The sequence below is a fragment of the Natator depressus genome, chromosome 18 (genome assembly GCF_965152275.1).
Source record: "Natator depressus isolate rNatDep1 chromosome 18, rNatDep2.hap1, whole genome shotgun sequence".
Classification (NCBI taxonomy): domain Eukaryota; kingdom Metazoa; phylum Chordata; order Testudines; family Cheloniidae; genus Natator; species Natator depressus.
The window spans coordinates 7,501-465,000 of record NC_134251.1 but is presented as its reverse complement, the minus strand read 5'-3'; the positions used below and the strand labels follow the sequence as shown (position 1 = coordinate 465,000).

The 457,500-nt window shown below is 46.6% G+C and overlaps 2 protein-coding genes across 34 annotated transcripts; both read left to right on the top strand.

Moving 5' to 3' along the window:
* The first annotated feature begins 51,807 nt into the window (after positions 1-51,807).
* LOC142000734 (eukaryotic translation initiation factor 4 gamma 3-like) lies at positions 51,808-287,358 on the top strand. Of its 21 annotated transcripts, none has more exons than XM_074975227.1 (35): positions 51,808-51,852; positions 53,181-53,294; positions 57,140-57,172; positions 65,329-65,349; positions 66,228-66,407; positions 67,032-67,146; positions 83,675-83,781; positions 96,536-96,658; positions 115,358-115,517; positions 135,538-136,353; positions 154,906-154,994; positions 160,707-160,956; positions 166,225-166,358; positions 168,446-168,565; positions 176,804-176,914; positions 186,177-186,347; positions 187,857-188,054; positions 189,950-190,096; positions 190,572-190,808; positions 198,038-198,142; positions 201,557-201,689; positions 205,086-205,180; positions 207,672-207,765; positions 222,056-222,173; positions 224,107-224,330; positions 230,401-230,451; positions 240,171-240,286; positions 242,612-242,784; positions 247,621-247,746; positions 248,837-248,918; positions 250,772-250,870; positions 257,260-257,406; positions 273,036-273,117; positions 281,013-281,159; positions 285,424-287,358. In XM_074975227.1, exons 1-35 carry the CDS (start codon positions 51,823-51,825, stop codon positions 285,603-285,605), a joined length of 5,130 nt encoding a protein of 1,709 aa, XP_074831328.1. In that variant the 5' UTR covers positions 51,808-51,822; the 3' UTR covers positions 285,606-287,358. The 21 variants fall into 21 exon arrangements, with proteins under 21 accessions (XP_074831328.1, XP_074831327.1, XP_074831325.1 ...); XM_074975226.1 differs by having other exon boundaries at positions 176,801-176,914; XM_074975224.1 differs by having other exon boundaries at positions 166,225-166,382.
* Positions 287,359-330,443: 43,085 nt separating this feature from the next.
* Positions 330,444-407,658, top strand: HP1BP3 (heterochromatin protein 1 binding protein 3). 13 transcript variants are annotated; one of them, XM_074975064.1, is made up of 14 exons: positions 330,500-330,577; positions 339,629-339,708; positions 348,369-348,567; positions 349,059-349,140; positions 369,713-369,860; positions 372,877-373,036; positions 376,451-376,594; positions 377,638-377,718; positions 391,493-391,647; positions 392,337-392,427; positions 393,236-393,395; positions 401,720-401,831; positions 404,290-404,424; positions 406,460-407,658. In XM_074975064.1, exons 3-14 carry the CDS (start codon positions 348,472-348,474, stop codon positions 406,743-406,745), a joined length of 1,650 nt encoding a protein of 549 aa, XP_074831165.1. In that variant the 5' UTR covers positions 330,500-330,577; positions 339,629-339,708; positions 348,369-348,471; the 3' UTR covers positions 406,746-407,658. The 13 variants fall into 13 exon arrangements, with proteins under 13 accessions (XP_074831172.1, XP_074831175.1, XP_074831171.1 ...); XM_074975063.1 differs by having other exon boundaries at positions 330,502-330,577; positions 349,056-349,140; positions 406,460-407,657; XM_074975062.1 differs by having other exon boundaries at positions 330,506-330,577; positions 349,059-349,158; positions 406,460-407,657.
* The last annotated feature ends 49,842 nt before the right edge of the window (positions 407,659-457,500 follow it).

The following is a 457,500-nucleotide window of genomic DNA, read 5'->3' as shown; positions in this document are numbered from 1 at the left end:
GATTTTATTATTCACATTTAATTCGTTTAAAAGGACTAGTTCTTCGAGTGCTTGCTCATGTCCATTCCATATTAGGGTGTGTGTGCTTGCCACATGCACTGGTGCCGGAAGTTTTTCCCTCAGCAGTACCCGTAGGGGACCGGCTCCCCCCACCCTCAGTTTCTGTACGGGACTCAGCCAGGGGACAGGGCATGCCTCGGCCCCCAGGCTTTAAGCCCTGCAATCGCTGCAAATGGCCTGTGCCTGTCAGCGATCCACATACCAGCTGCCTAAGGTGCTTAGCTAAGGGGCATGTAAGTGACAAGTGCCATATCTGTAAGTCCTTTAAACCTAGGACGAAGAAGGAGCACAATATCCATGCTCCTAATGGAGTCAGCACTCACTCTGGCACCAGAGCAGTGGTCTGACTCCTCACCGAGCACCGCGGCCTCCATGAGCAGTGCTCTGCTGGTGTCGTCTACAAGCTGGCACCGGTCCCCCTCCACGGCTCCGGTCAAGAAGCCTAAAAACACTGTGAGGGGAAGATCTCCTACCTCCCATAAGGGAAAGGAGAGGGCTGGGGGTAAGCTATGACCTGTGCCGGGCAGCTCAATGCCCCCCTCGGAAAGTCGGGCCGCAGCTCAAGTCGAGCAGTGCAGCCCATCCTGCACTTCGCCTCCGTCTCTGGATCGTGGCACAGGCCCTGGCCAGCTTCCGGTGCCGTCGATGACCTTCAAGCAGCTCAGGAGATCCTGACGCTCCCGGTGCCGCCCTCACCGGCTCCAGCGGTACCCCGGTCTCGGGAAAAACCCACACTGGGACCTATGCGTGTGTTCCCACCTCAGTGGCACTGTTCCCCATCGAGAGGGACATCCTGCCATTGCTCACCCACCCGAAGCCTTCACGCCTCAGGACTAGAGAAGCAGGCTCAGTGGAGCCCTCTTCGGTCACCGCACAGAGGGCACCAATCGAGGGACTTGAGGCGTACCTCGCCAGTAGATTAGCGCAGACCCTCTGAGTCACGTGCCACCCAGCAAGAACTTCTGGGCTGGCCACTACTGTCTCCAAGGGCCCGGTATCAAGAACGGAACCAATAGAAGATCAGAGACTGCAGATCGCTGGGTCGTCATCGCCCATCTCCTAGCAGTGGGTCCCCTACTTGGGAAGATCCTCCTGGCAACCGGCCCGTATTAGCTCCCGGTCCTGTTCGACGTCCCAGTACTGGTCGAGTAGCATGAGGTGTAGATCGCTGGGTCTCCAACGCAGATCTGCCGAGTGCTATTGGTCCCTGAGATCCCGACCAAGACAGCTGTCTCGCTCGGACAGGTTGGCTTCGGGAAGCAGTGACCGGCACCGGTTGGACAAGAGCCACCGCTCCACCCGATAGCGGTCGCCTGGTACCGACCGCTCTTTTTATACCTCCAGCACAGAGTGAGGCTCCCTGACTGCAGGACAAGCCTCAGTATCTGCAGTGGCACCTACATCATCAGCACCGAAACCTGTCCCATGGCTCTAGGTACAGTGGCCGGTGCCATGGTACCCATGGAACCCTTGGGGGTTCACCCAACCCTCCCAGGCTGCCAGGTCGGCATTGGGAGCCTCAGAGAGGCCAGCGGCCTCGGTATCCCGTCCCCCCCCAGTGCTCAAGGCTTCAGGGGGTAAGACCCCACAGGTCCAGGAGGACCCAGGGGAGCAAGCTGCTGGACCGCCAATTGAAGTAGAGGTCCCTGTGGCTCCGGCATCGTCCTTGTCATTGCCAGACAAGGCTATCATAGGGCTCCCTCACCCAGTTCCTCAAGATGACGCCAAAGCACACCAGGAACTTTTGAAGAGGGTCGTGTCCAACCTGGGGCTTCAGACAGAGGAACTGGAAGAGCCCTCGGACTCCCTGTTTGATGTCCTCTGCTCCTCAGGTCCTGCCAGGGGGGCCTACCCCTTCAAGAAGGGGTTTCCAAAATCACTAATGCCCTGTGGCAGACCCCCTCTTCCCTAGCCCCTATCTGTAAGGAGGCTGAACACAAGTACTTTGTGCCAACCAAGGGGCATGAGTACTTATACTCCGACCCTGCCCCCAATTCCTTCGTGGTAGAAATGGTTAACCACAATGAGAGGCAAGGACAACCTGGAGCCACTCCCAAAAATAAAGACTTGAGGAGGCTGGATCTCTTTGGGCGTAAGATTTATTTATCTTCCAGTCTTCAGCTGAGAGTAGCAAACCACCAAGCCCTCCTTGGCTGATATGACTTTAATACGTGGCGAGCCATGGCCAAGTTCGAAGGGTTGCTCCCCGAGGCTTCCAAGAAGGAGTTCAGCGTGATCCTCAATGAGGGCACTATCACAGCCAAGAGCGGCCCTCCAGGCAGCATCAGATGCTGCTGATGCTGCTGCCTGCACCATGGCTTCCGCTATCTCCATGCAACAAGCCTCTGTGGGTTGTCCTCTGAGGCTCAGCAGTCCACGACCAAGTCCTATTTGTGGAGCAAACGGACAGCAAGTTGCATGGCTTCAAGGACCACCCTGAAAACCCAGGGTCTTTATGTCCCAGCCCCAGTGCGTAAGTGGTTCAAACCTCAGCAGTTGCAGGGCCAGAAGAGCCAGCCTCCACAGGACCAGCCCCAGAAACGAGCCAAGGGCTACAAGTGCTGCCTGAGTGACCTGCCTTCACCCTCTGCCCAGTCAGGCTCGACCTGTGCAAAGCAAGGGATCAAACGGTCATTTTGAGACCTACCAGTCTCTTCCCAGGATCCATCTGTCCTAGTGTTCTCCAACTGCCTTTTCCTTTTCTCCCTGTTTGGACTGCTGTAACCTCAGACCGATGGTTCCTCAGCACAGTGAAGCAGGGTTATGCCCTAAAGTTCCTTTCTACGCCCTCTTCCCACCCGCCTTCCCCATCCCTCTTCAGGGACCCCTCTCGTGAGAGTCTCCTTGAGCGGGAGGTAAAGGCGCTACTACAGCTGGGTGCGGTGGAGGAAGTTCCTCTTGAGTACAGGAACAAGGAGTTCTGTTCCTGGTACTTTTTAATCCCAAAGGCCAACAGCAGTCTACGGCCCATCCTGGACCAGCGATACCTCAACAAGTACCTAAAGAAGTTGTAGTTCTGCATGATTTCCCTGGTTTCTATTATCCTCTGCCTGGATCCGGGAGACTGGTATGCTGCTCTCGAGCTGAAGGACACATACTTTCACATAGTGATCTTTCAAGGACACAGACGCTTCCTCCAGTTTACGGTGGGGCCCCACCACTACCAGTTTTTGGTCCTCCCATTACGCCTGGCGACAGAACCGAGAGTGTTTACCAAGTGCATGTCGATGGTGGCGGATTATTGCAGGCGCTGGGGTATCCAGATCTACCCATACCTCGAAGATTGGCTCGTCAAGGGCAGCTCCAGGTCTCAAGTCCAAAGGGATATTGTGGTGCTTCAAGCCATGTGCCAGTCTCTGGACCTACTGGTGAATGACAAAAAGTTGACATTAGTGCCGGTGCAGAGGATAGAGCTCATTGGAGCGGTCCTTGACTCGACATGTGCCAGGGTGTTCCTGCCACTGGAAAGGTTCCACGCATTGACGAACCTCATTGTGGAAATCTCTGAATTCCCCTTGACCACAGCCAGGGTCTGTCTGCGCCTGCTGGGTCACATGGCAGCGTGCACTTGCTTGGTCCGCTATTGTCAAGGTTCCTCCCCCACTCTGAATTCTAGGGTACAGATGTGGGGACCTGCATGAAAACCTCCTAAGCTTACTTTTACCAGCTTAGGTTAAAACTTCCCTAAGGTACAAATTAATTTTATCCTTTGTCCTTGGAATAACCACTGCCACCACCAAACTCTAACTGGGTTTACTGGGAAACGTAGTTTGGACACGTCTTTCCCCCCAATATCCTCCCAACCCTTGCACCCTACTTCCTGGGAAAGGTTTGGTAAAAATCCTCCCCAATTTGCATAGGTGACCACAGACCCAAACCCTTGGATCTGAGAACAATGAAAAAGCATTCAGTTTTCTTACAAGAAAACTTTTAATAGAAATAGAAGTAAAGGAATCACCCCTGTAAAATCAGGATGGTAGATACCTTACAGGGTAATTAGATTCAAAACATAGAGAATCCCTCTAGGCAAAACCTTAAGTTACAAAAAAGACACACAGACAGAAATAGTCATTCTATTCAGCACAATTCTTTTCTCAGCCATTTAAAGAAATCATAATCCCACACATACTTAGCTAGATTACTTACTAAAAGTTCTAAGACTCCATTCCTGGTCTATCCCCGGCAAAAGCAGCATATAGACAGACACAGACCCTTTGTTTCTCTCCCTCCTCCCAGCTTTTGAAAGTCTCTTGTCTCCTCATTGGTCATTTTGGTCAGGTGCCAGCGAGGTTACCTTTAGCTTCTTAACCCTTTACAGGTGAGAGGATTTTTCCTCTGGCCAGGAGGGATTTTAAAGGGGTTTACCCTTCCCTTTATATTTATAACAGCTATGCCAGGCTCCGGATGCGGCCCCTGCAACAATGGCTGGGAACAGTCTATTCCCAGTCCCAGGACCCCCTGGAAAAGATCGTTACCATTCCCCAGGGAATACTTACCTTGCTACAGTGGTGGACTGACCGTGGGACAGTCCTGGAGGGGGTACTGTTCGACAGTCCCGCTCAGTCCATCCAGTTGGTGTCAGATGCCTCGGACCTCGGCTGGGGTGCGTACCTCAGCGATCTCCAGACACAGGGGATGTGGTCTCCGGAGGAGGAGAAGTCGCACATAAATGTCAAAGAATTCCAAGCAGTCTGGCTGGCGTGCGGAGTGTTCCTGCCCCACTCGTTGGGCAAGGTGGTATGAGTCCTGACGGACAACACAGCCTGGATGTTCTACATCAACAGGCAAGGGGGAGCACGCTCGTCGGCTCTGTCAAGAGACACTCCTTCTATGGGACTTCTGCATCAGCCATGAAATCCACCTGGATGCTTGTCACCTTCCCGGTGTCAAGAATACACTGGCGGACCAGCTTAGCAGGGAGTTCTTCTCTCACCACGAGTGGTTGCTCCATCCAGAGCTAGCCGGCGTGATCTTCCAAAGGTGAGGAAGTGCCCAAGTGGACCTGTTCGCTACCAGACAGAACAGGAAATGCCACCCGTTTTGATCTCAGGAAGGTCTGATCAAGGACTCCCTCTATGATGCCTTCCTCCTGTCGTGGTCAGGGATCCTGATGTACGCGTTCCCTCTGATTCCACTCATCAACAGGGTCCTGGCAAAGATCAAGAAAGACAAGCGCAAATTGTTGTGATAGCCTCGGCGTGGCCTTACCAACATTGGTTTGGCATGCTCATGAGCTTGTCAGCGGCCCCTCCCTGGCCCCTTCCCAACCTCCTGGACCTGCTGTCACAGGACCACGGTCGGCTCCTACACCCCAAGCTTGAGTCCCTCCACCTCTCAGCATGGATGCTGCGTGGCTGAACCTGGAGGAACGGACCTATTCAGAAGGAGTCCAACAGTTCCTCCTGGGAGTAGGCAGCCCTCAATCAGACTGACTTACCTGGCCAAGCAGACGAGGTTTTCCTGCTGGGCATCTGAATGTGGCATCTCTCCCTTGTGTTCTTCCATACAGGCCGTCCTGTACTACCTGCTCCATTTGAGGAGCCAGGGCCTGGCACACTCTTCCATTAGAGTGCATCTAGCGGCCATCTCCGCTTTTCACCCGCCGATCCGAGGACAGATGGTGTTTTCCCATGAAATGACAATCAGATTCTTGAGAGGGCTCGAGAGACTCTTCCCGCAGATACAGACTCCTGTCCCGTAGTGGGATCATAAATTGGTCCTCTCTAGGCTCACAGGCCCACCCTTTGGGCTACTAGGTTCATGCTCCTTTTCCCACCTGTCATGGAAGGTCGTTTTCCTGGTGGTGTTGACGTTGGCGAGACGGGTCTCTGAAATTAAAGCCTTGACCTCAGAACCGCCATACACAGTCTTCTACAAAGACAAGGTTCAGCTGCAGCCCCATCCGGCCTTCTTGCCAAAGGTGGTATCCACCTTCCATATGAGCCAGGACATCTTCCTCCGGTGTTCTGTCCCAAACCTCAGAAGACCAGTGAAGAGAGGCATCTTTACGCGCTGGATGTTCAAAGGGCTTTGGCTTTTTCTTTAGAACTTACCAAGTCTTTCCGTAAATCAACTCAGCTCTTCATCGCCAGAGCACATAGATGAAGGACCTTCCGGTGTCCCCACAGAGGATTTCCAATACGATCACCTCATGCATAAGGACCTGTTAAGACCTGGTGGGGGTTCCACCAATTGTCAGAGTCCACTTGACGAGAGCACAGGCATCTTTGCCGGCCTTCCTGGTGCACATCCCTATCCAGGACATCTGTAGAGTCGCAACGTGTTCCTCTGTCCATACGTTCACGGCTCATTATGCCATCACTCGGCAGGCCAGAGATGATGCTGGATTTGGCAGAGCTGTGTTGCAATCGAGACGTCCGTGAACTCCTACACACCTCCAGCTGTACTGCTTTGGAGTTGCCTAATATGGAATGCATGTGAGCAAGCACTCACAGAAGAAAAGACAGTTACCTTTTCCATAACTGCTGTTCTTCGAGATATGCTTCTCATGTCCATTCCACAACCCGCCCTCCTTCCCCACTGTAGGAGTTTCCGGCATGAAGGAACTGAGGGTGCAATGTCTAGCGGCGCCCCTTATACCGCTCCATGTGGGCGCCACTCCAGGGGCCACCAGAACCAGTCCCCTACGGATAGTGCTGAGGAAAAAACTTCCGGCACCAGTGCATGTGGTGAGCACACACACACCTAATATGGAATGGACATGAGCAACACATCTTGAAGAACACCAGTTAGGGAAGGTATCTGTCTTGTAAGCCAAGCTGGTCGCCTGCCATAGTTGCTATTCTTTCTGCACATCAGGATGGTTTGTTCCTGTGCCCCCAATAAGGCTTCTTTAAAATACTCCTTTCCCCCTCATATTAGCCTCCCAGGGGATCCTGCCCATCAGTTCCCTGAGGGAGTCTGTCTGCTTTTCTGAAGTCCAGGGTCCATATTCTGCTGTTCTCCTTTCTTCCTTTTGTCAGGATCCTGAATTCAACCATCTCATGGTCGCTGCTGCCCAGGTTGCCACCCACTACTTCTTCCCTACCAATTTTTCCCTGCTTGTGAGCAGCAGGTCAAGAGGCGCATGGCCCCTAATTGGTTCCTCCAGCACTTGCACCAGGAAGTTGTCCCCAATACTCTCCAAAAACTTCGTGGATTGTCTGTGCACTGCTGTATTGCTCTCCCAGCAGATGTCAGTGTGATTGAAGTCCCCCATTAGAACCAGGGCCTGCGATCTGAAAACTTCTGTTGTCCGAAGAAAGCCTCGTCCACCTCATTCTCGTGGTCTGGAGGTCTATAGCAGATACCTACCATGACATCACCCTTGTTGCTCTCTCCTCTAAACTTAACCCAAAGACTCTCAGCAGGCTTTTCTCCAGTTTCATACTGGAACTTTGAGCAATCATACTGCTCTCTTACATACAGTGTAACTCCTCCATCTTTTCTCCCCCACTTGTCCTTCCTGAACAGTTTATACCCATCCATGACAGTGCTCCAGTCATGTGAGTTACCCCGCCAAGTCTCTGTTATTCCAGTTACATCATAGTTCCTTGACTGTGCCAGGACTTCCAGTTCTTCCTGCTTGTTTCCCAGGCTTGTTGTGTTTGTGTACAGGCACCTAAGATAACTAGCCACTTGCCCTAGTTTCTCAGTATGAATCAGGAGCCTCCCCGTTGCACTCTCCTCCTTGTTTCCTCCCAGTATTCCACTGCCCCACTTACTTCAGGGCTTAGTTCTCCATCTCTCAACGAACCTAGCATAAAGCGCTCCTCACTAGGTTAGCTAGCCTGCCTGCGAAGATGCTCTTCTCTGTCTTCGTTAGGTGGATCTCATCTCTTCCTAGCAATCCTTCATCCTGGAACCACGTCCCGTGGTCAAAGAATCCAAAGCCTTCTCTTCAACACCACCTGCGTGACCATGCGTTTACTTTACAGTTCGATGGTCCCTACCTGGGCCTTTTCCTTCAACAGGAAGGATGGACGAGAACACAACTTGTGCCTCAAACTCCTTTATCCTTCTTCTCAGAGCCTCATAGTCTGCAGTGACCCATTCCAGGTCATTCTTGGCAGTATCTTTGGTGCCTACGTGGAGAAATAGGAAGGGGTAGTGGTCCGAGGGCTTGATCAGTCTCGGCAGACATTCTGTCACATCCTGAATTCTAGCTCCAGGCAAGCAGCACACTTCTTGAGTTTCCTGATCTGGACGACAGATGGATGACTCCGTCCCCCTTTGGAGGGAGTCCCCCAAAACCACCACCCTTCTCCTCCTCTTGGAAGTGGTGGTCATGGAACCCCCATCCTTAGGACAATGCATCCCATGCCAATTGGGTCTCCTGATCCTTTCCCTCAGATGACTTCCAAACCATTCTTCATCGTAATAACTATGTAGAGAGCCTGAAAACAGTTTCTTACCTCTATCTTCAGTGGGGGTACATGGATTCTCCTCTTTCATGGTGTTAGGGCAGGTGGCCCGAGCCCAGGATGCAGTGACAGCTGTCAGTCAGCACCTCGGTTTGGGACCCCTTCCCCAGGTCTGAGAGCTGAGACCAGGGTGAATGGAATCCGGCAGTTGTGGCTTCCAGGGGAATGGACCAATCATCTGCAGATGCAGGGCCAGGACCAATTGGGAAGCAAGGTGTTGACTTATAAGCTGGAGGGTAGGTATATGATAGAATTATAGAATCTAAGGGTTGGAAGGGACTTCAGGAGGTCATCTAGTCCAACCCCCTGCTCAAAGCAGGACCAATCCCCAGCTAAATCATCCCAGCCAGGGTTTTGTCAAGCCTGACCTTGAAAACCTCAAAGGAGGGAGATTCCACCACCTCCCTTGGTAACCCATTCCAGTACTTCACTACCCTCCTAGTGAAAAAGTTTTTCCAATATCCAGCCTAAACCTCCCTCACTGCAACAAGGGCACACTGTTGACTCATATCCAGTTTCTCGTCCGCTGTAACCCCAGAACTGCAGAAAAGGACCTAGATACAGAGGGACCTAGACGAATTAGAGGATTGGGTGAAAAGAAATCTGATGAGGTTCAAGAAGGACAAGGGCAGAGTCCTGCAGTTAGGACGGAAGAATCCCATGCACCGCTACAGGCTAGGGACCGAATGGCTTGGCAGCAGTTCTGCAGAAAAGGACCTGGGGGTTACAGTGGACGAGAAGCTGGATTTGTGTCAACAGTTTACCCTTATTGCCAAGAAGACTAACGGCATTTTGGGCTGTATAAGTAGGAGCATTGCCAGCAGATCGAGGGTCGTGATCATTCCCCTCTATTCGGCATTGGTGAGGCCTCATCTGGAGTACTGTATCCAGTTTTGGACCCCACACTACAAGAAGGGTGTGGAAAAATAGGCAAGAGTCCAGCGGAGGGCAACAAAAATGATTAGGGGGCTGGAGCACATGACTTATGAGGAGAGGCTGAGGGAACTGGGATTGTTTAGTTTGCAGAAGAGAAGAATGAGGGGGGATTTGATAGCTGCTTTCAACTATCTGAAAGGGGGTTCCAAAGAGGATGGATCTAGACTATGCTCAGTGGTAGCAGATGACAGAACAAGGAGTAATGGTCTCAAGTTGCAGTGGGGAGGTTTAGGTTGGATACTGGGAAAAAAAATTTCACTAGGAGGGTGGTAAAGCACTGGAATGCGTTACCTAGGGAGGCGGTGGAATCTCCTTCTTAGAGGTTTTTAAGGTCAGGCTTGAGAAAGCCCTGGCTGGGATGATTTAGTTGGGGCTTGGTCCTACTTTGAGCAGGGGGTTGGACTAGATGACCTCCTGAGGTCCCTTCCAACCCTGAGATTCTATGATTCCGGCACCGATGCATATGACGCACACACGCCCCCTAATATGGAATGGACCATGAGCAACACATCTTGAAGAAAGTCAGTTATGGAAAAGGTAACTGTCTTTTCTTCTTCAAGTGTTGGCTCATGTCGATTCCATGTTAGATGTGTGTGCACTCACGTGCATAGCTGCCCGAGATTTTTCCCTTTTTGGTGGTATCCATAAGGCCAGCTCTGGCATGCTCTGGAGTCCCATGCTTGTGCACCGGTATATGGGGCGCCGCTGGCCCCGCGCCCTCTCAGTTCCTTCTTACCGCCAGTGACATTTGCTGGAACACTCCTTGCTCTTGAAAATTCCCTTTGGTCTCTATTCTGGACTTCAGAGTTGTTTCTGTAAAAAGATGTAGTTATTTGGTTAGTTTAGTGTTAAAGTCCCCTCAGGGACTTAGTCCCAGGGATGGGGCATGCCCCGATCTCCGGAGTTTAAACTGTGCACTGCCTGCCACAAACCCATGCCAGTTAGTGACCTGCACACGGGCTGTCAAGTGCCTGCGAGAGGCGCATGTTAAGGAGAGGTGCCGGATCTGTAAGAGTTTCAGACCGCACGCTCTCAAGGACAGAGACATACGATTAAAAGTCCTACTCATGGAGGCTGCCCTGCGCTGTGCATTGGAGATGTCTTCTGACTCAGCACGTTGGCCTCAGTGCTCAGTGCTCTGCCGGCACCAGGCCCCTTCACTAGTGCCCAAAAAGAGGCACAAGAAATCGCAGCCAGCAAAGAGTAGCTCCCTTCTGCAATCACGGGAGCCTGTGAATGAGTCGCGACCCGTGACAAGCTGCTCGTCTTCTCTGAGGCCACCATTGCAGGCAGGGACACCCAGAGCATCCAGCCCTGCAACAGATCTGCCACCAACTCCTCGGAGCGGGACCCTCTCCATTTATGGTGCCTTTGATGGTGGAGGCCTTCCAAGCTGCGTATGACTTGATGTCTGTGGCCTTGCTGCCCACGCTCCAATACTGGGCCAGGCTACAACAGAAGCCTCAAGAGCATTCCCATCCAAATGGAAACCCACACTGAGGCTACCCTCCTGAGCAGAGTGTGACCTTGGTCACCGTGACTCCTATCGCCATCTGGGCAGAGTTGATCACCGTTTCAGCATTGTTCGCCATCCTGACACAGGACAACGCTGGTTGACGTTGCAGCACTGATTGAGATCTCCAGTGTACTTCCAATCAGCTTGATGCTCTCCATCCCCGAAGGCACCGTGGCACCGCTCACCAACAACGAGAAGCCACTCTCCATGCCACAGCTGCCGGTAGGTGGCATCCACGGCATTGCCATGGTCTCCCAGGGAAGAATCCTCGGGATCAGAGAGCGACCCAGGCTCTTACCAGGAGCATTGTCAGCACTGCTCCTATGGACCAGACTTCATGGTGGGCCTGGCATTGGCCACCTGCTCAGTGGCCACCACAATGGTAGTTTTGGAACCCTTGGCTACCAGCTGCTTTATTCTCAGCAGGCACCCTCGCTGGCATCGGAAGGACAGGACAGGGCTGTTACCCTGCTCGTACCAGTGGCCAAGTCAGTCGCAGACCAGGGCATCGAAACCTCCGGCGTAGAAGACCCAGCAGTACCGCCTGTGGCTGCTTCCTCTTCCTCCTCTCCTGATGAGGCAGTGACTGGACCAGCTAACATGCTGCCACCTGATGACTTTTGGGCTCATCAGGAGCTCCTCAAATGGGTAGCCGCCAATCTGGGGCTAAACATGGAGGAGTTAAAGGAGCAAACTGACAGTCTTTTTGACATCCTGGCTGCAGCTGCTCTCTCTAAGGTGGCCCTGCTGTTGCATGACTGGAACTTCCAGCTAGTTACAGTACTGTGCCAGACACCTTCTCTGGTCCCAACATCTTAAACAGGCAGAGAAAAAGTACTTTGTCCTGGTCCAAGAGATCGAATATATGTATACTCCCTCTCCCCCTGGGTCGTTGATGGTTTCTGCTGCTAACAAACGGGAGAGGCAGGGGCAATTTAGCACCACCCCCCAAGAACAAAGATGCTAAAAAGCTGGACCTTTTCGGGAGAAAAGTATATTCTACCACAAAAAGAAAAGGAGTACTTGTGGCACCTTAGAGACTAACCAATTTATTTGAGCATGAGCTTTCGTGAGCTACAGCTCACTTCATCGGTTTGCAGTTGCACATCACTAATCAGCAAGTGCTGTTAGGATGGTATGATTTCAATACTTGTCACTCTTTGATCAAAGTCATGGACTCCCTCCCCCAGGACTCAAGACAAGAGTTCGTTGCCATTGGTGAGGAAGGCAAGGCAGCGATAGATGTGGTGGACTTGGCAGCACGGTCCATGGTATCGGCAGTCTCCATGAGATGCAGTTCCTGGCTCCAGTCCTCAGGGTTCTTCTTAGAGTGATTGCTCATGTCGTTTCCAAGTAGGTGTGTGCGTGCCGCATGCCCAGTCATTGGAAGGTTTTTCCCTTAGCGGTACCTGTCCAGTTGGCTGTGGAGTCCCCTGGAGTGGCGTCTTCATGGCGGTGTATATAGGTCCCTGCAGACCCACCGCCTCTTCAGTTCCTTCTTACGGCCAGTGACGGTCGTTGAGTAGCTTCTCTCTCTTGCGTTCAGCAAGTGATCCCCTAGTGGACTGTTTTCCATTGTTTTTCTGTAAATAATTAAAGTTTTTGTAGTTAGTATTAGTAGTTAATTAAGTTTTAGTTAAGGGTTATCCTACCCTGCACCCCCCACTACGATTTCATTCCCATCCCAGTGGCCTGGGCATGCCTCGGTCTCAGTGTTTGAAGCCACGCTGGTCCTGCCTGAAGCCTATGCCAAAGGGAGACCCACACAAATTCTGCTGAAGTGCCTGGGAGAGGCACACCAGTCAGATAAGTGTAAAATCTGCAGAGGCTTCAAGCCCAGAACCAAAAAGGAAGGAGACTTTCAGCTAAAACTCCTCCTGATGGAGTCAGTCCTTCATCTGCAGCTTGACCAGGCGGCATCTGACCCCAAGCCTGGCATTTTGGTGCACAGCATGCCAGCGTCAGTACAGAAGACATAGGTGCGGAGAAAAGACTCGGCTAAGGACTCTCAGTACTGCCATTACCCAGCGCCGAAGACCGCCTCTAGTGCAAGCGCCAGGCACCGTTCCCATTTTCTGGTGCCGCACAAGAAAAAGAGAGTGGACAGGGGGCAAGCCTATGATGATGTGGCACCAATCACCATCACCATGGCACCATTCTCCGATACCGTCTCTGTCCGCACCGCCCTGGGCACTGGGATTGGACTACTCTTCGGAGTCTGAGGCGGACTCCTATGCCTCGAGGCGGAGCCAGTACAGCTCCTGCAGGGCCGGATTATGACATTGTGAGGCCCTAAACTATGTCAAGTGTAAGAGGCCCCATACCATAAAAAATGAATTTATTATTTTCACAGAAAGGACATTGAATTTATAAACACAAAAGCTTTATATGTGCATATATACAAAGGCGAAGTTGTAAAACTAGAAGAATAATCTTCATTTTCAGCATCCCTTTCTGTAACGATGACATCATGACAGAAATAAATTTTAGACAAATTCTTTGAACTAATTGCGTATTTAAGTAAAGTAGAAGTAAACAATACAATATAAAAGATGCAAAATAAAAAAAATACAGTAAATAATACAATTTACTAGAAGAGTTCCCAGGACATTTTTCTTCTCTGTTGGGGCTTCTAAACTGTGGAATTCCTTGTCTGATATATATGTATATCTTCCTTCGCTTCTCTCAAAACCCTCTATTTATCCTTTCGTCAGCACTCTCTGATATTTACTGTGAAGGTTCCCGAATCTGACGGAGGGAAGCCAACACAAATTTATCCTCCTTAAGATCCACTCGACCCAAGTCCATAAGACGATTATCTGCAAACTTAATCATGGGAAGCATGGATAGCGCGTGAAGCAGAAAGTGGCATGTGCACTAAAATACACAATTGTACGTATGTACAGATCAAAAGAAGAACGAACACACTAACATAGGAGTATGAGCTTGGCAGGATTGCTTCATGACACTGCTGTCTCTGACCTCACGTTTTCCCTGATTTTATCGGAAGTGAAATTTGTTTATTTAAATAAGTTATGAAGGTACGGTCAGAATTTTACCAGTAGCATCTGGCTAACAAAACGCTGCCTTAGGAGACTGATAGCAGACTTACTCATAGAAATACTAATTTTACAAGTGCAATTATTGTTTTTTTCTCAGCCCTGGCCTCCCACCCAATAATGAACAATTAATGAAGGGTAAGGGTAGGGTAAGGGTATTTGTATAGCCAGATATGTATATTTTTGTCATATTTGAACCAAAAAAATTATTTAGAGATTTAGAATATTTAGAGAGCATCTTCTTTTTCCCATATCTCCTTTATTTATCAACCGATTTTGATACAATTTGAAATGGAGTCAGTTTTTTCTTTTTTACAAGCCCCTCACGTTGTGAGGCCCTAAACTGTAGCTTAGTTAGTTTATGCCTTAATCTAGCACTGCGCTCCCGGCACTGTTCCTGGCACTGCTCGATGCAGGATGAAGGGCAGCCGTTGCCCTTGATGTCCTGGTGTCCAGAGTGGTAGGAGCTAGCCCAATGGTCCTTTTGCACACTGTGGGCCTACCACTAGGCCCAGGGCCCAGGCTCCAGATCCCTGTCGGTGTCTTCAGAGTTGCGGATCCCTCCCGCTGCCATCTCAGTGACCTGGGAGCCTCCGTGTGGACAAGAAATGGGTGTCCAGGTTGGCGCCCGCACCAATACTAAGACTGGCACGTAACTAGGAACCAGCATTGTCCCCAGCATGGCTCAAGGGGCTGCCACTCAGGGGGATCCCCATGAGCTGGAGGGTCAAGAAGACCCAGTGCCCCTGAAGGCATTGTCCTCATCCTTTCTGGATGAGGCGGTGGCAGGTACCTCCACCACACTGCCTGCCATGGACACCAGGACACATCAGGACCTGCTCAAGAGGGTGGCCCAGAACCTGAATACACAGACGGAATGCTGGTGTCTGTTCTGACAGATTTTCATTGGTGGAGACCGATCCCATGGTGTACATTTTGGCCTCTGAAGAACCTTTGAGGGTGGCTCTGCCCCTCATTAAGACAATCCAGAACACCATTAAGGTGTTGTGGCACACACCTGTCTTTATTCCCCCCATGGCTAAAGGGGTGGAGCGCAAATACTTTGTGCAATCTAAAGGGTAAGAACACCTGTTCACCCTCCCGCAGCCGGGTACTCTAGTGGTGGAGGTGGCTAACCTTAAGGAACAGCTAGGACAGCCGGAGCCAACCCCCAAGTCCAAGGAAGCAAAAAAGATGGATCTCTTCGGTCGGCAGATGTACTCCATGGGGGGGACTCCAGCTTCGCATATCTAACCAGCAGGCAGTCCTCAGCCATCATTGTTAAAAATCCTGGAACAACTTGTCCAAGCTCCAGGAATTGCTTCCAGTAGATTCCCACTCCGAGTTTGGGGTAGTCCTGGAGGTGAGAGCAAGGTGGTCATGAAGACCGCAGGCTGCCTTCGACTCGGCAGATTCAGCTACCATAGCCATGAGACGCAGCACGTGGCTTCAGGTCTTGGGGCTCCTGCATGAGGTCCAGAATACTACCCAGGACCTACCCTTTAACTGTTCGGGACTCTTTTCAGAGCAGACAGTCTCTAGGCTCCCTAGCCTGAAGGACTCGCGGACAACCCTTAAATTCCCGGGGCTACACACATCAGCCCCCAAAAGGAAGCTGTTCAAACCTCAGCCCGCCTCACGCTTCTACTCTGCTCCTCCCAGGCAGGACTATAATAGGAAGTGGGGCAGAAGTAATGGGAGGTGCCCATCTCAGTCTTCCTCAGGCCAGGGCCATGAGGCAGTGAAATAGCCCTCGGCCTCAAAACTGAACTTTTGAAGGTGCGCCTGAGGATGGCGCACCTGTTCGTTACCTGGATCCTTCCCCTCCTTTTGTGAATAGTCTATCCCATTTCTATCATGCCTTTCTACTCCCATGGACGGAAGAGCTCCTATATGCGTTTCCACCAATACTCGTGGTGGACAAGGTCCCCTTAAAGATAAAAAGAGATAAGGCAAAGGTCATCATGATAGCTCAGCATTGATTCAGCATGCTCTTATACCTTTCAGTAGCAACCCCGCTAGTCCTTCTGCTTCAGCTGGACCTGCTCATATGGAACCAGGGCAAGCCTGTTGCACCTGAACCTAGCACCCCTTCATCTGACAGCATGGCTTCTGCACGGCTGAATGCTGTAGAGCGAGCCTGCTCGGCCCAACTCCATGGGGGCTTAAAAGAATTGAGAGGCATGGTCCTGTACAGAGTGTGACCCATGCTAGTGATTGCTCTGTCTGTGGGGGGGAAAAACAACCCAAAACAGAATTATTTTTGTTGTGTTATATAACACAAGTTTTAGGCTTCAGATGTGCTGGTAATTTTAGATTAGTAAATAATTGTATATTAAGTATAAATCATGTGGGTGAATGGGATAACTTTTGCTTCTCTTTGTGGGTGCAAGACTTGTTTAAATAATTTTTGTGGTCTAAAATATGTACTGATCCAACTGCATATGTGTGTTTACAAAGCTCGGCACAAATAAAGCTTAGTGCAGATTGTAAGGGGAAACTCATTCGTTCTTTACTTTTTTAAATTGAAACTATCAGGTAATTAAAATGTTTAAAGTGTGGTAGGTGCAGTATCTTCCCAATATTTTCTTTTCAGTCTTGTCTGTTTTTCTGTGTGCACTGATTAATGTACCTTAGTGACACAGTTTTCAAGACATTTTTAGTACAAATTTTCAGTGACGATGTCAGCAGTATAAGCCCAAGAGAATGCTATTTCATTGATTACCCACAGTTCTCCAAGGATTCATATTTAATTAATGGCATAGCTTTAACTCCAACAGAACAAAAAATATCACATGCCTACATATGTGAAATGAATTTTGGAGAAACAAGATGTCTGATGTCCTCCGATGGGTGAAGATCAAGTATCCATGCTCATCCTTTTAGATATGTCATCTGAATTTGATATTGTTGACTACAAGATTTTGTTTGTATGTCTTTGGTCCTTAGCAGGGATGAATAGATATGCTTTTGAATGGTGCTGTGTATTCCATTCTGAGACGTCCCAGAGAGTAGTTCTGGGAAATTACTTTTCTATCCCAAGGGACCTCCTGCGTGTATATGAGGCCATTACAAGGGTTAGTGAGAATACATGGGGTGCTTTGTATTTAATATGCTAATAACATACAGATCTATCTCTAGCTCTTTCCATTTAGGGGTCACCAAATGAAATTAATAGGCAAGTGATTTAAAACAAACAAAAGGAAGTATTTCTTCACACAATGCACAGTTAACCTGTAGATCTCTCTGCCAGAGAATATTGTGAAGGCCAAGACACTAACAGAGTTCAAAAAAGAACTAGCTAAATTCATGGAGGATAGGTGCATCAATGGCTATTAGCCAGGATGGGCAGGGATAGAGTCTGTTTGCCAGAAACTGGGAATGGATGACATGGGAATGGAAGAATCCCATGCACCGCTACAGACTAGGTACTGAATGGCTCGGCAGCAGTTCTGCAGAAAAGGACCTAGGGGTTACAGTGGACGAGAAGCTGGATATGAGTCAACAGTGTGCCCTTGTTGCCAAGAAGGCATTACGGCATTTTGGGCTGTATAAGTAGGGGCATTGCCAGCAGGTCGAGGGACATGATCGTTCCCCTCTATTCGACACTGGTGAGGCCTCATCTGGAGTACTGTGTCCAGTTTTGGGCCCCACACTACAAGAAGGATGTGGAAAAATTGGAAAGAGTCTAGTGGAGGGCAACAAAAATGATTAGGGGACTGGAACACATGACTTATGAGGAGAGGCTGAGGGAACTGGGATTGTTTAGTCTGCAGAAGAGAAGAATGAGGGGGGATTTGATAGCTGCTTTCAACTACCTGAAAGGTGGTTCCAAAGAGGATGGATCTAGACTGTTCTCAGTGGTAGCGGATGACAGAACAAGGAGTAATGGTCTCAAGTTGCAGTGTGGGAGGTTTAGGTTGGATATTAGGAAAAACTTTTTCACTAGGAGGGTGGTGAAACACTGGAATGTGTTACCTAGGGAGGTGGTGGAATCTCCTTCCTTAGAAGTTTTTAAGGTCAGGCTTGAGAAAGCCCTGGCTGGGATGATTTAGTTGGGGCTTGGTCCTACTTTGAGCAGGGGATTGGACTAGATGACCTCCTGAGGTCCCTTCCAACCCTGATATTCTATGATTCTGTAATTCTATGACGGGATGGATCACTTGATGATTACCTGTTCTGTTCATTCCCTCTGAAGCACCTGGCATTGGACACTATCGGAAGACAGGCTGCTGGGCTAGATGGACCTTTGGTCTGACCCAGTATGGCCGTTCTTATGTTCTTATGGGTGGTGCAGGGGAGTGGAGTACATGAAATAGGTAGCAGGATGTGGGTCAATTGGAGGAGGGTCAACATGGAGAAGACTGAGACACTATTGGTAGATAGGAGTGGAGAAGGGAGGACAAAGAGCAGAATTGGCAAGTATGTCTTCTCAGTTGAGGGAGCGTGAGCCATGTGCAAAGTAGTTTGGAAGGTACGTGCAAATTAGATACTGGGTTACTATTAGAGTAAATGACTACACTTCACTAAAAGACCTGCGGCTGGCCCAGATCAGCTATTGGGTTTGTGGGGCTCAGGCTGCAGGGCTATAAAATTGCTGTACAAGTGTTCGGGCTCGGACTGGAGCTTGGGCTCTGAGACCATGTGCGGGAGGTGGGTCTCAGAGCCCCAGCTCCAGGCTGAATTCGAACGTCTTCAGTCCTATTTTTAGCCCCGTAGCCCAAGGCCCGTGAGCCCAAGTTAGCTGAACCAGGTTCTGAGACTTGGTGCTGCAATTTTTTTATTTCAGTGTAGACATACCCTTAGACCAGGGGTTCTCTCAACAAATTTTTTCGTGGCCTCAGAGTGCAGCCTTAATTTTAGGCATAACAAATAAATATGGGAAGAAACATAACAAATAACAAATTTTAGGCATAACAAATATAAGGGAAGAAAGGTAAGCAGCAGGATACGGACCCTGGACTTCAGGAAAGCAGACTTCGACTCCCTCAGGGAACAGATGGCCAGGATCCCCTGGGGGACTAACATGAAGGGGAAGGGAGTCCAGGAGAGCTGGCTGTATTTCAAGGAATCCCTGTTGAGGTTACAGGGACAAACCATCCCGATGAGTCGAAAGAATAGTAAACATGGCAAGCGACCAGCTTGGCTTAATGGTGAAATCCTAGCGGATCTTAAACATAAAAAAGAAGCTTACAAGAAGTGGAAGGTTGGACATATGACCAGGGAAGAGTATAAAAATATTGCTCGGGCATGTAGGAAAGATATCAGGAGGGCCAAATCGCACCTGGAGCTGCAGCTAGCAAGAGATGTCAAGAGTAACAAGAAGGGTTTCTTCAGGTATGTTGGCAACAAGAAGAAAGCCAAGGAAAGTGTGGGCCCCTTACTGAATGAGGGAGGCAACCTAGTGACAGAGGATGTGGAAAAAGCTAATGTACTCAATGCTTTTTTTGCCTCTGTTTTCACTAACAAGGTCAGCTCCCAGACTGCTGCGCTGGGCATCACAGAATGGGGAAGAGATGGCCAGCCCTCTGTGGAGATAGAGGTGGTTCGGGACTATTTAGAAAAGCTGGACGTGCACAAGTCCATGGGGCCGGACGAGTTACATCCGAGAGTGCTGAAGGAATTGGCGGCTGTGATTGCAGAGCCCTTGGCCATTATCTTTGAAAACTCGTGGCGAACGGGGGAAGTCCCAGATGACTGGAAAAAGGCTAATGTAGTGCCAATCTTTAAAAAAGGGAAGAAGGAGGATCCTGGGAACTACAGGCCAGTCAGCCTCACCTCAGTACCTGGAAAAATCATGGAGCAGGTCCTCAAAGAATCAATCCTGAAGCACTTACATGAGAGGAAAGTGATCAGGAACAGTCAGCATGGATTCACCAAGGGAAGGTCATGCCTGACTAATCTAATCGCCTTTTATGATGAGATTACTGGTTCTGTGGATGAAGGGAAAGCAGTGGATGTATTGTTTCTTGACTTTAGCAAAGCTTTTGACACGGTCTCCCACAGTATTCTTGTCAGCAAGTTAAGGAAATATGGGCTAGATGAATGCACTATAAGGTGGGTAGAAAGCTGGCTAGATTGTCGGGCTCAACGGGTAGTGATCAATGGCTCCATGTCTAGTTGGCAGCCGGTGTCAAGTGGAGTGCCCCAGGGGTCGGTCCTGGGGCCGGTTTTGTTCAATATCTTCATAAATGATCTGGAGGATGGTGTGGATTGCACTCTCAGCAAATTTGCAGATGATACTAAACTGGGAGGAGTGGTAGATACGCTGGAGGGGAGGGATAGGATACAGAAGGACCTAGACAAATTGGAGGATTGGGCCAAAAGAAATCTGATGAGGTTCAATAAGGATAAGTGCAGGGTCCTGCACTTAGGATGGAAGAATCCAATGCACCGCTACAGACTAGGGACCGAATGGCTAGGCAGCAGTTCTGCGGAAAAGGACCTAGGGGTGACAGTGGACGAGAAGCTGGATATGAGTCAACAGTGTGCCCTTGTTGCCAAGAAGGCCAATGGCATTTTGGGATGTATAGGTAGGGGCATAGCGAGCAGATCGAGGGATGTGATCGTTCCCCTCTATTCGACACTGGTGAGGCCTCATCTGGAGTACTGTGTCCAGTTTTGGGCCCCACACTACAGGAGGGATGTGGATAAATTGGAGAGAGTCCAGCGAAGGGCAACAAAAATGATTAGGGGTCTAGAGCACATGACTTATGAAGAGAGGCTGAGGGAGCTGGGATTGTTTAGTCTGCAGAAGAGAAGAATGAGGGGGGATTTGATAGCTGCTTTCAACTACCTGAAAGGTGGTTCCAAAGAGGATGGCTCTAGACTGTTCTCAATGGTAGCAGATGACAGAACGAGGAGTAATGGTCTCAAGTTGCAATGGGGAAGGTTTAGATTGGATATTAGGAAAAACTTTTTCACTAGGAGGGTGGTGAAACACTGGAATGCGTTACCTAGGGAGGTGGTAGAATCTCCTTCCTTAGAGGTTTTTAAGGTCAGGCTTGACAAAGCCCTGGCTGGGATGATTTAACTGGGAATTGGTCCTGCTTCGAGCAGGGGGTTGGACTAGATGACCTTCTGGGGTCCCTTCCAACCCTGATATTCTATGATTCTATGCATATATACATGTCCGAATCATTGTAATTTTTTTTTTTGCAGACTGGATAATAAAAATAATATTGGGTTGTATTTTGGTGCCCTTGGCTCCCGCTGCCTCCCCCAGGACCCCACTGCGTTCCCCCCCCCACATTGCCCCAAGCTCCCTTCCACGGTCTCGCACCCCAGGCTTACCCCGCTCCTTGCTTCTTGACCACGGTGCCCGATAAGGCCAGCCCTGCTGCACCCCTGCTGGCTTGGGCTGAAGCTCAGAGCCAAAGCCCCACAGCTGGAGCCAGAGGAGGGGAGGGAGGAATGAGAACTGGAGCCCCGCCACCCTGGGGGACTGAAGCCCAGAGCCTGGAGCCCCCCAGCTTCAGCTGCGGGGTGTGGGGGAAATGAAATATGGATCCCGCTGCCAGAGCCCCAAGGCTGAAGGGGCAGGGATGAAACCCACCGCTGGAGCCTCTGGCTGAAGCCCACCACTGGAGCCTCCAGCTGAAGGTGGGGGCGGGGAAGGTGAAGCCCACCCCTGGAGTCCCATGCTAGGGAGGGGCCACTGCTTTGCCACCTACTCCATCTCTGTCCAGAAGGCTGTTGTGGTCGCAGGAAAAACTGCTGCTGTCCGCCTGTGGCCACAATGGCTACATGTAAGAAATGCTACCTTAGAGTCTTGGGCACAAGTGGTGGCCATCTCTCCTTGGCAATAAGAGTACCTTTCTGTAACTTTCAATTTTTTGTCACCTTCACGTTAGGTTAGTGAAGTTGCTTGCTTCATGTTGAGGCCATTCTGAAACTGAAGCTAGTATAGAATGTGGATGCCTGCTGACTACTGGTGGGGCCTCAGAGAGAGAACACTACACTCAGTGCTCTGGTATCTCCCCTAACTGTCAGTTAGTTTACTCGGTAGAATTGAAGGTGTTGGTTTTAAACTGTAAATCCCTAAGAATTTGTTAGCTGGTTACCTGAGAGATTGGCTCTCTCCCGATGGGCACTGCCAAGTTGCAGTCAGCAGAGATCTTCAAGTTGGAAACCCCTTGGTATAGAGGACATGGGCTTCTGGCAGAACCAGGACATTGTCTGTAAGCCTTCCTCAACTTTGGAGTTCGCTCCCCTACATAGTCTCTCTTAGTCTGGTTTTGTTCATGTTTGAGGCATACTGCAAAGCACAGTATTTTTCTTGAGTATTTTAGGATGGGACAGGTTGATCACTGAATTATGTTGTGCTTGTATGAATTATTATTGGTAACAGACTGGCTTTCTTGCTGTTTTTGTAGACTCTCTATTAAGCAAAATACAGGTCTCTTAACTCTTGCATGAAATGCTTATTTATTATTGCTGAGTGCTCACAACTTGGAAAGATGCTAGAAAGTTGAAATGAATACAACAAATAAATGAAGTTTTGGAATATAAAAGCTTTGTTGTTATTGGAGTTTTAACCTTAAAAAATAAAAAGTGGTGAAATGAGTGGAATGCTGGGAGCTGAAGCTGTTTCTCCATCTGCAGCCTATCCAGACCCTTCCAACCCAGAGCAGCAGCTCAGGGGACAGTTTTGTGCGAGTTCTCCTTGCTACAGACTGCCTGGTTCTCATACTGGGTTGGGACCCCAAAGTGGGTCTTGACCCCATTTTAATGGGGTTGCCAGGGCCAGCATTAGATTTGCTGGTACCTGGGGCTGAAGCTGAAGCCTGAGCTCTACTCCCACCTGAGGTGGCGGGACGAGGGCTGCAGCCCTCTCTCCGCCCACCCAGGCTGGCGGGGCTCTGGCTCCGGCTCCACCCTCCCACGGGGTCATGTAGTAACTTGGTTGTCAGAAGGGGGTTGCGGTGCAATGAAGTTTGAGATCCCCTGGCCTAGACTGGGGGGAGCATCAGGCTGCTGCACCAACACATCGTTTCGTGTGTCCCCCCCCCCCCACTTCTGAGACTGAGACTATTCCTCTGCTAATAGTACTGTAGTAGCAGGGGAGGCTGGGTCTGGGGGCATGGTTGCATGTATGCAGCGTACCCATCTCCAGACATGACAGACTTTGAGGAAATGAGAATCCCCTTAAAGCTCCTTCTCCCCTCAGTAGTAGGTATTAGATGGAGGCTGTTTGGCAGGGTTTGCTGCTAGTTTTTAGTTGCTTATTTGTTTTTCTAACATTTCAAAGGCCCCTACAGTTTCACATGGTTTCCTTTATTTAGATTCATTTTAAAAAAATGGAATGATTTCTCAAACAAGATTGTTGTGTAGTATTGTTATGTTCTGTTACAGCTGTGCACTTACACTGCAGAGGTGTCTGTCTTTCCGTGGAAGACAGAATGATCCCTCTGTAGAATGTCCACAAGTACTCCTTTTCTTTTTGCGAATACAGAGTAACACGGCTGCTACTCTGAAACCATCATCCATATGTGTCTCTACCTGTCCTGATATAAGTGTGTGTAGGTACATATGCATGTTTTATTTTGGAGGTTTTTTGGGGGGGAAAGGGGTGTAAGTTGTAACAGTCTTCACTCAGAATTTCCCATTTTTTTTAGTTTTATGTCTCTGCTTTAACATTTTTAATAATTGTTTCCAGTGTTAGGTAAGATATTAGTTCCCTTTAATTTGTAGGCTTTTAGATTGATACTTTGTATTTCGATCAGCATGGTTATTTCAATGTTCAAATGGTATATCATACAACTTGTTAAGGCACCAGTTTTAGTATTTAAAAAACCAAATTCTATCTTCAATTTTACCCATGCAGCAAACTGTCATAAGGGTTGCTCAGGTGTAACTGAGAGCTGAATTTGCTCCAGAGTATTTAATATTTATATATCCTTCTGTCCTACTGAAGCAGGTTCCAGCCAAGGATTTTGAAGCACTTTACAAATATTCAGTTAAAATCTCACATCTCTCCAGTTCAGTTGCTTTCTCTAGATGGTGGGTAAATGAGGGCACAAAGGGTTACTCACCCATGACCGCACAGTGAATTAATGGCGGTGATGGGAATAGAACCTGTCCCCGACTCATAGTCATGTGGTTAAACTACAAGAGCATTTCTTCTCCCTGTATGTAACTTTAGTAAATATAGAATCTTAGAAACATATTATTTCCCTTTGTCAACATAGGAATCAAGGAACAGTGTGATAAAGGCTTCCTCCTGAACTAAGTGTTCAAAGAGCAGCACGTTTCTGCCAGGTTATTTAATGACTGTGCTCTGACAGAAATTTCCACTGGGTTGCCATGAGCAAGTGGTGAAAGATCTGGGGGTGACTCAGCTTTTTTCTGAACCTGTCTGACATGATCAAGTATGTACTTTACCTGTTTATTCCCAGCACAGTCAGTACTGGGAGAGACACATAACACAGCAGGCATAGTGTTTATTAACCAGCTCAGTAACTGATCTAAAAATAACTTATATTTTAGTTCTTGTTTGCTTACTAAAGTCAGCAGCATGGGGTGGAAAATCTGCACAGAAAATAGTCACTTGGGGTTTTCCCTAGCAAGTGACTTTGAATACATAAACATTCAGATATTATTTCTTTACTCCACTGGTAATCAAATTGCAAATGTAAAATCACAAAGAAGAAAGCTTTGAGGAAGGCAAATTGCTCTGATTAGAAAATGGAATGCGTCAGCAGCAATCCATCCTACTGCAGCTATGGGTGCTGAACTTCAGTAGTTTCCAGTCCATCATTTTGGTGCGTGTGAACCAAAACCTTTATACACAGCAGCATTTTCTTCCTCTCTCCTTCCCCCACAATATTGTATCCAAAGGGTTTTTGAAGTGGTTTCCTTGCTGGTTTCTTTATTTGTCCATCTCATTCCCAGGTTTCAGTCACAGTGCACAAAAGTTGCGTATATTCCAGTGTGACTGAAGGGGATTACAATTACCTTGCCTACCTATTTATGCACTTGGTGCAGAAGAAGAACCCTCTGAAGGTTGAATACACAACCATTTTAAAAAGAAAAGGAGTACTTGTGGCACCTTAGAGACTAATGAATTTATTTGAGCATGAGCTTTCGTGAGCTACAGCTCACTTCATCGGATGCATTCAGTGGAAAACCATTTTAATCGGTTTACTGGTACGAAAAGCAGTGGATCATTATGATTTATTTAGTTCGGCATTTTTAAAATTCTTCGAGAGATGGTCCCTATTGTATTCCACTGAGGGTTTATGCATGCGCGGCCTGCGTCTGGAGCTGGAAAATTTGAAAGTAGTCATGTCCATTGGTCCGCTCGTGCACCCTTGCCTTGCATCATGGTTTCGTCCAAGGCGATAAAGGGCAGGGCAGACCGACTGCATCTAGTTCCTTCTTACTGCTGCATGATCCAAGTAGGAGCTAATTGTGTCCTCTCAGCTCTGATGCACTTTTAAAAGAAGAAGTTGTAGAAATTGTCTACAGTTTGTTTTTATTCTACTGTTTCTTATGTAGTTTAGTTTTTAGCAGGTTTTCTAGGATTTGGACTTTGGGGGAGTTTGTTTTTCCAGTCCCACCCGCACCACTGTACCCACATGGGGATACTGGATTATACTGAAGATGCCAGGATTCAAGATCCTGCCCATGTTCATTCTCAAACAGCAATGGGCACCATTGCTCCATCTACTGCTTGGAAGAAGCCCACATTTCATCAAGGTGCAGTATCTGCCAGTCCTTCCCAAGCTGCATAGGAGAAGGCCAGGCTCTCTGCTGCAAGAAGTACCTCATGGGGCCACCCTCAATGGCCACAGGCACTGTCATAAGAAGGGAATCATAGCTTCACTCATTCAGTTTTCCCAGAGAGGTGAAGAATACCATTGAGGACCTTCCATTCGACGAGTCACACCTGTTCAATCAGAAAACCGACGAATCCCTCCACTCCCTCAAGGATTCCAGAGCTGCACTTCAATTGCTCGGTATCTGTATAGCTGCACCCAAGCAAAAATTGTACTGCCCATCGCCTACACAGTGTTTCGGGTCTCCCCAGTACTTCCGCCAGAGGCCATACAAACCTCCTGTGAGCACCAGAATCCGCAATGATCCCACTTTCTGGACCTGCCTTCTCAGTCTTCATTATCTCACATGCAGTCCACTCAGAAGACATATTTCTGAGTGCCAATAGAGAGCTGTCAACTGTTGTGTCCACTGCCATGCGACCAAGCGCCCCCTTCAGGTTGTCTATCACTCTTCTTACCAGCTTGGAGTGCAAGAACAATGGACAAGCAGGTCCTGGATGTCATCCACTATGGCTATACAATCGAGTTCACCATGCTGAGAGGCTCATGGAACTGGGATTGTTTAATCTGCGGAAGAGAAGAATGAGGGGGGGATTTGAAAGCTGCTTTCAATTACCTGAAAGGGAGTTCCAAAGAGGATGGAGCTAGACTGTTCTCAGTGGTAGCAGATGACAGAACAAAGAGTAATGGTCTCAAGTTGCAGTGGGGGAGGTTAAGGTTGGATATTAGGAAAAACTTTTTCATTAGGAGGGTGGTGAAACACTGGAATGCGTTACCTAGGGAGGTGGTGGAATCTCCTTCCTTAGAAGTTTTTAAGGTCAGGCTTGACAAAGCCCTGGCTGGGATGACTTAGTTGGGGATTGGTCCTGCTTTGAGCAGGGGGTTGGACTAGATGACCTCATGAGGTCCCTTCCAACCCTGATATTCCATGATCCTATGATTCTGTGCTACCTCATGCACATCCCCCGTCCTGTTCCTTTTTCAGGGCCCACTCTCATGACAGCATCCTTGCCTTAGAAGTATACTCTTTACTGTAAAGAGTGATAGAGCACATTCCTCCAAACTATCAGGCACGGGGTTGTATTTGACTTGCTTCCTGATACTGAAAGAGACCAATTCTGGACCTCCATTGATTCAATCTCTTCATCCACAAGCCCAAGTTTCATATGGTTACCTTAGCAGCCATCATGCTGTCACTAGAAAAAGAGGTGGTTTATTGCTCTCAATATTCAGGATGCCTATTTTCACATGGATATCCATCCAACCCACAGGAGATTTCTGAGGTTCACGGTTGGCCCTCAACATTTTTAGTACAGAGTCTTACCGCTGTTTCCTGGGTCTTCACCAAGGTTTTCTTTGTTGTAGCGGCCCACCTCATGCATTCTGGAGTCCTTATTTTCCCCTATCTCGACAACTGGCTTCTCACAGTGCGATCCAGAGAAGAAGCTCATCTCTTGACCTCCGTGTTGCTCAGACTCCTTTCATCCCTTAGGGGGGTGTCAACAACAACAACTCCTTTGATTCCCATGCAGTCCCTAGAATTCATAGGGGATTCCATCAACTCGGTCCCAGCCCACACTTATCTACTAAGGGATAGTGTGACAGGGTCGGGCCAGATGGCTACAGGAGAGTGATAGAAGGCAGATATATTAGCACCAGGTTAAGTAGGTCCCCTTTCCCTGGGTAAGGTAACAGGGAAGGTTCCAGAACAATCAGGAACTTTCTGGAAACAATTAAGGTAGACAGGCTGATTAGAACACCTGCAGCCAATCAGAAAGCTGCTAGAATCAATTAAGGCAGGCTAATCAGGGCACCTGGGTTTAAAAAGGAGCTCACTTCAGTTTGTGGTGCGCGTGTGAGGAGCTGGGAGCAAGAGGCGCAAGAAGCTGAGAGTGAAAAGGTGTACTACTGGAAGACTGAGAAGTACAAGCATTATCAGACATCAGGAGGAAGGTCCTGTGGTGAGGATAAAGAAGGTGTTGGGAGGAGGCCATGAGGAAGTAGCCCAGGGAGTTGTAGCTGTCACGCAGCTGTTACAGGAGCCACTGCAGACGGCAGCAATCCACACGGCCCTGGACTGGAACCCAGAGTAGAGGGCAGGCCCGGGTTCCCCCCCATCCCTCCAACTCCCTACTCGATACCGGAGGAGTTGAACTGGACTGTGCGTTCCACCAGAGGGAAAGGTCTCTGGCCTGTTCCCCGATCCACTAGGTGGATCAGCAGAGACTGTGGGGATTGTTCTTCTTCCTTTCCCCATGCTAGCCAGTGATGAGGCTAACTGAGTGAGTGGCAGATTTGAGTCACAAAAGTGGCCAAACTGAGGGCTGTCATGAACCTCTGAGGTGAGAAAATCCGCCAATAAGTGCAGGACTCACCAAGACAGAGGAGGAACTTTGTCACAATAGGTTCCGGACTCTGCAGGAACGTTAGTTAACAGTCCATCTGTCCCAGTCAGGACTTGCTTATCCCTCCTTGACCATATGGCAACCTGCACATACGTCACCGCTTTCACTCACCTCCACCTCCGCTATCTACAGATGTGGCTCCAGGGAGTGTATTCACCCACGCAACGTGTCCTGGATCTTCTGCTGACAGTTCCTCCCACGGTGCTGTTTTCCCTCCATTGGTGGATGGACCTGTAGCAGGTCTGAACAGGGATCACCTTTCTTCCATACTGTGGCAGAACGATTATCACAGACACATCCCTCGCAGGATGGGGAGCACACATGGGTGACAACATGGTGTAGGCAATATGGACCCCCTGGGAATCCAACATGCACCTCAACATTCTGGAATTCCGAGCAGTATGATGTGCCTGTCAAGCATTTCTACCTTCCGTTCGCTCCCATCTTGTTCTTATCATGTCAGACAACCTCCACAATCTATTACATTAACAAACAAAGGAGCAAGAGGTGGCGGGCAATCTATGGGATTGGTTCATTGCCTACAAGATCCTTTTGTCGGCAGCCTGTCTTCCAGGGACTCGGAACGTGATTGCAGACTTTCTCAATAGAATATTTGTCGCTGATCAGGAATGGGAGCTTCATGACTCTGTAATAAACCACATCTTCAGTTTCTGGGGGACTCCGACCAGAGATCTTTTTGCCTCCCACGACAACAGCAAATGCAGCACGTCCTGCTCAAGAGGGGGTGTTGGTATCCACACTCAAGGTGATGTCCTCATCATCCGCTGGTCAGACCAGATCAACTATGCCTTCCCCCCTCTCCTACTGCTCCTGCGAGTCCTCTACAACAGGGATTCTCAACCTTTTTCTTTCTGAGCCCCCACCATGCTATAAAAATTCCACTGCCCACCAGTGCCACAACAGCTGTTTCTTCTTTGAGTATTATCCCTATGGGTGCTCCACTGTAGGTATGCTTGCATCTCTGCGCTGCTGATTGGAGAACTTTGGTAGCAGTGTCTGTTAGACCAACACATGCGCTGTCTCTCCTCGTGCCCTTCCATGAGACTAACCAGCACGTGTAGGCTAACCCCCTAAGTTCCTTGTCAACCACCCCTGACTAGAGACGGAGTCATTAGCAGTCCATCTGTGATAAGTTAGCTTCTTTAGCATTTTTATATGTTAGTCTCCTCAATCTTAGTTATAGTTTTATCTCTTTATTTCTCTTAAAAATAAACAAAAAAACTAAACACAAAATCTTCATTTCCCCTGCTTTTTTTGTCAGGGACCCCTTCCCCAAGGGGGCTATGCCCAAGCTTCAAGAAGTGCCTTTCCTGCAAAGAGGCCACCCCTGTGGCAGACAAGCACTTTCGCTGCATATGCTGCCTTGGGGAAGGTCACATTCCACAGAAGTGTCGACTCTGCCAACAATTCAGATTCAGATCTCCAAAGGACAGGGAGTTGAGACAGAAGATCATCTTCATGGAGACAGCTCTCCAGCGTTCCTCAGATCTCCGCCAGGAGTCACCCAGAAGACGCAAGTCCTTCCCTGCAGCCCTCAACAATCTAAGAATTATGGGTCGAAGAAATCAGCCATGGACCCGTATTGTAAGACATCAAAAAAGAGAGTGGTGGGTCATAGAATCATAGAATATCAGGGTTGGAAGGGACCCCAGAAGGTCATCTAGTCCAACCCCCTGCTCGAAGCAGGACCAATTCCCAGTTAAATCATCCCAGCCAGGGCTTTGTCAAGCCTGACCTTAAAAACCTCTAAGGAAGGAGATTCTACCACCTCCCTAGGTAACGCATTCCAGTGTTTCACCACCCTGTTAGTGAAAAAGTTTTTCCTAATATCCAATCTAAACCTCCCCCATTGCAACTTGAGACCATTACTCCTCGTTCTGTCATCTGCTACCATTGAGAACAGTCTAGAGCCATCCTCTTTGGAACCCCCTTTCAGGTAGTTGAAAGCAGCTATCAAATCCCCCCTCATTCTTCTCTTCTGCAGATTAAACAATCCCAGCTCCCTCAGCCTCTCCTCATAAGTCATGTGCTCTAGACCCCTAATCATTTTTGTTGCCCTTCGCTGGACTCTCTCCAATTTATCCACATCCTTCTTGTAGTGTGGGGCCCAAAACTGGACACAGTACTGCAGATGAGGCCTCACCAATGTCGAATAGAGGGGAACGATCACGTCCCTCGATCTGTTGGCAGTGTCCCTACTTATACATCCCAAAATGCCATTGGCCTTCTTGGCAACAAGGGCACACTGTTGACTCATATCCAGCTTCTCGTCCACTGTCACCCCTAGGTCTTTTTCCGCAGAACTGCTGCCTAGCCATTCGGTCCCTAGTCTGTAGCGGTGCATTGGATTCTTCTGTCCTAAGTGTAGGACCCTGCACTTATCCTTATTGAACCTCATCAGATTTCTTTTGGCCCAATCCTCCAATCTGTCTAGGTCCTTCTGTATCCTATCCCTCCCCTCCAGCGTATCTACCACTCCTCCCAGTTTAGTATCATCCGCAAATTTGCTGAGAGTGCAATCCACACCATTCTCCAGATCATTTATGAAGATATTGAACAAAACCGGCCCCAGGACCGACCCCTGGGGCACTCCACTTGACACCGGCTGCCAACTAGACATGGAGCCATTGATCACTACCCGTTGAGCCCGACAATCTAGCCAGCTTTCTACCCACCTTATAGTGCATTCATCCAGCCCATACTTCCCCAGAGTGAGTCCCGAGCTAGCTGCAAAAGATCATCAGCACACTTGGTTTCATCAGCACCAAAACAATCCAAGCTTGTTACCCATGGCTCACAAAGATCTGGAGTGACAGGTACCGGTGATGCACCTAAGGACCTGATGGGCACAGGTACTGAGCCAATGGTACCGAAGGACAAAGAGAGGAGCAAGCAACACTCCAGTAAGAAGATGCTGCCGATATGCACTGTACCTTTAGCACGATCATTGGTGCCCCATCCAGCACTGGAGCAGTTGGTGCAGGCAAGATTCTCAACTCCCTCAGTACCATCAACGGCACCGGGTCGGTCGGACAGCCAGAATTCCGGCACTCAAGAGAACTCAGGGTATCTCTGATATACCAGCGTCTCCTCTTCTCGGCACTCAGACTTCAATACTGAATTTTCTCCAAGTACGGGAGCCTTCTCTGGTGCCCTGCCATGCATCTTCACTTTCTAGGGCAAATCAGAGGTCGTTTCCCACCAATCCTCCCATGCTCCCTATTGTGCTCGCCATCAAGAGGCTCCTCAGGTATATCCTCAGTCTGTAGTGCCACCACCATGGTATGGCCAGCCATGAGCACCACCACTGGGCTTTGTTCCATTGCCCCAGTGAACATACTGGGATCCCTGGGTGGCATATTGCCCTCACACTTCTCAGGCTTCCAGCCTCGCCCGTGAGCCCTCAAGATGTTCTTGGCTACAGTATGCAGAACCTTGAAACCTCCAGAGTAGATCTTGGAGGAACAGGAGGGTGGACTTGAGTATGAGGTTACTCCAAGGACCAACATAACTTCCTCCTCTCCAAATGAGGCAGTCATGCCCCCCGCCCCCATCCTTAGTCAGTGATTTCCGGCTCTTCTAGGACTTGGCAAAAAGGGTTGCAGACACACTGCAGATACACTTGGAGGAAATCAAGGACACTCACCACAAACTCCTTAACATCTTACACTCTTCCTCATCCTCCAGAATAGCCATCCCCATCAATGAGGCTCTCCTGGACTCCGCAAAAACTATGTGACAAACCTCAGCATCGGAAATGGCTACTTGTAAATGGGCTGATAAAAAATATTACGTCTCAGCTAGGGAGATGGGATTTCTTTTCTCCTACCCTCCCCGTAACTCCATCGTTGTGGACATGGTAAACTCCCAGGGCCATCAGCACCAAATGAGATCCACCCCCATGATAGGGATTGGAAGCCCTTAGACCTCTTCGGGAGGAAAATCTACTCCTCTGCCACATTGCAATTTCAAATGGCAAATTTTCAAGCCTTAACAGCAAAGTATGACTACGTTAACTATTCAAAACTCAACAGATTTAGTGATCAGCTCCCAGAGTCAGAGCATGACCAGTTCCGAGCTATTATCCAGGAAGGGCATCTAATAGCCAGAACAATGTTTCAGCCAGCCCATGGTGCTGCAGCTGATACAGTAGCCCGGTTCATCTTCAGAGTGGTGGTTAAGCAACATGCATCGTCGTTACACCTTTTGGGCTTCCCTAAAGAGGTGCAGATGACTGTTGAGAACCTTCCCTTTGAAGGCACCAAGCTGTTTGCGGAGAAGATAGACGCATCCCTCCATACCCATAAAGATTCCAGGGCTACTCTCTGCTCATTAGGGATCTATACGCCTAGACAAAAAAGAAAATATAGTCTGCGCCCCAAAAATGAATCATGTACCGCTCAGTACCCAACTCACCACTTTTATGAACCTCAACAAAAGAAATGTAGGTTCTCCAGACACAAACAATCAGGTCCACAGCCTCCCACATCACAAACCTCAACCTTCAGACCTCAATTTTGACATGTTTGTTAAGGTGATGACAGACCACTGCTCTCAACGACTACAGCTGACCAGCCTATCCTACCCATTTAGCTACCGTCTTGCCATGTTCCACAGCACTGGGAACGCATAATGTTGGACTGATGGGGCTTGGAAATCATTCGCAAGGGTATTCCATCCACTTTACCTCCCTCCCACCTCATAACACTCTTCCCTGTCTCTCTTTAGGGACCCTTCTCACAAGAGTTTACTACGAAAAGAAATAGATTGCCTCCTCCAGTCAGGAGCCATAGAACCAGTACCTCAACATCTATGAGGCAAAGCTTTTTACTCTTGCTGTTTCCTACTACCCAAGAGGAAGGGTGGTTGGAGACCCATACTAGACCTCAGAGCACTCAACAAGTTTGTCAAAACTCAGAAATTCAAGATGATCACTCTTGCAGTGATTATTCCAGCATTGGAACAGGGAGAATGGTTTTCAGCCCTCAAAATTCAGGATGCCTATTTCCATATCTCAATCCTACCCTCCCACAGATGGTTCCTCAGATTTACTCTAGGACAAGACCACTACCAGTACAGAGTACTCCCCTTCAGACTCTCATCAGCTCCGAGGATATTTTCCAAGGTTCTTTCACAAGTGACAGGTTTCAGAGTAACAGCCATGTTAGTCTGTATTCGCAAAAAGAAAAGGAGTACTAGTGGCACCTTAGAGACTAACCAATTTATTTGAGCATAAGCTTTCGTGAGCTACAGCTCACTCAATCTGATGCAACTAGTCACTAGTGAACGCTCATCTTTGTTCCTAGGGGATCATTCTCTACCCTTACCTGGACAACTGCCTCTTCAGAGCCCACTTCTTCAGTGAGGCTTGCCGGTTACCAAAACCGCAATAGACTTGTTCACAGAACTGTGCCTACAGATCAACGCCCAGAAATCAACCCTCACCCCGGTACAGCTCCTGGAACTCATAGGGGCCCACATCGACTTGTTACAGGCCAAAGCATTTCTACCTCAACACAGGTTCCTGTCCTTGGTCATGCTCATAGAGACAGAACAAAAAATCCCCCAAATATCAGCCAGACTGCCTCCAACTCTTATGGCATATGGCAGCCAGCACAGCAGTGGTACCTCATGCCAGGCTTCACGTGCAGCGTCTCCAGATGTGGTTAGGCTTGGTCTACAGACTAGACAAACCTTTGTCACTGTCCACCAAGATCAAGAACTCCCTAGACTGGTGGAAAAACCCAGGAGATGTTTGCAAAGGGCTTCCCTTTTCACAAAGTTCCCTGTTGTTACTTCTTACCACCAATGCATCCCTGGTAGGATGGGGCTTGCAACACAAAGCGAGTGGTTGTCCGTGGAGACATCTCTCCACATTTACCTCCGGGCAGTCAGGAATACCTGCACCCATTATCTCCCACTGAAAAAGGAAATACATAGCATGTTTGCATTATATAAATTGACAGGAAGGAGCAAGGTCACCCTCCCTCTGCACAGAAGCACTAAAGTTATGAAACTGATGAAACATTACACTATCAGCGGCCTACCTGCTGGTCACAAAAAACTTGATAGAGGACAGTCACTGGGTCCCCCTCCAGATCCGTCATGTTGGCCCTATTGAGGACCCTGGCTCCAATACCAACCCATCATCCTCACCGGTTGCCGCAGTGGCTTCAGTGTCCCTCTTGCACCCTGATGACTTTCGTCAATTTCAGGATCGCCTGTGTAGAGTTTCACATTCCTCTGCTGGAGATCGAAGACACCAGCATAAGCTCCTGGACATTCTTCACTCATGGGCACTGGGTACAGTTGCTCTGCCAATCAATGATGCCATCCTCGAGGCAGCTAGAATAGTTTGGCATACACTGGCCACATGTACACCTACCCCCAAGGGGGCAGAAAAACACTACTATGTACCTGCTAAGTGATCTGAGTTTCTTTTCTCGTACACTCCCCTCCCCAATTCACTTGTGGTCCAGGTGGCGACGAAACACCGTTCCAGACAGCAGCACCCAGGCTCCACTCCATCCAATAAGGAGGGCAAATGGTTGGACCTTTTGGGCCACAAGGTCTTCTCCTCAGCCAGCCTTCAATTCAGGATTTTGAGTTATCACCATTACTTGCCAAATACAATTTCCTGAAACTGAAAAAAAACTGAAGGAATTTGCTGACAAACTGCTGCAGCAAGATTGGGCCTGCTTCCAGGCAATCTTAGAGGACATTACTTCAGTCAGCTGTAGATGCAGCAGATAATTCATCGCGCTCTATGGCTATTGGCATACTCATGTGGAGGGAATCGTGGTTCCATTCCTCTGCTTTCCCCAGGGAAGCACAAAATACATCAAAGACCTTCCTTTCAGTGAATCCCATCTTTTTAACCAGTAAGTGGACAATTCCTTTCACACTCTCAAAGATTCAAGAGCCACACTTTGTTCCTTGGTTGTTAACACACCTGCACCGGAGCGTAAATTCTGCTGCCCGCCGCCCATGCAACATTACAAATCTCCTAGTTTTTTCATCAGAGATCTTACAAACCACCACAGAAGCATCAAAAGGCTCAAAGATCTCGTCCTCTGGGTCCTCCTTCACAGACTTCCTCCTCATAGATTCAATCTCCAGAGAAAAGATATTTTTGAGAAACTCTAGAGAGCCATCAACCATCTTGCCTACTGCTAGCACTCTTTCTAACAGCTTGGAGTGCAACGTCAATGGATAAATGGGTGCTAAATGTCATCCGCCATGGCTATATGATCGAGTTTGTCATGCTACCTCATCTACAGCCCTCGTACCCCCTGCCCTGATCCCTACTTAGAGACCACTCTCATGACAGCATCTTCACCTAAGAAGTGAACTCCTTACTACAGAGAGGAGCAATAGAGGGGGTTCCTCTGGAATGTCAAGGGTTAGGGTTTTATTCAACTTACTTCCTGATACCCAGAAAGAAAGGTAGGTGGAGGCCAGTTCTGGATCTCTGCCTTTTCAGTCACTTCATCTGCAAGCCCAAGTTTTTTATGATTACTCTAGCAGTGATGATCCCCTCCTGCCTTATCCAACCCACTCCCCCCCGCATGCCGCTGAGAGCGGCAGGATAGGCTTATTGGAAAGCCTGGGAGGTGGACAGATGCAAGCCACGCTGCCTGTGTGGCAGTGGTGCTGGGGGGGGAGGGGGACAACGGAGGAGGGGCCGGGGGTTAGCCTCCCAGCTGGGAGCTCAGGAGCCAGGCAGGATGGTCCCGTGGGCCGTAGTTTGCCCACCTCTGCCATAAACCCTACAGGATCATTAACAGATGTATGCCCGTTACAACAGTGGACTTTCCATTCCCCCCCAGGACAGAAAAAGACACCCCCCTGTGACCCCTCTTTTATACACCGATACAAAGAAGTTACATATTATACCTCTAACATGGTTAGTTACCACCCTTTATTTTGTATCTGTTGGTCGATCAAAACATCTCTATCCATCATCCTGCCATCCTGACCTTATCTTTAAGAGAAGTCCACGTGTCCTTGTATCATCTTCGGGGAGTGTGTTTCCACTATAACCTTGTATCGGCATGTTCTGGTACTACCCTTCTGGAATGTGTTTACTTAGTGCCCAGGAGTGCTTGTGTTTTTGCATGCCAGACCTGTTCTTGCCAAGTTCACGTATTGGATAGTGAACCTGCAAGCAAGCATCTGCTTTGTAACAGGGCCTGACTTTTGCTCATATCTTGACTCTTGCTATAACTTTGCTTTATCTCAGCGGGGCCTACTTTAGTTCAGGTCTTAGGCTCATACCAGGCCCCTTTTACCAGGCCTCATGTCTCACTCTCTCTCTTTCTACTACTGTGCCATGTGGTTTACGGCTATCGATATGCAAGAGGCCTACTTTCACATTCATCCAGCCCACAGACAGTTCTTGAGATTCAAGTTTGGCTCGAAGCACTTTCAGTTTCAGGGTTCTTCCCTTTGGACTCACCACTGCTCCCAGAGCCTTCATCAAGGTGTTTTCCATTGTGGCCTACATCAGGCATTATGGGGTCCTTGTATTCCCATATCCTGGCAACTGATCCTGGTGACATAATCCAGACATAAAGCCCAAGTTTCAACCTCCATGTTGCTCAGCCTCCTTTCCTACCTTGGAGTCAGCATCAACAGAGAAAAATCAACCTTGGACCTCACACAATCCCTAGACTTTATAGGGGCATCCATCAACTCAGTCGCAAGGTGAGCGTACTTACCGTGCAAGAACTCAGAACCTGCGTCATCAACAATCCTTCTGTCCCAGCCAGGACTTGCCTATCTCTCCTTGGCCACATGGCTTCCTGCACATATGTCACCACCTTCACTCAGTTCTACCTTCGCTGCCTTCAGATGTAGCTCCAGAGGGTTTACTCATTGTGACACATGGCCAGAAAGGGTTAAGCATCCAAATTCAATCTTTAGGGACATATTGGTAGATAATGTTTGTGGTTTTGTGTGTTTGCATATATATTGTTAGAGGTTAACAATGTAATCAAACAGTTCCTGTCTATGCTGTAGTCTGTTAATTCAGAGATCAAAAGGAGATCTTAACATTTAAATGAACTGTAAATATAGTAATATCACTGTATTATCTCTCTTTGAAGTATATAGCAAATCACCTGTGAATGGTGAAAAATAGGCAATTTCCTTATGTTAATCTGTGTAGCTAATTACCGGTGATGTTTAGGAAATAGGTCTAGTTCAAAGTCTTGATGATTGCCTATTGTTCACCTAAGGACTCCATGCTGTCAAGAGAAGGCCTGGAACTGTATAAAGGTGTCTTGGGTCCTGATCTTTTTTATCTCAGATCTGCTTGATGCTTTATGCAGGGGAAGCTTGAGTCGTCAGACTGAGATCTCCAGTTCCACCTGGATCACCCTGGATATGAACATTGGACTATAACCTATGGACTAATTCTGAAAGAACTCTTTGCATCTATAAAGTTCATTATCTCTACTATAAAAAGAAAAGGAGTACTTGTGGCACCTTAGAGACTAACCAATTTATTTGAGCATGAGCTTTCATGAGCTACAGCTCACTTCATCGGATGAATACTGTGGAAACTGCAGAAGACATTATATACACAGAGACCATGAAACAATACCTCCTCCCACCCCACTCTCCTGCTGGTAATAGCTTATCTAAAGTGATCATCAAGTTGGGCCATTTCCAGCACAAATCCAGGTTTTCTCACCCTCCGCCCCCCCCCCCCACAAACTCACTCTCCTGCTGGTAATAGCCCATCCAAAGTGACCACTCTCTTCACAATGTGTATGATAATCAAGGTGGGCCATTTCCAGCACAAATCCAGGTTTTCTCACCCCCCCACCCCCATACACACACACAAACTCACTCTCCTGCTGGTAATAGCCTATCCAAAGTGACCACTCTCCTTACAACGTGCATGATAATCAAGGTGGGCCATTTCCAGCACAAATCCAGGTTTTGGATTTGTGCTGGAAATGGCCCACCTTGATTATCATGCACGTTGTAAGGAGAGTGGTCACTTTGGATAGGCTATTACCAGCAGGAGAGTGAGTTTGTGTGTGTATGGGGGTGGGGGGGTGAGAAAACCTGGATTTGTGCTGGAAATGGCCCAACTTGATGATCACTTTAGATAAGCTATTACCAGCAGGAGAGTGGGGTGGGAGGAGGTATTGTTTCATGGTCTCTGTGTATATAATGTCTTCTGCAGTTTCCACAGTATGCATCCGATGAAGTGAGCTGTAGCTCACGAAAGCTCATGCTCAGATAAATTGGTTAGTCTCTAAGGTGCCACAAGTACTCCTTTTCTTTTTGCGAATACAGACTAACACGGCTGTTACTCTGAAACCTATCTCTACTATGAAACTGATCTCAGAAGCGTACTAATGTTTGTGTGTATACTGATCTTTCAACCAATACTCACTCACTCTCTCTCTTTTTTTTTTTTTTAAATAAATTTCAGTTAGTAAGAATATTCATTAGCTTGGGAGGTAATGTATCTGATCCTTTGGGATTGGTAGAACTTTCTTATATGATTAATAAGATTTTCAGTAATCCTCATCATATTTGAGTTGGGTGTCTGGGTGGAAGCCCAAGGCTCGGCTGCTATAAGGGAACTGTATTTTGGCTTCTGGGTAACAATAAGGTATTACAGAAGTTGTTTTGTGCTCGCTGGGTAAATCTAAGTATTGGAACATCCACCAGTTTTGGGGATTATCGGCCCCATTCTTTGCAGTATGCCTAATTGAGTAACCTCAGTGTGGCTCCCCTGGGACCCCGTCACACTTGCCCACACGTCAAGCCATGGACCTCTTGTTGACAGTCCCTCCTGGGGCATTCCCTTCCCTCTCCTGGTGGAAGGACACACATCTGGTCTGTGTAGGGGTTCATTTTCTCCCCTCATCACCAGACAAGATGATCATCACTGACACATCCCTCGTAGGCTGGGGAGTGCATATAAGTGATCACATAACACAGGGAAACTGGACTCCTCAGGAATCCAGGAGGAGAATCCACATCAACATTCTGGAACTCTGGGCTGTAAGTAAGGCTATGCCAAGCATTTCTCCCATTCATCTGCTCCCATCATGTTCTTATCATGTTAGACAAAACCACCATTGTTTGCTACATCAACAAACGGGGTAAGAAGTTGACCACTCTATGTGCAGAAAGCAGTCAACCTCTGCAGTTGGTGCATTGCCCACCAGATCCTCTTATGTGCAGCCTGTCTCCCAGGGACACAGAACATGATTTCAGACTTGTTCAGCAGGCAGTTTGTGATCATCCATGAGTGGCAACTCCATGACACCAGGGTATGACATCTTCGACCAACGTGGGACTCTGGCCAGAGACCTCTTCACCTCCCTTGCCAACAACAAATGCAGCACATACTGCACCAGAGGGGTCTTGGTCACCACTCTCAGGCTGATGCTCTTGTATTCCTCTGGTCAGACCAGATCAACTATGCCTTCCTTCTTCTCCCGCTCCTACCATGAGTACTCCACAAGATCAGATGAGACAGTCATTCTGATTACCCTTTGCTGGTCCAGAAAGTTCTGGTTTCCCAGCCTCCTTTGTATGTCTGCCTGTCATAGAATCATAGAATCATAGAATATCAGGGTTGGAAGGGACCCCAGAAGTGGACCCCAGAAGGTCATCTAGTCCAACCCCCTGCTCGAAGCAGGACCAATTCCCAGTTAAATCATCCCAGCCAGGGCTTTGTCAAGCCTGACCTTAAAAACCACTAAGGAAGGAGATTCTACCACCTCCCTAGGTAACGCATTCCAGTGTTTCACCACCCTCTTAGTGAAAAAGTTTTTCCTAATATCCAACCTAAACCTCCCCCACTGCAACTTGAGACCATTACTCCTCGTTCTGTCATCTGCTACCATTGAGAACAGTCTAGAGCCATCCTCTTTGGAACCCCCTTTCAGGTAGTTGAAAGCAGCTATCAAATCCCCCCTCATTCTTCTCTTCCGCAGACTAAACAATCCCAGTTCCCTCAGCCTCTCCTCATAAGTCATGTGTTCCAGTCCCCTAATCCTTTTTGTTGCCCTCCGCTGGACGTTTTCCAGTTTTTCCACATCCTTTTTGGAGTGTGGGGCCCAAAACTGGACACAGTACTGCAGATGAGGCCTCACCAATGTCAAATAGAGGGGAACGATCACGTCCCTCGATCTGCTCGCTATGCCCCTACTTATACATCCCAAAATGCCATTGGCCTTCTTGGCAACAAGGGCACACTGTTGACTCATATCCAGCTTCTCGTCCACTGTAACCCCTAGGCCCTTTCCTGCAGAACTGCTGCCTAGCCATTTGGTCCCTAGTCTGTAGCGGTGCATGGGATTCTTCCGTCCTAAGTGCAGGACTCTGCACTTGTCCTTGTTGAACCTCATCAGATTTCTTTTGGCCCAATCTTCTAATTTGTCTAGGTCCCTCTGTATCCTGTCCCTACCCTCCAGTGTATCTACCTCTCCTCCCAGTTTAGTGTCATCTGCAAACTTGCTGAGGGTGCAATCCACGCCATCCTCCAGATCATTAAAGAAGATATTGAACAAAACCGGCCCCAGGACCGACCCTTGGGGCACTCTACTTGATACTGGCTGCCGACTAGACATGGAGCCATTGATCACTACCCGTTGAGCCCGTCAATCTAGCCAACTTTCTATCCACCTTATAGTCCATTCATCCAGTCCATACTTCTTTAACTTGCTGGCAAGAATACTGTGGGAGACTGTGTCAAAAGCTTTGCTAAAGTCAAGGAACAACACATCCACTGCTTTCCCCTCATCCACATCTCGTCATAGAAGGCAATTAGATTAGTCAGGCATGACTTGCCCTTGGTGAATCCATGCTGACTGTTCCTGATCACTTTCCTCTCCTCTAAGTGCTTCAGAATTGATTCTTTGTGGACCTGCTCCATGATTTTTCCAGGGATTGAGGTGAGGCTGACTGGCCTGTAGTTCCCAGGATCCTCCTCCTTCCCTTTTTTAAAGATGGGCACTACATTAGCCGTTTTCCAGTCATCTGGGACTTCCCCCGTTCGCCACGAGTTTTCAAAGATAGTGGCCAATGGCTCTGCAATCACATCCGCCAATTCCTTTAGCACTCTCGGATGCAACTCGTCCGGCCCCATGGACTTGTGCACGTCCAGCTTTTCTAAATAGTCCCGAACCACCTCTTTCTCCACAGAGGGCTGGCCATCTACTCCCCATGTTGCGATGCCCAGCGCAGCAGTCTGGGAGCTGTCCTTGTTAGTGAAGACAGAGGCAAAAAAAGCATTGAGCACATTAGCTTTTTCCACATCCTCTGTCACTAGGTTGCCTCCCTCATTCAGTAAGGGGCCCACACTTTCCTTGGCTTTCTTCTTGTTGCCAACATACCTGAAGAAACCCTTCTTGTTACTCTTGACATCTCTTGCTAGCTGCAGTTCCAGGTGCGATTTGGCCCTCCTGATTTCATTCCTACATGCCCGAGCAATATTTTTATACTCTTCCTTGGTCATATGTCCAACCTTCCACTTTTTGTAAGCTTCTTTTTTATGTTTAAGATCCGCTAGGATTTCACCGTTAAGCCAAGCTGGTCGCCTGCCATATTTACTATTCTTTCGACTCATCGGGATAGTTTGTCCCTGTAACCTCAACAGGGATTCCTTGAAATACAGCCAGCTCTCCTGGACTCCTTTCCCCTTCATGTTAGTCCCCCAGGGGATCCTACCCATCTGCTCCCTGAGGGAGTCGAAGTCTGCTTTCCTGAAGTCCAGGGTCCGTATCCTGCTGCTTACCTTTATTCCCTGCGTCAGGATTCTGAACTCAACCAACTCATGGTCACTGCCTCCCAGATTCCCATCCACTTTTGCTTCCCCCACTAATTCTTCCCTGTTTGTGAGCAGCAGGTCAAGAAAAGCTCCCCCCCAGTTGGCTCGTCTAGCACTTGCACCAGGAAATTGTCCCCTACGCTTTCCAAAAACTTCCTGGATTGTCTATGCACCGCTGTATTGCTCTCCCAGCAAATATCAGAAAAATTAAAGTCACCCATGAGAACCAGGGCGTGCGATCTAGTGCGGTTGTGTCCCAGAGAAGTTACTTATGTGGCTACTAATGTATGTATGTTCAGCTATCTGATTCTACAGAAGAAACCCTGCCAAAGGGTTGGAAATGCTGTGGGGGAATCAGCAAACCCACCTGCATGGTGGGTGGGAGTACCTTCAGATTCAGGAATTTTGGAACCAGCTATTAAGTATATGGTAGAAACTCATTGATACGTGGACAGAAAACATCAGGCTTCCACCACACTGAGGTCTCGCATTACTAAGACTTATTTCTACAAGATGTATGTAGTACATTTACTGGTTTACTGTGAAGTATTATCATAACTATTTCAAACTAAATCATAGGTGCCACATAGAAGAAAAAGAACATTTTATGACACCCTGTCCTAACCTAAATAACAAAATTTATTAATTCACATTAGGTCTCCCAGTCATCAATATGGATTAAAGTGATTCTGCTTTTGGTATGAAAATATGTAGGAGTCATTGGCATTCAACCTAAACTTCCTGCTGTCAGGGTGGTGACACAAGGAAAGCCTTTTTAAATAGAACAAAGGATTGAGTGGCCAAATGATGCACACAGCAAGGCATGAGACAACATTAGATCAGCTGTTTCTGAAAGAAGGTGCCCAAAGACTGGCCAGCAGATGCATTGCTTAGAGGACGTTGGCCATCTAGTTTTCTAGAACAGCAACTTCAAGGGCAAATGAAAGAAATAAGATGAATGCTGCACAATTTTGGGGCACTCTAGAGCATCAGAAAGGAACTCCTCCTTCCTAATGGTGGAATAGAAGGGCCTGCAAGGTCTATTGTTATTGCTTTATTTCCCCTTGGTTGTAGAGGGCCAGTGTATTTTTATTAATTATTATACTGGTACTCTGTGTTTCCATTGAATATTGTTACCTGGGTACCACGTTGATGGGGCATATTAGAAATTCTTAATCAGGTAGAATAGATAGTTTGGAAAATTGCCAGCACTACTATGATGGGTCCCACGCTTTCTCTTCTTGTGGGTGGGTTCAGGGTGCCGTTTCTCGCCCCTGATCTGGGGTATTAACTGTCCCACTAGTATCCTAGATAAGGGGAGTGGAGAGGGAGGGACCCGGGCCCGCCTTCTACTCCGGGTCCCAGCCCAGGGGCCCTAGGGATAGCAGCAAACCACTTGAACTAGCGATTCCTTCCCCTAGGCTACTTCCCTCTCTGGCCCTTCAGCTTGTGGGGCTTCTTGCCCCCTCTCTGCTTGGGCCAGGTTTCTCCCAACCCCTTGTGTCTGTGAAGTCCCTCTGCTCTGCACAAGCCGGGTTTCTCTTTACCTATGGTCTTGGTCTTCTGGCCCGCCACAGCACTTCTCCAAACTCTTCTCTGCTTCCCTCCAAACTGGTCTCCTTCAAACTACTCTCTGCTCCAACACCAGACCACTCTGCTTCAACTCCTCCAACTGTCTGATTGAAGCAGGGGTTTTTTATCAGGTGACTGGCTTCAGGTGCTCTAATTAATCTATAGCAACCTCTCTGCCCTCTACCGGGAATAAGGATCTCATCATCCTGGGGCTTACATATCTCCCCTCTATCACCCTCCTGCTGCCCTCTGGCCATGCTGTATCACAATAGAAATCTAGCCTTTTAAATTAAAAACAATTAAATACACCTGGTAGAGTTTGGCAAAATTGGGGCTATTTGGAGGAGATGGGGAAATTGGTATAATTTTGTCATTTGTGTTTTGTTCTTTGTTTTGCAAAAGCAGGAGTGGTTTGGTTGCATGTGACTCCTCAAAGCTTGAGGGGGCTTGAACAAATGGCTCTTGGTTTGGCCTATCTTAGTTTCCACTTCCAATCTTTGTTTTTCTAGGTACCTGAGCCTCTATGCTGCTGATGTTGTGGGGATCAGTGGATATGTGATTTATAAAATATGTGTTCGGCTTGCAGCCTGGATCTCCCTCTCCCTGCCCCTGCTGATCAACTGCCAGGTCCTAGTCTTTACCCCACCCGTCTTTTTTAGAAAAATAGCAGAGAATCTGAAATTGGTACCTCAGTCAGGGACTGAAACTCCATTATATGATGTTTCTACTGGCCTTTGATATTGAAGTAGCTCTTCCATTGTCTCTGTGAAGTTAAACTGCCACTTTTTAAAATTACATAATGGTGCTGCTCTGCTGCAAATAACCAAAAGAGGTTTTAATCAAGCCAAGTCTATTATCTACATTGCTGCCTTTGCAGAGATGAATCAATTGCAGTGTGGGACCTTGCAGCAGTGTGGAACCTTGGCAGCAGCAGAAAGTTATTAGTGTTGCTGTCACAAGCCAGGATGCAGCCAGTGCTTTGGGAATTAGGGTGTTTCCCCAAAAGGTACATGAGGTAAGGAGAGACGTTATCAAGGATGCCAAAGAGGAAAATAGGGGATTGAGGGGAGGGGGGGTGTGAGAAAAGGGGAAGAGTAGCCTACAAGATCTGCCAAAGACATTCCCCACTTTTATATGGGATATCAGTGTGGCATTACACCCCAAGTTCTTCATAGTAATATTATTATGATAATGGCATAACAATGATGTATTTTATGCAAGATAGGTCATGTACGATATCATTGAAAAGGTTATGATTCACTGAATATGATTATCCTATTTGTATGCATGTATTGTATTGGTATCTGAAGTTAGGAATATTGTCTATGCATCTGTTAGCAATGTGTTTACACCTGGGCAACGCCCCTAGGCAGAATGCAATCAGTCTAGATTGTTGGATGGGAAGGGCCATTAGGGAGAACAATAGGTCTGAAGATGCTAATCTTCCACTGGGGAGCCTTCTTGAGGATACTACAAACAACCTCTGAGTCATGGCTGCTGTGTCCCTACAGGGGCATGTGACCAAGTCACCTGGTACTGGACTCCATCTTGGAATACCAGTGTTTTTCCACTGACTGGGCATGGGAACCAAGAGGGGAGACAAAGGGTTCCCGCCATATGGAAAAGCTATTTAAGGCAGGGGAGCGACATCATCATGGTTCTTCATTGACTCCCCACCCAAGAAGATTGCTGGAAAGACCTGAGGAACAAGGACTGAACCGGGGGAGAAGGGCTGAATGCAGGCTAGCCTGTCAAAGGAATACCTGGGCTTTTAAGCAGCAGGCAAGTGCAGCTTGCCCTCAAGAATCTCTGCAAACTTCCTAAATCAACAATGAGGGTGAGAATTTCCTACTCATATCCAATCTCTTTAGTATATTAAGCGTAGATCGTGTTTTTGTTTGTTTGCTAGGTAATCTGCTTTGATCTGTTTGCTATCCCTTAGAATCACTTAAAATCTATCTTTTGTAGTTAATCAACTTGTTTTGTTTTGTCTAAAACCAGTGTGTGGAAAGCATAACTTAGGGCAGAAAGCTGTGTATATTCCTCTCCGCATTGTGTGTGTGTGGTGGGGGGCATGAATTCCATGAGCTTACACTGTACGGTTCTCTGTGCAGTGCAAGACAGTATCATTTTGAGTTTACTCTCCAGAGAGGGGTTGCACGCTTTAGGAACTGGGAGGTGCCTTAGCTTAGCCTTCCCATGTAGAGCTGATCTCAGCATCTGTGTGTAGCTGCAGCTGGGTGTGTCCATACCTGTATGTGTGCTGGATGTGGCTTGAGCCCTGTCACAGCAGTGCAGTGTAAAGGGAGCCCAGGCTGGTGGGTCAGGCAGGCTCAGTAGTACCCCAGTTCCCGGTGACACCCTGGGGGGAACCCATCACAATCAGCATAAGTAGCTGTGGTCCCAAGGAAAAGGAGGTGTATGTATCAGAAGGGCGATACACATTTCAAAATGATCATACAATTATTATTTTATAAAAATGTTTAAAGTGTATATTTTGTGGGCTGTCATAATGATCAGTTGCGGAGAGGCATCATAGTCCCAATGTGGGAATTTAGGAAGATACTTTGGGTTTAGAAGCCTCTTTATCTAATTAGAATACAACTTTTATCAAAGCCAATATACAGTGTTAAATGTTCCTTACTCTGCACGCAGGCTTATAAGACTTCCTGTACCCTGAATATGGAAATACACCGGACCCTTGCTAATACGCGGGGGTTCGGGATCCATGCGGGGTTCGGGATACATGCGTGGGACCACGTTAATGCGGGGACCATGTTACCATGGATCCCAATTTAAATATTTAAATTTGGGATCCATTGCTGCGACCGCGCTATATGCGAATCCGCGCTATAGCGATGTGCACTCTAGTGAGGGTCCGCTGTAGGTCTTATTTGCTTTTGGAGCCCTGTCAGCATCCTAGTACTGCTGAATGCAGCTCATGAGTTTCTAAATTGCTGGGAAGACCCAATGATAAACTCAGATGCATTCCCTTCTGAATCATCAGCTGTTTTCCGAAAGGTGAAATTTTAACATATCTTGGTGACTCTAGAGTAACATGAAAACCAGTTGTTGATGATAGATGATCCTGTTTGTTTAATTGTGTAATAGGAGCATTGCGTTTACAAGTTATTTGTCTTAGAATGTCACTCAGGCTGCCACCCACTGGGAGATCAGAGTTCATGTCTGAAGCTTGATCCCTGGGACAGCACAATCTGGAAGTGTTGTAGAGGCAGGTATCTCTAGCTATGTTTGAGTTAGGAATACTTTCATTTACTCTCAAGACACCCCCATTGCCTTATGAGTCAGAATCTTTATGTAAAATATTTTTGCATATTTTTAGTTAATTTTTTACCAGCAGGAACATTAAGGAGGAATTTTACACTGGGGTGAAAAAAGAAATGGTGACGCCCTAGGTGAGGCCGGAATTTGGGAGGTGTAAATTTAGCATAAAATTATACCCGGCATGTTTCCTACATTCAGCATAGGAAAGGAGCAACTGAGAAACATAAAGTTTCATGTTTAACTTGCAGTGTCCCCTCTAGTTAGGCCTTTCTCTGTCATAGTCCCAGCTTCTTCTCCTGAAAGACGCTACAGAAAGGTAATGATTCTGTAGTCGTATTATTGTTATGGATTTATTGGTATGCAGAGATGTATTAGGCACTGTGTCAAAGTAAGACGTGTTCCTTGCCTCAGAGAGCATAGAGTCTAAATTTGAGTGACACAAGTGAGGTAGGGGAGATTAAAGACAAGGGTGACAGTAAAATCCCATGATTATGCAGAAAGGCACAGACACACCTGCGTGGTTTTGTTTTGTTTATACTAACTTTCCATTTCTTCATGTCTCATATGTGAGAAAACAGAAATTGTTTCTGCGGAGGGATTTGAATGAGATGAGGACAGTGGCATGTTGGGGGAAGGCTTTCCAATAGGGCTGTCGATTTAATCGCAGTTAACTCACGCGATTAACTCAAAAAAGTTAATCGCGATTAAAAAAATTAATTGTGATCAATCAGGGTGGATTTGATTTAAATTGATTTAAATCATGATTTAAATCACTAGTCAGGAAGACTCGATTTAATCATGGATTAAAACCTATCCTGAAGGATACCCATCACTCTCACAGATCTTGGGAGACAGGCCAGTCCTTGCTTACAGACAGCCCCCCAACCTGAAGCAAATAAAAGTGACAATTCTTCAACAAAAAAACTTCAAAAACAGACTCCAACGAGAGACTGCTGAATTGGAATTAATTTGCAAACTGGATACAATTAACTTAGGCTTGAATAGAGACTGGGAGTGGATGGGTCATTACACAAAGTAAAACTATTTCCCCATGTTTATTCACCCCCCCCCCCCACTGTTCCTCAGACGTTCTTGTCAACTGCTGGAAATGGCCCACCTTGATTATCACTGCAAAAGGTCCCCCCCCCAACCCCCCCCACCCCCCGGCCTTCCTGCTGGTGTTAGCTCATCTTAAGTGATCATTCTCCTAACAGTGTGTATGGTAACACCCTAGTTACCCCCCATGTTCTCTGTGTATATAAATCTCCCCACTGTATTTTCCACTGAATGCATCCAGTGAAGTGAGCTGTAGCTCACGAAAGCTTATGCTCAAATAAATTTGTTAGTCTCTAAGGTGCCACAAGTACTCCTTTTGTTTTTAACTAAAATAGTTAAATGAAATATTAAAAAAAAATTAAATTGACTATGTCTGCCAGGTCAACAAGAGAAACTTAAAATATTGGCTTCTGCAGCTAACTCAGTCATCTTCACCTTCATTTTCCAATTTGTTAATAATCTGGAAAAGAAAAACAAGCTTTCCTGCTTTTTCATGTCCCAAATGATTTCTCATCTCTGAATCTAAGTGCTTAAGTGACTTCCACCAGTTCACTGGTGTGACTTCCTTTAAAACATCATCAGTAAACATATATTTCTTGAATGGTTCACCCTTAGCTCTGAAGTTTCTTATAGTTGGCATTATGGAGGGATGGTTGCTGGATGTCCATGTCATAGCCAACTCCTCTTCTGCAGCAGTTAAGGTTTGACCCTGGCACCGAGTATTGAGAATATTTGCAAGAAAATGAACTGGAGATAGTGCTTGTCCCATTCGTTTTTTTAATGCTGGTAATTTAACTGTCATTGCATATTTATCTTTTTAAGATCTCGGCTCAGTTCTTTCCAAATTTCAACAGCATCAGCAATAAAACAGCTATTTCTCTGCATTTTGTTCAAGGCTACAGAAACCGGCTTCAGGATACTCAGCATGTGTTCAACATTTCTCTTAAGCCCAATATTGAGAACTTTGGCTGTGACAGTGCCATCTGTTTTTTCACTATTTTGTTCACAAACTGTCATCAGATTAGGCCAGTTCTTCATATTGTGCTCAAAACAGTCCACTACTGAATTCTATCACACTTCTTGTGGGAGAGTTAGCTTGGTTCATCCCACTTTTTTTGCTGCAGAGTGGTTGTTACGGAAGTATTTTGCAATTTCAACATTAGCCTTTATTTCTGGAACACTGAAGTCTTCGGCTGGGAGGTGCATCAAATAAACACTGCGACCGTATGTTGTTAGCTTGGGACTCTCTTCACTCTCTTCTAAATAATTTCTTCTTATCTTGGATACATTTGTAGAATTGTCTGTGACCAAGCTGCGTACTAGACATTCAAATTTTTTTTCACAGTTTGTTATAGCTTTTACTGCTGCTTCTTGTAAGTATTCTGCTGTGTGTGCATTTCCTGATCTATCAATTGTTTCTGTAAGGAAGACATTCCCTTCTTCTATTGTCACAGAAGCACATACAGCAGGATCATTGTGGACATTGCTCCACCCATCAAGACTCAGGTTAACAATTTCGCCCTCTAGACCTTTTTGCATACTGCTCAATTTCTCTTTCATACACTTTATCCAGCAATTTGCCTGCAACATCTGCTCTGTTAGGTTGACTGTATCCTGGTCTTTATGACTGAACCATGTTAATGAAGTGTGGGTTCTCAGTCATACGGAAAGGAGAGTTTGTTGCATAAACAAACGGGGCAATTTTTTCATCAGTTATCTCTTTTTGTAATCTTCTGGTTCTTATCACAAACTTATCTATGGTTGTTTCTGGATGGTGGAGATTATTTTTTCTTTCTGCTACAGGCGATATGCTGTGGCTCTGTAAATACATGATGTAACTAAAACACTATCATTGACAGATAACTCTGAAACTATAGAAAATGATGATGCTCTTGAAGGTGTATAGTCTTCAGAATCCTGTATGTTGAGGATGAATTCTCCTAAACAAAATAAGTCAATGCAGTTATTTAATTATTATCACCATACTGTTCATTTAGTATTACTCATTCTATTCACTGACAGTCAGTACTACTTTAAAGGTGAATTTGAAAAAGGAAGATCTGCCTGTTTCAGCTGTTTTTTTTTATCACAGCTGCATCTAAAATGATAGCACCATAGACTAACAACTATATTTTTTGCTCAAACATGAGAATTCAAGAATAGTCAGGAAGGAAGACAAGCAGTCCTTAAGAAAGAAGTATGCATTCCATTGACACATCCGATGAGGTGGGCTGTAGCCCACGAAAGCTTATGCTCAAATAAATTTGTTAGTCTCTAAGGTGCCACAAGTACCCTTTTCTTTTTGCAAATACAGACTAACACGGCTGCTACTCTGAAACGTCTCTAAGAGTTTCTGTGATTCAAGAGGACTTAGGTCATATGTGCTGTTAATTCAGTGATTTCATCAGCATTATAATGAACACAGGTTTTTGTTTTTTAATTAACAGATTTGCACCACAGTTTAAGGAATTTAAAACTGAGAAAAAAGAAAAACTGCTTTGATAATAGAAAGGCAGTGCTGCAGTTGGGCAGTGTCATCATTAAATGGCTTAAAATTATTTAGGCAAATACATCTATTAAGGAATGAGGCATGGAGAGTAAATTACATGATAAAATAATGTAAAATTTTTTAATTTAGGTTTTTAAATAGAATGTTCTGAAATTTCTAGTGTAAAAAACCTACAATTGTCAAAACTGTACTACTCCAAGTTACTGTTACTTTTGGAATAAGTACCATTGGGCAGATTCTCTGCTAGTGTAACTTTATATCAGCAGAGGGTCTGCCCCCATATTCCTATGACAGTTATAGGCCATTTTGCTATGCTCTGAACACTTTATAAGGACAGCAACTTGTACTAGTTGCATGCTACTTACTTTTTTGTCATCTGTCTCATTTTGGAGCATTTGTCAGCAGCACCTCGTTATTCTAAGTTTTCTCAGAAATTTATAGAGAATGCTATTAAAATCAGCACGTGGACCAGAGGATTCAAACAATGCAGAGCTTTTTAACTGATAAGCACTATTCATCATGATTAAGGCTACAGTTTTGTCACGGAGATTGTGAAAGTCACGGAATCCGTGACTTCCAAAGACCTCTGTGACTTCAGCTCCCCGGCTGCAACGGCTGGGTAGGGAGACCTGCGCAGCTCCCCAGCCGCGGCAGTGGCAGGGAGATCCCTGCAGCTCCCCAGCTGTGGCAGGGGGATCCCCACAGCTCTCTGCCCGCTGAGGTGAGGCAGAGGGATCCCCACAGCCCCAGCCACCACGGGGAGTGTGTGGGGGAGGGCAGGGGGACCCCCGCAGTTCTCCACTGCAGCGGTGGCAGAGGGGATCCCTGGAGCTCCCTGCCGTGGGGAGGGAGCTGGGGGACTCTGCAGCTTCCCACCACCATGGAGGGCAGAGGGACTCTGGAGCTCTGAGCGCCCACAGGTGGTGGGGGCCCTGGAGCTCCCAACCACCCCCCAGCTGCCCAGCCCCTTCGCATTTTATCATGGATATTTTTAGTAAAAGTCACGGACAGGTCATGGGCAATAAAGAAAAATTCACTGAAACCTATGAGCGATCTCTGACTTTTACTAAAAATATCCATGACACAATCTTAGCCCTAATCATGATCTCCTCTGCTGAGGTTTTTTAAGAAAACGAATGTAGTGTTGTGTGCACCATATAAATAAATTGGTAGACATTTCATCTCAACAGAAGAGCAATCTGTCTATTTTAAGTACCTTATCTCAACAGTAATCACCAGTTCATCTGACGGTGTGTTTTGGTGCCTTTAATTTACTTCTCTCTGAATAAATTATTTGGTGTATTAACATTTTTTCTCTGTTCTCTGCCAGGCCCCTTACCCCTCAGGGCAGAATGCAGCTCCAGCCACATTGGTGTACCCCCAAACTCCTCAAACAATGAACACACAGCCTCAGACCCGCTCTCCGGTAAGGGAGCACTTGTTTGCTCTAGTTTCTGTTCTTTCTCTCTCATTTGTGTGTCTTTCTATGTGTACAGTAGCATTTCTCTGGAAAGTGCTTTATTGACTTCTGAAAGCAATTTCCAAATAGCAAATCTTTATTGCATTTTTAAACGCTTTCATGTTAGGAGAAGCTTTTTTCAAGGTAGCTTATGTGAAAGGAAAGTGATGGAGGGATTCTCATCTACTTACCAATGGCATGATTTATTTTCAGTGTATTCTCAGTCAGGTTCACCTCATTTTAGAACTTTAGATTCATTATCAATGTCTTTCTCTTTGCTTCATTTTTTTCTTTGTAGAAACATTTGATTAAGTGTTAGAACAAAGATCAGTAAATTAAATTAAATCTCTAAAGTAGCACTCTGTCTTCAGTGGCTCAGGGAACATGACTTCTGAATCATTGCCACTGGATCAGTTCAAACTCTTCAATATATCACTGTGTCCATGCAACTTTATATAGTTTCTGAATCTCAGAATCTTTTTGTGGTAAGGCCTTTTCATCAAACTTTGGACTCTAACATCCTCCTTTTATGCATATTTTAATACTGTTCTCCTATTTTAGGCCTCTGACTCCCTGAAACCACTCTCATGTTGGGAAATCTGTGCTTGTAGTGCAATTCCATCTGATGCTAGGAGGTCCTCCTGCAGCATCAATGCTTATCCCTACTTTTGGAGGCAGAGTAGATCACCTCCGCGGTACCTGAAGCCTCAGCTAGCCCAGGGAGCAGCAGTACCTCTGTCCCTTCGAACACCACATCTCCTGTGTCATAACATTTTCGGTTACCACTAAAGTTGCTGCACCATCTCCAGCACTCTTCTTTTTTTTAGAGTGGAATGCTGCTGAAGGGTGGCAACTGAAAGTCTTCAAGACAGCAGTCTTCTGTTTATCAGGTATAATACAGGGCAAGCTCCCCCACTTTCCACCCCCAGCCCCACCAATGTGCCTTAACCCACTTCGGAACTTTCACCTCTAGGGAATTCAGAGAAGGGTTCGTCTCTGTGGCCTATTGAGTCCTTGATCTCTGTGCTGAGAGCGCCTATTAATTCCAGGTTTGATGGTGTTTTTATGACATGGACAGCTGCACATTTGTAACTGGGAAGAGATCCCCAACTCATTTCATTTAGTACCCAGTTCTAATCAGTAATCTGGGATACTTATGATGGTAAATCTTTTCTCTGTAAGTATGATCATCATCTTTATCTCTAATTGTTGAAAAGCAAGAGTAAATTTACATGGTTAGAACTGGAGCAAAACCTGACTGAAGAGCTGCATCTCTAAACCAGTTTTTTTGACAGCCCAGCAGAACAGTGCCAATACATTGCACAGACAACTGGAAGAGGAGGAAGGTTTTGGAACAGAATCCGGTTTACAGGTCCCTGGCTGGAGGAGGCTGGATAAAATACTGCATTGTAAGCAATATAACAAACTGTACTCCTTCTTGCAGGCAATTGTGCCAATGGCACTGTTTAATTTTTTGTTGTTGTTTTTTTTACCACATGATTTTGTTGACTGATCTACAGAAATGCACTGATTGCTTCTTTACTAAAAACATGAGATACCATGGCAGTTTCTGCCAGGTTAAATGGGGAAAGAATGGTTTGGGAGGGTCTGATCTTTCAGGATTTAGACAGGAAGAATTTGGGCTTACACTTAAAGGGGTGACACTTTCAGAAAATTGGGCTGAAAATTCACAAAATTGTAGGGATTTTGCCACATAATTAGAGAAAATAATGAAGAAGAGTTTGTCTGCAGTTGTCAGCTATTTTTCTGTGGTCATGAACTATTTTATTTTAAACTATCCTGTATGCAGTTTTTGCCATCTGCTCTGCTAGTGATCATTACCACTCCATTACTAAAAAAACGCACATATAACATTCCATTACAACCCCTATCCCCAAAACAAATGCATGACTAGCTGGTCCTGAACTACTCTTGCGTTTTGTTCTGGGTTTGATTTATTTTAGTTTTATCTTCTTTTCTGGTGGCTATGGGAGGGCGAAGAGGGGATGAGAAAGATGGCGTGATAATTCCTTTGCCATCCTGGGATTCTCTAGTGTAGTCCAATCGATCACACAGCTGACCAGCTGGTGAGGATAGGTAAGCTGTTGCACTGATGAAGTGACCCTAATACTGCATTCTAGAGCAGCCAAAGCTTACTCCATTCTATTTCTGCATTAAAGGGCCATTGGCAATTGCACAGTCTAGGCTTTTCTGTTCTTCCCTGGACAGCTGCCTTTGCAATTCAAGTGGCTTCAAATATTTTCCCATTTAGTTTTTCTAGTGTCATTTGTATTTGATACCGAAAATTTCAAAGTTCAGTTCCAGTTGGGGAAAAAGTTTTAAATACTGGTCAGCCCAAGTATAATTACTGCTTTACTTCCATTTCCTGTTGTCAATCCCAACCCTAAACACTAGTTTATTTTAAAGCAATCTGTCTAATGTAGAGAAACTGCTGAAAAACATAATCTGGGAGAAGGGAATGTAGTGGCTATTGTAATAACCTATAAAAAGTGGTTATATTCATGCAGTGTGCAAAATCTACATCAGCATATGTAGAAGTTGCCAGCAGTGCGCAAAAGGGTTTGTGAGTGAGACCAATAAGGACGTGAGTGGCAGAAATGTTGGATCCGGGTTTCACAGAAGGCTGTTTTCCTCTGTATCTACTACCTTCACCATCTAAATAAAAAACAAAGTTATTTTTACTCTGAGCCAGCAGTGACTACAGTTTGTTCTGTTGCTTACAGCTACCAATACGAGTAAAGAATATTGTCAAGAAGAATTATGAAAATCAATAGCCAATGGTGACCAGTGCAAAATAGACTAGGGTACTTTTCCACTAACTTTGAGGTTTTATTTTATTTTTTTCTTATAACATGTATTACTTTTTATTAATGGAATATATTTTGGCTTAAGTATTCTTAAGATATAACTTTCCAACTCTTATTTCAGAGCCAATTAAAAGTTAGAATTTTCCATGGAACAGTGATAAAACAGGTACTTCTGCTCTCAGATTAATCAACACTGGTTTTTGCACCCCACAACTCTCTTTGTAGGGTTTTTGAAGCAAATTGATTTTTCTGCTTTCATTGGCGGATAAAATAGAGCCTGTAGTCCATCAGGAAATATTTATGTTGGTGCCTTGTCCTTGTCAGGGGAAGTGCTATCCTGTTTCCTCAGCTGTGAGACAGAAGAAACGAAACCCATACTCTGCTTTTGGGATTCCTCCTGTGAAAAACCTGATTTGAATTGTAATCTGTGCATCATCTCCTTAGAATCATCATAGTCTCCGCTTAGTACTGCAAGTGAAGGGTCAATAAAGCCACCACCCTCCAATATACCTAAAGGTTTTGGAGAGGGGTTAGAAGCTGTGTGTACCAAGTGTCTCTTTAGTATATCACATGACAAATTGCCAAAACTATTAAAGCTGAAATTTTAATTTTTTAGTCTAATAAATTGACATTTTCTTGTGTTTTAAAATCTGAGGTTTAGTGGAAATGTCACACGGGACAGTTTAGGGTGGAAAAGAAATAAAGTTGTATATGATTTGTGAATTGGTACTGTAGATTATACTTTATACACTCTTATGGTAGAAATAGACTGTGTGCATTTCTTCTTCCTGAAGATTTTGATTATTCTGCATCAAACTGTAATGAATAGATGAAGGTAGGAGGAATATATAAACACTGTAGAATAAACTATAGTATTTATAGGCTGCTGCTTGGAAGTATTAAATATAGGCAATTTTTAAAAATGTTTCTAAAGGGGAAAGGAAAATCAGTTCTATCAGTGGTGAATGCTTGTTTTGCTTCTGTCATGTTTGGTGATGTTAGGAACATTAAGAAGCAGTGAAATGGGGCTGTAATCCAGCCTTACCCCATTTACTTATTTTTATTTATTTGTTTATTTGTTTATCTATTTGTTACTTTCTATTTGGGTGAAATAAAAACTCAGTAACTTGAAACCAGCCTTTGTCACCTACTTAGAATAGTTTAACTATCCCAGTAGTTTGTATATGAAATGTACAAACTTCACTGATAGGTGTACTTTTCTGCCCTTATTGTTCTTTATTAAATTCCCATTTTAGAACATATGGTAGCACATGAGAAGAAAGTAATATGTATTAAATCAGTCTCTGCACAAGTACCATGAATTAGCAGAGCTGTACTGCTTTGCTTGCCTCCCTGTGTGTCTTACATTACTGGCAGGCACAGCTAGCAGGAGGGAGGAGTGCGCACACAGTGTTTTGCTGCTGTGCATAAAAACTCAATGTGGGATCTAATTTAATGTACTCTGTTTAATTATCTGAGCTGTTATTAATAGATTACCAGATATCATTCCAGGAAAGACTGGAGTTCAGTTAACAAACTGAGAATTAAGGGCTTAAATGCTTAACTTGAATTCTTCTAAGAGATACCCTTTCATTTTTATTTATATTTTCCATGCCTTGCATTCATTTTTATTTCCATTTTAACACTTAGCGAATTACCAGAGAATGTTCTAAATGTTCATTGTGTGTGTTAAATGCTGAATCCTTTCCCCCATTATAATGTGAGGGGGTGGGAAGTGATTTAATGATATGAGCCCAGAACTGGGAAACAGGAACTCCTAAGTTCTGTCCAGGCTCTGCCATTGGCAAACTCTGTTTTCCTGGACAAACCATGGGTTAACCTATTTGCTTCAGTTCCCTCATTTGTAAAATTGGGATAACGATACTTACCACCACATGTCTGTAAATACTTTGTAGATGAAATGCACTATATATGTGCAAATTATTGTTTTAGTCTTGTTTGCCTTGCAGAGATTTTCATGCATTCCCTGTAGTGTGCAGGACACTAGAAGTGCTTACCTGGCGGTTAATTCCAGTGTTGTAAGCAGAGGTGTACCCTCCAATCTCCAAAAACTTGAGTCAGTCAAACCACTTTAAGGATATCCACTTGTCTTAAACACTTAATATTTAACCTTTTTCTCTGGACTGTATTAAGAATTTCTGTATTCATATAGTAGAATGCCTTTAAGATGACTAGCAGCTTTGGTTGTGGCTCTTCCAGCTCTTGGGCAGCCCACTATCACTGGAGTGGTGTTAACCTGTTATATTGTAGTACCTGTCTGTCACTGTCCTTCAGCAAAGCTTTGACTTTTTGTGGTTTTTCTTGTGGGTTTATTTTGCATGTAGTAGGACATTTCGTTTTTTGTTGTGGTCTTTCTGACTCTTTGTGCCTTTCCTTTTGTGTTTGTTTCTCCCGCCTTTCCTCAGTTTGCAGCGGGGCCTCGACCTGCCCATCACCAGGTACAGTACCCTTGCCCCTTCGTTATCATCCTAAACTAATCTGTTGGGAGAAGGGGGAGGTTGGAGTTTATCCACCTACTAACTTTAAAAATGCAAGCTTGCTTTGTGAGCCAGATCGTTTCCAAACATTAGCACGTGCTATAACCTCAGCTAACAAGCAACCATAATATCCCATGATGCTTTGCCTCCTAATTAATTTCACTGTACTTACTATTAACAATCCCATTAAAAACATTTGCTTAGCTTAAAAAAAAAAAAAAAGGTAGCAAGACTATTGCCAGGTATCTTTCAGATTTTCTTGCATTTGGGGGAATTTCTGAAACTTACTCGAAACTTCAGATGGCTTCAAAGGGGAGTAGGATATCCAATACACACAGATTCCTTTGAAAATATCGGCCTTTAAATTCTAATGGCTTTTAACAAGTCATATTAGTTGCCAATTTGTTTGTGGGTACTATTATAGATACTTTTGTTGTTCCCAGTATATACAGTCACATGAGGAACACATGCTTTCTAGAACAGGGCAGAAAACAAGAGTTTAAAGAATAATAACACTTAATGCATCTGCTCATTCACTCACACACAGAAACCACATGTGAGGAAGAAATTATCATTTGTTACTATTTATGCATAGTTTTAAGCTCACTTGTTGCTATGGGTTGTATGGATAGGCTTATGGTGAGGGAAGAACCATTAAAGGTGAGTGTATTTGCACCTGCCCTTTACTGTGTACTAATAAGCACCATGACAGAATTTGTAACTTGCTGGGAGACCTACCATTTCCTTTTCTTGACCTTCTCTGAAGTTCTGTGGTTATAAAAGAAGTTATGGGAAAACTAGTAACAGTTCAAAGATGAGAAATATTCATGAGTTCTTTTCTAGATCATTTACCAAAAGACAAAATTTGTGTTTAGTGTGTCTTGCTAAAATTCTCTCCTAAACTCAATGAGAACCAGGTGTACCCGCTATATGAAGAATTTGGATCTAGAGATTTGCAGATCTTTAACAGTTAGCGGTGTATAATACCAGTACAGTGTAAAAAGTGTTTGGTTGCTTTACAATTATAATCGAGTTAGGAATCCTATTACAATATGATTAAAACGGTTTTATCCATTGGACCCAGCTGTGACCCTATAACTGGGTTTGAACCTGGGAATGTCCAAGGCTTTAGTATGCTTACAAAAACAATACATATCTTAACTTTGTTGCACACAAGTTCTTGACTTAGTTGTTGTATAAACAGAATTCTCTCTCAGAAACAAGAATTTATTAGAAGCACACTAAGACCTAGATTCTTACCTGTTCCCAGTATCCTCTGGACACAGTTCTGTGCGTGTGTGAGGGGGAAGAATGGGACTGGTGTATCGACAGGCTAATCCTGAGACTGATTCTATGCCTAGGTAGTCCCCGGCGTAGTTTATATAAGGGGTTCTCAACCTTTTTCTTTCTGAGGCCTCCCCCCCTCACCCCCCCACATGCTATAAAAATTCCATGGCCCACATGTGCCGCAACAGCTGGTTTTCTGCGCATCCAGTAGATTAAAAGCCAGGGCTGGCATTAGGGGTTAGCCAGCAGGGCAGTTGCCTAGTGCCCCATGCCACAGGGGGCCCCGTGAAGCTAAGCTGCTTGGGCTTTGGCTTCAGCCTTTGGGTGGTGGGGCCCGGGCTTCAGCTTCCTGCCTTGGGCCCCATCCAGTTGAACACTGGCCCCTCTCTGTTCTATTTTGGTGGCCTCCTGAAAGGCCCCCCAGAGGGCCCCGGACCCCTGTTGGAGAACCTCTGGTTTATATTATGCCAGTGCCAAAGGGTGATGATGGAGCGAATCTGACACTAAACCTGAAAACTGACACTGAGAATGTTGTGCCATCATGTTAGGAATCTTGGGGCTAACTTAAATTATTATTCCCATGTGAACTGAAAAAAGTTACAAATCACTACGTTGCACAATCTTTACTCTCATGAGTTAATTAAAATGTTATGCAGTCGTTACTTTGAGAACCCAGAATGAGAATTTTTTTATGCAAAACATTTACCAAATACTGAAATTTACTATATTGGGTACCAACTTTTGCTATAATTGATATTTGGAAAAAAGAATTTTTGTCTTCTAACACAGTATCAGGAAGAGCAGGTTTTTATCCTAAATTTAAATTTTCTGTGTAATATGCACATTATATCATGGTTAAGTCACATCTCTTGTGCATTGATTCCATATCACTGTGAATGAACATATATAATACAGAGTATTCTTTAGTGCTATTTCCTGTAATTATTGTATCATTAATATGCTCTGATGAGCATGACTTACGTTCTCGAAGTGACTGGCAACTTTATAAAGAATTTATTTAAAGTATATTATGAACATATCAGTTATAATTATTTGAAGCCTGTTGATGCTATAAAAAACAAAATTGAAGCTCTTGTGATTTCATAACCTCTGAAAGCCCAGTTTTAATGTTTTTCAAGTAAACAACAACCAAAGTCAAATGAAAATAGCTGCCATGGTTTTGTTGAAAAGCTAAGCAATTGCTCCTCTCTCTCTTGTCAGCAAATGTATTTCCTGGGGTGGAGGATGTGTATGAATGTGGGGAACGTCCTTTCCTAGCTCCATACATGGAGCTAGGAAGGGAAGCAGGAGGTGGAGGGAGGTGTTCTTCACTCCCCACCTCTCTGTATGGAGCCATGGAGGAGTGTTCTCTTTTCCCACCCCATCCTTGAAGACAGAGATAGTATGGGAGTGTGATCTCCACACACATGGAGCAAGGTTCCATGGAGATGGGGAACCAAAGCGCATGCTGATGGTTCCACTGTGGGAGCAGTTGTTAGCTCTTTTTCCATTAGTGGATATTTGAAAGGACAGAGAGGCTGTGAAGGAACGTGGCTGGTACACCCATGGTGCTAGTGCTTAAACTAGTGCCATGATGTAGTAGAATCTGTTTATAGGTTTTTATTATTTCTTTTAATTTATAAAAGCATCCATCATACAGATTCTGGCTAATGAAAGATAAAAAATAAAGTACAGAATTTGATGAGCACTGCTAATACTGGAAGACTTTCGTCCACTAATAAACTACATACCATCACCTTCAGGCAAAAGCTTGGAAAAAGAAATGAGCCTTACATCATTCCCGTTAGGTCAGCACTCAGGCTTTTGCAGGCCAGTTGGGGAAGTAAATTCCAGAGCCAAGGGCCCTCCACTGCAAAATCACTGTCTCTGGTACCCAGATCTTTAAATTCAGAGAGAGTTTTAACTCAAGCTCCCCAGCTCATCTCGGTGAGATGGTGAAGGTGCAGTTATCTCAGCCAAGACCCAAGCCAGATTAAAGATCAGAGACAACACTCTGACTTGTACCTGATGGTAAGTGCACGTCTCACATCCACTAAGAAAACAGCATTCTTCGAAAGTGTTTCCATCTTTCCTGTGCAGATACTCCCTCTCCCTCTCCCTCTCTTAGGGTCAGGGAAAAGTTATCCTGCCAGTCAATTCTTCTTTCTCTTCTACCTCAAAATTAATAACAAAGGAGTTGTCTAAGGCTGTGGAGAGGCATAATTAAAAGAAGAAAACAGCCTTAATGTACCAGTCTGATTTGATTGTAATCTTGACAATTTGTTGCTTTGTCCTTGTGTTTCCATTGTTACTTTTTTCAGCCTTTTGCAAAGCCATGTCTGCTTATGGATCTGTAACAATTACTAGTCTTTAATTGACCTGGACATATGTAGACAAATGGCTAATGTTTATTATGTTTAAAATAAATGTAGCTTGTTTGCAGAACTCCTGCTAGAGAGACTGCCTTTATTTTTCAGTCATGTGGGGTGCGCTTCACAGGCTTTTCAGTGACAATGATGGTTTCATTTAGAAGCATGTCTTTTGCATATGGCAAAGCAAGCTCTTTCCCTCTCCTTTCAGAGTTCTTGATGATTTAGATCACATGGAGTTTATCTCATGCATTGCAATACGCCAGCACATAGACAAGGGAGTGTTCAGCTAGACCAGTGTGCTAAAGAGCATAATGTAGAAAATCCACTGAAAACCATATGGGACTAGAAATAGTCTGTAGAGAACAATCCTGCATCAGTTGGGGATGGACTAGATGAGACCTTGTAACGGGGTCAGCACCCATCTCTCATGAGTGCCCCCTTTTCTCTGGCCAATATACCTGAAGTTAGTCTTTTCAGCGAGGCAGCACCCGCTTCACATGGGTAGCCCCCTTTGGTTGGTTGAGTGTGAGCCTGCTTTTAGTTTTAGTTCTTATGTCGGGGTGGCACCTGCCTCTCGTGAGCATCCCCCGGCTGATGGTTCTCTTGGTGGGTCTTCAGCGACTCAGCCCGAGATGCAGACACTGTCCCCCTTTCCGGGGTATACAGTCCTGAGTTCTTATCACGGCCTTGGTATGGGGCTATAGCTCTTAGGCTTCTTCCCAGAGGCTCTGCCTTCTTCAACCACCAAGCCATGGCCCACCTCAGTACCCGCAGCTGGTGGTGTTTCAGCAGGCCTCCCTAGGCTCAGTCTTCAATCAGGCCAGTGGGACCCATCTCATTACCCTTGCTAGCCAGGCCAGGTTCTGTGCTCAGTCCCCCTGGGCTTCAGCCTGCCCGCACTGACCTTCCGCTGGTCCTCCTGCTCTTCCCGCCAGCCAGGCACCTAGTCTTCAGCAGCCTGGGCTTCATGTCATGTTAGGCAGCAATTTTCTAGTTTTGTGTAAGATACATTGTGGCATTCATTTCACAGTGATTAGAACTTTGTTAGGTCTTGCAGTACTTAGGCCAGGTTTACACTACAAACTTGTATCGGTATAACTACGTTGCTCAGGGGTCTGAAAAATCCACATCCCTGAGTGATGTAGTTATACCGACCTAACCCCACTGTAGATAGTGCTATGTCAATGGGAGAGTTTCTCTTGTCCATGTAGCTACCACCTCTTGGAGAGGTGGGTTAACTACACTGAGAGGAGAAGCTCTTCTCTGGGTGCAGCAGCATCTTCATTAAAGCACTCAAGTGGTGGAGCGCTGCTGCTGCAGTGCTGTACGTGAAGACAAACCCTAGTCTTAAAGAGAGGGCGGGATTTGTGGGAGAGGTTGTCAGGAATAGGTTGCTGGTGTTGAGGATTTCTAACAATAACCACATCATGGACCTCCTTACCCTAAATGCTGGTCCTGACTCTGTAATGTATGTGCTCCAAGGTAACACTTGCATACAGGGGAATGAACTGTGGACAGTTTCAACCTCAATTCTGAATTTCCTTGCTCTTGTCAAGGAAGGCATTGTTAGTATTACGTCAGCCTTGTGTGTTTGCATATAAACTTGTGACATTAAATTGTTAGCAAAACAGAGTTGCAAAATGCCACCCTCCAGGAATAGGTTTAGATATTGGCAGCTTCACTTTGGAGGGGAAGGAGAGAGGATAGGGCATAAAGCGTTTTGCCAGCTAGGGCTTGTTTTGAATGGCTGAACCTATATACAGATTAGGTGTTCTCTCATGCTTCGCTGGGTTTCTGCTTTTTTCCAGAATTAAGGCCTTAGTTTTTTTCATTTGGAAGGGTTTGCTGTATCTAAAAATAATGAAGTAAATTCTGCTAGAGACTTCTCACGTTGGATTGACCTTTTTTTTTTAACGTAGTTCTCCCCTACCCCCTTGTACAATAACAAGAAGGATATTCTCCCTGCTCCCTCTTAAAGACTCACTTTCTTTGGGAGCTCCACTAACACTGACCCACATGTTAGTATGGCATTGCAACCCAAGACTCGGGTTTGCAAATCCTCTCACTCAAATTTGACCCCTCCCCCCCACCCCCCCAAAAAGAAAAAGTTTTGGTTCTCCTGTACCACCCGGTTGACAACCTATTCTCTAAACAATGGGTGGTATTCTCCTCTCACATTAGTTGACAGAATTGTAACTCATTGATTTCCCAGTGTCTGTCTTTTTAGAAGTAATGAAATCATTGTGTCTTTGCTCCCCTTCTCCCAAGAATCATAACTGGCTGTCAGCAACTTTTGCTATGACATATGCAGTATTATTTCTTAAAACCCAGCAATCTCCTCACCATGGGTTCACTTTGAACCCAGAACTGCAAGGATGGATAGTTATGTAACAGTTTAGTGTAAGGCCTCGAGCTTGCTAAGCATGCTATGTGTTTTGGAAGGCACTATGTTTTGGTTCTAAGTGCACTTTCATTCTACTTGTGACAGCAGAAAGAGGAGCCAGTTTGTTTCTCAAGAAGCAGAATTGTTTTAGAATTGAATTCCTGTGACTTTACAGACCGCTTCAGATGTTCTTTTAGACACACTGATTGATGGTAAAAAGCCATACACAAATCAGTAATTTCCATTTCCATACATTTCTTCACTATTTTGGTGGCCTATATTGCATATTTCCTAGCATGTTTGTTTGTTTGCTCCTAAGAATGGAGTGATCTTGTTGGAGGAGAAAGGCAGGTTTCACATACTTCAGTTCCAATGTTGAAGGACCACACTCTTTATTTTTTGAATTTGAAAATAATATTGATTTTTTTTCTACGGTAGCTGTGAACACGTGATATTGACTGTAGATACTGGCCTGGCAAGCTGTCACACTAATTTGGATAGTGGAGAAACTCTTGACTAGTCGACATAATGAGAGACCAGACCAAAGTTGAGTCTCCATCCAATCTGTTTCCACCTTGAATACATAAAGAAACAGAGGGACACTGATTCTGTATGAGGAGCTCCATTGTGGTTCACTGGTGGGCTAGAAGTAACTACATCTCAGCAAGCCAGCCAAGAGGTAGTCAAAACTAACACCAGAGGAAGAACTACAGAGAAACAACCTTCATCCTTGAATCCTACATACAAGCCTGTTCTTGCTCATCTTTGCCAGCTCAAGAGAATGCATAGGTTAAAAGGCAAAAACACAAAGATGGAAGAAAAATGAGATTTAGAATTGCAGTCCTGGCAAGATCCTTTTCAAGCCTATATCTGTGATGCTGTGTCAGTAAGAATGTCAAATTTCTGAATTGTTTCCACGCTCTTTCTGGTGTCTCTGGATACTGGAAATCATAGAAATCATAGCCACTATCAGCATGAACTTACCACATCTCCTATATCAGATAGTGATCACTTGGTCCTCCAGGGCTAGACAACCATCTAGTTTCCACTAACCCAGAAGTTTGGGAGTTTGTGTTTTTTGCCCCAACAATTGAGCTTTCTTCTGATTCAAAACACATTGTAAAATGTGACTGATGATACAATTCTTCATCCAGGTGAACTGGCTTAGTAATACATTTTTTGCTTTCATCTTCATATTCATTTTATCTGGTCCTCAGAGAAAGGGAGTATGTGCTGACATTTGTGGAGAGAAATCATTCAATACAGGGACTATCATGGTATCTCTCAATCTTCAAGAATGACCAAAGTGCCTGTTTTGTTATCACTGTCACTGTTTCCAAGTACACGTGCATCATAGGATCCTTCTGCCTTGCTCTCTTCTCCAGTGAACTTAAGAGTGAAACATATATGTTGGCCCATCCTTTCCCAGTGCCAGGCTAGCCTCCCTTAGCCCAGACTTCCATTCCCTAATAATTATCTGCCTCTCTTCTTCCCTGTACTCATGGTATGGTTTGCCATGGGCTGACTGCTTGCTTTAATGCACCTGATCAATCAGCAGTGGTCGCTGTAGAGTGATGTATGACTACCTTACTTTCTGCTTAGCAGTTTGAAGCACATCTCTCTTATTCTTCTAGTCTTGGTATAGAGTTGGAGACCAAATCTAGGATTTCAGCATAGGTTTATTTCTATTTTGTGCATAGTGCTATTTCTGGACTACCAATATAACTAAGAGAGGAAGAGAAAAATGTTTGAAGTTAAGAACAAACTGCACATAAAGTCTTTCTCCAGTATTCTGTTTGCTGCAAATTTTATTTTTTTTAACTTATATTTTATTCTTCAGTGTAAAACTTTCTAGAAAACTTCTGCTTGAAACATGCTTGGGATTCTGACAGGAAAAGATTTCTTGATACTAGCTCAGTATCTTTCCTGCCCTGTTATATAGGAAACAGGATAGAAAGACTATTGAAACTATAATATTAAGGTTAATGTTATATCCTCTCCCTTCATATTGATCTGTAAGTTGTTCCATTGGCTTTCTTTCTGTTTCCTGTTGCTTTCTTGCTTCATTATTGAAGGGAGGATTCAGACCCATCCAGGTAATTTTAACTACTGGTTCTGCATGGCATAAGTGTTCCTTTATCACATATTTCATTATTAAATTAATGAATGTATTAATGTATAATGCATATCTTACCTGTTTAGTTTCAAGATTATTAAGACTGTAGTGCCCTGAATGCTTCCACATCCTGGATGCTGATGCTTGTCTTAAAGAGAGTTGAGACCTGAGCCACATATCACCAGATTGCTGGGGCTGTCTGTGTGAGCTACACTTGTGTGGTGGGTTACTTTATGCAAGTGTGCTGGAAAAGCTTGGTGCAACTTAGAAAGGGGTTGCCACCTTTTTGAAAAAGGAATGCAGGACATATAGGCCCTTCAAACTTTCAGTAGGGTAAAGAGGATAAGTATGGGGGGACCTACAACCCCCGTAAAAGTCTGAATTTTAGCTTTTCTGGAATTTTTTCAATGCGGTTTCCTTGATCTTTTACTGCCTTATCAAATCACATATAAAGTTGGTATTTTTTTCAGTGTACCCTACCCTATAAAGTACATTTTGCATAGAATCCTTTCCTCTGACCTTTAGTCTGAAAGCTGGTGCATATAGTTCACTAGACACACATTAACAGTTATACCATTACAGTTTAAAACTTAACTGTTTGCTCCTAGTCTGTCTGTTCTACTTTGTGCCTTGTAAAACTGAGGATTGTGTGTAAAGGGCCATTGTTAAAAAACGAATGGAAACTATCCTGCAGTTTTCTGAATGGGTGGCAACCCTCTGAAAGTAAGTTTGGTGGGTTTTTTTTAAAGTATAGGATGGTTTTCTCTACTATTATTTGATATTGCAAATTCGTTTTCTTTTCAGGAAAAAAAAACGTTTGACTTCTTTTTGTTTTTGTTTTTTGCTTCCCTCCTCTAGTTTTTTCAGAGGCCTCAAATACAGCCTTCTAGAGCTGCCATCCAGAACAGCAGCCCTTCTATCCGTCCTGGTGCGCAAACACCAACTGCAGTGTATCAAACCAACCAACACATCATGATGGTTAACCATCTGCCAATGCCGTACCCAATGCCCCAGGGCCCCCAGTACTGTATACCACAGGTAATATATTGCCTAAGCACATGTGAACTTGGAAGAGCTACAGTTATTTTTCCTGGATTAAAAGAAGGTGATCTTTTGGGACTGCAGGAAAGGTGGAGGAAAAGGCTGATATAATTAGCAGCATAATCCCTGTCCTTTTTGTTCTTTAAATGTATACATTTACCTATTGAGGCAGAGGATGGAGAGTGGATAATCATAAACTGTATTCTTTTCATTTTTAAGATGAAAAAATTCTACAATAATTTTCTTCCTTTGAAAGAGATGATGGAAAACTAAATTCTTCAAAAACATCTAGTACTGTAACAGCTCTTAAATTGATTTAAGAGCTATGCTTTTACTATTAAACATTGGCCTTTGAGTCCTGCATTACAGAAATGAGGGGAATGAAATCAAGTTGACTATGGTCTGCCTCAGCACTGATTTTGTGCATATCTTTACCTCAAATGACACAGCATGCATTTCATTATGTCTTTTTTTGGCAGGCAACATTCTAATCTGTGTTTAAAAGGGTTTCATAATCTCATTTTTAGGATTTTTTTTAAACCAGGTTAATTACAGCTTCTGTATGTAATGCCATATCACATGACAATTATTTGTAAATTCCTTGTAATTTTTCTCTTCCAGTATCGTCATAGTGGCCCTCCTTATGTTGGGCCTCCACAGCAGTATCCTGTTCAGCCACCAGGGCCAGGCCCATTTTACCCCGGCCCGGGTCCTGGAGAATTCCCCAATGCCTACGGTAAGCAGGGAGGAGGATTGTGCATGGTTTGGGGAAGGAGGGTGTTGCTGGATATTTGGGGTGGGGGAATGTTTCTTGATTTGTTATTTTTTTACAGCTGGTTTAATATTGTAAAGCCAAAATAATTCTTTTGAATTCAAAACCATTGCTAAATTTTAAAAAGAAAAAGAGTACTTGTGGCACCTTAGAGACTAACCAATTTATTTGAGCATAAGCTTCCGTGAGCTACAGCTCACTTCATCGGATGCATACTGTGGAGTATGCATGTATGGAGCAAAAAAGAGTATTCATGTGTGAACAAGAGTATTGGCTGTTTGTCATAAACTGTCTAATCATCATCATTATTATTATAATTATTTATTATTAGGGCTGTTGATTAATTGCCGTTAACTCACACAATTAACTCAAAAAAATTAACTGTAATTAAAAAAATTAATCGTGATTAATCGCACTGTTAAACAATAGAATACCAATTGAAATTTATTAAATATTTTGGGGTGTTTTTCTGCATTTTCAAATACATTGATTTCAATTACAACACAGAATACAAAGTGTACAGTGCTCACTTTATATTATTTTTTATTAAAAATATGCACTGTAAAAATGATAAAAGAAATAGTATTTTTCAGTTCACATCAGACAAGTACTGTAGTGCAATCTCTTTATCATGAAAGTGAAGTTTACAAATATAGATTTTTTTTTTGTTACATAACTGCACTCAAAAACAAAACAATGTAAAACTTTAGAGCCTACAAGTCTCCTCAGTCCTAATTCTTGTTCAGCCAATCACTAAGAGAAACAAGTTTGTTTACATTTATAGGAGATAATGCTGCCCACTTCTTATTTACAATGTCACCTGAAAGTGAGAACAGGCGTTTACATGGCATTGTTGTAGTTGGCATTGCAAGATATTTACGGGCCAGATGCACTAAGGATTCATATGAACTCTTCATGCTTTGGCCATCATTCCAGAGGACATGCTTCCATGCTGATGACACTGGTTAAAAAAATAATGCATTAATTAAATTTGTGGCTGAACTCTTTGGGGGAGAATTATATATCTCTTGTTTTGTTTTACCTGCATTCTGCCATATATTTCATGTTCTAGCCGTATCGGATGATGACCCAGCACATGTTTGTTTTAAGAACACTTTCACTGCAAATTTGACAAAATGCAAAGAAGATACCAATGTGAAATTTCTAAAGATAGCTACAGCACTTGACCCAAGATTTAAGAATGTGAAGTGCCTTCCAAAATCTGAGAGGGATGAGGTGTGGAGCGTGCTTTCAGATGTCTCAAAAGAGCAGTACTCTGATGCGGAAACTACAGCACCCAAACCACCAAAAAAGAAAATCAACCTTCTATTGGTAGCATCTGACTCAGATGATGAAAATGAACATGCACTGCTTTGGATCGTTATCTAACAGAACCTGTCATCAGCATGGACGCATGTCCTCTGGAATGGTTCTTGAAGCATCAAGCGACATATGAATCTTTAGCACATCTGGCATGTAAACATCTTTCAACACCAGCTACAACAGTGCCATGCAAATGCCTGTTCTCACTTTCAGGTGACATTGTAAACAAGAAGCAGGCAGCATTATCTTCTGCAAATGTAAACAAACTTGTTTGTCTGAGCAATTGGCTGAACAAGAAGTAGGACTAATTGGACTTGTAGGCTCTAAAGTTTTACATTGTTTCATTTTTGAATTCAGGGTTTTTTGGTACATAATTCTATATTTGTAAGTTCAACTTTTATGATAAAAAGATTGCACTACAGTACTTGTATTAGGTGAATTGAAAAATACTATTTCTTTTGTTTTTTACAGTGCAAATATTTGTAATAAAAAGTAAATATAAAGTGAGCACTGTACACTTTGTATTCTGTATTGTAATTGAAATCAATTTATTTGAAAATGTAGAAGACATCCACAAATGTTTAAATAAATGGTATTCTATTATTGTTTTACAGCGCGATTAATCATCTGATTAACCATGATTAATTTTTAATCACATGATTAATCACAATTATTTTTTTAATCACTTGACAGCCCTAATTATTATTTATTAATATTAAGGTCTAAGCTCCATTGGGTTGTGCACTGAATACATCCATAGCCATCCAGTTAACATTTTTTATTCATTTTTCTCCTATTTCAAAAAATTTTGCATGTAGTCAGGGAGCAGAGAAAAAGATCATGTGACTTGAATGGCCAGTCCCGCACCATGAGGAGCAAATAGTCAAACCAGTTTGTGAACAGCCCAAAGACTGAAATTACATAACAACACATGGTTTGTGTATGATTCACTACGAGTGAAGGCTAAAATTATTCCATAACTTATTTGCAACGAATTATTTGGCCAGCAAGGGGGCTTCTCTGTTTCATGGAGAGAGTGAGTGTGGTTTTTGTGGCAGTGAGTTTGGATGATAGAGGAGTTTTGTGGGAAATGCTCCAAATATGACAGACCTGTAATAACAGATTAAATGTTGACAGTTATTGTAATTTATATGAGCAAAGATGTGGCATTAAGGGGACACCATATTAAATTAATCTAAATTTTGTAACAAGGATAGTTTTGTGAAACCAAAACAAAAATGAACTTTAATGAACTTTTTTAAATGACAGTGAAATACATTCCAGAGAGGAAGCAAACTCTATCCTCACCGCACCCTCTGCAAGATGCACTTCCAGACTTTTCATGCCCCCAGTTTTTTCTGCATAGTGGGTAGAATTTGGTCTTTATTATAACAAACTAATTTGAAATATTAGCGAGGTATTTTTTGTTGTTGTTACTATGCTGACAGTGTCCCTTTAAAAAAGTAGTATATGTTCACTAACATGAGTCCATTTTCCCAACTTCTTCCTTGTTGAATTTGGGTGAATTGTAGGATTAGGTAGCCTGTAACAACAATGCATATTACTGTGACATGTGCCTGTTACTTACTTTGTAGGACCATATTTAGCAATAGGAGCTAGGTAGGTGGACCCCTGTGCCCACATAGGTCCCTTTGGAAGCCATTGGGGCTTTTCATGTAGGTGCAGGGGTCCATCTATATGGATCTACATCTGAATGCACAAAGCCTTGGAAACAAGCAGGGAGAACTGGAGGTCCTGGTGATGTCAGGGAATTATGACGTGATTGGAATAACAGAGACTTGGTGGGATAACTCACATGACTGGAGTACTGTCATGGATGGTTATAAACTGTTCAGGAAGGACAGGCAGGGCAGAAAAGGTGGGGGAGTAGCACTGTATGTAAGGGAGCAGTATGACTGCTCAGAGCTCCGGTACGAAACTGCAGAAAAACCTGAGTGTCTCTGGATTAAGTTTAGAAGTGTGAGTAATAAGAGTGATGTAGTGGTGGGAGTCTGCTATAGACCACCGGACCAGGGGGATGAGGTGGATGAGGCTTTCTTCCGGCAACTCGCAGAAGCTACTAGATCGCACGCCCTGGTTCTCATGGGTGACTTTAATTTTCCTGATATTTGCTGGGAGAGCAATACAGCGGTGCATAGACAATCCAGGAAGTTTTTGGAAAGCGTAGGGGACAATTTCCTGGTGCAAGTGCTAGACGAGCCAACTAGGGGGGGAGCTTTTCTTGACCTCCTGCTCACAAACAGAGAAGAATTAGTGGGGGAAGCAAAAGTGGATGGGAATCTGGGAGGCAGTGACCATGAGATGGTCGAGTTCAGGATCCTGACACAGGGAAGAAAGGTAAGCAGCAGGATACGGACCCTGGACTTCAGGAAAGCAGACTTTGACTCCCTCAGGGAGCAGATGGGTAGGATCCCCTGGGGGACTAACATGAAGGGGAAAGGAGTCCAGGAGAGCTGGCTGTATTTCAAGGAATCCCTGTTGAGGTTACAGGGACAAACCATCCCGATGAGTCGAAAGAATGGTAAATATGGCAGGCGACCAGCTTGGCTTAATGGTGAAATCCTAGCGGATCTTAAACATAAAAAAGAAGCTTACAAGAAGTGGAAGGTTGGACATATGACCAAGGAAGAGTATAAAAATATTGCTCGGGCATGTAGGAATGAAATCAGGAGGGCCAAATCGCACCTGGAGCTGCAGCTAGCAAGAGATGTCAAGAGTAACAAGAAGGGTTTCTTCAGGTATGTTGGCAACAAGAAGAAAGCCAAGGAAAGTGTGGGCCCCTTACTGAATGAGGGAGGCAACCTAGTGACAGAGGATGTGGAAAAAGCTAATGTGCTCAATGCTTTTTTTGCCTCTGTCTTCACTAACAAGGACAGCTCCCAGACTGCTGTGCTGGGCATCGCAACATGGGGAGTAGATGGCCAGCCCTCTGTGGAGAAAGAGGTGGTTCGGGACTATTTAGAAAAGCTGGACGTGCACAAGTCCATGGGGCCGGACGAGTTGCATCCGAGAGTGCTAAAGGAATTGGCGGATGTGATTGCAGAGCCATTGGCCATTATCTTTGAAAACTCGTGGCGAACGGGGGAAGTCCCAGATGGCTGGAAAAAGGCTAATGTAGTGCCAATCTTTAAAAAAGGGAAGAAGGAGGATCCTGGGAACTACAGGCCGGTCAGCCTCACCTCAGTCCCCGGAAAAATCATGGAGCAGGTCCTCAAGGAATCAATCCTGAAGTACTTACACGAGAGGAAAGTGATCAGGAACAGTCAGCATGGATTCACCAAGGGCAAGTCATGCCTGACTAATCTAATCGCCTTCTATGATGAGATTACTGATTCTGTGGATGAAGGGAAAGCAGTGGATGTATTGTTTCTTGACTTTAGCAAAGCTTTTGACACGGTCTCCCACAGTATTCTTGTCAGCAAGTTAAAGAAGTATGGGCTGCATGAATGTACTATAAGGTGGGTAGAAAGTTGGCTAGATTGTCGGGCTCAACGGGTAGTGATCAATGGCTCCATGTCTAGTTGGCAGCCGGTGTCAAGTGGAGTGCCCCAGGGGTCGGTCCTGGGGCCGGTTTTGTTCAATATCTTCATAAATGATCTGGAGGATGGTGTGGATTGCACTCTTAGCAAATTTGCGGATGATACTAAACTGGGAGGAGTGGTAGACACATTGGAGGGCAGAGATAGGATACAGAGGGACCTAGACAAATTGGAGGATTGGGCCAAAAGAAACCTGATGAGGTTCAATAAGGATAAGTGCAGGGTCCTGCACTTAGGACGGAAGAACCCGATGCACAGCTACAGACTAGGGACCGAATGGCTAAGCAGCAGTTCTGCGGAAAAGGACTTAGGGGTTACAGTGGACGAGAAGCTGGATATGAGTCAACAGTGTGCCCTTGTTGCCAAGAAGGCCAATGGCATTTTGGGATGTATAAGTAGGGGCATAGCGAGCAGATCGAGGGACGTGATCGTTCCCCTCTATTTGACATTGGTGAGGCCTCATCTGGAGTACTGTGTCCAGTTTTGGGCCCCACACTACAAGAAGGATGTGGATAAATTGGAGAGAGTCCAGCGAAGGGCAACAAAAATGATTAGGGGTCTGGAACACATGACTTATGAGGAGAGGCTGAGGGAACTGGGATTGTTTAGTCTGCAGAAGAGAAGAATGAGGGGGGATTTGATAGCTGCTTTCAACTACCTGAGAGGTGGTTCCAAAGAGGATGGTTCGAGACTATTCTCAGTGGTAGAAGATGACAGGACAAGGAGTAATGGTCTCAAGTTGCAGTGGGGGAGGTTTAGGTTGGATATTAGGAAAAACTTTTTCACTAGGAGGGTGGTGAAACACTGGAATGCGTTACCTAGGGAGGTGGTAGAATCTCCTTCCTTAGAAGTTTTTAAGGTCAGGCTTGACAAAGCCCTGGCTGGGATGATTTAATTGGGGATTGGTCCTGCTTTGAGCAGGGGGTTGGACTAGCTGACCTCCTGAGGTCCCTTCCAACCCTGATATTCTATGATTCTATGATTCTATGATCTCATTGCAGGCTTCGTGCTCTGGTCAGTAATTTAATGTAGGCCAAGAAATGTCACTTCTGGGTATTTTAATTACATTTGGAAAAACTATGATGGGTGGTGGTGTTTGCCTTGTTTTGTTTTATTTGCTATTTGGTGCACTTGGGGTATTTTTTGAAGGAATGTGAAATTGTGTTTTAGACCTTTATTCTAGTGCAACTTTCATCAAATTTCATCAGATTTTTTTTTTAATTCACTATGGTGATTTATGGGAGTATTTTGAAAAATTCTCAAGAATGTGTGCAATAATAATACTTAGTTCTCATCTCCACATTTTGCTATTTTATTAATTTTTCATTTTTGCCTTATGTAATCTCACTGTTGAAAAGTGATTTATTTCACTACCACTACCTTGGCACAACATTCTGAAATCTGCTGGATTTGCTCTATCAACTTTTCATGCACTTCTAGCTTTTAATATTTTCATTTAGTATTTCTGAACTTCAGAAGTGGACTGAAAAGTTTGGTGGTTAAACTAATTATTAAAATTGCTTAGGATCCCAAAATAGTGTAGTTTTCACAAATGCTGACTCAATTTAAAGGAAATAAACTGTAAATGAAAATAAGTTCTCACTTCGGTTATTATTTACTTGTCATGAACCAAGGTCTGGACCTTTTTTTTGTTTATTCAGCAACAGTTAATCATAGAATCATAGGACTGGAAGGGACCTTGAGAGGTTATCTAGTCCAGTCCCCTGCACTCATGGCAGGACTAAGTATTACCTAGACCATTTCTGATGGGTGTTTGTCTAACCTGCTCTTAAAAATCTCCAATGATGGAAATTCCACAACATCCCTAGGCAATTTATTCCAGTGCTTAACAACTCTGACATTTAGGAATATTTTCCTAATGTCCAATCTATACCTCCCTTGCTGCAATTTAAGCCCACTGCTTCTTGTCCTATACTCAGAGGTTAAGAAAAACAATTTTTCTCCCTACTTGTAACAACCTTTTCCATACTTGACATTGTTATCATGTCCCCCCTCAGTCTTCTCTTTTCCAGACTAAACAAACCCAGTTTTTTCAGTCTTCCCTCACAGCTCATGTTTTCTAGACCATTAATCATTTTTGTTGCTCTTCTCTGGACTCTCTCCAATTTGTCCACGTCCTTCCTGAAATGTGGCGCCCATAACTAGACACAGTACTCCAGTTGAGGCCTAATCAGTGCAGAGTGGAACTTGTTCTTTCCCTATTTTAGCCTCTTCTGATCCGACCTCATTTTCATTAGTGTTCACTATGTTAGGTGTCAAATCGCTACCAACCCTCTTAGTGAAAACCGAAACAAAAACATCATTAAGAACCTCTGCCATAGCCACATTTTTTGTTATTGTTTTTCCCCCCTCATTGAGTAACGGGTCTACCCCGTCCTTCGTCTTCCTCTTGCTTTTAATGTATTCGTAGAATGTTTTCTTGTTACCCTTTATGCCTGTAGCTAGTTTGATCTCGTGATGTTGTGATAGTGACTTACATTTATAATAGCACACTTATCCCAAAACCTTATAGTGATGTCACCAACCCTACATTGTGTTATCTCTGAATTAATTGGGCAGTAGGAAAGGGAACATAAGGGAGACAATTTCAGTTTATATTTCTGAAATCATCACTGCAGGAGAAATAAAGAAAATAAATGTGGCAATGACTGTCTAATTCTGATACAGTAACTTGGAGAATACATGGCGTAACTTTAATTTTTTGTTTTTCTGCTGATTCTCTTGTCTGGCTTTTGAATCCCTTCCCACTCTCCTGACAGAATTTTCCTTTCTTTATTTTGTATTTTGAAAAAGTTGTTGTCCTGATTTCTTTTGTGCTCTTTGAACTGCTGTGATTTCTTGCCACATAGGCTGTAATCTTTCAGTCCCAGTCTAGTCTAAGGCTGCCTTGTCCGCTGAGCTTTAGTATGCTGAGCTAGTAGGCCAGAGATGATAATCTGCAGTGCAGCCTTCTATAACACAGTTAATGCTTTTAATTCCAGGCAGGCAGAGAAGTTCTAGCCAAAGAGGAGGATGCCAGCACATACAATAGGTGAATTGAGATTTGTCTGTATCATGCATCTGTCTCCTGCTGTTGTTTCCTGTATGTGTAGGTAGGCCTGGGATACTATTTATCTCTTCGCTGAAAGAGTAAGCATGGTGCCAGGCACTGATCAGCTTCTTTGACTCCAAATAGTCTGAACTTGAACTTGTTTAATTTGTGGCCATTAATAACAATCAGATAGCATGTAGTTTAAATTTGAAAGCCTTCTTTATCACAAGAAAACAGGATACACAGCTGCTTTTACGCAACTGTGCTGTTACCTTTTTGTCCAGCTGTGTGACACATGTAACTGCTACTGGCCTGAGAACCTTGTATCATGTGTAGCTGCTAACCAGCCAAAATCCAAATATCAGACAAGCCCCAAATAAGGATACGTAAGATATTTCCAAAGATGAAATTTATAAAGATTGGAAGGGATTTTTGGTTGACTGGTTGGTTGGTTTTTTTACCAACTTAGCTTTGTGATTTATCGTTTACTTTGTGTCAGTGCATTCCAGTGAGATGTTGGGAGAAAACTGAAATGTGGAATCATAGAATCATAGAATATCAGGGTTGGAAGGGACCTCAGGAGGTCATCTAGTCCAACCCCCTGCTCAAAGCAGGACCGATCCCCAATTAAACCATCCCCTCCAGGGCTTTGTCAAGCCTGACCTTAAAAACTTCTAAGGAAGGAGATTCTACCACCTCCCTAGGTAACGCATTCCAGTGTTTCACCACCCTCCTAGTGAAAAAGTTTTTCCTAATATCCAACCTAAATCTCCCCCACTGCAACTTGAGACCATTACTCCTTGTCCTGTCATCCGCTACCACTGAGAATAGTCTAGACCCATCCTCTTTGGAACCACCTTTCAGGTAGTTGAAAGCAGCTATCAAATCCTCCCTCATTCTTCTCTTCTGCAGACTAAACAATCCCAGTTCCCTCAGCCTCTCCTCATAACTCATGGGTTCCAGCCCCTTAAGCATTTTTGTTGCCCTCTCCTGGACTCTTTCCAATTTTTCCACATCCTTCTTGTAGTGTGGGGCCCAAAACTGGACACAGTACTCCAGATGAGGCCTCACCAACAGCAAATAGAGGGGAACGATCACGTCCCTCGATCTGCTGGCAATGCCCCTACATATACATCCCAAAATGCCATTGGCCTTCTTGGCAACAAGGGCACACTGTTGACTCATATCCAGCTTCTCGTCCACTGTAACCCCTAGGTCCTTTTCTGCAGAACTGCTGCCGAGCCATTCGGTCCCTAGTCTGTAGCGGTCCATCGGATTCTTCCGTCTTAAGTGCAGGACTCTGCACTTGTCCTTGTTGAACCTCCTCAGATTTCTTTTGGCCCAATCCTCCAATTTGTCTAGGTCCCTCTGTATCGTATCCCTACCCTCCAGCGTATCTACCACTCCTCCCAGTTTAGTGTTGTCTGCAAACTTGCTGAGGGTGCAATCTACGCCATCCTCCAGATCATTGATGAAGATATTGAACAAAACTGGCCCCAGGACCGACCCTTGGGGCACTCGGCTTGATACTGGCTGCCAACTAGACATGGAGCCATTGATCACTACCCGTTGAGCCCGACAGTCTAGCCAAATGGAAATGGAAGTAAGTGAGGGCAAAACTGGTGTATGGGTGGCATTGAACTAAAAGGAATGAAAATAAAGGGAGTAGAGAAGGTTGGTTTACTACAGAATCCCGAGATGAAACCTTACATTTTCCTAGTTGGTAACTTATTTCTTTCCAAAGGTTGCTCTTGCTTTTCAGGATTTGCTTTTTTTTTAATTGTTTTTTGTTTTGTTTTGTTTTTTTGAAAGAAGAGGTCCCTGTTAAATTCCACAATGGGCCTCGCATAATAAGATCATCCATAATGTAATCCATGAATATCTGGTTTCTAGAGAACCAGAAAGCTATGTAATCAACACACTGTATGCCTTTCAGGTGTATAGTTATTGCTCCTATCTCCCAATATTAATCAAACTCCTCCTCTCAAATGGCATTACTGGCCAGAAACCTGAAGTATCTAGGAATTCACATAATCAGATGGGAGTAATCCAGGTACTTGTTGAGTTTATGGTTTTTTAACAGGACAAATGGAATAATTACATAAAAGCCTAGAATAAAATATCCAGGGGACAAAAAATAGTCTGATGATGCACAACAATAAACACAGGAGAGGAAGAGTGGGGCAGGGAGCTGCGGTTATGGCACCAGACTCAAGTCAGGAGATCTGACAAAGGCTTCTTGTGTGCCTTGGGCAGATCACTTGGGCTACACACCTTTTAATGACACAGCTGTGTCGCTACAGCCATGCCTCTAAAATGTGCACAGTGTAGCTGCTCTTTGTTGGCAGGAGAGAGCTTTCCCGCTGACAAAAAAATTCCACCCCCAACAAGAGGCGGTAGCTTTGTTGGCAGGAGAGCCCTCCCACTGACAAAGTGCTGTTCACACCAGCACTTTTAGTCGGTAAAACTTTTGTCATTCTGGGGTGTGTTTTTTGTCACACCGTGAACAACAAAAGTTTTACCGACGAAAGTTCAGTGGAGACAAACTGTTAGTGTCTCTGTGCCTCATTTCCCCATCTGTAAAATGGGGATAATAGCACTGCCCTTCTTAACAGGGAGGTTTTGAGGATAAACTTATTGTTTGTAAGGCAATCAGATACTACGATGATGGTGGCCATGTAAGCAGCTAGAAAGAAAGAAATGGTCAGAACATTTCTGTCACTTGTCTTCAAGAAATGAAGTCATATATCCAAAATTGTTGGTCAGAATTCTCTTTGCAGTTTCCCCAGTGGCCTTGTCTTTCAACAGCTTGAAAATGCTTCCTTCTGTGCAGCCACCTGCCTAGTATGTTGGCAGGTCAGGAGCTGTTGTGTACAGTGCTGTTCTGAGCATGCAATCTGGAAGAAGAAAATCTCTTCAGGTCTTTGCAGTCTAGTTTTCCACTCCAGAAACACAGCCCTTGTAAGTCACAAATCAAATCTCATTAGGCTGAGGTTTATTTTGCTTGATTGGATTTTACCACTCACTTCTGTGAATGAAAGGTTCCCCGGCTCCCCTTTTGGTATAGTGTGCAAGGAAATGCCACATATTAATTTTATTTTCATCACAGTTTAGCCCTGTTGTAGAATAAATCAGATTACTTTAGATGTCAGTGCAGGGCACAGACCTAGCTGATGCCCTCAGTTAGAAGAATGCAGGACTGTCTTTTGAGTTCACCTGAATTCCAGTACACAAATATCAGACAGCTCTGGTATGCTGCTTTGTTTACCTTTGGCTGCATCCCAGGATTCTTTAAAACTGACTGCTCAGCCATATGAGCCATCTTGTTTCCAGTAAGGAAAAGATACCTAAATATTGTTGGATATTGGTGTTGTCAATTTAATCCACAATACAACATGTATTTTGCAGTACTAAGCATGGTTTGTACTTTTTATGTTCTGCAGCATGAGAATAGAGCTACTGTTGTAATTAATTTCTCCAGCTCAGTTTCAAAATAGGTTGCAGTTGCGATTGCAGCGTCCAGGTAATAGTTTGGTTATGGCTTTCTCGACGCTGGATAAGAGTCCAGTCTTGTTTCTTTAATTCTATGTAGACTTTTTTTCAGTGCTTGAAATAGTCCTCACAGATCTTGCAGCTCAATAAAATGCAAGGAAAGGCAGATTTTCATTTCCGTTAGTGTTGGCTGATTTCAGTAGTGCTGTATATACTCGATCATAAACCAGTTCATTTATAAGCCGACTCCCGCCAAGATGGATAAGTAAAAATGGAAAATTTTTAAGACCCATTCATAATCCGACAATATAATTCAGGGGTCAACAAATTTTGGCTCCTGGGCCATCAGGATAAGCCACTGGCGGGTCGAGATGGTTTGTTTACCTTGAGCATCCGCAGGCATGGAGGTAAACCTACGTAAACAAAAAGAAAATGAGTACTTGTTGCACCTTAGAGACTAAGCGAGCTGTAGCTCACGAAAGCTTATGCTAAAATAAATTTGTTAGTCTCTAAGGTGCCACAAGTACTCCTTTTCTTTTTGCAGGTACAGACTAACACGGCTGCTGCCCTCAAACCTAAGTAAACAGAGGTTTCAGAGTAACAGCCGTGTTAGTCTGTATTCGCAAAAAGAAAAGGAGTACTTGTGGCACCTTAGAGACTAACCAATTTATTTGAGCATAAGCTTTCGTGAGCTACAGCTCACTTCATCGGATGCATACTGTGGAAAATACAGAAGATGTTCTTAGACATACAAACCATGAAAAAATGGGTGTTTACCACTACAAAAGGTTTTCTCTCCCCCCACCCCACTCTCCTGCTGGTAATAGCTTATCTAAAGTGATCACTCTCCTTACAATGTGTATGATAATGAAGTTGGGCCATTTCCTGCACAAATCCAGGTTTTCTCCCCACCCTCCACCCCCCAGAAACCCACTCTCCTGTTGGTAATAGCTTATCTAAAGTGATCACTCTCCTTACAACGTGTATGATAATCAAGGTGGGCCATTTCCAGCACAAATCCAGGGTTTAACAAGAAGTCTGAGGAATGGGGGGGGGGGGGGTAGGAAAAAACAAGGGGAAATAGGTTACCTTGCATAATGACTTAGCCACTCCCAGTCTCTATTCAAGCCTAAGTTAATTGTATCCAATTTGCAAATGAATTCCAATTCAACAGTCTCTCGCTGGAGTCTGGTTTTGAAGTTTATCTGTTGTAATATCGCAACTTTCATGTCTGTAATCGCGTGACCAGAGAGATTGAAGTGTTCTCCGACTGGTTTATGAATGTTATAATTCTTGACATCTGATTTGTGTCCATTTATTCTTTTACGTAGAGATTGTCCAGTTTGACCAATGTACATGGCAGAGGGGCATTGCTGGCACATGATGGCATATATCACATTGGTAGATGTGCAGGTGAACAAGCCTCTGATAGTGTGGCTGATGTGATTAGGCCCTGTGATGGTGTCCCCTGAATAGATATGTGGGCACAGTTGGCAAAGGGCTTTGTTGCAAGGATAGGTTCCTGGGTTAGTGGTTCTGTTGTGTGGTATGTGGTTGCTGGTGAGTATTCGCTTCAGGTTGGGGGGCTGTCTGTAGGCAAGGACTGGCCTGTCTCCCAAGATCTGTGAGAGTGATGCCTTATCCTTCAGGATAGGTTGTAGATCCTTGATGATGAGCTGGAGAGGTTTTAATTGGGGGCTGAAGGTGATGGCTAGTGGCGTTCTGTTATTTTCTTTGTTAGGCCTGTCCTGTAGTAGGTACTTCTGGGAACTCTTCTGGCTCTATCAATCTGTTTCTTCACTTCCGCAGGTGGGTATTGTATTTGTAAGAATGCTTGATAGAGATCTTGTAGGTGTTTGTCTCTGTCTGAGGGGTTGGAGCAAATGCGGTTGTATCTTAGAGCTAGGCTGTAGACAATGGATCGTGTGGTGTGGTCAGGGCGAAAGCTGGAGGCATGTAGGTAGGAGTAGCGGTCAGTAGGTTTCCGGTATAGGGTGGTGTTTATGTGACCATCGTTTATTAGCTCTGTAGTGTCCAGGAAGTGGATCTCTTGTGTGGACTGGTCCAGGCTGAGGTTGATGGTGGGATGGAAATTGTTGAAATCATGGTGGAATTCCTGAAGGGGTTCTTTTCCATGGGTCCAGATGATGAAGATGTCATCAATAGAGCGCAAGTAGAGTAGGGGCATTAGGGAAAGAGAGCTGAGGAAGCGTTGTTCTAAGTCAGCCATAAAAATGTTGGCATACTGTGGGACCATCCGGGTACCCATAGCAGTGCCACTGATTTGAAGGTATACATTGTCCCCAAATGTAAAATAGTTATGGGTAAGGACAAAGTCACAAAGTTCAGCCACCAGGTTAGCCGTGACATTTTCGGGGATAGTGTTCTTGACGGCTTGTAGTCCATCTTTGTGTGGAATGTTGGTGTAGAGGGCTTCTACATCCATAGTGGCTAGGATGGTGTTATCAGGAAGATCACCGATGGATTGTAGTTTCCTCAGGAAGTCAGTGGTGTCTCGAAGGTAGCTGGGAGTGCTGGTAGCGTAGGGCCTGAGGAGGGAGTCTACATAGCCAGACAATCCTGCTGTCAGGGTGCCAATGCCTGATATGATGGGGTGCCCAGGATTTCCAGGTTTATGGATCTTGGGTAGTAGATAGAATATCCCAGGTCGAGGTTCCAGGGGTGTGTCTGTGCAGATTTGATCTTGTGCTTTTTTAGGGAGTTTCTTGAGCAAATGCTGTAGTTTCTTTTGGTAACTCTCAGTGGGATCAGAGGGTAATGGCTTGTAGAAAGTGGTGTTGGAGAGCTGCCTAGCAGCCTCTTGTTCATATTCCGACCTATTCATGATGACGACAGCACCTCCTTTGTCAGCCTTTTTGATTATGATGTCAGAGTTGTTTCTGAGGCTGTGGATGGCATTGTGTTCTGCACGGCTGAGGTTGTGGGGCAAGTGATGCTGCTTTTCCACAATTTCAGCCTGTGTACGTTGGCGGAAGCACTCTATGTAGAAGTCCAGTCTGCTGTCTCGACCTTCAGGAGGAGTCCACCTAGAATCTTTCTTTTTGTAGTGTTGGTAGGGAGGTCTCTGTGGATTAGTATGTTGTTCAGAGGTATGTTGGAAATATTCCTTGAGTCGGAGACGTCGAAAATAGGATTCTAGGTCACCACAGAACTGTATCATGTTTGTGGGGGTGGAGGGGCAGAAGGAGAGGCCCCGAGATAGGACAGCTGCTTGTGCTGGGCTAAGAGTATAGTTGGATAGGTTAACAATATTGCTGGGTGGGTTGAGGGAACCATTGCTGTGGCCCCTTGTGGCATGTAGTAGTTTAGAAAGTTTTTAGTGTCCTTTTTCTTTTGTAGAGAAGCAAAGTGTGTGTTCTAAATGGCTTGTCTAGTTTTAGTAAAGTCCAGCCACGAGGAAGTTTGTGTGGAAGGCTGTATTTTTATGAGAGTATCCATTTTTGAGAGCTCATTCTTAATCTTTCCCTGTTTGCTGTAGAGGATGTTGATCAGGTGGTTCCGCAGTTTCTTTGAGAGCGTGTGGCACAAGCTGTCAGCATAGTCTGTGTGGTATGTAGATTGTAATGGATTTTTTACCTTCAGTCCTTTTGGTACGATGTCCATCTGTTTGCATTTGGAAAGGAAGATGATGTCTGTCTGTATCTGTACGAGTTTTTTCATGCAGTTGATAGATTTCCACTCCATACGGCTAAATGCAGTGCCTTGCATAATGACAGGTTTCAGAGTAACAGCCATGTTAGTCTGTAGTCGCAAAAAGAAAAGGAGTACTTGTGGCACCTCTCCTGTTGGTAATAGCTTATCTAAAGTGATCACTCTCCTTACAATGTGTATGAAACAGGAGAGTGGGTTTGTGTGTGTGGAAGGGGGGAGGGAGAAAACCTGGATTTGTGCTGGAAATGGCCAACCTTGATTATCATACACATTGTAAGGAGAGTGGTCACTTTAGATAAGCTATTACCAGCAGGAGAGTGGGGTGCGGGGAGAGAAAACCTTTTGTAGTGGTAAACACCCATTTTTTCATGGTTTGTATGTCTAAGAACATCTTCTGTATTTTCCACAGTATGCATCCGATGAAGTGAGCTGTAGCTCACGAAAGCTTATGCTCAAATAAATTGGTCAGTCTCTAAGGTGCCACAAGTCCTCCTTTTCTTTTTAAGTAAACAAAGTGTCCCGGCACACCAGCTGCTTACCCTGACGGTCCAGGACAGCAACTGATGGGGAAACTTTTTTGGGGGGAGAAGCTGGGGGTTAGGGGAGTAACCCCTGTGACCACCCCCACAGGACCCCACCCCTAACCCGGGACCCCCACGCTCTCCCCATCCCATCCCTTCCCACCTTATCTGGGAGGGGCAGGTGAGGATGTCTCTGGCCTGGCTAGAGCTGCTCCAGCAGGCCGGGCCGTGCGGCCGCAGCCTGCTCCGACGGGCCAGGCTGGGCAGTGCAGCCGCAGCCTGCTCCGGCGGGCCGGGCTGCGCGGCCACAGCTTGCTCTTGAGGGCAGGGCCAAGCGGCACGGCTGCAGCCTGCCAGCCCCGGAGCTAAGGCTGCTTCGGAGGCTGGGGGGAAGAGCAGCGTGGCCAGAAGCGGAGAGACTCTGGCCCCGCCTCTTCCCTTCTAGCTCTGCTGGCTGTGGTGCCTCTCCTTGCTCCCTCTGTTGGGGGGAGGGGCTGTGTCCCATCTCTCCCTCTCTGTACCCGTTGATAAGCCGACCCCCTTCTCTGGTGCTTCCCTTTTTTACTAAAAATATTCAGCTTATGAATGAGTATATACGGTATTTTCAGTGCCTCTAGAAAGTTGATGCATGTGGCCCCAGTCACATGAAAAAAGTGGACTAGTGACTCTCTCCATCACTTGTCATGTTTTGATGTCATATGCTGATTTGATAGAAGTGCAGAAGAAACTGCACACAGGCTACTAAGAAAATGGAGATTCAAACTGGGATTTCAGAAAGGAATAGAGAGAGGATCAGAGGGCTGTCACTCACTTGCTGCTCTTCATTTACAAATGAACTGAATATGTGTTTATATCTTGTTGTGATTTCCTAGGAACACCGTTCTACCCAAGTCAGCCAGTGTATCAGTCAGCACCCATCATAGTGCCTACACAGCAGCAGCAACAACAGCCTCCACCAGCTAAGAGAGAGAAAAAAACAGTAAGAGCCTACTCTTCTGGTACTTTCTTTATGGATCTCCTAAGTCTGATATAGCAAGACTGGGACATTGAAGGGGGCACACTGATATAAAATTCAATATTAAACTCAGATTGTTACTCCCTCACCCTTCTGTAGGTTTTTTCCCCTCCCTTGTAGTTCCTTGTTAGTCTAGTACTTCTGATGATGGGCAGGGCATCCAATAACATAGTTGTATGTAAAGCTGGCTAGCTTATCTTATTTTTCAGTCTTCACAGTGTTGAATTTACTGGGTGGTGGTTTCTTATTCTAACTATAGTAAACATGAAAGCTGCTTATTGATACTTCAACTGAGAAATTAATGCTTAGTGATTACCAAACATGGTATGAATTTATCTAGCTCAACATGTCTAAAATTGAAGAAATGGTAGGGAACAAGTGATTGAATGGACTGAAATAATGAAGAAAGAATTCTCTTAAAGGAAAATACAAACATTGTCGAGAGTTGTTAGCAAGATAGGAAGGATTTCCTACATCTCAAAGTACAGGATATCTGTTTCTTTTGATTTGTTAAGATCAACTGTGACATTGAATGAAATTTTGTCTATTGAAATGGAAAAGCAGAACATTTAACTGGGTGGTAAGGCAAGCAAGACATTTTTTGTACCCCTGTCATCAACACATAGCTGTGGTAATAAGTCCCTTTATCAGGCCTTTCAGCAGCTCTTCAACATCAGCTTCGTTTATGAGCAGTCTCTTCATTTGTAACATCCAAAAAATATCACACATAAATCAGTAGTTATGCCATAAAAAACAACTCAAATGCAAAGACTTAAACTTGATAAGAAAGTTAGTCTTGTATGCTAATAAAATTATATTCAATGTACAGTAGAACCTCAGAGTCACGAGCATCAGAGTTATGAACTGACCGGTCAACCCCACACCTCACTTGCAACCAGAAGTAAGCACGCGCGCGCACACACAAGCAAATACTGTACAGCACAGTACTGTGTTAAGTGTAAACTGCTAAAAAAAATTAAGGAATATTTTTTTAAAAAAGACAAGATAAGGAAACTGTTTCTGTGCTTGTTTCATTTGCACTAAGATGGTTAAAAGTAGCATTTTTTTCTGCATAGCAAAATTTCAAAGCTGCATTAAGTCAATGTTCAGTTATAAACTTTTGAAAGAACAACCATAACGTTTTGTTCAGGGTTGCAAACATTTCAGAGTTACGAACAAACTCCATTCCTGAGGTGTTCGTAACTCTGAGATTCTAAAGTAGCAGAAAATGAAAAATTTTTAAAAATGACTAAAGCCCTTCTCCCTGGATATACTCTTCTAGACAGAATTAAACTCACAGGCCTACACTACTAAATGCTGCAATTGAAGATACAAAGGAAAAATTATAGGAAGAACTAAGAGAATCAACAATGATATAAATGCAAGATGGCTGGTTGAACATGAGATGTGACCCAGTAATTCTACAAGCATATATACAAGGAAAATGTATTTTTTCTGCAACTGATTCGTTGTCTGGAAAAAAAAATTGCAGACTATCACCTCCTGCTTCCTGTAGAGTCAATAAAAGAATGCAGAGAAAAGTATGACAAGGGAAGTGTTTTCCATTTTCTCAGACTATAAAAATAAAAAGATTAGAAAACTTATCTGTTATGGTGATCCTGACAAGCATATATGTATTCAGTATATTGTTTAAACCTGAGACTGAAGTAAAATCTAACACAATACTAAAGCTCATAGTGCAAAGTCAAAAAGTTCTTCTGGACACCATTAGCCTATTACATTCTATATAGGTTCTCATAACGCTCATCAAAGTATCTGAGCACCTTCTGAGAGTGCATTAAACCATGTGACTTCACCACTTGTTTGCTTTCTCATCCTCTCCTAGGGGGATACAGTGAGGGAACATGTAGAAGAATTATAGTATCATAGAAGATTAGGGTTGGAGGAAACCTCAGGAGGTCATCTAGTCCAACCTCCTGCTCAAAGCAGGACCAACCCCAACTAAATCATCCCAGCCAGGGCTTTATGAAGCCGGGTCTTAAAAACCTCTAAGGATGGCGATTCCACCACCTCCCTAGATAACCCATTCCAGTGCTTCACCACAATCCTAGTGAAATAGTTTTTTCCTAATATCTAATCTAGACCTCCCCCACTGCAGTTTGAGACCATTGCTCCTTGTTCTGTCATCTGCCACCACTGAGAACAGTCTAGATCCATCCTCTTTGGAACCCCCTTTCAGGTAGCTGAAGGCTGCTATCAAATCCCCGCTCACTCTTCTCTTCTGCAGACTAAATAATCCCAGTTTCCTCAGCCTTTCCTCATGGGTCATGTGCCCCAGCCCCCTAATCATTTTCGTTGCCCTCCGCTGGACTCTCTCCAATTTGTCCACATCCTTTCTATGGTGGGGGGCCCAAAACTGGATGCAGTACTCCAGATGTGGCGTCACCAGTGCCGAATAGAGGGGAATAATCACTTCCCTCAGTCTGCTGGCAGCGCTGCTATTAATGCAGCCCAATATGCCGTTAGCCTTCTTGGCAACAAAGGCACACTGTTGATTCATATCCACTTCTCATCCACTGTAATCCCCAGGTCCTTTTCTGCAGAACTGCCGCTTAGCCAGTTGGTCCCCAGCCTGTTGCAGTGCATGGGATTCTTCTTTCCTAAATGCAGGACCCTGCACTTGTCCTTGTTGAACCTCATCAGATTTCTTTTGGCCCAATCCTCCAATTTGTCTACGTCACTCTGGAACCTATCCGTACCCTCCAGCATATCTACCTCTCCTCCCATTTTAGTATCATCCACAAACTTGGTGAGGGTGCAATCCATCCCATCATCCAGATCATTAATGAAGATGTTGAACAAAACTGGCCCCAGGACCGACACCCCGGGGCACTCCGCTTGATACCGGCTGCCAACTAGACATCAAGCCATTGATCACTACCCGTTGAGCCCGAGGATCTAGCCAGCTTTCTATCCACCTTATAGTCCATTCATCCAAGCCATACTTCTTTAACTTGCTGGCAAGAATACTGTGGGAGACCTTATCAAAAGCTTCACTAAAGTCAAGGTATATGTGCAGTGAAGTATCTTGTTTTGGTAGGATTTTAGGGATTTGCTTTGGTTTGGTTTTAAATCTACATACTGCTAGATATTTATATTAGAGAAGGCAAGTTCAGAGAAATGCGCCTTGCACTTGGAGTGAAAGATGATGAGATTTGTGGTTATCCCAACCTCCCAGAGAAGCTCATTCCACAGTCTCGAACCAGTCTCTAAGAAAGTTCTGTCTCCCACAAGTATGAGCTGAATCTATATTGGAAAGAGTTCCATTGTGCCAGAGGAGCATAGCTTAAGACCATGGTTGACAACCCAAAGCTTTAGGTCGTCTTTGAGGGTTTGTCAACGCTGCAATAAAAGACCCGTGGCACGGCTGCAGATCACCCAGGTCAGCTGATTTAGGCTGCAGGAGTATAAAATTGTAGCATAGACATTCAGGCTCGGTCTGGAGCCCAGGCTCTGAGACCCCTCAATGAGAGTGTGTCTCGGGGGGGAGGGATAACTCAGTGGTTTGAGCATTGGCCTGCTAAACCCAGGGTTGTGAGTTCAATCCTTGAGGGGGCGATTTAGGGATCTGGGGCAAAAATTGAGGACTGGTCCTACTTTGAGCAGGGGGTTGGACAAGATGATCTCCTGAGGTCCCTTCCAACTCTGATATTCTATGATTCATTATTAAAGCCTGGGCTTCAGCCCGAGCCAGAAAGTCTATACTGCTATTTTTAGCCTGCAGCCTGAGCCCTGCAAGCCCAGGTCAACTGACATGGGCACTGAGACTCAGGCTACAAAGTTAAGACGACTTCATGTAAGTCTACATCGAGCCTCCAATTTAAGCAAGTCAGTCTTGTGTGTCAACACTATGCTCATTGTGTCAGCGGAGTGCATGCTCACTAGCAGGGCTTGCATGGACGCACGGAGCACTGCACTGTGGGTAGAATCATAGAATCATAGAATATCAGGGTTGGAAGGGACCTCAGGAGGTCATCTAGTCCAACCCCCTGCTCAAAGCAGGACCAATCCCCAATTAAATCATCCCAGCCAGGGCTTTGTCAAGCCTGACCTTAAAAACTTCTAAGGAAGGAGATTCTACCACCTCCCTAGGTAACGCATTCCAGTGTTTCACCACCCTCCTAGTGAAAAAGCTATCCCACAGTGGACATAGGCGAGTGGAATTTTGGGTTGGGCTTGCAATGCCTTATGGGACCAAAACATTGGTGCGGGTAGTTACGGGAACATGGCGTTAGCCTCCCATGATGCACTTCCCTCTCTCCCTCCCTGAAATCAACGGTAAACATACCAAGCCTTTTTCGTGCCTTTTTTCATAAGCCTGGGTTACCCGCGTGGATGCCGTAGCACAAAAAGCTTGGCCCCGCTCAGCTGTACACTGTTGTTGTGAGCATTACAAACATCTCACGCCTTATGCTGCAGTATCTACACAGCCAATACAGGAGCTGCCACATGGAACAACATGATGCCATGCAGGCAGCCCTGCTGGAAGACAGAGTGGAGCAATTTGCAGTTGCTGTCAACAGTCATACATCACCTTGACTGTGTTGAGCGCCATCTCTGGGTCCGGGAAACAAGCACTGACTGTTGGGACCACATCATTATGCAACTATGAGATAACGAGCAGTGGCTGCAGAACTTTTGAATGCATGAGGCCACTTTCCAGGAACTGTGGGAAGAGCTTTCCCCAGTCCTGAAGCGCAGCAATACTAAAATGAGAGCTGCTCTGACAGTGGAGAAGCGAATGGCGATAGATCTGTGGAAGCTTACAACACCAGACTGCTACCGGTCAGTGAGGCATCAATTTGGAGTGGGTAAGTTTACCGTGGGATCCGTTGTGATCCAAGTTTGCAGGGCCATCAACAGACTTCTGCTAAGAAGGGTAGTGACTCTGGGCAACATGCAGGACATAGTAGATGGTTTTGCTGTGGTGTGGCGATAGACGGAACGCATATCCGTATCTTGGCACCAGACCACCTTGCCGAAGAATACATAAACCAAAATGGGTACTTCTCAATGGTGTTGCTAGCACTGGTGGATCACAGGGGCCATTTCACGGACATCAATGTGGGATGATCAGGAAAGGTGCATGATGCACACATCTTTAGGAATACAGGTCTGTTCAGAAAGCTGCAAGCAGGGACTTTCTTTCCAGACTGCAGAATAACCATAGGTGATGTTGAAATGCCAATCATGATGCTGGGAGACCCAGCCTACCCCTTGCTCCAATGCCTCATGAAGCTGTACGTAGGCAGCCTGGACAGCAGGAAGGACTGGTTCATCCAAAGGCTGAGCAAGTGCAGAATGGTGGTGGAATGTGCCTTTGGATGTTTAAAAGGTCACTGGCGTTGTTTGCTTACTAGGTTAGACCTTAGTGAAAGCAATATTCCCATTGTTACTGCTGCCTGCTGTGTGCTCCATAATATCTGTAAAACAAAAGGAGGAAAGTTTCTGCCAGGGTGGGGGGGTTGAGGCAGATTGCTTGGCAGCCAATTTTGAGCAGCCAGACATCAGGACAATAAAAAGAGCACATCGCGGGGCACTGCATCTCGGTGAGGCTTTGAAAACTAGTTTCTACAATAAGCCAGAGTAATGTGGCACTTACCTGTGTTGTTCTTTACCAAACTGTCCCCTCCATTGCATTTGCTCTCTGTAAACTCCACCCCCACCAGCAACCATGTGTTGAAGGAATAAGGAGCCTTTTCTCCTCAATCCGTTAAGTTTTATTATGCACACAAACACAGCAAAGAAAAGTAAGATGACCTGGGGCAAAAGGGCTGATAACTCTGTGGTTGGAGAAACAAGACAGCTTGCTTACAGATGCACTGCAATAACAGTCAAAGATGTGGGAATGGGCGTCTTCTGGTCCTTGACCCTCCCCTGGTGGTAAGTGCAAGGGGTACCGAACTCCCTTCTCCCCCGGCCTCTTAAGACATTTTGGGGGAGGAGGATGTAGAACTGGGCAATGATGGCAGCAGGTTAAGCATAGGGTGCACATGGACTCTAGCATCCAGCTATCTTTCTTGAACCTCAACCAGACGCCTCAACATGTCTGATTGCTCCTTCATAATCCGCAGCATCTCTTCCTGCATGGCACGCTCTTGTTCCCTGCATGTTCTTCTGTTCTCCCTGTCCATGTCCAGGTTCTTGGATAGTGTAATCCTCCATGCTCGGAGCTGCATCTTGACACTCTTGGAGGCACACATTAATTCATTGAACATGTCCTCCTGAGTCTTCTTTTTTCCACCTTCTAATTTGGGAAAGTCTCTGTCCCAGTGGAGGATGTGCCGACGAACAAGGTTTCAGCTGCAACGAATGCAAAGCACAAGTGTGGCATTGACAGTGCATACATTGTTTCTGGTGCAAGGTTAATTTTTTTAATAAAAAAATCACCCCTCAGTACATTTCACTGCAAGCCACAACGTAATCACAACCGTTGGCTATTGCAAGAGTCGGTTTGCTGCTCCAGCCAAGGTGAGTAAGGCCACGAGGCATGGGTGAGAGGTCTGATGCTGCTGCTTTTGTGAAGATTACAGGTTGGAACTTAAGAAAAGCTCCCTTTCCCCTAGCAACCTGGATGGTGCTTGAGGACAGGCACTAGTGTAAAGCCCCCCAAATAGTTTGTTTTTTACAAAAACAGCACTGCTGGTTGGGGGAGAGACAAATAGGAAGCCACCCTCCCTTTTTTTTTTTTCCAGTGCTGCTTGCAATACATGGTGATCCTTTCCCTTCCCTTCCAACCACAACCACGGCATGTTTGGGAAAACATGGTTGCGTGACCCAGATTTCACCAAACGGGGTGAATTACTTGTTGAATTGTTTGCGGTTTAAGGGCTAGCATTGAAAACTTCCCCCATTTCCCCTAGGTGACCCTATGCAATATCACTCTCCTGAGGGTAACAGAGGCGGCAAGGGAGCAGATGCTGCAAGTGTCTGGGTACAGACCTGATCCTTATGCTGCAATGCTGTGTGCAGCAAAGATGCCAAAGAGTTAATACTGGAGTGGCGCAGGAAAGTGTCCGACCGTGGTGGACGAAATAACGCAGCCCTTCCCAGAAACCTTCTGCAAAGGATTGCAGAGTTACCTCCATGAAAGCTTCCTAGAGATCTCCAGGGAGGGTTCCCGGGCCATCCTCGTGCACATAAATAATCTTTTTCGGAGAGCTCTCTCTGCGTAGCTGGAGTGGCCACCAATACCCACTACACCTACTTTTTTGTTCCGATTAAACATAAAAACATAAAAAATAATAACATGTAACCACTACAGTTTGATTGGAAATGTGTACTCACCAGAAGTGCCTTCCCCAGCATCCCGCTCCACCGCCAACTGGTCCTGTGAAGGGATGGGCTCCAGGGTTAAAAATAAAAGGAGTACTTGTGGCACCTTAGAGACTAACAAATTTATTTGAGCATAAACTTTCGTGATGCATTCCGATGAAGTGAGCTGTAGCTCACGAAAGCTTATGCTCAAATAAATTTGTTAGTCTCTAAGGTGCCACAAGTACTCCTCGTTTTTTTTGCAAATACAGACTAACACCGCTGCTACTCTGAAACCAGGGTTAAAAATAGTTCTTGGCTGTCGGAGAGAATGGATCCTCCACTTGCCTCCCTCACATTCTCCTCCATATTCTCCTTCTCCTTGTCAACAATGTCCTCCTCGTTGTTTCTCAAAGTCTCAGGTGTTTTGAGATAGTGGTGGAGTTGCCGCCAAGAATCACATGCAGCTCCTCACAAAAGCAGCATGTCTGTGGGGCAGAGCCAGAACAATTGTTTGCCTCCCTTGTCTTCTGGTACGCTTGCCGAAGCACCTTTATTTTCATGCGGCACTGCTGCATGTCCCTGGTGGAGCCCTTCTCACTCATGCCCTGTGCAATCTTGGCATAGATGTCAGCATGTCAGCTCTGCCTGCACAGACTCTTCTCTCCACATAGCAATAAGATCCACCACCTCCTGTGTACTCCATGCTGGAATGTGTTTGTGGCCTTGAGTCTCCATGATCAGCTGTGCTGGCGAGCTCTCCACGCTGATCAAACAGGAAATGAAAATTCAAAAGTTCCCAGGGCTCTAATTGGGGAACAGCTGTGATGTGCAGTGTTGTTGAAAGCGCTTTCCAGAGCAGTAACAGCGGAGCACTGTGGGACGCTTCCTGGAGGCCTATTCTTTTGAATTACACAGTGCAGTGTCTACACTATCCTCGTGTTCACCCATGCATGTCAAATCAAGCGCTACACCTCTCGCGGAGGTGTAGTACAGAAGTTGATTTTACAGGCCACTTAGGTTGGCTGAAGGGACTCAGTAGCATAGACACATACATTATTAGATCGACTTAACGCGGCTTATGTCAACCTACGTTTGTAGTGTAGACCAGGCCTTGGTGTCCTGTATTTTTTACTGCATTGTAGATATATCCTTAGGCTAAGCTCCCTCTAAGCTGTGTGGCTGGAGAGGAGAGAGATAGGGGGTGGGCAGGGAGCAAGTTGGGGTGTGCAGGGCTTCAGTGAGGAGAGGCGCCTCTCCCCCGGCCCCAGCTCCGGGGCTGCTGCAGCAGGGAGAGGGCTCTCCCCCAGCCCCAGGCTGCTGTAGTGAGAGAGGGCTGGGGAGAATCCTCTCTCCCCGCCACAGCCCTGGAGTAACCTAAGCCCCTCATTCCTGGCCCCGAGCCGCAGCTCTCACCCCGCCCTGCACCTCAACCCTCTGTCCCAGCCATGATTCCCCTCCCGCATCCTGAATGCCTCATCCCTGGCCCCACTCCAGAGCCCTCAGCCCCCCAGCCCAGAGCTCCCTCCCACACTCTGAACCCCTTGGCCCCACCCGTGCCACACATCACCTCCATATTGGTACACATAAAATTCATTCTGCACATGGATGTCAAAAATTAAAGGGAACATTGCTCTTAGATATCCTGGATGGGAGTGCCTTGAAGGACTGAGACCTAGAACTTTATCTGATATTCTATGGGAAGCCAGTACAGAGAGCAGAGGACAGGTTTGATGTGCTCACAATAGCCTGTGTTGCTGAAGAGATGCACTGCAGCATTCTGTACTAACTGGAGTTTCTGAAGTGCTGAAGGCTTCATGCCCAGGTATTTTGTGTTACTGTAATCCAGCTGAGACGTGACAGAAAGTCTCATGCTTGGTTAACTGAAAAGAGAGTCTTGATGTCCCAGCTGCCCAAGATGGTGGAGCTTAGGAAGATTGTCTCTCTAAATTTGCACCCAACTACTGTTGAAATTCACACTGTGTGTGACAGGTTTCCGAGGGGTAGCCATGTTAGTCTGTATCAGTAAAACAATGAGGAGTCCTTGTGGCATTTTAGAGACTAACAAATTTATTTGGGCATAAGTTTCCTGGGATATAACCCACTTCATCAGATGCATGGAGTGGAAAATACAGTAAGCAGGTATAAATATACAGCACATGAAAAGATGGGAGTTGCCGCACAACTGCTGGGAATGGGCCACATCCAGTTTGACTGAATTGGCCTCGTTAGCACTACAAAAAGTAATTTTTCCTCTGTTGATATTCACCCCTTCCTGTCAATTGTTGGGAATGGGCTACATCCACCTTAAATGAATTGGCCTCATTAGCACTGACTCCGCCACTTGATAAGGCATATGTATATTTATACCTGCTTACTATATTTTCCACTCCATGCATCTGATGAAGTGGGCTATATCCCACGAAAGCTTATACCCGAATAAATTTGTTAGTCTCTAGGATGCCACAAGGACTCCTCGTTGTTTTTACTGAGTGTGGGAGAGACTTTGATTGACGCTTAACATATGTTCTATACAATAAACTGTACAGAGAGGCACTAAATTTACAAAATCATTTTCAGAAGATTTTGAAGGGGCTTGAGGGATTGTTGACACTGCTGTCTCAGTTTTAGTGAAAATCTGAAATGGTCTAATTTATAACAAGAACTGAAAAGCTTTGAAAATTTCCTATTACTTAGCCAACACAACTGATTCCAAGAACAGGAAGAGGAAGCTTGAATGTCATCTTTAAAAAAAGGAAGGAGGAGGATCTGGGGAACTACAGGCCAGTCAGCCTCACCTCAGTCCCTGGAAAAATCATGGAACAGGTCCTCAAGGAATCAATTTTGAAGCACTTAGAGGAGAGGAAAGTGATCAGGAACAGTCAGCATGGATTCACCAAGGGCAAGTCATGCCTGACTAATCTAATTGCCTTTTCTGACGAGATAACTGGCTCTGTGGATGAAGGGAAAGCAGTGGACGTGTTATTCCTTGACTTTAGCAAAGCTTTTGACGCGGTCTCCCACAGTATTCTTCCCATCAAGTTAAAGAAGTATGGGCTGGATGAATGGACTATAAGGTGGATAGAAAGCTGGCTTGATTGTCGGGCTCAACGGGTAGTGATCAATGGCTTCATGTCTAGTTGGCAGCCAGTGTCAAGCCGAGTGCCCCAAGGGTTGGTCCTGGGGCCGGTTTTGTTCAATATCTTCATTAATGATCTGGAGGATGGCGTGGATTGCACCTTCAGCAAGTTTGCAGATGACACTAAACTGGGAGGAGAGGTAGATACACCGGAGGATAGGGATAGGATACAGAGAGACCAAGACAAATTAGAGGATTGGGCCAAAAGAAATCTGATGAGGTTCATCAAGGACAAGTGCAGAGTTCTGCACTTAGGACGGAAGAATCCCATGCACTGCTATAGACTAGGGACCGAGTGGCTAGGCAGCAGTTCTGCAGAAAAGGACCTAGGAGTGACAGTGGACGAGAAGCTGGATATGAGTCAACAGTGTGCCCTTGTTGCCAAGAAGACTAATGGAATTTTGGGCTGTATAAGTAGGAGCATTGCCAGCAGGTCAAGGGACATGATCATTCCCCTCTATTCGACATTGGTGAGGCCTCATCTGGAGTAGTGTGTCCAGTTTTGGGCCCCACACTACAAGAAGGATGTGGAAAAATTGGAGAGTGTCCAGCGGAGGGCAACAAAAATGATTAGGGGGCTGGAATACATGATTTATGAGGAGAGGCTGAGGAAACTGGGATTATTTAGTCTGCAGAAGAGAAGAATGAGGGGGGATTTAATAGCTGCTTTCAACTACCTGAAAGGGGGTTCCAAAGAGGATGGATCTAGACTTTTCTCAGTGGTACCAGATGACAGAACAAGGAGTAATGGTCTCAAGTTGCAGTGGGGGAGGTTTAGGTTGGATATTAGGAAAATCTTTTTCACTAGGAGGGTGGTCAAACACTGGACTGCATTATCTAGGGAGGTGGTGGAATCTCCCTCCTTTTAGGTTTTCAAGGTCAGGCTTGACAAAGCCCTGGCTGGGATGATTTAGTTGGGGATTGGTCCTGCTTTGAGCAGGGGGTTGCACTAGATGACCTCCTGAGGTCCCTTCCAACCCTGAGATTCTATGATTCATCCTCAATCCTATTTTTTTGTCATCTTGCATTTAAATTGAAGATCTACATTTCTACCCCAAATGTGAGTTGCAGTTACGGTAGCAGTGTTATGGAAGTAAAATCGTTCAAAGCAAGACAGTAGGATTTTGTCAACTTTTGAAAGTACTGCATTCTCGTCCAGCCAACTAAGTATCGATTGAGTGTACGTTCAATACATATGGATTAGTTTATTCAAGACTTCTATATAACAAGGTTGGTGCTGAAAAGGCAAATAAGTTGGTTAAAGTGTATCAGTATCTCAGGGCAGATACAAAAGAGTAGTAGGTGTAAATTGTTAGTAGGTTGAGGGCTTGATTGGTGTGTTCTTGTCTTACTTGCAGGATTGTTAATGTTTTCTTTGGGACAATATATGTTCTTTTATATATTTGAGGAATAAGTATGATTACAAAATGAATCATGTAGTATGTGCATTGTGTTCCATTTTATTAAAACCTTCATGCTGTGTTTTCTTTGCTGTTGCTTGTTTCACAATGTCCCTGATCCTCCCCATTCTCCACAGCTGGGGTTGGGAGGAGAGGAAGGATTGATAGGGTACTAACCTAGGACTCAGGAGACTCGGTGTTAATTCCCAGTCCTGCCACAAATTTTGTGTGTGGCCTTGGGCAACTCACTTAGCCTCTCTGTGCCTCAGTTGACCATCTGTAAAATAAGAATAATACAGTTCCCTCCTTCACAGAGGTGTTGTGAGGATAAATCCATTTAAGGTTATGAGGTGTTCAGATACTGTAGTGATAGGGACCTTAGGGGGTACTAGGTTTCTTATCAGAGTGTTGCTCATGGACCTTCGCCTTTGTCTTTTGTATCTACCTCTGACTGGCAGTTTAATTCTCTGGCTAGTAAGCGTCTGGTACATTTAATCCAGAGTAGGAATAGGTACACCCTTAGTTAAAGGGTCATGCATCATCATGGGCTGATTTCTTTTCTTAATTGTTCCGCTATTCCTCTGGATTTGGGAAAGATTTGGAAGAGATGCTCACATTTAGACCTGATCGTGATGATTGATGAGTGCCTTATCATCTTGTTGACAGTTATTCAAATAAGCTTCATTTCTTTGTGCCCACAGAATGCCATCTTAAATCAGAGCCATGTCAGTTTGCAATTATAGATCTGATTTGTGTGGCATAGGCTGACAGAGAATACACTGTATTTAATACTTAGTGTAATGGGAAATATATGACTTGTGCATGCTTTCCTTCTCTTTATACTCCCTAGCATGGTGTCTAATGGGAATACCCATTTGAAGTATTTCTCTGTTCAATTCTGTAGATCCGAATCCGGGATCCAAACCAGGGCGGCAAAGATATAACGGAAGAAATAATGTCTGGAGGAGGCAGCAGGAACCCTACACCTCCCATTGTGAGACCCACCCCCACACCTACCCCTCCTCAGGTAATAAGATGGTGAGCTCTAGTAATGTCAGCTTTTGTCATTAATGTCTGCTGAACTTCGCTGTTTGCTATTGCCAGTTTCTGTATTTTCCGTTCGCACTAGGTGCGTTATCACCTCAGATATCTAAATGATCCTTTCATAAATAGGCCATTTAAGGGTTATTGTTAGCTAGTTTTTGGTAATTTTTTGCAAGCCCATATTCAGAGAAGAGTTGCTGTTACAGACTTCCTATCCAGCTTTGGCATGACATTGTCAGGAGTTGTTTTTAAGCATTGTTACAGTAACTGCTTTGTTTCTAAAAGAAAGATCAAGAACAGTGGGGGTCCACTGCTCAGTGGAGAAGGTGAGCTGATAATGGAAGATGATAGGAAGGCAGACCCGCTCAGTGCCAACTTTGCATCAGTCTTATCACAAAGAATAACGTGTGACTGAACAACTAGTGAATTTACCATAGATATATAGGGGAAGGGATGCAGATCGGGATAAGTAAAGGACACGTCAGAGATCTTCTGACCAATTTGAATGAATTCAGATCAGTGGGGCCTAATGCTGTTCACCCAATGGTACTGAAGGAATTAGCTGAAGAAATCTCGGTGCCACTAATAACAATATTTTCAAACTCGTGGATGACAGGGGAGGTCCCGGAAGACTGGAGAAGGGCTAGCATGGTGCCCATCTTTAAAAAGGGGGGAAAGGAGGAGCTGGCGAACTACAGACTAGTCAGCCTGACTTCGATATCTGGAAAGCTTACAGAAGGATGTATAGAACATTCAGTTTGCGAGTACCTGGAGGATTAAGGGGTAATCTAGCAGCCATTATGGATTTACCAAGAACAAATCATGCCAAACCAGGTTGATTTCCTTCTTTGACAGAGTAACTGGTTTGGTGGATGGGGGAATGCGGTGGATATAATATCCCTGGACTTCAGCAAGGCTTTTGACACAGTCCCACATGACATTCTGATAAATAAACTGGAGAAATGCAGGCTTGGCAGAACTACCATTAAGTGGATACATAATTGGTTAAACAACCACAAACAAAGAGTAACTGTTCATGAAATGATGTCAGATTGGAGGGAGGTTCCACAAGGATCTGTTCTGGATTTGGTATTGTTTAACATCTTTATTAATGACCTGGATGTAGGAATAGAGAGCATACTGATCAAATTTGCAGATGCACAAAGCTGGGGAGGGAGCGGGGGGTTGGAGAATTGGGTTATAGATTGAACCCTGCCAAATTCACGGCCATGAAAAATGCATTACAGACCATGAAATCTGGTCTCGTCTATGAAATCTGGTCTTTTTTATGCTTTTACCCTGTACTATACAGATTTTACGGGGGAGACCAGTGTTTCTCAAATTGGGAGTCCTGACCTAAAAGGGAGTTGTTGGGGGGGAGGGTCGGAAGGTTACTGTAGGGGGGTCATGGTATTGCCACCTTACTTCTGGAGTGTCTTCATCACTGGGTGGCCAGAGAGTGGCGGCTGTTAGCCAGGTGCTGGCTCTAAAGGTATCACCCCACCAGCAGCACAGAAGTAAGGCCATAGCACACCAGGCCATTCTTACTTCTGCGCTGCTGCTGGCAGTGGCTCTGCCTTCAGAGCTGAGCTCCTGGCCAGCAGCCGCCGCTCTCCGGCAGCCCAGCTCTGAAGGCAGCGCCACCCCCCAGTAGCAGCGCAGAAGTAAGGGTGACAACACCACGCCTCCCCACTCCCACTCAATAACAATGTACCCCCCCACCCACAATCCCCTTTTGGGTTAGGACATCTACAGTTTCAACACCGTGAAATATCATATTTAAATATCTGAAATCATGACATTTGCAATTTTAAAAATCTTATGACCATGAAATTGACCAAAATGGACTGTGAATTTTGTAGGCCCCTAGTTATAGACAACAAAATAAAATTCAACAAAGACAAACGTAAGGTACTACACTTAGAGAAGAAAAACCAAATGCATAAATACAGAATGGGGGATAATTTGCTTGTCAGCAGCACTGCCGAGAAGGATCTGGGAGTTGTGGTGGATCACAACCTCAGCATGAGTCCTCAATGGCGTGCTGTTGCAAAAAAAGCAAATGCAATTTTAGGGTGCTACGATGGGCTCTAGAGGTGCCACCTGGGACTGTGGGACCGCTGTGCCTCCTTTTCTCACTGTTCTGGGTAGTCTGTCTCAATGCCTTACTGCTGGCAAGCAGCAAACCCCTCTAGGTGCTGTTACTACTCAGTGCAACCGCATGTGGAGTCCCACACCCACCTAGATAGCATGAATGATTCCCAAGCCACTCACGAATTACACAGAGAAAGGCACCAGCCAGATCTCCCCAGCTCCCAGCCTTGTACTTTAGGAATATACCGTCTTGCACTGCTCAAAACCCTTTCTTGAGCAATGCAAGTTTATTAATTAGTTCAACACTTCATCAATAGAAAGTGGACATACACCAGCCTTTGTAACCTGAGCAGATTTACCAAGCACTTCAGTCAAACTCACTGGTAAGGATAAATGTTAAAATACGTTTATTGATTACAAAAAGATAGATTTAAGTGATTATAAGGCATAGGCAAAAAGTCAAAGTTAGTTATCAAAGAAAATAAAATAAACACACAATCTAAATCTTAAATCTGTAAGACACTCGGCAGTATGTCAATCAGGCGGTTTTCGTAGCTGTTTCCAGATGTTACAGTTCATAATGCACAGGTTTCACCCTTGAAACCTAGGCCAGTCTCCTCTGTTGGCGTCTTCTGAGTGTTCTTGCTGTTTGCAGCAAAGGTGGGGGCGGAGAAAAGGCAAAGCATGGGGCCACTGTGTTCTGTTTTATGCCCTTATTCCTTGTGCTTGGAGAACATAAAACCAGGCATGTCTGAGCACCTGGCAAGCCTGAGCAATTCCCCTGGTGTGGCCTTGTGCAAGTGAGTCATTGAATTGTAACTCCCTTGCTGGAAAATGGCTGTGGAATGGTTGTTCGACACCTGCCCATTGGTTAGCTCCCTCATTCTTGTCTCTGGGGATTTAATATCTGGGCAGTTCCCCAGCTCACAGCATATTTTAGTGACAGCCATACAACACAATCTCATAACTTCATATGCAACAATGATATACATATTTAGATAGAACAATGGCATTTAGCAGATCATAACCTTTCCCACGATACCTCAAATGGCATGCTTTATTTGAAATATCACAATTATATATAAATGATGAATATGGGGTTTACAGGGCACTCCCCTGAGATATAGAGTGTCACAGGTGCATTAACAGAAGCATTGCATGCAAGCCATGGGAGGTGATAATACTGCTCTACTCGGTGCTGGTTAGGCCTCAGCTGGAGTAGTGTGTCCAGTTTTGGTCACCAGTGCATAGAAAGGATGTGCAGAAACTGGAAAGGATCCAGAAGCGAGCGACAAAGATGATCAAAGGGATGGAATGTAAGCCATATGAACAAAGGCTGAAGGAACTGGGTTTGTTTAATTTGGAAAAGAAGAGACTGAGGGGGGACATGATAGTGGTCTTCAAATACTTGAAAAACTTCCATAAAAAATATGGAGAAAAGTTGTTCTGTCTTGCCACAGAGGGCAGGACAAAAGGCAATGGGTGCTAACTACAGCATAACAGATTTAGATTAAACTTCCTAACTGTAAGAACAGTAGGAGATTGGAACAGACTGCCTAGGGCAAAGGTGGGCAAACTACAGTCCGCAGGACCATCCTGCCTGGCCCTTGAGCTCCCGGCCGGGGAGGCTAGCCCCCGGCTCCTCCCCTGCTGACTCCCCTCCCCCACAGCCTCAGCTTGCCGTGCTGCCAGTGCTCTGGGTGGCAGGGCTGCAAGCTCCTGCCGGGCAGCGCAGCTGCCAGTCCTGGTGCTCTGAGCGGCATGGTAAGGGGCGGGGAGAGGGGGGGTTGGATAGGGGATGGGGTCTGGGGGGGTGGGCAGTTAGGGGCATGGGATCCCAGGAGGGGGCAGTCAGGGGACAAGGAGCAGGGCGGGTTGGATGGGTTAGTGGTACTGAGGGGGGCAGTCAGGGGGTGGGAAGTGGGAGGGGGCAGATAGAGGGCGGGGGCCAAGCTGTTTGGCCACAGCCTTCCCTACTCGGCCCTCCATAGAGTTTCAGAACCCCGATGTGGCCCTCAGGCCAAAAAGTTTGGCCACCCCTGGCCTAGGGCAATTTTGGAAGCTCCTTCACTGGAGGCTTTCAAAAGGAGGCTGGAGCCGTCTGTCTTGGATGGCTTAGACAAAACAAATCCTGTATCTTGGCAGGGGGTTAGACTAGATGACCCTTGCAGTCCTTTCTAACCTTATGGTTCTATGATTCTACCCTATAAAGAAGAATCTTGTATTTTTAATATAAAAATGTGACTATTCCACTGAAGCACTGTAAAGGAGAGAAAAGTCCATATGACACATTTATACTGAATTAATTTGTGCTGTCAACTATGTGCTTTAATATATTCTTGCAGTGTGACCAAGTTAACTTTCCTGTGGGAATCTTTATGGAAGAATTTCCCGACTCCTATGTGCATATATTCTCAACCTTAAAATTACACTTTGGTGTTAACCAAGGAAAAAGAATAAATATCCTAAACGGACCCTTCTCACGGCTCTTCTCTCTTGATTTCCCCAGTAAAAAGTCAGCTGTCCAGCTTCCAATTGCTCTACCCTCTTGAGTCTCCTTACCTCGATTTCATGTGAATAACCCACTAACAGGGAGCGAAAATGACATTGATTTGATGTCCAGGGCTTGCTACATTCAGCCCTGAATCAGGGCCAGAAGAGAACTGTTAAGACCAAAAAATCCTGGTAGCCCTGACATGTATTTGAAGTGCATATTGTAATGAACTGCCATGGCTAGAGGTGTATTCTTTATACTGTTGAAAAATGCAATTTGGAGCAGTATTGTTGAAATAAAATATGATCATGGCCCCAGATTCTGTCTTCTGGTGGTACAAAAGGGAAGGAGAACTGCCCTAAGAGAGCAATTGACAATTCTCCTGATTTAAGAAAATCCCCATGTGGCATAAAGCCATGTTGCTGGGTCTATACTACCCTCATTTTCCCCCCACTCCTCACCAAGTGTAGGAGATGTTCCGGAGTAGAAGGGGAAAAGGGGCAGAGCATTCTGTGCTCCCACCAGCTGAGCATTTCCTAGGGGACTATTCTAACTAACACAATTCAGAGCAGCCAAGAGCAACTCTAAGTTAAACTGGGGGCCAGTTCACTCCCCAGTCAGCCTCAGGATTAGAGGAGCAGGAAGGTGGCTTAAAGGTTTTGCTGGACCTGGGGTTTTGGTCATCAGAAGATTCTGCATGTAGGCTCTTATCCTCTAGCTCATAGCTTTTCAGGAATACCGTAGACACCAGCTAAATAGCTTTGGAACTAATGGAGAGGAGTGAGGTGGGGAGGGAGGGACACAATATGCACACCAAGTATGTTTTGTAATGGTATTCCCATAGAACAAACAAAGAGATGCTGATACTGTTAGTGATTATTTCACTTCTTGTTGTCTAAGAGATGCTGATGCTGCTTTGTTGATTATGTTGCTTCACCAGGAAGTGTGACCCAACTAATTGGTTGCATGGCCCATGGATTCTGGAAAGAGGCATTGTAGGACTTAGGATATTATCTTGTACTGTCAGGTCACTTTGCTGCATTGAATCAGCTCCTGCTAGACACAGGGAATCAGTTTTACTAATTGCATGTTATCTAAAAATAGGTCTTCCCCTAAATAGATTTATTGGAAAGCATGGTATAAGGAGTTGTCCAGACCAGGGTTTCTCAACCCATGGGTTGGGACCCAAAATTGGGTCGCCAGAATGTTTCAAAGGGTTGTGTGGCAGCAGACCTGTAACTGGGATAGGGTGAGCAGGGCAGCTGCCCAAGGCACAAAGTTGAGGAGGGGCGGTAGGGAGGTGTGGAAAAATGACAAGGAAAACGATAGGGGGCAGAGCCCTGCAGAAGGCATGGTATTGCCACCCCTCTGCCCTGCTGCTGGCAGCAGTGCTGCCTTCAGTGCTTTCCAGCCCTTTCTCTTCTCTGGCCACCCAGCTCTGAAGGCAGTGCCGTTGCCAACAGAAGCACAGAAGTAAGGGTGGCAATACCAGGCATAATACAGTATGGTGGCTGCTCCAGGCACTGCAACCTCTGGGGTTCCAGCACCACTCAGATTTGGCCCAGCCATCAGGATGGGTCAGGTAGGCCAAATTTGAGTGAGTGGCATTGCAACCATATGAACCAGGTCATACCTCCACTCTCACAAATTTGGTCTTTTAGAGGGGCAGGACCAAACCTGAGCAGTGCCTCAACTCTGGAGGTTGCAATGCCCAGAGCGGAGAGCCGAGCCGAGCCAAGCCAAGCCAGCTCCACAACACAGGACCTGAAGGAGCTGCCACTGTGGTGTGAGTGCCAGGCAGGACATAATCCCCTGGGGGACAGGACCCAACCAAAACCACTCCAGGGCCTCCACCCCCTGTCTATTTACTGGGTCGCAACAGGCCATGAACACTTACAAATGAGTCCTGAACCCAAAACGGTTGAGAACCACTGGCAAGTTTTTTAAATTTTAAAAAGAAGCCATTTTTGATGATCAGAAAAAGCTTCTGAAAAATTTCATGAAGTGAAAGGCCATATTTACCAAATTCTCAAAACCACCTTTGGGCTGATAACAAACATGAGAAATTTCAACCCAAAGGGTAATTTTTTCACACCAAGTTAAGTGGCTGAAGACATAGATTCACAAGAGATGTAGCTCTCATCCAAAAGACAGGTATAACTGCCCTGATGCTATTGCTCTGTATGCTTTTGCACCTTCCCTGCTTTTATATCTCCTGTCCTCAAGGCATCTTCTCATCTCAGTCAACATCTCTGACTAAAGAAGATTTAGAAGGGAATGCTCTTCAATGAACATGATATGTTGGGGAAGGGTCAACATGGTTTTTGTAAAAGGAAATCATTTCTCATCTACTAGAATTCTTTGAGGGGGTCAACAAGCATGTGGCAAGGGTGATCTGGTGGACATAGTATACTTAGATTTTCAGAGAGCCTTTGACAAGGTCCCTTACTAAAGGCTCTTAGGCATAGTAAACTGTCATGGGATAAGAGGGAAGGTCCTCTCATGGATCAGTAACTGGTTAAAAGATAGAAAACAAAGGGTAGGAATAAATGGTCAATTTTCAGAATGGACAGAGGTAAATAGTGATGTCTCCTCAGGGTTCTGTACTGTGACCAGTACTGTTCAACATATTCATAAATGATCTGGAAAAAGGGTTAAATAATGAAGTGGCAAAATTTGCAGATGATACTAAACTACTCAAGGTAGTTAAGTCCAAAGCAAACTGTGAAAAGTTACAAAGGGATCTCACAAAACTGGGTGACTAGGCAACAAAATGGCAGATGAAATTCTGTGTTGATAAATGCAAAGTAATGCACATTCGAAAAAATAATCCCAACTATGTATATAAAATGATGGGGTCTAAATTAGCTGTTACCACTCAAGAAGGAGATCTTGGAGTCATTATGGATAGTTCTTTGAAAACATCCACTCAGTGTACAGTGGCAGTCAAAAAAGCTAACCAAATGTTGGGAATCATTAGGAAAGGGATAGATAATATTATATTACTTTTATATAAATCCATGGTACGCCCACATCTTGAATACTGCATGCAGGGACTGTTGTCATGGAAGTATGCAGGGCCATTAATCATCTCCTGCTATGCATGACTGTGACTTCCAGCATGTGCAGGACATAATGAATGGATTTCAGCAATGGGCTTCCCAAACTGAGCAATACAGGAAACGCATATCCCTATTTTCGCACCTGACCACCCTGCCACAGAGTACATCAACAGAAAGGGCTACTTTTCTTTGGTTATGCAAGCGCTGGTGGATCACTAGGGAGGCTTCACCAACATCAGTGTGGGCTGGTCAAGGAAGGTGAATGACACGTGCATCTTTAAGAACACAGGATTGTTTCGAAAGCTACAAGCAGGGACTTTCTTTCCTGACGAGTGGATTACCATTGATGATATTAAAATGCAAGTTGTGATCCTACCTCTTACTCCCCTGTCTCATATAGCTGTATATCAGCCACCAAGGAAAGATTTAACCACTGGTTCAACAGGTGCCGAATGACAGGTGAATGTGCTTTTGGTAGGTGGAAGAGGGTCTGTTGTTGTTTACTCAGAAGATTGAATCTCAGTCAGAAATGTGTATCAATGGTTATAATCACCTGCTGTGTACTGCATAATATCTATGAGGCAAAGGGGGAAAAGTTGCCACCAGGGCGGAGGTTGAACAGCTCTTTGCTGTGTTTGGTCAGCCAGATACAAGGGCTATCTGAAGAGCTCAATCTGGAGCTATATGGCTCAGGGAGATTTTGAAAGAGCACTTTAACAACAAACCACAGTAATGCGTTGTGGCATACTGTGCTATACCTGGTCCTGCAGTTTGGGGGCCCGTTAGGAATTGCACGGTGCTTGATGCAGATCTGTGAATATTAACTGACAATGCACCTATTAATTTTGTGGTGCTTGCTATACATTTATGATTATGACACTGTTTGTCACTGATCCTATGAGTTGTGTCACAGTGTACAATAACAAGTAAGTGGGTGCTTTCATTGCCGCCAGACTTTCTGCAGCTTATGTTGGAAACGAATAAAGATGAATTATTTTCCAAACAATAGAGTTTTATTGAGTCAAAAATTCTGTGCAAGTTAAAAGGAAATACATTAAAAATTAAATAAATTTATGGAACAGAGCTTAAAAATGGTGAAGGAACATTTATATCCATTTTAGCTACCCATACACCAACTGTGGCTCTCTCAGGTCAGTGTATGTGAAACTGTGGTTGTCCTTATTGTTCCCCAGTGTGGAGTGACAGGGGTAGGGATGTGGCACCTGATGCTATATGCTTGACAGAACAAGGAGTAATGGTCTCAAATTGCAGTGGGGGAGGTCTAGGTTTGATATTGGGAAACACTATTTCACTAGGAGGGTGGTGAAGCACTGGAATGGGTTACCTAGGGAGGTGGAATCTCCATCCTTAGAGGTTTTTAAGGCCCGGCTTGACAAAGCCCTGGCTGGGATGATTTAGTTGGGGTTGGTCCTGCTTTGAGCAGGGGGTTGGACTAGATGACCTCCTGAGGTCTCTTCCAACTCTAATCTTCTGTGATGCTATGTGGAATGTAGGGAGGTGCTATACGGGAGTTCTCCATGGACTGTAAAGGGAGGCGATCCCAGGATTGTTGACCCTGTAAGTCTGGAAAAGTTTGCAGCATCTGTTTGCTGCTGGTGCATTTCTCTATCCTTTTCCTACTGGGACTCTTGGGTCTTTCTCTTAGTCGCTCTTTCCTTCTTCACACAGTCTGCAATATTCATCCTCCAGGCCTTCTGCTGGAGGATGTAGCATTGGCTTGCAGGATATAGCTGAACATGTCATCTTAAGTCCCCTTCTTTTTCCTCCTTAACTGGCTCAGGCGTTCCATGGGTGTGAAAGGGAACCCCTCCAGGCCGCACCAGCAGCAGCTATAGATAAAACACCCAGAGGTACCGTTGTCGGTATAGTCAGAACAGAAAGCAAAAGTTAAGAGATTCAGAACTCCCTTCTCTTGCTTGCCTAAAGTTTTAAACAAGACATAGAATCATAGAATCATAGAATATCAGGGTTGGAAGGGACCCCAGAAGGTCATCTAGTCCAACCCCCTGCTCGAAGCAGGACCAATTCCCAGTTAAATCATCCCAGCCAGGGCTTTGTCAAGCCTGACCTTAAAAACCTCTAAGGAAGGAGATTCTACCACCTCCCTAGGTAACGCATTCCAGTGTTTCACCACCCTCTTAGTGAAAAAGTTTTTCCTAATATCCAATCTAAACCTCCCCCATTGCAACTTGAGACCATTACTCCTCGTTCTGTCATCTGCTACCATTGAGAACAGTCTAGAGCCATCCTCTTTGGAACCCCCTTTCAGGTAGTTGAAAGCAGCTATCAAATCCCCCCTCATTCTTCTCTTCTGCAGACTAAACAATCCCAGCTCCCTCAGCCTCTCCTCATAAGTCATGTGCTCTAGACCCCTAATCATTTTTGTTGCCCTTCGCTGGACTCTCTCCAATTTATCCACATCCTTCTTGTAGTGTGGGGCCCAAAACTGGACACAGTACTCCAGATGAGGCCTCACCAGTGTCGAATAGAGGGGAACGATCACGTCCCTCGATCTGCTCGCTATGCCCCTACTTATACATCCCAAAATGCCATTGGCCTTCTTGGCAACAAGGGCACACTGTTGACTCATATCCAGCTTCTCGTCCACTGTCACCCCTAGGTCCTTTTCTGCAGAACTGCTGCCTAGCCATTCGGTCCCTAGTCTGTAGCGGTGCATTGGATTCTTCCATCCTAAGTGCAGGACCCTGCACTTATCCTTATTGAACCTCATCAGATTTCTTTTGGCCCAATCCTCCAATTTGTCTAGGTCCTTCTGTATCCTATCCCTCCCCTCCAGCGTATCTACCACTCCTCCCAGTTTAGTATCATCCGCAAATTTGCTGAGAGTGCAATCCACACCATCCTCCAGATCATTTATGAAGATATTGAACAAAACCGGCCCCAGGACCGACCCCTGGGGCACTCCACTTGACACCGGCTGCCAACTAGACATGGAGCCATTGATCACTACCCGTTGAGCCCGACAATCTAGCCAGCTTTCTACCCACCTTATAGTGCATTCATCCAGCCCATACTTCCTTAACTTGCTGACAAGAATACATGCTGATGGAGTCTTTTGCTTTGGAGTGCTTGTGCACAGTACCATGCACAGCACCAGCCATGGTGAGTATGGCCCTCCAGGGGTGAGAGAAATGAGGAGGGAATTGTTCAATTGCATGAAAGTGTGTATAGGGCAATGGCACTGAATGCTGGTACCATTTTCCACAGGGGGTGGGGATTTTAGCTGATATCTCGTTCCTGAGGGACAGAAAGCATAACTGCTGCTGGTGTCCCAAATCTGCCCGGGCCTGCATGCACTAGCCTGTTGACTGCCATGATGCCTGCTGAAGTTATCTCCAACTGGTGTGGGAAAGTGTCTTACTGTGGAGGGAAAAATAAGTCTGCCATTCCTAGAAACCTTCAGGAGAGGATTGCAGAGGACCTCCATGAAAGTTTCATCGAGATATCTCAGAAGAGCTCAAGGGACGACATCCCTGTGTACGTAAACAAACTGGTCTGCATGCCCTCCCTCCCACAACTTTACAGGGAAACGAAAATCAGATAACTCTACTTCTCTTGTTGTACCGCTATCTCTTGTAGTATGAGTAAATTAATGATAAGGTAGTAGCTGTGTCCTGCTAAGCTGGGGCACCATCACTGTAATGGGAAGTACATTTACCCAGGGTTCCTTCCCCTGTATCAGGCTCGCCTGTGCTCAGCTGCCGGGATTGACTTGACTGCAGTGGAGTCTCAAACAGGTCTTGGCTCACAGCATAGCTGGACCCCCTGGTCGAATGTCCCCATCCTGCTCCTCCACCTCCTCATCCTTGCTGTTCACACCAGGGACATGTGACTCGGGCTCCTTGGTGGTAACCACGGTGGTGTGCAGGGTGATGGTGGGGTCTCTGCCAAATATGACATGCAGCTCTTCGTAAAACCGGCAGCACTGGATCGACTGTTGGTCTCCCTGGCCTTCGGATATCTTGCCATGGTTCCTTCGCTTTCACGACATACTGCTGCTGATCCCTTTCCTACCCATTCTGCATCCCCTGTGCAGTCCACTCAAAGATGTCCATGTTTCTACAGCTGCTCTATAGCTGTGTTTGCACAGCCTCTTCTACCCACAGGCCTAGGAGATCCAGTGTCTCCTGTCTACTCTAGGCTGAAGTGTGTCTTGAACATGGAGCCAGCATGATCAGCTGAGCAGTTGCATGTAACAATGTAGAGCTGCTAGATGTGCTCACCAAGCTGGACAATCAGGAAAAGACATTTCAAAAATTCACAGAGTTTTAAAAGCAGGGCTTCTAGTCTCCCTGTCCCCAGGGCAATGGAGTTCACAATTGCGACCAGAGCAGTCAATGTTGGGCATTGTGGGACAGCTGCCCAGAAGACTGTTATGGTTGACATAGGTAGTGCAGTGTCTACATTCATGCTGTGTTGTCCTCAGTACATTGACCATCGCTCAACGCCACTTAAGGAGTTAGTGTTACTGTATTGACATAAGGGATAGCTTATGTTAGTGGGAGACGTATTTAAGTGTAGACACGGGCACAATTAGGTCAATGCAAGGTGCCTTATGTAGACCTAACTTCGTAGTATACACCAGGCCTAAGTGGATCCACACAGCGGGAAATTAATTTGGTCCTGTATATGTAGGAATCACATAACTGAAATTCAGCAGTCTAAGACAGAGCACTGCAACTGTTTACCCTTTGTTACGATACTAGATCAGGGGAGGGCTCCAGCTGGGGGTGTGGACTCTGGGGTGGGGCTGGGGATGAAGAGTTTGGGGTGTAGGATGATGCTCCGGGCTGGGACTGAGGGATTTGGAGGGTGGGAGGGGGATCAGGAGTGGGAAAGGTGGGTTGAGGTATGGGTGGGGAAGGTGGCTCAGGGGTGCAGCCTCAGGGCAGTGCTTACCTCAAATGGCTCCTGGAAGCAGCTGCATGTCCACCCTCCTGCTCCTATGCGGAGGCGCGGTCAGGTGGCTCTGCTGCGCGCTACCCCATCCGCAGGTGCTGCTCCTTCAGCTCCTTTGGCTGCGGTTCCCAGCTAATGGGAGCTGTGGGGGCAGCACTTGGGGGTGTGGAGCGGAGCCCCCTGGCTTAGAAGCCGGAGGGGTACACACTGCTGCTTCCGGGAGCCGCACAGAGCTGCCCCCGACCCTGTTCTCCAGCTGGAGCGCTGGAGCAGGGCAAGCCCCAGACCTTGCTCCCCAGTGGGAGCTCGAAGGCCGGATTAAAATGGCTGGGAGGCCAGATGCAGCCCCAGGGCCGTAGTTTGCCCACCCCTGTACTAGATGGTGATTTAGGACAGGAAGCACAGAATATTGTATTCCAGTTGAAACTGCAAGGAGAAGGGATGTAGAGTGAATGTAATTCCCAAATTCCAACTAATGTAATGTGGTTTAGTTAGTGTGTAGAACAGGGATCCGGGTGTGAGGATAGAAACTCTTCCCAGAGTGCAATCTTGATGTGTGACTTGATGTGCAATCTTGGCCAAGTCGCTTCCCCTCTCCATACCTCCATTTCCTCATCTGTGATATGGGGATAGTACAATGGGTGCATCTTGTGTCTTGTGAGGTTTAGTTAGTTTGTCTAATTCTCTTAAAACACTTTAAGGTTTTTGGATAAAAGGTGCTATTCAAGAGCAAGTACTATTATTATAATATATCTGACAGCATGCACTTTCTGACAGGTAATTAAGACTTTTCATTTACCAGCCAAAAACCCCACACTTCCAATAGTGAAATACAAACTAACACAGCCTGAGGCATAGGTTCAATACAGACTTATTAGCAGGGATCCTAGCTTTCTGTAATTAAAAAAACCAAAATTCTCCAATAAAAAAAATAAAAATCCATGATTTTCCGCAATTAAAATGAAATGCTAAACTTTAATTTCCCTAACGACAGTATATATATATATATATATAGGTATCAGTTGAACGTAATGTTTTATTGATCTATTTACAATTTTTAAGCAAGTTTGATGCTTACCAGTGACCCATCCTACAGAAATTAAATCAATTTGTTAGACTCTACGGTGCCACAAGTACTCCTCGTTGTTTTTGCAAAAACTAATTTCCCCTTGCTAAATACTCACACCTTGTCAACTGTTTGAAATGGGCCACCTTGTTTACATTGGCCTTATTAACACTACAAAAGTGATTTCGACTCCTCCTTGTCAACCATTGAGAATTGCCTACTTCCAACTTAAACTGAATTGGCTCGTTAGTTCTGACCCCTCACTTGTTAAGGCAACTTCCATCTTTTCATATTTTGTGTATTTATACCTCCCTAATGTATGTTCCACTCCATGCATCTGATAAAGTGGGTTTTAGCCCATGAAAGCTTATGCCCAAATAAATTTGTTAGTCTCTAAAGTGCCACAAGGACTCCTCGTTGTTTTTGCTGATACAGACTAACACGGCTACCCCTCTGAAACCTGTCACAGAGCATTGTTTCTTTACTGTTGATAGCCCTGCTGTTTCAGCCTCTTGTTTTTGTTTCTTTTCATTCAGTTTATGTTTAGCGCTTTCCATGTGTTCTACAACTGCTGCCTTTGAATGTAATCCACAGCCTTGCTGCGTACAGAACAGCACACTACTATCAATGTGAAATTTGTACTTTCCAAACTCTGTGACATGGTCTTTAGGGGGTGATTTTTAAAATTTTTGACATCTCTTCATAACTTTAATTACTCATGTCTGCAGGCTGAAGTGAAATTTGAGATGCATTAAAACATGAACCCCTATACATCACTGAGTAACCTCTATATGCCGGAAGCAAAAATCAGTTACAAGTGTGGGAGGTCATGTGCATTGAATACATGACACTGAGACTGTTAGTAAAATTTAGTTAATATATGTTTTTATTTTTTCACAAAATGTAAAAACTCAAGATTCTCTGTAAAAACACAAATTCTGCATTTTTCCACGGCAAATGGATTTCTAGGATCCCTGCTTATAAGGAAGAGCACTCTTTACTGAACCAAAAACACCCTGGGTTTTCCTAGAGAGTCTCTCATCCAAATGATGACCAAACCTTCTTGCCTTGTATGTTTGCTAGGACAACAACCCAAGGTGGAAGGTAATTGCATTGAAAAGTTCTTTTAACATCGTAAGTCATAACAGTGATACTTGAATAGTTTACTACTAGATCCTCCTTCTAAATATTGAATTTTTAAGCTGTTCACCTTTTGAGGATGCTTTATTTTAATATCATTATTTTTATGTATATATTTACATTGTTTTAATTCCCACAATGTGCTTTCCAACCCTCTAAAAAAATATGGTTCCTTCCTAACCCAAATTGTTCACAGATTTTAAAAACGTCTTGTCCTTCTCCAGTCTCATTTGGCTCCTGTTGCTTTTGGTCCCATTCTCCATAATATTTTTCTATGTAGATTTTTTTTTTTTAATGAAGCTGATAATCCAGGCAGACAGTGAGGAAAGCATTACTGAAATCAGTTAATCTGTAAAATGTCTTTTATTTGGCTTCATTCAGGCCTGGCTGCAGTATAAAAAAAAGTTCTTCACCCAGGGCCTAGCCAGCTTTGTCAATTTCATTTTTGGAAAACTTAACTGTTCCCAAGAAACTACTAGCTCCCCTTCGCATTATGTCTGTTTACCAGTCTGCCTTTTTTAACAGTAATATCTTATTGCTTGTTACTGCTTTTGAGTGTGAATGATAAGCATATATAATGTAATATTTAGAAGGGCATTAGTTTCTTCTTCAATAATGGTCAGACATGGCAGCCAAAAATAGATATTTGCTGAATTTTTTTAAGTATACACCTCAAATGTTGTCTCTTCAGTATATCAATAATGCAGAAACAGCAGCAGCAGCTTCACAAAGGCTTGATCTTTTTTAGTCCCACTGGAAGAAGGAAAGAGATGCTGACATAATGGCCAGGAGGTACAGAAGGGAGGAGCAAGTGGCTCACCATCATGCTCACCAAACCACATTTTCCCCACACCTGTCCTGTAGCCTGCAGAGGCTCCTTCACAATTCCACAGGATTTGGTAGGGTACTTGCGCTATATTGATGACATCTTCATCATCTGGACCCATGGAAAAGAAGCCCTTCAGGAATTCCACCATGATTTCAACAATTTCCATCCCACCATCAACCTCAGCCTGGACCAGTCCACATAAGAGATCCACTTCCTGGACACTACAGTGCTAATAAGCGATGGTCACATAAACACCACCCTATACTGGAAACCTACTAACCGCTATTCCTACCTAAATGCCTCCAGCTTTCACCCAGACCACACCACACGATCCATCGTCTACAGCCAAGCTCTACGATACAACCGCATTTGCTCCAACCCCTCAGACAGAGACAAACACCTACAAGATCTCTATCAAGCATTCTTACAACTACAATACCCACCTGTTGAAGTGAAGAAACAAACTGACAGAGCCAGAAGAGGATCCAGAAGTCACCTACTACAGGACAGGCCCAACAAAGAAAATAACGGAATGCCACTAGCCATCACCTTCAGCCCCCAACTAAAACCTCTCCAACGCATCATCAAGGATCTACAACCTATCCTGAAGGACGACCCATTACTCTCACAGATCTTGGGAGACAGGACAGTCCTTGCCTACAGACAGCCCCTCAACCTGAAGCAAATACTCACCAGCAACCACACACCACACAACAGAACCACTAACCCAGGAACATATCCTTGCAACAAAGCCCATTGCCAGCTGTGCCCACATATCTATTCAGGGGACACCATCACAGGGCCTAATCACATCAGCCACACTATCAGAGGCTCGTTCACCTGCGCATCTACCAATGTGATATATGCCATCATGTGCCAGCAATGCCCCTCTGCCATGTACATTGGTCAAACTGGACAGTCTCTACGTAAAAGCATAAATGGACACAAATCAGATGTCAAGAATTATAACATTCATAAACCAGTTGGAGAACACTTCAATCTCCCTGGTCACTCGATTACAGACCTAAAAGTCGCCATATTACAACAAAAAGACTTCAAAAACAGACTCCAACGAGAGACTGCTGAATTGGAATTAATTTGCAAACTGGATACAATTAACTTAGGCTTGAATAGAGACTGGGAGTGGATGGGTCATTACACAAAGTAAAACTATTTCCCCATGTTTATTCCCCCCCCTCCACCCACCACTGTTCCTTAGACGTTCTTGTTAACTGCTGGCAATGGCCCACCTTGATTATCGCTACAAAAGGTCCCCCCCCCCCTCCCCCGGCGCTCCTGCTGGTAATAGCTCATCTTAAGTGATCACTCTCCTTACAGTGTGTATGATAACACCCATTTTTTCATGTTCTGTGTGTATATAAATCTCACTGTATTTTCCATGCATCCGATGAAGTGAGCTGTAGCTCACGAAAGCTTATGCTCAAATAAATTGGTTAGTCTCTAAGGTGCCACAAGTACTCCTTTTCTTTTTTCAGAAGTTAATGTTGCTGAAAGCATCTGGGTTTCACCCTCATTTCCATAAGGAGTATGGCCTTTAGTTTAGTAGGGAAAACTCGTATGATGAAGTTTTCAATACTACTGAAGATTTTATTAATCTGTACCCAAGACCTCTCTTTCCAATGAAGACTCCGGCACTGTAGTGTGCACATCACAACCTCCTTTCAATGTTAGAACCTGTGTTTGATTGTGTGGGTTTGTGTATGCATCTATCCATTATTTTTTGTTGTTGGACACTGCGTCGCAGCTGTACCCAGATGTACACTCAGAATCTGAAAACAATATAAAAATGAATCTCTCCCAGACTTCTTTTATTTTTCTAGGTGCCGGAATGGTTTCTACCTTAAGGAATTTGGAGAGAGAATTTTTCTTTAGACTTCTACAATTTTCAAAGAGCCTGAGGGAGTTAGGTACTCAAATGATATTTAATTTCAAAGGAAGTTGGGCACTTAGCTCCCTCCAACTCCTTTGAAAATCCCAGCTTTTTAGTATACCCCATCTGAGATGTCACTGAAGGTAGATGTGTAGATGGGAACTTCACACTGAAGCTACTGGATCAGAAATTAATATACATTGCAAAGCAAAAGTGTGGGCTTTTAAAAATGATAAATGTTAAATTTGTTGGATTTTTTTCTCCCCATGTGGTTTCTGGTTTGTGCCTTAAGGAGGATTTACTGATAGGAACATTTTCCCCATCCATCTACAAAGTAACTTGCAAAAGAGCCCTGCTCTAAAAAATTGGAGTGGGTTTGAAGTGGGTTTGATATAGTCATTTATAGTTTCATAAAAAGTTTCTATTAGATTTCTGAGGGGAGATGCTGGCTTTTGTGGCTTTGTTATCTCCGCAAATACAACCCAAATCCAGAAGAGCATCTGATTTCAATGTTTTGCCAGAGTGAACATTTATTTGTCCTGTCAGATAGATGGTAGTAGTGATGGTGAAGATATTTGTTCTGAGATAAGCTGTACCTGGAATTTCCTCAGTCCTGGTCAAGTGGCTTTCTGTCGACTTCTAAATTTTTAATCTGGCCATTTAAAAATATGTAACTTTTGTCAGGCCTGCTGTAAATCTGTCAAAATTTTGACTTTTGATATTCACACTTGTCTTTGCAAATTCTAATGTTTTCTAATGGTTTGATCAAAAAATATCAAAGATTTTTGAAATTGCTTATCATTTGCAAATGGAGTTAGCCAGTTCTTTTTACACAGCTTTTTTTTCTTGTTGGGGGAGGGGAGGATCTGATTGTACCCCAGTTTTTGAAAATTATTACCAGGAGCATGTCTGCTGTACTTGGAAGAAACATAGATGAATGAACTGTATTAATGACTGTGCAGTGCTGTCTTTTCTTGCTGTTGTTAATAGTAATTGTCTTTTTCCCCCCTTTTCCTGCTGCCTTTTTCCTTCCTCCCCTTCCCATGTACTTTTTGAATTTATTCAATTGGTCTGTGTATATTTTTTTTCCTGCCTTTTGCTTTTCTTTTATCTCCCACCCTGCTCTTGTCTCCCCCTCTTGCTTGCCTGTGTTCCATGTTGCTAGCTTTTATGTTCGCATGCTCATTATCACCCTTTTTTGTACTTCAAATCCCAGCAGCTGTCCAGCCAGATCCCAGAGCACAGCCCTGTGGTTTACGGGACTGTGGAGAACACTCATCTCGCCGCCAGCACTCCTGTCACTGCAACTAGCGACCCGAAGCAAGGTTTGTTAATGGATATTTTTTCCCTGGTATTTTTAGTCATTTGTCTCCTCTCTCATAAGTCTGACTTTTTATACACCTGTAAGCAAGCAGGGTGGCCAGTACCAGAAATAGAAGCTTCTCTTTTGAACCTTTGACAAAGCTGGTGTATTATTTATAGATTCATTGCAATTTGGCAAACAGAATTGAGTAAAAACTGTTTCATTAAAATTCATTCTTCCAAAACATTGTTCCAGAGCAGCTGGTAGTGTGAACCTCCTTTTTCCTTCTCCAAACGATCCTTTCTTCAAAACCAGCAAAATTATTGCCAATAGAATGGTCACTTGGACAGAGGAACTTCTTAAGTAAATCATTTAAACATACATTTAGCCACAGAGATATCACTTACCCACCACATCGTAATGGTTCCTGTAGAGCTGTTTGTTCGTCATGTCTTGCCAGCATCCTCAGTACATCTGTAGAAGATATTAATTAGAAAATTGTTATTGCTATTGTGCAAATTGTGCAGTAAAGGCTTGCCAAATTTCACTTTCTACTTAGAGCTATTTTCAAATTGTGCAGGTGAAAATGATTAAATTTAATTCTTCTCATATCTAAAAAAATATGAATGGAGTTTTTAAAATTTGTATTTAAAATAGAAATTATCCTCGGACTTGAGACACTGCATGCAAGTTTCTTCCCACAATGAAATTTTACATCCAGTTAGAAACCCTTAAAAACTTGGGTTTATAATGTAAGTGCTATGCTCTGCAGTGTTAAGTGTAATTTGTAATATATAACCTGAGCATTCCAGTTCTCCACATTCATTCATAGCATTTAGGGTTCTGCCTACAGCCGTGGGTACTTGAAAATTGAGAAGCACTATCTTTTTCTTTGTGCACTTCCCAAAAGCTTTGTGCCTAAGTAGATTTTAAAAAGGCTACAAGAAGAAACACTAACCACAAAAGAGTTAGAATTGTAGCCAGGGAGGAAAAAGAAGCTGGCTTGTAATTTTTCAGAGATACCATACATCCCGGTTCTAGCATGACCAGTGGTTGACAGAAGGGGAAGTAAAATGTCCCTGAAAATGTTGTGATTGGCAGGCACAATTTAGATGCTTGTTTTTTCATCAGTTTAAGTATATTCTGTAAATGTAAGTGTAGAGTATTACAATTCTATGTGTAAAAATTCCATATCCTTCCTTTATGAAAAAGTTGTGGATAAATTTAACATGCATGAAACTGATACTTGATTGCATTGGCCAAACATAGCATAAGTACTCCTTACTGCACCTTATTCCTGACCCCCAACATGGCTCCTGCTCCAGATCTGGACCCACTTCCCATCTCTGCAAAAGCACCATAATCCTGATCATCATGCTTGCGACCTCAGTCTTGGACTTTCTATGAAAGTAGTGGTTGGCGATCCCTCAGAGTTCGAGGATGATTGTCTTCCATGACATGATAGCCAGCTATTGCTGGTGGATCTGCACATAACTCATAAGACCAGTCCGGGATCCACATATTTTGTCATAATTGGGGCAGACTTTTCCTGGTGAAAGGGGTAGATCTGGATTGTTGAGTTGTGCTGTGATGCATTCTTTCCCGTTTCTCCATTGAGTCTCATAATGCTGGAATCCTTGCCACAAGGTCCTTCTCCATTTTAGTCCATCGATCGGCTTGGGTTTCCCATGACTTAGTGGATGTTGCACTTCTTCATGTTGGCTTTGAGGGTGTCTTTGAAGTGCCTTCCTCCCCCCCCCCCCCATTTGTTGGCCTTGGCCAAGTTATGAGAAAATGACCTGCTACAGGAATCGATTATCTGGCATTCGAAGAATGTCACCAGCCCAATTAAGTTGGTAATGGATAATCATAGCTTCAATGCAGGAATTTTTGGCTTGGGACAAAATGCTGATGTTGGCGCATTGATCATCCCTTGATTTGGAAGGTCTTGTGGAGACAATATTAATGGCATCATTCAAGAGCCTTAAGGTGTCTATTATACGTGACCCAGGTCTCGGCACTGTGCAGGAGAACAGGAATAATGATAGCCTGCTACATGAGAAGCTTGGTTTGGTTCTTGAAGTCATGATTCTCCAAAGACACATTTTCTCAAGTGCCCTAGCATATTGGAGGCGGTATTGAATCTCCTTTTTCAAAGTCGTCTTTCTGCGACAGATGGCTACCGAGGTAATGGAAGTGCTTGACATTATCCAGGTCTCATTCTTGATCTTTGATTGAGGGAGCAGAATTGTGGTGGTTCGGAGTCCATTGGTGGAGCTCTTTAGTTTTCTTGGTGTTGAGTGTTAGGCCTAGTTGATTGTAGGCCTCAGAGAAGATGTCAGATGTTTTCTGAATATCTTCTTCCAAGTGGGTGCACAGGGCACAGTCATTCAGTGAGTGATTTAGTGATAGTCTTTGTCGTGAATGGGAGGCAATTGAAGTTGAAGGGCTTGCTATCCATTCTGTATTGAATATCAAGTGCAGAGGTCAGCTTGTCAACGATGAAAAAGAGGGTAACAGCAAGGAAGATGAAGAAGAGGGTTGGAGCGATGACACAGCCTTGCTTGACTCCTGTCTTTAGTACAAAGTCCGTTTTTGATCAATTGGTGATATCCATCATGGACATGTTGTAACGGAGGAGTTGGAGAATGGCAAATTTTGGCAGGCATCCAAACTTGAGGAGAATTCTCCACAGAGCCTCACAACTGATGGAATCAAATGCTTTCATGAGTTTGATGAAGCCTATATAGGGAGGTTGATTATGTTCTCTGCACTTTACCGTTCGCCAACTTCAGGAAAAGATCATATCCTTGGTACCTTGAGATGGTCTGAATCTGCATTGTGATTCTGGGAGGATTTCCTTGGCAAGAGGGAGCAGCCAGTTAAGAATGCTGGTGAGGATCTTTCTGGAGGTGAACAACAAGGCAATTCATTGATCGTTTCCACAATCCGATTTTTCTACTTTCTTGAAGATGGTCGTGGTCATGATAATGGAATCCCTATGGTCAGCTAGGTTTTCTTCTGAATGCCAGATCTTGAGGATTAGGGTGTGAAGCTGGCAAGCCAGTTCTTCTCCTCCTCCTTTGAAGATTTTAGCAGGGATACTGTCAGGTCCAGATGCCTTATTGTTCTTCATCTGTTTGATGGCTTTCTTTACCTCAACAAGCGTTGGTGATGTTCTGAGGTCATCCTTAATAGGATGTTGAGGGATGGAGTCAAAAATGCTTTCTTCAATATTGGAGTCACTATTTAGAAGGTCTTGAAAGTTTTCCTTCCATTGTGCATTGACCAATTTGTTGTAAAATAGTATATCAAAGTGTGTGGTAGCTTTGTGATGTGAACAAATGGTGAATGTGATAGTCAATCTCATTTCCACTTGTGAGTCATCCAGGATTTGAAAACAACTTTCTTGTCATGAAACTACAGTACACTAGCCATTATTGAGAACTGTCCCCCCTCACATTTTTTAATGCCTGTATTTCATTTTTAAATCAACAATTTAAAGAATAGTTGCAGTAACTAGGAAGTGATTAAAACCAATTAATGATATCTCAGGCCTTGTCTAAACAGGAAAGTTTTACCAATTAGACCAATCTAGTTATACCAGTATAATCCTCTGTTTGGACAGTTTTATCGGGTCCAATGTAAGAGTGGCTTTTTCAGTTGAATTTAGGAAGGAGATTTAAGCAACATGAACTAAACTGGGGGGGAAAAGCACTGGAATATGAGTCTCCACATGAGGGGCTATGCTGGTATAACTATCGGTTTAAATTCAAATCTAAGCTTATACTGCCATAACTTTCCTGTGTAGATAAGCCCTCAGATTATATACAAAAAAGAAAGACCAACGTTAGAACAGATTAGAACATAATTATATTACAAATATAATTATAACTGATTAGGTACAAAAATGAAAATCCAGGACTTTGAGATATACTGATGAAAAGTGATATATAAGAGCAGTTAGGTATTTATTTATTTATTTTATCTCTTACTGAAAAAGTACTAAAGAGCTAATTTATTAAAGTACAAGAGAGCAGTAGGTAAAGAGAGAGAGAAAATATCCATTAAAAATCAAAGCCTAAAGCATCATGAAATAAAACTGAGTTGAAATAATGACACTGGATGAAAAAGTGATAGTACAATGTTATGGTTACATATCTAAACTAAAAAAACCGAGGAGTACTTGTGGTACCTTAGAGACTAACAAATTTATGTGCCCAAATAAATTTGTTAGTCTCTAAGGTGCCACAAGTACTCCTCGTTTATTTTGCTGATACAGACTAATACGGCCACCACTCTGAAACATATCTAAACTAGTTCTCAGTAAATTTAAGGGGTGGTCTACAAACAAACCTGTACCAAAGTAACGAAATAGGCTTTAATTCAGAACTCTTGTTATTTGAGAAGTGTCCTATTTAAGTCACTTTTATTCCAAAATAAGTGTGACCACACACAGACTTGCATTGAAATAACAAAAGGTCTGTGTTAAAAGTTAACCAGTGTAGTTCCATGGCAAGTTTGTGAAGGCCAGACTTAAGTCACTTCCATTGTGCATACTGTATAGACCCGAGCCTCTCGCACTTTGCACCTTCTGTATTCCTTTACATCAGTTCACAGTTAGTAAGGTTGTATGCCTTAAAGCAATGGAGAATTTTACCATATGTTTAATGACCTAATTAGGAATCAGAAATACTATGTGTGTGTGACAGGGCGCGCTTACCTCTCATGAGTGCCTCCTGTCAGTTGGATGCGAACCTGCACTCTTTTTCTGCTGGTGGTACTCCCTGTCTTTTGCCCTCATCAGGCGGGTCTTCAGTGGCTCAGCCTTCTGGCTAAGTCACACAATGTCTAAAATGAATGAAGCCCTTCTGGGGTAACAGATATCCAAAAAGGACGGTCACCGTGCCCTTGTTGGTATCTGCAGCCCTGCCTCTGGATTCAGTTCTCAGCCCTTTCTGGGCTAGCTTTATGTCTGTTCCTCCCCTCCAGGACTTTTGCCTTGGCAACTCTTCAGCTTTAACAGTTCTCTGGTGCCCCTTTAAGTCATGCCCTTCACTTGGGCCCCTAAACAAGCCTTATCCCCTCCTCGGGGCTTAGGCCACTTCCTCGGTGGCTGTTGGGCAGGACCCAGGATCATCCACTATTGTGTCCCAACTCAGGGTCCCTATAAACAGCAGTCATGTGCTGCTTCCCTTTAATAATTGCTGCTGCCTTCCCTGAGCTGCTTTCTACTTAGTCCCATCATCTGCTTGGGTTCTCTGTTCCGTGCTTGAGCAGGGTCTCTCCCAGGCCTCCTTGCCTGGAGAATTCTTCTGTCTTCCGGTCCTTCCTTCCCCTTCTGGTCCTGGCCAGCAACTGACCTGTTCAGGCCCTGCAGTTGTTTTTAACTGAATCTGCTGGGCTCTGATTGGCTTCTTCACTGCAGCCTTTTTAGGCAGGCCTGGAGGGCCCACCCTTTACTGCTCCTTTTGTGGGGCGGGGGGTAGTAGGACCATGAGGCCTCCAGCCGGGGGTCTCAAAGGGTCCAGTACACCCCGTCACAATGTGTAATGAAGGTGAGTTGATGTCTCTTCTGACAATCTTATTTATTGTATTCCCTGACATTTTTTGTGTTTAAAAATCTGACTTTAACATTGGGGTTGGGAGTGATTTGCATTTAATGTTCTTGGTTTTTTTCCCTTTATTTAAAAAAAAGTAGAGAAATAAACTATTAAAATAATCTCAGTCAGACTTTAAAGCTCACAGCAGACATTAAAATATCAGACATTAAAATAATCTCAATCAGACTTTAAGGCTCACATTTCATTGCGGGAAAATAAGCCTTTGTATGGCTGAACTAATTTTTTGGAAGGGTGCATTCTTAGGGCACAAGCAAATCACAACTTTCATTGTTTGCCCTAGGAATTCATATTAGTCCATATACACCGGGTCTGGCTACTGATGCCTAAAAGTGGGACGAACTCACTAGTGTAAACAGGGGTTACATCCCAACATAACCTTAAGAAAGCCAGTACCCAATGAACTCAGGAATTTCATGACTGTGGACTTGGATAACTGTTGCCTTACAGATGAGCTCCAGAATCCAAGCTTTTACTATCTTTTATAAGTAAGTTTCTTGGCTTCCTGATTGTGAAGTAAACCTTCTAAACATGAACTGAGGGAAAGAGGGGTGGCTTGTCCACACTATGGAGGCTCCAACGGCATATGTATGGTGCTGTGGCTACACTGCTGTAACCCTGTATTTTAGGTGCTACACCAACAGAAGGTGTTTTTCTGTTGCTGTATCAACACCACCTCCCAAGCACTGGTAGCTAGGTTGATGGAAGAAGTACTCCCGGGGGAATTCTGTGCCGCTACACGTGCACATAATTCATGTGCCGCGCATATTTTTATTTTTTTCCTCAGAAAATAACTTGTCAGAAAGTTGCTGCAGTTCCACCCTTTGCCCACCAGAGGGTGCTGTGGCGCTAGAACAGAGCAGCTGCTCCCAGCCAGCTCCAGCTAGCATAGGGAAGAGAAAAAATCATAGAATCATAGAATAGCAGGGTCGGAAGGGACCACAGGAGGTCATCTAGTCCAACCCCCTGCTCAAAGCAGGACCCAGTTTTTGCCCCAGATCCCTAAATAGCCCCCTCAAGGATTGAACTCACAACCCTGGGTTTAGCAGGCCAATGCTCAAACCACTGAGCTATCCCTCCTCCCAAAAGAGCCTACAGTGCCTTCTTCACAGCACCTGTCGGGCCAGTTCAGGAGACACACAGCGTGGGGCTGCTGGGGAGTCACAGACAGGGCTTCATAAGGGCAAATGCAGGAAGACACACTGGAGCAGGGGCTGAATGGGAGTGGAGGCACAGGGCCACATGGGGGAAGGGGAATGGCTGAGTGAGGGCACAGGGATACATGGGGATGAGTGGAGGGGGATGGCTGAAGGGATTCAGGGACACAGGGGGAGGGAGTGCAGGGCTACATGGGGGAAGGTGGATGTCTGAGTGGGGGCACAGAGAAACATGTGGGGAGGGGGTGCAGGGACACATGGGGATGAGGGGAGGGGCTGGCTGGGGGTGTGGAGGGACACATGGGGAAAGAGGGGAGTGGGTGTCTGAATTGGGGTGGAGGGACACATGGGGATAAGGGCAGATATGCCTGACTGAATGGGAGAGCCTGGGGGTCAGCCAGTGTCTGCATGGGGGAAGTTCCCTAACAATCCCACCCTGCCCCGCCAAAAAACCTGTTCCATACTTTTCACACCTATACCCATCAACCCTCCAAGTTCACACCCAGGCTCCTCCTCAGCAATTACTTCCCTCTCCCTCAGCTCCTCCGATACCCCTGACTCCCCCAAGCCTTTGTTTTGCTTCTGAGGGGTGCAGGAAATACAATTCTGTATTGTCGTTTAAATGAATTATTACTCAGAGTTCTGTATTAATATGCCTAGTAAGGAATCTATTTGTTAAAAAACATTTCCTGAATCTATTTTGTTGTCTATATTGTTTAAGACATACTTGCTGACAAGTATTTTGAAATAAATTACCAAAATAATTGAAACTGGTGCGATTATATTGTGTTGTTTTGACAAATAAAATATGCAGAATTGTGCAGAATTTTTAAATGTGCTTAGAATTTTTAATTTTTGGCGCAGAATTCCCCTAGGAATGAAGAATGCTTCTGTTGACCCAACAATGTCTACACCAGGGACTGGGTCGGCATAGATGTATCACTCAGCTGTTCCCCTGAATGTCTGAGTATCTGTGTCAGTCTACTTTTTAAGTGTAGTCTAGGCCGCAGTGTAAACTGATGCAGTGATGTCTGCCTGAGTAGGAGGCAGCCTTCAGCAATAACTCTGAAAGATGTGAATTTCTCCATTCATCTCAATATCATAATTATTAACATTGTAAACAAAGTCACTGGTGAACATGTTCACATCCAGCTACTGTGCTTATCCCACAAAGTATCTCCTCAGGAGCCATAAGATCTAAAAAAGAAAAGGAGTACTAGTGGCACCTTAGAGACTAACCAGTTTATTTGAGCATAAGCTTTCGTGAGCTACAGCTCACGGCTGCTACTCTGAAACAAGGTCTAAAGTGCCTGCTGTCCAATTTCACAAATCTTCTTCCCTTTGACAACATCGGTCATACAATTATGATGTTCAGTACAAAATTCTGCAGCATATGGAAACATTAGGATCAGTGTAAAATAAATTAAATGTTATATTAAATTAAGTAACAGAAGGGATAATGTAGTGCTTGAATTATTTATTTTTATTTTAATTCTGTAAGAACCTCAATTTTTTAACTTTCTCAAAAGCTGCTGTGGAATCTTCAGTCTGCTGCACTGGAATGCTGCATAATACAGGCGGGATATTGCTGCAGAATTTAGGTCAAGTTTGTCACAGAGTACACAGGGCTGTGGCTATGACTCTGTTGCAAAAGCTATAATTGGGAATGGAATCAGAACTGCCAAATTTCAGCCAAAGGTTGGTGAGATTCTGCATGTTCAGAGCGGGTTTGGAGTGGGTTTATTTAAAGCTCTGCTTAAGATTTTTCAAAATCTTCACCATGTTCATTTTTTAAACATGTAGTTGGTTTTAGGAAAATGGATTAATATTGGAGAACAAAAGCAGAAAACAGCCACCCTATATTGTATACTCGTAATATGTGCAAAATCAGCATCAGCGCTGCACTGGAAATGTTCATATCAGAACAAATGATGGGAAAATGTCAGTGCTGTCTGTAGACTAGATTCAGATAAACATTCTGAGGTACAGATGAATATCTGAACCCACTGAGATCTCATTCATCCAGCCCACCCTGTAGATATCATCACCACAACCACTCTTGTCCCCAACAACCCAGCTCGCTCCTATTGTTGTTTTCTTGGTGGGACATTGGTGAATTATTCCCCCTTTCTAACGTCTTAATGGAGAAGCAAGCAGGCCTCTGCTCTGCTGAAGTCTTCAGAGTACTTTAATCTCCTCTGTCCCCCTGTTTTCCTCTATCTGAATTTCAGACCTTCCCCCATTGCCTCCACTCCATCCCCAGAGTTCCCCTTCCTTTCCCTCCAGTTTTCCCAATCTCTGTTTCGGAAAATGTATCAGTAAGAGTACTTCTGTGACTGATGGTACCTACTGTATTCCACTTAGGGTTATACGCACGCACCATGCGTTTAGAGTCGGAGCTTTTGAAAGTAGTAGTGTCTGTTGGTCTGTGCATGTGTCCTTGTTCCATGCCCTCAGTTCCTTCTCACTGCCGCATGGTCCAAGTCAGAACCTCTTCTGTTCTCTCGTCCCTTGTGACGCACTTTTTACAATATAGGGAAAAAAGACTGTTTATTCTTGTCTGTAATTAGTATTTTGTTGGTTTTTGTAGTGGTTTTAGTGTTAGTAGTAGTTTTAGAATTTTAAGGACTTTGGGATGCTGTTTTGCCGTTTTCCCATTTCCCACTCCCCCCAGCACCCGCACTTGGGTACTGGATTATGCCAAAGACACCGTGATTCAAGATCTGTGCTTCCTGCCCTCGCTCGTTTTCGGTGAGCGACAAGCACCAGCACTGCCTTTACTGCTTGTGGGAAGTCCACATCGCATCCAGATGCAGTATCTGCCTCTCCTTCCCAGCCGGTAACAAGAAAGGCCGGGCTGTCTGCCTCAAGAATCACCTCCTGGAAGTCGTCGTGATGATGCAGTCGGATCCAGGCTGTGGAACCCCTCCTGTACATGAGCCTGAGGAGTCAAGGAGTGCGCCTCATACCGTGGAGCTCCAGTCTGGTTCCACTGATATCAGCGCTACGAGCCCCATGCTGGGGCCTAGCCATGAGGCAAGGACGCATGTGCATAAGCATGGCAGTAAGTCTTCCTCAAGTCCCAAGAAGGACGCTTCATCCTCTGTGAGTTCCAGCCATGGGGAAGCGGCACAATCCAAGGGTCACAAGCACAAGAAGAAGTCGCATAGAACACTGGACCTGCTGGTTCTGGTTACTGAGCCGCATACCCCTTCTGAATTGGTACCACTGAAGTCACAGAAATCATCGGTTCTGAAGCAATCTGCTGTTCCAGGCCGGATTCCAACTCTGGAACACATGCCGCTGACACCAGGAAGCTTCGAGTCTGCACCTAGATCTCATGAACTGTTTGAGGTGAGGGCTCAACATCTCCTGGTGCATTTGCTTCCTAAGGGAGCCCGCTCCCCTGCTTTTGGTCGTGTTCCAGAGTGCTCCCCGGTGATGTGCTCGGTTCTGCTGGCTCCCCTGTTGGAACAAGGATCTGTCTTCTAGGTATCAGAGGACTCCAACGGAACACAGGGTCCGCCTCTCCTGTACCGTTGGCACAAATATCCAAAGGTTCCGGCGGCTCGGTGGTAATATCCTCCCTTTCCTCAACACAGGAGCTATTGCTACCTTGCCCACCACAGCAACCACCTGGTTGGCCATACTGGGGGTCTTGGCCCCTGTATCTGCTTTTGGAATCTTCCTGATTGGCCTGAGAGGAGTCCCGCATCTTGCCACTCCAACCTTCATCAAGTAGACAATCGGAACCGGGGTTGGAGGATGCACTGGTTAGCCTGACTTCAGTGGTACCACCAGATCTGGATGTGGTTCCCCTTGTTGTCTCCAGATGTCATCGATTCCTTCCTCCTCACCAGACAACTACCGCCAGTTCCACAAACTGTTCCGGAGCGTAGCTGATGCCCTCCACCTTCCACTGGAGGAGATGCAGGACAGCCAACATCAGTTACTTGATATTCTGCATGCATCAGTACCTGCCAGAGTGATGCTACCAATCAACGATGCCATTGTCCAGCCAGCCTACACTGTCTGGCATACTCCAGATACTTGCACACCCACCCTCAAGGGGGCAGAAAAAAGATGCTATGTACCTACAAAGGAGTCTGAGTTTCTGTTTTCTCACCCCACACCCAATTTCCTAGTTACTCAGGTTGCTATTGAACGGGCCAGGCAGAAGTATCTGTGTTCCAGGCCAACAGAGAAGGATGGTAAGAGATTGGACCTTCTAGGTCATAAAGTCTTTTCTTCAGCCAGCCTTCAGTTTCAGATATCTAGTTACCTGGCATAACTAGCAAAATATGACTTTCTAAATTATGGCCAATTAGCAAACTTTGTGGAGAAGTTTCTTCAGCAGGATTATGACCACTCCAGGAAGGCAAACTGGTTGCCAGGATGATGTGCCAGGCCTCAGTAGATTCAGCAGACCTATCTTTGTGCCCAGTTGCATTCATCTTGTTTCCCCAGGGGGATACAGGACATAATTGAGGACCTCCCTTTCAGTGAATGTCACCTCTTCAACCAGAAGATCTATGATTCCCTGCACTCATTCAAGGACTCTAGAGCCATTCTGCAAATGTTGGGTATTTCTACACCAGCATCCAAGCACAAATTCTACTGCCCACCTCCTGCACGACAGTACAGCGCTCCTCAGTTCTTCCATCAGCAACCCTATGAACCTCCTCATAAGCATCAGAAGACCCAACAGTCCCATTTGCCTGGGTCATCAGCACAGTCCCCAAGAAAAAAGGGAAGATGAGGACTTGTCCTAGATCCGTCATCTCAACTGCTTCATATGCAAGCCAATCATATTTTTGCTAGAAAACGGCATGTGATTTACAGCTCTTGTTATGCAAGACGCTTCCTTGTACATAGATATCTGCCTGACCCACAGACGGTTCTTGAGATTTACAGTGGGCCCTTGTCACTTCCAGTACAGAGTTCTACCATTTGGTTTCACCACTGCTCCTTGGATTTTCACCGAGGTTTTCTCTGTAGTGGTGGCTCAGACTTAACATTTTAATCTCTCTTCACTTACTCTGAAGAATTACTAGGAGTGTCCCTCTGGCAGCACAATCCAGACGAGAGGCTTGAGTATCGACCTCCCTGCTGCTTCTACTCCTCTACTCCATAGGGATGACTGTAAATGTCAAAAAATTGACATTGGACTCCACATAGTCAGTGGAGTACAAAGTAATCTCCATTGGTAACAAAGGCCTCTTCAAGTTCACGTCTACTTGCAGTGTCCCTTGTAAAGTGCCATTTGTGCCATCGGCCCCAGTATGTCTATAGAACCAGTATTCAGCCAGGCAGCCCTAAAGAAGGGTCTTTCTGCTGGATGCACATTCAGATAGGCTCTCTGTCTACAACTCTTTCTCTTCTGCTTGGCCATTGAACCAACCCAAAAAGGAAAGCAAGAAAAACAAATACAAATGCTTACAAGACCATTGGATTTCCAGAAAAGATAGGCAGAGCTTTTTAAGTTGTATAGGGGAACGCTCGCAGATTAAGTGTCCAATCATATATCTGTTAAGTTCACATCTTGTATTACTCTCCATCCTTCCTTTTAGATTGATTAGGTCTGTCTTAGCCTCTATATTTTTACAGGGTCTCATTAAATTCAGTTTTGCAGGTTATATTCCAGGGTCTCAGAGACATTAGAGCTACTACTGTTGTTATAAGTTCTCAAAATTACAAGGGCCCTTGTGTAAAAAAACAACAAAAAAACAAAAAAAAAAACCCAACAACAACAACATATACAAATGTCAAAATGGAAGTTTATTCTGAATCATAATCACTCCCCAGATCTGAGACGTTGCAGGTATTCCCCTCTTCCTGCAATTACCAGAGGCAGTTCTGCCTTTACACCAGATCCTTTGCTTTCACAAGTGCAGAGCAGCACGTCAGCTCTCCCACCTCATCCATTAGCAATCCTAGAACTTATTTAGAATTTATTTTGGAATTAAACTAAACAAAATCTCCCTCCATCTTTAGGAGGTCAAGGTTTCTGGAGTTCTGTCCTCTGAATGGAGCCACCTGGCAAGTTTCTTCTCTCCATTTATTTCCCACTCCTCTAAAAATGCACACTCTGTCTGCAGACCTGCACTCTGCTCAGCATCTGGACATCATGCTCAGGCCTCCATATCCTTCCCCACACCAACGGTAATACCTCCAGATGCACCTCCATATGGTCAAATCACTCCTCCTTGGCACTTGTCCAGTTTCATATTAAGGGATGAGGAGCACCACAGTGAAACCTAAGAGTCCTTCCTACCAGAGAAGGGACTCAGTTTACCTGGGGGCAAAATATGAGTTTGAACCGCTAGGGGGAAGCTCACACCCAACAGTGGAGCCAATTGTTCCGGTCCAAATCATCAGTATGATGCCTCTGGGTCGACTTCAAATTCAGAAAAATGCCTAGGGGGCAGGGTATTCCACATATCAAAGACTTAGATCTAATGACTTTTGACAGGTGAGTATAGGAAATATTGCAACACAGATGCTTCCTCAAGCTCAAGGTGCCTCAAAATCCCTTTTTGTCCCCTCTTGAAGCTTGAGAGATGTCATAATACATCAAACCATTCTGCATACAGACTCACGTCTCCCTGAGCTGAGTCCCTTAAGATAAAAAGTGCTCAGGGTTCTACTCCAGATTCTTTGAAGTACAAAAACGATGAGGAATTTGAACCATATGAGATTTCAAAAGAGAGTGAACAAGTCAATGAAGGTGATGAAATTCAGGATGGAAATGCTCTCTTCTGATAATACTGAAATCACTTGAGGAGACCAGTAGAGGTTGCTGGACTTTACAGAAGCTCTATATGTGTTTTACAGTTAGGCCCTGTGATTGGAAAATTCTCTGGTTTGCCAACAGAAATCATCACTGCTGATACAACGTGATCTTTCTGCCTTTCATGGTTTTCGTGAAGTTATTGGGAGGTGATAATAACCAGATTGGCGAGTTTAGGATCTGAGCAACAGTCATCAGAACTGATCCCAAGAGACCTTGCAGCAAGTAATTCTGGCAGTGCTCTTCAGGCACTGGGGTTTGTGACAAACTTGAAAGAAAATCTCTGGACTCTCTGAGGATTGTCTATGTAGACGTCAACATTGACGCAAGGAGGGCTCTAGTCCTCTCAAGGTAGAGGATGTTTTTGACAAGGTTCAAGTACTTATCCATGAGATATCACAGAACCAAGTGACATACATCTGTTTTATGCAGCTCCCTGATCTTCTATTCTCATGCATAGAGATTACTCCATGGGCAAGACTGCCCATGAAAGAACTTCAGAGATTCCTCTTATGGGCTTGGAATGATTCCCAAGCAAGGTAATGAAAAGGAAAGATGCTGTCCAGTGTGATCAAGTCTCCCAGGTGATGGAAGCAGGAAATCCCTGTAATAGTAGAATTTTTCTTTCACCATCTGAACCTCAAAATCCTAACCACTGACACCAGCATTTTAGGGTTGCAAGGACGTATAGGACATCACAATACACAGAGAAGTGAGGTCAAACTCAGAGATGATTTTTAGAGCATCAGTTTTGTAGCAGAAAAAGAATCCAGGTGGGCTGTTCAGCACTTCTCTGATCACCTGAGAAAGATGCATGTCTTGATTTAGTCACAAAAACATGATGTACAAAAAAAAACATGGTGTACAAAAACATAAAATATTGAGATTATGTCTAAATCTGGAAGCAATGCAGATCCTTTCCTGGATGGAATGTCACTTAGCCTCCCTTAAGATGAGCCACATAAAAGGGACTTGTAACACAAATGCAAGCTGGCTACACTGTCAGCAGGTAAACAACTCAGAGTAGTCCCTGAATCAAGGTGGACCTGTTCACATTCAGTCAAAATGTGAAAATAAGAGTTTTCTTCATCAGAAAAGCAGACCAGAAATCACTGGGAAAATATGCTTTGACTCAAGGAAGGTTGAATCTGTTTCTCTTGCAAAAAGAAAAGGAGTACTTGTGGCACCTTAGAGACTAACAAATTTATTTGACCATAAGCTTTCGTGAGCTACAGCTAAGATTGGAGAAACAACAGTTTCTTCCCTCCTCTCGCCTCCCCAGAGATATGTCCCCGCACCCACTGACGGTCTCTTCATCCATTTAAACCCCAATCTGCAGCCTTCGGGAAGCCCAAGGAGAGGCTCATGGCAGGATGGGCTCCGTGTCTGCCCTGCTCCGGCTGCTGCTACTCCAGTGTCACATGTGCAGTGCCTGGGCAGTGTCCACTGTGGAGTGTGACCCTGGCTGGCACAAGCTGCTCTGCCAGGGCCGCAGCTCACCCCGCCTCACACCTTCGCCTCTAACATGGCGTCCATCAGCCGGGTGCTGCTTGCGATGGCTGTCGTCAGGAGTATAAACTTGTATCCTTTCTCCTTCCCCAGGAATCGGAGAGCAGAGAACTCAGAAAAGGTGCAGCCTCCCAGGAAGACTGCTAGGATGACACGCTGCACCTCCCAGGCAGGATTCTCCTCCATGAACGGCTCTGTAGGAGCAAACTCATTGCCATTCAGCAGGCGCACCACCTCCTCCAGGCTCAGCCAGCCCTTGCACTCCAGCATCCGATGAAGTGAGCTGTAGCTCACGAAAGCTTATGGTCAAATAAATTGGTTAGTCTCTAAGGTGCCACAAGTACTCCTTTTCTTTTTGCGAATACAGACTAACACGGCTGCTCCTCTGAAACCTGTTTCTATATGCTTTCCCTCCTGTTCTGCTACTAGGAAAAGTAATTCCAAAGATCAAGAAAGAGGAAGCTATGGCCATTCTCATTATCCCAGACAAAATCTCCTCTTTTATCTATTATTTGAACCTGACAGCGTGGCTTATGAATGGCATCTCCTAAACAAGATGAAATACTTCTCTAAAGGAATAAATTATTCTCCTAGCCTGCCATAGGCTTTTTTGCCTACATGAAGGTAAGGCTGAGCCCTGGAACCTCTGGACAAGTCTGAACTGTATATTTTAGGAAAAGAAGTCTAGCTTGAGTGTCTCCGATTGCAGGAGAGATCAGTCCCCAGAAAGGAAATTGTTGGGTAACAAATTTTCCATTATCCTTGGTCATATCTAATTCTATATTTATTCTGAGGGAACATAATGCAATTTCAGAACTGTAGCACTGCAAAGCACAGTGAAGGCACTATGGGTAGGAGCGCTGAAACATTTTACTTCTGGCTATTCCAGCATTTGGAGATCCCATTTATTTCTTAATGATTCATAATGAATAAATTTAGTATTTCAAAATATCCACTTTTTAATAGTTTTGTAAAAATGATTTCTCCTGGTGGTAGACTGGTTTTGGTCTTGTTCCATGTGTTAATGAATAGAGGTGCTAGACTAGTCCCTGAGTGTAGTTCCCAAACTGTTATACGCTGTCATGTAGTTGCCCAAAAACAGCTCTTTACACTATCCAAGTCCATCCCAAGATTTCGAATGGAAAACAAACAGATCATGTTCAGAAGAGATCCAATCCATCCTTAATAAAAATAGGGAATCCTCTACAAGGAAGTATTATACTGCCAAATGGAAGCGGTTCTCCCTCTGCTGTCAGCAATGTCACTTACCTGTAGAGGAACCTGGGGCCCTCTATGGACTATCTTCTTTCCATAAAGGCATCGTGTCTTTCCATTAGTTCACTGTGCATACATTTAACGGCTACTAATGCCTTCCATCCCCTGGTGGAGAACTGCTCTGTTTTCACCTATCCTACAACTCTGGGGTTCGTAAAAGGTATCATCAGAACCTTTCCCCTGGTATTAAAACCTATATCTGCCTGGCATCTGAACTTGATACTCTCAGTGCTTATGAACCTGCCATTCAAGCCTTTGGTCACTTCTTCTGTTTTACACCTTTCTATGAAAACAGCCTTCCTACCAGCAATCACTTCTGCCAGGAGAATGGGTGAGCTCAGGGCCCTCATGGCGGACTCTCCGTACTTAATCTTTCATAGGGATAAAGTGTCCTTAAGATTTCATCCCTAAGGTTCCCTCTGATTTTCACTTGAATCGAACTGTCCACTTCCTCTTTTTCTACCCAGTATCTCACATCAACAAGGATACAGAAGATTGAATTCACTGGGTGTCCACAGAGCTTTGGTCTGCTGTTTGGAAAGGACAGAGCCCTTTGGGAAGTCTTAGACACTTTGTTTCCATTACCGAGCAAATGAAGGGGAAACCCGTCTCTTTGTAAAGACCCTTTAAATAGATTTTGTGCTACATCCTCCTTTGCTATGAGCTCATAGAGTCCCTTCCCTACAGGTGTCAGGGCTGCTCAACCAGAGCACAGGCCACCTTGGTGGCTTCCCTGCAAGGAATTCCCCTCTTAGAAATCTGTAGAGTAGTAAATGGGGCTTAATACACACTCTTACTAGACATTATGTCCTTGTTCAAGCTTCATCCATGGATTCCTCCTTTGGTTCAACGATCTTTCTATCTGTGGTGTAACATACTTCCTCACACCCTCCTCCTCAATGAGTACTGTTTGGGAGTCGCCCACAGTAAACACCCTTAGGGACAAGCACTCAAAAACAAAAAAAACTTATAGTAACTGGAGTTGGAGCCGTGCGGTCCCTGTGGGTATTCACGACCTGCCCTCCATCCCCTCTGTTTGAATCTTCACTTTATTCACTGTAGTGTAGGAACTGGGGAGGTGGTTGGTGCCTTTTATGCCCTTGGTTCAGGCCACAGGGAGGTATAGGGCACAGGTATGGACCAACTGCTACTGAAAAATCTTCTGGTCACAGGCACATAGGGTGCGTGTGCAACCACAGTAAATACCCATAGGGACCACACATCTCAAATAATGCATTATGATATGGTAATTCACCTTACTTTTTCCAACCCAGCCTGATCTCTTTCACTAGCATACCTCAAAATGAAATAGAATCTCTCTTCAGTGCAAACCATACATAAATCCCCTTCATTTTCAGTTTTACGTGGGATAAATTTTAATTTTCACTGCTAGAATTTAAAACAAAAGTGTAAGGGTAGAGTGTAATAAGTCTTTTCTGATATCCTGAAGGTCTGAGGAATTTAGAAACTTAGTTTGTTTTATTATTGTTGGACTATAAGGTGGATAGGAAGTTGGCTAGATTGTCGGGCTCAGTGGATAATGATCAATGGCTCCATGTCTAGTTCGCAGCCGGTATCAAGCGGAGTGCCCCAAGGGTCGGTCCTCGGGCCGGTTTTGTTCAATATCTTCATCAATGATCTGGAGGATGGTGTGGATTGCACCCTCAGCAAGTCTGAAGAGACACTAAACTGGGAGGAGAGGTAGATACGCTGGAGGGTAGGGATAGTATACAGAGAGACCTAGACAAATTAGAGGATTGGGCCAAAAGAAATCTGATGAGGTTCAACAAGGACAAGTGCAGAGTCCTGCACTTAGGACGGAAGAATCCCATGCACCGCTACAGACTAGGGACCAAATGGCTAGGCAGCAGTTCTGCAGAAAAGGACCTAGGGGTTACAGTGGACGAGAAGCTGGATATGAGTCAACAGTGTGCCCTTGTTGCCAAGAAGGCCAATGGCATTTTGGGATGTATAAGTAGGGGCATAGCAAGCAGATCGAGGGATGTGATCGTTCCCCTCTGTTCGACATTGGTGAGGCCTCATCTGGAGTACTGTGTCCAGTTTTGGGCCCCACACTACAAGAAGGATGTGGAAAAATTGGAAAACATCCAGCGGAGGGCAACAAAAAGGATTAGGGGAGTGGAACACATGACTTATGAGGCGAGGCTGAGGGAACTGGGATTGTTTAGTCTGTGGAAGAGAAGAATGAGGGGGGATTTGATAGCTGCTTTCAACTACCTGAAAGGGGGTTCCGAAGAGGATGGATCTAGACTGTTCTCAGTGGTACCAGACGGCAGAACAAGGAGTAATCGTCTCAAGTTGCAGTGGGGGAGGTTTAAGTTCGATATTAGGAAAAACTTTTTCAGTAGGAGAGTGGTGTAACACTGGAATGCGTTACTTAGGGAGGTGGTGCAATCTTCTTCCTTAGAAGTTTTTAAGATCAGGCTTGAGAAAGCCTTGGCTGGGATGATTTAGTTGGGGATTGGTCCTGCTTTGAGCAGGGGGTTGGACTAGATGACCTCCTGAGGTCCCTTCCAACCCTGAGATTCTATGATTCTATGATTACTTGTCAAATTATCTCACTTCTTAATAATAGCATGGTGTTTTGCATCCTTAAAGCAATAAACAAATTACTAATCATCACAACAGTCTACTCAGGTTGGCAAATAGTAGTATTCCCATTTTACAAATAGAGAAAGTTAGAGTTGTGACTTGCTCAAGGTCACAGAGGGATTCATTTTTAGAATGAATTTCAGAATGTTGTAGTTCCTGGGTCTCAGTGTTACACGCCGTCCACTAAGCCATTCTGTCCTCTTCCTTAGAATTTAACTTACATTTATTTTTGTTTTGTGTTCATTGTCATTTTTAGGAAGAAGGGTCCTGTTTTGAGCAACAAAATCTCTGTAGGTTTCCAGAATTAACAAACCTATCTTCCGTAGTTAAGGTTTCTAAGTATGCTTTGCTCAAGAAAAGGGTGATTTCTTGAAAAGACTTTTGTTCTTAAAACTTCAACTGTCCATTAAATATTAAAGTTCCCCGAGAGTCTTGGTTCTCACTTTAGATTTAAAGGTTAGCTGCTGCTTCTGCAGTTCTTCCAAGGAGCTCCTGGAATAATGGACAGAACACAGAGTGGAGCAGTGAAAAGGACCCTAAGCATGGCTAGTTAAAACTAAATTGGTAAACTAATTTGTCCTTTTGTCCAATTTTGCAACAGAAAAGCTTCAAAAACAGACTGCAAGGAGAAACTGCTGAGCTTGAATTAATATGCAAACTAGATACCATTAACTTGGGTTTGAATAGAGACTGGGAGTGGCTGGGTCATTACGCATATTGAATCTATTTCCCTAAGTTAAGTATCCTCACACCTTCTTGTCAACTGTCTAAATGGGCCATCTTGATTATCACTACAAAAGGTTTTTTCTCCTGCTGATAATAGCTCATCTTACTAATTAACCTCTTACAGTTTGTATGGAAACTTCCAGCTTATCTGTATGTATATATATATCTTCTTACTATATGTTTCATTCTAGGCATCCGATGAAGTGGGCTGTAGCTCACGAAAGCTTATGCTCTAATAAATTGGTTAGTCTCTAAGGTGCCACAAGTCCTCCTGTTCTTTTTGCACATACAGACTAACACAGCTGCTACTCTGTAATCTGTCCTTGTAATGTTGTTTTTTTTCTTCCCTAGAAGAGAAGCCAAAACCAGATTCAGTATTAAAATCTCCTTCCCCAGTCCTCAGACCAGAGCCTAGTGGGGAGAAAAAAGATCAAGCTGACCAGACTTCTGAGGCTGCCTCAGTGGAACCACCACCAGAACTTCCTCTTGCTGCATCACCAGTCCCTCTTGTTCCTATTGCTGCTGCTGCTTCTAGTAAATCTACATTCACAGCTGACTCAGAGGAGAGCTGTGAACTAACTTCCCCGAAAGAGGAAACAATGCCTATATCCAGTGCCACACCCTGCACAGAAGAATCAGACCCTTCACCAGTAGAAGAGGCTGATGCTGATACGTGCAAGGAGCCTAGTACTGTAGCAACTAGTGATATTCCAGTGACTCCTAGTCCTAATCTAATTAATGAAATTAATGGAGTTAATGAAAAAGTAACTGCTACAGATGGCATAGCAGAAATAGTTCAACAGGAAGTTGCACCATTGACTCTTGAATTTGAGATTTTGGAAGGCCTTCCTGCAGAAGTGGAAAGTGTACCATCTTCCATTGCTCTTTCCACCTTTCCCTCTCCTCCTCTAACTCCTCCTATTCCTGTTTCTGCTGCTGTTACCACTACAACACCTCCTTCCCCTCCTCTTCCTCCTCCTCCTCTTCTTCCATCTCCAGTTTCCCTCCCTGCTGTTCAGGGAGATTTAGATGGAGAGGAGAGCAGAAGAACTACCCTTAATGAAGTTGTAAGAGATACTCAAAAGAAAGAAGAGGTGGAAGCAGATGGGCAACCGGAGGAGAATGCAGAGTCTCAGAATTTAAACTCCAGGAAGAACCCTGTACCAGGTAAGTTCTTGACATTATGGTCCAGCATGCATTAAACTTGAGGACAGAGAGAAAGGGGGGTTATTTGGGTACCATTTTTATTCAGTGTAGTTCCTTCACCTTCCCTCTGTCCCCACCCCTGGATCTAGCTTGTACCAAATCACCACTGGTTTAATCAGAGAATGTTAATCCTTAATTAATAAGCACATCCAGTAAAACTAATGAGGTTATTACTGTTTGATATACTATGTAACTCTGATCTTCATATAAGGGATAGGTTATTAGATGTTCCATAAGAATGTGTTATTTATTAAATATATCTTAGGATTTGTTCACTTTATGTCAGCTTCTGGTTTATTTTGTTTCAATGGGGGCAGGGGACAGAACTGCACCCCATGTGTGTCCAGCCAGGAAACCTGAAAGACATCACTCTCCTTCTCTCTAACACCAGCTGGCTGGCTGAACAACCAGCTTCTTTTGATTTCTCATCCTGCACCAAAAACAGCTGTAATATTCATCAATCCTTGAATGTGAACCTTCTGAGCAAGCTATTTCATAGCCTTGCATTTTGGACAACAGTGTCAAAAAATGATATTTCTGAAAGTGATAAATGAGTTGGACACTTACGTGCTTTAGATGGCTGAAATGCCAAGTGTAACACACTAGATCTACCCAACCTAACTTAATTTTAACAGTGCATCCATTTTCCACTACGAAAGCAATGTTACAATATACCCCATCACATAAGTAAAATGGTCTTCCCTGCTCAAGAGACTTTATTGTTATACCATATTTCAATATTTCTGGTTTTAAAAAAACAAAAACAAAACTATACATAGTAGTCCAGGAAGGTTGAAAATTGTTTATGAATGATTTGGAACCCAGAAATTAGATGCAAAACCTCTGTAATTACTTCTAAAGCCTGCATTTTTGTCCCAGAATTGTTAACTACATTTGGTTTAAACTCTCCTATAAGAACTTTGTGATTCTAACTTTAAATGGATTAGTTCACCCAATTTTTTTTTATTTGCTGCATTTGCTTCATTTTACATGGAAGGTTGTTGTTTCTGAAAACATAAAGGGTGGAAAATTTGTGAATCAGTGCATGATTTGCATTTAGCTATTCTAAAGGAATGTTGGGTATAATATTATGAATAGGTTTATTTAATAATTAACAGGACCAAATGTTGCTAAAGCACCACAGCCTCAGGAACAACTCTGACATCATAATCAAAAAGGCTGACAAAGGAGGTGCAGTCGTCATCATGAATAGGTAGGAATATGAACAAGAGTCTGCTAGGCTGCTCTCTGACACCACATTCTACAGGCCATTACCCTCTGATCCCACTGAGGGTTACCAAAAGAAGCTACACCATCTGCTCAAGAAACTCCCTGAAAAAGCACAGGAACAAATCTGCACAGGCACACCCCTAGAACCCCGAGCAGGGGTCTTCTATCTGCTACCCAAGATCCATAAACCTGGAAATCCTGGACGCCCCATCATCTCAGGCATTGGCACCCTGACAGCAGGATTGTCTGGCTATGTAGACTCCCTCCTCAGGCCCTACGCTACCAGCACTCCTAGCTATCTTCGGGACACCACTGACTTCCTGAGGAAACTACAGTCCATCGGTGATCTTCCAGAAAACACCATCCTGGTTACTATGGATGTAGAAGCCCTCTACACCAACATTCCACACAAAGATGGACTACAAGCCGTCAGGAACAGTATCCCCGATAATGTCACGGCAAACCTGGAGGCTGAACTTTGTGACTTTGTCCTCGCCCACAACTGTTTCACATTTGGGGACAATGTATACCTTCAAGTCAGCAGCATTACTATGGGTACCCGCATGGCCCTACAGTATGCCAACATTTTTATGGCTGACTTAGAACAACACTTCCTCAGCTCTCGTCCCCCAACGCCTTTACTCTACTTGCACTACATTGATGACATCTTCATCATCTGGACCCATGGAAAAGAAGCCCTTGAGGAATTCCACCATGATTTCAACAATTTCCATCCCACCATCAACCTCAGCCTGGACCAGTCCACACAAGAGATCCACTTCCTGGACACTACGGTGCTAATAAGCTATGGTCACATAAACACCACCCTATACCGGAAACCTACTGACCACTATACTTACTTACATGCCTCCAGCTTTCATCCAGACCACATCACACGATACATTGTCTGCAGCCTAGCTCTAAGATACAACCACATTTGCTCCAGTCCCTCAGACAGAGACAAACACCTACAAGATCTCTATCAAGCATTCTTACAACTACAATACCCACCTGCTGAAGTGAAGAAACAGATTGACAAAGCCAGAAGAATACCCAGAAGTCATCTACTCCAGGACAGACCCAACAAAGAAAGTAACAGAACGCCACTAGCCGTCACCTTCAGCCCCCAACTAAAACCTCTCTATCAAGGATCTACAACCTATCCTGAAGGATAAGGCATCACTCTCACAGATCTTGGGAGACAGGCCAGGCCTTGCTTACAGACAGCCCCCCAACCTGAAGCAAATACTCACCAGCAACCACATACCACACAACAAAAACACTAACCCACGAACCTATCCTTGCGACAAAGCCCGTTGCCAACTGTGTCCTCATATCTATTCAGGGGACACCATCACAGGGCCTAATCACATCAGCCACACTATCAGAGGCTCGTTCACCTGCACATCTACCAATGTGATATATGCCATCATGTGCCAGCAATGTCCCTCTGCCATGTACATTGGCCAGACCGGACAGTCTCTACGTAAAAGAATAAATGGACACAAATCAAATGTCAAGAATAATAACATTCAAAAACGAGTCGGAGAACACTTCAACCTCCCTGGTCACTCAATTACAGACCTAAAAGTCGCAGTACTCCAACAAAAAAACTTCAAAAACAGATGAGAGACTGCAGAATTGGAATTAATTTGCAAACTGGACACCATTAAATTAAGCTTGAAAAAAGATTGGGAGTGGATCGGTCATTACACAAAATTAAAACTATTTCCCCATGCTAATTTTCCCCCTACTGTTACTCACACCTTCTTGTCAACTGTTGGAAATGGGCCACCCTGATTATCACTACAAAAGTTTTTTTTCTCCTGCTGATGATAGCCCACCTTAATTGATTAGTCTCATTATAGTTGGTATGGCAACACCCATTTGTTCATGTTCTCTGTGTATATATATCTTCCTACTGTATTTTCCACTGCATGCATCTGAAAGTGGGTTTTAGCCCACGAAAGCTTATGCCCAAATAAATCTGTTAGTCTCTAAGGTGCCACAAGTACTCCTCGTTCTTTTTGCTGATACAGACTAACACAGCTACCACTCTGAAACCTGTCACCTAAGTGTGTTATTTCCATTAATCAACAGTGCGTACTGCAAGATTTGTGTCTGTGTTGGGGGGTTAATTTTGTAAAATACTCTTTACATGAAACTGAAAGTTTACTCATTTTTTGTTATTGAAGGACAAGAGAAAATGAGAAAAATTAAAGATTTTTCTGATATTACACATAATTTTTCCCATATCATAATTATTTTAAAGGCTGCAAGCCTGAAACCTATAGGACCAGATTCTGCCCTTGGATGATCAAATATGGTTCCCATTAGACTACAGTGAAGTATCCGTGGGCAAAATTTTACCTGTAATTTCATTACGCTTAGAGTATTTACCTTTCACTTCTAGACCTTTCCTTCTGCATTGGTCTTACTGCTACTTTCAGAAGAGTTTCAGTCACAGATAGACCACTTCAGCTTTCAAGTGTTAGGCATCAGAACAGGGGTAGTCAATAGGCGGACCGTGGGGCAAATTCGGACTGCCAGAGACTTTAGAACAGACCCTGAAATCTTTTATTTACTTATTATTTTTGGGTTTTTTGTATTATTTTCTCTGGAGTCAGCACCTTGACTGTACCTTGACCAAGAAATGTGGACCATGACACAAAATAATTGACTACCCCTGCATAAGAAGTTCCTAAGGGATTTTAAAACCTGTTATATACAGAGACAAAGTGAACTTGAACAGGAAAAAATCATTATGATTTTCTGTCAATTTATATTTTACCCTTTCACAAATGCATTTATAAATGTGTAATGGCATTAATTAATTACATCTACTGTATTATTTTCTGATATTACATTACTTCTGTGAAAAGCTGTGAGATGGCTGAAAATTATGCCATATTCCTGTAAATAATTTGCATGCTGGATCTAAACAGGCTTTTCACCATCTGTATAACATCAGATATTTTTCAGTTAATAATTTTCTTCTGCCTTCTCCTGTTTTAAATTTGTCATTGCTCTTGCAATAACAGTCTTCTCTCAGTCTCAGCCGTTTCATAACACACATTTAATTTCTTCATTGGTTCAATAGTGGAATAGGACTACTTGTGTAAGTAACAATTTATATGATCAGCTCCTAAAATTATAGGATTGTAGTTTGCTTTTAGATGTACCATAGTTTAAACTCAAAATTATTATATACAATGTTTTGGTTTTTTTATTATGAAGATTTTAATTTTAATGCTTTAATTTCATTATTAGTAAATAGCCCAACACACAGTCTCTGAAAAAATGTTTTTAGGAATATGGAAAAAAATATTCCTCAGGTTTTGTGTAATCTTTCTTGAAGTTCTGATTCTTCTTCAAGTGCTGGTCCTTATATGAATTACAAATGCTGGTGTGCATGCGCACCATGTGCCAGAGCTGGAACTGTTCATAGTAGTGTCCGTTGACCCCCACCCCCACCCCCCATGCGTGTCTTGCGTCGGCAAGTGGCGCATCCAAGGCTTTAAGATGCTACGCGAGTCAACGCCGCTCCAGTTCCCTTTTACCACCGCATGGCCACAGTTGGAACCCTTTGTTCCTACGTCCTCTTAGTCACCTAAGGGTATTGTGTTCGACCCTTTTTAACTGTATATAGTTCCCATTTTCCTCTTTAGTTCTATAGTTTTACATTCTTAGTATATAGTTAGGTTATTTTATTGGACTTTCCCCTTTGGGGACTTCTCCACCCTTCCCGGCCCAATCCCATCAAGCCACCTTCAAAAACTGCACCTTGTGCCCTCGCTCCTTCTCAGTGAGTGACGAGCTCACCTTTTGTCTCTACTGCCTGGGTGAAGCCCATATAGTTTCCTGCTGCTCCATTTGCCACTCATTTCCATCACGGACCTGAGAAGCTCATGCACTTCATCTCCATAACTTTTTAATAGAGGAGGCAATGTGCCCACATGCGCAACAAGACTTGGCTCCTACGGAACCACCAGAGTGACACCCGCCACTGGCGGTAAGTGCCTCACTTGGCTCCTCATATGCAGCACTGCCGCACCCACTGAAGCCCCACCGCGTGCACAAGAAGCACAGGCACAAGGGCGGCTCCCTGACCGCGACCACCTCAGAACAACGCATTTCCTCCATGAGCTGCGATTGGTCGGGTGAGAAGTCGTGTGCTGCAACAGAAGTTCTGGCTTTGACTTCAGCCCCTAAGAGAGTGCGCATGCAACACCGTTCCTAATGCCACCACTTACCATCAGCCCCATCTAGTCCAGCAGTGGGACCTTCTACCTCGCTCTTGGCACTCTCAACTCCATTGGGACCCTTAGGTTTGATGCATCCGGTCCCAGGCACTCCAGGCTGTCTATCGCCTCTCACGCTGTCAGCGGAACTTCCGCTACCCTTTGCAGGTACTCCGCTGCGCTCTGTACTCCCTTCTCTAGTAGATGAACCCCTTGTCCTCCATCATTCTCCACTGGCTCCAGGACAGACGAGCCCCTCTTGCTCTTCAACCGTCCTCCTCCGCCATGTCTGGCACCATTGGTTCCACCAGTGCCGACAGCTCCTCCCTTTCCAGAACCCTTGGAGTCTGACTGGTCTACCGAACCGGACACGGCCTTTTCCCTGGCCTGCTCTTACAGTCCTGATCCTTGGCACCCTCTGGACTACAGTCCTGCATCTGACTCCTAGTCCAGAAACCCACAGGCAACATCGATGTATGGCAACCCCTACTCCTGACCTAACTGGCCCTCATGGGACCCCTAGCATCATCGTGGTATACATCGCCCACACCGTGAATCTCCTTCCCATACTGCCACTATCCAGGATGAACCCTTGGATGGTCCTGCTCCATCAGCACTGCCGGTCCTGATGACACCTCCAGAACCACCCATCCCTACAAGCACTTTGTCACTAGAAAATGCCTTTATTCCACGTTCCGTCTCACACCTGGTGACCACACCCAATATCAATCCCTGCTCCATCGCATGGCTACTGCCCTCAATCTTCCAGTGAAAGATGTTCAAGACCCTCAGTACCAATTCCTGGACATCCTTCAACTTTCTGGTCCCTCTCATACAGCCTTACCCATCCCCGCCACCATACTGCATGGCAGTGCCATACATGTTAGGCAGTGTGGCATACGCTAGCCTCCTGCACCCCTACACCAAAGTGGGCAGAACATCAATACTTGGTTCCCTCTAAGGGCACAGACTTCCTGTGCTAATTGGCTGTAAAATGCTAGCAAATTGGAATGGTAACTTTTTACATCTACTTTGTAAGATATAAATTACTTCAAAAGGTTCAAGGCAATGGAGAATGAGGTCCATGCTCCACATTGCAGTTTAACTCTACTTTCTGTTGCAATGGAACATCTCAGTTCATCCAGTATAATTATGTAGTTACTTATTTGTATTCTGACATTTCTCTTTATGAATGAGGAGTGGAAGAACACGAGATACTCTGTCATAAGAAATCAGCCATCATATATTTGTTTTCTCCAGTGGTTTTCTGGACCCTAAATGATAGTTGTGGAACAGAGAGCCTTTGTGCATGGGGTATTTAAATAACTGTTAAACCAGATGTGCAATATCATCACAAAAATTTACCAGCCCAGATACAAACATTACTCCCATGATAATGAAAAAGTAATGCTACTTTACTCATTTAAAAAACAAACAAAAATACCATATCCCTCTCCAGGCAAATGGGTGAGTAATTTATAGTTAATGTCATTAATGTAACAATAACTATAATAGATTGCATACTGCAACTTTTGTAGTATGCCAGTGAGCAATATACACTGTGCTAAAAGGTGTGTGTATGTATTTGAATGTATAATGTATATACAAAGATGCAATCACATGTACCACTTGCCTGTTGTGGAGATATCCATGAAATTAATTCAATTCACCTTGGGCTTTTGGCCACCTCATCTTCATTCTACCTAATAATCAAATTCCACAAGGACTGTTTCTAACATTTCAGATCTCTGAGGAGCTTCACAAATAAATTGTTTTAAAAAAATGGCATGTTTTCTTCTGTCCCTCTTCCCCAACATGTGAAGTTTCTTCTTTCTATAGTAAAGAACAGAATTATCAGACACATAGATGAACATGATTTGTTGGGACATAGTCAACATGGTTTTTGTAAAGGGAAATCATGTCTCACCAATCTTCTAGAAGTCTTTGAGGGGGTCAACAAGCATGTGGACAAGCGTGATCCAGTGGATATAGTGTACTTAGATTTTCAGAAAGCCTTTGACAAGGTCCCTCACTAAAGGTTCTTAGGCACAGTAAGCTGTCATGGGATAAGAGGGAAGGTCCTCTCATGGATCAGTAACTAGTTAAAAGATAGGAAGCAAAGGTTAGGAATAAATTGTTAGTTTTCAGAATGGACAGAGGTAAATAGTGATGTCTCCTCAGGGTTCTGTACTGTGACCAGTACTGTTCAACATATTCATAAATGATCTGGAAAAAGGGTGGTTCTTTGAGTGCTTGCCCATGTCTATTCCATTCTGTGTGTGCATGTGCGCAGTCGTTGTAGATTTTTGCCTTAGCGGTATCTGTAGGGCCAGGTGTGGTGCCCCCTTTAGAGGCACTGTGGAAGCTAGGTGCGCTTTCCAGGTGGCATGGGATGTGGCAGACTCGGTGGCTAGGGTGGTTGCGGCAGCGGTTTTCATGAGGTGCAGCTCCTGGCTTCACACCACTGGTCTGTCCCAAGAGATGCAGACCTCTATCCAGGACCTCCCATTCGATGGGAACGGTCTCTTTCTGGAGCAGACTGATGAGAGGCTGCATGGGTTAAAGGACACTCGGGCCACCCTGCACTCTCTGGGCATGCATATGCCGCAGTCTGCATGGAAAGAGTTCCACTCCCCCTGCCGCCAAGACTGGCAGCCTCGTCAAGGATCTGCAAGGAGAAGGGATAGAGAAATGAGCTTTAGTCGTTGCCGCCCTTCCTCCTCCACTCACCCTCACAGCCCAGCCAAACATCCCAGGGACCAGAAGTGCTCATTTTGAAGGTTCACTCGAGAGCAATGCCCCAGTCAGTTCCCCAGATCCACCTTGTTCTTTCCTCGTCCATCTTTGTCCCTACTGTTCGGCCTGGTCGTGGGTCACCTCGGACCAGTGGGTGGTGGACATAGTATCTTGGGGCTATCCCCTGCAATTTTCGGCCACCCCTCCCTCCCACCTCCCCTCTTCTGGGACCGTTCTCACAAGTAACTACTTGTCTAAGAGGCTGCGAACCTCCTGTACCTAGGGGCGGTGGAGGAGGTCCCTCGGGACATGAAGGGAAAAGGGTTCTATTCCCACTACTTCCTAATCCCGAAAGCAAAACGGGACCTCAGACCCATTCTGGACCTGCATCACCTCAACAAGTCTCTCAGAAAGTTGCAGTTTCGCATGGTCTTCCTGGCCTCCATCATCCCCTCCCTGGATTCAGGAGACTCGTACATGCCACCCTTGACTTGAAGGATGCTTATTTCCATATTTCCATATTCCAAGGTCACAGACATTTCCTCCATTTCATAGTGGGCAGATGCCATTTTCAAGTCATGGCGCTACTCTTTGGCCTCTCATTGGCCCTGAGGGTGTTCACAAAATGTATGGCACCAGTGGCTGCTTACCTGAGATGTCAAGGGGTCCAGGTCTTCCCATATCTCGATGACTGGCTCATCAAAGACAGGTCTTGGGAGCAAGTGCAGAGGAGCCTCAATCTGGTGTGTTCCACCTGCCATGACCTGGGCCTGTTAATAAATGAGAAAAAATCCATCTTAATGCCTGTCTAGCAAATAGAGTTCATTGGGGCAGTTCTCAACTCCACACAAGCAAGAGCCTTACTTCCGGAAGCTCATTTTCAGGCCATATCGGCCGTGATCTCACATGTAAAGAACAACCAGCTCACCATGGCTCACACCTGCCTGCGGCTGTTGGGCCACATGGCGGTGTGTACGTATGTGGTCAGCCATGCTCGGCTCCATCTCCGGCCTCTGCAAGCATGGGTGGCGTCTGTCTACATCCCCAACAGGCATGACCTAGACCAGCTAGTCAGGGTGCCGGACCACATCAGGTCGTCCCTGGATTGGTGGTTAGACCCCGGATTGGTGTTGGAGGGAGTCCCCTTTGTAATCCAATCCCCATCATTGACCCTGGCCTCTGATGCTTTGGACCTGGGCTGGGGAGGCAACTTGGGCGAGCTCAGCACCCAGGGCCACTGGTTGAAGGACGATCTGACCCTCCACATCAATGTCAGGGAGCTAAGAGCAGTTCATCTGGCCTGCCAGGCTTCCTTACCCCACCTGAAGGGCAGATGTGGTGCAGGTCCTGATGGACAATATCGCTGTGATATATTACATCAACAGGCAGGGTGGTGCCAGGTCTTCGGCCCTTTGTCAAGAAGCTCTCCGTCATTGTGTGCGGCATGCCATCCATCTGATAGCCACACACCTGTGTGGAACCAGGAACATCTTGGCAGATCACCTCAGCAGGACTTTCTCGTCTCGCCACAAGTGGTCGCTCCATCTTCCAGGGGTGGGTGACTCCCCAGGTGGACCTGCTTGCATCCAGGCAGAACAGAAAGTGCCGTATGTTTTGTTCGATGCGGGGGATGGACAGGGGCTCCCTGTCGGACGCCTTTCTTATTCCTTGGTCGGGAGTGCCAATGTATGCCTTCCCGCTAGTGCTGTTGATTCACAGAGTTCTTGTGAAGATCAAGCAATACAGGGCAAGAATTATCCTAATAGCCCCCGTGTGACCTTGCCAGCACTGGTTTGGCACATTGCTGCGTTCGGTAGCCTCCCCACTGCAGCTGCCCCTTTGGCTGGATCTGCTATCCCAGAACTACGGCAGCCTTTTGCAGCCAAACCTGGTGGCGCTGCACTTGGTGGCTTGGCTACTGCATGGCTAAGTGCGGACAAATGGGCATGCTCAGCCCATGTTCAGCAGGTCTTGCTGGGTAGCAGGAAACCCTTCACCAGAGCAACTTACCTGGCCAAATGGAAAAGGTTCGTGTGCTGGGCCTCAGAACAGCGTATTCAGGCCAAACAGTGCTGCAAGCTGCAAGACTGTGAACTCTGAGTCCACCTCCATTGATACTGCTTGTGAGCTAAGTTCCCTCTAAGCTATGTGGCCGCACAGCTACCTATCCCCAAGCCCCAGACCTGCCGCATCGCCCCTCTCCTCACCCTAACCCAGCCCAGTGCCAAATCTGATGCGACCGGGGGACAGGCGCCCCGCCGGAGCCCAGCACCAAACCTGACAGGCGACAGGCGCACCCTCCCCCGGCCTGAACCTAGGCTGGCCTGGATCTGCCACCGCCTGGAGAGGCGCCTCTCCCCCAACCCAGCCCAGGTGCTGCTGCGGGGAGAGAGCGTGGGGGCAGGGGAGTCCTCTCTCCCCACCATAGCCCTGGGGAGCCCCACTACACCCTCACCCCCCACACCTCAACTGTCTGTCCCAACCCTGACCCCCGCATCTCCGGCTGCACCCCAACCCTCTGCCCCAGCCCTGAGCCCCCTCCCACACTCTGAACCCCTTGGCCCCACTCTGCCACATGAATTTTGTTATGTGCGCCAATATGGAGGTGATGTGTTACACATCACCTCCATATTTGTGGACATAACAAAATTCATTCTGCACATGGGTGGGAAAAATTAGAGGGAACACTGCTTGTGAGTCACCTAGAATAGAATTGACATGAGCAAACACTCGAAGAAGAAAAAACGGTTACCTACCTTTCATAACTGTTGTTCTTCGAGATGTGTTGCTCATGTCCATTCCAATACCCGCCCTCTTGCCCCTTTGTCGGAGTTGCCGGCAAGAAGGAACTGAGAGGGTGTAGGTCCGGCAGCACCTGATATACCAACGCATCAGCGCGGCGCTCAAGAAGGCTCCAAAGCTGGCCCTTCGGATACTGTAAAGGCAAAAATCTCTGACAACCGCGCACGTGGGTGTGCGCACACCTAGAATGGAATGGAAATGAGCGACATATTTTGAAGAGCAACAGTTATGAAAGGTCGGTAACTGTTTTTTAAATAATGAGGTGGCAAAATTTGCAGATGATGATACTAAACTACTCAAGATAGTTAAGTCTAAAGCAGACTGCAAAGATTTACAAAGGGATCTCACAAAACTGGAGGACTGGGCAACAAAATGGCAGATGAATTTCAGTATTGACAAATGCAAAGTAATGCACATTGGAAAACATAATCCCAAGTATATATATAAAATGATGGGGTCTAAATTGGCTGTTATCGCTCAAGAAAGAGATCTTGGACTCATTGTGGATAGTTCTCTGGAAACAGCCACTCAGTGTGCAGAAACGGTCAAAAAAGCTAACTAAATGTTGGGGATCATTAGGAAAGGGATAGATAATAAGACAGAAAGTATAATATTGCTTCTGTATAAGTGCATGGTATGCCATGGACTTGTATAGAAGCAATATTATATTTTAGAAGCATAGAATCATAGAATCTCAGGGTTGGAAGGGACAGGAGGTTCTAGTCCAACCCCCTGCTCAAAGCAGGACCAATCCCCAACTAAATCATCCCAGCCAGGGCTTTGTCAAGCCTGACCTTGAAAACCTCTAAGGAAAGAGATTCCACCACCTCCCTAGGTAACCCATTCCAGTGCTTCACCACCCTCTTAGTGAAAAAGTTTTTCCTAACATCCAACTTAAACCTCCCCCACTGCAACTTGAGACCATTACTCCTTGTTCTGTCATCAGCTACCACTGAGAACAATCTAGATCCATCCTCTTTGGAACCCCCTTTCAGGTAGTTGAAAACAGCTATCAAATCCCCCCTCATTCTTCTCTTCTGCAGAATAAACAATGCCAGTTCCCTCAGCCTCTCCTCATAAGTCATGTGCTCCAGCCCCCTAATCCTTTTTGTTGCCCTCCGCTGGACTCTTTCCAATTTTTCCACATCCTTTTTGTAGTGTGGGACCCAAAACTAGACACAGTACTCCAGATGAGGCCTCACCAATGCCAAATAGAGGGGAATGATCACAACCCTCGATATGCTGGCAGTGCCCCTACTTATACATCCCAAAATGCCATTAGCCTTCTTGGCAACAAGGGGACACTGCTTACTCATATCCAGCTTCTTGTCCACTGTAACACCTAGGTCCTTTTCTGCAGAACTGGTGCCTAGCCATTCAGTCCGTCTCAGTGTATGGGATTCTTCCGTCCTAAGTGCAGGACTCTGCACTTGTCCTTGTTGAACCTCATCAGATTTCTTTTGGCCCAATCCTCCAATTTGTCTAGGTCCCTCTGTATCCTATCCCTACCCTCCAGCGTATCTACCTCCCAGTTTAGTGTCATCTGCAAACTTGCTGAGGGGGCAGTCCACACTATCCTCCAGATCATTAATGAAGATATTGAACAAAACCGGCCCCAGGACCGACCCTTGGGGCACTCCACTTGATACCGGCTGCCAACTAGACATGGAGTATTTTCTTGAATATTGCGTGCAGATGTGGCCGCACCATCTCAAAAAATATATATTTTAATTGGAAAAGGTACAGAAAAGGGCAAGAAAAACATTAGGGGTATAGAACAGCTTCTGTGTGAGGAGAGATTAATAAGACTGGGACTTTTCAGCTTGGAAAAGAGATGACTAAGGGGGAATATGATTGAGGTCTATAAAATCATGACTGCTGTGGAGAAAGTAAACAAGGAAGTGTTATTTTCTCCTTCTCATAACAGTAGAACTAGGAGTCACCAAATGAAATTAATAGGCAACAGGTTTCAAACAAACAAAAGCAAGTATTTCTTCACACGATGCACAGTCAGTCTGTGGAACTCTTTGCCAGAGGATGTTGTGAGGCCAAGACTATACCAGGGTAAGAATTAGATAAGTTCCTGGAGGATGGATCCATCAGTGGCTATTAGCCAGGATGGACAGGGATGCAAACCATGCTCTGTAGTGTCCCTAGCCTCTGTTTGCCAGGAGCTGGGAATGGGCGACAGGGCTTGGATCACTTGATGATTACCTGTTCTGTTTATTCCCTCTGAAGCACCTGGCATTGGCCACTATTGGAAGAGAGAATACTGGGCTTGATGGACCATTGGTCTGATGCAATATGGCCGTTCTTATGTACTCTCTCTACTGTCCAAAATTTCACTGCTCTGTGAGGTGAAGGATTCAGTGCTGCGCCAGTGGCAAGTTTAAGGAGAAATTCCCAGGTTTCCCTTAGGACCCATGCAGCATACACTTCTAGTCAAGGAAGGTCACATGATATCAGACCTTAAAATTGTAAAGTTGTCATGTGTATGTAAAATAAATAAAAGTAATGTTGTAATGCTCTGTAAGTTGTTTGTTACCATTGTCTTCTCCCTCCGTGTTGTGACCAGTTGGACTCAGGCTGGATTTGTCAAAGGATCTTAAAGGATTTAGGTGCAGCTCCCTTTGCATTCCAGTGGGATTTGATTTTACAGGCAGAAATGAAATATTGTAACAATGCGTCTCATTGTAAGGCTCTGAAGTATTTTTAAATAGTTTCTCTATAAACCGTGCAGCAAATATGAAACATGTAGTAGAGTGATTGTAAAGATTTTATTGGCACTTCTTGGGATGACCTGCATAATTCATTAGTGGCCTCACCACCATCTTCATGCCAATAAAACCTTGATAAAACACCACACAATCATTTGTCCTCTCTCAATTCATATATTTAAAATGATAATGACATTTGTAGGATTGCAATACAAGGCTGATGCATCAAGCTTTAAATAAATATGTTGTACCACTTTGTGCATTGTCAGACATTTACTTCTGTTTCATGGAGCAATGTCGTAACAGTAAGCCATTCCAGAGCAATTATCAACAAGCTATGTGTGTGTAAAATACTTATGGAGATGTGTTTTCTAAAATACACAATATTACAGTTAATCTGTTTCCTGCCATCCTTCTGATGTTAGTTGTAGATACCTTCTAAATGTGCTAATGTATTACAATGGTCCTTGCAGTTGAATGGGACGAAAATGGATGTACGAAATTTAAAAAAACCCATAGAGAGAGGTTCAGTGATAGATTAGGAGTGACTTATGTCTCAGTTCTGGCAGGTGTTGAGCACTTGCGAAAAGTGTTGAGTACCCACAGTTCACAATGAGGTCAATGCTCAGCACTTTGCAGGACTGAGTCCTTTTTGTATTACTTGTATTCCTTGAGTCCAAGATGTGAAAAAATATATTCTTGAAGATGAAATTATGTTGGCGATGACTGTTTAGCACGCTCCATGTGTAATGGAGAAAAGGTGATGGAAAGAAAATAAGTACCTCAAACACATCAAGTTGATTATATTTCCTTGGGTTTTAATTGGTCTTCATTGTTGCCTGTATGGATGTTTTGAGTGTCACGAAGGGGTGGCCTGAGCTGGCAGGGGGAGGAAGGAGCCCAAGAAGCCGTAGTGATTCCTTTTAAGAAAATGTATCCTTTTCATCTGAAAAGACAAAGTTTTCAGTGACAGCTTCTCTTCATGGCAGTATTTCTCATCTGCAAATGGCCAGCAGTTTTAGGGGGATATTATTAAATACCTTTTGTATAGCTGCACCACTTTGAAAGCCTGAAAATGTTTGTCTTGATTTCTGCTCATTACTGCTTCTGCAGAGACACAAGGTGGAAGCACTCTTGTGCAGCTTTACTTTGTTGATTTCCATGGAATTCTTTAAAAAAAAAAATTAATTGACTTCTAAACCCCAGAGGACATTCTTTGCTAAACTATAGCACAATAGGTGGTGAAATGTAGGGCTCAAACTATTTGCATTCTGTCACTGACAGTGGATTCTCACTTATATCCACACTTTGCTAAACCACAGACCCTATAATCTGCACAGAAATCTGACAGTTTCTTCCCACGTTAGCAAACTTTTAATAGAGACAGCACTCCTATCACTATGAGTTTATGACCTGAAGAAGAGCTCTGTGTCTCTCTCACCAACAGAAGGTGGTCCAAAAAAAGACCAACCCACCCATCTTGTCTTTCCAATATTCAATCATTTATAATGAGTCTTCCCAGCTATTACTGATAATTAGCAAGGTTCTTCAGTACATTTAAATTTAAATTTTCTTAACAAGCATGGTCCAGTGGATATGGCACTGGATTGGGAGTCAAAAGATTGGTTATTTGTCCAGCTCTTCCATAGACCTGCTGGATGGCCTTAGACAGGTCACTTTCATCATAGAGCTTCAGGATATGATGTATGTCCCAGCGTGTGGCTAGTCCATTGGGAATGACCCCGTTAGTATGCTGGACTCCAAGGACTCACATAGTTCCACAGGGACAGACCTGTGGCCTCTTGAGATTCCAAGACTGGGCCTTCAGGTCCCAGCAATCTCTGTCTCTCTCCATAGCTCTCTGCAGTGAATTCAGCTGAGACAGACCCTGTGGGAGGCTTGTACTGTTCTGCTTTAGGGTGCAATTCTTTCAGTGAATATTTGCAGCAAGAGCAGGCAGCCTTTTCAAAGCAAGGTAACAATTTATTATGACCTGGCTACAAAACCTGCAAGTCCTTAGGTTAGCATAGATAGGCATTCCATTTCTGTCTCTGTCTCTCTCCCTTGTCCTTAGTCCCAAGTGAGAGCCTGTTTCTCCCCAAAGGGCAGCCTTTACTCCAGCCACCTGATGCCTTTCTCCTTTGTTTTCCAGCTGAGTTCATGTATCCCTCCTGCCGAGGTTTCCTGCTGTTAGGTGTCAGTTCTCATTGTCTTTCCGGATTCTTTGTTGGCATGGATCAGGTTCAATCATTTTTTTAATGATCCTTCATTCCACCCCAGACAGTGATACACAGACTTCATGTCTCCTGTGCTGCTCCAGGAGCAGCTTTGGCCCTTTCACACCCACGAGGTAGCGATGCAAAGGGAAACGGCACATATAGGAGTCATAAAAATATTATAGGAAATTCCCACAAAAATTGTCACAAATTTTTCTTTCTGTACTTCAGTTTCTTCATCTGTAAAGTAGATATTTGCCCTTCTTTTAATGCGTTTTTAGATCTACAGATGAAAAGTACTGTATTAAGTTCAGTAGTTGTATAAAGTTGTTGTTCAGAAGTTTGGGCTAGTTACAGCTGATGTGCACAGTAATGTTTTTCAACCAAGTTATGACTGGTATTTAAGATGAAATTGCTGTCAGTATTGTCATGTATTATATAAAAGAACCAGACGAAGTTGGGATATTTTGTTTATCAAGAGCTTACTTTTGTGTTCATATTATTAATTCCACTTTAATTAGCCTAGTATATATTGTTAGGCCATCTTTGTTATCTTCCATAGAGAGAGAGACTGTGTCAGTATTCGTAGCAGTATATTTTGTCACACACCATGTTCCAACTGGCATGTTTGCTGTAATGATTTCTGCTGATTCCAGTTATATCTCCGAAAATCCACAGTCAAACTAACCTCTGTTAACAAGCCACGGAACCACCAAGGCATCTTTTTGGGCACTGGAAACTTAATGAACCCAATTTCCTTTTTGCCCTGAGGAGCAAATTTCAACAACTTAGGATCTAGTTACGGTTCCATACTTAATGTGTATCAGTGCATTGTCTTTAGTCACTCTCCCTTCAGTCATCTGTGTGTAAAGCCTCTTAATTCCATTTTATTGTTTTATATTGAAGTATGTACATGCCATGTTGTTCTACAGATGTTATAGAGAAAAGTTAGTAATTGAGGCCCTGATCCTGCAAACGCTTTTGTACATGCTTAATTTTAAGCATGTGAGCAGTCCCATTCATTTCACTGGGTTTCTTTTCATGCTTCTAGTTAAGCATGTGTGTGTTTCCCAGGCCTGGTAGAGCTGATACTACAGATCACAGAGATTTTGGATGAATATAGTTTGTCTGTCTTGAGTATTAATATTCCTTGTGGTCTTTCACTTTTGAGGAAAAAAAAATAGTGATCAGATAGATCATTGATGGCTGTAAATATTTTATGTTATACATTCAACCAGCTGGTGGTGATAAACAGTAGAATTATTAATTGGCTTTTGAAATTCATTAAAAACACAATTAAAGATAAGCAGGTTGCCAGTGACGTGTTGCACATCTAGAGTGCCATCCTTTTGGATGACACATTAAAACATGATTCCTTCTGTTTTGTTTCTGGTTGCTGTTGAAGTAGAAATTAAAAATTTTAGGACACTCTTGAAAAAACTATCGAGCATAACCCAGTATCCTGGTCAATAGTAGTGCTCTTTCAAACAATTATAAGGTATGAAGTATTGCTGTGTATTTTCCTACATTATTATTGTATTGCCAGTTGTTAACTCCTTGCTCTGTAAAGTAATTTTTGGCCCAAGGGCCATATCTGGGTATGGAAATTGTATGGCGGGGCCATGAATGCTCACAAAATTGGGGTTGGGGTGTAGGAGGGGGTGTGGGCTCTGGCTGGGGGTGCGGGCTCTGGGCTGGGGCTGGGGATGAGGGGTTTGAGGTGTAAGAGGGTGCTCCAGGCTGGGCCAAGGGGTTCAGAGGGCGGGAGGGGGACCAGGGCAGGGGAATGGGGGGGGTGAGGGCTCTGGCTGGGGGTGCAGGCTCTGGGGTGGGGCTGGGGATGAGGGGTTTGGGGGTGCAGGAGGGTGCTCTGGGCTGGGACGGAGGGTGTGAGGGGGATCAGGGCTGGGGCAGGAGGTTGGGACACGGGAGGGGATCAGGGATGCAGGTTCCGGGCGACACTTTAGAAGCAGCAGCATGTCCCCCCTCCGGCTCCTATGCGGAGGCACAGCCAGGCAGCGCCACCCCGCAGCTCCCATTGGCCAGGAACTGCAGCCAAAGGGAGCTGTGGAGGTGACACCTGCGGACGAGGCAGTGCTTGGAGCCCTCTGGCTGCCCCTAAATGTAGGAGCCGGAGGGGGACATGCCACTGTTTCCAGAAGCCATGGCGCACGCGGAGCAGCCCCCAACCCCGCTCCCCAGATGGAACATGGGAGTGGGGCAAGCCCCCAGACCCTGCTCCCAGTGGGAGCTCGAGGGCTGAATTAAATTGGCTGGCTGGCCGAATGTGGCCCGTGGGCTATAGTTTGCCCACCCCGTCTTAGAGTATGAAAAAATAGCTTGTAAAACAAATTCTGTCTTCTTCTAACATTGCTCTGGCCATTTAGCTGTCACTGCTTTTTGGTAAAAACTGATCATTTGGATCTTAGTTCTAGAGAATGGTTTGGCTATTTTTATTTTTCTATGTGGTTGAAAACAAAGCTCAAGTGAGAGTGAAGATAGTACCCAGGACCAGACCAGTCTAACCATGATTTGGTGTTGGCAAGTAATGGGCGTAAACTTGTATTGCAGCCCAAACAGCTGTAGCTGCACCAAAGATGTGGAAGAAACCAAAAGATCGGACCCAAGCCACTGAGGAGGTGTTAGAGGCGGAAACAGAGGTAAGGGGCAGTGTAATCTTCCTATATCTTACTTTCAAGATAATGTGTAACCCTCTTGTAAGGCTAGCTTGGGTCACACACTACCACTCATTTAGCTTAGAAGGTGTAAATGGACTTGATTGTGGGGGCAAACTGTCAGATACACTCCATTATACTTTAAACAGATATCTGTAGTCTGCAGATCTTTTGGATACCTAAATATGCATTCATTTTGTCTAATTTATATCCTCCCCACGCTCAGGGTCACTCGTCGTAACTACTGTAGTTCAAGTGAAGGATTGGACAGGTCTCGCTTTGGAGCCCATTAGAGCTGCTCAATAAATAGCCTCAGATGTTGGTGTTGAGTGGCATAGCATGCCTTTCCCCTTCACAATGCTGTATTTGTGATGTCATGAACAAAGAACTATGTCTTCATGGCAGAATCAAGCTGGAGGAGAAGCCGAGAAGTGAAAGAGTTGAAGTTTTCATGCAAACCTGCATATCAACAATAGCTACATGAATAGAGAAAATTTTCAGCAAATCAGAGATTCCCTCTACCTGTTCTCTCAAGTTTGCACTGGTGTGAGGTCCTTCTTTCTGGTAGTCTGATGTGGGCCACCATCTGTATTAAGGGACAGAAGATAACCCTTGGATGAACTTGCACAGTTCCTGTTGACTTCAATGGGATTATTGCAGTACATCTTCAAGGACAGAATTTTGGCAGTGGGTCTCACAGGGTCAGAACACTGGGACTCTTAATGGGGTTACTTCTGTAATGTGTAGCAGACTAAAGGGAATTGCAGCTATTGCCACTAGAAAGTCTCATTTTGGAGTCCTCTTCCCATGTAGGCCATGTTTAAATGTGCAGAAACTGTTGGAAGTCTGAGAGAGTTCTACTCTTTGTACAGAGACAAACAAAAAACTAATATGAGTGCATTAATTTCATTCGGTTTGTCTTGGTGGGTTTTCTCTCCTCACATTGCTGGTTAAACTAGTTTCTGCAATTCATTACGTGCTTCTCTATGTGCTATCAGCTCTGTGCTGTCACTCCTTTAGCAGTAACTACATTTTTACATGTTGTGGTACTAAGTTGAGGAGAAGGGTGGGGAGAAGTTCATACATAGATATTGAAGATAGAAAACCTTCTCAGTTTTCACTACTTTTTCAGCCAGTGATATCTTATTTTCTTCCCCAGTTGTCCTAACCGAGCTTTTAACTACCCCAAAGGTCCATATCTTGGTTACTACCCTTCTTATCAATCAAACTTTCCAGCCTGGGTGATGGACTCTGCAGAGTGGCAAGAGCGCTACTGCAGCATTCCCAGCACTTGCTTTTCCAGGGAATGAGAGACAAGTGGCAGGGGTCTGTTCTAATGTCAGTATAGTTACATTTTATTTATCCTCTTCCCACACATAAGTATTGCATTCATAACTATATTTATCAACAGTAATCCACATATCTCATTCATAGTTTTAAAAATATATTTTGAAAATTTGTTTCAGTTCTTCTACATATGCACTGACCCACTATAGTTATAGTTTGTCAAATGCTATGGTAAATAATTCTAAACGTTCTGAGTGGTGGAATTGTTCATGGTCTGGTACACTATGAAGAATGCAAAGGTAACTTGAAAGTTAAACTAAAACTTTTGCTCATAAGGCATGTTTGTAAATGGCTTGATTTGGACTGTTCTGCACATACAACCCTGGTGTCCAGCATGAATGACAGCCCTGGCATGACTTTTTTGAGAAAGCTACCTGGGAGCCCAGCGGTATTATGTTTACATTCTTATGGGGTTACTGTCAAAATGTATTTTAAATTATCTGGGGAAATCTAGAATTAGAAGAGTCATGAAAAGGGGGGAATTAGCAATAGACTCTATAATCAGATTGATTAAAACTGTCCTTTATCAGCACAACTAGAAAAACTGCCTGCCCTTAGCCAAACTGGGTAAATGGAAGCATTATTCATTGTCTCTTCTGAGAGCACCCTGCATGTGGGCAGGCTGTACGTTCCACAGCTTTCTCTGATCACTCAGATCAGTTTACTGCAGCTCTGTCATCCTTCCACTGTAGAAGTATGTTGCACCAATTTGCTTGTATCTGCAGAATTAATCATGAGTCTTTGCTCCTAGTACATCCTGTCAATGAGGATTGACAGGTGGATGTACTAGGAGCCTCATCCTTGGTGTCAGCAGGTGCCTGTTTTTACTATGCAGTAATGGCATACAGTCTAATTATGTGAATATCCAGTTCTTAGTGGACAGGCGCCCACATCACACATTCACATTAAATATCCTATCATCACAGTGTGCCCCCTAGTTGGCAAATTCAACAGAAAGGCTAATTATTAAATGGACCGTTGAAATTGAAGTCATAGAATCTATAATACCAGGGTTGGAAGAGACCTCAGGAGGTCATATAGTCCAATCCCCTGCTCAGAGCAGGACCAACTCCAACTAAATCATCCCAGTCAAAGCTTTGTCAAGCGGGCCTTAAAAACCTCTAAGGATGGAGATTCCACCACCTCCCTAGGTAACCCATTCCAGTGCTTCACCACCCTCCTAGTGAAATAGCGTTTCCTAATATCCAACCTAGACTTTCCCCATTGGAACTTGAGACCATTGCTTCTTGTTCTGTCATCTGCCACCACTGAGAACAGCTGAGCTCCATCCTCTTTGGAACCCCCCCTTCAGGTAATTGAAGGCTGCTATCAAATCCCCCCTCATTCTTCTCTTCTGCAGACTAAATAGCCCCAGTTCCCTCATCCTCTCCTCGTAAGTCATGTGCCCTAGCCCCCTAATCGTTTTCGTTTCCCTCCACTGGACTCTATCCAATTTGTCCACATGCCTTCTGTAGTGGGGGGGGGGGGGCAAAACTGGACTCAATACTCCAGGTGTGGCCTCACCAGTGCCGAATAGAGGGGAATAATCACTTCCCTCGATCTGCTGGCAATGCTCCTACTAATACAACCCAATATGCCATTGGCCTTCTTGGCAACAAGGGCACACTGCTGACTCATATCCAGCTTCTCGTCCACTGTAACCCCTAGGTCCTTTTCTGCAGAACTGCTGCCTAGCCATTCGGTCCCTAGTCTGTAGCTGTGCATTGGGTTCTTCCGTCCTAAGTGCAGGACCCTGCATTTATCCTTATTGAACCTCATCAGGTTTCTTTTGGCCCAATCCTCCAATTTGTCTAGGTCACTCTGGACCCTATTCCTACCCTCCAGCGTATCTACCTCTCCCCCTAGCTTAGTGTCATCTGTGGACTTGCTGAGGGTGCAGTTAATCCCATCATCCAGATCACTGATAAAGATGTTGAACAAAACTGGCCCCAGGACTGACCCTGTGGCACTCCGCTTGATACCAGCTGCCAACTAGACACCCAGCAGACCCGTTGTTTACCCATTGAGCCCGACAATCTAGCCAGCTTTCTATTCACCTTATATTCCATTCATCCAATCCATACTTTTTTAACTTGCTGGCAAGAATACTGTGGGAGATGGTATCAAAAGCTTTGCTAAAGTCAAGATATATCACATCCACCTCATATCCACAGAGCCAGTTATCTATCGTAGAAGGCAATCAGGTAGGTCAGGAATGACTTGCCCTTGGTGAATCCATGTTGACTGTTCCTGATCACTTTCCTCTCCTCCAAGTGCTTCAAAATGGATTCCTTGAGGACCTGCTCCATGATTTTGCCGGGGACTGAAGTAAGGCTGTAGTTCCCCGGGTTCTCTTTTTTCCCTTTTTTAAATATGGGCACTATATTTGTCTTTTTCCAATCGTCCAGGACCTCCCCCGATCGCCACAAATTTTCAAAGATAATGGCCAATGGCTCTGCAATCACATTGGCCAACTCCCTCAGCACCCTTGGATGCATTAGTTCTGGACCCATGGACTTGTGCATGTCCAGCTTTTCTAAATAGTCCTTAAGAATATAAGAATGGCCATACTGGGTCAGACCGAAGGTCCATCCAGCCCAGTATCCTGTCTACTGACAGTGGTCAATGCCAGGAGCCCCAGAGGGAGTGAACCTAACAGGTAATGATCTAGTGATCTCTCTTCTGCCATCCATCTCCACCCTCTGACAAACAGAGGCTAGGGACACCATTCCTTACCCATCCTGGCTAATAGCCATTAATGGACTTAACCTCCATGAATTTATCCAGTTCTCTTTTAAATCCTGTCCTTAGCCTGTTCTTTCACCACTGAGGGCTGCTCACTTCCTCCCCATACTGTGTTGCCCAGTGCAGCAGTCTGGGAGCTCCCTTGTCTGTGAAGACCGAGGCAAAAAAAGCACTGAATACTTCAGCTTTTTCCACATCATCTGTCACTATGTTGCCTCCCCCACACTTTCCCTGGCCACCTTCTTGTTAACATACCTTCCTAAGTGCAGAACCACCTTCTTGTTACCCTTCACATCCCTTGCTAGCTGCACCTCCAATTGTGCCTTGGCCTTCCTGATTACACCCCTGCATGCTCTAGCAATATTTTTATACTCCTCCCTAATCATCTGTCCAAATTTCCACTTCTTGTCAGCTTCCTTTTTGAGTTTAAGCTCACCGAAGATTTCACTGTTAAACCAAGCTGGTCGCCTGCCATATTTGCTATTCTTTCTGCACTTCGGGATGGTTTGTTCCTGCGCCCTCAATAAGGCTTCTTTAAAATACAGCCAGCTCTTCTGGACTCTTTGCCCCCTCATATTAGCTTCCCAAAATATAAGGGGGTAAGCCACGTAGTGTGCATCATCATGCCCTTTTCCAAGCCAGGGTGTGAAGTACACTGGCAGGGGGCAACGCCAGGAAAGCTTGCAGTTGCTGTGTGTTTTTTCATCATTCAGTTGAGGACTCAGTCTCCAAGGCCATTATGCCAAATTTAGTTAAAGAAAAATGAAGTAAATTTACAAATTCTTTACTTAGAACAGTGCAGAAAGCATTTTTGAATGCTATGTTTTAGATAGCAAAGTGATCAAATTCTTCTTTTGAGCATCATAAATAAATTACACCATTCTTTTAATGGATGAATGTGGTTTGAATCTGGACTTCTCCCAGGAAAATTGTGTTCCTAGCACTTCACTGAATGTCATCAGAATAAGGCTGTCCCCTTGGAGCATTTTAAAATTTAATAGTCAGGGATAACATACAAAATATGCAAATACAGACTAACACGGCTGCTACTCTGAAACCATACAAAATATGGGGTTTCCTGAAAAATAGCAGCCAGATGAAATTGCATTTGTGTGTTACATTAGCATTATTTATTGGAAACTGCTCCAATTTGCAGCGGGTATTTTTCATTTAGAGAAACAACCCCTATGAACAGGGTTCTGCACTGCTTTTAGTGGAGCTGCTGTTTTCCCATCAGATGAGGGAGTGAGAGATTGCATGGGTTTGGATTGCTATCTGTTACTCCTGATCATCGTATTACAGGGCTTAACTGTTCCTTCCATTCTAACTCAACAGTACATGTAGACTTTATAGGTAATATTAAGCCATTCCAGTTACACTGTTAATTGACAGTGGGTTACTTCAGAAAATGAGATACTGTGTTTTGAGTAAATGATCTTATTTACTCTGTTTCATTATAGTTGTACATGTCACAGTTTAAGATACATATACATTATAGTGTTGTGCAAATGTGCTGTAGTGAAGAGTATGTAGCCGCTTCACATACGGAGTGTCTTGGAAAGGGTGTTGTTTTTAATCAGAATCTCTCTCTTGCTTCTGCTTCAGCGTAAAGTAGAAGAGGAACTTTCGGGTGACAAAGTACCTGAATCTGAACAGGATAAAATGAGACATGTGTTCCACCTGGAAAGAGATACCTCTGAACTTAAAAAAGCAAAAGTTGTGGAAGAAAATGGAGAGCAGGAAGCAGAGCCTATACGTAACGGAGCTGAGTGTGTTTCAGAGAGTGAAGGAGCTGATGCTAATTCAGGCTCCACAGAGAGCTCTGGTGAAGGGCTAGTATACCAGTATAAACCAGGTAAATCCGGCCTTCCAGCCTGCCTGAATGCATGCATGCTTTGCTTTTCTCTCTTTCCCCCTTCCTTCAGGATGAGTAAGGAATGCTGCATAGGCCCTAAGAAAAGAAGGGTGCTTATGGACTGAAAGCAGTGTACTCACACTGGGGAGATGTTGTGTTTTACAGTATTTAGCAGTGTTGGGATTTTGCTAATCTACAAGCCTAGAGAGCCCTTCTAGGAGGAGACAGTATTGAAAGTGTCATTTTTCCTTTCTGGTGTTGAAAGAGAAGAGAGGACTGGAGAGGAAGCGGGTGAGAGGAGAAGAAAATTCCTGGCTGCGTCAATTTATATGTCTGTGTGTAGATGACTTCAGCACAAGTGCAAGTGGCTGTGTGAGGTAGCTGCCGCACGCCTGGCTTTTGAAATTGATCAGAGAAGTCCTCTTAGTTTTAGAAACTTTAATTAGAGGAGACACGAGAATATTTGACACACAAAACAGAACCATGAGATCTTTTAATTAGAATAGTAGCTCTGCTGTAATATAAAACAACAGATATTAATTTAAAATGGGTTTAAAAGATTACACTGTCAGATTTAACTACTGAATACCAAACCCAGTTGTATAATTTTAAAAAAAATACCCAGTTATACAATTGCATAGATTTTAATGCCAGAGGGTTGCATATGATCTAATCTAACCTACTGGCCTCTGATTTACATCTAGACATTCAAAACCTTCCATTTCTAAATTGGTCCCAGTTGGAGAAGGTGATCCTTTACAAGTCTATGCTGAATAAAAAAATAAATAATGTATGTTAATAATCTGACCAATCCTAGTTATCTAGCCCTAATCAAGATCTGGAATGTTATTCTGTTGTCAAATGGTTAGAGTGTGGGTTCCAAGAAGACAATACTTTTCCTGGTATGTAGTGTTATAGATGCTGTACCTGTTTTCTTTTATTAATGATAGTATTTATTTTGTATAGCCTGAACTGCTGTATAGTCTCCCTGTTTAGCAAAGACTCTGAAGCTATGTTCTTTACTCGGTGTTAGTACTAACTTTCAAGTATTTTATTTTCCAGATGCGGTTTCCTCTGAATAAATGAAACAATTTCCTTAAGAGCTTAATAAATATAAAGTGTTAAGTAAAATAGGTAGGGAACACAGACACAAAGCTGGGGAGTGAAATATAGGCGAGGAGGAACTATTGCAGTCCAGTTACACTGCTGCTGCTTCTGCAGCATTCCATTCTGTTGAAGATCAGAGTAGCTTTTCTTATATTAACTTGCAGAAAGAATCACATCTGTTGATAGCATGATAATTCATAGCATGGCTACCAAAAAAAAAATAAAAAGCCTCTGGTAGTCTACTATCTATTTATGAAAAAAGAAAAGGAGTACTTGTGGCACCAGCTGTAGCTCACGAAAGTTTATGCTCAAATAAATTTGTTAGTCTCTAAGGTGCCACAAGTCCTCCTTTTCTTTTTGCGAATACAGACTAACAGCTGCTACTCTGAAACCTATCTATTTATGGTAGACCACCTACTTATCAGGTAAACAGATTTTAAAGTAAACCTGCAATTTCTAAGATGTCTTTTAATAGAAACATGTCAAGCAGAGTCAATGGTCCTACAAATTTCAGACCTTTTGGTGGTTCATAGACTAATTTTGGCCATGCTTTAACTTGTTCCTAAAAGGAATGAATCAAGTGAATCCCTTTTGAAAGCAAAGAGCCCTTCATTTTTATTCTGCAAGGTGATCTTGACTAGTTTGCACAATAATCCTCAGTTGTTAGATCTTTTCAAAGCTATACAGCTTTTCCTTCTAGTAGATTTTAGGAAGAATTCTCCATTTGGCCTTGGTTTGCTCTATATGTAAGAAGGCTGTCTCTGACATTTACTAGCTGCTTATTTTTCACACTATAATTTCTTTTTAGCAAACTTCCAAGAGAAAAAGTTGTGTGTATGTAATTATTATTTTTGTTATTTTCAATATTTATCCACATACAAGTGGGGAAGCAGTGTGGTCCAGTGGATAGGCTGCTGGATTTGGATTTCTCGTCCGCTGAACTGGCACTGGCCCTGTTTTTCCCATATGTAAAATGGGCATAGTGATAAAAACACTTTAAGATCTGTGGGTGAAAAACACTGTAAAAGGTCTAGGTATTATAATCCTTTGTATGTGGTATATTTTCTTTCTCAACGAAAAGCTTGTTGTTTGGAACAAGTTTCTCTTTGTGGTCATAGGGGTGCAGATGATGTTATAATGTAGAGAATCTGAACTCAAGGTTCAAAGGAATTAAATGAGGAAAGAGCAGAAAGACATAGGAAGAAAAGTTTAATAGAATAGACTGATGGATTAGGTAGGAAACAGAGCAATGCAGTTCAGTCTCAGTAAAACACACAAAAAAGAATCTCATATGTTTTTCTTCAGATAAAAATGTGTTTCCCCATTTATGAGCCTGATTAATCAACCTGGCTGTTGAGCTAGTAGATGTTTTCTTCAAGTGCTTGCTCATGTCAATTCCAAGTAGGTGTGTGCATGCTGCATGCACAGTCGCCGGAAGGTTTTTCCCTTAGCGGTACCTGTCGGGATGGTTCAGGTGCCCCTGGAGTTGCTCCTTCATGGCGCTGCATGTACAGTCCTGCCGACCCGCCACCTGTTCAGTTCCTTCTTACCTCCAGTGACAGTCGTTGGAGCGTTCTCTTCTCTTGTTCGTGGCTTGAGTGATCCCCTAGTGGTCTCTTAATCTGTGAATAGTTAAGATAGTTGTTAGCAGTTCTGCTCCTTTCTGAATTACAGCCCGGGCTCGTTTGCAGACGCATTCCTCCTTCCTTGGAAGGACCACCTGTTCTACGAATTTCCGCCTATTCTACTTGCCCACAAGGTCCTGCTCAAGGGCAGAAAGGAAGGAGCCTTGGTGATATTGATAGCGTCAACCTGACCCTGTCAGCACTGGTATACCACTCTCCTGGAACTGTCAGTGGACACCCCGATCATCCTGCCCCTAGTTCCGGGCCTGATCATCCAGGACCACAGCCGTCTCCGGCGTCCCAGTCTCAAATCTATCCACCTCACGGCATGGAGGCTTCATGGTTAAATCCACTAGAGCTGACATATTTTGGGCCCTTGGCAGTAGGAAACCATCCACAAGGGCCACCTACTTGGCCAAGTGAAAGAGATTCTCAATTTGGTCCTTATGGAATCATATTTCTACGATGAAGTCATCAGTACCCTTCATCTTGGACTGTCTGCTACACTTAAAGTAGCAAGGACTGTCGGTGTCGTCAATAAAGGTTCACCTGGCTGCCATTTCGGTGTTTCACCCAGGGGTTGCCAGCCAAACAGTCTTCGCTAACCCAATGGCCGGCTGTTTTCTTAAAGGACTTGACAGGTTATACCTGCAAGTACAACAACTGATTCCTACATGGGAACTCAACCTGGTGCTTTCTAAACTAATGGGGCCCCCTACGAACCCCTAGCAACATGCTCACTACTCTACCTGTCAAGGAAGGTGGGATTTCTGGTGGCAATAACCTCATCTAGGAGGGTATCCAAGCTTAAGGCCCTAACATCCAAACCTCCTTACACTATCTTATATAAGAACAAGGTACTGTTTCGGCTTCATTCAGCCTTTCTTCCAAAGATCATCTCAGTTTCATGCCAATCAGGACATTTTTCTCCCAGTTTTTTACCCTAAGCCACACACTAATAGCCGGGAACAAAAAGTCCATTCCCTGGATGTTCGGTGGGCTTTTATATTGAATGGACAAAGCCATTTTGAAAATCGAACCAGCTTTTTGTCGCAGTAGCAGATAGGATGAAGGGCCTCCTGGTGTCTTCCCAAAGAATTTCATCGTGGGTCACTGTCCTGTATCTGGGCATGTTATGATTTGACAAAGATACTTGCCCCCTCACTGACGGCACATTCCTCGGCGGCAGTCCTTGCACAGGTCTCGATCCAGGAGATCTGCAGGGCCACGACATGGTCATCAGTCCACACCTTTATGTCTCACTATGCCATTACGCAGCATTCCAGGGACAATGCAGCATTTGGCAGAGCGGAGCTTCAGTCGGTGAGTCAGTGAATTCCGACCCCACTTCAAAGGTACTGCTTGGTAGTCACCTAATTGGAATCGACATGAACAAGCACTTGAAGAAAAACCAGTTACCTACCTCTCATAACCGTTAAAAGAAAAGGAGTACTTGTGACACCTTAGAGACTAACAAATTTATTTGAACATAAGCTTTCGTGAGCTACAGCTCACTTCATCGGATGCATTCAGTGCATTTTTTCCACTGAATGCATCCGATGAAGTGAGCTGTAGCTCACGAAAGCTTATGCTCACATACATTTGTTAGTCTCTAAGGTGCCACAAGTCCTCCTTATCTTTTTGTGAATACAGACTAACACGGCTGCTACTCTGAAACCTCTCATAACTGTTGTTCTTTGAGATGTGTTGCTCATGTCCATTTCTAGACCCCCCCCAGCCTATCCCTCTGTTGGAGTGAACCGGCAAGAAGGAATTGAAGAGGTGGCGGGTTGGCAGGGCCCCATATGCAGTGCCATGAAGGTATGACTCCAGGGGGTGCCTAAACCGATCCGACGGGTAGCGCTGGGGAAAACCTTCCAGCAACTGTGCACACGGTGCGCACATACCTACTTGGAATGGACATGAACAACACATCTTGAAGAACAACAGTTATGAGAGGTAGATAACGAGGGTTTTTTTTCTTTTCTAATTTTAAACACTGCTGCCAGCAGAGAAAATCATGGCTCCAGATCCTCAGATGCTAATTTTCTGTAGACTGCGCAGCTGCAGTTGTGCTTGTCCCTCAAGGTTCTGCCATTTGTCTTACCTTGAACATTGACATTGTAAAGCAAAAAACTTTCACATTTTCAAGCTGCACTTGAACTCTGTTCTACTCCCAGCATAGAGTGCTCAGAAGTCAAAGCATTTTGTTGCCCTGTTTTCAAAAACTCTCTGATTTTGCTCCTCCGTTCCTGAATCTATTTACTTTAGAGCTCTATCCTGGATTTTTATTGTCTCTAGCATCTAGTCATGGGTGAAAGTTGGTGACATTAGTACTTTATGTGACTCCTCCTGGACTGTGCTGTATGTTCCCCATTGCTTATGCTCTGACAATTGAACTTGTTTATTTCTAAGTGAAAATTAAAAAAACAATTTTAGCCAAAGATACCTTCTTCCAGGTTTATCTAAAGTGTACTCTCCAGGAGCAAAGCTCTTTGTGTTGCCTATGAACCTTAGCCATCTTCTATCATTACAGAACAGTGGAAGCCCATGGATCCTGAAGGGAAGAAGCAGTACGATAGGGAGTTCCTGCTGGATTTCCAGTTCATGCCTGCCTGTATACAGAAACCGGAAGGGCTGCCTCCCATTAGTGATGTGGTCCTCGACAAGGTGAGAGGAGACCCAATAAAACAGGTGTGTGCAAATTCTGTAATAAAGAGGTGAAGACACTAAGAATCATTTGACTGAAAGGGAATGGGATGAGAAAGAGGGGGTTTAACTTTTAAATGCCAAGAATCAGAATTTCTCAATGCTAACAGCTCATCCAGGTTCCTGGTTCTGTTGCATATTCAGTAAGCATCAGGATTCTATTCATATTAATGACTATGGATTCTAATGCAAACTAGAGTATTTGGTGAGCTTTTTGGCATATGTTTTGTCAGCAAGGGAATGGGACGGTATTTGGTTAAAGCCACATATTATAAAATAACACAAGCTTGGGCTGTGATTTTCAAACTTTTTTTCTGGCAACCCAGTTGAAAAAAATTGTTGATGCCCGCAACCCAACAGAGCTGGCGATGAGGGGTTTGGGGTGCGGAACGGGGCTCAGGGCTGGGGTAGGGGGTTGGGTTCAGGAGGGTGTCAGAGCTCTGGGCTGGGGGTGCAGGCTCTAGGGTGGGGTCAGGGATGAGGGGTTGGGTGGAAAGGGGCTCTGGGTTTGGGCCAAGCTCAGGGCTGGGGCAGGGGGTTGGAGTGCGGGAGGGGGTCAGGGCTCTGGGCTGGGGGTGTAGGCTCTGGGGTAGGGCCAGGGATGAGGGGTTTGGGGTGCAGGAAGGGGCTCCAGGTTTTGGGGGGCTCAGGGCTGCAGCTGGGGATTGGGGCATGGGTTGGGGTTAGGGTTGGGGTTGGCTTACCTCAGGCGGCTCCCGGTCAGTGGCGAAGTGGGGGTGCTAAGGCAGGCTTCCTGCCTCTCCTGGCACTGTGACCGCTCTGCATCCCAGAAGTAGCCATAAGCAGGTGTGGCTCCTAGGGGGAGGCGTGCAAGGGACTCCACATGGGTCTCACACACAGGCACCGCCTCCCCCCAGGAACCAGCCAATGGGAGTGCGGAGCCGGTCCTTGGGGCGGGGGCAGTATGCGGAGTCCCATGGCCTGCTGCTGGCTGCTTCCAGGGCACAGCGTGGTGTAAGAACAGTTAGGGACTGGCCTTCCTTAGCCATGCAGCACTGCCGATGGGACTTTTAACAGCCCGGTCGGCAGTGCTGACCAGAGCCGCCACGACCCAGTGCCTTCCATTCTGCGACCCAGTACTGGGTTGCTACCCACAGTTTGAAAACCACTGGGTTTGGGTGTGATCAATTAATGAACATGAACTGACCATCAGTGCGGACTCGATTTTTTAAAAATGTGCTTCACTGTGAGATTATATTGATTGGTTGATGCTAGCACATAAAAATGGTGACATGGAGTTGGCCAAATGTCATTACATAATGAGTCTTCTCACTATCTCTTTGTATCTCTTGAAGGAAAGTTATTCATTATTATTTTAAAAGAGCTAGTCATAGGGAGTCTCACCTCAGTTACGGCCATGTAAATCTGTTGACTCCTGCAGATTTACACATACTTGACAGAACAGATTTGGGCCCCTAAGATTCAAGCACAAATCAGAGTATTTGTGATTTCCTATTAGGTGAACATTTCCACTTTAAACTTCCAGGACTGGCAATGCTGTAAAACCCAGCTATGCCATCAGGAAAGGCTTTATCCTACTGCCCTTTCAGTTTTCTGTGACCTCACCTGGTCATCATCTTTCAGGGTTGCTTTGCTTGGTCAGCCATTTGCCTTGTTAAAACTAAGGATATTTGTTTCATATCAGATGACAGTTTAGTGATCCTTAACCATGACCATCAAATGTATTTCTCAAATAGTAGCCCTACTTAGCCATTTTTTTATTCTCTATAAGTCATGTCAAACCCTGACAAATTTTCCAGAGTTCTCATTGTCCTTGTTGTGTATTTATATAACAGCCATTGGTGTAAGGCATGACACAAATGAAATACAATTTTTTGTGTAACTCTGGAAATTAATAGAAAACATTAAACTTACCGTTTGCTAAAATAACAAATGTATGTTGTAACCCTGCTTATAACTAATTGAACATTGGCAGAGGACTGTCTACAGATTACACTTGTTTGTAATAACCACATCACAAAAGTTTAACAGACTCTTCTTCTTGTTGTTGTTGTTCCACCATGCAGATTAATCAGCCAAAATTGCCAATTCGAACTCTGGACCCTCGGATATTGCCTCGAGGACCAGACTTCACACCAGCCTTTGCCGATTTTGGGAGGCAAACTTCCGGGGGAAGGGGTGTAGCTGTAAGTATGAACTATCTTCAGGCTTACTAAGTTAAAAACTGGCCTTGATATCCATGAAATCTAGCCTCAAGGAAAGAGAGTGCCTTTTAGGGATCTTAGATATTTTGGTTTCTATTCAATCTGCCTAAAGCAGAGAAGTTATTTTCCTTGAGCGCTAATATAGAAGCAAATAAAATCATTGTGAGTGCTTCTAACTTGATAGAAATTAAGGTAAATGAGTTTGGTAATAATTTTTCCCCTTTCTTGCTCAAAAGAGATCTGCTTCAAAATCATCCTTGCAGCAGTGGGGCACAGCCTCTGTGGTACCAATGGCCACTTTGGTAACATGCCAGGAGCTTGAAGGACACAGTTAATATAAATACATATTTTTCATACAGTTGCATGAGTTTTGTGTCTGTGTGTGTTCTCACAGAAATCCATTTATATTAAACGCAAATAAATAAACTATATTTTCCTAACTGAAGAGCTTGCTTTCTCTTTGTTCTATTTCTTTATTTTATTTTATTTCTTTCCATTTGCCACTTTGCTTCATTCACACTATTTTTTCTTTCCTTACTTTTTGTTCTCCCCTTTTTGTATTATTATTTCTTTCCTCCTCCTCTGTTTTCCTGTCTCTGCCCTGCCTCCTCCTCTTCCTCAATTCTTAAAAATCTTCCCCCTCAATTCTTACTTCTTCCCTTCCTCTTGTATTCCGTGTTCCTGGCTCATGATTGGCTGAAGTGTGCTGCCTCGCTAAAAGGGCCAAGCCAGCTGCAGCCTGAAGACAGAGGCTGCTGTGGTTGGATGAAAATAAGGCTCAGTTTTGCTCTGCTCTGCTATGCCACCAGCTGATGCTGTATTCAATTGTGTGTCTCAGCTGTGTAGCAAGGAGTGGATTTCACTTCTGCTTCTCACTGATCTGCAGCTGTTTGAAGCAGGAAACAGGAGAGGAGCAGCAAGCAACTGAAAAGGGAAATGGCTTCTAGAGGAGGGATAAGCAGGGAATGGGAAGAGATTTCATCCTTTAAAACTAATAGTTTCCAGTAAGAAATCTCTTCAAATATCATTCACTTGATAACTCTTTTGAATGCTAATATCAGCAACTTTCCAGGATATTAGCATTCAAAAGAGCAAATTTGTTTAGGGCTTTGTATAGATATAATGTATCCATTTTGGAAGGTAATACTGTGAACTTAGTGTGTGCGCCTGTCTTTGATAGCTTTAAATCTTGCTTTTAGTCTCAAAAAATGAAGTTACTCAGCCTTGAAGCTTTGGTGCAGTTAAAGATGGCAACATCTTTTTTATTCAGAAACTCTTCAATGGGTTGCAGGTTGCACGCCAGTGCCATACAGCATTAGTTCTTCTTTGAGTGATGGTCCCTATTGTATTCCACTGAAGAATTATGCCTGCGCACCATGGGTCCAGAGTTGGAGAATTTGAAAGTAGTGTCTGTTGGTCCACACATGCATCATGGCTCACCTTGTGCTTCCGTTTGAGGTGATGAAGGGCAGACCAGACCAACCAGTTCCTTTTCAGTGATGCATGGTCTGGATCAGAACTTCCAGGGTCCTCGTCTCTGACACACTTCTGAAAAGATAGTTGTAAATAGCTTTAATTAGTTTTTTAGTAGTTTTACCAGGCTTATTTTCTCTTAGTTTTAATAGTTAATACTTTTAGCACTCGTTTTTAGATAGGCTTTGAGGTTTTCACCCCCACATATGGGTACCGGACTATGCCCAGGACTCCAGGCTTTAAACTTTGTGCCTTCTGCCTGCAATCCTTTTTGGTCAGAAACAACCACCAACGCTGCCTCTACTGCCTGGGAGAAGCTCAAATCATGACCAGGTACAGTATTTGCCAGTCCTTCCCCAGCTGTACCCGAGAAGTCTGGGCACTTTGCCTCTAGAAGCATCTTGTGGAGCTCGCCATGAGACCACACTTGGACCCAGGCCAGGGAACACCCCCCATACATTGGCCTGGTTCAGCAAGGAGCATGCCTCCTGCTACTACATCTGACTCTGGTGCCAGCAGAACTGCCCCTGTGATGGGGCTTGGTTAGGAGGTAAGGAAGCCCTCCTGTAAGCATGGGACTAAGTATTTCTCTAAATCAAAGAAGATTGACACTCCTTTCCCCAGCTCAGCCCAAGGGGACTGAGTATGTTCTAAGTTTCACAGGCACAGGAAAAAGACCCATAAACAATAGGACTCAGCAGTTTTAGGTGCCAATCCGTTGGTACTGCCATCTCCGGCACCCCTCAAGACGCGGGACCGTCCTGTACCAGGAGTGATCCCAGTGCCAGGACCAATGCCTCTCACTCCAGGGATATCTGGAGCCATGGCTGCGTCTCGGGACATCTTTTCCTTGCCAGACCTGGAGTTACCCCCTCCATCGAGTCCCTCTACTGCTAGAGAGATTCTGTCCCATGCAAGGAATGTGTCTCTGATACAAGGTCCCTCACCCTCTGCACTGATGCTCTACACTCTTCCACTGGCTCCGACAGTACCACCATTAAAGCCAGAGTGCGCTGTCTCCTTTTCAGATGAGTCGGAACTGAGAGAAGAACCACCTTTATCATACCACCCTTATGCACCATCGCAGAGACCACCACATCTCCAGCAACAACTACCACCTCAGCTACCACAGAGCCACTGGTACCACGCCTTGGGACCCCCACAATCTCTTTTGGATCTGACCTATTGGGCATATTGGAGACCCTGTGCACAATGCGGCCCCTCAAAACCCGCCTGATCTGCGAAGGAACTGTCAACTGCCTTCCCCTTGAGGTATCCTTCCAGCAGGCATATGGATCCAGTGGTGGAGAAAGAACCTTTTAGCCTGGTCCCAGCAGTTCCACTGGAACCGGCAAGATTCCCTTCCTCCTCCCCAGACAAAGTGGTTGCTACATCATCCACTTCCCCACTGGATGACTTCAGGCAATTCCAGGAGCTGTTATAGAGAGTCATGGTGAAACTCCAGATTCCTTTAGAAGAAATCCAAGACTTCCAGCACAAGCTTCTGGATGTCCTTCACACCTTGGGGCTGGCAAGAATAGCATTACCAATTAACTAAGCTAGACTGGAGCCTTCCAGAATAGTGTAGTACACCCCTGCCACATGCATGGCTATTATGTTCTGGCCGAAGGATCTGAATTTCTTTTGTCCCATCCACCTCCAAATTCCCTAGTAGCCCAGGCTGCTGCAGAAAGGGCCAAACAGCAACATCTTCGATCCACACCTGCTGATAAGGAAGGGAAGTGTATAGATCTTCTAGAACATAAACTTTTTCATCTTCTAGCCTACAATTCAGAATCACAAATTATTAGCCAAATAGGACTTCCTAAATTACAGTAAATTCGAGGAATTTTCTGATAGCCTTCCACAACGAGATCGTGCTCATTTTCAGGCACTTGTTGATGGAGGGAAGCTCATGGCCAGAACTGCTCTCCAATGTACAGTAGATGCAGCATATTCCTCCTCCAGGGCCATGGCTACAGCAATAGTCATGCATAGATAGTCTTGTCTCCATTCTTCTGGTTTTCCTAGGGAGTTCCAGAATACCATTGAGAACCTCCCTTTTGACAAATCCCATCTTTTTAACCAGAAGACAGATGAATAACTACATACACTAAAGGACTCCAAGGCTACTCTTCACTCGTTGGGCATCTATACTCCTGCCCTGAAATGAAAATTCCACTGTCCATCATCCACCCAGTGCTTCAGGTCTCCTCAGTTCTACCCACAGAGAGCTAATGAGCCCCAGGGAAATGTCAAAAGACACAGAGAGGTCTTGCCTTCCATGGCATCCCTATCAGGCTTCAACATCCCAGACTCAATCTCCAGCCAAGGGGTATTTTTGATGTGAGCCCAGGAGCCGCTGACCACTGTGTCTACTGCCTCATGACCTTCCTACTCCCTTTGGGGGTCATTTTTCTATGCTTAGAGTGTGATAACAGACAGATGGGTATTGACATCATTCACTGTGGCTAGATGATAGAGTTTGTCACATTCCCTCCTCCAAAACTCCCCTCCCCATCACCCTTGGGGACTGCTCTCACGACAGTATTCTTGTCCAAGATTTTAACTCCTTGTTACAAAGGGGAGCAATATAATACATTCCTCCAAAATATCAGAGAATGGGATTCTACTCAACTTACTTTCTGATACCCAAAAAGAAAGGTGGGTGGAGCCCAGTCCTTGATCTTTGGCACCTCAGTCATTTCATCTACAAATTCAAGGTTCATATGGCAGTGACGAATTTTCATTACAAGGTGCTCCCCTTCAGGATAGCTACTGCTCCCAGAGACTTGATCAAAGTATTTTCCATTGTAGCGGACCACGTCAGGCATTATGGACTCCTTGTGTTTCCGTATCTCAACGATTGGCTCCTAGCCACCAGCTCCAGGCAAGAAACCCACACATCAGCCTCTGTTACTTAGAATCATAGAATATCAGGGTTGGAAGGGACCTCAGGAGGTCATCTAGTCCAACACCCTGCTCAAAGCAGAACCAATCCCCAACTAAATCATCCCAGCCAGGGCTTTGTCAAGCCTGACCTTAAAAACTTCTAAGGAAGGAGATTCCACCACCTCCCTAGGTAACACATTCCAGTGCTTCACCACCCTCCTAGTGAAAATTTTTTTCCTAATATCCAACCTATACCTCCCCCACTGCAACTTGAGACCATTACTCCTTGTTCTGTCATCTGCTACCACTGAGAACAGTCTAGATCCATCCTCTTTGGAACCCCCTTTCAGGTAGTTGAAAGCAACTATCAAATCCCCCCTCATTCTTCTCTTCCGCAGACTAAACAATCCCAGTTTCCTCAGCCTCTCCTCATAAATCATGTGTTCCAATCCCCAAATCGTTTTTGTTGCCCTCCGCTGGACGTTTTCCAATTTTTCCACATCCTTCTTGTAGTGTGGGGCCCAAAACTGGACACAGTACTCCAGATGAGGCCTCACCAATGTCGAACAGAGGGGAATGATCATGTGCCTTGACCTGCTGGCAATGCTCCTACTTATACAGCCCAAAATTCCGTTAGCCTTCTTGGCAACAAGGGCACACTGTTGACTCATATCCAGCTTCTCGTCCACTGTAACCCCTAGGTCCTTTTCTGCAGAACTGCTGCCGAGCCATTCGGTCCCTAGTCTGTAGCGGTGCATTGGATTCTTCCGTCCTAAGTGCAGGACTCTGCACTTGTCTTTGTTGAACCTCATCAGATTTCTTTTGGCCCAATCCTCTAATTTGTCTAGGTCCCTCTGTATCCTATCCCTACCCTCCAGCGTATCTACCTCTCTTCCCAGTTTAGTGTCATCTGCAAACTTGCTGAGGGTGCAGTCCATGCCATCCTCCAGATCATTAATGAAGATTTTGAACAAAACCGGCCCGAGGACCAACCCTTGGGGCACTCCACTTGATACCGGCTGCCAACTAGATACGGAGCCATTGATCACTACCCTTTGAGCCCGACAATCAAGCCAGCTTTCTATCCACCTTCTAGTCCATTCATCCAGCCCATGCTTCTTTAACTTGCTGTCAAGAATACTGTGGGAGACTGTGTCAAAAGCTTTGCTAAAGTCAAGGAACAACATGTCCACTGCTTTCCCTTCATCCACAGAGCCAGTTATCTCGTTAGCCTCCTTTCTTCCCTGGGAATCAGTGTCAACTTCAAGAAATCGATCGTTGATCCCATGCAGTCTCTGCACTTCATCTGTGCTACCATAAATCCAGTGATAGCACAACTTTACTTGCCCAGGTACAGGTTTCAGACAATGAATGACATCGTAACTCACATCATGAGCAATCCTTATGTACCGGCCAGGACTTGGCTGTCCCTCCCTCCTTTCGTCACATGGCTTTATGTGCCTACATGACCCCCTTCAGGTGACTTCACCTCTGCTACCTTCAGATATGGGCCCATTTACTCACCAAACCCGTCACTCCATGGACTTCATGCTGACAGTCCCTGACAAGGTAAATTCATCCATCCAATGATGGTCAGACCCACATCATGTATCCATGTGGATTTCCTTTCTTCCCTCCTCCCCAGACAAGATGATAATCATGATACTTCCCTGGTGGGCTGAGGAGCCCACATGGATGATCACATGACACACGGAATATGGACTCCCAGAGAATCCAGGATGCACATAAATATTTCAGGACTCCGAGCTGTAAGAAAGGCATGCAAATCTTTCCTTCCATTCATTCACTCCCATCATGTTCTCATCATGTCAGACAACGCCACTGTTTTCTATATCAAGAAACAGGGGAATGAGGCAGTCAATCTCTGGAACAGGTGCATCAATCACCAGATCCTCTTGTCCACAGCCTATCTTCTGGGGACACAGAATGTACTCACAGACTCACTCAGCAGACATTTTGCAATCGACCACGAGTGGGGCTTCACGACTTAGTAGTACACAATATCTTTGCCAATTGGGGTCCCCAACTGGAGACCTATGGGAGAACAGCCAGTGCACCACATACCGCGCCAGGGGAGCCCTCAACCACCACTTCTAGGGCAACACTCTCCTGCTCTCCTGTTCAGACCAACTCAGCTATGTCCTCCCTCCATTACCGCTCCTGCCTTGAGTGCTTCACATAATCCGACAAGACAGAGTGACAATCATTCTGATCATCATGCAGGCCCAGACAATTCTAGTTTCCCAATCTCCTCCACGTGTCTTCCTGCCCACCAATTCCCATCTTCAACTTCCCCGATCTGCTGACCCAGTTCAATGGCGAGTTCAGGCATCCCAGTCCACATGCGCTCCACCACAGATCATGGTATTTGGATGGGCATCTGCTTTAGAATGGATGTGCTCTTCAACTGTGCAAAACATTCTCTCCAGCAGCGGGAAGGACTCCACTCAGTAATGTTACCAAGCCAAGTGGAGATGTTTCTCATCTTGGTTTAACAAAAAGGAGTTTTACCAGAATTGGCAGAGATTGTCCTCATCCTAGACATTCATTAAAGTGATCAGGTCTCATCTTCAGCTCTTTGACAGTTGACCAGGCGCTAATTAGTGCATTCCAACCTCCAGCGGAAGGGTACTCCGTCTTTACATATCCACTAATCACTAGATTTTGGAAAGGGCTCATCGGAACCTTCCCACCCATTCAAGCGATCGCAACGCAATGGGACCTGAATCTAATTCTCTCTGTGCTAACAAAGCTTCCCTTTGAGCCCCATTAGCATCGTGCTCCATGTCTTTTCTTTCCTTGTTGCTATCACTTCCACAAGAAAGGACAGCGAACTCGGAGCTATGAGGGCAGACCCACCTTTCAAAGTTTTCCACAATGATAAAGTCTTTCTATGTCTACACCCAAAATTTTTACCAAAGGTGGTCTCCAGGTTACACATTAATCAATCCATTCACTTACCTATTTTCTTCCCGGAACCACACACATCTGCAGAAGAACGTTGACTCCACTCCCGCAACGTCCAACAAGCTCTGACCTTCTACCTGCAAAGCACTAAATCAATCAGGAAGTCCCCTAGACTGTTTGTTGCAGTGCCAGCGAGACTCAGCAGACATGTCATCTCCACCCAAAGAATCTCCAAATGGATTTTGGATTGCATTAAACTCTGCTACCAGCTGACAGGCCAGCCTCCCCACCACAGGGGTGCGGGCCACGATAGCTCAGGTTTGAACCACAGCCTCCCTTCAGGATGTGCCGCTCATAGACATACGTAGAGCCACATGGAGTTCTGTACAGGACTCAGCGTCAGATGCCTCCTTTGGCATGGCAGTTCTCCACATGACCATTCCATCCTCATCGTCGCTCCCTCCTCCATCTTAGGTACTGCTTGTTAATCACCCTCGGCAATACAAGAGGGACCATCACTCAAAGAAGAGGAGGTTACTTACCTGTAACTGGAGGTTTTTTGAGATGCATGGTCCCTATCTGTATTCCAGTCCCACCCTCCTTCCCTTCTGCTGCGTATTTGTCAAATTTGCGGTAGAGAAGGAACTGGAGATGTGGTTGGTCCACCCCGCCCTTTATTGCCTCTGACAGAAGTACAAGGCAAGTCAAGGTGCATGCGCAGGCCAACAGACGCTACTTTCAAATTCTCTGAATCCAAAGGCACTGTGTGCATGCATAATCCCCAGTGGAATCCAGATAGGGACCATACATCTCAAAGAACCTCCAGTTACAGTAAGTAATGGCCTTTTTATGTGCTGAATGTCTCAAACAGTAAAGTAGACACTCAGCGTTTTAGTAATTTAAACATGGCTCTTTCTCTTTCAGCAGGCCTGCAAAGTGCAGAACAACCCCGGATTGCCTTCTGTGGCTCGGTGTGGCACCCCAGCATGCCCTCTGTTGGTCTCATCTCACCCACCACTGAGGAACCTGCCGATAGGGGTAAGACAAATCCCTCCTTCTCCCCATCCCCACCCCAAATTTTGCACCTTTCTGTAAAGTTTTCTTTTTCATAATTGTATTGTTTACAGAGAATAAAATTAACAGAAAACTTTACAAAAAAGTGCAATACTGTAAAAAACAAAAAAAAACGAAACAAGACTTGCATTGTACCCCTCTAGGCAGTCTCTTCAGTGGTGGGTGGGACATCACCAGTAGAGGGCATGCTGGGACGTTGGCCTGAGCGGGATCTGCGAGGGGTGTGCACTTTGCAGACCTGTGGAAAGGGGGAGACAAGGTAAGTCCTGCTTACCCCGTTCATTTGGAGCATTCAGCGCATAACATACATTTTACATTTGTGCCTGTAAAGAGTAGTTTCTTACTGTGCATTTTTAGGGTAGGTTTTAAAGGTAACAGTATTTAACAAACCTGCTATCCTATAATATTATTCATTATAGGATAAGAGGGATTTCAGCCTAGAAAAATCAAATGTTATCCTCTTGTAAAATGCACCAACATCTGTATTGGCATTGTATGTCCACTCTCGTCATTTCACTTTTACGCATGCCATGCCCATAAACCACTGAAGCCCACCACCTAATCCCTGCTCTCAAAATGATGTCAAGCAGCTCAGAGTTAATAAGCTGTCAACACATGACAACTTTCTTTCTTTGCTTCTTTTGGCTTTCTGTCTGTCATTTCAGAAATAGCAAATTTCAAACAAAACAACATGGGGGGATAATTCAGAGTTACTCAAAATAGAACCAAGAGTGATATTTATGGTACAGATGAAAACTGAAAAATATAGAAACAAATAAGGCCTACTTGTGTACGAAGAGAAAAATGTACCCAGATGAGCATAAAGAGGAGCAGTTAGCCTTCTTTGGTTTCCTGGATGTTTCTGAGGGATTTGGATTAGTTTAATGATATTCTAAGAAGGGAATCTAAACCAGAAAGAAAACACTAGGGACCCATTTTACTATTCATGAGTTCCCTGCTGTGCTTCTGACTCACCTGACAAGTCCTTTAGAGTTTTCCCCATCTGTAAGGAGGGTGCGTGGTGAGTTCGTTAGACACTTTTGAGATCCTTGGATGGAAGGTGTTATAGAAGTGTAAAGTGATAGCATTATTATTGAAGGTGCTATATAATTAATGATTACTGATAGTAGTAGTAATTTAGTAGTAGTAATAGTGGTAGCAACGAGGAGCCCCAGGCAGGGGCCAGGCCCCCATTGTGTTAGGCACCACAAACACAGACCAAAATTCAGTTCCTGCTGCAAAAAGCTTATAATATAGTATTTTTAATATAAATCATTCCAGACAGACTGCTGTTCACTGATAGGTATTTTAAAAGCCAACCACAAATATTCAGCCAATTTGAAATCAGTTTATTCATAAATATAGATATTATTCTTTTAAAAAACTACTTTTCTAGATTAGCTGCTTTGATGTATTGAAGGTCTGTAAACCAAACCGTTTCAAAAAGACTGCACTGGTCTAGTCAACATTTGCCACTGTGGCACCAATGCCCATCAGGCGAAATAATGAATTCTACCTCAGTCATTTAATATAACAGAAATAAATCACTGCCCTAGGATTAATGTCACCTGCTTTAATAACAAATGCATTCACTTGACATGTTCTTATATTTCAGTACAGTAACCCCTCACTTAACGTCGTTGCGGTTAACATTGTTTCATTGTTACGTTGCTGATCTATTAGAGAACATGCTCATTTAAAGTTGCACAATGCTCCCTTATAATGTTTGGCAGCCGCCTGCTTTGTCTGCTGCTTGCAGAAAGAGCAGCCCGTCGGAGCTGGTGCAAGCTTGAACCAGGGTGGACCAGTAGCCCCACTATCAGCTACCCTAAGTTCCCTGTGCGGCAGCCGCCCATCAGGCTATCAATTGCCAGGCAGTTCGGCTGTCCCTCCCCCCACTGCCCTCTGCTGCTCCTGCCCTCTGCCTTGGAGCTGCTCCCGGGAGCCTCCTGCTTGCTGTGCAGAAGGGGGGGAAGAGAAGTGCTAATGTCAGGGTGTCCCTCTCCCCCAGCTCCTGTCCCGCACTCCTGTACCCCTTCTCCACAGAGCAGGCGGGAACACGCCAGAGCTCAGGATGGAGGGAGCTTGCTGGCAGCAGCTGCTGTCTCAACTTGCTGATATACTTAAAAAGGCAGTTTACTTAGCGTGGGGTCAGCGTACTTAAAGGGGCAATGTGCATCTATCTCTCACACACATGGTGTGTGTGTGTGTCTCACATACTCACACACACACACACGGTCTGTGTCTGTCTCTCTCTTTCTCACACACATACATGGTGTATGTCTCTGTCTCTCTCTGCCACGCGGTCTCCCCTCCCTCCATTCATGCTGCCTTGTAGAGTGTGAGGCTACATCAATAAGAATGTGTTAACCCTTGAGGGCTCAGCTGAGTGCTAGTTCATCATTTAGCAGTAAGGCATCCCCTGGGAAATATCCCACTCTCTGACTCCACCACCTCAACCAAGCTTCACAATCATCATTGCTGTGTACAGTATTAAATTGTTTGTTTAAAACTTATACTCTGTGTGTGTGTGTGTGTGTGTGTGTATATATAGTCTTTTGTCTGGCAAAAAAAAAATTCCCTGGAACCTAACCCCTCCTATTTACATTAATTCTTATGGGGAAATTGGATTTGCTTAACATTGTTTTGCTTAATGTAGCATTTTTCAGGAACATAACTACATTAAGCGAGGAGTTACTGTAGGTGTCTATAAACCCTAAATGTTTTGGTACTTGCCTATTTGATACCTCTCTCCCCATGCTTTACTGGCACAGCTGCAGTTAATGAAGGGTCCCTCAAGCTGGAACCCAGTTGGTGTAAAAGAGAGGGGGCTTCTGGCAAGCTGTTTTCCATGAAGGGCCCTCAGTTTAGGAAGAGGCCCAAATCTGTTTACTTTCAGGGCACTCTGCAAACTGTTTTCTTTACTTAAGGCTTTTCTACATTTACAGTGCTGCAGCAGAGCCACTGTAGTGCTTACTGAAGATGCTACCTACGCCAACAGGGAAGGTACTCCACCTCCCTGAGAGGCAGTAGCTGTGTCGACAGGAGAAGTCCTCTCATCAACATAGCGCTGTCTACTCCAGGGGCCAGGGATTTAGAACTCCGTCGCTCAAGGGTATGGATTTTCTACACTCCTGAGTGACGAAGTTGTACTGACATAAAATCCACACCCCTGAGCAGCGTAGTTATACCGCGTGTAGACCAAGCCTTAGTTTTTTCAAAAGAATGAGGCATGATATGGGCTGGTGTTTATGGCTGAAGCAGATAGTGTTTGGGTTTGATTTTGTGTGTGGGTGGCTGTTTTCTGGTTTTAGTATGAAGGAAAGTTTCTGTCTTATGTGGTTGTACATTTGCAAAGGCACTTAGAGCCTGGAATAGGTACTTTGTAATATTGGTTATAAACTGATTGGGCTCCAAGCAGATTTTGTTATATCACACCAGCATCAAACCAGAGCGAGCATGTTTTGAATGAAAATGGTGAGTAGTCATGGAACTGAAGTGACTGATGGCATGGATTTCAACAAGGCATAGTGCAAGCAAGTGCTGTATAAATTTCCACACAGTTGTCTGCCAATACACTGTAGTACGGATCTGCTAATCTTGTCAGTGATATGGATTTACTTGTGCAATTATGTGGCTTTTATGGTGTGCACAAATGGGAACTAGGATGAGACTGTTAGATTTGTTTATACGTGTCCTGCAATTAGATTTGAAAGCGTCTTCATACGTGAAAGGCTAGTAGGTTGGTACACAAACCCTCTTTACCACATAACTCTTTTCAGTGTTTTGTCATGGCTTATGAAGCATGTAAGTGCTTGAGATCATTATCCTGTGACAACATTTCATTCCATTGGCATTATCACTTAATGAAAGCCAAACTAAACTCCAGTAGTGACCATTAGTATATTGTGATGTTCTTTTATCAGCAGCAAGCATTTATGCTGTCAAAGTGAAATGTTTAACATTCCTATTATAAGCACCTATACTCAGGGGTTGTCTAACTCTGGCAAAAATGTGTTTTAGGCTGAAACTTGGCATGCAGGGCATCAGCCCACAAGCATTTTTTTCATGTAATCAGTTTAGCCGTTTGAATATCTCAGATGATTTTGCTTCAACAATGTGGATTAATCGCTTAGTCAAACAGAGACTGGCTTTTGAAGTGTCCAAAATTGTGTGTAAAAGTTGTGTACAGCACAAAAAAGATGTCAAATATGTTTTGTTAACAAGCGTTAAAGGACTGTTTGTTGACAAACATGTAACTTAATATTGAGTAATCAGGCGTTGCTATCAAGTACACTCAGAGATATACGAGTTAGTGCACTATTCAGTACATTTAGTATTTAAACCAGAGACCAAAGATTACTCTGGTGCGGCGTGTGTGTTATACCCTTTTGCCAATACAAATGATCTTTCTCTACTGTACCATCAGCATTGTTCATGTGTGGTTTTGAATGGGCTAAACTGTCCCACTCTGTGTACTTTGTGGGAGGTGGTAAGTGCCATCATTCAAAAGAAAAATTTACATTCCTCCAGCAGTGAAGTTTAGAGAAAATTTGAATCATACCAGTTTTGAATTACTCAGCCTCAGGGGAATTGACCCTCCTTTCTATGTGCAACTCAAAAATAGCTTTGTTGTTTAAAACCAAATTCAGTTGAAAAGTCAGTAATAGGCTAGCAGTTTTACCAAAAACATAATTTACTAGCCTGAGCTTACATGTTTAAAATAGGAAGATTCTGCTTAGTCCTAAAACATGCTTTTACTGTGACCTCCTATCTTAATAGTCTCTATTTTTCAAAACTTCCCGTTGGACACTGGGGGTATGTCTACACTACGAAATTAGGTGGAATTTATAGAAGTCGATTTTTTAGAAAGCGATTTTATACGGTCGATTGTGTGTGTCCCCACTAAGCACATTAAGTCGGTGGAGTGCGTCCACAGTACCGAGGCTAGTGTCGACTTTCAGAGCGTTGCACTGTGGGTAGCTATCCCACAGTTCCCGCAGTCTCCGCCGCCCATTGGAATTCTGGGTTGAGCTCCCAATACCTGATGGGGCAAAAACATTGTCGAGGGTGGTTTTGGGTACATGTCATCAGTCGCCCCTCCCTCTGTGAAAGCAACGGCAGACAATCATTTTGCACCTTTTTTTCCGTGCTGGTGCCATACTGCTTTCAGCAGATGGTGCAGTAGGGCTGCAAACCATCATCATCGAACGACCACTTCCGCTGCCACTCTGCTCTCCTTGTGCTATGAATCCACCTCACAGGTCCTCCATATGACCGTCATCATCCACCGCTTCCGCTGCAACTCTGCTCGGCTGCTCTTGTCTCGCCATACCACGCCAAGCGTGCAGCCCACTCAGCTGTTGTGTCCTGGCAGCAGACAGTGCGGTAGGTCTTCAAAACTGGTCATCCAACCACCGCTTCCCCTGCAACTCGGCTCTCCTGCAGACGCCATACCACGGCAAGCATGGAGCCCGCTCAAATCACCGCAGCAGTTATGAACATTGTAAACACCTCGCGCATTATCATGCAGTATATGCAGAACCAGAACCTGCAAAAGCAGGCGAGGGAGGTGATGGCAACGTGGTGACAAGAGTGATGAGGACATGGACACAGACTTCTCTCAAAGCACGGGCCCCGGCAATTTGGCCATCCTAGTGACAATGGGGCAGGCTCATGCCATGGAACGCTGATTCTGGGCCCGGGAAACAAGCACAGACTGGTGGGACTGCATTGCGTTGCAGGTCTGGGATGATTCCCAGTGGCTGCGAAACTTTCACGTGCGTAAGGGAACTTTCATGGAACTTTGTGACTTGCTTTCCCCTGCCCTGAAGTGCAAGAATACCAAGATGAGAGCAGCCCTCACAGTTCACAAGCAAGTGGCGATAGCCCTCTGGAAGCTTGCAACACCAAACAGCTACCGGTCAGTCGGGAATCAATTTGGAGGGAAAAAAGGGAGAGTAAAATTGAAAAAGACACATTGGCCATTTAAAAGGAGGGGCTGATGTTTTCAGGTTAACGTGCAGCACAAACCCAACTATACCCCCCCCCGTACCCAATTCTCTGGGATGATAGCTTCACCCCTTGCCCCACTGCATGGCTAACAGCGGGGATGATTTCTTTTCAGCCACAGGCAAACAGCCCAGCAGGAACGGCCATCTCTGAATGTCCCCTTAATAAAATTCCCCTATTTCAACCAGGTGACCATGAATAATATCAGTCTCCTGAGGATAACACAGAGAGATAAAGAATGGATGTTGCTTGAATGCCAGCAAACACCGGGACCGCATGGTGCCATGCTTTCTTATGCAGTGATTCCAGACTATGTGCTACTGGCCTGGCGTGGTAAAGTGTCCTACCATGGAGGACACAATAAGGCTGCCCTCCCCAGAAACCTTTTGCAAAGGCTTTGGGAGTACCTCCAGGAGAGCTTCATTGAGATGTCCTTGGAGGATTTCCGCTCCATCCCCAGACATGTTAACAGACTTTTCCAGTAGCTGTATTGGCTGCGAATGAATCCCAAGTCTTCAGGGCAAATTAATCATTAAACACGCTTGCTTTTAAACCATGTATTATATTTACAAAGGTACACTCACCAGAGGTGCCTTCTCCGCCTTCAAGGTCTGGGAGCCTGGGTTGGGAGGGTATTGGCTCCAGGGTGATAAACAGTTTCTGGCTGTCTGGGAGAACGGCTCCTCCACTTGCCTGGTATGTGCTATCTTCAGCCTCCCCCTCCTCATCATCTTCCTCGTCCCCAGAATCCTCATCCTTATTGCGTGAGACTCCCTTGCAGGGGAGTCCATGTACAGGTGTGGGGTAGTTGTAGGGGCACCCCCTAGAATTGCATGCAGCTCATCATAGAAGCGGCATGTCTGGGGCTCTGACCCCGTGTGGGCGTTTGCCTCTTTGTTTTTTTGTTAGGCTTGCCTGAGCTCCCTAAGTTTCACGCGGCACTGCTGCGGGTCCCTGTTATAGCCTCTGTCCTTCATGCCCTTGGAGATTTTTGCAAATATTTTGGCATTTCGTCTTTTGGAACGGAGTTCTGATAGCACGGATTCGTCTCTCCATACAGCTCTGGAAAAAGGCTAATGTAGTGCCAATCTTTAAAAAAGGGAAGAAGGAGGATCCTGGGAACTACAGGCCGGTCAGCCTCACCTCAGTCCCCGGAAAAATCATGGAGCAGGTCCTCAAGGAATCAATCCTGAAGCACTTAGACGAGAGTAAAGTGATCAGGAACAGTCAGCATGGATTCACCAAGGGAAGGTCATGCCTGACTAATCTAATCGCCTTCTATGATGAGATTACTGATTCTGTGGATGAAGGGAACGCAGTGGATGTATTGTTTCTTGACTTCAGCAAAGCTTTTGACTGTCTCCCACAGTATTCTTGTCAGCAAGTTAAAGAAGTATGGGCTGCATGAATGTACTATAAGGTGGGTAGAAAGTTGGCTAGATTGTCGGGCTCAACGGGTAGTGATCAATGGCTCCATGTCTAGTTGGCAGCCAGTATCAAGCCGAGTGCCCCAGGGGTCGGTCCTGGGGCCGGTTTTGTTCAATATCTTCATTAATGATCTGGAGGATGGCATGGACTGCACCCTCAGCAAGTTTGCAGATGACACTAAACTGGGAAGAGAGGTAGATACGCTGGAGGGTAGGGATAGGATACAGAGGGACCTAGACAAATTGGAGGATTGGGCCAAAAGAAACCTGATGAGGTTCAATAAGGATAAATGCAGGGTCCTGCACTTAGGACGGAAGAACCCAATGCACAGCTACAGACTAGGGACCGAATGGCTAGGCAGCAGTTCTGCGGAAAAGGACCTAGGGGTTACAGTGGACGAGAAGCTGGATATGAGTCAGCAGTGTGCCCTTGTTGCCAAGAAGGCCAATGGCATTTTGGGATGTATAAGTAGGGGCATAGCGAGCAGATCGAGGGACGTGATCGTTCCCCTCTATTCGACATTGGTGAGGCCTCATCTGGAGTACTGTGTCCAGTTTTGGGCCCCACACTACAAGAAGGATGTGGAGAAATTGGAGAGAGTCCAGCGAAGGGCAACAAAAATGATTAGGGGTCTGGAACACATGACTTATGAGGAGAGGCTGAGGGAACTGGGATTGTTTAGTCTGCAGAAGAGAAGAATGAGGGGGGATTTGATAGCTGCTTTCAACTACCTGAGAGGTGGTTCCAAAGAGGATGGTTCTAGACTATTCTCAGTGGTAGAAGATGACAGGACAAGGAGTAATGGTCTCAAGTTGCAGTGGGGGAGGTTTAGGTTGGATATTAGGAAAAACTTTTTCACTAGGAGGGTGGTGAAACACTGGAATGCGTTACCTAGGGAGGTGGTAGAATCTCCTTCCTTAGAAGTTTTTAAGGTCAGGCTTGACAAAGCCCTGGCTGGGATGATTTAATTGGGGATTGGTCCTGCTTTGAGCAGGGGGTTGGACTAGATGACCTCCTGAGGTCCCTTCCAACCCTGATATTCTATGATTCTATGATTCTTTTGCGATTCTGTGACTCCATGGTCACCTCTGCTGATGATATCTGCACAGTCACTTGTGCTGATCAGCTTGCCACGGTGGCCAAACAGGAAATGAAATTCAAAAGTTTGCTGGGCTTTTCCTGTCTACCTGGCCAGTGCATCCGAGTTGAGAGTGCTGTCCAGAGTGGTCACAATGGAGCACTCTGGGATAGCTCCCATAGGCCAATAACCGTCTAATTGCATCCCCACTACCCCAAATTCGACCTGGCTATGTCGATTTCAGCATAATCCCCTCGACGGGGAGGAGTACAGAAATCAATTTTAAGAGCCCATTAAGTAGACAAAAATGGCTTTGTTGTGTGGGTGGGTGCAGGGTTAAATCGATCTAACGCTGCTAAATTCGACCTAAACTCGTAGTGTAGACCAGGGCTGGGAATCAGTTCCACAGAGCTTAAGCAGTGTGGTGGGATTGAAGAGGTTCTGATTGATAGGTAGCAGCCATCCTATTTCAGTTGTGATGATGGCTGACAGAGGGAAGAGTGTCTTCTATTTGTCCCTTTAATCTGCATTGTGCAGATACCAAGCTGGAAGCTAGACCAGTTTATTGTCTGAGAGGAATTCATAACAGTAGCAGGGTGAACTGCTGATTGATTGTTTTGTCACCCACAGCTATTACTTGAGTACTGGAGCATGTATTGTGAGCCGTGAGTATTAAAGGGGATATAATAAGGAATTTTTTTGTCCTAGTTGTTGAATGTTGGACCAAGAAGATCACAGCAAAGCCAGAGGAGGGAGCCCAGGAAGATCATCACTGTATGTGTGAAAGAAGATGTCCACCTGAAAAAAGCAGAAAATGCCTGGAAGCCAAGCCTGAAAAGAGACAGCCAGGCTGAGGACCCAGAAAATATAAAAACCCAGGTGAGAACAGTCTCAACACACTTTGTGAATGCCAGTGAACTTCTGGAGTGGTCTTACACACAGTTAATTGAATCCTCAATAGACACTAACATTTCATTCTATTAACACTGGAAAGATGGTAGTTTCTTCTTGCTGCTGTGATAGTCTTGTCTGGACAATAACCCTAGCAGCACTGCTGTCCAGTTTGAGTCACAGTTCTGATCTGACTTTATTTTTTTGTTTTTACTCTTATTCAGAGTTAAAATTGGGTCACTTCATATATAAAGAGAGTGAAGACAGGGAATACCAGACAACCTACTACCTCTCTACCAAGATTATTTTTATGCAACTATTTTACTTGAATATTTCTGCCTTCCCTTTAAAAACAAACAACCTCCAACTTTCAGTGCAGCACAGAACTTCCTTTTCATCCCATTGTAGAATGTATTTCTGTACTGAGCCTGAGCGGCACTAAGATTCTTCTGTAGATTTCCCTTTTGCAAAGACCCACCCATGCCCACACTGCTGTATCTCAGACTTTCTCTGTAGGTTTCTCTCCCTCCGCTCTTTCATGCTCTTTCATGGGATAACCACAGCGGAATATTTTTGGAGTACAGTGGAATTTTGTTCCAGTTGCCAAATACAAGCTTGACCAAATGAATATAAAATTATCTGTCTTAGAGTAAATATAGTAAAAGCTTGTTACCTCTATTGATGAAAAAAACAAAGCTTCTTCAAGTTAAACTTAACTATAGAACATAAATGACTGCTTCTGAAGTTATTCCAGATAAAAAAATTTCAAGTGCCCAAGTCCTATTTTCAAAAGTGACTTAGGCATTTAGGAGCCTGTGTCACTAAAAGTCAATGAGACTTTGGTTCCTAACTGCCTATGTTACTTCTGAATCACATAGATACTTTAGAAAGGGTTGCCCCTCTTCTTCTATTGCTGTTAATCCATAGATGAGTTAATATTAAAAGTGAACTGAAAAGCTTTTTACCTTAGAAAACTGAGAGAGGTGCATGTTCCTGTACTTCCTGGTCCTTTAGATATAGGTGAAGTTATCAACTGTTACAGGAGAGATCCACAAAATCCATCTTGTGGGTAAGTGGCGGCAGCACTGATTTTCAAGTGTTTTGTTATAAAATGTACAGTGGAGCCTGCCTCCACTGGAAGGGGGATATAGTGAAATTCTATTAATTGTCAAGTACAGTGAAAATCACTCATAGTTTCAAAGCACTGCAGATTGCAATTCCAATAATAGGAAACCTCTGTTTGTGAGTAATAATTAATACAATTTTGATGCGGAGTAGATAGGACTGTGTTTAAGGACTTGTCTGGGGGTTTCACTGTATGTATGTCTGATCAGTTCTGGACATACATTCTGTTAGTGACTTGGCATCTTAAAAACTCCTTTTAAAAGTCTTTCTGTTCACCTTTAAAATGCATACCAGTTCATTATTCAGATCACCTTCTATAATCTTGCTGTGTTTGTGCTCTGCACTTATTGTTGTTTTTACTGACATGTTTAGGAGCTGTTCCGCAAGGTACGAAGTATCTTAAACAAATTGACACCACAGATGTTCAATCAGCTAATGAAGCAAGTAACAGACCTGACTGTAGACACAGAAGAGAGGCTAAAAGGAGTCATTGACCTGGTCTTTGAGAAAGCCATCGATGAGCCCAGCTTCTCTGTGGCTTATGCAAATATGTGTAGATGTCTCGTAACGGTAAGAGTGGCAAAAGTCAAACAGGAGTTTCCTGTGGGTAAGTTCTCCCCTTGCTGGACATCATTCCCATGGACTAAAATGGGAATTATGTAAACACATCCAGGGCAGAATTATACCCTTTAGTATTTGTTATTGAACTTCTTAGTGTAGCTGAGAAAATCTTATATTACAAAATTGTGTTTACATGTATATATTGGCCACACATGCACCCAGAAAACCCAGAGTGAAATTGACTAGGAGTGATGTTAAACTGAGGTCCAGATTTGTAGCTATTGGGTGCTGAGCACCTTTGAAAATTTGGTGATTAAATTGCAGTTCAGTCCTAAAAGTAGCTCCATAAAAACAGGATTCCAGATTCAAGTTGTGTCACTGATTTCCAGAGCAAATTTGTTCAGTTTGCGAGTAGAAAGCTGAGGCAATTTCTACATTCCAGCCCCACAAACTGACCCTGGGCTCTGACAATCAATCCACTTTTTTTATCTTGAGCCTCATGGTTTTGTAATCCCAACTGTGTTCTCAATTACACTTATAGTGGCTTTTTGCAGTGTTTATGATGTATTATGTAAAAGCATATTTACACAAACTTTTTAAAGCTATTTATTTATTTGATAGAGAGAAGGCTTTGATGTGTATCGTGTAAATCTGTATCGAGGCACATTTTAAACTAAAAAGTAGGTATCCTGACTCATTACTGCAGTGACTCTCATGAAAACAGGTACACAGTTCATCAATGTGATACTTCATAACCACTCCAGTAGTGATTCAGTAACAGAATGGTGCAAATGCCATCTTGAAATGGACATGCAGATTAAAGAACTATTACTGATTTATGATAGAATTTAATGCCTTTTTGGAATTGACCTCATCAGATCCAGAGTTCATTTCAGGCCACAGGATTGTGCCCTGGCCACACAATTCCAATTCTACATAGAACTTGAGTGATTTTTATCCTAATGGTGCACCATGACAAACAATACAGTCGAGGATTGCTGGCCATGCTATTGGCAGTAAAAGTGAGATTTTCCTTATGTTAGACATCAGTCACCCTACTAGTGTCAGTCATTAGACCTGTTACAGTATCTAACACAATAGGTACTTTAAAAATGCAGAAAGGAAAAATGGAGATTGAGGGTGGAGAAAAGAGGGGTAGAAGTAGAGAAGAGGAGGGAAAACAGAGAAGGAGAGGTAGTGATGGAGAAAACTAATCCTACCAGAAATAGCACCTCTTGTCACTCACAGACAAGAAGCACTGCCTCCAGAAAAGCCATTTCAGGCATCAGAAAGTTTCAGGCGAGATAGGGGAGGGCCGAATCACCAATCTTAAGGTAAGAAACATTTACCTGTAAAATTTGGGGAATGACCCTTATTTTTCCAAGTGTTGATCCCTGTTTTTGTCATTGGTAGAGCACTGCCCCAGAGTGGCACATTTCTGAAATGAACCCTGCAAATCATGGACCTGATAAGATTTAGCTACGGTGTACGTACTGTTACATAGGCGATACATACAGAGTGCTCTGTGAATGTTTATTAACAATAATATATATTGTTGTGGCATAGCTCTGGAATCTGAAACGCATAATACAAATCTGTATTTTAAAATGTTCTTATTTTAAAAAATCATGAATCATAAATAGGATTCTTTGTAGGGAAACCATAATCTACTTCTAGGCTAAGATGTTGTCAGACAAGGTTTAGTATGGAGAAAATTTTCATATCTGAATTTTGTTGTCTAATGAAAACACTGGCAAGATGCTTAACTGTAGTAGCCTTGCAAGCTCTGCTATTACTGTTTATAAAATATGTAATAAAATGTAACTGAGAGTGCATAGATCAGATCCTTTGTATGGCAAGGTTTAATTGTGCTTTTCCCTGTGTTTTTCTTCCACTGGATACAGCTGAAAGTACCTATGGCAGACAAGCCTGGGAGCACAGTAAATTTCCGCAAGTTGCTACTGAATCGTTGCCAGAAGGAATTTGAAAAAGACAAAGCCGATGATGATGTCTTTGAGAAGAAACAAAAAGAGCTCGAAGCTTCTACCACTGTGAGTTTCTTCATAAAATCTCAGTGATCTTTGATAGTCCAATCATAGAAGACTGAAAGAGACCTCAGGAGGTCATCTAGTCCAACCCCCTGCTCAAAGCAGGACCAACCCCAACTAAATCATCCCAGCCAGGGCAATCTTGAAGGACTGAATCATAGAATCATAGACTATCAGGGTTGGAAGGGACCTCAGGAGGTCATCTAGTCCAACCCCCTGCTCAAAGCAGGACCAATCCCCAACTAAATCATACGACTGCTGTGGATGTTTTGGAAAATTTTGATTTCCTATGTTGCTGTGGTTGGGTTTAATAAAAAAGCTATTTGCATTAACTGAAGCCCTCATGATTATATGTTTCATAGTTTGGGGAGTAAGAGGTTGGGAATGTGAACAGCAGTAACTCTAGCTTTTCAGAAGCATGTGCTACTGTGTGGTTTCCATTTGCATGCTTTCTAGAATTCCCCTTTCTGTTCTACAGCAAGAGGAGAAGACACGACTCCATGAGGAGCTGGAGGAGGCCAAGGACAAGGCTCGACGGAGATCCATCGGAAACATCAAATTCATTGGTGAACTCTTCAAACTTAAAATGCTGACAGAGGCCATCATGCATGACTGTGTGGTGAAGCTGCTTAAGAACCATGATGAAGAATCCCTGGAGTGCCTTTGCCGCCTGCTCACCACCATCGGCAAGGACTTGGACTTTGAGAAAGCAAAGGTAAAGAAAGGACTGAGTGACAGTGGCTGAACGGGGATACAAAAGTGGGGGCTCAGTGCTTTCCGTTGCCGTTGTTTTCTCTAGGAATTTCTGTCATGTTCTATTAAATCAGATGCTGAGAATGTTTCATCCCCACCCTGTCACATTGCCTTCCCACCCCTTTCCAATATATTATGTACTGTTGGCTACATTAAGCACTAGCTGAAATATTTTAATTCCTTTTGCTGTTTAGCTGTTTCCAAGTAATTCACCCAGCTACACAACCTAAAAAGTATTTGACATACATAATATCTTCCTTTTACACATGGAATCTTAATCTGTCAACCGCAGTCCCCAAAGCCTTAAAATGTATTCCAGTTTCTTTGCTCCTTGGGGATTCTGTTACATATGGAAATACATCTTCAAATGAATTGTTCATGGTAACATCTGCAAGGCACATTGACTGACCTAAACTTCCTCATTATCAAAGCAATCACAGGCTTAGACAAAAAGAAAAGGAGCATTTGTGGCACCTTAGAGACTAACAAATTTATTTGAGCATAAGCTTTCGTGAGCTACAGCGCACTTCATCGGCTGTAGCTCACGAAAGCTTATGCTCAGATAAATTTGTTAGTCTCTAAGGTGCCACAAGTATTCCTTTTCTTCCTGCGAATACAGACTAACATGGCTGTTACTCTGAAACCAAGCTTAGACAAGTCTTCTGATTGTATTGTCTTCTCTGAAAATTCACCTTGTGTTATGTTGTGTTGTGATCACAACCTGTAGTGTGATCATAGAATATCAGGGTTGGAAGGGACCTCTGGAGGTCATCTAGTCCAACCCCCTGCTCGAAGCAGGACCAATCCCCGATTTTAGCCCCTGATCCCTAAATGGCCCCCTCAAGGATTGAACTCACAACCCTGGGTTTATCAGGCCAATGCTCAAACCACTGAGCTATCCCTCCCCCCTGAGGCAGATGTTTCACACTGCACTGCTACATTGTCCTTCCCCTATTTTTCCAGTAGATGTAAGTGTAGTTTACTGCATTAAACGTTAGATTAACTCAATCCCATTGGCATTAACCATCTGCTTATTTCACACAAGCCAGGCAAGGGATGAAGACGTATTCAGATTTGCCTGCCAGATCTCAATCAGACACAACTCTGGAAACTGAGCTAATTGTTTTCAGCTGCTCTTAGAAGGGAGTTTCCTTGCAGCTTGGTGGATTGCAGGGATCACAATGGAAACCAATCCTGATCCTTACAATGATCCCTCGATGGATTGTTTGGGGGACCGTGGGCTGAGCCTAGTGGCCTGCTAGGCAAGGCTGAGAGCTTCTTAACGAGGCTTTGATCTCTAAGCCCTTTAGCACCCATCAAGCCTTAACCAGGGCCAGGGCTGCTCAGGGAGACCCAGGCTTTAAAAAGCCTGCTCCTAAGCTACCAGAGGAGCTAGCGAACAGGAGTGGCTAACGGGAGTTTTGAGAGGGAGGAGTGTGAGGGGGGCTAGATACACTTAACATTCTTTAAAGTTAAAGCCAAAAATACCTGGGTAAAAAACCAAAGAACAACAAAGGAACGAGCTTCAGGAGTTAAAAGAGAAGTCCAGCAACAGAGTGGGGGCTATCCAATTTATTGCACTCAATGCAGCATGTATGATTACCTGCCCTATGGGTGCATTTGGTGCAAGGAGCTCCTGGCCCTCAGAGACCATGTACGGGCTTTGGTGACCAGAGTGACTGAACTGGAGGAGCTAAGGAAGACAGAGACTTTCCAGAACACAATAAAACAGTCCCACCTCTGGTCTGACAGCCTCTGTGCTCTTGAGGAGGATGGAAATCTCATGGAAGGAGAACATCCAACTGGGGCAGAGGGAAACGATCCCATAGTTGAGACCCTTCTTCCAGATCATGTTGTGGTATCCTCTCACACTGAGGATACCTCTCCCAGGGAGGGAAGTCCAGTTATTAGGAAGAGACAGGTATTAGTAATGGCGATTCGATCATTAGAAACATAGAGAGCTGGGTTTGCGATGACCGGGAGAACCGCATGGTGACTTGCCTGCCTGGTGTGAAGGTTGCGGATGTCTCAAGACATCTAGATACACTTATGTGTAGTGCTGTGGGGGAGCCGGTGGTCATGGTACATGTTGATACCAGAGATATAGGAAAGGATAGGAGAGAGGTCCTGAAGACCTAATTTAGGCTGCTAGATAAGAGATTGAAGTTCAGGACCTCCATGGTAATAGTCTCTGAAATTCTTCCAGTTCCACACGCAGGCCCAGTTAGACAGGCAGAACTGCAAGGTCTCAGTGCGTGGATAAGATGATGGTGTAGTGAGGAGGGGTTTAGATTTATTAGGAACTGGGGAGACTTTTGGGAAAGGGGGAGCTGATTCAGGAGGGATGGGAAGTGCTTATATACCAATGCTAGGAGTCTAAATAATAAGATGGGTGAACTAGAGTGCCTCATATTAAATGAGGATATTGAAACGTGGCGGAATGAGGATAATCAATGGGACACAGTAATACCAGGGTACAAAATATATCGGAAGAACAGAATAGGTCATGCTGGTGCGGGAGTGGCACTATATGTGAAAGAAATGAATCAAATGAAGTAAAAATCTTAAATCAATCAAACTGTACCATAGAATCTCTGTGGATAGTAATTCCATGCTCTAATAATAAGAATATAGCAGTAGGGATATATTACCGACCACCTGACCAGGATGGTTATAGTGACTGTGAAATGCTCGGGGAGATTAGAGAGGCTATTCGGATTAAAAATTCTATAATAATAATGGGGATTTCAGCTATCTCCATATTGACTGAATACATGTCATCTTGGGATGGGATGCAGAGATAAAGTTTCTTGACACCTTAAATGACTGCTTCTTGGAGCAGCTAGTCCTGGAACCCACAAGAGGAGAGGCAATTCTTGATTTAGGCCTAAGTGGAGCACAGGATCTGGTCCAAGAGGTGAATATAGCTGGACCCCTTGGTAATAGTGACCATAATATAATTAAATTTAATATCCCTGTGGTGGAGAAAACACCACAGCAGCCCAACACTGTAGCATTTAATTTCAGAAAGGGAGACTAAACAAAAATAAGGAGATTAGTGAAACAGAAATTAAAGGGTACGGCGCCAAAAGTGAAATCCCTGAAAGCTGCGTGGAAACTTTTTAAAGACACCATAATAGAGGCTCAACTTAAATGTATATCCCAAATTAAAAAACATAGTAAGTGAACCAAAAAAGTGCCACCGTGGCTGAAAAACAAAGTAAAAGAAGCAGTGAGAGGCAAAAAGGCGTCCTTTTAAAAAATGAGGAAAATAGAAAGGAGCATAAACTCTGGCAGATGAGGTGTAAAAATATCATTAGGACGGCCAAAAATGAATTTGAAGAACAACGATCCAAAGACTTCAGAAGTAACAGCAAATCTTTTTTTGTTAAGTAGATCGGAAGCAGGAAGCTGCTAAACAACCAGTGGGGCCACTGGACGATCGAGATGCTAAAGGAGCACTCAGAGGAGATAAGGCCATTGCGGAGAAACTAAATTAATTCTTTGCATCGGTCTTCATGGCTGAGGATGTGAGGGAGATTCCCAAACCTGAGCCATTCTTTTTAGGTGACAAATCTGAGGAACTGCCCCAGATTGAGGTGTCATTAGAGGAGGTTTTGGAACAAATTGATAAACTAAACACTGATTTGTCACCAGAACAAATAGATAAACTAAACAGTGATTAGTCACCAGGACTGCAATGGCCCTATCTCCTTTGAGTGCTCCTTTAGCGTCTCCATCGTCCAGGGACCCCACTGGTTGTTTAGCAGCTTCCTGCTTCTGATGTACTTAACAAAAAATTTGCTGTTACTTTTGGAGTCTTTGGCTCGTTGTTCTTCAAATTCATTTTTGGCAGTCCTAATGATATTTTTACGCCTCATCTGCCAGAGTTTATGCTCCTTTCTATTTTCCTCACTTTTTAAAAGGATGCCTTTTTGCCTCTCACTGCTTCTTTTACTTTGTTGTTCAGCCACGGTGGCACTTTTTTGGTTCACTTACTATGTTTTTTAATTTGGGGTTTACATTTAAGTTGAGCCTCTATTATGGTGTCTTTAAAGAGTTTCCATGCAGCTTTCAGGGATTTCACTTTTGGCGCCGTACCCTTTAATTTCTGTTTCACTAACCTCCTTATTTTTGTTTAGTCCCCCTTTCTGAAATTAAATGCTACAGTGTTGGGCGGCTGTGGTGTTTTCCCCGCCACAGGGATATTAAATTTAATTATATTATGGTCACTATTACCAAGGGGTCCAGCTATATTCACCTCTTGGACCAGATCCTGTGCTCCACTTAGGCCTAAATCAAGAATTGCCTCTCCTCTTGTGGGTTCCAGGACTAGTTGCTCCAAGAAGCAGTCATTTAAGGTGTCAAGAAACTTTATCTCTGCATCCCATCCCAAGATGACATGTATTCAGTCAATATGGGGATAGTTGAAATCCCCCATTATTATTATTGAGTTTTTAATTTGAATAGCCTCTCTAATCTCCCCGAGATTAGATTCACAGTCACTATAACCATCCTGGTCAGGTGGTCGGTAATATATCCCTACTGCTATATTCTTATTAGAAGAAGAAAGTACAATTACTTACCAAACAGTAACTGTGGCTCTTTGAGATGTTGTAGTCAGTGTGAATCCCATGACTCACCCTTCATCCCCGCTTTTCAGAGTCCTCAGCTAAATGGGCTTTGAATTGCAAAGGAACTGAGGGAGGGCCATGACCCCTCTATGGGAGTACAAGGAGGCACAGGATATATGTGCGGCCCTGGCAGACACAGCTATTAAAAGAAATCTGGTCTCATGCACATGGAATCCACATTGACTACAACATCTTGAACAACCTCAATTACTATAGGGTAAGTAACTGTACTTTCCCTCAATTCCTCCCCTTCTCAGTATCTACACACTAGCTGCATCACTCAAGGCTTCACTCCTGCACCATTGACGTCGGTAAGAGTTCTGTCACTAAGGGTATGACTACACCGCAACTGGAGGCGTGATTGTAGCACATGTAAACATACCCGAGCTAGCTTTAACCTTGCTGGCTTGGGTTTGGGTACCATTAGCAGTGAAGCTGCAGCAGTCTGGGCTAGCCACCCAAGTACAAGTCCACCAGTGATCCTTGTAATGTGCTCAGGTGACCATCCTGTTCTACTCTGGCTTCACTGCTATTGGTGCCCAAGCCAGCTAGAGTAAAGCTAGCTTATGTCTGTCTACATGTGCTGCAATCACACCTCTGATCGTAGTGTAGACAGACCCTCGCTTCCTAGGAGCAGGAGCGGGCTCGTAGGCTGTACTTAGTGTTAGGATATAGATATTCAGGCCTGTCTGTAAAGGCCTATACTCTAAGAATTTAGGTGTATTCTTATCACTTGGCTAGTTATAGAGGTATAAAAGAAAGTATCAAAATCACTGTCTGCTGGTGTAAGAGTCTTCTCCTACTGTGACAGTCTGAGGCCCTGTTCTTAGGCTAAGGCCTTTGGCTAAGCAGCAGAGGCAGCCATAAGCTGGGAAGCGAACGGTCACATCCTCACACTGCAACCTAGTCACATTGAAAGAAGGTGCTATTGGGCTGTTAGGAATACAGTCCTGTCCTGATAATGCCTATCACCTCCAGAGAAAGGAAAGTGCCTAGAAGATGTAAAAGGAAACTTCGTTTGATAGCATCCTGTCTGGCAAGAACTCACTTATCAATAGCTGGGATGTGAAATCCTCATTTCTGTGTTTGTTCTATCACTGTAGTCCCCATTTCCCTATTGTTTGCCTGCATGATCTCTGTCTGGTTCTGTGATTGTTTCTGTCTGCTGTATAGTTAATTTTGCTGGGTGTAAACTAATTGAGGTGGTGGGATATAATTGGTTAAATAATCATGTTGGGATTGGTTGGTTTAATTTTAGTGGAATGATTGGTTAAGCTATAGCTAAGCAGAACTCAAGTTTTACTATATAGTCTGCAGGCAATCAGGAAGTGTGTGTGTGGGGGGGGGGGAAATGGGAACAGGGAATGGGGGTGGGGAAATTGGAATCATGTTTAGCTAAGGGCAGGAATGGGAACAGGGCCACAGGTAAGGTTCTGTGGTGTCAGAGCTGGGAAGAGGGACACTAAGGAAGGAAACTGGAATCATGCTTGCTGGAAGTTCACCCCAATAAACATCAAATTGTTTGCGCCTTTGGACTTCGGGTATTGTTGCTCTCTGTTCATGCGAGAAGGACCAGGGAAGTAAGTGGGTGAAGGAATAAGCCCCCTAACACTTAGTGTATTGCTTTTTCTATTCTTATTGCTTATTTATGTTAATACTCTTTCTGCCAAATTCATTAACTTCATTAGAATTACAACACCAGGGTTGAATTTGACCCCTTGTATTTACTTTCTAATAATAGCGGGAACATTTTATTAAGCATTTTCATTGTAGCTGAAATGCTAGCAATAGTTACAATTAAAGTTGCTGGAGAATTTCCTGTTTAAGTATCTGTTTTCCATCACTCATTGCTTTCTGAAACTTTCATCTTTAAGGATGACATTTTCCAGGATTGGCCCATGCCCAAGAGTTAATTTTTTAAAAAAAAGTTGGAAGGAAAAGGGTTCCACTGTTTTTGAATGAGAGGAGTGAAAAAAATTAAACTTTTTGGTTATTAACAAAAAATCTTGCAACTTCTTTTTTTATAACAGTTCTAGCTCCAAAATGGGTGGTGGTTGAAATTTGAGAGTTTGGCAAGCCCTTGATAAATAGAAGTGCCCTTCAGTGTCCTAGTGAAAATTGATTTTAGTGTGGCCAAACGTATGAGCTTTTGGGAAAAAAACACACTTCTTGTCAGTAAATGATAGCACTATTTTTAATGAGAACGTAACTGACTGAAAGGATGTTGTGTATATAGATGTGGTAACTTATCTATGTAGTCAAAATATATTGAAAGTTTGCAGTGAATTAGGCAGGGATCTGTAGAATCCCATTGTCATTCCCCTACCATCATGTAAGCATGCTTTGGGCCATACACACATAAGTCCAGTACATGCATGAAAGTGTGCATGACCTGATGCACATTTTCACACAGAGCAAATCTAGATCCCTGAATCAATCATACAGTGCCTTGCAGCAATGATCAGGAGACTACTCTGGGACAAAATTGATTGCCCAGGTAAAGTTGCATTCCGTTGTTCTTCTGAGAGTTGATGGCATTTGTGTCTTTTTTTTATAGCCCCGTATGGACCAGTATTTTAATCAAATGGAGAAGATTGTGAAAGAGAGAAAAACGTCCTCCAGGATTCGGTTCATGCTTCAGGATGTAATAGACCTAAGGCTGGTATGTACCCACTGAAGTAAGTAAAAGAGCACGGTCATTGGCACTACTGTAATGGAATATCCCTCAAATGAGAGTAATAATTATTGATTACAGTAGTAGGAATGGTGAAAGGAAAATATGTACCCTTTTTGCTCATCCCAGATGTCTGGTCATTTGAAAGGTAAGAAGTACTCTCTCCCCCACCCTCACACCCCCACTTTATTGAGGGCTAAGAGATTAGTGTTTGGTGGACAGATTAATTGCTTCACATGTTTAGGACACTTAGGACCTGTCTACACTGCAAATACAGGCATGTTTTTGTAACGAGTTTTTGAAACACTTATCCAACCCGATTACAACAAACACAGCTCAGCTTTTGTCCAAAGTAGGTTTGGGGTTTTTTTATAAACAATATAAACTTGTATCATTTGTTGCGTGTCTATTCTTAGTGCTCTGCTTAACCATATATGTGTAAATGCATTCTGGGTAGCTGTCTCAAAGTGCTGGAACTGAAGACAGAGTGCCCAGAGAACATGAGCACATTGCCACACCAGCAGCACTCTGGGGTGCTCTTAACATACAGAGGTTTGAGATGACTAGCCAGTCTGGTTACACAAGGGTGTTCAGAAGCCCTCTATACATCAAGGAAAAAAGGTTGCTCAGTTTGTTACAGGAAGTTACGTGTGTCAGCCTGTACTGCAAGCAAGAATGATAATATGGTTAGCTACTGTGATTACTAGTTGATTACAGTACACCCTCGCTATAACGAACCTGTTGGGATCCAAGCCTTTTGTTCATTGTAGCCAGGGGTTCGTTATAGCGAAAGGACAATTAAAAAAAAAAATGGGCAGAGGGGCTGAGACCTGGGCTGTGAGTCCCAGGCAGCTGGGGCTTCGGGCGTCTGCCCTGCATGGCTGGCGCTGGGGCTTTGGGCGTCTGCCCTGCATGGCTGGCGCTGGGGCTTCGGGCGTCTGCCCTGCACGGCTGGGGCTGGGGCTGGGGCTTCGGGCATCTGCACAGCTGGGGCTCCGGCCCGTCTGCCCTGCACGGCTGGGGCTGGGGCTCCGGCCCGTCTGCCCTGCACGGCTGGGGCTGGGGCTCCGGCCCGTCTGCCCTGCACGGCTGGGGCTGGGGCTCCGGCCCGTCTGCCCTGCACGGCTGGGGCTGGGGCTCCGGCCCGTCTGCCCTGCATGGGCAGCCACACATGGCTGGGGTTGGGGCTCCGAGCTGTCAGCCACGCACGGCAGTGGGGTTGGGGCTTTGGGCCGTCTGTCCTGCATGGCTGGGGTTGGGGCTTCGAGCTGTCTGCCCTGCATGGCTGGGGCTCCGCGCTGTCAGCCACGCACAGCAGTGGGGTTGGGGCTCCGGGCTGTCAGCCCTGTGTGGCGGGTTTGGGGCTCCGGGCTGTCAGCCCTGCGCACTGGGGCTCCGGCTTCAGCCCTTGGCAGGGGGAGGTGGGATAGGGGCCTACTCCTTAGTTTCTGCCCTTGGGCTCAACGTATGACGCTGGATAAAAATTGTTGGTTATTTTACAATAGAGTACTTACTGTAGTTGGGATCCAGGGACCGGGTTCGTTATACTCAAAGGTTCATAATAAGGAAGGGCCTTATAGTGAGGATGTACTTATTAACCATATTGTGTGTGGACACAAATTAGCTTTAGAGCCAGCCATATCAATAACTGGTTCCAAACTTGTCTGAAAGTTAGTGAAGATGAGTCCAATCTAAACTAAAAATGTAAACAAATCTAAAAATGTAGCCAGACTAAAGCTTAATACATAACCTGGGCTTTAACGCCGTTACATAGTATAATTGAGGTCATCTACACTGAAAATTGTAAAAGCAGTTGTAGCCAGGTCAAGAAACAACCATGGTATATTTGGATCCTTTGTGTTTTTGGGTACATGAATCTGTACAGTATGGGGTCTAGTGACAGCATCAGTCACCTAAGTTTTTCTTGTGCATAAAGGTTCCACTTCTTTTCCCAAAGAGTTCTTATTTGGCCCATATTAGATTCTTTTATTGTGTGGGGTAGTGTTTCTCAAAGCAAGTTATTCCAGCCCCTGTTGATTCGGGACCAAGTAAACTGTCTCACATTAGTATATATTGAGTCTTGGATTAACTGGCAAATCACAATTTTCCGCAAAAATACAGCCTATTACTGCTCTTTTGGATCAGTTGTTGTTTTCATTGTCTTTCCAGAGGTGGAAGAAACATGCTGGCAAACATTGAAATTATGTAACCAATTTGGAGTAACAGCAACTTCCCCTCAAAGACATCGCTTTCCTATTAAGTTGGTATTCAGTTATGCTGCATAGGATAGAAAAGATAATGATCTGAAGACTTTTATAGCACAAGTGGTTAAAGCAGCCTTGCATGTTATGTCAGTCATGTTCTTTTATGAAGGTGGATCCTTGTTACAGAAGCTAAATTCAATGATATATATTTGCATTATATATACATTCTACTATTGTAAGTCTGAGGCTAGAAATGGGGTATGGGTTAGGTGACCCAGCTCCACAGCATCCTTGTCACTGGTGGTCCTTCTAATTTAAAGATACATGTACTCTAAAGATACTAACAGTGACGCATAGAGTACAGACACTGCACGCCCAGCTAGCACAGAAATAAATAGCAGTGTAGACAGTGAGGCACAGCTTAGGTGTGCAGAGAAGAAGAGAGTGCCCTGCATGACTGAAGCCCCAGGATATATACCACACATGGGCTAGCCACATGCCCAAGCAGTGCCTCCCACATCTACAGTGTTATTCTTAGCAGTGCAGCGTCCTGCTGCCTCCCTGCTGCCACAGCCTTTTCCCACAAAGTGAAAGGCTGAGGCACGGGAGAAAGACTCTGGTATCAGGAAAAGGATCTGGCAGCTCTCAGCTGACTTCCCCCTGCCAGAGCCTTTCCTCATTGCAGTAAAAGGCTCTGGCAGTGGAGAGCTTTTTGAGCCTTTCACTGCAGCATGTAGCTACACATTTTGCTTGTATTCCACATGCTGCTGTAAATGTAGACATAATCCTTAAGGGTATGTCTACTCTGCAATTAAAAACCCATGGCTGGCCTGTGCCAGCTGATTTGGGCTCACAGGGCTGTTTAATTGCAGTGTAGATGTTTGGGCTCGGGCTGGAGCCCAGGCACTAGGGGGACCCTGCGAGGTGATAGGGTCCCAGAGTTTGGGTTTCATCCTGAGTCAGATTGTCTTCATCGCAATTAAACAGCCATGCAGCCTAAGCCACGGGCCAGCGTTTGGTATCTGATTGCAGTGTAAACATATCCTAAGGGTGAGAGGATTACTGAGAAGCTAGCTATTGAACTGTGTATGCCACTTTTACAACCTTACTCTCACCATGTCCATGATATCACATTTACTAGGCTTCTCTGTAAATACCATAGAACTCATTTTAGGTTCTTATGTACCTCCTTATACAGTGCAACTGGGTATCCCGGAGAGCAGATCAAGGCCCCAAGACTATTGAGCAGATTCATAAAGAAGCAAAAATTGAAGAGCAAGAAGAGCAGAGAAAGGTCCAGCAACTCATGACCAAAGAGAAGAGAAGACCAGGTAAAGAACCACACAAATTAGCTCTCATTTCACTGTGGTCACCCACTGCCCACTGTTCAGAATCTCATAAAAAAGGCACAAATCTGTTAAGGAATTTCTGTCATGGACATGAATGAGATTGGAAGAGGAGGAAAAATCTGAGGATACTTTCTCCAACATCCCTCTGCAGTATGAAGTACCATCCACCCTCCCAGAGAAGCTGGTTTCTCCTGCTAAAGTGATCACTGATGAGATAGCTAACATTGTTGACAAAAAGAAAAGGAGTACTAGTGGCACCTTAGAGACTAACCAATTTATTTGAGCATAAGCTTTTGTGAGCTATAGCTCACGACATCGGATGCATTCAGTGGAAAATACAGTGAACAAAAGGTTTTCTTCCCCCCGCCTCCCTCTGCTCTCCTGCTAGTAATAGCTCATCTTAAGTGATCACTCTCCTTACAGTGTGTATGATAACACCCATTTTTTCATGTTCTGTGTGTATATAAATCTCCTCACTGTATTTTCCACTGAATGCATCCGTTGAAGTGAGCTCACGAAAGCTTATGCTCAAATAAATTGGTTAGTCTCTGAGGTGCCACAAGTACTCCTTTTCTTTTTGCGAATACAGACTAACACGGCTGCTACTCTGAAACCTGATTGTTGACAAAGAGGGTCTCGTGGAAATCTGGTTCTGTTGCGTGCTCTGCATTGACTTCTTACGGGTGTTCTTTTTGGGAAAATCACTTAAGTTCTCAAATGCCTCAGTTTCCTTATTTGTAAAATTTTAATTACACCATATGGGTGGTTGATGCTTAAATGTTACATTTATGTGAAGCCCTGCACTTCTCTGGGGCTTCACAGGGATCTCAGAGTATTATAATTACTATTTAGGAGTCACATTCTGCCTGTCTTACTCACATTGAGTATCATAGAATCATAGAATATTAGGGTTGGAAGGGACCTCAGGAGGTCGTCTAGTCCAATCCCCTGCTGAAAGCAGGACCAACACCAACTAAATCATCTTACTTCATGAATACTGTGATTTCAACAAATGGGAGTACTCCCATAGTAAGGTGCAATTCAGTGTGTGAAAGGGTGTGATAGCCTGACCTTCAGTTGTTGTTAGGCATCAAAATTAAACACCCATTAAGATGAATAGAGGCTGTCCATATCTTTCTGAGCTATTGTACCAAAATCAGCCATGCTAAAAGCTGGTCTGGATGCTTTTGATTTCAGTAGCATCACACTTGGTTATCCTAGCACTGAGTTGTCTCATTGTTTTGGCCAGTCTCAGCAGTTTCAGTTAGACAGCAGTGCACTGATCCATGGTCAGAATTTTTTCTCCATAACCATAATGGCTAGAATCTTTTTTTCTAAATGTAATTTTCTAAATTATTCTGAACTGATGGGGCCACTAGAGATGTGATACAATCTATACCAAGTACCAGCTCAGTCCAAGGCCTGGATCCAGAAAAAAATAAAACAAAAAGTAACTTTAAACAAATTTTCAGTATAAAATGGCTTATGAGAATACAAGTATGGAGAGCAGTTTTACATATAAGAACCAGTAGGTAAAGAAATGTGATAAAACAAGAAAGTAAGATAAAACAGTTGGCAAGAAACGAATCAATTGTGAAGGAAGATTGCTTGGCAGACCTAATGCAAAATAATCTTCTATGGGATATTAAAGATTACAAAACAAGAGGTACAATAAAAAAAGGAAGAAGACAAAGTGCATATTGGCTTCTATTTTTAATGCTGCTACAATTTATAGAATTATAGAATCATAGAATATCAGCGTTGGAAGGGACCTCAGGAGGTCATCTAGTTCAACCCCCTGCTCAAAGCAGGACCAATCCCCAACTAAATCATCCCAGCCAGGGCTTTGTCAAGCCTGACCTTAAAAACCTCAAAGGAAGGAGATTCGACTACCTCCCTCGGTAACACATTCCAGTGCTTCACCACCCTCCTAGTGAAAAAGTTTTTCCTAATATCCAACCTAAACCTCCCGCACTGCAACTTGAGACCATTAGTCCTTGTTCTGTCATCTGCTACCAGTGAGAACAGTCTAGCTCCATCCTCTTTGGAACCCCCTTTCAGGTAGCTGAAAGCAGCTATCAAATCCCCCCCTCATTCTTCTCTTCTGCAGACTAATAATGGTGGGAAAGAAATTCTACCTGAACCTCTTGAAGTGATTCCTCATTCAGGCTGAAATGTGTGTGTGCTGAATCTATGCAGTGAGTGCCACTGTTTCAGGTAGCAGGAAGCCATTTCTTCTGCCTCTTTTTGGAGCTTTTTATTTTGCACAATACATGCAAATGACTACAACAGAACACCAAGAACACAGGCTGAGAAAACAATGCTGTAGTCAGAGGAAAATATCACAAAAGTTTGCCCTTCAAAATTGTGGTTCTTTCTCAGGCCTGCTTATAATACAACAATTAATAACCTACATATGCCACAGTTCCTGAGGTAACTGCACCTCTAACCCATTCAGGTGGCCTCCTTAAGAGCACTCCACTTAGGTCTCATGCTTCTAACTATCACCTTGCTCAGGGCGGAGGTCTGTGACTCCCCCTCTAGACCAGAAATTTGGGCTGCAATTCCTCATGCAATTCACTGTTGTTATCCCAGCTGGTCTAAGTTTAGTTCAGCATCTGCAGCTCTGCTTTCTTTCAGTTCGATGACAGGCACTAACCAGTGGCCAGTCAGCCTTCATAAAGAAAATATTATTCAGAACAAAAGCATTACAGAGAAAACCTATCTTAAAAACAGTAAACAACTCACATGCAGGTCTCAGTTTACCAGGCAAATCCATCTTCAACATGAAAACCCTGATAGGAACAAAGTACTTCAAACCCTTCCTGCAGGTCTGCCCCTCTTGGTCGCAGTGTCATGCTAATTCTTGGATTGAGTGAGAGTGACTCCCTCCCATGTTAGGGTGACCACTTTATACAGCTCTCAGTTCTTTGTTTGGTAACCATCTTTAACCAGATCAAACTAGCATATGCCATTTCTCCCAAAAGGTGAGCCCTCTCTAGTCTTGCCACCTGCCTAGGAATTTTCATTAATTACCCCCAAATGATGTTAGTTCCTGCAGTAAACCCCTGTAACTCCCCCATGGAGCCAGAATATAATCTGTAGCTCAGAAAGATATACATAACGTTTATAAAGTTGATACAATAGTCTTTGAATATCCCATGCCTCTATAATATCTAAACTAGAATAAACCTCTAAAATTCATGCTTAACATTCGCACTGTAGAGTTGTGTTGGGCTCACAGTAGGGCTGCAGCCCCTTCTTTGACTTTCTCAGATCAAGTTTTTGAGGCAAGGACTGTACACATTGCACTTGGATACGTTTGGACCATGAGCAACAGTTTTAAGGAAGTTTTGATTGACTTTGTTGTTTTTGTAGGTGTCCAGAGGGTAGATGAAGGTGGATGGAACACTGTTCAGGGGGCAAAGAATAGTCGTGTGCTTGACCCCACCAAATTCCTTAAAATCACCAAGGTAAGTATCAATGGACTGAGTCACTTAATGTTGACAAAGCTACTTGGATATTAGTTTGGGAAATTTTTGTTTGTTTAGATCTATGGAGGAGATGGTTTGGTGCTTATAGGTACAAAGAGGCCTTACTCTTTTTTCTAGGGTGTTTTAATTCGTAAAATCTTTGCGGAGGGAGGTCTGAGCTGAATGTAAACAAAACATTGAGCAAATGTTATTGGTTCTGAATGTCCAAAGATTATTTGAACTGAGGAAAGACAACATATGTACACATTTTTTAAGATTCATAATTATCCTTTTTTGATCCAAAATTTCTTCAGTTGAAAAGAGAATGTGAATTCAGGTACTGTCTTTGACATGGAATAATACATCAAGCAGCTATCCCACAAGGCCTCTCAAGTGCCTTGGAAGGCCTGCCTGTGGTTACTGGGGGGAAGGATAGCTCAGTGGTTTGAGCATTGGCCTGCTAAAGCCAGGATTGTGCGTTCAATCCTTGAGGCGGCCCTTTAGGGATCTGGGGCAAAAATTGGGGATTGGTCCTGCTTTGAGCAGCGGGTTGGACTAGATGACCTCCTGAGGTCCCTTCGAACCCTGAGATTCTATGAGTTATCATGGAGGCAGCACTCAGGAAGATTCTTGGAGTTTAGTTTCTAGTCTCTGTAGGCAGAGGTGCCCCACCATACTCTCAGTACATAGAGTCCACAGTATTCTCTCAGTTTTGCCTCAGGCCTGATAGCAGGCTCCTTCTAGTCTACAACTTTCTGAGAATTGGCTCTTGTATCTATTGGTCTCTTTCTAATACTCACCTAGGATCTTCCAGAGAGAGGCCCAGGATTTCACCTTGGGATGATTCTTCTGTACTTTCATGATTCTCATTCTGTTTTTTGGGCTCCCCTCCCACAAATACACAGGAAAAAAGGTCAGAGGGAAGAAGAGGGAAGGGGCACCCTCTTCCTCAGAGGATGGCAGGTTTTCCACGTCATCTTCTCTTAGTTGGCAATGCTTTAAAGAGCTGCCTGGGCAGGGAAGATTTAAGCACCAAGAGTTCTGGTGCAGGCAGAGTGGGAGCGGTCGGAGCCCTGGTATCTGGTTTCCATTGCCAAGGAAACTGGCCATATCTCCCCCTACTGCCACTGCTTCTCCAGTGTTCCACTACCTCCCCTCTTCTCAGCTGACCTACTCTTTGTGGAGAGGAGGGTTGCTTTCCCTCTACTTGCTGCCTATCATAGGTGGCAGCACCAAGAGCTTCGAGGATCTGTGGTTTGAAATGAGCAATGAACGCTCACTTTGTATTTGTAGATTTCTGGGTGCAATCAGGAGACTCATACCGGCCTTTCACCTTCCTATAAACTGTTATAAATTTTTATCTGATCCTGCAAATCTTGCCGCAACCATCATCTGAGCCTCTGATGAACTGCTTTTTGTTATTCTTACCAGCAAAGTGGGATTTTTTGTGACAGTAGTCTCAGACTCAGGTTAAGTGTATTGTCCTTCCCTAGAGCCCTGTCCTTTGCTAGAGTTCTTTCCAGACAAAATTGTCCTGAGAACAGCTTTGGAATTTCTATCCAAAGAAAGAGAACTTGGTCCTTTACATTATTAGGATGATTTCTTTATTTCTTTTTGCCCTAATCAGTGCCACCCTATTGAATTTTCCTTCAGTGCCTGGATGTTAAGAGGCCTATAAAGTAGGACCGGGACAGAATAAAATCTTTCTGCAGATCAAGTGCCATTTGTTCTTTATGGAGATCATACAGCAGGCCTCCAAAGCCCTGTCTAGTCAGGTGGATTTATTCTGCTAATAATCAAGCTTACAACTCAGATGAGAGAAGCTCTTCTACTGTGCTTAGTGTACATACCACTATCTCCATTACAGCTTCATGGGCAGAAAGAAACAAAGGCTGTTCCAAGGAGATCTGCAGTGTCGCAACCTGATAATCAATAAATTTGTTTGCTGATCATTACAAAACGGATTTCCAGTTCTTGTAAGACACTGCTTTTGCCCTCCAGATCCTGCAAACCTTTTCTTTACATGGCTTTCTCTGTTCTGATCCTTGCTGCTTGCAAATTCCCAGCAGTGCCAGGATTGGCAGATTTCATAGTGAGTGGAAATCATTAATTCATTACACACAAAATGGTCATCCCTCACACACTCAGTGCATCAATCCTGTATTCCCTCCTTAAAACTACTGTTAAGATCTTTCGATCTTATTGATAGAAAGTTCACAGATGCTTTATACTTACTCTTTGTGAGGGTTGCTTTCCCTCAGATGTTTTACGTTTACGCTTTGGAAGCATCTATTTGGGGTGTGCTTAGACACCCCCTGCCTTTTAGAGGCTGAGGAATGATCTCCAAGAATCTACTAGAAATGTGCCTCTGTGCTAATAAGGGGTCTTACCAGCTGTACCAGAATTAGTAAGTGGAGTTATATGAAAAGATCCATTTACAAAATTTTCCTATTTGTAAGTGCTTGATCATCTGTGTTGATTTGTATTGCAGTCCACAATAGATGAGAAGATTCAGCTTGTGCCTAAAGCCCAGTTGGGCAGCTGGGGGAAGGGCAGCAGTGGTGGAGCAAAGGCCAGTGAGATTGGTAAGTTTTACCTCAGTTTATATGCTGTCCTCGATGTTGATCCTTGTAATCGTAGTTTAGCTCCTTGTTGATCCATCACTGTGGTAATTTTGAACAAATCACTTAATGTGAAGTAAGAGGTATATATGCTGTGACCATCTAAAATTAATGAATTCAGAGCTCAGGCCTAGATAATGTCCATTCCTGTAAAGTTTGTGTAATGAATGATCAAGAATACATCCCTTACAGCAGAATGTGACATCACAGTAGCGTAATGGTAACACATAGTAAGGGCATCAGCTATTTGCAGGCTGGTTTTCCCACCCAACTTCTTTTTCATGCAAGGAGCCCCTTAATACATAAGTAAAGCAAAATATAATGTGAGCATGGGCCATGTGGTTCCTGGCACTGGTACCTGGACTCGTTAAGACTCTTCCTTTTCTGTTTGGAGACTTTCATTTGAATTGTTTTCAAGACTTGAAGAGAAAATCTTGTGGCTTTGCCTTTTTGTGGGAGCCATCAGCCTAAGAACTAATTAAAGTCTTCAGCAAGTTCAAAAACCTTAACAAATGAACAAATTCTTCAGGCCAGTTACTAATTAGAAAAGAGTCTGTTTTATTATTAGTGATTGATTGTTTTCCGCTGCACTGACCATATGTGCCAAAGTGTTTTATATAGTCATAAAACAAATAATAAAGAAATACAGTTATACAACAGATTAGGAACAAATTCAATTCCCAAAATAGATCTCTCTAATAGAGTTTTAAAACTTCCTGAAAAGTTTGGAGCACAAGTGATCTGGAGTAAAAGTTTTCACTAAATTATAACATGTGCAGCAAGACTAGGACTCTGTTGCAGGTAATCTGTTGTCACAGAAGCTGGGTGGCTCAAAGTGACATGCTGTGGTCACTAAACCTGAGCTATAGCAATATACTGTCAGTCTGAATCCTGGCCATGGCAGTTTTCAAAGAATGTGTATTGTGTATGTTGCTTGCATTCTGCAGGGGCTCCTTTTGGAAGTTTTGCTCTGAGATAAAAATTTCTGGTTTAAAACCAATATTTTAAATTGCTTTAAAATACACAAGAGGACTTTGATTTTACTTTGTAGGTGTTATCAAGGTAATTACCATTAATTAAATAGGGGGAAGATGAAAGATAAGCAGTTGGGATAATGTGATAATGCTCCTCAACTATTTCCTGAGCAGAGGGACTGAGTACGCTCAAAGGACAGCAAGTTAAGCAGTCAGAGTCATTTGTGGTATGTCTACACTGCAATGTAAGCCCAGGACTAGTAGAATTCAAGTTGCAGACTGTGGGTTTGTTAGTGTAGGCTCTGAAACCCTAGGTTCTTTTGTAAACCCAAATTAGGAATTTTTGAACCCTGGGTCTCAACTTGGGACTCCAGCGTCTACACTGTATTGTGTGGGCCCCAGTCCAACAACTCATATTTCAAACTTCCCAAAATGTGGCCACTCTACTGTTTTGTTCATGGTGCAGTGTGGGAAAACTTGAGTGTCCACCAAACTTGACTGTCCAGAGGTCAAAGAAAGTTGGCCTAAGGAATTGTGAGATAATTTTGATGGACTTCCAGAGCATGAGTCCACTGGTGCTATGTCTACACTGCAGACCAATAGGGCTTGAACCCTGGGTCCTGGCTTGACTCAGGCTTGCACCCTCAACCTCTGGGATCCTGGGTCTGAGCCCTGGATTAGCGCAATTTATGTGTTGATGGAAAGGGGGTTAGGCTTAAGCCTGAATTCAAACCCTGAGCTTACATTGCAGTATAGCTGTACTGTTGGTCAAATTACACAGCTCCCTTAAAATGAGCTGCTCATAGTATTTTCAGATTCTTCCAACTTTTTTAATGCAGAGCTCGGGAATATGAAGGATCGGAGCAGTAAGGGGAAATGTGCAGGATGTTGGAGCAGTGCAGAAGGAGAGGGGTTGGGAGGATGTAGGAAGGAGGCTATGCACCTTTGCCAACCTTTTCCCCTTGGGATTGTGTTCTGGCACAGCTATCAAGAGGCCAACACACTCCTATACAGCAACTTATTAGAGTAAGGGATCATTCAAATGCTGTGTTTTTGAAAACACAGTTGGATGACTAGGACTTGGACATTCACTGAATGCATCAGACGAAGTGAGCTGTAGCTCACGAAAGCTTATGCTCAAATACATTTGTTCGTCTCTAAGGTGCCACAAGTACTCCTTTTCTTTTTGTAGAACTCTACTCCATCCCCGTGCTGCCTGCAGCAGTGAGGATGGGAATACCAGGCTCACCCCTACCGTGATGCTGATGCTTGTAGGAAAATAGGGGACCTTGGAACAGTGCAGGAGAGTGTGAGGAGGAAAAAAGAGGATCAGAGCTGTGCAGTAGGAGCTTCAGCTCTGTCCCCCAAACCTCACCACATCCATACCCCCTATTCCTGTCCCCCTTCAAAAAAAGCCCCCTCAGTGCTGAGACCAGATTGGGAGCTAGGAATTAATATGTGCAGTGCATGGCACAGGTACACAGTGCTGAGATGAAGTGAGCTGTAGCTCACGAAAGCTTATGCTCAAATAAATTTGTTAGTCTCTAAGGTGCCACAAGTCCTCCTTTTTGCGAGTGCTGAGATGGGGTAGGGAACTGAGAAAGGGCTTCCTTGGAGTATGGCACAGGCTCACAGGCTGAGAACATCTCTTCAGTCCACTTCACACCTTTCCGAACCTCCTTTCCTGCAAATGGATCTGTAGAACCCCATCCCATATACCCATACTTGGGGTAGGACTTTGTATCTACACTCTCCTTCACCTTCTGACCTCCAGCTGGTACAGGTAGTCCTCAAAGCCCCATCACCTCTCCATGACCCCTCCAAACTTACAGGTAGAGAGGCAAAGAGGGTGGAGAGTGTGTGGTGTGTGAGAGAGGGTATGTTGGAAGAGTTAGAGTAGGAGTATAAGAGTCTGAGTAGGTGGGGGAAGTATGAGCAGTGAGGGAGAATGTGTAGGGTTTTGGAGCAGTGCAGGGAAGAGCAGGCTAGAGAGGAGAGCATCAGAGCTGTGCTGTGGGAGATATTGGGGCGTTTTAGCTCTGTTCCCTAAAAAATTCCCCATATCCATGCTCCCTCATGTCTGTCCCATACCAATGTCCTTCTCTCCATATGGAGGTGAGCTGAGGTGGGGAAACTAGGCTATGCTGGGGGGCAGAGATGGGAGATGAGATGATGCAGGGGCAGTGAAGGGACTAACATACAGCCAGTGCATCCTATGGCTGGGATAATCCTTGCCAAGTAACCTTGAGCAGTAGAGTGGGAGGGCTGGGCTGTGAAAAATGGGGATGCAGAAAAATTCAGTGCCCAGAAACTGAGTGAACACAGAGTTAAGGTTGCTCAGTGATGCCTCTTGCCGTTCAAAAATGTAGAGATTGGCTGAACTTAAACTTCTGAAAACCAGGAAATACAGGATTATGGTCTGTGCCACTCCTGCAACACAGCCTTAACTCTCCTCTCTTTGGTCGATGCCCGAACACACATACTAGCATAATAAGACACGTACTAACACTTTACCCTTGCAGATGCTACAAAACATTCTGGGGATGCTGCAGATGAGCATTGTAGGACAAAGTTTAACACCTTCCTTTGCTGAGGTACAACTCAGGGTTAGGTTAGGCATAGCAAATAGGAGCTACGTACACCTAGTCTATACTCAAACACTGAGCTTTATGAGACATTGCTTTCATTTACCTCTCACTAAGCCTTGAGACCAAAGTCATGTATGCCACCAACTCCCCATTAAAAGATCCCTGTGAAGTGCTACTGAGACAAACTACAGAAGTCAGCACTGAAATGGGGCATGGCTGATCCTTCATGGTAACAATGCACCTCTCCTGCTAACTTGCTGTAACTAATCCCTCCACCATTCAGCACAGCTGCACCTAACACAGTGAATACAGCTGGAGTGCATGCAGGTAAATGCTGTAATTCAAATCTGTGGTACACAACACAATAATTGGCATGTTTTCTTAGTCCTTCTTCGTGGCTATTACATATGCCACCAGCATTACTGAGCTATCCTCAGTGACTGTTGACAGCTCCAGGTTGCTCTGTGGGGTAGCATGAACCTTATCTTTGTAGTTCTTGGTTTTCAGAGGTTTAAGTTTAGCCACTCTCCACATTCTTGAGGGAACAAGGTACTACTGGGAAACCTTAACTCTGCGGTAACAAAAATTTTGGACTAAATGTCCAAATAGATACTGCAGAATCTGAGCAAAAATTCCGGCTGTGTAAAATGTAAATGCAAGAGAAAAGAGCAGCATGGATAAGTCTAAAAGAGAATGCAAAGTATGAATTGGAGTATACATTTGTACTTAATTTTGCCAACAGTTTGGAGTGGACATTCTTAAAATTGTATGGATTCACTACAACTGTTAAACAAGATTGTCAGTTTCTTCTCTGAGTGATGGTCCCTGTTGTATTCCATTGAGGGTTATACACATGCACCATGCATCCAGAGCCGGATAATTTGAAAGTAGTAGTGTCTGTTGGTCCACACATGTGCCCTTGCTCTATCTCATGGTTTACTCCAAGGCAATAAAGAGTGAAGTGAACTGACTGCGCCCTCAGTTCCTTCTCACCGCTGCATGGTCTCGGTCAGAGCTTCTACTCTCCTCTCATCTCTCTGTGACACACTTTAAAAAACAATTTTTTTAGTACTGTACATAGCTCATCTTTTGTAGTTTTAATAGTAGTAGTAGTTTAACATTTTAAGGACTTTGGGATGCCATTTTTGCCAATTCCCCCCACCACCATCACCTACACCCACATCTGGCTACTGGATTATGGTGAAGATGTTCTTTCTTGGACAGCAAGGAGGACCAACGCTGCATTTACTGTTTGGGAGAAGCCCACATTTCATCCAGGTGCAGTATCTGCCTCTTCTTCCCAAGCCATACCCAGAAAGGCCGAGCTCTCTGGCTCCAGAAGCACCTCATGGAGGTCACCATGAGGCCGCAGTCGAACCCAGGCGGGGGAATCTCCCCTGTATGTCAGCCTGAGAAATCCAGGAGCTGACCTCCTACCACGGAGATCCAAGCCGGTATTGCTAGTACCAGTACTATGTACCCTGTGCCAGAGCTTGGTCGTGAGGCACGGAGGCATGCACATAAGCATGGCAGTAAGTCTTCCTCCAGGCCCAAGAAAGACAGTGCACCTTCCACAAGTTCCAGCCATGGAGAAACGGTACGTTCCAAGGCTCACAAACAAAAGAAGTCGCACAGACTGCTGAATCCGCCAGTTCTTCCTCGAGTGGTAGCTCATGTTAATTCCATGCTAGGTGTATGCGCGTGCACGGCTGCCAGAGATTTTTGCCTCAGAGGTATCCGTAGGGCCAGCTCTGGTGCTCCCTGGAGCTCCGCTCTCATGCACAGGTATATTAGGCTCCATCGGCCCTGCACCTGCTCAATTCCTTCTTACCACCTGTGACGGTTTCTGGAATGCCTGTTCTTTGCATCTCGCAAAGTGCTTCTAAAGTTTTTGCTGTTTTCTGTTTACATAGTTGTTATATAGTGTTTTAAGTAGTTAGTACATTAGTTTAGTTTAGTTTAGACTTGTCCCTGGGACGAGGCATGCCCCAGTCCTATGGTTTCAAGCCGTGCACAGTTTGCCACAAACACATGCCAATCAGCGATCCGCACACTAGCGGCAAACAGCGTGAACATGGCTGATCTCCATCCAAGAAGAAGTCCAGGGAAGTTGCGATGGGCACAGGACCCGTGCTGAGCCACCCGTCTGCACCGGGACTGCAAGGTGCAGCCTCTCTGGCCAGGGCTCCAAGCCCAATACGAGAGCCTCCTCCTACTCCCGGGAGCAGTTGGGGCCCCAGACACCTCACGGTGCCATTGATGCCAGGGGCCTTTCAAACGGCCAAAGACTTAATGGCCCTCCGCGTGCCACCCTCACCACAGGAGACAGACGCACGAAAGGCCCCTTCCCCTAAGGGCAAGCCACAGATGGGCCCTCCCCAGTGGCTAGTTCGGGGTCGTCGCTCGCCAGAACCTCACCAATCTTCGAGCCCGGTCTCCAGTTCCACACCCACAGTCATCAGTGCAGAGTTCATGGTCTCCGGTAGCACATTCCCGGTCTCCGGCTCCAAGGCATAGATGCAGTACCCCAAAGCCAGTCATGGTCACCACGGTATCATAGAATCATAGAATATCAGGGTTGGAAGGGACCTCAGGAGGTCATCTAGTCAAACCCCCTGCTCAAAGCAGGACCAATCCCCAACTAAATCATCCCAGCCAGGGCTTTGTCAAGCCTGACCTTAAAAATATCTAAGGAAGGAGATTCCACCACCTCCCTAGGTAGGTACCAAGGGACCTCTTCATGACACTGGTTGGCATCATGGCACCAATCCCCAGCAGCCTGCTCCCAATCCCCAACACCTTTGCCCCCATCCCGGCACACATCACTGCTGACTAGACTCCGGTCACTGTGACAGCAACAAGACTCGACTCCTTGGCACCAATCTCACTCCCCTCGATGCAATAGCTGGGAGCAGGAGGCACTGGCGCACGGTTGGTCCCAGAGGGAGTACTCCTAGGGCTCTTAAGGAGATTTCAAGGTCCAGCCCGGGGACGCTGTTCGGCCCTGGTGTCGGGCTGTCATACCGGCCTGGTAGCGGGCGTCTGGCTGCAGGGTTTATGGCCTGTGAATTGGCCTTATTGGAACCTTTGGGGATAAAGACTCTCCAGACCTTTTAGGAACCCGACTGTCATGGGAGAAGACTGATCTAACTTGAACAGGAGAGTGGAAGGCTGAGATGGCTGCCAATTGGACTTTAATTAATGAGAGGGCCAGACAGTATCCTCGCCCTAGAGATGGACTCTCTTCTTCAAATGGTAGCAGTAGAACCCATTCCTATGAATGACGAGGGCATAGGATTCTATTTCACATATTTCCTTGTATGCAAGAAGAAAGGCGGATGGAGACCAGTCTTGAACCAGTGTCGTCTCAGTTGGTTCATTCGCAAGCCCAAGTTTTGTATGGTCACCTTTAGCAGCCATAATACCCTCACTGGAAAAAGGCATGTGTTTTAAGGCTCTCAATATGCAGGCTGCCTATTTTCATATAAAAAGAAAAGGAGTACTTGTGGCACTTTAGAGACTAACAAATTTATTTGAGCATAAGCTTTTGTGAGCTACAGCTCACTTCATTGGATGCATTCAGTGGAATAGACACCTATTCAACCCAAAGAAGGTTCCTAGCTACAGACTAGGGACTGAATGGCTAGGCAGCAGTTCTGAAGGAAAGGACCTAGGGGTTACAGTGGACGAGAAGCTGGATATGAGTCAACAGTGTGCCCTTGTTGCCAAGAAGGCATTACGGCATTTTGGGCTGTATAAGTAGGGGCATTGCCAGCAGGTCGAGGGACATGATCGTTCCCCTCTATTCAACACTGGTGAGGCCTCATCTGGAGTACTGTGTCCAGTTTTGGGCCCCACACTACAAGAAGGATGTGGAAAAATTGGAAAGCGTCCAGCGGAGGGCAACAAAAATGATTAGGGGACTGGAACACATGACTTATGAGGAGAGGCTGAGGGAACTGGGATTGTTTAGTCTGCAGAAGAGAAGACTGAGGGGGGATTTGATAGCTGCTTTCAACTACCTGAAAGGGGGTTCCAAAGAGGATGGACCTAGACTGTTCTACTGAGCAGATGACAGAACAAGGAGTAGTGGTCTCAAGTTGCAGTTGGGGAGGTTTAGGTTGGATATTAGGAAAAACTTTTTCACTAGGAGGGTGGTGAAGCACTGGAATGCGTTACCTAGGGAGGCGGTAGAATCTCCTTCCTTTGAGGTTTTTAAGGTCGGGCTTGACAAAGCCATGGCTGGGATGATTTAGTTGGGGATTGGTCCTGCTTTGAGCAGGGGGTTGGACTAGATGACCTCCTGAGGTCCCTTCCAACCCTGATATTCTGTGATTCAGCACAAGAGGGAAAAGATGTCTGCTCATAAATCCATGAAACAGAGAGCAGCTGCATTCCCTTCCCTGAGGTTCAAGTGAGACTTCATGCCCTTAACATGGATCTGGTTCATCTGGAGCTTACTGTGAGATCGAGCAGGCACCAGAAGTAGTAAGGAGTGCGCACCCTCTACACCAGCAATACCACACCATGTACCTAAGCCTGTGCTGCTTGTCCCAACACCAAAGACACCAGCTTGCCCTCCTCTGGCGAAACCGAGATACATCCTTATGCAGGATCTGGCTATCTACTTGGATTGGGGTTCCCAATCCTGATGGAACTGGTGTTAATGCAGGACATCGAAATACCATCCATCTACTAGAAACCGATCCTTCGCTCCAGCAACAAAGCTATGATGTCAGGATGCTCTGTTCCTAACCCACCTCTAGCTGTGCCACCCTCATGCAGGTGACATCAACAGCCCCACTTCTTGAGTCAGAGGAACCTCACAGGAGGAACAAGAGATGGTACCTATTGCAGGTTCCGTCAAGGACCTCCCCACAACAGCCTAGCCCTGATAGGACTTCCAGGGTTTCATGGAGACCTTCCCATATCCAGGATCCATATTTACCATCGAGGGAGCACTGGTACTCACCATATAGTCCATCTCTCTACCCTTACAACCCTACATGGTTAAACTGGGGTGCATGGTACCATTACCATCAGATCCCAAAGTATTATACATGCCAACCTTACCCTCCATTGTTTAGAGAGGAAGCACTGGTGGGATATCAAGAGACACAGCCAGTACTGCTGGAACCACCAACACTTATGTCCTCATCCCCAGATGAGACAGTACTGCCAATCTCTCCCTCTCTGTTGGATGATTACAGGTAGTACCAGGAGCTGCCCAGGAGGATAGCCGACATCCTCCAAATTCCATTGGAGGAAGTGCAGGATCCGGCACACAAGTTGGTGGATATCCTCCACTCAGTGGCTCCTGCCAAAGTGGCTTTACGCATGAATGAAACTATCTTAGACCCAGCTAAGGACATTTGGCAGAACCCAGCCGCCTGTGCTCCTACCTCAAAGAGATCTGGAAAGAGATAGGTTGTCCCCCCTAAAGGTACAGAATATTTATTTTTCCACCCCAACTCTAACTCATTGGTAGTCCAGGCAGCCACCAAACACAGTAGACTCTACCATCCAAAAGCCACCCCCTCAGATAAAGAGGCTAAGAGGCTAGACCCTGTTGGGATGAAACTCCTTTTCCGGATCATGAACTACCAAACCAGCATGTTGAAGTATGACTTCCTCATTTACAACAGGCTGGTAGAGTTCTCTGACAAACTGCCCCCAGAAAGTAAGCCTCATTTCCAGGCTATACTCAATCAGGGGAAGCTAGTTGCCTGGTCACTATTACAGGAGTCACTTAATGCAGCAGACGCAGTGTCCCGCTCGCTAGCAAACTTGGTGGTCATGAGACGAGCATCCTCATTGCAGACATCTGGGTTCCCAAGGGAGATACAAGCAACAGCAAAGGACATCCACTTTGAAGGGAACATCCTGTTCAGTGAGAAGACTGGTGAGGAACCCCACTCACTGAAAGATTCTCTTGCCACCCTCGTTTGTTGGGTATTTATACCCCACTATTACGGACAAAATTCTCAAGACCACAATAACAGAGATACCAGCCACTGCCACGGTTGTTTTACCACCAACAGTCCTATGGTCCACGAAGAAAGCCCAGAAGACTGCAACAGGGCAGGTGCTCAGCTCCATCACCATCTTCCCCAGACTCATCAGCCCTCTAAAAAGGCATTTTGATGAATTGCTCGAGAGCTGTCAACCAGTTATTTTTGTACCACCTTCACCCCCGTTTGGCGGTCACCTAGCCCATTTCCTTCCATGATGGCAGACTTAACAGATTGGTTCTGGACATTATTTCTACTGGCTTATACCATCAAGTTCCAGTTGACCCCACCTCTCAAACTCCCTTCCCTTTTCAAGGACCCCTCATGAGAGCATTCTCAAAACAGGGAGAGAACTCCTTGATCCATCTAGGAGCCATAGAGCCTATACCTCTCAAATATAGTGGAAAGAATTTTTTCTCCAGGTACTTCCTGTTTCTAAAGAAGATGGGGTTGGAGGCCAATCCTGGACTTCAGACTGTTGAACGTCTTCATCCATCATACAAGATACAGGAAGGTTCTGTTGGCTGCCATAATCTCATTGCTGAATGAACACAACTGGTTTACTGCTCACAGTCTAATATTTCCACTCCAATATTCACCCAACCCTCAGTATATTTCTACACTTTATGATGGGCATGTACCACTTACAGTTCAAAGTACTTCCCTTTGGGCTATCAGATACACCAAGGATATTAACGAAATCCATAGGAGTGGTAGGAACCCACTTATCTATTACATATTTCCCTATCTAGTTGACTGGCTTCTCAAGGATCGGTCCTACCAAGAAGTACAGATGGCAGTGACCTGAACTTGTGCCAGTCCTTGGAGTTTCAATTAAATGCAGGAAAGTCCACTTTAACACCTACATGGACTATAGAATGTATTGGAGCAGCCCTGGATTTAATCATGACCAAAGTATACTGATCACTGGACAGGTTTGTACCTTTGAGGGCAAGTGGCAATGTGCATTATGTGACCCTGTTCACCAGATGGCACCTGCCAAGTCTTCAGACTTGGTTAAAATCAGCCTATATTTCGAATAAGGACTCCTTCAAAAGAAGGTCTCCTACCCACCTTCAGTTCAAGCCTGTCTCACCTAGTGGGAAAAGAGGAACATGTGTAGGGATCCCTTTTACTCACTCTCCTCCCACAATGACACTCATTCCTGATGCATCTCTCCTGACTTGGGGAGTACACCTGGATGACCACATAGCCCAAGGTTCATAGACCCCACAGGAGTCCACACTTGACATTAACCTGCTATAGCTACATTTGTCTGCGAGGCATGCAGACACTTCCTATCCATCATCTGCTCTACTCGAGTTCAGATCAGGTCAGACAGCATGTCCGCTGTTTATTATATAAACAAGCAAGGTTCACACCACTATCCACGGAAGTGGTACAGCTATGAAACTGATGCACCCAGCTCAGCATCACTCTCTCCACAGTACATCTTCGAGGAGTTACGAATTCTCTGGCAGATAGGTTCAGCAGACATTCAGCTAGGATCATGAATGGGAACTCCACTCTTCAGTGGTTCAACAAAGTTCACAACAATGGGGGTATCTATCCTGGAGCCTCTTTGACACCCTAGAAAACAAGAAATGCCAAGTTTATTGCTTTTGCAACAGCCACAGTCTGGACTCAAGACAGGTTGCCGTCCTATTCCCAAGGTCAGAACCATTAATGTATGCCTTCTCTCCCATTCCCCTCAGGCCATGTGTTCTCCACAAAATACAGAGTGACAGTAATTCTAATAGCACCATGGTAGCTGGTGGCCCCATCTGTTTTGGTTTACTGCAGTGACCCTGCAAATGACCACCTGCAGATGCATTCACCAGCAATCATTTCCCACACTACTCTCTCAAAATTGGGGGCAGCACGAGCCATCCCATCTCAACTTCCTTACAGCTTACAGCCTGAGTTTTGGTACGGCAACAGGCTCAGAGTGAACTTGCTCAAAAGAGGTGCAATCCGTCTTGCTTAATAGTAGAAAATCTTCTACATGTAAGCGTTACACTGCTAAGTGGAAGCATTTTTCCCTGTGATGCCAGAAACACCACCTTTCACCAGCAAAGTCAGAACGTCTCTGTATCCTTGACTACCTCCTCTACCTAAAGCCATCCAGATTTCCAGGCAGTGCACTGAGAGTATCTGGCACGTATTCGTGCATTTAACCATCCTGTAGAGAGCGACTCAGTTTTTGTTCATCCCATGACAAGTCTGATTACTTAAGGGTATTGTTAGAACTTTCCTTCCTGTATCTCGACCTATACCTCCCTGGGATCTAAATTTAGTACTAGCAGCACTTATGTGGCCTCTGAGCTCTTGGCTTCATGCTCCTTCCTGTATTTATTAGTGAAAGTGGCTTTTTTAATAGCTATTACTTCCGCTAAGAATGTAGGTAAGCTTGGTGCCCTCATGGCAGACATGCCTTAAACAGTCTGTCATAGAGACAAGGCGTCCTTCTGACTACATCCTGAGTTTGTTCCTAAGGTCTTGTCAAACTTCCATCCGAATGAAACAATTCATTAACCTATATTTTACCTGAAACCTCACAACACTAGAAACGATGGGAGATAATACGCTCTACATGTTTGAAGAGCCCTGGCTTTCTGCTTTGTTGGCAAAAAGAAAAGGAGTACTTGTGGCACCTTAGAGACTAACCAATTTATTTGAGCATAAGCTTTCGTGAGCTCTGTTGGATAAAGCCATTTTGAAGATCTCCCCGACTGTTAGTTTCCTTCACCAACAGAATGAAGGGCAAGGCCATAGTTCTGAAAGACTCCCAAGGCACATCTCTGGCTGCCATCCTCCTTTGCTACCAGGGTGCAGAAGCTCCTCCTCTGTGATATATCAAAACTCACTCAACTGGGGCATATGCTGCCTCAGTAGCATCACTGCAAGGTGTCCAACTTTCTGAAATCTGCAGAGCTGCTACTTGGAGCTCAATCCATACATTTACTAGGCACTATGCTCTGACTCAGGCCTTGGCAGATGGTGCATCATTTGGTTCTCCAGTCCTTCAGACTGTGATGCCAAATATCTCCTTACACCCTACCCCTAAAAAAGCACTGCTTGGGAATCACCCACAGTAAATAGCCATAGGGCCTAGCACTCGCAGAAGTATTGGACTTCTTTGAGATGTGTGGTCGCCATGGGTGGGTGGGTGTTCATGACCCACACTCCTTCCCCTCTGCTTTGGATCTTCACGTGATTTGTGGTAGAGTAGGAACTGAAAGGGCGGGTGGTCTATGTCTCCACTTATACCTTTGGCTCACAGCATGAGGAACCGTAGTGCACAGGTGCAGACCAATGGACACTGCTATTAAAGAATTTCCAGTCTCAGGTGCATGGAATGCATGCGCACCCATAGTGAATACCCAAGGAGTGGTGGGCAGCCTGCGGGCCACATGCGGTCCACTGGGGTAATCCGCTGGCGAGCCGCAAGACAGTGTGTTTACATTGACCATCCGCAGGCACAACACCCACAGCTCCCAGTGGCTGCAGTTCGCTGTTCCTGGCCAATGGGAGCTGTGGGAAGCGGCGGCCAGCACGTCCCTGCAGCCCGCGCCACTTCCCACAGCTCCCATTGGCCGGGAACAGTGAACTGCAGCCATTGACCTGCAGACGGTCAATGTAAACAAACTTTCGCAGCCGGCCAGTGGATTACCCTGATGGGCCTTGTGGCCCATGGGCCGCAGGTTGTCCACCACTGACCCAAAGGTTCTACACATCTTGAAGAACTCCAGTTACTATAATGTAAGTAATCTTCCTTGTCTTGCTGCCTTCTTCCTATGCAACTGCAAAGCAGTAAACACAGAAAGAATACTAAGTACAATATACAGAAGGCTACAGGGTAGCACCAAAATTTCTTCTGAATGCCCTGCTCTGGCTTCTGGTCATATATAAAAGGGTGTTACCCTGAGAGGGGAGAGCAGGTAGGAGACGTTGCTGAGAGCAACTAGGAGATGATGCTGACCAGAAGCCCCAGAACAGGGCATTCGGAAGAAATTTTGGTGCTACCCTATATCCTTTTGTAGATTGTACTTAGTATTCTTTCTGTGTTTACTGCTTTGCAGTTACATGAGCAGAAGGCAGCAGGACAAGAAAGATTACTTACATTATAGTAACTGGAGTTCTTTGAGCTGTGTAGTCCCTTTGGGTATTCACTGTGGGTGAATATATATATATTCTGTCTGAATTAGGCTCAGGTGCATTTAATTAGCACCCAGCTGATAGTGCCTCCTTGATCTGCCTCTGAACCGTGGCTGAGAATTAACCCCCAAAACTCTTAGCAGTTCCCTGGTTTTCCAGAGTTTCCATCCAGGAATGCTAATGGAGTGGAATACAAGATACACCCTAGGGATCCCAATAGATCTCTGTACCCCAGTTTATCCAGTAAATAAAGCATTGTGATAATCCAGCCAAGAAAGAGAATCAGGCATGCATTCAGTGTTAGGAATCAGAAAAAATCATAAAAGTTATGAATGAGCCCTGCATGCCATGATGGTAATGAGAAGCAAGAATAAAATGGAGTCAAGCCAGCCCTTTTCCACAGGTTTTCCATGCTATCAACTCTGGAATAATGGAAGATTGTTTAAATTATTTTGTGGCACTGTGTCCTTGATAATCCAATGTTATCACTGTTCCCTACATCTTCTTTTGCAATCTCTTGCAGAGTCCTTACGACCAAGTGCCACTAGTTTGAACAGATTTTCTGCACTGCAGCCCCCAGTGTCGTCTGTATCTTCTTCTTCTGTATCCTCAGAGTTAGACTCTCGCAGGGCCTTAACTAGGTAAGATTCAGTCAGCCAACAGAATTTGCCATTCCAGTATTTATGCATCCTAACATTTATTTGCTACTTTTATTGCCACCGCACATAGGGAAGAGGTGGCCATTGAGCTGTCTCTCAGTGATGCCCAGGTCTTTTTTCCTGAGTGGTTAAAATTAATTTAGAACCTATCTATATGTATCATTTGTTCCAAAGGTCACACTTTATGTTAAGGGTGCATTTATAAATACAGGAAAAGCTGTGTTCTCCAGCACTTTACAAACCAGAAAGCTCTATGAACCAGCATTTCGGGAGAGGTTGCAGGGTGTGGGCTCTGGGAGGGAGTTTGAGTATGGGAGAGGGCTTGGGGTTGGGGCGCAGGAGGGGTTTCGGGGTGCCGGATCCGTGCGGTGCTCACCTTGGGTGGCTCCCCGCAAGCAGCGACATGTCCAGAGAGGCACGGCCAGGTAGCTCTGTGTGCTGCCTCCACCCACAGGCACCGCCCCCACAGCTCCCGTTGGCAGCTCCCCGCAGCTCCCGTCTGTGCTCCTAGGCAGAGGAATGGCTCTGTGTGCTGTCCCTGCCCTGAGCACTGGCTCCACAGCTCCCACTGGCTGGGGACCGCAGCCAATGGGAGCTGCAGGGGCGGTGCCCGCGGGCAGAGGCAGCGTGCAGAGCCACTTGGCCACACGTCCACCTAGGAGCATTGATCTCGGCCAGTCGGAACTGCAGGGGTGGCACCTGCAGGTGGAGGCAGCATGCAGAGCTGCTTGGCCATGCCTCTCCAGACATGTCGCCACTTGTGGGGAGCCACCCGAGGTGAGCGCCGCCCGGATCCGGCACCCCGAAACCCCTCCCGCGTCCCAACCCCCATCCCTGAGCCCCCTCCCACACTCAAACTTCCTCCCTCTTAGTTAACCAGAATTTTTGACTTACCGGCACCCCTCATCCCCCAATATGCCGGATAACAAAGCTTTTACTATCGTTTATGAAGGGTTAATAAATTATTAAGATAGGTGTATTAAATGATTAATTTTTGTAGAAGGTTATCGGGTCCAACACGTCTGTCAGTTGCTTACGTATAACACTTTCTACCATTATGTTTATAACTAGCTATAAAACATACTACTCATATCTGTAACGTGCTTATAGTATTTATTAATTATTTATTAAATTATTATAAACTGTTTACTTTAATGTACCCTTAATGTAAAGTTGACCAATTATTCATTCCAATGTGCATAACTTTGCATTTGTCAACAATGAATTTCATCTGCCATCAGGCTGTCCATTCACCTAAGTCCCTCTGAAGTTCCCCACAGTCTTCTCTAATCTTGACTGTCGTAAATAATTTTGTCTCATCTGGGATTTTTCCACATCAGTATAATCTTCCTTTTTCCAAATAATTAATTAAAATGTTAACATAATTCCTAGGGTTTATCCGTCAGAAATCCCAGTGTTTAGCATTTTGCTATTTTGAAATTATACTTCAATATATGCATAGGTAAAGAATATACCAGTCAGGCCACTTCACAGTGAAATGGTGCCATTACTTTAACATAAAATTCACTGTGTTTTGAACCTACAGAAGTGTAGTATATCCTCAGGGTGTTTTGTTTCAGATGTGCACTATGACACATATGCTCTCCCTCCCCCTCCCCTGTGTGCATGTGTATATGCATTCGTCAGTTGGATCAAGCATCTGAGGGCCACACCACAGGTTTAAAGGTGAGGGGATCCACAGGCTGCATATTGACCACAGTCTGTACAGTTGAACTGTATTAAAAATAACTTTCATTGACTATTAAATTACTTTCTCATTTTTTCTGTAACAAATAGACTGTATAAGAGACAGCTACCCAGCTGCTTTTAGAATGTTATGGGAAATGTGTCCAGTGTTAATTTTTAGCAGTAAGAGGATAAGAGCCTTCCATATGAGTGTGTTTTCACTTTCTAGTCGTGGGAGCACAGGCAGAGAGAAGAATGACAAACCACTCCCATCTTCAGTCACCCGTCCAAATACCTTCCTGCGCGGGAGCAGCAATAAAGAGCTGCTGCTAGGCAACCAGGCACAAGAAGAACAACGGCGAGAGATGCTAGAGACAGTGAAGCAGCTAACAGGTGGCATGGATATGGAGAGAAACATCACCGAGACAGACAGGAACAAAGCCAAGGAAATTGGTGAGAGACTCCTCCATGAGTGCTAGGTGAGCACTCCTGGAGCTCATTAATACAGGGGAATCCTTCTGAATGTGCAGAAATGTTTACAGGAGAATTAATCAATATAAGTGACAGTTCTCTGTGTTTCAGAGTAGCAGCCGTGTTAGTCTGTATTCGCAAAAAGGAGTACGTGTGGCACCTTAGATAGATTTGTTAGTCTCTAAGGTGCCACAAGTACTCCAGTTCTCTGTGTGTCATTGTGGATTTTTTCCCCACAGTGACTCACAGTAGAGCTTTTGTAGCTGAACCCTGTTTCCAAAGTTTTATAACTCAGCTGATTTACACATTTCTCCTCTTATTGTCATCTTTGCTCACCAACAGCCTTTTGGTTTCACATAAGTAAAAATACAGTTTCTTCTTCAAGTGCTTGCTCATGTCCATTCCATGTAAGTGTCTGCCTGCACCGTTGCCAAAGATTTTTCCCTTAGTGGTATCCATTAGGCCGACTCTGGCGCCCTGTGGAGCCACATGCTTATGCGCCAGTATAAGGGGCACTGCCGTCCCCACACTCTTTCAGTTCGTTCTTACTGCTCATAACGTTTCTTGGAACGACCCTTCTTGTTGCAGCAAGGCTTCTTTCCAGTGGTTTTTGAACTCCTCCTTGGTTCGTAGTTATCTTAGTTATATAGTTTTGTGTATATAGTTTCTACAAGTAGTGGTAGTGTATATAGTTAGTGTAAATAGATAGTTCCTATCGTTGAAAGACATCTTCGCCCCAGGGCCAGGCATGCTTCAAGCCTTGTGCCTCCTGCGGTAAACCTATGTCCTTAAGTGACTCTTACTCCAGCTGCTTTAAGTGCTTGGGGAAAACCTATGTGAGGAACTAGTGCCAGATCTGTTGGGACTTCAGACCTCGCACTGAAAAGGACAGAGACATCAGGCTGAAGACTCTCCTCTTGGAAGCTGTCCTCAGACCAGTCTCAGAACCAAGACACTCTGATTCAGCGCTGCATACTTGGGTGTCGGTGCGAAGCGCTCCCCTGGCAGTGAGCTCTTTGCAGCACCGTTCACCAATTCTCTGGTGCCAAGGAAGAAGCACAAGAAGCAGCACACCAACAGAGGGTGCTCACCGGTGCAGAAGAGAGATAAGCGGGGGGAAGAAAGCATAGTGAGACCTGTGCTGGGCCACTCTTCTGCTTCGGGGCTCATGCTGGCACTGTCAACTCCGCCTAGGGCATTGAGTCCTGTGCAGAACCCTCAGCCGACACCAGGAAGCCACCATGGTACCAGCGGTCTGATGGTGTCATTGACTCCAGAGGCTTTCCAGTTGGCTACGGACCTACTTTCTCTGCCCGTCCTGCCAACCCCAATGGGGTGCCTGTCAGCTCCAGCATCTGTAAGCAGGAGGGAACAAGGAGCATAAGGTGGCTTCCTGGCTCCAAGCCTCTCAGCTCCTTCTTGGGCAAACCTTCCCTGATCCCAGTGTCCCGATCTCTTGTGTCACTGGTCCCCGGAACCCTAGCACCATATATGGAGGTAGAAGCAGGTACTGCTCCACCATGGTTGCCAGGAGAAAACTCCTCTTTGGAGTTCAAAGGGGACCCTTATGTGCCACCGAAAGCCCACCACCGGTACCAAGCATATGCGCCACCAGCAGGCCTTTTGAAGGTGCACCCGAGGGTCCTGTATCAGTCACCATTTCAGATTCACCTCCCCTTTTATTTTTGGACCATCTGTCACCCTTCAGCCCGGCATGGTCATTCATAATATCAGACCACTGAGTCCTGAGCAATTCCCTTCCACCCCCTATCCCCATCACTCCTCAGGGACCCTTCTCACAAGCAAATCCTCATCTAGGAGGTGCAGTCCCTCCTACGTATGTGGGCCATGGAGGGAGTTCCTCAAGACTTGAGTGGGAAGGGGTTTTACTCCCGGTATTTCCTAATCCCAAAGGACAAAGAGGGCCCCGCCCAGCTTGGACCTGCATGGCCTCAACAGATATCTCAGTAAACAAAGGTTCCCCATGGTCTCCCTGGCCTCCATCATTCCCTTCCTGGGTCCAGGAGTCTGATACGCCGCCCAGGTCTTAAAGGACACATACTTTCACATTTCTATCTTCCGTGGCCACACAAGATTTCTCAGGTTTGTAGTGGGTCAACACCACTACCAATTGACTGCCCTCCCCTTCGGCCTATCGGCAGCCCCACGGATTTTCACAGTGTATGGTGGTTGTAGCAGCCTTCCTCAGGCAGCGAGGCGTACAAGTCTACCCATACCTTGACGACTGGCTGATCAAAGGTCGGTTGCAGGCTCTAGTACAGAACAGCATCAGCATAGTCCGAGCCACCTTCAGAGCGCTGGACCTGCTGATAAATGAGCAGAAGTCAACTCCTGTCCTAGTTCAGAGAACAGAATTTACTGGGGAATTTACCCAATTCCAGACCATGTCAGACCTGATATCCAAGGTCATGGCCCACCCAGTCATGACAGCTCGGGTGTGCCTCAAGCTTCTGGATCATATGGTGGCTTGTACTTATGCGGTTCGGCATGCAAGGCTGTGCATCAGGCTCCTCCAGATGTGGCTAGCATCAGTTTACTCCCTGAGCAGACACCACTTGGACTTAGTGCTCATGGTCGCTCCCTAAGCTGATGGAAAGACCCAAGATTAGTAATGATGGGGGTGCCCTTTGTTACCCCTCAACCATCAATAACCTTAATCTCAAACATGTCTGACCTAGGGTGGGGTGCCCATCTTAACAACGTCAGGAGTCAGGGCCTCTGGTCCCAAGAAGAATTCTCCCTGCACATAAACAACAGGTTGCTCAGGGAGGTATGCTTAACATGCCAAGTGTTCCTCCCCCAGATCTCAGGTGAGGTGGTGCAAGTCCTTACAGACAATATTGCAGCCATGTTTTATATCAACAAGCAGGGAGGGGCTTGATCTTTGGCCTTGGGTCAGGAGGCCATCTGTCTGTGGGACGTCTGCACGAAGCACTCCATCTCGAGGCGTCACGTCTCCTGGGAGCCAGGAATGTATTGGTGGAGCACCTCAGCAGATCCTTCTCCCACCACGAGTGGTCCCTTCACCCACAGATTACCAGATTCATCTTCCAAGGTGGAGCTGTTCACCGCCAGGCAGAACAGGAAATGCCATCAGTTTTGTTTACTGTGCAGACACAACCCAGGCTCCCTTTCCAACACCTTGCTATTCTTGTGGATAGGCCACCACCTGTAAACCTTTCCCCCAATCCTCTTGGTTCACAAGGTCTTCCTAAAAATCAAACAGGACAAGGCATGAGTTATTCTGATAGCACCGTCATGGCCACGCCAGCATTGGTTCGTCATGCTCCTGGATTTCTCGGTGGCAGCTCCACTCTCACTCCCACTCTGTCTGGACCTGGTTTCAGAAGCCCACAGCTGGTTACTTCATCCAGACCTCACCTCACTGCATGGATGCTGCATGGCTGAACCCTGAAGAACAGGCCTGCTTGGAACAGGTTCGGCAGATCTTGCTAGGCAGTAGAAAGCCTTCCACCAGGGCTGCCTACTTGGCCAAGTCATAGAATCATAGAATATTAGGGTTGGAAGAGACTTCAGGAGGTCATCTAGTCCAATCCTCTGCTCAAAGCAGGACCAACACCAACTAAATCATCCCAGCCAAGGCTTTGTCAAGCCGGGCCTTAAAAACCTCTAAGGATCGAGATTCCAGTGCTTCACCACCCTCCTAGTGAAATAGTGTTTTCAAATATCCAACCTAGACTTCTCCCATTGCAACTTGAGATCATTCCTTCTTGTTCTGTCATCTGCCACCACTGAGAACAGCCTAGCTCCATCCTCTTTGGAACCCCCTTTCAGATAGTTGAAGGCTGCTATCAAATCCCCCCTCACTCTTCTCTTCTGCAGACTAAATAACCCCAGTTGCCTCAGCCTCTCCTCATAAGTCATGTGCCCCAGCCCCCTAACATTTTCGTTGCCCTCCGCTGGACTCTCTCCAATTTGTCCACATCCCTTCTATAGTGGGGGGACCAAACCTAGACGCAATACTCCAGGTGTGGCCTTACCAGTGCCGAATAGTGAAAGTATTTCTTCTGTTGCTTCTGAATGTGCTCTCTCTCCATCTCAATCTTCCCTTCGGTCTACCTTGGACTACTTGCTGTACCTAAAACAGCGGGCCTGGCCCTCTCATCTATTAAAGTGCATTTGGCAGCCATATCAGCCTTCCACACTCCAGCGAACAGCAGGTCAGTGTTCTCCCACAAGGTGACGGTCTGGTTTCTAAAGGGGCTGGGAAGACTCTGCCCTCAGATACGCAAGCCAGCCTCCCCAATGAGACTTAAACCTGGTTCTGTCGAAGCTCATGGATCCCCCCTTCATGCCGTTAGCATCATGCTCCCTGATATTTCTCTCCTGGAAGGTCACCTTCCTGGTGGCAATCACCTCAGCCAGAAGGGTCTCTGAGATCAAGGCCTTTATTTCAGTCCCACAGTACACCGTGTTCTCCTTCAAGGACAAGGTCCAACTGCGCCCCCATCAGGACTTCCTACCAAAGGTGATGTCTCAATTCCATAACAACCAGGTCATTTTCCTAACAGTCTTCTTCCTGAAACCTCACAAAAACTCTGAGGAATGACAGCTTCACTTGTTAGATATTAGCCTGGCCTTCGCCTTTTATATTGAGAGGACTAAACCCACAAATTCACTCAACTGTTCATGCACACAGAAAGAATGAGAGGGCTATCTGTGTCAACCCAAAGGATCTCATCCTGGATAACGGCCTGTATTCGAGCTTTCTATGAGCAGGCGAATATCCCATCTCTGGCCATCTTAACTGCTAATTCCACAAGAGCCCAGGCTTCGTCAGCAGCATTCCTTGCACAAGTCCCAATCCAGAACATCTGCGGAGCCGGTCATGGTCATCGGTGCATACCTTTGCATCCCACTACACCATCGCCCAACAGGCCTGAGATTATGCCAGTTTCGGAAGAGCAGTGTTGTAATCAGTATGTCCTTTAACTCCAAGCCCACCTCCTTGGGTATTGCTTGTGAGTCACCTAATATGGAATGGACTTGAGCAAGCACTCAAAGAAAAAATGGTTACTAACCTTTTGTAACTGTAGTTCTTCAAGTTGTGTTGCTCATGTCCATTCCATAACCCACCCTCCCACCCCTTTGTCAGAGTTAACCAACAAGGAACTGAGAGAGGATGCGGAGTCAGCGGCACCCCTTATATCACCGCATAAGACATGGCTCCAGAGAGTGCTAGATCCGGCCCAATGGACCTCACTGAGGGAAAAATCTCCAGCAACAATACACGTGGCATGCACACACCTAACATGGAATGGACATGAGCAACACATCTCAAAGAACAACTGTTACGAAAGGTTAGTAACCATTTTATTTGTCTGCAAAAGTAACTGAGACCCAATTTTCTGTATAATTGCCTTTTCCACTCACGTCTTGTTGCTCTTGCTGTCAGTTCCTGGGATAGTTCTCCCTAGGAGCAGTGGAAGATATAGTCTCAGTTCTGATCTCATGTATCTGGAGCCTGTTGCCTGGGGTGGTTGGTCAGATCCCAAGCCTGGTGAGGTTCGGGCACAGTGTAAGAGTCATCTGTTTGGCTAGACCTTTAATTGATTGTTGGAACCTTCTAGCAGCAGGATGTGGTCATTTTAGAAATAACTATTTTTGTTGGATATTGTGTTTGTGTTAATTTTTGTAAGGTGCCAAGGTAATGGACACAACTAAGGAATAAAAACGGGGCTGAGTCCTGGTTGCCCAGTCACCACCTTGCTGTCTTTGCACCTTCTCAACAGTTGAGACTAGCCAAGATGCTTCTGTTAATGGTCCCAGGATGGAATGCTGAGGCATAGCATTTTCAGTGGAAGGCCTTTAACTCTCAAACTTTATCTGCCTGGGCCAGAACCTATGAACTATGTGAAGGGTAACAAGAAGGGTTTCTACAGGTATGTTAGCAACAAGAAGAAGGTCAGGGAAAGTGTGGGACTCTTACTGAATGGGGGAGGCAACCTAGTGATACATGATGTGGAAAAAGCTGAAGTACTCAATGCTTTTTTTGCCTTGGTCTTCACAGACAAGGGAAGCTCCCAGACTGCTGCACTGGGCAACACAGTATGGAGAGGAGGTGAGCAGCTCTCAGTGGTGAAAGAACAAGTTAAGAACTATTTAGAAAAGCTGGACATGCACAAGTCCATGGGTCCAGATCTAACGCATCCAAGGATGCTGAGGGAGTTGGCTGATGTGATTGCAGAGCCATTGGCCATTACCTCTGAAAATTCATGGCAATTGGGGGAGGTCCCAGACAATTGGAAAAAGGCAAATATAGTGCCCATATTTTAAAAAGGGAAGAAAGAGAACCCGGGGAACTACAGCCTTACTTCAGTCCCCGGCAATATCATGGAGCAGGTCCTCAAGGAATCCATTTTGAAGCACTTGGAGGAGAGAAAGGTGATCAAGAACAGTCCACATGGATTCACCAAGGGCAAGTCATGCCTGACAACCTGATTGCCTTCTATGATAAGATAACTGGCTCTGTGGATATGGGGAAAGCGGTGGATGTGATATATCTTGACTTTAGCAAAGCTTTTGATACAGTCTCCCACAGTATTCTTGCCAGCAAGTTAAAAAAGGATGGATTGGATGAATGAACGATAAGGTGGATAGAAAGCTGGCTAGATTGTCGGGCTCAATGGGTAGTGATCAACGGCTCGATGTTTAGTTGGCAGCCAGTATCAAGCGGAGTGCCCCAGGGGTCGTTCCTGGGGCCGGTTTTGTTCATCATCTTTATCAGTTATCTGAATGATGGGATTAATTGCACCCTCAGCAAATTCGCAGATGATACTAAGCTGGGTGGAGAGATAGATACGCTGGAGGGTAGGGATAGGGTCCAGAGTAACCTATACAAATTGGAGGATTGGGCCAAAAGAAATCTGATGAGGTTCAACAAGGACAAGTGCAGAGTCCTGCACTTAGGAAGGAAGAATCCCATGGACCACTATAGGCTGGGGACCGACTGCCTAAGCAGCAGTTCTTCGAGTGCTTGCTCGTATCGATTCCAATTAGGAGTGTGTGCACCGCGTGCATGATCATCAGCAGATTTTTACCCCAGCAATACTCGGTGGGTCGGCTGATGCACCCCCTGGAGTGGCACCTTCATGGCGCCGGATATATGCCCCAGCCGACGCAGCACCCCCTCAGTTCCTTCTTATCGCCCGTGACGATTTTTGGAACTGTGGAGCGCAGCATAGCTGATCTCCACTTTCCCTAGCTTTCTCTCTTAGTACCTGTTAATAGTTGTAATTAGTTCTTAATAGTTGTTAATAGTTGTTTATACTTGTTAGTAGTTAATTAGTGTAGTTAGATTAGTGTACTTAGTATGGTGGAGCGGAGTCTTCTCCCCCTCCCCCGTCTCGGTACCGGGGCCCATGCCTGGGTCTCTGGTCTTCAAACCCTGCTCAGCTTGCCTGAAGCCGATGCCAACGAGAGACCCCCATGACTCTTGCCTAAGGTGTCTGGGGGAATCCCACCAAGCGGACAAGTGCCGCATTTGCAAAGCCTTCAAGCTGAGGACCAAAAAGGAGCGGGACTTTAGACTCAAGCAGCTCCTTATGGAGGCGGCACTTGGCCCGGTCCCTTCCTCTGCACACCGGGACTCGGCGTCGTCTTCAGTGCGGAGTGCCCCTGCAGCACCGACTGGTCCGGCACCGCGTTCGGACTCTGATAAAGACTTGCGGCGCGGGAAGGCCCCCCCAGAACCTCCACCACCGCGGCACCAGTCCCTGTCTCCAGGCCAGAAGAAGAAGCAGCCCAAGCAGATGCTGACTGCTTCTTCTTTGTCGGTTCGACAGCCACTGACACTTCCCGCACCGCAGTCGGAGCCGCGTCCACTGTTGGAGCTCACAGGACAAGTAACGGCTCCTGCACCATTGACTCCGGTGCCGCAAGGGCCGTCGAGTCCGGTGCATATAAGCTCCCCAGTGCACACCACGATCGAGCTAAGGCTGCCCTCCATGCCGGAGACCTTCTCACAGAGCCGACTCCCCTGCAGCCGGCGGCACCTCTGGTGCGGGCAGTGCCGTCGAAGGGAAAACCGTCCCTGATACGACTGCCGTCGCCGAATGAAGCAGGGCGGCACCAATCCCGGTCCCGATCTTGGTCCCAGCACCTTTCACAGCGTCGCTTGCAGTCCCGGCACTGATCTCGTTCTCGGTGCCGGTCGTACTCACGCCGCCACTCCGGCTTGCAAAGATCTGAATCGCGGTACGGCCAGTACCGATTGGACACTCTGCTCTGCACCGCTCCCGGTACCGGTCAGAGCAGCGCTCAACCTGGAGCCGATCCTGGCGCCGATCTCATCGAAGGTCACTGTCGAGATCCAGATCAGGCTTCCAGTACCGATACGACTGCAGGCACCGATAGACGTCTCGGTACCATTCTACATCACACCACCGGTCCCCGGCACCGTACAGCACTGGGGGACTCTGCACCGACAAGTTGGGCACCGCCTTGGCTGTCTCGCTCTGCCTCCACGTTGTCACACTCACAAGGTGGCCACCACGCCCAGGACCAGGGCGAGGACGGTGCAGGCCAGAGGCTGGACGAAGGCCAGGACCTGGGCCAAGGACTTCCGCAGTGGTCTTTTTGGACCCCCGGGCATACAATCAGGCCCAAGGGGTTCCTTCGGGGGCTTCCCATTCCGCCCCTTCGGAGCCCCGAGTACCGGAGGCCACTGTGTCTTGCCCCCCCTCCCCCCGGGAGTTCTGAGGGGACTGCTCCAGCGCCAACACAGGCCCACGTCCCTAGCGTGGTGGACCTTGGGCAACAAGTTCCTCCACATGAGGACCCCACACAGGATCCCTTAATCCTGCTTAATCCTGGGAGTATCTTCCTCGTCCTCACCTGATGAGGCAGTGGCAGGGACTACGGTTTCGGGCCGTCCTCCTATGGACATCCGCTCACACCAGGAGCTGCTCCGCAGGGTGGCGCACAATATGAACCTCCAGGTAGAGGAGGTAGTGGAGGTAGAGGACCTAGTTGTTGACATTCTGTCCAGGGAGGCACGGTCCAGGGTGGCCCTCCCATCATACGGACTATACAAGCCAATGCCAAGACAATCTGGCAATCTCCAGGCTCTATTCCACCTATGGCCAAGGGGGTGGAAAGGAAGTACTTTGTCCTCTCAAAGGAGTACGAGTACCTCTACACGCACCGCCAACCGTGTTCCCTTGTCGTGGCTTTAGTCAACGAGAAGGAACGGCATGGTCAGCAGGCCCTGGCGCCTAAATCGAAGGACGCTAGATGCCTAGACTTGTTTGGGCACAAGGTGTACTCTGCGGAGGCTTGCAGCTCAGGGTGACCAACCAGCAGGTACTCCTGAGCAGATACGATTATAATTTGTGGCACTCTATGGAGAAATTCAAAGAGTTGGTTCCACAGGAGTCCAGAGAGGAATTTGGGGCTCTAGTGGAGGATGGCAAGAAGGTGGCCAGAACCTCCCTGCAAGCTTCTCTGGACTCAGCGGACTCGGTGGCTAGGACCCTGGCCTCGGGCATAGCCATGCACCGCATCTCGTGGCTGCAGATCTCTGGCTTACCACCAGAGTTGCAGCAGACCCTCCAGGACCTACCTTTTGATGGCCAGGGCCTATTCTCAGACAAAACAGACTCAAAGCTGCAAAGTCTGAAAGACTCGAGAACTATTATGCGCTCTCTGGGAATGCATACCCCAGTAACACAGAGAAGGCCCTTCAAACCGCAGCCTCAGAGGTCCTACCCTCCCCCTCGGCCAAAACAGGACTTCTTTAGAAGACGCTGCCGAGGTGGTAGAAGACTACAAACTGGCCACCATGCCAGCCAAGGCCAGGGCCCTCCCAAGCCATCGGCTGGGCCTAAGCAGAACTTTCGAAGATGCGCCCGAGGACGGAGCACCAGTCTCCATTCAGGATCCTTCCCGTCTTTCCAAGATTGTCTCTCCCATTTCCTCCGTGCGGGATCTCACATAACATCAGACCGTTGGGTCCTTCGCACGGTGGAAAGGGGTTACTCTCTACAATTTGCTTTCCCCCTCCCCCTCCTCCCACCCTCCTACCCCGTCTCTCTTCAGGGACCCTTCTCATGAGCACCTTCTTCTACAGGAGGTCCAATCACTCCTAGCTGTGGGGGCTATAGAGGAGGTTCCAAGAGAGTCATGGGGCAGGGGTTTTTACTCCCGCTACTTCCTAATCCTCAAGGCCAAGGTTGGGCTTCGGCCCATCCTGGACTCTACGCGGACTCAACAAATTCATGGTAAAGTTGAAGTTCCACATAGTCTCTCTCGGGACCATTATTCCTTCCTTAGATCCTGGAGACTGGTACGCCGCCCTCGACATGAAGGACGCGTACTTCCACATTGCGATCTACCCAGCGCACAGACGCTTCCTTCGCTGTGTGGTCAATCAACTGCACTTTCAATTCACTGTCCTTCCTTTTGGCCTATCAGTGGCCCCCAGGGTGTTTACCAAGTGCATGGTTGTTGTGGCTGCCTCCCTTCGTCGACAACGGATCCAAGTGTTCCCCATACCTTGATGACTGGCTTATTCGTGGCCACTCCAGGAATCAGGTGCAGTCTCTTGTCCAGCTCACCATGAACATGTTCAATCGACTGGGCCTCCTGCTCAATGTTGCAAAATCTACTCTGGTACCAACCCAGAGGATAGAATTCATAGGAGCAGTCTTAGACTCAGGCCTAGCCCGAGCACTTCTGCCGGAAGCACTCTTCCAATCCCTGGTGAGCATCGTCCACAGCCTGCAAAACTTCCCAACCTTGACCGTGAAAACATGCCTATGCTTCCTGGGACATATGGCCTCTTGCACGTATGTGACCATGCACGCCAGGCTGCGACTACGTCCACTCCAAGCCTGGCTATCAACAGTATACCACCCAGGTCAGGACAGCTTGAAGACGGTGGTTACCATCCCGCCAGGGATATTAGCCTCTCTAGGCTGGTGGCTGGACCCCAAATCAGTGTGCGAAGGGGTGCCATTTCACGCCCCGCAGCCCTCCGTGTCCCTAGTCACGGATGCGTCATCCCTGGGATGGGGAGCCCACCTCGGGGTCCTCCATACACAGGGGCTATGGTTGGCAGGAGAGATATCCCTGTACTTCAACGTACGGGAACTCAGAGCTGTGCGCCTGGTGTGTCAGGCATTCTGAGAGCGCATTCAAGGCCGTTGTGTTGCAGTCCTCACATGCAACACAACGGCCATGTTTTACATCAACAAGCAAGGGGGAGCCCGGTCGTCCCCCCTCTATCAGAAGACCACTCGTCTGTGGGAATTCTGTATAGCCCACTCAATCCATCTGGTGGCGTCGTTTCTCCCAGGAGTCCAGAACACCTTAGCAGACCACCTCAGCAGATCATTCCAGACTCACGAGTGGTCGGTTCGCCTGGACATCATCCACTCTGTCTTCCTGAAGTGGGGCTTTCCCCTGATAGACCTATTTGCCTCTCGCGAGAATCGGAAATGCCAAGTGTTCTGCTGTCTACAAGGACACTCTCCGGGTTCCCTGTCGGACGCCTTCCTAATACAGTGGAAGGATCACCTGTGCTACGCCTTCCCTCCATTCCCACTAGTCCAGCGGGTCCTGCTCAAGCTGCACAGGGACAGAGCCCGTCTGATTTTGGTCGCCCCAGCATGGCCCAGACAGCACTGGTATACCACTCTCCTAGAGCTGTCGATGGACACTCCAATTTCACTTCCGCTGTGGCCAGACCTGATCACTCAGGACCACGGACGGCTGTCATCCTGACCTGCAATCTTTTCACCTCACAGCATGGATGCTGCATGGCTAACTCAATCTGAGCTGTGCTGCTCTCGCTTGGTACAGCAGGTCCTTTTGGGAAGCAGGAAGCCCTCTACCAGGTCCAAGTACTTAGCCAAGTGGAAGCGTTTTTCCTGCTGGTGTGCTCAGAGTCATATAGCCCCGCTACAGGCGTCAGTACCTATCATCTTGGACTACCTCCTGTCCTTAAAACAGCAGGGCTTGGCAATATTATCCATCAGAGTGCACCTGGCAGCTATTTTGGCTTTCCACCCGGCCGAAAACGGGCGTTCTCCAATTGGGTCTTCTCCAATCCCATGGTCAACAGATTTCTCAAGGGGTTGGAGCGCCTGTTCCCACGAATTCAACAACCAGTCCCTACGTGGGATCTTAACCTGGTCCTCTCCAAACTCATGGCTGCACCGTTCGAGCCAATGGCCGCCTGCTCGCTCCTGTATCTTTCGTGGAAGACAGCCTTCCTCGTAGCTATCACTTCAGCAAGGCGTGTCTGAGCTCAGGGCATTTACTTCGGAACCACCGTATACAATGTTCCATAAGGACAAGGTACAGCTGCGACCCCACCCTGCCTTCCTCCCTAAGGTAGTGTCTGCCTTCCATCTCAACCAGGACATCTTCCTCCCCTTCTTCTACCCGAAGCTGCACACCTCTCGACGGGAACAACAGCTGTACTCCCTGGACGTTTGCAGGGCCCTCGCCTTCTATATTGAGGGAACGAAACCTTTCAGGAAAACATCGCAGCTGTTCATTGCTGTGGCAGACCGAATGAAGGGCCTTCCGATCTCCTCCCAGCGCATCTTGTCCTGGATCACATCATGCATCTGTGCGTGCTATGACTTGGCTGGTGTCCCAACTACGCACCTTACCGCCCACTCCATGCGGGCTCAGGCTTCATCTTCTGCTTTCCTGGCACATGTACCCATACAGGAGATATGTAGGGCAGTGACTTGGTCTTCGGTGCATACCTTTGCCACCCACTATGCGATAATTCAGCAGTCCAGGGGTGATGCTGCATTTGATTCAGCGGTCCTTCGCTCCACGACATCTCACTCTGACTCCACCGCCTCAGTAAGGCTTGGGAGTCACCTAATTGGAATCGATATGAGCAAGCACTCCAAGAAGAAAAGACGGTTACTCACCTTTGTGACTGTTGTTCTTCGAGATGTGTTGCTCATATCCATCCAAACCTGCCCTCCTTTCCCTCGGTTGGAGTAGCCGGCAAGAAGGAACTGAGAGGGCGCTGGGGCATATATCCGGCACCATGAAAGCACCCAGTCCAGGGGGCGCCTCAGCCAACCCACCAAGTGTTGCGGGGTTAAAAATCTTCCGACAATCGTGCACGCGGCGCATGCACACCTAATTGGAATGGATATGAGCAACACATCTCGAAGAACAACAGTTACAAAGGTGAGTGACCGTCTTTTCTGCAGAAAAGGACCTGGGGATTACAGTGGACGAGAAGTTGGATATGAGTCAGCAGTGTGCCCTCGTTGCCAAGAAGGCCAATGGCATATTGGGCTGTATTAGTAGGAGCATTGCCAGCAGATCAAGGAAGTGATTATTCCCCTCTATTCAGCACTGGTGAGGCCACACCTGGAGGACAATAACTCCTCACTTAAAGTCGTCCCAGTTAGCGTTGTTTCGTTGTTACCCTGCTGATCAGTTAGGCAACATGCTTGTTTAAAGTTGTGCAATGCTCCCTTATAACGTTGTTTGGCAGCCGCCTTCTTTGTCCACCTGTTGCAGGAAGAGCAGCTGTTGGAGCTGCTGGTGGGGACTTGGAACCAGGGTGGACCGGCAGGCCCCCTATCAGCTCCCCACTCCCCTAAGTTCCCTGTGCGACAGCCGCCCAGCACGCTATCAATTGTCTGGCAGTTCAGCTGTCCCTCCCCCCACTGCCTCCTGACCTCTGCCTTTGAGCTGCTCCCCGGAGCCTCCTGCTTGCTGTGCAAGGGGCAGGAGGGGTGCTAATGTCAGGGTGTCCCCCTCCCCCCCTCCCATCCACGAGCAGGAGTGGGGACACCACAGGACTCAGGACAGTGGGAGCTTGCTGGCAGCAGCTGCTGTCTCAGCTTGCTGATCTACTTAAAAAGGCAGTGTACTTAGAGTGGGGTCAGCTTACATAAAGGGGCAATGCACGTCTCTCTCTCACACACAAGGTGTGTGTCTCTGTCTCTGTCTGCCATGCTGTCTCCCCTCCTTCCATTCATGCTGCCTTGTAGAGTGTGAGGCTACATTAACAACATGTTAACCCTTGAGGGCTCAGCCGAGTGCTAGTTCATCATTTAGCAGTAAGGCATTCCCTGGGAAATATCCCACCCTCTGACTCCACTAGCTTAAAGTAGCATTTTTCAGGAGCATAACTACAAAGTTAAGTGAGGAGTTACTGTATTGTGTCCAGTTTTGCTCTCCCCACTACAGAAGGGATGTGGACAAGTTGGAGAGAATCCAGCAGAGGGCAACGAAAATTATTAGGGGGCTGGGGCACATGACTTATGAGGAGAGGTAACTGGGGTTATTTAGTCTGCAGAAGAGAAGAGTGAGGGGGGATTTGATAGCAGCCTTCAACTATCTGAAAGGGGGTTCCAAAGAGGATGGAGCTCGGCTGTTCTCAGTGGTGGCAGATGACAGAACAAGAAACAATGGTCTCAAGTTGCAGTGGGGGAGGTCTAGGTTGGATATTCGGAAACACTATTTCACTAGGAAGGTGGTGAAGCACTGGAATGGGTTGCCTAGGGAGGTGGTGGAATCGCCATCCTCAGAGGTTTTTAAGGCCTGGCTTGACAAAGCCTTGGCTGGGATGATTTAGTTGGTGTTGGTCCTGCTTTGAGCAGGGAATTGGACTAGATGACCTCTTGAGGTCTCTTCCAACCCTAATATTCTATAATTCTAAGAACTTCTGCTTCTTGAGAGGTGCTATGCACCTCATGTCCCACTGACTTCAGTTGTGGGTGTGTACTGTCAGGATCTGGTACAACTGAATCCCTGGTTAGTCGTGTTCTGACTATTTTAGATGCTTTCTAGGTTCTTACCACCATGGTGTCTAAGCACCAGTCTTGGTTGTCTCTTTAGGCTGTGTCTATACTTTAACATTTCCGAGTGGTGGGAAATGGAGTGTAGACAAAGCGCAACGACTTTACCACTGTGCCACCTAACCTTGCTCAGAGCAAGTCATGATGCCACAACAGTAGAAACATTGGTGGCTGTTGACACCTTGTCTGTGCTCAAGGCCTGCTGTTGCTCTCTCCATTGGAGCTGAGCCAGTATTGGGAGAATACTGGGGAAATTTAAGAAAAGGTTCCATGTGTAAAAGCTTTGGATTGTGAGCCTTTTAGGGTAGGGACAGTGCCTTACAATTTGCTTGGACAGTGCCTAGCATGTCATGAATGCTACTGCAATACAAATACTAAATAAAGGTCATAACTTGCAGAGCACAGTGCGCGAGCCCTTCTGTGTATTCAGGCTTTTCTCTGAAGTGAGTTTGAGGGGAGGCAAGTCCAGACCCGGAAGATTGGCTGGGGAGGTTTGCTTTCTACTGTGGATTTTGGAATTAGGGAGATTGTCTTTGGTTTTTGACATTCACAGGCAACGTGCTGTAAATTTGCAGTATTCAGTGAGAACTGCTGTCACAGCTCAAAAATTAATTATTTCATGTTTGTAAAGTGCTTTGAAAGTATAAAATCCTACGTCACTGCCAAGCATTATGCTAACTGAGAAAGGTGATTTGCAGACATGGAGTTGAAAGATAAGCTAAATAAGAAATGATTTATGCCTGATGATCAGATCATGAGAAACTGCAGAAAACAGAATCTAAACTGTTTATTTTACCCACACCTGTCATACTTCCAAATCAGCCTTCTTTCAGTCATCACAGCAGAGAGTGCCTATCAAGAGTTCTGTTCAACCAGCAGGAATGGCTGAGAGAGGAGACGTGAGGGATTTTTTAAATACTTTTTTAAAAATACTTTTTTTGGAACTGAAGATGACCTGTTTATCCAGTGTCTGTTTTCTCTACCTTATTACCAGCCAAGCCAGAAACTCCCTCAGCTCCAGTAAAAGACAAATCATCACTGTCAGAAGAGGAAATGGAGAGAAAGTGCAAATCCATCATTGATGAGTTCTTGCACATTAACGATTATAAGGTAAACAGAATGAAAACCTCACCTTCCAGAAAGCCATGGAACAGTGGGATCTTTAGCATTTTTTCCTTTCCAGGAACAGTGTCTTTTTAAGCACCCTGTTCTTAGTTCTTTAACATAAACATGGGACCTGCTGGAATTTGGATAGAAGAGATCAGTGCACAACTTTAGCACAGTTCTCCGACTGTTCTGGTTCTTCCATTGCTTACGATAGAGGAAAAATAGTCCCCTTTGGGTATTGTATGTAGAAAGTTTTAGATACGTCTGTCATGACCACTGAGCAACACTGTTATAATAGTATGTCAATGCTGGATGTAGAAAGCTAGGGAAACTAGACAAAGTTTAATTCACTTATAAGGAACCCGTTGTTCTGATCTCAAGGAAAATGAAATAATACATATTGAACAAAGTTCTCCAGAGACAGTAAATGTTGAGAATTATTGAGCAACTGTCATCACTCCATAGTTAGGGTTGCAAATGAGTTTCCATTGAAGCTGGATTTTGGCCTCTCCTGTAAAATCCAGAAGCATATTGTCCTCAGAATTGATAGACTAGGTCTGTCGCACATTTTTCGGCAAAGTTTCAAGTGACTAGGATGAGGGATTCCTGAACTGACATCCTGCAAATAGAGTCATTAAACACAGTTCCCAAATTCTTCTAAAATTTTGTAGCCAAAAAACCAGGCAGGAGAGGTAAATCCTATTGTACAGGACTCAACTTATCCAAAAGCTAGCTCCCAGGACAAATATTTGGCTTATTAAAGTCTGATTTCATGAGTTAATAAAATTTGATTTAGTGTTGTCACCAGGGAATATTTACTGAGTATCTTAGTATAGGCCATCTGAGGACTGCTTACTTTAAAAAAAAAAAAAAAAAAACTCCAGTCCTTTACTTTTTTTTTTTTTGAGATATACCTCCAAGTTTACCCATTATAAGGCATTTTAGTTTCTATGGTCACTAATACAATGAAATGGTTTGTTGTGGCTGGATATAGGAGTATGCTTTTTCTGATTTTCTCAGGATATTTCTACGGAGGCAGAGTTAAAGTAGTTTGGGTTCTTATTTGAGAAGTGCGGCCATAACTGCATTTCCTAAGGGTTAAACATTTGAGGTTGGTTATTATAGGGTTTTGTTTTATGCTTTTTAGCTCCAACATTCTTGAAATGTAATAGGCACTCCAACCACTGGTATGTGCCTACAACCTTAACTTCACCTTAACAGAGTTTTGATGTGGCACATATCAGTAGAAACACCCTGGTTCTTCATGTGTTTAACCACAGTATTTACTTTGTAATCAAATTAAAACTCAGATTTAGCTTTTTGGCATCCTCTAGTGACAGCTGGGATGTACAGCCATGGACCCAGCAGTCCATTGTAAAAACCCTTAGTCACATTATCCTTGTTTTTGTCAGGCACTAACATACACCTGATTTAAAACTATGGCCTCAACATGGAGTCTGGGACTACCTTAGACTCTGTGACCTGCGGAAAATAGCCACCTAGAAAGTCCAGACATTCATCTGGGGCTACAACAGAGGGTATGATCCCAGAGAAAGGGCATTTAAATGTATTGAGTCATAAAGAGTCCACTGAAGTCTACTGTGTTTGACTTTACATTCAGTTGAAGAGCTTCTTCTCTGATGATAGTGCAGATATTAGAAGTATGGTGTTACTGTATTTCTGTCTGACTATTCTTCAGAGTATTATACTTGTGTATTTTATAAAGTGTGGGTACCAGAATGTAGGGGCTGTATATAGAGGAAATGTTGCATTTGCCAAATATGATTCATATATTTTCTGCTTCATTACATAGCATGTTTTCATAACATAGGAATTGCCACACCAGATTGGACCAGAATTCCATCTAGTCGAGTATCCTCTCACTGAGGTGGAACAATGTTTTAGAGGAAGAGGCGAGAACCTTTCTAGAGGACAATAATAGAATACCCTGTCCATTGAAGAATTTTCTTCCTAGCACCTGTCAGTTAGCAACTAGTGTATTCCCTGAAGCATGAGTATTTAAAAATTCTATTAACTGTAACTATGGTCACTCTGATCTGTATAAATATCTAATACTTTTTTTTTTTTTTTTTTTTTTTTTTACCCCTACTGAGTTCTCTGCCTCAGGGATGTCTTGAGGCTTTGTTAATTATGCACCCTCACCTTTCAGTTTCCCTGAATGACAAAAGTGTATCAAAATAACGTATTGACTTCAGCCAAAAGAATTAAGTGTTGTGGACTTCGTTTTAGTGAAGAATATTCTCCTGCCTTGCATGTCTTGATGATTCCCAGAATTCAGATAAATGATTCTCTGTGTTGTTTGAACAGGAAGCAATGCAGTGTGTGGAGGAGTTGAATGCACAGAGTCTGCTGCCCATTTTTGTGCGAGTCGGAGTGGAGTCTACTCTCGAGAGGAGTCAGATCACCAGGGATCACATGGGCCAGTTACTACATCAGTTGGTGCAGTCGGAAAAGCTAAGCAAACACGACTTCTTCAAGGGGTTGGTATTCTGCCATATGAACACTTCAGTTAGATCGCGAATTTCTTTTTGTGTTAATTTCAAAAACATACTCCTTGTATTGGGGGATAGCTCCTTCCCAGCTTCCTGTGAGAGCAACAGTGTCCTACAAGTTTCAGAGAAGCAGCCGTTAGTCTGTATTCGCAAAAAGAAAAGGAGTATTTGTGGCACCTTAGAGACTAACCAATTTATTTGAGCATAAGCTTTCGTGAGCTACAGCTCACTTCATCCGATGAAGTGAGCTATAGCTCACGAAAGCTTATGCTCAAATAAATTGGTTAGTCTCTAAAGTGCCACAAGTAGCCTACAAGTATCCTTGGTGAAAGAGGATTTATATTTGCCCATTGAGGAGTCTCGTATAACTGGGGCAAGGGGTGTGTTAAATCAATATTTGAGTGAAATTAATGCTTGCGAAAGGTGCCATATTGGCAGCTCTTTAAACTAAAGTCCTCCATCTATCCACAGAATAGGGATAGTTCTTGCAATGACAAGACAGGCTTCACTCATGCAGGACCCGCTGCCAGTGACTCAGCTCTGATTTATAGGGACCAACTCTGGAGATAAGGGTAGTATGGTGCCAAATGCAGTTACGTTGCTTGTGATGTGGACACCTGTCCTCTAGGAACTGAAGATAGACCACCTCATTGGTCACTGAACAGGTGTTAAGATTGTCATATGGTAACTGCATCCAGATCACACTGACTTAGCCTAGATTTGAACCTGTTGCACAAAAGTAAAACGAACCATGTATCCCAATAAGAGTACCCTAAGCCAGCCAGTACCCCCCAGGGATCATAACGTAATGATTAAACCAGGAATAACTAAGAAAGTAGTGCTCAGAAATGACAGAATAAATTAATGTTTTTACATATTAAATGTTAGTGTCTGTAGCCACTTCCTGGTGCTTTTATTTGAAAGGTTGCCATATCACACTGCTATTGACTGCTTAGTGATGACGGTGTCAGCAAGTCTATCACTAACAGTGAGTTTTGACATCAAAAAAATCTAAAAGCTGATGCAGCTGGATTACATAACCTTGATTTATCAATAGACTTGGAAGGCCCTTTTGCTTCTATGACTAGTGGAGGCCAGATAGCTCATAGAGTAGAAACATTTGGTCTCCAAGTATAATGTGTGGTAAGTACACCTTCCCAGTAAATGGCTTGCTGCTGGACAAGATGAACATTCACTTTGGAAACACATACTGTCACCAAAACACAAAACTAACATAATAGGCTTTATAATACCTAGTTAAAATCTGTTGTTCCATGTGAGCTAGGGTAAAAAATACATACACAAGGGTTTAAATTGTGTGTGTGTGTGTGCGCACACATGCAGTGACTTACAGATTCAGGATTATTCACATTGAGTCTGGTCTTCAGACCAGAAGAAGAGCTGTGTATCTTGAAAGCTTGTCTCTTTCACCAACAGATGTTGGTTCAGTAAAAGGTATTACCTCACCCACCATGTCTCTCTAATATCCTGGGACCCACACAACTACCACAACACTGTAAACTATAGTTTATCACACTTCATTTGATATTGATAACGAATCATAGAATATCAGGGTTGGAAGGGACCTCAGGAGGTCATCTCGCCCAACCCGCTGCTCAAAGCAGGACCAGTCCCCCACTAAATCATCCCAGCCAGGGCTTTGTCAAGCCTGACCTTGAAAACCTCTAAGGAAGGAGATTCCACCACCTCCCTAAGTAACGCATTCCAGTGCTTCACCACCCTCCTAGTGAAAAAGTTTTTCCTAACATCCAACCTAAACCTCCCCCACTGCAACTTGAGACCATTACTCCTTGTTCTGTCATCAGCTACCACTGAGAACAGTCTAGATCCATCCTCTTTGGAACCCCCTTTCAGGTAGTTGAAAGCAGCTATCAAATCCCCCCTCATTCTTCTCTTCCGCAGACTAAACAATCCCAGTTCCCTCAGCTTCACCTCATAAGTCATGTGCTCCAGCCCCCTAATCATTTTTGTAGCCCTCTGCTGGACTCTTTCCAATTTTTCCACATCCTTCTTGTAGTGTGAGGCCCAAAACTGGGCACAGTACTCCAGATGAGGCCTCACCAATGTCGAATAGAGGGGAATGATCATGTGCCTTGGTCTGCTAGCAATGCCACTACTTATACAACCCAAAATGCTGTAATGCCTTCTTGGCAACAAGGGCACACTGTTGACTCATATCCAGCTTCTCGTCCACTGTAACCCCTAGGTCCTTTTCTGCAGAACTGCTGCCTAGCCATTCGGTCCCTAGTCTGTAGCAGTGAATGGAAGTCTTCCGTCCTAAGTGCAAGACTCTGCATTTGTCCTTGTTGAACCTCATCAGATTTCTTTTGGCCCAATCCTCTAATTTGTCTAGGTCCCTCTGTATCCTATCCCTACCCTCCAGCGTATCTACCTCTCCTCCCAGTTTAGTGTTATCTGAAAACTTGCTGAGAGTGCAATCCACGCCATCCTCCAGACCATTAATGAAGATATTGAACAAAACCGGCCCCAGGACCGACCCTTGGGGCACTCCGCTTGATACTGGCTGCCAACTAGACATGGAGCCATTGATCACTACCCATTGAGCCCAACGATCTAGCCAGCTTTCTATCCACCTGATAGTCCATTCATCCAGCCCATACTTCTTTAACTTGCTGGCAAGAATACTATGGGAGACCGTATCAAAAGCTTTGCTAAAGTCAAGGAATAACACATCCATTGCTTTCCCCTCATCCGCAGAGTCAGTTATCTCGTCATAGAAGGCAATTAGGTTAGTCAGGCATGACTTGCCCTTGGTGAAACCATGCTGACTGTTCCTGATCACTGTCCTCTCCTCTAAGTGCTTCAGAATTGATTCCTTGAGGACCTACTCCATGATTTTTCCAGGGACTGAGGTGACTGACTGGCCTGTAGTTCCCCGGATCCTCCTCATTCCCTTTTTTTAAAGATGGGCACTACATTAGCCTTTTTCCAGTCGCCCAGGACCTCTCCCGATGGCCATGAGTTTTCAAAGATAATGGCCAATGGCTCTGCAATCACATCCACCAACTCCTTTAGCACCCTTGGATGCAGTTCATCCAGTCCCATGGGCTTGTGCTCGTCCAGCTTTTCTAAATAGTCCCGAACCACTTCTTTCTCCACAGAGGGCTGGTCACCTCCTCCCCATGCTGTGCTGCCCAGTGCAGCAGTCTGGGAGCTGACCTTGTTCGTGAAGACAGAGGCAAAAAAAGCATTGAGTACATTAGCTTTTTCCAATCCTCTGTCACTAGGTTGCCTCCCTCATTCAGTAAGGGACCCACGCTTTCCTTGGCTTTCTTTTTGTTGCTAACATACCTGAAGAAACCCTTCTTGTTACTCTTAACATCTCTTGCTAGCTGCAACTCCAAGTGTGATTTGGCCTTCCTGATTTCACTCCTGCGTGCCTGAGCAGTATTGTTATACTCCTCCCTGGTCATTTGTCCAATCTTCCACTTCTTGTGAGCTTTTTGTGTTTAAGATCAGCCAGGATTTCACTATTAAGTCAAGCTGGTCACCTGCCATATTTACTATTCTTACTATTACATAACTCTGAGTTATGGTGCCCAAAGAAGTGGACTGTGGGTGAAGTATTAGGATGTGTGGTATTCCTGTGGGGGAGGGGAGGGCGAGAAACCAAACGAATGCACTAGAGATAACTGAATGAGGGTGGAGAGCCATGACATTCAGTGGACATGCAGCAAAATTGCTAAAGACTTGCTGTACTGTTCACCAAGACATGTTACCCTGAGATTCAGGGCCATAGTGTGAGAAAAGATCATAGCACAAAATCTAAACTAAGCTCAACTCTAGCGAGAAACTCTCTGCATGACAGGAAACAAACAGCCAAATTACTGGCAGAAGAGCTCAGTCAAACCCAGGATGAACCAGTACCAGAAGCCTTAATAAAGAAACAGGCATATGAGACAACCACTCCTTTAAAACCATCCCTGAAACCAGTGAACAAGAAAAAGAGAATTCACCAGAATCCATTTAAAATGGATACCAGAAGACTGTTGAAGGCTCCTGGGAACCGGTGAATCAGTGTGAATTTTCTGACAGAGGCACATTTATAATCCACCAGGTAAAAGTGAGTGCCTGGTACTACTGATGAAACATGAAGCCAGTTCATAGATAATTTGTCATTGTGCTTTTGGAAGAGGTGTTGAAAATTCTGAAATCTGGATCTGCAGTTTGAGAAAAGACCTCATAAATCAGCCATAGAGCCTAGTGTTTTGGAGTGCCAGGTCCTCCTGCTAACCCAGCCAAGTGTACAGGTGATTTTCCTAAAAGAGAAAGATTGAACTTCTCAGGCCACATTCCGGTTTATTGACTATTTTCTTGTGTTATGTTTTAGGCACTTGATGGATCACACCAGACTTAATCAAACATTGTTCAGTTGAAAATCTTATACTGTATTTTCTATGTCCTCCCACATGTAAAATTCTGATTGTTAGAGGCTTTGTATTTAAAAAAGAAAATGCTTTTTGCCCTTACAGATGTCAGGACTGTTAATGAGCTCATTATTGGGTAATGGGAGTTTTAAAAATTGTTTTCCTGTATGTTTTGACTACCACCCTCCATGGCGCTCCATGGAGGGAATTTCCTCTTGCACATTCTTCCAGTGCTTCAGCATTTCCAAGAGGTAATTATGCTACACAAATACCTGGAGAGGATTGGATGGCATACCATTGGGCTTTTTTAATATAAATCAAAAGTATATAATGCAGGGTGGATTTACTTGGCAGAAAAAAATTCACTGAGGTGGGAATTGGATTTAATATTTGGAGTTTCTCTTTTCTTCCAAAGGTTTTCAGACACCTTGGAGCTGGCAGATGATATGGCCATTGATATACCACATATTTGGTTGTATCTAGCTGAATTGGTGACCCCCATGTTAAAAGAAGGAGGAATCTCTATGAGAGAACTTATAACGTAAGTAATGCTATTTTTGTTTAGTGACCGTCATGCCTAAACTAGCCTGATTATGCTATAATATCTAAGCAGCATGACTTCTGTCAGTTGACTAGACAGGAATAATAAGAGACTCAGCGTGTGAGAGTCAATGTGAGACCTTGTGAGAGGTGTTCCAGAAATCAGATTTGCATTAATGTGGAAGCTCTGATGGTGCAAGAGCTGCTGTTGTGCAGTCTTTCTTTCTTTCTTTTTTTTTAAACGATATCTACCAATCCTCTTCAGTCCCAGTTTTTTTCTAGCTGAATTAAAAACCACCTAAAGTTGTAGGACCAGATTGACTCTCAGAAATATTAAGACCCTGATCTTTTAAAGGGATGTGAATTCTGCCTTCATTTTCTGAAGATAAAGTTTTTCACGTATGATAATTGTGCCTAGAATTAATTACCACTTAGACATCTGTCTGATTACTATTAACCAGGAGCACAAAGCTACACCTGTAAAAATGGAAAACCATTTTCAAAAATCAGAGCATTACTGTATTTTTATCATTATCACCTTCAATCACATTTATATTGCAGCAGCACAGATAGGCCAACCAGGCTTGGGCCCTGTTATTGTAGCACTATACTAATATCTAGAAAGCAACAGTTCCGTGCTCCGAGGAGCTTAAGGACAGGTTTTTAAAGGTACTTGGGCACCTAAATCCCATTGAAATCAAGGACCTGCATATGTTTAAAATCTAGGCCTTACAGTCTACAAGATTCTACAGACCAAATCCTCATCCCATCAAAATAAGTAGATTTGGCCCTATGTAAAAATAAGGTATAGGTGTGTTTTATTTGTTCCTGTTGTGCAGTTTTTCTAAGTTTTAGTCTAATATGGGCCCAATTCTGCATCAGTGACGTTGATCGGAGCTTTAACATTAACTTCAATGGGAGCAAGATGAGATCCCATATACAGAGCAGAAGTTAAAGCTGTGCAGTTTTCTGCATCAGCTTGATCCCCACCTCTCTCCTGCCCCGAATCAAGAGCTGCTTTTCACAGCAGTGTAACTTGTCTGAGACAATAAAATATTATAATAAAAGTATTTATTTCTGTTCCATTCCAGAGAATTTAGCAAACTGTTACTTCCTGTGGGAAGAGCTGGGGTCTTGCTTTCTGAAATATTGCACCTTCTATGCAAACAAATGGTAAGTATGCAGGGATACAACTTATAAATTGTGTTGGGTGCAGAAAGTAAATGGTCATGCATAAAGACAATGTGCTCGTATTCCCAACATTTAGGTATAGGTGAACCTGTGCAAATAACATTAAAAACCTGCCTTTCCTTCCCCAAATTTCAAACCAAGCCTCATAAGATTTCAAAAAGTTGGGTTACCATTTTCTTATCAAGTTTCCCTTTTGTAGGTACCTCTGCACCTGGCTTCTTCAAGAAGCTGAAGTGCTGAAGTATTGCAAGAGAACCATTTTCAAAGTATTTCTGGGCTGATCAGAAACAAGTACTGGCAATCTCACATAAGGGCCTGTTGTTGCAGACCTGAGAGGTTCTGGGAGTTCGGATAAGCTTCAGATGGTCATTCAGACTTCTGGGTGTTTATCCAAACTAAACCTGCAAACTCTTGAGATTCACCTGTCTCTAGGGATAGAGATACCTATTCACCATGTAACTTCTAAAGCTGTCTTACACATTTTCACAGTTGTCTGTCCAGACACCTTGGTAGTTTCCCTATAAGTGTATCATATATTTAAATTTTTATTTCTAAGGTCAGGATAAATAATTCACTTTGTGTAGTCTTGTACGTTAAACATTCATCACCTCCTTTTTAAAGCATGGGTTCAAATTAGGTCAGTTTTCCATGCAACAGCTCCTTAATGTAGCTAGAAGCTTATATTTTATTTTTTAAAATAAGTAATATGCTGCTTGTTTGGATTGTGTATTGCCATTTTCTCTATATCATGTGGGAGAAGAACAGGGAGAGGAGCCATGCTCTTGTGGTTAAAGCACAGCCTAAAGTCAGAAGATCTGGGTTCTATTTCTAGCTCTGTCAGACTTCTGGCATAACCTTAGGTAAATCACGTAAGCCAACATTTTCAGTGTTGGGTGCCTAAAGTCAGGCATCCAACACCATATTTAGTCACCTAAATCTGAGGCTTGAGTCACAGAAATACTGAGCACAAGCGGCTCCCACTGACATCTATAATCTACCTCTGAAAATCAGGCCACATTTATAAAGTCTGACTTTAGACACCCAATAACTCATGTGTTGTGAGGCTTAATTCATTAATGTTTGCAAAGTATTTTGAGATTCTTGGGTGGAAGGCACTAAAGAAGAGCTTATTACTATCACTATCTTCAGTATTGTTTATTATATATATAAACATTTGGGGGATTTCTAAAAAGTCAGGCATGAAGTCTGCTGGACTGTCAGATGCAAAAGGTTGTACACATACGGTTGTAAAGGTAATTTTCCGTAGATTTACAATGAATTGTAGGATTTAAACTGTGACCTTGTTGTCACACACATGACCTTGAGGATTGATCTCCATACAAAAGATATCCATGTAATCATGATTTTTCTAAAGTAGACATGCTCTAACTTTATTCATGTAGAGGGATGGAAAGATAAGTAATTTCTTACTAGGGCACAGCAAGTCAGTGGCAGAGCTAGGAGTAGAACCCAACGCATTTGAGTCCCCATTCTGTATCACGTCCACTGGACCACACTTTTAATATGGTCACTTTATTGTAGATGATCTTTGGTCATGTTGTTGCAAACTCCATATATCACATCAAGCCAGCCATATTTATTACACATCATTGTGGCATCTGAGCATCTTACAAGGTACAACATTTACCTGTAAAAGGCAGGATATTATATATAACTTCTCCAGCACAGGCTTTCTGGAAGTTTTCACATCTTGGCTAGGCATATTTTTGGATGGCTAAATGATTATTTATTTCTCTTTATGCAGCACCATTCCAGCCTGTTTAAGCTCCTGTACTTTTCAGATTTAAAAATGAACGAATTGCTTTGTGTTTTAGAGCCATAAGAAAGTAGGAGCCTTATGGAGGGAGGCTGGCCTCAGTTGGAAGGACTACTTACCTGAAGGGGAGGATATACATACCTTTCTCATGGAGCATGTGAGTTGAAAGCAAGTTTCTTCTAGAGAAGAGCCCTGTGAGATATATTTGTAGGATACATTTGGCCCATTGGTTTGTATTTTATTTTTACTTTGAGTCCTAGTTGTTCATTTCAATTCCATCCCTAAATATTGTCAAAACGGAACATGAAGATGAACTACTCCAGTCATTCAGATTAGGTTTAGGCAGTACATTTGGTGGAAGACACCAAAGGAACACTTGAAAGTGATGTGGGTGATTAAAATAATGGCACTCTTCCCTTGAGTCAGTACTGAACCAGTGGCCCAGCATGATTTTAGGGAGCACTGTGCTACTGGAAATGCAACGTAAAACCAAGATCTGAGAACTAATGATCATTATAGATTCTATGTCACATTTTGCAAAAATAGTGTATTAGCCTTAGCTTCCTGATCGGGCTGTCAATTAATCACAGTTAACTCACACAATTAACTCAAAAAAATTAATCACGATTTAAAAAATTAATCACAGTTTTAATCACACTGTTAAACAATAGAATACCAATTGAAATTTATTACATATTTGTGGATGTTTTTCTACATTTTTAAATATATTGATTTTAATTACAACACAGAATATGAAGTATACAGTGATCACTTTATATTATCATTTTTATTACAAATATTGGCACTATAAAAATGATAAATAAAAAATAGTATTTTTCAAATCAGCTCATACAAATACTGTAGTGCAATCTCTATCATGAAAGTTCAACTTACAAATGTAGATTTTTGTTGTTGTTACATAACTGCATTCAAAAACAATGTAAAACTTTAGAGCCTGCAAGTCCACTCAGTCCTACTTCTTGTTCAGCCAATTGCTAAGGCATGGTCTACAGTACGCAGTTATTTCGGAATTAGCCGAGTTACTTCGAAATAAAACTGATTCCTTCCACACGACCAAACCAGTTTTTTCGATTTAAAGGGCTCTTTAATCCGATTTCTGTACTCCACCTCGGCAAGTGGAGTAGCGCTAAAATAGAGATCGCAGTTCTGGGTTACAGGTACTGTGGACGCAATTCGACGTTATTGGCCTCGGGGAGCTATCCCAGAATGCTCCCTTGTGACCGCTCTGGACAACACTTTCAACTCCGATGCACTAGCCAGGTAGGCAGTAAAAGCCCCAGGAACTTTTGAATTTCCTGTTTGGTCACCATCAGCACCATCATCACCATCATCATTGGTGACCATCACAAGAGACCATGCAGTCCCGGATTCACAGACAAGCTCCAGCATGGTCCGAATGGGAGGTACTGGATCTCATTGCATGTTGGGGAGACGAATCTGGTATGGCAGAACTACGTTCCAAAAAAAGAAACGCAAATACGTACGCTGAAGTCTCCAGGGCCATGACGGAAAGAGGCTACTCCAGGGACACAGAGCAGTGTCGTACAAAAATCAAGGCGCTCAAGCAAGCGTACCAAAAAGCCAGGGAGGCGAACAGTGCTCTGGGTCACAGCCCCATACATTCTGCTTCTACCATGAGCTGCATGCAGGTATGTGGGGTGATGTCAGCACTACCCCACCACTGTCCATGGAAGCTGCAAGGGGGGAGTAGCACGGAGCGAGGAGGATGAGTTTTTGGAGGACGAGGAGGACAGTGCACGGGCGGCAAGTATGGAATCCGTTTTCCCCCCTAGCCAAGAACTGTTCTTAACACTGGAGCCAATAGCCTCCCCCAACTCCCAAGGCATGCTCCCGGACCATGACCCTGGAGAAGGCACTTCTGGTGAGTCAGAGCTTGATCAGAGCCACACTGTGGGGGGTGGGGGGAAACCCAGCCGCACTGGGCTGTTCGTGTTTAGTTTAAAGGGCTCATAGCCTCATCGGAGTCACGCAGTGGGGGGTGGGGAGGATGTTGTGTGAAGCGATCATCCTAGAGAGCCTCCTTTTATATGGCAAACCCACAAGGCATAGCTTGCTATGGGAAAGGGGTCCCGGCAGTTTGAAAGCATTGAAATGAATATGGAAGAAGCAGAACCCCGCGTGCCTCTAGGGCGTACCATGGCTGCCTGCAAGCTGAATTCTGTTGCCTGGCCTCATGTGATGGCTTACTCACACCAAAGTGGTAGGCACTTCAGTATAAGAGGCAAAATGTGACCTTGTACAAAAAGAACATGTACTATGAATTGCCTGTTTCACTGAGAAAGCGTGTCGCCTTTGTTGTCTAAAATGTATCTTTTAAAATACTACCCTCCCTTTTTCTCCTTCCGCAGCAGGTGCAAATGTTTCAACGCGGCCTCTATCTACTCCATCCCAGAGGCTGGTCCAGATTAGAAGGCAGAAAAAACAAACTCGGAACGACATGTTTGCCGAGCTCATGCAGTCGTCTCGCACTGATAGGGCCCAGCTCAATGCGTGGAGGCAAACAATTGCGGAGACGCGTAAAGCGTTACATGAATACGAAGAGAGGAGGGACGTGCGCAATGAGAGCAGGCAGGATGCAATAGTCAAGCTCATGGGGGAGCAAACTGACATGCTCCTCTGTATGGTGGATCTATGCAGGAAAGGCAGCAAGACCACAGACTGCCGCTGCAGCCCCTGTATAACCACCCTCCCTCCTCCCCAAGTTCCATAGCCTCCTCACCCAGACGCCCAAGAACGTGGTGGGGAGGGGGAGGAGGCTACGGGGACCCACACAGTCAGCCCCAGAGGATTGCACAAGCAGCAGAAAGCTGGCATATCCTAAATTTTGATTTGGTTTCTGAACTTGTCCTTCCCTCCTCCTCCACCCCCCTAACCCAATACCCCCCTCCCCCGTCTAGCTTCTGATTTCTCTCAATGTTTTTTGCAACAAATAATAAAGAACGGTTTTTAAACAATTGTGACTTTATTTCCTTTCATATATATAGAGGGCGGGTAACTTTAAGAGAAACAAACACTACTGTCACACCGTACCCTGGCCAGTCATGAAACTGGCTTTCAAAGCTTCTCTGATGTGCAGCGCACCCTGCTGCTCTCTTCTAATCACCCTGTTGTCCGGCTGTGCAAAACTGGCCACCAGGCGAGTTACCGCAACCTCCCACCCTGCCAAAAATGTCTCCCCCTTTCTCTCACATATATTGTGAAGCACACAACAAGCAGCAATTACAATTGGAATTGGAATTGGAATTGGTTGTGCTGAGATCTAACCAAGTCAGTAAACTGCGCCAGCGCACTTTCAAACGTCCAAAAGCACATTCTAACACCATTCTGCACTTGCTCAGCCTATAGTTGAACTGCTCCTTACTACTGTCCAGGGTGCCTGTGTACCACTTCATAAGCCATGGCATTAAGAGGTAGGCTGGGTCCCTGAGGATAACTATAGGGATTTCAACATCCCCAACTGTAATTTTCTGGTCTGGGAAGTAAGTTCCTTCCTGCAGCTGTTCAAACAGACCAGAGTTCCTGAAGATGCAAGCGTCATGCACCTTTCCCGGCCATCCCACGTTGATGTCAGTGAAATGTCCCTTGTGATCCACCAGTGCTTGCAGAACCATGGAAAAGTACCCCTTGCGGTTTATGTACTGGCCGCCCTGGTGTTCCGGGGCCAAGATAGGGATATGCGTTCCATCTATGGCCCCACTGCAGTTAGGGAACCCCAGCGCATTAAAGCCATCCACAATAGTCTACACATTTCCCAGAGTCACTACCCTTGATAGCAGGTGGTCAATGATTGCGTTGGCTACTTGCAGCACAGCAGCCCCCACTCCAAACTGATTCCCGACTGACTCGGGCTTTGCAAGCTTCCACAGGGCTATTGCCACTCGCTTCTCAGCTGTGAGGGCTGCTCTCATTTTGGTGTCTTTGTGCTTCAGGGCAGGGGAAAGCAAGTCACTAAGTTCTATGAAAGTGGCCCTACCCATACGAAAGTTTCTCAGCCACTGGGAATCATCGCATACCTGCAACACTGTGCGGTCCCACCAGTCTGCACTTGTTTCCCAGGCCCAGAATCGGCGTTCCATGGCATGAACCTGGCCCAACACCACCATGATCTCCCAATCGCCACATGCCATGCTTCTAGGAACGTCTGTGTCCATGTCCTCATCACTATCGTAATCGCACTGTCATCGCTTCCTCAGCTGGTTTTGCAGGTACTGCACATACTGTTGGATAATGCGTGAGGTATTTACAATGGTCAAAACTGCAGCAGAGATCTGAGCGGGCTCCATGGCTATGGCACCTGCACAGGTAATCCTGGAAAAAGGGCGCGAAATGTAGGAGAGCAGAGTTGCAGTGGAAGAGGTGCTGTTCGGTTCACGATAGCCCAAAAAAGGCGGGAAATGGTTGTCTTCTGTAGCTTTCATGGAGGCCGGAGCCCAGGACAGACAACATGGAGAAGCTCGGAAGCACGGCAATAGCAGGAGAGCAGAGTTGGCAGCGGAAGCTGTGCTGCTTGGTTCATGATGGCTGAGCAGAGTTGGCAGAGGAAGAGAGAGTAGATAGTAGAGATTACATAGGAAGATGAGAGGAAATGAGTAGTGGATTCATAGTAGCAGGAGAGCAGCGGTGCACCGTCTGCTGAAAGCAGTATGGTGTCTGCATGCCAAAAAGGCGCAAAACGATTGTTTGCCGTAGCTTTCACGAAGGGAGGTGCGACTGACGACACACACCCAGAAACACCCACGAGAATGTTTTTGCCCCATCGTGCTCTGGGAGCTTAACCCAGCATTCCAATGGGCGGCAGGAACTGCGGGAACTGTGGGATAGCTACCCACAGTGCACCGCTCTGACATTCAATGCTAGCCTTGGTACTGTGGACGCTCTCCGCCGAATTCACGCGCTTTAGTGGGGACACAGAAGACTGAATGTATAAAATCGCTTCTGAAAATTCGAATAGAATAATTTTGAAATAATTTCGTACTGTAGATGTACTCTAAGACAAACAAGTTTGTTTACATTTACGGGCGATAATGCTGCCCGCTTCTTATTTACAGTGTCACCTGACAGTGAGAACAGGGGGTCACATAGCACTTTTGTAGCTGGCACTGCAAGATATTTACTGTCGGATATGCTAAACATTCATATGCCCCTTCATGCTTTAGACACCATTCCAGAGGACATGCTTCTACGCTGACGATGCTCGTTACAAAAATTATGCATTAATTAAATTTGTGACCTAACTCCTTGAGGGGAGAATTGTATGTCTCCTGTTCTGTTTTACCCACATTCTGCCATATACTTCAGTCTCGGATGATGATCGTTTTAAGATTTGACAAAACGCAAAGAAGGTACCAATGTGAGATTTCTAAAGATAGCTACAGCGCTTGACCCAAGGTTTAAAAACCTGAAGTGCCTTCCAAAATCTGAGAGGGACAAGGTGTGATGCATGCTTTCAGAAGTCTTAAAAGAGCAACACTCAGACGGAGAAACTACAGAACCCGAACCACCAAAAAAGAAAATCAACCTTCTGCTGGTGGCACCTGCCTCAGATAATGAAAATGAACATGCGTCAGTCCGCACTGCTTTGGATCGTTATCGAGCAGAACCCGTCACATGGAATGGTGGTCGAAGTATGAAGGGACATATGAATCTTTACCGCATCTGGCACGTAAATATCTTGCAACACCGGCTACAACAGTGCCGTGCAAACGCCTGTTCTCACTTTCAGGTGACATAAACAAGAAGTGGGCAACATTATCTCCTGCAAATGTAAACAAACTTGTTTGAGCAGTTGGCTGAACAAGAAGTAGGATTGAGTGGACTTGTAGGCTCTGAAGTTTTGCATTGTTTTATTTTTGAAAGCAGTTATTTTTTGTACATAATTCTACATTTGTAAGTTCAACTTTCATGATAAAGGGATTGCACTACAGTACGTGTATCAGATGAATTGAAAAATACTATTTCTTTTGGTTTTTACAGTGCAAATATTTGTAATCAAAAATAAATATAAAGTGAGCACTTACACTTTGTGTTCTGTGTTGTAATTGAAATCAATATATTTGAAAATGTAGAAAACATCCAAAATATTTAAATAAATGGTATTCTGTTATTGTTTAACAGTGCGATTAATCGCTGTTAATTTTTTTAATCACTTGACAGCCCTACTTCATGACCAAATTCCAGATCTGGTATTTGCATTCTGGTTCCCTGTAGTTTCAATTAGACAAGGTATATGTTTTCATTTCATGGGTTAAAGTGTAGTGGAGCGTTGCACTGTGCCACTTTTTTCCTCAAAGGTGGCTGCATTTCCTTGCTGGATGAAGTGATCCCTCAGTATAGATTGTACGTCAGTGTGTTGTTTGTAAATTGCTCTGATTCTTTGAAATGAAAGGTAGGACATACGTCATTACAATGATAAAACAGAATAAAGTGTTGCTTGTTCTTTTTCCTTAGTATGATTCAGTGTAGAAAAGCATATTTAATCGTTTCTCATAACTTCTAATGTTGCAGAAGTTGGACTTCACGGTGTCTGACTGTTCCAGTTCCTCAGAAGCACTTTCAGAGGAAGAACTCTCTGCTGACGAACTGAACAAACAGCTAGAAAAACTCATTATTGAGGACAAGGCGAACGATGAACAAATCTTTGATTGGGTAGAGGTATAAAGACTGTTTTCACTGTACCTGTGCATTAACCATCTTTATAAACATTTTCCCAGCCAACAGGATCACCTCTATCTTTTGCCACCTCTTTGTTTTGCCCCCCTGCACTGCTCACCCCAGTCTGATATTGGCTCTCCAGGAATAATATAGCTAAGTGCTAGCCACTAGATCTAGTCACTGTCACAGAATAACTCCTCTGTTGCTGCATGGCTTCCAGTTGTGGTTAGATGTTGATAGATGTTAAGGGTTAATATAATGAAGGGGTAAAATAATTAATTTACTGTATTTATTTAAAGTTTTTACCTTGTTTCCTGTTTGTTGTTTTGTTCGGTTTTTAATTGCTTTATTTTTTGGAGGTTTTTGTAAAAACTCTAACTTTTAAAACAGAGAGAGAAAGCAGAAGTGAGGAGAGGCAGGGGAAGGAAGGTGAAGAGCAACCTAGGAAGGTAGGGAGACCTGAGCCAAGAGAGATTTGCTAGCAACCCAGCATGTGCATACCTTATTAAACTCTCTGGGGCTTAACAGTGAGGGGTTAAGGGAGTTTCCTAGCTTGTGGCTATCTGTCATGTTAGGTTGTGATTTATACAAAGGACACCTTGCTTACCTACCAGATTAATGGTCGGGGTCATCAGTGTAGTCAGGTGGTAATAGATGTTTGGCTGTGTGTGTGTGTGTTCCCTCTGTGTGACGCCCCAGCCCTGTGCAAACAGCTGACTCTGCAGACCTCAAGCAAACTGGCCAATGACCACAAAATCCATTAAGGAACGAAGACATCCAGCCAGGTTTATTGTTGACGAAGCACAGTACTAGTATCCTGCAGACTCTACTGGACCACTAATACATGTATGTCCGTAACAGTGCACCAGCTCAGTAAATGGTGGGACTTTCTGTTCCTCCCTAGGTCAAACAAAAATACTCCCTCAGAGATACATCTTTATACCCTGATACAAACAAGTTAGTACTGTCCCTCTGACATAGTTACTGCCCCTAACTTGGCTAGTTATCATCCATCACCTTATATATGTTGGTTTGATCAAAACATTTCTGTTACGTACTGTCATCCTGACCTTATCTTTTAGGAGGGGTCAGTGTGTTCCTGTTATCCTTGGGGAATGTTTTTGTTCCATCCTCGATATCGGAATGTTCTGGTACTACTTGATATCGAGATGTGTTTGTGTGAGTACTCTGTGACTAGCAATTCTTTGGAATGTGTATTTTTGCAATATCAGTCCTGTTCTTGCCAGATTTTGTCAGCGGGTCCTGCCTCATACCAGGCCTCTGTTTCAAGGGCTTATGTCTCAGGCTCTCTTCCTACTACACCAGTCTCCAGGGAACCAAGCAGAAGTGTTCATAACCACCACCAATTCATCTCTGGATAAGGCGTATAGTATTTGTACAGTTGACCACTTTGCATTCTTCAGTTCACAAAGATTATTAAATTTCCATAAAGCATCCACCCTATGGCCTGACATCTTAAGGACTTTCCCAATATACGCTTTGGAACAGTAAGATTCAGTGCAGTTACAGCAGAAAATGGCCATTTCAATTTTATCTCCATTCTAAGCACAGGAGAGCAAGATATAAATATTGTTGTAAAATCAGCATTTGCCTAGAGATAAAGAATATAATTTGCAGGAAGAAAAGGTTAACTTCTTTAAAGTTCTCTTATTTTTTTGTCTGGATCCTTATTCTGAAGGCTAACCCATTATCTGATAATGGCCTGTTCAAATGTATAATTTTGTGAAAACGTTTTCAATTATCAATGACATTTTAAACCTGGTATGCTATAACAGTTTATTTTCCAAGTATGGGGTGAAATTGGTTGGTTTTCTTCCTGACATTATCTGTGCCCCATTATGAGATTATGTGGCTTCCCATGCAACAGTGGAATTCTTTGCAAACAGTTACCCACTGGTGATGCATGTGTGTGCTCCGCTCTGTTCCAGTATTTTAGAACCAAGAGTATAAAAGCCTGCACCCACCCACTGTCTCTTCTCTAACTCTGGGCACATCCTTTAAACCAGATTTTAACCTCTATGTCTGAAATGATGCTAAACCAGATTTGTCCTATTGGTATAATAGGCATCATGGAAACTTGGTGGAATGACGATAATCAGTGAGACACAGTGATAGCAGGGAACAAAATATAGAGAAATGACAGAGTAGGTCATGCTGGTGCAGGAGTGGCACTATATGTGAAAGAAAGCAAGAGTCAAATATAGTAAAAAAATGAATCAAACTGTCCCATAGAATCTTTATGGCTAGAAATACCATGTTTGTATAATAAGAGTATACCAGTAGGAATATACTACCGACCACCTGACCAGGATGGTGATGGTGAACTGCTCAAGGAGATTAGAGATGCTGCAAAGGCAGAAAATGCAATAATAATGGGGGATTTCAGCTATCCTCATATTGACTGGATATATGTCACCTCAGGACGGAATGCAGAAATAAAATTTCTAGACACCATAAATGACTACCTCTTGCAGCAGCTTGCCCTGGAACCCAGAAGGGGAGAGGCAATTCTTGATTTGGTCCAAAATGAAGCACAAGATCTGGTCCAAGAGGTAAAGATAGCTGAATCGCTCAGTAAAAGCAATCACAATATAGATTTAACATCCTTGTAGGGGGAAATATGCCAAAGAAAACCACAACAGTAGTGTTTAATTTCAAATAGGGGAACTACACAGAAATGAGGAAACTAGTTAAATGGAAATTAAAAGGAACAGTCAGAAGAGTGTAATGCCTGCAAATTGCAAGGAGAGACTATTGAAAAAACACCATCACAGAGGCTCAAACTAAAGGTATACTCCCCTCCCCTGAATTCTACCATGGCTAAACAGCCAAGTAAAAGAGGTGGCTAGAGGCAAAAAGGCATCCTTTAAAAACTGGAAGTCAAATCCTAGTGAGGAAAATCGAAAGGAGCATGAACTCTGGCAGTCAAGTGTAAAAAGTATGATAAGACAGGTGGAGAAAGAACTTGAAGAGCAACTAACTTAGGATACATAAATGAACAGCAAAAAAATTAGTAAATCAGAAGCAGGAAACCTGCCAAACAGTCAGTGGGCGGCCACTGGATGATCAAGGTGCTAAAGGAGCACTCAAGACAAAACCATTGCGGAGAAGCTAAATGAATTCTTAGCATTGGTCTTCACTGCAGAGGATGTGAGGGAGATCTCTACAGGTGAGCCATTCTTTTTAGGTGACAGATCTGAGGAGCTGTCCCTGATTTGAGGTGTCAGTAGAGGAGGTTTTGAAACAAAATGATACATTAAAATTAAAATCGATACATCATTGATATAAGTCACCAGGACCAGATAGTATTCACCTAAGAGTTCTGAAGGAATTCAAATGTGAAATTGCAGAACTACTAATTATGGTATGTAACCTATTGCTTAAATCAGCCTCTGTTCCAGATGACTAGAGGGTAGCTAACGTAACACGTGTTCTTTAAAAAGGTTCCAGAGCCAATGTTGGCAATTACAGGCCGGTAAGTTCACTTCAGTACCAGGCAAATAGGTTGAAACTAAAAACAAAATTATCAGACACAGAGATGAACATAATATGTTGGGGAAGAGTCAGCACAGCTTTTGTAAAGGGAAATCATGTCTCACCAATCTCCTGGAATTCTTTGAGCATGTAGGCAAGGATGATCCAGTTAATAAGGTGTAATTAGACTTTCAGAAAGCCTTTGACAAAGTGAGCAGTCTTGGGATAAGAGGGAAGGTCTACTCATAGATCAGTAACTGGTTAAAAGAAAGAAAACAAAGAGTAGGAATAAATGGTCAGTTTTCACAATGGAAAGAGGTAAATAACGGGATTCCCCAAAGATCTGTACTTGAACCTGTGCTTTTCAACATATTCATAAATGATCTGGAAAAAGGAGTAAACAGTGAGGTGGAAAAATACTTAGATGACATAAAATTACTCAAGATAGTTATGCCTAAGGCTGACTGCGAAGAATTGCAAAGGGATCTCACCAAACTGGGTGACAAATGAAATTCAAAATAATGCACACTGGAAAATATAATCCCAATTACATATACAAAGTGATGGGGTCTAAAGCAGCTTTTACCACTCAAGAAAGAGATCTCGGAGTCGTCATAGGTAGTTCTCTGAAAACACCTGCTCATTGTATAAAGACAGTTAAAAAAACTAATAGAATGTTAGGAACCATTGGGAAAGGGATAAATAATAAAGCAGAAAATATCATAATGCCATTATATAAATCCATGGTATGCCCACACCTTGAATACTGGGTGCAGTTCTGGTCACCCCATCTCAAAAAAGATATATTAGAATTGGAAAAGGTGCAGAGAAGGGCAAGAAAAATTATCAGGGGTATGAAACAGCTTCCATATGAGGAGAAATTAAAAGGTTTGGGATGATTCAGCTAAGGGGTATATGATAGAGATGTATAAAATCGTGAATGGCGTGGAGAAAGTGAATGGGGAAGTGATATTTACCCCTTCACATAACACAAGAACTAGGGGTTCTTCTTTGATTGCTTGCTCGTGTCCATTCCAACGTAGGTGTGTGTTCACCCCAAGCACTGCCGCTGGAAAGTTTTCCCCTCAGTGGTATCTGTCTGGTTGGCTCTGGGTCCTCCTGACGTCGCGCCTTCATAGCACCAGTATATAGGGCCCTGTTGACCCACCATCCCCTCAGTTAGAATCATAGAATCATAGAATATCAGGGTTGGAAGGGACCTCAGGAGGTCATCTAGTCCAACCCCCTGCTCAAAGCAGGACCAATCCCCAATTAAATCATCCCAGCCAGGGCTTTGTCAAGCCTGACCTTAAAAACTTCTAAGGAAGGAGATTCTACCACCTCCCTAGGTAACGCATTCCAGTGTTTCACCACCCTCCTAGTGAAAAAGTTTTTCCTAATATCCAACCGAAATCTCCCCAACTGCAACTTGAGACCATTACTCCTTGTCCTGTCATCTTCTACCACTGAGAATAGTCTAGAACCATCCTCTTTGGAACCACCTCTCAGGTAGTTGAAAGCAGCTATCAAATCCCCCCTCATTCTTCTCTTCCGCAGACTAAACAATCCCAGTTCCCTCAGCCTCTCCTCATAAGTCATGTGTTCCAGACCCCTAATCATTTTTGTTGCCCTTCGCTGGACTCTCTCCAATTTATCCACATCCTTCTTGTAGTGTGGGGCCCAAAACTGGACACAGTACTCCAGATGAGGCCTCACCAATGTCGAATAGAGGGGAACGATCACGTCCCTCGATCTGCTTGCTATGCCCCTACTTATACATCCCAAAATGCCATTGGCCTTCTTGGCAACAAGGGCACACTGCTGACTCATATCCAGCTTCTCGTCCACTGTAACCCCTAGGTCCTTTTCTGCAGAACTGCTGCCTAGCCATTCGGTCCCTAGTCTGTAGCTGTGCATTGGGTTCTTCCGTCCTAAGTGCAGGACCCTGCATTTATCCTTATTGAACCTCATCAGGTTTCTTTTGGCCCAATCCTCCAATTTGTCCAGGTCCCTCTGTATCCTATCTCTGCCCTCCAACGTATCTACCACTCCTCCCAGTTTAGTATCATCCACAAATTTGCTAAGAGTGCAATCCACACCATCCTCCAGATCATTTATGAAGATATTGAACAAAACCGGCCCCAGGACCGACCCCTGGGGCACTCCACTTGACACCGGCTGCCAACTAGACATGGAGCCATTGATCACTACCCGTTGAGCCCGACAATCTAGCCAACTTTCTACCCACCTTATAGTACATTCATCCAGCCCATACTTCTTTAACTTGCTGACAAGAATACCGTGGGAGACCGTGTCAAAAGCTTTGCTAAAGTCAAGAAACAATACATCCACTGCTTTCCCTTCATCCACAGAATCAGTAATCTCATCATAGAAGGCGATTAGATTAGTCAGGCATGACCTTCCCTTGGTGAATCCATGCTGACTGTTCCTGATCACTTTACTCTCGTCTAAGTGCTTCAGGATTGATTCCTTGAGGACCTGCTCCATGATTTTTCCGGAGTAAGTTCCTTCTTACCATCTGTGATGGTCACTGAAATGTCAACTTGTCCTTGTGTTCTTTGCAAGTATGCCTCTCAATGGACTTTTTCAATTTCTTGTATATAGTTATTCACTAGTGGTTAAGTTTCGGTTCTAATTTTTAGCATTTCGGTTAGAGAACTTCGCTTAGTGAGGTTAACCCCTCCCCAGCATCAGGGCATGCCTCAGTCCCTGGGGTTTAAGCAGTAAGCGCCAGGCCACAAGCCGATGCCTTGCAGTGATCCCCATTATAGCTGCCTTAAGTGTTTGGGGGAGTCCCACATGCAAGAGCACTGTAGAATTTTTAAAGGGTTCAGGCCCCGCACCCAGAAAGACAGGGATAAGAGACTGAAATTCTTCCTCATGGAGGCAGCACTCCATCCCCCCTCAGAGCCAAGCTACATCGACTGAGCTCTGAGCTCTTCTGCCTTGGAGAGAAATGCTCTGGCTTCTCCGATGAAAAGGCAGCGTAGTTTGGCCTCTCCGGCACCAAGAAAGGACTCCTCTTCAGTCCTGGGACTCTCGGAACTGTCAGTCACCTCTGGTGCAGAGGAAGTCTGCTCCTCCATGGGACTCTTGGCACCGCTCTCCATCAAGGGTGCCAAGAAAGAAGCAAAAGAAGACGGACTGGAGGCACTCCCCAACCCCAAGGTCCAGTTGCAGAGAGCCAGGTAGAATGAGACACCATGCCACGCCACTCAGAAGTCAGCTGCCTGCATGGCACCATTGACTCTGGCCCCAGATCTGTTGAGTCTGGCACTGTTGGACTCTCCACCAAGAGGGAGCCACCGGAGTACAGCCCTGGCACTACCATCCACGCCAGAGGCGTTTGAGACAGTGAGGGAGTTGCTATCACTCCCAGTACCGCCATCTCCCACTGTTCGGGAACTGTCATTGCTGGCACCAGAGGCAAGGGCAACCATGGCACCGAAACCCCAAGTGCCATCAAAAGGGAAGCCTGCCATGATGGCACAGCACTGGTCTCCCCATTCCAGGTACCACTCTCCAGCCCCGGTTGGTTCCGTTCTGCCTTGGTCACCAAGAAGCAACTTCCTGAGTCAGACTTGAAGGCAGAGTCTTACACCTCCTGCAGGAGCTGACATCTCTCCAACCGGCTCTACCCAGCTACTGACAAGAGCCAGGGTATCCTGCCAATGGCCTGGCCACCAGTACAGTGGCAAATGTCTATGCAATGGCCTTTTTGAACTCCCAGGGCATTTCCACTAGTCCAAGGATCGCAGTCCAGGAGAGCATACTCCATTGTATTGGAGTGTAGAGCACCCCCAACACCTCCTGTGGTGCAGGAATCATCTACTGGTATGAAGTACAGTACTGAGCCCTCAGTAACAGCACTGTGAGATCCTTCTGGTGCAGAAGGAGAAGAACAGTGCTCCATGCCTGTGCAGACTTCTTTTTCTTCCCAGCCTGATGAGGCAGTGGCAGGAACATCTATAGCAAACATGCTAAACTTGCGAAAAAAACACAGAAATTGGGCTCGTTTTTGGCTTAATTGGCTTGTGAGTTGCTTGTTGGCTAGGTTTTTGCTTGTAGCTTGTTGCTTGTTTGGCTTGAAGCTTGTTGCTTTTTGTAGCTTGTTGCTTCATTTTTTTGATCGGCTTCCGGCAAGGGAGGGCAAGCAGGGGCAAGGGGGGGAGAGAGTCAGGGGTGCACAGCAGGCCCACCACAGTCCCAGACTGCACACCAGTGCCTTGTTTGGCCACTACTTCAGATGCACATAGTCACATAGAATGTTGGGGTTCTTAGGAATTGGCTTGTTTTGGCCTTATTTTGAAATGAGATTAGCTTAATTTTTGACTTATTCTGAAAGTCAGGCTGCTTATTTACTGCGTGAAAGTTGGCAACTGTGATCTATCGCCCCCGCTCAGGATGACTACAGAGCATACCAGAAGCTTCTCAGGACAGTAACTCAGAACCTGGCGATTCAGGCAGAGGATATTTCAGAGTCCTCCCATGCCCTGGTGGATATCCTGGCACCATCTGGTCCATCGCAAGTGGCTTTGCTCCTTAACGATGCCATTTTGGACCTGCTGGCAGAATCTAGCATCTCTGCAACCTACAGCGAAGAAGATGGAGAAGAAGTACTTTGTCCCTTCCAAGGGATTTGAATTCTTATATACCCAGCCTCCTCCGGGTTCACTAGTGGTTACAGCGGTGAACGAACAGGAGTACACAGGTAGCAAGGACCAACTCCAGAGGCCAAGGATGCCAAAAAAGTTAGCTTTTTTTGGCAGGAGGGTCTACACTTTATGACTTTAATTATTGGGGTTCGATGTCTAAGTTCAGGCAGCTGTTGCCACAGGAATCCAGAGCCGAATTCTTGGTGTTGGTTGAAGAAGAAAGAGCGGTGGCAAAAGCGTCACTTCAGGTGGCTTTGGACGCAGTGGACTCCATAGCATGAACCATGGTTTTGGCTGTGATTATGAGGAAGAGCTCATGGCAGCAGTCCTCAGGCCTTCCCTGAGAGGTGCAGCAAACAGTGCAGGACCTCCCCTTTGAGGGCCTCGTCACTCTTTTCGGAGCAGACAGACTTTAAATTACATAGCCTGAAAGGTTCTAGGGCCATCCTAAAATCCCTAGGTCTACACACACTTGTTCCATCTAGGAAGCATTTTTAGCCCCAACCGTTGCCATGTTTCTACCCACCTTAGTCTAGGCAGCACTAAAGTAAGAGCTGGGATAGAAGCTATAAGAGGAAGCCTCCTCCCCAGTCCTCATCTGCCCATGGTTTTTTAAGGTCAGGCTGGGATGATTTAGTTGGGGATTGGTCCTGCTTCGAGCAGGGTGTTGGACTAGATGGCCTCCTGAGGTCCCTTCCAACCCTGATATTCTATGATTCTATGTGCCTGGCCCCACCAAACAATTATCAGGGTCTAAGCAGGCCTTTTGAGGTCACGCTTAAGGATGGTGTACCAGGACACTGTCTGGATCCATCTTCCCCAACTTTTGAGGACAGGTTATCCCACTTCTATTGGCCAAGGGCCCACATTACCTTAGATCGCTGGGTCCTACACACTATAGGACTGAAATACACGATTCAGTTCAGTTGTTCCCGTCCTTCCCACCCTCCCTCCCCGTCCCTCTTCAGGGACCTTTCTCACAAGCAACTTCTAGCCCAAGAAGTGTGGATGCTCCTGGAGGTGGGAGAAGTAGAGGAGTTTCCTCCAGAGCTAAGGGGCAGGGGGTTCTACTCTTGCTATTTCCTAATCCCAAAGGCCAACGGTAGTCTCAGACCCATCCTAGACCTGTGAAACATCAATAGATTTATGAAGAAGCTGAAGTTCCGCAAGGTCTCCTTGGCCTCCCCATTATCCCTTCTCTGGATCCAGGGGACTGGTATGCCGCCCTCAACTTAAAGGACACTTATTTTCACAAAAAGAAAAGGAGTACTAGTGGCACCTTAGAGACTAACCAATTTATTTAAGCATAAGCTTTCATGAGCTACAGCTCACTTCATCGGATGCATTCAGTGGAAAATACAGTGAGGAGATTTATATACACACAAAAAGAAAAGGAGTACTAGTGGCACCTTAGAGACTAACCAATTTATTTGAGCATAAGCTTTCGTGAGCTACAGCTCAGTCTCTAAGGTGCCACTAGTACTCCTTTTCTTTTTGTAAATACAGACTAACATGGCTGCTACTCTGAAACCTATATACACACAGAACATGAAAAAATGGGTGTTATCATACACATTGTAAGGAGAGTGATCACTTAGGATGAGCTATTACCAGCAGGAGAGCGGGGCGGGGGGGGGAGAAAACCTTTTGTAGTGATAATCAAGGTGGGCCATTGCCAGCAGTTAACAGGAACATCTGAGGAGCAGTGGGGGCGGGGGGGAATAAACATGGGGAAATAGTTTTACTTTGTGTAATGACCCATCCACTCCCAGTCTCTATTCAAGCCTAAGTTAATTGTATCCAGTTTGCAATTAATTCCAATTCATCAGTCTCTCATTGGAGTCTGTTTTTGAAGTCTTTTTGTTGTAATATTGCGACCTTTAGGTCTGTAATCGAGTGACCAGAGAGATTGAAGTGTTCTCCAACTGGTTTATGAATGTTATAATTCTTGACATCTGATTTGTGTCCATTTATTCTTTTACGTAGAGACTGTCCAGTTTGACCAATATACATGGCAGAGGGGCATTGCTGGCACATGATGGCATATATCACATTGGTAGATGTGCAGGTGAACGAGCCTCTGATAGTGTGGCAGATGTGATTAGGCCCTATGATGGTGTCCCCTGAATAGATATGTGGACACAGTTGGCAACGGGCTTTGTTGCAAGGATAGGTTCCTGGGTTAGTGGTTCTGTTGTGTGGTGTGTGGTTGCTGGTGAGTATTTGCTTCAGGTTGGGGGGCTGTCTGTAGGCAAGGACTGGCCTGTCTCCCAAGATTTGTGAGAGTGATGGGTCATCCTTCAGGATAGGTTGTAGATCCTTGATGATGCGTTGGAGAGGTTTTAGTTGGGGGCTGAAGGTGATGGCTAGTGGCATTCTGTTATTATCTTTTTTGGGTCTGTCCTGTAGTAGGTGACTTCTGGGTACTCTTCTGGCTCTGTCAGTTTGTTTCTTCACTTCAGCAGGTGGGTATTGTACTTGTAAGAATACTTGATAGAGATCTTGTAGGTGTTTGCCTCTGTCTGAGGGGTTGGAGCAAATGCGGTTGTATCGTAGAGCTTGGCTGTAGACGATGGATCGTGTGGTGTGGTCTGGGTGAAAGCTGGAGGCATGTAGGTAGGAATAGCGGTCAGTAGGTTTCCGGTATAGGATGGTGTTTATGTGACCATCGCTTATTAGCACCGTAGTGTCCAGGAAGTGGATCTCTTGTGTGGACTGGTCCAGGCTGAGGTTGATGGTGGGATGGAAATTGTTGAAATCATGGTGGAATTCCTCAAGGGCTTCTTTTCCATGGGTCCAGATGGTGAAGATGTCATCAATATAGCGCAAGTAGAGTAGGGGCATTAGGGGACGAGAGCTGAGGAAGCGTTGTTCTAAGTCAGCCATAAAAATGTTGGCATACTGTGGGGCCATGCGGGTACCCATAGCAGTGCCGCTGATTTGAAATAGTCCCCAAATGTGAAATAGTTATGGGTGAGGACAAACCCCTCAGACAGAGACACCTTCACCTTCAGCCCCCAACTAAAACCTCTCCAACACATCATCAAGGATCTACAACCTATCCTGGAGGATGACCCATCACTCTCACAAATCTTGGGAGACAGGCCAGTCCTTGCCTACAGACAGCCCCCCAACCTGAAGCAAATACTCACCAGCAACCACACAACAGAACCACTAACCCAGAACCTATCCTTGCAACAAAGCCCATTGCCAACTGTGTCCACATATTTATTTAGGGGACACCATCCTGCTGGTAATAGCTCATCTTAAGTGATCATTCTCCTTACAGTGTGTATGATAACACCCATTTTTTCATGTTCTGTGTGTATATAAATCTCCTCACTGTATTTTCCACTGAATGCATCCGACGAAGTGAGCTGTAGCTCACGAAAGCTTATGCTCAAATAAATGCGTTAGTCTCTAAGGTGCCACAAGTCCTCCTGTTCTTTTTGCAAATACAGACTAACAAGGCTGCTACTCTGAAACTTATTTTCACTTTTCAGTCTTTCAAGGTCACAGAAGATTTCCTCTGATTCATTGTGAATCGGGTACACTACCGGTTTACTGTGCTCCCATTCGGCCTGTCAGCAGCCCCTCAGGTTTTCACGAAGTGCATGGCAATCTTTGCGGCCTTCTGGAGGAACCAAAGTACTCAGGTTTACCCTTACCTCAATGACTGGCTGATTAAAGGTAGGACCAAGGCCCAGGTGGAGGCAAATGTTAATACTGTCAACCTTCAAGAAGATAGGTCCGTTGATAAACATGCAGAAATTGACACTCTCACCAGTTCAAAGAATAGAATTTATAGGGGTAGTCCTTGGCTCAGTCCAGGCCAGAGCCTTCTGGAGACCAGGTTCCAGGCCCTAGGTACGACCATAGAAAGCCTTAGAAACCACCCCATCCACCATGGCAAGAAACTGCGTAAAACTCCTGGGGCACATGTCCTCGTGCACTTACGTGGTGCAGCATACAAGATTACGACCTAGACCTCTCCAGACTTGGCTAGCATCTGTGTACCGGCAGGGCTAGAACTGCTTGGTCATGGTTCTCACACTTCTCCCTTTGTTAATCACCACTCTCCTTTGGTGGTTGGACCCGAGGACAGTATTTGTAGGTGTCCCATTCTTGAGACCACATCTATCAATGTCTTTTGTCACTGATGCATCTGGGCTGGTTTGGGGGGCGCAGCTAGGTGTACTCAGAACTCGGGGCCTCTGATCCCAGGTAGAGCTCTCGCTACACATCAACACGGGGGAACTCAGAGTGGTGTGCCTTGCCTGCCAAACGTTCCAGCCCCACCTGCAAGGCAAATGTATGTCAGTACTTACAGACAACACGACAGCGATGTTCTGTATAAACAAACCGGGTCAAGTGTGCTCCTCTCACCTTTGCCAGGAAGCCGTTCGCCTGTGGGATTTCTATATAACCCACTCAGTCCACCTCAAAGCCTCCTATCTTCCATTCACAGAACAAGTTAGCAGATCATCTCAGCAGATCCTGCATCTGTAATTTTCACTCCATGCATCTGAAGAAGTGTTTTTTTACACACAAAAGCTTATGCCCAAATAAATCTGTTAGTCTTTAAGGTGCCACCGGACTCCTTGTTGTTTTTGTGGATACAGACTAACACGGCTATCCCCTGATACTTTTCTCCAATTATGAGTGGTCCATTCACCCAGACATCATGAAGGACATTCCACAGAGGCGAGGAGATCCCCAGATAGATTTGTTTGCGACGAGACACAACAGGAACTGTCTGCAGTTCCTGCTCCTTCCTGAATCACAGCCCAAGCTCACTCAAAGACATGTTTCTTCTCCCTTGGAAGGACCATCTCTTTTATGCATTTCCTCCCATTCCGCTCATACGCAATGTCCTGCTGAAAGTCAGAGAGGAAGAAACGAGCCTGATCCTGATAGCCCCGGCCTGCCCACGTCACCAGTGGTTTACCAGCCTTCTGGACCTCTCAGTGGAAACACCAACCAGCTTGCCTCTGTTTCCAGATCTGATCTCTGAGGACCACAGCCGTTTACATCATCCAAACCTCAAGTCCCTTCATCTCACGGCCTGGAAGCTCCATGGCTGAACTCCTTGGAGCTAGCATGATCCGGACTGGTTCGAGAGGTCCTTTTAGGGATCAAGAAACCATCCACTAGAGCTATGTACCTGGCAAAGCAGGAAAGGTTCTCTATCTGGTCAGCACAGAAAGGTGTTTCACCCACGCAGTCATCAGTGCCATTCGTTCTGGATTACTTACTACACCTGAAGCAGCCAGGGCTATTGGTGTCATCGATTAGAGTCCATCTGGCTGCAATTTCAGCATTTCACCCGTGGGTAAATGGCTGGTCCATCTTTGCAAACTTGAGCTAAAGTAATTTCCTCAAAGGCCTGGACAGACTGTACCCCTAAGTGTGACAACCACTCCCACCCTGGGATCTCAACCTGGTATTGTTGAGGCTCATGAGTCCCCCATTTGAGCCATTGGCAACATATTCTCTCCTCTACTTGTCCTGGAAGGTGGCCTTTCTGGTGGCCATTACTGCCGCTAGAGGAGGGTCTTGGAGATTAGGGTTCTTACTTTGGAACCTCCTTACATGGTATTCTTCAAGGACAAGGTCCAGCTGCGCCCTCACCCAGACTTCCTACTGAAGGTGGTTTCACAATTCCATAGTAACCTGGACATATTCCTTCCTGTCTTCTATCCAAAACCACATGCCAGTAGCCAGGAGCAGAGATTTCACTCACTAGATGTCAGACATGTGCTTGCCTTCTACATAGAAGGACTAAATCGTTCCGGAAAACTACACAACTCTTTGTGGTGGTGGTAGACAGGATGAAAGGTCTTCCAGTCTCAGCCCAGAGAATTTCATCGTGGATCACTTCTTGTATCTGCACATGCTACGACTTAGCGGAGATCCCTGCTCCATCCCTGATGGCACATTCCACAAGGGCACAAGCATCTTCAGCTGCATTCCTGGCAGAGCTTCCAGTCCAGGACATCTGTAGAGCAGGAACATGGTCTTGGCCCACACTTTTGCATCACACTGTGCCATCACTAGGCAGGCCAGGGACAATTCTGGATTTGGCAGAGCGGTGCTACAATCTGCTTGTCAATGAACTCTGAACCCTCCTGCTACACCTGCATTGGAATGGACATGAACAAGCACTTGAAGAAAAAATGCTAACCTTCCGTAAAGTGTTGTTCTTCAAGATGTGTTGTTCATGTCCATTCCAAACCCCCACTCTCACCCCCACCCCTCTGTTGGAGATAGCCGGCAAGGAGGAACAGAGGGGGTGGCAGGTCCCTGTATCTGGCGCTATGAGGGCACGACTCCAGGGGGCACCAGAACCAACCCAACGAATACCACTGAGGGGAAAACTTTCTGGCGGCGGTGCTTGGGGCAAGCACACACCTACATTGAATGGACATGAGCAACACATCTCGAAGAACAAGTTACAGGTTAGTAACTGATTTTTATTCAATTAAATTAATAGACAGCAGATTTAAAACAAATAAAAGGAAGTTCTTCTCACAATGCAATGTCAACATGTGGGACTGATTGCCAGGGGATATTGTGAAGGCCAAAAGTATACCTGGGTTCAAAAAAGAATTAGATAAGTACATGGAGGGTTGGTCCATCAATGGCTATTAACTGTGATGATCAGGGAATGCAACCCCATGCTCTGGGTGTCTCTAAACCTCCAAATGCCAGAAGCTGGGACTGAATGACAGAGGATGGATCACTCAGATTTGCCTTGTTCAGTTCATTCCCTCATCTGGCACTGGCCCCTGTCACTGGCCACTGGCCATTGGTCTGACCCAGTATGGCTGTTCTTATCTTGATGTATGCTTGCAACTAAACATAGTTCAGCACCATTTCACCTCTCTGTTGTTAACACAGTTTGTCAGAAACAGGTCATTTTTCTACTGCTGTAGAGTCAGCATGGTCCGGAGGAGAGATCACAAGACTGAAAGTCTGGGAACATCTCAGTTCTGGTTCTGGTCCTGGCTTTGCCATCAGCTCTATTGTAGATTTGGGCAAGTCATTTAACCACTCTGTCAGTTTCCAATCTGTATGATGAGGATAAGACTCACCTTACAGAGATATTGTGTAGCATGATTAATTAAAATTGTACATCATTTTGGAAATGTAAAATGTTGTATAAATGCCAAGTATTATTTCAGAATGTTTCTCTAGCTAAATGAATAGTGAACGTGTGTAGTTAAATAGATTGTAGTGTTGGTTACAGGAGATATATTGGCAAACATTAACACAGCTGAGCTATTTTCAAGAAGTTTAGTGGGGAAGATGAATTTTTACACAAGGGATTAATTGGATTCCTGCTGCAGCAGCTTTCACTGAACTTGCACTTAGTGCCAAATGCAGCAGTGGATTTTGGAAACAGTTTCTGTTGTACATGAGAGTGCTTTTAACTGGTCCATTTACTCTTGATTTCAGGCTAATCTAGACGAAAGCCAGATGAGTTCACCTACATTCCTTAGAGCTTTAATGACAGCAGTTTGTAAAGCGGCCATTACAGGTGAGTAACTTTCAAGATAAGGCTGTACAAAACCATCAAATATGAAAGTAATGAATTTACAGATTACTTGGATTTTAACCACTTATTTTTCTGTTTGAGGCTGGCTAATCTTTGATACAAACTGTGCATCAAGATTTTTTTCTCCCAGATTGTAGAGTTTTAGTGCTGAAGAAAGTGAAGACAGAGACTGATACCACTGTCAAGAGCCAGTCATAGTGCAGGAGAGGTGTGCCAGCTGCCCCTTCCACACATAGGTCTGCCAGTGCCCTTCAATTCTTTACCTGCAGCATCTTGGTCCCCCTTGAGTGGGGACTTACGCCTCTGTTGAATTATGCCTGATTGCTGATTTTCCAATGTAGATGAAAATCCACTAGATGCTATTCTGAAATAGGTTCTGTTTGTGTGTTTGTTTTTTTGGTACTCTAAATACAAAATTGGACTTAAAATCTTTGCAGAGGTCCCCAGCGTCCATGGAACATGGAGAGTGCAGCATTTCACTTTCAAAGTCTGATACTAGAGAAAAATAGATTTATGTGGCTTAAATACTGCTGTTATTTTCCTCTAAGATAACAGGAATCACGAGAATGTGCTAACAAAGCAGCAACTAATTTACAGGTGTCTGGATTGAACTGTCTGTGAGGTTTCAGCCTTTTAAAAATTATTCTTTCAAGTATTTTCTCTTGGGATGGGTGTAATTGAATTTCATCTCACTGTTGCATGGATTTCAGAGAGGACAAAATCAAGGGAGAGTTCTTTTTTCTCTGAGAGTATAATCTTCTTGATGCCACCTACTGTTAAAATCTAGATGCTGCAGGATTTCATCATTAATATTTAGGGGTTTCCTGATACATCCTTGCTCTGTGAATATCAGTAATGTCTTATTCTGGTTTTGTTTTCTCTCATAGAATATCAGGGTTGGAAGGGACCTCAGGAGATCATCTAGTCCAACCCCCTGCTCAAAGCAGGACCAATCCCCAATTTTTGCCCCAGATCCCTAAATGGCCCCCTCAAGGATTGAACTCACAACCCTGGGGTATCCCTCACCCCTATCATCTCTATCTAGGTTTTTTCATTTTTGCTCAGACTTTTTCTATCATGCTCTTTTGAGTATATGCTGGCTAAAAGCTGCTGAATATTTTTCTATAGATAACTCTTCCTGTGGGGGTGTACGTTTTTGTGGACTTCTAGCAGGGTTTGATATACTTTGGTTTTCTTATTTGTGATTTAGTGTTCTATTCCTGTTTGTCTTTTGAAAGAAAAACGTCCTTGTAATTATTTCAAATCTCAGGAAAAAAAGAAGAATGTCAACCTCTCTTTGTGCGTAGATATTCAAGTATTCAAGTGCATGTGCTTACATGAAGGCTGGATAGAGGCCTCGCTGAAAATGTGGTCCAGAGTTTCTGAAAGTGTTCATTGTACTTGGGGAGTGGGAAGCATTGAGAAGCAGATTATATGTTCTTCAAGTAGTGTCCCTAGGGATGCTCCACTGTAGGTGTATCTGCATCCTTGGGAGATTTTAGGTAGCAGCATCTGTTCAGCGCTCTCCCTTCCTTATGGTCTGCCTCGAGCTGCCATGGCCAAATATGATTTTATTATGGAAAACTCAATGTGTTTCTGGACCATTTACCAAAGACACAAAAAGAAGAGTTTCAGGCCATTGTCAGAGAAGGTCAGTTAATAGCCAGAACGGCACTTCAGACTGCACTGGACACAGTCTATACAGTGGCCTGCTCATTGTCCGTTGTGGTGGTAATGAGGAGGGCTTCTTGGCTACATCTTTCTGGGTTGTCCAAAGAGCTGCAGACAAGATCTCCCATTTGAAGGGCCCAAGCTCTTCGTGGAGAAGAAAGGCTATTTTCTTCACCCTTTGAGGGATTCCCAGGCCACATTATGCTCCCTGGGAATCTACACGGCAGGACAGAAGAGAAGATATAGCTCTCAGCCACAGCATAGGTCATGACTTCCTCGATACCTACCTGTCTCAGTGCTGTTATGAGCTGCAGCGTAAGAGGCCCAGGGTTCAAAAGTGGAAGCAGTCAGGACCCCAATCTGCGACCTCTTAAGACTGCCTCTTCTAAGCACTTTTGATGAGTTGGTAGAGGGCCCGAATAATTATATCTTGCAACATTAGCTTCTGCTACACACATGTCATGCCCCTTCAGAAATCGCCTTCCCCTTAGAATCATAGAATATCAGGGTTGGAAGGGACCTCAGGAGGTCATCTAGTCCAACCCCCTGCAGGACCAATCCCCAATTTTTGCGCCAGATCCCTAAATGGCCCCCTCAAGGATTAAACTCACAACCCTGGGTTTAGCAGGCCAATGCTCAAACCACTGAGCTATCCCTTCCCCTTTCACAGCAGTTGGGAGAATATCATCTCTGATAGATGGGTCTAGGAGGTTATTTCAAAGGGTTATGCTATTCAATTCAAGTCTCTCCCCATTCTTTCTCTTCCTCCCTGTCCCTCTTCCGGGACCTTCTCATGAGAACCTACTTCATCGGGAAATAGATCATATGTTATGCCTAATGGCCATAGAACCAGTCCTGGCACAACTCAGGGGCAAGGGGTTTTACTCCCTTTTTCAGGCTTTATTTCCTGATCCCCTAGGTGAAGGGAGGTTAGAGGCCCATTCTAGATCTAAGGGCATTAAATAAATATGTGAAGGTCAAAATAGTCTTGCTAGCAGCCATTATTCCAGCTCTAAAGAAGGAGATTGGTTTTCGGCCCTCAACCTACAAAATGGCTGCTTCCACATCTTGATACGACCGTCACACAGGAGATTCCTACGATTTCCATCGGGCAGGACCATTATTAGTACAGGATCATGGAATATTAGGGTTGGAAGAGACCTCAGGAGGTCATCTAGTCCAATCCCGTGCTCAGAGCAGGACCAACACCAACTAAATCATCCCAGCCAACGCTTTGTCAAGCCGGGCCTTGAAAACCTCTAAGGATGGAGATTCTACCACCTCCCTAGGTAATGCATTCCAGTGCTTCACCACCTCCTAGTGAACTAGCGTTTCCGAATATCCAACCTAGACCTCCCCCACTGCAACTTGAGACCATTGCTTCTTGTTCTGTAATCTGCCACCATTGAGAATAGCCTAGCACCATCCTCTTTGGAACCCCCCTTCAGGTAACTGAAGGCTGCTATCAAATCCCCTCTCACTCTTCTCTTCTGCAGACTAAATAACCCCAGTTCCCTCAGCCTCTCCTTGTAAATCATGTGCCCCAGCCCCCTAATCATTTTCGTTGCCCTCCACTGGACTCTCTCCAATTTGTCCACATCCCTTCTGTAGTGGGGGGACCAAAACTGGACGCAATACTCCAGGTGTGGCCTCACCAGTGCCGAATAGAGCGGAATAATCACTTTCCTCCATCTGCTGGCAATGATCCTACTAATAAAGCCCAATATGCCTTTGGCCTTTTTGGCAACAAGGGCACACTGCTGACTCATAACCAGCTTCTCGTCCACTGTAATCCCCAGGTCCTTTTCTGCAGAACTGCTGCTTAGCCAGTCGGTCCCCAGCCTGTAGCCGTGCATGAGATTCTTCCTTCCTAAGTGCAGAACTCTGCACTTGTCCTTGTTGAACCTCATCAGATTTCTTTTGGCCCAATCCTTCAATTTGTCTAGGTCACTCTGGACCCTATCCCTACCCTCCAGCATATCTACCTCTCCCCCCAGCTTAGTGTCATCTGTGAACTTGCTGAGGATGCAATCCATCCCATCATCCAGATCATTAATGAAGATGTTGAGCAAAACTGGCCCCAGTACCGACCCCTGGGGCACTCTGCTTGATACCAGCTGCCAACTAGATATCGAACCGTTGATCACTACCCATTGAGCCCGACAATCTAGCCAGCTTTTTATTCACCTTATAGTGGATGCTCCCATTTGGCCTCTTGTCCACACCCAGGGTATTCTCCAGGGTTCTCTCCATCATAGCAGCATACCTACAAATGTGGGGCGTTGTCTACCCATACTTAGACGACTGCCTCCTCAAGGCTCCCTTGTTCAGGGACACCATACAAGCCACCCAGATGACCATGTGCACATTTGCACAGCTGGGCCTGCAGCTCAGCTTCCAAAATCAACACTATCCCTGGTACAGTGACTGGAGTTTATTGGCGCCAACCTCTACACCAGAGGTGGGCAAACTACGGCCCACGGGCCACATACGGCCCACGGGACCATCCTGTCTAGTCCCTGAGCTCCCGGCTGGGGAGGCTAGTCCCCGGCCCCTCCTCCACAGCCTGAGCATGCTGCGCTGCCAGCGCTCTGGCCTGCCGCTCTTGCCAAGCAGCACGGTGGCGTGGCTGGCTCCGGCATGGTAAGGGGGTGGGGAGCAAGGGGTCCCGGGGCGGCAGTCAGGGGACAGGGAGCAGGGGGTGTTTGGATGGGGGGCAGTCAGGGAGCAGTGGGAGGTTGGATGGGTCAGGGGTTCTGGGGGGGGCAGTCAGGGAGCAGGGGACGGTTGGATGGTGCGGAGGTTTTGGGGGGGGGGGCGGTCAGGGGACAGGGAACGGGGGGGTTGGATAGGGCGTGGGAGTCCCAGGGAGCGGTCGGGGGTCTGGATAGGGGTTGGGTCAGTCGGGGGACAGGGAGAAGCGGGGGTTGGATAGGGGGTGGGGTCCCAGGGGGCAGTTAGGGGCAGGGGTTCCAGGAGGGGGTCAAGGAGCGGGGGGGGTTCGATGGGTCAGGGATTCTGAGGGGGGCATTCAAGGGGCAGGAAGTGGGAGAGGGCAGATAGGGGGTGGGGGCCAGGCTGTTTGGGGAGGCCCAGCCTTCCCTACCTGGTCCTCCATATAGTTTTACAACCCGATGTGGCCCTCAAGCCAAAAAGTTTGCCCACCCCTGCTCTACATAATACAAGCAAGAGCGTTCCTCCTGCTACCCAACCTCAGTACCCTCACAAGTCTCAGAGAGACAGTCCAGGCTAGCCCCCAAACATTGTCCAGGAACTGCCCACAGCTGCTTGGTCTTATGGCAGCATGCACCTTCGTCACCCCAAATGCCCAGATGTTCATTAGGTGTCTTCAGATGTGGCTCAGTTCTGTCTATTCCCCAAACAGGGACAGACTAACCAAACTGCTGTCACTGCCCTCTGCAGTAAAGCACTTATAGACTGGTGGAAAGACCCATCCAATGTCCGAGTAGGCACGCCATTCGTGCAACCACCACTGACTCCCTAATAAGCTGGGGAGCTCATCTACATGACCACAAGATTCAGGGCAAGTGGGCTTCCACAGAAGCGACCCTCCATATCCATCTTTTGTAGCTAAAGGCTGTTAGGAACATCTGTGCATACTTTCTCCCTTTCATCAAAAACACACACACGGAAGTCATGACAGACAATATGACCCTGTATGTTTTACATAAATCACCAGGAGGTGATTCTTTACGTGCAGCACCTTCCCTCTGCACAGAAGCACTCAAACTGGAATTGGTGCATCGATCACAACATGCTCATCTCAGCCATCTATTTACCACGGATACAGAATGTGACAGCCGACAGTCTCAGTCAAAACTTTTGTCACGACCACAAATGGGAACTGAACTCAGAAGTGCTTTGAGACATATTCGCCCTTTGCGGAATCCTGACTACAGACCTCTTCACTACTTACTGAAACAAGAAATGTCCTCTTTACTGCTCTAGGGCTGGCCTGAGGAAACATTCATTGGGAGATGCCCTCATCCTCCCATGGGACAGGGACCTCTTATATGCCTTTCCCCATTTCCTCTTCTAGCCAAGATCCTGTTGAAAATTCAACGAGAGAAAGCAAGACTTATTCTGATTGCCCCCTTCTGGCCAACACAAGTCTGATTCCCTTACCTAACAAAGTGGCAGTATGTCCTCCAGTTCTTCTTAAGCCCATTTCTAAACTGCTCTTTCAAAATGATGGGCTGATCCTTCACCCCAATCTGCAGGTCCTCCACCTCCAGTCTTGGCTCCTTCTTGGTTCCAAGTCTTAGAGGTAGACTGCTCTAATGAGGTGAAAGATGCGTTGCTATGCAGCCGAAAGTCAGCCACTCAACGAATTTACCTACAAAAATGGAAACGATTCCAAGTTTGGTGTCATTCAATGCACATAGACCCAACCTCATCTTCGCTCCCTCTAATTTTAGACTACATTTTAGATCTCAAGAGGTCAAAACACTCACTCAGTTCCCTTAAAGTGGCCAAAACTGCTTTCCACCATCAGGTAGATGGATACTCAGTGTTTGGTCACCGAGATTCCTTAAAGCAGGGGTTCTCAAACTGGGAGTTGTGAGTTTATTACATGGGGGGTCATGAGCTGCCAGCCTGCACCCCAAACCCCGTGTTGCCTCCAGCATTTATAATGGTGTTAAATACATTTTAAAGTGTTTTTAATTTATACGGGGGGGTCGCACTCAGACACTTGCTATGTTCAAGGGATCAGCAGTACAAAAGTTTGAGAAACACTGCCTTAAGGGCATTGGGAATCTCTTCCCACATGTGAGACTACCCTCTCCAGCCTGGGATCTTAACCTAGTTCTCAGAGCTTTGAGTAGACCTCATTTTGAGCCAATAGCAACTTGGTCTCTCTTTCACCTGTCCATGAAGACAGCATTTCTAATTGTCATCACCTCAGCTAGGCACATAGGAGAAATAGCAGCCCTGATGGGACATCCACCATACACGGTCTTTTTTAAAGACAAAGTAATTCTGAGGCTGCCTCCCACCTTTCTTCCTAAAGTTACCTCTGCTTTCCATATGAATCAACAGATCCATCTTCCTTTTTTTCCCCAAAACCACATCGTGATAACAGGGAGGTAATTCTGCACATGCTAGACGTTAGAAGCATTCTACTTGGACAGGACTAAGGACTTCAGGATGTTCTCTAAACTTTTCCTCTCGCTCATGGAAAGATCCAAAGGCTCCGTGATATGGGCTTAAAGACTATCCAAATGGGTCTCTGGTTGCATTAATCACTGTTATCAAGGGTGCAATCTTTGTACGCACTCCACAAGGTCAATTTCTAACTTGGTCACATTTTTTAAAGATGTCCCTATTGCAGAAATCTGCAGAGCAGCACTTTGGGCTTCTGTCCACATTTTCACAGAACATTATGTGATCACTGGAGATTCAGCCTTCGATGCCATCTTCAGCTCCACAGTACTCTCTGTAGTAACAGAGTCTACTTTGAAGCCCCAGCCCTCCACAGAGAATACTATTGTGAAGTCATCTGTAGTGGAGCACCCAGGGGGACACCACTTGAAGAAGAAGAGGAAGTTACCTTGTGCAGTAACACGATGGTTCTTCAAGGTGTGTGTTCCAATGGGTGCTCGACAACCCGCCTTCCTCTCCTCTACTTCGGAGTTCTCTATAAGGGGCTCTGCGGTAGAGAAGGAACTGAGGGGGGGTCACCCACACAGTGCTAGATAGCCTCGAGGCAGACCATGAGTGGGGGAGAGCACACATGCAGGCTGAACAGACACTGCTACCTAAAATCTCTGAGTAGAGATGCTGGGACACAAATACACGTAGAGTGGAGCACCCATGGGGACACACATCTCGAAGAACCATTGTTACCACACAAGGTGAGTAACTTTCTCTTCCTATTATAGAAATAGCCAGTACAATGTGAGTGCAATTTTGCATGTGCATACATGAAGACTGGGTAGAGAGGCCTGGCTGAAAATGTGGTCCAGAGTCTCTGAAAGTGTTCATTGGAATTGGGGAGTGAGAAGCAGATATGTTCCTATCATAGAAATAGCCAATACTCTTTTGTGTCCCATCTGTTTCAGTCCTTTTCCCGTTTCTGACTAACCTGAGTTTGTTATTTCTATTTTTATAAATAAATATGATGAGAAACCTACCCCTGGCCTCAGATCCACCAAAAGTAACCCTGATTCTTCTTTTCTCTCCAGCGGATTCTTCTAGTTTCCGTGTGGACACTGCTGTTATCAAGCAGAGAGTGCCGATCTTACTCAAGTACCTAGACTCAGATACAGAGAAGGAACTACAAGCACTTTATGCACTACAAGCATCAATAGTAAAACTTGATCAGCCTCCTAGTAAGTGTTTTTTTGTGTTTGGGATTTGAAAAATGACTATATGGCATTGAAGGAAAGATCCAGGTGGAGGATTAGACTTGGGTCTGAGATAGAGCCTGGTAGATTGTGCTCTTCCTGAAGGTGGAACAGACTGGTTAGGTGGGTGCCAAGGGACTGAAGGCAAACTACTATTATAGCATCCAATTATGCAGTGCATGGCTTTAGAATCATAGAATATCAGGGTTGGAAGGGACCTCAGGAGGTCATCCAGTCCAATCCCCTGCTCAAAGCAGGACCAACATCAACTAAGTCATCATAGACCAATACTCTTCCCCACCCTCCTGGCTGAAGGTGAGCTCCTCTATTGGCTGCCACCATAAGCAGTCGAGAAGGAAATGCCCATAATGTGGAGAGAGGGAAAAAAAATGTTTTATCCTCTGCTGCATTTAGTACCAATCGCTCTACTTACATGTCAGGGCAACTGCACCTGCACACCCGCACCATGAGCCCTTGAGGGCATCTGCTCTAGGCTCTTGGGTCTTCAGCCATCACCTCTCTTGGTGAGAGACCCAGGTTTCTCTCCCTCCTGACAGAAGTTTTTGCAGGCTGTACAGTTCCCTGTCTACACTGTGATATCCCCAGCAAGCCAGGCTGCGTAAACAGGCCAACATCTGCACTTTGCTTTCTCCCCAAAGGCTGTGAACAGTTGTAATTGCCAGAAGTCCCAAGTTACCACACAGCCCTTTCTAAGCAAGTACATTTATTCTTAAGACTAAAGCATTACAGAGAAAACTTATTAAAAACCATAAAAGAATCTACATGCATGACAATAAGCCTACCAGACTCCAACAAACCTCAGCTCCAACCCGGACTCTGGTGGAAGTCAGTCCTTCAAACCCACCATGGGGATTTTCTGTGATTACAAGTTCATAACAAACAGTTTTGGCGTTTGATCTTGAACTCTGGGAACAGGTAATCAGCAGACAATGGTCTCCTCAAGGCATAACTTCCAAAGGCTGGCTTTTTGCATAGACGGGGTGGGGAATTTGCATTCACCTCCCACTAGAGATTCCCCCAAGCAAATCACTTGACCCTGTTTGTCCCCAAAGTCCATTCTTGTCTGGCACGTTGTTCAGTACAGTCGTTTGAAGTTCATAATACTTTCCAGGGTTCACATCACATTTCCCCCCTAGAGAGATTACATACAATCCTGGCCCACAATCATAGATAACCTTTCCATTTAATGCAATGGACTCCAAAGATACTTAAATCATAGAATCATAGAATATCAGGGTTGGAAGGGACCTCAGGAGGTCATCTAGTCCAACCCCCTGCTCAAATCAGGACCAGTCCCCAACTCAATCATCCCAGTCAGGACTTTGTCAAGCCTGACCTTAAAAACTTCTAAGGAAGGAGACTCCACCACCTCCCTAGGTAACGCATTCCAGTGTTTCACCACCCTCCTAGTGAAAAAGTTTTTCCTAATATCCAACCTAAACCTCCCCCACTGCAACTTGAGACCATTAGTCCTCGTTCTGTCATCTGCTACCACTGAGAACAGTCTAGCTCCATCCTCTTTGGAACCCCCTTTCAGGTAGTTGAAAGCAGCTATCAAATCCCCCCTCATTCCTCTCTTCCGCAGACTAAACAATCCCAGTTCCCTCAGTCTCTCCTCATAAGTCATGTGTTCCACTCCCCTAATCATTTTTGTTGCCCTCCGCTGGACTCTTTCCAATTTTTCCACATCCTTCTTGTAGTGTGAGGCCCAAAACTGGACACAGTACTCCAGATGAGGCCTCACCAATGTCGAATAGAGGTGAACGATCATGTCCCTCGATCTGCTGGCAATGCCCCTACTTATACATCCCAAAATGCCATTGGCCTTCTTGGCAACAAAGGCACACTGTTGACTCATATCCAGCTTCTCATCCACTGTAACCCCAGGTCCTTTTCTGCAGAACTGCTGCCGAGCCATTTGGTCCCTAGTCTGTAGCGGTGCATGGGAGTCTTCCGTCCTAAGTGCAGGACTCTGCACTTGTCCTTGCTGAACCTCATCAGATTTCTTTTGGCCCAATCCTCTAATTTGTCTAGGGCCCTCTGTATCCTATCCCTAACCTCCAGCGTATCTACCTCTCCTCCCAGTTTAGTGTCATCTGCAAACTTGCTGAGAGTGCAATCCACACCATTCTCCAGATCATTTATGAAGATATTGAACAAAACCAGCCCCAGGACCGACCCTTGGGGCACTCCACTTGACACCAGCTGCCAACTAGACATGGAGCCATTGATCACTACCCATTGAGCCCGACAATCTAGCCAGCTTTCTATCCACCTTCTAGTCCATTCATCCAGCCCATACTTCTTTAACTTGCTGGCAAGAATACTGTGGGAGATCGTGTCAAAAGCTTTGCTAAAGTCAAGGAACAACACGTCCACTGCTTTCCCCTCTTCCACAAAGCCAGTTATCTCGTCATAGAAGAAAATTAGATTAGTTAGGCATGACTTGCCCTTGGTGAATCCATGCTGACTGTTCCTGATCATTTTCCTCTCCTCTAAGTGCTTCAGAATTGATTCCTTGAGGACCTGCTCCATGATTTTTCCAGAGACTGAGGTGAGGCTGACTGGCCTGTAGTTCCCCAGATCCTCCTCCTTCCCTTTTTTAAAGATGGGCACTACATTAGCCTTTTTCCAGTCCTCCGGGACTTCCCCCGATGGCCATGAGTTTTCAAAGATAATGGCCAATGGCTCTGCAATCACATCCGCCAACTCCATTAGCACTCTCGGATGCAGCGCATCCGGCCTCTTGACTTGTGCTCGTCCAGCTTTTCTAAATGGTCCCGAACCATTTCTTTCTCCACAGAGGGCTGGTCACCTCCTCCCCATGCTGTGCTGCCCAGTGCAGGAGTCTGGGAGTTGACCTTGTTCGTGAAGACAGAGGCAAAAAAAGCATTGAGTACATTAGCTTTTTCCACATCCTCTGTCACTAGGTTGCCTCCCTCATTCAGTAAGGGGCCCACACTTTCCTTGACTTTCTTCTTGTTGCTAACATACCTGAAGAAACCCTTCTTGTTACTCTTAACATCTCTTGCTAGCTGCAACTGTAGGTGTGATTTGGCTTTCCTGATTTCACTCCTGCATGCCCGAGCAATATTTTTATACTCTTCCCTGGTCATTTGTCCAAACTTGCACTTCTTGTAAGCTTCTTTTTTGTGTTTAAGATCAGCAAGGATTTCACTGTTAAGCCAAACTGGTCGCCTGCCATATTTACTATTCTTTCTACACATCGGGATGGTTCTTTCTACACATCGGGATGTAACCTCAGTAAGGATTCTTTAAAATACAACTAGCTCTCCTGGACTCCTTTCCCCCTCATGTTATTCTCCCAGGGGATCCTTCCCATCAGTTCCCTGAGGGAGTCAAAGTCTGCTTTTCTGAAGTCCAGGGTCCGTATTCTGCTACTCTCCTTTCTTCCCTGTGTCAGGATCCTGAACTCAACCATCTCATGGTCACTGCCTCCCAGGTCCCCATCCATTTTTGCTTCCCCTACTAATTCTTCCCGGTTTGTGAGCAGCAGGTCAAGAGGAGCTCTATCCCTAGTTGGTTCCTCCAGCACTTGCACCAGGAAATTGTCCCCTTCACTTTCCAAAAACTTCCTGGGTTGTCTGTGCACCGCTGTATTGCTCGCCCAGCAGATATCAGGGTGATTGAGGTCTCCCATAAGAACCAGAGCCTGCGATCTAGTAACTTCCGTTAGTTGCTGGAAGAAAGCCTTGTCCACCTCATCCCCCTGGTCCGGTGGTCTATAGCAGACTCCCACCACGACATCACCCTTGTTGCTCACGCTTCTCAACTGAATCCCAAAAGGTTTTTCCAGGATATGGTAAGAAATCACCGTATCTGTAACTTAGATGCTGTCCTAATTTCTAAACTAGTGAAACTAGTGAAACTAGGTAGCTCAGAATGGCCACTGTAGATTCTGTTCCATGGCCACTTGCTGGTATATGCGCACACGCTGCTGCCTTTCCAGCCCTCTCTTTAACATATGACAGCATGTTTTGTAGCATCAGAGGAAACTTTACTTTAGCAAGTGTGTATTTAACCTTCATATCCTGCATAATCAGGGCACAACCACTATTAACAGCAGTTCCCGCTACTTGCTTTTCCACTTCTCAATGTAATAAAGTCCACTTTTATTCAGGTTTTAAACAGATAATCTCTAATCATTTCTGTATTTCCTTGTCTACCAACTACTGTACATTACTAACCAGATGTTTCCCCCTTGCAGATCTGTTGCGGATGTTTTTTGATTGCCTGTATGACGAGGAGGTGATATCGGAGGATGCCTTTTACAAATGGGAAAGCAGCAAGGACCCAGGAGAGCAGAATGGGAAAGGAGTAGCACTGAAATCAGTCACAGCATTCTTCACATGGCTACGGGAGGCTGAAGAGGAATCAGAGGATAATTAAAACTTAAAATACAGAAAACAAAACAAAAAAAAGAAACAATTTAAGTATTTTTTTAAAAAGTTTCACGTCTTCGCCAATCACAGTGCAGCAAAGCCAATTCTCGCGCATAACCCCCTCCTTCCCCCACATATGCACGAGTGGGAGAGGAAAAAAAATAGATAAACATAAAGGTGATCATGGAGGAAAAAGGTACTTGGGAAAAAAAAGTAAACGTCAAACCTGAGGGCGGGAGCACTAAACCAAAATACATGTATTATTTATAGAAAATATTTTCTGTTTTAATCATTTTTTGTTTTCTTTTTAAACAAGGACTCATACTTTAAAAAACAGATCTGTTTAGCAAAAAAAAAGTTGAAAACTTTAATTTATTATTTTAAGGACTGCAAATGCCAGTGGAATTTTTAAATTTGCAGTTTCTGTAAACAAATTGTATGATAGAAAAAAGCAGAGAAATAAATTTCCCTCCCCTTCAGCTGCACCTCAGTTTTGTTTCAAAGCATGGTAGATAGTCAAAACTTTCAACAGGGTTTGGGGTAAGCTACATGAGGGAGAGATTTTTTATTTTTTTTTAATTGTCAGATTTTTCTGCCTGCCTCTCAGCTTGCTTCAGAGATTAAAAAGAAAATAGTAATCAAAACATACATAACCTTGGAACAGAAGGAAATGCATTTGGGAAAAACGCTATGGACCAGAGTGCTCCAGGAAAAAGTCATTCAAAACAAAGTGCTACCCTGGGGGGAAAAAAGTACTAGTGATACTTTCAAAACCTTTAGAACGACTTTAAGGCTTGTAAATACACAGAACAAATATTTAAAAAAAGAAAGAAAATGACTCAATAGTATTTCTTTTCACTTTGAAAATATAAAGAACAAAAATAAAGACAAACATTGCAAGTTTAAAAGAAAGTAAAGCGATTTCTCCTTTAGACAGCTGTTGAATGCACCACCATCTCTGAGTGGTGCTGTCTTCCTTCTCAATGTGTAGATTCTGGATCCAAATTTATGTTTATATAGTGTGTGTGTATGTGTGTCCACACCAAAAAAGAGAGGTGTAGGCCATTGTGGTAAATGTGGGGTTGCTGCTTGGGAGACCCTTTTTGCAGAGTGAACTTAAAGGTTGAGGAGCTAGCTGTGTCACTGTACAAGCTAGGTTCATCCAATTTCAAATACTTCTCCTCTAGGCTGGGAGATGACCTATGGGCCAATAAAATAACTGACCCCTGTTTAGTTTTGCAGCTGTTGGACTACAGTGTGTCTTGTGACTCACGAACACTGCATTGTTATGGTGGTAGCTCTGTCAACAGGTTGCAGCCTTGGAACCAGATAACCAGCATCTCTTCTCAATGGCTTGTACATCCATTGTCACCCAGCCATCACTGCTGTTCTTTGTGTCTGTCAGTTGCCTTGCTGTGCGTAAGGAACCCAAAATCCCCAGAAGTAAAAAAACAAAAGGAAGAAAACAAACTACAACATTAAGCAAAAGAGTTGAAACAAGTGCTGCAAGTGACACAATGCTTTTCCCAGTTCTGCCCAATCCCTACTGGTGTATGAAGTCTGAGTACAGCCTGGGCACTGGCTTCTCTGGCACAAATAGGTGTATGTACTATCTCTGTGTCCAAAGATGACTCAAGCATGCTCTTCTTCACAGGGCTGGTGCTATACAAAGTACACTTCACAAAACTGAGCTGCTTCTGAGCAAATTAAGTCTCTGTGTATCTCCCTTGAACAACCAAAGATGATCTGCTGGCTCTCACTATGAAGATGCATCCACAATCTGCAAAGTTTGTGAAGCCCTAAAATGATGATTTGTGAACTGTGGTCCATGGACCATGAGCGACCCATGGAGCTCTGGCTGGTGGTTTATGGAGCACTTGGTAGTGGTCCGTGGAGTGCTGGCCACTCACATGGTGCTCTCTCTTTCTCTCCTGCTAAATCACTTTTTTAAAGGCTACAAATATATTAAATACTTTCCTACTCTTACTTTTAAATGTAAATAATTGCTGTACATGCACAGGGATGATATTTGATTGCTAGTGGGAGTGGACAAGGTGTCTGGTTGTGGATGGAGGGAGAGGTATCCAGGAGACCAGGCTCTCCATTAACATTTGGTCCACACTATGAAATCAAAGATGGATAACCTGTGCCCTAAAAGATGAGACCATTTTTTTTTAAGTAACAATAAAACACTTTCTCTGGTGTGTTGTTAAAAAAAAAAAAAAAAAAACCCACCCTTAATATACCCACATATATGTACCCACTTACATTAAAGAGAGCTAATCATTCCCACTCCTCAGCAGCTTTTGCACACCCCTTCCAGCCTTCCTGACCAAAGAGCTGTTTCTGCAAATTGGTGAAAAATTCTGGGCTTGTCCAGGCAGAGGTGTACCAATTTAATTACAGAAGTGATAAACCAGTGCAAAGGGTTTCATAGGCACTCTTCTTTGGGAATAAGTCTCTCTTAAACCAAAACAAGAATGTCCACACAGGGGTTTTCACTGGTTTAATTAAACCAGTGCAAGTTTGTGTGTAGTACAGGGCTTGGACTTCACTTAAAAGTTAGGTAGACATAGCCAATCTATCTCCCATTGTAGATGCAACTGTGTTGACAGAAGAATATGTTGTTGTCTGAGGAGGTGGTGTTCCTACACCTATGGAAAAACTCCTTCCATCAGTGTAGGCTGCACCTACGCTACAGGGTTATGCTAGCACAGCTATGCCAGTATAGTCTGTAGTGTAGACACAACCGAGGCCTGAGATAGATTACGAATCTGCATGTCTTCCATTCAGGCAGAATTCTGAGGAGGCTTTCTACTATACACTAGACTCGTGCCTTGCAAATTTCTGCAAGGAGGATGGCCATCCTAGCAGTTTGCTTAAATGGATTAGAATGAGCTTTTGAAACCCAACCCGCTCTGCAAGGTGCATTTAAAGTTATGTGATGTATTTAAGTGTTGCCTTGCCCAAAGGGGAAGAAATTCTAGCACCTTGAACAAGCAGGTGCTTCCGCTGCAATAGAATCTGTCACTAGCAGGTTATTTTGCTTGAGAGACTTGAATCATTTGAATGAAGGAGATGGCAAAACATTGATCAGTGCAATGAGTGTTAGATGAGCAAAATCAATGGGGATGAGCAACTAGGAAAGGAGAAATAACTCCCAATATCCCCTGGCATTGTCTGACCCTTTCAAGTTAAATGTTTTTGGGGAGTAGGCAACTGTGTAAGTGCCTAGCGGGGATGTGTTAGAGGTCTAAGCATCCTTTTAGGAGTATCTAGAATCCTGGAAGCACAGGTTCATATGTTGGCAAGCTTAATTAAGTCATCTTTTAAGGTAAATGAATTAAGTTACATGCACCGTGTTAGGGGTATTTTGGATGAGACCTTAGGACTGTAGTTGTATCTGCCCTGCCTGGACATTAAAGACCCCATGTCTCTTTTCATAAGAACAGTTTGCTCTGGTGTCATTGACAAAATTGTCTCCTCCCATTACCAGTGTGATGCATTCTGTGTCCTGTTTGGTTACATGCTCCACGCTGCTTTTCAGTGGGCTAATGGATATACAAAGTCAGATTCACAAGGAGCTGAAGCTCTCAGGATGTGGCATATAGTTTGTGATGTGCTTTGAGCCCTTTCAGGAAGAGAGGTGCTAAAATATTTAAAATATAACTTCATTGTTAAATGATGACTGATTAAAATAGAAAAGGGGTAACTAACAGTAGGTTCCATCTGGAAGCTCTGATCAGAAGTTATTTTTACAGGTATTAGGTGTTTATTCCTAATCTGGAATGTTACTAAGGACGCACAAAAATAGGTTTATGTGAATTTCTGTGGAACCACCAACAAACAAATTACTCTTTGTTTCCTTTCGCCTGTCACAGACTAGTAGTGTTGTTTGTTCATGAGTAGTCTCATAGTAAGACAAAGGGGTGTGTGAGTGGATGCATTGTAGGCCTGCGGCAACAAACAAGCATGGCTTAAATTTTGCCAAGTGTGACCTTCCAAATGGGGACCACTGACCCAGACTGGTCATTAGGGGTCGTGAAAGACCTTGCAAAAGAACAGTACAGTGCCCACACAACTAGATGTTGTACATTGGCACAAGAGAGTCCCACTCTCGTGTAGCTAAATCCTGCACAGCACAGGTGTGGAGTAGTGCACTTACAAGCGCAACGTATAAATTGGTGAGCAGGATAGAGAGATGAGGGAACCTAATTCTGCATTAATGAGAGAGCTGGCTGGTGTTTGGCAACCAAGATTACTCCTGCCAAGTACAGGAGTGAGGCCTAAGGGGAAAGGGTAGCTAGTTCCTTGCATGAATGCTGAGGATCATTTTTAAGTCATTGTCCTGTAAGTAGGGCCCTACCAAATTCACAGCCATGAAAAACGATTTCACAGGGGAGACCGGCAGTTGTCAAATAGGGCGTCCTGACACAAAGGGAGCTGAAGGGGGGTCACAAGGTTATTTTAGGGGGGTTCTGGTATTGCCACCCTTACTTCTGCGCTGCTTTCAGAGCTGGGTGGCTGGAGAGCGGCGACTGTTGGCCAGGCACCCAGCTCTGAAGGCAGCGCCCCCCCAGCCGCAGTGCAGCAGTAAAGGTGGCAATACGACACCATGCCACCTTACTCCTACGCTGCTGCCTTCAGAGCTGGGCAGACGGAAAGTGGTGGCTGCGTACTGAGGGCCTCGCTCTTCAGGCAGCAGCACAGAAGTAATGGTGGCAATACCACACCATGCCATCCTTACTTTTGTGCTCCTGGTGGCAGCTTCTCCGCCTTCAGAGCTGGGCTCCTGGCCAGCAGCTGCCGCTCTCCAGCTGCCCAGCTCTGAAGACAGCGCCGCCGCCAGCAGCAGCGCAGAAGGGTAGCAGTACTGCGGCCCCTCCCTACTGTAACCTTGCAACATCCCCCCATGCACATAACTTCTTTTTGAGTCAGGACCCCTACAATTACAACACTGTGAAATTTCAGATTTAAATAGCTGAAATCATTCAATTTACGATTTTTAAATTCCTGGGACCATGAAATTGACCAAAATGGACCGTGAATTTGGTAGGGCCCTACCTATAAGCCAAACCAACCACACATCCCTTCTTTGAGCAGTGTTCCTGTGGGTGCTCCACTTGAGGTGTCTTGGTGCCCTGCTTGTGCTGCTCTGAACAGTTACACAGCAATGCGCAGCCAGCCATCCCCAGTTCCTTCTCTGCCGCCTTTGGCTTGAGTCAGAACGCCTGCAGCACTCTGTTTTTCCTTCAGATAAGTTTAGTAGTTCATAGTTGTTCCTGATAGCGTTAGCTTAGTTGTAGTTAGCTACCCTATCCCTTTGTCTTTTATATTTTACTTTCTTTTTCTTCTCAAAAAAAATTTTTTTTCCTTCCCTCTTTTACCCCGCCTCAAGGTTCTCAGCTCTTGCCTTAAAAAAAGAAAGAAAAACACAGTTTATCCCTGTTCTTTCTCCAAAAGACTTTCTCTCTCAGGCATTCCCGGCTCACCTGGCTTTAAATGTTGCCTGACTTGCAGACTCTCCATACCAGTCTCTGAGGCTCACGTTCAGTGTTTCCACTGCCTTGGCGAGACACACATTACCCAAAATGTCCGCACTGTAGAAAACTGACAGGCGGGACAAGGAAGGCCAGGAATTTCCAACTGAAGCTCATTATGATTCAGAAATCCCTCAGACCAGCCTCTGATCCCGAGTCCAGGACGCCTCCTGGCCAATGGTTGCCAGTGTCAGTGTCTGACAGGGGATCTGCTTCAGCAATGGCTGCTAAGGAGCCTGCTCCTAGAAATGCTACCAAAAAGCAGCCACACTCGTCCCCACACCAAGAATCACCTAAAAGAAAGCAATCTCCAAATGAAAAATCTGCCACAGCACCTAGAGTGCCAGACTGCGAGGCACTGGGAACATCCGGTACCAAGACTTCCCAAGGAGCTGAAGACCCTATGCGGGCAAGCTCTAACGGAGGTGCATGCAGCAAAATCAAATGTCCCAGCTCGGCACCTGTGTGGCTTTAGAAAACCTCGGCACCGAGCAGTACAATGGTGCCACCTGCTGTATCTATGCAGCACAGCTCTAAGTCATTGGCACCAACAGCTTCAACTCTAATTCCTGGTCAGTGCATGATGCTGTCCCCAGCACCAAACTTCACGGTCCCACAGCAATTCATGAGGCATGCGGACCTGATAGTGGCCTCAATGCCTGAATCTCCTTTACTCAGTACCGACGGTACCCCATCTAGACCGGGACCAAGCCTGGTAACCACTCCCTGTGGATCAGCCCCTCCTGTCTCCAGTGATGAGGAAGGAGAGGATGAGGCAGTAATATACACTCCTTGCCACTCCTCATTTAAACCTGCACCTTCTCATCACCAAATATCTACAGACATGGGCACCGCCCCCTATACCATTCCCACCCAACTGGCCATACTGGGATCCATGGGCAATGTATAGGGTCCAAAACTTCAGGCGCCCTAACTCACGTAGGCCCAGAGCGACATGATCCCCTTCACAAACTGTCCCAGCACCCTAAGAGATACAAGAGGAAGAGGCTGAGGAGCCTGAGGACACAGCTGAAGGTGACACTCTGCCGCCCACTCACATCTCATTTTCATCACTGGACAAAACAATAATGCCACCCTCCCCCACTACGGGGGATGATTTCAAATCTTTTCAAGACCTCTTCAGAAGGGTAGCTGAATCCCTGGACATGTCGCTGGCACAACTACCAGAGACCCAACACAAGCTCATGCACATGCTCCAGGCACCCCCAGCGGCAAAGATAGGCCTGCCAATTAATGATGCTATCATGGAGCCTGCAAAAATAATCTGGCAGAAACCTGCTACAGCCCCTCCCTCATGTAAGAGGTCTGACAAAAAGTATTATGTGCCAGCAAAAGGAGCTGAATTTTTACTCACGCACCCTGCACCAAACTCTCTCATGGTGGATGGGGCCAATTAAAGGGGAAAACAACATGAGTCCAGAACAATCCCTTATGATAAGGACTGGAAAAGGCTAGATCAATTCAGACAGAAAACCTACTCCTCCGCCACGCTCCAGTTCCAAATGGCCAATAATGCCACCCTACAGGCAAAATACACACATTATCTGTTTGCAAAAATGTCAGAATTTATTGAAAGTTTACTTGATGACAAAAAATACACCTGATGACATTTCTGAAGAGTTTCTCATCACCAGGACGGCCATACAGGCCTCTCTTGACTCTGCAGACACAGTAGCCTGGTCCATCGATACATCTGTGGTCATGCGCCGTGTATCCTGGCTCCACCTTTATGGGTCCCCAACAGAAGTCCAAGCAACTGTTGAGGACTTACCCTTTGAAGGGCAAAAATTATTTGCAGACAAAACCAATGTCTTTCTACACACCTTAAAGGACTCAAGGGCGACCTTAAAAACCCTGCACATATATGTACCTTCAAATATAAAGAAACAGAGCAGGTTTTACAACCAGAGATTCCGGTCTATGCCATACTCCCAGCCACAAAGACAGTACGACCAACGGTGTAAACAAAAACAGAACAGATGTCAAAAGAGTCAAGATCATTCTTCAACGTCTCAACCATCCATTTCCAGACAATCATTTTGAAGGTGTGGTCGAGGGCACAAGACCTCAACACTCTCTCTGATTCTGGAACCAGATATGGTTCCCCACCCATTCAGAAACTGTCTGTCACCATACTACCCAGTGTGAACACCATCACAACAGACAGATGGGTTCTAGAGCTTATTCAGAAGAGCTACCCCATCCCCTTTATTTCTGTCCTACCTGCCCACTCCCCTTTCCCGTTCCTCTTCAGGGACCCCTCTCATGAGCACCTGTTACAACAGGAAATAAACCACCTCATACAATTTGGTGCCGTGGAACCCATACCATCCCAACACAGGGAGAGAGGTTTTTATTCTCATTACTTTGTAACTCAGAAAAAGAACGGTGGTGGAGGGGGTGGAGACCCATCCTGGGTTTACGAAAACTCAACAAATTCATGAGAACACAACGTTTCAAAATGGTGACTAACCACAGTAATTCTGACATTAGAGAAAGGAGATTGGCTCTCAGCCCTCGACTTCCAGGACTCTTATTTTCATATTACCATTCACCCGTCACACAGAAGATTCCTGAGATTCACCCTAGGGAAACAGCATTTCCAATACAGAGTACTACCCTTCAGCCTGTCCACTGCCCCAAGAGTTTTTTCCAAGGTTCTCGCTGTCATTGCAGCTCACCTTTGCAGACAGGGAGTGATGATATTTCCATACTTAGACAACTGCCTGATAAGGGCACCAATGCAGCAAGGAGCAATAAACATGACTCAGACCACAATAATCCTGTTCACGGACCTAGGGTTGCAAATAAATGTACAAAAATCCACACTAGTTCCTGTCCAAAAGTTGGAATTCATAGGGGCCTACCTCAGTTGTCTCATAGCAACAGTAGTGTTACCCCAACAACGCTTCCTTACTCTAGTCAACCTAATTTCAACAGTGTTAGACACCTCAGAAACATCTGCCAGAACATGCTTACAACTCTTGAGGCACATGTTGGTAACAACCTTTGTTGTAAAGTATGCCAGACTCCACATGAGATGCTTACAGGCCTGGCTTCGAACAGTATATATACCACACAGACACTCTCTCAACAGATGCTTCACAAATGCCACACAGGGTAAAAGTCTCATGGTCTTTTAACATGGTGGACACAAACACAGAATGTCTGCTCAGGAGTCCCTTTCCAACAAAAAGCTCCAACCATGACAATCACGACAGAAGCTTCCCTAGTTTGTTGGGGGCATATCTACATGACAATACGATCCAAGGCCGCTGGTCCCCAGCAGAGTCCAACCCACACATAAACTTATTGGAGCTAAGCACAGTCCGAAATACACACGAGCACTTTCTCACAACAGCGGATCAACTAAGTAGGGATTTTTCACAAACCCACGAGATGATCCTGGAATTCTCAAAGCCATATTCAAACTATGGGGTTCCTCACTCAGAATGCGAAGTGCCCATAATATTGCTCCCAGGCCGGATTGGGACACCACTCCCTAGGCAATGCGCTCCTCCTAAAATGGGAGGTGCCACTGTTGTATGCATTTCCCCTGACTCCACTCCTAAGCTGAGTCATTTACAAGATCAGGCAGGACAAATCCATGGTCATTCTCTTTGCACACTCATGGCCCAGACAAACATAGTTCCCATACCTGCATCAGATGGCAGTGAAAACATTTCAAACCCTTCCCTTCTATCACAAGATGCAGGACGCATCCGTCATCCCAACCTCACAGTACTCCATCTCAAGGCCTGGTTACTCCATGACTGACAGGAGTCAAGAAGGACTGTTCTGAGGAAGTGAAAAATATACTATTGAAGAGTCGGAGACTAAGCACAAGAAAGACATATATCCATAAGTGGAAATGATTCTGCACTTGGTGCCAGGACAAACAGATCTGTCCACTACCAAGAATCCTTGACTATATACTGGGACTTAAAAAATCGTGGCTATCCACAAGCTCCATCAGAATACACTTGACTGCTATCACCTCCTTCCACAACAAGGTGGATGGAGTCACTATATTTGCTCACCCAGTGATTAAATGCTTCCCTAAAGGCATAGAAAACACTTATCCCACACTAAGAAACCGTACACCGACGTAGGACCTCAAACTTGTTCTCATGGGAAACGTTTGAACCCCTTGTAACTTGCTCCTTGTTGCACTTATCAGTGAAGGTGGCTTTCCTCATTGCCATCACGTCCGCAAGATGGGGTGGGAGAATTAGGTGCCCTAATGGCACACCTACCTTATACAACATTCTTTAAGGATAAAGTAATCCTACAACCGCACCCTAAATTCATACCCAAGGTCGCCTCCCCTTTTAATTTAAATCAGCCCATTTACTTACCTGTATTTTTCCTGAAGCCACATGCTGACGGGAGGGAGGCCTCCCTCCACATGCTAGATGTTCGTAGAGCATTAGCTTTCTACTTAGAAAGAACAAAAACTTTCAGAAAAATCAGACTATTTGTTTCCTAGACTATTTGTTTCCATAACAGAATGCTCGAGGGGCCAACCATATCAAAACAGAGACTTTGCAAATGGATATCTGGATGTATGCATTTGCGCTACCAAAACAACAATCTGCAACGCCCCCCCCCCCCTCCCCAAGAGTCCATTCACACTCCACCAGAGCATTAGCAGCATCTGTGGCCTTTCTCAATAATGTACCTATCATTGACATTTCCAAAGCAGCTACCTGGGCATCAGCCTATACTTTCACCAAACAGTATGCTTTAGAACAACAATCAGTAACAGATGCTCAGTTTGGACTTATGGTGTTATCCACCATCAATAAACCAACTCCAAAGCCCCTCCCCTCCACTGAGGGGCACTGCTCAATAAAGTGAAGCACCCACAGGAACATGAAGAAGAAGAGAAAGTTACTCACCTTGTGCAGTAACTGAGGTTCTTTGAGATGGTTGTCCCTGTGGGTGCTCCGTTACCTTCCCTCTTCCCTTCTACTTAAGAGTTTCACGCCAATTCTCTGGGGTAGAGAAGGAACTGGGGGACAGTTGGCTGTGCACCCACTATGTAACTGCTTGGAGTGGTACAAGATGGCTGTGGCATGTGCATGGCCCAACCGGTCACTGCTGCTACAAATCTCCAATTGCAAGTGCAGGGTGTCAAGACACCTAAAGTGGAGCACCCACAGGGACAACGATCTCGAAGAAGCTCAGTTACTACACAAGGTAAGTAACATTTTGTTCTTTACTCCAGACTCCGTGAATATGGGAGTAAGTTATTGATCAGTGTGAAAGACTATACTAGACATTACTTTAGTTAACATCTAGCTCCTACTGGCGCTGGAATGCTACAACCTTGTGCACTGGTTGCGTGCCGCCTAAGAAGTGGCCGAATCAAAGTCACTCTTATTGGTGGAGCTGGCAGGGCCCCTTGTTATCAGATGTTTGGCTGCATGTGTGTGTTCTTCCTGTGTGCTGTCTCAGCTCTTCGCAGACAGCTGGCACAGCAGACCTCGAGCAAACTGTCCAATGACCACAAGATCCATTAAGGTACGAAGGCACCAGGCCAGGTTTATTGTCGACGAAGCACGGTAATAGCACCTGGCAGACTCTACGAGGATACTAAGACATGTCTGCCCGTGACAATGGACGCAGCTCAGTGAATGGCGGGACTTTCCATTCCCCCCTCAGCTGGACAAAGATACTCCCTCTAAAAATCATCTTTATACCTTGATACCAACAAGTTATGTACTGCCTCTGACATAGTTACTGCCCCCTGACATGGCTAGTTATCACCCATCACCTTGTACATGTTGGTTGGATCAAAACATCTCTATTACTACTGTCATCCTGACCTTATCTTTTAGGAGGGGTCAGTGTGTTTTTGTTATTCTTGGGAAATGTTTTTTTACCATTCTTGATGGCGGGATGTTCTGGTACCACTTGATATTGGGATGTGTTTGCATGAGTACTCTGCTTAGCACTTCTCACGAATGTGTATTTCTTCAATATCAGCCCTGTTCTTGCTTGATTCTGTGAGCAGGTCCTGCCTCATACCAGACCTCTGATACAAGGGCTTATGTTTCAGGTTCTCTTCCTACTACACCCCCTATCTGTACAGTTGCCCCACATTTCCCATTATTGGACCCTTTTTTCAGTTGGCTTATAACTTCACCAAACTTTAACCATTCAGACTGAAATTTTCCATGTCAGGTGAGTGCCTCAGGATGAATTGTTTTAGAAATTTTCTTCAGAAATGATTCAACCATTTATGAAAATGAGATTAGGAAACAATGTTGTTTTGCCTAAATTAAATATTTTTTAATAATTAAGAAGCTCTAGTACCTCCATGCTTTGGAGCAAGGGCTTGAAATTTGGCAGGGGTACCATAGAATATCAGGGTTGGAAGGGACCTCAGGAGGTCATCTAGTCCAACCCCCTGCTCAAAGCAGGACCAATCCCCAACTAAATCATCCCAGCCAGGGCTTTGTCAAGCCTGACCTTAAAAACCTCAAAGGAAGGAGATTCCACCACCTCCCTAGGTAACGCATTCCAGTGCTTCACCACCCTCCTAGTGAAAAAGTTTTTCCTAATATCCAACCTAAACCTCCCCCACTGCAACTTGAGACCATTACTCCTTGTTCTGTCATCTGCTACCAGTGAGAACAGTCTAGCTCCATCCTCTTTGGAACCCCCTTTCAGGTAGTTGAAAGCAGCTATTAAATCCCCCCTCATTCTTCTCTTCTGCAGACTAAACAATCCCAGTTCCCTCAGCCTCTCCTCATAAGTCATGTGTTCCAGTCCCCTAATCATTTTTGTTGCCCTCCGCTGGATGCTTTCCAATTTTTCCACATCCGTCTTGTAGCGTGGGGCCCAAAACTGGACACAGTACTCCAGATGAGGCCTCACCAATGTCGAATAGAGGGGAACGATCACGTCCCTCGATCTACTGGCAATGCCCCTACTTATACAGCCCAAAATGCCATTGGCCTTCTTGGCAACAAGGGCACACTGTTGACTCATATCCAGCTTCTCGTCCACTGTAACCCCTAGGTCCTTTTCTGCAGAACTGCTGCCGAGCCATTCGGTCCCTAGTCTGTAGCGGTGCATTGGATTCTTCCGTCCTAAGTGCAGGACTCTGCACTTGTCCTTGTTGAACCTCCTCAGATTTCTTTTGGCCCAATCCTCCAATTTGTCTAAGTCCCTCTGTATCCTATCCCTACCCTCCAGCATATCTACCTCTCCTCCCAGTTTAATGTCATCTGCAAACTTGCTGAGGCTGCAATCCACGCCATCCTCCAGATCATTAATGAAGACATTGAACAAAACTGGCCCCAAGACCGACCCTTGGGGCACTCTGCTTGATACCGGCTGCCAAGTAGACATGGAGCCATTGATCACTACCCGTTGAGCCCAATGGTCTCGCCAGCTTTCTGTCCACGTTATAGTCCATTCATCCAGCCCATACTTCTTTAACTTGCTGGCAAGAATACTGTGGGAGACCGTATCAAAGCTTTGCTAAAGTCAAGGAATAACATGTCCACTGCTTTCCCCTCATCCACAGAGCCAGTTGTCTCGTCATAGAAGGCAATTAGATTAGTCAGGCATGACTAGCCCTTGGTGAATCCATGCTGACTGTTCCTGATCACTTTCCTCTACTCTAAGTGCTTCAGAATTGATTCCTTGAGGACCTGCTCCATGATTTTTCCAGGGATTGAGGTGAGGCTGACTGGCCTGTAGTTCCCCAGATCCTCCTTCTTCACTTTTTTAAAGATGGGCACTATATTAGCCTTTTTCCCGTCGTCCGAAACCTCCCCCAATCGCCATGAGTTTTCAAAGATAAAGTATGCCTTGTTGGTGTTGAAAAACTGCCAAATTTAGGCCAAGTTATCCTCCTCTGAAAAAAATCTGAGTTCACATATGCTCAGTAAAGGCTTATTAGCGTTTGGGTGTTAAATTCTTCAATGACACCATTTGTGGTGTGCATGCTGCAACTCAGGACTGCAGGGGCTGACCAGGACTTTTCCTGCAATTGTTGCTCCCAGCTGCTGCAGACCGCTGTAGCTCTGGGGATGGGACCTCAGAGCAAGGACACTCTGCCCCATTTTCTCAGTGCTCCCCTGCTGGTGCCCAGGCAGCATGGAGGAAGTGCTTGACTCAAGCAGAAGTGACAGCATCCAGACCACGGGGTTTGGTGTGGGGTACAGAGGGAGTAAATTGGGAGATCATATGATGATCTGTGAGGGGAAACTGGAACTATCTAGGTGAGGAGGCTAGGATTGAGAGAAGGAACCAGGATAGGGAAACAGAATGGGATCAGGTTAGGGAGAATAAGGGCATAAGGGTCTGTGACCACCAGAACACATACTCGCCTCCTGAGTCTGGAATACAACTCAGGGTTTCTGAGTCTCAGGCTTTGGCTACATGACAGCTTACAGTGGCACCAGTGCATTCTGGAGCTGACACAAGTGCTCTGAAGTGCCATTTCAAAAGATCAGTGTGTGGTTATAATTTGACCTTTGCACTTACAGAGATTTTTTGAGACTGTGGGGAAGTGGGGGAACAAGAAAATTGTAGATTTCATAAGGGAGTTAAAGCAAGTTTTGCTCATTTTCAGAGTACTGAGACACCCACCACCCTGCTGCCCTGTGAGTCCAGCCTGACTGAACAGTGTCTCTAGCCAAAAAGGATCTGCAAATGCATGAATTCTTCGCCACCCAAATTATTCCTATAAAGTGTTAACCTAGCAGCCTAGTTGGGAGAGCAAATGCTGACACTGAGTAGGAGTAATCTAAGGCCTCCTCTATACAGATAGAACTGGTTGGAAATTGCTCCATGCTAAGACAGTTTGCCTGGTCAGTGTGGATGGGACATTTCAGAGCTGGGGAGTAGAAGGCTTGATGTCAGAGTTTAGCTTCTGTCCTGCTGTGCTGCCAGATGTAACTCTGCTGAGACTCCTAGTCCTGCTTATCTACCTCATGTCATTTGCATGAGACCACAGTGACTTGGTTTAGGCATAGTTTATAACTAGTTAGTGTGAATGTGACTAGGACAGTTTGCTTACAGAAGTTTTATTAAATCCCTGCAACTATCTGGGAAAATTCGCTGCCATTTTCTACATTTTCTCCCACATCCCCCCAGGGCTGTAGTTACCATCTGTGCTAACAATAACATCATAGCGGTTTGTTGAAATAACTTCCTCGTGGTTATTCTCTGCTGCGGAGGTGCCCAGGCTATGATCCATGGAAATCTGCTGGGGATACCATGTTGGCTACTCTTTCTTGTTTGCAGCTGCTAAATTGCATTTTAAAAAAAGCTAACACTACATTCAATAAAATCAGTTCTTTCCTAATGGAACTTTTCCATGTAAGCAATTGCTGTAGCTGCTGCTGTGGGGTGTTACATAATTGCAAGCTCCACAAACACTGTGGTTTGCACACAACTTGGCTGTCTCACCCTACTGCTCAGCAACGGTGTAATGGTAGAGTCTGTAATGAAATCTCATGTTACTAAGATTTATGCACTACAGAATATTAACTAGTATATAACTGAATGTTAAAAAGTACTACACTAACCTTGTCAAAGGGGTGAGTATGTTTAGGGCTTTCTACAGAGGGAAATTGACTACTATTCCTTTGTGGACACTATTCCAGAATAAAGGTAGCAATTATTGTGGAATAAAGTGATTTTTATTCCGGAATAGAGTATCCCTACTGAGAGCTTTTCTGGAATAGTAATGGTGGAATAGTTTCTTCTGCAATAGCTATTACAGTCAATTTCTCCTGTAGACTAGCCTGGAGTGATACATTATTGTTTACTCTGTTTGCTTATTCCTTGCCTTGCAGATTTTAGCATTTGCAATGGGTCTCTGAAGTGTGTTGGCAGTTATGCCTCCCAGTCTGGCTCAGTGGGAGGCCACTCTGCTTCACTAGTCACAGCAATCAAAGTTAAGCAGCAAGAGAATTAGCAAATCAACAGTCTCTGGCCCTGGCCCTTGTGGCGGGGCAGAGTAATAAGCAGTTTAAAGGCTCTAGCCGGCCGGGCAGGACAGAGCAATAAGCAGTCTAATGGCTCTGGCCTTCTGGCATGGCAGAGCAATAAGCCATTTTAAGGCTCTGGCCCTCAGGTAAGGCAGAACAATAAGCAAACACAGGCCGTCCAGCCTAAGGTAGGGTGGTTGCCATCCCCTGGGGTGGGGCTGGCAGCAGCGGGTAGGGGGACCCAGGCCCAACCTGTTCTTCTGGTCCTTGTCCAGGGCCCTGACAGTAGCGGAGGGCTCCACCACTGGGTCAGCAGGGATCCCACCAAAACACACTGGCTCATGGTCTGACAGCAAAACCTGACTAAAGTCTGGTTCTTCTTAGAGTGCTTGCTCATGTTGATTCCATTCTAGATGTGTGCATGCCCATTTGCACTGGTGTCAGAAGTTTTTGCCTAAGTGGTATCCATAGGACTGGCTCTGGTGCCCTTTGGAGTCCCATGTTCACACCCCAGTATATGAGGTGCTGCCAGCCCTACACCCTCTTAGTTTCTTCTTACCCATGACGGTTGGTCTGAGCGCCTTCCTCTTGCTTTGCAACTGTGATAGCAGCTCTATTTGCCTACTGGCTATTTCTCTTTGTATATAGTTGATAGTGTTAGATGTTAGGTTAGAGTCCCAACAGGGACTTTGCCCTGGGTCAGGGCATGCCCCATTCCTCAAGCTTCAAACCCTGCTCAGCTTGTAGTAAGCCTAGGCTGGTTAGCGACCCTCACAGCAGTTGCTTAGTGTCTGTGGGAGTTGCATGTGAAAGAAAAGTGAAGACGCTGGAATAATTTCAGGCCAAGGACGCAGAAGGAAAGGGACATTCCCCTAAGAGCCCTTCTCAGGCAGGGCCCTTCACACCTCCCATGGCGTTGGAGCTGTCCTGCTCCGACTCAGCCCCAAGCACGTCTGCATCGTTGTGGAGTGCCCCTCTGGCACCAAGCTCTTCTCGATGCCATTTTCCCCTCACTGGTGCCAGCAAACTATCAGAATTGGGGTAGTCCCCCAATGTTGAGTAAAGAGGGGAAAAGAGTGGCTTGCAAAGGATCATGTTTGAGCCATCTGTCCACCCCGGAACATCAAGGGGAGGTCTCACCATCAAGACTGTTTAGCCCTCTTAGGCATCCACCTCTGACTGCATGGAGTGGTAGGGGACCCCGGCACCTAACAGTGCCTTCAGCACCCCAGGTCAGCCAGTCTGCTAGGCACCTTATGGCCCTACCACCTCTGCTTGTGCCACGGCCAACGGGAGAGACCATGAAGGCTCTCCCACCCAGTGGCAAGTCAGCCAGAGATCCGCCTGTAGCGGATGGAGTAGTGGTGGAGCGTCGCCGGTCCCCGGGGGAGACACTTAAATCCATCCATTTCAGCTGCAGTCTCTGGCTAGGCGATCCAGGTCTCTGGCACCATGTTCATGGCCCCACCGTGGTCCCCAGGAGCTGATTCCTCTGGGGATTTGGGATGGGAATTTAGCCCCTCCCCATGTGAACAGCAGTCGCCGTGGATGCCAGATGCTACTGCGGAGCCCTCCACAAGCGCCTGGGCTCCCGATGATGCTAGTGCTGTACTCGCACTGTTCATTTGCAGCTGCTTCAGAGAAATGACTGACAATGCTGGCACCAGGTTCAGACATCGGTGCGGGCTCCATAGTGGGGGCCGAGGAACAAGCACTGACACCACAGGGAACCTCCCCAGTAGGCGAGTCTGACCCAGTCCCTCCCTCTGTGGTGCCTTCATTGTCCTAATCTCTGGATGAAGCTGTGGGGGGGTCATCTCATTCTGCTCCTCCTGATGACTTTAGAGCACATCAGGATCTATTAAAGAAGGTGGCTACTAACTTGGGCCTGCAGGCGGAGGAGCTTGCAGAGCCCATGGACACATTATTTAATGTTTCGGCCACAGCAGCCCTGGGAAAAGTGGCACTTTCAGTGCATGAGAGGGTCTTGAAAATAGCCAAGGTCCTTTGGCAAACCCCATCTTCCATACTGCCGACATCCAAAAGGGCAGAAAGGAAATATTTTGTCCCTACCAAGGGTTTTGAATATACACCTACCCTAATCTATACACCTACCCACCCGCCCTGGATCATTAGTAGTGTCCACAGCTAATAAAAGGAACAGGCAGAGTCAGGCGAGTGCCACGCCTAAAAATAAGGATGAAACGAAACAGGATCTGTTTGGAAGAAAAGTTTATTTGACAGCCAGTCTCCAACTGCAGGTGTCAAACCACCAGACCCCCTTGGGCAGATATAATTTTAATTTGTGCGACTCCCTTAATAAATTTAAGGTCTCCTTCCCTCAGGACCTCGGTTCTGAGTTCGTGGTTAGCTAGAAGGAGGGCAAGGTGGTGCCAAGGGGCTCCCTCCAGATGGCTTGGGATGCAGCGGACATAGCAGCCAGGGTCATAGCCTCTGCGGTGGTCATGAGGCGCAGTTCATGGCTGCAGTCCTTGGAGTTCTCTCAAGAGATGCAACTGTCCATCCAGGACCTCCTGTTTGAGGGAAATGCTCTCTTCTCAGAGCAGACCGATGTAAGTTGCATGGACTAAAGGACAGATGGGCCATGCTACACTTGCTAGGCCTTTACACCCGGCAAGCTGCTAGGAATCAGTTCTGGCTGTCCCTGCTGCCCAGGTCCTGGGGACTATCATGGCAGAGTGCCTATAGAAATAAGAATCAGGGCAGAGGTTTTAAACACCATCACCCCGCCTCCTCCCCCTCTCCATTTCAGTTGGGCCCTGCACGACATCAAGGGGGCCCTTGGCAGCCATTTTGAGGGTGTGCTCCAGGACAGCGCCCCAGTCAAACTGTGGGATCCATCCCCCCTTTTGTTCTCAAACCATTTATGTCCCTTCCTAGTTGTATCAAACCACTGGGTGCTGAACACTGTAGCACTGGGCAATACCCTGCAGTTCTCCAGCATCCCTCCCTCCCACCCACCCCTTTCCTGTCCCTCTTCAGGGACCCTTCTCTCGAGCAATTCCTCGTGCAGGAGGTGGGAACCCTCTTGCGCCTGGGGGGGGGGGGTAGAGGAGGTCCCTCAAGACATGAGGGGGAAAGGGTTCTATTCCTGATATTTCCTAATCCCAAAGGCAAAAGGGGGCCTAAGACCCATTCTTGACCTGTGTCACCTCAACAAATATCTGAAGAAATTGAAGTTTTGCATGGTCTCTCTAGCTGCCATCATTCTCTATTTAGATCCAGGACACTGGTACATCACCCTCCACTTTCATATTTCCATTTTCCAGAGCACAGACGTTGTCTCCACTTTGTGGTTGGCCAGCACCATTTCCAATTCATGGTGTTACCCTTCAGCTTCTCATCTGCCCCGAGAGTATTCACAAAGTGCATGGCACCTGTGGCCAGTTACCTGAGGCATTGAGGTGTACAGGTTTATCCACATCTTGATGCCTGGCTCATCAGAGGAAGGTCTCAAGCCCAGGTGCAAAGCAGCCTCAATCTGGTGCACTCCACCTGTCATAATCTGGGTTATTAATAAATGAAAATAAATCAACTCTGACCCCTGGGCAGCATATAGAGTTCATAGGAGTAATACTCAATGCAGGCCAGAGTCTTTCTCCCAAAGGCCCATTTCCAATCTATGTCCTACCTGATCTCTCACGTGAGGGCCTACCCTCTTACTACCAACTGCATGTGCCTCAAGTTATTAGGCCACATAGCAGCTTGTACTCATGTGGTACAGCACATACAGCTTCATCTCACATCCCTGCAAACATGCCTGGCATCTGTCTACATCCCCAACAGACATGATCTGGACCAGGTAGTCACGGTATCAGATCACATCCAGTCATCCCTGGAGTGGTGGTCGGAATAATGGGAGTTCCCTTTGCAGCCCCGTCCCCATCAGGGAATCTGGTCTCCAACTCTTTGGATCTGGGTTCGGGAGCTCGACGATCTCAGCACGCAGGGTCTCTGGTCACAAGATGATCGCGCTCTCCACATAAATGTCAGAGACTTCAGAGCAATGTGCTTGGCATGCCAGGCATTCCTGCCTCACCTGAGAGGCAAGGTGGTCCAAATCCTGATGGACCATACTGCCGCAATATTTTATATCAGCAAGCAAGGCGGATCCCACTTGTCAGCCCTTTGCCAATAAGCTCTTTGGTTGTGGGACTTTGGTGTGCAGCATGCCATTCATCTCGTAGCCTTGCACCTTCTAAGGGCTAGGACTGTGTTAGCAGATTGCCTCAGAAGGACCTTCTCATCTTGCCACAAGTGGTTGCTCCATCCAGAAGTAGTCAGCATGATCTTCCAGAGGGGTGGGACTCCACAGGTGGACTTATTTGCATCCAGGCAAAACAGGAAGTGCCATGATTTCTGCTCGATTCACAGGATTGACAGAGGCTCCCTGTTCGATACCTTCTTGTTCCAATGGTCAGGAGCTCTGCTGTAGGCCTTTATGCCAGTACCATTAATTCACAGTGTCCTCATGAAGATCAAGCAGGACAAGGCGAAGGTGATCCTGATAGCTCCGGCTTGGCCTCGCCAGCACTGTTTTGGCATGCTGCTGGAGCTCTCAGTAGTGGCTCCACTACAGCTATTGCTCTGGCCAGACTTGCCTTCCCAGAACCACGGCCAGCTACTGAACCTGAATCTAGCAGGTCTGCACCTGATGGCTTGGTTGCTGAATGGTTGAATGTGGAAGAGCAGGCATGCTCGGCCTGCGTTCAACAGATCCTGATGGTTAGCAGAAAGCCCTCCACCAGGGTGACCTACCTAGCCAGGTGGAAGTGGTTCGCATGTTGGACCTCGGACCAAAATCTTCAGCCCACACAGGCCTCATTCCAATTGATTACTGCATTACCTTTCAGAGTAACAGCCGTGTTAGTCTGTATTCGCAAAAAGAAAAGGAGTACTTGTGGCACCTTAGAGACTAACCAATTTATTTGAGCATAAGCTTTCGTGAGCTATAGCTCACTTCATCGGATGCATCCGATGAAGTGAGCTGTAGCTCACGAAAGCTTATGCTCAAATAAATTGGTTAGTCTCTAAGGTGCCACAAGTACTGCATTACCTTCTGCACCTCAAGCTCCAGGGCCTGTCTCTTTTGACAAACTACACTTGGCAGCTATTTCAGCCTTCCACCCTCCAGTTCAGGGCAGATCAGTCTTTGCTCGTAACATGACAGTCTGGTTTCTAAAAGGTCTGGAGCAGCTCTATCCTCAAGTCCTTGACCCTGTCCCACCTTGCAACCTGAACCTCATGCTGTCCAGGCTCACAGGTCCCCTCTTTGAGCCGTTAGCTTCTTGCTCCCTTCTGCTGCTCTCGTGGAAGGTCTCCTTTCTGGTGGCGATAACATTAGCGCATAGGATCTCTGAAATTAGAGCACTAACCTTGGAGCCGCCCTACACAGTGTTCTATGTGGACAAGATTCAACTGCGGCCACATCTGGCTTTTCTGCCCAAGGTAGTTTTGCAGTTTCATACTAACCAGGACATATTCTTACCGGTCTTCTTTCCAAAACCCCATAAGTCAGACTAGGAGCATAGATTATACTCTCTGGATGTCAGGAGAGTGCTAGCCTTTTTATATTGAAAGGACTAAGCTGTACCATACGTAGATGCAGTTCTTCATCGTGGTGGTGGACAGAATGAATGGCCTTCCTGTGCCTGCTCAGAGAATCCATGGATCACCACCAGCATCAGGTTTTGCTATGAACAGGCAAAGGTGCCACCACCGGTGATTGTAATTGCCCATTCAACCAAAGCGCAAGCCTCGTCAGCAGCCTTCCTGGCCCAGGTGCCAATTCAAGATATCTGCAGGGTTTCTACCTGGTCACTCATCCATCCATATGTTCACATCCATTACGTGATCACCACGCAGACCCCGGACGATGCTGGCTTCGGTAGAGCAATACTGCAAACCGCACAACCGTGAACTCTGAGCCCATCTCCAGGGATACTGCTTGTGAGTCACCTAAAATGGAATCACCATGAACGAGCACTTGAAGAATAAAAAATGTGTTGCTCATGTCCATTCCATTACCCCCTCTCCTACCCCTCAGTGGGATTTACCAGCAAGAAGGAACTTAGAGGACATAGGGCCGGTTGCACCTCATATATCGGCATGTGAGCACAGGGGTCCCGAGGGTGCCAGAGCTGGCTCTGTGGCTAACAAAAATCCAGTAACGGTGCACATGGGCGCGCACACAGCTAGAATGGAATGGACATCTCAAAGAACAATAGTTACAAAAGGTAGGTAAGTGTTTTTGTTTTCCCCTGAGCTACTTCCTACCACAGTCTGGTTGGCCTTGGTAGTCAAAGATTCCTCTATCTCGCAGGGGTACTCAGAAGCCAGCAATCCTAACAGCTCCTCAGGATACTTGTCCGATGGCAGTCCCAGCAGCTCCTCGGGGTCCTCCTCCAGGAGAAGGGGTTGACGTCACTCAGTCCCTGGGCCAGGGGCCAGTGGCAAGGCAGAGGTGACTGACTCCTCTGGCTCTGCCCCACCCAGCTCTTATACTTCCTGTCCTGCCTCTCAGCTTACGGCATGAGGGGTGGGCTTGGCCTGGCTCTGCCCCCAAAGGGCAGAGAGCGGTCCCTCTCTGGCTCAGAGGGAGGTCACTCCACCTCACTACAGTCTCGCTGCCATCACAATGAATTCATGAGGTTCCACTAGACTGAGTTTAAGCGAGCCACACCATTGGCTTGGATGGTGGTGGCGTGTGTATTTTCAACAGTGTGTGCTTATGGAGTGGGAGGTTGAAGGACAAACTGCTGAATTACAGTTGTGTTATCTTACTTGGCAGAGTTTCACCTTTCAGAGATGGCTTCCTTTTTTACTTTTGTTGGCACCATCACATGCTGGCAATAATGCACTCTACAGGCTGTCATGCTGCCCAGACTCCCAGTGAGACAATCCAAGCTAATTCCAATAGAGGTAGCCCTAGGGCAGCCACCTCCGGACTAGATGTGTAGCAAAACCTCACAGGCATGATTATTCAGGGAAGAGGAAGGAAAAAGTGTGACAGATCTGCTTTCCCTGTGTTAAACATTTGAAGATACCCAGTGTCAGCCTCCCAACTGCCATCCTGTCACTATGTGAAACACTCCCCTTGGCTTGGTCCTCTGTGTTCATGCTTCTCAGCACTGCTTCCTACTCATACAAAGCAGCAGCAATTGCGCACGAGGCACAGAGTTTTCAACTCCTCCTGTCCTCTTGTCCTTCGTCATCTGTGATTGATACCATTCATGTCCAGGTCAAATTGTGATATCACAAAGAGTTATGAGGGCAAGCTCAGAGCAAATCACTTATGCAGTAGTTTGTCATTGGGAGCTGCTGAAATCTCCCTTCAAACTATGCATCTGCTGAACTCTTGTGCTGTCTTGGCTGATCCCTGGTATGCCTCCTAATCCACAAATAATAAACTCTTCCTATTATGCTTTTCCTCTATAGATCTCAAAGCACTCTGCAAAGGAGGATCTGCTTTCTTCCTCTTTCTGCCCAAGCTCCCAAAGGAAGGGCTTCTGCCAGATCATATCCTTTTTCCAGGATTTTTAAAGGCATCTTTCTTGGGGGAAGATTTCCATGCAGACAAGACATCCTTCTTCTACTCCCAGACTGACCCTATCTTTAAGAAATCCTACTGAATCTCAGGTTTCAGAGTAGCAGCCGGGTTAGTCTGTATCTGCAAAAAGAACAGGAGGACTTGTGGCACCTTAGAGACTAACCCATTTATTTGAGCATAAGCTTTCGTGAGCTACAGCTCACTTCATCGGATGCATTCAGTGGAAAATACAGTGGGGAGATTTATATACACACAGAACATGAAACAATGGGTGTTACCAGACACACTGTAAGGAGCCAACCCCGCCGCCAACTGTTCCAGTGGGAAGGTCACCGAAATCAACCATAAAGGTTAGGGCAGTTCTGGGTATTCCACATCAAATTCTTTCCTGCACCTTGGCCTGTAGGCTTCCAGCTGACAGCCTGGCTATCAGGAACAGACCAAGTCCTGGAGGTAAAAATCCAAAGTTAGCTGACCACAAAGGTCATCCTTTTTGTTTTCACACACCACTCAGACAGCAGGGCTGGGGATTTTGTTCTGGTACTTCCTGGTCGACAAACGAACATGGGGCTTTCATCTGAACCTAGACCTTTGCATCCTCAACATGCAGATCTGCTGTAGAAAGTTCTGGATGGAAGCCGCACCATCCAAATCCATCCTTGAGGCTACCTCATGGGAAATCTTGCCTCTGTGGACCTGAAGAATGTGTATGATCATGTCCCCATCCTCCCAGCGCACTAGCAACAGCTGCACTTTGCTCGGGCCAACTTACACTTCTTCTACCTCTGCTAAGGCCTACCCTTATTCTCCTCATAGCTAATTTACATCAGCAGGGCATTTACATTAACCTCTCACTGATTCAAGCCTCTTCAGCCAAGCCTAGATCCACTCTAGGGACAATAGCCTATTGGACTGTTGGTTCTACATCAACTGAGAGAAGCCATTTCCTTTCCTCCCAGATTGTCATACATTTAGGCATGAGGATGAGGATGGAATCTCGTCAGCCTGGTCCTTCCTCTTAGCGGACAGAAACTAGTGTCTTCCAAGATCACATTCTCTTCTATACCTTGGTCAGACACATTCTGAAGCTGCTGAGTTGCTTTGCAGCCTGTCTGGACCTGGACTCATGGGCTGGTTTTCACTTGCACATCTTACACCACCTTCTGCTTCAGAGGTAGTACTCTGCGCTCCATGGAGGATCTCCTTCCTATCTCCATTGTGGCAGTACTTCCCCCTCCACAATGACGTAGGCCTGAGCATCTCTCGACCATATTAGCATGATCACAGTTGCCACACTGGTAGGTTGGGGCCATGTTTGAGTAATCTGTCAGTCTAGGTGCGGGTTGCCCTCCCACTCTCTTTGTCACCAAACTTCAATGTCAGCGCTCCGGAGCTCCTCTGGGTGCTTCTTCCAGTGATGGTCCCTGTCTGTATTCCACCTGTGGGTGTACACCATGCACCTAAGGCCAGAATTTTTTAGTAAGTGTGATGGGGTCCCCAGGGTGCAACCTGTACTGAGGGATTGCTGAGCTCACCAAACCCACCAACCTTGGCTGCCTTTCATGCTATGATGCTAATGTCAAGCTACAAGCCTCTGACAGGCACAGCACTTACACAGCCATCCACAGACACACCCAACTGTGTTACTGAATAAGCTCTGAGCCACTCATGAACCAACATTAGAGAGGGTCCAGCCAATACCCCCAGAACCTCTGTCTTGCACCCCAGAACTGTACCATCTTGCACTGGTCAGAAGCCTCGCCAGTGTAAGCTCATTACCTAGTTCACCACTTCTTCATAGGAAAGTGGACATGCACCAGCCTTTGTAACCTGAGCTGAGATTTCCCAAGCACTTTAGACAAACTCACTGGTAAAGATATAACATTAAAATAAGTTTATTAACAACAGAAAGATTGATTTTAAGTGATTATAAGTGGTAAGCCTAAAGGTCAGAGATAAGAAGAAGATAAAAAAATAAAAAGTAAACACGCATTCTCAATTCTAAACTATTAGTCTAAGCAAGAGTTGAATTGACCGATTGTACAAGGAAGTTACAGTTCCTCAATACACAGACTGGATCCTTTGCCAGCCTGGGACCAAACTCCATCAGTTCAAAGCCCTTTTCTTCCAGGCCTGCTTCTGGAGGTGAGGGGGAAGAGAGGCCAAGTGATGATGTTACTGCCTCTTGTTTTATACCTTCTTCCAGCTGCTTGAAAGATCCTTGCTGTGATGTGGGGGTCAATCAGTCCCCACTGATCAGTCTCCATTACGTATGTGCCTTCTTTGAGAAGTCTCTGGGATAGGGGATTGTGTGTTGATGAGCCATTAACAATCATCTGGCTAGTGATGGCTACTCCTTTGTTGTAACAGAACATCTGATTGTGGGTGATCCCAACCTCAGAACATAGTTTTGTAACACATAAAGCAATACTTCATATATAATGATAGTACATACAATCCAACAGGATGTTACTGTTCAACACATCAAGACTTTTAAAATGATACTTCACAAGGCACACTTTGCACAAAACATACCATAATCATATGACAGTGGTGAATATGGGGATTCAAGGATGCTACTTTGAGGTACATAGTGTCACAGTAAGCAGTGTCCTTTGGTCCGCACTTTCATAGTTGATCTCCTCATGCTCTCAACCAAAGGTATAAAGGGCAGTGTGGACCAATGCCTCTCCAGTTCCTTCTCTCCCCCATGTGGCCTGAGTCAGAATCCTGTGTCCACTTAGATCTCCCTCTACTTTAATACGTGTAAATATAATTTGTAAAATTTTTTACTACTTTCAGTAATTTAGACTGTGGGGTTTTTTTTAATATTAATATAGCTAGATTAGTTTGCCTCACCCCAGAGAGCTTCCGCCTGTGGAGAGGTACTAGTCCAAGAGTCCCTGGGTTCAAGAACTGTCTCCTACCCCAGTTCCTTCTCCGTCAGTGACAAACACCAGCGCCGCCTTTATTGCCTTGGGGAGGCTCACATAACCACCAAGTGCAGTATATGCCACTCCTTTCCTCCCCGAACTCATGAGGGACAAGAACTCTGCCTGTAGAAGCACCTCATGGAGCAGGCTATGAGGCCCCATTCAGTTCCAGGCCAAGGAGACCCCCCTGTACAGCAGTTTCAGACTGCAAGCAGCGCCTCTCCAAGCATGAGCTCGAGAACAGAGGGTAAGACACTTAAGCCTACAAAACCCTCTCACAAGAGTAGGGGATATGATCATAGGCATACGGACATGTTCCTGTCCAGATCTGCCTCTAAGAAAAGGGATCTTTCCCCACCTCAGTCCAAGTTGGGTGAGTCCTTGCACATGGGTCCAAAAGAGTTAGGTCCACACAAACCTTCCATGCAAGAAGTCAAAGCACGAAGGAAGAAGGATCTGATGGTACCAATTCAGTCTCCACTCCACAAGCCAAAAGACAGGCACTTGCAGCTCCCATCTGGGAGCTCCATTCTGGACCCCCAGTTGATGGTTGTTACATACTCCTTGTGGAATCCTCTGCATACTATACCATCAGACACCCTGGATCCACCAGTCTCCTCAGTAACTCCCCAAGGAGTTGCCAGGAAGGACCAAATGCTTTACCCTGCCAGAGGATATTTTCACTCTGTATTACCCACAGTCTCCTCTTTTGCCAGGCCTGGCTCTCCTTAGAGACATCCTTACACCCAAAGAAACCACCTTGAGAGGAAGAGAATGCTCTCCTACTGCATCCACAACTGAGAATATTCTCACACTGGTACTGACAGCGCTGCCACTAGAGCAGGAACCTATTATTTCATGGAGAGAATCAGGTGATCCAGATGTACTTACCCCTTGAGGGAAACAAGCCCAGACAGAACCACAGGAGGTAGTGGAACTGTCCACCTCCTTCAGAATATGGTTACCCAGTGGACCATTGGTACCCTATGTCTTGGGGCCCTCCCCCACCAGCCAATCCTTCTTACTGGGCCCCATCAGATTGTACAGCAGACATCCCAGATCCGTACAAGAAGCACCTCTCCCAGTCAATACCAACCAGATTCATTGGCGTTTGAGGAGGAAGTAGTTGACCTTGACACAGTTCCACTGGTTCTGACAGCTGTATCATCCTCTTCACCAGATGAGGTGGTTGCTCCATCATCCCCCTCCCCAGCCGATGACCACAAGCAGTACCAGGAGCTATTACAGAAGGCAGCAACCGAGTGTCAGTTACAGAACACACAACACGGTTTATTGGACATCCTCCAGCCCTCTGGCTCTTCTAGGGTAGCTCTTATAGTCAATCAAGTCATTTTGGAACCTGCCAGATCTGTGTGGCATACCCCCTGCCTTTTGTGCCCCTCCCTCAAAGAGAACTGAAAAACTATATTTTGTGCTAGCTAAAGGGACAGAGTTTTTATTCACTCATCCATTGCCCAATTCTTGAGTGGTGCAAGCAGTTTCAGAAAGGTCCAGGACACAGCATCTTAAGACTACTCCCACGGACATGGGTGCTAGACACCTCAACCTTTCGGGGAGGAAAATATTTTCATTGGCTAGTCTCCAATTCAGACTTGCTAACTACTGGACACTGTTAGCAAAATAAGATTTCCTGAATTTTTCTAAATTTTTACACTTTAAAGACAAACTTCCTCAGGAAGACAGGGCCCAGTTCCAACTCCTCATTGATGAAGGCAGGATGGTGGCCAAGACATCACTCCAAGAAACAGTAGAGACAGTGGAGCCTTCGCTACACTGGTAATCATGAGGCATGAGTCGTGGTTGCAATCTTCTCGACCACCCTGGAGAACCCTGAATACCATCAAGGACCTTCTCTTTGATGAGTCTAACCTTTTTCAAGAAAAGACCGATGAGTCTCTACGCTCCCTTAAAGACTCTAGGGGTATGTCTACACTACGGAATAAGGTCGAATTTATAGAAGTCGGTTTTTTAGAAATCGGTTTTATATATTCGAGTGTGTGTGTCCCCACAGAAGTGCATTAAGTGCATTAACTTGGCGGAGTGCTTCCACAGTACCAAGGCTAGAGTCGACTTCCGGAGCGTTGCACTGTGGGTAGCTATCCCACAGTTCCCGCAGTCTCCACTGCCCATTGGAATTCTGGGTTGAGATCCCAATGCCTGATGGGGCTGAAACATTGTCGCGGGTGGTTCTGGGTACATATCGTCAGTCCCCCCTTCCCTCCCTCCCTCCCTCCGTGAAAGCAAGGGCAGACAATCGTTTCGCGCCTTTTTTCCTCAGTTACCTGTGCGGACGCCATACCACCGCAAGCATGGAGCCCGCTCAGGTAACCGTCACCGTATGTCTCCTGGGTGCTGGCAGACGCGGTATGGCATTGCTACACAGTAGCAGCAACCCATTGCCTTGTGGCAGCAGACGGTACAATACGACTGGTAGCCGTCCTCGTCATGTCCGAGGTACTCCTGGTAGCCTGTGTGAGGTCGATCAGGAGCGCCTGGGCAGACATGGGCGCAGGGACTAAATTTTTAGTGACTTGACCAGGTCATTCTCTTAAGTCCGGCAGTCAGTCCTATTGAACCGTCTTATGGTGAGCAGGCAGGCAATATGTCCTTCTGCACCGTCTGCTGCCAGCCAAAGATGTAAAAGATAGATGGAGTGGATCAAAACAAGAAATAGACCAGATTTGTTTTGTACTCATTTGCCTCCTCCCCTGTCTAGGGGACTCATTCCTCTAGGTCACACTGCAGTCACTCACAGAGAAGGTGCAGCGAGGTAAATCTAGCCATGTATCAATCAGAGGCCAGGCTAACCTCCTTGTTCCAATAAGAACAATAACTTAGGTGCACCATTTCTTATTGGAACCCTCCGTGAAGTCAACCCTGTAAGCCGTATCCTCAGTCGCCCCTCCCTGCGTCAGAGCAACGGCAAACAATCGTGCATCTGAGTTGAGAGTGCTGTCCAGAGCAGTCACAATGGAGCACTCTGATTGGGCTAAAACATTGTCGCGGGTGGTTCTGGGTACATATTGTCCGGCCCCCGTTCCCTCCCTCCCTCCGTGAAGGCAAGGGCAGACAATCGTTTCGCGCCTTTTTTCCTCAGTTACCTGTGCGGACGCCATACCACCGCAAGCATGGAGCCCGCTCAGGTAACCGTCACCGTATGTCTCCTGGGTGCTGGCAGACGCGGTATGGCATTGCTACACAGTAGCAGCAACCCATTGCCTTCTGGCAGCAGATGGTACAGTACGACTGGTAGCCGTCCTCGTCATGTCCGAGGTGTTCCTGGTCGCCTGTGTGAGGTCGATCAGGAGCGCCTGGGCAGACATGGGCGCAGGGACTAAATTTTTAGTGACTTGACCAGGTCATTCTCTTTAGTCCGGCAGTCAGTCCTATTGAACCGTCTTATGGTGAGCAGGCAGGCAATATGGATTGCTAGCAGTCCTATTGCACCGTCTTCTGCCGAGCAGCCATGAGATGTGGATGGCATGCAGTCCTTCTGCACCGTCTGCTGCCAGCCAAAGATGTAAAAGATAGATGGAGTGGATCAAAACAAGAAATAGACCAGATTTGTTTTGTACTCATTTGCCTTCTCCCCTGTCTAGGGGACTCATTCCTCTAGGTCACACTGCAGTCACTCACAGAGAAGGTGCAGCGAGGTAGATCTAGCCATGTATCAATCAGAGGCCAGGCTAACCTCCTTGTTCCAATAAGAACAATAACTTAGGTGCACCATTTCTTATTGGAACCCTCTGTGAAGTCCTGCCTGAACTACTCCTTGATGTAAAGCCACCCCCTTTGTGGATTTTAGCCCCCTGAAGCCAACCCTGTAAGCCGTGTCGTCAGTCGCCCCTCCCTCCGTCAGAGCAACGACAGACAATCATTCCGCGCCTTTTTTCTGTGCGGACGCCATACCAAGGCAAGCATGGAGTCCGCTCAGCTCACTTTGGCAATTAGGAGCACATTAAACACCACACGCATTATCCAGCAGTATATGCAGCACCAGAACCTGGCAAAGCGCTACCGGGCGAGGAGGCGACGTCAGCGCGGTCACGTGAGTGATCAGGACATGGACACAGATTTCTCTGAAAGCATGGGCCCTGCCAATGCATGCATAATGGTGCTAATGGGGCAGGTTCATGCTGTGGAACGCCGATTCTGGGCTCGGGAAACAAGTACAGACTGGTGGGACCGCACAGTGTTGCAGGTCTGGGACGATTCCCAGTGGCTGCGAAACTTTCGCATGCGTAAGGGCACTTTCATGGAACTTTGTGACTTGCTTTCCCCTGCCCTGAAGCGCATGAATACCAAGATGAGAGCAGCCCTCACAGTTGAGAAGCGAGTGGCGATAGCCCTGTGGAAGCTTGCAACGCCAGACAGCTACCGGTCAGTTGGGAATCAATTTGGAGTGGGCAAATCTACTGTGGGGGCTGCTGTGATGCAAGTAGCCCACGCAATCAAAGATCTGCTGATACCAAGGGTAGTGACCCTGGGAAATGTGCAGGTCATAGTGGATGGCTTTGCTGCAATGGGATTCCCTAACTGTGGTGGGGCCATAGACGGAACCCATATCCCTATCTTGGCACCGGAGCACCAAGCCGGCGAGTACATAAACCGCAAGGGGTACTTTTCAATAGTGCTGCAAGCTCTGGTGGATCACAAGGGACGTTTCACCAACATCAACGTGGGATGGCCGGGAAAGGTACATGACGCTCGCATCTTCAGGAACTCTGGTCTGTTTCAAAAGCTTCAGGAAGGGACTTTATTCCCAGACCAGAAAATAACTGTTGGTGATGTTGAAATGCCTATATGTATCCTTGGGGACCCAGCCTACCCCTTAATGCCATGGCTCATGAAGCCGTACACAGGCAGCCTGGACAGCAGTCAGGAGCTGTTCAACTACAGGCTGAGCAAGTGCAGAATGGTGGTAGAATGTGCATTTGGACGTTTAAAGGCGCGCTGGCGCAGTTTACTGACTCGCTTAGACCTCAGCGAAACCAATATTCCCACTGTTATTACTGCTTGCTGTGTGCTCCACAATATCTGTGAGAGTAAGGGGGAGACGTTTATGGCGGGGTGGGAGGTTGAGGCAAATCGCCTGGCTGCTGGTTACGCGCAGCCAGACACCAAGGCGGTTAGAAGAGCACAGGAGGGTGCGGTACGCATCAGAGAGGCTTTGAAAACCAGTTTCATGACTGGCCAGGCTACGGTGTGAAAGTTCTGTTTGTTTCTCCTTGATGAAACCCCCCGCCCCTTGGTTCACTCTACTTCCCTGTAAGCTAACCACCCTCCCCTCCTCCCTTTGATCACCGCTTGCAGAGGCAATAAAGTCATTGTTGCTTCACATTCATGCATTCTTTATTCATTCATCACACAAATAGGGGGATGACTACCAAGGTAGCCCAGGAGGGGTGGTGGAGGAGGGAAGGAAAATGCCACACAGCACTTTAAAAGTTTACAACTTTAAAATTTATTGAATGACAGCCTTCTTTTTTTTGGGCAATCCTCTGTGGTGGAGTGGCTGGTTGGCCGGTGGCCCCCCCACCGCGTTCTTGGGCGTCTGGGTGTGGAGGCTATGGAACTTGGGGCGGAGGGCGGTTGGTTACACAGGGGCTGTAGTGGCAGTCTGTGCTCCAGCTGCCTTTGCTGCAGCTCAACCATACACTGGAGCATACTGGTTTGGTCCTCCAGCAGCCTCAGCATTGAATCCTGCCTCCTCTCATCACGCTGCCGCCACATTCGAGCTTCAGCCCGCCACTTACTCTCTTCAGCCCGCCACCTCTCCTCCTGGTCATTTTGTGCTTTCCTGCAGTCTGACATTATTTGCCTCCACGCATTCGTCTGTGCTCTGTCAGTGTGGGAGGACAGCATGAGCTTGGAGAACATTTCATCTCGAGTGCGTTTTTTTTTCTTTCTAATCTTCACTAGCCTCTGGGAAGGAGAAGATCATGTGATCATTGAAACACATGCAGCTGGTGGAGAAAAGAAAAGGGACAGCGGTATTTAAAAACACACATTTTATAAAACACTGGCTACACTCTTTCAGGGTAAACCTTGCTGTTAACATTACATACATAGCACATGTGTTTTCGTTACAAGGTCGCATTTTGCCTCCCCCCACCGCGTGGCTACCCCCTCAACCCTCCCCCCTCCCTGTGGCTAACAGCGGGGAACATTTCTGTTCAGCCGCAGGCAAACAGCCCAGCAGGAATGGGCTCCTCTGAGTGTCCCCTGAAGAAAAGCACCCTATTTCAACCAGGTGACCATGGATTATATCTCACTCTCCTGAGGATAACACACAAACGGATGTTGCTTGAACGCCAGCAAACATACACTGCAATGCTTTGTTGTACAATGATTCCCGAGTACGTGTTACTGGCCTGGAGTGGTAAAGTGTCCTACCATGAAGGACGCAATAAGTCTGCCCTCCCCAGAAACCTTTTGCAAAGGCTTTGGGAGTATATCCAGGAGAGCCGCGAATGCCAGGGCAAAGTAATCCTTTCACATGCTTGCTTTTAAACCATGTATAGTATTTTAAAAGGTACACTCACCGGAGGTCCCTTCTCCGCCTGCTGGGTCCAGGAGGCAGCCTTGGGTGGGTTCAGGGGGTACTGGCTCCAGGTCCAGGGTGAGAAACAGTTCCTGGCTGTCGGGAAAACCGGTTTCTCCGCTTGCTTGCTGTGAGCTATCTACAAACTCGTCATCATCATCATCTTCTTCGTCCCCAAAACCTGCTTCCGTATTGCCTCCATCTCCATTGAAGGAGTCAAACAACACGGCTGGGGTAGTGGTGGCTGAACCCCCTAAAAAGGCATGCAGCTCATCATAGAAGCGGCATGTTTGGAGCTCTGACCCGGAGCGGCCGTTCGCCTCTCTGGTTTTCTGGTAGGCTTGCCTCAGCTCCTTCAGTTTCATGCGGCACTGCTTTGGGTCCCTGTTATGGCCTCTGTCCTTCATGCCCGGGGAGATTTTGACAAAGGTTTTCATAGAATCATAGAATCATAGAATATCAGGGTTGGAAGGGACCCCAGAAGGTCATCTAGTCCAACCCCCTGCTCAAAGCAGGACCAATTCCCAGTTAAATCATCCCAGCCAGGGCTTTGTCAAGCCTGACCTTAAAAACCTCTAAGGAAGGAGATTCTACCACCTCCCTAGGTAACGCATTCCAGTGTTTCACCACCCTCTTAGTGAAAAAGTTTTTCCTAATATCCAATCTAAACCTCCCCCATTGCAACTTGAGACCATTACTCCTCGTTCTGTCATCTGCTACCATTGAGAACAGTCTAGAGCCATCCTCTTTGGAACCCCCTTTCAGGTAGTTGAAAGCAGCTATTAAATCCCCCCTCATTCTTCTCTTCCGCAGACTAAACAATCCCAGCTCCCTCAGCCTCTCTTCATAAGTCATGTGCTCTAGACCCCTAATCATTTTTGTTGCCCTTCGCTGGACTCTCTCCAATTTATCCACATCCTTCTTGTAGTGTGGGGCCCAAAACTGGACACAGTACTCCAGATGAGGCCTCACCAGTGTCGAATAGAGGGGAACGATCACGTCCCTCGATCTGCTCGCTATGCCCCTACTTATACATCCCAAAATGCCATTGGCCTTCTTGGCAACAAGGGCACACTGTTGACTCATATCCAGCTTTTCGTCCACTGTCACCCCTAGGTCCTTTTCTGCAGAACTGCTGCCTAGCCATTCGGTCCCTAGTCTGTAGCGGTGCATTGGATTCTTCCATCCTAAGTGCAGGACCCTGCACTTATCCTTATTGAACCTCATCAGATTTCTTTTGGCCCAATCCTCCAATTTGTCTAGGTCCTTCTGTATCCTATCCCTCCCCTCCAGCGTATCTACCACTCCTCCCAGTTTAGTATCATCCGCAAATTTGCTGAGAGTGCAATCCACACCATCCTCCAGATCATTTATGAAGATATTGAACAAAACCGGCCCCAGGACCGACCCCTGGGGCACACCACTTGACACCGGCTGCCAACTAGACATGGAGCCATTGATCACTACCCGTTGAGCCCGACAATCTAGCCAGCTTTCTACCCACCTTATAGTGCATTCATCCAGCCCATACTTCCTTAACTTGCTGACAAGAATACTGTGGGAGACCGTGTCAAAAGCTTTGCTAAAGTCAAGAAACAATACATCCACTGCTTTCCCTTCATCCACAGAACCAGTAATCCCATCATAAAAGGCGATTAGATTAGTCAGGCATGACCTTCCCTTGGTGAACCCATGCTGACTGTTCCTGATCACTTTCCTCTCATGTAAGTGCTTCAGGATTGATTCTTTGAGGACCTGCTCCATGATTTTTCCAGGGACTGAGGTGAGGCTGACTGGCCTGTAGTTCCCAGGATCCTCCTTCTTCCCTTTTTTAAAGATTGGCACTACATTAGCCTTTTTCCAGTCATCCGGGACTTCCCCCGTTCGCCACGAGTTTTCAAAGATAATGGCCAAGGGCTCTGCAATCACAGCCGCCAATTCCTTCAGCACTCTCGGATGCAACTCGTCCGGCCCCATGGACTTGTGCACGTCCAGCTTTTCTAAATAGTCCCTAACCAGCTCTATCTCCACAGAGGGCTGGCCATCTCTTCCCCATTCTGTGATGCCCAGCGCAGCAGTCTGGGAGCTGACCTTGTTAGTGAAAACAGAGGCAAAAAAAGCATTGAGTACATTAGCTTTTTCCACATCCTCTGTCACTAGGTTGCCTCCCTCATTCAGTAAGGGGCCCACACTTTCCTTGGCTTTCTTCTTGTTGCCAACATACCTGAAGAAACCCTTCTTGTTACTCTTGACATCTCTTGCTAGCTGCAGCTCCAGGTGCGATTTGGCATTTCGAAAACTGGAACGGAGTTCTGATAGCACGGATTCCTCTCCCCATACAGCGATCAGATCCCGTACCTCCCGTTCGGTCCATGCTGGAGCTCTTTTGCGATTCTGAGACTCCATCATGGTCACCTCTGCTGATGAGCTCTGCATGGTCACCTGCAGCTTGCCACGCTGGCCAAACAGGAAATGAGATTCAAAAGTTCGCGGTTCTTTTCCTGTCTACCTGGCCAGTGCATCTGAGTTGAGAGTGCTGTCCAGAGCAGTCAAAATGGAGCACTCTGGGATAGCTCCCGGAGGCCAATACCATCGAATTGTGTCCACAGTACCTCAAATTCGACCCGGCAAGGCCGATTTAAGCGCTAATCCACTTGTCAGGGGTGGAGTAAGGAAATCGATTTTAAGAGCCCTTTAAGTCGAAATAAAGGGCTTCATCGTGTGGACGGGTGCAGGTTTACATTGATTTAATGCTGCTAAATTCGACCTAAAGTCCTAGTGTAGACCAGGGCTAGGATAGCCCTCTTCCCCCTGGACATTTACACCCCTGCCCTGAAGAGGAGACATCATAAGCAAACCTATAGACCCAGGCCTCCCACTCAGGCATTCTATCATCAGCACCCTTGTGAACCCCAACCGCCTCTGCAAAAGCCTAAGGGTTCAAAAACCCAGATATGTGGCTTCTTCTACCTCTCAGATCAATGTCTGGCCTCACCCGCGGTCCGAGGAATCCTTCTGATGGTATGCTTGAGGACTGCATACCGATATTGATGCCATACCTTATTGCCCCCCCAAAAACCTTTGGTGGCTGCCTTACCCACTTTGCCATAACTGGAGGACAATAACAACAGACAAGTGGGTACTAGACATCATGCACCAAGGCTACACCATTGAATTTCTTACCTCCCGCCCCAAACCCCCTTCCCAGGCCCTTTCCAGTGACCAATCTCACACAAAGATTCTTCATCTAGAGGTAAGTTCTCTACTCCAGAAAGGGGCCAGAGAACTGATGTCCCCTCAGCACTAAGGGAAAGGGTTCTACTCCCCATATTTCTTAGTCCCCAAAAAATCCTGTGTATGGAGACCAAGTCTCGACCAAAGCCAACTAAACGTATTTACCCAAAAATTAAAATTCCACATGGTCACGTTGGCACTAAAAATTCCCTTTCTGGAAAAGGGAAAGACACTTTCATCTACAATCACCCATCCCACAGAAATTTCCTAATTGGGCAAGACCACTTCCAATTCAGAGCCCTTCCATTCAGACTAGCTATGGCACCTTGGGTCGTCACAAAAGTCCTTTCAGTGGTGGTAGCTTGATGAGAAGAAACAGCTTTATTGTCTTTCTATATCTTGATAACTAGCAGATCCAGCAGGGAAGTCCAAGTGGCAACTCAATTCCTAGTCTGTCTTCCCTGGGAATTTGTCTTAACCACAAAAAGTCCACTTGGACTACCATGAGGTCCACAGATTTCATAGGAGTGACTTTGGACTCAACCACAGCAAGAATCTATCTTCCCACTGACAGATTCCACACCGTGGACAATCTGATAAAACAGGTCAACCTCAGACATGAGACTACAGTCAGGAGCTGTCTTTTCCTCCTTGTTTGCATGGCCTCATGCACCCATGTCTCACCATTCTCCGGGTTTCATCTCCACTGCCTACAAACCTGGCTTCAGTCCATCTACTCACCAAACAAAAAGATACCATTGATACCAAAGTAACAATTCCAGCACAGGGTATGGTTTCTCTCACCTGGTGGACAAATCTGGAGAAAGTTTGCGTGGGAGTTCTTTTCCTCACACCTACACCTGAGAAGACAAAAATCACAGGTGCATCTTTCTTAGGGTGAGGAGCCCATGTGTAGCACAAGTATACGTAGCAGGGTAGCTCTGGTAGCACGGGTAGCAGGGGCAGGGCTCAGCGGTGCTAAATACATATCCACCAGTTTCGGGGGGATTGTACTTGGCCTGGCTAAACCAGGCCTCCACTGGTACTGGTAATGACTACACTGCTATTTATACTAGCCCTAGCTCCATGAGTGGTATGGACACACACGAGTAGGGGAATCACATCCTTGCTTGTAGTGTAGACATGGCTACTGAGTGTCTAACAAATGAAATTCAAGGTCTTACTGTTAGTATTAGAAGCCTGAAATGATGATCCAATCTACTCAAGGGACAAACATCCCATTATGGTGGTAGAGATTGGCAGGGTTGGAGCATCTGATGGTTCTACCAAGTAATCTCAAAGGCCACGAGCCCATGACGCAATTTAATCTATCATTTATAAAGTTGGCATCAGTTTTGTATTTAAACACTAAACAAAATTATGACAACATGTGGGAGTCCAGAATAGGGGGTACTTTTTCTCTGTTCCCCAGATTATGGGCATATGTGAATTATATGCTCAGGGAGAGTGAGAAACTGTGACACAGAGGCACAGATGCACAAGGATGTTTAGGCACTTAATTCCCATTGATTTCTATGGAATTTAGGAGTCTTAAATACCAAGAGCCACTAGAGGACCTGGGCGTCCGCCTGGCCCTGACTTCCGTCCCTCCCTTTCTTCCCAATGCTGCCCTGTTACCCGCCCTCTCCACCCTGGTGAAACCCATCTGTGTCATCAGCTCTCTCCCGTTGGGCTGCAAAGACCCCACCCTCCATCACGTCCTCTCGTTCCGCCGGCATGTGCAGCTTCAACTGCCGCCGCCGGCATGTGACGGAGAGGCGCTCGAGGGGTCCTTCCTGGTCCCCTACCAGGGGGCCCATTACCGGGTGCATTATTCAACGGGGGAGACCTGGTGCTACCTCTGCCAGGTGATGGGGCACGTCCGGAGGAACTGCACCTTGGCCCGGCAAGGAGGGGCACCCGGGACCCCCGAGCCCCGGCGGGGCACTGGCCCCATCATCACCGGCACCCTAGCTGCCCGGCCCCTGAAGCCACCCCTCCTCCTTCCCAGTCTACCACTGTTCCCGCTTGGGCCCAAGGGGCACCTCCCCCACTATGCCCAGACGAGCGGGAGAGCCGCACCCCCGCTGCTTGCAATCTGGCGGGGCCTGTGAAGGAGGGTGCGGCAGGGACACCGCCAGGCATGGGAGAGGGCCCGCCCCAGGGGGAATCCTCCCTCCCTCCCTCATGCTGCCCCACCGTTGTCCCCCCGCGAGTCCCTGAGCCATCGCCTCTGCCCCCTGACACGACCCCTGCTAGACAGCCCCTGGATGATGCCATGAAGGGCTGGGCCCTAGTCCAGGGGAAGCGAGGCAAGCGGAAGGCTTGAGCTCTGCTCCTCGCATCCGATGCGGAGGCCCCCTAGAAGACCAGGAAGGGGGGCTTTGCCCACGGGTGTATTCCATCCACCAGTGCCGGCTGGGGAAGACGCGGCAGCACCAGAAGGCAGTATCTCCCCTCCACGGGAGTCCCTCCCCTCCGAGACCTCCCAGGGAGCCCCTTCTGCCCTGGTACCATCTGAAGCCTCTATAAGCTCCGAGGCGACTGTCACGTTCGGTGCCAGCAGGGAGAACCCCAGGGTGGCAGAAAATGATCTCCCCTCCATATACGAGGAGATCGAGGCCCTGGGTCTGACCCTGGTCACCCAGGGGTAGGACGACCCTTTGCCAGCGGGCCTCGATCTGGGCGAACTCACTCCAGCCCCCCTTTTCCCATGCTCCCTCCCCCTAACCGTTGCTTCCGCTCCCACCTCCGAGGAGCCCCTGGACTCAACCCGGCCCCAGAAGGCACCCCGCTGATGACCACCGAGCCTGTTCAGGCGACAGCCTGTGCCACGCGGCCAGGACCCGAGCCACAAGGGGCACCCCTCGTTGGTGTGGAGCAATCGACTTCCTTCCCGGGTGAGGACCCTATAGAAGATAGTCAAACTCCTGATGCCGTGGCTGCCAAACCCACTATAGAGCCTGCACCTGGCATCGCTGAGAGCCCGCTCTCCACCGCTTCAACCCTTGAGCCTGATCAGGAGGTGCTACCATCCAGCTGCTTGGCTCCCTAAGCCCAGAATCTCGCCCCTGCCCCTGCCCCTGATTCCAGCCCTCCCCTTGATACTGACCCTGTCCCTATCCCGTCCACCTCCCGCGATATTATTGCCACCCCGGGGCTGTCTCCTTCCCTTTTCCAGCAGATGACCTCCCAGGGAGCGGCCTTTGTGTTTCCCTGTCCCGACCCACTAGGGGCTGCTATTGTCCCTCCGCCGCCCCCTATTGCCCCAGGATTCAAGGCGGGCCTAGTGGCGCCAGCCCATCAGGCGCCCCGTCGGGGGTCTGCACCCTGTCTGCCCTTCTCGGTGGGCCACGGGGCTGTACCAAGGGCCCCGTCGGGGAATAACCAGGAGACCGTCACCCCACCCCCCCCATGCGCTGCGAGAGGAGTTGTGGGAGTTTTTAGAAGACATCCGTGGCTCCTGCAACAAGGTACAGCTTGCTCTCCAGCGATGGAGGGACTTTCATCAAATCCTCCGAGCTGCGAGGGCCCTCATGGGGGAGGGTAAAAGGACCGGGAAGCAGGCCGCCACGGCCTACCAGCGGGTCCGCCTCTTCCGTGACTCCTTACTCACCTACAGGGTAGGTCACGGACTGTTGCGCGGCCCGTCGGGAGCCGCGAGCGTCCCTGCCGGCGAGGATCCCCCCCAGCCCTCCTCATGGCACCTCTTACCATTGCAACGTTGAACAGCCGGCGCTGTAGGATGGGTCTCCGCAGGTCCCAGGTGCTCTCCTTCCTTCGGGATGGGGGGTACTCTGTGGTTTTCCTGCAGGAGACCCATACAGATCCGACCGCCGAAGACAGCTGGCGGCTGGATTAGGGGGACAGGGTCTACTTTAGCCATCTCACAGTTCGTACGGCTGGAGTGGCGACCCTGTTCTCCCCCGACCTACAGCCCGAGGTGCGGGGGTCGCCAAGGCTATGCCGGGCCGCCTGCTGCACCTCCGGGTCTGTATGGAGGGACTCGTGGTCAACCTCATTAACGTCTATGCCCCGACATCAAGCCCAGAGTGGCTGCCATTCTATCAGCAGGCGTCTGCCTTCCTCAGCACCTTGGATCCTCATGAGTGCCTGGTCCTGGGAGGGGACTTTAACATCACCCTCGAGGAGCGGGACCGCTTGGGGACCAAGCAGAGCCCGGCCGCAGCAGACGTCCTCCGGGAGATAGTCGAACACCACTCCTTGGTGGACGTCTGGCGTGACCAGTACCCAGATGACATTTCCATGTTCACCTTTGTCCGGGTGGAGGCCCATCGGTCGTGCCATTCCCGGTCGGACCGTATTTATTTATCACGCTTCCATCTTTCACGAGCCCACTCCTCCAGCATCCGGCCGGCCCCATTTTCTGACCATCATTTAGCCACCGTGACGGCCTCCCTCTGCACGGAGAGGCCAGGGCCGGCCTATTGGCATTTCAACAACAGCTTGTTGGAGGATGTGGGCTTCATGACGTCCTTCTGGGAGGTCTGGCTGGCCTGGCGAGGGCAGCGGCGTGCCTTTCCCTCAGTGCGGTGATGGTGGGACCTGGGGAAGGTGCGCGCCAGGCTTTTCTGCCGTGACTACACCCGGGGCACCAGCCGACGGAGAAATGCAGCGATAGAGCAGCTGGAACGGGAGGTCTTAGAGCTGGAGAGGCGTCCAGCCGCCAGCCCCGAGGATCCGCCCCTCTGCGGAGTGTGCCGGGAGAAGCGGGAGGAGCTCCGAGCCCTCGAGGATCATCGGGCCTGGGGTGACTTTGTTCGATCCTCCATCCGTCTCCTTCGGGAGATGGATCGCGGCTCCCGCTTCTTCTACGCCCTGGAGAAAAGGAGGGGGGCCAAGAAACACGTCACCTGCCTTCTGGAAGAAGACGGCACCCCCCTAACGGATCCGGTGGAGATGTGCGGGAGGGCGAGAGCCTTCTACGCAAGCCTTTTCTTCCCAGATCCGACCGATCCTAACACTTGCAGAGTGCTCTGGGAGGAGCTCCCTACAGTCTGCGTGGGTGACCGAGACCGGCTAGAGCTGCCTCTCACTCTGGCCGAGTGCTCGGAAGCCCTCCGTCATATGCCCACCAATAAATCTCCGGGCACGGACGGGCTGACCGTGGAGTTCTACCGTGTGTTCTGGGACGTCCTCGGCGACTTGGCGCAGGTGGAGGCTTGCCAGGCCATCAATTCGGCAGCCTCCTCCGCCTGGGTCAACTGGGTCAAGAGCTCTGACCTGGTGGTCGGGGACGGCTGGCAGGCGAGTTCCCTCCCACCCGCGCTTCAGGCCATCCGGTGGAGCGCGGGTCCACTGCTCTATCTCAGCGGTTACCTTTCTGCCACGCATCCCTCTCCGCCGGAGAACTGGCAAAATTTAGAGGGCGGGGTGACAGAGTAGCTCCGGAAATGGACAGAACTACTCCGGTGCCTCTCCCTTCAAGGGAGAGCGCTGGTGCTTAATCAACTAGTCCTGTCCATGCTCTGGTACCGGCTCAACACCCTGGTCCCGGCCCCGGGTTTCCTGGCCAACCTCCAGACATCGATTCTGGAGTTCTTTTGGTCAGGACTGCACTGGGTCCTTGCAGGGGTTCTCCATCTACCCCTGGAGGAGGGAGGGCAGGGCCTGAAATGTCTGCACACTCAGGTCCACGTCTTCCGCCTCCAGGCCCTGCAGAGGCTCCTTTATGGTGCAGGTAGTCCGGCGTGGAGCATTCTGGCACATGCCTTCTTGCGCCGCTTCCGAGGGCTCCGATACAACTGGCAGCTTCTTTATCTCCATCCGAGAGGTCTTCCGCGAGACCTCTCTGGGCTGCCGGTCTTCTACCAAGACCTCCTCCGGACCTGGAAACTGTTTTCAAGGACCAGGTCCGGGACAGCCACCGAGGGGACAGATCTCCTCGCAGAGCCCCTGCTACACAACCCCCAGCTCTGCGTGCAGGTGGCGGAGTCCTGCTCGGTGCGCCAGAGGTTGGTCCTGGCAGAAGTCACAAGAGTCGGAGACCTCCTGGACTACAACTGGGGAGACTGGCTGGATCCCCTGACGCTTGCTCAGCGCATGGGGTTCTCCAGACCTCGTACTCCCCGGCGCATACTTCATGAGGTGAAGGCAGCTTTGCCACCCGCTGCTCGGGGTTATCTCGACCGGGTCCTGCACGAGGGTGCGCCCCGCCCACCCTCTACCCCAAGCCTGCCGGATCTTTTAATTGGGCCCCTGCCCCGTGGACCCAACTGACCCCCTCAGCCCTTCACCGTGAGCTGGCTGCACGAGATGCAGCTGGTCTGCTTCCAAACCGCGCCAAGGAAACATCTATACACGCTCATGCTCCACACCCTTCACACCTTCACCCTCGTGTCCTGCCCTGATACAAAATGGCGGGACCTCCTGCCACCTTTGGAGGGTGAGGAGCCCCAGTGGGCCAGCCTATATTCCACCTTGGTCCCGCCGCGGATATCGGTTGGCGGCTCCTTCACGGAGCCGTGAGAATGGGCGTATTCTTGGCGCGGTTCACCTCCATCCCAGGCACCTGCCCCTTTTGCGGCCTGAGGGAAACCCTGGCACACATATATCTGGAGTGTGCCAGGCTGCAGCCCCTATTCCGGCTCCTCACCAATATTTTATTACGTTTTTGGTTGCACTTTTCTCCTCACCTTCTTATTTATACACTCCCTATCCATGGCCCCACAAAGTCACGGGATCTCCTGGTCCAGGCCCTAGCTAAAATGGCCAGCTATAAAACCAGAGTGAGGAGGTTGGCCGATGGAGTCTCCTGTGACTATGGGGCCTGTTTCAGATCCTCGGTCCATTCACGTATCTGGGCAGAGTTCCTCTGGGCATCATCCACTGACTCCCTTGACGCCTTTGAGGAGCAGTGGGCGCTGTCCGGGGTTCTCTGCTCGGTGTCCCCGTCCGGTTCCCTTTGTTTGACCCTTTGACTGCACTCCTGTCCCTGTTATTTCATTAGGTGTCCCCCGGATTTATTTGGTATCCAGGTCCTGTGGATCCCCCTCTTAGGCTGGGGGCGGGGAATCCTTTAGCAGTGGACGGGCTTTGCCTGCCCACTTCCCGGATCCCAATAGGATTACTCTCCTATAGACATCTGGCCTGACCCTGTCACATTACTTATTCTTAAGACATTAGGGCTCTCAATCAGTTCCCTGCAGGTCCATCTTCCAGCAATCAGCACCTTTCATTTGCGGACCATACTAACTTCACTCATCCCACAATGGCTAGATTCCTGAAGGGACTTATTCAAACTCTTCCACCAATGGTGAAACAAACACCACAATGGGACCTCAACCTTATTCTTTTCGTTCTCACCAAACGTACCTTCAAATCATTAGCCACCTGTTCTACGTCCCATCTCTTGATGAAAGTTGCCTTCCTAGTAGCCATAACATCAGCCAGGAGGGTGAGCGAGCTGGGAGCACTCATGGCAGAGCCGCCATATGCCATCTTTCATAAAGAGAAGGTCTCTCTTTGCCCCTCTCTCCCCCTTGGAAATTCATCCCTAAAGTAACTTTGGAGATTCAAATGAGTTAACCCTCTAAGTGGATCTCAAGTTGCATCATCCTTTGTTACTAACTAGCTCATATTCCCCCCCTCCCCAATGGGGTGAGATCCCATTCCACCAGCTCTCCAGTAATCTCTGCAGCATCTCTGCAAGATGCACCTTTTCTAGGCACATGTAGGATGGTGATCTGGAGCTCCATACATACCACAAGACATTATGTATTGGTCCAGACTTCTACTGCAGATGCAGCTGTGGAGAAAGCAGTACTATAACAAGCCATAATGTGACACTATTTTTTTTAGTAGTTTACATTTACCACAGTACTATACTTGCCTTTTTTCTTTTTGGTCTCTGCTGCTGCTTGATTGCTTACTTCCAGTTCCAAATTAGGTGTGTGGTTGACTGATCAGTTTGTAACTCTGAGGCGCTAATGTACACACTATTACTGGCTATTCTCATTTCTTTGCCTCGGCATAGAAGTTACATGTGATTCCTCTATCAGCTGGACTTAATTCTTCCTCCTCGTGGCTTTCAGTTTATGTCACCTGTGATATGGGGGGGGGGAAGAAATGTTACCCCCACTTTCTAAAGAGGTAAGTTAGAGGTGTTTCAAGCCTAGTAAATGCCCAATCAGTGCATGTTTCAGAGTAGCAGCCGTGTTAGTCTGTATTCGCAAAAAGAAAAGGAGGACTTGTGGCACCTTAGAGACTAACCAATTTATTTGAGGATAAGCTTTCCGTGAGCTACAGCTCACTTCATCTGATCAGTGCATGTTACACTACTTAGCTATTTGCCCCAGTTTCTGGGCTGGGAGAGTCATTCAGCATGAATCTAGAATTGCTCCACGCCACTGTAGATTGACACAGAGGAGAGGACAAGGTCCTGCAACGTGCCTTACAGCAGTTTACGACCAGCGTGCTGCGCTGGAGCCTGCTCGCTTCTGCCTGGTTTCAGGGCAACTGGACCCACCCCCCCAGTTCTGCCCCTTAAACTCTCTCTGCAGGTTGGACAGGGCCGTTTCCAGGCCACCAAGCACAGGGCTGCCGTGCTGCGCGCAAGCACGGGCCTGGCTGTCATTCGACTCCACAGTTAACCCGAGGTACTTGCTGAGCCTCCTGCCTCTTCCCGCGCGGGGGGAGGCTGGGGCTCCGTGCCGGGGGCTGGGCCGTCGCGGCCTCCGTCTCTTTAAAAGCGGCGGCAGGGCGCGCGTGCTGCGGAGGTGTGCCCCTCTCGGGAGCGCGCGCGGGCGACGGCTGGGCAGGATTGCGCAGCTGGCGAGCGCGGCCAAAGCGTCAGGCCCCGCCGGCAGCCCTGAGGTAACCGAGGCAGGGGGCGGGGCTGGCCGGCTTCCGGCCGCCACCGGGGACCCCCCGCCCCGCAACTTCGCCGCGCGCTCCCGCTTCTGTTTTGTAGCGGGGGGCTGCACCGCGCTCTCATTCCCGCTTCGTTCTGCGCCTGCGCCTGGCGCGGCAGCGCTGATTGGCCCGCAACTCGGGGCCTCCCGGCTGCGGGGCCGCGCGGGCGCTCGAGGGCTGCGATTGGCTGCGAGGCGGCCGTGTCCGCCCCCTCCCCGTCTTCCCCGGTTTCGCCGCCGCCGCCGCCGCCATTAGAGGGGCCGCTTTGTGTCTCCGGAGTCTGCCGGTGAGTAACCGCCCCCCGCGGAGGGGTAGGGTCCCGGGGCGGAGCCGAGGAAGGCGGCGGTTGGTGGAAGGGCTGGACGACCCCTCGCCGACTGCGTGGGGGGAGGGGCCGGAGCGGCCCCTGGCTCCTCTGGCTCCTCGCGCCGCTGGCCCCGTGTCCGAGCGGCGGGGCGGCCGGGCGGGCGCGAGGGCAGGGCAGGGCACGGCAGGGCGGGGCGGACCTGGCGCGGAGCAGGCTGCATCTTCAGCCGGCGCAGGGCGTCCTGGCTCGGGCAGCAGCGTTCAGCGGTCACCGGGGCGACCGGCCTTCCGCTGCGCGGGGCGCCGGGCACGGGAGGAGGGCGGGGATAGCGACTGGAGCGCCCTGCCTCGCCCGAGCTCCGGGGCATCCGAGTCCGCACCAAGTAACACGCTTTGCAGTGCCCGCTAGAGCTGCAGCAGCGGCGAGAAGATGTGGTCGCCTTCTGGCTTGGCATGACATGGGGGGCCGTCGCTGCCTACATATCCGGCAGTGCTGCGGGATTTGATGCGGCGCTAAGGCTGGGCTGGACTGAGAAGGGCAGCCATGCACTCTGAAAATGAGAGAGCCCCATTCCGCTCCTCGGGATAACCTCCCTTACCGAGCAGCGTTATTTCTGGTCTTGTCCTGGTTCAGTCACACCCAGAGACCAGCACAAAAGCAGCAGAGCTGAGTGAAACGAGATGTAGAGTGGAGGTTCAACTGAATGCCACCGACACTGCCGTTTGTAACCCCTCACTGTCTCATCAGTAGCATTTACGTATTGGGAGGCATAAAAGACTGAACCTTATGGTATCCAGTATTTGAGAGCTGTTTGAGAGGAAGTGATACATGACACCACCTGCTTGATAGCAGTTTTGTTGATGCTAGACACTAAAAATCATGGACTCAGTAAAGACACCGGATTTATGGCTCACTACAACAAACTGTAACCTACCAACCCTCCTTTGTCCTGCAATTACAGAGATGTTAACTGCCCACTTCACCTTGAGCAGCCTCTCGAAACATGTATCAACTCGTTAAACTGAATGCTATTCCACTTTCTATTTAGCTGACTCTCTGAGTACCTTTCCCAGACCTGAAAAAGAGTTCTGTGTAAGCTTGAAAGCTTGTCTCCCTCACTAGCAGAGATTGGTCCAATAATATTTCATCCACTTTATCTCTCTAAGACTGATGCTATCCGATGTTGCTGACAGATCTAACAAAATCAGCAATGACTCCGTGAAAGTGTAATCGCTTGGGGTAGCACAACCACCAGAAATATCATAGCTTCTCTGTCATAAGTCCTGAATAGAACTGATGAGGGCTTGGGAAGTTTCTTAACACCAGCTGCTTTAACACCATTTTCACCACAATCTTTTCCAATAAAAGGAGGTTTTAAATCAGATGGTAGGTGTCTTGATTGCCACTGTTGAGATGGTTTCTTGAGCAGTGGCCCAAATCTGCACCTGGGTGGCAGGGGTCATCTAGTGCATTGTGTTTCCAAAAGAAAAGCCTTCATCCATGTCAGAATGTGTTTAGAGACTGTTAGGAGCTATGGTTCAAATCCTAGAATACAAGGCACCATTCGTCTGTGTTTTGGGAAAAAAACTTTTCTTTGGTGAGGTTTCAAAATCTAAGTCTTTAGCTTCTCTCCCTCCTAAAATGTAGTGGATGGAGACTGTAAATTCTATAGCCAGAAAAAACTGGACTGTTCCAAAGTGGAAGCATTCTGGATTTATTAGCCTGTCCATCCCTCTGGACTGTGTTCCTGGCTGAAATCTTGTGTATGCTATTGTAGAAAAGAGAACAGAATAGTGAACGCATTCTTAGCTAGTGCAAATGGGCATAGCTCCATTTAAATTAACAGAGCAATGCCAGTTTACATCAGCTGGGAATCTATTGACTGTTCTTGGCCTTCTCCACAGCTGCAGCTTGGGAACACCAAACTCTGTCACAGTTGACCCTGCTCAGAACAAATTTTCTATGTGATAACTGCCCATTGGCGACAAATCTATAAATCATGGAGACCAGCTTATCGTATAGTGAGGGAGGTGATGTTTAGATAAATGTGATGCTTGTGGTTGGGTATTATCTCTGCTCTGTGACTCTCAGCTCACCTATATCAGCATTCACATGCAAGTTTGTGTATTCAGGCATCTGACTTAGCTGCTAAAATTCATTCCAGGTTAACAAGCATGTGAGTTATCAGTCATAGCAGACTTCTTAAACATACTCAATTTGTTTCAGAGTAACAGCCGTGTTAGTCTGTATTCGCAAAAAGAAAAGGAGGACTTGTGGCACCTTAGAGACTAACCAATTTATTTGAGCATGAGCTTTCGTGAGCTACAGCTCACTTCATCGGATGCATACTGTGGAAATTGCAGAAGACATTATATACACAGACACCATGAAACAATACCTCCTCCCACCCCACTCTCCTGCTGGTAATAGCTTATCTAAAGTGATCATCAAGTTGGGCCATTTCCAGCACAAATCCAGGTTTTCTCACCCTCCGCTCCCCCAGGGCGGAGGGTGAGAAAACCTGGATTTGTGCTGGAAATGGCCCAACTTGATGATCACTTTAGATAAGCTATTACCAGCAGGAGAGTGGGGTGGGAGGAGGTATTGTTTCATGGTGTCTGTGTATATAATGTCTTCTGCAATTTCCACAGTATGCATCCGATGAAGTGAGCTGTAGCTCACGAAAGCTCATGCTCAAATAAATTGGTTAGTCTCTAAGGTGCCACAAGTCCTCCTTTTCTTTTTACTCAATTTGTGACACTCTAGGCATCTAGTGTTTCAGTTATTTTTACTAAAAATGCACATTTTCATCATTGTTTTCCCAACAAAAAAAATCCTTTGGCAAGCAGATATATTTACTGTATGGAACAAGATACTTAAATATTGGTGTTTTTATAAATAAGGCCCTACCAATTTCCTGACCACGAAAAACACGTCATGGACCATGAAATCTGGTCTTTTGTGTGTTTTTACCCTATACAATGCAGATGTCATGAAGGAGACCAGCGTTTCTCAAATTGGGGGTCTTCAGAGCAGGGTGGCTAGGGAGTGACGGCTGAGCTCTGCGGGCAGCAGCACAGAAGTAAGGGTGGCTCTACCATATCATGCCATCCTTACTTCCTCAGCTGCCCAGCTCTGTAGGCAGCGCCACTGCCAGCAGCAGTGAAGAACTAAGGGTAGCAGTACTGCAACCCCCCCACAATAACTTTGTGACACCCCCCCCAACTCCTTTTTGAGTCAGGACCCCTACAATTACAACACATGAAATTTCAGCTTTAAATAGCTGAAATCACGAAATTTACAATTTTAAAAATCCTATAACTGTGAAATTGACCAAAATGGACCGTGAATTTGGTAGCAATTGGATAGCACCATAGTGATACTGTTATTCCCTAACATCTAGGGTTTAACAATCTCTTGCTCCCCAAGTTTTCCCTGTGTATGCAGGGAACCATGACTCTGCGTTGCGGTTGGGTATTGCCATCACAGCACCTATTTGATCTGTTTAACTTATCTCCACTCACTAATGAACTGTAGAGGGAGATCCATTCAGTTCTCTTCCACCAGAAGGATGGCTGTTACAAGATATGGTCCAAGGGCGTTGGTGAATAAAGTGGAAAGTCTCAGTAAATCAAGAATGCATAAGACATAAAACTCTTTTCCAACCCCACATTCTGTCTTTCCATGGAAAGAACCCAGTGAGAGTACACTGTAAATGTATACTCTGGCTTTTACAATTTCTTGTAATTATTCTTAATAGTTATTCCTAAGTATAAAGAACAGGAGAACTTGTGGCACCTTAGAGACTAACCAATTTATTTGAGCATACGCTTTCGTGAGCTGTAGCTCACTTCATCGGATGCATTTTTTTTTTTCCACTGAATGCATCTGATGAAGTGAGCTGTAGCTCACGAAAGCTTATGCTCAAATAAATTGGTTAGTCTCTAAGGTGCCACAAGTACTCCTTTTCTTTTTGCGAATAAAGACTAACACGGCTGCTACTCTGCTTCCTAAGTATGTAACTATTAAGTGCAACTCAGGAAAATGCACAGTTAGTTTGTTTTTGTTTGTTTTCCCACAATTTAGGCAAAGGTGGGAGCTGCTTCAGTCTTTAGGGTGTCATTTTTTTCACATTTTCCTCTTTGATATAACATTTGGGTCTGTTGCTGATGTCTTTTATTGTCTGTTTACAAGTGACCTAAGATGTCCTCTTATAACCTTTTGAGAGAGAGAATATAAGTAAAAAAGAGTTTCTTTACATAAAAAAAACAAATACGAGTGGTTAGTGGATTATGTCCAGAACACACACACTTTTTTAATATTAAAAAAACCCTCTAAAAATGTTATGCAGTTAGCATGAATTTAAACAGTCATATTTATCACTTGTAAACCTCTCTCCCCGATACATAATATTAGTGATATAAACCTCCCTTCAAGTGTCAGGTTAGCGGTATATCAAAATTTTGAGTGACATCTGAATTTCAGTATCCATATTTTGCCCATAACTTCTCTAAGTGTTTTCCATAATGAATTTTCTGTTATAATAGCTTTAAGCTTCCAACCCAAACCTACAGTAAACTTCAAGTTGACATGCTGACTTTTGAACTTGGGATATTGTATCCTCCAAAAGTCTTCTGCAGTAGCAGAGATGAGGAATCTAGGCTGTGAACCATAGCTAAAACTGTTTGAAAACAGTTTCCTAACATGGGTTGTAGGTATCATGGTTTTGTGCTCCAATGAAGAGGACAAAAAATAGCAATACTGTTGTTTTTAAACAGCCATGCACGCAGAAACTTCTGCTCTATGCTAATCTTTTAGAGTTCTAGCACAGTTCCTCAGCATGGTTATAATATTACCTGTAACAGAATTGTATATAATGTACTGTATAAGCATGTTTGGAAATTATTTTAATCACTGGCATTCCCTAGCATGGAGAGGGCCAAAAAGGTTAAATGCTGCAGTACCTGGCTCTGGTCATCAAATTAGAAATAATGGGTAACACCAGTTAGGTTCTGATGAGTTATCTTCTCGTCCTATAGAAGTGATCTGTAGAGCTCCACAAATCTGCAGATATCGACTTTGTATTCATGAAGATCTGCACCACAGATGCAGATATCTGTGGACCATGTTTGTGGATCAGATGTGGATACAAATTTTGTATCCATGCAGGGCTCTAGTGATCTGTTGCTGAGCTGCTTCTATAGAATTCAGAAGATTAGAGGGTGAACGGAAAGAGAGAGACTGGAGTTTATGGTGGTGGTGAGGGAGTAACACTGAGAGAGCATATCTTGGACTCACTGATCCAGGGAGGTCCTTTCTAGTCCTATGTTCTTATGATGTAAAAGCCTAGTAGAGACAAGGCGTGGATAGTTTTTTAGCTTCATAAAGCTAGTTGAGGTTATCTGTGCCTTGTCTCCACTGTGACCTTACATCGAGAGAGCTTCCATGAGTTATTGATCTTCATGTCCACAAACAGCTTTTTTGCAGGAAGATGTGTAATCACAAATGTAGCATTTAACCTTTATGTCCTGATTTTAGTTACTACTGCTGTTAATGCTATTGGGAGTCAGATGTCCAATTCTGTAGTATTTTTGTATCCTTCTTCGAGTGCTTGCTCATGTCAATTCCATTCTAGGTGTGTACGCGCGCTCAAGTGTGGCCGTTGGAGATTTTTGCCTTAGCAGTCCCCGTAGGGCCAGCTGTGGCGCCCTCTGGAGTGCCGAGCTCATGCCGTGGTATGTCAGGCACCATTGACCCTACGCCCTCTCAGTTCCTTCTTACTGACCACTGTGGTCAGTTGGAGCACCCCTCTTGCTTGGCAAGAGCTAGTGGTTGTCTATCATTTTGAACTTTGGGCCTTAAGGCTGTTGTATATAGTTCACTTTGTTGGCCTTAAGTAGTTAGGGTTCCAGTGGGATTTTGCCCCAGGAGGGGCATGCCCCGGTTTCCCGGGTTCAAGCCCTGCTCAGACTGCAGCAGGCCTATGACTGTGAGTGACCCCCACAGCTGCTGCCTTAAGTGCCTAGGGGAGTCACATTCAGGAGCAGTGCCGGATCTGCAAAAACTTTTGGCCCTGCACCCAGAAGAAGCAGGACATCCACCTCAGGGCTCTCCTGATGGAGTCCACCCTCCGGCTTCCAAGCTGTCCGAGCAGGTCACACCAAGTGCTTCAGCCTCCATGCATATCACACTACCAGCACCCAAATCCTGGCCCCATTCGCCATCGCTGGTGTTGAAAAAGAAAGCCAGGAAGCGCTCCCCATCATCGAGCAAGAAGGCCCAGGCATCATCTACCAAGAGACCCGGGCCTGCCCACCAGACTGCCCTGGAGCCACGTGATTGTGCCTCCCTGGCTGGGGCGCGCAGTACCCTGAAAGGTCCACCACTGACTCTTGGGAGCAGTTTGGGACCTGCATGCCTGCCTACACCTTTGTCAGCCCAGGTTCCCACAGTGCAGAGAGAACACAGGTCTCCACCAGCTTCCATGATGACCCTGGCTAAGGCTCCCTAAGAGGGTAAGCCTGCCGTTAAGACCCTTCAGGGAAGAGGGGACCAACGTCAGTCGCCAGATAGAAGGCATCTGTCTTCTCTGCCACGTCAGGAATCATGGAGCAGGTCCCAATCACGTCGCCCAGGCGAGCCTCCAGATTCTCATGGTGCTACTCTCCGCCATGGGGCTGACGCTCCCCTTACTATTCCCAGCACCACTTGCTGAATCAACGGTCGTCCTCTAGGCATCGGTGCCAATCACCAGCATGGTGGGAACATTTCCCATCCCAGTATCGGTCCCCCCGGCACCGGTACCACTCTCCACGCTACAGTTACCATTCAGTTATGCCTGAGCAACGGTCACCGGTAGCTATGACCAGCAAACAAACTCAGGCGTTGACAGCTCCTCCCTGGTCGCCAGATGGTGGCTCCTCTGGTATGGAGGTCCAGTTCAGCCCGTCGCCACGGTCTCGTCAACCTGGCTGGGCACTGGAGCCCGCTCCTTCATCGGCAGCACCACAATGGGCAGCATGGCCAATGGCAAGCACAGTGGCTGTATTGGAGCGCATGGGGTGTACCGATCGTGGCAATGCCTCCTTCATAGCACTCCTTGGTGGCCGTGATGGGGCAGCAGCCCTACCGGCACCGGACCCAGTACTGGAAGTCTGTTCTGAAGTTGGGGCAGAGGAACCTGTGCCCACCCCAAGGCCTCTTTCTCCGACGGTGATCAAGACCCCAGCACCCCCACCGGTCTTCCTTGTTGTGCCCAGATGAGGTGGTCGTGGGACCTAGAGCTAGCCCAGTGGATGATTTTCGGTAGCAGCAAGCCCTTCTCCGGTGTGGCCAAGAACTGGGGCTTGAGGTGCAAGAGGTGGTAGAGCAGGAGGACACCCTCTTCAACGTTCTCTTGGCTTCTACGCTCACCCACGTCGCCCTGCCTGTGCGTGAGGGGGTCCTCAAGATATTCAAGACTTTGTGGCAGATCCCCATCTCCATCTCATCCACCTCGAAACAGGCAGAGAAAAAATACTTTGTGCTGGCCAAAGATTTCAGATACCTTTATACCCACCCATCCCTGGCTTGGTAGTTGTATCTGTGGCCAACGAAAAGGACAAGTGGGTCCCCACCTCCTCGAGTCCCAAAAATAATTTATTCTACCGCCAGCCTATCATTTTGTGTGGCGAATCATCAGGCCCTGCTGACGATTTTAATCTGTGGGATGGTCTCAGAAAGTTTCAGGAATCCCTCCCTCAGGAATTGGCCCAAGAGTTTGGCACGCTGGTGGAGGAGGGCATGGCAGCGACCAGATGCTCCCTGCAAATGGCATGGGAAGCGGCAGATTTGGCGGCATTGGCAGTGGTCATGCTACATAGTTCTTGGCTCCAGACTTCAGGCCTCTCTCAGGAGATGCAGGCCTTGATCTAGGACCTCCCCTTTGATGGACTTGGTCTGGTTTTGGATCAAATGAACACCAGGTTGCACAGGTTGAAGGACACCAGAGCTACCCTTTGCTCGTTGGGTAGGCACACGTCTCAATCATCCAGGAAGCCCTTCAGACCTCTGCAATCGCCAAGATCCTGGCAGCCTCGTCTCTCCCTATGAGGAGAAGGGACGCTAGTTTTGGTCATCGTTGCCCTTCGTCTTCCTGGTCGCCAGCTCAGCCTGGGACAGCCAAACACCCAAGGGCTGGTGGCGCCTGATATACCGCGGCATGAGTGCGGCACTCCAGAGGGCACCACAGCTGGCCCTCCGGGTGCCACACACGTGGGCACCCACACACCTAGAATGGAATGGACATGAGCAACACATCTTGAAGAACAACATTTACGAAAGGCCGGTAACTTTTTTTTTTTCCTTCTTTCTCTTTCAGAATCTATACAACACATCCATCCACTCCTCCAAAAAAAGCCTGTGATGTTGTATAACTTAGGGATTAGTACTTAGAAAAATTTACTGGGACTGGAAGAATTTATATGGGTAAGACCAAAGAATTTCTAGCCTGGCAGGTTGTGAGTTATTAGATCTTCATATTGGACCTGTTTCAGAGTAGCAGCTGTGTTAGTCTGTATCCGCAAAAAGAAAAGGAGGACTTGTACCACCTTTTCCTCCTTTTCCTATTGGACCATTATTCTTTTTTAATTGAAACAGGAACTGCTTATGATGTGTGCAGTAGCATGGGCTTGAATAGCCTGTAACAGATTTCTGGGAGGGAGGACCTCCAAGGGAGTTACAGATAGTCTCCTTAACTAGGACACCTCCCAGGAAACCTGTGCCATTCACTATCCTTATGCTTTAAAGTCTGTTGCTTAGTTGGGACAAAATTAGCACAAAAGTTGCTTTATGGAGATGACTGTGGTGGAGGCGCCCATGATGAAGTGGTGCTTAACCAGCTGTTAAAACTAACTCAGAATTTCACTCCTATTTAATATAGAAACTACCAAATAAAGACCTGAAAGAACACACAAAGATAAAACACAGTGAATAAACTTGCGTTCTTCCTCTTTATTTAGTAAGGTATTTTAGTCTCCTAATTTTTTTTAGGCTGACTTGAATGGCTTTATTCTACTGGACCAGCTTCCTTATCAGGACAACAGGCTGTGCACCAGGTTCTCCAATTAAAGGTGAGCTGCAAAACAAAAATGAAAGTGGAGTGAAGATCAGTAATGAGTACTGTGCCTCCCAGAACCTAGTTAGAAAGGCCTATTCAGCAAAGAAGTGAATTTTAACTGTTCCCTTTATGGAACTTTTTTTTTTTTATATACTAAAGGTATCACAGGATGCAGCATTCTGTGATGTGGCAGATATCCTGGGTTGCAGTCAGAAGTTGCATTTTGTGACCCTTCAGTGAACCAGGCAATACCTAGAGGATTTCAGAGGGGCAATCGTCTGTAGAAGACTAGTTAAAACTTCTTTCTGTGCTAGTTTCAAATTACTTCGTGGATCGCATGTAGCACATTTTTGGGCTTAATTCAAATTTTTGCTTTTGCTTTGCTGCTCATCTTGTTTGGAACTCTTGAGAGATTTAAGATAGCTAACATTCAATAACCAAATATTGAAAAATGATTTTAGTAAAATTAGGTGACATCCATGGCTTGAAATCAATTCATTATGATTATCTTGCTTTTTAATGCTTCAGTTCTGATCATAAGCATGGACTTCCTCCCTACTCGGGAGGTGCTCAACCCCCCCACCCCACCTCTTCCCCAATCTCTTTCCTCTCTCTCCCTCCCTCTTTCCCTCCCTCCCAGCATCACCTTCATGCTGCAGAACAGCTGATCATGGTGGGAGGGAGGGGGATGAGTTGATCATCAGGGCCACTGGCTGGCAAGAGGTGCTGCGGGTGAGGGGGAGAGCTTTGCTGCTGGGGGGTGCTAAGCACCCGCTAATTTTTTTCCATGGGTGCTCCAGCGCCTATGATTCTGATATTTTTAAACAGTCGATACCTCTTGAACTGCTTTTTAGAGATTGGTATTCTTTATATCCTCTAAAGCAGGGCTTCTAATCTTCAGATGTTATAAAACACTAGTGTCTTGCTTTATTGGTTTGAGTCCCAGAACCACTATGAAGATAGAGTGTAGAAGTCTTCACTAATCAGTATATCTTTCAGTCACTGGTATTGTATGTTACATGATCGTAAGTAGATGTGCCTTCCTTGGCAGGAAAAGACTGAATGCCAAGCCCCCCCACCCCACCCTGCAGATTTTTTTTTTTTCTGTTGCACATTTGTTTGCAGTATAACTTAGCCTGTGTGCTTAAAACTGCGTTTTAAAGTATTTCTTTATGGTATCAAGAGATCTCTAAGCCTGCATCGTTGCTAGCACAACCCTGAAAAGAATTAACTTGTGCTGTAGAATCTGCTGAGGGAAGGTAAATGATACTTAATTCATCCATGTTGCCCTATTCAGTTGTTGTTTGCCTCAGACAAGAGTCCAAATTGCTACCCAGGGCAGTTGCAATTGCACATATACACTAACAGTACTTTTACTGGTAGCAAGGATTCTGTTATCCCTGTTTGAGACTGGTTATCCTTTTACCCTCCTTACCTTATTATTTTTTTCATGCCTTTCTTTTCTCTTCCTCTGCCTCCCTGCAAAATCCACAAGGTCCTGATTCACAGCAGCTATCCTCAGTGGAACTTTGTTTATGGATGTTAAGGGTGGCCCTGGCTGTGGGTTTGAATAGTTTTGGGTGTAGAGGGGAAGCAAGGTGGCTCTAGACAGATTGCCATTAGTCTTATTTCTAGTCAGCCAAAGTGGTAGTGATTGTCTTGCCCAAAATTGTCTTCAGAATTGTCTTGCCCAAAAAATTATGTACAATAACTGAGCTTTCTCCCTTCCTTGCCGCTTCTGTCTGTCATCTTGCTCACCTTTAATGGCTATCAGTTTGGAGTCACTGCTTGGAACTGAAAGTCTCTTACATGATTGATCAGTCCTTAAAGTCCTCTAATAATGCGTGCTACATTTTCACCAGTGAAAGGTACTGTTAAACCTGGTTTGGTGAGCTTCTCATTAGGGTTTGTGTAAGAAGAGCATCCTCCACATACCTTTACCCCCTCCTTTCTTTTCTAGCAGAGATGAAAATGTTTTAGTAAGGGGAGACTGGAGATATGGAGAGACTTTACTTAAGGACAGTGAAAAGACTTGCAAACATCTTAGGTTCAAGAGGAATGGAATAAGGGGGCATGATAGATACGTAAAATAAATGGAATAGAAGTAAATTGAGTACTCTGTTTTACGCTTATAAAACAAGCAGATATCAATGACATTGAAAGGCAAGATGTTTTTAAGATGTACAAAGAGATTTTTATACAATGCATAATTAACCTGTGGAACTTCGGATTCGAAAACAGCTATAGGTTTGTGGATGAGAACATCCACAACTAAGATACCTTTTTTTATTTTTATATGTATATAAAACACACATGCACACAGGATACAAACCCTCATGTTGCATTCAGAACATAAGCAGACAAGTTTCAGAGTAACAGCCGTGTTAGTCTATATTCGCAAAAAGAAAAGGAGTACTTGTGGCACCTTAGAGACTAACACATTTATTTGAGCATGAGCTTTCATGAGCTACAGCTCACTTCATCGGATGCAGCAGTTTCCACAGTATGCATCCGATGAAGTGAGCTGTAGCTCACGAAAGCTCATGCTCAAATAAATTGGTTAGTCTCTAAGGTGCCACAAGTACTCCTTTTCTATAGGCAGACAACTAACTGACAGAAGTTAGGCAGGAACGTCTCTGTAGGTAAAGTTTTCCACAACTTCACTGTGGCTTCTTGCACCTTTCACTGAACGATCTGGTACTGATCACTCTGAGAGAGGATACTGGACTACATGGGCCACTGGGCTGAGCCATGTGTCATCTCTTATGGATAACCTAAGTGAATAGTAGCTCTGTGTGTGTAAAATTATATGTATTTCCAATGCAATTTTTAGAAATCTAGCTTTTAATATCTGTTTTGTTGAATCATACTGGTATGCCTAGGAGGGATCTTAGATTTTGCTGGTAGTTAATCAGACTAACAAAAATTACCTTGTAACCATTTTGAATGGTGACCTGTCTTTCTTGTCCTAACCTACATCACTGGTTTGTTCTATTCGACATTGGTGAGGCCTCATCTGGAGTACTGTGTCCAGTTTTGGGCCCCACACTACAGGAAGGATGTGGAGAAATTGGAAAGAGTCCAGCGGAGGGCAACAAAAATGATTAGGGGACTGGAACACATGACCTACGAGGAGAGGCTGAGGGAACTGGGATTGTTTAGTCTGCAGAAGAGAAGAATGAGGGGGGATTTGATAGCTGCTTTCAACTACCTGAAAGGGGGTTCCAAAGAGGATGGATCTAGACTGTTCTCAATGGTAGCTGATGACAGAACAAGGAGTAATGGTCTCAAGTTGCAGTGGGGGAGGTTTAGGTTGGATATTAGGAAAAACTTATTCACTAGGAGGGTGGTGAAACACTGGAATGCGTTACCTAGGGAGGTGGTGGAATCCCCTTCCTTAGAGGTTTTTAAGGTCAGGCTTGACAAAGCCCTGGCTGGGATGATTTAGTTGGGATTGGTCCTGCTCTGGGCAGGAGGTTGGACTAGATGACCTCCTGAAGTCCCTTCCAACCCTGATATTCTATGAATATTAGGGTGTAGACAGCAAAGAAACAATCTACCACCTTAACTAAAGCCTCAGTCCCCAGAAAAATCATGGAGCATGTCCTCAAGGAATCAATTCTGAAGCACTTAGACGAGAGGAAAGTGATCAGGAACAGTCAGCATGGATTCACCAAGGGAAAGTCATGCCTGACTAATCTAATTGTCTTCTATGATGAGATAACTGGCTCTGTGGATGAAGGGAAAGCAGTGGACGTGTTATTCCTCGACTTTAGCAAAGCTTTTGACACAGTCTCCCACAGTATTCTTGTCAGCAAGTTAAAGAAGTATGGGCTGGATGGATGCACTACAAGGTGGGTAGAAAGTTGGCTGGATTGTCGGGCTCAATGGCTCCATGTCTAGCTGGCAGCTGGTATCAAGTGGAGTGCCCCAAGGGTTGGTCCTGGGGCCGGTTTTGTTCAATATCTTCATTAATGATCTGGAGGATGGTGTGGATTGCACCCTCAGCAAGTTTGCGGATGACACTAAACTAGGAGGAGTGGTAGATACGCTGGAGGGTAGGGATAGGATACAGAGGGACCTAGACAAATTGAAGGATTGGGCCAAAAGAAATCTGATGAGGTTCAACAAGGACAAATGCAGCGTCCTGCACTTTTAGGACGGAAGAATCCAATGCACCGCTACAGACTAGGGACCGAATGGCTAGGTAGCAGTTCTGCAGAGAAGGACCTAGAGGTGACAGTGGACGAGAAGCTGGATATGAGTCAACAGTGTGCCCTTGTTGCCAAGAAGGCCAATGGCATTTTGGGCTGTATAAGTAGGGGCATTGCCAGCAGATCGAGGGACGTGATCGTTCCCCTCTATTCGACATTGGTGAGGCCTCATCTGGAGTACTGTGTCCAGTTTTGGGCCCCACATTACAAGAAGGATGTGGAGAAATTGGAGAGAGTCCAGCGAAGGGCAACAAAAATGATTAGGGGACTGGAGCACATGACTTATGAGGAGAGGCTGAGGGAACTGGGATTGTTTAGTCTGCGGAAGAGAAGAATGAGGGGGGATTTGATAGCTGCTTTCAACTACCTGAAAGGGGGTTCCAAAGAGGATGGATCTAGACTGTTCTCAATGGTAGCTGATGACAGAACAAGGAGTAATGGTCTCAAGTTGCAGTGGGGGAGGTTTAGGTTGGATATTAGGAAAAACTTTTTCACTAGGAGGGTGGTGAAACACTGGAATGCGTTACCTAGGGAGGTGGTGGAATCCCCTTCCTTAGAAGTTTTTAAGGTCAGGCTTGACAAAGCCCTGGCTGGGATGATTTAGTTGGGATTGGTCCTGCTCTGGGCAGGGGGTTGGACTAGATGGCCTCCAGAGGTCCCTTCCAGCTCTGTTATTCTACGATTCTATGATCTGGATTCTTTGAACTTCCTGTTGAGTAATGAATGGTAGCTAAAAGAATGTAGAAATTCTTTGATAGTTTATAGGAATTGGATTAATAATTGAAAGACTCTGAAATAGATTCCAAAATTTCATTAGGTGTTTCTCTCTCCACATTTGATGGGGCCTCCCATCCCAGATAGAAATTAAATTTAAAGTGCTGGACGTTGGGCAAATGGCTTAGAGATGTATTGAAATTCCAGGAGAAGAGTGGAATGACACAGAAAAGTTCATTTTCCCCCTCATGTTTGTTTGTTTGTTTGTTTGGAATGCAGCACTTTATGAACTTACCTTTTTACCACTGGGGGGGTTTACAAACCTAGTCTACCTCATTCACTTCCATTAATGTACAGACCACAGCACTTTTTAAATGATACTTCACTCTTTTTTAATAAAAATTGTCCTAAAGAGCATCAAATGAGGTTTACATTGTAGAGGAAGTGGATAAATTGTATTTAACCATCATAAACACCTGCCTTTTGCAGGCTGCCTGCTAAAGAAATGTCTCAGGGTATGTCTCCTGTTGAAATGCTGCCTGCTTGGTTCATCTGGGAATAGTTCCAGTTCTCTTACTGCCTCCCTTTGGTTGACCTAAGGTTGAATTGGAGATACTCTTAGCCTTGCTCAGCCCTAAATCAGCATTACACCCCTTGTATCATGGCTGAATTTGGTCCACTAAATTCTAAAGGGAAGGTCATTTCTTGTTAAGCTTGAACCTAGTTGACTGTATTCCATCTTCAGGAATCATTTCCTAATATTACATGTTCCTCTCAAGTCCTCCCCCTCTTGCCCCCCCCAACTGCCACCAGTTTTGTTTGTATGAATGTTGCTCGTATTGCTCTGTGTATCTGTTACTCCTGAGGGAATACTGCGTATGCGTAGAATTCATGTACCCCATAGATTTCTTTGCTTCCCTGCAGAAAAATGATTTTCTGACGGGGAAGCTGCAAGAGTCATGTACTACTCCCTAGCAGTGCAGGTACATCATTTCAGGCAGCCGGCAGAGTAATCACTGCGGGGCTGGGGACACCCCTGCCAGTGACTCCTACCCTCCTGCCTGGGCTGGAGGCAGCAGAGGACAGGACTTCCTTTTCCCTGCAAGGAGTGGCTGGGGCTGTGTCAGACCCTCCCCCAGCTGCAGGAAGCTCAGCATCCTCCCCTACTTACTGCCCCCATCACTCCTGAGCTGTGGGTGGAGGGATCACTGTACGGGAAGCTGTCTTCCCCCCCCCCCCCCCCCCAATCAACCCCTGTGCATCCGGACCTCCCATACCTAGACACTTCTGCCAAGCCTCAACCAGTACATCCAAACCCTCTAGCCCTCCCCATACCTGAACCCCAACCCACTGAACCTCAACCCTGCCTCTGGACCCCCATCCCTGCACCCCCACTGAGATCCCTGCACTCAAACCCCCACCCTGAGCCCCCACGTCTAGACTCTCCATGCCACTGACCCCCAACTGACTGCACCCAGATCCCTCTGCTGAGCCCCAACCAGCTTCACCTGGAAGCCCCTGCAGAGTCCCATTACCGCTGCACCTGGAAACCTCCCCCCCACACACACACACAACAAACCTCTGTGCATCCAGATCCCACCTGCATCTAGACCACTGAGCTGCCTGCACCCAGATTTTCCCACACAGAATCCTCTCACCTCATACCTGGATCCCTCCAGACTGAGCCCCTCCACACTTGGATCCTGCCTGGTTGAGCCTGCCTGTCCCACACCTGGCACAGAGGGGCAGGGCCCCAGGGTGTTTCTGGGGCAGGCCCAGGCCTTGTGTTGTGTCAGGATCGGGTGCAACCTCACCGCTGAGTCCGTGTCCTGGGTGTGGGAGGGCTGCAGAGCGATCTCACATCTTCGTGCAGCCAGTGGCCTGTGCTCCCCACTGCCATGCTGGAGCCTCTGCATTTATTTATTGACAAATAAAACTTCCAGAATTTTTAATTTTTTGGCACAGAATACCCTCAGAAGTAACCTGTGTTGTGTTGAAGACCCAGGTTGAGTTGCTTGGGAATGTGATGGAGGCAGAACTCTGCTTTAGTGAAAGAGAGAATCCTTTTAATTGTCTAGGACAGGAGGGCAAACTACAGCCCACGGGCCGGATCCAGCCCATCTGGGCTTTCAGTCTGGCCCGCAGGATTGCTAGCCCTATGGCACAGTGGGGCTAAGGCAGGCTCCCTGCCTGGCCTGGCCCTTGGCCGCTCCCGGAAGCAGCCAGCACTATGTCCCTGCGGGAGACGGGGGGGCAGAGGTCTCCGTGTGCTGCCTTCGCCTGCAGGCACCACCCTCCGCAGCTCCCATTGACTGGGAACAGGGAACCGCAGCCAATGGGAACTTCGGGGGTAGTACTTACAGGCAAGGGCAGCGCGTGGCAGAGCTGCCTGCCCCACTCCATCCCCAGGAGCCACTGCTGGACATGCTGGCCGCTTCCGGGAGCAGCGAGGGGCCACGGCAGGCACACTCCAACCCCCTCCCCCAGCCCTACATTCGTGGCCCTGCATACAATTTCCCCCACCCAGATGTGGCCCTCGGGCCGAAAAGTTTTCCCACCCCCGGTCTATGATATTCATTGTTGATTACATTATGAGGCCTTGAGTGGTAATGAGAAGTTAGTAGAAAAGGGTGAGAGCATAGTCGGAGTGGTATAAAACTCTTGGGCAGGGGAAGTGTCTTTTAAGCAGTTACTGCACCTAGCCTTACTTTTATCCTCTACTCAGGATGTGGAGAAACCTACTTGCTAGCATAAATAGAAAATGGGCAGAGTGCGGCTAGGCTATTTCTCTGGACGTGAAGGGAGCACAGAGGCCTAAGTGTTACTGCTCCTTTAACAGTATATGTGGAAAGTGGAAGTGAGGTTCAGCCCTAGTTTTGTTGGTTTGAGTATTCTTAAAGGAGATGGTGGGGGAGGGAAGGGAATGGAGAAGTTAAAACAATTCCCTCTTTTAGTGGTGGGAGGGGAATGAGGCTATCCGTAGTACAGAGGGAGAATGGGATCCTGTGATGGAGGGGAATTGATAGTGAATGTGAGATATGAAATGAAGGAGATAATGAGTAAATATAAATCTGGAAAAGATGAAGGGTGTGGGAGAGACTATGGTCACTGGCTCTTAAACTTGAGCTTGGACAGATGTTCATTACACTTGAACATTAGAGGGAATGCTGCTGCCAAGTATTAATTTATAGTGGGTGATAGCCACCAATAAATCAGTGTATATTATCTTCCTAGTAAATTGAGTTGTTTGAAAGCCTGTTTTATTCCTTCTAAATGTTAAGGTGTGTGGCTTAGGAAGGGTATAGCTTGGGTCACTGGTATATTTTTTCCTGTCTAATAGACTTCATTCTTGGGTTAGTAGGTAGGTGGGTAATTTTTTCAAGTCCTGCTCTAGCCCAAGTGAATGGCATCCCTGTTACCTTGAAGCTTTACCTTTTGCCAACTGGTGCTTTAGGCATAGTGTATGGTGGGGATTCTATTTTAGAATGTTTCTTGTTCCTTTGTGGTCTCCTTTTTCCCTTAGAACGTGCATTAACATAACAGACTGCTGCTATGGCTTCCGCCTTTGTCCGAGCTTTATAGAATAGTTTGTGTGTGTTGATGTTGTGATATCTTTATTGAACATGAAGTATATACTGTCAGTCATGTTGATATAAACTGTAATTTATTTTATTTTTTTAAAATCTTTAGTTTAATAGAAGTGGTTGTTTTTTGTTAATCATACCAGATCTTTTCTGTACTTTAGGTTGACTCCTCACTGCACTGTGAAAGCCATTAGGAAAAATCTTTGTGGTTAAAACCTGGGGCTCCACAGTGTTACCTGCAGTTGGGGCTAGAAATTAATTTAAATGGCGACTGATCTGTCTGAAGCTGAACCCTTACATCATAAGGCGCTTCCATTGTTAACGGGAGCTCAGCTGACTCACACGGACAAGTTAAGTGAGGTAGGGTCTGACCCATTCTCCAAGCTCGCCCTTGGATCAGTCCTTGACTTCCAGCCCTGCTGAGGGTTACTTTATACTCTTCCTCCCCTGCTTGTAAGAAACTTGGTTGGGAGCCTGATTAAAATCCTGTAGGCATGCTTCCTCCCCTCCCCTCCTCTTTCCTCCCCTGATTTCCCTGAGATGTGTCCGGTTTGCCAGAATCCTCAAATGCTCTCCTCATTTAACTGAATTGGAATGAAAAGATTCTCTCTAGTAAATTGTAAACTGGAATAAAAAATATGAAACTATTTTGTCTCCTAATGTGCTTCAGAGAAGCTGGTTTGGGTTTTACCTGTAAGTTTAGAAAGCTGATTGCATCAGATCTTGCCTGTAAAATTTCTCCACACACTTCTTCCAGTAGCTTCTAATACTCTGCTTTAGACCCATTTCAGGAACTTTCTTAGGCTCTTTCTCATATATGCTTGACTTTCTTATTCTGTTTCTTAAAGAAGGTTGAAGACGACACCATGCCGATCCGTCGTGCTATGAATTCTTCTGCTCGGGAAACTCCTCCCAAAAGCAAACCTGCTGAAGGTGAGGAGGCCAAGCCAGGTAAAATGAAATGATAATTGTATGCTGAGTTACCAATGTGTACACCAACACAGACTTCAGTTCTGTAACTCCTACATAGATATTAGCACCAAGTTTAGAGCAGTCACTAACAAAGAACTCCCATTCATGTGCTTTTTTTTGTAGTTTAAAAATTTTATGTCTTGCAGCCATCATTTGCAATCTGAAACCATACCTCACTTACTTACATGCACCAGTACGAAACCACTGTGACACAGTTTCTGCTCTACCTTGGTGGGTCTTGCACTTATTGGTGGATTTGCTCTCCTTGGAGCTTCATGGCAGCCCTCAGATTGGCAGTTTTTCTGAACCCACCATCCAGGTCGACGACTCCTGTGTCTAACCAGGAGTTGGGAGGATTTGGGGGGAACCCGGGCTCGCCCTCTACTCCGGGTTCCAGCCCAGGGCCCTGTGGAATGCAGCTGTCTAGAGTGCCTCCTGGAACAGCTCTGCGACAGCTACAACTCCCTGGGCTACTTCCCCATGGCCTCCTCCCAACACCTGCTTTGTCCTCACCATGGGACCTTCCTCCTGGTGTCTGATAATGCTTGTACACCTCAGTCTTCCAACAGGGCTCCGCGTTCTCACTCTCAGCTCCTCACACATACGCCACAAACTGAAGTGAGCTCTCTTTTAAAACCCAGGTGCCCTGATTAGCCTGCTTTAATTGATTCTAGCAGCTTCTTGATTGGCTGCAGGTGTTCTAATCAGCCTGTCTTAATTGTGTCCAGAAGGTTCCTGATTGTTCTGGAACCTTCCCTGCTCCCTTACCCAGGGAAAAGGGACCTAGTTAGCCTGGGGCTAATATATCTGCCTTCTATTACTCTCCTAAAGCCCCCTGGCCTGGGCTTTTCTTACTTTTTGCCCCGTCTCAGCTTCCCACCCAGACCGGGCCAGACGCTTTTCCTTCGTTTTTTTGCTGGTTTTCTGCTGCCGTTCGAGTGCTGGTCGGCTACCAGCCACCCCCACGCCTGCCCTCGGACGCTGCTACTGCTCCAGCTGAAACCCCCGGAGGGGTGGGGGGGGGGAGGACTGCTGACCCGCTCCCCGGAGGAGGGTAGTGGAAGCCCCCAGACCCAGCCGTTTGCTGTTCTTGTGGACCCATAATTGGCCGACAGGTTATTTTTTTTCTTCTTATCTGCTTGGCATTTCTGGAATACACCACAAAGCCCGGGAGAGAAGACAGTCGACAGAGAAAGCGCCCAGGGAAGCTGCGAACCAGCGTGGAGGGGGCCGTAAGACAGAGTAACTTTTGAACTGTACTCTCGTGTGTGGGGAGTTTGACTGACTGTGTCTTAACTGCGTTTGTAGGGGCGCAGGGGGTGGCACGGAGCTGCCCCCGATCCATCATTTGCCCCCCCCCCCCCCAACACTACTACAACCCTCACCGCCCCTCCGCCGTCCGTCCCTGCTGGCAACTTGCCATCTGCCTCTGGATTCAGCTGCTTCCCTGATCCCACCGTCCGGACCAGAAACGACAGCCAACCAACGAGACTCTTTGGACAAACGCGTGTGGGTCCACGTCACCCCCCCCCCCCCGAACTGTCCACCCCACAGTTTGCCCCTACTACCTGACCCCAACTCCTGTTTTCCCCCCCTGTCCAGTCTGACCCATTTGGGGCCCCCCCACCCGCCTGCAGCCCAACAGGGAGAAGTGGTTAATCTGCTTCCCCCTCTTCCTTCTGGTGTCTCCCTGTCTCTCCCTGCTCACGACGGCAGGGAATGAGAGGGGTGAGGCCCCTCTAACAACCTCAGCTGCCCCTCCCCAAGCTTCCCCCCCCCCCCCACCACTGCTGCCAAAACACCTGCTCCTGCTGGGGCATTGACAGCAGGAGGCACCGGGGCAACTACTGCCGCTGCTATGCCCACCGCCCCCCCCCCCCGATTCTAGGAAAGCCCCCCCAGTTAGCCGGAAAGGCCAGGGTGTGAAGAAGGGAAAGGGCCCCGCTAAAACCACCAGGCCCTCCATGGCAGGGGCTGCCCCCACCACTGTGGCCTCGTCATCGACCATGGCGTCCCTCCCCGCTGTTCCCTCCACCAGCTCTGCGAGCGTCCCCCCCCACGCCGCCTCATCATCTCGCCCACCCACCGCCTCCGCTACCATCAGTAGCGGCCGGGGCCCCTTTCCCACCATGACCAGGAAGCACGGCGTCCTTTGCCTCCTGGTGCCCGCCTCACCCCACGTGGAGACATTCGTGCAGGTTGGTGAGGGTGGTAGGACCCACGGCTATTGTGGCGGCCTCCAAAATGTACGGGAAGCTCGTCTTTTTCTTAGCATCGGAGGCTGCCACCCAGGAGGTGGTAGAGAAGGGCCTGGCGGTGGGGGGGGGGGTGTTGGTCCACCTGGAGCCGCTAGAGGACTTGGGCGTCCGCCTAGTCCTGACCTCCGTCCCTCCTTTTCTACCCAATGCCACCCTGTTACCTGCTCTCTCCACTCTGGGGAAACCCGTCTCTGTCATCAGCCCTCTCCCGTTGGGCTGCAAGGACCCCACCCTCCGTCACGTCCTCTCATTCCGCCGGCAAGTGCAGCTTCTACCGCCGCCGGCGGCGCGTGACGGAGAGGCGCTCGAGGGGTCCTTCCTAGTGCCCTACCAGGAAGCCCACTATCGGGTCTACTACTCCACGGGAGAGGCCCGGTGCTACCTCTGCCGATCAGTGGGGCATGTCCGAAGAGACTGCCCCTTGGCCCGGCGGGGAGGGACACCCGAGATCCCTGAGACCCGGCAGGACATCGGCTCCATCGTTGCCAACGCCCCTGGCTGCCCGGCACCTGAAACCACCTTTCGTCCTGCTCGATCCACCGCTGATCCCGCCCGGGCCCAAGAGACACCTCCCCTACAATGCCCAGATGAGCGAGGGAACCCCGCCCTTGCTGTTAACAATCCAGCAGAGCCTATGGAGGAGAGTGCAGCAAAGAGATTACTGGGCATAAGAGAGGGCCTGCCCCAAGGAGAACCCCCCCCCCGGCATGCTGCCTCACCGTTACCCCCCCGAGTCCCTGAATCATCGCCTCTGCCCCCCCGACACAATCCCTGCTAGACAGCCCCCAGATGATGCTATGGAGGGCTGGACCCTAGTCCAAGGGAAGCGAGGCAAGCGGAAGGCTCGAGCTCCGCTGCACCCATCCGATGCGGAGGCCCCCCAGAAGACCAGGAAGGGAGGCACTGATACTGAGCCTTCCGCTATGCCCACGAGTGAGATCCATCCACCGGTGTCGGGGGGGGGGGGGACGGGGACAAAATAGCATTGGAAGGTAGGATCTCCCCTCCACGGGAGACCCTCCCCTCCGAGACCCCTGAGGAAGCCCCTTCTGCCCGAATATCACCCGAACCCCCCGCGAACCCCGAAGCGACCGTCATAGTGGGCGCCAGAGGGGAGACCCCTGGGGTAGCAGAAGACGATCTCTCCTCCATGTATGAGGAGATCGAGGCCTTTGGCTTGATCCCAGTCACCCAGGGAGAGGATGACCTTCTGCCGGCCGGCCTCGATCTGGGCAACCTCACCCCAGTCCCCCTTTCCCCATGCTCCCTCTCCCTAACCGCCTTCCCGGGTGGGCACCCTACAGAAGGTAGTCCACCACCTGATGCCGTGGCTGCCAAATCCACCACGGAGCCTGCGCCTAGCATCACTGGGAGCCCCCTCCCCACTCCCTTAACCCTCGAATCTGTTCGGGAGGCACCACTTCTCAGCTGCTTGCCTCCCGAAGCCCAGAGCCTCGCCTCTGTCCCCACCCCTGTCCCTGCCCAATCCACCTCCTCCTGCAATGCTATTGCCGCCCCTGGGGTTATTTCTTTCCCTTTTTTTGCGGATCCCTGCCAAGGGGCAGCCTTTGCATTTTCCTGCCGCGACCCATTAGGAGCTGCAATTTTCCCTCCGCCGTCCCCTTCTACCCCAAGGCTTGAGATGGACCTAATAACTTTAGCCTGTCAGACACCCCGTCGGTGGTCTGCACGCTGCCTGCCCGCCTCAGTGGACCACGAGGTTGTACCAAGAGCCCCACCAGGGAATAACCAGGAAATCGCAAACCCCCCCCCCCCCCCCCATGAGCTGCGAAAGGCGTTAAGGGAGTTTTTAGAAGACATCCGTGGCTCCCGCAACAGGGTACAGCTAGCTCTCCAGCTATGGAGGGACTTTGATCAAATCCTCCAGGCCACAAGCGCCCTTATAAAGGAGGGTAGAGGGAAAGGAAAGCACGGTGCCACGGCCTACGGGTGGGCCGCAGCTTCCGTGATGATTTACTCACTTACGGGATGGGTCACGGATTGTTGCGCGACCTGCCGGGGGCCGCGAACAGCCCCGCCAACAAGGAACCCCCAGCCCTCCTCATGACGCCTCTCATTATCGCAACTTTGAACACAAGGGGCTGTAGGATGGCTCTCCGCAGGTCCCAGGTGCTCTCTTACCTTTGGGAAGGGGGGTACTCTGTGGTTTTCCTGCAGGAGACCCATAAGGACCCGACCGCCGAGGACAGCTGGCAGCTGTAGTGGGGGAACAGGGTCTACTTTAGCCACTTCACGATTCGACAAGCTGGAGTGGCAACTCTGTTCTCCCCCAACCTACGGCCCGAGGTGCTAGGGGTCACTGAGGCCGTGCCGGGCCACCTGCTGCACTTCCGAGTCCGTATGGAGGGGCTTGTGGTCAACCTTGTTAACATCTATGCCCCGACAACGAGCCCGAAGCGGCCGCAATTCTATCAGCGGGTGTCCGACTTCCTCGGCACCCTAGATTCTCACGAGTGCCTAGTCCTGGGAGGGGACTTTAACACCACCTTCGAGGAGCAGGACCGCTCAGGGGCTGAGCTGAGCCTGGCTGCCACGAACATTCTCCAAGAAATAGTCGAACATCATTCCCTAGTGGACGTCTGGCGTGACCACCAGCCAGATGACACTTCCACGTTCACCTTTGTCCGGGTGGAGGCCCATTGGTCACACCACTCTCGGTTGGACCGTATTTATTTGTCCCGTTTCCGTCTTTCACAAGCCCACTCCTCCAACATTCGGCCGGCCCCATTTTCCGACCATCATCCAGCCACCATAACAGCCTCCCTCGTGCAGAGAGGCCGGGGCCAGCCTATTGGCATTTTAACAACAGTCTGTTGGAGGATGAGGACTTCGTGATGTCCTTCTGGGAGTTTTGGCTGGCCTGGCGAGAGCAGCGACGTGCCTTTCCCTCGGCGCGGCGATGGTGGGATCTAGGGAAGGTGCGCGCCAAGCTCTTCTGCCGTGCTCTACACCCGGGGCACCAGCCGATGGCGAAATGCAGCGATAGAGCAGTTGGAATGGGAGGTCTTAGAGATGGAGAGGCGTCTGGCCGCCAGCCCCGAGGACCCGTTCCTCTGCGGAGCGTGCCAGGAGAAGCGGGAGGAGCTCCGGGCCCTCGAGGACCATCGCGCCCAAGGTGCCTTTGTTCGATCTCGCATCCGCCTCCTTTGGGAGATAGATCGTGGCTCCCGTTTCTTCTACGCCCTGGAGAAAACAAGGGGGGCCAAGAAACACGTCACCTGCCTTCTAGCAGAAGAAGGCACCCCCCTCACGAATCCGGTGGAGATGTGTGGGAGGGCCCATGACTTCTACACAAGCCTTTTCTCCCCGGATCCGACCGATCCTGGCGCTTGCAGGGTGCTCTGGGAGGAACTCCCCACAGTAAGCGTGGGAGACCGAGACCGACTAGAGCTGCCTCTCAACCTGGCCGAGTGCTCGGAAGCCCTCCGTCGCATGCCCACCAATAAATCTCCGGGCATGGACAGGCTGACCATGGAGTTCTACCGCGCGTTCTGGGACATCCTCGGCCCAGACCTAGCCACTGTCTGGGCCGAGTCTTTGCAGAGCGGAGTCCTCCCTCTTTCGTGCAGGCGAGCGGTGCTCGCCTTGTTGCCAACGAAGGGGGACCTCCGCGATTTACGAAATTGGCGTCCCGTCTTCCTCCTTAGCACGGACTACAAAATCATAGCGAAAGCAATCTCGCTGCGGCTAGGGTCCGTGATGACGGACGTGATCCACCCAGACTAGACCTATACTGTCCCGGGCCACAGCATTTTTGCAACCTATTTCTAGTCCGAGACCTTTTGGAACTCGGGCGTAGAGACGGTCTGTCGTTCGCCCTCCTGTCTCTTGATCAGGAGAAGGCGTTCGATAGAGTGGACCATGGGTACCTCCTGGGCACTCTGCAGGCATTTGGATTTGGACCTCAGTTTGTGAGTTTTCGCCGGGTGCTGTACGCTTCCACAGAGTGTTTGGTTAGGCTCAACTGGACCCTGACCGAACTGGTCAGCTTCGGGTGAGGAGTACGGCAGGGGTGCCCCCTCTTGGGCCAGCTGTACGCTCTGGCGATGGAGCCCTTCCTCTGTCTCCTCCGCAGGAGGTTGACAGGGTTGGTGCTGCAGGAGCCGGAGCTGCGGCTGGTCCTGTCAGCGTATGCCAATGACGTGCTCCTCGTGGTCCAGGACCCGGGCGACTTGGCACGGGTGGAGGCTTGCCAAGCCATCTATTCGGCAGCCTCCTCCGCCCAAGTCAACGGGGCCAAGAGCTCTGGCTTGGCGGTGGGGGACTGGCGGCGGGTGAGCTCCCTCCCACCCGCGCTTCAGACCATCCGGTGGAGCGTGGGTCCACTGCTCTACCTAGGCGTTTACCTTTCTGCCACGCACCCTTCTCCGCCAGAGAACTGGCAAAATTTAGAAGGCGGGGTGATAGAGCGGCTCCAGAAATGGACGAGGCTACTCCGATGTCTCTCCCTCCGAGGGGGAGCACTGGTGCTTAACCAACTAGTCCTGTCCACGCTCTGGTACCGGCTCAACACCCTGGTCCCGGCCCCGGGTTTCCTGGCCAACCTCCGGACATCGATTCTGGAGTTCTTTTGGTCAGGACTGCACTGGGTCCCTGCAGGGGTTCTCCATCTACCCCTGGAGGAGGGAGGGCAGGGCCTGAAATGTCTGCACACTCAGGTCCATGTCTTCCGCCTCCAGGCCCTGCAGAGGCTCCTTTATAGTGCCCGTAGTTCGACGTGGAGCATACTGGCGCACGCCTTCCTGCGCCGCTTCCAAGGGCTCCGATATGACCGGCAGCTCTTTTATCTCTGTCCAAGAGGTTTTCCGCGAGACCTCTCCAGGCTGCCGTCTTCTACCAGGACCTCCTCCAGACCTGGAAACTGTTTTCAATGACCAGGTCCATGGTGGCCACTGTGGGAGCAGATCTCCTCGCGGAGCCCCTGCTACACAACCCCCAGCTTTGTCTGCGGGTGGCGGAGTCCCGCTCAGTGCGCCAGAGTTTGGTCCTGGCGGAAGTCACGAGAGTCGGAGACCTCCTGGACTACGACCGGAGAGACTGGCTGGATCCCCTGACGCTCACTCGGCGCATGGGGCTCTCCAGACCTCGTACCCCCCGGCGCATACTTCAGGAGGTGAAGGCCACCTTGACGCCCGCTGCTCAGGCTTATCTCACCCGAGCCCTGCACGAGGGCGCACCCCGCCCACCCTCTACCCCGGCCCTTTCCATTGGGCCCCTACCCCGTAGATCCCAACAAACCCCTCACCCTTTCACTGCGAGCCGGCTGCATGAACTGCAGCCGGTCAGCTTCCAAATCGCGCCACAGAAACATCTATACATGCTCACGCTTCACACCCTTCACGCCCACACCCTGGTTCCCACCCAGATACAAAGTGGCGGGGCCTCCTGCCACCTTTGGAGGGTGAGCAGCCCTGGTGGGCCAGCCTGTATTCCACCTTGGTCCCGAGGCCCGTCGGGGACATTAGTTGGCGGCTCCTTCACGGAGCTGTGAGCACGGGCGTGTTTTTGATGTGGTTCACCCCCATCCCGGATACTTGCCCTTTTTGTAACGTGAGGGAAACCCTGGCACATGTATATTTAGATTGTGCCAGGCTGCAGCCCCTTTTCCGGCTCCTCACGAATATTTTATTATGCTTTTGGCTACACTTTTCCCCTCACCTTTTTATCTACACACTCCCCATCCGTGGCCCCACAAAGTCGCGGGATTTCCTGGTTAACCTCCTCCTAGCCCTAGCTAAAACAGCCATCTATAAAACGAGAGAGGAGAGGCTGGCCAATGAAGCGTCCTGCGATTGTAGGGCCGTTTTCCGATCCTCAGTACATTCACGTATCCAGGCGGAGTTCCTCTGGGCCGCGTCCACCAACTCCCCTGACGCCTTCGAGGAGCAGTGGACGCTGTCAGAGGTTCTCTGCTCGGTGACCCCGTCCGGTTCCCTCCGTCTGACCGTTTGATTGAGGGGAAGAGCGAGAGACCCCAGCCCCAGCTGTTGCCGCTGTGGATACCATCATTACTGTCACCTAGGAGGGGTCCTATCACACGTCATGTACGTCCCCCCACCCCCAAACTGCCCACCCCGCAGCCGTGCCCATCTTGTCGGGCACTCTCAGGAGAGGAATAATCGGTGACACTGGGCGTGGCACTAGGTAACTCGAGGGGGTGGAAGACCATGAGTGTCGAGGAAGCCCCCCCCGCTCTAGGCCAACAGGCAACTCAGGAGGGTGGAAGACCACGAGTGTCGAGGAAGCCCCCCGCTCTGGGCCCAGGCTAGCCTGATCACTTCTCCCTCCTGAAGTCTGCTGTGTTATACCTTGCGTTTGCTTTTGTTTTGTTGCATAGTTTTGCTTTATCCTTTTTGGTGATCTTTGTAAGTGTTATACAAATAAAATTTTTTTCTGCTTCAAAAAAAAAAAAATTACTCTCCTATAGCCATCTGGTCTGACCCTGTCACATATCTCCTCCTCATCACCCCCCCCCCCCCCCCGCTCAACACTGCGGGGTTGGGCAACTTGGCAGTGTACTCGTGACAAGCCATCTGCATTGCCATGGTGGCTTCCAGCCCGGTGGTGTATGGTGAACTGGAAAGGTTGTAGGGACAGGAACCATCTGGTCACCCTTGCGTTCTTCTCTTTATTTCGCTGCATCCACTGGAGGGGTGCATGTTCAGTCACAAGGGTAAACCGTTGTCCCAGAAGGTAATAACGTAGTGTTTCTATGGCCCATTTCACAGCTAGGCACTCTCTTTCAACCACGGCATACTTCTGCTCTCTCAGGAGGAATTTCCTGCTGAGGTAGAGGATTGGGTTTTCTTCATCTCCGACCATCTGCAATAGGACAGCTTCCAATCCTACTTCAGATGCATCTGTTTGTAAAATGAATTCTTTGTTGAAGTCTGGGGCTATAAGCACGGGGTTACTGCAGAGGGCTGTCTGTAGATCCATTAACGCTTTCTCTGCGGCATCTGTCCACTTCACCATGTCTGGACCCCTGGCTTTTATCAGGTCAGGGGACTCGCTCTGGTAGCAAAATGGGGAATAATCGTCGGTAGTACCCCACTACACCCAGGAATGCCCAGACTTGCTTTTTCCGATTTGGCCGGGGCCAATTTTGGATAGCCTCTAGTTTGTTTAGTTGGGGCTTGACCATGCCCCTTCCTACAATGTAGCTAAGGTATTTAGCCTCGGCTAGCCCTATAGGATTCTTGGCTGGGTTGGCTGTGAGGCCAGCCTGTCTTAGCGTGTCCAGAACCGCTTCCACTTTTCCTAAGTGGGTTTCCCAGTCGGGGGTGTGAATAATCACATCATCCAGGTATGCCGCTGCATAACTGGTATGGGGCCATAGGAGCTTGTCCATAAGACGCTGGAAGGTGGCAGATGCCCCATGCAGTCCAAAAGGAAGAACAGTATATTGAAACAGACCCTCTGGTGTAGAGAATGCAGTCTGTTCTTTCGCATCTTTGGCAAGGGGAATCTGCCAGTATCCCTTTGTTAAATCAAGGGTGGTCAAAAATCAGGCATTGCCGAGGCGGTCAACTAACTCATCGATATGGGGTATGCATCAAATTTGGATCTCTCATTCAGCCGGCGAAAGTCATTACGAAACCTAGTGGTGCCATCAGGTTTGGGCACCAACACAGTCGGGCTTGACCACCGACTATGGGACTCTTCGATGACTCCCAGTTCCAACATCCTTTTTACCTCTGCATTGATCACCTCCCTTTTTTTTTTTTTCTTTTTCCTTCCTTCCAAAAACCCTCCTCCTTCCGCTGCGCTGTGGACACCAGATCCCACTTACGACACCAGTTGTGACAAAGTTCCTGCTCTACCTTGGTGGGTCTTGCGCTTATTGGCGGATTTGCTCGCCTTGGAACTTCACGGCAGCCCTCAGATTAGCCATTTTTCTGAACCCACAGTCCAGGTCAACGACTCCTGTGTCTGACCAGGAGTTGGGAGGGTTTGGGGGGAACCCAGGCTCGCTCTCTACTCCGGGTTCCAGCCCAGAGCCCTGTGGAATGCAGCTGTCTAGAGTGCCTCCTGGAACAGCTCTGCGACAGTTACAACTCCCTGGGCTACTTCCCCATGGCCTCCTCCCAACAACTTCTTTATCCTCACCATGGGACCTTCCTCCTGGTGTCTGATAATGCTTGTACACCTCAGTCCTCCAACAGTCCGCGTTCTCACTCTCCGCTCCTAGTGCCTCTTGCTCCCAGCTCCTCACACGCACACCACAAACTGAAGTGAGCTCCTTTTTAAAACCCAGGTGCCCTGATAAACCTGCCTTAATAGATTTTGACACTGTCTCCCACAGTATTCTTGCCAGCAAGTTAAAGAAGTATGGGCTGGATGAATGGACTATAACATGGATAGAAAGCTGGCTAGATTGTCGGGCTCAACCGGTAGTGATCAATGGCTCCATGTCTAGTTGGCAGCCGGTATCAAGTGGAGTGCCCCAAGGGTCGGTCCTGGGGCCGGTTTTGCTCAATATCTTCATAAATGATCTGGATGATGGTGTGGATTGCACCCTCAGCAAGTTTGCAGATGACACTAAACTGGGAGGAGAGGTAGATACGCTGGAGGGTAGGGATAGGATACAGAGGGACCTAGACAAATTGGAGGATTGAGCCAAAACCTGATGAGGTTCAACAAGGACAAGTGCAGAGTCCTGCACTTAGGACGGAAGAATCCAATGCATTGCTACAGACGAGGGACCGAATGGCTCGGCAGCAGTTCTGCAGAAAAGGACCTAGGGGTTACAGTGGACGAGAAGCTGGATATGAGTCAACAGTGTGCCCTTGTTGCCAAGAAGGCCAATGGCATTTTGGGAAGTATAAGTTGGGGCATTGCCAGCAGATCGAGGGACGTGATCGTTCCCCTCTATTCGACACTGGTGAGGCCTCATCTGGAGTACTGTGTCCAGTTTTGGGCCCCATACTACAAGAAGGATGTGGAAAAATTGGAAAGAGTCCAGCGGAGGGCAACAAAAATGATTAGGGGACTGGAACACATGACTTATGAGGAGAGGCTGAGGGAACTGGGGATGTTTAGTCTACGGAAGAGAAGAATGAGGGGGGATTTGATAGCTGCTTTCAACTACCTGAAAGGGGGTTCCAAAGAGGATGGCTCTAGGCTGTTCTTAGTGGTAGCAGATGACAGGACAAGGAGTAATGGTCTCAAGTTGCAGTGCGGGAGATTTAGGTTGGATATTAGGAAAAACTTTTTCACTAGGAGGGTGGTGAAACATTGGAATGCGTTACCTAGGGAGGTGGTGGAATCTCCTTCCTTAGAAGTTTTTAAGGTCAGGCTTGACTAAGCCCTGGCTGGGATGATTTAATTGGGGATCGGTCCTGCTCTGGGTAGGGGGTTGGACTAGATGACCTCCTGAGGTCCCTTCCAACCCTGATATTCTATGATTCTAGCAGCTTCTTGATTGGCTGCAGGTGTTCTAATCAGCCTGTCTTAATTGTCTCCAGAAGGTTCCTGATTGTTCTGGAACCATCCCTGTTACCTTACCCAGGGAAAAGGAACCTGCTGACCCTGGGGCTAATATATCTGCCTTCTGTTACTCTCCTATAGCCATCTGGCTCGACCCTGTCACACCACATACAAACTAAATGTGTTTTATAATTAGTATAGAGTTGTGGCTTTACTGCATTGAATGAACATATAACCAATAAGCATGATCTGTTATGATTGCCTGTTGGTTGTTCAGGGTGAAAGTAGAGATATGTGGCTTTCATTGGTGGAAGGAAGGCAGTTTGAGATTGAGAAGGGGAACTGATGAACGGTGTGTAGACAGGGTGCTGAATGACTTAACTGGACATTCTTCTTCGAGTAGTGTCCCTATGGGTGCTCCACTTCAGGTGTCTGTGTGCCCCTGCACCTCTAATCGGAGATTTTTGGCAGCAGTGTCCCGTTGAGCCTGCGCATGTGCTCTCCCTCCCTCGTGGTCTCCCTAAAAGTACTCAGGCAAGTGTTTTTTATTTTGTTTTATTTTATTTTATTCCTTTGGTTTAAAAAGAAAAGAGAAAATTCCTCCCTATAGAGAAAACACTTCAGTCTGCAGGGGACTCCGGTGGGTGTTGACCCCGGAGCCTTCACTTCAAAAGGGGTCGAGTGGTGAAGAGGAGAAGAGAGAGAGAAGTCACCAGCAGACTCCCCCTGGAAAGGCTTCTCCGAGCAACTAGCCAGCCTGAGGGGTGTTCCCCAGTGCGGCCACCTCATAAGACAATACCAGCAGAGGAACCTCCTGCTGTGAGCTCTGCCCTGCTCTGAGCTCTGCTCTCCCACTGACAAGGGACTTCTGTAAGCTTTGTGCTGCTCTGAGCTCTACTCTGGGCAACTACTGCACCAGTTACCATACCATCTCTAAAAGATCAACACAGAAGCCCTGAGGCAAGGGTACCGTCCCCTAAGGAGAGGGGACAGTTACCATACCATCTCTAAAAGAGCAGCCTAGAGAAACCCTTTGGTACCAGATGCAACAAAACTCCCATCTAGGAAGTGTTTTGCACCTTCCCAACCATTGATACCGACTACAGACACTCCTCTGGAGTTCCGGATGAGCCCATGGTAACACAGGTACTCTGATACTCTGGAGACCTGTGGCCTCAGTACCCAGGGAGAGACAATTACGATACCGTCTCTAAAAAAGTGGCACCAACAAACTTTTTGTACTGGGCAAAACTCTCATTTAGGGAGTGCTCTGCCCAACTATCAATACTGACAATGTACCACGGACCCTTCTCTGTGGTACCAAATGAACCCATGGTACTGCGTGAGCTCTGGTACCCTGGAGACCTGATGATTGGGGAAGAACCACAATCCCCATTACTTGGTACCAGGACCCCAATATCTAGCACATCCCGGCACCCAGAATCACTCTTAGAACTGGGCTGTATACTGCCAATACCCCAGTCAGCGGCACCCTTAACCACTGACTAATCTGACACTGGCCAGGAGGAGGTCATTCCCTGGCCCCTCAAGGTGGCCCACCACCACACTATAAGGGTCATCCCCAATTCCATCACTCCAACCGCCCATGCCTGCCTTCCTGCCTCTCCCTCCCAAGGCCATATTGTAACTCTTCAGGCATATACACACATGGCGCGACCGTCTCCGGTGTCCCTCAGGGAGAGTCCACCTGATGGTTTGCTACAGCCTGGCACCTGAGCCAGGGCAGGAGAGAGCTTTTTCAGAACAGGAAGGAAGGGGGGAACCCACACCTGAAGAGGTAGCTTCCTCTTCAGCACACTTCTCCTCATCTCTCCCAGATGAGACTGTGCTGCCCACCCCTCATCACTAGGTGAAGATTTAAGAACTTTCTGGATCTTACCAAGAAGGTGGCAGACAAGCTGCAGATTTCCTTACGGGAGGTGGCAGATACACATCACAAGTTGGTGGAAATTCTGCACACTACCTTCTCATCTAGAACTGTCCTCCCAATTAATGAGCTGATTCTAGATCCTACCAAAATCATCTGGCAGAGCCAGCCTCCATCGTACCACCCAGCAACAGAGTGTAAATAAAAACAACCCTACATCTCTATCCAAAGAGGCAGACTTAGTTTTCAACATCTGCAACCCAACTCCATCATAGTGGATGTGGTTAATGCATGAAGCAAGCAACATAATGCCAAGTCAACTCCATATGATCAGGTTTCGCAAGATGGCGTGTTCATCAACAACATTACTGTTTAGAGTCATAAATTACCAAACTCTCATGGCCAAAACAATTTTGTTAATCTTGGGTAACCCAGGATGTTTCTGAAACATTACTGGAAACACAAAAAGAACAGGTTTCAGAGTAGCAGCTGTGATACTCCTTTTCTTTTTGCGAATACAGACTACTTGTGGCACCTTAGAGACTAACAAATTTATTTGAGCATAAGCTTTCGTGAGCTACAGCGCACTTCATCGGATCCAGTGAGCTCACGAAAGCTTATGCTCAAATAAATTTGTTAGTCTCTAAGGAGCCACAATTACTCCTTTTCTTTTTACAAACAGAATAGATTCAGACCATTCTTAGAGAAGGTCAGTTAATAGCCAGACCAGTCCTAGAGACACCACTGGATGTAGCTGTTACAGCTGCCCGCCCAGTCTCCATGACAGTGGTACTGAGGTGGGTTGTGGGTTTTTGTTTTTGTTTTGTTTTTTGTTCGCTACACCTCTCTAGATTGCCCAAAGAGCTACAGACTTCCAATTTGAAGGGCCAAACTCTTTGTGGAGAAGACAGATTTTCTCTCCACATCCTGAAGGATTCTCGGACTGCACTACACTCCTTAGGAATCTACACTGTGAACAGAAGAGAAGATATACCTCTCAACCACACCACAGATCAATCTTCTCAATATTCACCATCTCTGTGCTGTTATGAGCCACAGTGTAAGAGGCCCAGGGCTCAAAAGTGAGAACAGTCTGCACCCCAGTCCATGATTTCTCAAACTGCCTCTTATAAGCACTTTGAGGAGCTGGTCAGGGGCCTGAACAATGATACCTTACAGCATCAGCTGCCATCTATATACCTGTCACGCCACTCAGAAGTCACCTTACCTTACTTCACAGTAGTTAGGACCAGCTCTAGAGCAAAGAGATTAAGTTCGGGGCTAGAAATCACAGGGTGCCTACTTCCATATCTCAATACAACCGTCGTACAGGAGATTTCCTACTGCTTACCTTTGGGGCAGGATCATTATAGGTACAGACTGCTCCACACAGGGTAGTCTCCAAGGTTCACTTCATTGCAGTGGCATACTGACCCCGGTACAGTGACTGGACTTTATCAGCATCAACCTGATGCAGTACAAGTGAGAGCGCTCCTCTCACTACCCACATTCACCACCCTGGGACCCATGTCTCCCTAATATGCTGTGGAGCTCACCTACACAACAACAAGGTTCAGGACAAATGGCCTTCCACAGAAATGACCTTCCATATCACTCTTCTGGGGCTAGGGACTGTCAGGAGTGCCTGTGCACAAACTCTGCCTTTCATCAAAAAACAACACACAAAGGTTATGATGGACTTAATGTGACCTGTATGTTTTGTATAAACTGCCAAGGAGCTGCCAGATCTCCCTCCCTTTGCAAGACAGCATTCAAACTTTGGAACTGATACACCCTTCACAATGTGCCCCTCTCAGCTGTCTGTCTACGAGGGATACAGAACGGGATAACCAACAGTCTCAGTTGGAATTTTCTCACGACAATGAGTGTATATTGAATTCACAGGTGCTGCAAGATATAGCCACCCTTTGGGGAAACATTCACTGGCAGTTGCCCTCATCTTCCCAGCGGACAGGGCCCACTTGTATGTCTTTTCCCAGTTTCCTACCCTATCGAAGATTCTGTTGAAAATTCAACGAGTTATTGTGATTGCCCCTCTTGACTATGACAAGTCTGGCTCCCTTACCTGACGCAGATGGCAATATGCCCTCCTGTTCCTCTGACGTCAGCCTGTTCCTCACCCGGTCTCTGAAAACAATGGGCTGACCCTTCACCCCAACCCATGGGTCCTCCACCTCCAGGCTTGGATCTTTCTTTGTTCCGAGGCTTAGAAGCAGAATGCTCTGATAAGCTGAAACACATGTTGCAATACAACCACAAGTTGACCACTCCACATACCCATCTACAAAATGGAAACGACTCCAAGTTTGTACCATTCCAAATGGACAGACCCAACCTCATCTTTCCTCCCTCTTATTTTGCACTACATTTTAAACTCTCACTCAGCTCCCTTAAGGTACATCTCATGGCGAAAATGGCTTCCCACTTGGAGTTTGCTCAACCACTAATGCGTAGACTCTTTAAGGGCTTTGGGACTCTCTTCCCCCATGTGACACCACCCGCTCCAGCCTGGACTTTAATCTACTTCCCAGGGCTTGGATTAGACCTCCCTCCAAGTCCAGGGCAACTTGTTCTCTCTTTATACCTGTCCATGATGACAGCATTTCTAATTGCCATCACCTCAGCTAGGCACATAGGAGAAATAGTCGCCCTGATGGCACACCCATCATTCACAGCCTTTGTCTTTACAAAAATAAATAAATAAAATAAATAAAATAGCTCTAAGGCCATATCCCAAGTTTCTCCCTACTTTTTCTGCACTTTCCATGTGAATCAACAGATCCATCTCCCTGTTTTTTCCCAAAACCACATTTGTGACAACTGGGAGACAATTGTGCATATGCTAGATATTAGAAGGACATTAGCATTCTACTTGGACAGGACTAAGGACTTCAGGAAATCCCCTAAACTCTTCCTTTCGTCCACAGAAAGATCCAAAAGCTCTGTGATATCTCCTCAAAGACTATCCAAATGGGTCTCTAGTTGCATTAATCACTTAGCAAGGATGCAACTTGCTTCCATCCATACGCACTCCATGAGATCTGTTCCTACCTCAATCACATTCCATAGGGATACCCCTTTCTCCCCAATCTATAGAGCAATGATTGGGGCCTCTGTCCATACTTTCGCAGAACATTATGCAATCACTGAAGATTTGGCCGCTGACACCATCTTCAACTCCACAATACTCTCTGTAGTAAAAGACTCCGCTCCGAAGTCCCAGCCTCCAGTGGTGGGTACTGCTCCAGAGTCACCTAAAGTGAAGCACCCATAGGGACACTACTCGAAGAAGAAGAGGAAGTTACTCACCTTGTGCAGTAACGATGGTTCTTCGAGATGTGTGTCCCTATGAGTGCTCCACAACCCGCCTTCCTCCCCTCTACTTTGGAGTTCTCTATAGGGCTCTGTGGTAGAGAAGGAAGTGAGGGGGGTTCGCCCGTGCAGTGTTAAATAGCCTCGAGGCAGACCACGAGGGAGGGAGAGCACATGCGCGGGCTCAACGGGACACTGCTACCAAAAATTTCCGATTAGAGATGCATGGGCATACAGACACCTAAAGTGGAGCACCCATAGGGACACACATCTTGAAGAACCATCGTTACTGCACAAGGTGAGTAACTTCCTCTTTTTCTGCCTTTTTTTTTTTTTGTTGATGGTCTGTGCAGTTTAGCAAGGTGTAACACGTTGTACTCTGGGGACCCACGTCACTCCCGGACCACAGCATCCTCTTCAGGGCACGGCCCTCCAGCTGTGCCCCAACTCCGTTGTCTCCCTGCCTCTGGGGGGAACCAGCAGTCCTTCACCTAGTCTCTCGTTGCAATGGCGAACTGCAGTCCTTTGGCTGACCACCTCCCTCAGCAGCCAGTGGGGCAAAAGAGGGGGTGGGGGCGAGGCCTGCCCACTACTCTGGACCCCAATGCAGGGACCCTATAGCTGGCAGCCACTCACTGCCTCTCCTTCCCCTCTGTCGCTACCTGTTTTACCTGGGCCGCTTCCCCATAGTCCCAGCACCTACTTGGCCCCTGTATCAAGGTCTCCGTCTGGGAGCCAGCCAGGCTGGAGCTGCGCTTACACCCCTGACTCTGCCCAGCACTGCTCTGTCTCAGGCACTTCTCTCTCTGCAGGCAGCCAGCCCTTCTCCCTCAGTCTCCAGGGAGAGACTAAGTTACTCTCTGCCCTGCAGCCCTTCTTATAGGGCCCAGCCTGGCCCTGATTAGCTGCTTCTAAGCCTTCCTCTGGTTGGCTGGGTTCTGCACAGCCACTCAAGGGCTGCTATTAACCCTTGGTCAGCCAGTGAGGGGCAGCTGCCCCATCACACAGCCTCTTTGTAAGATTGATTTACGTTGCATCTCTGATCATGCCACCTCTGCTGAATTTCTTGGCAATGTTATTCTTGGATGTCATATTCAGTTAATCCCACTGATTCCTTTTACCCTCTTTCTTATGGCAGAAAGGAAATTAAAGCAAAAATAGCTGTTAATGCAGCATTAGAATTAATAATTTTAATTCACAAAATTTAAAAGAAAAATATGCCTAGCAGAAAGTCACTTGAGCACACTTCTTAAAGGGAGAGGGAAGATGGCTTTCCATAGCACATAGAGTAACTAGAGTAGGTTAGGGGCTTTCCATCCAAACAGGTAACGAATGGACAGTTGAAATAATGGATTAATTTCACCCTCAGCAAATTCGCAGATGCCACTAAACTGGGGGAGAGTTAGATATGCTGGAGAGTAGGGATAGGGTCCAGAGTGACCTAGACAAGTTGGAGGATTGGGCCAAAAGAAATCTGATGAGGTTCAACAAGGACAAGTGTAGAGTTCTGTAATTCAGAAGGAAACATCCCATGCACCGCTACAGGCTGGGGACCGGCTGGCTAAGCAGCAGTTCTGCAGAAAAAGACCTGGGGATTACAGTGGATGAGAAAATGGATATGAGTCAGCAGTGTACTCTTGTTGCTAAGAAGGCCAATGACATATTGGGCTGTATTAGTAGGAGCATTGCCAGCAGATGGAGGAAAGTGATTATTTCCCTCTGTTTGGCACTGGTGAGGCCACACCTGGAGTATTGTGTCCAGTTTTGGTCCCCCCCACTACAGAAGGGGTGTGGACAAATTGTAGAGAGTCCAGCAGAGGGCAATGAAAATAATTAGGGGTCTGGGGCACATGACTTACAAGGAGAGGCTGTGGGAACTGGGGTTATTTAGTCTGCAGAAGAGAAGAGTGGGGGGATTTGATAGCAGCTTTCAGTTATCTGAAGAGGGGTACCAAAGAGGATGGAGCTAGGCTGTTCTCAGTGGTGGCAGATGACAGAACAAGAAGCAATGGTCTCAAGTTGCAGTGGGGGAGGTCTAGGTTTGATATTAGGAAACACTATTTCACTAGGAAGGTGGTGAAGCACTGGAATGGGTTACCTAGGGAGGTGGTGGAATCTTCATCCTTAGAGGTTTTTAAGGCCCGTCTTGACAAAGCCTTGGCTGATATGGTTTAGTTGGTGTTGGTCCTGCTTTGAGCAGGGGATTGGACTAGATGACCTCCTGAGGTCTCTTCCAACCCTAATATTCTATATTTAGCTTATGACGCCCAGATACTCTTTCCGCAGTACTCTTTGCTAGGCAGTCATTTCCCATTTTGTTTGTGTGCAACTGATTGTTCCTTCCTAAATGGAGTACTTTGCATATGTCTTTATTGAATTTTATCCTATTTACTTCAGATCATTTCTCCAGTTTGTTCAGATCATTTTGAATTTTAATCCTATCTTCCAAAGCACTTGCAACCCCTCCCAGCTTGGTATTATCTGCAAACTTTATAAGTGTACTCTCTAAGCCATTATCTAAATCGTTGATGAAGATATTGAGCAGAACCGGACCCAGAACTGATCCCTGCAGGACCCCACTTGTTATGCCCTTCCAGCATGACTGAACCACTGGTAACTACTCTTTGGGAAAGGTTTTCTAACCAGTTTTTCACTCACCTTATAGTAGCTCTATCTAGGTTGCATTTTCCTAGTTTGTTTATGAGAAGGTCATGCAAGATAATATCAAAAGCTTTACTAAAGTCAAGATATAATTAATTTGGAGTTTTATTTGATGGGTTGTCTAGCCTATAAGGCATGCACTCAACTATTTGCATTCATTTTCTTAGAATGTTGGTTTCTGACATTGGTTTTCATCTCTGTGTGTTAGACAAAGGCAGTTGCCAACACTTCTGTAAACTCTCGGGCCCTGTCTAGAATCATGCATGACTAGTTTAAAAATGTTAACATGTTACCTAAATGTTCAGTGCCACTGTTTAGTATAAACAAAGACTGATGTTTTTAAAACATTAGTTGGTCATGATCAAACCTATTCTTGAAAACAAAAGAACTGATGGGTACGTTTATATTGATTTCAGGTTTTCCAAAAACTTGTTTTTATGTATCTAAATGTTGTCAAATTTTAACTGACAGTGTCTCTTCAGTATTAAAAGGTGTGCAAGGATGCCAGAGATCATCTCAGTCTAGGCAAAAACTTTTCCACTTCATCTAGTGTTAGCACTAAACAGAAATGATAGTGGCTTCTTCTGTGGCATCTCACTTGAGTGACCACAATGATAGTAAACTTCCATAGTCTAGGAAAAGGAGATGTGCAGGGGGGTTGAAATGAGAAAATTGACTTAATCCAGTTTGAGAATTTTATGTAATGTCTGTTTTGAAGTTTACTCTGGCATTTGACTGCTAATCACGACATACTGAAGAGCTTTAAAAAGTTAATAGAACTGTTTTTAAAGTTTAATTTAAATGGATAATTTGAGTTTTTCACAGAGACTATCTGGGGAAACGGCTGCTTTTGGGTGTGTTTATAAACTCTCCCTATGCCTTTTTTTAAAGAATACAGTTTTGTTTTGGATACAGACTTTTGTATTTCCAAATTTTTCATTAGACCCGGAAGTCAGCTCTGAGGAATCTGCTTCTACTGGAGAGGAGCAAGAAAATGAAACTCCACCTGCTACATCCAGTGAGACAGAGCAGCCAAAAGAACCAGAGAGTGAGAAGGCAGAAGCAAAGTCTGCTGAAGAAACCAAAAAGGAGTAAGACATATCCTTTCTGAATGCCTGGAATTGGGGTGGGATTGCAGGGGAAGTTTGGAAAAATTCTTCTAAAGGATCTTAGTGACAAAAGACTAAAATTTTCTTGAAAACTAAGGATGGGAGCCAAAATGCCGCTGCTGTTTTTGAAGTAAATTAATACAAAATTGAGTATTTTGTTTTGGGGTGGAACACATTCCTTGGGTTGATCCAGTATCAGATAACATTTCCCAGGAAATTATTTGTGTGGAATTTTTTTCCCCTTGTCATAAATAGAAAGGGAAGGGTAAAACCCTTTAAAATCCCTCCTGGCCAGAGGAAATCTCCTCTCACCTGTAAAGGGTTAAGAAGCTAAAGGTAACCTCGCTGGCACCTGACCAAAATGACCAATGAGGAGACAAGATACTTTCAAAAGCTGGTAGGAGGGAGAGAAACAAAGGGTTTGTGTGTCTGTCTACATTTTGTCTTTGCCGGGGATAGACCAGGAATGAAGCCTTAGAACTTTAAGTAAGTAATCTAGCTAGGTATGTGTTAGATTATGATTTCTTTAAATGGCTGAGAAAAGAATTGTGCTGAATAGAATAACTATTTCTGTCTGTGTATCTTTTTTGTAACTTAAGGTTTTTGCCTAGAGGGGTTCTCTATGTTTTGAATCTAATTACCCTGTAAGGTATTTACCATCCTGATTTTACGGGGGGGATTTCTTATTTCTAATTCTATTTTTATTAAAAGTCTTCTTGTAAGAAAACTGAATGCTTTTTCATTGTTCTCAGATCCAGGGGTTTGGGTCTGTGGTCACCTATGCAAATTGGTGAGGCTTTTTATCCAACATTTCCCAGGAAAGGGAGGGTGCAAGTGTTGGGAGGATTGTTCATTGTTCTTAAGATCCAAGGGTCTGGGTCTGTAGTCACCTAGGCAAATTGGTGAGGCTTTTTACCAAACCTTGTCCAGGAAGTAGGGTGCAAGGTTTTTGGGAAGTATTTTGGGGGGAAAGACGTGTCCAAACAGCTCTTCCCCAGTAACCAGTATTTGTTTGGTGGTGGTAGCGGCCAATCCAAGGACAAAAGGGTGGAATATTTTGTACCTTGGGGAAGTTTTGACCTAAGCTGGTAAAGATAAGCTTAGGAGGTTTTTCATGCAGGTCCCCACATCTGTACCCTAGAGTTCAGAGTGGGGGAGGAACCTTGACACCCCTGCAAACCAGATTTGCCTGGAAAATACATGTTTTCTGCAAACCGGTTTGCTAGTCTGAATATATTGAACATATTGTCCATCTTTTTGTTTTCCATTAGTACAGGGAGAGGGATATACTTATGTCACTTGACTGCTGACCTGAAATGAGCAATTCATCTTTGAGGTGGTTCTGCATATTCCTGTTTGTGGGATGTACGTACACACAAACTCCTGTCCGTACCCAGAGAATCTACAGCTAGTTGTGAAAAGGAAGGCACTGAAGAGGATGGGAACTGTGTGTACTCTCGGGGCACAGAATGCTTACTTGTGGTCCCAACAGGCACTGCTTTTCAAGAAGATTCCAAAGCTCAGCTGGGCTGTGGGCAAATCCCACAAATGTAAATAAGTAGGAAATAATATTCAGGCAACCTGTCTTTCCTGTCCTAATCACAGAGATTCTGTGTAAGGGGCTCCACTGTTAGCACCTTGTTCTATTACTGCATTCCCAGGATGTGAATTAAGTGTTTTGTTCTACTTGATGCTATTTCCCAAGAAGAGAAGCCTTGAGGTTGCTCCAAACTGGTGTCCCACCCCCACTTGTGGTTGCAAATAATTCTTCCTTTTCTGCCACTTTCCAGTGAACTGAAATAAATCCTTGCTGCAATTCAAAATCAGTTTTGCTAGACTGCTAAGTTAGTGTTTTAAATGTGCTATACGGTAATATTCCTGTAACCTTCTTATGACAGTTACTTTGCCTCTTCCCTGGTAAGGCAGAGCCCTTACAGAAGTTTAACTGAACAACCCATATGCCATGTTAGTATGCTGTAAGGGTGTTATCCGGAGTGCAAAGCTTTCTGCATTGTCTTTTGACTAACTCTGACTGTCCATCACGGGGGGCTAGGTATAGACTAGGAGTCCTATGACAGTGTAGGTATAGTACTCTGCTGGCAAAGTGCTCCCAGTGTGGACACAGCTTATTCTAATAAAACTGTACTTTTGCTCACATAGTTCATTCTAGGTATCGTGTCTCTTCTCTCTCTCTCACAACCTCCCACTCCAAAAGCTAACCAAGCATCACTGGCAGAAGTGCAGGTTTGCCAATATAACTATCTACATTAGGGACTTTTGCTGGTACAACTGTGTTGGTTACACGTCACACCCCTGCTGACATAGCTATGTCCGCAAAAGTTTGTAGGGTAGACCTGGCCTGGATATGGGTCTCCATTCTGTCTTGGAACCCTGTGTTGTCCAAAGGAGAGTTAAAGTTGTGGTATACTGTGTGAATCCTTTTGGCTGAAGGGACAAGAGCAGATCTCTAGTTCCTTGTGTCCTTGTTGGTCTTGAACACGTCTGTTAGTTATGCAGTAAATGAATTGGTCTTTTGAGGGGTTTTGGATTTATCCTCTGGCACTGAACTACCACAGTCTATGCTTCAAAATTATATCACGTTAAATATAAAGTCCTCAGTGCTGTATCCACTTACCCTCCTCCTATTTTTTTTTAAAAGCCCTTCCTTTTCAAGACAACCTTTTGAGATTTTTGTTTTGTTTTGTTTTGTTTTGTTTTTTTGGGGGGGGGGGGGGGTTGAGTTTTGCCTCTTTGCTCCATGGGCTGCCTTGGTGCAATATCTGTTGTCTTTGTAGTGATAAACACCCATTTTTTCATGATTTGTGTGTATAAAAACAAACATCTTCTGTATTTTCCACAGTATGCATCCGATGAAGTGAGCTGTAGCTCACGAAAGCTTATGCTCAAATAAATTGGTTAGTCTCTAAGGTGCCACAAGTACTCCTTTTCTTTTTGTTGTCTTACTGTCACTGTTTTTTTTTCCCCCTCTCCCCTAAAGTGAGAAGGATCAGTCTAAAGAAAAGGAGAAGAAAGTGAAAAAGACCATTCCCTCATGGGCAACCCTTTCTGCTAGCCAGCTAGCTAGAGCACAGAAGCAAACACAGATGGCTGCCTCCTCGCGCCCAAAGATGGATGCTATCTTAACTGAGGCCATCAAGGCAAGTAGAAGACTTCATTCCCTTTGTTTGTAGGTCAGATATAAAATATATTATGAATCTGAGGATTCTTAGGCTTCACAGTGGTATCCTCAGTTTCTTTTCTTGGGACTAATATATACTTAATTCTGACTGTGGGTAAGCAAAATCACCTTCAGCATGTGTTAAGGCATGGAGAAGTCGCTCCTCAGATACTACAAGGAGTATGTTATAAGTGCGTAGATAAGGCAAGAGATCGTGTATCTGTATTAACATAACCGTGCTGCTGCGATGGTGGGGCAGGGAAAAATAATCATAATAGGAGGTCCAGAAATCCTGCTGTGGTGATGTGCCCTTGTGTTCAGGTCAGCTTTCTGTATAGACATGAATAATACTGTACTTTTAAAAGAAACTTCCTTTTGTAGTATAGTTGTGCCATTCGCTGTAATACATTGTATACTGTTGGACTTCGGTGACAGAAATTCCATGTGGTCAGATGTCGGGGGTGGGTGGGTGTGTGTGTCTGTGCGCATGTTCGTTCTCTCTCTCTCTCTTCCCCCCCCCCCCCCCCCCCCGTCCCAGCTCTGCGGAGATAGCAGAATTTGATTGAGCTGCCCATTAAATCCACAGACTCGGTTTTCAGCAAAGGAACTTGGTCAGGTTTATTGCCGATGAACGGTGCTAATGCCCTGGCTCAATGGTACACTAACATATGTGCTCGTGACAATGGACTGGCTCAGTGAATGGCTGGACTTTCCATTCTCCCCTTGGCCAGACAAAGACACTCCCTCTGAGATACATCTTTATACACAGATACAAACAAGTTCCTTGTTGCCCCTTGATGTGACTAGTTACTGCCCTCTGACATGCCTAGATACCACCCTGTGACGTAGCTGACCACCACCAATTACCGTGTACCTGTTGGTTCAATCAAAACATCTCTATCCATCATGATGTTATGTTGGCCTTATCTTCAAGATGGGTTAGCATGTTCCTGTTATCTTTTGAGGAATGTGTTGGTGTCGAGGTGTTCTGGTACCACCCTTCTGGAATGTGTTTGCATGCATGGCCTGTGCCTAGCACCACTTAGGAATGTGTGTTTCTGCAATATCAGCCCTGTTTCTTGCCAATATCCGCCTGACTTTGCTTTATATCAGCAAAGCTTTGACCACTATTTAGCTCAGGCCTCATACTAGGTCTCTGATCCAAGGGCTTATGTTTCAGGTCCTCTTCCTACTACATTCTTGACTCCTGGCACTTGAGTTTTATTTCTCAGTCAGTGATGTAACTGAGGGGGGCTCTTGACAAACTTTTCTCTGTCTAGATTTTGTACCTCTTCCTGCTTAACTCATTAGAAACTGTTGCATTGACTTTGGTTGACTGCTGACATCAGTTAACCAATCTGCTGTGCTTCTGCTTCTAGCTGTGTTCTTCCGGATTTATTTTGATTGGCACAGCAGTTTGCTATGTGTCTCTTTCAAAGCTTTTTCAAAGCTCAAAATGGATTGAAATACTGCAAATTAAGTCCAAAAATGGCAGTGGTCTTAAGTCTACTGCATCCCCACTTCTGGCTGTGGCCCAAGAGGCTTTTTGTAGCAGTAACAGTGCCACCTTCCCCTTAGAACTCACTCAATGCACACTCCCTTCACAGGGAGTCTGGGCTCCACCAGCCTTGGTTGCAAAAGACTCTACCTCTCCCGCCACTGCAGTCTACCGAAGTTTCGTCCAAATCCATTGGAGGAAGAGAGAAGAAATGCTCTAAACTCTAGGTTGCTATAAATCCTAGATTGCTGGCTGTTATTTAGAAGAGGCAGGTAACGGTGTAGATTCTAAGGCTCATAACTCTGCTCTGTGTGGGTTAAATTCATTCCGTGCTACATGGCTGTACATGTGGGCAGTCAGCCTAAATCTATCTAGACCTGCAAATTGACTTTATACCCAGAGTTTCATCAAGTTAAACCCTTGGAACTACCGATTAATTGATTTTAAAATAAGATTTTTTTTTTTTTAGTAATTGATTTAGGATAACAACTGGGCTACAAAACAAGCAGAATTATAGTATTGTTATAGTCTTAAGAGCTCTTATACTTAAGAATATTTTAAAGTAACACTTGGTATCCTAAACATGAATCTCTGAAAGAAGCAACTTTAAAATATGAATTTGTAGCTTAGTTTCTGTTTTTAGCCTGCTAGTTTCACTCTCAAAATTCAAGGCAAAAAATTGGGAGTGGAAATTTGGCAATTACCGTATATACTTGTTCATAAGCCGAAATTGTTTTAGTAAAAAAGGGAAGCACCAGAGAAGGGGGTTGGCTTATCAACGGGTATAGAGAGGGAGAGATGGGACACAGCCCCTCCCCACAACAGAGGGAGCAAGGAGAGGCAGCAGAGCCAGAATGGAAGAGGCGGGGCCAGAATCTCTCCGCTGCTCTTCCCCCCCAGCCTCCGAAGCAGCCGTAGCTCCGGGGCTGGCAGGCTGCAGCCATGTTGCTCGGCCCCGCCCTGCAGAGCAGGCTGCAGCCGCACTGCCCGGCCCAGCCTGCTGGAACATGCTGCGGCTGTGCCACCCGGTCTGGCCTGTCAGAGCAGGCTGCGGCCGCGCTGCCCAGCCTTTCGGAGCAGCTCCAGCCAGGCCAGATACATCCTCCCCAGATAAGATGGGATGGGATGGGATGAGGAGAGTGTGGGGGTCCCGGGCTAGGAGTGGGGTCATGTGGGGGGTGGTTACAGGGGTTACTCCCCTGACCCCCAGCTTCTCTCCCCCCCCGCCCCCCGAAAAAAAATTCCCCACTAGTTACTGTCCCGGCCTGTCAGGGTAAGCAGCTGGCACGCCAGGACGCTTTGTTTACATAGGTTTGCCTCTGTCTGCCGACGCTCAAGGTAAACAAACCATCTCGACCCACCAGCAGCTTATCCTGATGGCCGGGGAGCCAAAGTTTGCTGACCCTGAATTATAGGATCGGCTTATGAATGGGTCATAAAAATTTTCTATTTTTACTTATCCATCTTGGGGGGGGGGGTCGGCTTATAAACGAACCAGCTTATGATCGAGTATATATATGGTACTTCAGTAACCAATGATTAACTCGGTCTGACGTGGGTGGAACATATTAACAGTTGTGCAGTTGTTGCTTTGCTGTAAGGAGTTACTAGCTCTGTTAAAACATAAATTGCTACTCTGTAACACAGGACCAGAGAGTGTTCCACCTGTTTACCACACTATTTTCATGTTTGCTGTTCAGTCAATCTATAAGGGTAGAAAGATACGATATCGTTAGTGCTATTCTTTGCTTCTGAAACCAATGTGGGACCAAGGCTAGCCCTGGCATGTTGGGCCACTGTGCTGTCATATATGCAACAGTTAATCTCTACCCCTCTGGTCCCATGGAGAGGTAGGTCTATTGCACTTGGTTTGCTAACTTATTGGTTCTGTTTCAGGCATGCTTTCAAAAGAGTGGTGCATCCGTGGTTGCCATACGTAAATACATTATACACAAGTACCCTTCCCTGGAACTTGAGAGGAGAGGCTATCTTCTAAAGCAAGCACTGAAAAGGGAACTGGAGAGGGGAGTCATCAGACAGGTAAGAGCCACTTTGAGCAGCACTGCAGAGGTGGGTGAAAATACCCATATTAACCTAATAGTGAGGCACTCAATAGTCATGTCATTTGGGTGCTCATCTTCTCCCTCTTGAAGGTTACTATACCTTTGTCTCTGCTTCTTTGATCATTGACAGGATGTCAGCATTGTTCTAGGAACCACATACTTTGTAAGTTTCTGTACAAGATACAATTGTTTGTATTTTGATGGTGAACTGTGGTTTATGGCATTGCAACAACTCATGTCTTCACCGTATGTTTAGCTACCTCACCTTTTGCATCAGCATGTCTAATTTAAAAGTATGTTTTGTCCTGGCAACATCAGATTTCCAGCATCACAGGATCATCTGCTCAAGGCAAACAGATTATGCCAGTGGCTCTCAAACTTTTTTACTGGTGACCCCTTTCACACAGCAAGCCTCTGACTGCGACCCCCCACCCCTTATAAATTAAAAACACCTTTAAATATATTTAACACCGTTATAAATGCTGGCAGCAAAATGGGGTTTGGGGTGGAGGTTGACAGCTCACGACCCCCACATGTAATAACCTCGTGACCCCCTGAGGGGTCCCAATCCCCCATTTGAGAACCCCTGGATTATGCTATTATAATTGCCTTTTGTTACCAACTAGCTCCTTAATCTTACAGAAAGGTCAGTCCTTCTTGTTTAAAATCACCATAGCTCTCTGTGGCTAAGATAGAGGGCTCCAATCTAAGACTATGTCTACACTGCGCTTTCATCGGTAAAACTTTTGTCTGGGGGGGGGAATCCCTGACTGACAAAAGTTTTACTGACAAAAAGCGCTGGTGTGGACAGACACTCTCCTGCCGACAAAGCTACCACCCCTCATTGGGGGTGATTTTATTTTGTTTGCAGAAGAGCTCTCCTGTGTCGCTGTAAGGTGCACAATCGAGAGGTAGTCTAAATCTTTGGCACATTATACTACAGCCTTTCTCAACTGGTCATTATTGAAAGTTAATTTATTGCTTACTGGAGACTGAAATGGAAATTATTCTTTAAAATAGGTGAAAGGAAAGGGAGCCTCTGGGAGTTTTGTGGTGGTCTCTAATGCAGGGAAAGCTGTTCCGAAATCCAGAGACAGAAAGGTAAGATATATCAGTTTTAATAATAAATATTGTCTCAAAGGCCTTTGAGGTGCCCAGCAGAATACAAGAAAAAACATATTATACGAAATGCAGTATGGCCCAAAACCAGGTACCCAACAGCTGCTCCTTCCCCTTCTTTCCCAAATATATTCAGTAAAACATATTTTATTATAGGAAAAAATTAGCTGTGAGAAAGCATTTAGTTGGTCTGTCTAGTTCTTAATGAGACAAGGTGGGTGACATAATATCTCTTACTAGATCAACTTCTGTTGATGGAAGGTACAAGCTCTCGGGTGTCATAGAGCTCTTCTTCAGCTCCGGAAAAATTAATCAGTGTCACAGCTAAATACCAAGTGGGGCAGATTGTTAAGCATAAGGGAAACCATTTAAAATGATTTTAGCAATAGTACCTCTACAGTCATAGGAAAAGAGGGTTAGTAGGTTACAAATTGTTGTAATTAGCCATAAAACCAGTGTCTTTGTGTCCATAATGTTTTTAGTGTCTAACAGAGTTATGAATTTATGTTCCCAGGGCCTTCTTTTGAAGGTGGAGTGCAAGTTTCCTTTGAGGATGAGGACTGAAAAGTCAGATATGGATATTTGCAAAAATAGTTCACCCACAAATGGATAGTGTTTTGGTTTTTGTTTTGTTTTTTTTCCCCTTGAGAGCTCATTCGAGAACATAGTGGTTGTCTCTCTTCACCCACATAGTTCTAGTAGGGGCATTTGGATGCACTGGCTGAGGTACATCACACATTATGCAAGGCACATTTACGATACATGGATCTTGAAAGGTGTGTTTGGGGGGGTGTTGATGTCTGCAGGTTTTGTATTTGTTGTGATGGCAGAGTCTGGTGCTACTTCGACTTGGTGTGACCTGGTCTGATGATGAGCTTGGTGAGTCTGGGAGGCTATTTAAAGGTCGCAAAAGGGAGGTTGGGGGGTTTTTGGTCCATGTTGAAGCAAGTTTCCTCGGTATTTGGGTACCCTGTTCCATGATGCTTTCGACTTCTCTGATGTAGTGTCTGGTGAAGGTGTTTTAAAGTGGTTTAGAGTGTGTTTCCTGGACTTTCTCTTCAGAGTATATTCTATGGTATCTGAGTCCTGGCTGTAGATAGCAGATTTCTTGGTGTGTCTGAGGTGGTTACTGGATCTGTGGAGGTAAGTGTGTGGTGATCTGTGGCTTTCTTGTGTATGGTTGGCTGTAGGCTTCCATTACTGAAGCTGATCGTGGTGTCCAGGAAGTTGATGCTGGTGTGGGAGTGTTCTAAAGAGAGTTTGATGTGTGGGTGGCAGTGTTGAAGTTGTGGTGGAAATCTGTTGAGGGAGTTTAGGTTGTCTGTCCAGAGGATGAAAATATAATCGATAAATCTCAGGTATAGCATAGGTTTTGTGGTGCATTTGTTGAGAAATTCTTCCTCAAGGTGGCCCAGGAAGAAATTAGCATATTGAGGAGCTGTCATAGTACCCATGGCTGTTCCCATGGTTTGGACAGAGTGTTAAATGTAAAGTTGTTATGGATAAGGATAAAATGGGTGAGTTTGTTAAAGTTTTTGGTGTGGCTATGTAAGTGTTGTCTATTGTCTTATAGATATTGGAGGGAGGCAGTGATACCATCATGATGAGGGATGTTGATGTATAGGATATGACATCTGGTGGCAAGGACAGTATTCTGAGGGAGGTAGTTAATGTTAGATTTTCTGGAGTAAGTCAATTATGTCCTTTAGGAAACTGGCCCTTTCTGTGATGAGTGGCTTGAGGATGGGTTTCTGAGAGTCTTCATATTCCTTCAGTAAGAGTGCTGTGGGCAGATATGATGAGTCTTTCTGGGTTCCCTTGTTTATATATCTTGGGATGTATGTATAAGATCACTGGGTTATGTTTGTGGGGGATGAGGTTGTAGAGTTTTTTCTTGGAGCTGTTTGTGGAAGGATTTGATGATCTCCTTTAATTCCTGTGTGAATTGTAATACAGAGTGGTCTTTGAATTCTCTATAGTAGGTGGTGTTGGAGAGTTGTTGGCTGGTCTTATAGTCATCACAGTTGTTAGTGGACTGCTGTCTACCTAAAATCACCACAGAGAGGCTGAAGAGTGAATGGCTATGAGAATTGGGCTTCTCTCCTTACTCCTAGAGGTGGATCCCTCCCAAGGCAGTGTGAGGGAACCTTGCTTCTTTGGGATAAATGGAGGATTTTCAGTCTCCGGGGCTGACAGATTGGACCTCTTACATCAGCAGTGAGGAAGAAAGGGAATACAAATGTCTTAATTCTCCTGAGAGGAGACCAGAGATGCGATGTGATGTATATTGTATCATGTCCAAAAATCAGGTATGGTTCTTGAGCTTAGATGCCCTTGCTAAAAGTAACTTTCCCTCTCCCTACTTCCTGTGGTAATGGCTGTGCAGCATTTATGCTTTAGCTGCCAACTAAATGATATCCAATCCACAAAAATGGGATATCCATTGATGTCCCAGACTTGAGTCCTGATGTTTTAAAGGTGGTATTGGACTGAGTATTTGAACATATTGGAGCTTACTTCCTGGCTACCAAAGAAACTGAGAGGTCTAGAAAGGATAATGATGGTGATATGTACTTAAGGTGTGAGAAGGAACCTACTGTAGAGTTGTTTCTTTTTTAAAATAAAGCTGTGTTGCTGCATTAAAGACTACTGCAGCTGATCCGTACTAATGTGTCACTTCATGTCCTTGCAAAACATTGAAGCAAATCAGTATTCCTCATTGCTGTTTGCTTTCTTCATGTAGGCAGCAGCAGTTAATAATCTAACTAAAAACAAGTAGCTAGCAACCTGGCCTGTTGTGAAAACTGTCTGGATGTGCAGTTTCCACACTTGAATAACTATTCACAAATCTACTGCATTTTCTGCATTTTCTTCCCTTTTGATTCTTCACCGGGATATTTTTGTGTAAAGAGCGGAGCTCCCCTTTCTAATCATCCATCTCCTACCACTGTGGAACGGATAGGGAAACCAATGTGAAGGCTTGATTAAAAGGAACACCAACTTAAAAAGTCACACTCCTGTCTTTTTTGTTTCTACAGATTAATAGAACTGATGCAGAATGCATGGGGGAACCTTTCCTTTTCAGTTTTGCTTTTGTGCATTTGCTGATAGTGTAAAGTCGGATTCACATAAACAAATAAAAACTTTTACACAGCAATTGGGAATGGGCAAAGAGACATTAAAACGATAAAAAGGAAGATGTGACTAAACCCACGTGTGGTCAAGGGCATTCAGGGCAGGCGTATTAACTCCATTATTTAAGGCTGGGATTGTAAGTGCCCAGCTCCATTAGGCTCCTTTGAAAATCCCAGACGAATTGACTTGATGTCATGTAGACAATACCCCTTTAACTTGTTGATGCAACATTACGTTTGAAAAGCTGCCTTATTGTAACTTTGTTTTATTAAATATGTAGTCAGGTTCTTCTTCAGGTGTTGATCCTTATGGGTATTCATTGTGGGTGTGCATGCTCTTTGTGCACTGGGTACTGGAAATTCTTCAATACCAGTGTCCATTGGTCCATGCTTGCACTCTGCGCCTCTTTGTGCTCCCAACCAAGGACATAAGGAGTGGTGCTGATCGACAGCCTCTCCAGTTCCTTTTCTACAACTTGTGGTCTGGGATGGAACCCTCCTATGTCCGATTCTGCTCTTCAGTGCTCTGCTTTGTCAAACCTGTAAATATTGTAAATAGTTGTTCAAAGTTGTAAATAGCTTGAGTTTTAGTGCTAAAATTAGTTAGGTGGGGATTGTGGGGATTCCCTCAGCTCCCCCACCATTTTGTATACCTTTTATGCTCAAAGTTCCAGGCTTCAAGCCTTGCCTGGCTAGCCCCCAGGTCTTCCTGCTCAGCAACCCACATGAGAGCTGCCTGTATTACCTCGGGGAAGCACACATCCCTGCAAAGTGTGGCATCTGCCATGCTTCTCCCTGTGTACCAGGCAATCCCACTAATTCAAGTGCTGGAGCTCTCCATGAGGCTCTGTTCGGAACCTGGGCCCTCCTACTCCCCAACTACCTATTCAGAGCCTCCGGGCAACACCCTTCCTGTGTCTCATCCCAACAGGTGGGAATCCTCAAGAAATGGACTATGAAGCAGGAGCATGAGGAAGGCAAGGGCCAACAACCCCGCAAAAAGAGGGACAAATCTCCCCATAAATTCTCTAAAAACAGGTCTCCTTTGTCTCTTCGTCCTGTCAGACTCTGTGCTCCAGAACAGGTGCACCTGGAGCTACAGGAAGATTACATTGACTGTATCGGGAGCTTCCAGGGCGCTGAAACCTTGCAGTGAAAGAACAGTAACAACTTGTGCACTGCATAAAAACAGAAGGGATCATTCTCCCTCTGCTTTGGTGGTACTGGCCCTGCAGACGTCCTCCACTTTTAAGGTGAGATGGACAGTTCAGGCCAAGCCCAAGACACTTTGCAGACTGGACCTCAATATGACCTCCTCTAGGACCTAGCTATCTATACAGATCTGGAATCCTGAGTCCTTCTCAGATCCAATCCTGTTATAGGATGTCCTGACTCAGTCAGGCCAGCATCTGCCAGTATCTTGCCCCAGCTGTGAATTGGAAGCTCCAGTGCAGTCACGTACTCCCCATCTACTCCTGTTCCTGATAGGCCAGGGTAGGATCCCGTGGTACCTTTGGCTCTAGGGTTGGAGCATGATAAGAACATAAGAATGGCTATACTGGGTCAGACCAATGGTCCGTCTAGCCCAGTATCCTGTCTCACAATAGTGGCCAGTGCCAGATGATTCAGAGGGAATTAATAAAACAGAGCATTTATCAAGTGGTCCATCTCCTGTCATCCAGTCCCAGCTTCTAGCAGTCAGAGGTTTAGGGACATCCAGAGCATGGGGTTTTCCCTGACCATCATGGCTAATAGTCATTGATGATCCTTGTTAGGAGGATGTGAAATAAAAAGGGTAAAGACCAAACAATAATAATCTTGCTTCTGGCCTTGCTTTTAGTTTAAAGAGGCTGAATAAGTGAGCAAAAGAATGTAAGTGAAAGCACAAGGCTGCATTCCCCTCCTTCTCTTATACCCCCACCCCAAGCTGGTAGCCTTGCCTTTCAGTAACAAGAGAAGATAAGGGGCTAATCAGTTGCTATGGTAACCAAGCAGCTGGAGGAGTGGGAAGGTGTAAGGAGGAGACACATAAAGTGACCACGGCCAAAAGTAACCTTGCTCCTTACCCCTCCCATCAGGTACATAAGAGGTGGGCTCATTGCCCCCAGACACGAGACACCCCCGCCCCCAGAATGGAACACGACCATATACTGGAAGGGGTGGTACCAGGGAAGGGGCACTACAAGTATAATTAAGTTTGCCAAGGGGGGAAGCAAATTCCATTCCCCCTTTACGCTCTCCCTTAATCCGTATGGTTGGAATTCGTTCCCATTCCTTTTCCCCCTTCATTAAATCACGGGTGGGTATTCGGTGAGTGGTTACACCTCTGTTCTGGATTATTAAACATCATCCCATTCACATCCACAGGTACTATTTACCTTTCCACGTTGGATTGTTGTGATTTCTCTCCATTCCACCGTTCCACCATCCTTTGCATTTTGTTTCTGTAAAGCAAATAACATCATTTCCTGTTTCTCATCTTCTGTGTGCTTTTACCTCTTTATTTTTGTACAGTGAACCCACTCCTGTCCCCCATTTTCTGTTGCCAGTAATAGCAAATTGGGCCCTAACCGGTTAAGGATCCGGTAAGGGCCCTTCCATTTAGGAGCTGGGAATGGATGGGTTTCCTGGAATCATAGAATCATAGAAGATTAGGGTTAGAAGAGAACTCAGGAGATCAACTAGACCAACCCCCTGCTCAAAGCAGGACCAGCCCTGTCTAAATCATCCCAGCCAGGATTTTGTCAAGCTGGGAATCTGGTACATCACTCAATCACCCACTGCTGTATATTGTGTTCTCCTGGTAGATTATACCATGTTTTGACTTTTGCTGCCCCTTGCTCTTTTTGCCAGGCCACTGCCTGCTGAGGTCAATTAGGGTTAAAACCCATTCTTGTGTTAATCCATGTGTAGAAACCTCTCCAGGTACTGGAGTAAGCAAATTTTCCCACCGTTACACGGGCCTTCCCATAAGAGCTTCATGGTGGGGAGAATCCTGTACCTTTTGATTCTTTGGGCCCTTATTCTCATTAGAACAAAGGGTAACAATTGTGACCAATTTTTCCCTCCTTTTTCTACCCCCCTTCTCAATTCACTTTTAATAGTGCGGTTCATGCGTTCCACCTGTCCCACAGCCTGCGGGGGATAAGCAATATGGAATTGGCGGATGTGATTGCAGAGCCATTGGCCATTATCTTTGAAAACTCATGGCGATCAGGGGAAGTCCCGGAAGACTGGAAAAAGGCTAATGTAGTGCCAATCTTTAAAAACGGGAAGAAGGAGGATCCTGGGAACTACAGGCCAGTCAGCCTCACCTCAGTCCCTGGAAAAATCATGGAGCATGTCCTCAAGGAATCAATTCTGAAGCACTTAGACGAGAGGAAAGTGATCAGGAACAGTCAGCATGGATTCACCAAGGGAAAGTCATGCCTGACTAATCTAATTGCCTTCTATGATGAGATAACTGGTTCTGTGGATGAAGGGAAAGCAGTGGACGTGTTATTCCTTGACTTTAGCAAAGCTTTTGACACAGTCTCCCACAGTATTCTTGTCAGCAAGTTAAAGACGTATGGGCTGGATGGATGCACTACAAGGTGGGTAGGAAGTTGGCTAGATTGTCGGGCTCAACGGGTAGCGATCAATGGCTCCATGTCTAGTTGGCAGCCGATATCTAGCGGAGTGCCCCAAGGGTCGGTCCTGGGGCTGGTTTTGTTCAGTATCTTCATTAATGATCTGGAGGATGGTGTGGATTGCACCCTCAGCAAGTTTGCGGATGACACTAAACTGGGAGGAGTGGTAGATACGCTGGAGGGTAGGGATAGGATACAGAGGGACCTAGACAAATTGGAGGATTGGGCCAAAAGAAATCTGATGAGGTTCAACAAGGACAAGTGCAGAGTCCTGCACTTAGGACAGAAGAATCCCATGCACCGCTACAGACTAGGGACCGAATGGCTAGGCAGCAGTTCTGCAGAGAAGGACCTAGAGGTGACAGTGGATGAGAAGCTGGATATGAGTCAACAGTGTGCCCTTGTTGCCAAGAAGGCCAATGGCATTTTGGGGTGTATAGGTAGGGGCATTGCCAGCAGATCGAGGGACGTGATCGTTCCCCTCTATTCGACATTGGTGAGGCCTCATCTGGAGTACTGTGTCCAGTTTTGGGCCCCACACTACAAGAAGGATGTGGAGAAATTGGAGAGAGTCCAGCGAAGGGCAACAAAAATGATTAGGGGTCTGGAACACATGACTTATGAGGAGAGGCTGAGGGAACTGGGATTGTTTAGTCTGCAGAAGAGAAGAATGAGGGGGGATTTGATAGCTGCTTTCAACTACCTGAGAGGTGGTTCCAAAGAGGATGGTTCTAGACTATTCTCAGTGGTGGTAGATGACAGGACAAGGAGTAATGGTCTCAAGTTGCAGTTGGGGAGATTTCAGTTGGATATTAGGAAAAACTTTTTCACTAGGAGGGTGGTGAAACACACTGGAATGCGTTACCTAGGGAGGTGGTAGAATCTCCTTCCTTAGAAGTTTTTAAGGTCAGGCTTGACAAAGCCCTGGCTGGGATGATTTAATTGGGGATTGGTCCTGCTTTGAGCAGGGGGTTGGACTAGATGACCTCCTGAGGTCCCTTCCAACCCTGATATTCTATGATTCTATGATGCTATCAAACAGCTACACACTAGAGTTGCTCTCTCCCAGTCCCTTTTCAGGGACCTGTCTCATTAGAGGATTCTCAAATTAGAGCCCATACCTTCCCCTCATGTAGGGAAGGTGTTTTACTCAAGGTACTTTCTCACCCCTAAAAGAGGGGGGCCTGGAGGCCAATGCTGGACCTCAGGCAGTTGAATGTCTTCATACAGCACTCAAAGTTTAGGATGATCACCCTGGCCTCTGATACCCTCCCTCAACTCAGGCGACTGGTTTATGGCCCTCGATTTGAAAGAGGTATACTTTCATTTGGACATTTCCCACTTTTCTCTCCGCACCCCCCGAAGGTTCCTGCATTTCATGGTGGGCCCAGACCACTTTCAGTACAGAAAGTGGCCTTTTGATGCCCTTAGGGTCTTTACAAAAGTGCTTGTAGTGATAGCCAAGGCAGACCAACATTTTCCTACCTGGATGGTCATGTCAGAAAATGTAAACAGCAGCCCCTGCTGCACTTCAACTCTTTCATTGCTGGGATTCCAGTGAAATTTAGACAAGTCCACTTTAACACCCACGCAAATCATAGAATTATTTGGGGTGGATCTGCAGCAACAGCCTACTTACCTCAAGACTGATTCCTTGCCATGAGGGATCTCATTGTCCAGCTTTGTCTCAGTCCTCAGACTAGAGTATGATCCTGCTTGGTCCTGTTAGCTGCCCACTGCCATGTGGCTTATGTCACCCTGTTTGCACGGCTGCACCTGCAGTGTCTCCAAACATGGTTAAGGATACTCTGTGTCCCAGTCAGGTACTCACTGGACAAAGTTTCTCTTCTATGGAATGTGCTGATGTCACTGACCTGGTGAGAGAGCAGAGACATGGTTTATGTGGGAGTCCCCTTTGTTCCCGTGCCACTTACAAAGAGCACATCTCTATGACCAGACCTCCCACAAATCCTTGTCCCCGAAAGAATCCAGGCTGCATATCAATCTACTTGAGCTTCAGCCAATTCACAAAGCCTGCAAGATGTTTCTATCCATTATCCAGTCTCCACAAATCCAGGTCAGGTCAGACAATATAAACACAGTCTAACAGATAAACAGGGAAAAGCGAGATCCACCCCACCCTGCAGAGAGGCAATCCAACTTTGGAATTGGTGCCTCAGGCCACCAGATCATCCTCTCAGCAGTACACATTCCAGCGATAATCTGCTCCCTAGCAGAGAGCCTCTACAGACATTTCTATGTGGATCACGAATAGGAACTTCTACCTGTTGATAGTGTAGCGCATTTTTCAGCAATGGGAAGGTCCTATCTTAGGATCTCTTCTCAACCCAACGGAACAAAAAGTGCCTATCATACTGTTCCCAGGCTGCCCAGGACCTCAACTCCAGAGGGGATGACTTCCTGGTACAATGATCAGACCCATTGATGTATGCCTTCACTCCATCCCCCTGGTAGCTCATGTACTTGGGGAAAATCAAGCTTGTTGGAGGGACAGTGATCCTGACAGCCCCCTAGTGACTGAGGCAGTTCTGGTTCACCACCATCCTAAAGCTAGCTGCCCATCCATGTGTCCACCTACAACCATTCCTGGACCTGATAGCCCAGAACATGGGCAGGGCAAACCACACCAACCCAGCTTCCCTGCATCTGGCAGCGTGGTTTTTGAATGGACAACAAGCATAGAGAGGGCATGCTCTCAGAATGTTCAACCCATCCTAAACAACAGCAGCATGAGACCCTCTCAGTGGAATAGCATTTACACTTAAGTGGATACGATTCTCCCTTTGGTTCTGGAGTACCACTTACATTCTGAGGCATTGGGAATACCCCTCATACTGGAATATCTTCTCTCACTGAAGAAGTCGGGCTTGTCTATCTACTCCCTACGTGTGGTAGCTGTCCCGCCCTCCCAGTTACAAAACCTGTCCCTGCCAGGGCTCTGAAGCTTGTCCTTTCTGGTCTTATGAGACCACCATTTGAACCCTTGATCTTCTGCTGTCTCCTCTGTCTCTCTTTGAAAAGTTGCCTCCTTGACAGTAATTACCTTGGCTAGAAGGGAAGAGAAGGTTGCGGCCCTTATGGCACACCTATGTCCAAATAAATTTAGTAGCCTCTAAGGTGCCACAAGGACTCCTCGTTGTTTTTGCTGATACAGACTAACACGGCTACCACTCTGAAACCTGCTACATTATACAGTTTTTCAAAAAGACAAGGTTCTTCTTCGAGTGCTTGCTCATGTTCATTCCACTGTAGGTGTGTGTGCTTGCCATGTGCACCAGTGCCAGAAGTTTTTCCCTCAGTAGTATCCGTAGGCGTCAAGGGTATTTACGAAGTGCATGGCAGTAGTCTCAGGGCATCCAGATCTACCCGTACCTTGACAACTGGCTCATCAAGGGCCACTCCAGGCACCATGTCCAACACAGTTTCATAACACTGCAAGCCACCTGTCAAGAACTGGGCCTGTTGATAAACGAACATAATTGAACATTGGTACTGCTGCAGAGGATAGAGTTTATCGCTATCTAATGCCTTCCTCCTTTCGTGGTCAGGCGACCTGATATATGCCATCCCACTGATCAGCAAAGCCCTCTTGAAGATCAAGAGGGACAAGGCATGAATCACTATGATCACCCTGGCTTGGCCGCGCCAGCATTGGTTCAGCATGCTCGTGAACACTTCCTGGCTGCTCAGACCTGCTCTCTCAGAATCACTGACGATTACTGCACCCACACCTCACCTTTCTCCACCTCACTGCATGGTTGCTGAGTGGCTGAATCCCAAGAAGCAAGCCTGCTCTAGTCAGGAGTAGCAGGTCCTCTTGGAAAGCAGAAAACCCTCTACCAGGGCGACATACCTGGCAAAGAGGAAGCGCTTCTCCTACTGGGCGTTGGAACGGAATATCTCTCTACAATCCATCCTAGGTTATCTGCTTCACTTAAAGCACCAGGGCCTGCCTTGTTCATCGATGAAGGTACGCTTCGTGGCCATACCAGCCCTCCACCCTCATGTCCAGGGTAGATCAGTATTCTCACATGAGGAGATCAGGTTCCTGAAAGGCCTGTTCGGGACCCAATTCCCCAGTGGGATCTCAACCCAGTCCTCTGTAGACTCACTGGCTCTCCCTTTGAACCTCTGGCTTCCTGCTCCTTTTCACACTTGTCATGGAAGGTTGTGTTCCTTGTAGCTATTACTTCAACCAAGTGAGTCTCCAAGATTAAAGCCCTTGTGTCAGAACCCCGTACACTGTGTTCTACAAGGACAAGGTCCAACTGCATCCCCATCCAGTCTTCCTTCGAGTGGTGTCGCAATTCCATGTCAACCAGGATATCTTCCTCCCGGTATTCTGTTCAAAGCCTCACACATCCAACAAGAGTCATCAGCACACCCTAGATGTCAGACATGCCTTGACTGTCTACCTGGAGCGCACCAAGCCCTTCCGCAGATCTACTCAACTCCTCATCACGGTGGCTGACAGGATGAAGGGCCTCCTGGTGTCTTCTCAGAGGATTTCGGCCTGGATCACCACCTGCATCCATATTTGCTACGAGATAGCACAGGCTGTGCCTCCACCGATAGTGATGGCTCATTCCACAAGGGCTCAAGTGTCATCAGCCGCCTTCCTGGCGCATGTCCCTATCCAGAACATCTGCAGAGTCAGGACGTGACTATCACTACACCCTTTCACAGTGCACTATGCCATCACCCAGCAGGCCAGTGATGACGCTGGCTTTGGCAGAGCAGTGTTGCAATTGGCACATCCATGAACTCCTGCCCATCTCCAGAGGTATTGCTTGGGAGTCCCCTACAATGGAATGGATGTGAGCAAGCACTCGAAGAAAAAGAACTGGTTACTATCGTTTCATAACTGTTGTTCTTCGAGATGTTGGTCATGTCCATTACATGACCCACCCTCCTTCATCTCTGTTAGACTTCTGGCACGAAGGAACTGAAGGTGGGGGAAGCTGGCAATGCCTCTTATACTGGTGCATACACATGCCACTCCAGAGGGTGCCAGACCGGTCCCCTACAGATACTACTGAGGGGAAAACTTCTAGCACCGGTGCATATGGCGAGCACACACACCTAGAATGGGATGTACATGAACAACATATCTCAAAGAACAACAGTTACAAAAGGTTAGTAACCATTTTTTCTTTGCAACTACATCCAAAATTCGTGCCTGGAGTTTCACCTTAAACTCCACTGTTTACCTTCTGGCATTTTACTCTGAGTCTCACCACAGCATGGAAGAGACAAGGCTCCCCTCTCTAGGCATGCGCAGAGATCTAGCCTTCTGCCTGCACACAACACCCTTTCGAAAGTCTTCAAGACTGTTGTTGCAGAAAAAAATAAGTCAAAAGCTCTCTTCCCAAAGGCTTTTTTAGTGGATTTTCTCCTGTCTCACCCTTTTATGTTATGATCTTATGAACACCCCTTCATCTCAAACTGTTAGGGCCCACTTGATGAAAGCCCAAGCAGCATCAGCAGCTTCCATACAAGGAATCCCTCTGAGATGTACAGAGCAGCTCCTTAGAGTTCTGTACACACCTGCACCATGCATGCTGATTCATGCTTCAGCTTGGGGATGCCTCGTATGGCTCAGTGGTCCTCCACTCTGTGTACAGCATACTTCCTTGCTCTGCACCTTCTTCCTTAATGAGAACCTCTTGCGAGTCACCCACAGTGAATACCCATAGGGACCAGCACTCAAAGAAGAAAGGAAAGTTAAGTGCCTTATAGTAACTCGAGTCATTTGAGATGTATGGTCCCTGTGGGTATTCTCAACCTGCTCTCCTTCCCCTCTGTTCAGTCCCTCATGGGATTCACATTACACCAGGAACTGGAGAGGTAGATGAACTGTGCCGCCCCTTATGCCCTCAGTTTGAGGCACAGGTGCTGGCATGGACCAATGGACACTGCTATTAAAGAATTTCCAGTCCCGGGTGCACATTGCACATGCACGCCCACAGTGAATACCCATAGATCAGTGGTCACCACCAGTCAATCTTGGAGACTCTCTCCCAGTTGATCGCAATCTCTGGTGGTGCATCAGGGCTGCTTCTAAGGCAGGCTCCCTTCCTGCCTCTGCCCCACGCCACTCCCTGAAGCGGCCAGCAGCCTAACATGCCTCCATGGCCCTGGGGGAAGGGGAGGGACAGGGGGCTCCGCGCTGCTCCTGCCTGCATGCACAGCCCCCGCAGCTCCCATTGGTCACAGTTCCTCAATGGCCAATGGGAGCTGTGGGGGCGGTCCCTGCAGAGAGGGACAGTGTGCAGAGCAGGGGTGCGTTGGCCCATTCCAGGAGCGGCGTGGGGCCAGGACCACCTGAGGTAAGTGCCACCCCCTTCAATGGGCAGGTCCTGAATGGCTCTGCAGCATTAAGACCAAGAGGAGCGTAAGTACAGCAGGACCAGCATTTCTCTTCCACCACCCAACCTGCAGCCTCCCAGAGCCAGCCCCCCATGTCTCCTCCTGCACCCCAAGCCCCTGCCCCAGCCCTGAGCCCCCTCCCAGAGCCAGCACCCCATACCCCCCGCCTGCACCCCAACACTCTGCCCTAGCCCAGAGTCCCCTCCTGCACCCAAACTTCTTCCCAGAGCTTGCACCTCTCCCGCCTTCCTGTACTCCTGCCACAGGCTCAGCCCGCACCCCTTCCCGAACCGCACCCCACTGCCCCAGCCCACTGGAAGTGAGTGAGGGTGGGGGATAGCGAGCGACGGGGGGGATGACGTGAGTGGGGTGGGGCTTTGGGGAATGGGCGTAGTAGATCCTCTGTTGTCCTTAAATTCAAAAAGTGATCTTGGGCGTATAAATGTTGGAAACCACTGCCATAGAGATTACACATCTTGCAGAACTCCAGTTACTATAAGTAACCTTTCTTTCAACAGCTCTTCCTATATGTGTATAGCTGAGAATACATGGAGCCCCAGTCCTTGTTCTGACTTCAGATATATTTTGTAAAATGTATTTCAGAGAAGTACCTCCACATCCACTCCAGAGCAGCAAGTCAAGCTGGAAGATATCCTTCCGCTGGCATTCACCCGCCTTTGTGAACCTAAGGAAGCTTCATACAGCCTGATCAAAAAATATGTGTCTCAGTATTACCCCAAACTCAAGGTGGATGTAAGGTAGGTGTACGTGGTACATATTGATAACAGGTGTCTCTGTCACTGTTTTGAAACACTAATTTCTGTAGATTTGCCCTCTTCTGCTCCTTTAAGGAGATTGTAGATGACATTTTTAGCTCGGCATTGTAATACCCTCCTAGAAGCTGAGAATAAAATGCTTTTTCCTGTGACTTTTTTTTCTTTCTGTAACCCGTATGAAACTTCTGATACCTAAGGTAGCATTGTTCATATTGCACATCCACCAGTAACATAAATGGAATTCCTTTAGTTGTTGGGATATGAATATTTACAGGTTTCCTCTTGGCATCCACTTCCTTTTTTATGCTGTAAAGGGCACACAGCCTGCCAGCTAGTTCACCCATGTGGATGGTTTAAAAAAATGTGATGTTATGTACGATCTTTTAATTGGTAAACATAAAGAGCCTTCTGTCCACTGACTGATTGGTGGGTAAGTCACCCACCTTGTCCTATCTACAAATTTGCTTTACAATTAAGTCAAACTTTTAAATTGAAACATGAAGCTTGATCTTTTCTGGATAAACTGTAGAACAAGAAGACAATGTCAGTTCACTTTTAAATAATATCCATTACTCCTTGCTCATGTCACTTGCTGATAGTTACTCTCATGCCCTGGGTAAAGTGTCATCTCTCCACCTCCCCTTTAAAGCTATATTGCCCATCTTTTTCAGACCTCAGCTGTTGAAGAATGCCCTGCAGAGAGCAGTAGAGAAGGGCCAATTAGAGCAGATCACAGGCAAAGGAGCTTCTGGAACATTCCAGGTCAGAGGCCAGAGTTAGTTTTACTTCACCTTCTGATGTTGTTTATACCATACGTAATCCTTCTCTTTTCTCCCCCTCTGATTTTATTGGGCTACAACTGTCTCTAGCAGCCTATCAAATAGGATTCACCTGCAACAGTTCTCAGATTGTGGAATATTAGGATTCTTAGGTTGGTCTACACTTTTGGAGCGGGACACCCAGCTATTCTTGCTGAGATCTATAGCCTGTTTGTTGTCAGTAGTGCTCCACATGCTGCTTCGTCTCTGACTCGCTAGAGTGATGAGGCGGGATGGTGGGGTAAGGGTTTGGTTTTTTTAACATTCTGTCAGTGGAACTATAAATACTTTTGCTAGGTGTGTGTGAGTCCCACCTATGGCAGAGACGTATGGAAGTCTAAAGCCAGTGGCTGTCTGGTCTGTGAGATGGAGGAAGGTCATGGCATGTTAATTAGCCGGTGGTGTTACTTTCTTCAGCTCAATATAAATCGTAGGACTGGAAGGGACTTCGAGAGGTCATCTAGTCCTGAGTGCAGGGGGCTGGACAGTACTAAGTATATTAAAAATATATCTACTGTGTATCTTGGAGATGGGACAGTGGCTCCAATCAACAGCATTTCTGGTCAATTGACTAAAAGACCTGTCTTCTCCTTGTGGGGTGGGAATGAAGTATTCCCTGTGCAACGTTTTAATGTAAAACATATCTCTGCTAATGCAGGAGCCCTGACTCACCTGATGCAGAAGAGTCTTGTCCTGAGCTGGTTTGGGAGAATTTTGTCTTGATTGCTTTTCTCTTCCTCCTTGGAAAATAGCTGAAAAAATCAGGGGAGAAGCCCCTACTTGGTGGGAGTCTGATGGAAGATGCCATCCTGTCTGCTATTGCTGCCATGAATGAACCGAAGACTTGCTCCACCACAGCTCTGAAGAAGTATGTTCTGGAGAACCACCCAGGGACCAACTCCAACTTCCAGGGTATGACTCCAAATCTACATAGCTGTCAGTTTCACAGAGACTAAGCGGGGAGTCCCAAAAGCCACAGAATTCTCTATACTCCCTGTTAAAAATGTACTGTTTGATTTGCCAGGGGCCAGGCAGCTGCTTAGCACTATCCTTTGTGAAAGAAGCACACTACAGAGATTCCCAGGATTTTAAAGTCCCATTATTTCAGTTGAGTCCCAAGGCTTATAGCCGCCTGGTCCCTCTCTGAACCATAATGGATTTTTGTGTCATCTTGCTCTAAAGCCCTCAGCCCCGGAGTCGGTGCCTATACAAGGAACCACATATTAACTTCATATTAGCTGCTTGTGGCTCCGGAACCATAGGTTGGCCACCCCTGGTCTAGATAGTACCATTCTTATTTGTCTTAAGCCAGTTGAATTGATTTTTTTATTTTTATTTTTTTTTGGTTACGTCTGGAAAAATTCTAGAGGACTGTAGCTCAAAAAAAATAAATGCAGTTCCAGATTTACTTCCTATCCTGAGATGTTGCAGAATCCTAACCAATGAAGCACCCATGCACCACCTTGACCAGTTTGCTTGTTTGTGCTGCCTCCACTTCTCCATATTTTATAATCTTAAGACTGATAACTGCTTGGGGCAGAGACTGTGTTAGTTGTATTTGAAAGAGGCATAGCACATCTTGGTTGCCAGAAGAGAAAAAAAAGTCTTTCTGTGGGATATTATAATTTGATTGTGACTTGTAAACCATTCTTTATTAAGAGTAGTGGTGATGTCTTAGGGACTCAAAGGTAGATTTTTTTTTTCCCCTAACTGTTCACTTGCAAAGGAACTACAGTATGTGGTGTTGATCTGAGCACTTCTGGACACTGTGATTGTTTGACCTGTGCTGGTAGTCATATGAGGCAGATGTCAACTCACTGTAATGTCCCCCTACTGCCAGACCCAGAAGCAAATCTCCAGACACATTAGCATTTTTGGTTCTTTGTTTCCAAATTTTTGTGATGCTTGGTGCCTTCCTGTAATGCTTACATGAGACAGGGCCAGAGATAGCACAGCCAATCTTGCACTCCCCATCTGCATCAGCATAATCAAATTTTTGATTTAGGGCTCTCTGATCCATAAAGGGGCCTAGCAATGAGGGCAAACGGGGATTGGCTGAGGCTAGTGTTCTTGTCATTCAGAGATCATGATGTCAGGTTCTTTTTCCAGTAGTGTCCTATGGGTGTTCCACTGTAGGTATGTGTGACGTTAGTGATATGAACTGTGATCATATAGATTATTGTTGCAACCAGGGTCCTATGGTTGCACCAGGTCTTGTATAGAGGAGGTCAAGTGGGGTGTCTATAGAAAGGTTGTAGTTTGCTGGTTATGATTATGGTGTCTGTATGTGTGTAGCATTTTTGTATTTGAAGTTTTGAATATTGGCTATGTACTTGTATCTCAATGTGTTTGATTCTAAGTAGTCTCAGTGAAGCATTTGGTCAGCTTCTTGAGAAAGGACTATTCTCAGTAAGTGCCCAATCAATAAACACTTAACTGACAATGAACTATGGGAGACACCAATCCACATCTGAGCTTTCTTGGGGATGTTCAAACTAACATATAAACAATGGCGTCAGCCTGCAAAAAGCTGAGTCATTCATGAACATGTGACTTGCCCAGGTGCCTACAAACTCCATCTTGTTGCTGTGATTTTGCACAGGAGAACAAAGGGGTTTCCTCCCACAAAAGAGAGAATATAAAAGGCCCTGGAAACCCCTCCATTTTGTCTTCAGCTGGCTTAAGAGATGGCCTCTCCACCCCCAGGAGATGCCTGAAAGAAACTGGAACAAAGGACAGTAACTACGGGGGTGGGAGTGATTGCTGGACCCAGACTGGGAAGGAGTCCAGTCTGTGAAAGAAGCTTATTGGAACATCTCTAAGGGTGAGATTTACCTGTACGCAGTTTCTTAATGTATTAGGTTTAGACTTGTGTGTTTTGTTTAATTTTGCTTGGTAACTTACTTTGTTCTGTCTGTTATTACTTACAACCACTTAAGTCCTACTTTTTATATTTAATAAAAGCACTTTTGCTTATAAATTAACCCAGAGTAAGCTGTGCATATCTCTCTATCAGCGTTATAAAGGGCAGACAATTTAGAAGTTTACCCTGTATAAGCTGTATACAGAGTAAAACGGATTCATTTGGGGTTTGGATCCCATTGGGAGCTGGGTGTCTGGGTGCTAGAGACAGGAGCACTTCTTAAGCTGTTTTCAGTTAAGTCTGCAGCTTTGGGAGAATGTGGTTCAGACCTGGGTCTGTGTTTGCAGCGTGTCTGGCTCAACAAGACAGGGTTCTGAAGTCCCAAGCTGGCAGGGAAAACGAGCTCAGAGGTAGTCTCAGCACATCAGGTGACAGTCCCAAGGGGGTCTCTGTGACCCAACCTGTTACAGTGGCATAGTCGGCAGGATCTGTGCACAGCTGATTGCTTTGAGATAGTGGTAGTGATTTTAAGTGAGTTTTGGGTGTGGTGGCTGGAGAACAGACAAAGTGGTTATTGGTTTGTTGTTTTCTGTTTATTTCGGGTGAGGGAAACAAGCACAAGAAAGCAGGAAAATGACTACCAGTGAGGCAGCTACAAAACTAGAGCTGGCCAGACTGGAAGCAAAAGAGAAGGCAAAGGACCACGAGTTTCAAATGAAGCTCAAAGAAGCAGAGGTAGCCAGGGAGGAAGCTGCTTACAAAAGAGCCATGAAAACCCAGAGGCTAACCCTGGAGTTAAGACAGAGAAATACAAGCTCAGATTGAGACTCAGAAGCATGAACTGTCTGTAATGGAGTGGAAGAGACAGAACCCTTCAGCAGCTGGCTCCGCTTCCCCAAAAATCCACAAATGGGAATGGTTATGTCCGCAGTATGATGGAATTCAGTGATATTGCCTAATATTTCATCACCTTTGAGAGACACTGCACCCTCCATGCAATGCTTGAAGGTCAAAAAATGACTTACTTCAGTTGCAAAATTGAGGTGAGAGCACTGGACATATTCAATAAGATGCCTATTGATGATTCTTCAGACTATGGTAAATTTTAAGGAACTGATTTTAAAACCATTTCAGATTACACCTGGAACCTACAGGGTTAAATTCAGGAGTCTTAAGAGGGGATCTGGATTGAGTAATGTGGTTTATGTAAATTAAATGAGAGAGTTGTTAGACAAGTGGGTGAGGGGAAAAGGCATTACAAGCTTTGAAGGAATGTGTGATTTGGTTACTCAGGAACAATTCCTGAGATGGGTTAGGGTTAGGGTTAGACTCTGTCTAACCCCCTACCATGGTACACAAAGGACTTGGGAAATGCTGTAGACACTAAACAAGCTAAATTGTGTGAACTGAGCCTGTCCGCCGTAGATTTCCTGTTAATCTTGTGTCTTTTGCTATTTCATCTATGGGTCAAGACAAAGGAGTTAATACTAATGGTAAACCTTTTAAAGATGTGTGACATACCTGATTTATGGAAAAAAATTTGTACATGCTAGGGATGGTGACAAAACAGTATCACAAGCATGTTGCTTTTCAGCTTATACCTGTGAACAGGCTGGAAGCTTGGCACAGCAGCAAAAGCATAACCGGTCTACGCTGCTGTGTAGAAGGAGAAACTGAGGCACACCGCCTCATGGCATTGGTGGCTGAAAGCCACGGCACCTACACTTTAATAGATATTGCTATCTGCATTCTGTTTGCAATACTGCACCCCAACATGTTTTCAGGCACCCAGAGACCAGGCACCCAGAGAGAATATAAAAGGCCCTGGAAACCCCTCCATTTTGTCTTCAGCTGGCTTAAGAGATGGTGTCTCCACCCCCAAGAGATGCCTGAAAGAAATTGGAACAAACTATGGGGGCGTGAGTGATTGGTGGACCCAGACTAGGAAGGAATCCAGTCGGTGAAAGGTCGAATCCAGTCCTCTTCGACTGCTTGCTCATGTGTATTCCACAGTAGGTGTGCATGCTCGCCACGTGCACCGGTGCCGGAAGTTTTTCCCTTAGCAGTACCCGTAGGGGGAGTGCTGCTGCGACCCCTGGAGTAGCGCCTCTATAGTGCGCTGTAAGGGGAGCTGAATGCTTCCCCCATCCTCAGTTCCTTCTTGCCGCCAGTGAGGGTGCGTCGGAACTACGTGCTCCAGCTTCACTTCGCTGCAGCTCATCCCAGAACTCGTTCGGGGTGTGTGTGTGTGTGTGTGTGTGTGTTCAACAAGTTTCGGTTCAGTTAGTTAGCGTTCAGGCCGGGGCATGCCTTGTGCCCCAGGGTTTAAATTGTGCGATTCTTGCAGGCATTCGATGCCCAGAAGTGACCCGCACACCGACTGTCTCCGCTGCCTGGGTCAATTCCACATTAGTGACCGCTGTAAAATCTGCAGGTCCTTCAAACCTAGAAGCAAAAACGAAAGAGTCATTAGACTTCGGGCCCTCCTCATGGAGTCGGCACTGGCCCCAACGCCAGTGCGCCGAGCGGATTTGACACCGGGCACCTCGTCTTTGGTGCTCAGTGATCCCCTGGCACCTTCAGGTGGCTGGCACCACTCCCCATCTAAGAAACAGAGAAAGGCCCCAGCTTCTCAGCGGTGTCGAGAGAAAGCAAGGGGCGAGGCTAGACCCGAGTGAGGCAGCCCCAGTTCCCCCCTGGGCTCCAGAGCTCCGACTCATGTCAAGCGGAGCAGCCCGGTTGCGTCGACTCAGGCCTCTCCGTATGTCGGGATGCCTTCGCCGCCGGAGGCCCTACAGACGGCTCAAGACATTATGACTCTGCAGGTACCTGGGGCACCACCGGCACCCGGGCCCCGCTCAGGAGGCAAGCTGCCGCTGGGCTCCAGGCAGTCGACCCTGACCCGACGCAGATCCCAGTCAGGGGACCGCTCTCAGGCCTGCTCGCCGCTCAGCGTCCTGTCAGGGCACAGTCTCCAGCCTCCGCTTTCATCACCCACTAGGCTGTCTGGTTGGGTGCCATTGGATCGGAGTTCCAGGCACCGCTCCACGCCGAGCAGAGAGTATCAACGGGACAGGCACAGGCGCCGTATGCTCTCCCCTTCTCTTCGGAGCTACCATAGCCACTCCTGACGCGGGCACCATGGCCATTCACGCTCCAGCTCTCTCTCCTTCCTTTCCCCTACTGTCAAAAGTCCTGCTGAAAATAAAAAGAGATGGAGTGATCAATATGACGTGCTCCCACTTGGCCGAGACAGACCTGGCACCCTTACCTGGCACAGCTTGGGCTGTGCCTGCCGATTCCTCTCCCAGCCACTCCATACCTCCTCTCGCAAAACAGAGGATGTACCCTACATCCCAACCTAGGGATTCTCTGGTTCAAGGCATGGCTCCTACTTGGTTCCAACACCTAGAAAGCTCCTGTTCAAAGGAGGTGCAAGATGTATTACACAATAGAAAGTCCTCAATATGACATACTTACCTGCAAAAGTGGTCTAGGTTTTGGATTTGGTGTACTTCCCAACAAATTTCCCTGACATTCGCAACTCTTCCACATATATTAGACTATGCATTAACCCTAAAAAGATCAGGGCTCTCTGAGTCCACTCAGCAGCTATAACAGCCTTCCACCAACCAGTAGAGGGATATTTGCTGCTGTTGCATCTAATTACTTCCTCAATTTCTTACTCCCATGTGGGTCCTAAACCTGGTATTGAAAAGACTGACTAGGCCTCCCTTCATACCCAGGACCACATGTTTGTTTGCATACCTCTCAGTGAAAACAGTCTTCCTGATAGTGATTACCTTGGCTAGGAGAAATAGCAGCTGTGATGGCAGATCCATCTTACACTGTATTGTTTTGGGACAAGGTTACACTCAGACCGCACCTGAAATTCACTGCCACGGTAACCTCCCCATTTCACGTCAATCAGTTGATTCATCTTCCAACCTTTTACCCCAAGCCTCACCAAAACAACAGGGAGACTATACAACACACTCAAGAGCCCTAGCCTTCTACCTGGACAGGACGAAGATTTTCAGGAAGCCCCCCTAGATTTTTTTTTTCTCCATTGACTCAGCAATATCAGCCCAAAGACTTTCCAAGTGGATCTCGAACTGCAGCAGACAATGATATCAAGTTCACAGTATAACCCCTCTAGATGGTACTGGTACACACTTCACAAGGTCAATCTTCATTTCTCATTTTCTTCAAGAATGTCCCTATCTCAGATCTGTAGAGCAGCAACATGAGCGTCAGTCCACACTTTCAGAGAACATTATGCAATCGCTGGGGACTCCGCCCCCAATGCCATCTTCGACTCCACAATACTGTCATCTGTAATTGATCTTACTCTGAAGTCTCAGCCCTCCAGTGGGGATACTGCTTGGGAGTCACCTACAGTAGAGTACCCATAGGGACACTACCAGAAGAAGAAATAGTAGTTACTCACCTTGTGCAGTAACAGTGGTTCTTTGACATGTGTCCCCTTATGGGTGCTCCACAACCCACCCTACTCCCCTTTACTTGGAGTTCTTGTCAATGACTCTGCCGTAGAGAAGGAACTGAGAGGGTTAGCCCCTTCACACTGACTAGCCTCATGGTAGGTCACAAGGGAGATCAGCGTATGTGCAGGCCTAATGGACACTTCTACTGAAGTTCTCCAATCTGCAGCACATGGACGCAAGCACACCTACAATGGAGTACTCATCGGGACACACATCTGCACATTGCACATGGTGAGTAACTGTCTTTTGACCTATGACTCAGCTTGAATCTCTGGTGTAGGAAGAATATCCAGGCTAGTCTAATACGTATTTAGCACTGGCATTATTTGGTTTTAGAGCATTGCTATAGGAAATTTCAACTCCGGTTGTTAAAGGCATACATAATTCAACCTATCCCCAGTGCCTGAGAACATTGATCATTGCTTGGAGATATGACATCTATTTACCGCTGGTCGTATGTGGAAACGTTTCAGCATGCCATCTATTAATTTACATCCCCTACCACTAGATAGAAATATCTGTAATGATCTCACTCTCTTTCTGGACTATCTAGAGCGGGAGACCTGAGGAGATGTAGAAGCAGACAGGGAGTTATGTTAGGAGTTCTGTGCTCTGCCATGGTTGTCATTTTGTGCCTTGCATTTCTTTTGCTGCCCAGGTTTAAAAATAGCCTTATGATGCATATTCTAAAACTTGGTGTTTTTTCTTTAAATACGTTTGTTTTGTGTGGTGTTTTTTTTTTTTTTGGGGGGGGGGGGGGTTTGGACTCTTGTGCATCTAATATGGGCAAAGCTAATAGTTTAATGGAAATGAGCCATTCAGTTAATAAAGCAAGCTCTTTAAGTGCTATTTTTAATTAAAACTTTATTCACTGGGAATGGCTGAGGGCTGATAAAACAATGGCTTAGTCCCAGATGATTTTGTTACAGTGAAATGTTCTCTCTTTAAAAGTCCCACTTCAGCAATATTGTGGAAGCTGGCTGGAGTGAGTACCTTTCCATTTATTATGCTTAATAAATCAAGTAATTTAAACAGTATATTCCTTTTGATTCTGTTTTTCTTTCCCTTCTCCACCTGAGTCTCTTCTGAATCTGGTAGATGAAAAGGCTCTTTCCTGTCTCTCAGTGGTTTGGAGAGAAGTTAACTTATGTAAATGTTCCATCCTAATTGAAACTGAAAACTGTCTCATGACAAACTGTTGAACCAGCAGTGTTCGTCTCCTATCTGCCAGAGAGGCAAGTTCCCTTTTTATGTGCAGTAGGCTCCATCAATGCACACAAGTACCAAGGAAAAGACTGGAGCAAAAACATGTCTTATTTTTTTTCTTCTGGTACTTGACCCCTCAAATCTTGCCCTAGCAATTCACTGTAACAAGGTGGAGCTAAGAAGGTGCCAGATCACAATTAAGGACCTGAAAACAAAAGGGAGGAAAGGATGGGAAATGAAGTGTTCAAACTAAGGCAAAAATACTTCAAAGAACAATTGGAACAGAACAGAGACAAAAGGTCAGTGTAACTAAAATGAATTATGTTGTATTAGAAACATTTATAAAAGAACTGTCTCTGGTCTTAATATTTCCACCAAGAAGCCTTGACTGTTTAAATCTTTCCAAAAGGTGATTAAACTAACATTTGTTAACAATTCAGGCCCAACACCTGAATCTACCTAAATATTATCTGTGGGGAGGATTGCACTGTAAGTTCTACATACAGTACAAATGTAGTAAACCTCTTCTAAAGCCACTCTTTAGCTGGGTCCTACACAGAAGCTGACTGCATCAGAAAGGGGAAGGGGACTGTATAGAACAGTGAGGTCAGGGCTTGTGGCTGGATAAAGGTACTGACGCACCCTTACTTCACTTCCCGCAGTACATCTACTGAAGAGAACCCTGCAGAAATGTGAGAAGAATGGCTGGATGGAGCAGATCTCTGGGAAGGGTTTCAGTGGCACCTTCCAGCTCTGCTTCCCTTATTACCCCAGGTAAAGTGACTCTCTTTGTGTCACTTTGGATGGGCTGTTACCAGCAGGAAAGTGAGTTTGTGGGGGGGCGGGGGGGGCGGAGGGTGAGAAAACCTGGATTTGTGCTGGAAATGGCCCAACTTGATGATCACTTTAGATAAGCTATTACCAGCAGGAGAGTGGGGTAGGAGGAGGTATTGTTTCATGGTCTCTGTGTGTATATAATGTCTTCTGCAGTTTCCACAGTATGCATCCGATGAAGTGAGCTGTAGCTCACGAAAGCTCATGCTCAAATAAATTGGTTAGTCTCTAAGGTGCCACAAGTACTCCTTTTCTTTTTGCGAATACAGACTAACACGGCTGTTACTCTGAACTCTTCAGGAAAATAACTTCCAATTTATCTGTATGTGTGTCTATATATGTGTTCCATTCTATGCATCCGATGAAGTGGGCTGTAGCCCACGAAAGCTTATGCTCTAATAAATTTGTTAGTCTCTAAGGTGCCACAAGTACTCCTGTTCTTTTATTAATCTTCAAGTCCATCATGGCTTCAGCACAGCTGCCTGGGATCATAGAAGATTAGAATCCTAGAATATCAGGGTTGGAAGGGACCTCAGGAGGTCATCTAGTCCAACCCCCTGCTCAAAGCAGAACTAATCCCCAACTAAATCATCCCATCCAGGGCTTTGTCAAGCCTGACCTTAAAAACCTCTAAGGAAGGAGATTCCACCACCTCCCTAGGTAACCCTTTCCAGTGCATCACTCCTAATGAAAAAGTTTTTTCCTAATATCCAACCTAAACCTCCCCCACTGCAACTTGAGACCATTACTCCTTGTTCTGTCATCTGGTACGACTGAGAACAGTCTAGCTCCATCCTCTTTGAAACCCCCTTTCAGGTAGTTGAAAGCAGTTATCAAATCATAGAATATCAGGGTTGGATTGGACCTCAGGAGGTCATCTAGTCCGACCCCCTGCTTAAAGCAGGACCAATCCCCAATTTTTGCCCCAGATCCCTAAATGGCCCCCTCAAGGATTGAACTCACAACCCTGGGTTTAGCAGGCCAATGCTCAAACCACTGAGCTATCCCTCCCCCAAGCGTTGCTCTGCACTGCTCCTGGGAGACTGCTTAAGAAAACACCTCTAATTACCAACCTGCCCTGGCCTCGTGTAGCTTAGCAGAACTGATACGATCCCCCCTCATTCTTCTCTTCTGCAGACTAAACAATCCCAGTTTCCTCAGTCTCTCCTCATAAGTCATGTGCTCCAGACCCCTAATCATTTTTGTAGCCCTCTGCTGGACTCTCTAGAACTTTTTCACATCCTTCTTGTAGTGTGGGGCCCAAAACTGGACACAGTACTCCAGATGAGGCTTCACCAATGCCAAATAGAGGGGAATAATCACTTCCCTCGATCTGCTGGCAATGCTCCTACTAATGCAGCCTAATATGCCATTAGCCTTCTTGGCAACAAGGGCACACTGTTGACTTATATCCAGCTTCTCGTCCACTGAAGTTCCCAGGTCCTTTTCTGCAGAACTGCCACTTAGCCAGTCGGTTCCCAGCCTGTAGCAGTGCATGGGATTCTTCCTTCTGAAGTGCAGAACTCTGCACTTGTCCGTGTTGAACCTCATCAGCATATCTACCTCTCCCCCCAGCTTAGTGTCATCCGCGAACTTGCTGAGTGTGCAATCCATCCCATCGTCCAGATCATTAATGAAGATGTTGAACAAAACCAGCCCCAGGAACAACCCCTGGGGCACTTCACTTGATACTGGCTGCCAGCTAGACATCCAGCTGTTGATCATTACCCGTTGAGCCCAACGATCTAGCCAGCTTTCTATCCACCTTATAGTCCATTCATCCAATCCATACTACTTTAACCTGCTGGCAAGAAGACTGTATCAAAAGCTTTGCTAAAGTCAAGGTAAATCACGTCCACCGCTTTCCCCGTATCCCTAGTGCAAATTATCTCCTCATAGAAGACAATCAGGTTGGTCAGGAATGACTTGCCCTTGGTGAATCCATGTTGACTGTTCAAGATCACCTTCCTCTCCTCCAAGTGCTTCAAAATGAATTCCCTTAGGACCTGCTCCATGATCAATGAGAACCTGGACTTAAACTGCCATCCCCTGGCTATGTCTGCAATGGGAGGGAGCAATGTGTAAGAGAGCATGAGGCAGGACTGCTTAGGGGAGAGATGGGGCTGTGGCATGTCCATTAATTTGCAGCCAGCTTGACTTCATCCGCCTTGGCCCTTCCCTAGCAGCACTTCATTGATTTCTACATATTTAGCCGCATGCATCGAAATCAGCATCATGTGTAAGTCCACAGTGTGTGGAAGCTCAAACTAGCTAGGTTTTACTTTAACAAAATGGGCAACTAGTCCTAGCAATGCAGGGTCAATCAGTGGCTCCCTTTCAGCCATCTGACACTGAACTTTGTATTCTTTGACATGAGTTAACAAGATTACTTTTGTAGCCCAGGTGTGCTGTTCCCAGAGAAGCAGCAGCAGGAGGAGGATTCTGAGGAATCTGAGGAGGAGGAAGAGGAAGCAGAAGAGGAGTCTGAGGAGGAAGAAGAGTCAGAGGAGGAAGAACCACCTCCAAAGAAAAGGTATAGAGCTGAAAATTAATGGGCTTGTAAGCCTGCGTGGCCGTCCCTACTGGTCCATCTTTGAGGGAGGCCGTGCCTCCTCACTGTCACACACCTGTAAAAGTGATCTCAAAAACAGGGAATTACCTTGCATCTAGTATTCAGGCCCTCAGGCTGGGCAGAGCGATAAGGCTGAGCCCTGGACCCTCAGTCAGGGCAGGGCAGCAAAGCGGTCTAGGGCTCAGTGCACGGTAGACCAACACAGGCCTCTTGGCCTACGGTGGGGAGGCTTCCACCCCAGGGGTAGGGTGGCATGGGATGTGGGCCCAACTGACTCCACCACATCCCAGCCTAGGGCCCTAACAGTGGCAGAGTGGTCCTCCCGCAACACGCTGACCTAGGATCAGGCCAGCACTTAACCAGATGGTCGTCTAGTTCCCCTGGGCTACTTCCTACATCCCTGGGGTTTGGTATCTCTGTAATGTGGGGATCCTTTGTCTCCTTGGGGAGCCCTGGCCAGTCCTCAGGTGGCAGCCCCAGCAGCTCCTTGGTGTCTCGGTTGGCCGGTGGCCCTGGGAACTCTGGCCAGTTCTCAGGCGGCAGCCCCCACAGCTACTCAGCATCTTGGTCAGCTAGCAGCCCAGAGAGATCTGACCAGTCCTCAGCACGGTGGGGTTCCTCTAAAGGTTCCAGCAGCAGGCGGGATGCATCTGTCTCCCTTGGCGTCTCTAGCCCAACTGAGCTGCAGGGCCTGCCTTTTGTACTTCCTCTTCCTGTCCTGCCTGGGGCAGGCTTGGCCTTCCTGGTTCTGCGCACCAGGGGGCATGTTGTGGTCCTCCCTGTCCTTCCCTCTGAGGGAAGCCACACCTCCTCACTACAGGGCTCCTCCGGTATGACATACTAAAAGTATGACTGACTTGCAGTTACAGACTTCATGGGAATCGTGGCTCTTCAGCAGCAGGCTCCAGCAAAACGTCATAGTGCAGGGGCGACTCAAACATGGGATCGTCCATGAAAGAACTGAGGTCATGATTAACCAGAGTTTGGGGCAATTGATTGGAACTTTATCATGGCTGTGATAAAGTTCTTTAGGACTAGGGCTACTTGCTGAGAATTGGTTAGTCACCATTAATACTAAATATATGCTACAGAAGACTCTAGTGATGCTGTGGGTTGGTGTGCCAGCATTTCACCTTTGGAGGCTAGAGGTCCAATTCTATAGTGTTCAATCTCTGGCAGTGGATAATTATCCACAGATAGTCATTACTGCTGCAGAGAGGCCCAGGACTGGAATAGCAGGGGATGATGCAGGTATTTGCAAAGTGGTGTATAGTTTTTTTTGTGGTTGGAGGCTATGGGCACTGTCGGGATTAGGACTCTATCATGGTAGGTGCTGTACCCACGTGGTCAGTGTGCACCTGGCCAGACTCCAGTGATAGTCTTTTACTCAATTTCATAAAAGCTGAGATGGGCCTGTTCTTATTCTTTGTACCATATTTAGTGTCCATTTCCTTTTTCCATTTAGCTTCTCCATGTTTCTTCTGTGCTTTAGGAAAGGTTGTGGTCTCACTTTAAAAGCTGGGGACTTTTTAATGATATCTGATAAATACAGGATAAGTTTACTTTTCTCTCTTCTGGCTGGTGTATTTACTGTTCTAAAGCCAAATGAAACTGTTCTTACTCCAAATGTACATTTACGCTGAGTGGCTATATTAGTAACAAACCCAACACAAAGGAAAGCTCTAAGATGCTTGGGTTGCGTGACTCAGACTCCTGAATGACAGGCACTATTCATAGGGTTATATGCTAACAAAGGAGATACAAACTTAGATCATCATGGGGAGTGTTAAGAGCTTTACACTGTGATCTTGCTTAAAAGATTTTCTTGCTCTTGGGAGTCTGGCTACTCAAATTGAGTGGATCATTGCAAGCTGGGTCCTCCATGTTAAAGATGAAGGAGGCTGAAATCTGCTCCATTTTATATCCATTAACCCGTGGGCTCTAGGCAAGTTTTGGTGCCTTAGTACTAAATTCTCTTGTCCTTTCTTCCTGATAGGATGCAGATGCGATCTCCCCCAAAATCCCGGAGCAGGGCCCCCCCAGTGAAACGAAGAGAATCCAAACCCAAGCCAAGAAAGGCCCCTGCAGCCCGCCGGGGGAAAGCAAAGCCCCCACCCAAGGTCAAAACCCCTGCCAAAAAAGCCAGACCAGCAGCCCCATCCATCAAGAGGCCCTCTGGTAGCAGCTCTTCCAAGAAACCAGCAGCGAGCGGGAGGAAAGAAGCGAAATCCCCTACCAAGGGCAAATCCACCATGAGGAAGTCTCTCCGGGCAAAAAAGTAAACTTTTCCAATGTGTCAGGGAATCCCATGGTCAAATCCACAATCTTGTTTTATAACGTCAACGTGCATTTGTATTTTAGTTCTAATGCTTAAACACTTCTTAATTTTTTTTTTTCTTGAATGATGGGGAAAAGCTGAAAACTTAAGTCAAACCAACCCGAGTTAGATCTAGATGCCCTGTGCCTGCCCTCCTCCTGGAACAAGTCGTCTTTAGTTTTTGCAATAATTTTAGGGCTTTTCTAGAGTGTGTAATCTGTACATTTTATGGTGTTTGTTTTGGGTTTTTGCTTTCAGAACTTGTTCAAAAAAGAGTTTTATATCTTTACACAGCAGGAACAGGATCATTGGGGAAATGTAACTCTGAAGTGAAAAGGCAAAACTGCGGGAGTTTTCTCCTTAGATTTCCTGCATGGTAACTAACACAAAGGGTTCCTAATGCTTCTATGGAGAAACAAAATATATACAATGCTCGCACTGAATTCTGAAGGTGCTTCTCTCTGCATGGCCATTGTAGTGATTTGCTAAGGAGATGTTTTGTTTGGCCTCTTCAGACCAACAGGTTCCCCTTGAAAATGAGTCTCATCTCAGAGTGAATGCAAAACATTCTGACCCATCTGATGTCAAAGGGGTCCCAGAATGGGCAATCTCCTGAGTTTCAGTTAGCCAGGTTGTCGTGATTTGAGTAAGCGATTCCACACATCCTCCATCTGTTACCTAATACCAAAATATATACAAGTCATCTTTAATCCAACTTTGAAATCTTTTTTAAAAGATGAAGAACCTGAGTTTTCACTTCTTGTTTGCGCTTTTAAAAAAAAAAAAAAAAAGTGAGAGTTCTTTAACTCCTAATGTAGAGTTGTTGATAAGTGATGAACATGCAGTTTGCTAAAATAAAATGAAACTAGATTCCAGCCCTGTTTTGTGTGCTGCTTCCTCTCCGAAGTTTTCTCAGATTCTTTAGGTGAGATCTAGAAGGAGAGTGGGATTACCATAGGGATCAATGTAGAGGCCCATTTTATTTAACATTTTGTTAAAGGGATACCATCAGCTCGAAATCTGGTCCTTGTTAATGAGTTTTGGATATCCTCCCCGCCCCCGCTTCCCAACTCCCCTACCAAACTCTGTAATTTTACACTCACTCTTTAAAACTCTTCTCCCCCTCCTTCTCTGTGAAGACCATTGTGAACTGGGGAAATTGGTATAGTCAGTTTCCCCTGTATAGTCAGTGTTGAGTGAAGTGAACTCCCGCAGGAACTAAGGACCATCACAAAACCTCATCACCTTCCACTCCAAATGCATGGTGCATTTTCTTCCATCCGCCTTCTCTAACATAAACTCAGAACATACACAGCCATGTACATTTGAAAAACCAAAACTCTTGCCAAAACACTGCACGTGCAATCCTCTCCTAGAATGAGGATGAGAATATGAATGAACCTCATGTGACACATAATGATAGATAGGAAAGTGCTTGAGTGTATGATGGTGTTGAGGGTGGTATAAAACCTGAGAACAATACAAAATAAACTGAAAAAAGTGGTATTTTCCTCCATTCCTTTACAAGTAACCAAAGATAACTACAAGCAACAAGAGTGGATTTAAAAAATAGACAAAAGTGACTTACATTGTCGGCGCCCCTTTAATTGTCAGAAAGAGGCTGTAAACAGTAGGCTAATGAAATTCAGATGATACTAGACTGGGAGAAGTTGAAAGTATCTGTGAAAACCAAAACAGTCTACAGGTGCATAGAACAATTTAAATCATGGTTAGTAAATTACAAAGTGAGGGGGGAAAGTAGAAACTACTGTATCTGGGGACAAACCCCAAAAGGCAGAAACTCAGTGGGAGGGAGAAACTAGAGAAGCTTAATGCTAAGAGAACAGCCTTTTAGAGGTGTGTGCATTCCTTGAAAGGGAGCTGGAGGTTTTGAGAGAGGTGAAGGAACTCTTCTTTTCAAGCAGATATTCACACCTGTGTTGTTATTGCTTGAAGTAGTTACTCAGACTCTGTGCCTGCATTACCCTCCTGATGTGGGGGAGCCTAACCACTGTCAGTACTGCTTCTGCAGGAAAGGGGGACAAAAGGAAAGTACTGTCAATCCCACTGCCTCCTCCCAACCAGTTGCTGGGCTGCAGTCTCCCTTGGCTTTCTCTGTGGGATGGTACAACTTGACCACTAGCAAAGTTTTGATATCCTTGCTCTCACCCATATATGTTGCAGTCACTGAACTGTGCCATCACTAAGCAAATCTAGTAGAAGTCTGCTGATAATGGAGACCACCTCTGTTTACACACTGATTATTTGTAATGATCCTTGCCAGGAAAGGAAAGACCCAAAACAGCATGTGTCTGATGTATTTCATTTCAAATTTTGCCTACTGCTGACTTAACCTTTTGAGCTGTGTCTCAAGGAGATGGCAAAGTGATGTTAATGACACTCAATTAGAACATAATATGGGATACCTGTAAAATAGCACAGTGCAGTTGGCCTTTACTTTCCATCACCGCATCAGTATAAAAAATGAAAACTCTCTAAAACTCAGATCACGTTCGTGTAGGTTTTAATGGGACAGGAACGTTATTCCATCTGTGGGGCTGCAGACAAAAAATCTTGCTGCTCCGAGGAATAACTTCCTCACAATAACTTCCCCACATTAACAGCCCTGCAGGTAACTAATATAAGATCCATATACACCAACATAGCTGAATAGAGAGAGAGGGTGAAGAATGCAGCCTGCCACAGGTAGGTGTGCCAAAGGTTGCTGCTGCTCAGAGAATAGTGCTGGGCATGCTAGCCTTAAAAACAGCCTGAGTCAAACTAAGGCCATTTCAGTCTATAGTGTTCAGAAGTATGTGTAATATGCTGGTGCCAGGGATTTGAACTCTTACCACAGTGCTATAGAATATTTTGCTGTGGGGCTCCTGCAGTCTCTCCTATTGAAGTAGTGCCACTTTAATTAATAGAATATCTGGCTATTAATTGGGCTAGAGAAAGCATTAGGATGACACGCTATCCTAGTGGTTAAGGCACTCAGATGGGAGGTGGCAAATCCCTGTTCAAATCCCTTCTCCCAGTCTCATGGGGGAGGACTTGAATGGAGGGTGTCCCACATCCTGGGGTGAGTACCCTGGCCACTAGGCTAAAGACTGTAAGGCAGCTTCTCTGCCCTTGGCAGTTTAGTGTGAACTCACCTGAGGACCTGATCTTGTAGGTATGCTCAGAGGCTGCCTTCCAGATCAGTCTCCTTGGGCAGCCGGATGCCTGTCTCTCCCAGTTTGTGAATCACTCTGGGGCTTAGCTGGACACCTAGCTCTTTCTACCTCGAGGGAGGTAGCCCTGAGGAAAAAACAGGTGCTACGTGAGTTTAGGGACCTACAGGGTTTGGCACCAGTAGAGTGGGTACTTTGTGGATTGGAACAGTCCCTAAAAAGGGGACTGAGGTGCTTATATACCTTCATGGATCCCACCTTCCAAACTCCTGGGAAAAGCATGGAGCAAGCCTTACACTCAGCCACAAGTTCATTCGCTCCTCTGACAATTTGCCAAAAACAGAAAATGGGACTTAGCTAAAATTTTCCATCCATGGAAGGTTAAAATATGCATATTCTACTGCACTGTAGTAGAAATTTTACTCAGACCAGATCCAATAGAATTTGAGTCACTGATATTGAATACTTCCTCTAAATAACTGACTCCAAAGCTGCTATTTTGTTGGTATATGCATAGGCTATTCACTTGGCTAGGCAGTCTTTCCAGAACACATCCGTGCTAGCTTTTGCTGATAGATGCTAGAGTGAAAAGTTCAGGTTTGTTTTGTGAGAGCATATGGGCATTTGTGATTTCCATTTCGGGTATATGTTATTTTTATCCTGGGTGAGATGCACTGTGTTTTATGTGCTATGGAACTTTGGGGGTTGTTTGTAAAGTTACAGTCTTCTGTCTCAAAACACAGACTCGTAGGATTTTCATGCCATTTCTGTGTATCCTCCCAGATGCCTTTCCAGTAGCAGCTTTCCTGAACATTAACCTCCAGCTTCTACTAGCTGCAGATCCAGAAGCACAGTGATAAGTTCTTCTTCAAGTGCTTGTTCACGTCCAATCCACATTAGGTGTGCGCACGTTGTGTGCACGAGCGTCGGAAACTTTTTCCCTTAGCGGCTCGCTTCGGGCTGGCGGGGCCCCTGTGTGGCGCCACTGCACTGTGCATATATACCTCTGCCGCCCGACCCCCTCCAGTTCCTCCTTACCGTCCGTGGCGGTGTTGGAACAACCTCTCTTTCTTGGATGTGAGCAGTCCCTTAGCCTTTCTCATAGATAGCTGTTATCAGTTAGCATACTTCCTCATCCCGAAGGCTAAAGATGGACTTTGTCCCATTTTAGACCTGCGCGGGCTCAACAAGTTCCTGGTCAAGGCCCAGTTCCGCATGATCTCTCTGGACACCATCATCCCTTCCCTAGATGCGGGAGGCTGGTACACTGCCCTCAACATGAAGGACGCGTACGTTCATATCATCATCCACCCAGCACATTGGCTGTTCCTGCGCTTCACCGTGGGCCAAGATCATTTACGGTTCTCCTGTTCAGTCTAGCCGCGGCCCCACAAAATGCATGGTGGTGGTGGCGGCCTTCTTACGGAGGCAGAGGGTCCGGGTTTACCCGTACCTCAACGACTGGCTCCTGGCTGGTCGATCCGAAGCGGAAGTGCGGGGCCACGTGGAGGTGGCCCTGAGATTGTTCTGCGAGCTGGGGCTCCTGGTCAACGTCCCCAAGTCCACTCTCATGCCCACGCAGAAAGTGGAATTCATGGGGCGGTCGTGGACGCGGTGCAGGCCATGGCAACCTTCCAGTATCCTGATTCCGGGCTATCCAGCAAGCGGTGGCCTCCCTGCGCCAGTTTCCAACTACAATGGCCAGATGCTGCCTGCAACTGCTGGGCCACATGGCAGCATGCACACACGTGGTCAGGCATGCCAGACTGAGACTCAGGACTCTGCAGGCGTGGCTCGTTCGGGTGTACTACACAGGCAGGGACCCCCTTGACTTGGTAGTGACAGTCCCAAGGGACGTGCTGGACTCCCTGTTGTGGTGGCAGTCCCAGCCTGTGGTTTGCGAAGGCATATCCCCTTTGCCGCCCCACAACCAGACCTGATGCTGGTGACGGACATGTCAGACCATGGATGCGGGGCTCACCTCGGGGACCTCAGGACTCAGGACTTGTGGTCCGGAGCAGAGTGGTTGCTCCATATCCTATATGAAGGAGCTCAGGGCCTGCCAGACTTTTCACGCCACTCTGGTCACAGCGTGACAGTTCTGATAGACAACACTACTGCCATGTTCTATATAAACAAGCACGGTGGGGCCCGTTCCTCGCCTCTCTGTCACGAGGCTCTCCTCCTTTGAGACTTTTGTACAGCCCACGCCATTCACCTCGCGGCGTCATATCTCCCGGGGGTGCGAAACGAGCTGGCGGACTACCTCAGCAGGTCGTATCACATGCACGAGTAGACGCTCAGAGCGGATGTCGTGCTTTCACTCTTCCACAGGTGGGGGTTTCCCCAGGTAGACCTGTTTGCCACTAGGGCTAACGCCCAGTGCCCGCGGTTCTGCTCGTTTCAGGGCCACAGCCCAGGCTCAGTCGCAGATGCGTTTGCGATGCCGTGGGGAGGGGGCTTGATGTATGCTTTTCCCCCGCTCCCCTTGATACACAAGGTCCTCCTCAAGGTACGCAGGGACAGGGCGGCAGTGGTCCTCATCGCCCCGGCGTGGCCCCGCCAGCACTGGTACACAGCACTCCTAGAGCTGTCAGTGGAGGCCCGGTAGTCCTGCTCCTACACCGGGACCTCATCACGCAGGACGGCGGGTGGCTTCTCCACCCTGACCTGCAATCACTACACCTGACGTCATGGAAGCTCTGTGGCTAAATGCCTTGGAGAGCCAGTGCTTCCTTCCTGTACAGCAGATTCTGCTTGGCAGTAGGAAGCCCTCCAGCAATGTGGCCAAGTGGAAAAGGTTCTCGTGTGGGTGTGAGCCCCAACAGGTGCGGCCGTGCCAGGCCCCGGTGCAAGCCATCCTCAAGTACCTCCTGCACCTTAAACAGCAGGGGCTGGCCCCGTCCTCACTCAGAGTGCATCTGGTGGCCATCTCCGCCTTCCAGCCGGGGTTTTTGGGGGGCTCGGTGTTTTCCCACCCAGTGGTGGGACAGTTCCTTAAAGGATTGGAGAGGATGTTTCCGTACTCAGGCCCCCCCAGTCCCTCCTTGGAACCTTAACTTGGTCCTCCCTAAGCTCATGGGACCCCCGTTTGAGCCCCTCGCTACCTGCTCCCTCCTCCACCTTTCCTGGAAGGTGGCATTTCTAGTGGCCATTACCTTGGCCAGAAGAGTGTCTGAGCTGAGGGCTCTCACCTCTGAGCTACTGTATACAGTGTTTCACAAGGATAAGGTGCAGCTTCGACCGCACCCCAAGTTCCTCCCTAAAGTGGTCTCGCAATTCCATTTGGGCCAAGGCATTTGTCTGCTGGTGTTTTTTCCAAAACCCCATACGGACCCAAATCACCGCAACCTACACACCCTGGATGTCCATTGAGCACCTGTGTTCTATTTGGAGCACACCAAGCCCTTTTGTAAATCAGCGCAGCTGTTCGTGGATGTAGCTGAGAGAATGAAAGTGGAATGAGTGGATCTTGTCTTGGATTACAAGCTGCATCCGGGCGTGCTATGAGCTCGCAGGTGTTCCGGCCCTGGCAGTCACGGCCCACTCGACCAGGGTGCAAGCGACTTCCACAGCTTTCCTGGCACAGGTCCCAGTCCAGGAGATCTGCAAAGCAGCCACCTGGTCCTTGGTGCACACCTTCACGACCCACTACGTGGTCAACCAGCAGGCCAGAAAGGACGCAGCAGTTGGCAGAGCGGTCCTCCAATCAGTTGTTCTGTGACTCCTACCCTCCTCCAGAGGTAAGCTTCTGATTCACCTATTGTGGAATGGACGTGAACAAGCACTCAAAGACGAAAGAACGGTTACTTACCTTCTCATAACTGTTGTTCTTCGAGATGTGGTGTTCGTGTCCATTCCACCACCCACCCTCCTACCCCTCTGTCGGAGTCACCAGCAAGAAGAAACTGGAGGAGGTCGGGCCGGCAGGGGTATACATGTACAGCGCAGTGGCGCCACTCAGGGGCCCCACCCGCCCGACAGGAGCCGCAAAGGGGAAAAGTTTCCGACGCTCGTGCACGCAACGCACGCACACCTAATGTGGAATGGACGTGAACTACACATCTCAAAGAACAACAGTTACGAGAAGGTAAGTAATCATTCTTTTTGAATCATGCTGGCCAGGATCATGTCTCTGGCCAGGATCCCCTGGGGGACTAACATGAAGGGGAAGGGAGTCCAGGAGAGCTGGCTGTATTTCAAGGAATCCCTGTTGAGGTTACAGGGACAAACCATCCCGATGAGTCGAAAGAATAGTAAACATGGCAAGCGACCAGCTTGGCTTAATGGTGAAATCCTAGCAGATCTTAAACATAAAAAAGAAGCTTACAAGAAGTGGAAGGTTGGACATATGACCAGGGAAGAGTATAAAAATATTGCTCGGGCATGTAAGAAAGATATAAGGAGGGCCAAATCGCCCCTGGAGCTGCAGCTAGCAAGAGATGTCAAGAGTAACAAGAAGGGTTTCTTCAGGTATGTTGGCAACAAGAAGAAAGCCAAGGAAAGTGTGGGCCCCTTACTGAATGAGGGAGGCAACCTAGTGACAGAGGATGTGGAAAAAGCTAATGTACTCAATGCTTTTTTTGCCTCTGTTTTCACTAACAAGGTCAGCTCCCAGACTGCTGCGCTGGGCATCACAGAATGGGGAAGAGATGGCCAGCCCTCTGTGGAGATAGAGGTGGTTAGGGACTATTTAGAAAAGCTGGACGTGCACAAGTCCATGGGGCCGGACGAGTTACATCCGAGAGTGCTGAAGGAATTGGCGGCTGTGATTGCAGAGCCCTTGGCCATTATCTTTGAAAACTCGTGGCGAACGGGGGAAGTCCCGGATGACTGGAAAAAGGCTAATGTAGTGCCAATCTTTAAAAAAGGGAAGAAGGAGGATCCTGGGAACTACAGGCCAGTCAGCCTCACCTCAGTCCCTGGAAAAATCATGGAGCAGGTCCTCAAAGAATCAATCCTGAAGCACTTACATGAGAGGAAAGTGATCAGGAACAGTCAGCATGGATTCACCAAGGGAAGGTCATGCCTGACTAATCTAATCGCCTTTTATGATGAGATTACTGGTTCTGTGGATGAAGGGAAAGCAGTGGATGTATTGTTTCTTGACTTTAGCAAAGCTTTTGACACGGTCTCCCACAGTATTCTTGCCAGCAAGTTAAGGAAGTATGGGCTAGATGAATGCACTATAAGGTGGGTAGAAAGCTGGCTAGATTGTCGGGCTCAACGGGTAGTGATCAATGGCTCCATGTCTAGTTGGCAGCCGGTGTCAAGTGGAGTGCCCCAGGGGTCGGTCCTGGGGCCGGTTTTGTTCAATATCTTCATAAATGATCTGGAGGATGGTGTGGATTGCACTCTCAGCAAATTTGCAGATGATACTAAACTGGGAGGAGTGGTAGATACGCTGGAGGGGAGGGATAGGATACAGAAGGACCTAGACAAATTGGAGGATTGGGCCAAAAGAAATCTGATGAGGTTCAATAAGGATAAGTGCAGGGTCCTGCACTTAGGATGGAAGAATCCAATGCACCGCTACAGACTAGGGACCGAATGGCTAGGCAGCAGTTCTGCGGAAAAGGACCTAGGGGTGACAGTGGACGAGAAGCTGGATATGAGTCAACAGTGTGCCCTTGTTGCCAAGAAGGCCAATGGCATTTTGGGATGTATAGGTAGGGGCATAGCGAGCAGATCGAGGGATGTGATCATTCCCCTCTATTCGACACTGGTGAGGCCTCATCTGGAGTACTGTGTCCAGTTTTGGGCCCCACACTACAAGAAGGATGTGGATAAATTGGAGAGAGTCCAGCGAAGGGCAACAAAAATGATTAGGGGTCTAGAGCACATGAGTTATGAAGAGAGGCTGAGGGAGCTGGGATTGTTTAGTCTGCAGAAGAGAAGAATGAGGGGGGATTTGATAGCTGCTTTCAACTACCTGAAAGGGGGTTCCAAAGAGGATGGCTCTAGACTGTTCTCAATGGTAGCAGATGACAGAACGAGGAGTAATGGTCTCAAGTTGCAATGGGGGAGGTTTAGATTGGATATTAGGAAAAACTTTTTCACTAAGAGGGTGGTGAAACACTGGAATGCGTTACCTAGGGAGGTGGTAGAATCTCCTTCCTTAGAGGTTTTTAAGGTCAGGCTTGACAAAGCCCTGGCTGGGATGATTTAACTGGGAATTGGTCCTGCTTTGAGCAGGGGGTTGGACTAGATGACCTTCTGGGGTCCCTTCGAACCCTGATATTCTATGATTCTATGCTGAAATTTCATTATTATGAAGATTGAGTGTGACTTTGCAACACATCCAGATCTCTTGCCTTACAAAATGTCTTGTTGCCACAAATATGCTGTCTCCAAGCTTATTGCTTAAGAACCGTCTGTTGTCTCTGCCTTGATTACACACTCGTAACCTGAATCTGTTGCATAAATCTTCCAATGATATGTCATCTTTCTTGACTCTGGATCCAAATGACCTTTTATTTCATCATCTTACGTGAGGATTTGCTTTCATTGCCACTGCCAGAAAACTCAGTAATGGTCACAGCCCAAGATTTTCCTGTTCTACTTTAGTTCACTGTTTCTGGCAAACTGAATAACATAGTTATGGCCCCATTTGGTCTGTGAGAGCCAGACTTCCTTGTAAAGTTGCATTTGGATAATGCTTTGAGTGCAGTGTTACTAAGGGGTTAGTCTTTCCAAACAGTGGATGTAAAATTTAGTCTGGGAAGTGGCATGCACTTAGATAATAGCTGTGCAACTATTTACTGTAGTAGGAGGAGAGCCTGAGACATAATCCCTTGTATCAGAGGCCTGCTATGAGGCAGGACCTGCTCACAGAATCTGGCAAGAACAGGGTTGATATTGCAGAAATACACATTCCTAAGAAGTGCTAGTCACAGAGTACTCACGCAAACACATCCCGATATCAAGGCTGGTACAAAAACATTGCCCAAGGATAACAGGAACACACTGAACCCTCCCTAAGGTCAGGATGGCAGTATGTAACAGAGATGTTTTGACTGAACCAATATATACAAAATGATGGGTACTAACTAGAGATGTTGGGGGGCAGTAGTACTAACTTGTTGGTATTACGGTATAAAGATGTATCGCAGAGGGAGTATCTTTGTCCAGCCGAGGTGGGAATGGAAAGTCCCACCATTCACTGAGCTGTGTCCATTGTCACGGGCATACATGTCGTCGTCTTCTTCGAGTCATTGCTTATGTGTATTCCACAATAGGTGTGCGTGCTTGGTGCCAGAAGTTTTTCCCCAGCAGTACCCGTAGGGGGGGAGCCCCCCCCGCAACCCCTGGAGTGGCGCCTGCCTGGTGCAGTATAAGGGGAGCTGCGTGCTCCCCCCACCCTCAGTTCCTTCTTGCCACCAGTGAAGGTGCGTCGGAACTGCTCTGCTCCAGCTTTGCTGTAGCTCGTCCCCAGAACTGTTTGTTCGTTCAGTGTTAGTACCTGTAGTTAGTTAGCTGTTTAGTTAGTTTAGTTAGTCAGTGAGCCCAGGCCAGGACATGCCCCGCGCCCCGGGGTTTAAGTTGTGTGGCTCTTGTAGGCATTCTATGCCAAGAAGTGACCCGCACGCAGACTGTTTGTGCTGTTTGGGAGAAACCCATATCAGCGAAACGTGCAAGATTTGCAAGTCGTTTAAGCCTTGGACCAAAAGAGAAAGGGACATTAGGCTCTGGGCCATCCTGATGGAGTCGGCGCTGACCCCGACTCTAGCATGCCACTCCAAACCGGTACCCGGCACCATGGCATTGGTACGCAGTGATCCTCCGGTGCCATCCACCAGTTGGCACCACTCCCCATCCACGGGGCACACCAAGAGGGCCAGGAAGACTCCCTCTTCGCAGCGGCACCAAGGGAAGCCTCAGACAGAGGCTAGGCCCATGTTGAGCAGTCCTCAATCCCCACTGGGCCCCAGGCCACTCCGGATGTCCAGATGCCATCCACGCCTGAAGTCCTCCAGGCGGCCCAGGACGTTATGTACATGCCGGTGCCTGGAGCACCGCCGATGTTGGCCCCACGCTCCAGAGGCAAGCTGCCTCTAGGATCTCCCCAGTCACCTCCGGCCCAGTTCCAGTCTCAGTCGAGGGAACGTTCCCGATGCCATTCACCGCCTAGCAACTGCTCGGGGCAGAGTTCATGTGGATCGCCCTTGACGCCAACCAGAATGTCTGGCTGGGTGCCATCCAGCTGGAACTCTCAGCACCGCTTGTCCTCAAGGAGCAAATATTGACAGGACCGCTGCGGGCATCGCCAACGGTCCTCATCTCGGAGAGAGTACTGCAGTTGGTCACAGCATGGTCAGCAACGCCATTCCCGCTTGGACTCCTGCTCCAAGTCTACACCAAGACATCGCAGCCTTAAAGAGGGTGGCAGCAAACCTCCACATCCAAGCAGAGGAGATGGAGGAGCCCTCAGACTCCCTGTTTAATGTGTTGTCCCCATCGGCACTGGGTAGGGTGGCATTGCCTCTCCATGAAGGGGTGGCTAAGATTTCAAATGCCCTGTGGCAAACACCGGCCTTATTGGCCCCCATCTCTAAAACGGTGGAACACAAGTACTTTGTACCCACTAAAGGGCATGAGTACCTGTATACCCACCCAGCGCCCAAGTCCCTGGTGGTCGAGTCCATCAACCACAGGGAACGGCAAGGTCAGCCAGACCTGACCCCCAAAGAACAAAGACTCTCAGAGACTAGACTCTTTTGAAAGGAAAAGTTATTCATCTTCAAGCTTCCAGTTAGGAGTGGCAAACCATCAGGCTCTCCTGGGCCAGAACTAATTCAATCTGTGGGGCTCCCTGCCCAAGTTTGAGGACTCCCTCCAGGAGCATGATAGGAAGGAGTTCAAGGTGCTAACGGAGGAAGGGGCAGCAGCCTCTAAGGCATTCCTGCAGGCAGCCTCTGATGCTGCAGACACGGACGCACAATCAATAGCCTCCGCAGGGTATCCATGAGACAGGCATCATGGCTCCTGCTCTCTGGGCTGTCCAGCAAGGCACAGTCTTCCATGCAGGATCTCCCATTCGACGGGAAAGCTCTATTTGCGGAGGAAACAGATATAAGGCTGCATGGCATGAAAGACTCCCGCACGACCCTCCAGACTTTGGGGCTCTATGTCCCGGCTTTGGCAAACCCTAAGTTCAAGCCGCAGCAGACTCCCGCCCAGGCTGCCCTCCTGAAATATGAGGCCACCCATAAGAAGCAGCAGGACTATAAGAGACCCCTCAGAGGCAGTCTTGGCCTGCCCCTCCCAGCGTGGGTCCTCCAAGGGCAAGCAGGCAGGGAAAAGGCTTTTTTGACAGGATGCTCGGGGTCATCCTGCCAGTCCTCACCAGGGATCCACCTCCAATAAAGCTACCTTTCTCCAACCGGTTGTGTGCTTTCCTCCTGGAATGGTCACGGCTAACCTCAGACCAATGGGTCCTCAACACCAGCTCCTGAGGTTACACCCTCCAGTTTACTTCCTCCCTGCCTAACCACCCCTCACTCCCGTCCCTCTTGAAGGACTCCTCCCACAAAGCTCTGCTCAAGCAGGAGGTGGGGCGGCTCCTAGGACTAGGCGCACAAGAGGGGGTGCCCAAGGAGCTCATGTGCAAGGGGTATTACTCCCATTATTTCCTTATCCCAAAGGCCAAAGGGGGGCTCAGGCCCATCCTGGACCTGAGAGGTCTGAACCAGTCCATAGTGAAACTCAATTCTGCGTAGTCTCCCTGGCCTCCATCATCTCCTCCCTGGATCCTGGGGACTGGTACGCTGTCCTCGATCTACAGGACGTGTATTTCCACATATTCAAGGGGCATAGGTGAGTCCTCTGTTTCGTGGTGAGACAGAATCATTACCAATTCACAGTCCTCCCGTTTCATTTGTCCACTGCCCCCAGGGTGTTTACAAAACGCATGTCGGTGGTAGCGGCCTACCTCAGATGGCGGGGGGTCCAGATATTTCCCTATCTGGATGATTGGCTTGTCAAGGGCACCTCCCGGTCGCAGGTGAGGGATCACATGGAGCTCCTCCTGTCCACGTGCACCGCCTTGGTCCTGTTGGTAAACAACACCAAGGCCACGTTAGTCCCGGTCCGACACATAGAGTTTTTCGGGGTGCTCCTAAACGCAGTGTGTGCCAGGACCTCTCGCCTACCAGGCAGATTACAGACCCTGAAAGGTCTCAGCAACTCTGTCACAAGGTTCTTGGTGACAACAGCCAGGGTTTGCCTGCAACTCTTGGGTCACATGTCAGCATGCACATAGGTGGTTTATCTTGCCAGACTCAGGATGAAGCCCCTCCAGCTCCAGTTGGCCTCAAAGTTCTCCCAGGCCACGGACAGAATGGACAAGGTCGTCCCCATGCCGCACTCTGTGATCACCTCCCTACAGTGGTGGTCCGCCCCAAACAACATGCTCCAAGGCTCTCCTTCAGGGACAGGGCCCCATCATTGGAGCTAGTGTCCGATGCGTCAGATCTGGGTTGGGGGGCCCATGTGGGGAACTTTCAGACCCAAGGCCTGTGGTCGGCTCAAGACCTGACCCTACATATAAACATCAAGGAGCTCAGGGCAGTGCGGCTGGTGTGCATGGCCTTCGGCTCACACCTGGAGGGCAAGGTAGTCAGGGTCCTCATGGACAACACGGCCTCGATGCTCTATATCAACAGGCAAGGCGGGACCCCATCCTCTGCCACGAAGCCCTCAGGCTGTGGGACTTCTGACATCCCATGACATCCACCTGAAGGCCTTCCACCTACCAGGTGCCTGGGATGAGAGGGTGGATCACTTGAGCAGGGACTTTTTCTCACAACATGAGTGGTCCCTCCACCCGGAAGTGGCCCACCAGCTCTTCTGAAGGTGGGGAACTCCCCAAGTGCACCTATTCGTGACTCGGCAGAACTGGCGATGCCCCGGTTCTGCTCCGGGGGGGCCTGGGGAGGCGCACTATCTCCGTTGCCTTTCTCCTGTCCTGGTCAGGCCGGCTTCTCTACTCCTTTCCCCCATTCCCTGTAATCAGCAGGGGCCTGGAGAGGATAAAGATGGACAAGGCCCCGGGTCCTCCTGGGCGTGGCCCAAGCAGTATTGATAAAGGACCCTCAGGGCCTGGTGGTAGCTCCACCGTGGCCATTGCCACTCCGCCCGGACCTGCTTTCTCAGGACCAGGGCCACCACCTCCATCCCAACCTAGTGGCGCTTCACTTCACGGCGTAACTGCTCATTGGTTAGGTGGAGAGGAAAGAACATGCTCAGAGGATGCTTCAGCGCATCCTCCTCAAAAGGAGATGGCCCTCCACTTGCCACGCTTATTTGGCAAAGTGGTCCCAGTTCTATAGGTGGGCGGTGGACCAGGGTGTCTCTCAGGTGGCCGCCCCGATCGAGCTTATCCTTGATTACCTCCTCCACCTTAGGGCCCAGGGCCTGGCGCCCTCATCAGTCAAGGTGCACCTGGCAGCCATATCGGCCTTCCATCCACCTGTGCTAGGGCACGTCTTTTTCCATGCTATGTCTGGCCGGTTCCTTAAAGGTTTGGACCGTCTTTTTCTATATTCTAGCCCCCGCCCCCCGTCCCACAGTGGGACCTAAACCTGGAGTTGGCTCGTCTCATGGGGCCCCCATTTGAACCACTGGCCACGTGCTCCTGGTCTCACCTCTCGTGGAAGGTGGCCTTCCTGATTGCAATCATGTCGGCCAGGTGAGTCTCAGAGTTCAGGGCCCTGACCTCTGAGCTGCCATACAGAGTCTTTCATAAGGACAAGGTCCAGCTTCGCCCACACCCCGCGTTCCTCCTGAAGGTGGTCTCTGCCTACCACATGGGTCAGGACATTTTTCTACTGGTCCTCTGCCCCAACCCTCACATGTCCAGTGAGGAGCACCACCTCCACATGCTCGATGTGTGGTGGGCTCTGGCTTTCTACCTCGAGTGGACCAAGCGGTTCAGAAAGTCCTCTCAACTGTTCGTTGCCTCAGCTGAGCACACGAGGGGCCAGCTGATTTCCACTCAGCAGCTTTCCAATTGGATCACTTTGTGCATCCACTCCTGTTATGAGCTGGCACGTGTCCCCCCGCCAGCCATTGTGAGGGCACACTCGACTTGGGTGCGGGCCTCATCGGCTGCCTTCGTGGCCCACGTCCCGGACATTTGTAGGACTGCCACGTGGTCTTCGGTTCACACATTCACCTCGCATTATGCAATCGTTCCTCAAACCAGGGATGATGCCAGGTTCGGCAGGGCTGTCCTGGGAACTTGTGAACTCCTACCCACCTCTAACAGGTATAGCTTGGAATCACCTATTGTGGAATACGCATGAGCAATCACTCAAAGAAGAAAAGACCTTTTCCGTAACTGGTGTTCTTTGAGACATGTTGCTCATGTCTATTCCACATCCCACCCTCCTTCCCCTCTGTTGGAGTTGTCTGGCAAGAAGGAACTGAGGGTGGAGGGGGTCGTGCAGCTCCCCGTATACCGTGCCAGGCAGGCACCACTCCAGGGTTCGCGGGGGGGCACTCCCCCCCACGGGTACTGCTAGGGGAAAAACTTCCAGCACTGGTGCACATGGTGAGTATGTACACCTATTGTGGAATAGACATGAGCAACACATCTCAAAGAACACCAGTTGCGGAAAAGGTAACTGTCTTTTAGTATCCTCATAGAGTCTGCCAGGTGCTATTTCTTGACAGTAAACCTGGCTAGGTGTCTTCATACCTTAACAGCTTTTGTGGTCATTGGGTGGTTCACTCAAGGTCTGCTGTGCTGGCTATCTGTGTAGAGATGGGGCAGCACACAGGGAGGACACACAAATGCAACCAAACAGCTAACCACATTTACCAGAAGCTGTGAAGTATCTAAATTAACAAAAGTACAGCTGACAGTTATTCTCCTCACCATTTTCATTCATAGCTAACATGGACAAAAACACTTTCATTTCCATCTTGGGACATCATTGTCCTCATTGGTCTGTTGCTTGCTTCAGGTGCAAGTACTGTGGCTTTGGAGCAATCCAGTAAACTAGTATTAATGCCACAATCTACTTCAAAGCCTCATTCTATTCACCACCTCACACTATTCCATCCTGATCCCCTGTCGCTGCTTGTGTTACAACATTGCCTGCCAGAAGAACAAATCTCCAGTAACATATAATCTCCCCAGGGTTTATTATATGTATCACTGAAATCGTTATATTAGTACAAGCCCTAGTGTGGACACAGTTATACTGGTATGGCTTTATTCCACCTCCTGAACAAGGCTAGCTATACCAGTTATTAGCATTGTAACGATATAATTGCAACCTCACTTAGGGAGTTATGATACCAGTATAGTTAAAGCAGTACAACTTTTGTGAGTAGACGAGGCCTCGGCTAGGTGACATTAGAAAGCACTGGCCATTTGTTTGAATATTATTATTTGGCAATACGAAGAAATTTATTGTTGCAGTTTATATTGACAGTGTTTGCTAATCTGCTCCACAGGGGTCTACCAAGCTTATCGTGTTTATGTGGAGGGCTATTTCCTGTTCCTTGACCTGGTAAAACCACTGAGATTCTCACATTCTGTTTTAGTCAGGTTCTTATACCGTGTCCATTACCAGGGGTGACATCCCCCAAGGTGCAATCTGGACTGTGGAATTGCTGTGCCCCCCTAACGCAGGATACGTCTCAAGCTGCTATGCCAGTGAAAAGCAGCTAATGTCACACTGCCGATAGCAGGGGAAGGCACATCCAATGTTACATGAATGCTCTCACAGCCACTCATGAACTGCATACAGGGGAACACCTGCAAATTTCCCCAGCCCCAGCTGTGCACTGCAGAAACGTGTCTCTGACACTGCTCAAGACTCTCTTAAACATTGTAAGCTCATTACAGTAGAACCTCAGTTACGAACTGACTAGTGTGGTCAGATCTTTGGCTGCATGTGTGTATTTTCCCTGTCTGCTGCCCCAGTTCTGCACAGACAGCTGGCACAGCAGACCATGAGAGAACTGTCCAAAGACCTCAAGATCTGTTATGGTATGAAGGCAGCAGGCAAGGTTTATTGTCAACAAAGCACAGTAATAGCACCTGTCAGACTCTACGAGAATACTAAGACATGTATGCCCGTGACAATGGACACAGCTCAGTGAGTGAGGTGGGACTTTCCATTCCCCCCCTTGGCTGGACAAAGCTACTCCCTCTGAGATACATCTTTATACCCTGTGTGACAGGGTCGGACAAGCTCCTCACACGCACACCACAAACTGAAGAGAGCTCCTTTTTAAAACCCAGGTGCACTGATAAGCCTGCCTTAATTGATTCTAGCAGCTTCTTGATTGGCTACAGGTGCTCTAATCAGCCTGTCTTAATTGTCTCCAGAAGGTTCATGATTGTTCTGGAACCTTCCCTGTTACCTTACCCAGGGAAAAGGGACCTACTTAGCCTGGGGCTAATATATTTGCCTTCTATTACTCTCCTACAGCCATCCGGTCTGACCCTATCACACAGGTCTTTGGATGGCTCTCTCAAGATCTGCTGTGCCAGCTGTCTCTGCAGAACTGAGGCAGCAGACAGGGAAAATAAACACATGCAGCTGAACATCTAACCACACTAGTCAGTTCATAACTGAGGTTCTACTTAGGGTTTAGAGTTAAGGTAAGGGTTTGGGGTGAGGAGTAGGGGTAGGGTTTAGCTTTAGGGTTTAGGGTCGGGGTAAGGATTAGTGTCAGTGGGTTAGGGACCTCAGGGTTTAGGGTTGAGGGGTTAGGGTTCAGGGTGGAGGGTAAGGGTTTAGGGGTAGGGTTTACGGGAAAGGTTAGGGTTAGAGGGTTAGGGTTAAGGGAGGGTTAGGATTTAGAGTTAGGGTTTAGGGTGAGGGTTAGGGTTTAGGGTGAGGGCTTAGGCTTAGAGTTAGTGTTTAGGGTTAGGATTAGGATTAGGGGTTAGGGTTAGGGTTAGGGTTTAGGGTTAGGGTTACAGTGAGGGGTTAGGGTTTAGGGTTAGGTGTTAGGGTTTAGGGTGAGGGTTAGGGTTTAGGGTTAGGGCTTAGGGTTAGAGTTAGTGTTTAGGGTTAGGATTAGGATTAGGGTTTAGGGTTAGGTTTACAGTGAGGGGTTAGGGTTAGGGGTTAGGGTCAGGGTGATGCGCTAGGGTTTAGGGGTTAGGTGTTAGGGTTTAGGGTTAGGTTTAGGGTTTAGGGTGAGGGTTACGGGTTAGGGTTAGAGTTAGTGTTTAGGATTAGGATTCGGATTAGGGTTTAGGGTTAGGGTTACAGTGAGGGGTTAGGGTTAGGGTCAGGGTGATGGGCTAGGGTTTAGGGATTAGGGTGAGGGTTTAGGGTTAGGGGTTAGGTTTAGGGTTAGGGTTTAGGGTTAAAGTTAGGGTTAGGGTGAGGGTTAGGGGTTAGGGTTAAAGTTAGGGTTTAGAATTAGGGTGAGGGTTAGGGTGATGGTGAGGAGTTAGGGTTTAGGGGTGGGGGTTAGGGTTAGGGGTTAGGGTATACTCAAAATGAGAAATTCATCTTTGATGTGTGCGACAGATAAATTTGAGAAGGAATCTTCCTCAAAGCTCCGAGGATTCACTTCTCATCATATGGTACAGAGAAGTTTGTGAAAATTACTCCAGATGAGAAAGTCATTCGTAATCAGGTATCCTGATCTATGTCTCATGGAAAGATCCACCAAAAAACAAGTCCATTATCGTTTTGGCATTTGGGAGAGATTTATCGTGAAAATGGCTAAAAATGAGAAAGTTATAACTGATCCTTGCTATAAATCAATTAGAAATGGAATCATCCTCCAAAAGCCTTTCAGATTCGCTCCTTGTGATTTGGTAGCTATCAGTTCATGATTTGGTGGAAATTACTAAAAATGAGACTCTTATTCCTGATCCATGTCAGTAATCAATTACACATGGAATCATCCTCCGAAATCCTTTGATAATTAGCTCCTGGTGATTTCGAATAAAATCGGTTCGTGAAAATGACTAGGAATGAGAAAGTTCATTCCTCATCCGTCTTCTGATAAATTTCCCATGGAATCATCCACGAGAAGGGCAATTGCATTCTCTCTTGGTGCGTTGGAACAGATCGGTTGATGGAAATTGCTCAAAGTAAGAAACTCATGGTTTACAAGTACCTAGTGGTAAAGACTCCAGCAATCCAGATTCTCTCCTGGTGAGTTTGTAGAGATTGGTTCATGAAAATTACTCAAAAATCAAACATTGATTGTAATTAGTGCCTCATGGAATCATCCTCTGAAGACCTTTTAGATCCTCTCCTGGTCATTTGGTAGAGATGGGTAGTGGAAATTGCTAAAAATGAGACCTTCATTACTAATAAGATGTAGCCCTTGATGTCTCCTGCACTCTTCCTCGAAAAGCCAGTCAGATTCTCGTCTGATCATTCGGTAGAGATCTGTTCATGAAAATTACTAAAATTGATACAGTTAATACTTATCAGTGCTAGTCATTAACTCCATATGGAATTATCCTCCAAAATCCTTTCAGATTTGCTTCTGGTGATTCGTTAGAGATCGAGTCTCGAAAATTCCGAAAAAAGAAATTCTGAACAGCTTAGTGGTAGTCATTCATTCCTCACATAATGATCCTCCTTAGTCCATTCCAATTCGCTCCTGTTGACTTGGAAGAAATCAGTTCCTGAAATGTACGAAAAAGGAGAAATTCATCTTTGATGTGTGCAACAGATAAATTTGAGAAGGAATCTTCCTGAAAGCCCCGAGGAGTCACTTCTCATCATATGGTACAGAGCAGTTCGTGAAAATTACTCCAGATGAGAAAGTCTTTCGTAATCAGGTATCCTGATCTATTTCTCATGGAACCATCCATACCAAATACCCAGTCTGTTATCTCTTTCGCATTTGGTAGAGATTTATGGTGAAAATGGCTAAAAATGAGAAAGTTATAACTGATCAATGGTATAAATCAATGACAAATGAAATCATCCTCCAAAAGCCTTTCAGATTCGCTCCTTGGGATTTGGTAGATATCAGTTCATGATTTGGTGGAACTTACTAAAAAGGAGACAGTTCTTACTGATCTATGTTAGGAATTAATGACATATGGAATCATCCTCCGAGATCCTTTTATAATTAGCTCCTGGTGATTTCGAATAAAATCGGTTCCTGAAAATGACTAGGAATGAGAAAATTCATTCCTCATCCGTCTTCTGATAAATTTCCCATGGAATCATCCACCAGAAGGGCAACTGCATTCTCTCTTAGTGCGTTGGAACAGATTGGTTCGTGCAAATTACTCAAAGTAAGAAAATCCATATTTAGAAGTACCTAGCACTCCAGCAATCCAGATTCTCTCCTGGTGAGTTTGTAGAGATTGGTTCATGAAAATTACTAAAAAATCAAACCTTTATTACTGATCAATGCTAGTATCTAGTACCTCATGGCATCATCCTCCAAAGATCTTTTAGATACTCTCCTGGTCATTTGGTTGAAATAGTTTGTGTAAATTACTAAAAATGAGACATTCATTACTAATCAGCTGTAGCCATAGATATATCATGCACTCTTTATGAAAAAGCCATTCAGATTCTCTCCTGATCCTTTGGTAGAGATCGGTTCATGGAAATTACTAAAATTGAGACAGTTATTACTGATCACTGCTAGTCATTAACTACATATGGAATTAGCCTCCAATATCCTTCCAGAATTTCTTCTGGTGATCTGTTAGAGATCGAGTCTCTAAAATTCCGAAACATGAGAAATTCTGAACGGCTTAATGGTATTCATTCATTCCTCACATAATGATCCTCCTTAGTACATTCCAATTCGCTCCTGTTGACTTGGAAGAAATCAGTTCCTGAAATGCACTCAGAATGAGAAATTCATCTTTGATGTGTTTGACAGATAAATTTGAGAAGGAATCTTCCTGAAAGCCCCAAGGATTCAATTCTTGTCATATGGTGCAGAGCATATGGTTTCACTTCCTGCACCAGTAGCTCTAGTTCCTCCATTTTGTTACATAGGCTCCTCGCATTGGTGTACAAACATCTTCATTTTTGCTGTTTGGCCTTGCTCACATTCTTCACCCAATGAGGCACGATCATTCTACAGCCAGTAGAAAATATTAGACTGGTATCCACACTGCCCTTCCTCCTTATAGCCATTCTCCTACCCACGGCTGTATCCTTTCTTACTTTCTTTTCTTCCCTCTCAAGGCTAAAATCCGAAGTGGAGATTACCTGGACATCCCCCAACCAACCATCTCCCCCAGATTCCTAGTTTAAAGCTCTCTTAATCAGTTGTGCCAGCCTCCATCCTAGAATTCTATTTCCTTCCCTATTCAGATGAACTCCATCCCGAGAGAACTGTCCTCTGTCCAGGAATGCCTCCCAGTGGCCATACATCCCAAAGCCCTCCTTCCAGCACCACTGCCTGAGCCCTCCATTGATAGTCATAATCTTGTCACACCTTTGTTGCCCTTCTCCAGGCCTGATTACAGGCCCGTCTATTCTTCTCAGTAAAGAGTCCCCCATAAGGTAGACCTGCCTTTCCCTGGTGATGGTGCTATTCTCCAGTCTATCCCCGTTCCCTCTGGCTGCAAGTTCTTTCCATTCCTATTCTCTCTTGTAATCCTCTTCAATCCATCCTGTATCCTCCTGGGGCTAATATTTGGTGTCGTCTCCATTGACTTTTCCCCTTTTCCTATACGACTAGCCGCTCTTCTCTTCTTCCTTGCCTCTCCACCTTCAGTACTGCTGAGCCCCTTCTTCATTTTCCAACTCTCAAAACCTATTCCTGAGCTCTATTTCTCCTTCACTAGCCCGTCTTTTCCTCTGCCTGGTTCTTGTAGTCCCATGCTTCCACTGACCAATTTCCTCACCCAGCTGTCTCTCCTCAGAATTCCTCAGTCCTGCTTCCATCTGCAAGTCTGAGCTTTTCCCTTCAGATACCTCATGTCTTTGCTCCATCATCTGCTCAAACCCCTTTCTAAACTCAACCAGACTTTCCACCTGCATCTCCAAACCTCGGATCTTCTCCTCCATCAGCTCGAGCAGACAGCATTTCATGCAGACAAAACTCTTACCAGGTCCCCCCTCCAGGATCATGGACATACGGCAGCTTCCACAGCCAGTCATCTTCACTGCGTCTTCCACAACATGAGTCACTCCGTCTGCTGCCTCTGTGTCTGTCATCGCCTTCCCACCGAAATCCTGTTCATCTGGGAAACACAAACCACACCCAAACCCCACCCCCCACAGCAACAACAAACCCCAAACAAGCACCACAAGACAAACTCCCCCTCAGACCCCCCTGTTTACAGCCCTGTTTGCTGGCTCCTGTGCCATGGCCTGATGGGCTGGCTCCCTTCATAGGACCCCCCCGAGTCACAGAAGCCCCGGCCCCGAATCAGGGCTCAGCTTCTCCCCCAGCACAAAGCCCCCACAAGCCTCGACACATACACATAATACCAATACACAACCAAATACCAACACCTTCTCCTCCACACCATTCACAGCTGTTGGTCAGTCTTGGGGAAACCCTGGTGCACCAGCGGGGGAGGGTGTCTGATGGGGCAGGTGGGGCGGCGGGGGGCGGGGAGGGGAGCCAGCTGGGAGGTGGAGGGGTCTGTGTGGTGCGAGCTGTGGGAGGGTAGGGGATGGATTGGTGCTGTGGGAGGAGGAAAGGGGGGTTGTGGACAGGGGGCGATTGGGTTGTAGGGATGGGGACTGGGTCTGGGAGGGATGTGGGAGGAGGGAGAGGCTATAGGGGACTTGGAGCGGGGACTAGGGTCAATGGCATGGCTGTGGCCGTTGGGTTGGGAGGGAGGGGCAGCACCATGGCCGCCCCCAGGGGGACACAGCATGGCTGTGGGGGGCTGTAGGGAGGGGAGGCATCTGTGGGGTGGGGTGGCTGCAGCCTGGCTTCTGGCGAAGAGGACAGTCTGGGGGGAACTGTGGAGGGGCTCAGCCACACTGGGGCCTGGGGGCTGGTGGGGAGGGGCGGTGGGGTGGCAGCCAGCCATGGCTGTGGGTTGGTCTTGGGGCATCTCAGGTGGGGGGCCCCAGCGGGGACGGCGGATCTGGCAGTGCCCCTGGGGTGAGAAGGGGAGACCTGCCCCCCAGGGATCTGCTCACGGGGCAGCCTGTGTGGGGCTGGGTGGCCCAGACTGCTCCCAGCGGGGGGGGGCTGCGAGTCCCTGCCCCGGGCAGAGGGAAGCTGCGGCAGCTCCCTGGGGTTGGGGGGCAGCGACATGTGGTGAGTGGGGGACAGAAGGGGGGCCGGGGGCTCTGAGCCGCTCTGCCCGGCCCCGAGCTCCAGAGAGCCCCTGGCCCCGCCCCTGCTGTTCCCCCCGCAGCCTCCGCTCCCGGCGCGGCCAGCCCATGCTCCGGGCAGCTGCCCCCAGCCCACGGGGCTCCAGGCAGCGCGGTCAGGGGGCAGAGAGCGCGGGAGGGGTGGGGTAGGGGGCAGGGGAGTTCAAGGAGGGGTCAGGGGCGGGGGAGTGGATGGGGTCGGGGCGGTCAGAGGGTGGCGAACAGCGTGTTGATTGGGGGCAGCAGGTCCCGGAGCGGTCAGGGAGAAGGGGCGGTTGGATGGGGCAGGGGGTCCGGGGGGCAGGCAGGAAGCAGAGGAGGGGGTGGATGGGACGGTGGGGGGCAGTCAGGGGTGGAGGTTCCGGGGCGGTCAGAGGGCAGGGAGAAGGGGTGGTTGGAGGGGGCAGGGGTCTTGGGGGGCAGGCAGGAAGGAGAGGGGGGTTGGATGGGGTGGTGGGGGGCTGTTAGCGGCGGAGGGATCTGGGTCTCCTCAGGGAACAGAGGGGTTGGATGGAGCCGGAGGCCCGGGGCAGCCATCAGGGGGTGAGAAGCGGGGGTCGGATGCGGGCGGGGGCCGGGCCATGTCTTGCTGTTTGAGGAGGCACAGCCTCCCCTAACTGGCCCTCCGTACAATTTCTGAAACCCGATCCGGCATCAGGCCAAAAGATTGCCTGCCCCTGGCTTAGGGCCTGATTTATGCAAAGACCCATTGGGAGTGTGTGAACATTGCCCCATTTCTGAAACTGGAAACAACCCCCTGCACAGGGCTGGGAAAACAGAGCAGAGCACTGGAGCCTGAACCCCCTCGTCAGAGACTGTGATGAAATCGTCTCAGGCATTGGCATCCTGAGAGCAGGATTATCTGGCTGTGTCGACTCTCTCCTCAGGCCCTGCTTGACCAGCACCCCTAGCCAATGCCTGAGATGACGGGGCATCCAGGATTTCCAGGTTTATGGATCTTGGGTAGCAGATAGAAGACCCCTGGTCGGGGTTCCAGGGGCGGGTCTGTGCAGATTTGTTCTTGTGCTTTTTCAGGGAGTGTCTTGAGCAGATGGTGCAGTTTCTCTTGATCACCCTGAGTGGGATCAGAGGGGAATGGGCTGGAGAATGTGGAGTTGGAGAGCTGCGTAGCAGCCTCTTGTTCATATTCCAACCTATTCATGAAGATGACAGCACCTCCGTTGTCAGCCTTTTTGATTCTGATGTCAGAGTTGTTCCTGAGGCTGTGGACGGTGTTGTGTTCTGGACGGCTGAGGTTATGGATCAAGTGATGCTGCTTTTCGACCACTTCAGCCCGTGCTTGTCGGCTGAAGCACTCGACAAGACTGCTGTTTCGACCTTCAGGCAGAATCCTTCTTTTTGTCGTGTTGGTAGGGAGGTCTCTGTGGATTACTGTGTTGTTCAGAGGTGTGTTGGAAATATTACTTCCTTCGGAGACGTGGAAAGTCGGATTCCAGGTCACCGCAGAACTGTATCATGTTCGTGGGGTAGAGGGGCAGAAGGAGAGGCCACACAAGACACCCACTTCCTGGACACTGCAGTGCTAATAAGCGATGGTCACATAAACACCACCCTATCCTGGACCGCTATACTTACCTACATGCCTCCAGCTTTCACCCAGACCACATCACACGATCTATTGTCTACACCCAAGCTCTAAGATACAACCGCATTTGCTCCAATCCATCAGACAGAGACAAACACCTCCAGGATCTCTATCAAGCATTCTTAAAACTACAATACCCACCTGCTGAAAGGAAGAATACCCAGAAGTCACCTACTCCAGGACAGGCCCAACAAAGAAAGGAACAGAACTCCACCAGCCATCACCTTCAGCTGCCAACTAAAAGATCTCCAGGGCACGATCAAGGATCTACAATCTATTCTGAAGGATGATCCCTCAATCTCACAGATCTTGGGAGACAGGCCAGTCCTCGCTTACAGACAGCCCCCCAACCTGAAGCAAATACTCACCAGCAACCACACAACAAAAACACGAACCCAGGAACCTATCCTTGCAACAAAGCCATTGCCAACTCTGTCCACATATCTATTCTATTGACACCATCCTAAGACCTAATCACATCAGCCACACCATCAAATGTGCCCAAATACATTTGTTAGTCTCTCAGGTGCCAGAACTACTCCTCGTTTTGTTTTGTTTTTTTTTTGTTTTGTTTGTTTCTTTTGCTGATACAGACTAATACGGCTCCCACTCTGAACTAAATGATTGCATCTCTCCCCACAATAGATCTAGAAGCACAAAGAACACCCTGGAGACCAGGCCTTTAAACGTTAGGAAACATCAGAGTTAAGGTGACGTATACATACTTCACGCAGTGCTATTGTCCATGTGTGTTATGATACAGACTCACAAGTGTGGCCTTGGGGTCAATTCCCTGCCCCCCACAGCATCAATTTCCTCCAGACTCCCAAGGGAAGTGGTGCTTCCTCCATCCCTTGATGAGATTACTTTCTCGAGCCTGCTTTGGTCCAAAACTCGCTACTGTGCCATGCAGGAGGCCTGTGATGTGTAGGGGGCCAGATGAGATGATCTAACAGTCTCTTCTGGCCTTCAAGTCTCCAAATCTCTGCAAAACCGAGTGCGGCACATTGAGCATCCTCTGATGGTTCCACGTGTGGCCTGCTTGAACCCTTGCACGACCACTGAGTGTGTGGGGGTGACCCAGGGGGAGCAGCTCAAACACGCACAGGAGCCGGCTTGGGGCAGGACATGAGCCCTGCAGGGCAGGGGTGGGGGTGGCAGGGACATCACAAAGGACCTTTTGCAGCACTCATCTGATTGGTGAAAGGAGGTTGGGAGGCGGTGACCTCACAGAGAGTCCATGACAACGGCCAGGGAGGACAGGCTGCAGGACAGGGGGATCTCAGAGACCCCCGGGGCTTTGCTGCAGGGAGTCTCCTTCTTGAGGTGTCTCCTTGAGGACTGAGAGAGAATTCAGGGTCTCGTATGTGAGCGCGAGGTGGAGCCTCTCTGGAGTTTTCTCCTTTCCCACTGCTCATTGAGCGAGAAGACAGATGTCCCCGTGGAGAAGGTAAGAGCCCCAGAGAGGTTTGGTACCGAGGCAGCCTGATCCGCCCGGTGCTGGCCAAATTCTCGGCATGGAAAACAGGAGGTTAAGGTGGGACAATTTTCCCCCAGCTAGGCCTTTGTCTCTTCGAGTCATTGGGGTTTGTCTTTTTTGGTTTCCCTTTTCCTGCTTCCCCCCCTCCACTGGCGAGGAGGGGGCTGCTCTGTAGCCCTCATGGTGGGAGGCCTCCCAAAGAGATGGGACAGGAAGCGTGCTCTGAGAGTGATCCCCACCGGTGACCTGAGCCATCCTTGGGCCATCTGGGGAACCCTCAGCCCACCGCCAGAGTCTCCATGCTGATTGGCTGAGCAGGGGGTCTCGTGGCAGGGAGGAGACTCAGGACTTTGTTGTTCTCGTTTAAGGCCCAGCAAATAAGCCAGAACCAATCATCTGCTTGGTGAATTGTTCTCCTTCTCGCTGCTGATTGTCTCTGAGCCGTACCTGGTTCTCGCTGGTGTTCTCATGCTTCTGAAACGCTTGCTGAAGAATCAGTGTGAATGGTTGTTGGTCAGTAGCTCATTGCAGGTGACTTTATTCTGATCATTCAGTGTGTGAAACTCCAGACTGATCATAGAATCATAGAATATCAGGGTTGGAAGAGACCTCAGGAGGTCATCTAGTCCAACCCCCTGCTCAAAGCAGGACCAATCCCCAACTAAATCATCCCAGCCAGGGCTTTGTCAAGCCTGACCTTAAAAACTTCTAAGGAAGGAGATTCCACCACCTCCCTAGGGAACGCATTCCAGTGTTTCACCACCTTCCCAGTGAAAAAGTTTTTCCTAATATCCAACCTAAACCTAACCCACTGCAACTTGAGACCATTACTCCTTGTAATGTCATCAGCTACCACTGAGAACAGTCTAGATCCGTCCTCTTTGGAACCCCCTTTCAGGTAGTTGAAAGCTGCTATCAAATCCCCCCTCAGTCTTCTCTTCCACAGACTAAACAATCCCAGTTCCCTCAGCCTCGCCTCATAAGTCATGTGCTCCAGTCCGCTAATCATTTTTGTTGCACTCCGCTGGACTCTTTCCAATTTTTCCACATCCTTCTTGTAGAGTGGGGCCCAAAACTGGACACAGTACTCCAGATGAGGCCTCACCAATGTCGAATAGAGAGGAACGATCATGTCCCTTGATCTGCTGGCAATGCCCCTACATGTGTATCCCAAAATGCCATTGGCCTTCTTGGCAACAAGGGCACACTGTTGACTCATATCCAGCTTCTCGTCCACTGTAACCCCAGGTCCTTTTCTGCAGAACCGCTGCCTAGCAATTCGGTCCCTAGTCTGTAGCAGTGCATGGGATTCTTCCGTCCTAAGTGCAGGACTCTGCACTTGTCCTTGTTGAACCTCATCAGATTTCTTTTGGCCCAATCCTCTAATTTGTCTAGGGCCCTCTGTATCCTATCCCTACCCTCCAGTGTATCTACCTCTCCTCCCAGTTTAGTGTCATCGGCAAACTTGCTGAGGGTGCAGTCCACGCCATCCTCCAGATCATTTATGAAGATATTGAACAAAACTGGCCCCAGGACCGACCCTAGGGGCACTCCACTAGATACCAGCTGCCAACTAGACATGGAGCCATTTATCAGAACCTGTTGAGCCCGACAATCTAGCCAGCTTTCTATCCACCTTATAGTCCATTCATCCAGCCCATACATCTTTAACTTGCTGGCAAGAATACTGTGGGAGACTGTGTCAAAAGCTTTGCCAAAGTCAAGGAACAACATGTCCACTGCTTTCCCCTCATCCACAGAGCCAGATATCTCGTCATAGAATGATGATTAGTTTGAAAGTCAGGACACCCGGGTCCTGTTCCCAACTCTATCCTGACAGGTTGTTTGATGGAATACAAGGCCCTTCACCTTTCTCAGCCTTCGTTTCTCCCTCTGTCAGTTCGAGAACAATCCTCTCACACCTGCCTCCCGGTGGGGGGAGGCTGGGGATTTGTGGGGACCTGTTTGAGAGTGTCACTCGTAGCACTGTATCGTAGGAGGTGTCCTATCGGGTTGAGTCATCCCAGAGGATGATGTCATGCAGCAGAACCCCGTTTTCCCAACCTGGCGTGACACAGCTTTGCATGTGAACCGAACCAAGGGCGCACACAGGTCCAGAAGCCGGCGATTTCTCCTTTGGCCGCTAGATGGCGGTGCAGGCTCCCACTTCCCCCTTCTCCTGCTCAGCGCAATGGGGGTTAGTCTCCCGAAAAAGAACGCCCGTCTCGCTTTGAACGTTCCTTGACATGCACCCTGTGGACTGTCGGGATACGTGTCCAAAAGTTGCAGGGCTTGTTTCATGGTCTCCACAACGACAATCTTTCTTCCTTTTTCGACGTGATGACCTTTTTGGTCAAGATCGTTGATTATTCAGGCACTTATCCTGGAAGACCCAAAGTATTTGGGACATAAGACTTGTCTGGAAGGGCGCACAGTTCTAAATTATTTTTGGCCATAGCAGGTTACTTCTCCCAAGAATGACGTCAATCCCCCTTCAAAAGAAGCCCAAAATGAGCTGTTACCAGATTTGCCCTTTACCTTGGGGTACGCCCATTTGTTAGGGTTACTCTTGTGGTGGGGGGGAGATTCTGCAATTCTGTCAATGTACTGCTTGTGTCACTTGTGTTTTCCTATGGAGCACTACTGCTTCCTTCTGCAAGTTCCCTCCCAATGGAACTACCTTGCAGGACCTTGGTTCCCAGGGCTGGGGTCTTCAAGCCCCCAAATCTGATGAACACATACACACACATGAACATAGCATGTCTGAGAGGATTGGGTAATCAGCACTCGCAAGCTGACCCCTTACGTGTCTCTGGACTCAGTCGGCTGGATTGAACAGCAATTTAAAGCTGTTATCCTCATATGTCCTTGGTCTCATGGGGCTGGGCTGAGCAACAGCTTAATCTGCCACCCTCCTATGCCCCAGGTTCAGCACCTCCCTATCCCCACCTTCACACCACAACCATTCTGCTAGTAACCCACTTGATGAGCAAACCCCTGAGGATTTTTGGGGCTGCAGGGATCTTGAGCTTGGGTACAAGGAGCGTTGCTGCAGAGTGAATGGAGAAGCCAAAAACACCCATGGAGGTGGGGGGTAAGGGGGAGAGCAATCAGCTTAACCATGAAAGTTATTTATTTCCAGGTAGTAACCTTACAAGGGGAGCCAAACAAAGAAAACCGTTCCAAGATTAAATCTAACTTCAATTTGATTACAAAAGTTAGGGCTAGCAAACGATAACTGATCACATAAGGCAGGGTCAGGAGGCTATACCTAGAGAGAGACAGAGGCACAGAAAAAGACAGATGGATCTCAGCACTCCTTGAAGCTGGAATCGATCAGGGTTCCCAGGTGGCCTTGGTAGCTGAGGGACCGGAGCGCTGGAGCCAAGCAGAGCCCCCAGCACAATCAGTCAGGAAAAGATAATGAGGAGGACTAACCAATTTATCTGAGCATAAGTTTCATGGGCTAAAGCCCACTTCATCAGATGCATGGAGTGGAAAATATGGAAGGAAGATATATATATGTATAGAGAGAATATGAGAAAATGGGGGTTGCCATACCAGCTCTTAACGAGACCAATCAATTAATTGGGCTGTTAGCAGCAGGAGAAAAAAACACTTTTGTTGTGATACCTTAATCGATTGGTCTTGTTAAGAGTTAGAATGGCAACCCCCATTTTCTCATGTTCTCTATGTATATATATCTATATATCTTCCTGCTGTATTTTCCCCTGCATGCATCTGATGAAGTGGGTTTTAGCCCATGAAAGCTTATGCTCAAATAAATTTGTTCGTCTCTAAGGTGCCCAAGTACTCCTCGTTCTTTCTGCTGAAACAAACTAACACGGCTATCACTCACCAAAGCCTCACCAAAGGCTCTTATGTAAATTAAGTTGTCATGGCATAAGAGGGAAGATCCTTTCATGGATTGAGAACTGGTTAAAAGACAGGGAACAAAGGGTAGGACTAAATGGTAAATTCCAAGAATGGAGAGGGGTAACCAGTGGTGAGTCCTAGGACCAATCCTATTCAACTTATTCATAAATGATCTGGGGAAAGGGATAAACAATGAGGTGGCAAAGTTTGCAGGTGATGCTAAACTGCTCAAGATAGTTAAGACCAAAGCAGACTGTGAAGAACTTCAAAAAGATCTCACAAAACTAAGTGATTGGGCAACAAAATGGCAAATAAAATGTAATGTGCATAAATGTAAAGTAATGCACATTGAAAAAAATAACCCCAACTATACATACAATATAATGGGGGGCTAATTTAGCTACAACTAATCAGCGGAAAGATCTGGGAGTCATCATGGATAGTTCTCTGAAGACGTCCACACAGTGTGCAGCGGCAGTCAAAAAGCAAACGGGATGTTAGGAATCATTAAAAAAGGGATAGAGAATAAGACGGAAAATATCTTATTGCCCTTACATAAATCCATGGTATGCCCACATCTTGAATACTGCATCCAGATGTGGACCCCTCATCTCAATAAAGATATACTGGCATTAGAAAAAGTTCAGAAAAGGACAACTAAAATGATTAGGAGTTTGGAACGGGTCCCATATGAGGAGAGATTAAAGAGGCTAGGACTTTTTGGCTTGGAAAAGAGGAGACTAAGGGGGGATATGATAGAGCTCTATAAAATCATGAGTGGTGTGGAGAAAGCGAATAAGGAAAAGTTATTTACTTGTTCCCATAATATAAGAACTAGGGGCCACCAAATGAAATTAATGGGCAGCAGGTTTAAAACAAATAAAAGGAAGTCCTTCTTCACTCAGCGCACAGTCAACCTGTGGAACTCCTTGCCTGAGGAGGTTGTGAAGGCTAGGACTATAACAGGGTTTAAAAGAGAACTGGATAAATTCATGGAGGTTAAGTCCATTAATGGCTATTAGCCAGGATGGGTAAGGAATGGTGTCCCTAGCCTCTGTTTGTCAGAGGGTGGAGCTGGATGGCAGGAGAGAGATCACTTGATCATTACCTGTTAGGTTCACTCCCTCTGGGGCACCTGGCATTGGCCACTGTCGGTAGACAGGATCCTGGGCTGGCTGGACCTTTGGTCTGACCCAATATGGCCATTCTTACATTCTTATGTTCTTGTGTTTTCAAACAACAGGTCTTGATTTTGTTTTGGTGTTTCTCCTACCTGTCCACATTTTTATCAGCACACTTTGGGAGCTCCCCTTCTTAGGATGGTTAAAAATCACAACTAAAGTTTTTATTTAAATTATGACATTTAAATATAGGGTTTTTATGAAAATTTAAATCAAATTTCTTATCTACATATTGCTAGTTCTTCTCTTCCATTTTATGGTCTGAAATTGTCAAAGTGGATGTTTTCTACTTGTTTGTTTTTTTTAGTTTCCTAAGTGTTAATAAGATTTCGGATTTTATGTCGATATTTTTCTACTAAGAAGTTTCACACTTAAAATGCTCGTCTGTGCTGAAAAAGACAAGCCCAAGGCCTCATTAATATCCCCTAGTATGAGACTATACAGACGCAGAATTGAAAATCAAGAAGCCTGTGCTCTGTGCCTCCTTGGTCAAGAGCTTTGAGATCTACTAGTGAAAAGCGACTTGGAAGAGCGGGAGGATTTCTGGCCAGGACACTGTACTTCCACAAGCAAAGAGCTGAAATGCTTCAACCATCAGGTTTTGCAGGTTGAAGTCAATAGGACTTGTGCCCTGAGCTTGCTTGAAAACCCTTCCCTTAGGTGGCTAAAAGCAGGCGGAAGAGCCTAATTTTGGGCTCCACTTTTTGAAAACTTTGGCCTGTATAAAAAAATTGCTATTGTAAATTACTGAGAGTTTAAATAACTTTTTATTGTTAAAACAAAATTGTTTTACTTTTGAAGTGACAGATTTTATGCCACCACATGACAAGTTCTTAATGAAAATACACGGAGTCCCTGATGCGGCGAATGCTCACTGAACTTCGAACCACGGGGCTGTTTCCGTGAGTAAAGTTCTGTGTCTAAGTGTCTGCAGGACCCGGGAATTAATTTTCAACATTTGGATTTTTGCATATAGCAATTTTATAAATCATGAGACCCAGTGGCTGGGTGGTGTGGGGGGCTGCGGGCTCTGGGGTGGGGCTGGGGATGAGGAGTTTGGGGTGCAGACAGGGCAGGATTCATGCAGGGGCTTTAGGGGCTGCAGCCCTGGGCTAAGGGGGACTATGCAAAAAGATCTCCAGGCTGCCAGAAGTGCAAATGTTTTTGTGGGGCCCCCTTAGCCCAGGACCCTGGGCTGCAGCCACTAACGTCCCTGCGTCCGGCCCTTCCTAGCGGGGAGCAGGGAGGCAGCTTCGTGCACTGCTGTCCCTCCCCCACCATGCTGGGCTGGAGCTGGAGCTGTGAGTGTCTGCAAGCTCCGCCTGCCCACTGCCCTCACCTGCAGGCTCCACCCCCACAGCTCCCATTGGCCGGTAACTGCAGCCAATGGGATCTGTGGGGGCGGTGCCTGCAGACAAACGCAGGGCAGTGCAAGGAGCAACCTTCCCCTCCCCGGGGCCGCAGCCAGGGACATCCATGCCGTGCTGGCAGCTGCAGGGTCACTCAGGGAGGAGCAGCGCAGGGCCAGGGCAGGCAAGGAGCCTGCCTCAACCCCAGTGCGCCACCAAATGGGAGCTGCCCCAGGCAAGCACCCCGCATCTCAAGCCCCAGCCCTGAGCCCCCTCCTGCACCCGAACTCCCGCCCAGAGCCCACCCCCACCCCAACCTCCTCCCCTGAGCCCCATCCTGTACCCTAACTCTCTCCCAGACCCCCACCCCAACCTCCTGCCCTGAGCCCCCTCCTGCAACCTAACTCCCTCCCAGAGCCCACGCCCCCCACCCCAACCCCCTGCCCTGAGCCCCCTCCCGCACCCTAACTCCCTCCCAGACCCCATGCCCACCTCCTGCCTGAACCCCCTCCCGCACCCTAACTCCCTCCCAGACCCCCACCCCAACCTCCTGCCCTGAGCCCCCTCCCACACCCTAACTCCCTCCCAGACCCCCACCCCAACCTCCTGCCCTGAGCCCCCTCCCGCACCCTAACTCTCTCCCAGACCCCCACCCCAACCTCCTGCCCTGAGCCCCCTCCCACCCCCTAACTCCCTCCCAGACCCCCACCCCAACCTCCTGCCCTGAGCCCCCTCCCGCACCCTAACTCTCTCCCAGACCCCCACCCCAACCTCCTGCCCTGAGCCCCCTCCTGCAACCTAACTCCCTCCCAGAGCCCACACCCCCCACCCCAACCCCCTGCCCTGAGCCCCCTTCCACACCCTAACTCCCTCCCAGAGCCCACACCCCCACCCCAACCTCCTGCCCTGAGCCGCCTCCAGCACCCTAACTCTCTCCCAGACCCCCACCCCCACACCAACCTCCTGCCCTGAGCCCCCTCCCACATTCCAACCCCCTGATCCCCAGCCCTGCCCCAGAGCCCGCACCCCCAGTCAGCCCCCTCACCACCTTCCGCACCCACCCCCCTGCCTCAACCTGCAGCCCCTCCTGCGCTCTGAACCCTGAATTTTTCACCACATCCTGGAGCCTGGGACCCACAAAATCGAATAGCCCTGGGCCCAAAGATGCTGCGCGGGGGCTCAGGCCAGAGGACTCCCCCAAGCTTTCTCCCCACCTGCAGCACGGTGCTCCGGGGGGAAGGGGCCTCTCCCTTGCCGGGTGCTGGCAGCAGTGAGCTCTGGGGCCAGGAGAGAGGCCTGTGGCAGGCCTTCATCCCCAGCTGGCTCCCCTCCCATCTACCCCTCTCCCCTCCAGGCCCCTGCTGCGTGGCCCGTCTTCGCTGGTGTGCGAGCGCATGGCTGAGAGGGAACTTAGACTCCAACCCCCTGCTCGAAGCAGGACCAAGCCCAGCTAAATCATCCCAGCCAGGGCTTTGTCAAGCCAGGCCTTAAACACCTCGAAGGAAGGAGATTCCACCACCTCCCGAGGGAACCCATTCCAGTGCTTCACCACCCTCCTAGTGAAATAGTGTTTCCTAACATCCAACCTCGACCTCCCCCACTGCAACTGGAGACCATTGCTCCTTGTTCTGTCATCCGCCACCACTGAAAACAGCCGAGCTCCATCCTCTTCAGGTCGTTGAAGGCTGCTCTCAAATCCCCCCTCACTCTTCTCTTCTGCAGACTAAATAACCCCAGTTCCCTCAGCCTCTCCTCATAAGTCATGTGTTCCAACCCCTTAATCATTTTCATTGCCCTCTGTTGGACTCCCTCCAATTTGTCCACATCCCTTCTGTAGTGGGGTCCCCAAAACTGGACACAGTACTCCAGGTGTGGCCTCACCAGTGCTGAAGAGAGGGGAAGAATCATTTCCCTTGATCTTCTGGCAATGCCCCTACTAATGCAGCCCAATAGGCCATTAGCCTTCTTGCTGTTAGCCTTCATGTCCAGCTTCTTGTCCACTATAACCCCTAGATCCTTTTCTGCAGAACTGCTGCCTAGCCATTCGGTCCCTAGTCTGTAGCAGTGCATTGGATTCTTCTGTCCTAAGTGCAGGACTCTGCACTTGTCCTTGTTGAACCTCATCAGATTTATTTTGGCCCAGTCCTCCAGTTTGTCTATCCAGCATAGGGGTAGGGTCCAACTTTTCATTTCTACTTGATAGCACGTTATTTAATAAAATGGATACATTCAGGAGCAGTAATGGTCTCGATGAGGTTTGAAATGCAATGTCCTGAGCTTGGCCTTGGGATGACGGTTTATTTGTGACTTTCCTGATGTGAAGGAGGAGGAATAACATGGATCTGAGTTTCTCAGATTCATTCATCTGCAGAGGAGATGAATGTGAGAATGGGCCTTCTTGGGGTGAGCTGGGACCTTCAGGGAAGTCTCTTGATGTGTTTCTTTTAAATTACGGAGTCTAGCAGGGCTCTGCTGTTTATTCCCTACAGGTATCATGCATTCCTAGATCTAGAAGGTTTAGCTCAGTGGTTCTGAACCCGTGGGCCACTTGCAGCCCAATCAGCACACAGCTGTGGCTCATGTGACATCCTCAGGGCATTCAGGTAGTATTTGTGTTGTGTGGATGCAGCCCACATAAGGAGGGGGCTCAGGACTGGGACAGAGGGTTAGAGTGTTGGGGGAGAGGGCTCCAGCTGGGGGTGTGGGCTCTGGGGTGGGGTTGGGGCTGAGGGGTTTGGGGTGCACAAAGGGGCTCAGGACTGGGGCAGAGGGTTGGGGTACGGGGAGTGAGGGCTCCTGCTCAGGGTGCAGGCTCTGGGGTGGAGACAGGGATGAGGGGTACAGGCTGCAGCGGGGAGTGAGGAGTCCCCCCAGCCCTCTCTCTGTGCAGCAGCCCAGGGCCAAGGGAGAGGCACCTTTCCCCGCCTACATGGCCTTGATAGCCTGCTGCACAGCCACGCGGCTTAGAGGGAACTTAGGTAGCTGCCAGGCAGCATGAAGGAAACACCACTGAGTGGTGCGATCCCCACAGTCATTGATACAAACAGGCTGCTCCATGTGTCATGGCAGTCACACATCCAGACAGCTTTGAACAGGTTGGGAGACACCCCCAGTGATGCCCTGGATGTATGGCTGGAGGAGGAGGAGGAAATTGGGAAGTTACCTCTGCATGACATTTTCCTGGAGTGGCTTCCCTGGGTGGAGTGCCACGTCTGGGCTTGGCCGACTAGCATGGGCTGGTGGGGCAGGAGAGTGCTGCAGAGCTGGGAGGAACGGCTGTGGGAACCGAATGTGGGGAGGTTGAAGTGTAGGTTCCTGGAGACCTGTGCAGCGCTCAACCCGGAGCTTCAGGGGTGGAGCCCTGACGCGAGAGTTCCCCTTGGCACCAAGAAGCATGTTACACAGCCCTTCAGGCCAGCCCTTGATATGGTTGCACCACACAGGGTGTGACAAGGGGTCTCTCTGTCCCAGAATCTTTCCACCCCTGAATGTCTTCCCATTATCCACCCCTTCAGCTCCCACGAGAGGTCAGCTGTGAGTGAGCCCAAGAGAGTACAATAGCACATGTATACTGGTGCCTGGCCTGGGAGCCCCTCCGTCACTGTCCCAAGGAGTTGGCTGGGAGTCTGCTTTCCTCCAAATGTTCAGTCACGTAGTTCACGCTCTGAGGTTGAGCTACAGGTTGCCTGTCAGCCCCAGAGGCACAAGGAGGTGGCATTCCCTCTGGCTGGGCTCTCACCGAGTTAACCCGTTGAGCATTTCGCCCACTTATGCCCTGGTTTTCTGCAGACATTACAGGTCAGGACTCTGAGAGCCCTTGGATGAGGTCTCCCCGCATCAGCCGCTCCCCCCACTTTGGGTTTATCTGAGTCCCACTTCTGGGGTGCCCATCGGTTCCCTTTCCCCAGTCCCCTTTGAGTCTCTCTCGATACCCAGAGCGACTGTCCACAAACTCTTCTGCCAACCCGCCTGCACAACGCAGAGCCTGAGGCTTCTTGTCCACTAACCATCTTTTAAGCTAGTGGGGACAGAGCTCATAGAGTTGTTCCAAACCAGCCTGATTATACAAATCCTCTAGTGTAGTGACACCTGCACCCTTACCTCATTTGTGGAGATACTCTCCCCTCAGAATGGTGGCTTCTATATATGTCACACCCAGGGTCTTCTGCACACCCCAAGACCTTTTCCTATAACCCCAGGTGCCAAGTCATACTTAATCAGTAAAGCCTTTTTGAACCGTTCATAGCCCCACCACTATCAACTCCATCCATTCGGCTGTATGCCTCTGTACCTTTAGGGCCAAGGAAGGGAGTGAGACTGCAGAGTTGTCTGCAGGATCAACCTGGTTCAAATCACATGCCTTCTCAAAGGCTATGAGGTAGGCATCCATATCCCCCCTCCTTATCTGGAGCAACCATTTAGGATCTAGGCTCCCTGTGGACTTGGCATCCCAGGGTCTTTCCCCACTTTCCCCTCTGTGGGTCCTCTTGCCCCTCCACTTCTCTAGCTGTAGTTCATGTTTTTCCTGCTTCTCCTCATGCTCTGCCAGCTCCTTCGCCTTCAGCTGCAGCTCCCACCTCTTCTAATCTATCAAAGGGGACCTGAATCATGAGGGCACCTTGCTGGACGGGGAACTGGCTCTTGGGGGCATCCTGCTGCCGCCTCTGTCGCTCTCAAGCCTCACTGGAAAACCCACCTGGGTCTGGAACCTGTTTCTTGGTCCTTTCATCTGTCTCCAGAAGGCTTAGCCCTCTCCCTGGACAGGGTTTGTCATGCTCTTCCTAGGGAGGTGGCCTAACCAGCGCCGAACGAGGGCCTAGGTTATATGCCATTTTCTTGTTGTTTCCTTTGACTACCCTTATTTTACTGCGGCAAGTCACTTATTGCAAAATACTATTGGTGCATTCAGCATCCCACCTCCGCCACCAACTGTCATGGATCCACGGGATCAGTTCTACACCCCCAGCTTTGGAACAGGCTCCAGGAGGAACGCCGTCAGTCTACCACACCCTCCAGGGGGCCCACTCGGCCCGCAGGATAAGCAACACTGCTTCACTGCCTCCTTCGATTGGACCTTTGGCACTGCTGGGTCACAGCAGGATTTCTGTTCAGCAAGTCCTACTGTGATAGACTACGTCCTGGTAGAGACTTGTCGCTCCTCGGGGATTAATGCACCTCAGCAAGCATTTGCAGTGACACTCACATCATATTGTCAAAACAGTCGGGTCTATTAATCAACTGGACTCAGCATAGGCCGTCCTTAGGTTGGCACAGAGAACTGAAGGTTAAAGCACAGTTCAAGTCCATTCTGGCTAGCCCAGAGCCCAGCCAAGTTGTAGTGAACCCCATTGCTCAAGTTCTGTCTGTCTCTCAGACTGACCTTCTTGGTCAGACTCCAGGGGAAAGCCCGACTCCTTCCAGCAACGAGCTTAAAAAAAAGATTTAAAAAAAGATTTAAAAAAAAAAGATCTTAAAAAAAGATTTTGGTGGGAATATATTTGAACAGATGCAGGGTACTGCTATTCTGGCTGAAAGAAGGGGAAGGAGTGAGCTTCACCATCATGGCTGCCACTCCTCCCTCCCCTGGAACCCCTAGGTCTTCTTCATCCTAATCCTGAGAGATGTTCTGACCAGACCAGGCCAGCGAGAGGGACCCCAGAAGGCAATGCCACGTCCACCAGCTCTGGCTGACTCCTGAACACCACCTGCAATGTGATGTCTGCCCCCACCAATGCATCCTTTTCCTGCTCTATATTATTTCTTCTTCTTCCAGTCTCTCTCCTTTTTCTTTCTGTCTAATAAGAATCTGGCTTAGCTGGCCAAGAATGCTTATTTTGCAGCACTGCTGCGATCCTGCGACCAAAGAGGCAGCTAAAAGCTATGCCCCAAACAGCCCAGTGCTGGTGTGATTTTTCCAGAGTGGCTGATCAGAATATGGGCTGGCTTGTGTTTCTCCGCAGTGAGGCTGCCAGCGAGAGGCAGCACCAGAACAGAAGAAGCTGCATTTTCTCTCTTTGCTATTCTTCTTTCTCTCTGTTGGAAAGAGGTGCCGGCATCAAAGGAAAGGAGCATCACACGCTGGAGAGAGGCAAAGGTGGGACAACTGGGGTGACTCTTGACTCTGCAGCCAGGGAGAGAAGGAACAGACTCCCTCCCAGGGTCACACAGCATATTCTCGAAAAACTTCTTTATTGTGAATGATGATTTACAGTTTAATATATTCCTAAGAGAGTATTTGATGTTACTTTCTATTCTATCATTATTCCATACTTTCTATTATGGTTCCATGTCTAGTTGGCAGCCGGTATCTAGCGGAGTGCCCCAAGGGTCGGTCCTGGGGCCGGTTTTGTTCAATATCTTCATTAATGATCTGGAGGATGGCGTGGATTGCACCCTCAGCAAATTTGCAGATGACACTAAACTGGGAGGCTTGGTAGATACCCTGGAGGGTAGGGATAGGATACAGAGGGACCTAGACAAATTAGAGGATTGGGCCAAAAGAAATCTGATGAGGTTCAACAAGGACAAATGCAGAGTCCTGCACTTAGGACGGAAGAATCCCATGCACCGTTACAGACTAGGGACTGAATGACTAGCAGCAGTTCTGCAGAAAAGTACCTAGGGGTTACATTGGATGAGAAGCTAGATATGAGTCAACAGTGTGCCCTTGTTGCCAAGAAGGCCAATGGCATTTTGGGCTGTATAGGTAGGGACATTGCCAGCAGATCGAGGGACGTGATCGTTCCCCTCTATTCGACATTGGTGAGGCCTCATCTGCAGTACTGTGTCCAGTTTTGGGCCCCACACTAGAAGAAGGATGTGGAAAAATTGGAGAGAGTCCAGCGGAGGGCAACAAAAATGATTAGGGGACTGGAACATATGACTTATGAGGAAAGGCTGAGGGAACTGGGATTGTTTAGTCTGCGGAAGAGAAGAATGAGGGGGGATTTGATAGCTCTTTCAACTACCTGAAAGGGGGTTCCAAAGAGGATGGATCTAGACTGTTCTCAGTGGTAACGGATGACAGAACAAGGAGTAATGGTCTCAAATTGCAGTGGGGGAGGTTTAGGCTGGATATTAGGAAAAACTTTTTCACTAGGAGGGTGGTTAAACACTGGAATGCGTTCCCTAGGGAGGTGGTGGAATCTCCTTCCTTAGAAGTTTTTAAGGTCAGGCTTGACAAAGCCCTGGCTGGGATGATTTAATTGGGGATCGGTCCTGCTTTGAGCAGGGGGTTGGACTAGATGACCTCCTGAGGTCCCTTCCAACCCTGATATTCTATGAATCTATGATTCTATGATTCCGGGGACACCATCATAGGACCTAATCACATCAGCCATGGGCTTGTTCTCCTGCACATCTACCAATGTGATGTTTGCCATCATGTGCCAGCAAAGCCCCTCTGCCATCTACATTGGCCAAACCATTGGGACAATCTCTATGCAAAAGAATAAATGGACACAAATCAGACGTCAAGAATGATAACATTCAAAAACCAGTCGGAGAACACTTCAACCTCCCTGGTCACTCAATTTCAGATCTAAAAGTCGCAATTCACCAATAAAAATACTTCAAAAACAGACTCCAACCAGAAACTGCAGAATTGGAATTAATTTGCAAACTGGACACTGTTAAATTAGGCTTGAATAAAGACTGGGAGTGGGTGGGTTATTACACAAAGTAAAAACTATTTCCCCATGCTAAGTTCCCCACTGCTGTTACTCACACCTTCCTGTCAACTCTGAAATGGGCCATCCTGATTTTCACAACAAAAGATTTTTTTCCTCCTGCTGAGAATAGCCCACCTTAATTGATTAGTCTGTTAGAGTTGGTATGGCAACCCCCATTTTTTCATGTTCTCTGTGTATATATATCTTTCGACTGTATTTTCCAGTGGATGACTCCAATGAAGTGGGTTTTAGCCCACGAAAGCTTATGCCCAAATACATTTGTTAGTCTCTAAGGTGCCAGAACTACTCCTCGTTTTGTTTTGTTTTTTGCTGATACAGACTAATACGGCTCCCACTCTGAACTAAATGATTGCATCTCTCCCCACAATAGATCTAGAAGCACAAAGAACACCCTGGAGACCAGGCCTTTAAACGTTAGGAAACATCAGAGTTAAGGTGACGTGTACATACTTCCTTCGTAGTGCTGTTGTGCATGTGTGTTATGATACAGACTCACAAGTGTGGCCTTGGGGTCAATTCCCTGCCCCCCACAGGATCAATTTCCTCCAGACTCCCAAGGGATGTGGTGCTTCCTCCATCCCTTGATGAGACGCCTTTCTCGAGTCTGCTTTGGTCCAAAACTCGCTACTGCGCCATGCAGGATGCCTGTGATGTACAGGGGGGCCAGATGAGATGATCTAACAGCCTCTTCTGGCCTTCAAGTCTCCAAATCTCTGCTAAACCGAGTGCGGCACATTGAGCATCCTCTGATGGTTCCACGTGTGGCCTGCTTGAACCCTTGCACGACCACTGAGTGTGTGGGGGTGACCCAGGGGGAGCAGCTCAAACACGCACAGGAGCCGGCTTGGGGCAGGACATGAGCCCTGCAGGGCAGGGGTGGGGGTGGCAGGGACATCACAAAGGACCTTTTGCAGCACTCATCTGATTGGTGAAAGGAGGTTGGGAGGCGGTGACCTCACAGAGAGTCCATGACAACGGCCAGGGAGGACAGGCTGCAGGACAGGGGGATCTCAGAGACCCCCGGGGCTTTGCTGCAGGGAGTCTCCTTCTTGAGGTGTCTCCTTGAGGACTGAGAGAGAATTCAGGGTCTCGTATGTGAGCGCGAGGTGGAGCCTCTCTGGAGTTTTCTCCTTTCCCACTGCTCATTGAGCGAGAAGACAGATGTCCCCGTGGAGAAGGTAAGAGCCCCAGAGAGGTTTGGTACCGAGGCAGCCTGATCCGCCCGGTGCTGGCCAAATTCTCGGCATGGAAAACAGGAGGTTAAGGTGGGACAATTTTCCCCCAGCTAGGCCTTTGTCTCTTCGAGTCATTGGGGTTTGTCTTTTTTGGTTTCCCTTTTCCTGCTTCCCCCCCTCCACTGGCGAGGAGGGGGCTGCTCTGTAGCCCTCATGGTGGGAGGCCTCCCAAAGAGATGGGACAGGAAGCGTGCTCTGAGAGTGATCCCCACCGGTGACCTGAGCCATCCTTGGGCCATCTGGGGAACCCTCAGCCCACCGCCAGAGTCTCCATGCTGATTGGCTGAGCAGGGGGTCTCGTGGCAGGGAGGAGACTCAGGACTTTGTTGTTCTCGTTTAAGGCCCAGCAAATAAGCCAGAACCAATCATCTGCTTGGTGAATTGTTCTCCTTCTCGCTGCTGATTGTCTCTGAGCCGTACCTGGTTCTCGCTGGTGTTCTCATGCTTCTGAAACGCTTGCTGAAGAATCAGTGTGAATGGTTGTTGGTCTGTAGCTCATTGCAGGTCCCTTTATTCTGATCATTCAGTGTGTGAAACTCCAGACTGATGGTTCGTTTGAAAGTCAGGACACCCGGGTCCTGTTCCCAAATCTATCCCGACAGGTTGTGTGATGGAAGACAAGGCCCTTCCCCTTTCTCAGCCTTTGTTTCGCCCTCTGTCAGTTTGGGAGAACAATCCTCTCACACCTGCCTCCCGGTGGGGGGAGGCTGGGGAGCTGTGGGGACCTGTTTGAGAGCGTCACTCGTAGCAGTGTATTGTAGGAGGTGTCCTATCGGGTTGAGTCATTCCAGAGGATGATGTCGTGCAGCAGAACCCCATTTTCCCAACCTGGCATGACACAGATTTGCATGTGAATTGAACGAACGGCGCACGCAGGTCCAGAAGCTGGCGATTTCTCCTTTGGCCGCTAGATGGCGGTGCAGGCTCCCACTTCCCCCTTCTCCTGGTCAGTGTAATGGGGGTTAGTCTCCCCAAAAAGAACGTCCGTCTCGCTTTGAACGTTCCTTGATGTGCACCCTGTGGACTGTCGGGATACGTGTCCAAAAGTTGCAGGGCTTGTTTCATGGTCTCCACAACGACAATTTCTCTTCCTTTTTAGACGTGACGACCTTTTTGGTCAAGATCCTTGATTATTCACGGACTTATCCCGGAAGAACCAAAGTATTTGGGACATAAGACTTGTCTGGAAGGGCGCACAGCGCTAAAGTGTTTTTGGCCGTAGCAGGTTCCTTGTCGCAAGAATGACGTCAATTCCCCTTCCAAAGAAGCCCCAAATGAGCTGTTACCAGAATTGCCCTTTACCTTGGAGTTCGCCCATCTGTTAGGGTTACTCTTCTGGTGGGGGGAGATTCTGCAATTCTGTCAATGTGCTGCTTTTGTCACTTGTGTTTTCCTATGGAGCGCTACTCCTTCCTTCTGCAAGTTCCCTCCCAATGGAGCTACCCTGCAGGACCTCGGTTCCCCAGGGCTGGGGTCTTCCAGCCCCCAAATGTGATGAACACACACACACACACACACATGAACATAGCATGTCAGAGAGGACTGGGTCATCAGTACTCACAAGCTGACCCCTGATGTGTCCCGGGACTCAGTGGGCTGGATCGAACAGCAATTTAAAGCTGGTCCCCTCATACGTCCTTGGACTCAGCGGACTGGGCTGAGCAACACCTTAATCTGCCACCCTCCTCTGCCCCCAGGTTCAGCACCTCCCTCTCCCCACCTTCACCCCACAACCATTCTGCTAGTAACCCACTTGATGAGCAAACCCCCGAGGATTTTGGGGGCTGCAGGGATCTTGAGCTTGGGTACAAGGAGCGTTGCTGCAGAGTGAATGGAGAAGCCAAAAACACCCATGGAGGTGGGGTGGGGGGCTAGCAAACTATAACTGATCACAGGAGGCATGGTCAGGAGGCCATACCTAGAGAGAGACAGAGGCACAGAAAGAGACAGATGGATCTCAGCACTCCTTGAAGCTGGAATTGATCAGGGTTCCCAGGTGGCCTTGGTAGCTGAGGGACCGGAGCGCTGGAGCCAGGCAGAGCTCCCAGCACAATCAGTCAGGAAAAGCGAATGAGGAGGACTTGTGGCACCTTAGAGACGAACCAATTTATCTGAGCATGAGCTTTCATGGGCTAAAGCCCACTTCATCAGATGCATGCAGGGGAAAATACAGCAGGAAGATATAGATATAGATATATCGATACAGAGAAGAAGAGAAAATGGGGGTTGCCATACCAACACTTAACGAGACCAATCGATGAAGGTGTGTGATGTGGTGTGTGTGTGTGTGTGACATGTGTGTCATTGTGTGTGTTTGTGTCTGTCTGTGTGACGTTTTGTGTGTCGTGTTGTGTGTCGCATTGTGTGTGTTTATGTGTGTGACGTGTTTCTGTGTGTGTTTTTCGTGCGACTTTCGTGCTTCTGTGGGTGCAGTGTGTTGTGTGTGTCCGTGCAACATGCAATCTGCGACATGTTGTGCGGGACATGCGATTTGTTTCTGTGTGTGTCGTATTGTGTGTGTGTGTCGTATTGTATTATGTGTGTGTGTGTGTGTGTGTGTGTGTGTGTGTGTGTGATGGGTTGTGTGTCGTGTGTGTGTGAGATGTTTTTGTGTGTGTGTGTCGTGCTCTGTGTGTGTGTGAGACGTGTTGTATGTCTTGTTTTGTGTCATCTAGAGTTGTGTGATTTGTGTGTGTGGTGTTGTGTTTGTAGTGCCATATGACATGGTGTGTGTGTGTGTGTGACGTATTTTGTGTAGTGTTCTGAGTGTGTGTCATGTTCTGTCATGTTGTGTATGTTTGTGTCTGTCTGTGTGACATGTTGTGTGTGTTTGTGTGTGCGTGTGACATATTGTGAGTCATGTTGTGTGTGTCGTGTTATGTGTGTGTGTGCGACGGGTTATAGAATATCATAGAATCATAGAATATCAGGGTTGGAAGGGACCCCAAAACTGGACACAGTACTCCAGATGAGGCCTCACCAGTGTCGAATAGAGGGGGACGATCACATCCCTCGATCTGCTCGCTATGCCCCTACTTATACATCCCAAAATGCCATTGGCCTTCTTGGCAACAAGGGGACACTGTTGACTCATATCCAGCTTCTCGTCCACTGTCACCCCTAGGTCCTTTTCCGCAGAACTGCTGCCTAGCCATTCGGTCCCTAGTCTGTAGCGGTGCATTGGATTCTTCCATCCTAAGTGCAGGACCTTGCACTTATCCTTATTGAACCTCATCAGATTTCTTTTGGCCCAATCCTCCAATTTGTCTAGGTCCTTCTGTATCCTATCCCTCCCCTCCAGCGTATCTACCACTCCTCCCAGTTTAGTATCATCTGCAAATTTGCTGAGAGTGCAATCCACACCATCCTCCAGATCATTTATGAAGATATTGAACAAAACCGGCCCCAGGACCGACCCCTGGGGCACTCCACTTGACACCGGCTGCCAACTAGACATGGAGCCATTGATCACTACCCGTTGAGCCCGACAATCTAGCCAGCTTTCTACCCACCTTATAGTGCATTCATCCAGCCCATGCTTCCTTAACTTGCTGACAAGAATACTGTGGGAGACCGTGTCAAAAGCTTTGCTAAAGTCAAGAAACAATACATCCACTGCTTTCCCTTCATCCACAGAACCAGTAATCTCATCATAAAAGGCGATTAGATTAGTCAGGCATGACCTTCCCTTGGTGAATCCATGCTGACTGTTCCTGATCACTTTCCTCTCATGTAAGTGCTTCAGGATTGATTCTTTGAGGACCTGCTCCATGATTTTTCCGGGGACTGAGGTGAGGCTGACTGGCCTGTAGTTCCCAGGATCCTCCTTCTTCCCTTTTTTAAAGATTGGCACTACATTAGCCTTTTTCCAGTCATCCGGGACTTCCCCCGTTCGCCACGAGTTTTCAAAGATAATGGCCAAGGGCTCTGCAATCACAGCCGCCAATTCCTTCAGCACTCTCGGATGTAACTCGTCCGGCCCCATGGACTTGTGCACGTCCAGCTTTTCTAAATAGTCCCTAACCACCTCTATCTCCACAGAGGGCTGGCCATCTCTTCCCCATTCTGTGATGCCCAGCGCAGCAGTCTGGGAGCTGACCTTGTTAGTTATGTGTCTTGTGTGTGTGCATGAGATCTTTTTGTTTGTGTGGCGTGTTGTGTGTGTGTGGCATGTTGTGTGTTGCGTTGTGTGTGTTTGTGTGACCTTTGTGTCTGTGTGTGTGTGTGTCGTGCGACGTGCAACGTGCGACATGCATGCGTGCAACGTGTTGTGTGTATCCGTGCAACCTGCAACCTGCGACGTGTTGTGTGGGACGTGCGATGTGTTTCTGTGTGTGTCGTTGTGATAAGAAAGGGCTTACATGCTATTTTATATAAATATTTGTTTAATAAGTTTGCTCTTATGACTTCGCAGGAGTTACTAACTCCGCATACGCGAATAAAGTATTTGAAGCCTTAGGCCGAGGTCGAGCTGACCTGCGAGGAAGGCTGGAGAAGCAGCTGCCAAACCAGTCGGGGCCGCCCGTTATCCCTGGAGATAAGGGAGAAGAGCTAATTGTCCTCAGGAGTGCGTCTGGCACCCGCAACGGCCTGTCAGCAACAAACCTGCCCAGTCGGGAAGAGCAGAGACCCTGACTCAAACGAGGGGATCGGACTTTGGACGTGGGCGAGGGCGGTGTTACCAACCATCGAGGGTACACACGTTTGCAATGTCTGCGGGGCGGGGTCCCTCTCCGGAGGCACCCGGCTCGGGCTGTATTTCGGCGGCCTAATAAAGGACGCTTGTAGAAACTGGACTCAGAGTTGAGAAGTTCGTGGGATGCTAGAGTTGAATCTAACACCTAAATTGGTGAGAGACCGTCTAACTCATTTTTCCTTTGACAGTCGTGTTGTGTGTGTTTGTGTGTGTGTTTTGTGTCGTCTAGAGGGTTGTGTGGATTGTGTGTGTGGTGGTGTGTTTGGGGTGACATGTGAAGTGATGTGTGTGTGAGACGTGTTTCTTTGTGTCTGTCTGTGTGTAATCTTGTGTGATGTGTTGAGTGTGTGTGTGTGGTGTTGTGTTTTTGGTGTCATGTGATGTGTTGTGTGTGACATAGTGTGTATGTGTGTGTGAGATGTGGTGTGTGTCATGTTGTGTGTGTTTGTGTCTGTCTGTGTGACGTGTGTTTTATTGTGTGTGTGACATGTGTGTAGTATTTTGTGTCTGTGCGACGTGAGGTGTGCTGTGTGTGTGACGTCTTGTGTGTGTGTCTTTGTGGTGTGGTGTGTGTGTGTGATGTGTTGTGTGTGTGTGTATTGTGGGCCGTTTTATGTGTCATATTCAGTGTGTGGTGTTGTGTGTGTGCTGTCATATTACATGTTTTGTGTGACATGGTGTGTGCAGTGTGTGTTGTGTTGTATGTCGTCTTGTGTGTGTTTGTGTGTGTGACGTGTGTGTGTGTGACGCGTTGTGTGACGTGTTGTATGTGTTGGGTGTCGTCTAGAGTGTTGTGTTAAATGTGTGTGACGTGTTGTGTGTCGTTTTGTGTGTGTGTGTGTCTGTACGGGTGTCTGTCATGTGTTGTTTGTAAGGTTGTGTGCCTGTGTTGTGTTGTGTGCCGTTTTGTGTGTTGTGTTGTGTGTGTGTCGTGTTGTGTGAGTTTCTGTGTGAGATATTGTGTGTAGGGTTTTCTGTCTGTGTGACGTGGTGTGTGTTGTATTGTGCGTGTGTGAGACGTGTTTGTGAGTGTGACGTGCGACGTGCTGTGCGTGCGTGCAACGCGCAACGTGTTGTGTGTCTGAAGTGCGATGTGCTGTGTGTATGACGTTCGATGCGATGTGTTGTGAGTGCGACGTGCGAAGTGTTGTGTGTGTCCATGCAATTATACAATGTGCATCGTGCGACAGCTGACGTGTTGTGTGTGTGCGTGTGAGGTGCGATGTTTTGTGTGTGTGATGTGCACACTGTCGTGTTGTGCGTGTGACATGCGATGTGTTGTGTCTGTGCGTGTGACACACACCACAACCACACAACACACGCTCAACATGACACACAAAACGGCACACAACTCAACACACACACAACACGACACACAACACATCACAGACACACAACACAACACTCACCACACAGACACACACAAAACACGACACACAACACGTCACACAACACTCTAGATGACACACAACACACAACACGAAACACAACACATCACACACACACTGAACACAAGACTCTGGACGACACATAGCACACACACAAGACATCACACACACACACAAACGTGTCTCACACACACACGTGGGCAAACGTGGCTGGTTGCTGTCAGGGTCTGCGTCTCCCTGAGGGTCCAGGGGCCTGGCTGCAGCTACCGCCCCAGCCCTCCCCCCGGGGGCGTTTGCTGCTGCCCCTTCCCGTGTCCCAGCCCCTCCGGCCTGGGTGTGTGGCTGGTGGCTGGTCTGTGGAAACGCCTGTGGGATGCGGCTTCCTTCGAGTTCACAAAGGTTTGTCGGAGTCGGGCACGAGTCTCCTTTACCGTGCGAGAGATCCCGGCGTCACCTTTCCACCACGTCCTTGCCAAGGCTCCGTGCGCAGCTGAGCCTGGAGGTTCTTTTCACCTGTGTTTTTCCCCACCATCCTGCCTGCAGAGGGAGAGCTGCATTCGGGTCTCACTGTGGTGTGTTGGTCAAGGTGTGGGATTCTCACTCGGGGCGGGAGAGAGTGCGGAGAAGACCTTGGAAAGGTGAAGTCGGGGGCAGGACTTTTAAGGTGCCTGTTTTTGTGGGGGTTCGTTTAATGTTGTTTTTTGCTGAAATGGAGAGAAAGGTTGTTGGCTTTTTGGCCTGAAGGCTTGTTCTGTCCAGCAGCCCAAACTGCCAGCCTTGTTTCACCTGTTTAATGTTTGACAGGGACAGGACCACGTTAGCACCTTTGACTCTTTTGGAGCCCCTTGAGTCTATTGAAATGACCACAAAAGTTCCCACCCCCTGTGTGAGTAGCATGTGGGATTGAGCGTCTTTTTTCCTTTCTCCGCTCTCGGATGTCAGAAGCACCCTAGTCAGGTGCATGGCTCCTTCCCCTTCACCTGGCATGATAGTGGGCACAGCCTGAGATAAAACAACTATCCCAGGGGCAAGTGCAAAGTGGGGAAGGAGACTGGTGGGGTCGGACTCTCCTTTGGGTTACTACAAACCCGGGGTTCCTGCATTTCCTCCAAAACAAAACCTGTTTTCTAAATCGCTTCTCTGCTAAGGCTGCGTCTACACTCCCCCTTGTGTCGGTAGAACGTATGTCGCTCTGGGGTGTGAAGAAGCCACCCCCCGAGTGAGACAAGTTAAACCAACCTAAGTGCTGGTGTGGACAGTGCTCTGTTATTGGTTTCCCTGCAGTAATAGGCTTCATCTCTCGCTCTGCAGAGCCAAGCCTCTTAAAGCCTTTCAAGTAATCCTCGGGTGCTTCAGGGGTGTCTGTGCTGAGGACAACTGAATTACTGTGAACTGGCTGAGGCTTGGTTTTTCTCAGCTCAGGGCCCTGATTTGTCTGGTGCTCTGGGTAGTTCCACTGATCACACTTCCTCAGGCTCTTCCTTGACAGGAGATTTATCATGGGAATTACGCGGAGAGGAATGATCCTGGGGAAGTCAGTGCCGAGCCTTCCAACACTGCACCTTTGTCTTTGTTTAATGAACAGATGGAAGATCAAAGCATTGTATTCAATACTTGAAGTGTCCGTACCATTTCTGTGCACATTGGACTTGAAAAGTTGTCCTTCTTCATCAGTACACCACACGTGTCCATTTTAAATCAAAAGATGCATAATGAGCCATGGACTACTTCCCTATGACACAGAAGGTCACAAACATGGTAGTGAAGAGGACAGATTATGAAGTAATCACAGTGGGTTTCAGCCTCGTAGGATCACCTGGAAGGATTTTTCCTTCCTTTAAAAAGGGCAGAACCCAAAACCCATTCAGAAGATGCAGGGAATCTTACAGTAAATTCTTCCCACATGATCCCCTTTGAAAAGCCAGTCTGTCAGAGGTTGCCTTAGCACAAGAAAATAACGCCAGGCAGTGGTAAGCACACAAACAAGACTTTATTTAGGAGAGGGAAAAGAACTAGGCTAGGCTAGAGAAGGGGTGGATTAACAAAACTTGAACTCTGGAAGTGCTCCAGTCTCCCAAACAATTACACCCAGGAGATAATGTTGATGTTCTCTCTCCCTTCTCTTGCAGGGACAGCGATGGACGGCTGCTGCTCTCTTGACATTGGACGTCAGAGAGGGACTCCATGATGGACACAGGAATGGGTGAGTAGACCTAACTAAAAACCCTCCTTATCCCTTTTTGCGTCGTCTCTGCCTGGATTTTAGACCCTGTCTACACGGATTCAATCCGTGTGTGGGAGTGTGCTTCCCAACCCAAACTAATATAGCAAATGGCTAAAGGTTACCAGATTCTTTTCCCAAGTCCAAGATGGCCACCTGACAGATAACCCAAAAGGTACATGCCTTTCTTCCCTTCTTTTAAGCAAGTTTGCCAGGGGCAACCAGCATTTCACACACCCGGAGACTGGATTTGACCAATCAGGGGACGTTGCGGGGCAGGGTGACCCATGCAGAAGGGGGTTGTATATCCCCTCTGAGAACACCTCCCTGTGTCCTCTACCAATTGAAGTGAGCGTCAGCCCCGTAGGACCGCCCCGAGAGGGGATTTGACCAAAGAAGGGAAGTGCTGCAGTAGAGTGACCTGCCCGCAACAGGATCCCGTGGTCCCTCTAAAACGTCCCCACACCACCCTCTAGCAGTTGGCGAGGGTTTCACTCCCACCTTAGGCCATCTCAGAAGGGAAAGGTGTACCAATCCAGAACAGGTATAGCCCGAAGGTCTAGGCCACGGTT

Excerpts from the sequence above, each read along its gene's own strand:
- HP1BP3 (XM_074975061.1), top strand. The coding sequence starts at position 348,472 with ATGGCGACTGATCTGTCTGAAGCTGAACCCTTACATCATAAGGCGCTT. Across the intron at positions 369,861-372,876 it reads GCTGAAGAAACCAAAAAGGA|TGAGAAGGATCAGTCTAAAG; the intron begins GTAAGACATATC and ends TCTCCCCTAAAG. Across the intron at positions 404,425-406,459 it reads GAACCACCTCCAAAGAAAAG|GATGCAGATGCGATCTCCCC; the intron begins GTATAGAGCTGA and ends TCTTCCTGATAG.
- LOC142000734 (XM_074975224.1), top strand. The coding sequence starts at position 51,823 with ATGAACACACAGCCTCAGACCCGCTCTCCG. Across the intron at positions 65,350-66,227 it reads GAGGATTCAGACCCATCCAG|TTTTTTCAGAGGCCTCAAAT; the intron begins GTAATTTTAACT and ends TCCCTCCTCTAG. Across the intron at positions 205,181-207,671 it reads AATTCCTTAAAATCACCAAG|TCCACAATAGATGAGAAGAT; the intron begins GTAAGTATCAAT and ends TTTGTATTGCAG.